The sequence below is a fragment of the Atractosteus spatula genome, chromosome 3 (genome assembly GCF_055471065.1).
Source record: "Atractosteus spatula isolate fAtrSpa1 chromosome 3, fAtrSpa1.hap1, whole genome shotgun sequence".
NCBI classification, from domain to species: Eukaryota; Metazoa; Chordata; class Actinopteri; order Semionotiformes; family Lepisosteidae; genus Atractosteus; species Atractosteus spatula.
This window is the reverse complement of record NC_142708.1, coordinates 10,435,001-10,923,799: the sequence shown is the minus strand read 5'-3', so window position 1 is coordinate 10,923,799 and position 488,799 is coordinate 10,435,001. Positions and strand designations below refer to the sequence as shown.

At 37.2% G+C, this 488,799-nt stretch overlaps 10 protein-coding genes and 1 non-coding gene across 28 annotated transcripts in view; 4 read left to right on the top strand and 7 right to left on the bottom strand.

Moving 5' to 3' along the window:
* Positions 1 to 25,534: 25,534 nt before the first annotated feature.
* On the bottom strand, positions 25,535 to 25,753 carry LOC148837405 (small nucleolar RNA U3). Its single transcript, XR_016090891.1, has one exon. It is a non-coding gene; the product is annotated as a small nucleolar RNA U3 (small nucleolar RNA).
* Positions 25,754 to 67,484: 41,731 nt separating this feature from the next.
* mbd2 (methyl-CpG binding domain protein 2) lies at positions 67,485 to 123,185 on the bottom strand. 4 transcript variants are annotated; one of them, XR_016090871.1, is made up of 9 exons: positions 122,796 to 123,185; positions 111,365 to 111,524; positions 97,053 to 97,190; positions 81,212 to 81,302; positions 80,551 to 80,728; positions 76,612 to 76,747; positions 76,401 to 76,508; positions 73,360 to 73,415; positions 67,485 to 67,984 (listed from the first exon to the last, which is right to left on the bottom strand). XR_016090871.1 is itself a non-coding variant. In XM_088912087.1 (7 exons), the coding sequence occupies exons 1-6, from the start codon at positions 122,909 to 122,911 to the stop codon at positions 76,624 to 76,626; spliced, it is 807 nt and encodes a 268-aa protein (XP_088768213.1). In that variant the 5' UTR covers positions 122,912 to 123,185; the 3' UTR covers positions 67,485 to 67,984; positions 76,612 to 76,623. The 4 variants fall into 4 exon arrangements, 1 of the variants encoding a protein (XP_088768213.1); XR_016090872.1 differs by having other exon boundaries at positions 76,401 to 76,505; XR_016090870.1 differs by lacking the exon at positions 76,401 to 76,508.
* Positions 123,186 to 123,836: 651 nt separating this feature from the next.
* On the top strand, positions 123,837 to 137,089 carry poli (polymerase (DNA directed) iota). Of its 3 annotated transcripts, none has more exons than XM_088912045.1 (10): positions 123,837 to 124,063; positions 124,863 to 124,988; positions 125,943 to 126,107; positions 127,641 to 127,787; positions 129,891 to 130,127; positions 131,315 to 131,493; positions 132,689 to 132,780; positions 134,717 to 134,850; positions 135,118 to 135,323; positions 135,895 to 137,089. In XM_088912045.1, the coding sequence occupies exons 1-10, from the start codon at positions 123,922 to 123,924 to the stop codon at positions 136,615 to 136,617; spliced, it is 2,151 nt and encodes a 716-aa protein (XP_088768171.1). In that variant the 5' UTR covers positions 123,837 to 123,921; the 3' UTR covers positions 136,618 to 137,089. The 3 variants fall into 3 exon arrangements, with proteins under 3 accessions (XP_088768171.1, XP_088768172.1, XP_088768173.1); XM_088912046.1 differs by having other exon boundaries at positions 123,860 to 124,057; XM_088912047.1 differs by lacking the exons at positions 124,863 to 124,988; positions 125,943 to 126,107 and having other exon boundaries at positions 123,860 to 124,063.
* An 824-nt stretch (positions 137,090 to 137,913) lies between these two features.
* Positions 137,914 to 143,928, bottom strand: LOC148837402 (stAR-related lipid transfer protein 6-like). The gene is made up of 7 exons (XM_088912049.1): positions 143,894 to 143,928; positions 143,432 to 143,523; positions 142,967 to 143,016; positions 142,283 to 142,409; positions 141,200 to 141,317; positions 139,728 to 139,821; positions 137,914 to 138,776 (listed from the first exon to the last, which is right to left on the bottom strand). Exons 2-7 carry the CDS (start codon positions 143,519 to 143,521, stop codon positions 138,632 to 138,634), a joined length of 624 nt encoding a protein of 207 aa, XP_088768175.1. The 5' UTR covers positions 143,522 to 143,523; positions 143,894 to 143,928; the 3' UTR covers positions 137,914 to 138,631.
* A 547-nt stretch (positions 143,929 to 144,475) lies between these two features.
* Positions 144,476 to 153,019, top strand: c3h18orf54 (chromosome 3 C18orf54 homolog). Its single transcript, XM_088911813.1, has 8 exons — positions 144,476 to 144,562; positions 145,128 to 145,447; positions 145,795 to 146,658; positions 146,905 to 147,055; positions 147,777 to 147,876; positions 150,091 to 150,237; positions 150,896 to 150,957; positions 152,720 to 153,019. The coding sequence occupies exons 2-8, from the start codon at positions 145,171 to 145,173 to the stop codon at positions 152,838 to 152,840; spliced, it is 1,722 nt and encodes a 573-aa protein (XP_088767939.1). The 5' UTR covers positions 144,476 to 144,562; positions 145,128 to 145,170; the 3' UTR covers positions 152,841 to 153,019.
* A 3,269-nt stretch (positions 153,020 to 156,288) lies between these two features.
* LOC148837400 (uncharacterized) lies at positions 156,289 to 168,427 on the top strand. Its single transcript, XM_088910560.1, has 9 exons — positions 156,289 to 156,514; positions 156,896 to 157,105; positions 158,498 to 158,704; positions 160,331 to 160,564; positions 161,653 to 161,806; positions 162,574 to 162,683; positions 163,957 to 164,070; positions 165,070 to 165,213; positions 167,567 to 168,427. Exons 1-9 carry the CDS (start codon positions 156,428 to 156,430, stop codon positions 167,699 to 167,701), a joined length of 1,395 nt encoding a protein of 464 aa, XP_088766686.1. The 5' UTR covers positions 156,289 to 156,427; the 3' UTR covers positions 167,702 to 168,427.
* Positions 168,428 to 169,947: 1,520 nt separating this feature from the next.
* wdr91 (WD repeat domain 91) lies at positions 169,948 to 183,968 on the bottom strand. Of its 2 annotated transcripts, none has more exons than XM_088910558.1 (16): positions 183,887 to 183,968; positions 183,255 to 183,389; positions 182,611 to 182,790; positions 181,731 to 181,937; positions 180,247 to 180,330; positions 179,181 to 179,290; positions 178,173 to 178,344; positions 177,544 to 177,699; positions 176,619 to 176,794; positions 176,019 to 176,169; positions 175,174 to 175,268; positions 174,609 to 174,762; positions 174,042 to 174,150; positions 173,563 to 173,675; positions 171,979 to 172,176; positions 169,948 to 171,126 (listed from the first exon to the last, which is right to left on the bottom strand). In XM_088910558.1, the coding sequence occupies exons 2-16, from the start codon at positions 183,375 to 183,377 to the stop codon at positions 170,959 to 170,961; spliced, it is 2,196 nt and encodes a 731-aa protein (XP_088766684.1). In that variant the 5' UTR covers positions 183,378 to 183,389; positions 183,887 to 183,968; the 3' UTR covers positions 169,948 to 170,958. The 2 variants fall into 2 exon arrangements, with proteins under 2 accessions (XP_088766684.1, XP_088766685.1); XM_088910559.1 differs by having other exon boundaries at positions 183,891 to 183,948.
* Positions 183,969 to 201,627: 17,659 nt separating this feature from the next.
* Positions 201,628 to 268,251, top strand: rab27b (RAB27B, member RAS oncogene family). Of its 4 annotated transcripts, none has more exons than XM_088911576.1 (6): positions 201,628 to 201,710; positions 251,064 to 251,235; positions 256,501 to 256,586; positions 257,964 to 258,067; positions 261,071 to 261,194; positions 261,518 to 268,251. In XM_088911576.1, exons 2-6 carry the CDS (start codon positions 251,083 to 251,085, stop codon positions 261,702 to 261,704), a joined length of 654 nt encoding a protein of 217 aa, XP_088767702.1. In that variant the 5' UTR covers positions 201,628 to 201,710; positions 251,064 to 251,082; the 3' UTR covers positions 261,705 to 268,251. The 4 variants fall into 4 exon arrangements, with proteins under 4 accessions (XP_088767702.1, XP_088767704.1, XP_088767703.1 ...); XM_088911578.1 differs by lacking the exon at positions 201,628 to 201,710 and adding an exon at positions 201,897 to 201,937; XM_088911577.1 differs by lacking the exon at positions 201,628 to 201,710 and adding an exon at positions 202,079 to 202,128.
* A 4,377-nt stretch (positions 268,252 to 272,628) lies between these two features.
* Positions 272,629 to 285,135, bottom strand: LOC148837397 (coiled-coil domain-containing protein 68-like). Its single transcript, XM_088911574.1, has 10 exons — positions 284,870 to 285,135; positions 282,314 to 282,427; positions 281,970 to 282,047; positions 280,068 to 280,202; positions 278,689 to 278,814; positions 277,741 to 277,869; positions 277,339 to 277,433; positions 275,999 to 276,104; positions 275,116 to 275,199; positions 272,629 to 272,761 (listed from the first exon to the last, which is right to left on the bottom strand). The coding sequence occupies exons 1-10, from the start codon at positions 284,870 to 284,872 to the stop codon at positions 272,681 to 272,683; spliced, it is 951 nt and encodes a 316-aa protein (XP_088767700.1). The 5' UTR covers positions 284,873 to 285,135; the 3' UTR covers positions 272,629 to 272,680.
* A 1,067-nt stretch (positions 285,136 to 286,202) lies between these two features.
* On the bottom strand, positions 286,203 to 339,840 carry LOC148837396 (uncharacterized). Of its 3 annotated transcripts, XM_088911572.1 has the most exons (21): positions 339,602 to 339,629; positions 319,522 to 319,626; positions 316,875 to 317,002; positions 309,100 to 309,217; positions 308,347 to 308,550; positions 304,819 to 305,565; positions 303,738 to 304,013; positions 303,120 to 303,215; positions 301,734 to 301,877; positions 301,435 to 301,524; positions 300,515 to 300,721; positions 298,806 to 298,910; positions 297,631 to 297,783; positions 296,593 to 296,760; positions 295,832 to 296,005; positions 294,935 to 295,024; positions 294,093 to 294,176; positions 293,304 to 293,422; positions 292,669 to 292,777; positions 291,923 to 292,086; positions 286,203 to 289,860 (listed from the first exon to the last, which is right to left on the bottom strand). In XM_088911572.1, the coding sequence occupies exons 5-21, from the start codon at positions 308,443 to 308,445 to the stop codon at positions 289,770 to 289,772; spliced, it is 2,916 nt and encodes a 971-aa protein (XP_088767698.1). In that variant the 5' UTR covers positions 308,446 to 308,550; positions 309,100 to 309,217; positions 316,875 to 317,002; positions 319,522 to 319,626; positions 339,602 to 339,629; the 3' UTR covers positions 286,203 to 289,769. The 3 variants fall into 3 exon arrangements, with proteins under 3 accessions (XP_088767698.1, XP_088767697.1, XP_088767699.1); XM_088911571.1 differs by lacking the exon at positions 319,522 to 319,626 and having other exon boundaries at positions 339,602 to 339,840; XM_088911573.1 differs by lacking the exons at positions 319,522 to 319,626; positions 339,602 to 339,629 and adding an exon at positions 324,126 to 324,200.
* Positions 339,841 to 355,694: 15,854 nt separating this feature from the next.
* Positions 355,695 to 488,799, bottom strand: part of tcf4 (transcription factor 4) — a 207,484-nt gene continuing 74,379 nt past the window's right edge. For 3 of the 7 annotated variants that reach the window (XM_088911566.1, XM_088911565.1, XM_088911567.1), the window contains 15 exons: positions 457,970 to 458,031; positions 440,504 to 440,636; positions 439,058 to 439,107; positions 400,372 to 400,477; positions 398,248 to 398,381; positions 397,105 to 397,237; positions 393,340 to 393,410; positions 392,438 to 392,516; positions 387,276 to 387,355; positions 386,391 to 386,594; positions 369,061 to 369,184; positions 365,110 to 365,260; positions 363,235 to 363,464; positions 361,740 to 361,872; positions 355,695 to 360,111 (listed from right to left, as the gene is read on the bottom strand). In XM_088911566.1, the coding sequence (XP_088767692.1) occupies positions 360,063 to 360,111; positions 361,740 to 361,872; positions 363,235 to 363,464; positions 365,110 to 365,260; positions 369,061 to 369,184; positions 386,391 to 386,594; positions 387,276 to 387,355; positions 392,438 to 392,516; positions 393,340 to 393,410; positions 397,105 to 397,237; positions 398,248 to 398,381; positions 400,372 to 400,477; positions 439,058 to 439,107; positions 440,504 to 440,636; positions 457,970 to 458,031 (1,739 nt within the window). In that variant the 3' untranslated portion in view covers positions 355,695 to 360,062. Of the gene's footprint in view, positions 360,112 to 361,717; positions 361,873 to 363,234; positions 363,465 to 364,142; positions 364,166 to 365,109; positions 365,261 to 369,060; positions 369,185 to 386,390; positions 386,595 to 387,275; positions 387,356 to 392,437; positions 392,517 to 393,339; positions 393,411 to 397,104; positions 397,238 to 398,247; positions 398,382 to 400,371; positions 400,478 to 439,057; positions 439,108 to 440,503; positions 440,637 to 457,969; positions 458,032 to 488,799 lie in introns of all 7 variants that reach the window. The other 4 variants (XM_088911568.1, XM_088911569.1, XR_016090848.1 and 1 more) reach the window with 3 other exon arrangements.

The window sequence follows — 488,799 nt, the reverse complement described above, 5'->3', positions numbered from 1 at the left end:
TCAAATCACCTTCCTCTTCCAATTCTTGACAACAATAACAATATGCAAATTCCACTACAGCTATTTTATGCATTTTATGTTTTCTTGCAAACGATTATTTTGCACAAACACTTTAACTTACATGTAAATGGGTCATCACTAGATTGGCACAGTGGCTAGCCTTATTGCCTCATAGTGCTGAGGTCCTGGGTTCAGTTCCTGGGGTGCCATCTGTGTGGAATTTGTGTTTTCCCTGTGTTTGGGTGGGTTTCCTCTCACAGTCCAAAGGCATACTGTACTGTTAGGTTAACTGGCCTCTGGGAAAATTGGCCCTGGTGTGAGTGTGTGTGTTTGTGTCTGCATGTGCACTGCCTTAAGCCCATTTTTCTGGCTCCCCGTGGATAAAGCAGTTAGAAAAAGGATGGATGAATGGATAGTTAAACCCTGTTGTTTTCCAATGAATGGGGAGGCCAGCTCCTTTCCACTTCACAAGAGGGTGCTGTGGAAACATGGCCGGAGGCCATCTGGTTTCTGTTACCAAGGCTTGAAGATTGGCCCTGACTCTGAATGTGATTTGGTCTATACTGTAAATGCAGGTGAGACTAGCTGCAGGTAACAGACACAAGCATACAGTACTTACACGTACTTTTTCTTGTCCCTTTGTTTTCTTTTCCTGGCTGGCTGCTGCTATGGACAACACACATATTGTAACATGCACTGTTTCTTAATTATTATTGGGCCTGAAAGACTTTTTAAGAAAAATCTTAAATTAAATCTTAATTTATATGTCATGCATTATAGCTGAAGAGCTACAGGACACACAGCTTGCCTTTGTCTCTGATTTGCTCTGGCATTTCCTGAGACTGAAAGCAACATTTTCAAAAAAGTCTGTACTGTAGCAGAAAACTCCAGTGTTTACAGAGCCATTGTTCAGAAAACACACATACTGTACATGTCTTTTTGTCTTTAACGTGACTTCCAATTGACTTCAATTCTATTTTATTTACTATCCTCTACTCCGTCAAAATGAATTTGCATTGTGTAGATGCCCCTCATTGTCTGATGTTACAATCTTTATAGGGACATTTTCATAAAATGCTCTAATTAACACAGCATTTCTTTGCTTATTTGCCTTTTTATATGCACTGTTTGAGATTTGACCATTAACAATCAGTTTTCACAGAATTCAAAAACAAAATCAAATCAAAAACATGCATATTTGAAGAAAGGTCATCCACCATTCAAGGCAACAATCATAGTTTTTCTGTATGAACCTCATTTGTTAATTGTTAACAGCAATGCCCAAGGTTTTGATTTTTTCAAAGAACATCCTTACGCACTGATTTTTGTCAGCTTCACAAATTTTATGTCCTGCAACTTTGTATGCAGTTATGACCACAAGATCAACTCTTCTTTTATGTTTCACTTCATAAAGCAGAAGTCAACATGAAAATGTACTCTATGGAATGAAGATATTTGTGCATACAACTATAGATTAAACAAAATCCCAACCTTTTAACTGCATGAAATATTTCAGAGCCTTAGTGTTTCAGTGTGATGAATCAGATTTAGATTTAATTAGTTTGTTCAAGCCATGATAATTATAATACCAAGCTTCTGAAACACGGATTACAAGTACGATGGAATTAAGACATAGCTATGAAGATATGCCATTAATAATCAAAGAATAATTAGAGATATAGACAGAATAAACTGACTACCTAATTAACACTTGGAAAAGTAGTAAGGAAAAACGAAAATGGAAAAATGCTATACATTCAATGAATAATAAGCAGTGATTAGAATTCCTTGAATTTATATAGCACATTAAATCCCAAAGACTTCAAGATATCGGATAGCACAGTGTCCCTGGGCACCCGAGAAGAGCCTTAATTTGGAAATACTGTTCCAGGGAGAGGAGTGCCACCTACTGGTCCACCAGATTCAGAAAAAGGTCTATCATGCCAGAATTGATTAGGACTACTCTTGTTTATCTTCTGAAATCTAAAGACAAGAATACCGTACATGGTGGTAATGCTACCGTCAGTCTCTCTCTCATCCTAGCGTTAATCCCGCATCAGCAGGGTCATGGTTTGAACCAAATCTTTGAGCTGACGTTGCCATTAAATGCGACCAAGAATACTCCAACCAGCGCATCGCTCCGCCTGCCCTTGGAGTGGGGGGGAGAACAAAGTAATGTAGCCAATACATAGAGGGGGATTATTAGGAGGCATACGAAATTTGGCCAGGACACCAGGGTTACACCCCTACTCTTTTCAAGAAGAACCCTGGGATTTTTAATGACCACAGAGAATCAGGACCTCAGTTTTACATCTCATCCGAAAGACAGCACTTGTTTACAGTATAGTGTCCCCGTCACTATACTGGGGCATTAGATCCCACATGGACTGCAGGGTGAGCACCCCCTGCTGGCCTCACTAACACCTTTTCCAGCAGCAACCTTAGTTTTTCCCAGGAGGTCTCCCATCCAGGTACTGACCAGGCTCACACCTGCTTAGCTTCAGTGGGCTGCCAATTGTAAGTTGCAGGGTGACATGGCTGCTGGTTGTAATGCTACCCTCAGTGAATTGGATTGCTGAAGTTTTCTGAATAACTTGCATGATCAGAATCATCAATTGTGATTTGCCACCAGTTTTTTTTTAAAGACAAGAGTGGCATGTTTAATGTTTTACATTTGGGGCCCACTTTTTGTTTACACAACTCTGTGCAACTTCCTGTAATATCTTGCTAGCTCTAGAAGTGCAAGAAAACAAGAAATAGACATCTCAAATTGACTTGAAAAAATTGCTAATCTTCTGAACTACACTGTGGTAATATAGGAATAGTGATATTATCTCTTGCTTCAGATCCATAAATATAGTGTACAGTGCACATTCTCCGTCTACATCATCTGATCAATCTACTGTGAAAATGAGTCTGTGTTACAGATTGGCTTTTAGTGTAGATCTGTCCAGTCTTTATCTGTGATTTAATTATGTTGAGGTAAGTATTCACATAATTTAAAACATTGCTATCTGAAATGAAAATCTTATGATTGCAATATTAGTTCTTGAATTTCTGTTTTCTTTTAAGTCATTTTGGCAATGCTCAATTAGGGTAGAGAAATGAATCCAAAAGAACTGCATTCATGCCATTAAACCTTGGTATGCTCATTCAGTGAATGAGATTTAAACCTTACTGTAAATGTCTTGGAGGCATTAATATGTGTTATTTTTTAATCATGAATATTCCCTTTTATACAGAAACCATACACATTTAAAAACATTAAAATATCTTCTACTTTACTTTCACCATGTACTGCATGTTCTTTAAGATCTGTGTCTCACTTATCCCCAAACCCTTTAGATAGGAGGGAAAGATGTATTGAGGCCACTCCTTAAAAAGTCAGGATATACAGTACCAGCACGTTTCCTCATAGGAGAGTAACCCCAGGGAGAAAATTCGCCAATCAAACGAAGAGTGTGTTTTGAAAATTGTAGGAAACTGAGCACTCTTTGAAATCATATAAACTTCAAGTAGACTACAGCCCCTGGCCCAAATCAAAACCTCCATACCACTGTGCTGCCAGAAGCTAACATAACACTACAATAAGTATAGTAGTTTATAACCTCTACTTTATCCCTAGGATTCAATTTCTCACTTACTGGATTTTATGTGTCACAGAACCTGCATGATTCTGATTTGAAGTTTTTACATAAGCTTTTATTCACTTTGCTAAGCAATATATAGTGTGAGAGAGGAAATGACATAAGGAGGTGTGGCAGGGAAGTGCTGTCTTTCATTTTCTAATACTAATTCTAATTAATTCTAATTTTCTAATAATGCAAGAGCATACTGTACATTAATTTCTTCTTACCCTCCTTCAGAATTGACTGTACGTGACACATACTGTATATAGGACGGACTTATAAGAACACATTCAAGTCATAGTGTTAAGATTATTCTACAGACCTCCACATCCAGATATTATTTTTATTCAGTTTTACATAATGTAATCAGGGGCATATACATAAATGAAAAAGTTGTGATGGGGGAATTTAATTTTCCACTCAGAACCTAAATTCCCTAAAAGGTACTGGATTTATTGAGGAAAACTGCTCTATAAGACCATGAGCATTAATCAAATGATCATAAAAACATGAAGGGGAACTCTCTCTTAATAGACTGTCCTCATTATTTATGGTATTATGAGTGATCCACAACGTTCTCTGAGCAATGAAGCAGACCGGACTCAGGAGCTCAGAACTACATAATTAAAACCCAACTATATTCCACACCAGGCCACCCCATGTTTAGACAATATTATTTACACCTGCACCACAGCCACTCTGCAATACTGACAAGACAAAGAAACAACACCTGATGCAAGACCACAAACATAAAATATTTAACAGAGACAAATATCAATACATATCTTACAATATTTACAGTCTGACATTTTAATCCTGAATTTATGCATACTTTTCTGTGGGATCTGCAATTAAGCATTTTTTACATGCGTGTACAGTATGTAAATGTGGATCTGATATAATGTTCTGTAATCACAGAGTCCCACAGGTCTTCGTACCAGATATTGTGGCAAGCCAACTCTATTAAAGATATACTTTGCAATGGTACAGATAAAATCCCTAACCCAGCCGTACAAATCCAGTAAGGTGGCCAGTGAAGGAATGAGACGGAGCTTAAGAGAAATACAATGAGATATGATAGATGGATTCTATGTGAAGCACCGAGCAGTTTCATCCCAAGAGTGAGCATATCAAAGAAAGCAGTGGCACAAATGGTTTAATAAGCACTTAAATAAATCAACAGAAAGAAAACATTTTCACAGTTTCACTCAGGGATTCACCGAGGGAGAAATCAGCAACATGCCTCAGGCTGAGTAAAGACAAAGTCCTATATTAAATAATATTAGCATAGAAGAAGCAGATGCGTTACAGGTACTAGAAGCACTTAAGCTTTCCAGGGCCTTAAGGTATGAAACCTGCTTCTTGCTTGAAGAAACAAGAAATGTTATTCATAGACTATCATCATCAAACAGTCACTCAAGACAGGTAATACCCACATAACAGAATGACAAAACTGACTCGAGTACAGTGCCTTGCAAAAGCATTCATACCCTTGCAGTTTTGACTTTACTACATACACTTTTTACATACACTTCTTACAAGCTACTGTATATACTGTACACATGTGCAAATACACACCTCAATCAGCACAAAAAGGAAAGATATAGACAGATAATGAAAAAGAAAAAGATAAATAGAAATGCCATGATTATATTCAACCCCTTTGCTGTCAAAATTAATTTAGAAACACAAAATGGCTCACCCTCAAAACTAAGCAGCTAGACAAGGAGAAAACTGCTGCAGGATGCAACTGTGAGACCAAAGTGAACTTTAAAACAGTAACACAGTTCAATGACTGAGATGGGAAGAAAGGCTCATTGTTCAAACACTATCCCAATCATTTCACAAAGGAAGCTGGTATGGGACAAAAGCATTTAAAAAATTTGAATTTGAAAAAAGTTTTTGATCTAAATGCAGTGCATCACATAAACACAATATACTGTAGTACTGTACATCACTCAGTGAACACCATCCCTCATGTCAAGCATGGTGGTGGCAGCATCATGTTATAGTTTAATGCTTCTCATCAGCAGGGACTGTGAAGTTTGTCAAAACTTGTGGGAACATAGATGGGGAAAACATTAGGGAAAAACTTGCTTCTGACCTAAAACTGGGACAAAATTGCACTTTTTTGCAGCTCGATGAAACGCCAGATAGTAGGAATTGACACAAGGTTGGCCAGAGGATTCAAAACTGTAGGAAACCTAGAAAAAAAATGAAAATGTTTTTCAGGACAATAAACATCGTAACAGACACAGACTTCTGGCACCAGGTGAGCATCTTGTAGATGAACAGAAAACACATATATTTCAAATTAGATACGGGGCAATGATTACTACACTGTATTCTAGAAAAAAAGAAAATATATTGCAGAAAACTCTTAGTAGTCCAAACAATACACCTCTGCAGGTATATGGACAGTTTGAATCCAGTGTATGGAAAAGCAAAAGAAATGTCACCCAGGAAGAAAAGATCAATGGAAATGGAATGTCAGGTATATGTTGACTTCATTTTACAGCACATCCTTGCATTAACTCAAAGCTTGAAACCAGCTCAAGGAGATAAAAAAGGCACACTTGAACTGTAAGTACAGTAGCTGAAGAAATACAGAAACCAGGCAAATGACCTGGATTGGAGCGCAAGCATATGTCATCCCATAACAGCCAGAGCAGTCAGACATACGCACAGCAGATTTGCTGATGAATGTAAACAGAATTATAATTATGGAACACTTCAGACAAGAAGTGCTGACAAGACTGGCAAGACTCAATGGAGGGTAACAGGGACTAAACAAACTAAACAAATGCTTAGAAAGGTAAGAAGATGTCTGTGGTGGTCAGGCAAGAGAGCTTTGATCGAATAGAAAGATGTGAGACCAGAATTCACAAGTCACAAGTCAGACCTCCATTTAATGACTATGGAACTGCTGTTTAGGCATTGGGAATGGTTTGTAACTGATACTTTCACTGCAGAAACAGGAAATACCTTGCAGTAGAGGATTACTACTCCAGATTCAGATTGGAAACATTAGCTTGGATTTAGTTTATGTTGCCAAAGCATACACTACTTCAAGAATATTGTTCCTACAAAATACTGGAAGAGAACTTAAGAGTTTATTGTTTATTAGGAATTGTGTCTATTATTTTTGTGTTTCTTGTTTCTTCTGTGATCATTTTATGATGTACAGACACAGGTAAGAATTCCGATGTATCAACATCTAACACAATAACACACTTTTTTTGTTTTGCAGAGGTCCAGTTAGTTACATTTCAAGTCACACACCTAAATAAGTGAAGTTCTGAACTCAGAAAGTGGTACAAGGTTGGTAAATTTAATGGGAACATTGGTGTGAAAAGGGAAATTAATAGCCTGCAATTAATAATCAAGTAGAACAAAAAACAGAAAATGCAGATATCCCCTAGGGCCAGTGTTAGGACCTACTGTACTATGTCTTTTTATTTTAGAATTAACCCTTTATGAAGGACCTCATTAACCTACATACATCATGTCATTATAGCAAAAGCATGAAAAAATATAGTACATCTTAAATGAAGCATGAAAATCTTCTTGGAAACTCCCATTTTGTCTGTTTTTATTGCAATGTGTGTGACTTTTATTTTGAAAATTGAATGAGTTCTGGAAGACTATTTCTTCCTTAAAGGCTATGCAAAGCTGACAGTAAAGGTCTAAATAATTACAGACTAAAGATTTATTCCTTATTCACTTGGTTTATAAACTCCCATCAGACTGGATGAATATTTTTTTAAAAAAATGTCTAAACAGACATTCAGTGATTCAGTGATGTCTTTATTTTTGTAAGTGACATTGATGAGCTGCCAATTGTATCCTTGTTGAATCTCTACATTGAAACTACATGTTCATTTGTTTCCTGAAATTACCTTAATAATGATTGAAAGGTGAGACTGCAGGAATGACAAGCTTCTCCTAAAACTCTTAATTCCACTGAATGTGCTGTGGTCTCATTGCGTAGGATTTACATTAATATCCAAGGTTTTCCATTCTCTTCAGGAAATATAACATCTCCAATCAAAGCTGGAGTAAAGCTCCATATTAATCTTACCAGTGCTAGCACTTATCCCTCAACAGACATGAAAAAATAATTAATCAGATTTAGAAAGACATCCTGGAATTAATGTTTGAAGCCTACAAAATCCTTGAAGATATTTTTTTCTGATTTGTTAGTTTTTGTTCCTGTCTGTGGCTCCATTAATGTGATAGAAGAGAAAGAGTCTCTCTAATGAAATTCAACTACTCTCTTTAATGCGTTCAACTAATTACAGGCCTTGTAAAAATCACAACTGTAAATTTGTAATTAGTAATTGACATTAATATACAAACATACAGTGCCTATAGACTGCTTGGTACTTATCCATCTTTTATCAGAAAACCACTTGTCCTAGTGTGGGTTAGAGCACTGAGAGAAAGCCCACACAAACACGTAAAGAACATACAGAGAGTTTTGCTTTTGACCTATTATTAAACATTGTTAAATAAGACAGTTTACGTCTATATTACCCTTTGTATTATCCTGCGATGTGCATCCATTCAACAACATGCCAACACATACTTTAAAAGTAATCCATGTATTAAAATAATCATATTACTCTTCAATTTTTACATTGAAACATATAATGTCTGTTGCAGAATTTGAAGACATGCCTTCCAATCCATGTTCACAGTAAAAATGGGAATGATTGGAGTTGGATGATTAAGATGAGTATAACAGTAACAGTTAATAATTCAAACTGTCATTTAGACAAAAAAAAGAAACATTAAAATCATAACTGGCTATTCAAGGTTAATTACCATGTGGAAACATGTTATTCACCATTATTACCAGAAACATTTTTACTCCAATTATCCTTTTGTTTTCACACCCATTTGCTGATTTTTGCATGTTAAAAAATAAAACACTATTATTGATGTAGATCAATAACTGTGCGTGTTTTTTTTCCCCCAGAGTTTACTAACAGATTGTTGTAACGAACAGTTCTTTCCTGACCCTATGCGGACGACACAATCCAGAATCGTGAGGAAACACTGGGAAAAAGTCATGCAGGAATACGGGGATAAAAACAGGGGGGCGTGTCCAAAGTGCAATGGCGCACGGGGGAGGTGTGGCCGAGGCAAACAATCCAAAGTAATCCAGAAGGGGAATCCAAAAAACACAAGAATAAGCCCATAACCAGGTGATCCATCCAACAAGGAGTTAAAACACGAACCGGGTCGGAACCGGCGGACAGGGAACGGGACCAGGTGCTTCCAGGTCCCGGACTCACACGGTGCGGAAACCAGATGCAGAGCCCGGATGAATGTCAGCGCCTGGCTTTTAAGGTGGGCTGGGAACAGGGGTCAGGTGCACAGAATTAAATCCAAACTGAAAGAGCCGGAGCGCCCTTAAGGAGGAGGGACTACAATCGTGACAATTGTAAGGTCTGATTTATGTACATGTTTGGTATAACAACAATTACCCTTTTATACAAGGGTATGCTTCACAGAATACATAAAGATCTCAGGAGCAGAAGAGTTATAGCTGCTAAAGCAATCACTTCAAAATAAAAGGCAATAATTGTAGCAGTCCATCATTATCAACCATCGTTCTATCATTTCAATACCAGCTCTTTGTATTAAAATGCCACCATGATACATAATAAAAAGGCTATCTAAGAAAAAGTACATTCAGGTAGTTGCAAGTTTACTTGTAATTATGCCTGCATTCAGAATTTAAGACTTCAGTTCACAGGCATTGAAATAAATGCAGAGAATAATGCACATAGTTTCTACTCAGTATTCAGCAGGGCTTTCAGCACTGGTGAATGGACCTTTGACCTTAGCCTGCTCTAGATTCCAGCAAAAATTGGATCTGGATCTTACAGCTTACTTCTCAGTCCATAATAATTCAACATTTAAGTCTTCTCACAAACCCTGTTCAGTTTCTTCATTTGTACTGTAGGTTCCACAAAAATGGCTAGCATAGGCTAATGCAAGTCAGGATTAAGTTGTCAACCTACAACAATGAGACTGTGCTTGGTAATCCCTTCAAGGTCTTTAGCCGCATCTAGTCAATTACAAAGTGTTCCGATTAATTAACACTAAATGTAGAGGACATAAATGGGAGATAAAAAGACTTACAATAGGGGACACTATAATCTGTTGACTCATATGTCAGCAAACAGAGCCACTTTTAGATTCCTTTTGATTGTGAAAAAAGTGTCATACTTAAATAAAATAATTTATACATATTTGGAATCTGGTAATGTATGGTAACTCCCTAAACAGAATATGAGCTGCAATTTGCTGCAAAGCATAATGTTCATGTTCAGTTCTTAAAAATATCTGTAATAGGAAATTAATTGCTTTTCCTGAAACAATAAAGACTATAATCAGTCAGTTGTTTATCATCAATGTGTTTCTTTTAAATAAATTTGTGCAGTGGTGGACTCTGACCTCTTAATTTTATTGATAGCAATATTATCTAATTGTATAAAATGTGCACAATACTGGTGCGTGACACTCATGCCCTTTTTTACTATTATTAATTTATTTGACTGACACTTTTAGGCAAAATAACTTATATTTGCATCAGTTTATAGGGTTGGATATTTAACAGTAGCAATTTGGATAAAGTACCTTACTCAAGACTACAGCAGCAGTATCTCTGTGAGATCTGAGAACAAAACCTTTCAAACACAAGCCCCGAACCCTAGATACTGCTCCACACTGATGTTCCTTGAGCTGATAGAATTCTTTTTATTTTCTAGTAAAAAAAATAATTTGTTCTATCCTATCCTCGCTAATTAATCTATCCCATTTTTTGAAGCAGAATCACAATGTCAGACTTCTTCAGGGAATTAAATTGTAGTATTGTTCAGTAAATTAGTAATACTAATACTAAGATAATACTAAGATATTATGCAACAAACATCTTTATATTTTTTACTACCTTAAGGTTAGAAAGTATAAAATAAGAATTTTTTTTTAGCCTGGGTGCAAAATCATACTAAAGTATTAAAAATAAAACAAATGCTATTGGTTCAACTTCTTTTTTTGCTTTTATGTTTCAGTACATGCTTTTTCATTAACACTTTATAGCCAGATGCTTAAAAGTTTCTAAACGCTTCCAAAATGTTCATGAAAAAATAAAGATATCAATAAAATGTTAGAAAAACATAAGTGCAGACTTGTTTTAGTGAACTTTTTGTGCTCAGAAAGCTTCCTCATTTGATACTGTACATGTTACTACAAATAAAAGGGGGCAGATCATCAACTATTGAATAGTCTGTGTCTCAGTTTATGTACAGAAATATATAAAATGAATTTCAATCTTCCTGTAAAAATCATCCCACAGGCCTTTTGCATGCAACACGTGAGCACTAAGAGTTCAATCTTTAAAAATATTTTGGTTAAAACTGTTGTGCAACACATCCTAGCTGAATTAGAGCCTAAGTAAAAATTCAGAGGAGGCTATTTGACCTATCTGGCACATTTGACTGCTATTAACTACCGGATCAAACAGCCATGGCCAGCTTCTTGTTGAAAGAATCCCAGGAAATCTTCTTTGGCAATACGACTCAAAATGTGTTTCATATCCCCACAAACCTTCATTTAATGCCATTCCTCCTGTTTTGAACCCTAAATGAACACCCCACTTGTGTCCATGGGTATGTTTTGAACTGTTGGTCCTGAAAAGATCTTCTGGGCTGAATATATCTTTGCTTTTCACTATCAATATTAATGTGTTCTCAAACAAGCAGCACATGTTCTAATCAGGTGTGGCTGTGAGTCCAATCTGGGTTATGAACCAGAAGGTTTTGGACTCATTTGTTTGTAATATTTCTTACATGCCAAAACAATGTTATCATCTAGTCTGATCAGAGAAGCTAAGCAAAGCTGGTCCTCAACATTACTGAGATAGAAGACCACTAAGGGAATCCAGGTTGCTGCTGTATGAAGTGTTGGTGGACAAGTGGCAGAATTTTGTCTGAACTACAATTTCCAAACCATTGCCCCAGTATGGTGGCAGGGGACACTATGTTGTAGGGCGTGCTATTCCTTAGGTGAAATATTAAATCGAGGTCCTGACTGCTTGTTCTTAAAGATTTCCTTGCACTGTTAAAAAATGTAAGAGTGCTACCTGTCATGCCCTGCACTCTCCCTCGCAAACGCCTTTACTGTACATTCCCAAACCCACTGTTTCATGATCTCATTCCTAACTGAACCCATCACATTCTCACAGGCACCAGATTCCACAGATTCTCACTCCTGAAACAATTATCCAACCATGTCCCTCTCCCTTCACTATTTAAAGTTCCCTCATGCACCAAACCATGCTCATTATTGAGAAGCCTCCTTTAGTGTTCTCTAGTGTGCGTTTTTGTCTAGTTGGATTTCCTGTTTTTAACTTAACTTAACTTTTCCCTTTTCGATCTCGTCTCTTGGATTTTGCCTTTTGGATTGTCCTCTCGGTTTGTCTCAGCTCTTTCTGGTTAACTGATCTCTAGCTTCTCCTATCGACCTTCCTTCTGGATTACAATTTTGGATTGTTTGTCTTCACATCCCGCAGAATTCACAGCTACACACAGGATTCTCTGAAAACTACCTGCTGATTCCTTGATACTACCTACACTTATCCCGGCTAAATCACTCTGAGCTTGAATATGACTTACCAAAAGTTGCCCCTACAACTGGTGGAGCAGTTTCTCCCTTCTCCTCCTGAGCTGTTGTGTAATGGGACTGCTGGTAAATAATGGCTGCTGCATGTCACTGTAGTAGGTGCTGCACTTACTGTAAGTAGTGAATACAGTGGAACCCTCTGTTGAATGTAAACCGTTTGGATCCGGTGGGATAATAAGCATTATATAAAAGCAATCAATAATTTAATTAGTAATAATTTTGCTGCAGGATCTTAACAGGTATTCAACAGCTTGGCTGGGCAGTTTGTTCCAGACTCTCACACCCTATTATGTAGACAAGTGCCTCAGTATTCTATGTTCTAAATTTCCATTTATATTCCAGTGTCCTTGTTGCTTGGGTGATTTCATCAATACCTTTCAAAATTTTGAAGGAAATACTTCACAAATTGCTTTATTAAAGATTAAAGGTATTCTGTTGCCTTAACCTCCTGGTCCAAAATTTCTTTGAGACTATAAATTATTCTGGTTGAGCTATTTGAGATCTTTAACAGGGATCTATACCTTACCTGTAGTCAAACACTATATAATGTTTGAATTGAAGTCTTGGCAGGACATTTAACTTTACTTACCTAAATTTAATTTTCTATGGTCCTTGAATAAAGTCCTTGAATGGAGTTCAGGTCCTGTTATATCTTGTCTGCTGCTTACAGAGTGTTAGCCACTTATACCAGTTTTAGTATCAGGTGCAAATTTAACTAGTTCATTTGAAATACCACAATCTAAATCATTGATACAGTATGAATCAGGAAAAGCAGTAGTTTTTTTTAGTTTTGTTATTTAAAACACGTTATCATTAATATTTTGTTTTACTCTCATAAAATAACTAAAAAAGTATTTTTGCTTTCCTTTTGTTGATAAGAAAATCATTGTATTACTGTATATCATATTTTTTAAAATGCAATAGTTCTGGCCTAATGAGCTGATGTGATTCGAATATGGAAATTACTTTAATTATTAATTAATTAATTAATTATCTTATGCTCATCAAAGTAAAATATAGTCTTTGGGGTAAATGATCATTGAAACAACAATGGAAAGGAGAAACATTCAAGACTTTATTAGTGAACTTGTAACTAGACACTTAATCCTACTACAGAGGCAATTTGTTAACTGAAACAGTCTGTCAGGTTGTAAACTTCCAAAGAACACCTACTATGTGTGATTTTGAAGAAAGGTCTAAACTGCCAAGGGTTTCTTCTTTTCTTTATTTATACAGTATATTTAATTTTAATTAGACCCCCAAAGAATAGATAGAAAAGGTTAATTAAAATATCAACTTGAAAAGCTTGTACAATGAACTCTGAGTTGTTGAAAAGCCCATTGAGACTCATGATGCAAACTAAACAGAAAATCACAGACTCACATTGTATTAATCTCTCAAAAGCACAATGCCCTTTTTTCATCTTAGCTAGATGCACATAACAGACATCCTGTAGTTATATTAAACATACTGTAAATGATGTGCAAGCTTTTATATCAGGTTTATAAAAAAGAAAGATTAAAAAAACATAATGGAAGGAGAATTTGATATTAATAACAGCAGTTTTTGTACAGCTCTAGTCATACCAAAGCACTTCAACTGTAGGAAGGGACCTACAGTATTTCAGCCATCACTGAAGTGCAGCGCATACCTGTTTTTCCTTAGAAGTCTTCAATTTCACTATAGCACAAGCAAATTAAAATAATTGTCTGGCAGTGGTGCAACATAATCAGTTTTTGCAGAACATTTCACTGACATTATATTGCAGATATATCCCATAGAATCATTCATTATGATGATTAACATTTGCCATCATCAAGGTTGGTCACGGGGATCTACTATGAAGGGCAAAGGATAATGTGAATGGTCACCACTGGAAGCAAAACAAGCTGTATATCTGTGCCACATACTTTTCACCATGTTGCAGATTCTGTCATGTAGGATTCTGTCCTATTGCTCTTAGAAAGCCTGGAACTGCACGTGCCTGTTCACTAAGCCCTTAGTATCCCTGGATTCCACAATTCGTTGCAACCCATCCCAAAAATGTTTGACGGCGGTCAAGTCTTATGAGGAGTGCAATTACAGCAAAATCTCATAAGTCGTTGTCATATGAGTAGCATGAGACCTGATAGACTGTTGCCACATCAGGATAAAGCCCATGTGAAAGGTAGCAGTTGAGGTCCTGAGACATGATCAATATAATGTAGCTGTGTGCAGTCAGGTTGCTACACAAGCTCTGTGCAGACACTCCTGTCCAGACCCAGACGTACCCAAATTCTCCTTTGATTGACCTGTTGTACACAACAATTATCATACGTTTATAATAAAAATATTTTTTCTTATTTTCACTAGACTCTGCAAAAATCTGTATAATGTACCTTATTTTTCTAAAATTATGCATGCATAAATAGAGTATGTTGGTTTTGATGCTCAGTGTATATTCAGTAAACATTTGTTTGACCAGAAGTTGTTTTGCTATGACATGCACTAACATGTTTACTGCCAATCAAAGAAAAGAATATGACAAGATCATAGACAGATAAACTGCTGACTGTGAATTAAGGTAAGATTGGTTTTGTTGGGCTATTGGGTTAGTTTCTTCACCTTATCGTCATGATTTCAGTAAAAACAGTATGTTAATTATGTACCTGTGTATGAGGATATAATCATTGTTTTCAGCAAGACTGAACTCAAATATGAAATAAATGCATCTGCTCTGCTGACCTAACAAGAGAAATGAACAATTGTATGGAGATGCTCACAGTATACCTTGAAAAACTCTGGTAAAATTCAGTCTTCATAAAGAGATACTTCCTGCAAATAAGGGTACTGTGTACCCTTGATAAAATGGTATGACCTGCATTTCTACAATATGAAACAGACAGCAGCTCAAATAAAAAAAAGAGAATAAAATGAAATAAAGATCAAAATTGTTTAATAATGTATTTTATACAGTATATTCACCGGAAAAGAGGAAATATTTGCTTTACTCACAAAATCATATAAGTAAGCTTAAAAATGGGCAAAAATCAGCTGTAACAGTTATGGGGAACCTCAGACCTTATTCTTAAAATATGAACTAAACATCACTCCTTCTGTATCTCTCCTCTTTTGATTCCTCATATTTCTATTAAACTTAATTCCACTTTTCTCTCCCCCTCCTCATCTGCCAGTGTCACCTTGATCTCTGCTTCTCCTGCTCTCAACATGTCTCTCCTCTGACTGAAAGAAATGTGATTTGCATTTCCTTCTTGGTACTAAGTGCAGGTCATGCCCTTCTCTTTCTCTTTCTGGTGTGTTCAGATCCCAGCTCTCTCCCAGCTTTAGTGCTGCAACTTTGTCTTGGCTGATTTCTCTGCTTCTGCTATCCGCCCTCTATAGTTCATCTAAAAACTACCTTTCTGTTCACCTTGTAATACTGTAATGGTACTGTACTGTATATACAGTAAGTTCTTTTTTGAACAACTGTGCTAGTTGTCCATTTTACCTGTAGCATAGGTTTTTTTCAGAAAGTACAAAATGACATATATACAGTAACAATAGGAACAAGTAATACTTTAGGTTTATTCCATGCTGAAAAAAAGAAGAAAGAGAACACAACGTTTCGGCCGTGGAGCCTTCTTCAGGTGTCACAGGTTCAGGTTCTCTTTCTTCTTTTTTTCAGCATGGAATAAACCTATTACTTGTTCCTTTGTAGCCTACGCATGCTGACGCAGCTACCCACCTGAACATATATAACAATAGTTTGGAAACATAAGGTGAAGTGCAGAGATACAGTACATCTGTGTCATAAGCTCACATTCCTCATAAATGCAAATGTTTTTATTAGCTTTTATAGCATCCCACAATATTACAGCAGCCCAGTTTGTTTTTCTCTGCCAATCAGTTACTGCAGCTTTAATTTTCACCTCATTTTAAAAGGACTGACAGCAGTGAAAAGGGTGACTAAAGCTACCATTTTCAATAATGACAGTGCTTTTAGCACTTTTAGTAAAAGACCTCGCGTGGCAGTTCTGCATTTCTCAAACACTAATGTGTTTCCATGCAACATGAATTTATATTTCCCAATAGAATGTAGTAATAGTTCAGTGTATTGAAACAATTAAAATTAGGATAAGAACAAGATAACGTCCTGAGACTGATAAAGAGGTAAAATACTTGAAAACATAATGTATAGTATAATGGGTATATATCTTTTTAGGAAGGAATCTAAATTGTTAAATGATGTTTATAGCAGAAAGGGGGAAGGTTAGGTCCTATCCTCACACACGTCCACTCGCCTACATAATCTACATAAGTCTTGCACCAAGGTCTTCCTTTCACGTATCTCTCTCACATTCCCATCACCTCCTCATCTACACACTTGCAGCAGACTCCCAGGTTCACTCCTCTTCATACTGAGAGATCGCTGCCATTTCTTCAGCTAGGGAAGTCACTCCAAATATTCTATCCAGAATTTGTCCCTCCGTCACATTCATTTTGCCACTTTGATAATATAGTTTTTCAGAAGTCTTGGAAATAGTTGTTTATTGTACACAACAATACATTTTCAAGTGGTTTTAACAAATACTACATGTAATTAACAGAAAGAAAAATATACTGTAACAGAAGAAAATATCTTTAAGGGGTTATGTGTTTCTTATTTGAATGTATATTGTATTCATTTGTGCACCATGACAGGGAAATTAATGTTCCTAATAAAAAGTTATTTCACACTTGAAGTGCCAGCAATATGTCTTCAGATAATGAACTTCCAAACAAAAGGTCTGATTTAAAAGTGTTGTTCCCAAGTATTTTAGATGTTTATTCGCCATCATAACATTTTCCTTATACATTATTGTGTGTTGGATGTATTTCTAGAAATCTGACTTAATTCATGCTAAGAAAGGAAAAATAAAGTAAAATCTCTGCCTTGTATGCCATATAATGCACATAATACCATGCAATAGAACTCGACTAGGGTGTGTAAAATAACATATTTAATTTACAATAAACTCTCATATGTTTTATATGCATCATTTAAATAATTTATAAACCAAGATTACCTTCTGGTCAAGCATTATTACACTGGAAATATATTAGTCCTATATATTAATGATTCTGCTATGTGTGCCAACTGTCCTTAAGCAATCTCATGCTGACTTAAGCCACTCTAATGATTAAAGTCCATACCTTTCCATCCAGAGGTAGTTATCCTCCTCAATCATCAGGGCAGTTACAAGCTTTATAGATAGTTGACTGAAAGCCTCCATGTCTGGTAAAGAAAGGATCTGTCAAGAAGTTGGCAAAAGTACCCACACACTAATGACTTTTAGCTGACAAATGCCTGACACTGAGCAACACAAGCAGCTCGGCAATGATCTGGTCAAGATGATGGACTCAACAGTGAAGTTAAAAGGCAGTTATGGCCTCTGTGTGCTGACAGCATGATAGAACCACAGCCGCCAAATAATAGGTATCTCTTTCAGCCATTTAGAGCAGTTTGAAAAGATAAAATGGACAAAAACAAAAGAGGAAATAAATTACCTGAAACAGTTGTCCACGTTGCTGCCAGCTGACATCAGCAAATCTCTGTGGCTCAACCACAGTTAAGGCAATCACTCAAAGCAGACTGCAAAGCTGCAGAACACATTGTATGGGCCTGCAAAAGAAAATTTTAACATTCCCTTTTCTCTTCTAGACATTTTCTTTTATTAAATATTGTATATACAATACATATTGATTTTAAACTGTTGGGATGTTATTTTTGCAAGTAGACATAGGAATTAGTGGCAACAATAACATGAATTAAGGACATATGTCGGGACAGCTACTGTAAGTGTCAAATTGTCACCACAGCCAGCACCTATATCACCCTGCAACTCACAACTGGCAGCCCAGTGAAGTTAACCAGGATTGAGAATGGGCAGTACCTTCCTGTGAAAGCTAAGATTTGCTGGAAGATGTGTTAGTGGGACCAGTGGTGAGCGCCCAACCTGTGGTCTGTGTGAGTCCTAATACCCGTATAGTGATGGGGACACTTTACCATAAAAAGGTAAAACCAAGGTCCTGACTCCCTGTGTTTGTTAAAAATCCTAGAGTGTTTCTCAAAAAAAGTATGGCTGTCACCTCGATGTCCTGGCCAAATTTCCCCCCTGGACTTTACCAAACATAGCCTCCTAATAATCCTCATCTATGAACTGGCTTCATCAATCTGGTCTCCTCGCCACCGATAGCTGATGTGTGGTGACCAGACTGGAGCACTTTGGCTGCCATCACATCATCTAGTTGGGGGCTTCACATTGGTGGTGGTGCAGGAGAGTCCCCATTCTTTTTGTAAAGTGCTTTGAGTGGAGTGCCCAGAAAAGTGCTATATAAGTGTAAGATTATTATTATTATTTAAACTTATACTCAACCCTTTGTTCTACACACATATATAATTATTTTTTACATTGATCTTTAAGGAAACAGAACTTGGTTTTAAGAATTGTCCACTAGGGACAACAACATCCAAGACTTGAATGCTTCCCGGTCATAGGAATAGGAGGTTTGAAAACCATTCAGATGGAGTAAACCAAGGGGTAGCGGAAAGGTGGAGATGAACTGGGACGGGAAGCTTAAGATGAATGCAATGGAGGCATTTGTGTTCATTGTACAGTATATAGCAATTTTTGGAATTGTGATCCTCTTTTTACAGATCAACACAGCAGATTCATTCCAAGAAAGGAGCAATATCAAACAGACAATGTGAAAAATGTGTCCTCATTATCTGTTCTGCGTGGTCCTAGGGGTTGTAAATATGAACCAAGACATGAACAAACAACAGGAGTGGGGAGCTGCTTTAGAGTGTGTGGTTGCAAAGGAACAATTACAGTAAAGACTAATTCCACACTGTAATATAGAAATAAGCACAACATTCAACTCAACAGCTGGAATGTTGTATTTCTCCTCTCTATTTGTCAGTACGGAATTAAACTTTACTGGTTCCTTTGCACAAAAAAAACCCAAAAGGCTTTTTCAAATCGGGTGGGTATAAATTCTTTTTTTTTAGAAAAACAAAAAAAAGAGAAATTAGCTCCAGACATAGTATGTTTCTATTTATCACAACATTAACATCAACTGTGCTGTCTTTACTTAGGAAGACAAGACAGCTTTGTGATCACCATTTTATTTCTCACACCTCAATCTTCCTCTGTCTTGGCTATGCCAATTGAATCAAATATTGGCTGAATGAACAAACAACCAAAGCTACTTCTAACTTATTCCTTAAACGTGCTTAAAAATAGCTTTGCTATTTTACCCTCCCACAGTAGGTCATCAACTACTTGGTTTGACATGACCTTTGCTCCTCCACAAACAGCTTCTGTTCAAGGAGTGTATGGCCAATTAAGTTTAAACATCATACATATAATTCTAGTGGAAAAGCAGTTAACATATGGTGAAAGGGAGCTCCTGCATAGAGGTCGCCTGACCTCCATTTTCTTGTGTAATTCAAATTACCACATTGTCTGGGGAACTACTGCATGATTGACTTGAAACTTGGCAGGGGGCATCAAACTAAAACATGCTCCAGATTCGTACCTCAAACGTTACAATGACATGTTTTACACCCACAACAGGTCGTCACCTTCTTGGCAAAACATGCTGCCACTAACTGCTCTTCTTCAATCACTCAAATGATCTCCAAACCTCTCTTATAATTCTAGATTCCTCTTATTTAAATCACACAGTTCATAAAAAGACACTTAAAGTGGGCAGGGATTTGCCTAGAATACAGTCTTTCTTCTTTTCAGTTCACATTCCCTTAAAACACACATTCGCGTTCACATACAGTTAAAAGCGGCAATTACAGGACAGCAGAAGGATCTTTGGGTCAATTGCAACAAACTTGTATGGAACTGCCGGCTAACAACAGGATCATCCCCACTTAGTACGTATGCTGCTGTCTGTTTATTACAATTAACCCCATGTGTCTGCAGAATGGGTGGGAGACTGAATGACCAACACATCATCCTGCAGTGAAGTATGTGCCATGTATTACCAACACATGAACAATTCAAGAACTGTTAAAGAAGAACTGCAGTCCCAATTTCTCAGACCAGTTCTTAAATCTGGGTAACAAAATAAATTATTTGAATGTGTGGAAAAATTGTACAGATTTCGAATAAAGCACAAAATTGTGAACTTGGTGAAAGTACTGCAAGTCCCATGCGGTCACAAACCCCTGGTCTCGCCACGGGCCAGACCATGAGTTCCCACGAATTGCGATGTGAAGAAGCCCCTTCCTGCTCACTTGTTACTGTAATGACTAATGTCATGCAAATTCTGAGCAAACAAGTACAGGTTGTGCAGTAGACAATTCACCGCAGAAATGTTCCAACATGATCTGCATGCAAAGTTAACAAGTAAGTAGTATTTGTTGGCAAAATCATATCGAACTCAAGAGTAATATTTCTATTGGATTAAAAGAAAGCCTGCTTCTTTACAATGTACAGTAACAAGGCCATTTCACATCACTGGAAGTTGCCTTGTTCTGAATCACAGAATTTGGCGGTGTGCATAACTGGACATTTTATCTATTTTGTGATGTAAATTGGAGATTTTACAAGTTACTGTATACATTTTACTTTTTTGTGGTTTGAAACACACTCATCAGTGCTGAGACTTTCTAACCCCGACACATAAAAGTAGCGTGACAGTTCCCCTTTAAGAGGATAGGGAAGCAGACACAAAATGGAAAAAAACACCATACCCTGTAAAAACACTGTCCATTGTACTGTATCTATAAAACACAGCCCCCGAGCCACTGCTCTACTCCCCCTTCTGTCTCTCAGTGGCATGTTAAAACTCACACACAACTTAAATATTGATATGCATTTAAATAAACAGAAAACTAAAAGCAGTCTTGAAGGATTCCAAGTAATGCCATACAGTTGTTAATAATCAGTAGTTCCCTAATTAATATGGAAAAGAGGAGTTATTCAAATAACTTTATTGGGGGTAATTTAACTGGCAGAGCAAAAAAACAACCCATCTACTGTATAAGGACAGTTCTATCACAGCCTCCCACCCTTTCCCCTTTAATATACTGCATGATATGTAATATCATAAATTATATATTTGATGTGCGATATAAAGTAGTTTACATTTTGCAAAAATTAAATGGTTAAGTAGCCTTCGCCATTTATCCAAGAACACCATTTCACCACACATAGCACTATGTTTGGAGTTAATTGGCAAAACTGTCCTTTGCTTTGAACAGAAGAAGCTTGTGTAGAGGCCACATTTTGCCCGGCAGATGATGACCTGCGGTGGGTAGGAAAATTATCAAAGAAATTTATGAAATGCAGATCACAAGAATCTGGTGTAAGGAATCCCCAATGAAGAGATATGTGGATCCTGTGCAGATGCAGGAGGAGGTAGGTGTCGCGGCAGGCGAACAATCCGGAACATCAGGCGAGATCGTGGTCAAAAGGGAGAAAGGTGGTTCGAAATCCAGGAAGTACAAATAGAGGCAAACAATCCGAATCGATAGGCGAGGTCCAAGGTCGAGAGGCAAAAGGGGAGTCCAGTATCCAGAAGAATGCGAGGTTCAGAATAAACGCCAGGTAGAGCTCTCAAAGAGTACACTCAATACCGAGCAGCAAGAAGCGGGTTTGAATGGCTTAAGTACTGCTGCCTGCCGCACGGTAGGGCGTCTGGTGCTGAGGTAACACATGTGGCGGCGCTTGTAATTATCGCCCCGCTACTGGCGCTGGTTAGCTCTGTTGTGGGCTGGTCTGGGCAGGTTGGCGGTCGTGACATCTGGTTTCTGCATATACATCATTTTTACATATAGTTTTGTGCTTTTATTAAATCCCGAAAAAGCCTTTGATTAGCACTGCAAGGAATTTTTGTGGTTAGTTCTAGATTATATGGGTCTACAACCAGGAATTAAGCATATAGTTATGATTTAACCCAAACTTTTCAGTAATGGTATTAATGGGAAACAAATCTCCCAACTTGGATTTTCTAGGGACATTTGACAAGAATCCCCATTTTAGGTGTTTTTTTGCTTTATTGTTGGCTATTAAACTAGTCATGTATACAGTATATAATGTCTAACTCTATTTTTGTTAACAATACTCATCATTATATATCACTCTATGCTGATGCAGACCTGTCACATGTAGACAGTGTCTCCTAATGTAACTATCTATGATGATATCAGTGCATTGTGTATAAAATTAATTGGTCTAAGTCTATATTACTGCCATTACATTTCTCAAACTATTCCTGTCAGTAAGTGGCCAGGTGGCTCCTGGGGTTACTGTGCCACTAAGAGCTGGAAGAGTATGAGGAATACCGCTACTCTTCTGGCTAATTGTGCTGATGTAGTGTCATGACCCAGACTCTAACCTGCGATCCTAGAGCTCAGCCTGCACTTGGATGTGCACCATGAGCCACTTGGGAGGTCCCTATTCAGCAATTGAGCTCAAAATTAGACTTGACCTGTGGTGAACAGAAAAGGTCATGAATACTCATGCAGTGAGACTGTGGAGTCTGGAGCATGAGATTACTATGCTACAGGACCACTAGCACTGTAACTATTTCCATATAGTGAGTTTGCCAAAGGGAAATGAGTGTGGTGATCCAGTTAAATACCTGGAAAAAGAAATCTCTCAGTACTTGCAAATTTGGCACAGGACTGGAGTGGTGGAGGACACACAAGGTTTATGAAGACTTGAACAGATGGACTCGTTCTGCCAATTTGCTTAAAGCTTGCATCTCCATAATAAAAAATAATGTGCTTCCTCACTTTTTTAACTCTATCATTCCTTTCTCCATATGACAGTTCCTACAATGTTATCAAAAGCGGAGCCTAGCTCAGCCAAATGTAACATTTTATTGCTACTCCTTTGCTTTACAAAATTTTGTCTAGTTTCATTCTAATTCTCTTTTGTCTTGTCATCTACTTGAAAAACGTCTGTGCTCACTGTGCTCATTTTCAAGATGTGATTTTTACTCCTGTTCCCATTGAGGCATTGTCAATTTAATTTGGACCATAATTACACAATTAAAACTCTCCTATTTTCAATAATTATAAACTCCTTATATGTTACCCCCCTTTCTCTGCTTCACTTCTTCCTCAGTTCTAGTAGTTTTTTTTAAAGAGTAATGAGTAATCTTCTTTCATTCTTGGACAGTTTAAACCATTGTAGTGTTGATACAAGTTGCCTGGCTCTTTCCTCACTTGTAATGTGTGTCTGATAATTACGGCATTCCGCTGAGGGACAAGATTGTTTGTCACTCAATAGACAATCATCATCCAGACTTCAGGGGCAGAGGAAATTCCCATTTAACTATTATGGGCTTATACAAGCCCTTACCGACGAGCATTACTATTTGGAATTGACTGTTACTATCAACATAGGGGAAAATACAAAATTGGCATATTTTTTAATTTTCTTTGGTTTATTTTTTGCATAGAGACTGGAACTAGGAAAACAAAAGAATCTTAATTGATTGATTGTAATAAAACAGATCATAGCAATAGAAGTCAGTTAAGCATATTCTTTCATTAAGGAGACATACAGTAACAACGTCATCTACAAGCCTTGAGCACCCTGGACAGTTCCCTAAATACACGATATGATGTTATACATGATCATCAAGATGTCCTAAGCAAGTAATGAACTTTTTTAATGGCACAAAATGTCTGCTTTGTAATTACCTAACAACTTATAATATTACTATTTAGAGTTTTGTGTACTTTTGAAAAAAAAAACACACTGAAGAAGATAGCAGATCTCTTTACACTGGTTTGAAAAGGGTTACATAGCTTTCAGGAGCCAAGTATAGGGCACTTCACAAATTAGAAATATTGTCCTATTAGCATAGTAATGTTGCATTAGGTAGACAGAGAAATTAATTGAATCCTCTTAACTCATAAAAATTAAATGCATTTTGTTGCATGGTCCAATTAAAAAAAGCATTTGCCTCAAACTATGTACAAATATAGGATAATTACATTTAAATTAAATGAAACAGGAACACACTGTGAAATACTGTTGTCGTCAACATCATCATTATTACATCATTACATTTAAGAAACAAATTGCACTTTTCACAAAATAACAAAAACAACTCCCCTGAGTCAGCATGTTCTGTCTTTGTTGCTTTGGTCAACATACATGAAAGGCCAGTAGCTTGCTCACAGCTAGTTAGCTATGTTCATGTTCAAAAGTTAAAAAAAGAGAGAATAGAATCTTTAAGCTCAAGATGTTTTTTTTCTTTCAATGTAAAAACACGGTACATAAAAATAATATTAATCTGTCATTTTATCTTAGAATAATTTCATAAACAATCTCTGTTTTTATTTACCATAATTTGGTTTGCTTGATGTATTCCTGAAAGAAATTCATATTGCTGACAGTATGATGTCTTTGGTGTTAGAAACCACCATATTTTTTTACTAGCCACCTAATTGGTTCATTCCTTCACAAACTCTTCACAAAGCTTGAGCTTCAACTATATTAAAAGAAGTGTATATTATCTACAGATTTATAGAATTTAAGAATCAAGAAATCAATGAGAGGTTACATTTTTATCTTAAATATACAGTAATTACCGCATATGCCAAATATCACACACTAAGTATATCTTTCAACCATTTTCTTCTGTTTTGCATATTCCAACAAGAATGCTACTTGAACAGAAAGAATTCAAGTGAACACATTTGGCATTCATTGTACACACCAAAAGGCCTATGGGCAGTTTGATGAGTCAGTAAACAACATCAACGCCACATCCGTTATATTTCATTGTTGTGTTCAAATAATTTAATGAAGCTTGGAACAAGGCAAAAGCTTCATGAATTTGTCTTATTTAAAATGACAGTGGATATAAAATTTGATGGGTATACAAACAGACGCATGTTGTGCAAATATCCAGAATTGAAACTCTATCTTTGGTTGTCACATTATTCTGCTTTAAATATAACTCAAATGCTAAAATTGATTTTATGTTTACAACATGATCATTGATTTCTGTCATATTTTATTATCTGATTACTTATTAGGCTGCAAGATCAAGATGACATGGTGGGTCACACTGTCACATCACAACTCCAGAGTTCTGGGTCTGAATTTGGCTCTGCTGGCGTGGAATTTGTATGTTCGCCCTATGCTCTCAGGGGTTTTCACCGGGTCCTCCTATTAAAGTCATACAGTCTAAACACTGTTACAGTGACACCCACTCAGAATGTGTCCACTTCTTACACTGCCTGCTAGAGGGAGAGAAACAGTAATCAACGATCAGGAACAGCCGCATTGAAGAAACATCCCCAAATTGCTTCTTGTACAGAAGGGGACACTACTGATCCTACTCATGGATAGTGAGACCAAGCACCTTCGAGAGGCATTTCTCTCAAAGTAACTATGTATTGAAATGATCTCGGGAAGTACAGTCTTCAAAATGTCCAAGGACATGATGCCCAGTGTCACGCAGGGGCTGACTGCGGAGGATAGGGATCCAATGCAGTGCCCTAGGTAGGGTTGGCGCTAGACGTAGGCGTAGTCGAAGTAAACAGGCAGGGGTCCGAGTCCGGGAAGGCGTAGTAGAGGCGTAGGCACAGAATCGGTAGGCGAAGGCGTAATCGAGGAAGCAGGCTGGGGTCGGAGTCCGGAAGGCGTAGAAGAGGTGTCGGAGTGGATTCGGAAGGCGGAGGCGTAATCGAAGAGACAGGGGTCAGGATTCAAGAGAGCGTTCTAGAGGCGAAGGTACAGAATCGAGTGGCAAAGAGGTAGTTGGAAAAAGCAGGGTCAAGCTCCAGGGGAGAATCCGTAGTAAGGTGAAGGCGTAGTTAGTAGGTAAGCTCAGGGAGAGAATCTCAATCGTGAGCACTGACCGGGGGACTGATGAGGGTTTAAGTAGAGGACTGATTGACGAGTGCATGTTTGGTAAGGGGAGAGCTCGTGGGAATGCAGGAGTGTTTGCCTGCGTGAGGGAGATTCGTGACACCCAGTTTGATGGCTGTCACTTAATTGTCTCACATGTGAGTGAATGTACACATTCCCTGTGAACATCCCTGTGCCATTCCATCCAGGGTGTACTCCTGGATTGTGTCCTGTACCTCTGACTCACCACAATCCGCTAGGTTATAGCAATTTTTAGCAGGGGACAGACACTTCTTTTAAATTACCATACTTTTACTTTGAACTATCCCTGGAGAACAGGGGTGTTTTTAACAACCAGTTTCACATAGCTCCCTTTCTCTCTCTCTTTGCCTGCTTTAAAATGTTGCATAATCCATGATCAGGAAGATATTAATGGATCTTTGGCCAGAAAGCCATAAGGATAATGGTTGGATTTTTTCATCAAAGATGTTTTTCACAACAAGGTTAAGACTAGACAAAACACAGCTAAAGACTTAATGACTCAACAACCTGCTGTGCAGCACATCACTAGATGACTTTAATGTTCCTGTTAAAAAATCCCACACAGCAGGAAACCAAGTTCTTTGTCATACAGAATACTAATCATATGGATCCTGTGACATACTTAACCAGCTATCTTTCTCTTATGCATAAGCCCAATAATGTTCCAATATGTCTCCAAATTCTTTTTAACAAGCATGATGGTATGTTTCTGGATCCTACTGAACCATGAATTATCCAACATGGTGATGTTGGGGAGGGAGCTTATGTTCTGATGTAATGTATACTGATTCACCTTAGGTATGGGAAAGGCATCTCGTATACTGTTTTCAATACCATCTGTGACAGATGCTAACCCATCTGTCATTTTAAATGCTTGCTTTGCCTTCTGTGCTTTGACAAACACAATATTGAAAAATATATATAATTTTTAATTTTCTGAACAGCTAACAGGCATTTTCATACTGAAAACAAAATCATAAAGCAAATGATATACTGCACATTGTCCATTAAACATATGTTTTACTTCTAAAAAACAGACTTATAATTAATAAAAAAGTTAACCATATACTGTACACATTTTTCCAACTGCAGATACGTAGACCAATAAAGAAAATTAATGAAAAAGGAAAACGTCAAATTGATGCAAAACATAATCTATATAACTCAATGGTGCAGTCCTGTCATACTGTAACATGCAGGTAATCCTTTCTTTTTGTGGCTTAAAACCACGTTTGTTATTTTTCCATTCGATTTTTAAACAGTTGAGCTTTTTTGGGCTGTGACATTTTTTGAAAGAGAGAACTCGGAACGATACCAACCATTCAACTGAAAGCATTTTAATCGTACATACAGTATCACACTTCCCCATGAGTTTAGCGTACTCAGTTCACCAGCACACCTCTTAGGCACATCAACACTTAGGAACAGGTAATAGGTTTATTCCATGCTGAAAAGAGAAGAAAGAAAACACAACATATAGGCCGTAGAGCCTTCTTCAGGTGTGAGAAAGACAGGGCAGTAAGCAAAGGTAATGTAGCATAGGAGAACAAAAATTGGGAGAGAGGAGGAGTGAGAGGTGGAAGCAAGGAACAGACAGAGTGGTCAATCAGGTAGTGTGAAGTCAGGATAGGTGAAGAGAGGTGTGAAATGAAACCTACAATGAATAGAGAGACTTTAGAAGAAAATTACAGTAGTCTGTCGTTGAGAGAAGGGGAAAGGCGTGATCCTAGCTGCAGGATAATTTTACTTTCTGTAGTCTTTCTGATGTGGGAGTTCGGAAAAATATCTTTGAGAACACAGACAGAGAAATTAGTGTGATCATGGCTGTCAGAGGTGAAATGAGAAACAATAGGTTTGGAGAAATCTTTAATCTTCACAGCCTTAACATGTTCTCTGAAGCGGTCTCCTTCCTGTTTTCCCAATGTAGATGGCTGGGCATTTACTGCAAGAGATACAGTAAACAAGGTTGCTGGAGGTACAAGATATCATCTAAATAATCCAGAATTGTCGTGAGGAGCATTTAATGATTGTGGTGTTAGATATGTACTTGCAGGTGATATTACGATCTCTGTTGCAAGGGAAAGTTCCTGGTGTGGATGGTTGCTGAGGGCGGTCAAGGGAGCTATGAACAAGAATGTTACGCAGATTAGGTGGTTGGTGATATGAGATGATGGGGTCATCAGAAAAGAGGTCCCCAATGGACGGATCATCCTGTAGGATGGAAAGGTTGTCATTAATAGTCCTGGGGATAAAAAGTGTGTTGGGGTGGTAGGGAAGCACCAAAGGAATGCCGTTGTTACTGCGTGAGTTCCCGCACGAGTTGACGGTCCGAGGGGTGTTTTTGGCTTGGGCAAGGGCCCTGTCAATAACACTGCTAGGGTATCCTCTCTTGATGAAAAAAGAGTACATTCTGAGGGCTTGGTTCTGGAAAGCGATGTCTTCACTACTTGTTCCTTTGCAGCCTTCGCGTGCTGACTTAGCTACCCACCTGAAATACATCAACACTTCTACTCTTCCGGGATTTACATAGTCTGATTCAGAAGGTCAATCCCCGCAAAAAGAAAATGGCACGCATGCTATAATTTTCTGACTCCTGGTATAAGGAAACATAAATGGTCTTTCACTGATTTGATCTCTCTTGAGACAGAACTGTTAATTTTCTATAAATTACCCACAATATCTAACTCACATTTCACTGCGCTACCTATGAAATAGGAATCTGAAAATATATTAAAACAACATCAAAATTTGCCAAAATATATTAACTTTGAACTAAAATCTAATCAATTATTTAAACACAACAAAAATATTGGACATATTCTTCACCCCCAAACTGTGATTTCATTTCTCTTTTCCATTCTAAATTTTTTAACTTGCTAGATTTGCACGGACCAACTATTTTACTTCTAAGCAAAACAAAGTTTTGAAAACTATCCTATTTTCGTGACATTAGTCTACTTGGACTTCAGAAAATGGATCTTTTCTTTAATGGACATACATATTGGAGGTTATGTTTGCCCGCTCTTACTAAAGTTCACTTTTTTGACCCGTAAAAACATCCATACTGTATTTAATTATTTTAGCAAGTGATGTAGCTCCTCTTAACAGCACGTGGCACAAGAATGTATGAGTCCATCACAGCAAGTGATAAAAAAATGGTAACTTGAAGGGCCGCTGAAGTACTAAGGCACAGTTTAAAAGCTTTCTTTTTCGTCCCATGGCCAAAAGCAAATGCTTTTTATAGAGGTTTAAAAGATATCAGTTCTCTCTCCATTGGGCGTTAAATCTAAATGCCCTTTTTCAAGAAAGCTTTGGAACCAAATCAAAGCTACTGGGCATTGAGGGTTATTTAACTACAATCCATGAAAAAGCATGGAGCTCAAGCGTCAACGGACAAAATAATTGCTGTGCTAATCGCTTGGAAGTAAGGCCTTTACTAAACCCCAAAAGAGCCTAGCAGCCGGTCAAATTGACCCTATTTTAAAAATAAATAGCAAAAATAATGTACATACTGTACACACTTTTGGTAAGTGCTCCACTTAAATCCATATATTGAAAAAAGTCTGTGTGTATGTCAAGAAGAGTTATTGTATTCAAGTTGGATACAGCACAGCTTTAAAAATACAATAAAAAAAAGTTTAAAATAATGATTGCAGATCCCCTTTTAAATAAAAGTGAAGCTTTTTTTTACATGAATGTTTTCAGAAATGTGCATGAGAAATGGGAGTCTTCTGCATAACAATTATGCACTGCACCTAATTGTGCATATGTAGCTTCAGATAAGTGAATGGGTTATGAAATGGAAAAAAAAAACAGTTAGAAACAGTGCATTGGTAAAGGAGAATTCTAATTGCATTGAAAACTATTTATTATTTCAATGAATTCATGATTTCCTACAGTTTATCCAACTTAGAACATTTATTCCTGTTTGGTACTTGATGTGTGATTAGATTCAGTCGGTTGTTAATGGAACAACTCTTACAGTTTGTCCCTGTATGTCATTCTTATACACTTCACCTTCACTCACTTCCCTGCTCTGTTGTTCCATGATGTCAGATAGCTCCAGTGGTACAATGAACATACTGTAGGAAAATAAGAAAGTTTTCATTTTTTTCCAGACAAGTTTCATTTGTTTTTCAGCCTTTTCCTGAAATAAGCCAGGATATTGGTCTATTGACTCCACTACATAGCTGGGTAGCCACAAACCTGGAAGAATGCCTTCTTTTATGTTACCACTTCCCCTTAGCTTCTATTTATCTTGTCTTTGTGTTTCACTGTTAATTCTGAAGAACACCAATGGGTTGACTGTGTCAATGTTCTTGGGGATCAGTGGGGATCTCATTTCTTTCAGTCTGCTTAGAAACTTCCTCTGAGCCAGGGAGTGTATTTGTTCACTCTTCTCTCTACTCTTTTCACAGCAACAATATCATTTAATAATATCACCAAAATTGTGCACAATATTCTAAATGAAGCCTTACTATTGTATTGCACATTTTTAAGAAAATTGTATTTAAATTATTTTTTTTTAATTGCTTGCCCTTAATGTCTGGAGGCTTAAAATGGCATGTAAGCACTTCATCTTCCCAATGTTTGCTTCGTTTTGAATTTTATCTTAATCTTTTGAAGTTCCTTTGCAGCTCCTACACTGTTTGCTAATCCTCCTAGTTTGGTAGCATCTAGATCTAGAATCTAGATCAAATCCCTGTGGTATTCAAATAATTACATTTCCCCAACTGGAGCATTTACCCCTTATCTGTATTGTTTACTATTAGCAAGTTCTTAATCCAAATACATGCATTTCCTTGAATGCCGACCAGCTCTAATTTGAGAATAAATATTTTTAATGTAGGATATTATCAAAAGCCTTGTGAAGACCTAGATATATTATATGATTTGCTCTGTATGCATTACTCCTGCTGTTCGTTAAAACAACTCTGACAAGTTAATTAATCAAGGGCAACCTTTTCTAAATGGATTTGTTTAGTTATTGTCTACAACAAGAAACTCCCAATCAATGTGGCAAATAAAGTTGTGTTTTTGCTTATTCTTTGTGTACCAGTTATCATAATTCTCACATGCAGATGATTAAGTAATGGTTTCTTAAATTCACAGGTCTTTTAAAAGTGTACATTTTATAGAATGAATCCTCAAAGAAACCAAAGGATGACATCATTAAACAGGTTTAAACCCACTAAAAAGCTCCCAACAACATATTCCTTTCTTTGTCAAGACTCTAGACAAGAATACAGCTTGTGGTAAAAGTGCCCAGCAGAGTGCATCAGGGAGTATTTTTAGGTTTGACATTAAAATACACTTTTATTCATAATTATAAGTACTCTCCTCAGCAGACAAAGGCAACTTTCACTCTAGCTGCTTTTAACTGTGACAGATAATTCTCTATAATCTACGGTATTTAGTCCTGGCTAGATGTGCAAGAAGTGATGAAGAATTGTGTATTACTCAAATCAGAATCGACAGAAGGAGAGTATATGAAATTCTTGGTTATCTGATATGATCTAAGTAATCATTTATTCTGATCTGCAGGTTAAGAAAATCTGCATGTAAAGTATTTCTTTTAAGCATGGAAGCCTAATAAAACTAACTGCAATAGCTTCAAAGCATTGCTACAATGGTAAATATATATATAATGAATACACAAAACCAAGTGTGAGCTAATAAGCATGGCTGAAACAGTCTGTGGCTACAGTGCATTGGTTTATTGTATATCTTTAAGCATGAAATTGCTTTATAATTACTATCTGATAAGGCTAACAGCATTTAAATTAATTATCCAAAGGAATACCTACTATAGTGCTTAAAAAACACTCGGTACCCTGTCTTTTAAACTATGATTAATCTTTATCAAGTTCAAGTTCAAGTTTATTGTCATTATACTCATACACAGGTATATGGTATAACAAATTGCCATTTAGCTAGCTCTCAGATGGTAAGTACTCCAAAAAAACAACAATACAATTGTATAAGAAAAGAAAGACAGTCACAATAGGCAATGTGCAAAACAACAACAGGCAATGTGCAACACAACAACACATAATGTACAAAACAACAAGAGTAAACAGGTAATGTGTAAAACAACATCATATGTGCAAAATCATACATCAACAGAATGAAATAAAGGATAGAAAATTACCCTTAAGGAGTGAACTTCTTGACATGTGAGATAGAGGTACAGTAGATTTCAATGTGTGTTTGAGTTTTGATAAAGTGAGAAGGCAGTGTAAGGGTTCAGATCATGGGTGAGAGAGGCTGGGAGTTTAATAGTTTGATAGTGCGGGGGTAAAAACTGTCTCTGAGTCTGGTAGTCAGGGCCCGAATGGTCCGGTACCGTTTTCCAGATGGTAGAGGGTCAAGCAGTCTGTAGCTGTGGTGTGTGGGGTCTTTGATGATGCTTAAAGCTTTCCTCAAGCCCCGTCTGTCATAAATGTCCTGTATGGATGGGAGGGCAACCCCAGTGATGGACTGGGAAGTTTTCACCACTCGCTATAGGGATTTGCAGTTCGCAATACTGCAGTTGCCATACCACACTGTGATGCAACCTGTCAGTATGCTTTCTGTAGCACATCTGTAAAGGTTAGTGAGGATCTGGGCACATATCTTAGCCTTCTTCAACTGTCTTAGGAAGTACAGGCGCTATTGCGCTTTCTTAATCAGACAAGTGGCATTGAGAGAATTTGTGAGGTCCTCGGTGATATGGACACCAAGGAATTTGAATTTACTGACCCTTTCCACTTCAGTCCAATTGATGTGGATAGGGGCATGGCCGTTTTGCAGTTTTCTGAAATCAACGATCAGCTTCTTCGTTTTGCTGACATTGAGGGTGAGGTTATTGTCTTCACACCACTTTGTAAGGAAATTGACCTCCTCTGTAGGCCCTCTCATCATTGTCTGTGATCAGACCTACAACTGTGGTGTCATCGGCAAACTTGATGATGGAGTTAATGTTATGTTATGTTATGTTCGCCTTACTGTTGTGGGTGTAGAGGGAGTAGAGCAATGGATTAAGCACACACCCCTGGGGGACCCCAGTGTTCAGTGTTAGTGTGCTGGAGGTGTGGTTTCCAAGCCTGACAGCCTGGGTTCTATCCCAGAAAGTCCCAAATCCAGTTGCAGAGGGTGATGTCTAGAACCAGTGCACTGAGTTTCTTGACTAGTTTCTCTGGAATGATGGTGTTAAAAGCTGAGCTGGAGTCGATGAACAGTAATCTTGCATATGTGTTCTTTTTATGCAGATGGGATAAATTTCTAATGGATCACAGATATTCTCAATTTTTTTCCATTCTGGGCTTTCACCCTCTGAAAGAAAGAACATGACTGTCACAGTCTCGTCCTTCAAAAGTTTAGAAGTGTAGATGGGATACAGAAATAATGACAGCACAGCCAGAATTGCTAAAAAAGTGCAAAGTGTTTATTGTGAGGAACACACCTGAAAAAACCAATGTGAGAAATACAAACTAACCAAAGGAGGGGGTGGGGGGGGGGGGACACAAAACTATAGTACAAGAATATATAAAGTCATTGATTTTAAAAAAGAGACTGTTGTAGGCAGCTCCTACTCTATACTGCTACCCAGTTCCTCCTATCTCCCCTCTCCTATCTTGAGGACCTCCTTTTCTAATTAAAACTCCCCCCCAGAAGATTCCACTACAAAAAGCAAAAAGGAATTGTACAAAATAATATTCAGAATTCTGCTATACACCTTTCTTCAATAAATACATAATTTAACAATCAACATACTATTAACAAAAATAGAACGTCATTACTGCTTTTATGTACATTTTTGAGAAAATACTACCCCCTTTTAATGGTATGTTCTTATAAATCGATCCACGCATGCGCAAGACCGGAACAGGCACTCCTCAGCCAGTCCATGTTGCCACGCCAAGGTTTGGGTCCTACAGGTTGTGGGAGAAACCAGTTTGCCGACGAGAAAACAAATCAAGGCGTTTTTTAGAAACGCGTGAGTTAAAAACCAATTTAAAAGTATACATTTAGTTTATTTCACTTATAAAACAAAGAAAATGGGTGTTTGGTTTGAGTTAGTATTTAATTTAACGACCTTACTTTACCCTAAGTGTGCACCCACAGAGAAAGCAAAGCTATCCCCGTAATTCCAGACTAGTTAAGGTTTGTTTATGTTTGAAAACAATGTTATCATCTGTTTAAATAGAGAATTGTTTGCATATGTGAATGTGTGTGTGTATGTGTGGATACAGTCTCCAGTCACAATGACAAAGTTGTTTACCAGTTTAAGAAAAAGCAGGATACAATGAATACAAGAATGTTTCTTTGGTTTTAGAATTGATAAAAATAAATCCTTTTTCTATATAAAACTGGTGGCAAATATCAACATTACAATGATTTAATAGAAAAGTATTTGTTGGCCAGTTTACCTGAGTAATGATTGAAGTGTACAGCAGTGATGAACAACTCCAGCTTTGTAGGGCTGCATTATGGGATTTTATCCACCTCTATCATAATGACCTGATTAAGCTACCCATTACCCATCCAGGTGGATGCTGCACATTGGAGGTGGTGGAGGGGAGTCCCCATTACCTGTAAAGCACTTTGAGTGGAGTGTCCAGAAAAGCACTATATAAGTGTAAGCAATTATTATTATTATTATTATTTTTAATGAAAGTTTGGGAGGAATGAAGGCAGCCGCGCTCATTCGACACAGCTGCTGCAATTCTCACTAATTCTGACGTAAGCAACCGGTCTCCATAAATATCAAACGTCACTCTCTCCTCTTCCTCGTTCGTTTTCTGCATGGTTTGTCTTCGCCTAGCTCGAATCCGTGCTCCCTTCTCATGGATCTACAAATCCGCCGCTCCGACGAAGACCTTTTTGCAGCGCAGGAGACTCTCCCACCCTTCTCGTCCAGTCCACCCCCCACAGCTCCCCTCACCTCCGTCTCATCGCCTCCTTCAGCCGCCGTGCCACATCAGCGCCGCTCATCTCCCAGCCAGTCCTCACAAGATCCAACTCCTCGCCGAAGACTGCGTTCCGCCGTCGTAGTCCCTCTCTCATTACAAACCCAGCCTCCCCGTTCCTCCACGGCAAAATCTCCAAATAACCCCCGCTTCTCTCGAGGATGTCCCTGCCGCCGCGCTTCACGCACATCGGTTCCCCCTTCTCCTGGATCATCCCTCGCGACTTCCAACCGGACCGTAGCAAGCCTCCAGAGGATACTTCGAAAACATGGCGTCCATTTTAAAAGAAAAGCTTCCAAAAAAAAAAAAAAAAAAGCTTGTTTTCCCTGTACTTAACCGCAGTCTACACAAGGAAACATCAACTCCCCAGCTTCCCCCGGCGCCCTCTGATGACATCACCCGCGCTGCCGCCACTCATCCCAACGTGAGGACCCCGAGGCCGCCCGCGCCTCTGCCTGTCGCATCTTCCGTCTTGTCTTGTCTTGTCTCGTCTTGTCTTGTCCTGATATGTCCGTGTCTGTCTCTTCCCCCAAGCAATCCATCCCTCTGCTGAACAACTGCACCCAGCCTCCTGCCCTAATCTCCTTGCTGCTGAGTCTAAGGCCCCAGGCTCACGCCCCCCCCTTCTCCGCTTAATCTAATTTCTGCACTCTCCTCTGTCTCTACCTCCGGCGTCCAACACGGCTCAAGCTCCGCCAGCTTGGTGCCTTCGGCCCCGGTTTCTTTTCTTTCGGCCCCTGCTGCTGTCTCCACGGCCCGAAGGCCAGCTAGTAAACGACCCCCAGCTCAGCCAGCAGGCGGCCCTTACCCTCCCCCACCCCCTGGCGTCCAAGACGACTCAGCAGCCTCCTCAGTCCTTAACGCAGCCTTCGCCCCTGCTTCATTTCCTCAACAGTCTTCGGCTTCCATATCCCAAGCCACAGATCCGTCAAACCCCTCCTACCACAATCTGCTTTCCGCTCTTCCTCCCTCCTCATCTTCTCCCTTCCCCGGTGTCCAACACGGCATCCGTCATCCCATGCCTTCGGCCCTGGATTCCAATCTCCCCTTTACTAAGGACTTTCCTCTCCGAACAGCCGTTCCTCTCCCAGCTCCTCCTAACGCACTAAAGTTTAGTCCTCCTCCCATTCCCTTTTCACTCCGGCAGCAAATTCTGAGGCGGACGTCAATCTAGCTCACCTTCTCTCTTCCTCCACTTGCAACTCCGATTCTAGAACAGTCGACCGCGGCTCGATTTCCGTTACTCTCAAATCTTCTGACCCTCACTCTGCTTCAGTCCTTCGAATTTTCGACTTCTGCTTGGCTTTCAGCATTTTCCACGACATCACGTGCTCCGCCTTTCCCCAACGTCGTCAGGAACTCGACGATTACACGCACAGCATCCCCGATCTATCTGTCCTCTTCAAGGGCTCCCTGTTCTACGATTACCATAAGCAGTTCTTGGCCGAGGCCGCTGCCCGCCTACTCCAATGGAACCAGCACACCTACTGGGGAGCCCTCGACATTGAGCTTTACTGCCGCACTTTCACCGGTGTCCAAGCTCTTTCCTGCGACTTCTGTTCCTCTTGGACACATTCATCAAATCTTTGCCCAGATACCGTCCGCAAGCCCAACCCTGACTCCGCCCCTTCTCCCCCACAGCATCTATTCTCCCGCCAGGTCTTCTTCAAACCTTCCCGGTCCAAAGATGTTCGCGGTCGCCCCATCGTGATGATCAGAGGCCAACAAATTTCCAACATCTTCAATTCCTCTACACGTACCTCCCCCCTTCGTCGCTTCCTTCACATTTCCAGCTTCTGCGGCGAAGCTAATGCTCGCTCTGCCTGCCCCCGCCGGCCCTTCCATGCTCGCTCCACCTTCAGCGTTCCCAAAAGACTACTGGCTTTTCCGTCTACCCCAATCGATATCCCCGCTCTTGCTTTCGGCCTGCTCCGTCACCCCGACCCCTCTTCCACCCACATCTTACTCGATGGCCTTTCCTTCGGATTCTCACCAGGCCCGTGCACACTTCCTTCTTCCTCCGTCTTTGCAAAAATTTGCAATCTGCCACCGCCGATCCCCACTCCGTTGATTCCTTGCTAGCATCCAAAGTCGAGAACGGTTTCACGATTGGCCCACTTGACTCTTCCCCATTCCCTGCATACCACATCGATCCCATTGGTATAGCGGTCCGTCCGGGCTCGCCAAGGCCAACATCTCCAGTGCCGTTAAAGTTATGCCTCCCGACCCAGACCTCTGGCACCTCTTCGGAGTTCATTGGCGGTTCATTCTTCGCAGTCCGCCTTACCTTCGGACGTAGGAGAAGCCCAAAACATTTTCGGTACCTTAGCTGAAGCTCTTGGCTGGATCCCCTCGAATAACTATGAGCTTCCTTTTCTCGTCCACCTTCTCAACAATTTCCTTACTATAGACTTTCCTCACACCCCACCTGCAAGAGCCTCCACCACACTTCTTTCCGGTTTTAGGAAACTAGGGGTACCCCTTGCCATGGAGAAAACAACTGGCCCCTCTCATAATCCAATTCCTCGGGATCACCCTCAATTCCATCAATTTCTCCGCTTCCCTGCCTCGCGACAAAATCGACAAGATCCAGATGTATATCTCTATCTATTCTTCCGCCAATTTTGCACAAAGAGGGAACTTCTCTCTCCGCTCGGCCACCTCAATTACGCCATGCGTATCATTTCTCAAGGACGGTCTACCTTCTCGACCTCGCCTCACCACGTAAGCCCTTCAGCCAACTGCAAATCCGAGCTCAGGCTTTGGCAGCTTCTCTTGGCCAACTTGAATGGCATCTCTTTCCTTCGATGACCTCCTCTCTGACACTGAGGATATCCAGCTTTTCACAGACGCAGCCCCCTCAGTCGGTTTCGGAGGCTATTACAAAGGCCAATGGTTTGCGGCCCCTTGGCCTCCTGATTTCTCTCCAATCCCTCTCGCCAACCAGTCATCGGCCTTGTTAGAAATATTTCCAATTGTCGTTGCTGCTTCTCTTTGGGGCCACAATTGGAAACAAAAACCGTCCTCATCCATTCGGCCATCCATGCAGTAGTTCATATAATCAACAAAGGAAGGTCTTCATCCCAATCCATCATGAAATTCCTCTGCCGCCTTAAACGGATTTCTCTCACACATCAATTCATCCGCGTAGCTGCTCACATTCCAGGCCACCTTAATGAGATAGCTGACTCTCTCTCTCGCTTTCAATTCAGGAACTTGGCACCAGATGCAAGACTGAACCCGTGCACAGTACCTCCCTATTCGGAACTCACGTTCCTCTGAATCATCCTTTCCATCGCTATCTCCAGCTGGCCCAGCAAACTATCCTCTTAGGGATCGCCCCTCGAACTCTCAATTCTTACTGCACTGCCTGGAAGGGCTTCCAATCCTTCCACCTCTCCGCGAACAAGATTCCGTTCTTTTGACATTCTCACCGTATCATCCTTCGTTTGCTATCGTAGAAACTCACTCAAGGTACGAGCATCCACCGCCAAAGTATACCTGTGCGGCATCCACTCCTTTTCGGCACGATCTGTCCATCCGTTATCCACCCTCAAATTACTCTCCTTAAAGGCTTTCAGTGGCTTGAAAAAACCACTTCCGAATCTACGCGCACCACTTACCTCAGACATCCTTGAATCCCGCATCTACGTCGTCAGGTCAGGTTACCACTCGCCCCGGGTCGACCGCCCTCTTGAATCTTTATTCTCGTTAGCCTTCTTTATCTTCCTAAGGTGCTCCGAAATTACCGCTAATTCCACATCCTTCGATCCTTCTTCTCAACCCTGCTTATCCAACATCTCCATCTTATCTTCCGAGACACTGACCTTCTATCTCGAGAAAAGCAAAACCAACCAACTCGGATCCGCCACTCTCTTCTATTATTTCAAACTCTGTTCCTACATAAGCCCTTTCGAGCCTCTATCCCATTACGCACATTTTCGCACCGCCGCCGGAGCTTCGCCTACTGTCCCTCTGTTCGCAAACGAGACGGGCCGTATCACGATACCCTCCTAAACAATTCTCCGGATCAGGGGCCGCATCCTCCGCCGCTCGCTAAGGCATACCCGAGTATCTCATCAAGCAACTCGGCCGTCGATCCTCTGAGGCTTACCATGCATACATTAAAACTAACCCCGGTATCCTCAAGCAGGCACTTTCTCTCCTCAGCTGAATTGGCCCAATAATCTTTTGTTTTTGTTTTTTCTGCACTGGTGACTGGGGGTCCCGCTTGGTTCTTTTGGGGGGTCCTATCCTCCCCGTCCGACGGCCGGGAGGTTGGCCCTCAGCCAAGCGGGTTACGCCAAATCTCCACATCACAATAAACGATTCTAATTTCTCCCAAGCTTTCGGCTGCTGTCATTCCTCGTGAAATTGAGTTTTTAATGAAAGTTCGGGAGGAATGAAGGCAGCCGCGTTCATTCGACACAGCTGCTGCAATTCTCACTAATTCTGACGTAAGCAACCGGTCTCCATAAATATCAAACGTCACTCTCTTCTCTTCCTCGTTCGTTTTCTGCATCCCTCCTCCACCCCCTCTCCACCTTTGCAGCTACCCCATTGGTCGTATGGGGGTCCTATCCTCCCCGTCCGACGGCCGGGAGGTTGGCCCTCAGCCAAGCGGGTTACGCCAAATCTCCACATCACAATAAACGATTCTAATTTCTCCCAAGCTTTCGGCTGCTGTCATTCCTCGTGAATTATTATTATTATTATTATTATTATTATTATTATTATTAATATTATTATTATTAGCTTAAATGGACTAATCTAAAACTTTTCAAAGCTGTTTAGTTGTGAGATGTGCACTTGTAGCATAGGTCAGTGGTTCTCAATTCTAGTCCCAGAGGATCTCTGTGTCTGGTAGTTTTTGTTCCAACTGTGCCCTTAATCACCAGTGCTAATTGGTGCCTGTAACTAATCTTCTTGCTGGTTTTGACATTTATCCATAATCAGTCCTTGCTTTCAAAAAATCCTTGACAGAAGAATGAAACTGCATCAGACAGCTCACACAGTGAGTCAATGTGTCACGTTCGCAATCCCCTCCTCTTAAGGGCGCTCCAGCCCTTTCTCGTTCTGACTCATTCCCCGCACCTGTTCCTTATTCCAGCCCCTTTTCAGTTCCACCTTTATAAGCCAGACGCTCACTTCAATTGAGACTCTGCATTGGTTTCCATATTGTGTGAGCCAGGGACCTGGTTGCGCCTATGCCTGTTCCTGTTCCCCTTGCCGGTTCTGACCTGGTTCCTGTTTTTAATCCTTTGTCTTGGATGGATCACCTGGCCATGGACTTTTGCCTGTATTTTGGATTCGCCTATGGACTTATTCTTTGGATTGTTTGCCTCGGCCACACCTTCCCCGTACGCCAGTGCACTAAGGAAACACCCCCTGTCTTCATTCCCGTCTCCTCACTACTTCAGATTGTGTCGTCCGCATAGGGTCTGGAAAGAACTGTTTTGTGACAAATGTTGTTCCTTCTGCTCTAGATCAGCTGGTTACATTTCAACTAGCACTTCTGAATGAGGGCAGGTCTGAAAATCACTAATTAGCAAAGGGCTTTATAACAATTTCAAATCTCATTCAGCTCTTTAAGAGCTGAAAAGCAAATTACAAAAATAAAGCCCCCAAAACCTAGAAGACATTGCTTTAAAACTGAGGCTTGAGTGCGGGGGAAAAAAACCTTGACAGATCGATTACTGGCAGTAATTAGCAATGGTGATTAAGGCCCCAGTTGAAACAAAAACCAGCAGATGCAGGCATCCTCCAAGACCAGGTTTGAGAATCACTGGTGTACAGAAATAAATGGCAGCTTTTTCCCTGTCATGCAAGATGAATGATACTCCTTGCAAGGTTGTTGAATTTTGAGTGATGTTTGAATCCGTTTCACCTATGGTATGAAAGAAACTTCATAGGAATTCCTAAATTGGCAGTGTATTGCTAGATTTGGGAAGGTTGGGGCTGGGTTATCAGCAGGAGCTGTGTTTTTTGTCATTTGGCACTATAGCTCTGATGTTGGTCTTTCAGACATAATGAAATACGTGGCTGTGAACCTGATGACTTCAGGGATGTGTTGTCTCTTTTAGACTGTTGTGTGGTTGCTGTAGTGAGCCAGAGACAATAACAACTTGTATTTAAAGGGTACACAGAATTATTCATTTAAAACCTAATTGTTATTGCTTAAATACTATTTTCCACTGAAACTGATCACTGTCTCAGTTTCACTGGTCCTTGTGTCAAATGTTGCTACTGTAGGTGAGTTGAGAACAAATTGCATCACCACATCTGTTATATTAATTCTACGTCAGAATTTTAGTTTTCTTTAAGTTGTGATTTTATTAACGTTAAGTTGAGAGCTCATCACAGAAACAGAATTGAATCTAAATAGACTTGTTAGCAGTATATCTCTGGGGAAATATTTGAGACAAGGATAGCTGAGAAAAATGATAATCTAAACACTGTAGTTTACACAGTCACAGAATCCCATACTGCATATGCAGTTACCAATTTAACACACTCTTCCTACATATTGTCACACCCGACATCCCTCCCTAGAGGGGGCTCCACTGCTCTCATGATTGTCCGTGTGATTAAGCTCTCCAGGTGTACCCTTTTAGCGTTATTATTTAAAGACCAGCTCCTCCAGTCTTCGGGGCTCATCATTAGGGTAAGATGTCGCGAGGCCCGCCTAGCACCAGGAAACCCTACGTCTGTCTCCTGAGGGCATAGGCCTCATCCCCGACACCTCCCGCTTCCTGAGCCCGGGGTCTGGAGGATCTTGCCCCGTCACCCTTGGACCTCCATGTTTTGTTTGTCCATGTGCTCCCCCTCCCAGGGATTTTAACTTTGTCGCGTCCCAGGATGGATTCCTCGTTGATGGACTCTCGGACTGTGCTTTGACCTGCCCTTGGACCCGTTTGGATTTGGATGCCGTTTTGTCTTCCCTGTACACTGTCTCATGGACTGTCACTATTATTTTGTGCACTATTAAACCCCTATGTGTTCCCTTTTACCACGCCTCCTGTTTTCTCCAGCTCTTACCGCATCGCATAGGGTCTTCTACAAGATCTGACACGGATTTCAGTCCGTGTTCGTGACACATATGATCATTTGTTTTTTTTCCTTTAGGAGAAAGGGATATTAAATGCATCATTATTTTATTGAATAAATAAATCATAAATCATTTTATATCAATGTAATATTTTCTTAGTAAATGCTGTATATATTTAATGTCTCATATTTAATAGATTATTGAATTTCACTGAAAACTGGTTATTTTCCTCTTTAGGGTATAAATAGCTTTTGCAGAATTCTTTGATATTCTAGGAATACATGTGTTATATTGTGTAGAAATAATATAATTGTATCAGGTAGTAACTGGTGGTTTTATAAATTTTACAAATTATAGTTAAAAACATGGCCTGTAGTTTTGATTGTTATCATATTCCCAAGATAACTCATTGTGGCATAACTCCCAGGCATTTCTCGAGAAGAGTAGGGAGTTAGCCTGGTGTCCAGGCCAAATTTTCCCCCTCGGCCCTTAACGTGGCCTCCAACTTGTCCGCATGTATGATTGGCTTGCACTTGTCCTGAGATGGACTGACTGCTGGTGTACCCTGCATTGCGCTCGTTGCTTGCTGGTTGGCTTCACCACGACCCTCACCAGGAAAAAGAAGCTGAAATATGTTTTTTAAATCTTAAAAAATAAAAAAATACTGAAAAGGTTCTGATGTTAAGATGTAAATATTTACTGATTCTTGTTTTTATCAGAATTTGCTGGCTATACTAAACAGTAGTTCTGAGACAATTTTAAAATAAAAGAAAATAGCAAGTCAGCAGACATCCATGAACATTTTTTTGTATTAATAAACCTTGTGAGCGTCTTTATTTAAAGACTGTTTTCTGTTTTGTCAAATAAAACCCTGCTGTAGTATGATTAGATGTCCATCCTTGATTCTATATGTAGTATAAATTTCCTTGGAAAACTTTATCTAACAAAACAATCATTTTTCAGCTCATTTTAAATGGATACAGTTTAATGTGGACATAAACAGAAAGAACAGAGACCAATAAACTGGTAAGAGTGTGCCTTCTCTCCGTAACCTTCACACCTTAAATCAAAATAACAAGCCTGATGCATGGTGCAGGCAGAACAATAATAATGGGGTTTAGGTGCTCCTTAGGTCTTCAGCACACTACTAAAATATTTAGCTTTCTGTTGCAATACAGTCAGTTTCTCAAATTCATTACTTGCTTGCTTATCTCAATAATACACAATGGTTTCATTATAACTCCCAAGACAGCTAGTTGAAGGATTTCAATAAGACATACCCTGAAAAGCCAGGGATATACAGGTATACATATGCTGCATGTGAGCTTTTTTTAAATATCGTGGTAAAAACATAAACAGAATTATTTTAGTAAATGTGTCCTAAGCCTGCATAAATGCCTTGTTATAAAATATCAGTTTTATATTACAGAATTATGTGATATACTTTTAACCTAAGCTAATATCCAGTTCAGATGTGCCTCTTCTACATCAAGCATGCAAATAATTGGCTTTTTCCACCTTCCACCTCGCCATCGAGATGAGCCTTCTTTTAATCAGCAGTATTTAGCAAAGTATTGAGACAAAGGGGATTGTGTTTAGGCCTGCAGGTTTGGCACCTCTGATCTCTAGTTTGGTATTGATATGAGGTCAGTCAGCCCCTTCTAATTCTTTCCGAGATGTCAATCCATTCGGGTGACGAGGTGGCACAGTGGTTTGCATTGCTGCTTTATAGCTCTGGTACCCTGGGTTCAATTCCTGGGGTGCTAGCTGTGTGCAGTTTGTGCGTTCACCCTGTGCTCATGTGGGCTTTCTCCCACTGTCCACAAACTTACTGGCAGGTTAACTGGTTTGTAGAAAGTGTATGTTTCTGCGTGCTCCCCAATAGACTGGTGTCTTGTCCAGGGTGTATCCTGCCTTTCCATTACTTGCTGGGATAGGCTCCAATTCCCCCTTGAACCTGTGTTGGATAAAGCAATTAGCAAATTGATGGATGTAAATCATTGAGTTTTCATTTAACTTCTTTAAGGCAGAAATTCACAATTATTGGCACACAAGACAACATTTGATGTATGATTTAACCTTGACAATGCAAAAGCAGGTTTTTCTCATGAAAACATCTGCACATTAGTAGCGGTGGAGGGGAGTCCCAATTTCCTGTAAGGCACTTTGAGTGGAGTGTATGAAATAATAATAATTATTATGATAAGCTACCAAAGAGGCCAGGTGGTCTAAATGACCTCCTCACGTTCGTTACCTTTCTCATATTCTTATCTGCAGCAGTAGTCGTGATGTTAGCACTCTGAATTTCAAGCTATGCATTTGGAATGTCCATTCTTTATTAAGCTGATCATGATTCCAAGGGGATTATATTTTATAAGGAAAACCAGATACGTTATCTCTCCTTATTTGTAGTTCATGTCACCTACAGCCCAACAACTGCTAGATCTTGTTGAGAATACTGCAAGACCACAAAACACAAAATATCTGAACAAAGAAAGGATAAAGAGAGAGAGAAAAATTTTGGAGTGTGACCTGTCCTCATGGCATGTTTGCTACACTACTGAGGAAAGAGGGTGACATCTAATCTGTACACAGATGGCATTTTGTGATTAAAACATAAGTCTGTGAAGTGTTGTCTTTCATTTAGTCTCCAGCAATAAACATAAACATTTTGGAATCTTCTGATTTGCATTTGTGTCATCAGTTCAGAACACACAAACAAATTAAATAAACGTTTAGACCTATTGAGATCAATGCCATTATATTATTTTAACAGTAAGCTTTAAAGTAAAGCTTTTTTTTCTATGGCAAAAAACTCATTATGTGCTTTATTTACCACTTCAGTAATCTTTGCCAAACTTTTTAATGCTTTGTGTGTATCGTGGGAATATTTCTGGCAAAGGTACTGTTTCTTCTTTCAGCAATAAGGCAAAAGGAGTTCAAACACTGCATAAACTGTCACAACAGGAAAGTTCAATTTTTGTCAACAAATTCTTTTGATTTAAGAATCATTTGGATTTTTCTGCAGAATTTGGATTAAAAAAATTAAAATAGAAAAAATCCCTTATAAATCGGATATGTGATGTGCGTTCTAAAGAGTACTAATGGAGTTTATAACAGAAGTCTAGGAGAAAGAAAAGATTCTAATCTCACACACTTCCCCTCACCTACATATATAAATCTTACTCTTAGGACCTCCCTTCCTATATTTCTCTCCCATCCGTTGTGCTACCCTATCTACACTAGCTGAATCACAACAATGAGGGGTCTTTGGGCTGCGTAATCCTCATGGCTTGACTGCCATTACCTCAGTTAGGTGTGTCATGCCAAATAAGCTCTACATATTTTGTACCTCGTTTTATATATTTTGTTGCCTTCATTAGGATCTAGCCAAACTATTGAATTGAATGTATTGTTTTTATCTTGTAGGGTAATTTAATTGCCAGAGTACAGTAGTATAGGGATTTGTATTAGGACTATTGTTCTTTCTGATTTAAATAAATAATTTAGATTCTGCTGCTATTCACATTCACAGATGATACTGAAATAGGAGGATCAGCAAACACATCAAATTCTTCAAAGAAAGATTTAAAAATGTCTTAACAAAATTCAAGACTGGACAAAGACGTTGCTGATAATTATTGTAGACAATGACATAATGTTACAATCAGCTTGAAAATGGCAGAGAAAAACCTCTGGACATCTTCAGACTAAATAGTGAAACTCAAATCAGAGATCACAGATGAATGCTAGGAGGAATTAATTTTAAAACAGAAAAAAATAGGAGGTACTATTTTATACAAATAGTTGTAGGAGTATGGATCAAGCAAACTAGTCATGCTGTCAAAGCCAATTCTATTGATTCTTTCAAGAGATAGTTGGATGGACTAAAAAAAATCTAGTCTGCAAAAAATATGTTATATTCTACAGTAGTTAAAAATAATGATGTAAATACAATGTAGTATAAAAAATAATTAATATTAATTAATTAATCTTTTTTATTTCATATAATGGCTTATATGAAAGAGCTTCACAGCATATGGATCTTGCTGTTTTCTGATACTTTTAAAACGTTTGTGTCTGTTTCTCTTTTTTAAAAAAGCAGTCATATACATGTGCTGTTGAACAGAAACCAAAACCTAATGTTTCAATAAATGATGTCTGAAGAGAAGTAATTAACAGATTTTGGGGGACATTCTTCTCTGGTACACTGAAGAAAAATGGCTACCATACAAATAAAGGAGGTTATTTTTGGGTCTACTCCAGCAGAACTAATTTAAAATCCTTCCTGGATGTCTTTGGCCTCTCATTATTGACTCTAACACTCCTGAATTTATTGCCGGATGACTGGTAGATTGGATAGAATGGTGCATTATATTCATCCTGGGAGACCTGAACAGCATGAACACAAAAAGCTGCTGTCAGAGTAGTACAGGGGGGGGGGGGGAGGTGTGTGGGAGAGGGATGTAGGTCTAGCTCAGACAGGGCCTCTATCCCAGTCATGGCTCCTCCTGCTGTCTGCTCCTTAGAGAGCTCCTGTGTAAATGGAATTGAAACCCTCACCTACGCTGCACTATTGGCTTCCACCTAGATGAGCAGCCTGGCTATGTAAATCAGTTCACCCAAGTGTTACAAAGCCCCAGCAAGTCATTTTCCTGTAATAATTAGTGGATTGGCTTTTCAAGGTCAAGAACAGCAAGTTAATCTTGGGAGTACTGGCACAGCAGTGCTGCCTACAGTCCCCTGTCTGGTCTTCTCTTTCCCCAGGCCTTCTATTTTAATTGGGAATAGTCGTCAGATATGTGATGCTGTTGGCAGGAATACTGCTCAGAAACAGAGCTGTGAGTGAATGTCAGTAATTAGCACCCTTTCTTACTGTTGGGTGGATTTGCATCTGGTTTGCTCTTATTATTTAACAAGCTGTATGTGTTTACTGGTTTACTGGATGAGCGCTTGTCTGGCTATACCATGGTAAAATGCATTTAAAACAGAAAATGTTCTGTGACTTCACTATTATACCCCATTTAGGCATTGTGAGGACATTTATTGTATTTCAGCTGTTCATAATTCAAAGAAATAGAAAACAAAAATGCCAACAATTGCAGTGGAATTACAATTTGATTCTATATGGTCAAGTCACACAATGCTATTCAACATTCAAATGTAAAGCAGCTTTCCTTTTAATTAAAAACCTAAAAAAATGAAGAGTACCAGTGCATTAGTAAAAGAAAACATTCCAATCTTTCCTTAATAAATGCATAAAGGAAACATTCAGCTATCCATTTTCTAACTTCTTCCTGTTCAGGGTTGGTGGGGAGCTGAAGTTTATTCCGGCAAGCAATGGGCGTAAGGAAGGATACACCCTGGATGGGAAGCTAGTCCATTGCAGGCCACACACAGACCCAAACACACTATCACACAAGAGACAGTTTTCCCAGAAGCCAGTTAACCTCCCAGCATGTCTTTGGACTGTAGGACAAAACCAAAACACCCAGAGGAAACCCACACAAACACAGGGAGAACATAGTAACTCCATACAGATAGCACCACAGGAATTTAACCCAGGGCTTACTACTGCACCGCCATGTCAATAAAGGAAGCATTTACTCATTTATTGTGTTTGTTTATTTCACATTTAGGAACACATCCTGATGTCTGTTTTATACTATATCCATACTAGTTCCAAAGCCTTAGTTTAAAATATTTACAAAGTGGAATATGTCCTGCCTTCATGGAGTTATTTATCAGAAATTCAAGAGAAAGGCAAATTGTAATATAACACTTGCACTTTACTGCCCACACATCCTTTCTAGCTCCATTCTCTCAACCCCAGCTGCATCCTTGCAGCTGCCTCCCTGGTTCATTCCACATAAGTGATGGGTGTGTGACAGTGTTCATTTCCTCAACCAGGCAAATTAACTTCAAAGAATTAAGTATGTTACTCCTTTATATTCATCAGCACATTTTGTCTTTAATAGAATTTCACCGAACTACTGAAATGTATAATAGTGTCTCCTGCAGACATTTGTTTTTATTCCTTCTTTGTATAAAACAAAAATGTCTCTGCTTCAATTAGGTTTTAAAATGTTCTGTGTTGTATGTGTTAATTTAGGCTTATTCCAAATTCCCACTAATTAAGAAATGTGTGAGCCTTATATAAATTTACAGAGATAAGAGATCTGAAAAACCCAGATTTAATAAACCAAACATCTAAACTTATAATAATAATTAGGTTTCATTAAAAGACTTGAACAAACTTCAGTTCTGGTTTATCTTGGAAAAAACATTTTGGAAAAGTACAAATAAATGAAGATGAGAAAAGTTAATTTGAAAATTTAAAATCTCAAATGGGACAGACAATTTTAACTTAATTACATCCACCAATATAAAAACGAGGGCCAGAGATTCAGCACAAGCAGTTGCCTAACTACTATTAAGGTAATCTGGACAGATCTAGATTAAGAGATAATTTAAACTTTATTCAACATTTTTTTTGTTGTTTATAAAAAAACAATTTTAATAGCAGTCCTAAGCAGGGTCAATTAAACATTAGTTTATATACTGTATAGTAGTACCTCTTTTAAGTGAAACAGCTCTTACAAATACACTAAAACAGGACTTAGATTTACTTTCAGCATGGGAAATGAAAATGAACAGAACTCCTTGAGATCATGTCTAATGGGGAAGCTGCTTTGCTTATTTGTAAAGGAAAAGAGAGCCATGACACTCCTCTCTCTTCACTCCTCTCTGGTATTGAATCTGCCAACAATTTCCAAAATCTTCAGGATGGCTGCTTTGCTTTTAATAACAAATTAGGCAATATATATATATATATGCATGTATTTACATGTTTGAATGCATGTAAAACTTCCATTTATTCCTTTCACTTACTTTAAAGACACCTTTTCCTTTGGTACACTTAGGACTGATACATAATTGAAGCACTGTAAGATGTGACAATGAAAACTCACAATAACTTTCATGAGCATAAAGCACTGCTTTGAACTTAAAAAAAATATTCTCTGATTTGAGCTGTTCCTCCTGTATGTGCTGGCCTTACTTTCATTTTGTTAGCTATTGCTGCATTGTTACTGTAGATTTATTACATGTTGTACAAGAACAAGTAACCTTTTTATATGTGTTAGAAGTCATTGTGGATAAGGGGATCTGATAAACAAATAAAGAACAAAAATTAGACCAATAATTACATTTTTAGGAGGCAACATCAGAAAAAATTAATAACTTTGTGGATTACTTTTAACAGAAAAGAGTTTCTCAAAAAATACTCTGAAGACTCCTGTTATTACTTCAGTTGTCAGTCCTGGTGAATTCTGTAATTACCGAGTGCAGTATTCACAGATAGGTTAATTAAATCCAACAAGACTACTGACAGACTGTCTGTGGCAGCATTAGCATCACTAATTTTTGCTCTGTGTTTCTGGATGTTTTGGCCACATTAACCCATTTTCTACTCCACCTGCATGTCAATTTGTGTTTATTTGACCATCATGTATAATATTTTTATAATTTTTCTAAAAGGATAGAAAATGACATAGCTAAACCAGGTTTAGTTATACTATACATGTTCTGTTTCTTTTGCAAAAGACATTTATACAAAAAAATGTGCCTGTTTTTTTCTTATTCTCTGTTGTAATCCTGATAACTAATATGGTTGCTGAATAAGTGCAATAAAAATGAGCAGATAGCAGCAGGAGACAACTGTAACTCACATTGTTTTTGTGGGGTCATATGTAATAGTGCCTGACTTGAGCACTATATTCTGCACTAAACTGGGAAGCCAGTTTAATGTAGTCTTGTACTCTTTTATGGGAACCGGACTGCACACCCCATTAAACATCATTAGGATGAGCCTGAAAGAAAGAAAAAAAAACAAGAAGTAAATGTTAATCTGCAGCAAGAGCTGGGTATGTTTACAGCCAAATAACTTGTCCTCTTTGTAAAATGGTTTTACAAAGAATGCATTAACAGTTGTAACAGCTTTGCAGTGCAGCAGAAATGGCTGATAAGCATTTTACAAAACTAATGTGTCTTTCTGAAAAAGAAATGCACAGAAACACTAAATTCATTTGATTCAGCACCAATTACTAAATGTTTCATAAATTACAGAAAGATTATTACACTGGAACAAAAGCTGAATGTAAAAATAATACATATAAGGTACCTTGTAAAAGTATACATACACTGCCTAAAGTATGGTGTCCCATTTTCTGAAATTTCAAAATAATAATAATAATAATAATTGCTTACACTTATATAGCGCTTTTCTGGACACTCCACTCAAAGCGCTTTACAGGTGATACATGCAACTTTTTTAAACTTATTAAAGAAATAAAATACTCAAATAGAAGATTTCTAAGTGGAGATATTTTGCAGTAAATGGCAGCAAAAGTCACATCTGAAATATATCGATTGCATAAGAATTCAGACCCATGTATGCAATATTGATTGTATAATAAAATTTGTATTTCGCAATTACATCTGCAAGACTTGTAGGTTATCCTGGTGCAACTTTTCTTGGCACTTTTCTTGTCATTCTTCTTGGCACATTTGCTCAACTGTTTGCGCAAGTTGCTTGTGAAACAGTTATGGACAGCAGTTTTCAGGTCAATATGTTGTTGAAGTTGATACCCTGAGTTCTTTCAAGAAATGGGGTAAATGGGCTAAAGACCTACTCTCATTTATTGCCTTTATGATGTTGTTACCGGTATGTCACACAATATTTCGTACATTTACTGTATATGATATATACATATCGTACATAAATTTTGAGTTTTGCACAAAATATTGCACTCATCTTTTACAGAATTTCTTAGTACATTCGTTTAAAATGAAAAAATGCAGCTACATCTGAAAGAGTCTATAATATTTATCAAAAATCATGCTTTGATATCATGTACACATTGGAATCTTTTTGTAACTGTCACCGTGTGCTTCCTTAAAATCTCTGATGACATTTGATTCAATTTCCTTGAACAGGGTCTGCCATAAACAACTCAGAGACCTGTTCTTGAAATACTCCTTAGATGTATTCAAACAAATTTAAAAGATGATTTGTTTAAAACTGATTGTTTAATTTTTCCTACATTGTTACATTAAAACTTGTATCATGATGGTAACTATCGATTTTGACCTTGTTCACAATGTAATAGTACTGTGAAGTGTGATTGTTTTACAGTAATCATCATCTTTATGCAAGAAATATGTAAAAGAGAAATATTGAATATACTACACAGAGTATAATTTATATGATCACATGTCATTGTGGAAAAGCATGTCTTGCTTAACCTGAAAGACAAAATAAAGAATATCTGAACATTGTAGTTCTCTAACTTATCTAGTAGCTTCTCACTTTGTTAAAATGAATCATGCCGTCTCCTCTCTCAGATACAGTATGTGGGCTTTGAAAAGGTCTACATCTCCAGATAAAAGCAGGGAGGCGTTCAAGATTTCTCATCTTAATGCTTAAGAACCGTATGGATTGAACAAGGAATTTGATTTCAAGCCTTTTTTATAAACCAAGTTTGACTAGTTTTAAAATGGAATTTTTAAACAAAAGGTCTATATTTGAAAAATATAACAATTATTTGAATAAATATTGCTTTTTGTTACATTGGTATTCAGATGATAATTCTTAATTGTATTTATGGCCTGATGGATTTATTAATTGTATTACTATTCATTTTTAAAAAATATGTTTGCCCTAATATTAAACGCCACCAAGGCATTAAGGAATACCATCTTATTTATGATCTTTATCTAGCCAAAGATGTCCTGGTGATGGCATGTGTATGCTGAAATTTTGACAAGCATTAATAAATAAATTATTTTGGAGAGTGTATATCCAGTTGATTTTGACACTTCTATCTATCAAATGTCTGTGGAGATCTGCAGTTTTACTCAAACTCTAGTACCATCTGAAGATACAGTTATTATGTTCATTCTATCATTGCTGGCTGAAGATACAGTATGTCGCCAAACTCTTGTTATGGCAGCTGTGTTCTATCCAGAAATCATTTAATCCATAATATACATTATACAAACGCATTAGGATCTGAGATTTATTGCAGTCAGTTCAAAGACACAACAGTTCACAATCAGTTCAAAGATACAACAATAGACACTCAAGTGTGAAAATGTTGGACATTTTGTGTTTTAATAAGGCAACATACACAGTTTATAAAATTCCCCTCAATTACAGTACTTCTTGTGGTTATGTGTTCCTTTTGTTTGCGCCAAACTTTGCGCCTTTTGTTTGATTAAGAGTTTGTTCACTTTTCTAATGTTCATAATTTAACATTTAAAAATAAAATATCAGAATAATTTGCCTTAAAAGGTCTCAGATGGTTTGCTTAGTGTACTGTATGCTTACACATCATAAACTGATTTCTTTGAAGAAAGGTTAAAAAACTGCCAATAAATAAATTGCATAAAAATAAAACTGTAAATAAGCATATGCTGATATCAAAACCTTGTTTATCACTTTTTTATTTACCAGTCTTTAATTGAGAGTCCCAAAAGCCCACATTTAATTAAAAGTTCTCAAAGATGCATAGAAGAACAAGGAAGATCAATGCACAACTGCAGACAATAAAAAGGATCTACAAAACCTTGCATGGTAAAATAAGAATTAAGATAGATTACTGTAAAAGAAGATAATAAAACAGCACTAATGAAATCACAGAAGATAAGGAAGTTTGCAAACAAGAGGAGGCCTTTCAGCTTCATTTGATAGATTAATAGCTAAGTGAATAAAAAACATCTTCCAATTGTTCCTTAAAAGAGCCTAATATTTGGGCCTCAACCACCTGGAAGAGAAGCTTGTTCCAAGAACCCATAACTCTTGGTAGAAAGATATATTTCCTATTCTCCATCTTAAATGAATCCCCTTTTAGCTTCCTTGTTTCCTCGGTGAATGTGAAACAGACCCCTGGGTTAATGCTATCTATATGTCTTTCAATTGTTTGGATCAATATTCTTAGTCCCAGATTGAGAAGATGTAGCACTTTTAACCATTCCATACTGTATATGACAATCCCTTGAGATCAGAAATGATTTTTGTCTGTGTGTTTTGACCTCTTCCTAAAACTGTGACTAATTAAAGTTATATACATTCACTGTATATGCCTTTTTGTTTGTTGACCCAAACTGAACATAGTTTGATGATGTCTTCCTATCCATTAATTTTAATATCCAGTACAGGTTTGTGATAAGCCATTACTTAACCCAGCAGATACATTATCCTGAGCTTTGTAACAGCAGTTGCATGTCACCATTCTGCTGTCATTTTCCACAATGTCAGACCAGTGATTCCACAGCTTTTCTGTTACCTAAGTTTGACATAGGCCAATTTTATTCACCTGCAACATTTAAACATACACATACATTTTCCTGCAAATATAGCGGGAAACTTGAAGACCGGTGTTCCCTGGAAGTTGCATAGTTTATGCAAAGACACATCCAAAAGACATGCCTGATAGCATTCTCTCTTAAAATATTTTGAAGTCAAAACCAAATAATTCCCCTGTGGACAACCTTAGGACATAGTTCTCATTATTGTCTCCATTTGAACAAATTAAGATTTCAAATGGAAAAAGTGAATAGAGCATTTAGACAAAGTTATGAGGCAATGCAATGACCCTAGACTGCAGAATACAGTCCACCCTTAATATCATAATATTCTCTAAGACACAAAAAGCTACTTTCACTCTCCAAAGAGTACAAAGAGCAGCAGATATGCACATTTAAAAATGAAAGATATGTTAAATACAACGTGAATCAATCACCTTGTAAAAGAAAGAAAAGGCACTGATATTTATAAATCCCTGAGAGGGGTCCATTCTTCCATCTTCCATTAGGAACAGCAAGCTGAGCTTTCAAATTAAGAATGTAGAAATTGGTGGACATACTGTACAATATCGAATGAATTGTTAACCAGGTAGTTTCATTTTTATTACTACTGTTCTTGGATAAATACAAAATAATGCAAATATGCAACATGAGGTCAGATCCTGGACTGTCTTAGGCACACTGTTGTCACGGGAGCCAGATCGGCCTCCTGTGGAGTGCGCGGTAAAGACCCTACAGTATGCGTGACAGTATGATCCGGAAAAGGCTGGGGACGGACAGCAGAGAAAAACACACAAGGGTATATTTGGTGCAGACAGTGAGCGGTGACAGCTTGTGATCCGGTGCATGGGGGAATAAATAAAGGCAACCAAGTTAATGACTATAAAGCATTAGAAACAAAGTGATGCAAATAGAAATAATTTTTGCCTAGGATTCTGTCACTTAGAGTAACAAATGCAACACCTTCAGTAGATGTTACTGCGTGCATTATTTCCAGTGTTCTCAGCAAAAGATTTAGAAGAAGATCTTTTAATTATAAGTGCTTAATTGTGTGTTGCTCTGACAGGTTGCATTACATAAAAAATACATCATGTAAAATATATATTTTGGTGCTGTGAATGTTCCGAAGATCTGGTCCAATGTAAATAGTTTGTCATCTGTCAGAGTGAATAAAACTAAAATCATGAGAAGGAATGATGTTGGTGACGGATGATATGCCGGCAGATGATTGATGCTTAATTTAGGTCTCTGAACCACACAGCTGGCAACCTGTAAAATGGATGGGGACCTGTGAATGTGAAATGGGATTTGCAGTTTTAAAAAATCCTGAGAACCTTTGAAAGAGCATAAAGCATCCAGCTGTGCTTTGAATCCTGCAGCACCTTGTTCTCAAAAAATTGGAAATGTAATCAAATGTGTGCAAGAAAATGATAATTCCAGGTCCATGAGCCTACAAGAACACTATTTAGTAACACAATATCCTGTATTGTGAGACACAAAATTAAAACAAAATCTTCAGTTGAAAATGCCTTTGAATATTTTCCAGATATGTGAGATATTAACAACTAATAGAGTGACATGATGCACTTATGTATTGTGTCAGATATTCCTGTAACATGTACTTAAAAAAACAAGGAATAAAAAGTAAACGAAGAACATATACAGTATAGAGATTTTATTCATTTTTTAAATTTATTGTTAAGAAACCACTCACAAAATTGAAATCCTGTGCTACTGCAATAGCAAATAGGTTTCATAGTTTCTCTTTTGTATGTAACAGGAGAACATGGTGTCATACTGAGCCCTTCCTAGGACTTTTTTGTCAGCAATGTTCAAAATTACTTTCATGATCTCTGCAAAATGGATGGATAGACTTCATGACAGAGGTGTAAACGCAATCCAGCAATTCTTCCTAGAGATAGCACACTCAGTGCTCTTGTTATATTTGTATGCTGAGAGTGCAGTGAAATGAAAGTCGCACGATGAAGGGTTGCAGTGAACTAGGGCTGACCTTCGTTCTTTACTCAAATTTTCCAGTCAGCGCTGGGCTTCTCCTGCAGTCTTGACTCATTCAGAAGTGTGTGATTTGGCTCAGACAGCTCCAATACGTGAAGCTCCATGGGGACAGAGATGTTATTTCTTACTTGCTTCAGTGCAACTTCTATCAGTTTGACCCTCTCTGTAGCTGAGAGGCTCTGTCTGGGCTATCAGATAGGTACAGTATATCTGGACAGCTCAGTGAAATAAAGATAAATATCTAAAAATATTGTGTATGTAAATGTACCAATGTATGTATACAGAGACGGATTTTAATTGATGTAAACAAATGAGGGAAAATACATCAAAGAAAGTAAAAACAATAACCTCTGCTTACAGAGCAATTAAAACAGCAAAGTGTAAGATCAAAAGCACAACACTAGCTCACTACATAATTATCTGAAATTTTAGGATCTCAAAAAATGTAAGAAATAAAAAAAAAACATTGGATTCTCTTCCACTAAAAATGCAAGTAAAGTAAATAAGTTAACAAAACACAGATTCACTATAATTATATTGTTACAAATGGGGCTGGGCTGATATTTTAAAACAATGACAAAAATTGTTACAAATGGGGGGTTGCAAAATTGGTGAAAATCTGTACTTGACTAACTGGTTTAGTCAATAAGTGAAATAATTATTCATAACCCCCAGCTTGTACGTGATTTCTAACAATATACCCGAGGGGCTGGTATAACTAGAGGCTGGTATAACTAAACTCTTAACATGCCTAGAGAGGCCACACAAGAGATGAGCTGCCTTCTAATTAAATACAAAGCAATCTGCATTTAAATCTCTCTCTCTGCACCATGGGTGCCACAAAATAAATGGGAGCCTATATCCCTATCCATAAAAATGCACCCTAATCAGGAAAGACATTTCTAACTGAGGTACCCAAGTTCCCTAAAAACACAGAATAGCATGCTATCTCTAACAAATACTTAGCTCCAGTTAGGTTTGGTTTGGATGATCAAGAAGTAGGTGCTCTCGCCTGGCACAAGTGCTTCAGGTCTCCTCTTTGTTTCTCTTTCTTTTTTCTTAACGTTAACTTTTTCTGTGTCTTTATGCTCCTGCTTTCTGCTGTCTGCTCCTTGCCAATCATTAATCCACAACTTAACTCGCCTAGGTATACTAAGATAAACATTCCTATTGTTTCTGCTCATGGGACCCTCCCCCCAGATCTCAGCAAACATCCTCTCTGCTTTGAAGTTAGAAGTGTTTACTCTTCCCAGTGTCACAGACATTATCTAAAATCTAAGAGACACTTCTCAGTCACCCAAAACTTTAACAATATAATATGATATATGCACATAATATATTAATATATAATACACACAGAGTATACTGTAGTATTTACTATAATAAAGTAGTACTAATAACCAGAAAAACCTGACTCTTAGCCTTCATCCCTCTGATCTTAATACCCTTTGTTATAAGAACATAATCAATTGTCTAGAGTTATAAACTGAGGGTAAGAAGAGTGTTAACTCATGTTAATGTTAGAATAAGATGTGAAAACTTGACCAAGTTTTCATACAAAAAGGATTCAAATGAAAAGGAAAGAAGATGAATGGATGCTTTTAACACTCCAGGAGATGTATTACAAGAAGACAGGTGATGGGGAAAGGGAGGAAGCAATTTTGGCTAAGCATGCCTGTGGCTCTTGTAGATGTCCATTTCTAAATGAACATGGACAGCCTTTTTCCACCATTAGCACTACTGAAATGGGGGAAGTCTCAGCATGCTGTATGAACAGTTAAGTGAGCAGACTTCAAAAAGATGTGAACTTGGCCTAAAATGGTTTCTTCTCAAATTTCTAAATACTAATGATTTCCATGAGGACAAATTGCAAAATTTGACACATTTACATAATGCTGATCCAGTGATGGTTCAGACTATGCTGTGCTCGTTTAGGGGTAGTCATTAAGATAATTGTCGGGAAAACTACCTGAAGATAACATAGGGAACAAGACAAGGGCTGAGAGAAAGGTGAAAATGAACCTTCCTGCAGAGGGAGCCATTCATGTCCATAATACTGCAAAGTTTTTTGTCTCATAAAGTTCATTGCAGGGTAATATTACATGGATGTGTGGAAGTAATAATGACAATAACAAAAAACACATTGTATAAATAATTATATGAAACAAGAACTGTGAATTGTCATAAGAATGCTATGCATGCATAATACAATGATGTACAGAAACATTACAGAAAGATCAGCGTCAGGAAACCCTGATATAAACAAGTATAATGGTGAATTATATTTTAAAAATGTAAGCGTGAATGTGAACATAGCCTGAAAACTTATGATCATTTACAAAACATGGATGAGAATTAGACAATCAAACAATTAGACAATTTCAATGTATCTTTTTCTTTAGAATTTCTCATCTTTAAGACATTGCAAAATTGTTGTCTTTCTGGTGTACTGTTCATAAGAGAAAGCATGACAATTAATTGTATTTAAATACAATATGGAAATATTCCATATAGAATATGGAGGAAAAGCTATTTCGAATACCAAGGTTCCAAAGAATGTAAAGCCATATGGCCTTGTCTATTGAGATATACAGAAAGCACATCTGACAGTTCAGAAACCTCATTTGTAACTTTAGAAATAAAATATGGGGGATAAAAAGCATCTCATCTTCTGAGCTCCTGTCCAACTATTTATGCTAAACTTGACCATTATAAGATGCAAATTGTATTGTGTTGGACACGTTATGCACAAGCATCTGCCAAAAAGGGAAAATATTTAATATCTCATGAACTGATAACAACTTGGCAAAAAATGGCCATTAGGAGATGCAAATGGAGCATCACAATTCTAAGTTGGCAGTAGTTCCCAACATAATTAACTGATCAAAACTGCAAGACATACTGTTGTTCGATGGAAATGGAGACACAAAAATGACTGTCATTTCTGCACCCACTGAGTTACAAATTTATCTAATGGGACATGGATTAATAAAGCTGTTTTACTTAGAAAAGATTTTCAAGCATGTTACTTTTTCACATTTTGCATTTGTTGAAAACAGTTGTTCATCAAAATAATAAATCTCTTACAGAAAATCCCACTGTATGAAAATAGTTTGATATTGTATTGTGGAAATTAGTGGGGCACTCTTCAACTTGGGCTCTGGTTTTTCCATAAGTTCAAAGTCACATACTGTGCTAGGAGAACCAGAACCCTGGACATTGTTGATGGTACCACTTTGAAAACATACTGTAACTGTAAACCTGTAGGTGTTCTGATTTTGTGTACCACTGATTAAATCCAGCAGACAGAATCTTTGTCTCTTACCAAGACTCTGGTACCAAGCTCACTGTTTCCTCATACAAATTCTGATTAAGGGATTATATACAGTACCTTTAACACAAGAACAAATAAGCAATAAGCAATAAGCAATAAGCAAGTCAACTCTTAATTTTGACAGAGAAGAGTTGTCATCTAAAATTAGTTAGTTATACTCACTAATAAGAACAACAACATATCTGTGATGACAAGCCTATTGAAGTCATCTTTTTTATAAGGAATGAACCACAGAGCTGCTGCAAGAGTAAAGATGAGGTAGAGGGATGTGAAATGAAACTTGTAAAAAAGTAAGCTAAAAATACATTTTTTTCTAAGACACCTCCCAAACTTTTGTTTAAATTACACATTTAAATCACACTTAACTATAAAAAATAACTCTGTTCTATTTTTAAATATTAAATATACTTTTATGTTCTACTATATTTTCTACATTATATTCATTTTTATGTATGAAAAATATTCCCGTGAGTTATTTTGGAATTACTATAATAGCATGAAGCTTTGCTAATGATGATATAGAATTTATGTCTTTTAAAACATTCCTTCATTTGATGAGGCACACTAAGTGCGTCACATTAGTTAATTAAACTGATAATGCACACACTATATTAGCAATATAATCATTCCTTGATATTACTGTCATGTGACAATTTAAAATGTTTTAGCATCAATAACAAAACAATGTGCCTAAGAGAGCCATTTATACTTTTTAGTCTTGATTGAAATTTTATTTCGTACTTGTTTTAAAATATTTTCTACCCAACCCACATCACACTGAGAATTGATTTTACTTATTTTAAAATACTAAACACAATTCTTTATGTCTCTGCATAGCATACAGTCTTTACTTGTTTAGTTCCAGGGTGAAATGACTACACAGTTTTTTTTCCCTTAGGATGGAACTCCCATTATTATTAGTGTTCCATATGCCAGTTACAGATGCAGCCATTCAAATTGCGCGGTACAAACCTGTACTGCATGCAACTCACTAAGTCATACCGCGTCGTACCGCGGTACGTGATTGGCTGGCCAAAATGACCGACGAGGCACTCGTGGTGCGTTGGTCGGTAGTGGAAAGATTTAATCATTTAATCTCTTTACTGTGAACGTTTTAATCTGCTTAGTATTGAATATTTATATGGAATTTTACAACTAAAGGGAAAGTTTAGTAGCTGAGCATGAAAAGAAGAGGAGCATAACGCATCTGAAGGTCATAAACGATATTAATTTAGGAACATAAACATATTATGTAAACCGTACTGTATATGGCTGGTATTGGTAGTTTAAAGAAAAAATACACACCAGTATTCCATTTCTCCCTTAACATTTTAAGCATCAAAGTCTTACATTTGGTTATTTCGGAAATATTTTTACGTGTTCCTTCTGACCATATTACTGTACGTTTATATACTTTGTGAGAAAAGTGATAGTTTTAAGCTTTTCTGCAAATACGCTCGTTATCGGAGTAAACAAAAGCATACTTTTAGAATTTGATTAATAGGGAATATAATATGAAATCGCATATCTAAAGAAATTAATAACGATATAATAAAAGAAGGAAAATGCTGTTTAACATATCCTTCCATTTAAAACTTGGGTAATTTATTTCAAGAGCTCCTTGCATAAATCAATGTATTAACTCTAGGTTTGTATAATTGAAAAGCATGTTTTTCTAGCTGTTTCTCACTTTCCACTCACTGGTAACAAAACTATAGAGTATTATAGAGTATTATCCTATTCACACTTTCATCCGTCATAATATGGCGTTGGGTATATAAATATTTTTATAGTTGCTTCCTTTCTTTGCTAAGATGTTAGCACTGCTTTATATCCTCAGATTGCAGCAGGGAATTTCCCTCTCACCCATGAGATTGGTGATATGAATTTTGCTTTTTAGCCAGGGTTAGAAATTAATGTTGTGAATTAGGATAGAGATCATATTTAAACAATTATTACCCATACAGGTACACATATTTGCTTTTTTTAACCATACCCTTAACCCTAACCCTAACCCTAACACCTAACCCTACTGAGGAATAGCAACATGTAGCTGGCACCTGGTAATTGCCAGAGTAACAAAAGATTTTGGCCCCTCCACTAGTAGGGGCCAGAACAGAACTGGTGCCCAAGGAGTAGGGGAGTCAGGATCAGTCTTCACTCATTCCAAGTAAATTAACTCTCTAATGTCCCTATTCTTGTGCCAGATGGTCACATCTGGTCACATCACATCAGAAAGAGCTTTGTTTCCTTTGAAAAATGCTGTGAATTGGTCATTAAATCTGCATGCTTTTCAGACCAGTAAAAGGTTAGTCTCAAACAATCAAAACAGTTAAATTCCAATTGTTAAGCATTTTTCATCTCAATTAAAATTTGCTTAAAGCAGACAGATTATTGAAGAAGAAGAATTTCCAAGAGCTTTTATCAAAGGTTTTGATAATCCTATTTTTTGGTTTGGGGAATATTTTGAATGTGAGGACTGAAAAGCTCCTGAGACGCATTGCGAGACTGCAGGCAACATTCTATGGTTCTTGTAACCCTAACCCTACGCTGGCCTTCTTCTGGTGATTTTGTTTTATTATTATTAACCACAAATCTGTCCATTTCGACTAAAGTCTACATTCACTACAATATTAGAAAACAGTGTGGACTGAAAAGCTCCTGAGACGCATTGCGAGACTGCAGGCAACATTCTATGGTTCTTGTAACCCTAACCCTACGCTGGCCTAAAATGCATGCTGAATTTTCCTACAGAAGATAGTTAACTGAAGAAGATGAAGTTCAAAGAGCTTTTAAAAACTCTTTTGAGTGTTTGAGAGTCATATTGTTTGGTTTGAGGAATATTTTGAATTCTGATGAGTGGAGGGCTTCAGAGACACCTTGCAAAATTGCTCTGTTGAAACCACAGCTAGGCTTAGTGTTAACATTCCAACACTACATAGACACTTTTTACACTCATTTCTGGATTTTGGGTTCCAGGTAAACTTTAGGATGAGTGGTATTTTGCTCCTATCTGTAACTTTTTTTTTTGGAGATATTTGGCAGCTTATATTTTAAATTGCACCATTCAGTAGCTGTGCTCCAAAAATGAGTCAGATGAAAAACTCTCTTAGTTTTGTCATTTAATATGCAACTAGATGTATAACTGAAGTCAAGATTTAATGCTTCTTGTATTCCAAACCCGACACTGGCCTGAAATGCACGCTCATTTTTACAGCATTTTTCAGCTGATTGAAAAATTGGCAAAAGAAGATACATAAAAAGCAGGATCATCTAAGAAGGAACCCCCTATAACAACTACATTTGTTATTGCTGGGACCAAATTATTCCCAAACAAATGCAGCCCTACATTCTTAGGGATATAAAGAAGTCCAAAATTGGAACTTGAAATCCCACACAAAAGCAGTTCGGGTCAACAACCAAAAATATAACCTTCATGTCTCCTCCAAACATAATCCCACGTCAGTCGACACTGGAATGAGAGGGCGGGGGACTCAGAGCTGGGGGGGGGGGGGGGCTACCGAAGTGGTACCAACCGTAAAGGGCTACTGAGGTCCAGCAACATGTAACTGGCTTCTGGTGATTGTCAGACTAACACAAGATGTTGCTTTGTAAGTAGTAGGGGCCTGAACAGAACTGGTGCCAAAATAGTAGGGGCGCCTGGACCGGTCCTCACTAAATTTCCCCCATAGCCCAGGTATTCCTAACCGTCAGCAACAGCAATAGGGTTAGGGCAACAGCTCCGCGAGTGTGCGGGCACTTTGGCAGACGAGGATCACAGAGTTCTCATACTTCTGATAGGCGTGCAAAGCGCACTGGAGCCCTATCCTTTTCAAATGGAGGAAGGCATGAACTCTGTCCTCAACCCTACACCAAATCTTAACGAAACCTGGTCACACGTGGTAAATACACATCTTAATCAGTCTAAACTGGAATGAAACAGGACGGGCGAGATGAGACCCAAAACCTGTCAACCAGTGTCCTAGACCAGGGGTTCCCAACCTTTTTTGTCAGATGAACCCCTTCAACCTCAATTATTTGCCTCAAGTACCCCCTTGAGATTTCAACTAAATCAAACCTTTCCAAAAATGTAGATAAATGCTACAGCAACCCTCTTAACATGCTCATTTTGTAAAATATGAATTTTTGTTGCTTTGTTGTTTTTCTTATTCTTATTATTACATTGTTATTTATTAATAGGACTATTTAACAATTTAAAACAAGCATTTAAAGCTCACTCAATGGCTCATTTACACTGGCATAGACCAGCTGCTGTTTTAAATTGGCTAACTTTTCCTTAAAATATTCAGCTGGTTTTGTGGCCAGGTGTGCATGATTTGTTTCCAAGGGTCTTTTCAAGAAAGCTGGTTTCATACTTTCATTTCAAAGCTGCTCCAAACAAATCACACATTTAGGCACATTGAGATTTAGCCTCGTCACTGTTGGTGAATCGAAATTTAAATACTCCTTGCTGCCTTGCTGTACTTACTGAGCTTATCCCGGTTTTGGTGCTTTTAGGTGACTTGGGCCTTCTTCTGGTGATTTTTTTTTATTATTATTAACCACAAATCTGTCCATTTTGACTAAAGTCTACATTCACTACAATATTAGAAAACACAAACATACTAAGGGAGAACAAAATCATAACTGTGTACAGAAAACACAAAAACCATCAGGAATATTTAGTCCAAAACAAACTAAAACCTGTACAACACAGATCACATACTCCAGGAGCCGAACATTTCAAACAGAAAACAACGATCCACCATTCAAAACCAAGAAATCTTCCAGTTGCAAAGGGCACTCTCACTCTTCCTACAGCACGCACTGGAAGTGCTGGAAGCCATGGGACTGGAGAGCAACCCCAACTGGACAGACACAGAAAGAAAGAAAAAAGAAAGGGAGAGGATAAAAACAGTTTCCATAAGGAAATATCAGTCAGTCAACAACAGTCATTAGAAGGAGAGTGCAGCCGTTTTCCCAGATGGTCCCCTATTAGAAAAAATCTGAGAAAAAGAGCTTAGTTCCAATATCCTAAAACTAATCCGAACCCTTACTATGACCCTGACCCTCCTAAAAACAAAGGATTGTGTGAATGCTAACCCTAACCTTAGCTGGGGCATCAACTGAGCAGTTCAGCAATCTGTCTATGAAGCCCTTCAGTCATCGGAATTGGACATTTTAACGGAATAAAATTGTATGATTGAGAAAGAATTTAAACCATTGAGGAAAGCTCTTTCAAATTTATTACATTAGTTGGTGTTTTTTTCCAGCTTTTAATCTGACCGTCTCAGTTTTGTGATCGAATAACTGAATGGTGCAACGCGCCATCCAATCAGCCAGGAGTTTCTGAAAAAAAAATTTCAGATAGGGGCAAAAAATCATTTGTTCTAAAGCTGTCTTGGGCCTAAAACTCCGGCGCTGAGCATGAAAATTGATTAAGCAGTGTGTGAATGCTAACCCTAACCCTAGCTGGGGCATCAACTGAGCAGTTCAGCAATCTGTCTATGAAGCCCTCCAGTCATCGGAAATGGACATTTTAACGGAATAAAATTGTATGATTGAGAAACAATTTAAACCACTGAGGAAAGCTCTTTCAAATTTATTACATTAGATAATGTTTTTTTCCAACTTTTGATCCGACCATCTCTGTTCTGCGATCCAATTACCGAACGGGGCACAACGCCATACAGTCCGCCAAGAGTTTCTGGGAAGAAAAATTCAGATAGGATAAAAAAATCTGAATAAAGCTCCATTGGCATGCTGCAGGCAGCCATGTCATGTGCCAGCAGTGCCAGGTGCTATGGAATAAGCCACTCCACTGTTCCCTGACTGCAGAGAAGGTTTTAAGCAGGAAAATGACCGTCCAAGATCCGGTCGCCCTCGAGTGACCACACCAGAGCAGGTCTGATATATCAGGACAGTGAGGCTCCATGTTTGCTTAGAGCAAGGCGACCTGTCAGAGGCCCTCTGCTCACACCTCCTAGACGTCACACCCGACTGGCTTGGGCCAGACAGAGGCTGCGATGGACTCGTCAGCAGTGGCATCAGGTCCTCTTCATGGATGAGTCACTCTTTAGGCTGTTCCACGCAGACAGGAGGGCCAGAGTGTGGAGGAGGAGGTGTTTAGTTTCTTTTTTCCATCAGTATACATTACAGGTATACTGAAATCTCAGAAAAATAAACATACAGATAGGAGCAATTTATCCATTGCCCTAAAGTTCATTTGGGCTCCGAAATCCATCACTAAGTGTAAGAAACATCTATGTGGTGTGGGAATGCTAACCCTAAACCTAGTTGGAGTTACATGTCAGTATTTCTGCAATCTGTCTCTGGAGCCCTCCTGTCATCAAAGGTGAAATGTTCCGCAACCAAAGAATGAGTCTCAAACAATCAAAATTGTTGTTCCACAACTAGCATACACCACTATGTGGCATGGGTATTTGGAAAAATAGCAAAGGTATGCTACTAATACTTAATGAGGAAAATCCAAGACACTTAGAAAGGTGGGTGCATTCTTCCTTTCTCTGGAGGCTCATTCATTCTGTGGGAATCAAGAGAAAAGAAGCTTGATGTCGGAAAAACCTAACCTCAACCACATTTCTTGCACCATAAATAGTCTCCATTAATAATTGTTTTAGCATACTTTTTAAGTTCTTCTTTGTAACTTATTTGGGTTTTTCTTTTTGTAATTTTAAATGTGATTTTCTGTGATTCAGAAGATTCTTGCAAACAAATGCCCTGAACACAATTCATCAATTATCAACATGGTAGCTAAATACCACGTTTCTGTATATGATCTTAGAATATTTAGTAGTAGCACAACCTCCAGAAGGAACTGTACCTTGAAAAACGACCCTATTCAAATTTGAAGATTGCCGGGAAGGCCAGTTTGGAAGCACCTAGATGCTGTGCTAATATTTTTTTACAATGTTTAGAAACTCCATTCCTTTCAAAGCATTCATCCAAAGCTCACTGAATTAAAGAATGTCAGCCATTGATGCTCCCCACTTCCCTGGTTAGTATCCACAAGCTTGTGAGCTAATCATTCCAAGCACGTTAAAAACAATCTAGCCAATGGAGTTATGGAGATTTATAGTTAGTTATTTTGACAGTGCTGATTTTCTTCAGTGAATCTGTGGAACATGGGAAGGGAAATGCAGACATGCAGACTCTGGTAAATTCTCTGGTACCCTTTTGAGACTTTTGAGTCACTTCTGAAGGAATTTCATGATCAAGAAAGCTTGCTGATCTAAATGAAAGGTGACTGTAGCACAGGGAAAACTGGCTTGCCTCAAGGGGCTCAAATGAAAATGTATATAAGTACTCCAGGGGGAGAACGAAAAATAATCAAAGATAGCCTCAGGACCTGCTGCTCTGTCACTCTGCATTTTCATTAAAGCATAGTTTCAGAAATTTAATGGAAATGTTTTTAAACACTTCAGTTAAAATACATGTACTCCCCCATATTGCTTTTGAGTTTTCAAGTTTTTCACATTTTTTAATTCAGCGATTCCAAACTCACTTGACTTCCTGATACACCAGTACCAGTTCATTCATAAAACTGAGTGGGGGTCTGTCTTTTCTGTGATGTGAATCCTAAATTGTTCCCAACCTGACATGCACATCTTAAATAAATTATAGTACTGGGATACAGCAGTATAAGGTATATTAAACTTAAAGTACTATCAGTATTTTAACACTGGGAGCTGCGATGAAATTGACTTGAGGAGCTGCAGCCTGTCACCTCTTTTATTCTCATGTACTGACTAGGATTAATTGAGGTTTTAGTTTTCACATACTTACTAAAAATGCACTTAAAAGTGAATATTTCTTAGTTTAAAACAATGGGCATAGAAATGGAGAGTGTTATCAGTGATCTTAAATTTAAAGTCTATTTTGAAAAACAGAAAGGCTCTCTCAGTGTCTGTTCCGAAGAAAAGATGTTTTACTGCTTTCTATGCAGCATTCCCTCAAAATGAGATGTATAGATGTGTAGTATAACTGTTGTTATCTGAGAAAAGGTGTGCAAGCTACTGTATAAAGCCCTGATGGTGGAAAACAAGCCTGTTTTCATTACTGAATCTCCAATTTGCACTACCATTGAAATTGAGCTGTTTTTTTCCCCCGATTTTAGATTAGTTGGCTTAAACTAATTCTTATAACAAATTATCATGACTTTGATTACTGTTTAAACGTATTGCTTATTTTCATCGTTCAATTTGTAATCTCCCAAGAATTCGAGCTAAATATAGTGCCACAAAGACAACTGAATGCCTTTCCAGGAAGCATAAAATGTTTTTTTTTTTATCATCAATGAAGCTAAAGATGTTGTAGCTCAAGGAGAACAGGACTCCAAGGACAAGTAAGTGACCATATACTGATAAAAATCCTCTTTTCTGACACTGGTAATTTTATGTATCTTTGACTTGTTAATTGCTTCTCAACAATATGAGCCAAGTGATCTGCACTTTGATTAACATCTCAGGCGCAAAACACCACTTTCTAAATAAAATATTGTCTTAAGGAATAACTACGGAACACAAATTAGTGAATATAATCATTTAATTATTCCACTGTGATGCAAGAATGTACAGGTAGTTTCTCTCTGAAGGTATAAAAATCTTCTTAAATAAGCAGTTTCGTGTTCTGAAATTATTAATCTGTTACAAACCCTGACGACAACAAATCCCTTAGAGCCAACAAAAAAAATAAAAATAAAAATAAAGTTAGCAATACAAATCCAGCAGATTGCAACCTGACATAAGAAATGTTTTCAAAATTTCAAAGTATTGCTCAATAATCTTTAAAAAAGAATATTTAAATCCATAATTTGGACACAAAATAAACATTGTTCTGAAATTATATATATAGATATGTACATAAAAACATTATAGTCAAAAAGGCATTGGTTTAATCTATTTATTAGAAAGCTGTTAGAATGTACGTGGGTCCTTTCTGCTTCTGCAGACTGATGACTGATCTCTGTTTTGTCTTCAGTTTTTTGGGGAACCTGCTTCTGGTGCAAAAATAAGAGTCTGTAGAATCTGAAAAAAAAAATAAACATAAATTACCATGTAAGCAAAGACCTGTACTATACAAATCAATTTTGTTACATGCTAAGATTAATTTAATTTTTATTTAACAGGTTAAAAACGTTTTGAAATCATGCCCCAGTACTTTCCTCTGGCGGTTGACACAAGGCTTTTCTTTAAAATTAATGAGAACGCTTTATAAGCATAGCATTTGCCAAAGGCAAAGTCTATTTATTACACAGGAATTCACAAGAAGGAAGTAAAAATATGCACAACAAAATAAATTTTAAAGGAATTGCTTTAGAAAGTACAACTTTATCATAAAGTGCAAGAAACCATTTTAATTGCAGGTAGATTTACTGTATTAATAATAATGAGAACAATTATTCAAATTTAAGAAGCACAAAGCAAATTATAATAACTGATGTTATTGCTGTTTTTGTTAATAATATTTCCTTCTCATCCTGAAAATTCCAAAAGCACTTTAGATGTAGAAGAGGGCATTCTTCAAACACTGAGGTCCAGCAGCCACCTAGGTGACATACAGCAGACATTATGTACCAGCAACTCCACCGCATAGCACATCATGCAGAGAAATGAGAAACTGCTCCAGTTGAACTACAGAGAATAATCTAGCCTGGCAACGGAGCAAACGCTCTTATGAGCAGCATCATGGGATCCAAACAGTGGGTGACCAAATAGTCAGAACTCCAGCTTCCCATCTGAAGGACAGCACTCCTAAGTAAGTGTACCTTATCTTTATACTGGAGGATTAGAAATTCTGTTCTCTACTTCATAGAGTTCATAGCGGACGTTTGGGAGGAAGGATACATCCTAATCACAAACTGTTCTGTTTGCCTTTCTGTATATCTCTCTCGTACCCCCCCCCCCCCACCCCCCATCTTCACATCTACACTCTTGCAGCAGCTTCCTGGCTCAATCCTCGCAATAGTGAGGGCAGGTTCCCCCCCTATTGCCCTCATTCCATCAGCTTGGCAATTGCTCTATTAATATTTTGTCCCTAAATGGCACATTCATTAGGATCTAACCAAACTTCTGATTTGAAAATCTGTCTAATTGTTCTAAAATGAATTCTGAGACATTATTGTACAAATAGTTGTGGTTTATAGGCACAATCTCACTTTTCAGCTTTGCAGTTATCTGATTATATACTGTTTGTATTATATATATGAAAGAATAAAGCAAATTGCTTTGACTATTGGGTTGCTGTTGGATTAGTCAGTTTCCCCTCTATCAAAGTCAATATTATTTGAAGAAACTCAGGTTTTAGGTATTATTACTAACATGTGCTCCACAAACCAAACTAAAAAAAAAAAAGCAGGGATCCTTAGCCCTGAGCAGCTATTTCAGATAAAAATAGAATATACCACTAAACGTGGGGAGCAGGAACACTTTTAAAATATTTTAATAATAAAAAATGTTTACACAGTTTAAACATGTTAAATTCATAGTGTAGCATTTATGGAACAATTCATGCAGGCAACAATGAGACATTTAGATAGCACATGCACTCTTTATTATAGGCCTACATCTGTTACCAGGCAACAGAGACCAAAAACCGCTTCAAATATCTTCAACACACAAGGGCAGCAAAGGGAACACGTACACAACTTTAGGGTGGATACGGGTCTTGAGAAGAAGACAGGGGTAAATGTCAACCAACCAAGTACAATTTCCTACAAAAACAATATTTTCATAGCTAAGGTTAGCTAGCTGTCAGCCTGGGAGCCCTAACACTATCTCCCGACAGTACCCCAACAGTGGTTCCCAGCCTACACTGCGATACATTCTAATTATCCGGGTGTGCTTCCGCCAAGACACCAGGCGAGGGCGCTACAATAATAAATAAACCTTGAAAAAAAGTTCACCACCTAAAATTTTATCACCAGCATGCCTCTTAGACACATTCGTGTCACCTTGTCCACTCATATTTACAACAATGCAGCAGATTTAGTGAAAATCACACGAGAATTTAGGAGCACTTCCAAAACAAAGCACGTGGGACAACTGAGCATCATGTGTATTCCTCCCCGGACCACCGCGTTCAGTTGTGTTACTCCACCATGCAAAACGTAAACATGCCGTAGATGAAACCGCATATAAGCCAACATGAGTTTTGCGTTATACAGGCATCTGTCCCCTACTTACCAAATGGCGTATGAGCCAATTCTCGCTTTGGAAACTAGCGTAATAGCAGAGATCAGTGTATTTAGTTTCACATACTGGATGGGTCCCACTTGTCAAAAGAATAGAAATTGTGCTGTTTTAAGCATCCCAAAATACCACCAGAGTCTCTAAGGGTCTGTCTGGAAGCTGGTTTTATCAACTATTTTATAAAGCTGCATAGTGTGAAATCCTTGTCATGCACAAGCCCATCAAATTCAGGAAAGCCAGGCATTTCCTGGACAGATAAATCTGAGGTCTCCTTAAGGTATGTAAGGAAGGTTACAAACAGTGGGAGGCTATCTAGTCATGTTTCTAGTCGAGAGCTGATCTGAGGATCTCTTTCAGCTGTTACTTGAAAAAAGACAGGATATCAGCTTCATACCAGAATTCACAACCCTTTGTGTGAAAAAAGTGCCTCCTGCTCTTAAATGCACTTGTCCATAAGGGTCTATCTAAAGCTCAATATTCACCACCCTTTTTGAGTTTCAAAAACAATTACATAACAACCAAAAACAGGACAGAAGGACATGCCTCATAGGGTCACAATATTTGTTATCACATTACTAGGAACACAGCAAAAAATTCACTAAGGAATTTTGATGGGGAAAAAGTGTAACGTACCTTTAAAACCACTTGGAACATCGAGGTAATAAAAAAAACAAAGGTTGTTTTTGTGTGTACTTGAATAAAACATATATTTAATGTTTTCAGTGGCAGGTGCTTAGAGAGAGAAAAATAAGCAGATTGTAAAGTCACTATGTTAAGTAGTGACTGTTGGAATGCCAAAGAACAGTGAGTGTAAATATCCAAAAAACAAAAGTCTAATCGTAAAACCCTCCCCATTTCCATTAACAGTTGGTGAAAGTTCAGATTAGTTTATGTAACGTCTCACAAAACATCTCTCATCTCAGCTGCTTTTGTTATACTTCTTGGATCTGTTGAGCTTCTAAATGGTATCGCCCCATGTACTGAATCAACAGATAAATAGAAAACAGATTCCCAAATTTAAAATTCAGTAGTATCAGATCATTTAAAAACCCATTCACAAAAACCTGTGAATAGGGTTAAATATGACATTCAAATTCAGAACGTTAAGGTGATCTGACAGCGTCAAGCATGCAGATACCTGTGGCATCTTCTGTGGGATAACAAAATTCACCTATATGCCAGATCCCATGAAGCAAACATTTTCAAAGAATATGGTGGTAATGTATCCACTAGCATGACTTTTATATGCTTAGAGACTATTACTAAAAACACTTTGAAGAAGCAACAGAGATGCATGAATGTCACTGGTTAAGGAATTCAACTAATGGGTTAGGTAGAATACAAGACCCTGTGAAAGTACTAGGATATGGGATAAAATGGGTGGTTTGGAGATTATGTCTGTATAATTAGCCTAAAGAGGGAGTTTTGAGAGATACAGTTACAGGAATTAATAACACAAAAATACAAAATTAATGGTTTTAATCTAATCAGCTGCTGGGTCCACTAATGTGTTTTTCTGTGTTCAAGTATTTTTTAAATATAGTTAATTGCTCCCTGAACTAACAGTAATGCATCTGAATCTGTAATTGCTCAAGAATTAATGGAATCCTTCACTGAAACACAAGAATATTAAAGAATTAAAGAATATTTTAAGATTGCTCTGACAATTTCTCAAGCTACCCATGAGGACAGTTTAAACTTATTTTAAAACAACCCGTGTATAATGTCTAATTAGACAATAATGACCAATCCAAAGTCTATGAATCTGTAAAATCCTTTTGCCCTGAAGCAATTAAGTCATTGAACAAACAAGGGTCATATACATAAAAAAAATTTAATTAACTTTAATGGACACTTTTCACTACCTAACAGGTCTACATTCCCCCCCGAGACAAAAGGAATGACCTAAATTGTAAGGCCCCCACCTATTTTCTGCCAATTCCACAAAACAACAACAACAATAATAACAATAACAATAATCATCATCAATAAAGCTCCTTTCCAAACCCAAGGACACTGCAATAATATTCCAAGTAAAATGTCCCAGTTTTTGCTGCCCCTATTTTGGGCAATAAAAAAAAAGATGGTGGGTGAAGCTGTGACTCTGGGAGAATGTCAGAATGTCACTGAAATTGCAGCAAAAAAATCTGTTTTTTTGCAAGATAGTCAACAGTGTACCCACAGGTAAGAGCAGGATGTATGAAAAGGTCTGTGTCAGACTGTGTAGTCCATGCAGCATGCATCTGAACAGAAAATCCTTCATTCTGATTACAGAATGGCCCTGTCGTTACCTTGATTAGCCTGACACTGGATTAAAATATGAGCAAAAGATTATAATGCCTACAGTTGAATGCTGGAATTATGTTTTTAAATGGCTATTTATCAGCAATGCAGCTGGCTAGCATTATTTGCTGGCAGGTTATATTTCCCCATAGATTACAGACTGCAAAAGTATTATTCACATAGTAGGAGACACACTGGGCTGTGTGTGGGGAAAAATGTCTTTCTAAATGTTTTCAAATCTTTCCCTTGTAACTCTTTTTCTTGAAGTAAAGTTTACCAAGGGGAATGACTTTGGCACAGGGCCATGAAATAACACCTACAGGAGCTGTGCCAAAAGGGCAGGTTTTAGGATGATCAGAGAAGGATATTACTGGCTACCTTCTGGCACTGGTTTGTTTGTTTGTTTGTTTTCTTAATTTACAGGGTTACAGTTACAGCCTAACTTTCTAAAAATATAAGATATAATCATTAATTTTTCTCTTCTAAATGCAACAAACTGAAGTCCTCTATGACAATGAGGTATTGCTCACTTTAGAGACTGAAACCTGCAGCCACACTATGTACAGTAGGTGATCAGAAAGGCATAGCTGGTAAAGTAGAAACCAGGTAGCTTTTCAGCCTGGTTTTACTTGATCAATTACTTTATGCTAAATAAAGGACTACTGATAGACTTTTTAACTTTTTGTTTGCAACAAAACAAAGGACCACTGAAGGGCAATGAGAACAGGAATAAAAATGAAAAGTGTAGAAATCTGCATTTACTTGCAAAACCGGTATAAAACTGGGGAAAATGGTCAAAGTAATCAGTCTTTCCTTTGATCTTGGATTAATTTGCAATCTTTTCAGGGAGACAAGAATTTTTTTGTTCAGCAGAAACTTTTAAGCAAGGCCCTTAAAATTTCACAGTCAAAGTAGGGTGACCAACTCACCTAGCATTCAGGTGGAAACCTCATGATGTCAATCAAGCCCCTCCACTGAAACTGATCTGAAGAATAATTAAAAGTAATCAACACACATGCTTCTAGCTAATTATAAAATTTGCCCAGAGAGAGAATGAAAAGAGAATGAAAATTATAATCATACTACAATAGATGTATTAAGTAAAAAATCAAGAGGTTGATAATTAAATCTAAAGTGATAAAAAGAACAAAACTAATCAATATATAACAAAGAATGAAATCATTAATTAAATTTAAATAATTTTAACATACAATGTTTCTATCTTACCTCCTCTAATCTCCTTGAAGAAAATAATGAAAATGAAACAAACAACAAAACTACTTTAACCTAGGGCTGAGCTATATGGCCTAAAATTTATATCACGGTATAATTTTAATTTTGGACAGTAACAATATATGTCACAATATATAATTTTTTCTCAATTTCAATAGAACATGCTTTAAAGGGAGTACAAGACTTGGATAGTAAGCTTTTATTGCCTGGAGTTAACTATTGGGTTATTATTAACTGTTGGTTAGCTACTGCGCGGTTCCTTGAATATTTTTGAAATTTCACATTGAACTGAAGTAGAACATTTTAGGAACATTTTTGTTTTGCAGAACTGAAACAATACAATAAACTTACGAACATGAATTAAATAAATATGTAATACTTCAAATAATATTCTTATAAACTTAAAGATGTAATGCGTCTTAAAACAAAACAGTTTGCAGATTTCTGCTACCGTTTTCTGCTCATGGTCCGACTTTTTAAATCCGAACCATTTCCAAACAACCGACGAAGCCCCCTTCTTTTCAACAATTGCGTCGCTTGTTCCCGTCTGGCTAACGCCGCCTCTCTCCATTTCTCCGCGTATTTGTGTTTGCAGACGGGCACACGGAACACGTGCGTTTGTTTTCACGGAACACGTGCGTTTGTTTTCACGGAAAAGGGAAGACGACGACGACGCGGGTTTTTATTTGCTGCAATGACCTCAGATGCGTCATAAACCGGACATCTGAACCAACGGAGATCAATAATTCTGAACCTATCAGTTTTCCAAATATCAGCAAGATGAAGATTTTCAGAATTATGTAATTGGAGCTAAAATACGGCAGAATTTTAAACTTTAAACTGGTCAATAGCAAAATTTGTTTTGCAACGATGCTGGCAGCACAATCTATGTGAACATCAAAATCCATTCTCTACCGGTATAAACGATATAGCCAAAACCATACCGTGGCACATATTTCTACCGGTATACCGTCTATATTGGTTATACCGCCCACCTCTACTTTAACCTAATGCTAGATTTAAATTATTTCCTCAGTAAACATACTGAGTTGGAAACCTATTTTAAAAAAATCGTATAATCAGAATACTGAAAAATTCTTAAAAGTTATTTTATTAGATTTAATATCTGGGTGTAGAGCTACAATCTTCATAAACTAGTACTAATTCTAGTGAAATATGTACAATTCAAAAACAAAATTTTGCATGACTACATTACACTTCAAGGCTCTTGAAGCAGGTATGAGATTATACGATATAAAAAAGATACACTTCTGCTAAATTAATGTACATGTATGCAGAGTACAGCACAAAACCCCAAATAACTATTACTGAGGAATTCACGTAACTCTTTATAATAATTTATAACTACATACAACATAGTAATACATACAAGAGCTGACGACCAATTTTGACAAACAATAGTGTAAAGCATATTTAGATAGGATTTCTTTTCTTATGAAATATCAGCCTTGTAGGATATTCTGAAATAGCTTTAACTGCCCTTATTATGGGGCGTTTCATAATCGGTCAATGTGTTGCTTACTTGTATAGTTTTCATATTAGTTTCAATTGTGGTTACATGACTGACATCTAGATTTCCCACTAAACTAAATGTACATGTTCATTCTGGAGAGCCATAATTATAAGTCAACACTGATTAACAATTTCTGCCTCTCCACTTTTTCTCATGTGCAAGAAAACACACTCAACAGAACAAAAGAGATTTTTGAATGAGTATCAGTTCTGAATCACCAAACGGTTCAAGCAGCCCACTGTAGCATAAGCCGACAACTTATAACTCTTCTGACACCTGGCCAATAGAAAAACAGTGTACTTTTAACTGTAATTAGGACTCTGGTGCATCATGGGATAAAAAAAGGTTCATGAGCACGTAATTACTGTTTTCCTATGAGCCTGTAACTGTGCAATGTTCTCCTACTTTAGCTGTGGGAGAACACAATCTGGAAGCGTGCATCCCGTCAAATGCAATCTCACGTATGACACATTCATTTTCAACTTAGGACGATGAACGTGTCTGAACTGAGAATGTGTCTGAATGAAAGCTGTTTTGGAAGCAAAACAAATTAATTTCTTTCAAAAAATAGACTGACACAAACCTGTTTCACCATATGTTTGGGGACACAAAAATTGAGACATTTTGAAGGATATTTATTGCAGAGCAGAAGAAAAAGACGGAGGAAGCCAAAATGATGCATTTAGGCAAGGGAAAGACAGTAATATGTGATTTTGCATCATATTCAAGGAGAAAAAGTCAAGATAATAACTTTGACATTTTAAAGGCTTAATACCTACATTGAACTGCTCTTGTACACTAAAGGTTTTCTAAAGGGGAAACTGCACAACAGATCATGATTTCCTGGGCACCAGAAGGTTCATTTTAATGACTGTTAGAAAATCCAGTTTCAAAATGGAGTTTAGCTTGTCCGTCTATTTTTGAATTATGCAAATGTAAAATTATCTATACACCCTTTAGACTGAAAGTTCAAGCATGCGGAAGGCAGAAAGAGGAGGCAACTTCTATAAACCATGTAGGTTTTTAAATATGTATAAAATCTTCAGCAAAAGCCCTGCAAAACCCTGGCTTTTTGACAGGACATTTTGACCCCTATCTTTTAAGACAAATGTTAAATATTTTATGGTAGGCTTTATTAAGGCAGCCCAAGGTGCAATACTCATCGTGTCCAGGAAACCAATTTGAACGGAGATTTTGGCTCACCTCAGCATGCAACTTTCAATTGGAGCAAACTGCCTCATGACATCCCAGATCTGCTTACGGATATGAAGGCAAGCTTCACTCTACAAGATTCTAAAAACCTTTTGTCTACTGCGTAAAAAAAAAAAATCAAGTCAAACACTTCCAACTGCCTAACACATCAGAGTGGCAATTTTCACAGCACTGTCGACTTTATCCCTGTGGTGTCCCTCACCTTCTCCGGGTCCTATGTGTTGGCTTTGTTCTCTATGCTCATGTCCTGTGTCGATTCAGCGGCCCGCGCCAAACCGTCTGCCATGAGTGCTTCCTCCAGCTTCTTCCGTACCTGCTGCACCCTCTCCTCTTGTTTTCTATAATCAAAGCACAGGTCCCTCCATGACTCTCGGTGTCCAGGTGTGCCCCACACATTGGGCACAGCTACACGTACATGGATTCTCCAAGATGTGCAGGTCTTATATGTCCCATAAAAGCAAAAACGTCTATGACATGATGAATGGACATGGGTCCACACAACTTAAACATTGCAAAACTGCACCGTTTCAAAATATTTAAATACACACACACATATGTAGAATATTTAAAGCTGTGAATGATCTAGCAAATCAAACAAAGGTAGCATTCTTGCAATATGATAAGTTTCAGTAAAATCTTTTTTAAAAAAGTTTTTTTTATAAAGGCCTTTAATAAAGAAATGTAAGGGCTCTTTATAAAGAATTCTGCTTCTTTAAAAGTTTTAAATATGATCCCCCTCAGACCTCTGCCCTGTTTTTTCTGTGTAGGGTTGGGGAGAGCTTTCCATCTTATAGTTACCTGTCTTCATCTCCTGTCATACCCTGAGTAATTACAGAAGAGGGTGTTTCTCGCAAAAGTGTAAAAAGTTAAATCACTGGTCATTAATATGTACTGATACTGTATGAATCAGTGGGTAGGAAAAAAAAATCAAACTACAACTGCTCACGCAATGACATATTTGCTATGTCTACACATCAATCAACCTCCCCCACTTCAAAAAGTATTTACATAAAACCTAAATCTACAAGAGTCTGGGTGCGTCTGGCTGCTCAGTTGTGATGTTTGGGAGTGGACTTTTAACATGCAATGTGTAACAGAAAAGGTTTAAGTTTTAGTATCATTAGTCTCAAAATACAGCCTAAAGTCAACTTCTGATACTTCAAATTCAGTCTGAATGCCTGACATGTTAAAATATTTATATCTTAACTCTTCAATACATTTCTATAAAAAGAAAATTGACATTCTCCCTAAATAGATAAACTGTAAGTTGATTTTAAGTGCATATTTTATTAGCTCATGCAATTATATTCCTTTACCTTTTGGAATACAAAATACGTTTTAAAAAAATTCACAGCTTAGGAACTACACCAGATCTTTATTTTCCATATTATCAAAAGACTAAAGCTGAAGTATACAATTTCAGGTTTTGCTAAATATTTTTTCGGAAAATCCAAAGAATAAAAAATGGAAAAAAACAGCTACATATCTTGTTAACGGACTCTGAGCACCCGTGGCTAATGAGGCTGCATTTCTGTTAACAAGTCTGTAAACTATGCTATGTACATTTCTGTTAACAAGTCTGTAAACCATGCTATGTACATTTCTGTTAACAAGTTTGAACGAACCAGGGATTTTGGCAAGCAAGGACATTATATTTCCCCAAAAAATATTATTTCTTCTCATAATGGATGCTTGATATATTCAGCAATGAGGCACTATGACTACGGTTCTAGTGCCTTCTAGTGGAACATCAAATTAGTACTTTCCTACTCTTCACCTCAGAGTAAATTTCGCTACAGAAAAGTATACGGTTCCTATAATTAACACATTCTGCATAACATTCACATGGCTCATGCCATCTTTATTACATAACACATCTCCTTGAACTGCTCTAAAATGAACTGCAGAATATACTGCAATATTATTGAAAGTATTTGAACAAAATATATAAACATTTCAGAATTCAAAAAACATACTGTGTTTTTTTTTTAATCCAAACCCTCTGGTAAGGAGTCCAGAGGCCTAAACACTATTTCATTCTTCTGCCCACTGTGAGTGCCCACTGCTGCCCCCTGTGTTACTGTGAGTCAAAGAACAGTGCATGCCTTGAGAGAAAAACAACTTGGGGGTTGAAAGGTCACTATGAAACTATACTATAGTCACTTATGTGAGTTTTTAAAAGCATGATACCCAAATATGAGCACTGAAGCACTTTTTCTAGGAAACGATATTCAGTGGAAATGAAATACGTAATATAAATCTACTGCACAGCCCAATTAACAAGTGCCCAAGATATAAATCAGAGAGCAGAGAAAGAGGTCTAATAGCACTGGTTTGGGTTCTGAGTCACTTTCAGATTCTTCACAGAAAATCCGTTGAGGTTTCATTTGTTAAAGGATTTGAAATCAATTCCTCCGGATCTTAAGAATCAAAGCACAGTCTCCATATAAAACAAACCTGAGAGGTTAAAAACACTGTTTTATCCTTCACCACAGCTGTGGAAAACAGGACCAGCTTTATCTTTGTATTTTATTCTCTTGTTATTTTTTAAGCTACAACGAAGCACCGTCTGTTGAGTTCAAAGGACGTTCATCAGTGTTTACAGCAAAAAAAAAAACATACATAGCATTAAATTTACAATTTCACACTCAGAGCAGCTGAGAACCATTTCTGAAATATCATTCCTTAAAGTAATTTAAACCATAGACTGAAAATAAAAGTAATCTTGGCTTACAGTATAAAGAGCATAAAGCACATAGTGACTGTTTTGCAGTAAATGACTCCAATATTGGACAGTACTTTTTTCTCATTATAAAGAGAAATTTGAAGATCCTGCACTACCACTTTTACAAGGCAACAGACATAAAGTCTATATTTGATCTTGGAGCAATTCATATAACACGAGAAAACCTCATTAATGGCACAATAACCACAAATCACTAAAGACCAAGAAATGGCAGGAAAAATATTAAAATAGATAAGTGTCAAACCTACGTAAAAGTCGAAACCAGTCATATGTGGAAAAGCTACAGAACCAGTCATATTTTGAAATAAAAATGAGATTTCAGACCTGAAAACAATTCTAAATCATCCCCATGTTATCATGCAGCTCATAACATCATCGTAAATATTTTAATTAAAGAAATATTATTGTGGGAAATAGGTGAAACCCCAGGTGAACTGCAGTGCTGTGGTTCTATCACAATGGGTAGAAGCTACTTTAATTTGCCAAATGTTGCCACTTCTGGAACCCTGGTCACACTCGGGTGATGACATACCCCTGACATGCAACCTGGGCTACAGAGCTCAATGTGCTCCCACAAGGATCGTTCCCATAACAGATTAATTATGATCTGGAAACGCCTTGAGCATTGATTTTCAAGGTTTACGGACTTACTTCCAACGCTCACACATTGCATGCAGCACTGCTAATTTTGTTGAAATATAAACAGGTGCTCATATCAGTCATGAATATCCAAATTACCAGCCTGTAGACAAATTTAAAGACCTGGATGTCAGACTTCCTGGGGGGGTCCATGGTTAAATGGTATTTTATTAAAATTCTGTCTCTGTGGGAGTTGTGCTGCTTAACATAAAAAATGAATTATAATCCACAGAGGATTTGAAATGAATCCATGAGGAATGTCAGGAGCAGGTATGCACAGATTAATATTTCTAAATGTTAGACAGGAGTGATTATGACATGGCTAATTCTAATCTATACTAAAGTACTTTCATGTCACTGTATCTGATGCAATGTTGCTCAGAGGTAACCACTTGTGCTGGCAGGGTCCACTGTAGTACAAGACTGCCTCTAGTACATAAAAGTACATGATCTTCATTTTACTCCAATCCAATTATATAATGTGTATGAGATACTGTACCCCGAAGAATGGGACTAGGCAGGACTCCCTTTGAACAGAAGATGGTAATTTCAAGTCAAGTTAATTCGTGTAAATGTGGAAGCCACCTAAGGTACAGGAAATTCTCACAAATCAAGAGTGCAGATTTTCAACTCAGATCATCTGGAAACTTCTAATAGCACACTGGGTAACGTGGGAAAAATTAGATCATTTTAGCCAGATAGCAATGATGAACAACATGAGGCCTTTGCTGTTTTTCTCATCTTTTGGGGGCTTACCGGATGTCATCATCTGTGACAATAAAGGCTTTGCAGAGGGGCTGCGATGTGTTTAGCCACACAGCTGGGTTCTTCTCTACAGCATTACACGTCTGGCCTGTTATTGGGGAGGAACTTGTGTGCAGAGCGCTGGCTATGGCAGACAGAAGTGTCTCGTCTGTTGTGTCTGGACCAACTCCTGAAAACACAAAGGCACATCCTTCAAAACTCCTGAAAACTCAAAGGCACATCCTTCAAAACTCCTGAAAACTCAAAGGCACATCTTTCAATACTGTCACAGGTCTTAAATGCCATAGGGTTGCACATTTAGTAACGTTTTGTCTGCCTTTAATTAGGGAACTATTTGGACGGATTTGAAGCCAAATATTCAAAAAAGTATTTTTAAAAAATATTTTCTGAATTTCATTGCGAATAGAGCTCTTTAAATTAGTCAACAACATTTCTGATTTTTTATTTTATTTTATGCACAGATCTGACAGACTTAATGGCACTTGAAACCATTTTAGATGACTAACTTAAAACATAACAAAAATAAGTAACGACCACGTTGTGCTACTGTTGTTTCATAAAGGAATCTGAGTATTACTGACCTAACCCAACGACCTGAGAAATTCATAATACTGAATTATACAGAGGGAATGAGGTAAGGAAAAAATCATACCTTGTAGACCCTTTGGAAGCTCCATGGTTTTCAGAACCTCTTCTGTTACATCACATGACCGCAAGCCTTTCAACCTCTTTTCCCAGAAAAGCTAAAACAAATAAGCACAAATATTGGAAAAGTATATTTCAGAAAGCTTTTGAGATACACAATACAGACAACTTTATATAGAGTACAACAAACTACTACAAGCAAAGTAACATTTATTTGTACACATTAAAGACAAAAAACAAATGGTTCTTGTTTCAACAATTAATGAAAAATGCATTAAGTGTTTATCTACAACCTCTCAAAACTGCATACTGAAGCAGAAGCTTCAGAATGCTAAATGTCTTGTGCTGGACCCCAGAAAATAGTTATACAAAACATTACCATCAAAAAATACTATAAAACGAAATATAAAAATAAGTAATGTTTGGTAGCTAAGAAGCATCATGGGAATTTTTTGCTGCACTGATTTACCAATCATATTGTACCTCATCCTAATTGAGGGTGGTATTTTGTACAACAGAGTAGATATGTTGAAGAAGAGTTTATGATACTAATAGACTTAGGTCCTCCACTGCATCTAACATTCAGTTTTCAATACATCTTCGTACCATCAGCACTTTTATTCTTTTATTGAATCAACTGTCAGAGTTAATGGTTTGGCGAAACTAGGAGAGAACTAGTCCACAAATACTAACATTTAGTTAATGGATGATGCTAACAATGGACTTTTCAAATCAGAAACCGAATAAGTACAGAGAGTCCAGGGAAGAGATCAATGTTGTTCATTCTACCTGACTGCAATCCTAAGATTCACTCTGCAATCCTGAACAGATAACTTTAAAATACAGTACAAAACATTAAAATACTGTACAAAATTAAAGTGTGATGGTTAATGTCATTTCCTTCTTTTACTGAGAAAACTACATATTTAACTTGCACAATATATTCATTTATGGTATTTGTATATGAAATACATTAGTTTCTTTGTACATTTAAGAGTGACAAAACTGGTTTCTATCACACATTATGACCTCCTTATAAATGTCTGTAATATACATTTTAAAGAGAAAATGTTATTTGTTTAGGGGTACAAAGATATTAGGAGAGACCATTCACTGATATTGATTCCAGTATAATTGTTGTTTTGAAGCTTTTACAATAAATATAAAAAACAAAATATTCAATACAGAAGTTCACTAGGAAACATGTACCCTCCCCAGGTATACAGAGTCCTTAATAATATAATTGGCCATCTCACTTCTACATCTAAGTCTAAAGGTAAAAGTTCTCAAAAACATGAGAAGATAGTAATTGGTTCAGGGATGCAAAGACATTAGTGAATCTATGGATTGGACTGCAGAAAAATGCGCAAAGCTAATTAGACAAAAAATGGCGGAAGACTAGTAGAGTGGGACGGTGGCAGAGCGGTTTGCGTTCCTGCCTCACAGAGCTGGGGCCCTGAGCTCAGGTCTGGACCTGGGATGCTATCTGTGTAGAATTTGCTCTCCCTGTTTGTGCAGGATGCTCTGGTTATCTCTAACAGGCCAAAGACATACTGTAAGGTTAATTGGTAACTGGGGAAAATGGGCCCTGGTGTGCATGTGTCTGTGTGTAGCCTGCGATGGGCTGGCACCCTGTCCATTGTGCCCTGCCTTGTGCCTCTTGCTTGCCAGGAAAGGCTCTGGCTCCCCTACAACCCTAAATAGGATGAATTCAGGTTACAAAATGGATGGACTAGTAAGCAGTCTTAATCTCAGAAAAAGCAGGCTGCATTATATTAATACTTTCTTTATCTAGAAATTTCCCTGCTTTCATCACAGATTGGTGGGACCTACTGATAAATTCATTGCCAAATATTTATTAGGAATTAGTGCAAATCAAAGTAAAGCAGACAAATTTATCAAAATCCCTGTTCCAAAATAAAAATGAGCGAGTAAACACCTAAGCTTGTAGCCAACACCTAAGGTTGTAGCCAACTAGTTTCTAATCCAGAATGAAGCTCTGGTTAATGTTCCATATGTCATAAATTTCTCATATAAATCAAGGAATAAAATATGGCAAGGAGTCATTATTTTTTCTCATTTAGTAGCACACAGTGAAAGATAGCCAATATGTTTTTGTGGTCTAATCCAATTAATTTTTTTTTTGTTTTACAGTCTTCCTGAGAGGCTCACTCAGTAAAAACCTTTCTGAAGAGTGCAGGAATGGAAAGGGCGTGTTCAAAAAAGCGTAGTACCATGTGCCAACTAAGGTCCGTCAGGGGCCTCTCTAGATGTAAAAAGTCTGGTAGAGATGTACCAGAAGATGTGTCAGTGAATCCATCTGCAGTATGTTTGACAACAACAACCCCCTGTATATCACTAGGTGCCTTTGTCATGGTGCATTAGCAGTAACAGCTGTGTCCAGCCTCTGGATGATACTCATACAGTGCATTCAGGACAGGTACTGCAGAAGGAAGTGACTCCTGCACCATAAGGAACAGACACAGAAAAAAGGCTTACAGAAAAAGATACTGGGTATCTGAACCTGGTTGCCTGAAAAAGGAAATGCACAGGAAATCTGCCAAAAATATATATCTAACAAAATTAACAAGATACACACAAAAAGTTGCAAAGAGTCTGATCAGAAGAATACTACAGAGATGTGCTGCTGGAAGATAAGATGCCAAAACACAGGTCTTGATGACTTTCTGAAATATATGGCCTATGAAAACACAGCACAATGTTCTTTGGGCTGATGCTTGTATATCTGAGCTGTCTGGATCCAATTGCTGTGCACTTGTTTACTGAAAAAACATTCAGAGCTTGAAGAGCAGATGCCTTTGTGTCAAGAACTGAACTTGAAGGTCTATGATGCTTTAAGGTTCAATAACGTTTTTTTATCTTCAGTTCACACTTCATTAACTACTTCAGTAATTCAGGTTGATACGCTGCACGGGAGGAGATGATGGGGCAGAATTTCATTTTCCAAACAGATATTGACTGCATGTTTATCTCCAAAAACCACTTTCTTTTCTTCTGAAATTGTTTCATGTAAGATGAGCTTCCAAAAATGAATGACTGAGTAGGAGACTGAAAACAAAAATAAAACATAAAAACATCAAAATTCTAATTATTGACTGTATTGCTGAAATAGAACACTACAAACACACTTGTAATCCTGAATTCTTTTGTTTTGAATCTAAAAGTTTACAATGCTTTGTAACAGATTCTCTTATCAAAAACTGAATACATCTGTGTAGACAGGGACAAACCCCTGCACTGCTGTCTCCAACCCATTTCAGCAACTTAGGTGTTGTCAGATTCTAAAATGTTTGTTTAGAATCCTTACTTTGCTAAGTGAAATCAAGTTTCCTTGAATCTACTTAAAGAATATTCTATGAGTACTGAATGCAGCAATTCTTCAATAAAGGAATGAAATATTTCACTAAAGCCTATTAAGCAAATAAAATGCCTGACTCTATAAAGCATGATGCATGAAAAATTAAGTAATGATCTGTTCACTAATAATTTATAAGTTTCATATAGCTAATGATTCATTTAAATCATGAGATTTTATGCAAGCTTTCATCTTGCCTTTTGGTTCAGAAAAACATGCTCTAGCAGCTCTACATTCTCTCTCTTTCCTAGCGTTAATCCCGCATCAGCAGGGTCCGCTTGTCGGCACACCAGTCTCCATTTGGTGGTTTGAACCAAATCTTTGAGCTGACGTTGCCATTAACTGCGACTGAGAATACTTCCAACCGGCGCGTCACTCCACCTGCCGTCGGAGTGGGAGAACAAAGTAATGTAGCCAATTCATAGAGGGGGATTATTAGGAGACATGGGAAATTTGGCCAGGACACCAGGGTTACACCCCTACTCTTTTCAAGAAACACCCTGGGATGTTTAATGACCACAGAGAGTCAGGACCTCGGTTTTACGTCTCATCCGAAGAACGGCGCTTATTTTACAGTATAGTGTCCCCGTCACTATACTGGGGCATTAGGACCCACCTGGACCGCAGGGTGAGCGCCCCCTGCTGGCCTTACTAACACCTCTTCCAGCAGCAACCTTAGTTTTTCCCAGGAGGTCTCCCATCCAGGTACTGACCAGGCTCACACCTGCTTCTAGCAGCTCTACATTATCCAACCTAAATAATAATAATAATAATTTAATAATAAAATTACTATTATTTCTGTTTAAATAGAACACACAAAGGCAAAAACCTACTGCCTACCTCATGTTTCACTTTTAATAGATAATTTAAAATTATTTCTAGCATGCTTAACATTTTTTTAGTTCTGTTTCTATTAAAAGAAAGACTTCACCTTCCAGAATGACAGAAGGAAGGAAAAAATTAATGTAAAGCAGTTTTACATTCTTGCTCCTAACAATGTAGCACAGCTTGAATTCTTAAAAGTAGAAAAGTATTTTAGAAAAGATATTATGCATTTCAAGTATCATTAAAGCAATACTCTATTTACATCATACAAAAACATGGAGTAAGATTTAACACTAACCAAACTTAATAAGAAGGAGGCATTAACACTGAATCAGTGTAAGTAAAACACAAATTAAATTATCTTAGATCTTGAATTACTATACTATGATACATGAAAAGAAAGGACCTTCTTCTGAATTCAGGGTGCTCAGTGCTACAGCCACACTCAGCAGCTTATCCTAGATCTATAGGCTATGCTTGTATGAGCATCAAAAGAACAAATAAAAAAATCGACAGGGTTAATATTTTTCTATCATAAAAGGAAATAAAGGCAGGGAGATGGCTCAGTGGAGTTTGCTCAAAGAGATACCATTTATTTTTAATCTCTGGTTTTCATCTTTCTCCGTTCACAAACACGCCCCCACCAGGTTTTCAGATATCTGAATTAACATTATCTGAAAGAACATGATTTTGCACAGATGTCAGGCCACTCTTCCATTCTTCCTGTTAAATTCTCTTTACACCTTCTTTCATCTGCTCCCAGAGACAATTAGAACAACATGATCTTCCCCTGCATAAGTGTTATTTACTCCATCAAATGAATTAATGATTTAGTCTATATTATCACCGTTTCCACTGTTAGCCAGTAAGGGTACTGCATCTGTTACCACTGTGAAGGTTTGGCTCTCCAGGCCCAGGAGTGAATACCACAGCAACTAACTGCATGTTTGACCCATTAGCTCACAGATGGACAGCTCCAGGCCTTAAGAGACATAATTCTGCAGATGTTATAAGTACTTTTAAATTAGCAACTGATTAATACCTAGATAAACAGGTGAGCCGGCTACTTATTGAAGCAATTCAATTAAGTAGTTGTGATCAGAGGGGAATGAAAACCAATGATCTCTAAAATATTTTTAAAAATGAATAAAATGATAAACAGTTTTTGCTCTCTGCTAACAGACACCTTTTGTTTTTTCTTTGTAATTTCTTGGAAACTTCTAACTCACAGTTAGGAAAACCCAACCTTGTTTTAAGAAATTACTTAACTGAATGTGTTCCTATAAGGTCGGTGGCAGTTAATTACTAGTGCACAGGCCCCGAAACAGGCTGCTATGATTTTTGGGGCTTTTTTTCTGGATGGAAAAGGCTGTTGACCTCCATGGACTGGTGTGTGGCCATGAGGAAACGGGGAGATTTCTCAGTCTATTTGTGACACCATACCACAGTGCTCAGGTTTAAGCTAGGCATTATCACAAGGATTAGGAATGGGTCAGACACCATGACATTTCACAGACAACTTTGCTTCAATTAGAATTTCTTAGGACTGATAACAGAAAAATACAACATGCTACATAGAAACATTTTATAGGTTTGTCTTGCTGCTGTGGTATAGTTCTGCAACCTACACAACTATCAAAAGCAATTATCTTTCCATCAAGGTCAATAAAATCAACATCATTGTAAACAACTATCAAATAAGCATGTTAACAGTTAACCAACGGCTGCCATTACACACAGAGGGATAAAAGAATAATTAATTAATGCCCCTTGTCTATTTCTCTGTCTCTTCTGCAACTCATAAAATTAATAAAACAGGAGACGGTGTGCAATATTATTGTAGCTTGACAGTTCTTGATGCTAACATTTAAAACAATGTTACAATGTTTTATTTTGGTGATACCAAATTAGGCCTTGTAACCACAGTAATTCGGGGTTGGGATTAATAGCCTAAAAAACACTTTAATCAACAGTTTTGTTAAAGGTAATTGCACTTGGGTAGCGTAATAAGTTTACTTTATGCCTGGTAAAAATGAATTTGTCTCTCTTTAAATCTTTTATGATTTAAACATGCATACCATATAAAAATAAAAAATAACATAAAATACGAAAGATTACAAACAAAAGGAGGCAATCTGTCCAGTCTGACTTGTTTGGCGGTTAGTATCTAATCGATCCAAGTGTCTCATCCAGGCATTTTTTTATAGAAGTATCAGCTTCAACAGACAGGCTGGGTGGCTTGTTGTAGTCTTCCACAATACTTTGCATCACAGCACATCTTATCTAATTCCCACAGACCCCATGCAATCCCTTTAAATCTGCATTCATAGTTGCATTCTATCTAACCAGTAAGAAAGACCTCTGTAAACACCTATACACTCATAGGTTTTCCTCGGTGTAAACTACGCACAAGTGCACTTGCATCTCACAGCAGGACTCGCCTCTTTACACTACAGGTTTTAGAATGACGGAATAAGCAACTGGGGCATGTTGCTGAAGCTGAAACCCTGGCTTCTTTCAAGAAGTGGTTGGATGGGATTTTTGGATCAAAGGGCTGCCTAAATGAGCTAGATGAGTTGATTAGCCTCCTCACATTTGTAAAGTTTCTGACATGGAACTCTTTAAACAGCCGTCTAAAACTTAGCAGCAAGATTTACTGGCAGACAGGTTTCATGCACTGAAGTGCTGGTGAATACTGAACAGGCTCCAGATAGCAAAGTTGTTAGATAAAGCTAGCACACCTGCCTACAATCAGACAACCACTGGTTGTCATCCAAATTATAGATGACAGGAGACTGAGTGTACAGAATCATGCACCTCTATGTCAGTTACAGAACACTGTTTGATAGGCACACAAAATGTGCTGCATTACATGTGAAAGGATTCAAACAATGAGAATCTCAATCTTGCACCTCGGTGAGTGACAATGCCTCTCGGCATATAAAGTCAGCAAAAAAAAATCCTCTAATTGGAGGATTCATTGGATATAGCACTGCACTCTCATCATTCTTTTTAAAACTGCACAGAAAGTGTCACACAAGTAGCATACAAGAACATATGGAATGAGCGTTTTAAAAAATGAATAAAAAATACAAGTGCACTGATGTAAAATACAGCACTATAGTAGCATCTATTCTTCTTTGGATTAAAACAACAAATTCAGAGTTAGATTTTCTAATAAATTACAATGTGCTGAGGGAAGGCATTTTGTTTTCTAATGTAAAAATGTATTTCTTGATAAAGTCACTTTCTTATTGGCTCCATAATTTCCCCATGTATCTTGACCAAGGTTTCTATGCAACACTACACTTGGGTCTTTTACCAGCCCTACAAATCCAGATGCAGCTTTAAATGAAGTTTGATTTAATAATTCTCTGCTAAATCAGTTTTGGATCTAATACACATATAAAATAGGTCTAAAATACCTGTATAATTTCACTTTTTATTCTATCAGATAAAGCAAAAAAATCTAATGACACTGGTTAAACTCCCAGAAGTTTCCTTTCCTTGCTTTAAAAGCATACATATGCAATTAAGCTATATGAATGCACCTTGATTAATGTTTGCAAAGATGTAACTGAATTTTAAGCAGCATTATTAATCTTTAATGTGCCACAATTATCCACACAAGAAGCAAAGGTCAACAATTAGTGTAGATCTATTACTAGCATTATATAGATGATACTGAGTACTCATTACATAAATTATTTCAAATACATCAATTGCTTTAAGTTTATTTTACTCTGAATAAAATATACATTGAGCATCAAAAAACTTTTGAAAAGTTGATCATTCATGACTGAATGTCCTCAATAGTGAGAAAGCTAATTATTGATGAGGGAAGAGGTGATTTAGCCTGTCGAAATCCAAGTCTGGTGAAATCAGAAAAGAAAACTCAAGGAACTAATATGCACTGTCACGGACGTCCAAAGGGACTAACCGTGGGGAGCAGGAGAGCGGAAAAAGACCCATATGCGTAGCGCCGAGACGGGAAAAATAGTGCAAAGAGTTCGGGAATGCCGTATAGAAACCTATGCCCTCAGGGAGCGGACGTGGGGCGCCCTGGTGCTAGGCGGGTCTCAGGACATCCGAAAGTCAATGCTGAGCGAGGACAGAGTGCAAGACCCGGAAATATATAGCCCAAGGGAAAGAGAGGGACCGGAAGGACAGCAGACCGGGAACTAGGGACAGGACAGAGAAGGAGCGCCCTCTGGCTGCAGAGGGCGTGACATGCACTGCCTATGAAGAGAACAATGTTTGTATGTCATTAGTATGTTGGAAAGAGAACTACATCAACACTCTAACTGGGTCATTCAAAGCGGCAATACCAAGGTATTACAGCCAAACCTACATTGTCAGTGAAAAGCCACAATCTGGAGAATCACAAGTCTTTCTCCCTCACCATTAGTGAAGAGAAGGTCTAAGCGTGATAGTCTGCACAGAAGATTCTTGTCTGACGCTGAAGTAGTAAAAGCTACTAAAAACAGGAATTATAAGATAAGATCAAGTTATTGGCCATATACAATTTCTTGTATCAGGAATTTGTCTTTTCGCAGACCCTAACTTACTCTCAAGGAGACACACAGACAGGGAGAGAAGCTTGGGGTCAGAGCGCAGGGTCAGCCATTTATACGGCGCCCCTGGAGCAGTTGGGGTTAAGGGCATTTTTGCCCAGGCCCCAACGGAGTAGGATTCCTCTGTCAGCCGCGGGATACTAACCAGCAACCTTCCAGCCACAGGCGCAGGTCCTTAGCCACAGAGCCACCGCACCGCCCCATGGTAAGTAAGCTGAGGAGAGGTTGCATAAAGTTCTGTATAATGAAGTGGTTAGAAATAATACTCTTGAAGTAAGACATTTATGACACTCGGGACTGACTGAAGAACTAAATTAAATAAGAGACTAATCAAGAAAGTACCAAAGACAAGATAAAGATAAAAATCAGCACAGTGTTCCCCCATAACCAGGGTTTTGAACCATGGTTCTAGGTGCTGAAGCACTCCACTTGCAGAGGGTCACGGCAACCTGACTGCATGGTGCAACATTCATCCAAGAGCCTTGTTCACTGCCTTTCCAGTAGACCCATCCTGATGAGACAACATTCCAGGAGGGGCAAGTCATGCCTTCCTGCTGTTGTAACAATGACTTTCTTGGGAGAACGGAGCCTAACTGTTGTGCCATGGATATCCCACTCACCGCACATGCACATCTGTAGGATAAGCTGGGATGATATTAAGCTTCTAGGGCTCTGGCTCTAATGTACAGGAACATGACTGGACAGGCTCTATGAGAGGAATGGGACAGAATCCCACAAGATCTGTAACTTGAATCTGAATGTGTCGCCGACGTAAAGCTTGTATAGCTTCCAGCTGTGGACAGTAATGCAACAAGCTTATCACAGCAGACTCCCTGTTGATTAACACTGCTGATAACAAATATTAATCAGCATAATGATACATAATACATATGTTCAGTTAAATGTTAGTTCAGCTACTACAGAGTTCAATCTTTTCTCAATCTTGTGAATTTTATCATTTAATTGGATTCTTAGCATACATATTATCACTGTTACAACCAAAAATGTGATAGATGAAGAAATGAAAATGCTGGAACAACATTAGGGAAAACATTCATTTCAACACTGGCCGCCTCTTGGGTTACATGGAAAAAAGGCTGCTCCATATGCACTTTAAAGGATATTGATTGTTGAGATTGTTCTCGCAACCAAAACATGTAAAAGGAAGTTTCCAGTCGGCAGGAGGTAACAGTCTTGAAAGCTACTGACTAGAAGAAAGGCTCAGTGAAGGACTAAGAAAACTGACAAGAGCAGCTACAGGCCAAGTGCAGTCTGCCAGTTCCCAGCTGTGTAGCACTAAGAACAAGACAAAAAAAAAACCTTCAGAATTTAGACTACGGTTGACTTTAAAATACAAGCTTCTTTGTTTAAACTGCTATACGACCTAGTAAGAGCATGGCAAATCCAAACAAAGACATGCAAATATATATTAAAAAATCGATAGCATTTAAAAACAAATTAAAAATGTACAAGTAGGAAATCACTTTTATTTCCAACCATCTATTCACACATTGCAGTGTTTCAGCAATGCCAATTTAAATGGGAACTGCAGTCCCAATTTCTCAGGCCGGCTATTAAAGCTCAGTAATAAAATGATTGACAGCATCACAAAATTTTACAAATTTCAAATTAAGTGTAAAATAATGGACTTTGTGAAAGTACTGTATGGTTGCCATGTTGTCAGAGGCAGACAAAAATTTGCCAGTCTCGCCAAAAAGCTGGGCGACAGCTCGAATTGTGACGTGAAAACAGCCCTTCCTGCTCACTAGTCACTGCAAGCAAATAAGAAACATGGTCTCCCCTAACATTAATCCTTTCTTATCTTTTTGAACCCGCTGATATATTTCTAACAGTGTCTCACTGTCAAAAGTCTGTCTGTTTCAGAACATAGTAGTCGCACACAAAACAAGGGTCAGATCAGCAGAAAGTCAAACTGTTTCCTTTTCCAAGGGATATTCAACTAGACCAAAGATGAGTAATAAAGATGGGCACTGATGTCACTGGATGTTTTCTTGCCTCGTTCTGAAACATATACAATGACAGCAACATGGTGCTACGCATACATTTGTGATGTAAATTGGAGGTTGTACACATTACTGTATACTTGGTAGATTCATTGTGGTATGAAATGCACTCATCATTGCTGATTCATGATAACCCTGAAATGTATAACCCTAAGAAACAGCTGCGCAGGTCCCCTTTGAATGCAATAATGAAACTATTAGGCTGCTGAAATCCCTTTACTTCCCTAAAACATGAAACATTATTTATCAATCTACAAATAAAAATGTAATGTAAGAAACAGACACAAAGAATCACCAACATACAGCAGTCCTTGTTTGTCTTCCACAGACTGTAAACACCATGGTCATGATTGAAAGTAAATTCAAGGTTCAAAAACTCCATTAGGAGGATGGTAGATGTTTTTCATAAACAACAATATCCTCTCTTGCCAAAATATGTTATGTTACTGGCACACAACACCACATAAAATTAGCTACTGGAATGTGTCAAACTTGTAAACTACTGTCTACGACATAAGCTTTCACAATCACAATAAGAAGACCTCTGTGCTGGAAACTAGATCTATCTTATTTCCCACAGTGTTTATAAAACAGCCACTATACTAAAGTATCATAAAATCAAATGTCAAGTGGGAGCAATTCAGTTCTTCTTTTGGAGTTACAGAAACGGTTACTGTGAAATCATTTCTGAGCAGGAATATTGTGATGCTTGACAGAGAACAGTTTTGCTGAGACCCTTCCACTACAGTTCAACTTGACAACAAATCACAAATTGCTGACAATGAATCATAATGGGTCAACTGCAAAAACTTGAAAGCAGAGAAAAGGGAATGATCTTCGGTCAGTATAGACTTCCACACTAAACTCGTTTGCTAAGGAAACACCATTTGTAATGAACCTGGCTTCTGGAATTAGCCCTCAGATCCATTCTGAAAACATTCGCAGTTGCTATGAGCTCAGAGCAACAGCTAATAGCCTGTAGAGGATACTGAAGTATATGTAACACTTGCTGTAGAATATGAATATTAATAGCACACTTAGTTATGCATAGTTTTAACACATCTAAAAGTCCCAGAATGTAGCAGCTTGTTACCAAACCAATATTTACACTGAGTGATTATTTTAAGCACCCTTCAATGGGGCATATATTGTAAATGTCAAATAAGTATTACAAATACAATACAATGGGCTTATCTCACATGCTACAAAGGTGTAATTAGTTTTACATCCAAAAATGCACATCTAGCCTATAGTATACAAGTACATAATGAGATATATATTGAGGAAAGCAAACAGAAATTAATTTTGGTACTGAAAAGGCTGGTGTATGTTGCGGAGAATTGCACTTTGCCACAGTGATGTTGATGGTTCTTATTGGACTGATATGCAAGCCACAGAAGAGACAAGCAAAAGGTGGTTTTCGCATTCCATGCATACTGCCAGCCTATCTAAGGTTATCTAAGACAGGCCCTCGCACTTGAAGAAGGCTTCACAGCCGACACGTTGTGTTTTCTCCCATCTCTTTTCAGCATGGAATAAACCTATTACTTGTGCCTATCTCAGGTTATGGTCATGACAATAAAGAAAATATTTATTGATGTGAACAGGATCATTTCTTTGCCTGCATTAGTGATGGGGATGAGAGTATAGACAACAGCTACATTGCTAATACAGTAGAGTATTCCTTTGTAGCAGTTTGTATGCTTCAAATATCAACGAGGACTGAAGCCAATGTAATACACCAAAAGTTCAAATTCAAACCAACAGCAGCTGTTTCAGGGCTTAGGCTTATTGGTCTTGCCGTGGGTATATTACATATTGTTACATCCCCCCTTACGAAGCAGTTTTTAATTAAAAAATGTATGCTTAAATATTAAAACATTAACATTTGCCTACATATATAAACAATATACTATATATGTGTATAAAAAACAAACTGATGATTTAGTATTTCAGAGTACATTGTAAAATAAGAACTCCTAAGCACCACAAAATAAAATATTCGCGTACTGGTACACGTGATTCAAATATTCTGATTCGGAATTACTCCGTTACTATTTGGTAGAACAATAACAATGCTTAATCCCTAGCACAGTATACACTATATAAATGAGATATATAAATTTATAAATCTCCAACTTTGTTTTTGTTTTCTTTTACGATTGAGCAGACAATTGCGGATGATCCAAAGAAATTACGACTGTGCTACCTACCATCAGCTTCGTAGGTTTGCTACAGTTGCAGGTTCACTGCAATTAACCTAATACTTAATCCCTTAATCCCTTGAAATAAATTACTTCCCTCTAAGCAAACCTTAAACAGAAAATCAAAACTTTACAAACGGAACTTAAAGAAATACAGAAGTTTCAGTATACTCAATTTAATCTCAGACTGTAAAAAACCTTGCAAGGCAATGGAAGTTTGAAAGAACCAGTGGACTTTAAAAAAGGCAGTGTCCGCAGGTTAGAAAATGGAATGATGGCAAAAGGCAGTGGAAATTCTCAATAGACACCAAATATTGTGTGCACTAGTAACAGTATTTGGTTCAAAGGAAACCAAAAAAACAGCTAGTCATGAATCTTGACTTTCTAAAGCCAAAGAACTAGGGAATCTAAGCCTTGATAGATGGCTCTGAATGTAGCAGAATATTTGCATGTGTGTGAAACATAAAATGTAGCACTAAATATTGTTTGTGTATCACTGAAATGCAAACTACCTATCTTACACAATGTCACTAGCAAATCACATAAAGCAACGAAGTTGGTTTCTTCTGAGCTTTGGAAATCTGTCTACTTCTCCGATGAGAACAGTAATTAACAGCCCTTAGACAGTAAATGTGAAAGAAGCACCATCCAGCATAGGTGTAGTCATTGACTTAATTCCTGGCCATCACAGTCTATCAGTTGCTGGCAAACAGACCGTCTGGTCTGTAAAAATATACAATGCAATTTGAGCAACTACATGGTCACAGCTGGTTGTCTGCAAAGGTAGTGTAACATCTGTTATAAATTACAGTTTCCTAGGAGCAACATCTTCTCTATGCCAATGCCCATCTGTCCAAAGAGAGCAGTATTTCTTTTCATCGCCCCTGTGACACAAAAACACAAAAAGAGTAACAACACTGGTCTGGCCAACAACTGTACATAAACCCTTTTTAAGGACTTGTGGGCTACATCCAACTAATTCCTGCAAAAACCTACCATGACAGTCATTTTCCAGGACTACAAAATACAAAATCTGTGCAAGGTAAAAGTCACAAATATGCAGCCTACAGCTGCTGACCTCATTCCACACAATGTGCTGGGATGCTCCCTACCTTGCGCAAAGGACAGGGTAACACTACAAAGTATTCAACCAAGACAGGCAGCAATACAATTAGTTTCAAAATACACAGATGTCCTTAAAAAAACCATTAACTTGTACTTAAATGCTTATTCACTCAACCAGTCAAGGAAAGAAAAAACAGCTTACCAGTCACAGAACAAGGTACTATTTGTAGTCTCATTGTAATTACCTTTCCAGCCTCGTTATCTTTACAGGGTGGCCGTACAGCTGCAAGATTCCAATTACAGCTTTATAATACAATTAGCACTCAGAAACAGAAAGCAGCTAATCGATTCCAAGAACTGCTCACTGTTCCCTCTTATTAAAAGTTATCTTCTGTTGGCTTTTTTTCAGGTTGAGGTCAACAGCAGGAAATGTTTCACCAAAGGACTATTTGTGTGAGCTTGGCAGCCTCTGCTGGCAAACTTCTGTAATAGCACTCTGAACATGTAGGTTAGAAGATGTCTTTCAACACCTGCCTCAAGTAAACTCAAGTAATATTTTGCATTTCGAGTTTCATTCATGATGGTGCAGTTAGGTAATGACCACATTATGCAACACATTACATAGTACTACTTGCTCCCAAAACAATAACCATTCTGCTGTGTGTGATGTTAATAGGATAAGGTACCCCTTTCATTCAAATTGATTTTGCCAGCTTTTTTAGGGTATTTTTAGGCTACTTGACAGATGCATTATCATTCATATAGGACTCTAAAACCTTTCAATATCCATGCTGTCAAGAGCATAGTGGGCTTTATTATTCTCTAGAGAAAAAATCATAAAGTTACATTAACCTTTCTAACAGAATGAGGTAGACAATCTGCATAATCATATATCTAAAGTATATATTCAAGAGAAAGATTGAATGCAAAGTAAAACCTTAGTCCAATAGTTGTTTATTAGAAGGAGCAGTAGGTAGATTCAAAGTATGGTCTTTGGTGTGCAAGTGTGTCCTTGTCCATTGTTTGCATGTGATAGATCCAAAAATCAAGAGTCAAGGTGTTATTGAATTATTTATTGACAGATGATTCTTAAAATGCTTAGACATCAAGACATTTAGATTCAATTTTGTATTATGTTACAACACCTATATATGTAATTTGACAATTCTCCTGAAAATCATAATTTTTCCTTACAACATAAAGTGTGATTCTTGGCCTTATTATAGATATACTGTAAGTACCTGTTCATGACAAATTAAGTTTAGCACGAAGTTTAAACTGTGAAATCAAATTCAGACAAAAGGTCACAGTACACAGACAGTAAAATGATGATTAAATTATGATTGAAGAGTTCAATTGAAAGGTTTTCACATTATAGATCAAAAACAAAAAAGATAAAGTACTTGTGAATATAACATATACTACTACATACAAGCATTTCAAAATATGACAAAGGATGAGTCATTGCAATCCCATTTCACTTCATAGGAATAAAAAATATTATTGTAATGAGGATCTATGAAGCTATTATACATAGTAAAATTACTAGCTGCCTAGCCAGTGAAGAAAGGCACTGATTAAAGAGACTTCCTGTATTGCAGTGTGTACGATTTCCTCTGTTCTAAGCCTGCTACCACAAAGAAAACTAATCATGTTCTCTGCAGGCCCCTAAAAATGAACTCTCATTTACCCTGAAAGGACAAAAGATATAAGAGAGGTTCTAAAGACATTTGCAAGAAAAACCTTAGAAGATTTAAGAATAGAAATGCGCAGGTCTTACCTGTCGTGGTTGTTCAGTTGCTCTCTGAGGGTCTGACTTCACTTTGTTACTTGGGTGATTCACGACTTTGGTCACCGGCTGTTTGAAAATGGAGGCCGTCTGTCTGATAGGAAGTGCGGTGTTTAAGTCTGGCTTTCCCTAGAAAGAAAACAGAAACTCTATATAGACCGGTATTTTAGAAAGTAAAAACAACTCAGAAATTAAAATGAGCAGGTAAATGAAAAGTTAAATCGTATTGACTACTCTGCATCATTTCACTGTTTTGAAATGCATTCCAGTGGTTTACCAGATTAATACTGCTTTGGACAGTCACAATCCTCAGGCTGCTACGTGAGCTACAGTTGCACCACGTGCTGGATCACATAATCAGTGACAGGCCTACTTTGGACACCATCTTCTGGGGGTCCAAATCAGATGAAATGAGATCCAATCTACAGGGAAGACATTCCAGAGATGGAGTGTGCTTCTTCATGTCAATGGTCACATGAGTTTCCAGACGAACAAAGTACCTTGTCACATACCCTTTTAGAACCTAAAAGACAGTCTTTGACTGACATTTGCCAGTGCTCATGACATCCAGCAGGTGGGGCAATTGTAGCTCATACAGCATCCCATATTCTTTCTGCCAGAATGGCATCATGAAACGTCTGAGTCACTAAAATGCATGTTCCCTCAAACAGGAGGACTACAGCAGAGAAGTGCAGTCCAATAAATTATGACTAGTCAATTATTCATTGATGAATCACTCTGCATTAAAAATGCATCAGATGCTATTGGTTCCAATACTCATTTGTTGCTCCTATACCATTTCTTCCAGGATTTTCATATTTTCTGTGATTAATTACACATTGATTCTTGTTGAAAACCCAGTTGGCAGAGCTTTTATTCCACTTAGACTACATGGAGAATAAAAGGCTCAACCTGAACGCCGTGGAACACATAAATATATCCCAGCACATTCTCTCATTCAGACTGCATTCTTTTCTGATGTTCTCTCTATTAAAGCTGTCACAATATAAAATAGAACTCACAAAAATATGGACTTGCTCATGTGTTAGTATCATGAAAAAGAAGAAATAAATCATGCTTCAATCCCTGAGAAACCTTTGGAATTTGTCTTAACGTAGAAGTAAAGCACCATGGCTTTGTTAATAACATTTAAAAAAATCCAGAAGAGGATCAACATAAAAGCAGCAAGAGTGCAAGATAAGTAAATGACTAATATAGCCTAGATTTAGACTATGCTTTGAGAGCTTGATCCCAGAGGGAAAGCTGCAATCAAACAGCAATCAGTCACCTTTGATTCAGAAAATAAAACCCTTGTACGCTTTTGACTAGAACAGGAAGCCAATGTCTACATCAAGAAATAAGATGGTCATAAAGTAAGACAATAAGGTGGAATAAAGACATTAAATGGCTTTTCACTCCAACTAGTGCATTCCACCTTTTATTGCTTTTAGTGCTATAAAATTAGGCCATATAACTAGGAAACGTAATCACAGCTGATCTAACCCTTGGCAGAAGATGCTGGCAAAAACCTACACAGCATTCTAAACACACATCTTCCTGCTCACAATGACATTGGACATGTTCAGAAGGAAAAAATCAGTACATTATTAAAAGTCTATTATCCATAGGTTCTACTGCCCAGAACAGAAATCTGTGGATATACTGAAGTCTTGGTAAATGAATTAGTCAGATAAACCCACCCCAAGATGCATTCTGTAATAATACTGCAGTGAAAGCCCCACCATCTTTTGAGCTGAGGACTTTGCTCTGCCACGCTATCGAGAAAATGACAAGTACCACAAAATGGACGACATCGTGTCTCACAAGTTAAAAAAAACATTACAATATATTAGCGAATATATACTCTAACATTACACTGGTACTGTTACAGAAAAACACTTGTTCTGAACGATGCAAAAGCAACACGCCCACCAACTGTTATGGCAAAATGAAACATTTATGGATTAATAATGTGACAGATTATAAAATTGGTCACGACCTATGTTTTTTTTTAATCAAACAGGTTAGTTTTTAACCACGCTCCAGTTTTTTTTGCATTCTACAGTTCTTTCATTCTACAAACATCTGAGGCATCTGATTTAACTGGGCCGCCGGATGCTGCAATACGGGCAGGACTTTATGGGGTTAACGCGCCAAACCCCATGGAGTAGGAGGGGAAAGTTCCTCTTTGCTAATGTCAGCTGTTACGACATATGGGCAGCAACAGTAGTGCGGCAAAGGCAAAAAACTGCCTCCCTGCTGCGCTGAGCCGCCCTGATGCGTCAAAGCACAATACAAAATGGTAAAGGCGTTGTTATGCTGTCACACTACACTGCTCCTGAGCCTTTCACACTCCAAGTGAAGAAAACGGCCCCCACTCAAATGTCTGCTTCAGTTAGACCCAAAAGCTCCCCTTCACTGACTGTAGACCAGACCTCTATAATGCTTCAGCTCAGCAGATTCAGCACCAGTACTGTGATCTTAACCTCTATAAGAGTGTTTCCCTATATAGTAGATAAAGAATAAACTTACTTTAAGATACGTATGTAGGCAGCTTCACGCATGTATGCATTCCCATTCCAGAAACATTCCTAGGATCCCACAAGGTTGTTTAAAACTCTTTGATTCTATCTTAGTGTTACGATATATATAACGTTAGAATATAGAATAGAACAGGATGGCTGTTTATTCCATAAAAATTATTGAAATGTAATGGCTGCAGAAGAACTTGTAATCTGTCCATTATATCTCTCCCTAAATGGAGAAATGAAGGCCAAGCAACTTGAGCAACTTGCTAATTAACCTAACTAGGTTTGCAATGCTAATCACAAGTTGTCAGAAGTCTGTATTTAGGCCTTGAAGAGAGCACAAGATTCTTGCTGGTCATTTGCAGCTGAATCTTTGGTTTGAGAGTCAGATGGTTTTCAACCTCCAAGTACATAATGCAAAATCTTACAGCCAAAACATTTTAATTTTTTAAAACCCCATTAGGTTATTTTTTGAAAAAAATAAACTTTAATGTTAGATAAGCATAAAAAATGTGTTTATTATATTTCATTTTTTAAGGGTTAATCTCCCTCAGAAACATTTTTGGTGACAGCATTGGTTTCTAGGAAATTTAAGCTAAACCCTCTCTAAGGAACCATCAGAATGAGTGTCTTAAACCACAATAAGTCATATTTTCCTGTTTTCCCACAACAAAAGCCTTTTTTCATGAAAACTCTCTCAGGGCATGGCTATCTAGTAAAACCCTGCAGTCAATGTAAATACTTCCCCAGACAGATGTGGGATATTGAGAGAAAAACTGATACCACAACCTATAACCGATACCAAGCTGCTAAGTATTCTGATCACTAGTATCCTACTTCCAAAGCAAAAGGATGAGTCTTCATTTTCCTGCAAGCTGCTGTGAACAGGAACCTCTGCTGAAGACCTGCATTGCATGCTGCATTCTTCAGATTTTATCTCGCCCCCTTTCTGAGCAGCCAGACCAGCCAGATATTGTCACACTGGAGAAGCTAAGCAGAGCTGAGCCTACCCTGCATTTGCATGAGGAACACCCAAGGGCCAGTGCACCAGTACTGTTAGCAGTGATCCAAGCATGAAATTAGGGAGAGGGAGAAACAATAAACACATAAAACTTGAATGATTCGAATACATTATTTTATTGTTAGTCACCTCTTCAAAAAAAAAATCACCAGTAACAAAATTAACAAAGGAAAAAGGGGTTTAACATGACAATACAGCTTACAAAATGTACATAGTTACTGTAAGAGGCAGCTATTTTATGTATATAAATTAAGGGGTAATGAAATGTGTCTTTCTTTTCATTGTTCACAGAACAGCATTTCTTTACAATAAATGGAGTCTGTAACATACTATGAGTGTAAGTTGTAAGATCTTTTCATTAAGCACAACAGTAGTTATAATTGAACCCTATTTATTCAAATAAAGAAACCTGTTTAGTTGACGTATTTGGCAAACATAACTTAGGTGGCACAACTCGCAAGATTTAAAATGTCAGCTTTATACTACAGCATTATGTTTTACCAGTATGGATGCCCAGATAAGATTGACAACAGGACTGTGTTCCTGGTACAGAGCTTTATTATTTCCCTACTACTTGGAAATCCACCATTTTCTCTCAGCACGTCTGACATACCGGTAAAAGTGCCCTATCTCTTGTAGGGTTATTCATTTGTAAGTATGGCAGTACGTTATTTCAAAATCGATATCCTCCTTTTCATTTTTCTAATGATTTCCATATACTTCAGGATACATGCTGGAGAGGACACCAGTCCATCAAAGGGCACACACATATACCAACATGCACACACTCATACCAGGGCCAATTTTCCCAGAAGCCAGTTAACCTACCAATATGGCTTTGGACTATGGGAGGAAACCAGAGCACCTCGGGGGAATCCATACAAACCACAAAAAGAACACCCCAGGAATTGAACCCAGGGCCCCATTGCTTTGAGGTAGCAATGGTTAATGCCACCACACCACCCTCCATGTGCTTCCTTCCCATAACAAATGTTCATATTTTATGTATAGTGTGAAAAAAAATTTGCCAATCATTGTTTTGTTGATATAAAATTACACAAGGATTAAAATGCTTAAAAGACATGATTAGAGCCAAAGTTTTATAGATGTCTAATATTAACACCTCTCAGACAAACCTAAAATTGCACCTACAGTTGCAAAACAGAAAAGGTCATGAAATAAAACCTACAATCTCTGTGCCTTACATTGCATTACAACACAATACAATTTTCTTAATGTTTAAGGTCTCTTCAACATCAAACATATGTAGGTCTGCCATTGCACGGTTTTCTGTTTGCCAAAAAAGAAGGAAAGATTAACATTAATCAGAAATACACTCGTTTGTTACAATATTTTGGAAACAAGTCTAAATGCATCTTACAACATAATCTTGTTACAGAAGGTAGAAGAAGGGGAAAAAACAACAAATTACTGAGCATGATGATTTAATGGCATTTCAATTGATCTTTTAGCGCAATAATGCTGAGCATATGGTTTGTTCGTAGTAGATTATGTAATCTTTAATGGCCTGAGAAGTTCATAGGTCTGGTGTAGTAGGCTATACAAGATAACACACTGCACTTACTTTCAAAACTGGGTGAATGATAATGTTAATCAAGAGGTCACCTCCTCTTTCACTTTCAGCCTCTTGTTTAACATTTAACTTCATCTGAAATTCAGATATGAAGAGTCTGAATAAAACTTAGCTTAAGTGGTTTGTATTGGTTGTGAAGAAATTAAGCCACTAGCTAAAAATAATTTTCCTGAAAACTGATAACTTTCTGCTTATTGTATTTTATTGATGATTTTAATTTGCAATAGAAAACACAAAGAAAAAAGGAACACGGTAGCTAGTACTTTTGAAGCTTGTTATGTTTATTAATATAGATGGAACTGTTTCTGAGTAGAGGCACCAGAATATTTTATTATGGAGGTCCACACAGGTAGCTTACAAGGCAGCAGATATTTTTCAAAGATAATACTAACCCTTAAATGCTCCTAGAATTGTGTTTTTGCTTAAGTTTTTCCTTTTGCATAGTATAACCCTCTCATGGTAACTCTGATGATCGTAACTCAAACGCAAAACTTGGCTATATCACTGTACCACCCATAACTGTAAAACTACTGAAGTTAAGCAGGTGTGACCCTGGCCAGTACATGGATGGGAGACCTCCTGGGAAAGCTAAGGTTGAAGAGGTATTAGTGGGACCAGTATGGAGGCACTCACCCTGCGCTCCGTGTGGGTCCTTATGCCCCAGTATAGTAATGAAGACACTAAACTGTAAAAGGGTACCATCCTTTTACGATGAGACGTAAACCAAGGTCCTGACTCTCCGTGGTTATTTAAAATCTCAGAGCGTTTCTCAAAGTGGAGGGGTGCTACCCTGATGACCTGGCCAAATTTGCCTCTGGCTTTTACCAATCATGACCTCCTAATTATCCTCATCTATGAACTGACTTAATTTCTCTGTGTGTGGGGAGCGTACTAGTGCACTCTGGCTGCTGTCACATCATCCAGGTGGGGGCTACACACTGGTGGCGATGGAAGGGAATCCCCATTACCTGTAAAGTGCTTTGAGTGGATAGAAAAAAAAATTGTTTGTTTTTTTTTAGTAGAATGATGCAGTCAATGAAGCATTGGTAAGGCTAAAGTATCAGTAAAGATTTCAACAACATCTGTTCAGCTTGATCCAGACTCCCACAACCTTATGTATAGAGAAGTGCCTCCTGTTCCAAATGAAAACTGTTTCTAAAGAAGAATACTGTCATACTACATTAAAATCTGTAATACTTAAGCCTGTTCTATATTAAAGTACAATTTTTTTCCTCACCCTGGCACATTCTGGTTTCTTCCTTAATAAATAACAGAGTACTTAATATGTTAGCCATTTCCCTTGTTTAAAAGTTTTTTAATCACTGAGACACTTCATCCTTTACCTTTCTTTTGTCATTGTAACACTGAAAAACATTTAATTTTTTTAGCCTTTGTTGCAATATTCATTTTCATCTCTCTTTCTTAATATACTTTTTACCTGTGCTGACAATTCACCATCTTAAAGATTTTTTAATAAGTATGTTCTTTCTCCATATATTTTTGTCTTCACTGATTAAATAATAAGCCACCACTCTAGGCTTTTGTTGCTTGATTTTAATTCATCTGTAGTCTGCTTTCCTGAAATTATAAACCTTTGTTTTGTACTCTACCTGCATTTTTTTCAAAATATATTTCAGAGCACAAAATACTGTATCCCAGTTCCCTAATGGTTTGCTGACCTCCATTTACCCCTAGTGTTTTCAGTTCAGCCACTCCCTCAAGTGAGTGCTCTGCAAAATGAGTAAGAAAGCAATTGTTACCCATGACAAACATTTCAGTTTCAGCTTCTGCCATCACTGTCTTTCCCAGTCTGGAAAAATGTAAGTTAAAATTTCCCGTGATATCCAATTCTTAACCTACACACCCATTCCTAATTCCCAAATATAAGAATGTATTATAATTAACATCAGAATTAGAATCAAAATAGAATTTGGTCTGGAAAGCCCAAAATTTTCAACTCTGGGATTTCTTTTTAAAGTCTGATCATTGCAGACTGAGATTTTCAATTCCTGTAGCTCAGAGGTATCCAATGCTTGTCCTAAAAGACTGTTGGTTTTCAATCCAACATGGATCTTAACGAGCTAAACAGGACCAATTTAATAGCTTCCCTTAGCTCTTCATGTGTTACTGCTTTAAGGAGACCTTGAAAACCGGCAGACACGGCAGCCCTCCAGGACCAGGACTGGACATCCTTGGATTAGGTAACCTTCCTGTTCCTAAAAACTCAGAACACTTTGGACAATTTAGGATCATGTAAATAAATGAATCTCACCCTTCTACATCTGAAACCCATCATTTGGACCTCATAATTCAAAACAAAAGTATTGAAACAATTAAAAAGATACTTTTTTTGAAAATGTATTTATATGTTAAAAAGAACCAAAAAATGTACTTTATGCAGAATAAAACAAAGAGACCATTAATGCTTCTTGCATTCACTATTGATCACACTGAACTAGATCACAATAACATCACATCACTTTATTAGCCCCATACAATTTCTTGCATTAGGAATTCATCTTTTCGCATACCCCAGCTTGCTCTCCATAAGACACACAGACAGGGAGAGAAGCTTGGGGTCAGAGTGCAGGGTCAGCCATTGTACGACTCCCCTGGAGCAGTTGGGGTTAAGGGCCTTGCTCAGGGGCCCAACGGAGTAGGATTCCTCTGCCGGCTGCGGGATTTGAACCAGCAACCTTCCAGCCACAGATCCTTAGCCGCAGAGCCACCACTCCGCCCTCCATATAATACCCTGCTTTATCTCTTATGTCTTTTACAAGTTTATTGGATAACTACAGATGGCTAACATTAAAAATACCATCTAAAAAAAACAAGCATCAAGCCATTTACTCATTTCCGATTCTAGAGAGTTTCGAACTAAAAAATAGCTACATATAGAGAACTACCAGTTATCGACAAAAAAACAAAGAGGGCTTCAAAATTCCAATAGTTCACATTCCAGATCAATGGATCCAATAGGAAAACATGAAAAGAATTAAAAAACTGGATTGCAAGGTTTGGCTTTACACGTGTAACTGACAAAAGGTTCATTAGTGTGGGAGGATTTGAAACATGAAACAAAACTCATTTTGCATTGAAAAAAAAATGTGTGCATATTGGATTCCTGGAATGCCAATGTGTGATGGATACCATAAGGAGCTGTATGAAGTACAAAACAGTCAAAACATTAAGACGATATTTAGGAAGAGCCCCTTGTGACTTAATCGATACAGAAAAAAAAAAAATAAAAGTCATTTAAGGAGCAAGTTGACCCATCAAGTTGTTTGGACACTGCTGGAGCCTAATCTATTTCATTAGCCAATGATCAATACAGTTCCCCTAATGTGTCACCACATGGCAAAAACCTACTGTAGTTGCATGGACTTCAGTAGGTCTGGGAAGTCTTGGCTTGCCATATACAAAATAAACTCTGAACTGCCAGTATCTGTATGCTTGAGGAGCTGTCAGTAAGAGAGTGTGGCTCAAATATAGATAAAAATATATATAAAAAGAAATAATAATGAATTAATGTTATGGAGATTTAACTGCCAGTATCTGTATGCTTGACGAGCTGTCAGTAAGATAGTGTGGCTCAAATATAGATAAAAATATATATAAAAAGAAATAATAATGAATTAATGTTATGGAGATTTATTTTAATGGTACTGGCTTTTGATATTGTTGACTTCTGAAAAATACACCTTCAGCACAAAAAGCAAGAGTTAAAGAATGCCAATTTGAAAAGACCTTCACATTCTCAAGACCTCCCTCTAAGAGACTTCCACCCCCTGTTTTCCAGTCAGAAGGAGCATATGGATGGTAAACGCTTAGAGAACAAGACTGTGCAGGGAAATCTGAAAGGAATGGGTGAAAAGCACTTTCCAAACAGAGCACAATCTTCAAGATTCTTGAGCACAATCTTGCTAAAAGCCATATACTTCAAATTGGAGCACCTGTTCTGTTTTCCTCAGAGTATTTCTCAATTTAAAAAACCAAAAAACAAATCTGAAGATTTAGTAACACAATGTTTTATTTATTTGTATGAATAATGCATGGTCCTTAGACAATTCTGTAATTTTCGTCATTTTGGTTGATGCTGAAAGACAATTTTCCTCTTCAGCTTGTAGCAGTGCACACATTTAACCTTAGTTTGAACATTTTATAAGCAGAGGAGAAACAGAGTTCTAACATTTGGCTTAATTTCATTTCTGTTAAAAAAAAAACTTCCAAGTGTCCAATAAACTCAGTGTTACCACTATTACCACTAAAATTCTAAAGACAAAAATAAGTCCTTTCATTTTTACTATAAAACGTTAAAATAGTAATTCGTTAAGTCCTTCAGAGCTGAGTAAGTTTTTTATTTGTTATGGGACTTATGTAAAATGACAAAGTATGCAAGAAGGCAGACTGATAAAGTAGCAAAGCAGACTGATAAACTACTTTCTGCTTATGACTAGAAGATACTGGTCACTTAATATCAACAAGAAAATCAAGGCATAACACCCTTAAAAGGCTATTGTCCAATCTCCTTAGCATGATCTCCTTTATACATTTTTAGCATGTATTATTCTTGTGTGTTTGCTCCTATTTTATTATTGTGCACTGAAATTAAAAAATGATAAAGACTACCAGATGATAATTAATTACCTTTGTAAACTATATTTTTTCATGTGTAGTGAGTATAAAGGGCCAAAACCATTGTATAAGTCTAACAGACACCCTCAAGCAGAAAATTAACTATGAAATTTTAATAAGCAAGTCTGAGAAAATTAACATTTATTGTCATTCTTATTACCCGAAAGAGTAATACAGTTTAGAGTTAAAAATAAACAAAGTGTAAAAAAGTAAATTAAGGTAAGATAATATAAAGACTAAATACAGTTTTTCAGTTTTACAGACTCTTTTAATATACTTTTCTTCCATCTAACAACAAAATAAGGGGTTGCTGGGCTGTTAACCAGTAATATTTCTTAAGTTGTAGGTGTTACTTTCTTGAACAATGTTTCAAGTTAATTGGCAAAAACAAACAGGAAAGTCTGAGACATTAATAATAATAATTATTATTATAATAATTGCTTACACTTTCACGACACTCACACTGGATGATGTGACGGCAGCCATAGTGTGTCAGAACACTCCCAGGCATCAGCTAAAACTCAATCTCCACATCTTCCCCTATCACCTGTGCTTTTAAAATTAAGAAACTGCATGGAATGTTTTCAAATATTTGGAAAGAACCAAAAAGATGATCCGATCTAACCGGTCAAAGTATCCTCCACAACACAACTAATACATGCAGTACCCCAAACAGCATGGTGGAGTTACTGTTCATATGTAAACACGCTGTATAATGCATGATTATTAAACAAAATTTTCACTGGTGATGAACAATAACAATAACAGTGGCACATTGTTGGAATAATTACAAACCTAAAGGCTCGTCTTGGATTTTGTTAGTGGAAAACAGTTGTTGACTATGTCGTTACTTAAGTCCAATCTTTCAAAAGCCAGTACATTTTGGAACCATCACCATATAAGGAGGTGAAAGCCACCTGTTTCTGGTTATATTATGTTCACCGAAGAAATTTACTGTACTAGGGATTGGTTTAGAAAATCATAACTAGTCAGGTGTCCAGAGAAACAAAAATACTACCCACAGAGATAAACAGCCTTTCCTCTTTCAAGAAGGGCAAGGCTGCAGCTGGCCATTCACAGACCAGTAGCTAAAAGGAAGTAGATAACCGAAGCATGACTTATTTGTGAACAGCACGTCTGCGGCATACAGTACTGATCGAAAGATGGCTCACTTTTATACCACTGCTTCGAGTGAGGTTGAACATGGAAATGTCATCACAAATGGGAACATCGCAGTAATATGCAATACCTTAACCCCCATGTCCCCAGTACACACCTAGTTTAAACTGCTAAATGAGAGCCGACTCTGCACCTCAAGGTGATGTGCGCAAAACAAGTATTTGTTTTTGTTTTGATTCACCAACCGGATTTCAGTAACCGATGCTATGCACAAGGTTCTTACAGGATGTATTGCATTTCCTTGGTTTGCACTTGCAATCAAAAATTTACAATCCAGTGCCAATAGAGAAAGAAAAAACTGCAAAACAGAGGTCATTATTATTTCATGCTAAAATACACTGAAAAGGAAAGATAATTAGCAGCTATAATACTATATGATACTAGAATATAGGTCATATATAGACACTAGAGTTTAGTTTTCAAATTCAAAGAGCTTTTTTGGCATGACTGATGAATTACAGTGCTTCCAAACTAATGATTACTTGGGTGTCAAGGTCTAAGCAGGGTTTTCTGTTGTTGAAAATGTAACTGGAATTACAGAGTGTCCCAGAAATGGGGATTTTTAGTTTGGCCAAATGAATAAAAAGGGGCTAAAACAGAACAAAAAGCTGAAAGACCCTCCACGAGCTAGAATCTGACAACCTGCCATCAGCGAATCACTAGAATTAAAAACCCATCATGCTGTGCTTTTTCTTTTACTGATAAACATCTGATGTTAATATGTGATCAGAGATAAACCTACAATATTGAGCATAATATTTCTAATAGAAATATCCAAATATCTTGCACATCATTCCTTAAGAAATGTATTGCTTTCTTCATGCCTGCTGCCCCCTCCATCACAGGACCTCAGGCCGTGAATTAAGATGTACCTGGAGAGAGCAGACAGGCAACAAACGAGCTAAATGGATTGTATTTTTCCTTGGTAAAACACCTAGGCAACATTCCTGAAGAAAGTGCAATTGGAAAAAAGAGAATCTGTTTAGTTGTGACCAAAGCATCTTTATACAAGCAGACTGAAGCTTGATGAACAAAAAAAATTTAACAGCCTTAAGAACTGTGCGTCATGGACTATGTATAAGGCTGAAAATACAGATAAAATATAAAAATCACACTCAGAATATAATACATCAGAATTTATACAGAACAGGCATGAATACTGAAGATCTCAATACTGTAACACCAGCTATTTATTTTAATAATTATACCTTCACAGGAAATTAACTTGGAACTGATAAGCAAATACTGTATATGGATGGTTGGCTCATGAGGTGAAATTATGTGTAGTATCCAGGGTTCAGAGACCAGTGACTAGGCACATCCTGGGTAAGGCCATTACAAGAATTACAGAATACCCCGGGACAGCATCTGAAACCTAGTGTAAACCATGTATGACATATACACAGCTTGCATCACTTCCTCTAGTGATCATATACACGTTGCTAGCTTGAGATTTACACAGTAGACTCCCCGTTGATGATGAATGCTAAATCAACTTTAGACAACCTACAGTAGCCTATGTCTGTTCATAAGATGCCAGAGTATCTCCCAAACATGAGACTCATTTTCCCCAATAATAACCACAACAAATGCATGTTACATTTCTTTTGATGCTCTAGATATATATACACACAAACATACACAGTACACCAAAAATATTTTAGAAAAGCATCAAAAGGTTTTTAACCACAATGATGAATTCTCCAACGCTGAACAATCAACCATTTTCAGCAGATTATGAGAATGTATATCATTCCTGTATGAAATGCTGGAGTTTGTCACTTTTTTCCATCCCTCTTCTCATGAATATAAAAATAACAAATAGGCTGATAAGGCATGAGCTTCTGAACTTGCCAATACATAATTTATATTTGCACGTTAAAATGTCACCTAGTCTCTGGCTTAACATCCCTACACTCAGGGAATGTGACTGGCTAGCATATTAGAAAGTTGAAATAGCTAGAGTATTTGAGGTTCATCTATCCACCATTATGGGAGATTAGGAGTGCTATCAATTGGCAGGAAGCAATAGTGTCTAGAGCCCCCTGATGGATTGTTTCCTGTCACCTGTGAGATTGCTTCCTGATTGCAGTTATACTGAAACACTTCAGAAATACAACAGAGTCGGCTGGTATTCAGGACTAGACTGAATGTCCCCAGGACTTCACATGTATTTTCCCATTAGCCGCAGTAAGGATGAAGTTAAAGCATGGAGACAAGAAAATTTACAAGAAAAAGCACAAGAGGTGCACCGAGGTGTGCTTTAAGAGAACACTACCATTTCCGTGACACCATTGTGTCACTTCATGACACAATGTGTGCAAGATGGAACTGGCTTGCTGTTGGTGATGGTATTCTCACTACACAGTGGAAAGACAAAAATATTGCCAGATATGGCGTGCTGTCAATCATTACAGATCACTTCTTTCTGCTTCATCCTGGTATCAAAATCAATGCATTGTGCAGCACGATCATCCAATCTTAATCCAATCAAGAATGTGCCCATACCTTAAAATGTTATCAGTCACCTTTGCCTGCAGACTTTGGCAACTGCTTTACAGATTCAATAGAGGGGCATCCCTGCTAATCAGATATTACTGTTGCACTTTCTATATCTGTACTTTCTACAGGTGTCAGTCTAATGTTAAGATATGTACGCAAAAAGTTAAAATATAGCAAAAAGGCAAGGTTAGGCTCATAGCCAATATCAGCTTCACAAAGTTTGTGACTTCTGATTGTTGACAGTGATTAAATCAAGCTTTTGATTGTAGCAAGAAAGTATTCAAAAACAAAGTCAACTGAACTGACGTCTTCAGAATCAGCTGTGAAACAGGGGTTTAGAACAAGCTACCCCAGCCATGCTGCTGAAGCTGATACTCTCACTTCCTTCATAAAACATCTAGACAAGATTCCCACATAACTTAACTACAAGCAGCTATTTAGCCCTTCTTATGTTCTTGACTACAATAACACTAGTAGATAAAATAATGTCAATCTTGGATTCTGAATTCAAGGATTAAATCAAAGAGAACTATAATCCCCTACTATCCACCTTTAGCCCTCTAAGGCACATGTATGCCCAGCAGGTGTCCAATCCAGTAATTCTTTAATTAGATATCTCTATTATCAAAACCCATAGACTAAGATTTCTGTTTTAAACAAATGTGAATTTGTAGCTTATAGGCAACTACAAGGCCAGTGAGTAAATAATAAAGGCTCACTTTGTACAGCAGCCTGCAAAGTGTCTCTTTGGTTAAAAACATGGGGCTCTCTGAAACCAAGAGTAATCTTGCCATGCGAGCAGTGAGACTAATGGTCCAGGGGGTTATTTTATACTACACAGTACCTTGGTTTGACTGAGGTTATCATTGCGTAGCCTCTGCTTGTTCTTCTGTAGCTTGCTGGGCATCATCTTGCCAGTGCGGAAATCAAAGCAGCCGAGGTCGACTGTGTTCCCCAGGTACCGAGACAGTTGGGGCTTGCTCCTGAACTTCTTGCCAGTAGGACTGGAATAAAAACACAAGCAGGTGTGTCAACACCCTCGGGGCCACGACGAGTACCAGCATCCTGAGTGATAACATAGACTCTCAGTACAGCAGCTAACGTCTACGGCCAAAAGCACAAGGATTCTTTGACCCATGATAACCAAGTGCTTTCTTTTAAAGGTGAAATATTAATCTATCGTACAGTAATTTACAGAGAAGGGGGAAAATCGCAAAAGACCCTAAAAAAGAAACGTAAAGTGCGGGAAATGAGAACAATTGATATTTTGGGGTATACGAACACTTCACACCAGCAATTCAGCAAAGATAAAAAAATATCTAGTTCATTATTTCCCTTCGTCATAGTTATTAACACCCTTTTCTGTTAAAAGACCATGCTGTGACTGCTAAATTGCTATGCAACAATATTCTGTCTGTTGAAAAAGAACCACACAACTTTCAGGCTTTCAGAACAGCCTAAAACTGACACACTTCCCCAGTTACACACGTAAAAGGGTTAAAAAAACTCTGACCTGCTAATACAACAAATTTGTAATGGTTTAAAGGTGAACTTGTTTCTAGCGTTGTTTAAACATCAATATAATACACAGGCAAAAGGTGGTTTTACAGACATAAAATGGAGGATTTTATGTGTCCAAACTGACTAAATGAATGATATGCATAGCACCACAGAAACATCACAGGAGCAAGGGGTTAAAAGTAAAATATATTTTGCCTCCTTACTTAAACTGCACTAGACAAAAACAGCATTTACAAATAAATGCTCAGTATAGCTCCTGAAAGTTCCCCCGGTGAATGAAGATAGCAATGTTTGAGACCTGCATAACTGAAAGGAACATGTGAAAAATTAAATTTAAAAAAACACAAAAAGTGGCTTGTTAGTATAGCTGACAATCTCAAAAGCTGCATCTTGGCCACTGAGCTATTTTGCACCAGAATTCCTCAACAACAACAAAAAAACATGTGGACACTTTGAGAAACAGAGAAAAATGTACCATATAAAAAATATGGAGCATGAATTAATCACTTTTTTCCTTTATCTTACATACTTTTCTAAAATGAAACAAGCTGATGAAAAACATCAGTATTTTACTACTACTACTACTTTACTAGTATTTGATATAGTGTGTTACTCTACAGCCATACACAAAGCTTCTTAAAGGGGGAAGCCAATGGACCAAAGATACCTGACTTCTACTGAATAGCCCATGACCTGTCTACTAGAGATCAGCACTATTTCAAGAAGGCTTGCATGTTAAAAAATTGTAAAAAAAAAATATAAGCTTTGTGGGTTTTAAGAGGGATTCTCTGATTTTACTGAAGCGACTGATATCTGTTCTTTCAAACCACAGAAATCTGTTCTATGGGACTGTATTTCATAAGAAATCCTAAAAATTATCCTAGCTAAAATCAAGAGAAATGAGCTATAAACTATACTGTCATAAGGCTAATTCAAATCAGAATTGCATTAGTCAATCATACTCTAAGGAGTAGGCTAAAAACAATGTAATTATGCACATGGTCAGCACTGACATTGTATGTCTTGTACAACAATATCACACAGAGAACAAGCTGCAGCTCATTGAAACACAGACAATACAGCTCTCAGACATCCCCTCTTCTTTTAATAATACATCTTTAGTGTTTCATCTGTCAGACTTCTAGACCAAGAACAGCATTGTTTTTACTTTTTGCAGTTAACACTGACAATTATTCTAACACCTTCCTATAGCTCACAAAGTTCAAAGTGTAGGGTTTTTTTTCACTGTACAAATTTGCTTAAATGGTCTGAAAAGTGGGCGTTTATTCCAGTATATTTAAGAGAACTCTCCTTCAAAAAAAACTTTAGAAGGGAAAAGGTTAATGCTCTTCCAAAAATGCAAATCATACATACATCCTCTGTAGGCAATGAATTTTACTGACCAACAGAAGCACTGAAATGAATGTGCAAAAAACTTCAAAAGGATGTTGGCCAGTGCGGTGTCTGCCCATGACTCAGCACACAATGCAGGAAGAGCGTGATGTTTCATAGCCATTGGTTAGCTGACTCAAAAATGAAAAAACTGACTAGGCTCACAGTAAGCCTTTTGACATGGCTATCTTCAACTGAGTAGTCAGTTGCACAGCGAAACCACCTTCTGAAAACTTTAAATGACAGCCACAACTACCTCTACATCAAACCTCAGCTAAATAAATTGCACTAGTTCAGGGAGTGCGTGTAAGCCAGTACGTCTGTTTTCTTTTTACAGTATATCTGTGAACACCCTAGAAGAGAATGAGGGCTAAACCAGATAGTCTGTACCTCCAAAGAACCAGCACAAGATTTCAAGTGTCTGAAGCCCCTATTTTTCTCTCCACTTCACTTCTAAGAGACTAAGGGGAGTCAAAACTCTGGTTTTGAAGGATTCAATGCTTTGAGATTTTGTTCCACCGTGACCTCTTATCCATGTGTTAGAAAACTATGTTTCTCGATTGACCATTTTTTCCTGGTCTTCAACCACTGATTGATTAAAAGAGATCTAAAGTGTATGGGATCAGATATTATGCAATACATCAGTACCTTAGCACATTTTCTACATTTTAAAATATGCATATTAAATTACTTAACCGATTCCGATTACAGAAACAAAAAATATTTTTCTTCATTTTCCCCAGTTGGCAAAAGTTCACACCACATTTGTATGGTCTGGAAAAGTGGTTATAATAGCCAGCATTAAATTTAACAAAGATCCACATATCCACTATCCTATGGTCCCATCCAGGATGCACAGGGAGCAAGGGAGGACTGAGTGCACACTGGAGAAGATACCAATCCATCGCAGGGCCATCAAGACAAAAGGAGAAATTCGGATGAGCTTGTCATATTTACACAGTTCCTGCATATTTTAGAGAGGTGGGACAAAACCAGAAAAGGCCAGTAAAAACACAAGGAGAATATCCTAAAGCCGAACCGACATACAACCAAGAATGAAGCCCAGGACCCTGGAGCTGAGTCACCAGGCCACTGTGCTGCAAATTTTACTAAACACTTCAAAATTAATATTTAGGCGGAATTACATTTGTGCTGTTTTTATGCTGTATTCAGAAAAGCAAAAGGTTATCACTCTTTAAACCACAGTTTAGAATATTAAGAACTGTAAATAAAAACTAGGGTCACCCGTGATGATAACTATAGAGTCCAATAGTTTGATTTGGATTAAGCATTCCAGAAACAAGCTAATTTGGTTCATTAGAGAGATGTTATCATTTCAAACAAAGAATCATTTTTTCAAGGAAAGATGTTCTGCAACTGTTTAGGATTAAATACAAAATCATAACAAAATCAGAAAAAGAAAGTCTTAAAAGGGCACTTTTTCTGACCACAGCTAGCAGCAATAGTCTTATCCCTCAGGCACCATGTGTATAAATTAAAATGAAACAAAAAAGTCTGAAAGGGGATGCACTTCTTGAGAATTCTTTGTGCGTGGTATAAAAAGACAGTTTCATGTGCTAAAATGGGATTTCTCAGTAGTTGCTCTGTACCCAGACTAAAATCATGCTATGCTGTGCTGTGCTCTCCTCAGGGAGACACGTTTCATAAGGAACTGAAAACCAAGTGCGTCCTCTTTTGCAGTTCCAGTAAGCCAGCAGGCTCTGCTGGTGTGAAGTCAGTGAAGGCGCGACGAAAGGGCGTGGGCTTGATGAGACCTGTGGTTTCGGAAGGGGGGGAGAAGGGGGGGGCGGAGAGCGCTGCTCATTCGTCAGCATACGAGACGTTAACCCCCTCACCACCGCACAGACAGAAAGACCTCCACTTACTTACAGCAGGAGAACAACTATCTTGTATCACTGGTTTCTTAATTATTCATTTGTCCCCCATTTAAGCTTGAAGCCACTGGTACAGTACCACAGAGTGTGCGGTCACAGAGGCATAGAAAGACATGGTTGAGCCCGTGTCTATCACAATAGCTCAACAGCACAGGCAAGCTACAGATTATTCAAAGTCATCGGGACAGTTTTTCTCCACTTAAAAGTCTGCTTCTCTCTGATACAGCGGTCAGGTTTACATTTTTATTTTCTTATCATGCAAAGCTCACTATGACTCAGAAGGAGTGCCAGAAATGGCTGTTTAATGACATCACCACACCTTAGAAAACAAAACGTCAGCATGAAGGATACGAGAAAGAAAGCATAAAAAAGAAAACCTATTTCAAATGGAATGATGCACAGAACACATTCCGACACCCACCTTCTGGGAAATTCTATTTCCTAAAGCAGTGTATCTGTTTTTATCTTAAGCACGTTAGCAACTAGCAAACGTAACACATGGGTTTAGGCCAATTGTGCTAAAAGTGTTTGTTTAATTAAATTCAGGTTCATAATACATGAAAATCTAATGATATTAATTAATGATAAAATTAATGATGGTGATCTATATATTAGTTCTGAAATCATTATGCTCACTGAACAATTTCACATATCCTAAAAACCAAATAATTAAAGCATAAGCATTGACCTGAGACCTTCAACCTACAAGTACAGCTAAGATTGTTTTATAGTATAAAAATATCAATTTACATCAATTTCCCTTCGGGATCAATAAAGTCTTATCTCTATCTATCTAGTATACAGTCTGTTGTGGGACTAAGGGACTACTTCCACAGTCTGAAACTCTATATAATAAATGTTTAGTAAAACTGCAAAACCATACATATAGCAAACATTTGATATCACAAAGTTGAAATGCGACATGATTTACCTGGCCTTGTTTCCAAATGCTCATTACCAGTTAGGCTTTTTAGCTATTAAGGAACAAGTAATAGGTTTATTCCATGCTGAAAAAAAGAAGAAAGAAAACACAACGTTTCGGCCGTGGGGCCTTCTTCACACCACATAATAGGAAAGGTGTATATATATATAGATGTACATCTGAGGGGCAGGTATCCCCAGATAAGTCAAAGAAACAGCAGTTAGCTACTGCTAAGTTAGCTTTAAATTCTTTCCTCCCTGGAAACAGCTGAAAGAATGAATTAAATGGATATACTCCTGAACAGTATTCAGAGGACTACCAGTGAATATTGATCTTATTAATCCTGGCAATTGTCACACTGTCACCCTCCACCTCCCCACCATTAACACCTATATAGAACAAACCTGTGCCCTCCAACTGAAATTTAATTTGCATTTGAAGTCTAGGACACCAAAACCCCATCTGAATGGGAGTTTTTAAATGCAGACGGCTTTCAAATTGCTGGTGTGGGTGTCGATGTTGCAGGCAGAACAATCCCAAAGCAATTACAGGGTGCCAAGCATGCAGGGGGAGGAGAACCTGACTCACAACCTGATTCATGACTTTAAAATCCCAGTGGCTGTTTGAAAAAAAAACACTGCTTTGACTCAGCAAATGAGAACAAACAATATCCTTTACCCCTTTGCTTCCCTTCCAGGCAAAAGTTAATGCTCTGTCTTTCAAGGAAAAGCCAAGTCCAGCCACCACCCCCAATGGCTAGGAGCAACCAAGTTTACAGGAAAGGCTGTGATTCAGGCAGAGAGGAGTTTTTCCAATAGAATGTTCATACTTCGGTCGGAATCTTGATTGAAAGATCATTCAACATATTTATTTATTTTCAAAATGAGATTCTTTTTAAAGCCCCTTTTGCATTATAATAAAAAGGTGTTAAAAAGGACACTTTTCACAGCACTCTCTGCTCCATGTAAATCTAGTACCATAGCATATAATCTAAAAACAACAGCTAATTTTTGCAATTTTGCTACTACTAGTATACTACTATAAATGTAAGGAATTACTATTATTACAAAGCATGCAAGAGGGGGTGGAATGGGCTCCTCTTATGTGTAATGTTTTGCGTGTGCTGATATGCAAGATTACAAAGATTTATCGAACACATACACTCCAACCATAAACCAATATAAGTATAATTAAACTTCCAATTAATTTAAGGGGAACAAAGCAGGGTTTAGCTTAAATCAAAACCATTTGCTCCGTCTGCCTGTCCCAGCAGGAGTCCAGTTTTCCACTGGTTAGAGACAGAAAACTCTGGAAAACAGAACGCTGCCATCAAGCGCCACATTTGAAATCTGTGATTTAGCCTTTGCCTCAGTGTCTAACTAGGCTATACAGGGTACTTGAGCACATACTATTAAAGTCAGTAGAAGGAAAAAGAAAATCTGTATTTAAGAATTTGAGGGATAAAAGTAGATGTATCCAAAAGCGAGACTTCGAAAATTCCCATATCTAGCCGGTGACCATGTATGATAACCAAGACTTGAAAAGGACAAGAACTACATATTCTTTTTAAGTAATAAACATACATTGCCTTGTAACAGAAGATGTGCAGGGAAATGTCATACCAGTATCCATTAAAAATATTTTACATTATTTCACAATGTGAGTACCAATTGACCATCCTCCTGCTAAGTTTGCAGCACACAAGTCACCAATTAAAATGGAACAAGTTCCTTTAAAACCTTGAAGCGGTATGACAAATAAGGCATAACCGAAAGCAGCAGCGCTCTTTCAGTACAACATGGGATCCCGTTTCCCAAAGAAGAATTTTAGGCAATTGATTCCAAAATATAGTCTATTTTGGTTGTATAAGGAAGTAACATTGGGGACATATGAGAAAAGACTCAGTGCAAAGCAGCTCTGCATGTACATACGAGTTCACCATTTTGACCTGGAACACTTGCAGTCAGTTTCAGTCAAACTGATGAGTCATGTCGGAAGCAGACGACCAGCCTTTGGAAAGCCAGGGTGGTCATTTTGAATTCACGTAAATGTCGTGTTGATGAAGCAGACGTTTTCCACAGTCTCCAGCGGAAAGCACATGCATCACTTTGAAACGGAAGGAACTACCTTGGATCGGTTACAGCAAGTGGATAAAAAAACTAGGAGAAACCAGCCAGGAAATGGGCTTGTCCAGCTTAATTTGATCCGCAGTGTGAAAAGTCAACGTCATGTGGTCAGAGATTCCCAGCCTGGCCTGGCCTCCTGTTATTTACAATAGTTCCCAAAAGAAATGGGGGAAAGCATGGAAGTGAGTACTGGCACAGGATCATTTTACAAGGCTTCCCCATAAGAGCACCTTAAACAAACTAAGCACCCCTCCCCCGTATCTAATCAAAATGAATAGTTAGTTTGGGGCGGGGGGGGGACTAAATAACTAATCTTAAAACTATAGGAGATATCACATATGGGTGCCTCAAAACTGTTCTTTAAAAGATTTTTTCAAATCTGACAACAGATGAGGAAATAAATTGGTCTGCAATTAAGACGCGCAACAGAGTCTCCCGGTATTTTGTGGTCATTTCAGACAAAATTGGAAACAAGCTAGATGAACACATTCTTCAGGAACCGGATTCCGCTTAACACCCTGGTGGTATCAAATCTGATTTTATTCAACTGCCACCACCAACATTCTGGCATAATCAAAGTACAATCCCGCAGTCTTGAGAATGCAAATGTCTGAAGAACTGAGTAATGAGTAAACTGTGGCTTTAAAAACCCCTTGAACATTTATCTGAGAAACACCACTGTCAAAGCACTGAAGTACTATATAGGTGAAATTAGAAATGTGTTTCAAATCCTTTCTTGTTTTGTCATGAAAGCAGCACAAAACAGCTAGCTGAACACAGGATGTGAACAGACACCAAAAATACACATCAGTGAGTCTGCACCTCAGCCTAGCCCTCACTATCACACAGATCTGCACATAACAGCACTTCCCGCGTTCTGTGAACGTGGTATTTGAATAATAATGAAAGCAATTTTCACAGAGCTGAAAGCACAGCCCACTGTCCCAGGGCGAGGGCACCGACGACAGAGAGAACGACAATCACAGTCAAAAACATAAGCGCCTGGCATTCAAACAATAGAAGGTGGGCTTTCGGTTTTCTTAAAAGACACTTCAAAGAAGACCCTTTCTCTACAATGAAGACCTAAAAGGAAACTGAGAGCTAATTCAAGGCTATTTCGCCGCAGACTGATCTGGGTTTAAATGGAAATATTGATATATGAAACCGTTAGACAGTCAAAAAGAAAGTTTTGCTTATTTTCCAGCCTGGCGATTAAAAAATAAAAATTAAGAGCTTAAAGAATTATTCACTTTTTTTTTTACTGGATATTCCGAAAAATGGATTTGCATACTTTAGAGTTTGTTACTACAGATGAATAGTTTTGTAAATAAAAGTCATTTCATCAAAAAGGCTATTGTCTACTGTATGAACAAAATGATGTTAAAATGAGCAATGCTCCCCAAATGGCAGTAACACCATCACACCCTAAAGATTTCTTAATGTGGAACGCACACAGATACGCAACATTTAAAAAAAAAACTTCAATGTCTCAACACCTGTTTAAGAGCACACCTGGAATGTGACGCATATCAACCTGCCTGAAAAAAAACTAATCTCTGGACCACAACTTCACAGAAATTTTCAAGTAAATATGACAATACAAAACAGATAACCAAATGGAAAAAATATATATATTTTCCTGTGTCCTGTGGTTTGTTTTTAAATTATGAAAAGTGCTGACCACAAGGACAAATATTTTCTTCACTAGGTGCTACAAAGTTTTCCCTTGTATTTGATTCCATAGATAATCATGTCGCAAAAGTCTCAAATGATTTCTTAGATGATTTACAAATACGGACTTCGGCTTAGAGAACTCATAAATGGAAATGATTGTTGATCAAGAGTATACAATTTGCAAAGGTTCATAGTCAATATTATTAATTTGCTTTACAACTATTACTGTTAAACCAAAAAGCTAGTATATCTTCCAACGAGAGAAAAGTTTACATTCATACTTTTGAGAAGAATAATTTACAGTTATGTAGAAAGGCTACTTTATAACTGTGAAAGAAATAATTTCTAGTGTGGAAGAAAAACCTCTTTGTTTAGCATGCCACTCTGTTTTATAGCCAGATCTGGTGTATTAAAAACACCCAGCTGTATAAATGGGTGCAGAGGTAAATTGCTTTGGATAAAAGAGTCACTCAAACAAAAAACTATAACTGCAAATTAAAAATGCCTATTAAGGCCTTGGGCTAACTCGGTTTATCATCAACGGGATTATACTCCGCAGAACTGTAGGATGGTAAAACTTGAGACTGGGACCTACATTATCGGCAAAACGCTATTCATATTTTCAACACCTTCAACTGCGGACTGCTAGAGTGTTAATCACATCTGGGTCCTAAATATTGTGTTTCTCAAGTAGAACACAAACAATCCGTGCACTGTGTATTTTAATCTTAAAATGACTGCAATTAAAGATAATTAAAGTTTTATTTTAAAAAAGCTAGTACCAAAACAAGAAAAACGGCCCTAATTTAAAATACACATCTTCTAAAGTAACTCCAATTATGAGTATGGCATAACTGGAAGGACAGAACAGAGTAACAGTTAAAAGTTAAAACATTTAAAAGTTCTGAGGCCAGTTCCAAAACATTTTTATTCAGTTAACATTGTCTTACATTCGTCTAACAGAACATGTTAGAAACACTCATATCCAAAATATTAACAATAGCATGGTTAAATTATTTTAGAGGCCTGTTCTCTCTGCTCTTTTAAAATTGTGTACCATCATCTATTTTATTTTGTCAATTTAATTCAAAAAGTTCAGTTTTGTTTAGTTCAAAATCTTAACGCTATTTCAAATGTTCAGAAATCATAACTATTTCATAAAGAACAATTCTATCGAGGTTTTCGATGAAACAATTAGAATAAAGGTAAAACCTATATCCTGAATGCATGTGAGCACTTTGATTTCAGCTTCACTCAAGAGCACATCATACGAAATAGTCTGTGCCCCTTAAGCATCATCTAATTTATTTCAGACAGCACTGAATGTATCATATAATTTAAAATAGTGGTACTCAGAATAAAAACTAACATTAAGACCAACTCCACCTTGTGTTGCTTTGAAAATAATTCTTTACAATGATATAATCTTAACTCAGAGCATGGCAAATGTGAAGCCCACTGACCTGCAGAGTGCACTCCCACTATTTTTTTTAATATATCTAGCATGATATAAGGTGTATTGCTAAATGCATGAGATTTTAAAACACAGCATTAGTTAAGTGTGATATTGTACTGTATATACATGTCTGCCGGACAGTGTCAAGTTAGGAACAAATAAGGAACAAATCAAAGTTTACCAGGAATACTGCACAAGAAAGTAGATGGGCAACCAAAGACACTGGGCTGTCCAAATTGATTCCTGTACGACAACCTATTTGGTCTCATGTTCAGTGTAGTGGCAAAGTACAGTTGGACAGTTGAAAATTTACGGAATCAGAGCTCACTTTTTAAGACTAGTGATGAAAAGGGGGCAGAGGCAAAGTACACAAAAGCCATCACTTCAACAACAGGCAAATAATAGGGAACACAGGGCCTCTTAACTACTTTTAATTAATAATTTTGGTCAAGCTTATTATGTAAGGGCAGAAAGGCTGTCAACCTTCTGCTTGACAGACAAGGCTACTAGGCTACCAAGCTACCAAGCGAACGTCTGTGTATATCAATTGAAAGCTTGTCATAAAGTAACCAAAAGCACACGATAGTGAGGTGTACTATCAGGAAGCCAAGAGAAAACGCATATATGTTGATACAATAACAGTACACAAGATAAACAAAAAAAATCAAGAAGTAAAAAAAAAGTTACTTCGTGGCAAATAAGAATTGTATGTGTATACGTATGTTATGCTTTTTTTTCCCCCCCATCACCTTCCTCCAAAAACAGTTAACCCAGCATAAACGTTTGACCGAGCAATCCTTCAGCCACTGTCCAAAGCACAGAGTTAAGCCTCTTAGTTACAGTAATAGCAGAAGAGCGGAGTTCCAGGAATACTTCGTTTTCTGTACAGGGGTAACAAGGTTGCAGCTGCTGACGATAAGCCAAAGTTGTTACGTAGCTAAATAAGACAGCAACAACCTCATCCACTTCAGCACAGTTTATGAAGTTAGCGAGATACCGGCGAGCCCGTAAATGTCAGATAATGAATACGTCCTGCACTGTATGGGGTGGTTGGGAGTAAAGACAGTAAATCGTGTTATTTTAAAACTGTAGCAGGCGTCTGCGGTACATCCAGTCACGTAAGAGAAGGACCGAGAACATTAGCTGGGTTCGGTGACACTTGGGGCTGTACAGCTTCAGCCTTTTCTCTTTTATCTCCGAGTCTGACATTAAGAGAAATAAGATGCCCCAAAGTTAAAAATGAGGGAACTCGTCTACCTGGGCACGGCTAATGCCACTGGCAGATTTACCTGTAGTAGTAGACATCGCTCTTGCCAGCGCTAAGCCCCGACTTCCGGATCACTTCTTCTTTCTTCCAACCCGGTGGCAGAGCCGGGCAGTCCATCCTCTTCCTCTCCATGATCATTTAGTACACTTAAAAAGGGTATCACCCAAGCCACCGCTTGTTAAAACAGGAGAGAGTTGGCGACACAAGTCCGACGGAACACGGGGCGCAGAAAAAACATGCGAAGAGTGAAATGAAAGTTACAAAAAAAACCGATACAGTCTAACTTCTGAAACGTTGACCTCCCACGAATTACGCCCAGGGTTCCTGTCTGGCTTGCCCTAGGTATTATAACTCCCGATTAGCAAGCACTCTCAGCAGCGGCACCTCCAGCGCTCAGCGGCGTGACGCTCTGAAATTTCAGCACTTCCCACAGACTCACAGCGCCTGGCAACCGCACTGGCTCGGCGCAGCTCCGCCTCTCCACAGCTAGGCCTCTCATAGGCTTCCCTCGAAGTTCTTAATTATTAAAACTGTTGTGTATTGTTACACCCCCCCAAAAAAATGATTTCGCCTTTTCATGAGATTTTATAGATATTGTGATGTAATTCAGTGTTTTAAATACTGCTGATGTTTTATTTACTTGGGTCACTGTTTCTAGTCCACTCGTGTGGCAGAGGCCGACTGTGATTCATCAGAAGCAGTACTACAAGAGCCAGGGCTAAATACACGATACGTAGTGATGCTTTGATTTTTTTTTTAAAGTTCAAGTTCTTGTTGCTTGTTTCTTTACAATTTGTAAGATTCCGTTGTGCCTTAATTGTCTTTAAATTTAACGCAAGCCGCGGAGCGCCTTAGATACATCAATAAAAAGCAATAATGTTTTTTTCCTGCATGTCTTTCACAAAGACATTGGTTAAAATAACTATACAGGTATCATAAATTCAAAACAGATACTTAAAACTGGAAATTGTTTTTAATCAGACATAGGGTGTTATCCCACTGAATACGACTAGTCCCTTTTTCTGGGCAATGTTATGGTTGTCCGCAATTTGAGTGTAATGTTAATGAGGGAAGCACATGCTTGAGTGCAGAGACGTACAGTGCTGTGAGTTCGTCTCACGTTTGGATTTCCAAGTGAATGTAAAGCCATGGAATACTTGAATCCCGATGACGATTCCTTATTTTGCGATGAGGAAGAGGATGACGATGATTGGACGTGTAGGGATCCAGCCGAACAGGGCTCTTCTACTACGTCCGGGGGGGTTATTTCTTCAATCCTTCCAGGTACAGGTGAGGAAAATACCTTTTACAGTATTCATTTGTACCCAAATTCTGAGCATGAAATTGCGGTTCTTTATTTTGAGAATAAAACAGAATAAAAAAATTGGTCGTATGCTTATTGTGGATAAAAAAACTGAATTGTACTCGTTATTTTCTTTAAATAGTTCCAATTTACAATTGTATTTAACATTAGCATTAGATCGAAATTATGCAGTATTTGCAAGAATAAGAGTAAAACATCTAAAACGTCTCTATGCACTGAGTCAACAACTTGAGAGATGGTGAACGTGCCCTCGATTTGGAATTCCTCAGGCACAAAGTTTTTGGTGTACACCGTGATGCTTTTCAGAACAAACCGCTGCAAAGATCCTCCGTTCAAAAGGTACACATCCGAAAGCTATAAAGGTTTTAAAGGTGATATTTTATATTATACTTCCATGTAGCTGTGGAAATGTTCCGTTAACGTGCAATGGCAAAAAAGAGCAAAGCATTTAGGAATGCAATGATTGCAGGAAAATAGGATTGCGTAAAAACAGTTTTCAAAGCCCCTTATTGTATATTATTAATTTTAATCCTCTCTCCTCCGGCTGCTTATTATTTTTAATTTAGCGTTTGTTTCACCGCACCTCGCAGTAAACACCTTTTTAAATCTTGTTTGTTGTTTCTAAAGGAGTTTTAGAGAAATCTGTAAAAGCTGTAGAAATATAGGAGTGTCTTTAAAAAATAACATAAGTGTTTATCATTTAATTGATCCAATCGTCATTCTCATTGCTGTGATCGAAGAAAAATATTCCATTATGTGTTTCAGGAGCCCAGGAAAGGTTGTTTCCTGTAGGGCAGCGTCACCGGAGGGTCATTCTTCATTTTGATCTGGACTGTTTCTATGCTCAAGTAGAAATGATCCGTAATCCAGAGCTACGACACAAGCCTTTAGGTAATTAATAATCAGATTTTTAAAAAGATGAAAATATTGCTTTTTGTGTCAAAGTGCTGTGGAAGAAGAGAGTAACCATTTTAAAAAATGTCTTATTATTGTTTAACCACTCTGTCGTTCCCCTGTTATGGCTAGGAGGATACAACAGGTTTTAGGTTAAGACAATGCTTACCAAGAAGGGCTACAAAAAATAAAGATTGATTAAACTTGATTGAGATGGAGCTAGAAAATTTCCCTGACCTAAAAATCCACGTTCATTGCCAATTTACTCTCAGGGTGCTGAAGAAAAAATCTGCTCTAGTGGTAACGTGGTACTACTTGAGAGGAGCTGTAGGACTATCACCATGTCAGCTGGAGTCTTGCATCATGTGCAGTTGTTTCATCATATGATTTTGAAAGGCTGATAAAACCTTTCAGACGGCTTCAGCAGGTTTTAGCAAACAGGGCTACATTGGAAAGCCAGCAAGACATGTAAACTAAATCTCTTGTCTTGGTCTTAAATGATGAAACAATTGGCAAGTTTTGCATCATGGGGTACAACTCAGTTCGTCAGGTAGAAATGTCATTTCGGTGTCTTCATTTTTTCTTCATGTGCTTAAATTTTGACCCTGAAATGGTGCCCTTTCAAAAACGCACAACTATTGGTGTGCTACGCAGTTATTGGATACGACACGTTAGGGTTCTTGCGAGACTAAAGTAGTGAACACGCACTTTGAACTTTGACTCAGGCTGGGATCTACATTGCTGTTTCAAGTGTGGACAGTGTTTGACATCGCTTTCCAAAGAGCTGACCCATCGCTGGGTTGGGCTTCAAACAGTTACAGTTAACTTAGCCTACAGTACCACAGCTGCCCGTCAGGTATTCGAGATGTGACTCGGGGTTTGCCGAAAGAATACAAGTGAGCAAGGTGGAAATTGTTGGCATTTGCTAAGTGACGTTCCTCTTATATTTAGGCATCCAACAGAAGAATGTTGTTGTCACAAGTAACTATGTGGCCAGAGAGCGGGGTGTGAACAAGCTGATGTTTGTAACAGATGCCAAAGAGAAGTGTCCCCAGCTGGTTCTAGTCAGTGGGGAGGATCTCACACACTACAGGGAGATGTCATACAAGGTCACAGGTAATCTTCACTTCCTCTCATTAAAATGATTTACAAGGTTACACAACAGCCATATCAGGCCAAAGCCGTGCCATCTTTTACTATAGCAGGCTGAATATATTTCTTACAGTTCTGTGCTATTATTATTATTTTTATTATTATTATTATTATTATATAAGAATGCTGTACATATTGATAAAGAAACAGACAAAAAAGGTACAATAAAAATTAATCAAATAATAAAAATTACTAGAAAAAATTAAAGAGGAACATACAGGATATAATGTAGGGCCATCAGACATAGGCCCAGGTCAAGACGTGAGTTTAGATTTGAAGAGAGTTGTATCCTGGGTACAGTGAGAAAATGCCCAGCCTCAAATAGACGGAATGAGTGTAAACTGGAACCTTAAAAGTCACGTATTGAATACGTGTCCATATAGTCAGCCAGTGTAGAGACTTAAGTACAGGAGTGATATCCTGCCAAGGGTTGGTATGAAGTCAGTCTGCAGAGTTTGGGACATATTGCAACTGACTGAGAAAAACGTACTTACAATATCACTCAGTGCAGCAACAGGAGAGAGTTATAATATCAGGAAATGCATAAAATAGTGATCCAATCTTTTCTGAGATTTTATAGTAAATAAAAATTAAAGTAAAAGCAAAATACAAAACTCATGTTTTAAAATTTGTGGACAACCCTTCATAGTCATTTAAATTACTATTTATACTCATTACTAATGAGTTTCATTATTACAGTCTGATGCTATTTGATGATGTGTTTATTCTTTTAATGGGTGTATTGAAGCCTCCAGATGTCATAGTAGCTTCTGATTTTCTGGCTTACTGATTCAGGGAAGTATTTCTTGTTACCTGTGATTTCCAGCAAATACTTGAATTCTTCGTACAATTACAATTCAGATTCTTATGCTGAAATTCCTCTTTGGAGAATCCTGAATTTACCAAGTCAGCACAAGACAGGCGAGCTCAAATGAAAATAGTTAAGTGCACTGCAGTGGCACTATCTTTTTATTCATGCTTGAAAGATGCTTTTTATTGAGATTAAGGAAGGTCAAGTGTTTTGCTCAGATGCCCTTTCATAACACAAAACTCTCCTGTCCTGTCAGTGGCCGTTTGATGATACAATTCAAGTCAAGTAAGTGTTCAAGTGCTAAGGCAGCAATCTCTATGTCTGTTGGCTATGTAGTTGTGCTAATTATACACTACTATATCGGTATCCTTACCTTTATAGGTCCAGTTAGCCATATAAAGTCTGGTTGCTGAAGTATAATAAAAAAAGTTGCTGTTGGCTTAGATTTGCAGAGAAATTAGAACATACTGTTTGTTTTGAGTGCATTTTAATTCACAAATCATATATATTAACATTACCTCAGATCTTTGACATGTTTGATTGTCATCGACTGAATCAGAGACTGACACCACACACAACTTGATTTAAATAAATAAATGTCATCTGTCAACCTTGATTTCTTAAATTATCTATATGTTTCCAGGATATCTAAAATGTTATGGACTTTTTTTCCTTTTTTTCTTCAGAACTGTTGGAGGGCTATAGCTCATTAGTGGAGCGTCTTGGGTTTGATGAAAACTTTGTGGACATTACAGAAGTGGTAGAGAAGAAACTTAGACAGGCATCCGTATCTCCAGATTTGACAGTGAATGGTAACATATACAACAAACAGCGTAAGTCAACGTTTTTCAGACTATCCTGCATGTCTCAATTGATTTTAGTATTTAATTGGTGTACAGAATCATAATTTATGTCCTTTCCAGCTTGTCTTTGTTTGTCTTTAATTTTATTTGAAGTAGATTGGTAAACAACATAACCTTCAACATCATTTTATCCAGCAAGCTGATTATAATGACACCATGCCGTCTACAGGGATGTTTGTTGTGGCCTTGCATACCACAGTCTTAAAGTTAAGACTAGTTATATTTTTAAAAAATACCTCCCGCTTTCAATAATATTATTTGTGGAATCTAATCTGAAAAGAATTAATTGAATGAACTTTAACATTCCACATTGAATTGTGGTCAAACAACGAATAACGTTAGTAGAATTTGCTGAACAGCTGATAATAGGTCATGTGAACACTTTGTGAAGCAGGAAAAAAAACCCAAGAATACTTCTACATTCCTCCATACTGACAGGAACATCTCCTATAATATGAAATGACAGACATCTTCAGAAGTGGTAGCCACCAGTTATACAAACAGTTTAATAACTTCTTCAACAGACAGGTGTTGGTTGCTAGTTTGGAGCCAAAAAAGATTCTCGTATATTTCTGATTTGGTTGTTTAAAAACCACCCATCCATTTTTCTTTATCAGTACGGGACCACAGGGGAGCTAGAGACAATCCAGCAAGTAACAAGCACAAGGCAGGATACACCCTAGACAGGACACCAGTCCATCACAGGGAACAATCAGACAGCAGCACGTACACTCACAACAATTTTTACCCGACAGAAGTTAACCTACTAATATGTCTTTGAACTGTGGCAAAAAACTGGAGCATCCAGGGGAAACCCATGCAAACACAGGGAGGATTTACAAGTCCACACAGATAGGAATTGATCCCAGGGCTCCAGTGCCACAAGGCAGCAATGCTACCCACTGCACCACCATGTCACCCCAATTTAGAAACCAGATCAGAAAAATCACACATGCTCTGGCTATTTGAAATTCTAACCTGAGCTTTCAGAAATGTAGAACTGAGAAAAAACGTTCTTTATCTACCACATAAACAACACACAAAGGGAAGACCAGGTCAGCCAAGAAAAAGCATGTGCTGTTAATGTCAATAAATATGAGAGCTGTGAAGCAAAACTTGAAAACAACTGTCAGTAAAATCAACACAATCAGAGTCCACGGGTGACCATATTAAAAGCCACGGTCAGCAGAAGATAGACAGCAGAATTACAAAAGCCACGCTTTAAAATGCAGCCCTCTCTTTAACACCAAGAACAAAAAAAAAAGCCAGTTTAGCATTTTCTCAAGTACAAAGATGAGCCAGAAGAATTTTGGAACAATTTTTAATGGAGATGAGGGACCCAGATTACCAAAATGATGGTGAGGTTAAAGTGCGACAGTACAAAGAAAAAAACTGCAGATGCTCCAGAGAACACCACCTCATCTGTGAAGCATGGCCGAGATAATGTGAGGGGCCTTGGAACACAAGGCACGCCTCTAGAACCCATCTTTAATGATACTGTAACTAATGACGACAGTAGCAGCATGAATTCGGAAGTTTAGAGAAACATTTTGTCTGCCTGTGTAGAAGAAAATGCTTCCCTACTCATTGGGTTGCGCTTCACTAAGCAGTGTGATGCCCGTGCATGCATTTTACTTGCTGAAGAGAAAAAATAAAGTCAGATCGTCTCTAGAATAGGCACAAATTCAATGAGGCTGCAGCATTGGCTTTGCAAGGCATCACAGATTTTTACACAGTTTGGTGAGATTAATGGGTCGCAGACTTCATAAAGTTATTACCTCAAAGGACTATGTCACTGGCTGCTGACATTTACACTCTGAAATGCACTTAAATAGATGAGTCTTGAAACTAGGTGCCTTGGGTGGTCCCTCAATATCACTAGGTTAAAAAAAGTATATGTTTTTTGTTCTAATATCATCAAATGAATACACGAAATGATCTCTTATATTGATTATTATATTTCATCTGGATTACATGGTGTATCTCAGTATTCTGGCAAGTGTAGTGAAGAATGGTTTGCAATGGTAAGAGGAAAAGGGTATAGGTGCCTGACTCACTGTTTTCTTTGTCTAGCTCTAAATCCAAGCGTAGAGGACCACATCAGGCTGGCTGTAGGATCTCAGATTGCAGCAGAGGTCAGACTTGCCATTCACAGCAAACTGGGACTTACAGGTTGTGCTGGAATTGCAACAAGTAAACTACTGGCCAAACTGGTGTGTGGAACCTTCAAGCCCAACCAGCAAACCACACTGCTGCCAGAAAGCACGTCACACTTGATGAGCAGCCTGGGCCATTTTAGTAAGGTTCCTGGTAAGAAATGGAAACTTCAGTATGTTTTAATGTACAGCAAAGAGAATGGGTTTAAATTAAAGGGCAGAAAAAGTTTAGGACAAATGGTTCCCGTTATAAGTCACACCCCTGTGTGTCGTTTCGGATTTGTCTTTTGCGGAATTGAGGAACTTGACCTCAGAATTCCCAGCACTCAACGTCATTTTTCCAGGCACCATAATCCAACAGTGTATGTGGTTTGTTGATTATTTTGTTCTTTCAATGGAAAAAAAAATATTGTGAAGAGCAAAGTTAAAAAAAAAAACCTCTTAATCTCTCTAAATTCTGGTCCACCTCAATTGATCCTTATAGGATTAACCTCCTTCTTTAAAAACACATGGGCAAAGTTTTCACTCTTACTGTCCTCATCCCTCCATATTTACATATGGAAAATTCTACAAAAAAACATTGTTACTCACAGTTCTCTAAATGGTGGGGCCATTTATCAGGGACCCCTGTATACAAACAGTGCTATTTGTACATCTTTATATGATCCACCTCAACTAAAACAATTAGCAATTTTCTAAAAACCTTTTGCCCATTATCTGCACCACACCTGTATGAGTCTTGCCAGATTTTTATAACCACCCTGGGTAACACTTGAATTAATATATTGGCCCACTGTTTCTCTGGGGCTCTTATGCTAGTTGCTTGGTATCTGGGGCTAGGAATGATTAGATCAGTTAAAAGATGTTGAACCCATGTACTAGCAAAATGGTTCTTTTTTGGTTGTATGAAATATTTCCATTTGTCTTCCGACCTAAATCAATTAAATTTCAAAATTGTAATGTGGTGTCTTCATGCTAAGTGTGACCTGAATTTCGAGGTTAACGTTTTATTTCATTAAAGTATTTTGAAACCCAAGACCAGTGACTCTAAACCTGCTACTTAGCTATACCTTAATTAAAAAAATCAAGGTTGTGCTGGTATTGCAACAAGCAACTACCAGCCAAACCAGTGTGTGGAACCATCAAGCCCAATCGGCAAATCATACCACTACCAGAATGCACATCACACTCAATTCAAGAATAAGAATCCAAGCATCTTAATTCAGATCGATAGGTTTAGCTTGTCTGCGATTGTTGTTGTTTTCTGTTGGTTTTTTTGGATGGAAAGGAGGAGAGCACTGTGAGACTGCAGGTGACTGTTGTCATCTCCTGGCATTGCAGGAGTGGGGTATCGGACAGCTCAGAAGCTGCAAGCCCTGGGGCTCCGCAGCCTGGAGGACCTGCAGCTGTTTCCCCTGACCGAACTGGAGAAAGAGTTTGGAGCTGCCACAGCCAAGCGAATCCACAGCCTGAGCCATGGTATTGATGAGGCTCCTGTCACCCCCACAGGCCCCCCGCAGGTATGTATGTCAGCATTGTCAAGAGATGTACATATCCTTGGGGACTAGTGTACAATGGTACCTCCGTGCTGTCAGCTGGTTCCAGTGGTCAGAGAATAAAAATTACGCCGGCCCGGGTCATTATAACGTGGTTCCTATAGAGATACGTTCACAACATTGTAAGACTAGCTTGGTAAATGCTTCCTTGGGTGTCACCTTTAAGCATAGTACAATACTAGTTCAAGTAGGGAGCTGCGTCAGCATGCGTAGGCTGCAAAGGAACAAGTTAAGGTTTATTCTATGCTGAAAAAAAAGAAAAACGCAACGTTTTGGCTCTGGCACCCGAAGAAGGCTCCACAACCAAAACGTTGTTTCCTTTCTTCTGTTTTCAGCATGGAATAAACCTTTTCTAGTCCAATCAAAGTACAGTACAAGTATAGCACAGTACTTTTCTAGTACAAACCTTTTTCTAGTACAATACTAGAACAGTTCCATAAAATATACTATGAAACAAAACACATATAGTCTAGTATTGTACATTTAAACTTTAAATTTACATAAATCCTTTGTTGATTTACATGTACAAATGAGACTTTATGTATTTTTTTGGAGCTTTGCCAGTTTTTTGTTGATTGCTGACGTCTTTCCTCTGTTCCACGGAAAGGGATGTAGAGGAGCTCTGACTGCTTTTTTTCCACCAGAGAAGCTCTCGCCGGTAGTCTGCTTCACCTTTCTCGTCCTCTCAGAAAGCAGCTGTATATAAACAGCGAATCTGCAGATCTGCATCGATGTGCGAGAGAGTCTGAATTACTTTCCCCAGATCTCTATAACATTTTTTTAGCAATTATATGACAGGGAATATGTATAATCTTGCTTTATACTATTTGTATTTGTAATGTACAGTATATGTAAAGTACAGTAATTTTTTTTATTACAGCATATATTTTATTTTTTTAAATGGATACTTCTTCCTAAAGGATTACCCAAAACTCCAGCTAGCACAGCACTAGTCCCTTATACTCATAGCATTAACGAAACGTAAGTATACATAAGTATACACTAAAGCTTTTTCCTTTTCTCAGAGTTCCTCAGATTTTGTCAGTTATGCAGTGAGAGTGAGGACTTTCTCTTTATTGACAGAAAACAGATAATAAATTAAGTCAATAGGTATCACTTCTGAATGTTGATAGTTACATATGTATTTCTTCAATTTCAGTCTCTAAGTGATGAAGACTCCTTCAAGAAAGTCTCCTCGGAATCTGAGGTTTCAAAGAAAATTGAGGATCTTTTGGTTAGCCTACTAGAAAGGTATTTGCAGTTTTAATGGAAAACTCAAGATCATCCAGTCAATTATTGAATATGAAAATAAGTAATTGACAGAAAATCATTTGTGATCTCTGTCCGTGTGTTAAGAGACTGAGTAAGCTGTTTTACATTAGATCATCCTACTTTCTGTCCAACTCACCATTTTTGCGCAGTAGTACTGCTTGTAATATGTATGTAAGTAATGCATATTCTTATAATATTCTTGGCCAAAACTCCACTTTTATCTTCTGATATTGATGCCATTACCCACATATCCACACAAGTTTAGTGTTTATTTATATTTTGTTCTTGCCAAATGTCCTAGTGGATAGCGTGCAGACTGCTGTCTTTGCCTAATTCAGGTACAGAACTGGCAAATGTAATTTGATCATTACTTGCTATTCTGCCAATGTGCCTCAGTCCTGTCCTTTGGTGACCTACTTCATTCTTATCATTGGACACGAGTTTCCTGTCAAACGGCCAAGCTGTATAGAAACCATATATTTCTTTCATGATGTACACTTATGTCTCTTTGAGGCCATAATTATTTTTTAGATTAATTTAAGTATTTTAGGGATTTTAAACCATATTCAAGAATGAATTAAATACTCCTTCATAGACCTCTTGGTTGGTTCATCAAAACTTCAAACAAACACATATACAGAAAAAGATGTATTTGACAAAAACCAGGAAGACAAATGCTGTAGGCCTAAGTATTATTTTTCAGTGAACTATAAGGCTTTTAGATGTGTATATATATAGAATTGCAAAGGAACAAGTAATAGGTTTATTCCATGCTGAAAAAAAGAAGAAAGAGAACACAACGTTTCGGCCGTGGAGCCTTCTTCAGGTGTGAGAGAGACAGGGCCCTGTCTCTCTCACACCTGAAGAAGGCTCCACGGCCGAAACGTTGTCTTCTCTTTCTTCTTTTTTTCAGCATGGAATAAACCTATTACTTGTTCCTTTGCAGCCTACGCATGCTGACGCAGCTACCCACCTGAACATATATAGAATTGTATTAACATACAGTATATAGTTAAGAGAATTCATTTAGCAAGTCTGAATAGCAATCAACTATTGCTGTCTTGCTGGCATTTTGCATCAGTTTCACCCATTATTTCACACATATCACTCTCGAAGGACTAATTCAGCTTTCACAAAGAATTGAGATGAGAGAGAGTAAAATCCAAGACAAGCCAGCTGTTGCAGGTTTTAAATGGGAAGCATGAAAGAGTGTGTATGATATGGACTTTATTGCATTTTAAAGGATTGAGATCCAATCTGATCATTATATTGATAACAATGAAAAAGAAGCAGCAAGAAAAGTCAGTGTTTCAGATTACAGAGTGCAGACCACAATCAGTCTACAGATAGGGAGCAGCCCCTGCCTCTTCAGTCAAGAGGGTCCAAGACAGAAAGAGAAAAAGACCATAATGAGTTTTGAAGACCATAATGAGTTTTGAAGTCCATGAGCAATCCTATAGTAGACTTCACAACCCAATAAGAATGTTAAAATAAAAATGAGAACATTTTGCTCTATGAATCACCATAATGTTCTACAACCCTACATTAATTTTTCAGGATCTTTCCAGTTGTTCTTTGTGCTGTTCTGTAATGTAATATAGAACTAAAGGAGACTCCCCAATTCTTTCTTTAACATTGGTTCTGCAGTTTGGGTTAACCAATACATACAAAAGCCTGTTTATTAATTTTTCATTTTTCTATGTGCACAGACAGTGCATTTCAAGCCTTTCTTTGGAAGGAGAAACTTGTCATTTTCATATCTGCGACTGAAAAACACAGATGTCAAGTTGAATTCAGGCATATTTTATAAAATATATCCGTTTTGCTGTTCATTTGCACAGCAGAAATGTGGACCTTCAGAAATGACTCACTGACTCATGTGAGTGAAGACGTCCGCATCTTTCTGTCATTTCAGGATGTACAAAGACGGAAGGCAGCCTCGCACCCTTCGTCTCACCATAAGGCGCTTTACAACCACTAATAAATGGTTCAGCCGGGAGAGTCGTCAGTGTCCCATTCCAAACCACATCAGACAGAAAATTGCCACAGGTACAGTCATCATTCATCTAATTGCACCTCATCTTGGCCAACCAAAAAAAAACAAAGAGCCTGTGCTCCCATGACTCTATTACCTGAATCAGATATAGCACAGTAATTGCAGACATTTCCATACTGTTTGGAGTTTACACAATGAAGCTGCTAAACCAAGTGCCTTTATTACTTGTGTATGAGTTTTTTGTAGTTATTTTTTATTTACCGAGAAAAGCCTTGTAAAGCCACTTTCCTGTTTTGTTTCCTTTAATGTTGTTGCAACAGGAAGTGCCGATGTTGTAGCTCCTCTGGTTGACCTAGCCGTGAAGCTGTTTCGTAAAATGATCGACACAAAGACAGCGTTTCACCTCACATTAATAAACGTGTGCTTCAGTAACTTACAGTCTGCCTGTACGTCCAACAAAGGCTCAATAGGATTCTTTTTTGCACACAAGACTGAAGGGAAACCCAATCACAGCTTTGACAGCAAGGTAATATAAGTCAGTTCATAGTACTATTTTAGTTCTTTATTTATTTTGTTAGAATAAAAAAGTAAAAAAGTATTACAGTACTTTATTGGCTTCAACCAGTAATACGCAAAGTCTACAGATTGGTTCAGGACAATATATATGTAATAGTTCCAAGAGTTTGTGGTTCACAGTATTTGTTAGGGACTAAGGATAGTACATCATTAGATAAAGACCAAGACTGAAGTAGACAATGGTATCTTTGCCTTGTGTCATCCAACTGCTATCTAATCTGCAGTTTCTTACTATCTTCACTTTCTTACTACTGAAGTAAACAGCATGCTCTTCACTTTCTTACTTCTGAAATAAGCCAAAAAGTGTAAAAATCACACAAATCAAAGAAGAAGCAAAACTTCTTAAAAAGAAGTGTATGTTTAGTTAGCAGTCAACATAAATATTTTCAGTTTTAAAAAGTTTTGTTTTCCACACAGTAAAAATCAGTCCATAGAGTAGTTTCAAGTAATCCTAACAATAATAAACTATTATTTTTTGTACTTCAGTCCAGCAGTAAAGTGTTTGCTGTGTTTTCCTGCAGATCGAGTCATGTATTAGAGGCCAGAGGTCAGATGTGACAGTGAATACCCTGAAAAAAGCATGTGCCAGTGAGAGTGCTGTAACTGGAGAGGAGTCACAACAAGCCCAGCAGAAGCAGAGCAGGCCTGGACTGGTTAAAAACTTCCAGCCACCCCTTGGGGTCGACCCTGAGGTTTTCAGACAGCTGCCTGAAGAAATCCAGAGGGAAATAATGTCTAGCACATCTCCTGCCCCATGTTTAGGTGCTTCCAGGGAAAAGAAAGTGCCTGTCACGAAGAGCAGCCACAAATGTGAATTATCATTTACCCTGCAGCTACCACAAAGGAAAACCTCCCTTGGATCTTCTGAATGTAAATCTGCAGACTCCCCTGGTTCACATGAGGAAAAGAAGAAAAGTCAAACTGGCTTTGTTCAGCCCAGCCCACAGCTAGCTCATGAATCCAGCACCTCCTCCTTTTCCGTCTGTGAGGACGTGGATCCAGAAAGCCCAATGGACTGTGATCCGGTGAAGCAGACAGCTGAGTTCCCTTCTAATGTGGACCCCAAGGTGTTCTCCGAGCTGCCTGCAGAGCTACAGAGGGAGTTATTAACAGAGTGGAAGCAGCAAAGACCAGTCTCTAAAATCCACATCAATAAATATCTAGCAAAATCCAAAGACACAAAACCTACTACAGCTAAAAGCACTCAGACGAACAACTTATTGAAATACTTCAAGCAGAGCTGAACTCACAGGTGTATTACGGACTGTGCAGAGTATTGTATATATATTGTACATTTAAAGTAACAAATCTTGTTCTCTAATCTGGCTTGATGTCCTGGACAAGATTAAATGGTTTGGAATGTGATAATCGACTGGTATAGAAGACCTGTCAGATAATGCAGGGAATTGAAGTGTCTCAATACAAATATAAATATAATAATCTAATTTAACTAGGCATTCAAGTGATAGAAATGCCATAGAATTGTAAAAACACTAAGCATACATAAACAATTTTACTGCTTGTGTGGGTGTTCTAAATAGTGTTTCATAGCTAAAATTGTAACATAATTGCACTATGTATCTCTGTGGTATACATTTGTATATGTAATTTGCAAAAGGGGGCAGCCATATAACTATGCAATAACATTTTTGGTAAATTCTAGTTCGGTTTTTTAAGCTACTATACTTAATAAAGATATTTGAGATTTAAAAAATACAAGTTTTCTACTAGACCTTGAGTGCTGTTTGATCATTGATCCCACTAATAATAAACGGGCCTGTTGTGTAGGGTCCAGCAGCATGCTTGTCCATGGCAGGATCTGTCTGAGGATACATATGCATTTGTTGATTTCTAATGGGAAAAACACAGAATGTGAATTTTCTTCACACGCTGCGTTTCTAGCTTGCAGGAAAAGGAATAATGCATGGAGAGAATTCTTCCACACCCTCAACTACCCCCCGCCCCGTTGTGGGGTGGAGATAAGGACAGTTGCCAACGAGAAGACCCATTTGGCCCATCTGGCCTGTGTGCTTGTTACTTATCGATCCGAGGATCTCGTCCAGCTGTTTTGTGAAAGGAACCAGGGAACTGGCTTCAACAATATGGCTGACTGGGTAGCTTGTTCCAACCAGGACCCATGAATGATGTACAGTGAGTTTGGTGTAAAGTTATAAATTCCAGTCTTAATTCATTGAACATTATTACCATCACTATCGGTAAGCTTCTGTTTTACTTCTTACAGTTTGAAATGAATGTGTACAGTATATAACTTTCAATATCTTTCTGAAAATCAGTTTTGATTTTTTTTGAGGAGTCTCAGATAAATTTATGTAATACTCTTCAGCATTTCCTTTGTGTTTCCGACGGCGAGTATGAAAAAGAATTATAATTTTGTTTTATAAGGTTCATTTCTTGGAAACAAATGTGTGAAGACTTCTGAAAAAAGTAAGTCAAATTTAAAACGTAATGGTCTTTTAACTGCAGCATCTGATTCATATTGTGATCCTGTTTTTTTAATACATTCAATCCAAAGCTGTATCTTTTTGATCATAAAATATATTTATTGCACAGCATTAAAATGGTACTTATGCTTCAAATAAAAAAGAACCAGAGAATACATAAAAGGCAGTAACATGATATCATGTAAAAGTGCAAAAATACAAAGGAAACAAGAAGATACGGTTATTTTAAAATTAAAACACCATGTTTTAATTTAAATTAGCATTATCGTTGAGACCCTTTTTTCTATTTTCTTTAATCAGGATGTAGACTGGATATAAAATACTAAAATACTCAGGGAAATACACTATCCCAAACTCTTTTAGTGTGTAGGCTTGTATATACTGTCAAATACTTAATGATTATTGCTTTTTAAAATGTCATGATACTTGTTTACAATATGGACTTACCAACAAGTTGACCCAAAAAAGAATCCCACAGCTATCAAATCACCTATGGTATCAAGGAAAGACATTGAATTTAAATGAATTCATAATTTGCTTATTTGAAAACAGCCCTTTTCCCTTTGTTGCAGAAGTAAAGACATCATTCTGGACACAGACAATTCACTGTCAACGACAGCAAATATAAAAAGTTGATTCATTTCATTTGAAAGAAGAAATACCCATCATATGGAATAGGAATGCATCTGCAGAACAAATGAAATCACTCCAGATCATAAATACTATTTTCAGATAAGTTGGACTTCAAAAGGAAGGTTATTTGTTCACTCTAATGCACTTTCATTGTCTTTTATCATCAGCTCAGGGTCTTTATTCCAGTGCGTGTGTCATTGATCAAGTTGATAAGGTTGTTTGGTAAAGCGGACTCCACAATGGACTGTGGCAGCATCCCTCCCAGGTCTGGTTGAATGAACACAACTAGTTTGGAATGGCCTGGACTCCTAAGAATGCAAAGACATGTATAAGGAATCATAACAGACATCATAGAATTTCCCATCTTCAGTGTAATGGACCTATCGGGTAAATACAAAAACAGTCATTTTTCCATGAAACAGAAATGGAAAAACACAGAAAGGAATTAAGTTATTAAATCTGGAAACACGCCATGCGGTTTTCAAAGTTAAAAGTAACACATACTAGCATTAGACACGTTTTTATTGCTGTGCTATCTCTTTTTATAATGGCATGTTATTTATGTGCTCACACAACATGATGAAAGGACAAACTGACAGAAATCAGGACTGACTAAGACCTCAAGAAGCATTATCAGTATTTAAATTTGAAACACTTTGCTCTGTAAGTAGTATTTAAAGAATAGTTTCAATACTCCAGTTTTCATAGCACTTTCAGTATAATGTCCAGTGAATTTCTACTTAATCATGCTTACAGATAAACAGAATTTGACTTTATAAATGATGTAGTTCTTTGTCCTTAAAATGATACCCACTAAAGAAATACGTTCAACAGGGAAACTGGATCACAAGCCTACTGACAGAAAAAAATGTTTTGTTTTATGATTTGAAAGAGCAGGCACAGTGAACATAATTAAAGAGTGACAATACTACACTGTGTACATGCACTCAAAACATGATTTTAACATGCACTTAAAAAAAACAGCCACTGAATGAGGAGTATGTTTTGATAAACCTATAAACAGCTTACCTATGAAAAACAAATGTGATGCACGGGGAAACTATAATAATATGTCAATTTTTATGCATGGAAGAAAAGCACTCTGTTTTATATCTGGTAATAAGGTTTGAAACTCTTCTACACTGTTGGAAACTAAGGTAGAAACTAAGGTTTCTACTATGTACATAAAAAAAGCACCTGAGTGTTTTCCAAACACAGAAGTATAAAAACAAGAAAGGGCAGAAGCAAGACATATTTACTTCGGTAGTGGTGTGCACACATATCCACAAGGGTTGTTGTGTCCTCTGATGTGAGCAGGAGAAGGAGGGCACTGTGCGTAATCAACACTAACAGCTGAAAACAAAAGCACGGGTCAAGGAATTATTACAGTATCTATACACAAGACATGGCCTTTTCATGGAAAGAACTGAGACTTGAGAGAACTAATTCCTGCTGTGTCTTATGAGGTTTGGCTTAAATATGGTCATTGTCTGACCACGGTTTATTTGATAGGGGTTTGTAAAAGCCTGTAGTGCAGAAAAAGTTCATTTCAAAGCAAGCACTTCTTGCACTGCACTGTTTTATTTTTTTCAATCTGTTAAATTCGGCAAATAAATAGTAACTGTGCATTAAAATTTGCAGAAATCAAGTTTTATGTTTGTTCACTGCAGAGGTTGTGTTAATAATAATAATTGCTTACACTTATATAGCGCTTTTCTGGACAGTCCACTCAAAGCGCTTTACAGGTAATGGGGACTCCCTTCCACCACCACCAATGTGCAGCATCCACCAGAACACTCACCACACATCAGCTATCAGTGGGGAGGAGAGCAGAGTAATGAAGCCAATTCATAGATGGGGATTATTAGGAGGCCATGATTGGTAAGGGCCAATGGGAAATTTGGCCAGGACGCCGGGGTTACACCCCTACTCTTTTCGAGAAGCGCATCCGAAGGACGGCGCCCATTTTACAGTATAGTGTCTCCATCACTATACTGGGGCATTAGGACCCACATGGACCACAGGGTGAGCGCCCCCTGCTGTCCCCACTAACACCTCTTCCAGCAGCAACCTTAGTTTTTCCCAGGAGGTCTCCCATCCAGGTACTGACCAGGCTCATACCTGCTGAGCTTCAGTAGGTTGCCAGTCGTGAGTTGCAGAGTGATATGGCTGCTGGCAACTTTTTTTTAACTTATTTTCACTTGGAAAATCAACAAAACATGTAATTTGGCCAGGGGTGTCCAAACTTTTGCATACAATGGCTACTTTCAAGGGGTTTATTGTAAATAACAACAGTTTCATTGATTTATCTGTTTAAATAAAGGTTTAAAATATAACTACTAAACTATTTTTGTATAAAAAACCTGGGAATGCTGAAAACCTTCTATCCACTACCATCTTATTCTGAAAAGGTCACACCCAGCATTACAAAAAGTAAGAGTATCTAAGAAGCTTTAGCGTTACAGGCCAAGTATCTAACTTGGAGATCAAACAACAGTCATGCAAAAAGATGATTGTTTACTCTTACTTAGAGGAATTACAATTGCAAGAAATGTGGATTGAAACCAAGAGCATTACTCACGTTTCTAATGCCTTTATGTATACTTGTATCTTAAAACAGCAGCAGGGAGGACTGTGCATTGTATGGCTTGTTTAAAGCAATCAGAGACACATTATGAATAGTTAACTTTTAAGGCAGTTATCGTTTAAAAGATTCCTATAAACTACTTACAGTTGGTTGTTATAATTCCTTCTTCATATCTTTTCACGCTTATGAGATCAACAAAGTCCCGGGAGGAAATCAGACCCATTCCATAACTGTGGGTTACTGTGTGACAAATTGCAGTGTTCTGTAAGAAATGAATTATGTCAGTAAGGCACACAGAGAGAACAACATGGTTTAGCCAAAGACGTCTAAGAATAGATTGTGTATTGACAAATAATTATTTTAATGTTTCTATAATTTATAAAGTATATGACAATGAGTTATTGGGACACCAACATTTAGAATCTTGGATTATTACAGTTAATCCTATGAGTGCATCAAAGGGTGGACCATCATTTGCCATCAGGGGTGTTCACTGTCTAGCCTTGCAGGATGTTTGAGCCAGACAGCCCATCAGTATCGGTAATAGAAGATAATCTGGAAGACTACACATCATGACTCCTCACCAAGATAAATAAGTGGGTAGGTCCATGTGTGATTTTCTGGGCATTAGTTTGTAGTTCCTACAAGATTCCACTTGCAGTGACTGATGACAACCTCACTGCACAGCTCTCCACTGATCCAGTGACCTCACTTGTTTCTGTTTTTGTGAGCTCCTGATAGGACGTCACTCCAGTATGCCAGTCTACTTTCTAATGCTCCTTGTGTAATAACAATGGCTTTGTTTGTGAGACAGGAATATGACACTATGGTGCGGATGCCCTATTCGCTAGCCTTGAGCATCACTGAGCACTTGTAGGGTGAGGTGGGATGATGTACGGTATCTAGGGCACCATGACCAGTGAACAGATTTCCAGGCTCTGTGAGACGAAAGGGACAGAATCCCGCAAGACAAGCCAGCCCCTACAACCTGGTGCAAAGCATGTGCTGCAGATGACAGCTTATGTTGCTTCCAATGGTATTAACATACAGGCTAGTCAGAAGATTGAATCGACCTACTATATGTCATATCGGTTCAATAACACAGGCTACAAAAATGATTTGTCATTTTTCTGATTATCACTGGGAATTTTTTGCAGTTATAATCGCATTTCTTTTGATGCTCTTAATATATACACTATAGTTTTTTTCAGCATTCACAATCTTTACCTCATCAATTCTCTCTAAGAGTGTGTAAGACTTTAGTGCTTTATCCCAGAGTATCCTGTATTCTGGTAGATACATGAAGGGAATGATGTTATCAGGAGTATCCTCTACTATACCCTCAGCACGGTACCTGTAATCAGACATAAAATGTGCAGAACAATTCAGCCATTCTGACAAAGTAAACTCTTAATGTACAGTGAATATGTGATCACCTAGACTGTTGACTGAACCTATCTTTCACAAATGATTTTAAGAAAAATAAGGGACTGCCAATTTTTGATTGTCTATAACAGCATAATCTGTCTGGTGCAGAAGCAGATACAGTAATATTTCCTTTGTATTAAGGTGTACATTTCTAGACATGTAACCCTGTACTTCTTGCAGCATTGTTTAAACACACTGAAACATTTTAGCATGAAACCAGACAATTAGCACACACAACAGATCTTACCAATGTAGTGTTTGTGTGTGTGTGTGGGGGGGGGGGAGTTAACTAGGCCATTAAAAGAAAAATGTTTCTTCTAATTCCCCAAAATACTCCATCTATCTGTCCCTAATAAACAAGCAGTTTTAAAAATACTTGGGATAATACACCCTCTACACCTGGCTATCCTCTGCATACTATAAACCTGAGAGTGATCCTTCCCATGTGAAAATGGACCTTAAAGATTCACCCGAAAAACTTACAATTTTCCTCTGTATTCACTGGAAGGCTTCCACGACACTATGACATTCCTCTGTAACAGCACAGTTAGACGATACTGCTCAGTGATAACATCAGAACATCTTAAGAAAACTACAGTGAAATTGATAAATAATAGAAAACTAATAATAACTTAACTGCAGGAAACCTAAAATTACCATTCTAAAAGCTGTCATTTACAGGCATATGCAGAACAGATTATGCAGTGAGGTTTCTGAACAAATTTGATGCATATCATGTTTAGTCTGATCGTCACTCCGCAGCTTACACTGACGAGACAAAAGTCCCTTCTATGATATAATGTTAAAGGAACATTTTAGCTCAGCAAATCAGACTTTTTATAGTGTCATTGTTTCAGTACCATTGTCTGTCATCACCAATATTCATTGTTTTCAAAACAAATTCCACCTGAATTTATATTGCCATTGAATGTAACATGGAATCCTTACTGAATTTTTTGCCACTGTCCAACCAGACACATCTTGATTGTATGACCATATCTTCTGGGCAAGTTCTTCTGCTGACTGATGGTAACCCATTCCTTAATATGAAAAAAGATCAAACATATTAAAAATACCTGCTGCGATTTGCTACCACCTATCGTTTTGAAGCTATTCATGGCTTTTAGTGCTTGTGTTTTACACTGCTGTCGAAAACAAAATTAAAATCACATATAAAAAAACCTACTGAGCAACGTATAGCGTGTTTAAGTTATCTGAATTCGACCCACAGCCAAATGTTTCGAGACAGTTCAATTTACATGAACAAAAATGGAAAAACAGACACAAGAGTATCAGTATTATCACAATTAATCAGTTCTTATATTTCATATAATTACCTGGACTTTTGACTCTTACAACGCAAAAAGCCAAGGGTTTTCCTACAAATTGCTCTTGTACTTAATGTTTTACCTCGATGAGTAACGTAAAATGTACAACTAAACAAACTCTACTACTCCATACTGTCCCCGTGGCCAACCAGACACAGGTCATATGTCTACGTGGAAATGCAGAGGAAAAATCGATCATTGTCCCTGTTTTCGTTCTTTTTTAATCTGAGCACATAAAATAGGAATCTAATTTCTGTTATATACCTAATATGTGTTTATTTTAAATAGACTACCTTGTACAATATTTGTATCTATATTTCACCAAACCTAGCTAATTCGCGTAAATCCATTAAATAAATTAAATAAGGTTAATCATAAAGCTCATGCAATGCGTTATTAATACATTGTCCGTTTTCTCTCTCGTGTACAATTAATTCAGGTTACCGAATCTCAATTATTATAAATTTAGAAATAATACACCAATAACTATACAAGCTAAAGCAGTTCTCAAATTCACATCCCATTATTTTTATTTTACCTATATCGTTATAAGTGATCTTTTAAAGCAGTATCTATGAAAACTAATGGAACATTTTTAGTTGGCCTGACATTTCCAGAATGGACTTTTTCTGCCTGAAATCGACGCGATAGGTAGTCGATTTCCTAGGGTGGCGGAAGAATGCGTTTACATCAGTTAGAGGAGTGTGCGAGAGGGGATAATGTATTTTGAAATCTGATTTTTAAAATTGAGGTAAAACGACTCCGTTTTAATCAAAGAAGTTTTTATATATTAAATATATATAAAAGTATGTATTAAACATATTTTGCGTTTCTTTGATTTTTTTTATGATCGGAAGCATTTCAACAGCCTGTCTGAAGCTGCTGTATGGTTCTTCTAAACTGTTGACGCGGAAACTATGGAAATGCATATGTAAATACTGTGTTTAAATGCTTTTTTTTTGCTAATGTGTAGTCCATGTCTTTTGTGCCAGTGAAAACAGCATTACCTAAACTGCACTATATCAAGACGACATTCTTTAACTTAACAAATTGCAGAATTTAATAAAGGCACCGTACTTGCCTTTGAGCTTCCACAAGATATTTTACAAAAATTAAGTTGCCGTGATAGTACAAAAAAGTTTCTTCATAAACCAGTTCACAGTAAAAAGGGTTGTGTGGTGGAGTTTTTCCCTGTGGTTCTCATTAAAAATCTAAGTCTCTTAAGGTTAGCACTGGCTGACCTGTCCTAACCCTAAGAAAAACAATCAGCATTTGAACCCAATGTGTATATGAATACAGTGTTGTTTTTTTTAAAGGCTGGGATAACATGAGAAGCTCTTTGAGAGCTCCGCAGATAGGATGAGTGTGGCTGACAGCCTCTACTCCCCCGAATCCACTGTCACATCACTGCTGGCAAGCTCAGGATACCTGAGGAGCTCTCTGCACACAGACTCCTCCCATCCCTCCATCACGTACAAAGACAGGCGGTATGGGTCGGCCACAGAGGCCTTGGACGCCTACATTAAAGACTTCGAGAGGAGCCAGGGCACTGCGGATCAGGCCAGAGAGGAACTGCAGCTGAACAAGGACGCTGTCAGCCATGTTTTGTCAAGACCAAGGTTCAGGAACAAGGATGGTAAGCTGGAATGCGATTGTTTTCTTTCAAGTTTGAAGTGTTTGTGCATCGAAAAATAGAGATGTAATATTTGAACTTCCTATCTCCTTTCGCTTCAGTGTGACTTTTGCCAGGTCATCTATCAAAGGGATTTTTAAATAAAATATAGACTAGCATTGACAAACACAAGGCAGAAAAAGGCTTTAGGAAAATGTTTTTGGAAAATGTGAAAAATGTGGGCAACAACATATTCATTTTCTTGTTGTGTTGGGGAAAAAGACTGAAATGAAGTTCTTGATCCTATTAAGTCTGAACTGTTTTTTTAGACTTCTGTTGTAGCAACTGTTCTCTGTGTTCTTTCTCTTCAGTTCTTAAAGAGAAGCTGTCAGAAAAGGAGCTGGATTTTCTGGATCTTCCCATCGACAGTCGTCGCACCAGAGACCCAGACCTTCTCAGTCTCACCACAGATGACCTCCTGGTCCTCCCCCCAGATGGCTCACTGCCGATTACCCGGACCTCAGTATTTTTGTCACGATCTGGACGACAGCATCCAGATGCCTTTTCCCATTCTAGGTCCAGTGTGAGATCCTGCACTGACCCTAGTCACACATCAAGGACATCTAATGGGGTCTTAGTGAAGGACACTTACATGCACCAGAAGAAGGCTGCAAGAAATCAAGAGCTTCGGGACCTTCTGTGTACACAGTCAGGTCACAGAACTACTAGATATGAGAAGCACAAACCATTCCTCTCAACTCATCTTTCCTTTGAGAAAAAGAAGCTCAACACCAACTCTGCCCATAATTATCCCAGGTGGCTGACTAGCCAGAGGTCAGAAATGGATTTTTCAGGGATTACTAGTGTCCCAGACATGAAATACCCTGCGTGGTTGAAGGACTGTGACCTTGCTTCGGACCTGAGTGGCAATGATGAAGCTGTGAAAGAGGTCAGGCAGAGTCTCTGTCATACGCAGAGGCCCACCACCCAGCCCAAAATCCCATCTTGGCTTGAAGAGTTGGAAGCTTCTTATTATGAACTACACCAAAATACAGATGACCGTCTGAGGGCAACCAGTGAGTCTGTGCGACGAATTGGACTACAGAAGAATGACTGTACTGTCTTTAAGGAAGAGGCAGGTCAGAATTCACTGCCTGAATTGAGGGAAGCATTTGCTGGACATCTGGCTTCTGGAGAGATAAGAAGAATTGCCAATTATGATGAGCCCTTCAGAGGTACAGTAAGAGAAAGTTAATTTACAGCAGCTCATGTGAGAATTTTTCTTTCAGAGAATAGTTCATTGGGCTTTTTTTTTTGCTAAAGGACACCCAGATACTGGAAGCAGGATACATATATTAAAATAAGGCTGAAATAAAAGTTCGCTTATTTACACAGTGTTCGTTTTTATATAATTCTTTAAACTGCTTATAACTCTTGTAATAAAAGTCCAGTTGAGCTTTTTTGTTGTTGTTTTTTTTCAGATGACAAGATAGAGTTACTTATCCAGAAAGCTGAGAAGGCTCTGGCATCCCCATCTCTGGGGCTGAGCCGTTCTGAGAAAGAACATGGAAGTCCACAGACTGAAGAGGTGCTGGATGCAGATCGCTCCTGGGATAATCCCCCCGTCTCTTTGTTAGTGTGTCTTCCATTGTATTCAGATAGTATTTATCATTGATTTATTCTTATGGAATCTTAAGTCTACTGAATGAACTCTTTTGCAAAACAGAGAGAAATAGACTATACAATGCGGCCCTATGTGAAGCAGTGTGGAGTAGCAGTTAAGTGCTCTCGACTTGTAATTGAAAGGTTGTTGGTTACAATCCTGCCTCGTACTCTGCTGTTGTACCCTTGAGCAAGGTACCCCACAGGGATTGCACCAATATAGTGCCATTTTAAATAAGTGCTATCCAAGTGTCATTGTAAATTTTTCCTCAACTGACTTGTGAGGATAAATAAAGATTTGTTATTATTGAAGTAGTACACAGAGCTACTCAGTAACAAAAAGAGCAAGATGAGCCAAATGGTCTCGTCTTGTTTGAAGTCCTTCATATATTTCATTGTTCTGTGTTCATCGATCACAGCTTTCTCTCTTCTTTGTCAGTTTTTCAATCAAGTTCAGATTGACGATATCACTAGTAATAGTGCAGAGATTTTCAAAGATACAGTTGGAAATAAGAAATACCATGTATTTTAGCACTGTAATTAATGTCTAACCATTTAAATATATACAAATGGATCTTCATGCTAAATCTGCAAGATACTTTTATACAAGTCTAGATTCCTGCAAAAAAGCACCCCCTGTTGTTAATATGTGCCATTGAAAACTGAGCTGTATTCTTTCCTCTTCTTATAGTAAGACTCCAGTGCCAGTAGGGGAGGCTGAAGAACTTCTAAATCCTACTGAAACAGCAAGAAGCAAGCTCATGGATAACTATATGTCTGACTGCAGAGAGGTTTGTCAAAATATACATCTAAAGATAAATATAGGGAATTGAACCTTCATCAATTTCCCTACGGGATTAATAAAGTATTATCTATCTCTATCTATCTATCTCTACCTAATTTTCCCATTACAACATTAGTATGCTTAACCTTAAGCAAGGTTGGAAGTTACTAGGTCTCTTTTACTAAGGTTCTCATGTATTTTTATTATCTAATATGGTGAATTTATTCTATATAAAATGAGTAACAAAGTAATTCCATTTATATAGTCAGAAAACACTTTCTTGTTGTTTTGGTTGGTATCCATAAATGGGGATATTGCTGATAAAGGAAAAGGCAGGACATTTGCAACTGACATCTTGCAACTGATGACTTTTTAACAGATTTTTCTCCGGTTCAAGATGAATGAATGACAAAACAGAAAGTCCACGGATTATAATGGAGAAAGAATGCCCATAGTCTATAATGGAACAGAAATTAAAACAGCTCAAATGCTATAATCCCTAACTCAGAGTGAATCAAATGTAAAGAAAGAGTCAAAATCAGGATAAGGTGTGCCTCGAAAATAATTATATTTTGGGGAATATAAGTATCGTGTGTTGAAATTTGCAAAAGACAAGCAGCAAAACAAGAAAGAAATGGAGAAACATTGCTTGTTGACTTTGGAATGCAAAGCAGCCAATCAGCTGATAAAGAGGAGTGGCAATTAGCAGCTCTGACAGGAGTCACATTGTCACGTTGCTGTAGATCTTCCCCAAAATTAGAAACAAGTACAAAACATTGTCTACAAAGAAACAGCACAGAAAACAGCACATTTCCTCAGCCTGGATGAATTAGCTGTGCATTGGAAAGACTCTTTATGGAACATTACACTCTACCCAGATCTGCTTGTTTCATTTGGCCATCCTGCTCTCATGAGTGAGGCTCAAGCCCTCATTGACATGAGTAAAAATGATCTCTCTCTTCCACAAAATATGATACCACCTTTAATCTTGATGATTACTACTTATCACCTTATGTGATTTGCAATGAATCTTTAATTGGTGATCCAGTGTTTTCTGTTGCAATTTTTTTTTGCATTAAATAAATTCAAAAGATATCATGGAAATTCTGAGAGAGAAATTTTGCAGCAACTAGATGGTGACCAAGTACATGCCATACCTTTAGTTACTGACAGAGATAGAGGACATTTGTAGAAATTCAGCAAACTTATTCACAACTTTTACAAAATCTTATAATTTCAGATGAAGAAAATTGGATCAAGCATGGTGATTTAAAGGATGACACAAAAGTGTTAAAAGATCACGTAAAGTGATTCATCAACAGCTCTTCATTGTCTTCTTTTCAAGAATTGTATAGCACTTTTTTGTCATTTTAGCTTTCAGCAGTACTTTGACAAATAACTTAAGAGGTTCCGCATGCTATTTCAGCATGTTGCAAAATGTGTTACTAAGAAATGTGTTTGCTTCCAAAACAACATTGGAGCTTCCAACAATATCAGTGAAAGCACACACAAAGTCAAACTGGAAGAGCCTGTCTGTTGACAGCATGGTGCTGGCAATGTTTTACATGCAAACGTACTACATTCTACACTCATCAGTTTAGCACATATTTCTTTTTTTCTGGTTTTCCTGGCCCGTCATTGTGTAGAAAAGAAATGTCATTCCTTGTTATTGAATATTCACTAGAAAATGTATTTTTTGGTTTTAAGATTTGAGGCAGGGATCATAATCTTTGATCTGTTTTTTTTTCTTTTTGCTCCATTACAGTCTTTGAGCATTCCTTGTCCACTGTATTCCATTTTGTTATTTGTTTTAGTCTGTCCCCCCAAAAAGAGAGGTGGCCCATTTGGTAGTTAGTAAGTAATTTATTCAGGGATCTCATCCAGCCCTTTCTTTGAAGAAGCCAAAGTTGAAATCCGCTTTTAAGATGATCATCATCATCTTAATACATGTTCGAAGAGCTTTCTCAGAGAGAGACAAAATATTTTCCATTAGTTGTAATAATAACACGGATAACAGTTTAATGCATCGTACAGTATAGAACGTATTATAAATTAGAAAATTTGAAAGGTTGTATGAGGAACGGGTTATACAGTATTAATACTCCAATTGAACACTAGTACTACAATGTTCAATTCTAAAGTTTTGACTCTACACGAATGATGACCATGGGGCTGGAAGAATCTGATGTTTTATTTCTAATGATCTGTTCTCTAATTAAAGGTTACAGGTTCCTCTTCATCAGGTTACAGCAGCAGGAAGCATCCCGGGCCTGTAGAGGCACTGAAGCACATGCTGTTCAGCTTGCAGGCTGTGGAGCAGCGTGTCAGCCAAGAACACACAGGCCAGCACCAACAGGACAATTCCAAGGTGAGGACCTCTGGGACAAATCAGCGCATTGCATTTCCTTTCTTATAGCAAGATATTCCTTGCTTATAGAAGTGGTGTAAATTTACAGTAAGAGATACCTTCTTTAAACAATCTAAGCACGCTTTGTCATGCTCTGTTAAATCACAGTGCTTTGTACAGTTTATATTTCATATCACCTATTTCATGTTTTTTTTTCATTGGAAAGCCAGTGGTGCAATTGCTGTATCTTACATCAGAGGCTGAAGAAGCTAATCTGAGCATCTCAGTCACACAGATTGCATTCTGTTTGCGTAATTGCATAGCCCTTCTGGGGAGCAGTGTAGTTAGCAAACACTCGTCCTCCAGTCTCCTGCTTCCCTTTTTTTGTTTTCTTCTTTATTTCTAAGTGTTAGCAGTCTACTTAGAAAATTAGTAAATTAATGCAGATTATCCTAGGTGTATGTTGCTGTTGGAATTACATGTCTCCTAAGCCCCATTTGTGTCATGCTGCAGGAGATGGAGCTGTTCTAAGGCTTATATTTCTCTATGCCTTTTCTGGCTTCCTTTTTTTGTATGAGCAGGCAGGAGGATTTTTGTCTGTCACAATATTAAAGTTCCTTTGGTATCAACTGTCAACTGTGAAAATAACCACAAAAGTGAAATCTTTATCTTTATATAGATTAACTCCAAACCAACACTGGAGAATTATGAAACAGCTCTGGGTAGTCAGTCTTTGCAGAGGTAAGAGCTATTTATTCTCTGCGTTTATCATATTTTGATGATATTGTACTGAAAAATATACGATTGCACCATTACTATTTTAGCACATTCTTGCATAAATTCAGATTTTAGTTTAATAGGTTTATATTGTTCTTATATTAGAATCTTAGTGTTCATTCAGGTAATTTTTTTCTTCAATTGCAATATTTTGCGAGTTGTGAATTTGAAATTGCCCCTTTTTTGTTCCTATAAGCCTCAGGACAGTACAAAAAGACTTTTTTATTCCAATCAGGATTTGCTCAGTGAGGGAGAATAAATGTCAGTCATTCCTTACTGTCACTTTCTTCAAGGAGAGGGTTAACTTTGACTTGCACATCAAAAGTCTGGTGTCCCCCAGGGCTCAATACTGGGCCCCTTGCTCTTCAGCATTTACATGTTCCCACTTGGTCAGCTTTTAAGATCACATGGCCTCAGCTTTCATTTTTACGCTGACGATACTCAAATATACATCCATACTGAACCCGACACTGATGTGGCTGTCTCTATTCTATCTAATTGCATCTCTGACATAAAAATTTGGATGACTCAAAACTTCCTTCATCTTAACTGTGACAAGACTGAAGTCATGCTTATTGGTACCCCCCATCAACTTCGTAAAGCCAGTCCTGTAACCCTGTCTGTAGATGGCTCTGTACTTGAGCTTCAATCAAAATTGAAAAACCTTGGGGTTATATTCGATTCTGGCTTAACATTCGACCCACATGTACAGCATACTGTCAAAACATCTTTTTTTCACCTTAGAAATATCGCAAGACTACGCCCTATGCTATCATTAACTGTGGCTGAAAAGCTGATCAACATATTTGTATTCTCTCGAATTGACTACTGCAATGCTCTACTTCCTGGGGTATCTAAATCTACTCTGAACAAGCTGCAGTATGTCCAAAATTCAGCAGCCAGAATCCTGACCAGGTCTAGTGCAAGTGTTCACATTACTCCTATCCTGGAGTCCTTGCACTGGCTTCCGGTCAAATTCCGCATAGACTTTAAAATCCTCATGCTCACCTATAAGGCTTTACATGGCTTGGCACCTCAATACCTGTCTGAACTTTTATCGCCCTACTCCCCACCTCGCAACCTCCGCTCTTCAAATTGTGCCCTCCTTACTGTCCCCTAAGCCCGTCTACATTGTATGGGCGACAGGGCCTTCTCCTGCTATGCCCCCAAGCTCTGGAACTCTTTGCCCAAGGATATTAGAGAGTCACCTTCTCTAAACTCCTTCAAATCCAGACTCAAAACCTTCTTATTCAGAAAAGCCTTTACTTAACTGGTTCCATTCTTCACCCCTCTGCTCTTCTTAATACCACCTTCCACGGTCTCCTCTATTGTTATTGTTGTATTGTTATAATTATAATTGTGTCCTATCTTGTGAAATCTTCTTATTTATTGTTGTAGTCTTCTTATTTATTGTTATTGTTATCCTGTAAAGCGCTTTGAGAAGCCACCTTTAAAGGCGCTATATAAAATAAAGTTTATTATTATTATTATTATTATTATTATTATTATTATTATATAAATGTAAGTAGAGATGACACTGGACCTTTGGAATCCAGTCCTCAAACAAATTAGTCTCATTTATCAGTCTTTGACAACAAACTGTATTGGTGGAACAGACATTCTGTTCTACAGCATAATGATACCTTTGTTGACATCTTTATCATATCTACTGCAGAGAACTGACTTCTCATAACATGACTCCTGAATAAAAAATGTGTGGTTGCAGGGCCTTGTACCATTTGGGAAGACTGAAGAACCTTGTTGATGATATGAAGGAAAAGGAGGAAGACGACGAACTGGTTCAGAATGAGAATCACTTCGACTTTGAGGATACTAAAAAACCTTAAACACTGTCAAAGAGAAAATATATTTTTCAGGAAGTTTTTTGCACTTTTTAACAAACTTTCTATCTTTGCCAGTGTAAGCTTGATATTCAAGAGCTAACAATAAAACTGTATTTTTAGTGATTATATATGTGATTTTTTAAAACTTGATATAAATAAAGTTTGTGCAAAGTGGTGCAGCAGTTAGTATTGCCGTCTGGCAGTATTGTGGTCCTGTGTTCAATTTCTGAACCTTCGGCTGCTATATGCATGGCGATTGTGTTAACGTGGGTTTCCTCTTGGTGCTCCGCTTTTCTCCCACACTTCAAAGACATACTAGTAGGTTAATTGGCTTCTGTGAGAATTTGGCTAAATAAAATTTGTTAGTTTTCAAATTTACTTTGTTTTCATTGTGGGAAGAAAAATGAGAGACACTTGTTTTTGCCTTCATACACCAATCTATACCTTAATTTGGAGTCACCAGATGTTAGACAACTGACCTAATTCCTGCATAATAAAAAAGAAAGCTGCACACAGATCATCCATTTAAACCTTTCTACTATCTGCCAATTTAAGTAACAGTGTTAGTCTCACAACATCTACAGCAAAATTAAATCCATTAAAGCAATAATGCAGCTCTGATTGAAAACAGGCAAATTGCAAAAGTCACTGTGGTAACCCATGGGCAGGAGGTCTAGAGCAGCTAAAGTCGCAGCAGATCTGAGGACTACTCTGGGGATGGTATTTGCTAATGATCTAGCCCAGACTCTGGACTAATGGAGCTCATTCTGCAATCCTTCACTGGTTGAGCAACTCGGGGCAATTTTTAAAATGAACCTATACATTGCCTTTAACAAATTTAACCCCGTATAAGATGTGGAGAATTGTAGCAGGACAGATGTTCTAATCTGTTTTGTATTTAGATATGACAATACAAAATCTAGCATGGAGTAGCTTGAGAGTATTTAGTTACGGCTTGTTATAGTTAAACCTAAGTTGAATCATTAACCTCCTATGAGTTTGACAAAAATGTGTCTCACTAGGTCTGTCAATTGTTTTTCTTTCCCGTTTATGGCCTCTAATTCAGCCACAAGTATTTTTGGGTCAATCAGCAACATTGACACTGGATTGGTGCAGTTTTTGTATGTTCTTCATGGCAGATTTGATAAAGCCCTCTCGGGTTGCTAGGGGATCGTTTATGGACAGCAGTTGAAGTTTTTCCACAGATTTGTAATAAGATTCAAGAACTGAATGGGCCATTCAAGGCTATTCACTTTCTTAAGGGTCAGTGTAGCACTTGGCCTTAAGCTTTATCCTGCTGAAAAGTGAACCTTCATCTCAGTTTTTTAACATACTAAAACGCTTTTTCCTCTAGTATTTGCCTGCTCTTTATTACTGTCCATTACAGGCAGTCTCTATTACACGTCACCTTGTTATACGTAATTGTGCACTAAAAAAGTCACGAATAAATTGAGGAAAGTGACATAAAATTTCCCCGCACTTATGTCATTTTTGAAGACATCAAACACCAGCAATTTTCTTTTTGATTCATGAAATAAGTTGTTCTGGAAATGAAAAAATATTGTAAAGAGCAAAATCACATTCAATGTATATACCTGTGTCTGAACTGTATCTTGGTAATGTGTCCCAAGCTAATTCCATTATTTCTTACAGATATTAATTCCCCTTTGTAAGTAATTTTGCTATAAGTTGCATTATTTAGGAACGTAACATAAATTATTTTTCTCTAGATGGTATGACTTTCTTTTCCTAACCCTGAAATATACTGGATTACTGTATATATTCTAATACGGTATTCCTTCACTCCTATCCATTCCTGCAGAGAGATGCATCCCCATAGCATGTTGCTGCTACCACCCTGCTTGATGGACAGAATAGTTGATGTGCTGTGTTGGGTTTGTCAGGTCATATCATGTCATTTGCCAAACCACTTTATACCATAGGGAGTGTTGGGTTTGTGCCCAGTGTTATCCTTTGCATCAAGACCAAAAAGTTCCAATTTTGTCTTATCTGACCACAAAAACTTGTTTGCAGTATCAATCAAATGCTTAATCGGATTTCAGCAATGGCTTCCTTCTGGCCAGCTTTGTTAAATGATGGATATACTGTATATTTGTCTCACTGCTATTTTTTCCCATCTTAACCATTGAACTCTGTAGATTTTTCAGTTACTTTTGGCCTTAGAGTGGCATCAGCCTGATCTAGGAATTGTCTGGGTGAAATGATCCATCTCCCGCATCTTAATGATTGACTGCACAAAGCTCAAAGGTATATTCATTGTCTTTAATGTTTTTATACCTTGTTCACCGAGTTAGTTTGAAAGATCCTTGGTATTCATAGTTGAATCTTTGCTCGTCAATCACCACCTGAACAAGAAACATCACAGAGACAGGGATTCTTATCATGAATCATGAAAAGTACTATTGCTGCAGGTACTGTAGATAGAGCTCACTCAGTCTTATTACTACTTTGAAGGTAAAGTTTCATTTTGAAGTAGGCACTCTAGAAAGTAATGCAGAAGCAGACTGAAAAAATATTTTATAAACAGCTTGTAAATTCAAGCAAGGCTGTGGCACACATGGAATCTACTGCTATTTGCAATGGTCAAACAAAATCAGTTTTGAACAGTCATTATGTAGCAGGTTTCCAAACACAAATTTCTCAAAACCAACTGTTTGCCATAAAAAGATAACTATCTCTACCAAGGATGAAGGACAGGCCTCATAAACTGGAGGCTGTCAGTGCACATACAGGATTTACTACTCACTGCTCTGATAAGCAGCTTCAAGTGTACAATATAGATTACAGTGACTTATTTCTGCGTTACTTTCTACAGTGCCTGCTTCAAAATGGAACTTTACCTTCAAAGTAATAGCATGAGAGAATGTATTTTTATGAGCAGAAAGGACTTGAATTTTTTGCTAATCATATTAGCTCCCAGCTGCTATAAGAAAGTGACAATTATTTGTGTCCGGCAAACTTACAAAACTGTTCACTACCTTCCTCTCTACAAGCACAGTTATAACTTGAGAAACCACAGTTTTATCTTTGGAAAGAGTCAATCGTCTTAACTTGGCTGAAATTTCCCTTTGTTAGATTAATAATAAAACATTTGCCATTAACTGTACAGCAATTCACACTTTATTTTAATAGTACTTTTCCATAAGTCTTTGGATAGCTTCTATGTGTTACAAATGTAAATATCCAGATTCCAACAAAGTAGAGCAAAACAGTGACACTGTACAGCATTATCTTATTAAATTGGTAGAAGGAAATTTCAGTCATGTCGAGACAGCTGTTTCCAAAGATAAGTTTCATTTTTATTGCACAAGAAATTATTTCTTAAGAGGAAGGCAATTGACAGTTTTGAATTCTTGCTTAAAGGGAAATGAACGTCTCTCTCTGCAATCCTTTGCCGTACTTATAAAAGAAGAATGGAACATCACAGCTTGCAACACAACAGGATCAGTGGCGCTTGATTCAAAAAGTTTAAGGAGCATGAGTAGATTTTTTTAATCCATTTGCACTTGACTTTTGCACAAATAATTTTTGTCTGCTTTTGAAAAAAACTCTCCATTTGGTCTTAAACAATGAACTTAAACAATTATGAAACCACCAGTGAAAAGGCACGTCTCTACAGCAAGTGCCAGATGGGAGACCAGGAACAAAGACACCAGGTGAGTTTTCAAAGTATCTTCATTGTTGAGGACTAAGGAAAACATGCTTTATTTTTGAATGAAGATAACCAATTGATATCAATGGTTTTCCAATGGTGGCCTATGCTATTTAGTTTTTATATAAACATGCAAAATACAAGACTTTTTAAAAAATTATAAATCAAGAAAATATTCAATTTTTTTGGCAACAATCAACAAGCAATGGTCAAATATCAGACCATAGTGCTTAAGCAAATGTATTTGTGCTAATGTGCCTTATGGCAGAGTTTGTGAAATAGGAGATAGTAATAAAGCTGGAGACATTAGAGGTAGAACATGCATTGAGCTAGGATTAACAGTCTATGCTTGGCAAGATGAGCCATTTACTCTGGTGTCTTTCAGACGAGAGCCTGCACCTCCCTGATGAAGACCTTCTTTGTGTGCCTGCTGGCCTCCTTTGTGACCATAACACTTGGGGTCTCCTTAGTTCTCTTCACCCCTTCTCTGAAGCTTCCCAATAAGGAGAAACTTGAGGAAAGCAGCAAGCTGCTGAGCTCGAATCCTCCAGTTGACCCCAAATTCAAGTACTTGAATCGGATGGAGAAATCAAAGGTATGAGGCTCATGCTGATTTTAATAGGTCTGACACAAATTTCCTCTTCACAAAAAAGTAATGTGTCTATCTTTCATGCTGCATCTTCAGATTTTCAGGTATATTATCCTTGTTTAACCTCTTTATGGTACATTTGTACTGCTCAATTAGACAATGTTCTCGATAGCTCTTTGAATTAGAAGGGGTGTCATTCACGTACAGTGGTATACATGAGAAAGAGATCCGGGTGCCTTGATGTTCTGGAGTGAAATGAAACTGAATTATTAACTGTTTGATTAGGAATGTAATGTCACTTAATTCCTGTACATGTTCTCAGCCTTATTTTGGGAAGAAGTCTCCTTTAAGGGGTTTATCCAGCGCATAAATGATGTTTGTACGTGTAAAAGGGTGAAGCAAATATAGCACAGGTGGTGAGCAAGTCTTAGTTACTAGCTCCGCCAAAGGTGATGCCTAGAACACTAGGCAGCTTAGAATAGAAAAGCAAATTGTCCCTGTGTGTTTCTGTATACTGGTATGAGATAGACTGGCATCCTGTACGGAGTCTTGTCCTGTCTTGTGCACTGTGATCCTGAGAGAGGCTCCATGTTACCACTTACCAGGAATAAACATACCAAATTTACCAGGAATAAGTATAGTTTTGGATGGAGCTAACGAGACTGCCTTTCATTACCAGTATTTCGGAGCTACCTACCACAGAAAAGATGTGTTGGGTTGTAAAACTTACTTTAGCTCTATGTCAATACCATTCTCTACTGAAATAAATCTAGCATAAAAAAATGCTGCTGTGCCCTTCAAAAGTTTTGAAACAGTAAAGTGACTTTATTGTAGACTAGCATAACTGAATGCTGATGACTACACTCCAAAACGTAACCCTCTCATCAGATGATGATCAAGATGAGATTAGGTTTTTTCTTTTTGGAAACAGTTGCAACATTTTACCATTGAATGTTATTGCATCCCTCAACAACTAGCCCTCCATAAACCTCCATAAACCATCCAAACTGACAACAAGGAGAGGTTAATTCTATGTACAATGGAGAGCAGACAGAAGAAAAAATACAACATTTTAGATGTTCAACCTTCTTCTGTTTCTTTTTTACTGTCAACATGAAATTAATCTCTACTTGTTCTTTTTCAACTCGCAGTTTGACGCAGATCCACACTCTCACCACACACTAACTCAGGTTAGGTCATGAAATTTGTAGGCAGCTTTGCATTTTTCCTCTGGTTTTGACATGCTAGTAACATCATTTCACTACACCTTACCTTTCCAACATAGTATACCATTATACATTTCATAAAGATCAAAACAACCAGGTCAGCTGATTAACAATGAGTTTTTTCTCTGTCGTACAAATCTTTAATTTATTTTATTTTTGTCTTTAATAACAGAAATTTGTATCGTCAGGCGGAGTGGTCCAATGGGCAAGGTATCGGAAGAACCCCAAAGACTACGACACCAAAGAAGAGGAGGAGTTTGGCAGCAGTATCAATGCCAATGAAGCTAAAATGACCGCCTCCACTTTGTTGATTAAGCCCAATGGGTGTCGCGTTCCCCATTGGCACTTCAATGCTAATGAGCATGGGTTCCTGGCAACGGTAAAATTGATGTTCGCTATGCTGTGAATATTTCCTTGGAGTTAGCTTTATGCTCCATAGACCCCTTTATACAAACAGTGCCAAAGTATGAAGTATCTAAGACACTAATGGCTTAAGTGATAGTGAATGTGCCAGCTCGTCCATTGATCATAGTCAAATTCTTTGACTGAAGAATAAAACAGAATGTTTATGCTTGCCTTGCTGAGTAAACTGTTGAAGGTTGGATGAAGGTCAACAATACCTTCAGACACTCATAGATGTGTTCTTTAGGTTTTCAAACTTTTAAAGGGTAAAGATTGTATGTTGTGGCATATGTTTGATTTACAGGCCCTCCAAAACCTTCATCATTATCATTTAAATATCTATATATAGTAAAAGGTAAAAGAGCACCTTACAGTGTTGTCTTTGACAACAGTTTTAGAAATTAGTGAATAATAGTTATAGTTGTTTAGCTAGGCCCTTTCATGTGTAGGAAAGCAATAAAAAATAAAAACAGGTCTGTCAAGTCTGTCAACAGTATAATAATAATCATTTGGTCATTTTTCATCATACGCTAATAGCCCAAGAAACAAGTCTTGTCTATTCAGCTATACAATCCAACACTCTGCTCCAAAGGTACACCCAGCATTCAGACTCAATATAGTCAACTGAAAAAAGTGGTACATTGTTAACCTAATATTGTGTTATTCTCTGTTTGTTCCTTAGCATACTGTAAATTTATCTCACCCACTTTAAGATGAGTAATTTTAAGCTGTGAGGAGTGCTCAACATTGGCCTGTTTCACACAAGCACTCAAGGTCAAAGTACTGAATGATTTGGGGGTGTGCATATTAAAACTACATTTTTGTGCATAATCTACTCAGATATTTTGTCAATAATTTTTGAAAGTGTGTGTATGGGGGTGAGGGGGCTGATAGGCAGTTTCTGGTAGGTAAAATGTGTCAATATGAAGGTAAAATAGAATACACTTACAGGAAAAAAAAAGCTCAGCATTAATTAGATTGTATTATAAAATCTGTCATAACATTGTCACAGGAACATACCTTTTCCATACACAATATCACAATATAACAGTCTGCAAAATCCACAGTACAGCTAAAAAAAACTACCATTGCAATGACAATGTATGCATTAACCGGAACAAAAATAGCATTTAGACTTTTGTTTGACTAAGCAGTTGTGCATGAAAAGCTCTTCTCATCTCTAGAGAGGTCGAGCATGGTAGGAATGCAAGTTTTTTCACCGAGTTAGAATGTGTAATGAACCTTGGGACCTCTCTGATCCTGGGTTGACCCACGTTGTTTAAACTGCAGTGTGAAAATGCTTGTCTGACCTACTTGACACCATGTTATGACCTGAATTGAAATGCTAGTGAGAAAAGGGGCTCTATAGCATGGATTTTTCTGCAGTCAGAATGTTCTCACAGCCGTCTTTTGTTCTATTTAGTATTACTATATATAATAGGAGGCATTAAAACCTCAACAAATGTTATCAGATCTAATGCGCATTTGTTGCACTTATAAAAGTGCCTCTTGGTATAGTTTCTAGTTGACTGACATGCAGGATCTGCATGATACTTGCAGAGAAGCTCTTGTTGGCTGTTCTTTAATGTCTGACTTTTCTCAGGGAACAGTATGGATCGGTATCCTGGACTCGGCTCCCTTCTCCGTGACGTCTTACAATGTGACGGCTGGGCAGGTCATCTTCCTCCCCAGGAGCACGCTGCACTGGATGAAGTGTGTGGGGCAGGAGGACTGCTTGTTTGTGCTGTTCTTCACCACTCACGAAGAGGTTGTCACCCGTGACGTAGATGACGTGTTTTATGCCACACCGCAGGATATTGCCGCTCGGTCCCTTAAGGTAAGCATGGTGTTCAACGGTGACTTGGCCAATCTCCCGGGTGTTCTCCCTGCTGAATGAAGGTCGGCACGCGTGTCCATTTCAGATCAATTCTGTACACAGTGGGGGGGTTTAATATATGTTTAAAATGGGCTGAAGAAGTTCAAGTAGGGAGCTGCGTCAGGATGTATAGGCTGCAAAGAAACAGGTAAAGGTTTATTCCATGCTGAAAAGAAAAAGACACACCAGAAGAAGGCTTCACAGCTGAAACATTGTATCTCTTTTCATTTCTTTTTAGCATGGAATAAACCCTTACCTGTTTAAAATTGGGATGACTATGATAACATCTAATCACTCACACTGTGAAGAAGAAATCATGCCTTGTCCTCCAAAATAAATCTTGTAAATGTAAACAAAACAATGTTACAAATTGTAAATGTATTGCATATAAAAATAGATACTGCAAAAAATTGGTTTGTTATCCACCTAGTGGACAATTTGTTTGTCTACTAGGTGTGAAAAATTATAATAATAATTGATTACAATTCTATAGCACTTTTCTGGACACTCCACTCAAAGCACTTTACAGCTAATGGGGACTCCCCTCCCCCACCAATGTATAGCAGCCACCTAGATGATGCAACAGTAGCCATAGTGCACCAGAACACCTGTTTACAGTATAGTGTCCCCATCACTATAGTGGGGCATTAGGACCCACATGGACTACAGGGTGAGCACCCCCTGCTGGCCCCACTAACACCTCTTCCAGCAGCAACCTTGGTTTTTCCCAGGAAGTCTCCCATCCAGGTACTGACCAGGCTCACACTTGCTTAGCTTCAGTGGGTTGCTAGTTGTGAGTTGCAGAGTGATATGGGTGCTAGCCATTCCCAGAGTTTATTTGACATCAGTAAATTTTCTATCCTAGTTTAAAGCATGTTTAAATCTAAACCTTTTGCATTACTTGTGTACATGTAATTTTTATTTGTATTATTATATTATATAATTGATATATAATATAATATTATAATAATTGTATTGTAATATTATCATTGTGTGCTCCTACTGTATGAAAGTCCTGCAAAACTTTGAGTTGCTTTTTTTGATTTCAGCCAGTGGGTGGGGTGGCCTTCATTAGGTCCTTTAAGCAACCTGCAGAGAACCAGGCAGTCAACCTTCCTCCCAATCTCAATGAGCTGGTGAGGAAGGCCAGCTATACACAGTCTAGAGACTTCCTTGTGGCAAGATACTTCTATGACCTGAAAGGTAAAAATCAACTTTTTTTCTTTTAACATTTGGTTAAAAGTTATTTTTTAAATATATAGATCTAGGTTTCCAATTTATCAGCTTTCAGATGGCCATTTAGAATTTCTATCCCACTGGTGTAGCTCACAATCACTAGAATTGAGCAGCAAATGTCCTCCCACCTCATTATCGAGTACAATGTTTTTAATATACAAAGCCTACCAGATTGTGCTGAGATGCTATTGAGCCAATTTGAATATTCTTGAGCTTAATGGAAATTTGCAGAAGTCTATCATAAATTGCATTGTGTAGTGGGAACCACAATTTCAAAAGGTCCTACATTGCATAACCCGACCAGTTAGTGAGCAATGAAAATAATTTAATTTTTCTAGTGGTTTTCAACAGAACAAAAATTTAATCAAATTGATAAGTACTGCCCATCTGAGAGGGAAAATCTGCATTACTGGTCTGAGACCTGGTGTAATTACAACTAAATCGATCAAGCCAACATGTCCAGATATAGTCCTCAAAGGCTGTAATTCAGATTTTAGAGGTTATAAATCACTAGTTCCCTTTAGCAAGATTATCTCAGTTCAAAAGCAAATTACTCAGATGGAATCAAAACCACATTGCCCTCTGTCCCTGAAGAATAGAGTTTTCTATGGTCTTCTCAAAAGCGAGATCTTGGGAAGGGAATATGGTAAAATTATGTTTTATTCTAACAAATGTATTTATAAATTCAACTGGGTTTGAAGATCAAATGGCACTAATTATCCTGTTTGTTGTAGCTTCCAAGCAGTACAGGTATCCAGGTGGAATCATACAGTGGGCAAGATATACTAAAGACCAGACCGGACTTTCTAGAAATGAAATTATATTTGCTAAATCTCTCAATGAGGTAAGACAGGCTTATAATCAGAGTAATTCATCCTTACTGCTTTCCAAGAAATAGTCAAATATTTATGAACAATAAAAAGATATTGCACAATATTCAAAGCTGCATTTGGTGAACACAACTGTATTGGGGAGAGGTAATTCCTCAGAGAATGTAAACAAGGCTTCTATGAACGTGCAAAAAAACTGTAAACTGTAACAGCTTAAGTGCATTTTTTTCTGTTCTGCTAATTTATTACACTTATGTTAACAGTATCTTTTTTTAATTTAATGAGACTACTGTCTCAGACAAAACTGAACATACAATATGAATACAACAGATGGGAGCTGTATGCAACAGGGATTATTCTACATCACTTTATTTTCATTTAATTGTTTGATAATGTGACACTTTTTAACATAAATCTCTCATATACGATATATTTAATTGTGTAAAAATGGAGGAGTTAAAACATACTAATTGCAGTCTATACAAATGAAAAAAAAACTGCAAACTGAGAGTGTGCTTTTTAAATGTGATAAATTATTTCTAATCTGAATCTAATCTAAAAGTCAATGAAAAAAGTGCACCGTTCATCTGCCCACCAACTGCTAACCACCACTATGTTCATGAACTTGTGTATTGAATTTTATTTACAATTATTCTCTCTATAAAATGTTGCTGTAACTGTCAATATGAAATTTAAATTAAATTATCATATTTGAATTAAAATATGATTACATTTAAATCATTAATTATTCACGATGGTCATTTGTCTATGGTATGTAATGGTGAACTGAAGACCAAATTTTACAACGTGTAACCTAGTGTAAAAAAAAAGAGTGCAGAATTTAAGGAAAGGGAGATTTTATTAGATTAATTTACATGAATTGTAACAGTCAAAACTGCTCAGTATGTATTTGAGTAGTGACTAGTACTGTAGTTGCTGTTAAATGATTGTGAAGTGACACAAAGGGTATCCAGTTGACTTCTTGATTGCTGCTCACTCCGAAGTCTCTGAAGTGTCCTTCTTAATTAATCACGCGTGTTACAAGCATCTTCTCTGTAACTCCTTATAATCCATTCTGATATAGGATTACATGTGATCTTCCAGGTTCTATATTTTAGAGTCACTTCCTTCATTTGACCTTACTGCAATGCTTCATTGCCTCTCTAGAAGACATTTGTTTCACTGTAGAGTACAAGAACTCAGCTCAGATGAAGGCAGAGGAGAATATTACAGTGGAAGTAGAATATTCAACTGTCTCATCTTTTAATTTCATGTACTGACTCCCAGCATGAGGACACTGTAACCATTGCTACAATGAGGATCTTCACCAATGGGATGCGGCAACCACACTATCATTTCAATGCCAATGAAATGGGTTATGTGCTTAGTGGCTGTGGGAAGGTAAGTAAGAACTAAGGCAGATGTTGTGAAACTTCCCTTTTGACTTTTAACATCAGCCTGAGACATCAAGCACAGAAGTATTAGATATTTATAAAACAGTTATTTTGAGTATTTGTCTTAATGCCACTTATTGGAGCCACTGCATGTTGTATGTATTTCACAGATCAAATTTGCAGTTGTTTGCTGTATTGCAACTGTTTGCAGTTGTTCTGGAATACGTTTATACAGGCAGAGTTCAATGTCCCAGTCCCCAACAGCCACAGTCTTGCAGCCCTCATAAGCCTTATGGCCACTTTTCCTAAGAACATTAAATATTATTACTAGCATGTTAGCTGATTCAGATAATTGAATCAACTTTGTTCTTGTGTGCATTTCTGCATTCTGCTCTCCACATTCCAAACTCAGTTTTAGTCTATTTATACATATGAAAACAAATATTTCAACTGCAAGTGTAACACGGTTCTAATTATGGTATTGCCACTGACCTCTGCTGTAACTCTACAAAATGACTGACTGCCGATATATAGAATTTCAGTGGTATTTTGAATGAATTTAATTCAGCTTAGTTATCTTATGAAGTTATCTTGGCATATTCTAAATAGGAAAACGCTCTATGTAATTTCCAATTACTTATTGAAATTGTAGTTGGAGATGAGTGTCAGTTATAGAATTATGACTGCAAGGTAATTTGTACTGTGGCTGAAAATATTGATAAATATTAATAAATTGATAAACTACCTCAAATCAAGGGAATAACTACACAAGAGGAACTTAAAATATACAAGACAGATGGTGTTTATTATGGTCTTGAGATCTGGGACAGATAAGTTATCAGAGCATCTTTAGAACATAAATAGTTTAACAAGATATTTAGGAATATTTAAATACCTCTTAATATTTATCCAGAGAACAAGAAAGGCATATATTAGTACTTTGTACATGATGAATGCAAAGATTTTAGGTGTAAAATTTCTCCTATGCAATGTGTTTCCATTGCAGGTTGGTGTCGTTAGCAGGGATGTGGTTAACTTTGACATTGAGAAGGGGGATGTCTTTTTCTTCCCTCACGGCACCCACCATTACATTAAGAGCACATGTGATGAGGACTTGGTCCTGGTCATTGGATACAGCACTGGCAATGAGGTGAGAAGATATTTGATTACTTAAGCGTCTTACATGAACTGTATTGAATTCTATGTGTGGAACCCCCTTGTATATCTTCAGAGTGTGCCTTTAAGGTAATATGGACCAGAGTTTATGTTTTCTAAAAGAAAAAATAATCTGAGTTTCCAGCCTTTTCTCTTTTCAGGTTTATTTTTTACAGTGATGAGCAGAGAGAAATGCAATCCCCTTTCAGTTTGGAAAGTGGTTTCCTTTTTTAGACAGTAGAATTTATCAATAAAACTGAATGTTGATCTCTGGAGTATTGAACTCAACACATCCTTCTCCTAAAACCTACTATTTATCTTTCTCATACCCCTGGGAAGGTGAAAGCTATTGTATCATTCCCTTAGGATCCATACTAAATGGCTTGCAGCTATGCAAGGGTTTAAAAAGCAATGCCCTTGTCACAAAACAGTCTCTGCTTTTGTACGTCAAAACACAAAATAGTATGTCCAATGTTTAGACGTGGCGATTTTGGTCATATATTTTTACAAATAGGAGGATAAGAACATTGTGAAATTACCAGAAAATACTGGAAATCGACCAAGCACGATAATCAATAATTAAAAATAATCATAACCACCACCGAATTGTAAAATATATGCCAAGAATATACGGTACCAAGCAGTTGGTGTAATTACAGTCACCTAAAATCTTTGTTCTCTGCAACAGCTTTGATGAAAAGAGCAATAAATCAGGCACACTCAGTTTGAATCAAATAAATTAAAAGACATACAACACAAAATACAACATACAAATTACTCTACAGTATATACAAACTAGACATATGAGATGCCTACATCCAGACTAACCAGAAAAATCTCCAGACAGCTTCCAAGTCTTCAAAGATCCAACATAACACCTACACAGGCCAAAAACAGTTATAAACCTACCTTCTAAACCAAACAGTTCAATGTAGAGTTAAATCTCTCTATAAAAGGCTACAAGGAGCTACTGGAGGCTACAAAGTGAGCAGGATACCTACAGTATCTCCTTATCCTAAAAATGCATCCACTAATGAGGGAGTCCGTTTGTACCCCTAGGGATTCTTTATACAGGAAATCAGTTTCCTAAAAACAACAGAATGGCAATAAGGTTCAAATACTTAACTCGTATCTGGTGTTAAAGGCTGATTGGACCTCCCATCTGGCATTGTTTCTTCTCTCACTTCGGGTCTTTCTGTCCATCCTCTGTCCAATCTTCTCTCTGCCTTTTATCCTCTGTTCCTTGGTCTGTTGATCACTCTTCATCATTCCCCCAGAACTTAATTAGCCAAGGTAAACCAGAACTGGAAATGTTGACACTAGTTTGCCACCCCCATCTAGCTGTAACATATTAAAAAACATTTTAATAGCCATCTCCTGCAATCCTGTCTTTGGTGGCAAGTATACCCTGATAACAACAAACCCTGTCATAAATTACATTCCCTTTAGTATTGTTATGCTACATGAGTATTCAAAATTGGGAACTGTATGACTTGGTGGGGGATGGACATGTCAGATACAGTGCAAGACAAGAAAAAATTACATTCTTGTATTATTAATATCTTATTTATTATAAGATTATATTGTATTGTCCATGTTATATTACAAAACAAAGGAAAAACTGTTGTACCTGAGCCTGTGTCATATTTACGGTTACATGTGTTAAAAGCACATATTCTTGATATCATTTTACCAAACAGTATTCAGAGGCAGGAAAGTACATTACGCATTATACACACATTGTTAAAAAAATCGTTTATTTTTCCCTTTGTATTGAACTTATATATTGAACTTGTATATTATGTATAGTCAGTATACATAATATACAGTCGGACATATTAGTTGCACTGATATTCATATTTCTCTTGCCATTTTATTGCTGGTTGTAAACTACCTACTGCAGTAGTTCAGGTGGGTAGCTGCGTCAGGTACTGCAGTGTTAATGAAGTGAAAATATTTTTTTAAAATCAACATATGTATAGCACCATGCGGTTTACACGATGCATTTACAGCATAGTACTTTATGACGTCATAGTATTTTTCAGGAAAGAGTTGTAATTTGTAAGAGAATTACACTGGGCTCCACCTACAATATCTTATTTATATGATTGAGTGTGACAATTTTTACAGTACTATCAATTAGTGAATAAGAAAAAGAAATCCTGATGACTAAAAGACTTTTTTTCCTCCTTACCAATACCATAATACTATTTAGATTATTATTCAGAATAGGAGGGCAAGAAATTCTGCTTTTTAAAGTTGTCTCACAATTTCTATACTGCCTACATTCACAACTACTCTACAATTTAGTTGTGATAAATGTCAAAATGTGCTATTTTTTCCCACAGCTGCAAACCTTGGATATGAATATTTACTTCCAGTCCACAGCTGACTTCATCTTAGCCCAGCTTTTCCTGAAGAAACAAGATGAATTCCAGAAAATCCCCACCTTCAAGGATCCCCAGGACATTAACTTGCCATGAAAACTAACTTGCAAAGACCCCTAAAGACGTTGTTTAGAACAATACATTTAAAGTAATAAACAAGAGCAGAAAAGATCAACAGCCATGCAGTTTTGTGTTTTTAATTGCATTTCGAGTGATTTAAAATTAAATTTCCAAGTGTAATTCCAGAAAACCCAGAATGTGATTTGGGTTTTCAAAGCTATGTTAAGAGAGATAAGGAAGTCTACACCTACATTAATAACATGGAATGTTCCCAAATAACAGCACTATTCTGAGTGATAAAAATCTCAAACAGCTAAACGTCACTATAGTACAAGAATAGCAAAATGCCACACTTTAATTAGTCATTTCTACACAGTGCTGTTTTTAGCTTCATCAGATTTATCACTATCATATCAAAGAATGTTTTATTACCTTTTTCGCTATCACAGCTGGATAAGCACAGCCTGTCCTTATAATTCTACATTCATTTTTATTATTCTGTTGCTAATAGTTCAAGCTTTTATTACAGCTGGTGGTGGGCACTAAATGCTTTGCTTATTCCTTGTGTATTTATACTTGTTAAGCAGAGAATATAAGATTAATGAAAGAAAAGGCCTGGTGGTTTTAGAAGCTCAATTACAGGTTGGGCTTTGCAATTCATTATGTTCACTTCTGCTTTTGATAAACAGAAAAATAGTGCTTTGAAACATTTTACCTTGTATCTGCACTTTTCCAGTTGGAATAAAATACTGTATAAATGCGTCACTTGTGCACTTTTTCCACTAAGCAGAAAACGGTACATAACAACATGAACTTCTCTGTCTCTGGGACTGTATGAAGAATTATTCAGACACGATGAACCTGATATAGAACAAACACAAATGCAATTTTTTTTTAAACTATGATTTGGCATTAGTTATTTTTAATTATATACACACCCAAACAGGCACAGACAATTTTTAATGTACTCAGCTTCTGGAAAAAAAGCTGTGCAGCCATTTTCCATTTGAAACACTGGAGGTTCCACAGCAGATGAACGTGGAGGAAGGGCTTGAAGATCAGCTTGCCTTTCACTCACATCAGCCAGTAAGGTGTAGGAAAGCAGTGAGAAGAGCCCCAGATGAGCAATCCCAAGCTTTCCCACTGCCAGTTGTGCACTGCCCTAGGTTTGGATTTACAGCCTTGAAAACACAGAGCACAACCTGTGGTCTGAGTCAGCATCTTTACGCATTAATCCCTGACAGGAGCCCCCAGAATTATGTTTAATGGGTATTATATCAGATTTTACAATGGAACAATGACTTTTATTTCTACTTCCTTAAAGTACTGCAATATACCGTCACCAGACTTTGCAGTCTCTCTTTCAGGTTACTAAAACTTTCAAAAGGAAAACTCCTATGTCTGCTCCTGTGCTTGGCAGATGCTGTCTCATTACAACACTGTTTTGATAACTAATTATTGTTGTTGCTCTGTTTAACACAAAAGATACAACTATTACTAGTCGTGTACCCAATGCATAGACATGGAGATTTTGGCAATATACTGTATTAGTATAAAAGGAGGGTTAAGAAAATGTAGAATCTAGGGCTCTCGTTGCCTACGGTTTTCCTACACTTTACTGGGTGCCCACCGGCTGATGTCAGTGAAAGGCAAACGGATCTAAATTTAATTTTAAGTACCGTTTAACTACCGTTAATAAGGTGTGTTGCCTATAAAACAACTTTGGCTGCACACATTCTGAATATATAATTCTATCATTCATAATCAGAACATAAGAACATAAAGCTGTTCCTAACTAGATCATGTCAGGCATGTCATTTATGTCAATGGCATTCCAAAACCACTTGAAAAACGTCTCTGACACATGCTTCATTGGGATTAATATGATACTGGGGTAGTAATAAACTGGCGGTTTTTAGGATTTCTCCAGGTTCTCCTGTTTCTCTCCGCAATCCAAAGACATGCTTTCCATGTTAAATACTATCTCCAAATTGCCATCCGTATGTGTGTGTAATAAATGCATATAAGCTCTGAACTATAGTCCCGCCTTCAGCCTTATAGATGCCAGGCTTTACTCTGGATCACCAAGACTTTTTAAGGATAAAATGGTAACTTAAAATGTGTAGATGGATGATACTGAAGTGAAAGTTAATTTCATACAGGGGCAACTTAAGCACTAAATTGATATACTAAGAAGTCTAAGCCAAACAATCAGCAATTATACACTTGACACATATTTACAAAAAACTTAAAAGCAGAGAATATAAAGAATACAAATGACGTGGCAATGTACATCAGCTGTTTATTCAGGTGATAAGAACAATGCAATACTGTAACAACTATAATTAGTGAAAACACTGATGGGATCAGAATGGAAGATACTCATGTCTCTCACCTCAGGAGCAGTTTATGGTTAACAAATGCAGCAATTAGGATGAATTGCATTTATCCAGTGTTTTTCTACACAGGAGCACCCGTCACCTGCTAGCATGGTGTGTGGCCACCATCCCTACAAAGCAGAGCAGGCAGAGAAGTGAGAAACTGAATTAAAGAAGAATCTTTTGAAGGCTAGACTGTTCTGTCCCAGAGTCAAATCTAGCTAAGTCAACCTTCTCTTATAGACAGTGAAGGGATCTTTAATGAGTAAGTAATCAGGGCATCTTTTGAACATCTTATCTGAAGGATGACAGCCGTGTACTTCGATCCATCTTCCTGTAATAACATAACTCAGTTTTTTGCTGTTTGCTAGAGATTTTCCTGCTATCCCTCTTAAGCCTCAATTACAGAAGAGATAGGATTTAATGCTAATAAGAGTTTCTTTTTAAGGAATTTCCTACTCTGCAACACCATGCTGGGCCTTAAATCAGCTAGAATTTACTATTTATGACCACGGTCAATAAGATTATCCATATGTTTAAGACTTAAGCTTAAGCTTTGCCCTAACCAAGACTGCAATTAGACCTGGATTTCTTAAAGAATTTTTGAGAGTGTGAAAACAACTTATGCTTAACTCAATTATGCTTAAATTATGCAGCCAGGTAATTTAGTCTAAATTTATGAACGCTGTTAAATGCACACATTAAATATGCACTGAAACTATCCACATTATATACAAAAAGCAAGTTACAATTTGCAAAAGTATACAGCAGGCAGCAAAAAGCAATACTCAGAATGTTTTATAAGGAAACATCAGTCGTCGAGGTATAAAAAAGGCAGCCAAAATGCTACAAGCCATAGCAGGGAGAAAGGGTGCCATTCCCCACTGCTTACGTTCATCTGCTGCTAAGCAGTCTTTAGCTCGATTTCTGTGCCAGCAGTGTACTCAGCTTGATCTTTCCATCCATAGAGGCAGTGAGGCAGGTGCCACAGTCCATGGCAGAGCACCAGTCTACTGTGACCACAGGTGCTTTGTGGCCCCCAAGGGATAGAACACTCCCCAGGCTGCTCTCCCCCTCGTTCAGCTGCGAGAAAACAGACACACATGCTTAAGACTTCCTTCCACGTAGCTATGCAGTCTATGTGGTCATGTGCAAACGAGCCAAGTAGAAACTCCTTCCTTTTCTCTGTGATTCCATAAGGCAGTTTGGCACAGCAGTCCCAAAGGCTGTGCTTTTCTAGATACGGTCTGTGAGCCATGACTGCTCTGTACTTTCAGAGCCAGTACTGGAATATTGATCCACAGTGAGTTAACAGGAATGAAGGCACCTCAAAAGGCCGAAGAAACCTGATGGGCAAGAGTCTTGCTATTTTTGTAATCGAGCAGACTTATATGGTGGAATTCAGAACAGGAGAAACAAACCACAACCTGTCTGGGGTCTTTCTGAAAATATACTACCACCCATCATGCTTCCTCTTGCACTTGGTGACAATTACCAAGAGACAAAGCCTGTCTCTTCACCTCTTCTGATCTTGTACAGACTGGCACTACGTTTGTACCTGAAGATCTGCATCAGATATTTCGAGAACACTTGGCAAAGTCTTTCACACCAGAGACAGTGCGACCCGTGAAATGAAATGATTTTATAAGTCACACTTTCTGAAGAAACATTTCGAAAACCTCTTCAAGGTTTCAATTATATGGCCCTCAGATATAAAATAATATAATATATAAATAATGCACACAGTGCTGGTTTGTGAGTCATAAGGCTCAAAATTTCATTCACTTTCTGATCAGTCGTTGAAACCTAAAACAAATGTGACAAAAACTGAACTGCGTTTTAACCGGAAATGAATAAACATCTAAAGGACGATTTGTGCACAGACTACGTCAGTTGTTTGTCCCTGACAGATGCTCACACAGGTGAGGGTCTTACCCTGTAGATGAGGCCCCCTGTGCTGGAGCAGGTGAGCACGTGGTTTCCCTCTGAATCAAAAGCGAAAAGCCGCCCACGGGGAACCTGCACCTGCTTGTACCCACTGTACCCCGAGAGCACAAAGGGTCCAGTGGCGTCCTGGGGCAGGTTATACTCCGACTGCTTCACGCCACTTCGGTGGATATTCCACTGGATGAACTGAGAGACAAGGGGACAGAGCTGAGATAAGGTTCCGCTTCAGTCTCCCAGTTATCTGATCTGAACAGAAGTAGCAGGAACATCAGCCAGGAAACAGCTGTGCAATAAACACAAGTCTTTAAGTGTGCCTCTCTCACTGTATTCTGATGACTCATAGATGCACAGATCCAAGTTTCAGGGACCTGGTTTTAGTCTGTAGACTGAAGCACTAAAGAATTAAGATTCATATTTCTAATCAGAATACAATCAACTGCTGCAGTTAAATTTATTCATTACGAACAAAACAGTCAACACTCTTTTCCATAGGTATTTTATCCTGGCAGTGGTGGGTAACTTTGGCAGGGAAAAAAAAGGCCCACAGTTTTATCCCCAACATGTCTGAATCAAGCTCCACAGTCTCCTCATGCGTCTATGAATAATAAAACAAATAAGCAGTGTGCTCCCCAGAAATGCTAACCAGGTTTCCACAGAGTAGGGTGGAATTGTCTCCTTGTTGCTTTTAAATCCTTCTTCACTTCAAATCACATAAAGTGGGTGACTAGTTCTCTCTTTGAAAGTTACTCATTCATCAATGTATTATAATAAAAAAAATGTAAGCTTCTTTTACTCAAAAGTTCAAAAGCATATTTTTCCCTGAGTGACAAGACATTTTCTGCCACCACAGCTGTGCCATTTTTACTTGGCAAACTGCACAGTGCAGGAGCAGTAAATAACTGGAATGAAAATGTTATCCATTTCTTGTATACAAATCCAAAACCAGAACTGAATCAAATTCAACGTAAACATACGTTTCAACCCAATCCATTGTGAGAAAACACTACTATATTTTGTGTTTAGAGATATCCAAACACAGGAGTGAATTGTACATATTTCCCTTTTTTACTGGGCTTTAATAGGTCCCTGAATAAACAAGTTGGCTTTACGCAGAAGAGTTGCCTACTCTAAGTCAGCGTACGTCCCCTAGGTGTTCCGTAACCCCTCACACAGTGTGACTATGTGTGTGAAGTTCACATGAGTTAAACTGTACATGGTGAGTTGCTAAAACCCAATAGCTTGAAGTTCACTTCTTGGTTTGCTAGCTTCACTTTAAATTATGACTCATTTGGAAATTTTTTCCTATATCACTAAATCACCTGCTTAAAGTTAATGGAATTTTAAATTGTTTTAATTGACGAAGTACTATTATAATGCACCATCAGCGTCTGGCCAGTTCCTGCCCTTTCATTTTATTCATGCTGAACAGGGAATTAGCACTTCAAACCAACTGAAACAAAGAACAAATCATTACACACGATGCATATAACTGGATAAGACATTTAAAAGACCGAAAAACAGCAGTGAATTTGATTTTAATCAGGCTTGCTCTGCTGCGCGGGGTATTCTCACCTTGCCATCTTCGCCAATGCTGAAGACCGTGTTCTCATCATAGCTGAACTCCACAGAGTACACCTCTCCATCATGGGCCTTCCAGCTCATTGCACTCTCGTACCGCTGCATGTCTGGAGAAATACAGGGGAGTCTCTCTCAGAACTACAGCCACAACAGACAGGGCGACACAGGCCTGCCTTCACCTGAATAGGCTATTGTGCAAAAGCTCAAATACAACACAACCCCCCCAGACCTTCAAATGTAAACTACTTCGTATGCAACTTTATATATCAGGATTTATACATTCAACATTTTTATTTAATTGTATGTAATACTTCAGCAAGGGTGTTTGCATGTTAGCACGGATGTGCTTTAGCAGGGCTACAAATCTGGGGCTTGAATCTGTCATGCAATTCTAAAACTCAGAATGCTCTTCACTTTCTAAAGGGTGCAGATGTTACAATATGAAGTTTAGAGGCAGAAGAACTACTACTTACCAAACAGGCGAATTATGCCATCTGCTGCTCCCGTTACCAGCAGGTTCCCATTGTGGTTAAAGGCTGTACAGTTTATTGCCACTGGCCCAGGCTCAAGTGAAAACTGGAGCTAAAATCAATCCAATTCACAAAATCAATACATAAGGATTCCTTTCCCGAAAGCCCCCGTCTTGATTTCATCAAAGCCACTCCACACAAGTTTGATTTGAAATCTTTAACAATACTAAAAACATTCGCTAGCTTGCAAACTGGCCCAGGCTCAAGAGGAAACTGGAGCCAAAGGAGGATAACTGAAAAACAATACAGGTACTGAAATGAAATGCACAACAATTACGTGTACGATTTCTTCATCTACATTTAAAAACCTTTCTCCAAAGACGTTCTTCAATGACAGAAAACAAGGCTGAATCTCGGTTTTAAAACGTGTTCTTTAAGAATTCAACTTTCAGCTGCGACTGTGTAATGGAAGTGACAGAAGCCAGTCCAGCCCTCCGCCCTGAAGTGGGGAACGGTTTTGAAAGGCCTGGTCAGGCTGCAGTCAGCCCCTCATCACCATCAGGCCAGTACCTGCTGTTTGACGGTCTTGGTGTCCCACAGCAGCAGCTGTCCGGAGACGGCGGCTCTCCCCCCGCTGTCAGGCAGACTTCCCGACCGAGGGCTGTGAGCGGCTGCTGAGCAAACGAACGAGGTCCCACTGGGGCTGCAGGCCAGGGAGAGGATCCTGAACAGCAGGTGATGGAAAGGAGCAGTGAGTATCAGCTGGCTTCTTCTTTAATTAAATCCTAACTTAATGAATGTGCTGCAGCGTCTTCTTTATCACTCCTTTTGGTTGCTGCCCTCACTTTACCGCTTGTTGGGGGTCAGTAATTAGAGGAACAGCACCTGGTGAAAAACCCATTCTTGACAGGAAGGGGGCGTAGGGGATAAGCTCTGTTTCATGTCTCACGCCACTGCTATAGCCTCAGATTAAATAACTGGCCTGTTGTGTGCTCAGAGTAAGGCCATACACACTCTCACTTCATTTCCAAAAATTAGCCATTACGGAGCTGGTGTAAATGTTAAAAAAATACATGTATCCAGTCCTGGGTGCGTCAATAAATGCAAAACGGCACCTCCTGACTTAAAAGCCCACCTTGGATGCAGGTCATCAATTGTCATTTCATACAGGTTCTTCTTGGCTTCTGTGTCATACAGTCGCACTGTCCCTACACCACTTCCCAGCAACAGCTGAAAAAAGTACACACACAGATGACACTGGAAATAAAGTGACTGACAATTAATTACTGTTACTGCCACTCCCAAAAATCTATATGCATAGCTCATTCTCACTTACAATTTAAAATGATGCAGGGTAATTCTCTTTAAAAATGAGGATTTAGAACAAACCATTTTTTACTTTTTAATGTCGGACATTCTGCTACAGCTATACTACATAACAATAAAGTAGTACATGTGAATTCAAATATTATACCATATGTTAAAGAAAATTATAATTCCATCAGTGCTTGTGGCTATAATGAATGAAAACCTGAGCAAAATACAACACCCTGGGCAGAAGTTAAAGAAAATATGTTTTATTCACTACAGTGGAGGTTTTATATTTAAAAAATTAACAACACTATTAATGACATTGATAGATAAATATAAAATTAATAAATAAATTGATAGAGACAGCACACAGTAAAGACTAACATCTGCTGCTATAATGATTCCTCTATATTCCACATATATTTTTATAACTGTTCATATAAACTTGTCTGTACATGGACATGCAGTATATATTCAGGGTTTCCCACTGTAGCATACAGACCAGGCAGGCCTCCTGGACAAAAATTGTCACAATCTGGCCAATTTGAACACTGCTTATTTAACACTGTTTTTGTGGTGTCTTGTTTCCTCTATGTTATGATTGTCTCAATAAAGCAGCTCACTTAAGATGATAATCTGACTGAAAAGAAAACGCCGCTACACAATTACCAGTCTATCTGGCTTGGTGGCCCATTCCAGTGACAGAAGAGGAGACTTGGACATGATTGTGGCCTTGGTTTGCATCATGGGGTTAAAGGACCAGACCTTGATGACACCATCGATATCAAGACTTGCCACTCTCCTCCCAGAGCAGTCAACCCTAAGAGAGGGAGAAAGAATAAAAAAATCACAAACCAGGGGAAAGTGGGAGATCAGGCAGACTGATATGACAAAAAAAGATGGGATATTTTAACACCAAGAAAAGCATTTGTGCAATAGCTAAAACCAAAAGAAAGAGAAAGATAATGTTCACATGTGCATGCAATTATAGTGAACAAAGAGCCGCAAAAATGTTCAAATTAAAATTTTGCATATCACCAGAAACTAAACATTCTTTACTGAATCAAAAAGAAAAACATGAAAACAGTAGGCCATTTGCAACCTAATTATCAAATAACTGCAAAGCTAGCTTGAAAATCACTCTCGTAAAAACAAACTAAGCAATACAGTCACAATTAACCATGTTCAACAAATATTATGCACACCAATAATTTTATAAGTAAAAAAAATCAGTCATTTATGAGGAAGAAACATAACTTTGGAGCCCACCTGCAGTGCATGATGGAAGAGTGGTGCTCTCCATACTCCTCTTGGCTCAGCTTAATAAAGGGCTGTTCCACCGAACCACTCCCCTCCCCGGAGACCCGCATTTGATTGGTCGGTGAATCCGTCTGGTCATCAGGGTGTGGTTCTGCATCTGAACTCTCGCCTCTCTTCTCAAAGCCCTAAGGGACAGAACGTTTGTAGTAATTCACCATACTGTAAATTTAGAAGTTTGATACCTGAGCAGATCCTGCTGCCCTGTTATCCCATGTGAGAACATCAATCACCAGGTCACTTATAATAATAACAACTGCTTACACGTATATAGCACTTTTCTAGACACTCCACTCAAAGAGCTTTATAGGTAATGGGGACTCCCCTCCACCACCACTAATGTGCAGCCCCCACCTGGATGATGCGACGGCAGCCATAGTGCACCAGAACGCTCACCACACATCAGCTATCAGTGGGGAGGAGAGCAGAGTGATGAAGCCAATTCATAGAATTGACCTCATTACTCTGACTGATGACGACTGATTATAGTGTAATCAGTCATAGCATAATGACCTGATGATCAGCTAGATCAATGGTTCTATTGGTAGACTCTGTCACTCAATAAATCTAATCAACAGCAGTAATGTGGGCACTGAACCCAGGATAACAAGGCCAAGCAGACAGCTTGCTTAATGCAGAAACACTGTGGCACAAACAATCAACTTAATTCTGACAAAAATTTTGGATGTCACAAACCAAACTAGTCATTTAAGAAGAATAACTGTGCAGACTGCAGTGGAACCCATGTGCTCTGGGATATAGAGCCTAGACCAGGAGGAATTTATATTTTGTTCTCTAATCAGTGTTTCAGCACACAGACAGGATTCCCGGAGAGTTCACAATAACCGGTGAGTATTGGTGCTTGTAAGCTGGTCACCTGAGCTGGAGGTTTGGAGAGCAGCTCTTTTCTTTCCTTCTCATGCTCCTGGTGCCGCCTCTGTCGAGGGTGACCAGAAGCCTGGTCATTTGTTCCTGCTCCACTTGGCCCTGCCTTTGAATCCTTAGATGTCAGGGCCTCCTTTGATTTCAAAGCCTGAAATACGAAACACTTTTCATAAAGACCCCTTTCATAAATTCTGCTAAGCTATTATTTTACTCTTATTGGCATAACAATTGAAAGTAGAAACAAGGCACATTTCTGCTTCTGCAACCAAATTTGCTTTTAAAGGGAAACATTAAAAGACAAAGGGTTCACACCATTTTCTCCAGTTTTTTAAAAGTCTGTGTATTGAACACAATTCTGAAGAGCAGTGATTTTCAACTAATATTAACAGTGAAGGATATTGTCTTCTTCCTTTGAATGGAAGAGGTGAGAAAGACCAAGTGCAGATGGGGACCGAGAGCAAAACGTCTCATGTAGCAACAGCTCCTAACATCAAATCCTTAAATATTAGTTACAAATTTACTCCTGTTACGCTGAAAACAATACCGTGGTTAATGGAACTTTAACAGCACTCAACGGTGTGCTGTAATAAGACTGAACTCCAAAACAAAGCCTAAACTTACTTGGCTGGCTGCGGTGTCCCTCCGCCCCATGGAGGCCTGTGTTGGCGAGGACCCAGCTCCCTGGGGTGTCCTGCCAGGTGCCCGCTTTCCTTGAGGGAGGAACGTAGAGAGGAAAGAGCTCCCTCGTGGCTGGCTGGCTAGGCTAATGCTCCGCTGGCTAGACACCAAATCCCTTCAGAAAAAACAATGAAGGTACGCCAGCTACTGAGAAAGTTCTTCGTTTTTTGTCATTTGAACGTGCTCATAATACGTCTGGTTCATCGGTGATCGAGGGAAGTGCCTGAAATGGTTGCAGGGCAATGTATGTACTTTGAGATGTAAAAAGGCCCTTGGCTTTCCCTGCAAGATCAGACAGCCTCATTCACGTTGTCAGCTCAGGTTGTGTGGAGTAAACTTAAAATTATACCGCCATTTTCTGCATAAAAATGAACGTCATTTACTGAAAACCGTGAATTCTTCCGGCTCTTACTGAGTGACTCAGACTCAGCAAGTCAACTGGCACCTTAGGAATGCGGAGGGAACCTCCTGACCTTCAAGGTTCACTTCAGTTGTTATCCATGACTACGTGAGGGAGTTTTCAGCCATATTCTTTGTCAAAGGAAAGATGCTTATGAAGCAAAAACTATAAGAACAAAATCAGATTTTTTCTACTTATCTGTACAACGATTACAAATATATATTTTGGCATTTTAACCACAAACACAGAAACTGCCGGTTGGACAAGTTCAGTACCAGTCCACGATTGAGCTCACAAAACAAACTGACATTTTTTAAGCTAGGCATACTAACAGTTTCTGTTTACCCATAGGAAGTACATGAGTTCATGCAGAACCAGTGACAAGTGCAAACGTTTAAGTGAAAAATAAGTTTCCTTATTTGTCATGTAATCCAGCCTTCATGTATGTAGAGGAAAAGGTAGTAAATGTCAACATTTCTTTCCTCTATTCATCATAGCTCTCCCCCCCTTTCCTGGGTTTTTCCATTTATGAAGCCAGTTCCCATCCTCACAGCTCACTGTCTCCCAGGCGGTCCATGTTCTGTACATAAGAGGGCAGTTTGTGATGCACCACATCCTCATCTCTTTTCTGCCGCGGCTGTTCTGCCTGCAATGCAAACACCTGTAAAGAGGAGGAGAAAAGACCAAAGTTATGCCACAATGCCCCTGCCACCTACAGTATATGACGCTTATCACCTAGACTTGCTCCAGATACATACTAAATATCAGCCCAGATGGGCTGTGTACGTGCACTCAAAACCATGAATCTATATTCTCTTTGCACTTTGAACACAAACAAGCAGGGTTTTGGATCGGGGTTTTTTATTCCTTAATGGCAGATGCCTCATCTCTTTAAATTAGATCTGTCTCCTGCCTCATGTAATACATAATGATCCACAACAGATTATAATGATTGCTAATCATCATATTGTGGAATGGCAATTACAAAAGAAAGGCCAAATAAATCATTCCAATTCTGCTATATTGGGTTGTGTAATGTTTATGAAGGATCACAACAGCGGGTTCGTCTAATTCAAGTAAAACATTACCTGTTTTTCAGCTTGCCAATGCGTGAGACACTACACTGTGACAGATGAGGTATACCTAAGATGCAGCTAAAACGGGAGAAATGTCTACCAGCTAAGCACACCAGCTCTTCTTCAGTAGAGTTGGAAAAGGGCAATCTCACTGTCAGTCTCACCCAGGTGCCACACTGACATTATCCAGTGGAAACCACTGACCTGGTGTCACTGACCAGTGGTTACAAATGATCTGGCATCTCAACGTTTACCCATCCACAACAGATCATTTAATACATACAGCACTCAATAGGAAATGTCTATATTTAAGAGTACTTACGTTTAAACTATGAGTTTAACAGCCTATCCACCGAAATCAAAATGTTTAAGTTAGGTGTTTTAATACATGGTTTCCAAATGTTTGCTAGCTCTGTCATTCTGACCAGTATCCACAGAGGACTACCAAACTAATTTCACTCAGAATCAAATTCTGAAATGAGTGTGAAGCACACATGGGATCTCCTATGGTCTGCACAACTGTCCAGCCCAACTTCCTTACCGTCTGACGCAGCAGCTCGTTCTCCTCTTGAATGGCACCACTTCTCTGTACCTCCGCATCAAAACTCAGGAGCACTGGCAGGGGTGGGTGGGTCAAGGAATCAAACCCAGAACTTCCCAAAGTGGCAATACATACTAAATATCAAAAACGTATTACTCTATTTATACGTGTAAACTATTTTTTATAGAAAAGTGAAGTAGACAGATTTGGGTTATTGATTAAATCTGTCTGGCACCATTTTGATTATCGAGGACAGATGGTGATAAACTGTCCTCGATAGCCGTGACGGCTTATTTTGGCACAGGTGATAGGCAATCTAACCTGTTAAATGTCAAACATGGTGAAAATCCAGAAAGAAAGGGAAAAAACTATATACCTCACAAAGAACAATGCCTTTATGCCCTTGGTATGTCATAAGGTGAACTACATCAGTGCAGTTTTACTTATATCTAAGGCTCAAAGACCAGTGAACAGACGCTTTTAGCGCAGACTCTACAAAAGGCATGGGACCATAACACGTGAGACAGCATCTGAAATCTAGTGCAAAGCATGCATCACAGATATGCAGCATGTACTATTTTCTGTGGATGACACACATGCTACTCGCCTGTAACAATCACAGCAGGTGCTACAGCTGATCAACTTTGTGGATGACAAATCGGAAAAATGAATCTATCCATGTCATGTCTATTCAATAAAATGTCAGTGAATCTGCCATAAAAAGATGCCGTTTCCACGATAATTGTGAGTTAACTGCAGTTATAAGTGAGAGGTTTCTTTTCATGCTGAGTTGGAAAAGAACCTGTTGATGCGTGAATTTTGAAGCTGCTTTGCCAAATGAGTTCTCCAAGAGGAGTTTTATTGAAAAAAACATGAAAATGTAAACGAAACTCATTTTTCAAAGTGTATAGCATTTATCATCCTGACACTACAAAGGAAAATTCCATCTAAAGAAATCAAAATAGTCTGAGCGTTGAGATATTACATTCAAATTTTCAAAATTCTCAAAGGCACCAATAAAGTTAACCCAGCAGATTTCTTTAGAATGAACAGTGAGACACAAACAAAGGACACAGGTCGAAAACATTTAAAGGGAAGGGCTTTTAAAACTGAGAATAGCTGGCACTTCTTTACCCAAAAGGTTGTGGGTGTATGGATCAACTTGTTAACAATGTTGTTAAAACCAATGCTGTCATACAACCTCTATTTTTCATAAAACAGATAAATATTTAGAAAAAAAATTAACATCTAAAATGCTATAACTAATTTTGATTGTCTATATAAGAGACATGGAAATTGCACAGATCAAATGCAAAACTAAGACCACGTATTAATAAAATGAAAATCTGCTCAAATTCTTTAAGAAAACCAATAACTGAAATGTCTGGAGCATGGAGTAGTGGAGCATGTCATTCGTATCGTGAACACGCCAGTGAGGGAAAGTCACTGCACAGTACCATGCCAGCCGGGGGCAAAAGGATATGCATACACTGGAAGAGCACACTGAGGAAGTTGTGCAGAGAAACCAGGAAGGTGTCAGCCCACTGGCGGGAGAAGTAGGGGGCAAACGTGGGGTTCTGCTCAGGGGTGGGGATAAAGGGAAGGACAAACCAATCACGCCATTCTGCCTGGCCCTGCAGCTCCACCGCCTGCTTCTGAAAAAACTCCTGCGTTTTCTCAAGGCGGTTGGACTGGAAGAGCAAAAGAAATCGAGAGACACCAGAGATGAAGTCCCAGAAAGACATCACACCAGCGACATTCACAAAATTAAGGCAGCTAGAAACATTTTTATACACCAAAAGAGTTAAACTGATATTATTGAGATTACATTATCATGTATCCCCCTTTTGCCTTCTGTGATCCTCAATACTTTCTCCATTTTTAAAATCTCTGCACTTACTGTTTTCCTATTGCACACACAGATCTAGCGTGGTTCATCCTGCACAGCTGAGTAAGGTATACTTTTTGGGCATAATGTGAAAAATCAAACAATATAAGCAAAAACCCACATATACACAGGTAAGGTGCCATTACCAAGATACACACAGCATACCGGAAACCGTCAATTTTATAATCAACACTTAAATCATTAGAGTACATTCAGTCAATAACCATCTCAAAAAGAATAACCTGTCTTCTAAATGATGCCACATTTGGAACTAGGTACATTATTTTAGAACTCGAAGTATAAATTCAGGAATTTACCAGAATGATGGCCACTTACTTGTAAGAATCACTACTACAACATAGTATGCACTGTAGCAGTAGTAATAGGGGAAATAACTCACATTTATGTTACAGGAGTTATCAGCAAGATGTTCATACACATTAAGGACTAAACCTTGTGCTGAGGAGAAATAGTACCTGCACTGTGTAGACAAGGTAGTAACGGAAGAGGCTGGTCCTTAGCTTGTTCACAGTCGGGCGGTAGATATCCTCCAGTCGGCTGAAGAGGCGGCGATCCAAGTAACCCCAGTACTCTCGCAGCGCAGCGAGATCATAGCTCTGGACGAACTGCTGGAGCTGGTCAATGATTTTATCCACCTGCACAAGAGCCGACAGCCTCAGTCACTCGTTCCGATATTCCACGAGTAGGCATACAATAAAAATACAATGAAGAACCACAGCTTGAATTCTTCCTGAACACGGCAAAGAACTCCAGAATGGATGTGCGCTGACTGAACAACAGGATCTAAAACAGCTATTACAGCCATGAAATTAAGGCTTACTTCTATGGTTGTATTCTCGTAAGGTATGGATTTGTATCATTAAATTACTTACTTCAGAGACATCTTAAAGACACCGAGCAGTACATGTGAAGAGCGTCTTTTTAAACGCTACGTTTTACTACGAGAGCATTTTATCAACATTTATTCCACTGCAAGCTGCCTTTAAGGACCTTTCTTTCACCGTTTGCGGTGCTTCCAAAGTTCACATAACAACGACCGCGTCCAAAACCAAAATTTCAGATAAGGCAGTCAGCTGCAAATACTTTAAGGTCAACCTACTCGGAATCCCTTTTCTCTGTCAGCTTTAATTTCAGCATCTAGGTGTTTCAGAGTGCTTGTAAAACCACGGTATATCAAGTACTCCTTCACAAGTTCGTCAGTCCTCTCCACCGCAGACCCCATAGCGTCCTGACGCTGTGAAAACAGGGAAACCATTCAGTTTTAATCGACGGTGACAGAGTAGATGGTGCAAGTGCATTTTCATTTTAAAATAAACGGGAAAGGGAATTATCATCAGAGATCGCAGCGGTTCATTCTTGAATGAAGCACACGACTTTTATTTCCTATTGGTATTGAGTCAATGTTAACTTTTTTATTAGATAAACTAGTAGTATTTAGGTATTCAGTAGCGATATTCAGTAATAGGAAAACAGCACAAATCTAGTAAATCCAGCACAGATCAATAAAAAACTAGTGGCGTAAATGACAGGTTTTTCATCATTTTTAATTTCGTCAGAGACGTGAAACATGTCATCACCAACTTCAATAGATCCAATGATTGGTTAAATGCTTTTAAAACGCCTAATACACGCCCGTGAACGCATTTTTCTCCACTCTTGGTTCGTAAGAGCATGCTTTTTTCGGTGGTCAAATTAAAACATTAAGAAAACATCATATTTGAATTTACTTACCTACCAATGTTCCTGTGAGCTTCAATAAGCATCAATCCTTGTTATCTTCACTTCCTCTTCTCGTTGTTTTTGCCTTTCACGTGACTGAAGCTGGCGAAGATCATGTGACAAAGGAAAACCTTCACACAAATGTGACCACGTGCCGGTGAGTGGGAGAGTTGAAACTGCAGCCAGTCCTAGAGGAAGCAACACTGCTAAAATAACCAAATAGATTCATGCATGATGTAAATGTGTTTTGTTACAGTATAAAAAGGTACCATGCATCAGATTTGATAAACATCGTTTATTAACAATAACTTGAAGCTTAGGGTAAAAGACTGCTTGATATTTTGATTTTTTTAGCATGTCTTTTGTCGCATGATGCAAAATAATTATTGTAATTATAATAATCGGTATAGGTAAAATAACATAAATGTTTGTGCTGTTTTTAAAATGCGATATTGTGAAGGCACTGAAATGACAGATGTGCTATCATCTTACAAAAAGTTCTTTCAAGCTGAAACATGAAAGCTGAGTTAGTGCTACAAAAAGCTATCAAATAAAAAAGTTGTAAAGTTTTACTAAGTAACCAAAATATTTTAACGATTTAATTTGAAAAAATAAATGATCAGTTTGAAAAAATAATCGTACATCTAAGAGAAGTAGGACTGATTAATCAGTGAGTTTTGACTACATTTTTATGGATGTCTGCTGTATTAGCAGTTTTCCAGTTCATAGGAATAACTTGTCTCAAAAGGCTACTGGATTTGTTGAAGGCCTATGAATAACATCTCTTATTTCTTATCATTACTTACACAATCAGGAACCCGGAAATTTGTTGATCTTAAGAGCTTCTAGTATGTGTAATATTTCTGTTTCTCCTATTTTAAAGTTACTGACTGTTTTTTTAATAAAGAATTTTCTTTAACATGAAAAAGACGGGACTTTCCTTAGCCTGAGAATATTACGAGGAATTAGAGGAATTGTCTCCTCTTGTGAGTTAGCGAAGATGAAAAGGGGGCGGTGTGCTCTGTAGCACATTCTGACCTCTCTGCCACCAAGCCACAGGCGCTGAATGAATCAGTCCATCTCTGGATACGGAACAGTGAACATGACTAGGGTACATGTATTAACAAGTAGGTGTTAATACGTAAAAGCCTTCCACTCTGCTTCTAAGACCGATAAGGAGGAAAATAAAGAATGAAAAAAAATAGTTCAAGTAGGTAGCTGTGTCAGCATGTGTAGGCTGCAAAGGAGCAAGATAAGATAAGATCACTTTATTGGCCATATACAATTTCTTGTATTAGGAATTTGTCTTTTTGCATACCCCAGCTTGCTCTCCCTGAGACACACAGACAGGGAGAGAAGCCTGGCGTCAGAGCGCAGGGTCAGCCATTTATATGGCGCCCCTGGAGCAGTTGGGGTTAAGGGCCTTGCTCAGGGGCCCAACGGAGTAGGATTCCTCTGCCAGCCACGGGATACAAACCGGCAACCTTCCAGCCACAGGCGCAGATCCTTAGCCACAGAGCCACCGCAGTAAAGGTTTATTCCATCCTGAAGAGAGAAGAGAAGAAACATAACTTTTTGGCTGTGGAGCCTTCTTTGGGTGTGAATGGCTGCCCACCCAACGAAGGCTCCAGAGCCGAAACGTTGTGTTTCTTTTCTTCTCTCTTCAGCATGGAATAAACCTTTACTTGTTTCTATAAAAACCAAAATATAACCTTAGATCTAGGTGACATAGCGAGGTTTTAAAACATAGATGCATGTATCTTTTTTTTTAAAAGACTTGTGAATGCCGTTTAATTGACACAGACTTACATAATTATATCACATCTTTTGATTGTAATATTTCAGTATTTTTTCTGTGTCTGAAATAAAATGGAGGATAAAACATAATGAAGCTGTGTCCAACAGGGGGCATAATTGTCTAGGAACACCTTTTTCCTAGGTTCCACACAACAACCTCCTTTGCTCTCTTCTTGTGTTATTCTGTTAGTACAGGGTGTTCATATCTGCAGCAATAAAAATGGCACAACTTTGTTATGACAGGAGAAGTGTCAGTTTATGTAAATGCACATGAAAATCAGACTGCTTCCCTTTGGACTTCCTTTGTTCCAGAATCAGTAACTGTTAATACTAATCCATTTTATGCTGTTCCCATCTGCCAATCAAAGTTTCACTGTTTGAACAAAATAGTGTTTAGTTAAGTAAGGATTCTTTGATGGAACGCTTGAAAAAATATCACATTATTAATTTAAACAACATTTTAATTTACAGATTTCTGATCAGCCACAAATTAAGCAAGAAAATCAATGCTCTACCTACGTAAGTTTTGACCATATCCATGGAAACAGAAAAGAATGCTTCTTCGTACATTAAGGATTTATTGTCACATTTTGTCTGCTCAAAAGCTGGCATTTACACTCATCATGCACTGCCTTTTCCAGTCACAACAATACGGGACTGAGGTGGGAAAGGGCCAGAAATTTCTATGTGGAAATGTATGTCAGTAAGCTGTGGTTTTCCTTCATTGTTTCCTGTCCTACAAAACAAAGAAATATTTTTAAAGAATATTAATTTACACTGGATTAACTCGGCTCTAGACACTCTAGCTTTTAAAGATTGTTTGCACAAACTAAACTGAAAATGGATTTGTGTTTGTATTTGTGTATCATGCAATGCCTGTAGGTATCAGGTATGTATTAGCAAAAAGGTCATATGTACCGTAAATGAAATAAGGAATGTTCATTAGTCACTTCATGATCAAGTACATCAAATTTGTTATCCAAAAATTGTGTATGAATGATTTCAATAATGTTTCCATTTTTACAAATCTGTACTCAGAACATTTAAGCAATCAAGTATTGTAAGCATTACATTCCAATCACACTAATAAAGTATGTAAATCGCTATTTATGGTGAAAACCCTAGAAGGTAGAGGTGATGAAACTTTCAGTACTTCTGACTTCAGTATGAGCAGATTGTACTGTATGTCACACAAATAAAGTGTGTGTGACTCAAACTACAGTACGACACAGGCTACGTCATAAAAACTGAACACAGTAATATTTGACAGAAAATGGACTGTCGGCATTTGAGAAAGGAGAGAAGATCCCTTGTAGAGGAAGATACGGATGAAAATGTTAAAAATTGAACTAAGCAAATACTCGAGAGTCCCACAGAGGAGTCATAGGAAGAACAGGGTTACGAACAAGAGGAACCTTCGTTCCCAGTTAGGCTGTTGGGTAAAGAATTGGTATGGAGATCTTCAACAACATGGCTGGGTAGCATCATCTATACTTTCACAAGCCTTTGTGTAAAGAAGCACCACCTCTTCTTGGTTTCAAATTCATTTTCCTATAGTTTCCTACTTGAATCCCATTTCCTTGTTGTCGTCTGTGTTTCAGTTTCGTTTAACCTTGTTGTTTGAATTCAATTCTACGCTTTTGATGAGGTATTACAGCTTTCTGTTTGCCTTTTGCATAGCTTCCCCACATTCTCTAGACCGTGTGAAGGATATGGCCCTTAGGTGTTTTTTTCATAGGTAGCTTTTTCAAGTTCACTGTGTCCTTATTAAATTATTAAACATTATCAACCAAATGTGTTCCCAGTCTTGAATTCTATCTAAATCATTTTGAATGCCCTTTTCTTCTTCTGTGGTGTTTTCTAATCTTTTTATTGCTGATATTTTGTTTTATTTTGTTATCATCTGCAGACATCAGCAGCAACTATGCCAGAGTAAGATCAACGAATATGAATTAAGAAAAGCAGTGACTATATATATATACGTGACTAAGCAGTGACTTATAGTATTTTTCTGCGCTTCTCCACTCTTTGTTTTCTATCCATTAACCAGTTCTTAATCCAAACATACACAAAAATCTATATTGCATGTATAAAGACAATAATGGTTGACTACTGCTTCAGTAACCAATCTCAAAACAATCCAGATAACTGAAATGCCCTGTCCAGTAGTCATCATACTAAATCACCAAATAAAAAAAACTGAAACAGCCTTCTTTCATGTTCAACATTTATCATATTTAAGGTTAAATTAAATATATTACTTTTCTAACTGTGTCACAACAATTTGTCTAACCAAGCTAAACCTGTCCCAGCGTCCCTCCAGGCGAATGTTCTGCTCAGAGCTAGTGAAGTGAGTAATGCTTCTTGGTGACTTCAGAAATGCCTCACTCCTAATATATGAATGCTGCTGGAGCTCCCTAAAACTTGTGCTGTATAAATTCAAATTGCCAATATATCCCCTTGAACACAAGATCATTTATTGGATTATTTTTGTATTTTTTACAAAAGAATTTGAATGACATTGTGGGCATAAGAAATGCATGCACGCTATATAGTACATGACAAGCAAATTCATACCCATTCTCATAACCCATAGATCTACAAAATACAGATTGTACAGACAGATATCTGCATAGGATTCTTTCGCTTATTCACAAAATTAAAGATTTATATGAGAAAGAAGAAGAAATATGTAGTTGGTTGTTTTTGCCAATATGCATGGTGTTTTTAAATACAGTATCTTAATCATGGCTCTCAAGTCCTACATTTTGTATAGTGCCCTACAGTTAAATTCTAAAAACATTAAGACCTGTTGTATGATTTGTATAAATTTTTAACACATTTATAATAAATGTTCTATGTTTTGAATCATTTACTGCTGTGCCTTTTCCCAACTGAATCCTAACAGTATCAATTCGATTTTACGGGAATCTAATCTGTTTGCTTTAAAACTGATTTTCTATCTGTGTTTTTTTTCCCTTAATGAATGGGGAACTTTCTATGTACAAATAATATATTTTCAATGTACGAATATTATTCATGCCGTTAGCCTTACCAGGAAAAGCAGACTGCAAATGGATGCATGGATATTAGTTTTGCTTTAGATTTCCATTCTTGGCTACTTGTCTTCTATCCCTGAAATACTAGCTTTCTGTTAGTCAGAAGCAATTACATATATTTGTGTAAGGTTTGGAATATAGTAGTAATGTAAACAATAAACACTGGTATAAATACGGTGGCATCTACTGTTCTTTATATCTACAATGGCTTCTATATACAACTGCATTCCTTAGTAAGGTCTGGCCCAGATGGAGCTGTAATATATATATACAGTATATTGCTCAAGATAATAATAATGGTTACAATAAAAGGTGGTCATTCGGCTCATCCAGCTAGTTTTTTTTTCTCAGCAGCAAACATATCCAAAGACTTTATCCAGCTCTTTGTGCAAAACTTTTGGTACATCAGCCAGATTTGGAGGTTTGTACATCTCAGCTCACAGGTGCCCCCATGACCACACACAGGGAAGAATGAGGAATTGTTGTAGACAAAGTCTTCCAATCTGCCCACCTTCAAGTCACTGTCTGTCATCGGCTACACAGTCTAATACTGGAGGTTCAGCAAACATTGGAGCAGAGGCGCATCTCTTACTGATAGCACTTAATCCCTGCAAGCAAAGCACCCAGGAGGACACATTGTGTCACTGAGATCTGAGAGATTCCTAGCATTAATCCCACAACTCACGTGCCTCTTATTCTCGGTTTTAAATGCACTTGCACGTAGTGTCTACTTAATGTCTTCTGGTTTGTGTTTCACTGCTGATTCTAAAGAATCCCTGTGTCGATGCCTTGGAGTATTCTGAATGCTTGAATCAGTTCCCCTTATAGTCTTCTTTGATCAAGACAATAAATGTTCAGTTCTTTTAGCCAGTGTAGAAGATTCCTTCGAATGCAGGAATGCATCTAGGTGCTCTTCTCGGATTTCAGCATTTTCTTGTGCCTTGTATCTAAAGCCTGCTTTGTCCATGTTGTGAGGGATTTTCATGTCGTGTAGCTCCAAATTCAAGTCCATTAAACCCTTTGAGGAGGATTCAGATTTTATGGCAGTCTTTGCAGATATTGTTTGACTGTATGGTGTTTTTCAGGATGCTCTACCTCTTACACAGGTCATAGATTGCAGGCCTCAGGATCATTTTATCAAGACTTCATTGTTGGTTAATTGCTGACTGATTTGTTTGTGTCTAAATGACCATGTATTGAATTAAGATATACTGTACAACACATCTGAATTTAAGTAATGAAAAAGGCTGTCACTTTTTTAAAACCAGGTGTTTTATGCTTGATATTTAATGTGTTACCGATAATATAAGAACATAAGAAGGATTATAAACTATAGTTAACCATTTGGGCCGCCAAGCTAATTTGGTATGTAGTAGTTAATTGATCCAAGGATTTCATCCAGCCATCTCTTGAAAGAAACCAGGGTATCGGCTTCAACAACATGACTGGGAAGCTTGTTCAAATATAGAATATAACACTTTCTATTCTGTCAGGGTTTTATAATATATTGTAAAAGGGGTATGCAAGACAATGTGTGTGGAGTTAGCTTTGATTCAGTCAGTATGTGCTGCAGATATAAAACCAATAAGAACTATGTTTCATAAATGTCAGGAAACGTCATTAATTGCTCTCTGATATTTATTCTGTCTGTTTCATTGTACCTGTCCCATCAGAATTCAAGGAGTCTAAACCTGTAGCTTTCATTCAGATATACCCCAAAGGTAAATGATACATAAATCAATGTAGCCTTTAAACCAAAAGCAGAAGCAAAATCAAATAAAACCTTTTGCAGATGAGTGAAAGAGCCTTGAGAAAATAAAATGTGCAAACATGAGGAATAAAGCCAGCCCTGGAGCAGACATTTGCTTTTCTCTATAATAATAATAATAATAATAATAATAATAATAATAATAATAATAATAATAAAAAAATAATAATAATAAATAATTAAAATGATGGGTATATACAAATTAACACAGTAAATTAAAATTAAAAACTAACATTTAAAAGTGAATTTTAAGAAAGATGCAAGATGCACTAATTTTGAGAATACTTAAGCTGAATCACAGGACACAGGTTTACAATGGATGTTATCATCCAGAAATTTTAGTATGGATAGATTATGCAAAATTGATTACACCATAGATCCTTCTATGTGTACTCTTCTTAACTGGATTTAGGATATGATGAATTGTGGAAAACTCACTATGTCTTCAACTGGCTGAGCAAAAACCACGAACCTTGCAAAAGGTCAGCGGTTGCCCCCACTGAAAAAGTGTTTCACATTTTTGAATATTTTAAAGCAAAGCTTCCAGTTTAGCGTGAGGATTGGAAACAGATACTTGACTGCAATAGACTATGCCAGGTAAGGATTTTCTTTATGAAAGACAAGACTCAAAGCTCATTTACTGCTATCAATCTTACTGTTATTTCCTAAAATTACAGTTAATGAATTTGTCATAGATGCCTGGACTTGGGAAAGTGTTTTACATCCGTGTAGCCTGTTGCACATTGACAGCAAACAACAACAACTGCCAGGAGCATTTTTATTCATTTGGGTTTGGAAAACTGCACCTTTTATAAAAATTCACATTATTGTGATAAACCAGGTTGCTTGCAGCAGATCATTACTAGGGTGAAAATAATGCTTAATTATACCACTGCCTAGCACACCATAATTTAGGTTGAACTAAAACTGAGAGAATGCTAATTTCCATTGTCAGCACATTATGGGATAAATACTCTGCTATCTTGCTAAAATAATCATTAACGTGAAAATTTCGGAAAAAAATCATAATTTTTAAAAAACATTGAATCAAGAAATGCAGTCATTAGGTAACTAATTATATGTGGTCTAAATAATCTAAAGTCTATGAATAAGACACTTAACCCTCCCCAATCAAGTACTGTCCTTATTCCTACTATTTTGTTCTGGAAAGGTCGTGGATAAGGGTCTGGAGCTGTGCAAATACGTTTTTTTTTAAAAAAAGCTTTTTTTTATATTTTTGGGGAGGAAATAGTTCCATGGAAATGTAAAAAGACAATGTTTACTGGTAAACTGGAGCGTGCTACTGCAATGAAACTTGAATGTAACAAGATTTACAAAAGAGAGGAGAATCTTCAGTACATCTAGCTCATTGTCTTTTAGTAGCTATTTGATCCAATGATCTCATCCAGCAGATCCTTGAAAGAAGCTTCAAGGGTATCGGCACTAACAACATGACTTGATAACGTGTTGCATCTTTCCACAATCGTTTGTGTAAAGAAGTGCCTCCTGAGCTTAATTTCACATGCATTTATCTCCTTAGTTTACATTTGCATCCTACTGGTTCAAATTTCACTATTGATCCTGAAGAAGTTTACTTTGTCAATGTCTTTGAGGAATTGGAATACTTGAATCTGGCCCATTCGTAGTGTTCTCTCTTCAAGACTCAAAAGATTTAATTATTTTAGTCTGTCCAAGCGGCACATTCCTCCTCAGGACAATTTATGGAATAAAGTTTGTACCTTTCCAATACAACTGACACAATTTTTAGTTGTGTGGTTTCCTCAAAGTTTGTGTTCCTTGCAGTTTGTCTCCTTAAATGCTTGAGAAAGACAAAGAAAGAAAGGAACCGAACATAAGCAAGATTCAGAATTTCAAAGCAATCCTAACTGACTCCACGTACTGTAAGTTAGTTCAGTTGAAAGGAAGCCACCACACCACAAACCAAAGGCTGCCGATCATAATATGCATTCTGTAGAATAAACCCTTAATTAAAAATTAATAAGTAAAACATTTCAAATTTAAAATAATTTCAAATTCTTACAAGCAGTTCAGTAGACTCGTCATAGAACTATATGCATCTGTTGTAAATTGTCTATTTACAAGATGAGGATAAGCTACTGTATCATAGCTTCTCATATAAGAGGAAATCAGAGCTAAAAAATTAGACATTAAAACAACACCACTTGGCATATGCTAACATCTACATAAATCTAAAATTGCCTTATTTTTGAAATCTGAGTAAAATATTTAAATACTAAAGAATACTCTATTAGGTACTCATTATTTGTAATTTAACACACTAAACCATTTGTTTAGTTTTAAAGAAGAGTTTTAAATTCATTCAAAGTATTCTTAATTTTGTTGTGATATCAAAGCAAAATAAGTAAAATAGAATGCAAATATATCTTTTAATATCTGCATAATAAGCTCTTATCCCCATAGTCATGATGAATAATTGCATTCAGATGTCCAATAATATGTCTCATATCCAAATCTAATCTGCCAGTTTCTAATTATTTCACAGCATGCAGGATAACACTAGGGATTTCTGTAGGATTTTAAAAGTTCTTATTATTGACAAATCCCATTTACACTTCTCACTGCTTGTATCATCATCATTAGCAACAGTCTTTCTCGTTAACTGCTGAATGAACACATCCATAAGACTTTCCACTTCTCTCTATCTGCTGCTTTCCGTATTTTAAGCTTACTCCAGCTCTGATCTTTTTTAACTGTTCGACTGACAATTTACTGTTTTTCACTGTTAGCCTTGCCCATTTATAAAGTGCAAGAGAGCAGCAGGTTCAGACAAAATATAGATCCTGGTCTGAGCTGCATTGCCTAGAATGCTGTAGGAAATAAGCTGCTGCCATCAGTCACCTGACCAGATGAGAAATGACAATTGGTCAGGAAACAAATTAAAAACCAGGAAGTAGTTTCCAGCTTCTGTTTGGTTATGATCTTCTGTGTGGTAGAGGGTAGATGCACTGAGTGTAAATTTATCCAAGGAAAGAAGGGAGAAGGAAGGGACTGTCTTTGTCTTTCTGTAGTGAAAAGCAAAACATGACTCGTAGCCAAAAACTAATTCCATTCTGACTCTCAAGCATGGTGATGGGAGCATCATTGATTGGGGCAGCTTTACTGTCTCAGGTCCCAGGCAGCTTGCCATTACTAACAGAACCATCAGTTCGGCATTGCATTGTCAGATTCTGAAGAACGTCAGGCCTTCAGCAGAAGCTGAGCTGAAAGTGGGTCATGCAGCAGGACAGTGATCCTAAACCTGCAAGCAGATCTACAACAGATATGGCTGAAGAAGATGCAATTTTGCAATTTGGATTGACCAAGTCGCAGTCTGAATCTAAACCCACTGAAATGTTATGGAAGGATTTAAAGCAAGCTGTTTATGGAAGGAAAGCTCCAACTGTCACTGACGTGAACCAGTTCTGTAGGGATAATTGGCCAAAATTCCCCAAAACCAATGTGAGATATTGATAAACACAGCAACAGGAAAAGTCCAGTTGAGGTTATTGCTGCTGAAGGAGGTGCCACCAGTTACTGAATCTACGGGTTCACATGTATTTTCACAAGAGAAAATGTAAAGTTGCATCATTTTGTTAAATGATGGTTGTCTGTCTGACGATGACGGTTGTACTTTGTGCAGCTTAACTGTTTGGAAGATGCACAAAGAAGCCTGTGTGGGAGAGCTTTTTTTTAAAGTGGGAAAGCCATTGCACTGGGGCTCTCTCGACCTCAGAAGCTTGGGTCCAGTGGTACGAGTAGTATGAGTCTCACAACTTGGTTGCATTGGATGGCCATGACGCCTTTCTGTGCCTTGTCATGCCCTTCGCTTTCCACGGAGCATTGCAACAGTATAGTGTTCCATCACTATACTGGGGCACTAGGACCCACACAGAGTGCAGAGTGAGCACCCCCTACAGGCCCCACTAACACCTCTTCCAGCAGCAACCTTAGTTTTCCCCAAGAGGTCTCCCATCCAGGAAGTGGGTTGCCAGTTGTGAGCTGAAGGGTGATATGGCTGCTGACATCTTGTTAAATAATGACAAAGACACACAACCCTCTCTTGAGCAAATACTATAGCATTTTAATTCAAATGGCACCAAATAAAAGAAACTTCTTTCATCCTAACAATAACCTTTCTTTCAGATTATCAATCTCAAGTCCCTGCCTACCAACTCAACATGTAAACTGTATATTCATTATTCATGTTTGTGCATGTGGGATGGCATGATGACCCACACAGCGCTCTTCAGTTCTGGACCTGGGGTACTATCTGAGTGGACATTGTATGTTTTCCCTGTATTTGCATGGCTTTTCTTCTGGGTGCACTGCTTTCCTCCCACAACCAGAAGACTTTCTGGTGGGTTCATTGGTATCTGGAAATATTGGCCCCGGTGTGAGTGCTTTTGTGTTTGGTTCTGTGTGTGTCCTGTAACAGACTAGGCATCCTATCCAGAGTTTATTCTGCCTCGCGCACCTTGCTTGCCAGGATAGGCTCTCTCTCCCCCACGACCCTGAATTGGATGAAGGAATTAGAAAATGGATGGATAGATGGATGGGTTGTGTATGTCTGCATGTCAGCAATATACAGTATGTAACAGTATGTATACGTTAGGATGCTGCTCTGATCTGCTGCATCTACTGTAAGATAAGCTGAGGAATCCGATTTCTAGGTCCGGCTGAAGGCAAGCAGACAGGCGAGGTGGAGAATGCAGACAGGCAGACAGGCAGAGCTGGCAGGCAGACAAGGCAGAGCTGGGGATGCACTAGCCAGACAGAGAGATCAGGGAGAGTGCCGCACAGCCACGCAGAACAGAGGGAAAGGAGTCAGGAAGATTAAAAAAATGCTGTTAACACCGTTATCAGCATCAGCAATCTGGAAAAAGATGGGGATCAGGCTGGTCGTCAGGTCCTGACTCTGACTCAGAATTAGACGGATCTGACAGGTTCAGGTGGAGTGCAGGATGAGTAGTGAACAGGCTGGTTTACGCAAGGAGCTCTTCCATACACAGGTAGGAAAGCTCAATGACAGAGTGTCTGGCTGTGGACAGGACAGGGTTTAAGTATCCGGTGCTGATGAGATGCTAAGGGGGAGGCAGGTGTCAGAGACAGCCACCCTGATCGCATTCTCATGGCACTGTTACCATGGAGGCCTGGGGCTGTGAGGTTTGGTTCGCTGGGCAAAACAGTATACAGAGTAAAATGGATCAATTTTTTGGCTTTGGAGTCAAAAACCCCCAAAAGGCTCTGCAACCAAAACATCTTTTTCCTTTTAGTGTTACAAATTGGATTGACCTCTTTACAGCTCACACATTGATTCTTACTGTATTTTGAATTAACAACGTAAAGACCAGCTGAATTATAGATTTATATCTATATCTATAGAATTCAGCTGGTCTCTACTTTGTAAATTCAACATAGAGATAATCTTCTCTAATATCTTTTAATAATTGCTTCTGTAGAAACAACTAATATGTGAATATTAGGGGTGGAGAAATTTGGCCAAGACACCAGGGGAAACATCCATACTCTTTTCGAGAAATGCCCTGGGATTTTTAATAACCACGGAAATTCAGAACCTTGGTTTTATGTCTCATCTGAAAGATGGCGCCTTTTCACAGCCTAATGTCCCCGGCTCTATACTGGGGCATTAGGACCCGCACAGACCGTAGAGCTCTACCTACTGGTTCCACCACCACCTCTTCCAGTTGCAACCTTAACCTTCCCTGTGAGGTCTCCCACCCAAGCCTGAGCTGGCTTACACTTGCTTAACTGGTAACTGGGTCACCAGTTGTGAGTTGCAGGGTGATACAGCTGCTGCTGCTGCTGGCACTCGGGTATCTGCTTAACATGGAACAATGGAATAAAAAAGTCAGCGACCAAAACCAAACCTTCTTCAATACAGTCTAAAAGAAACACATACTTTTTGCCTGGAGGGGAGAATTAGGAGGAGGCAATAGAATGGAATTTTAAATGAGGGCCTGTAACCTCAGAATCCAAGGATTTTGTTCCAGTATTTACTTGTGTTAGATATGAAGACTCTGGCTATGGAGAATCACAGAAATGTTTCAGATGAATTACAGAACAGAACATTTAATACCCTCTCACATGTAATCCATGGGTTTCCTCAAAGAGTTCCACAAGTTTCCTGTTATTGTGCCTACTCTGTTTGCTTTTACTTTTGATGTAACAATAACAGACATTTTAACCACATTTTTAATAGGCATTTTTAATGTCTACTATTATTAATCTGATCAAATCCTGGGGGAATTTAACATTTTACCTTGGACCTAACAGTACACGCATTCAGATGTATTTCATATTCCTAATATTTTTTTAGTTTTAAAATTCTTGGTTATAGTCTGCATGAATGACATGTTATTTATACTCAGTTCATTCAGACAGTTAAGTCTTTGTAGCAATGAAATGATTCCTTTAGTCATATACTCATTTAACTTCTAAAATGTTGTTACAGCAGTTCTTTATCTTTAGAATAAACAGTTTTCAATTTATGATTACAAATAATATTTTGGGTGTGAAATCTTAACACTTTAATGAAATATTATTTCTAAAGCAAAGAGGATAGTGCAAGTAATTTATGTCACATAACACTAAACGCCTTCTACGTACAGTATATAGTGCTATAAAGGAGCATTATTGACAACATGAGAGCATTGCAGCTGATGAAAAACATAAATGGATTAGAGCCATTATACAGTTTAGAATCCGAACAGTCCTGAAATTCTCAACAAGTAGTATAGCAAAAAGTAAAACCTGTTGCTCATACATCGCAGGTGAGTTTATGTACTGTACAATGTTTTTTTATATTTTAAAGGCTGAGTGCAGTCATGCTGAAACTAATTGGGTACTAATAAACAAACACAGGGTAAGAAGTATCCATCTGACATGTTTCCATGGAAACACAAGTTAAAATCAACAAACGTTGATGCTGAATACTGTAATTGCATTTGCTGTGAGTCACTACATTGTATTATATGAAGGATAGTGTGGGCCATCTTTCCCTCCTGGCATGCACACAACTTCAACAAACAATCAAAGAATCAAAGAATGAATGTCCATTCAGCCCCCTGATTGAACAGTGGAGCAAACTGTTGTAGACATAACCACCTGGTGGAAGACAGAATTGGCAAAGGTTTACTCTACAAAACTCAAATTACTGCTAAGAATTTTATATCAGAGTTTAATGACAAGTTCATCACTTTATAAATATAACACCTCCAGTAACAGTTTCAAGTATAAATAATATAATATTTGCTCAATAATTTCACTGCTGTTACATTTTGGGGGCACTCTGTGGCATGAGGTGACTCCAAGAGCCAGTCTAACTTCAGTGAACACATCACATTGGATGTACAAGGACCTTTAATTCATTTTTACTGCAAGTCAGAAGGTGCAAGCATGACAAAAAAGCTAGAATACTTTATAAACATTCAAGGACTCATTCGGTTCTCTCCAAGATGTCATTTTAACCAATCTCCTGCTCTAAATAGGACATCATTTAACAGCTGTTTTCAAATATGTTGTCCTTACACTTGATTGGCCAAAAGTTGGTTGTCAGGATATCAAGGTCACATAGCAGAACATATGACCCAGTACACCTGACCCAGAATAACCACAAATCAAATTTATTTCCCACCTATCCTAAAACTAGCTGACTCCAGACAGCTTGTTAACTTGGGAAACATTTTTAGCAAATACAAAATACAAAATACAATGCAGGCTATACCATGGGGAATCTGAATGAGAAATTGTTCTTTCATCATCATTCAAATATTTGTAAAAATACTTCAAGACAAAAAGAGAAATTCACAACTTCAGTTAAAGTATTTTTTTGGGGGGAGTGCTACTGTAAAGATTGCTCTTGATCTTGACTTTGTTCTGGGAACAGTTTGTGATTCTGAAACCATTCCTGGAAGCCATCTTTACTCTCTCAAACAAAATATCCAATCACATCTCTTATTTTCCCTACAGTGGCTAGAATTCAAGACCTTAGAAAGTTTGAAACTAAATCTGAAACTTTACTGAAAATGAAAGACTAGCTTTTGAGCAAAATCACAACAAGGTTATCAGGCTTAGAGCCAATTATCACCTTTCTTGAACCAAAGCTTTAAACTGTTTTCTCGGCAATGACGAAAACTAAGTGGTTTTCAAAGGCTTGTCTGATCCATATGTAACAAATTAAAGTGGTATAATTCCATCAAAGAGAGCATGGATACACACATTTGCTAGCATCTGTGGGTTTTCTGAATGTAGCCTTGAGGATGATAAAATGGAAAGATCTGCTTTGCACAATGAGCTCAAGGTACATGCAGCAAAGATCAAGGGAGCTTTGTTTGTGTCAGTTTTCATATGTACAGATGGAACATAAATAATATCTCGTCTCCACTTTCCACTATCCACTTTAAAATGCAACTCACACAGACCATCTTCAGGATTTTTCTACATGGGCTCCAAATTGGTCTGTCAGAATATACTGTAGCTTACTATGTCACACTGAAGGTCTTGACATTCAGAGCCGCTGTTTTACAGATCTTGGGTCCTGAGCTCGATTCCATCTTAGGGTACCTTCTGTGTTGAGTTCTTTCCCATGCCTGTGTTGGTTGTCTCTAGATGCTCCAGTTTCCTCATACTGTCCAAACACGGTGTCTGTTTGGGTAATGCTTTGGATAATTGATTCTCAAAATTTTCTGCTGAAAGTGTGTGCCATACGATGGACTGTTCCAGTGTGTTTCACATCGACCCACTACTAGAGTAAACAGTTATTGAAAACGACAGGTATTCTCACTTAAAGACTAAATACAACTCGGAAGTGTTTTGGATTACATTTGCATCGATGACGAATTGAGGAAAGCAATGTGACAATCGAAGCGGGGGAAAATGCTTGCTTAGAGATACGAAGTAAATAAAAGACTGACGACATTAATGAGGAGAAAAGTAACATACGGAGAGTTTGCCAGGTGCTATTTCATAACCTTAAGATATATTAGTACAATTAGTACTTGCAACATCGTTCCTCTCATTATGATTAGCATGTAACGCATCTTTAATTAGTACTTTTATATATTATATTTTCCGATTATAATAGTCTTAAATATTTTTTTCTTTTTGATTTACAGGTATAAAGCAAAGGCTTAATTATACCTGTGTCAACGTTCCTTGTTTTGATTTGCTCTATCGTTTTATTGTTGTCTGTTTCGAGCTATATATTCAAATGCCTTAACAACTTACATTTGCTTACTTCTGTTTCAAATACATCTAGCGCTTTTAGTTTTATTTGATTTACATTAACATTTCTGGTCTTTTGTGTTTGTATGTGTTCACAATCAGACAGTACACCTTTTATCAAACTGTACATGTACACAAAAAAAGCTAAAAGAGTGACAAATGGACGAAAGAAAAGTTTCGTTGGAGACGTCTAATTGCAGTTACCAGGTGACGAACTGTATTATTAAATTATTAAAACATAAAGGTAATAAAATCCTGTAAGACCTTAGGTATAGGGTTCTTTGTGTATATTTGTTTTGAATTTTCTTATTAATAAAATCATTACGAACCCAGAAAACTATAGGACAACACTGTACTACTGCCTGCAGTTCCATGTTTATCCTTATAGGTTACCCCTTCTGTACTTCTGTACCATTTGCTGGAGGCTAGGTTGTCAGATACGCAAACACATCAGTACCGAACCATCTCTGACCACGTTGCATTACATCTCGTCAGAGCACAGCAATTCTGCAACACAGCAACACTGTTGAGTCTATGATTCATCCCTGTATGGCTGTACTTTCTGCATATTTTATTACGTTTCTTTTGTTTCTCTGTAGAGCAATTTACCTTTATACCTTATGATTCATCTCAGAAATGCAATAATTTCTGTACATGGCATTATGTCTGTTGGTAATATTTTTTTTTTAAAGAGGGGTAGATATGCACAATATTAGATACGATATTAGGAGTCACCTTGTATAAAGAGGCTGACCTAGTAAATAGTAAATTAAAGTCTTCATACTGTAGCACTTTCGGGTTCATTCGGTTAATTCGGCAGCCAGCTCGCACAACCTGTAATGTCAGCTGTATGCGTTACAATACTTTAAATTGAACTGATGACAAAGCAAACAACGTACTTACTGTATCTTCAATCCTTAGTCAATGTTTGCATTTGATAGAATAAAACAATATTAAAATTATTAGAAAGAATGTTTATTGAGTTCACTTTGTTTCACAAACAAATCAGATTTATTTGAGCTGTAAAAATATAATTTAATGACATTGCTCAAAACGAAAGGTATAGTTTAAAACATTACAAATGTTAAAGAGATTTGCTACAATAATTATATATAATTAATTTTGGATTAAGAATCCATTAATGAACAGGAAACTGGAAATTCTCACATTGGGGTGATGTAACTGGTGAAGTACATTTATTATTGATCATATCTATTTATATATTCGTTTTGTAACCATTAGTAACATTTATTTATGTAAATAATAAAATAGAAAATATACTATAGAAGTTGCAAACCAGATTAAAAATTTAGAACATATTCAGGATTGGCCAAGAATCTGTCTGATAACATTAAATGTAGACAAGTATCATATTCATTCCCAACACACTAAAATATGTTGCTGCTTTACAAGCAGCCCGGTGAAGAGCAACCACATACACCCCTGGGCTTAAAGGGCTGTTCTAAACAGGCTAACTGAATCGGTTTTTAGAAATGACAAGACAACAAGGAGACCTTATTCAAGTACTCAGATTCAGAAAGTACGGGAGTATGAAAGTGTGCTTAAACGTGAGGACTCGAGGCCCTTATTTATAAAAAGAATTGGCTTCACAAGCTACCCAGCTGCGTTGTATAATCTTATGCCATGGCATCTTTCATGAAAGGCTAGGTAGGTGAGATTCTCGAATCAATTTGCTTACAGAAAGCAAATGTACTAGTTGGACCGAAAAGCCTTCAGTCTTTTGTAAACATTTTTACGTCCTTACGTTCCTCAGAATTAGCAGCGAGCAGCACCACACCTGTTGCGTCCTGTTTGCAGCAGACACGGAATTGGGAGGGGCGTTAGGACCCGGAATACATTTGTCATCCACGTCTACCAAAGCTGCTTGCAACGGCTACAGCGTTATACAAGGAAGGAAGCATCATGCTGAGGAAACGGCTTGTGTGAGGTATGATGCATCTTACATTTATTTTGGTACAAAGTAGTCCTAGGTGTCAGAAACCTGAGGGCGGAGAATCAATCCACCAGAGGCGTTTGCATTAAAGAAATGTCTTATCGTGCGTTGTTTGGCGTTTGGTTTCTAGAGGCTCTGGAGACGAAAATGCTTCTGTACTAGGGAGAAATGGGCTAGGCAGACACCTGCAAGCAAGATTTCTGAGCCTTCTTTATTGTTGTGTAAGGACTTCGTGTTTTTTAAAAGCTTGTTTGTTGCGTGGTAAGCTCCGTGGATGTTGTTGGTCAGCAGATACTACTATTGAACATATTTTTGTGCACGTTAAATTTACCTTCTTGTTTTCAACAACGTAACAGTTTTCATCATCGTCATCACCATCATCATCATCTCCGGATAGTGTAACTACCTCCCGGTATGGTAATGTCTGTTGGAATATATCCTTTTTCTCAGGGCAGTTATTGGCCTGAGTCCATGTATCGCTAGCGTAACTATATGAATTATCGCATATGAAATGATCAAGGTTGTTCTGCAGGAACGGTTTTCTTTGTATTTATATAGTACATGTTACTAAGTGTCATATTAAGTTTTAAGCTTTGAAGTTGTGTGCACTGAAAGGTGGAAATAACATGCTAGGCTGAGTTTGAGTTAGACTAGTGAGATTTAAATTGTTGCATCCAAATGAAATGAATAACGTTTGAGACAGCCTTTTATCTGCTTGAGCACTGTGTTTTGTGATTAATATACATCTCAAATAAACCTAGATAGAGTAATTGGATGCTAAGGTGATTTAATGGATTCTGTGGTGATTTTTCTTAATATAATTTTTTAACAATCTCTTTTGCGAGACTGTTGTGTAAGCGCTCAGAAAAAAAAGTTATAACGATATAGTTTTAGAAATCGACATGCTCATTTAGTTTAATAAAGGTGTGTCAGTGTAGAATTCAGATCCTCATATATGCATTCCACAATTTAATCTTTCTGAAATGCATAAGTTTTTTTTGTAAGGGGGAGCTGTTATTCTGTCACTCCCTGTGTAGTTGTAGCGTCTAGTAGAACATCTCATAGAGCATAGACACTATAAATGTGTAATATGAAACATTCCGTGATTTATATATTAATTCAGATATGTTACCGTTTTTAACCGTAGAACTGTTTACTTCTGTGGAGGGAAACTTACACTTTTTGCCTTATTCCTCGCGTTAGCAAAGATTTGCGGTACAGCACTCACAACATATCAGAATATCACCGGGGCTGTAGCATTGCTACTGTACCTGATGACTTCGAGTGTTGGTCTGCATGAAGTCTGAGCGTCCTTCTGTATATCCCCCTGTATACCAAATATATTCTGTACATGTTGGGTTTTACTGTCTGTTCAAAGTGTCTATTTGGCCGTGTTGAGGGGGTTTATTCCTTGGTCAGTTTATTCCTGTTACAGCCAGCAAATGCAAATGACTGTGTGACTGTAGTGAAACAGATCCAAGAGACCATAAAAGACCTTCTCAGGTTTGCCTCCTTTCTGCTGTTCTTAATTCTGCAGCTTAACTTTGCCCTTTAGTTTTGAGAGATGTGATGTGTAATTGAAACCAGTGGCAAGAAGAGTGCTGGTTAGAAAATGATTAACTGTAGATATTCAAATGCTTCATCTGTTTCCCCTTTCTGCCTTGACCACTTTAGTTTGCAACAACAACTGTTTTTTTTCTGTATGTTTTGATTGTGGTAGGCACTGCTTTATATCTTTTCTTAAGTTGCTCTCACAGAGTGCCGCTTTCTGTGACATGATTATCTATCCAAGCCTGCAGTGCAGTGCCTGCAGTACAATGTCGAGCAGTTATTTTATTTACTTTTTTTAATTGTGATATAATAAAGGTGTGGCACATTTTTGAAGGCACAGTGCTACTCCTTTCCTCACCTCACCCTTTTGTGGCTGATGTTTAGTCCTTCAGTGTAATGACTATAAACACACAGCAAAACTAAACCAAAATTGCTTAAATATAAAAGAACTCCACAGTGAGCTAATATCATCATTCCCTTAATGTCACCTGCACCTAGATCCTGTTTGCAGTGCTATTTGGGTTAATTTACAAACCCAACAAGAGGAATTCACATCATTGTTACATTAGAAGTCTCCTAAATGTGTAAATAATTGAAAGCCTACCTTTGTGCCAGGTTTCATGTGGGAGTTAATACTCCTGACAGCGGTTTCAGGAAGGATAGCTAGAAGAATACTTGAATACTTTCTTTCCCTTCACTTTGTTTAAAAAAAATCATGAAGAACTGCCTTCTAGATTTGTGAATGGTGGTGCTGTGTTCAAGAAGAGGTAGTGCTACGCTGGATTCAGTCCAGGAAACAGTGACCAGATGTATTTTCATGGTTAAAGTGTTACATTGACAGACAAATTCAAGCCATTGACTTTTCCGGCATCAACAATGAAAAACGGGGCACAAGTGGAATCTGCAGGAAAGGAGTTGTAAGAGTTTTGAACAGCCATATTGTCATCATGGTTTGTTTTACCAAACTGTGACCTGTATAAGATTCTCAAATTACTTAAGTTTTAATAACCGAATGAGGTAGATGGGCCTTATGGCCTCCTCTCAAAAAATAACCTTTTATGCTCTTACATGCTTAGGCCATGATGGGTCTATTTATTCTTTATTTGAATGTTGAACATTTATTTGGTGAATGTTCTTTGCCTGTTTCAATCATGTGAGGCTTTGTTTATCTCCATCTGCTGCCAGATGTTGTACATTTCTGGCTGTATCCAAATCTTCACATGTATTCAGCACTGCGGTACTTGAAACAACTTTTAAATTCAGCTCCTCTTTCCCTGTTCAAGTCGAAATGGAAATCGGAAAGCACTCCAGGCAGGGTTTGATACAACAGCCGGAGCTCTCCTGTGTATTCTAATTCATTTATAAAGAAAGGAAGTTATACGCATGTGTCTTGACAGCATATCAAGTACGGTATCGCCTGGGGCTGTACAGGACAATAGAATTTTCCTACCTGTCCATTTCCCATCAGTGAGTAATGTTTTGAAATATCATTCCAAGTGAAATCTTTTGAAGTCAGGCTACATGTTAAAAAAAAAAGCTGCCTTTACAATGAGATAAACAGAATTGTAGGGGCAAGACATTCTTATTTTATTAAATTCCTTCTTCCCTTGCAGCTGTTGACTAATAAAATTCAGTAGTGTCATGGGTCTAGGTAAAGGAAAAGCTGCCTTACTTAGTATTTATAGAAGTTGAGACCTTCGGAAGCTGGGGGAAATGTCATCGTTTTGAAAAATATGAAGCAATTATAAAAAAATAAAACATTATAGATATTTTATTCTCTCTCGTTTTTTGAAAGGAGAAGTTCATATTGACTGTAATGTTTTGTGTTCTTCCTGTTTTTTAGCTAATTATTTTTTTAAAGGTGAATAGATAAATGGAACAATAATAGTTCGAAATAACGGCAACTACATTAAAGAGCTCATGCGGCAGTGTGGTGTCTGCTGGGTGCTTCGGTTTCCTCCCACCTGCCGAAACATGCAAGATGTGGAATGTTGCATCAGTTGAAAAATTGGCCTTTATGGGTGTTTAAAGAGGCTGCGAGGGGGTTGTTCGGTATTCTCAATTGGAATCTATGGGACATAGAACTAATTGAACATGATGGGCTGAGTGGCCTCCTCTGATTTCACAAGTGTGTGTTTTTTTTTGATGAACAATTGCATATAACAGAGACTAAGTCTTCTAAGATAATTGGCATGCGTTGTAGCTATAGTTCATTAGATTCGGCGCAAGATAAAGAGTTTGACTGTTGTTTCATTGGGGGAGAGGTAGTTAATAATTTTGTACACATGCAGATGTTTAACATATTGCAGGAACGTATAGATTGGATGGAATTCTGCCAAAATGGCAGAAGCTGGATGGAATAAAGGTTTTGTATAAAGGTGTAAGCCAGTATTAAAGAAGTGTTGCCCAAGCACTTGATTTTAGGATTTTTGCTGCAAAGAACTTCTTGCACATTAGTATGTTCGTAAGGAGGATTGGTGGTATCGTGAACATGGTTATAATGATTATACAGTGTACAAGAGTGACACCTGTGCCAATATCTATTCCATACTCTGTTGTAATAACCATCTGCATGACTTAGGGTCTTTGTGCCCACTCACTGTAGTGAGGGCAGTACTCACTGTAACTCAGTTTTGGTCTTGAATGGTTGAGTTAAACTAGTGTAGATATAGAAGCAAAACTATTAGTGATTAATAAAAATTCCCATTCTATAGTTTGGGAAACAGAAAAGCTGTAGCTGAAACAGAAAAACCTTTTGTTAAAAGCACTTTAATGTATTTTTAAAATATTCTCCTATTTTTGTAATAACTTAGTTTCAAGAGAATGTATGCCAATACAAACAGCAGCAGATTTGTATGTTTCACAAGGTTTTTTCTAAGCATATTGAACTATTTACGGACACAGTATAGCTCACGTAATCAGGCTGTTTGTTATTAATGCCAGTTTCTGGCACCCACTGAAGTAATAGGTCCTCCTCTATAAATAAAACAACATGCTAGTTGCCTGAAATATACTGCAAAAAAACATCTATTTCCACTTTTTTAATTCTCAGTATTTTAAATTGTAATTTCCAACAATTTATTAATTCTTCACAATGAATGGCACCAAAAATGAATTTATTAAATATTATGGTCTCTTTCATAAAGATCTATCTCATTTGGTGCCTGGAATTGCAGCAGATTTAATTATGAATCATCCTCACTTTGACATTTACAGTGTACATTTCTTATGTACAGAATAAACACCACGGCCATAATTTTCTCCTACAAACTCTTAATTTTTTTATTTTTGTGCTGTGTCATTGCTCATTAATTTGAGAAATTACATTAATTTGAGAAAAATACCACCATGAAGTTCATACTACAGAAGCAAGCTACACAGTTTTGAATTCTGTACTCATACCGTTAAAAGTTTTTGATACATTACGGAAAAAGCAGAGCAAGAAACAGTAGTAAAACAGCCTGGCAAAAGCATCGCAATACATGAAGAGATATGATAAAAGATAGTAGAAGCCAGGGTAAACCATGTGAATGCATGATAAAATCAAGGGATTGCTGTAAAGGTCCCATGGCGATTTACTGTGTTGAACAATTCACATTGACAAAGTACGAGTGCGGTAAATCCATCATCAACATGATTACTCATCAGCCTGCAGGATTACAACCTGTTCCTGATGTGCAGCCTCCTAGTTGGAGGCCTTTGAAGTGGGTTACGAAGATGCTTCTGTAGGGATTGGTCAAGACCATCCCACCCATTATTAGGGGGTTTCATTTTTAGGGAGTGGTTAGCCTGTGACTGAGTTGTGTTGGTAACGAATATGGCAGATGGATCTCGGAACTGGTGGTACTGTGGAACCTAAGCATGTAGATTTCATATGTAACAATTTCTACCTGTTTGTGCCAGTTTTCATTGGTTTGATCAGCTGTGATATTGAAGATAACATACTGTACATAAAATATATACTGCATCTACAGTATATATATAGAGAGAAAAGTGGAAACATCCTTCCTTGTGTTTAATTTTTTGGTTGATCAATATGAAGTTTTCTTGTGCTGTTTTGTTTAAAAGTGAGAGACTGCAGAATTTGTTTGTTTTCTGCATAACGGTAATCAAACTGTCTCTCATGGTTTAAAGGTTAACCAGATATGTGGTGTGAGCCCTTCACAGCATTATTTCCCCAGATTGGGGGGGATGTCTGTGTTTTTTTAGTATTTAGTTCTGTTCAGTGTTGATGAGACCACCAAACTGTCCACATCAAAAGGTTAGTCTTATATTGAAATAAACATCTATCTTGTTGCAGAATATGAATATTGAAAATTGTATTTTCTATTTCCTAAGTAGGTAAGAATGGAAGTGTTCTAAGTGTAGAAAAATTCTAAACCATCTCCAACTAAAGATAGGTAAGAGACTACTTTATGGTTCCTATCTAGTCACCTTGAGTTGCAACATAACAGTGTGATAATTGTTAAAGAAGCATGAAGTCATGGGATTTGACATATTCTTGTAGGAATTACTTTGTAGAGAATGCAAGAAATCACAGCACAGTTCAGCAAACGTTTGAAACAACTTTTATTTTGGTATGAAAAAGTCAGTTTTCCATAGAACACCAAAAGAAGACACATGCAAGGCGTATCGCCATGGTGTTCTCAATCCAGTCAATCGTGCAGGAATTTTTATAGTTTGGATAGAGTTCTGGTCACCCATTACTATAGATGGGTGTTAGAAGTGATTATTGCATATGCATTATAACCATCGAAAATACTCCTCGCACAATGCAGAGAAACAGTTCTGATTAAGTTGTTCCTACCTCTCCATTTATTCTACAATGTCACATACTCAAGACAGCTCAGGAATGAACCTAGGTCAGGTTATACAGTTTTTAAGTTTACATATTAAACCTTGACATAGAGCCTTCTGTAATTATTTGCAAAACAGGAACAAGGATTGACATCCTAGATGTTAGATCTAGGATGTGGAAGTCATTATAGCCATCCATGCTGACCACAACCCATTTAGTTGTATTTCCCACCCTGTATACCACTGTAACTGAACTGGCCTGTAAAACAGCAGCGATCTGCTCCCTCATACCCGTAAATCCATTTAAGGGCAGTGAGGTGGCTCTGTGGCTAAGGATCTGTGCCTGTGGTTGGAAGGTTGCGGGTTTGTATCCTGGGTCCAACAGAGGATTCCTACTCCGTCGGGTCCCTTAACCCCAACTGCTCCAGGGGCGCCGTATAAATCGCTGACCCTGCACTCTGACCCCAATCTTCTCTCCCTGTCTCATGGAGAGCAAGCTGGGGTATGTGAAAAGACAAATTCCTAATACAAGAAATTGTATATGGCCAATAAAGTGATCTGATCTTATCTTTAAAATTAGGGTGTAGCACAACTGTGCTGTGCAAACAGGAAAAACTGTCTATGGTCCAGTCCTTCATGTCAGCTGTTCTTCGATGCTCTTTGAAGATGCACAACATACCATCTGTTGGAGATTTCACGTTTGTGTTGCTGTTGATACAAGATTGTGTTAAGAGAGACATAGTTATGTGGTCCCAGTGCAAGTGTTTCTGGCCTAATTGTTTTGCTGGCCATCTGTTTCTGTAGTTGACTGTTGGCAGCATTGGACTCAGTGTCAGTTCATGCTCCAGTTTCCTTCTGGTGGACCTAATGTCTCCTCATTGCACTGTGGGTGTCTCCAAGTCTTTTTGCCAAAGGGGTTTTTAGAACAGCCTGCATTGCTCATACTATTTTAACCTGCACAGCAGAAATGGATAGACTCTGTGCTCAGAGTTTATTTACAGTAAAGTGGAGTCTTCATTTTTTTTAAATGAGATTACATTTTCTTGTTGCAATAACCAAAGATTTGTATGTGGTATGCAGCCAATTAAATTAAGCTGAAACTCATTTAATTTGTCAGTTTTGTCAACTTGTACTCGGTTTCACCTGACAATGAGATTTGTTTTTTATTTTGAATGCACACGAAAGTATTTTGCTGTCATAACCTGTGCCACACCTTTCTCTCCGGTAAGACAGGTTTTGGCAGAAACATAAAAAAAAAACCTTTCTGCACAACTATTTTTGCCATGAATGTTTATTTAAAAGTAATTGCAAGAAAAAATGGGTGACTTTGCTGCATCCCATTTTTAATCCATTACATCTAAATTGTTTTAATTTAGGATTTATATTAAGTGTCAAAAAGTTCATTGGTGTTTTTGATAACAATTCTGTGTTTAAACTGGATTTAATAAATGATAATCCCTCATCTTACCATCCTTCCTTTGTGGAGAAGCTTTCTACTGACAACAGGTCATCATTAATCAGTGACAAAGTCCAAAAGTTGTAGGCCTGTGTTAACTTTCAGCCTGTCAATGAATTTAACCTTTAATCAAATAGACATATTGTATTTCACAATTGTTTTATGAAATGGATAGCCACCTTCTTCATACAGTATGTATTGAATTCTGAACATTGCTGAACATTGAATATTAACCACAAGAGGTTTAAATGTAATACTGTATGACCCATTCCTCTCCCTCACAATTTTCAGATAGCTTATTCTGTGAGGCAGACATTTAACATTTTAAGCAGAGACATTTGTTTCACCGATATAAGTTTCTACAAAGATATGGTCTCAAGAGGAAAGGGACTTAATGGAACATAGAGAGATTGTCTTGTACCGTTGTCTCAGATGTTCAGTACACTGTTGGAAAAAGTGAAACCCTGTTGGAACTTTTCCAGATTGTTGTAGTTGTTGGGGACGGCAAAGTTCTTTTAGATAGTGTAATTCTTGGAGTAAATTATTTTTACTTTTGTTTTAAAAGACATTTTGTTTGAAGTGGAATCTAATTTTTTATTAATGCGACTTACTGGATCACCCAATGAAAGAGTCAAATTCTTCACGTCTGTAAGCTGTGCCTAACACATAGCTGTTATTACAATTATTCCCTGAGCTGTGCTGTTAAGATTCCCGTGTGGTCTGTTGCCGTTAGGGTCCTGTGCTGAAAGTCCCAGTACTGCGAGTGCCACTCCAGTAAGGGTTCCAACACTGCAGTCCTGCAGGCCAAACAAGAAAGGCAATAACTGCTTAGTAAAGTGTTGCTAATTAGACCTGGTGGGCCTGCGGTGACTTGCATAGTTCTAAAAGGTCACTGTACCTACCAGCTGCCAAGTAAATCTTCACAGTAGAGGGCTTTTCATGGATCATCAGGCGAGTATGCAAAGTGGAGAGCTCTGTGACCCTTGGTACTGGATGGCAGCATAGAGGAAATCGGCAGAGAGCACAGTTCTGCAACTTCCTATCTCTGAGGGAGAACATTTCCCTTTACCAACATTACTGAGTCAGTCTGTCGACCACCGCATACATCCATCATGTATTATTCAGCGTAGTTTCACTCATTTTATTACTACTGCCAGCTGTTTACAAATTGATTTTCTTAACATTGTTACCACTAGATTCAATCTATTACTATTAATGTTTTTTTGTTTGTCACAGGACTGTTAGAAAGTATGTAAACTGTAGGTACACTTCTGATAGCTTTCGATTGGCAAATACGGACATAATTTTAAAATGCTCCTTTTTACTGCAATTGTATCATCAGCATAGCCTTCTTGCATGACATCAGATGTGACAAATATAAGTGAATAAGTTGTTGGAATTAAATGTACTATATGTAATTATTTGTGTGCTTTTTTCTTGATGACTTTAATGAGGTGATGGGTGTGTGTTCAAGAATTCTAGGACACCCACACAATCGGATCATAATGAAGAGGAATTAACTATATAGTACGTACTGCCACTTGTTTTGTGCACTCTTATTTCTCTTCAGAACATACCTGTGCCTGCCACATGGGGATATTAGACCCTAAGAGAAATTACAAATCAGGAGGCCATTTATAAAGTGTTTGTAGTAGAATTATTGTTACTGCACTTCAGCCGCGGCAAGACAGTGATAAACATGTATTGTATAATGTGCAGTTTGTGTTTATAGCCTTTCTGTTACTCTGGCAGATTTTAATATTGCTCTCATCTTTTATTTATTAATAAGGAAAACGCTCTGAAAGCAATGTTGTACATTCCTGAAAGTGGTATAAATTGAAAACATTAGATTTTCTGAAACAGTTGAGTATAATTGAAGTACATTAAGATTTTGCTGTGGTGATTTTTACATTGCGTTAGGAGCTGTGGAACAGTAATACATTAGAAGACAAACAATCTTGCAATCAGATATTTCTCAACCAGTACACCAAAGCACTTTGTGTGCCTTCTGACATTAATGGATGTGCTGTGGAATCTTGATGAAAATCACATATGAGGAAAATATAAATGGGAATAAATTTAAATGTTTACATTTCTATTAGGTTTGTGGAGTAGCCAGTGTTGTGTTGCACTTTTTGTGTGTACACATGAGACGGAGGCAATGCTCCTAGACTGCTCACATGGGGATTGTGTTTTTCAAGTGTAATGGTCCGTCCATCCAGCTGTTTTTATCCAAAAGAGGGTCGAGTGGGAGCTGGACGCACTCTAAACAGGACACCAGTTCAATGCAGGGCGCACACACACACAGACACACACACTCACACCATGGACAATTTTCCCAGAAACTAATTAACTTACCAGTGTGTGGGAGGAACCGGAGTACCAGGAGGAAAACCCACGCAAACACAGGGAGAACTTACAAACTCCAAACCGATAGCACGCCAGGAATTGAAACCAGGGTCCCAGCAATGCTAACCACTGTGTCCCTGTGCCACCCATCGGCACAAAAAGAGAACATCTGAGTAGCTGAGCAAGAGGTCCGTGCTTCACTGTTATCAATTCCTTCCAGGATAAAACAGCTCTGCGTCTTGAGGAAATCTCAGATTCAATATGGAAATAATATTAGTATAAGAAGCTCAGGTTGGGGATATCAGTACGACTTGGGAGGGACATGGTCTGCTGCAAAAAATGTCAGATTTATATGAGAGTGTCGTGGGAATATTATGCATGTTTGCTGTGAACAATCAGTTCACAAAGTTTATGATAGTTTAGAGTTTTAAGGGAAAAAAATGCATTTATAAAAAGGATAGGTAGTAAATATGGAATCCCATTTTTCATACTTAGGTTATTCTCCCACCATGCACAGAATATCGGGAACCCCAGACAAATGAATAGTGGCAGCCAAAGCATGGGTGGATGTGATAGATTTCCCTAACAGCCTTCAGATCTCAGTCCTGTTGAAAAGTGGTGGAAGCACTGTTTGTATGTGTGGCCATGTAGTGTGACATTCCACAACATTGCCCTCTTCACAACTTCACTTTGAAATGATCCCTTTGGGAAAAATGGGATGGGATTGTCTGAACACATTTTCCTTATAGAATTCCTAATATTTTGGGCCAGTGGAGGTATAATACGTTAAATTATCAGATTATACATGGGTTAGAAAAACCCCAACAAAGTATTATAATGATTTTCTCTATTCTCTGCAGGCACTTAACAGTACATTTGGGTTTAGGCCAAGGAGAACAGCACACTGCAAGATATTAAAACTAAAATGCTGTTCACTTGCTACAAATAATTTTACACCAGACATATAACTGTACTGATGTGCAATTTAGACTGTCTGTGTTTAAACATTGTAAAACAATCTGATGCAGGTTTATCTAAAAGAATAGCAACAATTCATCTGTTTTATTTTTCCAAATAACTTCTTGTAGTAAGTGCTAAATGTCACTGCTTGGCATAGAACAGCTGTGAAAATGACTCATAATGTGAGTTGAAATGATTTGCCATTATTTAAGGATGATGGCCTAACAGAATGTAAACTAGTTCTCATTTGGAAAATAGATATCGATATAAGAAGAGGAAGTTACAGGAACCTCCATGTTTATTTACTTTTACTTTGTTTACTACTTTTTGCAGTTAGCCAAGCTTACACTAAAAATGATGGTATGCTGTAAACACTTAAAATGTTATGATATTTTGAAGGCTTTATGATATTAATTGGCTTTATTCTACGAACTCCAAGATCAATGGGGGTTTCCTGAAGGAGACAAACTAAAAACAAAAGCACGTTAGAAATCCAGCTTGTAATAACTCCTGTCGGCTGAAATGGCTTTGCCGTGAAATTCTGATTTTAACCATTCTTTGCTTATTTTAACACAGTCACGCATAGTTCCTTAGATAGAATATTATAACTCCTATAAATAGATCAATACAGCTGTTCTTTGTACTGAATGATTACAAGATCCCTGCTCATCAGTTATAATACATTATGCAGATTATCTAGCATTAAAATGCACCAGATTTCTGTGTTGAACATTATTATACTACAGTATCTGCTTTAGTTGTTAGTGTGTTATTTGGCATTGTGCTTTCACATTGGGCAGTGTAGCTCTAACTCCAGCAGATTGTTTTTGTTTCTAAGGCTCTTTTCTACAATGCGGTGTCACAGTGTGCTAACGTAATAAAATTGTTACACCACATCTGAAGAAGGCTCCAGGGCCGAAACGTTGTTTTCTTTCTTCTCTTTTCAGCATGGAATAAACCTATTACTGCATGCTCTTTTCTGTCTCAAGTTAAAAGCTACAAGAGAGTTTTTTTTACATTTGACATTTCGCCACCTTTTGCTCCAATTTATTTTCCTTAGAAGGTACAAGTTGATAAACAAATGACAGGTTTTAATGGCTTGCAAATATTTGTGAAAGCCAAGAAATTGCTCTGAAGTATCAAATGCCATCTTTTTCTTGAGCGAACCCCAGTTTTTCTGTAGATTTAATAAAAAAAATACTTCCTAGGAATGATCATTTTTCTCTTGGGTGACAGATGGAGGAGAGCTGTTTACGATGATAACGCAGATATAAATAAGGCAGAAGTGCATGGGAGTTTATCCAGTCTTGCTGTGTTCTAAAAACCGTTGGCAGTGCATTTCTGCAAAGAAGATTTTCACCAAGTGGTATAAACTATTGATTTACACCTGCTCACACCTGAAGAAGACTCCATGGCCGAAACGCTGTTTTCTTTCTTCTCTTTGCAGCAAGCACTGAGAGTCAGGAGTTGTGGAGTGGTAGTACTGTTGACTGGTCATAGGTTATACAAGTGTGGTATATATTAAACAATTTTAGCTTTATATTGTTAGGCACCATGCACTTTGATAATAGGTTTTTATATTAATGCATTTCTTTTGTCTTTTGCTACACTGAATATTAAAGTGTGTCCCAATGTGCACAGTTGCAGCCTTTTGCCCTTCATATGTGCGTTTCCTCTCTGCAAGGATCTGCAAGGGTTAGGGTGTCGCATTTCTCATCTGTGTGTCTCAAGGGTGCTCACGGGTGCCCCCACTGTGCCCTTCTCTGAAGTCCACATCGGAGCGGACTACGCCGAAGGGAATTACCCACAATTCTTTGCGGAACGGTGACGTTTCATGTTTGTAGCCTATCATAGCAGAGAGAGGTTGTCATGGGGAATAAAGAATTCACGTGTTAGTAAAGTTGAATGTTATGGCACTTTTGAAACTCATAATATTTTAGGTTAGAAATAAATTTCATTAGGCTGCTTCTACTAGATTCATACTGTATGTATTGTAGGTACAAAGTGTTGACATAAAGATTTTGTTTCGTCTCACTATTTCGACTGACGAATATTCGTTTACCTGCGGCGAACTGTATCTTGTACACGGAAGGACATAGTGTATAATAGTACAAAGCTCTGATGTATTGTCAAGTTTACCTTATTTAGATTACTTGGAATATGTTCCTCGTACTGTCAGACAGATGACATGAAAAGCATTTAGTAGTACAAAGCTTTGAAAAGACAGCGGTATTGCCAAGTTTTCCTCAGTTTTGAGACGAGCATGCTCAGCTGAATAAACACTATATGTCACTACTTGTTGTGCAGGGACAGATGAGATGAAATTCAATTTCATATAGAAATGTTGAAATTTCTAGAGTGGAATTCTTACCACCACTTAAAACGTCACTGATTCTACCAAATTATTAAGTTTTGATCGCTAAATTTTAAACCATAAAGAGCGCGTGTTCTACCCAGAAGCAGCGAATGACTTTGTTGGTTTCAACGAGACGACTAATCACGAGGATTTAATCTGTACTAATTATTGTTTTATGAGTTATAGATACATTGCATGTATATGAAAACCAGTAATATCACAACAAGCACATTATCAGAAATGCCAGTTTTATCTATTCAGCATAATATTTCACAAAAGCATTCGTTTTCTGTACACATATTTGGAAACCATGTGGGCCTGGGGGGATTTTTGAATCATGCAGTGTAGTCTAGCAGGTACCAGACTGGTTCTACAAACACTGGCTTGCAAGCAGGCTATAAATTTGAATTGCAAGTGTATTCTGCATATTGTAAAATGAGGCTACACTGCAGTTGGCACAATCTGTTTGTTGATTTCATGGAATAAACAATACCCTTTGGATTTTAAAGTAGTAGATTCTGCTCTTATTTTGTCTGTAAATCAGTCAGATTTTGAAAAAGTGTTACCGTGTAGCTAAAACAAGTCTGGTGCACAATCGGAAACTGTTTTGTGTTCACAATGAGAACCTTCGGTTTTCTCCTTGACCATGATCTTCAGAAAATAATACATTCAGATAACATCTGAACCCAAGCAAATAGAGACAGTTTAATACTGTGTAAGAATAATTGAGCAACAGCATAAATTAGTCAAAGTATTCCGTCAGGAGCTCATTGTTTGCTTTATTGTACATAGACCTAAATTTTGTATATTCATATCCCTCCATATTCATTGGATATTCATTTGACATTAAAGTAGTACTGCAACAATTCTGAGATAGCCCTAAGCAAGGCTGCTCGTGTTTTTTTACTTAGGTTCTACACTTCCAGGCTCCTCCAAGTTCATCAGCCAGGGTCAGAGACGTGTCACTGCAACAGTATTTGCACAATTATGCCTACATTTTATATGAAATTCAATATCCATGGCTGCATTACAGGGTGCAACAAACACACTGATTTCTTTTTTTCACATTTGTGTCCAGTGACTGCATTTCCATCAAGAAACTTTGTGGCAAGCTAAAGAAATATGATCTAGAAAGGTATCTGCCTCAAATATCAAAGAAACGTGATAAACAAATAGACGGTGGCTTAAGTAGCTTAACAATAAAAATACACAGCAGAATTGCATGGAATCATGAAATAAAGAAGTCAAGTATTCTTTAATTCTTTTGAGTGGATTTGGTATTTCATTAACTCCCCTTCATGGGGAAAAAAAGTTGTTAGCAAGTTAAGTGATACCCCCAAAATATGGAGTCCAGTATTTTAGTAATTTGTTGCATTTGTGATGATTTAGTATTTTTTTTCCATCTAAATCAGATCTTAAAATAATTTCTTAACAGTCAAACAGGTTGTATTTGATGGTGAGGGTTTCGACAAGTGTGAAATGAGTACAAATTATTTTTGTTCTTCCACATATAGGGGTGAGTGTGACAGCAGCACTTTCAAAACTGAAGGGTCTGACGTCGGGAAAGTGGGTGAAGTTAGGTGAACAGACAGTGCTATTATAATGCATGCTTTGGTTTGCTGCAGTAAAGGTCTGGATTCCCGTTGATGTGCTGTTATTGATTATATGGGATTCAGAGTCCAGCCCTTCATCTTCACTGTGGAACATGGGCAATGAGTAATGTGGGGTCAGTATTGACAGGGTGAATACAAAGAGAGCCATGACCAGATTACAAACTATATGATCAGATATCTCAAGACAACACCTGCTCAAGCTGCCAAGCATGTGCAGATCTCGTACTGGTCCTGTCTGTCGCTCAAGAGGTCATGGAAGACAATTATTCTCAACATTGAGGGATAGCCTGTGAATGAATGAATTGATTATATTATCTACTAAATACAATGATGCTTCTGTTAAATTGGCAGACCTATAATTGGAACTGTGTCTGGAAATTGGTAATTTTTCACTTTTAGTCCTTTTAATTTTTTAAACAGCTTGCTACAGAATCAGGACTGACATGGATGTATATACAGTATGCGATAAATGCATCCTTCTCCTTGACTGTAATCCCAAGATTTACCTATATATTTGTAACCCTGAACAGATGACCATCTCTTCTTTCAGACTTCGATGTCTGAACACGGACTCTGAATTTGTCCCTTGTCTGACCTCGTGTATAACCCTTGGATTTTTATATCTTTCATCCTAGCTTTAATCCCGCATCAGCAGGGTCCGCTTGTCGGCATGCCCGTCTCCATTTGGTGGTTTGAACCAAATCTTTGAGCTGACGTTGCCATTAAATGCGACCGAGAATACTTCAACCGGCGCGTCGCTCCGCCTGCCATCGGAGTGGGGGGGGGGGGAGCCTTGGATTTTTATATACTTGAATCAATTCTCCTCTTTCTCCTTTGTTGTAGACTGAAATTCCACACTTTTGCCACACTGAATATGGCTAAATTTACATTGATGATGAGACCTAAAATGGTTTTCTGTGGTACACCTCTTCTTACGTTGACTCGCTTATGATTGTACTGCTTAAAATGACTCATTTCCTATTCATTAACCAATCCTCAATGTGTTACTTCGGATTTCAGTTTTCTGCTTCGGTTCTGCTCTTTTTGCAATATTCCAATCTTTGGCATAGCTCCTGTCCAAAATGAGTGATAAAATATCCTAGTTAAGGGTCTATGAATAAAATTACTCATTTCATTAAGTACAGCTGGGAAAATTCCATCAGCCTCTGATGTTTTGTTACTTTTAAGATAATACAACACCAGCAAAATCTCTGAGTCATTACTGCTCAAATGACTTACTACTGATGGAGCCCATTCTGTAATAAGGTGCAAATTTCCTATGCCTCCTAATAATCCCCCTCTATGAATTGCCCCCCCCCCCCACCCCCTGGCAGGCGGAGCGACGCGCCGGTTGGAGTATTCTAGGTTGCATTTAACGGCAACGTCAGCTCAAAGATTTGGTTCAAACCACCAAATGGAGACGGGCGTGCCGACAAGCGGACCCTGTTGATGCAGGATTAACGCTAGGATGAGAGATTATTAATCTCAATTTACCTAATAATAAACAAGTTTATTGATGCTTTCCAGCCATTCGACATTGAACTCCTGCAGCAGTGCTGGTGAATAGTTATATCCTTAGTTCCCTAGCAACTTCAAGTTGCAGTGTTCCTTAAGACAGCATTCCCTATGTAGGTTTATGTTCCTCTGCTGTTTTACAGTCTGCGCTTCTGGCACTAGTTTCTTTATCCAGTTATTACCTTTTCCAATTTTGTGCAGCAGGGCTTGACATTTTTAGCCGGGTTACATGCAGCTGAGGATAAATCAAGCCCTTGAGTTACAATGGGAAAACCGCAGGCATGCCATAATGTTACAACTGGGAAGACTAGCATCTGGATAGAAGATTATACACTCTTGTGTGTAGTTATGCGCACATTAAAACATTCCATTTAAATCTTTAATATACCAAGTATTTATTTATTTGTATAAATAGGTAGAATAATAGAGCACACAATAAAAATGTAAAATTAAAAGTCTTAGAAAGTTGATATTGAAGTTCTTCAAAGATCAGATGGCATCGTTAATCCATTATTTTAATTTTATTCGGTAGGAAAGAGAATGAAGAAAATTGTGGTTTGCACGAGGCCTGTTAATACAAAATGTGTTCTAAAATTTCTTTTTATATATGTATAGGTTTTGCTTTTTAGTCCCATTTTCTCATTAATGTAAAATTTAATTTGATTTTCAACAAGAAAGTTTAAATTAATTATGGAATCCATAGAATTTGTTGCTGTGTTTTTTTGTAACCTTGGTAAATAATGTCACAGGATGTAAGATGTTTCTGCATCTTTCAGGAGACAATATTAAGCCATTTTGACTATAATAACTACATTTATATAGAGTTTTTCATCTCAAAGTGTTTTATATTCAGTGCCTTGAAAAAGTATTCACCAACTTCCTGTGATGTCTTGTTTTATTGACTTACAAAAATGCAATTTTATAAATGAATGTTTTAAATGAAAGGAGGTAGGCTTAAATATCAGCAAAGAAAAATCCAAAACTAAAATAGGTTGTTTGAATATGTATTTAACTACCCATCAATACTTTGTGGAAACAAGTTTAGCAGTAATTTACAGTTTTTGTTAAAGTGTACTCTATAATGGTATTCTTCCTGCCCATTTTTCTTTCCAGACCTGCACTAATTTTGTCAAGTTGGATGGGAACATTAATGAATTAGCAAATTGTAGTTATCATAGTATCTAAAGCATTAGATAAATCTAGAAAGATATCTGCACCATTGTGATTTTTTAAAATCAGTATCCAGTATAATATTGTAGGGTGTAATATGGATGCTCAGGCTTTTTTTTCTGGTTTGAATCATCACTCATCATGGAGAGGTACTCTTGCTCTTGTAAAATGTGTTTCGACTGCTGAGACATTTGATTAGATAACCACCCCACAAATCAAGGGAAATCTAACTAGGTAAAAACCATGATGGACTGGAGTTCAAGAGCTGCCGGAGTCATTATCCAAAGTCTGGACTCCTGTTTCTAAGAACCCCTGAAAGAATACCTGAGACAGGGGCATCTTTAGCACAGCACCAGCATCAGTCTGGTTCAACTTTCCTCTCTCACATTTGCCTCTTTCTTCAGTACCTGTAACAGCTTGGATACTTGGCCCGGACTCTGCTGTCCTTTGCCAGCAGCTATATTGTGTGGCCAGCAGTGAGAGCAGCACCCTGTTTGCTAACATTCACTGGCATTCGGAAAATCATAGAACCGTCATCTTCAGCAGCAATCGGGGAATTTTGTTTTCGGCTGGTTGCACTCTAACATCAACAGTGCTACTTGCAGGTCTTCTTCCAATGAGCAGAGCTGATGTGATGTGATGGTGCTAACCCTTGCTGTATTTCTGTAGAATGGCTCAAAGCCGAGACCAAATAATAGCCTGTTCCTTTACAAAACCCGTGAAGAAATATAGTGCTAGTACAATTTCTATAGCCAGGCTAATCCAAACTAAAGACCGACACAGAACCAGCATACAAAAATGAGAGAAATGTCTTGGTACAATCCATTACTCAAATTTTATGTAAACACAGTTAAATGTGTATGCTTGTTCTGTCTCAGCATTTTGTTGGACAGAGCTATTATATGTCAAATGCAAAAGACCTGGAGAGACAAAGGTGACAAAGGAGAGACAGATGTGTTCATAGTCCAGATGAAATAGCAACACGAAACATCAGATAACAGAATGAGTTACAGATTGGATAATGTGTCTTGCTTAAAACAACTTTAAAAATAGTCATAATAGCACAATAGTCATAATAGCATCACATTGAGAAAAGTCCTATTTGTCATAAATTATTAACTGAATTCCGGAAAACACAAGGATATTGTTTATAGATCCTTATATATTCTCTTCTATCCTTATAGATCCAACATTCTGCTCTTTGGAAGTATGGGTGAAGCCTGTGTAATTATATCTAAAAATTGAATGGTTTTTCAACTTAAACTTATTCTTCAACTTATAGTAATGCAGACAGATACTGGTAATTAATTTAGTTGTCTGGTTATACTGATTCATTTGCTAATGATACCTCTGTGTCATCAGAGAGTATGCCAGTCTCTTCTTTCATTTTCTATTACTTTGATCATGGTGCATAAGGGTGATTTGCATCCTTTCCAGCCTAAATTATATGTCCACAATTTACTTTTTCTCCTTTCAACCCATTTGAATCTCTTCTGTCTTCTGTAACTGTAATGGTGCCTAAAGAATCTGGGATTTTCTGATCTCTGTTTGTCTTGACAATTTGTGAGCAATGCCAAGAACACTGGAATTAAAGTTCTTCCTTAAAAGAGCCCAGGTTTTAAATGGTGAGAATTTTAGTATTGTTCTTGGAACTTAAATCATTGAAGCCCCACCATAAAAAATGTTTATGCTGCATTTTATAAATGTTTTTAACAGCTTTGCATTGACTAACACAAATGTCATTTAAAACTCAAGGGGATGTATATTAGGTGCACTAGGTAGAATTTTAAAGCCCTTGTCCTGTACCACCTAGTTTTCATTCCAGCATAAGATGCTTATTAATAACATAATTTATTGGTGATTCATTAATTGATTTTAGGTATTTTAGTGTACAGGTGCACATCTAAAAAATGAAAGTTTAATTAAGCAGTTGTTAATATTAACTGTTCAATTAAGAAATTGAAAGGTCAGTAGGAATGAAAGCCTGAAGGATTACTTCAGGATCAAATTTTAGATATGCTGTAGAAGAAGCTGTCTCCTAGGGGCACACTGATTAATTCCATAGACAGTTCAGCCTTTTTTTTCTTGTTGTCAGTATACGGGTTTGAAATAATGAATTACCGATTAAGAACCAAAGGATGGCTTATTTCTATTCCTTCTAAATTTCAGGTCAATACTTTACATAACAGCCAATGTATAAGCATTTTTCTTCAGATTTGATTTCGGTTAAGAGGTAGTGCATTCTGCTTAGTCACATAATATAGGATACCTATACCCTGTCTGTATACAAAAAAAACAATTACAGATAACTATAGAATTCTGAAGCAGCAGAACAAAGAAAAAATATTGTTTGTGGAGACCATGGAGTTCATTAAGGTTCCTAACTGTCTTTTTTTGGCGGTTCTCCTATATCTTCTGATTTGTGGTTAGATTTATTTTTGTATTATTTAGTAGTTATGGGGAATAGACATAGGAATAGAGCCCTGCTTTTGGAACCTTTGGGCCTCAAGTTCTGGTAGAGTTTGAAGTTCTGGCAGAGTTTGTACCTCAGAAATCTACAACAAATGCTGAACCTCTGCAAGACAAAGCCAGATTCTTGGTAGTTAATAATATAGACAGGATTTCACATAAATGCAATCATTGCTTTTGTAGTTTTAACCTGACATCAGACAGGATCTTTGGTTAAGGCCCCAGATGAATAAGAAAACTGTAATTTTCTTTGATATAAAAGAACTTGCAAAGAAATTCTATTAAAATGTTTTAAGCAAGCTTCCAAGGATAAAAAATACAATTGCAGTGCAGTCTGTACTCCAGTACATTGGATTTGAAAAACAATGACTATGAGGTTAAAGTGCAGAATGTCAGCTTTAATTTTAGGGTATTTACATCTATATTGGGTGAACTCTAGAAAACCAATATATATAGGAGTCACAGCCCTTTTTATACATAGTCCCCCCCATTTCAGGGTACCAAAAGTATTGGGACACATTAACATAATCTTAAATAAAATTTGCAATCGATGACTTCCTGAAGTCTGTGACCCATAGACATCACCAAACGCTGGGTATCTTTCCTTGAGATGCTGTGCCAGGCCTGTAATTCAGCCTTTTTCGGTTCCTGCTTGTTTCGAGGGCTTTTTGCCTTCAGTCCAGTAAGTGAAATGTATGCTCAGTGGGATTCAGGTCGGCTGATTGACTTAGCCAGTCAAGAACATTCCACTTTTAGGCCCTGAAAAACTCCCTAATTGCTTTATCAGTATGTTTGGAAAATGAGATTTGAGGCATTTGGTTGGATCTGAGCAGATAAGATGCTTCTGTACACTACAATTCATCCTGCTGCTGCCGTCTGCAGTCAAATCATCAATAAAGACAAGTGAGCCGATTCCACTGGCAGCCATACAGGCCCAAGCCATGACACTACCTTAACCATGTTTCACAGATGACGTGGTATGCTTTGGATCAGGAGCAGTTCCTTTATTTCTCCACACTTTCCTCTTTCCATTACTCTGGTACAGGTTAATCTTGGTCTCATCTGTCCATAAGACTTCGTCCCAGAAATCTACAGGCTTTTTATGTACTTTTTAGCAAACTGTAACCTGGCCTTTCTGTTCTTGAGGTTTAGCAGTGGTTTGCATCTTGTGGTGAACCCTCTGAGGTTATGCTGGTGTATTATTCTCTTTATGGTAGTGTTTGACAAATCTATGCCTACATCCTGGAGAGTTTTCCTTGATTTGTTCAACTGTCGAAACGGGTTTTTTCTTCATGATTGAAAGTATTCTTCGGTCATCCACTACTGTGGTCTTCTGTGGTCTACCAGGTTGTTTGCTATTGCTAACGGTTGATTTTGACACGCCTAATGTTTTGGCTATGTTTTTGATGGATTTATTCTGATTTTCCAGCCTTGCTTTAATGACATTGACACTTCTTTCGTCCTCATGTTGAGGGACAACAGCAACAGACTCCAGATCCAAATGCCACGTCTAGAATCAGCTCTAGACCTTTTGTTAGCTTGCTTGTGCATGAACTAATGATGCAGTGAAACACAGCTGGCCAAGAAATAACTGAGCAGCCAATTGTCCAATTACTTTTGGTCCCCTAAAATGGGAGGACTGTGTATAAAAATGGTGGTGATTCTTATATGGTTAACCCTATGTAGACATAAAACCCCTCAAATTAAAGCTGAAATTCTGCACTTTAACTTCATAGTCATTTCATTTCAAATCCATTATGCTGAAGAACAGAGCCAAAACAACAAAAATTGTCACTGTCCAAATTCTTATGGACTGCACTGTATGTATATAATTCAGTTTCTACTCAATACTTCACAATATTGGCCATTTACCAGGGTTCTTTTTGAATGCAGTGTTCCTTTAAAAGCTGGTAGGTCTCTATAGAGATAAGGGAACAAGCAGCATTAGTAAATGTCAAAAGCACAGTAGGCCATATTCATGAAGTATTAAAAGACTGGTTAAGAATGCACAACACTACGTGGCTCTTAATGTCACTCAAATTAATGTTTTCGCACAGTGGTGAAGTAATTAGCCTCAGCATAAGATTCTTGATTGCAAAACATCAAGATCAGATAGTGTGTGGAATGTTCGTTAGCCATGCAGATGTGCTGAAACACCAAGACACTGGATGCTCTTGTGATTTTGAGATTATTACAGAATGAAGAATGACTTATGAGTCATTTAGACATACTTTGAAATAAGTAATTTTAGCTCATTTACTATAATCTCTGCAGAATTTCAAGCTTCTCGAAAAGAAAAGGGGACTGGGGTTTTGTCCTTTTATGCAAGAAAGCATTTGTCCTGGTATTTTTCCAATAGCAGGACAAATATAGTAACTGTTTGTTAAAAGTTTAAAATTGCTGTTCACCAGCTGTCCCTGTTGAGAGAGCATGAGCAATTTTGGTTATTGTAGTACGAATGTCCAGATGTGAAAAGTTCCTACACGACTTTTGTTAATGCTTAAATTTGTGCATTGTTCATTAAACCCTTGTGCATTTACGGACTTGGTGACGAGAAATCATAATCAAACTCATCTTTTATTCAGCACAACAGATTATTTTTCTCCTGTTGTATGCTTTTAGATGTTGGCACTTTACTGAAGGGCCAAAGGAAACATCCAGTGTGGGTGTGTTGTACCGTTGAGCAGATGTGAAAAATATTATCTTAATGTAAACCAATGGAAGCAGCAGTCAGCTCAACATAAAATATTAAAGAGAAGATGTCATTGAAGGCAGGAATTAGAAACCAAAATATCCTACTGTATCATTTTAAGTATACTTAGGTTTCAGCTATCATAACATTTCATATATTAGAGTTGTACTAGAGGATCAACCTACATATGTACTAACCTACATATATGCTAATATCATTGAGCACTTAGAGCATTACGTGATGATTTTGTACAACCATCAGTTTTGTAACCACTTTCTCCAATGCAAGCTCATCGGGGAGCAGGAGCCTATCCCAGTAAGCAAGAGGAGCAAAGTGGTATACGCCCTGAAAGGCAAGCTATTCCACTGCAGGTTTCACACGGACATAAACACACAACTACTTCAGGGCTCATTTTCCCTGAAGCCGGTTAACCTACCAGTATATCACTTGACTGTGGGAAGAAAGCGGAGCACTCGAAGGAAACCCAAATGTGAGGAGAACTTACAAACTCCACACAGACAGCACGCCAGGGCTTGAATCCAGGGCTGCAAGGCAGCAATGCTAACAACTGTGCCATTGTGCTGCCTGCTTTTCGTATGTTATTTTTTTTCCTTTTAATTGCTGATGAGGCACATAAGAACACAAAACTATAAAATAAGAACAGTCTATATATTGGTCTATCAAGCGATCAAGCATTGTGATTGTTAGAGGTTAATTATTCCACGGATCTCAACCATTTACTGAAAGAAGCCAGATTATTGTCTTTAACAACATGGCTGGAGCTGTTTGAAATGCACTTACCCATAGTGCCTACTTGTACCTTCTGTTTCGTCTTTCACGGTTGATTCTGAATAAGCACTCTAAATTGACTTTGTCAGTGCCTTTGAGGATTTTAAATGATTGAATCTGGTCCTTTCATGGCCTACTCTGCTCACGATTGAAATGTTCAGTTTTTCTGTCCTGTCAGGATGGGACCTTCCTTTGAGGTTGAGAAGGTACAATATCGCGTCACATTTCACTGGACTAATTCCAGAGTAGCAGCATCTTTTTTTGTAATGAGGTGACCAAAATTGAGCACACTAGTCTAAATGAGTTCTCAATAGTGCATTCTACAATTTAAAATCCACTTTTTTTAAATTCTACACTTACTGTACAGTACATTCTACTATTGAACCTAATATTCTGTTTGCTTTGAAAGCTCTATAAAGGCCACAAAATGAATGACTAATAATGCCATTCACATTGTAAATGATAATAGCTCTCAAAATGCAGTACTAGTTCTCAATGTTTTTTTCAGTACGTTGTCATTCAGCTTGCATCTTTAGCTTTTAGAAACTTTTTATCTATAGCTGTTATTGCCTACTTTCTAAAACAGTCTACTATATGTGTTCCATGGTGAGAGAATGAGCTACAGGACGTGCTAAAAATTATACCACATAAAAAAACATTTGGCTGAGTTTGCAAAAGTAATTATAGATTAAAATGGTTAATAATAAACAAAAAATAACAAGTATCGCACGTATGACTTATGAAATACGTTTCATAGAAAATCAAAAGAAAATGGCAACATGAAAAACTACTTCAATTTTACAATTGTTGACATCAAAGTGTCATCTTTGACATGCTAGATTCCATTTGTGAAAAAATAAGGCCTTAAATAAAACTGTAATTCTTAATGCTTTCAGTATGAACTGGTTCTAATCTTCATTACTGGTTGGCTCAAATAGTCTTTCAAATGGTAATTTGAGAAGGTAATTCATTTTTTTACCTCCATTAATTTAAAAAGAGAGGCATCAAAGAAAGATGTGCTTCAGTGTTGAATATTGAATTGCCTCAGTAAGTGCTAGCAGTGAGAATGGTAAAATTGACTTAACAGCAGGAAATGTATTCGAATAATATTGTGTATAGTATGTTTAATAATAATGCCAATCCTCTGTCAGTTCTAAAAGCATTACTAAACAATCCTTTGAATTTTGCCTTATTCAAATGTTTTTTTTATCTTGACTCTTTATTTGTGTGGTTAAAATTTTAAAGGCATTAAACAGAAGTTCTCATGTTAAGTTAGTGGGTAGGCTTTCAAATCTTGCATTATTTTTTAGGTAGGAAAAGGGCATTCCCCCGTGAAAATTAAAGGGTTACAGTGCACAAAGTATAAGGACCTCAACAAGTTCATGTTCATGTCAAGTTCTATACCTGGAGCATGTCATTAATTGACGGTGACTTGGGATTCCTCCAATCAACACCTCACCTCCAGTGAGTGCTGAACCTCCAGTACAGGGCTGTGCTGCCTGTGTGAGTGTTGAAAGATAAATGACTTGAAGGTGGGCAGTTCATAGGAGTCGTCCTATACTTGCTCATTCTTCCTTCTGTGTGGTTGCAGGGTCCAAAGCCATGAGACAAGATATGAAAAAAAAACAGAAAAATGGTGATTCTGTCTTGCGTGGGTGTACAACAAAAAAATAATTGATGATTCTAATAAAGAGGAAGTGTGACATTGCTGATAGGAGAGACATACATTGGATTTATGAGACGTAAATTGGATTCACTGAAGTTACTTAAAAGCAAGTAGGTTATAAATGTGCGACTAATGTAGATTTTTGTTGATTTTGCTATTAGTTGATCGAAATTACACAAAACATAATCATAAATTAGGGGCGACATAGTGGTTCAGTGGTTAGCATTGCCGCCTCACAGCACTAGGATCTTGGGTTTAAATTCCAGGGGTGCTGTCTCTGTGGAGCTTGTATGTCCTCCCGGTATTCACATGGGTTTTTTCCTCTCTCAGCCCAAAGACATTGGTAGGTGTTGCGTTATCAACTTTCCATTCAAGTGGTATTACTCCCGTCTTGAGTGAATGCTGGAAAAGTTATGTTCGGATGAATAAATGAAGTTAAGAAAGTCATGTAATGAATAAGAAATGATTGGCTTCTGGAGAAATCGGCCCTGGCGTGTGTGTGCGTGTGTGTCACGCAATGTACTGGCATTCTGTCTAGGGTGTATCCTGTCTTGTGTCCATTTGCTTGCTGGGACATGATCTGGCTCTCCTGTGACCCTGTACTGGATAAAGCAAATAGAAAATGGATGAATAAATAAGCATTATAGGCTTTGAACTCTATTACTTTTCAGTGAATTTGGATTAAGTTTTATACATTAATTCATATCCTTGACTTTCCTCTTTGCAAGACGGAGATTCAATACACTGATAATAAAGGCACTGCATTCAGAAGCACTCGCCCAAGATCAGGATAGTTCGTTATGCAAGATATTTTGCATTCTTGTAAATGTACTGGAAGTAACAATGACTTCAAAACTGCATTTAGTTGACAGATCCTAGACCGGAAGAGCCATTACAGCCTTCAAAGGTGTATTGTAACACTGTGCACATACCTGCAGTTAAAGGCTATATTTGATCTTTTCTGTGTTCTTATCTTTCAGTCTTTGATAAGACAAGGATGAGGTTGTGCATCAACGTGTATTAAATGTATACAAGATTCAAAGTCAGAATAGTGTTTGTTTTCCTTGAATGGTTCTCTTACATTTTATACATTAGTGGATATTGGAGCATGACCAATTATATTTTGATAGCCTTTGGCAGATTTAAAAACATTTTTTTACACCTGAAACCTTGTATCTCTGTTGGCATGGTTTGTCACTCCTATTATATATCTGTACATCATTTTGCTTGTGCACTGTGAATTACTTTTACCTCAGATTTCCAACCAGTGAAATTCCTGGAATTCTCATACAAGACATACTTGGCTCTTACAGGATCCCTCTGTCATTTTACCAGGTTAACAAAACTTTGCCAGCGTTCTTTCAAGACAGGAGTAATACCGCTTGACAAAAAGATTGGTAATGTCTATGCATAAAATGGGTGACCAAATCAAAAATGGGCTTTTTCAGAATGAACAGTGAAGCACAAACCAGAAGACACATGTGGAAACTGCATGGAACCTACCCAGCCATATTGTTGAAGCTGATATCTTCCATTTCTCAGGAAGTGGATGGATGGAATTCTTGGATCAATGAGCTGATAGAATCCAAATGGGATAGACGAGTCAAATAGTCTCTTTTTGTTTGTCAGGTTTCTAATGCTATTATAGTCTTATGTAATTTAATGTAAACTTAATTTTCTGTAAGGCTGGTCAGTCCAGTTGTGTTGATTCAGGACTAAACCATCAGCACCGTACTGTAAATTCCTGACTGCTGATGAATGAATAAGCCGAGGTCAGCTTATCGGTTATAAATCAGATCTAGCACATTTTCAGAGATTTTCTGAAAAACGTAGTTGCTGTAGATAATACTATGCATGCCAGCCTTGTAGGTGAAAATCTTTGTAAGTGTCCTTAAACTTTAAATTTGCTATAGAAAGCTGTAATTTACAGTTGCATTTGATGAAAAAGGTCACCCACTTATTTTGTCATTAACACTTGTCCCGAATCTTTCTTGAGGAAATAACCTGTGCCCATAAAGCACTGAAATTTCTGTGCTTCCAGAACTGAATGAGCCCCTCCTTTTTTATGCATTCAGCTCTCAGTTGGACATCCATCTTCGGGCTCACAGGTTGCCTGTTTCCAGTTGTGTCTCCTATGTTAACTGCAAGACAGATGTGCATTGTTCTGTGAAGTACAACCAAACTCCAGTGGACAGCAGCTTTCCCCCCAAAGGCTGCATGATGTTTGCTCATGAGCTGTTTGGTTTTCCATGCTGTAGTCCCGCCTTCCTTTCATGCAAAATTTCTCAAGCAGCATGACCTCCCCGGGTTTCCCTATCTGTATCTAGGGGAGTGGCTAGTCCTTCAGCTAGAAGTTATTCAAGTAGCCTAACTGCAGATAAACAGCTGTTCAGTTTTTTTGTTTTCTGTTTTGAAAAAGGACCACATAGGTAAGAACCACTTTTTTCCCCCTCTTGGTTTAGAAGAAAAATAAAAGGGGTGTTTTTTTTCCTGTACTTGTCTTTTTCCTTAGCTCTGTGTTTCATGGTTTATCTTTAAAAAAGTAAAAGGATGTGCCAGTTTTAGTTTTCTCACACTGAACGTTATGCACGTTCAGTGAAAGGCCAGTGAATTACTCCAGTGGGTATGGAATGTGAACACACCCAAGCCTGCAAGTTGATAACTGTTCTGTTTGGGATAAGCCAGGATGCTTTTTCTATCTTTTTTTTTTATTTAAAAAGCTTTGGGTATGAATCATTGAATTGAAAGTATTGTGTTCAATTGTGTTAAGTGATTTTGTAGAAAAAAACATTTAAAAGACATGCTATAGGACATATTACTATATTAGGCCAGGAAAAATTAACACCCATTTATGTGTGTCACTGACCATTATATGGTATCTGGTCCAGGGACATTTCTTGGGATAGATACAAAAGGTATCACTTCTTATAGGACCTTTCATTTCATGATTTTCTTTGTTTTAGACTTATCTATAGTTATGTTTTAGACTTAGATCTATATCATACTATCTATCCATATTAAAACAATAAAGTAGATGATAGTTATTGAAGAGCCAAACACTTCTGTTAACAATTTACAAGGCAAATTAAAACTGGTTTGAAACATACCATTAAGAAAATGTTTTTTTTTTATTTTTCATGTCAATTATCCAGGCATGTTCATCTTACTTTTTTCTGGGATTTAGTTTTAACTGAGAAATGTAACAGTTTTGCATGTAGCAGAGTGGTTAGTCCTCTGGACTTGTAATTGTAAGGCTGTGGGTTCGAGTCCCAGGCGCAAGGCACTTAAATTACTCCAGGGAAATGCACTGCTGCGTAAGTGGGTATAAATGTAAGTCACTTTGGATAAAAGTCTCAGCTAAGATTAATAATAAAATCTTAAGTGCTTTTACTGCTTTGTGTGGTTAGAGCTAAGCATTCACAATGTTTAGGGTTTACTGTATATGCGTTAGTGGTTCAGTGAATGTAAGTCCTACAAGTATTCACCTCAAGTGAAAAAGAATCTGTTTACAGATAAAAGCATGTGACTTCTCAGAAAATACTAAAGACCACTGTGCTGTTACTGAGGAAAAGAAGGGATCTTGTGTGAGTGGCCTATTTAATCACTAGTACTTAATAACTGTGAGACTTTGTGACCCATGCAAGGTTCAGATAGAGCAGCTGTTATAAAATAAAAAGTTATAAAATCTCTCTTATTCCTTATTATCGAATAGCCATTCAAACTTTATTTTTGTTTTCTTTATCCTTGCGTATCAATATTTCATGTCCATTTATTATTTGAATTGTGTGTATCTGATGTTTCATATAATAGGCTGAAATGCTTTACTTTCACTATTTCACTAAGGATGATGCCCACTTCTGCTCCTGTCCGAGGCCTATGAGCCTCGGAAAAGGACTAATTATGCATATGCATCAATGAGTGCTGTATACAATGCCGTGAAAAAAGTACTCATTCCCTTCCAGTGATGCTGCATTTTGTTAAATTACAAATGATCTGTGCACATTTTGTTAAAGTGGGTACAGTTAATAAGCTCTTGGATGCTCAAGATTAACTACAGTATACTGTATGCATTACATAAGTGTATATCCCTCTTATTATATACTTAGTGGAAAGACTGTCCTGTGCTTTTCAGGACCTCGTATTTTCCTTGCTAAAGGAAATGAAGCAGTGATTTTCTGGTACTTTGCCACAGTCCTTATTTCTCTGACTTCCCCACTCCTGTTGACTACTCTTTGTAATATTCTTTTTCAGGTGTTCCAGCCTTTGTATCTGGACTGCTTTTGTTAATCTCTCTCATAATAATCCTGTAGGACTAGTTCAAGCGAACAACAGCAAAATTAAAATAATGATTCAATACAATCCATATACACAAATATCATTGTGAGCTAGATAACTCTTTTTCAAATTATCAGCGTTTTCAGCAAGGGTAGATGCGTTGCTGTAGAATATAAAGTGTGTTATTATGAAGTTTGCTTTTCAAATGACTGTGTGCTGTTGTTGTACTGCAACAGAACAGATCTATGGGATCAGAAATGTTGGGGTGATATATTAAAAAGGGTGGTTCCATCTTGTGCATTAAAACAGGCATTCTTAGCACTTTTACAATATATGTCATAGTTACTCAGTCGCATCCTATACATATGAGCAATTAAGGGTTCAGAATTATTTTTGTAAATAATTCTTGTATTCTGCATGGCTTTTTGTACACCACCTCAAGTATGCTGTGTATTTCATTAAGAAATGCTGGTGTATTCACTGTTCGTGTATGTGTTTTTATGTCTTGTGTGTTGTCATCTTCTCTTTGTCAGACCTTGGTATAAATGTGATTGAATTTAACATTTATGGAAACAGTAGAAAGAAGATGCAAAGAAACAAGTAAAGGTTTATTCCATGTTGAAAAGAGAAGAAAAGAAACGCAACGTTTCGGCTGTGGAGCCTTCTTCAGGTGTGAGAAAGAAGTTGCTTTCAGTGCATTCACGGAGAATAGGCCTACTGTGAAATAAATTTGATTAAGTTTAAAGCAAAGGACTTAACTTAAAAGTCGATTTTTATCTTGGAGTCAGTTAAGTTAGTCCTTTGCAGGTGCAGTGCTGTGTTTATTCATAGAAGGTATAAAAACATAATGGTTTATCTCAATAGAGACAACGTGCACCCAATCTATTATTACAAACAGATTATCCTAAATATTACAGCCACCTTATAGGTAGATCTGCAGATTGGGATGGGGCCTTTTGTGTTTGTACAAATATAAAGTGATTTTTTTAATATCAGATGTACTGAGCATAAAAGTAAATGTAGCATTATTTGAACATTTATGTTTGTGGATGACATATAAGGATTTTGGATATAAAATGCTGACCTTATTTTGGTTAATTTATCAATTTGCGACTGACCATGATTGATAAATTAATTTGACTGTTGAATAAGCATTAAATTGTCCTATAAGTGCAGGAGCTGTTTGAGCAAATGGGGTGATTTAGCCTGTTGAATGTCAAGCGTCGTGAAAATAAAGAAGAAACATAGAAAGGAACCAATATGCCCCTCTTCTCCAGAACAGCATCTTTAGGTCATTGATATATAGGATGCTAGACTATGTTAATAAATTGGTTCAGCAATGATTAATCAAGTTTTGATATAGATCTCCTTGCTGGACGAGAGTGTGGCATATATGCACAAAATGGTGCACAGAGCATTGAATACAGCAGACCAACCAGTGGGATAGACAGTCTGGGCAGGAGTATCTAGTTGGTGCCGGATTCAACTCATAGTGATCAATGACAACCTGCCTTCAGGGTACTGCTTTGATTAAACTAAATTGCTGCCCTTCCTGTGAGCTCATCCTGATATGACAACATTCATTTGGCTCTTATAGCTTGTTCAGGTGCCAGTAGCTAATTACTATGAGGGTGTCATCTAACAATTTCCTGAAGGAAGCCAGGGTATCTGCTTCAACAACATGGCTGGGTATCTTGAATACCTTACCTTTTACAATAAAGACATTCTACAAAGTCATTTCATGATTATTAAAATTGTGATTTTTTTTAGTTATAAGGGATGAGTTTATATTGATGCTTAGTGTGTAACAGCAAGTTTCAAAGTGCCTTAAACATCAGAGGATTATCACATATTGTGTATGTATAAAGTAATGTATAGAGAATTGAAGTGTTTAAACCAAAATGTCAGTAAAGAGAAGGAGGTTATAAAGTAGTTTGTTTGAAAAATCTGATAGAGTAATGTTAACATTTCATTACTATTTTGATCTTCTTGTTTTATTTTTTACTTGATCTCCATTCTGTTGCATGTCTGAGTCTTAATCTTCCTTTTTTTTCGGTTTAAAAGATTAGCCACAGAATTAACATTTTAAAAATGTTATGAACAGAAACACAAGTATTATGAATTTACCATTATTAATATTGCTGACAGGACCTGAAACAGGGCTTTAAAATGGTCATTGCAAAATTCTGTAAGCTTTCTTTTGCAATTGCAATCTGTATGAACTGTGGTTATTAACTAGATCAAGTGTACCATCTTAGATGAGTCTGTTCTCTCCGTAATGCAAAGCCAGTAACACATGGTTGGATATTTAGATGACATATGTTACAATTAAGTTATCATGCAAAAAGTAATGCATAAAAAACAAAAACATTGACCACAACAGATGTTAAATCCATTGCTTTCCTCCACTGTAATAAAACATCTTTGTTTATAGTCAATTTAAAACTTGCGGTATTTTTTTAGAAAATATTTTCTGAATTTGTTTGTGAGAATAAAATATAATTTTCTCCCAATAGGCTAAGACTTCGTGGTCCTTTGCTCATATGCTTTTTTGGGTTTTGTACAGCAGAACTCACAGTAGGTCCAGGTAATTTATCCTGTAATTCATTCTATGTAAATGTAGAACATACAACTGTGAACTCCTGCCCCCAAACCAGGCTCTCCAAGGTCAGTCCTCTAGATTAAGTTGTTGTTTAGTCTGGTAATCTTGTTCTTGCAAATCCTGAGTTTATAATGTTATCAAATTAATAAGGAAAAATAACATATAGGATTTAAAATTTCTTTCATGTATTTTTGCCAAGATAAAAAATACCAGTGAGAATAGAGCATACTGTAAGGTGGCTTGTTTTTCTGGTTTTCAGAAAGCAATTCACATTTATCATTCATACTAAAGCACAATACTGCAGATATAGCAGAAAGTAAACAGCCAAGGCTGCAGTCCAAAAGGCGCTTTTATGAAGAAGACAAAATTACAATAGTAAGAGGAATCAATGCTGTTGCATGTAAGGCTTCAAACTGGAGGAGGCCCTTTGATTAGTGTAGCTCATTTAGTTACTAGCAGCTAATTGATCCAATTATCTCCTCACTGTCTCTTGAAAGAAGCCAACATGGCTACATGGCTTCTTCCAGACGTCTACACCCCCTTCTTTAAATGTCCAGTTCTCACTTTGAAATGCACTCATCTGTCATCTCCACCTTTTGTCTCCTGCTTCACAATTCCCAGTTGATTCTGAAGACTGGGTCCCTTGGGTTGACTCAGTCAGCACCTTTGAGGTTCTAGTATTCTTGAATCCGATACCCGTACGGTCTTCTCTTTTGAAGACTAAAATGTTTAATTTCTTTCAGTGTGTCAGAATAAGACATTTCCTTAAGTATGTAAGCATTCGATTTTTAACATTTTTATTTAAATTCTGCATTCAACCTTTTTCCTATCATTGTTTGATTTTTGAATCCCCACATTGTCCAGAAGATGTAAATGGGGTGTCCACTTAAAACCCCAAAATCTTTTTCATAGGTAACTTCTTCAAAACCAGCGCATCCCTCTTATACAGTATTTAAAGATTATTTTTGCTCATGGATTGTAATACTCTGTACTTCATTTAATCTGGGGAACTACATTAAATGTCATCTGCCAGGTGTTTGCACAGTACTGAATTTTATCTTTGATTTTTTAATTTCTTCTGCAGCTTCTGCTTTGTTAATCATAGGAATTTAAGAGACTATCAACAAGAGGAGGCCATTCAGATTATTCTGTTAAATAGTTAATTGATGAAAGGATCTCATTCTGCCATTTTTTGAAAAGAGCGATGGCTTAAAGACCATGGCTTGGTAGCATGTTGCATACACTTGCAACTCTTTGGGTAAAGAAGTTTCTGTCGTTCTTGGTTTTAATCCTCCCATTTTGAAATCACAATGATATCAAATCAGTGACATCCAAATTAGTGATGTAATTCACTAACTATGCTAGACTATACACTCTTGAATTAAGTTAATAAGTATAGTGGTCCTAATATGGATTCATCTGTTACTCCGCTCATTATAGCACCCCAATTTGAACATTCAGCCCTTATGAATTTGTTTCCTCTCTGTTATCCAATACTGTATACAAACCTTAACTGTATTTTTCTTAACTTATTTGGCAAATGTATGCAAAATTATTTTCCACTAAACATTGTGCAATTATAATTTTCCAATTATTGTACAAAGACAATTTCTCTTCTGTGCTGTCACAAATCTGGAATTGTAATACAATTTAATATTATGGTATTGTTAACAGCATGATTGTGAATGATGGTACTGTGACTGTTAATTAGCTCTGGTCGTTTGACAGATTATAAAAAAGAATGATTCTGCTTGATGTATATTAGGTGAAAGAAAACCTGGGGATCTGGTGTTTTACCTCTTAACAAGAATCATCACTGTGATTTAGCTTACCTTGACAACTAAAAATGCCTGTGTATCTAACTAGGTATACGTTTTAGGGTTAGAATAGTTTTAGAACAAGCACATTTCTATGGATTCTGGGAATTTGAATATTGATTTTCTGTAGCCTGTTTGTGTGTAACAAAAAACTAAGGTCTATTTAACAGCCCATATTAGGTATGGAATATAAAATACCACTTTTTGCTGATTAATTTATTCAGTACATGACAAAATGAGGTTTAGGAATTTTACTGGTGGTTTTATAGAAACTACTGTTCTAGTTTAGATTTGAGAACCAGGGACTCTATTGTGTTCTTGGTCTGTATAATCACTTTTTTAAACTGTAAATCTACTAAATGAAAAAGCTTGAATGACAGTGGCAACAGGGGAGAGCAAATTCACTTTTTCAACAAATTGCAAGTACAGTAAGGGGGAAGAGACTACATCTTAAAAAAACAATTACTTATCTTTCCGTTGCACTACCATGACACAGCATTACTATGAGACAGTTAATCCTGTCCTGTCAAAGTATTTATAAAGTCGTCTGTCTTGATAAAGTTGGCTTCTTTAATAACAGTTGTATACGTGCTTTGGTGTTTGGCTGGGTTTACTTTATATTTCTAAATTTCTTGGGCTGCTGTATGCTGTTTCAGCACAGGTTTTGTGAAGACTCTCCACAGCACAACAAAGCTTTGAGAAAGGGATATTGCCATTTCTTTGTTCAGTATATTATTATTTTGTTTTATACTGTCATGGTCCTAAAGTCAACAAGAGCCTGAATCACCCTAGGTAAAAATAAAGTATATCAATATTTTCATCATTTATTGACATTTGTATAGTATGGTATGATAAAATGACTCAAAGCTTCAAGTAATGTCAAGACAGCCAACAAGTTGTGTAGTAATCCTTTGTTGCAACAATAACAATAGTAATGATAATTGTAAGCAAATCCCTATCTCCTTTGACAGGAGGAATGATGTGGAAATAAAGAGGAGAATAGAAAGATACCTTTATGGTTGTGAGTTCATTGACTAAACATTTTTGTTGAAAAATAGCAATAAAAAGCATGTTTCTCCAAGTGCTGACACATTGTGAGCATAAAAAGTGCCACTCGTTTTAGTCTGGATTACAATTGCAAGGTTTCAAGTAAATTGGTTTCTAGGAGAATGGCAGTTTACAATTTGCATACAAAATGGTGGTCGGCTATTGTCTTACATAAAGGAAGCCCATTTTTCCATTTTCTAACTGTATTGTCAATAAAATTATACTTATAAAGTTTGGCCACAATATGCTGTTGTCCCACTGTGGTGAACTGCAAATCAGAAGCGGGTTTGGTTGCTCATGAAATACATCAGTTAAGATTTAATTGGTGTAATGGTTCCCAAGACAGAGCGAGTTTGAATTTAAAGAGCATTCATGCAAACATCTTGATATAAACAGGAACAACACTGCATCAAATGTTAATGCTGTGATTACTAGATAGGTACTCATCATATTTTAAGCTAATTAGCCGACAGTTATTAAAAACCGGGTTATGGGACATGTAATAAATAATGTTGGTCAAGCAGCTCTCTTGGTTTATGCAAGAAACCCATTTTCACATAGATTCCACTGATACATTTAATATTTATTGAATATCTTCAATGTGGTTGGTACCAGAATTAGAACTATATTAAATCTGGAATTAATTGGAATAACATATTATTAATTGGAATTACAGATAAAAGTCTGCATGGTGAGTCACATTTCACATTTAAAATCAAGTCCCTACAAACTTTGATGGGAGGAATGACTTGGAAATAATCTAAGGGTAAAGTAGAATGGTACTGTATCTACAAGCATGTAAATCCTCTTGCTTCACTGCTGTCTATGGGATTTTGGAAGGTAGTAAATTTAGCTTTTTGTAGTTTATGTAATAGCCATCCCCCAACTTGTGAAGGTGTAAAACATCCCTGCCTTGAGTCTTTCATGGCTCTGGAAACTTCAACTATAGTTATTGTGGTACTTTCTTGGGGTATTTCACCACAAAAGAACAAAGACCATTGGGTTCAAGTCTTCATAGAGCTCTCTGACCTTAACCATGATGAAACATGCTGCTACTGAAGGTGTTTGGTCTGTGTGTGTTCTCAGGAAAACAAGAAAACCTTAAGACCCTCTATATGGTCACAGACGCTTCCGAAGAGTAGACTGTTATTATAGATTTTTGTTTTTGGTTGGACTTCAAAGCAGGTGTGAATGATGGTGACCCTCAAGTTTTCTGGAGTGCTGTTAATTATTTAGGGCAACCTTTCTCTGTGTGGTGCTAATATGACTACAATATAAAATATTTTTTTAATCATTTAAAACAAAAACACATTGGACAATCTGTACTTCTTTCCTATGGTGTTTTTTTTGTTCCCATTTAATCTGGTATATGGGTATCTGCTTAGTTCCTAGGCTGCCTGGTTTTTTAACATGAGCAGTTTCAAAACTAGAGAAATGTAACAAATACTTCTACATCACTTGAAAGCCTTATATGAGTATTTACGAAATTTCAGCGAACAACATTTTTGGCTATACGTTATGTGGATTCATAAAGTGCACAAAGGAGCACGTTGAAATGATTCCGTTTTGAAACCAACCCACTAATGGAAGTGCCTGCGCAACGGATGATTCCCTGGCTAGAAGCGAAACACGGGATTGCAGCTTTCGGAATACAAAATATTTTCTTTTCCAAATGGCATAACAGGATGCAAACTGGTTTCTCGAATCCCTCCTCCACGGCCCACCCCTAGGTTGCACACTATGTAGTATTGATCTCTTGCTGTGATTCTCAGCACCCTTAACCTTTCTGCCTAATGGGAGCTAGTGGATATACAAATGTAGGGCAGCGTCCTGTAGAGTGAGTGAAGGCTCCCTGACAGTTCTGAGTTAATCAGGCGGGTGGAAAAGTAAGTACAAGCCCTTCCCATGAAGTGTCATACTAAATTATTTCAATATAGTCGAAGAATTGGTTCGTATAGTATGCCCTTTTGTTTTATTTTTGTCTGCATTATTTGTATTATTGCCTTCTTTTTTTGTCTTTCGTGGATTATTTGATGTAGCACACGTACAGTACCAACATAGACCTCCCTGCAAAACGGGAGCGGTTAAATGACATTACAGTTAAAATCTAAGCAGATTCAGTCGTACGAAATGACAGGAAATAACACTGTGGGGATTCCAAGATCTCATATAAATGATGCACTCATCCATCCATCCTTCCATTTTCTGACGGTGTTATCCAAAACAGGGTTGAGGGGGAGCCTGGGTCTATCCTGTCAAGCAGTGGGCACAAGGCAGGGTATACCTTGGACAGGAGGCCAGTCCATCGTGAGGCAGCACTCTTTGTATCTTCGACAATATTTGTCTTTCTTTGCAGGAGCTGTGATATACCAGTACACATGATATGATTTTAAGAATGAGAGTACAGTAGCACAGAAGGCTAATGCAGTACATGTTCTGTGATCTGGCTCTAGTAAATAATGGATTCCTATTAGGATGCTTTCCTTAGCTGAGTAGAGCAGTCGATATTTTAAACATGAGAAGCAAAGATTTGTATAAGAACACAGAGCGCTGCAAAGAGTGAATATAATATTATACTCCTTTTCCTGATGTGTAGTGTAAGTCTTCATCAAATAGCATACAAAAACAAAACTACTGTTGCTGGAGTGCCTTCACACATTTGTTTAAACTGTTTGAATCTTGTCGACACTGAAACTTCAGGAAGAACTTCATACAGGATTTTTTGGAAATTGTTGATTCTGCTCTGACCCTTTTGTTTTGTTGTAATATATGTGAATGCGGGGGACAAAAAGTGTCAAGATGAAAGGGGAGTTATATTCTACCTTGTGGAGTTAATGAGTTAACATTTGAAAGCCACTGTATTGTATTTTAGATTGGGCAGATGTATTGTTTGTGAAAGGAGAATGCATTTTCTTTGTATTCTACACTACCTGTAACAAGCAGATTAAACTTTCTGGTTAAACGGACTGGTGGGAAAAATATGCATCAGAATAATCTGACCTAATTGTCTAATGTCAGTACAGATAATTTGATTGTGTTAGCCAATGAATATGGAGTTAACAACCACATTAGCTTGTTCTTTAGGAAAATAATATTTTGTGCAATTTAAGAGCAATGAATTCTAAGAAAAATCACATTATAGATATTTAGTACACATCCTTGCTTGGTCATTTTCTGTAACTGTTTTTATAAGATTTCATATAATTATTAGTTGTATAATTCAGGTATTTCCTAGAAATTTCTAATATTATAGTAGCTGCTAGGGCAGTATGGTGGCGCAGTTGTTAGCACTGTCCAAAGACGTACTGTACTGGTAGGTTAATTAACTGATGGGAAAGCTAGCCCTGGTGTATGTGGGTGTGTGTGTCATCGTTCTGTGATGGACTAGCGTCCCGTCCAGAGTGTATCCTGCCTTGCCTCCGCTTCTTGCTGGGATAGACTCTGTCTCTCTTTCAAGCCTATACTGGATAAAGCAGTTAGAAGATGGATGGATAGTAACTAACGTTTGATCAAGTGGTAGTTTTTTTTTTCCAGTTAGAGAAACCATCTTGGACATTGCGAGTGATGATGGCGTAATTGGCTCATTAAGTGTTATGCATTCTAAGACCCCTTTAAGAAGGACCCTCTTGTAATCACTTTATATCACTGCATTTCTAGCTCATTACAAATGAGCTAGAAATTGTTTGCTTTTGAATGTGTTTTGATGAGCAGCCTGTTAACCACCAGTCATCTGTAATTGCCCAAGCTATTTGAAATCATTTCCTTTATTAGACAAATTATGTCTCAGGCTCCCAGGCAGTAAAAAAGCCTTTTCTCGGAAGAAGTACTCCAAATTCATTAAAGAGCTGCCATTCTATATCCTTTCCTTGTCATTTGTGCATTTGTGTGCCTTGTACAGTACTTCAGGTACATGTTTACACAAAATACACACTGCTGAAAATTTGCTATAATCTTAAATAAACTGAAGAAGGGCCTTAGCCACAGGTCTGTGAAATAATTTATTCTTCTGGCTTTTTTGCAGCACCACTTTTAATGTGACTTAAAGGTCTAAAATAAAGACCTTGATAATTCCTTTAAACTAGAGAGCCATTTTTAATCATGTCTCCAAAGTAATACTAAATGATGTCGATGAGTATGATTAAGAGCGTATAAATGTTTGCTGTTTATCCAAAATAACATTGGGGTTTTATAACAAAGGTGAAATTAATTCTTGAGGATGACAAATTGTTGCAGATACTCCTGCTTTTCAGTAATTTCTCAAGTTGTCGTAAAGTCAAAATACAAAGTGGTGGAGGTTATTTTTCATTTTAGACTGTCTGCACTCTGGGACCTTTACAAATACAACACATGAACCTCCTTGTGACATGCAAAATGTAACGGGCATGTTTACAGTTTCAAAAAAGACTTGAAGCATTAAAAAATAAACGGAACAAAGAGCCTTGTGATTTGCTGCAGTTTGTAGAATTCCCTACAAGTGGGCAGAGCAATACACTGACGTCACATTTGCGTAAAAAAAAGTTTTAAAATCACATCAATTGAAATTGTGAATTTGCAGTCCTTCCCATTCATGTAAAAATGGACAGTGAAATACATGTACTGTATGCTTTTTACAGTAAAACTAACAGACCAGTTTGCGATGAATCTAAACAAACTAGAGATGAAAACAGTCCTAAGCAGCAGGCAGACTTGAGTTGTGCTGCTGCTGCTGCTGTTGTTGTTGTGAATAATGAAGGTGCCCTTGCTAAAAGGGTCCTGTGGAAAATGAATGGGAATTGCTAAATGGTTCATTAAGCAAGGGTGATAGAAATCTGGGTAAGAAAGCCCAGGTACCTGTGACTGCTTGGACTACTGGCATATTTGAATATGACCAGACATAGCACACATGGCTAATTATCAAGAAAATTAATCCTAGCTGTGGGACGTTGAAAGGTAGTCTCCCTGAGTCCAAAGAAAATGTCAAACACGAAAGTGGCTAATTAGTGGGTAACATGCACTGTAACCTCTGCTCTGGATGTAAAAAAACAGAGAAGGACACTCAGGAAAAAGATTGTGGAATATGCTTAACCCAAGGCACATTCAGCCACAGCTATTATTTTAGAGAAAGCTAAGGCTGGAGAAAGCTGGACACTTCAGTACATATCATCAGTGATCAATCCGAGCAAATATGCACCCCAGCCAGAGTTTTACACACAGCTAAGAAAGAAGTCAAATACTGCCGGGAACTAAATAGGATTGATATGGGTTGGATTTTGCATTGTCAAACATTCAACAGTATATTTCCTCAGCAATGAGTAGAAAAAGATGGAGCGGATAGAGTGCATTCAATTGGGCAAATGCTAGATGAGGCTACTCATTTCAACAAAGAAGTGCCCTGTTAGTGTTACATGTATGCTCATATCTTTTTTTTTAAATCAAGAATGTGTAAATCTTTCTTTTACAGTAATAACGAAAAAGACAGAACGTTTATCTTCAAATAAAATATTTTTGTCAGCCTTATTACCTTTTGGTATATGTACACAATTCACGATCACAGTCACGTATAGGTTCAGAGCCGACACAATAACATTTCATAGACAGCTCCGAACTGTGCTGTAACAAAGACTATGTCCTCTGCCTTGAGAGAATTCTACACTGTCTTGGGTTTCACTTCGATTACATGTTCACTGTACCGAATCCCACGAAGTATGCAGTATAGTTTAGATCAAGATCATACAATCAGTTTTTAAAACCTGGTGGATCCAATAACAGGTCAGAGTGGTAATGTTTCACAAAAAAGTTGTCCAACATCTGTGATTATGGTATCTGAAATGACTAATTAAAAAGTTAGTTTGTTAGCATGTTACAGACAGTGGTGTGTTGAAAAGTCTTTTTTTATGTTATGTGCATGACAGGGTTAGAGGTGCAGTACCTTCACTACAATTTTCATCCACTCTCTCTAATTCACATCGAGTTTCAGCACCTTCAGATATACAAATTCAAACACTGCCGAATAGGAATCACACTGTTTAACTGCACCTTTTTTATATACACACATCAGAAGATTATAGGCAATGCGCAAAAAGGCGCTTGCTTATTTTATGGAGCTAACATTTAGAATTCACGTTCTCCACAATATGTTCTTCATGATTCTCGCCCTCTTTTACAATCTATATTTTAACACTGTCAGTACAGTGATGAAACACAGAACTTGGCAAAAAATGTGGAACAAGTTTAAACAAAGCATATTGTAGCTCAGGAGAAAACGTTTTTGTTAAGAATCGTTCTCTGGTTTAATCGTGCATAGAAAAGTACAAAAGATTAAGAAACTCAACTTCAAATATATTACATTTAGAAACCTAAATAGCTTTTAAATTATTCTTTATTTGCAAGGGACTTATAACAAATATTTTTTTTATCTAAAATTCAACAGCTGTCTCATTTTAGACCCATATTATGGTTTTATGCGGATATAAGGATTTATTTCAATGCCTTCACATCAGTTCCTTACTAAAGTCATTATGTAAAATCTGTAATATTGCACAGTATAAGCAAATATATTCAGTTGGTGTTAAAAGGGAAATTAGGCATTTTCACAGACCTGCCAGACACAAATCTAGAGGTTAAAAAATATTCTCCTTTTTTGTCAGTAATTGGAAGGTTAGTGGCCCTTCCATGTGATTCCAAGAAGCTAATTGGAGTGTTCTGAGTCTAACCTAAAAATGAAGTAAAAACTGGAGCAGGCTCTGCTTCTTTACTACCCATTGTACTACTGCTAACCAGATGGTTGAGGTTATGAATTGGTTTTGTTTGCCAGTGTGAACTTTTAGCTAACGTGGGTGTAGGCAGGCTTTGATGGTTGCTTCATATTGAAAACAGGCACATTAGTAGTTCTGGCGACATCTTCTGTCACAGTTATTTTGACTCCGCAGCATTTGAGAAAAACATTATTTTCTCCTGTATAAAGAATGCCACTTTAATAAAGTTACAGTATGTAAATTGCATGAAGTACTTGGGTCACAAGCAAACATGCATACAAAGAGGCCGTTTTTTTTATCAAAGGCCCTTCTTGAATACATCTTGTAGTTAGGACACTGATTGCCCTTATAGCAGAAATGACATCTTAGCCAACATAAAACTAAAAAATGTAATTGGCATAAAACCTAAAAAATTGCATACCTTCCCATCATATTTAATACATCAGAGTGCATTGAATATGGCTGAAAAGAAATAATATGAACACTGCATTTTATCTAAAGGATTTATATATTAAAAGTCAAATTTTTAAAAAATCCTGTTTTTAAACAGGATTTAAGCTCATTTCACATGTTGGAGTCTCTTATGGTTTAAGGATGGGAGTTTCACAGCTGTAGAGCCACAGCCCAGCAAGCCCAATCTTATATACCCCAGTATTATAATTCAGTCTTCGGGTAACATAGAAGATTAGAATCTGTGGATGTAAACGTTGCAAGACTGTAACACCTCCAATAGATTTCTTAAATATAGTACACAGGCACAGAACTATTCATAATCCTGTATGTCATCTGTAGAATCTTGTAATCTGTACTACGTTTAACTGCTAGCTACTGGAAAGAGGCAGAGATGTTATATGCTGGTGAAAACTAGAATTTGATAATACGCAGAAAGCATAGTTGTGGGCATGTACATTTGTAAGAACCTGACCCAGTGCACCATCAAACAGAGTATTGTAGTAGTCTGTTCTTGATTGAAATACAATCATGAACAAGGGTTTCACCATTGGTTAAGGACAAGAGTGATCTTATGCAAGTGTTGTTATATTGAGAGAGGAAAAAAGATACCTTTGTAAAATGAGCATGGAACTTAAAGCACAATCGCTTAAAAAAGAATACAATTATGAACTGATAAAAAAAACTCATTTTCTACCCTTTGATAGTAGAAGTTGAGAATTGCTGTGAAGACAGAAATCTGAGACTTAGTAGTAAGGTAGCTGTATTCCTCATTGTAAATTGTATATCTGTGGAATTTTGAATTTTTAAGACCTTTACTGTTGTGTTGGAAGTATACTAATTGCCATATCATGCGAAGATGGTACGTTTAAAATATTCAAAATATTTTCTAGAAAAACATGTTTAAAATGTACTGTTTGTATATATATTCTACACACATTGTGCACTAGATCTAAAAGTCATTTGTCCTTTGCTATTTAAAGGAGCTGATTTAGAAAACATAGAGTCTTTGTTATCCTTGAACAGCCATCAGAAATATTCAGTTTGTTACAAGATGTCCCTGTCAGGCTGAGCTGTTTAGTAGAACAAAAAACTGTGTATGCAAAAGGGTGTATTCAGTTTTCTATTACTATTGACTATAAACTCAGATCTTAAATTTCATGTCCCTTGTTTTCAACTCACTGTGGTGTTGTAAAGCATCTCCTAGTGTAGTATGTTCATTGAAATACTTAAATTAAGGCACCAGATGAGACTTATTTTTCAATGTTTGATACATTGATAAAGACTTGTGGAAAATATTCCATTAACTCCTTTACTCATTTTAAAATGCATTTTTATAGGGTTTAAAATATTACATTTGAAGCATTTCCATTATTTTCTCCTTTTAGGTATTTTATAGCTTTATGTATAAGTCATCATTTGCTGCCCACATTTATTCATAAATTCAGTGAAGCAGGAACGACAATAAAATGCAAGAGAAATCAATAATATATTGCTTAAAACCATTCTAAATTGTACTGTATAGTTTTATACTGTAATCTCGTGTCTATTTGCTGACACAGTGGCCACTATATCAGAACCCTTAGATTTCATAATAATGGGAACCACAGTAGAAGATGGTAGATTTTGAAAACTTGATGTCATCGTGTTTTGTGATTTTATGAACGGACAACATAGTGCACTGAAACCTGAACTTGAAAAAGCCGTTTTCTTTTCACTTGTTTCTCATGTGCTTGCATCTATAATTATTATCTTGAGAACCTTAGAATTTATATTTTTGCAAATGTCCTGGTTTACTATGGTTTCTTACATATTTAATGCAGCAGTTTCCTCTACCTCTCCACCAAATCACAATTGTATTCTTGTATCAGATTTAGAATACATCTCATTGTTTAAAAAAAATGAACTTTGAAGCTTTTATTTGTGGTTTATCTGTGTTGGACATCTCTCCTCTAAATTATACATCTTAGAGAACACATGACATGATAGCAGGGCCAGTTACACTGCTGTCTCCCATCTTTTCCATCCTGGGCTCATTTCCAGGCTTGGCTTCCTACTTTGAGAAGTTTTTATGTTCTCCTCTTGTCTACTTATTTTTTTCCAGTTGCACACTTTCCATCCATCTTTTAAAGACACACTGCCTAGACTACTTGGTGTAGCCTAAATTGTCCATGTGCCTTTGTGTTTATGACCAGCATTAGACTAGCCCCCCGCCCAGGTCTCTCCTTAAACCCTGTTCTTCCAGAATGGAATTGGGTTCCCACAGTCCTTACCAAGAGTACGCCACTGTCTGATAACAGGTGGGTGGATGGAGAAAGGAATGGAAATGTGCTGAGGCTGAAGCTAGTCTTTGGAACTTGCAGGTACATGCCTGTAGCTCCTGGACATGCAGGTCCGGGCAGCATTATAAGAATCCAGTGTAGAGTTGCAACAATGTGTTGAGCTATCTACGAGCTTTTTAGCTCCTTTGTAGTATTCTGTGAGCATTTTGATGACGATTTTCTGTTCACTGTTAAGTTCTTTAAGCGCTAAATGTTAAACAAGATTAGCCATTACGAATTGGTGTAGTAGTGTACTGAAAGAACATTTTCTTAATTCTAGAAGATCAAATACAAAACTTTCAAATACATGTAATTAAGGTAGTTAAGCCAGTCAAAGATTTCTTATAATTAAAATCTGCATACAATTAAATTGTAACATACTCACAATATCACCTTTTATGTGAGCTGAGGTTATTGAAAATGTTATATCCAGTAGAATCCAGATCGTGCGTCAAACACTGCAGTTTAATTACTTTCAGTCTTTCATTTTTCTAACCCCACACTTGTCAGATACATGGGTTTAAGTACAGTGGGAGACCTGCTATAGAGGGATAATTATTTTGTATTTCTTCTGTAGCTGATTTTGACACTTAGGATTTTTAAGAAATGTGATATTTTTACATGAGAAAGAACTTTGCCTTCTGGTGGCAATGCTGTGCCGAAGGAATTTAAACCATGTGTCAGTTTCTAAATATAAAATGTATTGCTATGAAACTTAGACAAAGCATGCCTCCAGTTGAGCAGGGTCAGTGCACAAGGTTCTTGTAAAACAAACACGCACACATTCTTTGTGACAACAAAACGGTTAAATCCTAGAGAAATCTAATTAATATTAGCTGATTTCACATAATCCTAGATGGTAGATTTTGTTTTTAACAGATGTTGTCTCACTAGTAGCGAATCCTCCCTATTTTTATTTATCTTGTGGAGGAAGAAGTACAACCTTCCTTATTCCATTTTTCTTATCTTATCCCTTCACACCAAACATAATTGCCCTGTTCCCAGCCCATACAATTTTAATGCTGCTCAACAGCCTTGCTTAGTTTCATTCTCTTCTCATTACAGCCTTTAAAAAGCTCCTATAATTAATAAGCAGTTCATGAAATAAATTTCTAATGTTTTTGTGTTCCACTTGTTTGAAGTAATTCCTAATCAGGATGACTTACTGCCACAATCCTTCTAATAGAACAGATGACAAGAGGTATGCACACAATCTCCAAAACGTGCAATAGGCAGGCTTCATATTGTTAGCTCAAAGCACCAACATAGAAAACTAGTGCAATGAAGGGGAAGACAAATGCATCTCTCTATGACTATGCTACAAACTCATGACCTCCAGGCAAACCAGAGGGGCACACTGTGGTGTGGTAAATTGAGAATAAGCTGGCCATCGTAAACCAGCCACAACAGTGTTCATCCAAATGTTCCCCTCTGCTTGACACAAACAGAATCTGAACCACCAGTGTCTGGACTATTGGGATTAGTGAATGTGCAAACATGCCTTTACTGGTGGAATCATTATGGGCTTTAAAGTATCTATATCATCAATGTACAGAAATAGGAATACGTGCAAACAATTGCAGTCATTAGCAATTTAACTTCTGCAAACATAATAGAAGTATTTATATCATGGATGTACAGAAATAGGAATACATGCAAACAATTGCAGTCATTAGCAATTTAACTTCTGCAAACATAATAGAAGTATTTATATCATGCATGCACAGAAACAGGAATATATGCAAATAATTGCAGTCATTAGTAGGTTAACTTCCTCAACTTTAATATAACATAACGTTTGGAGCCTGATTTCAGACATAGTGGTTGTGTAGCATACAATTGCAGAAAGTGAATAGCCTTTGGACTGCAGAGACTCTCCTGGCTTGTCAACCTGCTAATATAAAAACAGAAGATAACAGGGCAGAAACTACACACTTTTCATAAAAACTAGCTAAAATGTTGAACTAGCAAGAAAGTAGGTTATCCCAACATTCCCTTGTTCCTCATTGGTTGAAGTTGTACTTCTCCAGTCCCAGCGATTTCTTCATGTTTCAAGCCAACCAGTATTCTCCAGTTAATCCTTAATACAATTACATTCAGTATTCAAGTTCAGTTGTTCTGTGTTTTTTGGGTTATAAAACAATGCCTGCTATTTCGATACAGCAAGCCATCTACTTTAGAATATATTAGAATATAATAACTTTAGAATTATTTATAGAATAAATGAAAATGTAACAATACATGATTTCAGCTCTTATCAATTATGCTCTGAAACGGGGGGCCTCTCTCCCCTCTCTGAAATGAAGCTTGGTGCTTAATTTTAGTAAGGAAAGTCGCCGACATATGCTTTCTCATTAGATGGAGTTAGAGGAAAGACCAACATTCAGAAGAACTGACAATGATCATTTTGCCTGAAGATGCTTCCTCCATATGACAGAGTGTGGGCATGCGTGCAAGGCAGTAGGCCTCATTATTGTTTTTGTGAATAAGATTACCATAGCCACTTCCTAACATAGAAAGTTTGTTTTATAGAACAATCTCTGCTGTATTTAGCTAAAATATTCATCTTAAAGTGAGTTCTAGGGTGAATGTGTAATCAGTTAAGTCAGTCGTTGATTTAAAGCCAAAAATGTAATTTTAATAAAGTAAAGACTGGGATCTATGTGTCATGCACAGAGAGATTATTTTTTAAACAGAAGGACGTGGTACCATTTGCAGAACCCAGTTCTAAATAATACTTCACATACTTCACAAGCAATTTATTTTTGCTTCATATATTTCTGTTATAACAGGTAAGATGAAAAAGCCAAGGAGCTCATCCAACTCTGTTTAAAATGCACATATGGAAGGCAGGGAGGTTAAATTGCAGCACTGTAGCTCAGGTGTCATGGCAAAGCTGCTGTAGATTTTTCTTGCAAGATATCAGCAGCGGTGGTTCAGCCTAGGCCTGTTCAAAGGCAAGATTAGGTCAGGGCTCTTCATGTTTGCAATGTTTTCATGTGACTTTTATAACTATAGACTTTTGTACATTATGGCTTATTTATACTAGATGAGGCTGGAGGCTCGATATTTTCAGTGCTTTGATGAATGTCCAGGTTAATAGGAAAAGACTGGTTGGCTTTACAAAATTATAATGTATTTAAAGTCTTTCATTTCTATTAAATTTGAAAACAAAATCTAATTTGGTTTTCTTTTATCTTTACACCAAAGAGTTGTACGTATTGGTGTACCTTGATATACAAATATTAGATGAATTTAATTAACGTGGTTATAGTTGTATGATTCTTTTCATCAAAGAAAGAAGAGGCAAAACGTTTCTGTCAGAGGCAGAAAAGATCAAGATAAAAGGAGGATTTTATCAATCAGTGCATACACTGGTGAGGACAATTTATTTTTCATAATTCCCAGGAAGCAGAAGTCAAAATTCTAAAACATTAAAGATTTAAAAAAATCAAACTGCAACTCTGCAAGCAGGACGTGACATAGAAAAAGGATAGAAAAAATAGAAATAAAAATAAACACAGATTTTGCACACTGATTAAAGGTTTTTTTCCTGTAGTTCTTTGCAGGATTCCTTGCCTGTAATTTGGATGATTTTTTGTGAATGTTACATACTTGAGCAAGGCTGACTTGTGAGCAAGCACTAACTCACCTCATTAGTGAGAGATAATTGGGCATAGACGATAAGGCGATTTAGTTTGTTAAATATCCAGCATGGCTAAAAGAGAGAGAAACACAGAAAGGATCCAAAATGCCCTGCTTATCAATGGAATAACATCTTCTCCGTGCCTTTGGTGAATTGTTGGCTGGTCTAAGTTATCTCAACTGGACGTCAATGAATGTGGCACAATTTTACACAACAGCGTGCTAATTGTTGTGGGCAAAGACCGATTGATAAGTTGATACAACAGTGATGGTCTAGGAAGGTGTGTTTAGACATGACAAAACATGTAGTATTAATGTCAAACTGACTGCATGGGCTACATACAGTAGATGAAGTCTTAGGACTTCACTTGCTGCCCTGCTTGAAGGCTTATACTGATGTGAACATATTCTAGCAGGACAAGGCTTGTCCTCGTCCATGTGTAACAGGGCTTTCCTGTACGATGAGAATGTGACACTTATGCTGTGGACATAACTTATGCTTGTCCAGGACTTAAGAATAAATGATGAAACTTGAAACTGGGGAAAATACTATACATGGAAGTGCATTAAAAACAGAATAGGGGCCATTTTTAGCTCAAAGAGTTGTGCGAATATGAATCTAACTACAAAGCCATGTTGTTGAACAAGATACCCTTGAATCTTTCAAGACAGTACTGAATGAGACCCTTGAATAAGTTACTAACTACCAAATGGGCTATTTGTTTGGGCATTATGTTCTTAAGATAGCAGTTCAATAGGAATCGGGCGGAATCGCACAAAACAGCATCTGTAACCCGGTGCTTAGCATTGGTTAAGGGCTGATCATACTGAAGTATTTATCAATTGCAAGTTTTAATACTGGATTTCCATGGAATTGAGTTTTGCTGCCTGAACTTACTGTTAGGTTTATCATCAGACTGCAAATACCCACCCTTCGGGTTCCTTAGAGTGTTGCATGCCACTGAGGATTAGAGTGATGTCAAAGTAAAATGAACACAAATATTTAAAAAGGAACACACTTTAGACTTTCTGTGGAACACCCATGACCTATGTTTTGTGTGTGTGTCTTACAGGTTCAGCACAGTCAGCACTATGACTGATGGGGACTATGATTATCTCATCAAGCTCCTAGCTCTGGGAGACTCAGGAGTTGGAAAGACCACCTTCCTGTATAGATACACCGACAATAAATTCAACCCCAGGTTCATTACCACAGTGGGAATCGACTTCAGGGAAAAGAGGGTGGTAGGTATATCTCCTTTTCTTATTTCCTTTTATTGTTTTAAAGATATCCAAGTTATCCTGAATTCTGCATTTTATATTAACGAGGAGATTGTTCATTAGAAACTACGCCTCAACCATATTACCCTTCCTTTTTGTAAACTGTATACAATTACATAACATTTTCCACAGGTCATAAACCTCTCAGAAGCACAGAAAAACCAAGGGAGCCAAGTAATCCGACACCTACTGTATAAATGCAGACCGTAGTGATGTACTGTACTAAAGCAAGGCCAAGGGCTAATGTAAATTTGAAAACCATCCTTAAAAGACATAGAAATCAGTTTCCATGATTCAGTATCAGGATACTCGTTGAATATTTTAAAGCCCACTCTACAACACTTTGAACATTCTCAAAACGATGTGATGTGAAATTTATATTTTAAAGATACAGATATGAGAAGCATGGTGGTGCAGTGATTAGCATTGCTGCCTTGCCTTGTGTGGAGTTTATATATTCTCCCTGTGTTTGTGTGAGCTGCCTCTGGGTGCTCCAGTTTCCTCCCACAGTCCAAAGCCTGGTAGGTTGATTGGCTTCTGGGAAAATTCACCTCGCTAAAGAGGTTAGAAAATGGATGGATACAGTAGATACAAAAAGAAATATTGGTACTAAACTGTGAATTTAAGAAAGGGTTTGGGGCATAAGATAATGTTTTTCATTTCAACATTTTTAGGTAATAATACACTTGAATCAAAGTAATCTTTATGGCTAAGATTTTGCTGGTTATTAATTTGAGGATTTAATCACTTCCTCTTTCGAAAAAATATTACATGTTCATACCACATCAGTGTGTCAAGAGAAAGGTGCTGATAGTGAGCTATTTTGGGCATTTCTCAGGAACATAATGTTGTATAATTTACAGTCTTGGCAATGTCCAATGAATACATCTTTAAAATATTTGATTTTAAATCTAACCCTCCTTTCTTGTGGTCTAAATGACCTACTTTTTGTTTCAGCCCAAAAGCCACTGAGAGGGCATTGACAATTAGAGCACATTCTTTTGAAGGAAAAATAAAAAGCAAAACAAGACTTAAGTATATTCCTGCTAAGTATAAAATGCATGCAGAAGCATTCCTCAACTACATTGCTTCTCATATCTAATCTGAATTCTAAAATTGCTGAGCTAAAGTAAGTCTTTCACATAAATAATCCAGTTTGTCTTTAAGTTTTCACTAAGAGTTTATATAACTGCTTTTAGAAGGTAGTGCATTATTCCTATGTAAATTTGTTTTATGCCTGTTTCATTTGTGTTTGCACTTTGTGCCATTCCGTTATTAAATTGTACTCAGTAATAGGAAGGCAAAGGCAGGATGTATGTCACAAATGCTAATGCAGGAAATGCTTCTACAGAAAGCTTTAATATGGGCAAGATATTAGAAAGTAAGGATTCAAATAAGTCAAGGCAAATTACTACACACTCCTTATATTTCTTTATTAGACTGTACAATTGATACATTCTTACCACAGATATCTGCTGTCCTTGCATTGATTGCATTGTTTATTGACTCACTCATTGACTGTACAAATGTCCCTCTACTTGGATCCATAAAGCATGCCTTGCCTTGGAACAGTTCAGCAGTTGCCAAACTGCAAATACTGTAGGTCCCTTTTTTTGGCTGTATTTTTCACTTCTGTTTTTTGTTTCATTTAAATAGATTAATAAGCTTGCTGTGGTTACATTTATCAACCATAATTTAATCATAGAAGGCAGTGAAACTGGTCCCTAAACAAAGGGGTGTATTTTATCTTGAAAGCAAAAAAGCCGAAATTCTGATTGAATTCTACTAAGATGAAATTTATAAATGGCATTTGCAGATAACTCCCCTCTTTCCAAAAATACACACAGTACACCAATTTATAAAGTGGGTATGCTGAAGATGTTCTAGCTCTGGAGTATTTGAAATGGGCTAAAAGATTCTAGGATTAGCAAGATTATGATGTTTGTTGTCATTGTTTTAAAGGTGAGTTCTTAGATTTTCAAACTGTGCTGTAACTACATGATTTATGTTCTACAGCAGGATATACTGTAAACATATTTCTTTTACACAAATACAGTAAATGAGTTGATATTTAACATGGAAAATGAGAAAAAAAATGACTTATCTCTTTAGTTTTTCAGTGACAATCTCATATTTGTAAATGGTTTAAATTTTGAATTAATACTGATAGCTGTTAAAACAATGAGATTTAAATACACATTGCCATTGTGTATCCTTTATTTCCTACTTGTTGTAACAGATCACTGTTCATCAAGATCCAGTTGTTTAGCAATTTCTCCTTTCTGCTTAAGCATTTACTGTAAGTTTGAGTTATTTTAAGATTGGTTTTTTAAGTTTTCTTTAAATGCTTCAAGTGCTAAGTGTCGTGTGAAAATGTATGTCCACATCTTTCAGAAGTAAAATCAACATTAACTCTTTAGTATATTGACAGTAGACAATATACAACGTTTATTAGATTTATTAGATTAGATCTGCTCACCTACATACAATGCCTATAAATTAAAAGTCTTCACATCCTTTCCAAAGTTACACATTCTGTGGCCTAACAGCTGAAAATTAAATCAGAATTTATTCTACCTTTATTATGCAGTACATATCCTCTAATTGGGGAAAAAAAGCTCAAATATTATGAAAAGTAATTACAAATAAAAGCCAAGTTGTTAGAAGGACCTGCAATTGAACTCTTTCTACAACATCAGATTACCTTTAGTCTTTCCTCAGATGCCATCAAACCACCCTTCTGAATTTTATCTCGTATCATGGTGGAATGCTGCTTCTTATGTGAACTGATAGCGAGGTCTAGTCTGATCATGTTTGTCATAGGGGACAATTGTTTAAAGTTATCAGTTGACTTATTTTACCATCTAACTCTTCCATCTTCTTATTAAATTTAAGCAGGTTCTGTATTACTGCTCTGTGCTCATTTAAAGTATTTGTAGTAATGGCAATTACATAAAAAAAAACAAAATAATATTAAAAGTAAACTGTTACAGACCATTATGTAAAATATATTGTCATAGATGAGAGATTGATTTTTAGATTTTTACTGTAAGTACAGTACCTACAGTATACTTAGAATCCTAAAACTATTGAATAATGCTCCTCTGATAATTATGTCAAGCTGAGAATGCAGCTGTTCCGCAAAGAAGAGATTTCACTGTATGATCAGGGGGTGAATTCTATACCAAAGCAAGGTATTTTTTTAAATAAAAGCATTTCCGGAGTGGATTCATCTTCATTTTGTTAACTTTTTCAAAATGTCAGCATGTGTCAAAGAAGGTTTCACAACCATAACATTTTTATTATCTTTTTTTTACTTTTTAAAGTGGAATTAACCTTGAATTGCTCATTTGCAGCTCCTGTGGTGACACATCTCCCCCACTCAAAAGTAATTTGCATAAGGCTAAACTTGGCCTACGTATAACCTTGATCTGAGTTTATATTTCTCTAGGTCTGTTTAATGCAGTCATTACTGTGACTGGGTCATTGTCGTACCTGAAATGGAAATGCAAAGTAACAGTCTGTATATCTGTTGCTGTGCTTTACCCCCTAGTGAGGATGTGTGTTAATACTGTAAGTTAATACAGGTTTTAGCTAACTTTTCTTAATGTTTTAGGAACAGATTAGTAATCCTTTAAATTTTATACTTAATGCTTTTATTTCACATACTGTATGACAACTGTCAAAAGTGTAATGGACAGTTAACTAGTTTTCTCATATGCAGAACTACGGTATAGTGTTAAATAGTTAGTATGCTTTCCACATGGCTTCTTTCAGAAGCTAATATAGTGTATTTCATCTTATAGTACAGAAAGCCAGGGGCCATACAGTTTCCTACAAGTTTAATGTATTCAATGTTTTTTTAGATAAAATCTTTATTTAAGTTTACTCATTGCATATGATTTATTCTTAAAAAGAGTACACCGTTGGTAAAATATGATTTTCAACCTAAATTAAAGGGGGTGCCATAAAGTTTTTGATCATTAATCCTAAGGTCCTCATGCGTGTATTCATGCAGTACTCCTTATCTTCAGATTACAGTAAGAAGGATACAAAGTGTCGTGTGTATGTGGACTAGTGCTTAGAGCTCTTGGCTCTGGTAACTGGACAGTAATGTGTTCAAATACCAGGAGGAAACTGCTGTTGTACCCTCAGGCAAGGTATTTTTCTTTTTTATTCAGTAAGGTGCCCAGGAGTGTAAATGGGTACAAATATAATCAATCAAAGTTTATTTAGTTTATTTATCAAATACACAACAGTACAGTGTGCAGCAGTAATTGCTGGCAATGAAATGTCTTTTTTTTTTGCGAGCTCACCAGGGGGAAATAAAAATCAGAAAACTAAAAGTTACAGAATAAAGTTACATAATAATAGTGCAATAAAAATTGAATTAAAAAACCCAATATAAATAGAACTACTACATATCCAGGGTGTATGCAATCAATACATTATGTCCAAATAGTGCAGTATACAGTGGAAAACTGTATGTAACCTGACCATTTAAGAAAGACCATTAGGGTGGTTGCTGAAGGTGACTGCAGCTTGGCTGTTCAGCAGTCTTATTGCCTGGAGGTAGAAGCTGTTCCATTATCTATTGGACTTTGACTGAAAGTAGGAGAGAGAACAGTTTATGACTTGGATGACTGGGGTCCTTGAGAATAGACCTGGCCTTCTTAAGACATCTAGCTGAGTAGATATCCTGGATGTTTGGTAGCTCACAGCCGGTAATGAGCTGTGCTGACTTCACCACCCTCTGCAGTACTTTGCAATCCCAGGTGGAGGAGCTCCCATACCAGGCAGTGATGCAGCCAATCAGGATACTCTCAATAGTGCACCCTTAGAAGCTGTCCTGGATATGTATTGGCATGCCAAACGTCTTGAGCCTGCAGAGATAGAATAATAGAATAGGCACTGCCGTGCTGTTTTGACCACGACGTCGGTCACTTTGGTTATAAGTGTAAACCCAAAAAATAATAGAAATAATATTTTAATTAATTTCCTCACTCCTTCCTTATGAGACTTTTAATAAGAATGGTAAAAAAGAGACCGCAACTGGGTATTTATGAAATCTCAGATAAGGTTTATTCTGATAATGTTGTCATTATATTGCCAGTATATCACCCATATTGATTTTGCTCATGCAGCATGTAATCGGCACTTTCTAGCAAATGTTGGTATAAGAACTGTTAGTTTTTCCAGTTTTTGAATACAGGTGTCGGCTTTTCACAGGTGTACAGTACTTCAGGGCCAAATGGCACGACTGGGAAAACCTTTAAAGTTCACCTTCAGCTCTGGGACACAGCGGGACAAGAAAGGTATGCATCTCAATGGATCTTTGTATTTTGATTAAATACAAGTGACAGTCTAACGGGTTAATTTAGTATGCTTGTCAGGCATGAGATACAGAAATAGTAAAATAGATCAAGATTCAGCTGTTTAGGAAAGGTTTAACTCAAACTCGACTTCAATGTTAATCTGCATCATGTTAATAACAGGTTTTAAAGACGACAAGATTCTTGGTTTATTTGTGTCTGTGCATTGTATGCTTGCCTCTGTGACCTTTGAACCTGCTTGTTCAAAGTGCACTGTGGAAGTGCTAAGATGACCTGTGTAATAGTGGGTGAGCACATGGTTAGTGTTAAACATGGGTAGAGTGTGGCAGTGTGAGGGGGGCACTAGTGCCTTATGAGTTATAAACTCATAATTTCTCTTTAGTCTCCCACTAAACAAACCTGTTCATCAATGACAAATCAAATCATCTTGTTGAAAATTTTACCTTTCACAAACAAACAGAGCAATGTCAACTGTTCCAAGTCATGTCTATCTTTCCTTACAGTTCCATAAATATGCCTCAGCTTCTGCCTGTAATGGGCCCCAAGAGCTGGAGATGCATTGTGCCTATATTTGATTTTTTGTTGTCTTTAGTTTTACAAATCTATATTTAATTTCATCACAGTACTCGATCTGAAAATAGTACTTGCGCTATTTTTACACTATGAGACACTCTGTAACACTTTTTCTTGCAGACATTTAGCAACAGTATAGCATTTCAAATGCTGTCAGCTTTAACATCTTGAGACTGACAGCATTTAGGACAGTCTGATTTCTAAACAAATCATAAATGGATGTTTTTCTGTAAAGTTATTAATTGCTGTAGATACAGACCTACTGTGATATAGAACATATATATCTACTTCTAGAACTGTGAAGGTATCAGTCTTTTTAGATATAGTATAGTTATAGTAGTAGTATAAAGTAACTGTGTGTTGTAGTCTGCAAATGTTTCCAATGAAACCTCTGTGCCCCTCATCCCTTTACAGAGTATCCAGCCTTCAATCCATGGGTAAGGTTTGTTTATACTTGGTGACTTGTAGTGATCTTTAAGCCTGATGACAACCAGGTAGTCAAAACATGAATATTCCATGAGCATAAAAATAAAATGTTCTGCATGATTATATATCTGTATCTTCTGTATATTTTGAATAAGTTCTGCGTCTATAACTAATCCATGCTTCTTTCAGCGTTCAAAAAGTAAACCGTTCATAACAGGAGTCAGTTATTCCCAAACATGATCTTCCAATTCTAAAACCTTCACTGAGACAACTGGGATCTGGTTTTGGAAAACCTAAGGCTGTTCTGACTCAGGGACTGTGAAAATAGCAACTGCTTCAATCACTTTGCTGTTTTTTCAGGTTCAGGAGCCTCACCACAGCCTTTTTCAGAGATGCCATGGGGTTTTTATTAATGTTTGATCTCACCAGCCAGCAGAGCTTCTTGAATGTCAGGAACTGGATGAGTAAGTTCTTCATGTGTTACAGTTGTACTAGTTACATCAAGTACTTTGATTCATACTGGTGAATTTCAAAAGGCTTGCATTCCCTGGTGGGTTGTGGACAAATTATTGGACATCATAATGTCCAACACAGTAAACTAGAAGTAATAAAAAGATGACTTTTCTGAAGGTGCACAAGTATTGTTTCATTGTACTTGAATTTGTCTCAAGTCATTATGTTTATCTCATGTCAGCAAGGAAAATCTCTTAATAAGAACTGAACTATAAAAAATATTATTACATTTTCCTCAGTGGCTGCAGCTATTACTGCAACCCTACTAGCTTCAGCCCTGATCATTAAAGAATTTAGAAGATTTGTCTTTGAAATCAAATGCAGGAAATGGGAACATTTGAAAAATATGCAAATCCCATGGTACAAAAATACATTTTAATGAGTTTGTTTCTTATTCAACAGCACGAAATATTTAAAATGAGACATTAGAAAACACATATTGAAATATGCAACATCTAAGTTGAAAGTAGCAGCTCACCTACACTATGTGAAACTCAAGCTCTTTGGTGAAATAAACACATTTTGCATTCCTACACATTGAAACATGGAATTTTGACAAAACAAAGGAATGCAGTAGTACCAATCCCCAAAATATGGTTGTGCTATAAAGAGAAATTCTTTTAATTATATATTTATGTATTAATTGTTCCCCCACCTTTTACTGATGGTGAACTACTGTACAAGCTTGACATCTTTGAATCCGTCAAAACCTTTTCACTTGGTACTGTTAGAGGGAAGAGAGGACTCCCTGTCTTGCGCCTCATAATGATTCAATTTATTTCATTTTTAAAAATACTTTAATTCCAAGTCACATTTTATATGTAGTCAAATTCTTTATAAATAAAAGCTACCATTTATACTATATGTCAAACTTTGTTCAGATTTCTTATTCGATATACCAGTGGATCTTGTATTGGTCACCACTGAGTGATGCAGTCAGTCACATGATTTATCTGGACCTTTAGAAATGTAGTTATGACCATGAAGCAACATTTGATACTGTGAAGTTTAGACACAGTTATAGGTTGAAATTTCCTAATGCTGGGTTTTCTTCCCACAATATACTGTAAGTAGTAGAACTGTTTATTGGCTACCAATTTTTAAACATCTGTTGATGTGGAATAAACATTGTATTCCTATTCTGTTTTATATATAATATATACATTTTGCAGCACCATCACAGTACTATCCAAAAACACTAAGTAATCAGAAAATGAACAGGGTGTATGTCTCCTTTGTGTGAAGCTCACAGCTTGATTCATATAAAATTGTTCAGCTATTGGCCTGCATAAACACATGAAGAAATTCCATATCTTACATGGCTAGCACCAAGACACTTTCCCCATTGAAAAGACTGGCACTGAAAACAATCTGGAAACGGTTAACAGAGAAAAATGCAACAGATCAGTTTCTCAGTTATTAAGTGTTTAGTGACATCTCACTGTTAAAATCTGCTTTAAGGTATAATATTCAGAAATGCTTTAAAAAGAAGCCTTCACCTCTTCTGTGAAAGTGTTACAAACCACTGATGCCCTCTCACTGGTGTTTACAGTGGGATATGTAGCCTTTTATTTTAAACAAATAGAGGAAATATGTAAAACCTTTTTTTGTTAATTCAGAGAGATTAGTTTGTGTTATGTTAACATAGACATTTCATTTACTCTTTTGATTTTATGGTTTCAGTTTCATGTTGAAACCCTTGTCCCATCATGACCTCAGATCCATTGTATTATAAGTAGCATATTTCTATATGTTTGGTGCTAGAAGGTTTTGGACACCTCAAAAATTTGATTATTGACCACTGGAAGTGGGCTTTTACGACGTTTTTCCCTGCAGGCTAGTTTGTATCCATTTATTTGTGTAGTTTTACATTTTGATGAGCCTTCCTATTAACATGTATATTCTACACATACAGAGCAAAAAGTTCTTTTTAAAAAGAAACTGAATCATGCTATCTGATGAATGTGTTGTCTAAGAATGGCCTAATCACAATAAGCTACATTTTTTGGAAACATTTCACCTTTAAATGCTTGTGTTTTACCCTGCTCCTTCAGCCGCCATTCGCCATTCTCCAAATCACTGCCTCATTTTTGGTCTCAGAAGAGTGAGGCAGGAACCTGCCAATGCGAGAGAACACTTTGTGAGAATTTTCAAAGGAAGGAATGCAAAAACATCATCTACCAGCCTTGAAAAAGGCTTGAAACGAACACCAAATACGGGAAATACATTAAGACATTGAATGGAAACATCATTTAATAGCACTCACTACTCAAATATTGGGTTGGCTGTTGTGAAAATTTGAATCAAGCAAGCAAGCAAAAAAAAAAATTCAGTGCAACACTGTGCAACCATGCTCCTGTCAGCTCGGTGTTCGGTAATCCTCACATAGCCAGCGGATTACTGATTGGCCACCTCTCATTTCTAACTCTTCTGATTTTTTTGGAGAGGAGATCCTATTAGTAATGGTAATTGTTCTCCTTGTGTTGCCATACCATGTTTTTTGGAAGGGTTTTTCCATGCAATCTTGTAATTGAGAGTAATTATGAAATTCACGACTTTACATAGCTTTTTAAAAACATTTTAAATACATTGTGCCAGACCTATGGTCGTGTTGTAACAGGATCGTTTAAACTACGTGGATCCAGGTTAACACGAGTACCAATACACAGCTTAAAAAAAACACCTCAGTGCCTTTATTTTCACAGTGCAGGGAACTCAAAACACTGTAACCACATGAACCAAAATAAAAGCCTCTTTTGAGCTGGTCTCCAAGTAAGAACTGTACTGTAAACTGAAAATAGTTCAGGTATTTCTTTTTTGTGTGTGGTAGGTACCATATGATATTTGTGGATCACATGAATTGCACAATCTGCACTAATTCATTTTGCAATCGAATCTGTCACTTAAAAGGAACACTTTAATGCTGTATTTCATTTGTTGTTGTTTTTTTTCAGGCCAGCTCCAGGCCAATGCATATTGTGAAAACCCAGATATAGTATTAGTTGGTAACAAATCTGACTTATCTGATCAGAGAGAGGTGCAGGAGAAGCAAGCAAAAGAGCTAGCTGAAAAATATGGGTAAGTACGATCAAATGCAAAGTAAATGTACCACAACGTTAAATCAGCTATCTGTACATTTTGTGAGACCTTGAAGATTGTAATCTTTAGACACATTTTCAACTTCTTCTTATTCCTGCTGATATCATAAGGTTTTTATTTAAATGAAAACATACTCAAAATATTCTTTTAAGTGTAAGTATTTTGCACGTACAGTACATGCAGATTTCCCCCCCCCCAAAGAGAATTAAATAAATCATTGCAGTGTACACAGTTTGTCCAGAGCTTTCTGATGGCAAAGTAATAAGGATGTCTGTATTCTTTTTTTTCTCCACTTTTGACAGAATACCCTACTTTGAAACCAGTGCAGCTACGGGTTCCGAGGTTGACAAGGCAGTCATCACGCTGCTCGATCTGGTGATGAAGCGCATGGAGCAGTGTGTGGAGAAGACCCAGCAGGAGTCACCCAATGGAGGGGGCTCTGGAAAGCTAGAGCCCCTGCCTGCTGCTGAGAGAAAGTGTGCCTGTTAGACTGCATCGCTCCTCTGTAAAGAGAAGCCTATCTGTGGACAGAAAATAAAAAAAAACAAAACAAATTGTCTAGGTAAACAAACACAGCTAGCCATGCAGACTGGCAGCTGCCCTAGACCATGTAGGATTACAATTGGCCTCTCATGATTCCTTGACAGATATCTTGGGTATCATTTGTGAATATTTATGATACTATACTGTTACAGAAATGTATCCTTACCCCTTCTCCCATCCCTCCTGGAGTAAGATTATTTTTTGAAAAACACGACTCAGTAGACATTGAAGTGAGATCCTTCACTAAAAAAAAAACTTATATAAGAAGTTTATTTTTGCCATTAATAGTTCAAATATTTGTCTTGTCTCTTCGGAGGACTGGTCCTTCTGCAACCCCTGTATTGTCTGCCGTGACTTTCATGAGATGTGCATGACATTGCCTTTATTAGACATTCCAGGTTGTGAGCAAGATGGCGTGGCAGTGACCGATGCTGAAATACTGCCAGCAAGGTTTACAATATTTCCCTCATTGGGTTATTAGTTATATTGCGTTTCCTTTTAATAGAAAAGTTAGATGTGCATCCTTCTTGTTTCCAGAAAACTGGAAAGCTGAAAAAAGCAAGTAAATAACAGTTACATGCACAGATGATAATATTGCAGTGTTTTATTAGTTTCGTAATGACCAGGCTTCAGCAATCCAAACGTACTTTGACTAGTAGACCACATTACAGATTGTAGCTGAACCTTCAGTGCCAATTAGGTAACGGGCAAACATGGTTAACAACTGAGATACTTCATCAAGTCTCCAATCAAATATCTGGTTTTAAATGTAAATTACATAAATATGTCTCTTTGGCAGGAAAGTTTATTTTGCTATATGTCTGGCAACTGACAGAAAAGGGTGTACTCTAAGCCTGCTGTTAGCCATTTTTTACAATATGGGGTGGAATGAGCCTTAGTGCTATTCACTGATTAGAACCATTTAAAAAAACAAAAGCATTCAAATTATATATTCATGTAAGGAGATTGCCTGGAATAATTGCTGTTACTATGTGCCAAAAACTCTTTTTTTTTTTTTCATTTGGCCAATACATCATTATCTGCCTTCACACATGAACCTTTCCATTTGCAAAATACTTATATATATCACCTGGCATTGGTGATATTCCACATATCAGAAATAAGTTACAGCTGACTTGATGTATGGTTGTGTTACTACACTTTGAATGTTTCTAGTAACATTTTGTTACTTTTGTTTATTTTTTTTCATTTCTGGAGATATAGGAAAGTTATTAATGAATTGATATTTCTTTATCTGTTTTTCAAATAATAAATGTAAAAGGACAAAAAATCTATTTGCATTACCAGACGTCCTAGATATGTTATATCTGTTCTGTGTTTTTATGCATATTACTGTTTTAAGACTCAATGAAGCCAACATGACATTTTTGTGAATGTGGAGAGTATAAAATTATGAGTTAATGAAATCAAAATGTAAAACCTGGAGATATGATTGAAAAATAAACCTTAGATGGATTTAAAAGAGCAAATATTATGCATTGGATGTACTTGATTTTGCACTAGGAACAAGATTAACTTCAGTTTTATCTAATAAACTTTTTGCAGAAAACGGCGTAATACATTAAACATTTGTTGAAATTACAGTACCGGCATTTTTTAAAACTTTCACTGATCCCTTGTAATTCTGTAAACTGAAATAACTTCCTCTTAGTGCAAAGTTCAATACATCTGATTTCATCAGCATGGTAAGTGGTGCTTCATGCAAAGTGCTTCTAATGTCTTAAAAAATCACTTTATTTTTTGAGGACAACCAGATATTATAAAAAACATTCTCTGGATTGGATTTCCATCATTCTTTGAGAGTAGAAATATACGTGATGTGTTCCTGGGCAAACAATTCAGGTCGATTAGTCTTTGCAAGAATCATCGTTTTGGGATGGCGATTGAGAATACAGACCTACCAATATGTGCAACTATGGTATATAAAGTATATAGAAACTTCAAAAGTTCTTCGTGTTGACATCAGACACTCCAGCTAGAGTAGCCTTCTGAGAAGATTGTGTTAATACATTTCTGCAGTTCTCACTTTCCAGTTCTTTTTATGGAGGTGTCTTCTTCAGTGTCATGCCCTCTTGATTTTCATTTTTTTTTTAAATTTAAGAACCATTTAAGTTTTTGAATTCAACATCAAAAGTCTGGTATTTTAGGGCAGCAGGGCAGTGGTGAGCATTGCTGCCTCACAACGCTGGGGCCCTGGGTTCAATTCCTGGGGTGCCATCTGCATGGAGTTTGTATGTACTCCCCATGTTCATGTGTGTTTTCTCTGGGAGCTCCAGTTTTCCCACAGATCAGAAACATGCTGGTAGGTTTATTGGATTCTGGAAAAGCTTACACCGGGGGGAGTGTAAGGGAGTGTGTGCCTGTGTTTGTGACTGGCAACCCATCCAGGATTTATCTCCCCTTGCTTGCTGGGCTAGGCTCTGGCTCCCTGATTCGGAAGGAGCAGTTAGAAAATGAATGGATGGATGTCTGGTATTTTGTACATCTATAATAGGACTGTAACCAAGGACTGTTCAAAACTCAGTTAAAGGGTATTAGGGACCAGGGTGTACAAAATGTTTTCTGCACTAAAACAATTGTGGTTTTGTTTCTGTAGCATAATATCCTTTAATTTCTATTTTCATTTCTAGTCTGTATCTTTCATCTTGACATTTTAACACATTTCTGTACGCAGCTCTGTGTCAGATTGGTACCAAATAGCACAATGTGCGCATTAGTTTGAAGTTTGAGGGATGCTCAAGCTGTATTCATCACATTTCCAGGTACCGATGGAAATCTGACTCCTCAGTTTCCATTCAGGGACTAAATTAAAGGGTACTTGGACAGTTCCTCCAACAGTGTTTAGTGTTCAGGGGATTCTCTGTGTGGGACGGTTTCCATGTGTACTGTTTTACATGTGAAGAGGCTGTGTGTCTGCACATTTGGGAACACCATTCTAGAGCAGTACTTCCCAACCCTGGTCCTGGAGGAACATTCCTTGCTAGTGTAATAACCTACTTAAAGGATGTTTTTTTCCAATAATGTCACCATGCTGATTACTTCTGCTCTTCTCAGTTTTCTTCCCATTATTACTAACTAAACAGCTCATACGAGTTGATAAATCTCTTACAGGTGGAAATGACAGATACCCACAGCACTTTTTTTTTCTTCAGTTCAGTTTTCCTTCTTCTTTTTACCTTTAGTTTGCCTTTCAAGAAACACATCAAAATGAAGGTAGTTCTGAAACTCAGAAATTCATGCACGGTTAATACCAGTCATTAACCTTATCTGACCTTTTAAGAGCTAAAAGGAAATTTGAAGAGATTTCCCAAACAAAACTGAAATCAATAAGTCAGTGATTGAGAACTCTGCTGGTGCACAAACCGGGACCAGTTTCTGGAGGACCAGGGCTGGGAACCACTGCGCTATACAAGTAGATTGTAGTCACAGGGAGGGAAAGGAATCAATTATTCATTTACTTGTAAGAATGATGTAAAACATGGGAAATCCACCACCTTATGCATATCGAAACCTTCATTTGCTACAGTAGTTTCAGAAGCATGCACAGAAGGAATATCCCAACTCATTTGCAGCGATGTGACCTGTATGACCTAGCTGGATTGGGTAGTCCAATTTTATAACGCGAGGTTAAGTATAATTTTTTTTTCTTTCATTTAGAAATGTCATGATTAAAGGTCATTATTAATTAGTGCAGATGTAATTTACTCCATCAGTGACATTTGCAGACAATTTAGGCAGGTGCAGTCAAAAAAAACTGAGGAGGCATGGCAGATTTGCAATTCACAGCTTTATTACACCAGCCTAGCACTGAAACACTTGCACTCAAGTGAGGTGTCACCCGACACCTCATGCATTTCAGCATGCGAGTCTGTGTGCACCTTCTTTGTTCACGTCACGACTTTTCACCTAAACAGCATGAGATCTCTGTGCGTGATCAATTTGTACATCAGTCCTTTTCACTCACGTGACATCGAGTGGGATGAGACAGTCCACTTCACTTTCATGACAGTGAAAACCTCACAGGCTGCAGGGCCATTTTTCTTCTTGTTTAAGCAACGTGTCGAATGTGGAAAAGCATGGAAACTCCTCCACTGCCACAGTCTCCCAAATAATGCACGGAGCATCCTGTTTAAGAGTAAACATTTATGTTTCCTTTGCTGTTATCTCTTCGAGGTATCTCTTTTGCATGAATGGTTCAGTACTGTGCCGTGTAAGTATGAAGCCTACTGTAACTATTGGTTTAGGCACAGGTCTGTTTGTGAAATTTGCCAAAGCAGAGCTGCTGGGCTGTCTTGTTATGGGGTATCAGCACTTTGCTGAATTGATATTTAAAGCTGAAAAGAAGCGTGATTTTGAAAAAAAAACCTAACATTTCTTTGTTTTATGTCATCCTTTGGACTTCATAGCCATTCTTAAAAGTTTACATTGTCTGGAAAATCTCTTCTCCGTAATGTGCCTGTGATGCTGTGTGACCAATAATTTCATGTAAAAACATACTTGTAAGAGTTGTGACCTACTGAATATTTTTAATGCATCAGAATATAAAGTGAAGCAAAAAAATATATAAATATATACGTAACCATATGGCAGATTTAAAATTTTCATTATCTTAACAGAGAAACATTTTGAGCATTTGTAATGTTCTTTATGTATTTGAAGAAAAAATATGCTTTGAATATTGATGTGCCTGAAATTTCTTAAGTGTGTGCACTAATATTTTGCCAGGCTGTACTAAACGTATTTCAGTGCATCTTTAGCATGAGCAACCTGAGGATGAGCTTTGATATAGTCAGTGTTATATTATCTATAGATCTGATAAATGTATCCCTTTAATTTCAGTGGGTATCTGTTGTTCCCTACAGATGGCTGTTGCTTTGACAAAACATGATGTTGCACTGTTAAATAGTAAAATAGTTTTGTTTGATTTGACAACTTGATTGAAGGGTGTTTTGTGGCAAAGTATACACTTGTTGAATGTTTTTGAAGCACTGCAGTGCATTTCAGGATAAATTTCTACAGAGTGGGTTTTGCTCGTTCATGAAATGATTCGGATAGCATTTTCATCTCCAAAGTTGACTCACTCAAGGTATTTCTGTTTCTTTTTTAATCAAGCAAATAAAGTTTTAAAAACCCACTGTGCTTTTATGAAACAGAACTTTGTTGTGAATTACCAATTTAGCATACTGTATTTTTACAGCACCCATTATCACTGTGTGGCAGCACCACGGAATGTATTCTCACTTGTAAGTATGATAAATCTTAATCTCTAGCCACAGGGACACTGGCATGCCACATACATATGTCAGGACCCTTTCTATATATTCAGTGTTAAGACAAACAGACTTTGCCTGGACACCTAATGATGCAGAGTGTCATTTTTCATTCAGGGTTTTACCCAGCATACACACAGGGTGTGCACATTCTGTCCTGTTCTTTCATTATTAATAATCATTTCAGAGAATTAAATATAAGAATAGATGTAATTTAAGAGAATGAGCTACAAAAGGCCTCTTTTCAGCAAACTTTATATTAATAGCATTATTAGAAAGATGTCAGCTGTTTTCATTTGAATTTAAACCTTGTGGTTGTGTGTTCTTTATATATTCTGAAGATTGTTGATTCGTGTCCCATCTCTAATTCAGTTTGCTTGCACTACAGACTTACTTGCATTATTGACAGAGATATCTATTTGAGACTCTGGCAGACTTTATTGTGCAGATAAGATGTTCCTGCCTCCTTTGTCCAGGTGGGTTTCTGCACATTGGTGGTGGAGAGGAGTCCTCATTACCTGTAAAGTGCTTTGAGTGGAGTGTCAATACAGAATGTATTGTTTAGGATGTGCTCTGCACTCATACTACAGTGTGGCATTGTATAATGCTATCAGATGTGTTTGTGGTTGTTAGTAGGCTTAAGTCAGTGAAGGAACAAGTAAAGGTTTATTCCACGCTGCAAAGAGAAGAACAGAAAGATAACGTTTTGGCTGTGGAGCCTTCTTCGGGTGAGAGAAGAGAATGGCTAACTTAACTCAGTGAATAATTTTTTTTTTAGTGGGGTTTGTTTATAGCACATTGTATTCGCTCAGTGTGGAATGATTATATTTATAGGTACAGCATTATGATTTACAGAACTATTTTGGAATACTAAACTCCAATGTATAGACATTATTATTTTTTTGCTTATTTACTGTTATTCAGGAAAGAGGAGGCTTTATATCTACCATCTGTCTGCTGGACGTCCAGTTGGACATCAGTGGTGTAATTAGGACTGTTGCAAGCAATCGTGAAGTACTTCAGTAGAAACTTGTAAATAATTTTAAATCATCCAAAGCCACATTTCAGCGTGAGAAAACTTAGAAAGGAACATTAAATCTTAAATGAGATTGTTGTGGTATTAATAAACTTTCTGGAAAAAGTGTTGATAATTCAATTGTTTTTTCTTTGTTACTGAATAAAACATTTAAAACACAAGTCCATATTTATTCCTCCTGAAAGTTTTTGAGATGTTTTTGTTGGGATGGTTCGGACGTGAAAATTTGAAAAGGAAAGGTTAGCGATACTAGGATAGAATCAAACTTTGCTAAAAACATACTATGTTTAACAGTGTTGTATAACAATAATATTCTTTATACTAACATAGTCAGTACAGAATTACTGAGGGTCCACATATAAAGGGGAAACAGCTGAACTGTAGATGGTAATAGATTCTATATTAATTTGGTGTCTAAGGGTATCCTTATTATAAGTTGTATTAAAAATCTGAGATGATACATATTATTAGGCTAAGCAATTCAGACAGCCTTATGTGAAATATGAATGAATGAGACAACTACTTAAAATATATCTACAGAATCTAAATGTACATATTAAGCTTGTCAGTATTGGAAAAACACTGTAATGTCCTCTAATGCAAAGAATACATTTGTGAAGTTAAAGCTTTACGTCATTTAGAAAATAGCAGAATTTACAAAAAATGACTACCACTTTTGTGAACCAGATACTTAAAAAGAAAAATCTCTTTACACATATACTGTATGCAGTCAAATTAATGTTAATCTTCTGTCCTCAGTACTGTACTAATAGTACCAGTCAAAAAATAGTTTTCTGTTTTCATTCAAACATTCAAAACTGTTTCAAAAAACACTTTTGCAAAAACCCTTTAAACAACAGTATTAAATAAGCATAATCCTCCTGACTACCCTCTATGCATATCATTATATATTCTCTTAAACAAGAATAATTATTCAGCTTAGTTCCACTTCCCTTCTTTAACTACATTGCTTGAAACAAAATAATTTATTACCAAAGTTTGGGCTCCAATGCTACTTTTCCAATTCTAATATGTCCAGTTTTAAATCTTTCAATTCCAGCCTCCAAAAAATACTACAACTTCTACACAATGCAGGGTGAATTTCTTTATCTGTCATCATTATTTAATTGATTTTAAGAGTACATACATGACAACACAAATAACTCTGAAGTCAAAGCAAAGCTATTTCGTATGATCTTTATTCATCACTTTTCTTACTCTAGTTTGTACAGTAATTGGATATTGTTATTCCCAAATTTATAGCTGCATCCTCTGTGAGACCCAATATACAGTTAAAAACAACGCATGGGCTGACTTCACCTAACAGCTATAACAATCAGATGTTTAGAAATATTTTCTAAATTGTTTAAAGGGCTGGAGATTAGTTTATTTAATCATACATTAATACATTATAAAACATGTTTTTTGCATTTTTATATAGTTGTGATTATGAATACTGTTTCACAGGAGACATGAAGTTACTGGAAATATACGATTATTTGCATAGATGTGATCTACCTGGTTGTATCACTCGACAGCACGTGTAGACTACATTACAGCACATGCAGGTATTTCAAGACTGCTTATTTTCATAGAGTTTGATAGAACAAAAGGTGCATAAATCCTGGGTAACAACTGAAGCCTCACTTACTCCAAAAGGTTCCTTCAAATCCTGATGTCATGTGGCAAAACTGACACAAGGTCATTGAAAAACGTTTTTCTCCCAGAAAATGTACAAATTACTTCCACAACTTTTATTTTTCAGACAGTTCCTCTGATCACAAGTAACCTGTATTAGATACTTGAGGATGCACAATCAGTATTGACCAGCAGGATCAAAGAACATATTGCGTTGTGATACACACCCACGTCACTCCCAGAATATATGCATGCCATTATTAGCTTTACATCTTAAGGTAATACTTCATGACAACAGACGATGTGCTGCTGCTATTGGAACTATTGCAGGCTATTGATTTGAAGCAGGTTAAGAAGGGGAAATACCACCTTCTGACAGCTGGATCAATAATGTGTTGGTTCGCATTCATGCAGAGAAGGATTTAAAAATTGATTCATTGAGACAAATGGCAGTCTCTGATGACCTTATTTCTGTGAGGTTGGATGGTAAGCAATTATTCCATCAACCTGGCAACAGCCAAACTCAAATTATTTGCATTCTTCTGTACAAGGTTAGCAAATATCATTATCTGTAACACAAGTATGATGAAAGGATAAATTTGTGATTTGTGAAATAAAATCATTTTTTGTGGCTAACATTCTTCTAACATCACAGAGATCACTCCTTTTTCTTTGATATATATACTGTAGCTGATTTAATGCACGTGGCGTAAGACAGGATGTTTTCAGTCACTACTGACATTTTTTTTACAGAAACATTGATTTCTTCAGTAAATATATTCACAGTTCTTGAGAGCCTAGCCTATCTTTTACAAGTGTCCTGCTCTCTCTCAGCCCTGTGGAGCTAGATCTCTGTAAATAGGGTGGATAACCTTTACCCCCTTTACCCAGTGTCCTCCATTTTCCCCAATACACCATGAGATTGTCAGTACTGCATTAACCAGTTTGAAAATTTTAGCCGTTTTGCTGAGAGAACATCCTTATCTTTGAGGGAGGGTGCCAGCATTCCAAAATATGGAGCTTCAAAATGAGCCAGAAAATATTTCAGTGTTATCAATATGAATTGACAGAAATATTTTTACACCATATTTCCAATTCATTTTTTTGTTTGATAAATAGCCTTGTGGAAAGCTTTAGGGTAGACTGGTATAATGGTGCTGTATGCAAGGGAAAACTGCAGACAATTATTTTTATTTTCCATGTCTATATATAATGCAGTTTATATCCAGTATTCTATATTTCTGTTTTACATCCAATATTTTAAACTGATAGGGCTAGGCACATTCAAAAAGTAGTCCTCTCTTTGTGCCAGTCACCCAACACAACTATACTAAAATAATGTTCAAAGCAGATAAAGTTTTGGATCATTACACTTAAAATAAATCAAAGAGTGCTGGCTTTTGGCCTCACACCATTTGATTTTAATAAAGATTTTCATAAATGTATGCCCATGGGAGACACAAGACTCATTCGCAAGACATAGGATAACTGCGCAATGGCTTGTTAAGAGCAGGTTTCTCAGGCTGTGGTCCAGTTAGGCAAAAACTTTGCCTGTTACACCAAATCGTCATGACATTCAGCCGATTTCTGAATCAAAGTTTGTTTTACCAAGGCAACATGGGTAGAATTGAACCCGATGGCACCCAAAGGGACCTCCAGGATTATGTGCTTTTCCTTCCCTAGCTGATCAAATCAGTGTAGATTTGGGAGATGTGATGACATCTGTGGAGCCAGCCACAGTAATGGGCAGGACATACTGTCCACCCTGAGTTTAGGAGAAGAGAGAAGCAAGCAACAAAACCCCTGGAAGAATAGTTACAAAGCAACCGAGCAAGTTAAAAAGTGAATCTGACAGTCACATGGCTTCACTTTATTCACTTTATACACGTGGACACCCTTTATACAAGTGTATGCTGTGTCTCAACACAGCATGGGAAGAACACAAAAAATTCAGATGTAAACTAGGGTCTAAATTAGGACGTAGGTAAAATAATAAAAATCTGAGTTTACATGTTTTGGTATATTTGAGTGTCAAATAGTTTTGCAACAGGGAAAATAAGACCTAAATATCAAAATCACCCTTCTATGTTCATCAATGATGAGAATATGGATATCTTATTGTAGAGTGGGAGGTCTAAAATGGGTCAGTTCTCAGCACCTCTGTTCTCTTGAATAGTTGGCCATTCAGGTCCAGTCTATCTGTTTTTCCCATGGGCAAACATATATGAAAATGTTCATACAATCAAAAAGGGGGTAAGGTCAACAGGTGATTTTATATGGAATGACCTTTATTTAAGATGTCTTTAGCCTCTTGTAATGCCAGCAGATATATTCTTCTTTATGTTGAGTCAATTTGTTAAATTCGTTTTTTGAATAGATTTTAAAGATATTTAATACCTGGAATGAGAGCAATTCAATGCCCATCTTGGCATGCATCATGTTCTACAAATATTTGTATTGTTGAATAAATGGTATTTCCAAAAGATCAACTTCATGATTGCTTTTTATGAACCCACCATCTGTGTGCACATCTCTTGCAAAAAAAACACCCACCATTTTTTTCTATAGCATATGAAGGGACTGGCAAACATACAGACATTGAGTGAAGAGCTGGAGCAGATGGTGATCATTTTGAATATGTGATACTGAAATGCACAAATCATTCTATTACCAGAAATCATTTAAATTACAATTAACAAATAATTTATGAAGTAAACCCCTTCATAAAAATATTATGCTCCACTAGTAAACTGTCTCCTTGAAGCAAAGGCACTTTACTTTATATGAGTGTAGTTGGGTAAATGTTTCCTTTCATTCTGTCGTCTTGAAAATTAAATATGTACTAATGAAAACTCCCATCAAAAATACATATTTTGTTGGGTCAGCATGTGCACATTGGCACCTCTGCGTCCTCCATACTCAATTGAGCTGAAGGTTTAAAACAGTTGTGCCTAATCTTATGTGACTGAAACACCAACAGAGACCTTCTTAGGTTGCTGACTGGTCCAGAATTCCACACTGTACTTCAGTTCTTTATTCTGTTAAAACAGTACATGCAGACAGATTAAATCAAGCATGGAGATTAGCTAATATCAAAATCTATAGTACAATATTTCCTTCAGATTTGCTGTCAGATGTATTATGTTATTCAAATAAAAACTGAGATTCGGTATACTGTACCCCACAATCACAAAATGTGGGTCCTAATAGTATATTTGGAAAATACAATTCTTTTTACTGAGAACCTTTATCATTTTATTTAAGCACAAAATCAGCAACATAAACAGCACAGTGAAACAATTGCTTTGCAGAAACATTGCAGAAACATGATAAACTATTATTTCAGTTTAAATAATAAAGACTGTGAATAAAGAAAGCATAAAATTCACCACTTACTGTATACTGTACCCCCCTTGAACTTGAACTTGAACTTTATTGTCTTATGTAACCGGTACATGTACTCGTACAATGGAATTCTTACTTACAGAAAGTCTCGATTGTTGAAACAAGTGTAAAAACACGTTTTTACACTTGTTTTAACAATCGAGAGACTCGAGAGACCCATAACTTTTGTGAGCAAAAATTAATGTTAATCTGTTACTATTGGCCATTCCCCATTTCAATAGCCGTGAACAAAAGACATTACTAAGACAGACTAAATCATTCCACAATTTGACAAATGCTTTAGGAACAGCATGTCATAAATTAGAAAGACTTTGCCTATGTTTAAAAATCAATAATGGTTTAGTGGAGTTGTATTAAAACAGTAGTAGGAATATAAAATGTAATATGGAAACATTAAGGCGATGTGTTGTCTCATAATATCCTTCCACAAAATATTTAGTTCCAGGGCACTTCTGCACTAAAGCAAGATTCATCCTTCTTTAATATCAGATTACTACTGTACACAATGTGGAATTCCTCAGTTGAGAAACTTGAACATCTGTAATTGGTAATAAATAATGGCATTTACATAGCATGTTTAATTCCAACAAAGGATTTTACATATAGAGGGGGACCTAGCCTATCTACCACTGAAGTACAGGCACCCCTTTGAGCGATACACAGCAGCCATTACAGTCCAACAGCATCTCTACACAGTGAGTCAAGTGAAAAATTGCTTCACCAATTTAAATAAGGGGGGACATACAAGGGGTAGGCCAGATGTTCAAACCCAGAATGAAATTTAGCCAGGGCACCAGGATTAAAAACCACACTCCTTCAAAAACTGCCATGGGAACCTTAATGACCAAATAGTCAGGAACATTGTTTAATATCTCATCCAAACTATGGCACCTTGGTAACTTGGTAACAGTGCTTATCCATATACTGTATACTGTATATATGGTCTAATTTGAAACACCATCCAGGTTGCTTTCATTAGAGTTACTATGCAATCCTTTTAAGCCTAAAGCAACTCTTTGTATTTTAATTAAAAGAGCAAAGCTTTCCAATATGTTCTGAGTTAAAGATTAATGTTTTAACAAATCATCCCCTCAGAGGAGATCATGTTATCAGATGGGTTTTGTTCTGTTCAATATGTTCTTGTTCAAATTGTTTATGGGACTAGTTTGCTCTTATTGGTTCACCACTGTGCGGCTTTCTAATTGTACATAGTATGTATAATAATGCTAATGCCCTGGATTTAGTTAGATCAAATACAGCCACAAGACAAGGAAATTGCATAATCATAATCAATGACCATTATCTGAGGAGCACCATTTCTAAGTAGAATGTCTTTAGACATTAAATAAATGTCTTTATTCTGTATTATTGTGATTCTTGTGTTATCAAACATTATTTTATACTTTTATGATCTAGGTTTACTTTAAGCCTTTTCGAACATCTAGGATTAGGCTCACCATAAAGCATTGTTTATAATTTATATATTCATTCCTGGGCCTGGAGGGCCACAGTCAACCTGGACTGATACATAACTTATCATCTTCAAGGTGAGTAAAAACATAGAATCAGTGGTAATATTGTCCAATTACGTGAACAACTGATTAAAGTGAAGTTATTAAGAGTAAAGATTGGAAAATCTAAAAAAACAATGGACTTTCATGATGAGGGAGTGAAAATTAGTGGTTTATAAAGTGAAATTATGTTGAAGTTGACATGGAATTCTGAGTCACAAACATGGCAAGTGTAGAGAATTTTATCATGTTTATCTGCATGTTCTTCATGCTTTTCTAAAGTTCTATCTTGGCCTGGTACAATACATTGATGGTTCTCCTTCTAATCAAGCAAATGCTAACGTACAGTAGGTATCATAAGTCAAGGAAAAAAAAACTGGACCTTCTTTAGTATTACTCATTTTGTTCAAATCCTGCTTAGTATTGTGCAGAATACAATACAATGAAATGTGTTCTTTCACTTTTTCAAACCTCACCTTTGCTTCCAAGGAGTGTAGTCTTTCAGTAAGAGTCCATACAGCATTGTCTTGTGCCGAGAGCTCCTTTTTCAGCTGTTCTATCTGAAAACATTACACTGAGGGTTTGAAAACTGATTACATTACAGAAAAAATGGAACATGTTGATGGCTCCTTTAATATGCTAATTGAAAAATAATCTATTGTTCAGATATCCCCTTTCTTTCTTTCTTAGCAAAGAGAAAATAAATGTCAAGGATCTTTCGGCTCCATGAAAGCACATTCATTAGAATATGGAAAGGAGACTGTGAAATATGTCAGGTACAGTAATTGTGTCAGTCCTGTCTAAGCAGAAATGAAGCCATATTCTGTTCCATTTACAAAATACCATTTAGGAGCATAGTTTCATCCTACTGAACTGCAGTAGGGTGATACTGTAAACTGTTGCCCTGAGCAGTGGGTCAGCTTTTCATGCCAATAAATGAGGGGTGTTAAATCTTGATCCTGCTGGACCACTGTGCCTGCATAACTCTGTGAGTCCAGTATAGCTCTAAACTGCCTGTGGGCTGTAGATTTCCAGGACCATGACTCCTGTGCCGACCTCTTAATCACTCATCTAGATCTCAGCAACTCATGCACATCGGTAGTAAATAAATCCTTCGAAGTATTTCTGAATTGTAATTTTATTCCATAATTTGAGTGGGTGTTTAAGTGCTTTTCAGAAATTCTTAGTTTTCTTAATATGTAGTCATCAATAAACAAGACGCTGGAGATTATGAGAATCAGTGTTTGCTTTGCTGCAAACCTTCTGCTAGATTTATTTAGCACACAGACCTAGCACATACTCTCATTTTTTTTACGCTGGGGATTCAAAACAGAAAAGAAAAAGCTTTAACAGTCTCACTTGCTGTATGTAAGTCCGCAGCTTTCTGTTCTGGTTAAGGATCATGTCATCTAGGTGATGGATCTTCTCCTGGAGGGTACTCACTTCTGTAAAGCAGTTCCTTAAACTAGAATCAAAGTAAAAACAGTGAACATGGAACACTGTGTGGTGCAGTACTATTTTCAAATGGCTGCCAGCATTAATATGGTGTATCCTATTCTAATAAACATGTTTCATTGCCTTACTTCATGACTATAAATTGCCAATTTCAAAAACAGGGGGTGAGTGGGATTACATTATGTCATTGTAATTTTTATGCAGGACTATACTGAATATTTTTATGGAAAAGCACAATTTTTATTTTTACTACTATTTTTATATAGTAGACTATTGTCTTATTTTTAATACTATTGTTTGTTTGTTTTTTACAGTCAAGGAATGTGTATTTGTGATCACTGGATTAATATGAATAACAATATAATATTCATTATATTTTTATATATTTTAAATCAGTGAGCCAGTTTCAGAGGCTGCCGTGGATCCAGAAGAGTTTTACATTTTATGGACAAAAGAGACCAAGATAACCTTTACCAAAGTGAGGAAAAGGGCCTTATCCGTGAAGCACATTGTAGCCTGGGCATGCATGACTGCCTCTGGAACTAGCTCACTCATTTTAACTGATAATGTACTGTACAGTAACTAATGATGGCACTATACTGTAGGAACAAAAATAGCTCTAAACACTATTTGTTCATTGCATGATCAGTAATGGATTTGTTCTACTAATAAATGGAATCATAAGGACAGCTTGCCCTCTTTATCACAGGTCATTCATACTATGTGAAATAACCTTCACCATTTCTTTGACACTTCCACCAGAGCCATGATTCTTGAAAGGAATAATCATTTTCTCAGTGGCTAATGGCTCCTTCTCTTCGTTAAAGATCTGAATGGCCTTAATAAGACAACAGCTCAGTCTGAATCTTAGTCTATAATTAGTTTCAGCTGCTTGGTTTGAGCGACTACTTTAAATTCTGTATTTTATAAGGATATAACAGTATGATTTGTACATTTAACACTACATTTCATAGAGTTAATTCTCAGTTGATGGAGGTTATTTTGTACATTTTTATAACTGTTGTTGTGACAATGCTGTTTACATGATTTCTGTTGTTACCTTCCTTTGTGGGTTTTGCTTAAAAGGGAGCACCTACTTTATTCAGGTGAAACAATTCTGTGGTGAGCAATTAATAACATTTACTATTTAGCACGTCTCACAGAGTGCACAATATGAATCTCACTGCTTGAATTAATCAAAGAGAGTGCAGGATCATGTCACCCATCAAAGCAAATGTACATACCTCTCTGCTTCAGGAATGGGGCTATGATTCAGTGACAGCCTCCATCTGGTTTCATGTTCTATTAAATCTCTTTTCTTTGTCAAAACGGTCTTCTCCTGCAATATGTTACAACACACCAAACTTAACCTACAGGACACAAGCAGAATTCTAATATTATTTCATTATATTTCCAGTCACAAAGTCAGGAATTCTTACTATTTTTTTTTGCAATAACATCAATAAGTCTTGGTTTTCAGAAGAAAACTTCACAGTAAGGTAGTGCACAGAGAAAAAATACTGTTTTGTCAATACATCAAGATATACGTCTTAATAACAAGTTCTATTTAATATTTTAGATTAGTAGTAAATTGAAATGTTTGAAATGATGGTTGGTTTCAATGTAAAAACAGATTTTGCACTTGCCTGTTCCATCCTTCCCACTAGTTTTTCTATCTCTGAGATTCTCTCTTCCTTTTCCTGAAGGTTTCGTTCCAAATTGTGGAGGTTCTCCAGGCTTCTTCTTAAATTCTGCTCCAGATCTAATGCCCAACCCTTACCAGAATTAAAAAAGTAAAAAAGACCATGAAAATGCAAAATGCAGTAACATTATAAGGAACAGCTGCAATTTCACAATAAACGTCTTCTGAGTTACACCCTAATATCTGGTGGATGTTTCTATTTTAATGTGGTTCACAAAGGGAAAATCGTAACTCTAACCCATATACAAGAACATTTTTGTTTTCCATTAAATTTGGTATTCCAAGAGATAGTTCTTTATCTGTTTCAAAGGGAAATCTGAGGCTCTTCAGATCAGTGAGTTTTCAACTTTCCGTTTTCAATAACTACTTACAGTAGCTCAACTCTTGGTTGATCAAGGACACAATGGTCACAAGCCAGGACAAACCACAGCATGTGACTCCAGTCCACACGGGGACAATTTTGAGACACCACAGCCTGGACAGCAGATCTGTGGTCTGTGGGAGGAAACTAGAGGACCCAGTGAAAACAGCCACGGGGTCAGAATGGCCACGGAGAGAACATGCAAACTCCACACACAAGGCACCCCAGGCTGGAGTCATACCCTAAGAACTGTGGGGCAGCATCGCCAACTGACCCTTAGCTGTTTCGCTCAGCAAGTCTCTGCTAAATTTCAAAATGCCCTTTTTCTTAAATATATTTACAGAGAATGTAGTCAGCATAATGAAATACCTATTTTGTCCAATGGTAGTCTGAATGAACAATAGAGGCTAGTAACAGCAGGGAGGTGAAATATCCCTTGTTGTACACTGCTGTGCACATTTCTGTTTGTTTGCGGACAGTGTTAATGGCTCGCGCCTTTCATGAAGGGCCAAGAGAAATGACACATGCTACCTGCAATGTCTGCTTCTCCTGGACGTGTCTCTCCCTCATCTCTTCTGCGCGAGACTGGTAGGTGTCAAACAGCCTTCTTGCAGCATCTCTCAAGGCTTCTGCTCCTGCCTCTCGGGATGCTTCGAGCTAGGGCAGAGGATAATGCCATAGGCAGAGATAATTACCCCCATTCAGGGGGTGTTCTGATACACCTGCCTACTGCGACTGGTACACATATTGTACTGTGAACTTGGGTTCAAGATTTTCTTATTGAAATACAGCAGATTTTCCCGCAGCAAGATTTCCGCTCCTAAAGATTCGATTTTTGGTATGTGTTAAGCTTTAACATTCGCGTAACGCAAATAGTTATGCTGTGAAGAAAGAAGAAAATAAAGTACCAATGCGATGTGTTCTTCCAGACAGACCTACTGTATTTTACATAATATAAAGTGCTAATGAAGAACTGCACCTTCATTTTTTCTGCCAGAATAATGTATGCACAGAAATGCAAACAACATAGCAGTGCTCTCTCAACACACCATTTACTCTGTGTGAAGCATCAATGGAAAATAAATATTAGACCTTAAAGCTATGAATAATGCTAATGAGTAAAATAAGACATATCATGCAAGCAAAATTCATTTTCAATATTTACTAGTATTGTACTGTCCACCCTGTAAATTCTCACTTTCCCATTTCTCCCATCAGGGTCTCATTCTCTGCTTGATGCTCCTTTTAAAGGCAAATGTAATTACATGAATTTGAATAAATGTGCTGTTGCTCTCAGCAAACGTTCCATCTGGTTTAACAAGTCTTGCTAGAACACTGTGACAGTCTTAAGCAAATTGTCACAATATCCACCTCATTTGCAATAGCCCATTGCTTAAGACTTTGGTTATGACTGTTGTATTGCACTGGCTAAGTGAGGCTCACACACTTGTTCTGCTGACACTTCCACCTGTCAGACCCATTTACCTTTTTGGCATGCTGCAAGTTCTGTAGTGCTCTACAAGAGAGGTAGCCCTGGTTCTTGTCTTGTCTGTGTCTTGCTGATGTTACTGCAAGCTTGCAGACACCTGGCATCTCTGCCATGTTGCTGTTTGAAATACCTGGGTCACACTTGGCTAGTGACGTAACACCATATACCGTACAGTCATTCACTTTTTTGGATATAACAGGCTGGATAGGACGTCTGGATCATAGAGTTAAACCAGCACTTGGGCAAATGCCTTATGGGCTTTAGTTAACAAAGACAAAACAGCAAGAAACAATTTTAAGATGACTGCTTTAACACATTTTTCCTAAATAACTGCAACTTTCTTTATGTGTATCACATTCTTAGCAACTGAGGAAAGGCTCCAACTTCATTCAGTGCACCAGAACAAAGTCAGCAGGTTTACCTTAATCTCCAGCTCCTGGTTCTCCATAAGAATATGGGAGAGCTGCATTTCTTTGACTTTGAGATCTTCAAGTACTTGATGGTGTCGAGTGGAAAGACTGCTCCAATTAGCTGGGACATCTCTCAAGCAATGAGTCTGTGTTTCACAAATGTAGACAAAAACAAAGGAAATCAAAGCCTTTTTAAGTTAAGCTTTCATAATCCTTCAACAGATAAGAGAATTAGAGTTTACAAATGAGAGGAGATACTTTGGCCCATCAAGTTCATTTGATTTCTAGGTAATTGAGCTGAAAATCCTACACAGCCTTTTCTTGAATGACACCAGGCTATCTCTTTTGACTAAATTACTGTTCTAGACCCTCACACAACCTTTTATGTAAAGTAGTGTCTCATGTTTCATCATAGCAATTGTGCATAGCAAAAAATCCATTAAGTTGACTTACTGTCTCTGAGGTTTTTGAAAACTTGAATCAGGAACCCTCACAGTCTTCCTGTCACGACTGTAAGCCCCTCCTCTTAAGGACGCTCGGGCTCTTTCATGTTTGTCTTTGATTTTTTTGCGCCTGCCTCCAGTTCCAGCCCCCATCCTATAAAAGCCAGACACTCCTACCAATCCAGGCTCAGCTTTGGAAGATGGACGCCCGGAAGCCTGCCCACCCGCGAGTCCAGGAGAGGCTCAACGGCATAGGCTTTGCAACGGCGTCCTCACCATCTGGGTCCAGGGCTGGGAGCGCCTGGCCCTGTTACCCTTTTATCCCCTCGACCCTTCGCCGGATCCCACTCCAGCTTTTAACTCCTGTCTTGTCTGTCATGGATGGATTACCCGGCTCTGGACTTTTGATCACCCATGGATTTTCCTACGGACTCCCTTTGGACTTGTTTGCCTTGGCCACGCCCCCCCCCCCCCCCGTTCGTCTGCTTGCCCTGTTCCTAGTCTTCTTTCCCCATGTTTGCTGCACTCCCTTCCAGATTTTATTGTCTGCAAAGGGTCCTGAAAAACGCTTTGTGACACTTCTCTGTTTGAGACTAAAAATGTTAATTGTTTACACAGACTTGTATGTAATAGAAGTAAGGCTTTTTGGTTTTTAAGTAGTAGGTTACGTTTTGTGGATCCTTTTTATGGATGGATAATACATTAGCATTCACAAGTTAGCTGGTATAACTCCTGTCTTGAATGATCACTGGAAAAGTATTTTCCTTAAGTACAATTGGTAAAATACCATCAAGACACTACAGATTCCTGTATCTTAAGTGCTTTAATGCCTGCAACACCTGTGTTTTATTATTGTTTAATATACAATGTCTTTCCTAAGTTTCTGTATTGTATTACTTCCCCTGATATTTTTAAAAGACTCAATTGCTCCAGGTTTTGTGCCAGGTAGGTGCGTCTTGCTCCTATTGCTTCTGAGACCCTCAATTTATCTTGGTTAGGTTCCTGTGTCCGAATGGTCCTTTTGATGTATAGGACTAAACCTCCACCTCTTCTGTCTGTCCTGTTTCTTTGCAGATCTATGTATCCACTAACATTGTATTTATTACCATCATTCTCTGTTAGCCATGTTTCTTTTATTCCAAGTTATGGATCACAATAACATCCTGGTGTAACTTCTTGCATTTTGCCCCTAATTATCTGGTCATTTAATTGATTTATTTTCCCAGTCCCATTCCCAATTCCAATTTTTATGATCTTAAATGAGATCTTAAACACTTCTTTACCAACACTTATCCTATCACCTTCCACTACTATAAATGTATCTTCCTTGACTTCTCGTTTTTACATTTTTACATTTTATCTGAAGCAGAAATGTGCTATATAAATTAAAGGTCTAGCTGCATTACTGTTTGTTTTACCTGCTTTGACTTTGTCAGTACTTTGTACTATCAAATCACATTTACATTATACCTTTGGTCCACTTTTCCATCCTTTACACCCTTCCCTTTCATCTTCAAAAACTTGTATTTTTTCCAGTGCAGAGCGGATCTAAAATGAAAGACACAGCAGCCACAATTATGTTAATAATTATTATCATAATAATTTTAATTTTCACGTGAGCCTAAAACATACTCTTCATATATAAGAGGTCAGTCTGTCAGCAAAATTACTATAAATGTTTGGTTTTTTAAAAGACCAAAATCTTCCAATCAGTGTCATTAGCCCTTACTACACCCTTATTCTTATTATTGGAGGTAAAAATCAATTACCAGCTTTTCAAATGAAGACTGTCATTGTACTGTATCTTAGTTTACCTTTCTAATGTAGTTAGTCTCCTCTCTGATATAGGACAAGGGGCTGTAATACAGACTGTCTTCCTGTCCTGGGGCAGAATCACACTCCAGCACTACCAGGGAAGTCACTGCAGCCTGAGAACAAAAGAGGACAATGGTGTCACGAGTCAGAGAGACTGTCAATTTGCTTTCTATTTTCTGAAAAATAAATTATTTTAATTCTATGGGCACATACATCTCTCCTTGCGCTTGGAACACGATCCTGTGATGTAACCTGGGATCAGCAGGTGTTTTGTTTCTTTCAACTTCAGACACCCTCACCCAGGTGACCCATCTGAAGCTGATCAGGCCAAGACTGTGTCCAGGTGGCATCAAACTGATCCCCGGATATCACTTCAGAGCTATCTTGAGGCTTTCTCTGCTGCCTCTGTGGCCGTACTGATGTCTCTTATTTACCCTGTGGTGCCTATCATGCCATAATGCTTGTAGAGGGACAACTCTGCAAATCCCTACTTCAATGGGTACACACTAGCCAGCCAGCCCTTCCTGCAAGAACCACTAACAACTCCCTAGTACTTAGCCCTCTTTCCTCAGTTGCTCTCCAGCTCTAATTAAAATCTTGGCTTGTTTGGTAGGAAAGAAATACTTGCTGTTGCTGATACCTGTGCAGATTTTATCTGCAATGATCTTAAGGACCTGGTAATGACTCCAGCTGTAAGGTCCATCTCTCGGCCCTTTTTGATAGGTACTAAGAATATGCTCTAGTGTTCCTTTCCCTGGGAGCAGTAGACAAGTTGGATAGTCCACTTAACTCCAATAAAACGGTATGAGCTAGGTAGAATATTACACCCTGGATCAGGAACGTGATGCTCTAATTGCTATATGCACGACCATGAGATGTTCTAGTCATCATGATCAGACTCCCTTTAGCATCAAAGTTGCCAGCTCTCTACTCCTAATCAGCCATGTACTATCTTATTGGTGGCTATCGCACACCTAATTTAGTAAGAGGGCCCTTAGACTGCAGATCTGTGGCCTTCACCAGCATTGCCAGGGCAATAAACGTCTGTGATGATTCCTACTTCCAGTCTATGTACTGCAACTTTGGACTCCTGCATAAGCAAGGTATAAAGCCAAAGGTGATCACAAGAACTTGTGAAAACAGTTCACAATATTGTAATATACAGGGTGTAAATCAGTATTCCAATGACTAAAGAGTGAAATGCTTCACTGTAGCCCTTCTAGGCTGTGCACAGCAGTGATCTGTGTTTCCTCCCAATCATTACAGCACTGTTCCCACTTTGTATCATGATCTAATCAGCTCTTGGTTGCTAAGCAAAGTTGGGCCTTGTCTGTGTTGCGATGGGAGTCTTTAAGAAAAACCAGGTACAGCAGCTGCTGTAAAGGAGTTGATGGACCAGTGGGTGACACCTTTCTCATTGGTCTAAAATTTCTAAACCGGAGTCCCATTGTGGTGATGGGGGGACACTGTGATGTAGCAGGTATCTTTCTTGAGATGAGACAGTAAACCTACTGTAGGTCTGACTACTTGTTCTTTTAAAATTCCATGGCACATTTGGAAAGAGACTGGGTGTTAAACCTGGTGTTCTGGTTCGATTCCACTCTAGGCTTGTATAGTGTCATCTCCCTTAAGTTCCACCTTAATTTAGTGAACAATTTCTCAGTCTTATACCTGATCTGCTCTGTACCTGTCTACATTTGAATAGCAAATTATTTTACACGTAAAGTTACATGATACTAATGTGTGTCTAAAGCAAAAATGTCATGTGTAGGAGGGCTCAGTCCAAAGATGGATTGTTTAAATAGCTTGAAAGGCCTTTGTATAAGAACTAAAATCTTAATAACATCCCTGGTTAATGAAATGTCCAACTAGTATCCAATATAAAACTAGTATCTAGATTTCAGAATGATTATATTAGCTTTCCGCATTTCAAGATGTTACTGGTAAAAATGTTGTGGTATAACATTTTACTCTTAAGTCCTTGAAAACACGAATATTTCTGATCATAATATCTTGTTCAGGAGGAATGTTGCACTGCAATCAGTACGTATATGTGAAATAAATGCAGTAGATGACCCAACAATGTATGTATAAATATGCAGGATGTTATTTACACAGTATACACATGTAAAGGGACAAGTAATAGGTTTATTCCATGCTGAAAAGAGAAGAAAGGAAACACAATGTTTCTGCTGTGGAGCCATCTTCGGGCATCAACATATGTAGTTTTTATGCATTTATGCTATAGCGATTGCCTTGCAGTCGCCTTTCAAACCATGAAACAGTGCTGTAACAGTGCATTTATACTGTATTACAAGATGCAAACAACTACCTCTTGTCAGAAAGCTATTAAGCACTGTAAACATCAGATTAAACAAAAATTAAAAACAGTACTATTACATACTTGTGCACTTCAAGTCTAAAATAGGCAGTAATAACCACACAGTATACTGTAACAGACTGTAAATAAGCTATATCAAAGCTCACATGCTTTATCAAAGTTAACTTTTAGCATGTCAAATCCTACAGTACATCAAAAAGTGACAAGCACTTACCATAGCTGTAATGATTCTATTTTTGTAAAGCAGTTCTTCAGCAATAATCCTGGGCTTGCAATGAATAGGCTGTGTAATCCAGTTTTAAGTAGAAGGTGTTCAGTCTCTCTGTACGAACTGCACCTGAAAACCAAGATATTAGTTTCACACCTGACAGCCTCTCAGACACTTCTGGCTTGATCTGTGGCCAGGTCTCATCTTGACCGGTGGAAAAGATCAGTTTGCAGCAGGGCGCATTGACAAAGCTCAGTCCCAAATGTGAGTGCACACTTACGCAAAAGAAACTGTAGACGAAGGAATATGTGTAAAGGTAAAGCCCATCCCAAGTTGCTCACTGTTTTGAACGTCTATGGGGTGTGGTGCAGACTGAATCCTATCAGTATCTGGTAGCTTAGCAACAAATGTGCAGGTCTGTTCCTAATTACAGCAAACAACAACTCCTTCTAGATACTGTAGGCTTAATTTTAGTATGTAAGTTTCTTCCTTCTTTCTTCTCTTTTCAGCATGGAATAAACCTACTACTTGTTCCTTTGCAGTCTATGCATGCTGATGCAGCTGCCCACCTGAACTACTTAATTTTAGTGTTACTGCAGGTGACTGGAAGCACATAGCTGTATCAGTACTGTACGTGAGCAAAGCGCATTTTGAGTAGTTCATTTTGGTTAAATTCTGAAGTTATGACTACGCAAACATTACTCACGCAGAACTATTGACACAAAGTGAGGTTGTCTACAGAAATGTCTGTTTAGCTAAGCACACTGCCGGCAGGTATCTTTGATCTAGACTCTGAATGTTTAATCATCCAGGTGTGACAAAGTCATTTTAGAAGACAATGTAATTTAAAACTGAAGGAAAACGTGTACATGAAATGGGGCCTAGATGAAGAGTGTAAACTAGGTATAATAATAAGTGTAGTACAACATGGATCTGTTCAAAGCATGCTGCTCAAATTAATATATTTTAACGATCTTGGGGCTCAGGTATCCTGGATAAACTAAGGATCTAATTGGAAAATTATTTTAACAAGGGGAGTAGCAAACACTCTAGGACCATAAAAGGAAATAGAAAGTCACTATTTGGGGGATTATTAATCTGACAATTAAATGAAACTCTTCCATATGGATAGTCTTCTGGAAAAAAATATGCAGGAAATAATGAAACACAGACTGTAACCAATTTGTTTCTATTAGGCCTGATGGTAGAATATGCAACCCCAAACGCTTATGATGGAAAGAGAAATAAAGCTGTCTTGGCGCACTAATCCATATTTTGACACTAATGTAAAGTTCTGGGTGATAAAATAATAAAAAGAAGTACAAAAATGATGATCTCAGTGGGTACAGCAGACGGGTTTTAATAATGATATTCTATATAACAGCTTATTTCAATTCACCAAGAGTACATTTTATAAAAGAATAAATACATTTAAAAATAGACCTTTCAAATAAAAAGATGAGAATGCAAGTGAAATAATTGTACATGCTTTTGTTTCTTCCGTTTTCTCAGCACATATAAGAAATATTCTTATAAATGAGTGTTAAGACTGTTGCCTTAAAATCAGAGAACATTAAGAAAGGATCTATACCCCTCATTCAAGTAAACACAGCCTCTTGTCTACACAAAATCAGCCATGGATAAAAATATTGCTTTTTGACCACATTATCATTGATCCAGTAGGGAAATATTATCAACACAAATTTAATGGCAGGGACTCCATTTACAAAACCAATGCCCGGTCATAATTACTATATGAAAAAAAAATGCCAAATATACTATATAGAAAAATAGAATATTTTTCTACATGGGCTTTATAATTATTTCTGATTTTTTAAAAGAAACATTTGTGCAATATTTTGTAGGCTTAAAGTATCAACATATATAGTATCAACAGTATTTCACCATCTATTTTTGGTATTATCATTGGTCTTTGAGCAATTCATGCTGATTATACCAAAATCATACCTGAAACATGCTGTGGGCTGATGGTCCAAATGTTAATAAAGTCTTGGGAAACAAATACTGAATGTGGCAGGAAACCAAAACTTATTTCATGACAAAATAATGGGATGAACTGTAGATATGGCCCTATGCACAAGACCTTTTAAAAGTTTAAAATGTTTTAAAATAATTTAGTTCTGAATGTACATGAAACACAAATCAGGGTAAATATTATACAGTAAAACAATTACATTCTAAATAAATTGTTAAAAATGTGTTCTGTGGAGCAGAGCAGAAAAATCCCAGCTTTGCAAGGCTTTCTCATTTACAAACTGTTAGACTGTTCATCAATACCTGCACTGAATAACTAATTCTTTACCAAACTAAACTACTTTATCTCCATGGATAGATATACTAGTACTGTATATAGTATGTTCTGTACGTCTCAAACAACAAAGAGCTTAAAGCTCCAATAAAACTACTCTAAAGTGCATTTATGACAAAAAAAATCAATAAATTACAAGATAGAAAGCAAAACATCTCTATCATGAAGCTGTTGAGCATTATCCAGTTTTTTTTTTACTTATCTTTAATCGCTGATCCTCATGGTGTGGATAGTGCAAATCATTCAATTCAACTTTTAAAACAGCAGTCCAAAAATATATGACAAAAGTGGGCTCAGTGCAATTTAAACAATCTGATTGTGCAGTGGGGTTCTATTTTAAAAACCAGAACAAATGAGTTCCAATTAACATTTCGAATAAAAGATGGTAATGATACTGTAGCAGATGCCATTAGCAAATGTATCTGCTCACAGTTAATCAATAACATGTATAGAGTTTTATTACATCACCTTCTGTGTCATTTCATTAGCCCCTCTGAGTTCTTTGCCCTCAAGGATGCTTCATTAATTGGTAAGAAAACTATTTAAGATGGTGACTATTTTAGCGAAAAGACAACACCTGCAGAGAAAGACATTTACTTTGCATCACAGGCTTCAAATTAGTTTCATCCCATATTTACCTCACTTTTTCCTCCAAAAAAGTTAATTGAACTTTTACCCTGAAACTATCTAAAAAAGTTACGTACAACTGAGCTGTATTCTTAGGCACTTCAGAAAAGCAATAGCAGTGGAATAACTGTTTCTTAACAACATATAATGTATAAGAAATGCAGCTGAATGTATTTCAACTTCACAGAGCTTTTTTAGTTGGCCTTGTCTATTAACTTTAAAGTTTCCCCACATTTGGCATAATGAAAGTGCAGAAGATGAGTTTTCGTCTCGTCTCTCCAAAGAGAATAAAATACACAACTGAGATCAACCACACATTCCAACATTCCAACACAAAAGGTTTACCAACACCAAAATAATATATACAGCACATTTGGTAGCTTAATTCAACATGCTCAATGTACAGTATTTAAATAACACAGAAAAATAAAATAACCATAGACACCAACATTGAAGGACGAACTATAGCCTGCAAAATATTAGTTATAAAACTTAAAAACAGGCATAAAACTGAAAACAAAACCTCTATGGCATGTCACTGCAGCAGGTGGTGTAAACCGAATGTTCACTTGCCTGGTATGAAATCCACTAATTTGGATATTCAAAACAAAACTGTAAGGTTGACTGTCAGTGCAGAAACGTCTAACTTTAGTACCATTTTGACATTTCTAACAATATGGTATACAAGAAGAGGTGTTAAAAACAGAACAGATGAGTGTTCTCACGCTTTTCATGATTCTCACCATTTATTTCTTAATTCTCGTTAACCACTCAAGTGACTGGAATGAAAGCTGAAATTTGCTTATGCGAAAGAACCCCAAACGGGGTACAAATGTGTAAAAAAAACTAATTATACAAATTATTTATCATCTATAACGATAAGTTTCTAATTCAACTGCAAACTTCAAAAGGTTGCCATAAACAAGGCAAGTCAACGTACAGTAGTAGAGAAATGTAACTTTTTTATGAGTTCTGTGTTGAGCTCAGTCCATTGTTGACAGACAAAAGGTTGAAAATTGTAGCTTTTATCAGGGAGAGGTGGGTTTGAGTAGTGCAACAAAGTAACACTTTGAACACACAGTGTAGACATTTGTTTTAAATGGATACATAGGCAAGCTTATTTGTAATGTTAAAAAGCTCAATGTTAAAATGATGATAATATCAATATTAGAACAATATTGATATAAAATTATCATCATTAACTCCACAAGGCTTTCTGTACCAGTGAGAAAGGTGTCCAGGAAATACAATATACAGTCAGGCTAAAACAGTTCACAGGCAAATCACTCTGAAAGCTGAAATACACTTATAGTATTATTCTCATTTCTCAATTAGAACAAAATATCTCCCTTTCTTATTCCTCAGCTACTTTTTTATACATTTTAAGTATTTCCTTACAGAAGATTAATTAATCCCTCCTCTTAAAGTTTTATTAAAGATATAAATAATACAAGTAAATGTTAAAATAGTACTTAATGAGCACAGTAGGGCTAATGTAGGATATTTTTACAAGTACTGAAAATCTACTTATAATTACAGACCCAGTTTAAGATGACTTTGAAATTCTTGTGTAACACACAAAATAAATAACCAGCTAATAGAAGACAGAGGGAAATGATCAATTGCATTTATGTAATGGAGAGTGATCTAATGAAGTGTGTGCCCCACAATGGTGTTATCTTTAATAAGCATCATGGATTTCTGCATCACACTTTGTAAATTATGATTTTGAAATAAGACAAGGATGGCTCTATGAAACAAATAATTTGCTCATATTGTATCTCATTTGAAGATATTATCAATCTATAGAATGTTGGAGAATCTATAAAATCTTGTTTTCCTATGTTAATGTTTACTATATACCGTATAGTACATGTATTTTAAGTCCAGTGTAAGTCCAGATGACTGCCATTGTTGGCAACAGGCACTTTATTGGGATTTTTTATTGGTCTATTTTGATAGCTCTTCATCTTCATCCTGGCTGTCCAGGTCCAGCTTCAGCGAGCTCAGGGTTTGTCTCACCATCACTGACTCCTTTCTCCTGCAGACAGAACAGAAACAGGACTTGTCTCTTTCTGCTTCAAGCTGCATCTTGAATATAGAGCAAAGAAATCTTACCCTTCCCCCTCCTCATAGTGTGACCTTAACAGCCCAGCACTGTTCTAAGATATGTATTGAAGATGGCAGTCTAACTACAATATACTATGTGACCTTGTTTTACGTGTGCATTAAGATGGACTAAGAAGATACAGCATGTCAAGTCATGAGATTTTTATAATCAATATAAATCATTTATGTCATACATAAATCATAACTGCAAAGTGTCTTAGTGAAATGATTAAATCATCAGTATCTGCACGCAAAAACAGCATTCCTAAGAATTTAGTCCCAGATTACTCTTGTACTTGCATAGAAAAGTAAACTTGTTACCAAACAGTATAAATAAAATTCTTTCGAGGTTAAGACACATGAACTATCATTAGCGTTCTGGTGCTACAGCATGCTATTATAAAAATCTACTGAATACGCAGAACACTACCACTATTACTTGCAGAAAGTGGAGGATTTCTTTATTTCAAAAAGGAAAATGTTAACGAACATTAAGACAACATTAAAGAAACTCGTACTGGACAATTGTCAGTGCTGTTTTGTAAGTGCAGTAAGGAACCAAAATTTCATATTCATTGAAAACTCAAAATCATTAGGTTTGCATTCAAACCACTCTCTCCTGTAACATATGGAATATTTTGTGGTGTAAACAGACTCAATTGAACACTTTTTATTCATGACTGTTGATAATTTTTGACTGAAAATGCTCACATGCAATACCAAACAGCTTTAAATGAACTCTGTTAATTAAAGTAAGCCCTGTTATAGCTCAGGGATAAAATAGTTATGTCTTTCATCCTGCAGTAGTTTTACACAGCTTCCTGATAAAAAGGAGGGCAGGCTTGCAGGGCCAATACATATTTGTACAGTAGGTGTGAACATTTGTAACACATCCCCATCTGTAATGGAGTACATCAACACAAAAGTTAATTAATCTTGTTATGAAAGAATGAAAACAATATAGCTTAGACATGAAAGCAGTGCATCCTCACTCTGAGTCGTTCCCAAATTATGAGAACAAAATGTTTTTAAAAAGATAAATAACAGGAAAGTGAATACAGCCACTGGCACAGCCACCCTCTAAATCAGTCTGATTTATGAAAGTTTACATTTTCATGTCATGTCATGTCTTGATTATTTATGAAACACTTATCACATAAAATCTCTTTTCTTCATTTGAGGTTACTTCTGTCTGGTTGATGATTATTATATTTGGGTTTATTCCATTTTAGTTCACAGTTAATGATTACAATCATCATTTATGATGCTACTAAACACGCAGCCTTTTTTGACAATATAGCACAGACATTCATGGACAAAACAATCAAACTGACTGCAAATTTTGTTTTCTTTAATCTCCTAAATGTGCATTCAGCTTCACTTTAAGATTGCTTTGGTCCTTCAAAGAGCCATGTTACTTCATTCATCATCTAACCAATTAATCTAATTCCAGGTTGCGGGAAAACTGGAGCCTAACCCAGCAAGCAATGGGCAAAAGGCAGGATAGACCTTGGACAGAATGCCAGTCCGTCACAGGGCAGACACACACAAAGACACAAACACACACACTCACACCAGGGCCCATTTCCCCAGAAGCCACTTAACCTACCAGTACGTTCTTTGGACTGTGGGAAGAAACTGGAGTGCCCAAAGGAAACCCATGCAAATATTGGAAGAATATACAAAACCAAGGCAGTTAGCACCTCAAGAATTGAACCCTGGACCCCAGCGCTGTGAGGCAGCAATGCTAGCCACTGCAACACCATGCCAACCAAGCAATGTCACGCTTGAATCCTGAAAATCCAAGGTAAGGCATAGATTAAGCAACAGTAACTGGCTTGTCAAAATATCCCTGTTCGCTGTTCCAGGTAATCTGTCTGTGGATCTCTAGCAGGAATTACAGCTGGTAGTTATAGTGGGGATGATAAAGGTCTGTGGAAGTACAGTATGTCAGTAGAAGGTGCCTGTGATTGAAATCCCAGATAAGATCTTACTTGAGCTGGATCTGTTGGTCCAGGAGCTGTCTCTGAAGGCGGCTGTTAGTCTCACGCTCCTCTGCCAGCTCCCTCTGGGTATGTCTGTACTGGGTGTCTCGCCGGCTCATCTCCTCCTCAGCTTCATTCAGCTGGCGCTTCAGAGACCTTATTCTCTGGGTCATCTGAAACCACAGACATGGCCATCAGTGACATGGACACTCTCAACTACCACAAAACAAACTCACTCACTTCCTGTCAGTGCCACAGAGTGTTGAAGACGAAGCAAAGATAGTATTGAGAAAATAAAAGGCTAGTTTGGCCAACAAAAATAATAATTCGCAGTAAAACTGAATTAATCCACTCTTGGGGAATCAGAATGCATATAGAGGGTCAGTATAGACAGGAGGCTGTCAGAAATATAAAAACACATCTACTCACACTGTGCAGCCTACTGTCTGCCCTTTGCACACACCCACAGTAACACTGTCAGAAATATTCTTTATATATGTTCTTGAGCCCAGTTATTCAATGTACAAAACCCCTATCCCACGATACTTGCTGTTTTTCTGTCAACAGGTCTTCACATTACATTCAAAAAGCATGTCACACAAAATGATTTAGCTGCAAAACAACTCCTCTCTCAAGAACACAAAGTTAAACATGATTGCGGCCTCAAAATGGAACACACACACACACGCAGTGTTTTGATAGTTATCTAGGCAACTCTGTATTGCCTCCTTGTGGTGGAAAATTCATTCTCCTACCAGGTCCTTCTGTTCTTCAGCTAGCTTGTGATCCTCCTCGAGCTGATCAGTTAACTCTTTAATCTTTCTCTCCAGCTTCCCGATATTGTTAGTCAGCACAATTTTATTCCTGCAAAGCAACACAGCTAGGTAAGTCAATGAAAATGAGAAAAGTCTGCCTCGCACACCTAGAATTGTGATGAACATTCATCATTCATATACAAAATCATTTTCACAGTCAAAATCAGTAAAGGATAATACTGCAGTTTTTCTTAGATATATGTTATTGACTTATTTTTTAATATGTTATTAATAAGAGGAGGTCATTCAGCCAATATACCTTTCTACCGGTGGTAGAAGCTAAGATAGTTGATCTAAGGACTCAACTGTTTCTTGATTGAAGCCTAGGTATCAACTTTGAAAACTTAGTGGGGCAGTTTTCCCAGAGCCCTTACAATGTATTGCACTCTTCTGTTCAATTAACTTTGAATAGACATTTATACTTCATTATCAAAAAGGGAGAATCACACTGAAGCCATACACGGTGACTAACAGCTCATAGATAAAGGAGGACTAAGCAGACAGCTCAGTAAGCTGGTTTCAAAAAGTGCTCCCAGAGAATGAACCATCCTGCTCAGGTGGTCTTTTCCACTGACCTCTCTTCAGTTCTCAAGGAACTCTCCAGCTCCTTCACCCTGATCTCAGCCCGAGACACGACCTCCTCCTGTACTCTTGAGTTCTGCAGCTCGTGCAGCTCAACGCGCAGGTCCCTGATCTGAAAAAGCAGAGTGAACTGAGTACAATCAGGCCTTGTCTGCAGCCACATTCACATTCACTGTTCTTCACAAATGAACGGTATCCTTCAGAAAACTCTACTTGTAACATCAGAAGACACTAATGGGTAATAAAGAGCTCATTTGAAGTGATGTATGATAAATCTTGGAACACTGAAACTGGAACCTCAAACCTATCCGATCCAGAAAAAACCTCGTCCATCTGGTATCCTGACATAAAACAGGACATAACAAGACTTTCACTGTTGTTGCATCTTTAAGACTGACTAGATTGTAAAGGAATTTGTGAGGGAAGGTTACTTCTCAGCACACTGATTACATCAGCAGATACTACGTAAAACGTGGTGGTATCTGGTCATATGTTTAAAAATAAAAGTCTGATACACGAAAAACTGCAATTAATCTAATAACTGCAAAGCAATCTCAAAAGGTGTTATTTAAAAACAAAAAAAGCTTGTCAAAACTGTTTCTCAATTTTTCTGTATTACTCATGATGACATTTTAGTTTTTCCTTCACACATTAAATGTTTTAACAGAAATGCTGTGGTGAGTTATGATGTGTGGATGTGTGTAACTGAAACAGGGTAAAGATCATGGAACATATTTTCGTTTTCCTGCACTCCAATTACAATAAATGCAGCAGATGTATACCTGTCTCTCCAACACAGTTTTCTCACACTCCACCTGTTCCCTCAAATCTCTTTCTTGTATCATCTTCAGCTGAAGCTGCTCATTCTGTAAAGAGCAAAGTGTTATTATTTTAATAACAAACATACCCCATGTAATTCTCAATCCTGGATGAGAATTAGGCTTTATATCTGTAATACTTGAGAACTGGGCTAAAGTCTAAAGTCTTAGAGAACTGGGCTTTATATTTGACAAAATCGCCCAAGGTGAAACAGCAAAGGTGCATTGATAGAAGAAAAAATAAAAACTGTTACTTTAAAGTTGTTAGAACACCTCCAATTTGATGCTTGGAAATACAACTACTACCACCACTGCTAATAACAAAATTAGCAAAATTAACAAACCCCCACAGGTTGATATAGCACATCCTACAGCACAGTGTCCCATGTCACTAAACTAGGTTATTGGTTTGGAAATTGTGGGACATGGGGAAAGCTGCCAATTATTTGTCTACCATCAGCACTTACAGAATCAACCTAATTTTCCTCAGAAGTTTCCCAATTTAGTACTGACCCAGGCCAGCACTATTTATTTTCTAAGCTCTGACGAGATCAGGCTTCAGGAAGATAATTCTGCTGTAGTAACACATGTAACTGTGTACATCACTATACTCTTGCCTCTTCTTCACATCTGTATTGAACACCACAATGGTGTCGGCAATAAGAAAGACCTTGTCCTAATGTACTTACACGTTAAATTACAGCTCACTAGTTCTGAAGTGAGGCCCAGAAGTTTGGAAACAGACGTCAAGGTTTACAGAGATGTAGAACAACAGGTCAGAGGTCGGAAGGAGGTGGGAAGCTCACCTGTTCGACGGCTCTCTTGTGCTTGCTTGCTAACCTTTGTTCGGCATCATGCATTTCTTCCAAGTCGCCTTCCAATTCAATAATTTTTTCCTGTGCGACAAACATGGACAGTACCACAGTTAATCAACAAAATGCTTTTAATACTGATTATTTTTTTCTTTAAACATCTCCCCTTCTTCAAAATAAAATGGAACTGGTTTGAAAGGCATGTCTATGTCTCTCCGGAAGGAATTTCTTCTCTATTTATGTTTTATTTATTACAGGCCTTACACAAACCCTTAGAAACAGGTCATATTTTGAATGGGGGCTTAAAGGCTGCAAATAACACTATTGCCTAGGATAGTATTTGATACCATACACATTTTGCCACCAAAGCCCTTAATAACCAAAATATACACTTGTCTTCATAGAGAATATTTCCCCCTTTGTAAACAATATCACATTGAGCCTGTCCCTAGCTTCCTGTGTATACTCAATCCAGGGGGTGTTATAGGCTCCTTTAAAAAAAAAAAGTTTTGGGAATGTCCATATGTGTTTGTGTTTTAATTCCCTGCATTTAATACCACTTTGAGAGTGGAAGGACTGATGTCAGAGGTTGGGGGAGGGCCTTTGCTGTCTATGTTCTTGTTTTCTAATTCGTTCTGCTTGATGGAATCTTGTTCTGAAAGAATAAAAAGTAACCTTTTTGCAAAAATAGTTAGTCTGACATTCAGTTGACATAAATGTTCACTAAACTATGTATACGTATTGTTAAATCATTAGGATGCCATGGAAACTAAAGTAAGGTAAATAAGAGAAGAGTGGGAAAACACTCTATAACAAAAAAGAAGGATATACTATGTATCCAAGTATGGATGTGGTAAAAGGGCCCCTTGACAGTTCACTCTGCCCATGTACCTGAGCCAGCCTGAGCTGTCTGGTGAGTTCCTCCTTGCTCTGTGCTGCGGTCTGGAGCTCCATCTGTAGGTCCTCTAGGCTCCTCTCAGCCTGTTTGCACTGGAGCTGCAGGCGCTCTCTCAGTTGGATCTCCTCCTCTAGAGTCTTTTCCTTATCAAACAGCTTGTCGGACACCTGCACAGCACACCCAACCACCCAGAGCTCAGGTTTACAGCATAAGGCCCAGCTCAGTGATGCTGTTAGACCACTAATAGCTTTCAATTCTAGAAAAACTTAATTCGCACCCATAGAAGTTTAATTTGTGGACAGAGGAAGTCGTTCTCCAATTCCGTCAACCCAAGGCAAAACTGATCTAAACAGGTCCCAACAGTAACCAGGAAGGAGGAATCCCATAATGATTCTATGTTAACTATAATAGTAAATATAAGTGCATATATTTGCTGCTTAACTTTCTTGTCTCAAAGTTACAATACTATAATTAACATGTATACAATAACATTTAGTTACCCTAAATAAGCAGAATTAACATTGCTCATTCTCACCTTTTGAAAGCTTTATACTAGGTACACTGAAGTGGTAATGGGAGATAATCACAGGTAGTAAAAGACACTTTTGCAACTTGTGTAAAACAGAAAATCATTATCATGATCTTTTTTATCTGTATGCATGTTTGAATATCTTGTTCAAAATATTGATAGACACTTATAAATACGCATTTCATTGAACTTGTGCATATGACAATAAACCGAACTGAACATTACCTCCCCCTGCAAACGGCTGACAGTCTGCTGAGCCCTCTGCAGCTCCTGGGTTTTCTGCAGAACACCCTCCTCCAGCTCTTTCATACGGAGCTGGGAATCATCCTTCAGCTTCTGGTACAGATTCAGCTCTGCTGTGGCCTGGCTTGCTGCTTGCAGGGCCTCTGCCAGCTATGAGATACAGTACACAGCATACCATCAAATGATGATTAGGTGAAAAAACCTCAGCTTCAGCCCACTGACAGGCATGCAAAAACAAAACTGTTTATCTAAACTTACATACAGCACATTTATTTTCCATAGCTCCCTTCTAGCTAGAAGGCATGACTCCTTGTGTGGCTTTCTAGTCACACTATACCACACATCTTTACTAACAACAAGCAACTCACTGACCTCTGAAGCTGTATGGAAAATATATTGACAGGAAGATATATCGTAATTACTGTACATTGAGCACTGGTGGTTTTCTCCGAGTCGGACAGTTTCCTTGAACCTTCCAAAACCACACAGGCTAGAATAATTCATTGTGTCTAAACTATCTCTAAACTCCGAGATGGCTACAATCCCGTCAAGGGTATAGGCCCCCCTTGAGTCCTATTCTACTTATACGTTCTGATAGTAAGTATCTGAGAATTACAGTGCCTATAAAAAGCATTCACCTCCTGGATTTTTTTTTCCCTTTTTTTTTTTCCTTTGACATTATAGACAACTTTGTGTTGATAAGTGGCAAAATTCTCAGTTAAATACATTATGGTTCCATGCTGTAACACAATAAAGTTTGAAAAAGTCCAAGGGGGGTAAATACTTTTTATAGGAACTGTACATCAGCCATGAATATGAGCTACAGTACAGTATATATCCAACTCCAATCTAGTTTAATAGAAGATATGGCAAATATAATTTTTTGAATAGCGATGCAGACATTCATGGATGCTTTATTTCAATTCTCTACTAATTCCACAAATGTGATGGAATTTTAAATGGTTGAGACAGACTACAGCTGAAACCGTAGTGCACAGAGTTTTTTTTATGGCACAGTACCTCTGTCTCTATACGGAGCAATTTGCTGTTCAGTTCCATAATCATCTTATCCTGGTCCTGTTTCTGTTGTTCATACTCTTCTTGCTTTCTTTCAGCAAGCCACAGTTTCTCTGACAGGCTTTGAGCATGCTGGTTCTGTTTGTCCAGGTTTTCCTGAATAGTAGTAATAAAGTTTATTTATATAGCACCTTGGCTTACAACACATGGCTTCTCAGAGCGCTCTACATTAAGAAAAAAAAGCACACAATAAAAGGAGACAGGAGAATTACACAATAACCATAAGGATTTGGGGTATACAGTAGGAAAGCAAAGGGACAGAACCAATTAAACAAAAACCCTTCTAAAGAAGAAAGTTCTGATTCTAGATTTGAAAGTGCTCAGGGAAGGTGACTCTCTAATATCTGTAGGGGCAAAATTCCAGAACTCTGGGGCTCCGCAGGAGAAGGCCCTGTCACCCATTGTATGTAGATGGGCTTGGGGGACAGAGATGATTAACTAGATGAATGAAGGTTTACGAGATGGGGAGCATGAAGATATAAAGTCAGACAGGTACTGAGCTGCCAAGCCATACAGAGCCTTTTAGGTGAGCAAGAGGACTTTGAATTTGACACAAAACGTGATAGGAAGCCAGTGCAAGGACTCCAGGATAGGAATAACTTGATCACTTGCACAAGACGTGGTTAGAATACTGGCTTCTGAATTCTGCACGTAGTGAAGCTTGTTTGAAAAAAATAAACATGACGCAGTTCTTAAAAGTACTAGCTTTATCTAGGTCTGTATAAATAAAAAGCAATCAAAATGCATGAAATAATTAAGACACCTTGTCATTAAAGCCATAAAAATATGCTTCGAAGCTTGCAATGGCAGAATCCATCAATCTGACAGTTCTCTGTGAAAAACCGATAATCAGTGGATGTTCTCTGGGCTATATTTTCAGACTCTCAAACGAAACCACTAAATATTACTAAGCTTCTTAACTGACCAACATCTGGGTAGATCCTCAACAGGGGAAATAGCCATGATGTACTACTTGAACATACTGTTTGCCCTAATATTTGCCAAAACAAGATCAAAATAAGGTTGTTGGTTTTACTCCATATTAGTAGTCACTATTTCTAGTAGTGATTTAATGACATTCATGCACCAGTTTCGATAGAAAAAGTAGTTAGCCTTACCTCGGCATCTTGTATTTTGTTCTTTAAAGATTGCTGTAAGAAGTTGAAAGCATATTCTTGAGCATTGGCCTCGACCATCACTTCTCTTGCCTCTGTAAGTTCAGACTGTAGAAAAAAAAAGAACAGATCATGTCACAAAACTGTTGTGTCGAGTCAGTCTGATGTGCTCTACATTCATTAGTTGGAACATAGATGAATGACTGTATTTTATTTTGATTCTGTATGGATCTGACAGCATTTCATATTGATAAAGAATTACTAGAGAAAATGGCAGGTAGTCATTTACTTGATAACATGACTAATCACCATAAAACATATGGATAAAACAAGAGGTTAAATGACAAGCTGCTCAACGGCAAAATGGCCTATCAAATCCAGACATTCCACATCGTGAGATGGGAAATGAACAGATAAATGTAATTTGCAATTGACAATGGATTTTTCCTAAGTCCTTACATATTAGAACAAAGAAACACTTCAATTACTGTTAAAACCAGGAATTAATAAGCTCAGCACCAAAACCACCAATTACAATTGGTTAGACAGATCTAGTGATCGCTAATTTGCCTATAACTGAGTTCAAGTTTGCTTCAAGTCCTTCACAGCTGTAATCACACAAGTTTTGAAGTGAATCTTATGTTTTGCATTTGAGCAAACTGTTTTTTTTCTAATTATTGTTACTTCACAGGACGCCTTTAACGGCAAATTACGATGAAACACAAAACTAACACAGGAATGCAGCCAATTTAGTTGCTGGATATCATTAAGGAAAATCAGTCTGTCTGATCTGTCTGTCTGAAAACAGCTCAAGTTGTTGTGCACAGCTCACAAATGCAATGAATCAAAGTGAAAGTTTTTATCTAGATTGTGCAAGGCAGATACAGTGAGGCGACAAAACAAAAGATTACATTCTTCAAACCACCATAAAGTGGCTTTTCTCTTGAGCTGAGAACTGTTCATCAGGTTTTCGTGTTTCAGGGTAACCGCATTCTAACAACACATACACTTGGCAAAAGCCTCTAAAGAACCATTACAGCGTATGTTCTGTACTATACTGTACATATAAATTAAGACTGAATATGAAGTGTCAAATATGTGGGTTAGAGCACCACTGGCATTTATTTACACAGGTGTTTGCAAATTCTGGCTGATAAAGTGTTGCAATATAAACTAATAACCGTGGTTTGTCCTTTGTGTTTCTTTACTCTGCTGCTAATAAGCTACAAGCTATAACATAATTAAAAAAAAAATATTTTATGGTGACCTAGGATTTTTAGATTTTTGTTTCTGGCATACTTGTGTGGTATTCCACGCAACGACAAAAGGTTTTAAAGTCAGACTTCCTGTAGGTTTACACTTTATACATGCAAGATTCTGTCCAGTATGTGCTAGAACAAATTCACAAATTAAAAGCAGGATTGGAGAACCAGCCAGATGGTTAAATTATTGTTGTTGGGCTCTAATACAATTATTTTTGCACTCACTGACTTTGAGAGGAACTGAACCAGTCTTCCTTCTCAGTCGAACCGAGATCACCTTTTCAAAACAACTATTTGTAATATTCAGTACCTCCTAAAATAAACTAAACCAGGGTGCCAGCTGAATTCCACTGCAAAACTACAGTTTCCTCTCCACAAAAAACAACACCTAAAAAGAATTGTAGAGAGACATGCTGGGGTGTGAGGGTGTGTACAGAATAAGTACTTTACCTCCAGCTGTGAAAATCGCTCATTCATCATTGTGTTTTCTCTCTCCAGCTCCATTATCCTCTCCCTCAGTCTCATCAGCTCTCCTTGCATCTGAGTGTTGGTTCTGAGCAGGTCCTCGTTGTTCACAAGGATTCCTCTCATCTCATAACGGATCTGGTTCCTCTCCTTGTTCATCTCAATACTTTCTGCCTCCAGAAACTGGTTTCTCTGGGAGAAGCAGCAATGACAAATTGAGACCAACCTGCAACTCTTGTTCCACCATTGCATGGCAAAAAAAAAAGACTCTACACAGAACGCATCCCCATCTGGTTTAAAACCCAACTTTACCACTCACTGTCTGTAGCTGGTGAGTTGCCAGTAGAAAGTGCTCAATGGCCAAGTACAAACAGGTGAGGTAATAGAGCTTTCAAATAGTATTTTGGACAGAGGTCAAATTTTAATCACACATCTTTTTTGGCATCGCTCCAACACCCGATCTCTCCACTTTATTCCTCGCAAGTGAGGAGGTTTAAATTAAATACACCATTCCTATAAATTTTGCTCTTTTGGAGACTGAGCTCATATCACTGTGAAGGAAGTCTGTTCTATAGTTCAAAAATAGGCTCAGAGGTGTTTGTTCTGAAAAGGTTTGTCAGAAATGTTATGACGAACGACTTGCTTATGATGTACGTGTAAAAAGAACAGTGGCGTCTGAAGGCCGATTTAATCAATAGAAATTAGTGATCACAACATGAAATCATATAAAAGAAATAAACATTTGAAAAATCTGAACTTCTCTAAAATTAAAATGCAAGTGGGATCCCAGTTTGAACGGTGTACAAAAAAGCAAAGAAAAAAATCACATTGATAAAAAAAAAGAGAATTAAGTTCTTTATTTCACTGTTTCACTGTGGGATGACAGTAAGTGAAAATGGCAATACCTTTTGGCATGTGTCTAAAAGCCTTGTGAGCTCCTCAATATAATCTCTCCTCTGCATTCCAGGTCGCATTGAAGACAGAGATGATATTGTCTGTTCAAAAAGTAAAAGAAATGATATCAACATATAGTATTTTGTTTGTTTGTATTGTTTGGGCGAGAAACCTGTTACGCAACGCACATCCACACATCACTAACTACCTATCGGATACAACTGCCCCTGGCGGGGGACTGTTTGAAGCAACCTGGAACAACAAGGCTTATTCAGGCGCGCGGCTCTTGCTTCAGGCTTCAGTCACTCACCCCTTTGACCCTAGTGAGGGAGTCGTAGCCGGTGAAGCGGCTGCGCGGGGTCAGGACTGTGGGAGAAGGAACTGGACTGCTGCTCGTACTGTTGAAGGAGGGCGAGAAGAGGTTGCTCTCAGATGTGGAAGGAGACAGGCCTTCCTAGGGATTAAAAGGGTTAAACAGCAATTTAGAAGGCTGTGAGGGAGAAGAACAATGTGGAATTTCAAATGAAAGGTCTCACTTTTTCTAGATTCCAATGTGTATGTATAAATGGAATTTACAACAGAGGTTTGGGAGGAAGGTTAGATCTATATATATATAATCTTCTTTATTTTCCTTTGTGCATTCCCCTCTCACTCCTCCCGTTACCCCCACCTCATCTCTTGCAGCAGCTACTTAGCTCATTCCCAATAAAAGTGAGGGGTGGGGTTCCTTAAGGTCAGAGTGTCGTTCTCTCAGTTAGCCGAGCTGGGGTTTTCTAAATGCTTGGCACATATGTACCAGCAGCCCCACTATACAGCAGATTGCCTTTATAAAAGAGAAACTTCAGTGACTCTATAAAGGGGTAACTTTTGGTACAACAGATTTTCCAAGACCTGAGTGGTACCTATCCGGAACATGGCTGTTTACAGTTTCTATCACTTATGAGTAGTACTTTAATGATGAGGAAGTAGAAACCTTGATTTAATGACCAAATGGCCCTTTCTAACCCCCTATGTTGTTGGTCACCCTCTTGAGTCATTGGCTTTGGAATGGGGGGATTTACAGTATAAGGGTTAGGCCTGATTGTTTAAACTGAGAATCAGCTTTGCCCAGGTTACTACTCCTTCAAACTGTGCCAGGTAGTCAGGGAATTGGTTTGATGTCTCATTCAAACTACGGCACCTCTCACAATACAACCTTGTCACCATGCTAGGACATTAGTTTGAAAATTCTGGTCCAATGGAAGCAGATGCTTATGTTTGATTTTCTGCAGCTGCACAAGTTACCACTTGCCAATGAATTCTGCTGTGAGATATACAGATATGCTTTGAGGACAATGCGTCAGTGAAATTTGCCACTGCTATGTGGTTAAAGGGCCAGTAAAAATAGTTCTGCTATCACAGAATCAAGATCTTAAAGTACAAATTGGCAAAATGCATTGAGATAAAGGGATATTCCACTCAGTAAAAGATTTAGAAATTATCTTGTTTTTATATGCATGAGTTGCAAAACCTTGTAGTCATCCCAGTTACTATACATAATCATATGTGTCCATTACCTTAGAATTAAGAGTGAGGTCTAAAGATTTTAAAGATATGAAAGATGGCTAATGACCTGGGAATAAGAAAATAACTAGCTGATTAATTAAAACATATTAATCAAATTATAGCATATACAAATATACTTATTGCATATTACCTTATAATCAAGCACTCTAAAGGGTCGATCATAGTCCAAAGCTATGTTCTTATAGGGACTATTAAATCCTCGAGATGGACTGTCTGAGCCACCCAGCTAAAACAAAAGAACAAGAGACACAATTTAGACACACTGCTATTAACTGAACAGGTGACTAATCATCTATGCAAATGTCATTATATAGTAGAAATTACTTCCACTATAAATTGAAATTTTATTTTAATTTATTCCCTTGGAATATCACTTGTGTCGAAACCTTTATTCGTAATGTTTTGGCTTCGACATTTCAAGCTGGTAATTTGAGAAACACTCAGAGGAAAAATTAAGGATCTGAAAAAAACTCCAAAGGCAATTTACAAAAATCTGCTGCCAGTTTCTAGTCTAAAGGTCAGAAGAAAGTGTTGCCTGCTACTAAGCCCATATGCCTAATTGCAGTATTGCTTAACTCAATGTACATCAATCTAACTCACTACAGTTCAGCTTCTGTTTATAATAAGTGTAGGGATACAGACTTTCTAAAGAGCTCTTTATGGTCAGATGCTTCCTCTTCCGTGATGTCACGCTGTTTTTGGACTGTTAACAAGCCTCTTCCTAAGATCTAAATTCCAGAACACATACCTTATCTGACATGGTATCCCAGTCCCTTGAAGCAAGGGATTCCATCGAGCCCAATCGGGAGCTTGGTCTGTCTAAATTATTGGTCAGACCCAGGTAGGGACTGTTTCCATTCTGTCCATTCTCGCTTGCTCTGCTGTCTGTGTTTCTGGAAATGTTTTCTAACCCTTCACCACCAAGAAACAATTTATATATGGGGTTTTGGTTGGCTTTAGAGTTGGATGACTGACTTCCGGTTGACAACCTCTCTGGTTTCTTATATGAATCAGTCTGTGGTTCCTAGAAAGTAAGCAAACCAGAAAATTATGAATATTCGAGTGTCAGTGAAGCTCAAACTAGCACATCAGTACCTACCAGATGTATGGTAGCATCTTAAACTGTTTATATTTAATTTACTTAATGAGAGATATCGTTTGTCCGATGCAAGTAGCCTTTATCTTTTAATTCAACAGTTGCAGATTCACGATAATTGTCCATCATGATTAGGAAGTGTGTCTTGGTGTGTCTTGATTGACAACTTGGAGGACATGGACTGGGTTGCAGGTTAGTCAGGTTATTTTAACTTTATGCATGCATGCAATACATAAAAGCATGATGTAACATAGCATTAAACATGGTAAAACAAAGGCATGCGCAAAAGCAAGCAAAAGGTTGGAATGATATAGATGAGAGCCAAAATAAAGCAGAAATATAGTAAACTGCTAAGTGATCATCCTGATTCAATGCTGTGAATGTTGAAGTTTCTGTTAACTAAAAGCTGTAACTGACACATTAGTATTGCATTATTATCCAGTGTCCTGGTGAATAGCAGACATAGTAATGTTAGAAGATATTCATATGAAATTTAATTTGGTGATAAAAAAAAATCTGTGTGAAAATTAAAAAAAAAACATGATATTGCAAAGAAGTGACATGCAGTGTGAAAAACAGTGTAAAATTCTGCTGAGGTGAAGGGTCCAAGTCCATTTTCTTTGCCTTCTTTCTCATTCATCTAGTTTTACTTAATATTTCTATGTATTCTCTAAACACAATGAATAATAAATGGTCATTTTTGTAATATAAGACGACATATCCTATTTTTCACCTTTAGTGTCAATGCATTCTCCATAGATGCATTGGGGAGACTGTCATTATTCTGGGAAGTATCCTGGCCCACGGTGACATTTGTAGAGTCATTGGCCACAGGGAGGTTTTCACAAGATCCATCCTGTGTTGCGTGCTTTTGTTCAAATATTGTTTGGCACGGTGCAGATATCACTCTGATGGAAGGCAGTGGGCTCTTATTGTCCTCGGTTGTCCTCTCCTTGTTTAGTGTCCCTTTGTCACTCTCACTACAAGCGGAAATAAATGTATCTGGTCTCGTCTTGCTCTCTTCCATCAATTCAGAGTCTGAGCAACTCTTTTCTGAGGACTTGCGTTCGATCTTATGGTCACCAGTTGGAGATAAGCATGAGGATATTTTGGCATTTTCATTGGCAGAAAACTTATGAATCAGCTCTTTAACGCTGCCTGACCTTTTCAAACCCGTTGCTTTCATGATAGAAGCATTTTTGTTAGCAGTACCAGCCTTTGAGCCACGCTCAGAATGGAAATAGGATTTTCCATTACAGTTTACAGTTTGGTTATTAACAGGAGACTTTGATATGATGGGACTCTCATCTCCATTTTGATGAGCGGTGCTGCTTTCTTTAAGAGAACAAGGAGGAAGGCTTCCTGCCGTCTGTTTCAGGAGATGAGCATGACTACTGGATGACTCCAGGCTAACGTTTTCCTCATGTAGAATAGAAGTGCCATTTTCTGAGATTCTTCTAGTGTCCTTGCCAACAGTTCCCTAAAAAAAACAAGCTTATTTCAACAAGGTGAATCTATAATTTAAGAAGTTTATATTGTTTATAATTTAAGTTTATATTGTTCCTTTATCCTTTCTTGTCAGCTATACTCTATCTTAAGGATTATGCATCGACTTCTAGACATACTAGCCAAGAGTCTAAGTGTTGTTTGAATAATAAATAAATATTCATTGTCAATAATCATACTTTAAATTGCCATAGTGGGGCACCAGCTTTGTGAGAAAAGCTATGTCTAGTCTGAAATACAGGAACTAACACAGATAATATAAGCTTCTAACTTCAATCTGGTCTTTCCGATTTGTAATTGGCAAACTATAGGATTTGTATCAATGGTAGTGTATTTTTTATTAAATGTCATTGAGTCTAAAACCAACAATTTATCCTACAATTTGTGTATCCCTATGTACAATATAGGCAAACATTTTTTTAATCGCCTAACTAGGTACTGAATGGAGATGAGAATATTTTTGCAAGAGATCCATTTAGCAAAAACATTTTTTTTATCACAAAGCACACATAAGTATTTTTTATTTTAGAAGTATTTCGTATTTTCTAAAGGCTCATGAAGATTGTTTATTTAACATGAGACTTTCACGTTAAGCTAATCAAAAATATAAACTTTACCCATGTTGTTTTTTATTAATGTACATAATTGACCATTCATGTAACTTAAATAATTATTTTGTTTTTGCAATTATTATTAGCATCTTAATTCTTTTATGAAAACAATTGAGAAAGGCTGATATTAATAAGCTTATTGGTTTCTTTTTGGACAATAGATGCCTCTGTCTTTGGCTGCGAAAACTCACTCTTCAAATTCCTGTATTCGGATCTGTTTAAAGAAGGGAAGACCTCTGGTTTTCTCTTTTTCAATATATAAAAAAACAATTAAGGTGCCAGAGGCACATTGACAGAATTTTTTACCTACTTTCCTTTTACCTGCTCTTAAAAAAATGTATCTCCTTTATACTCTCTTTACTGGATTTGTGCTTCCCTTATGATTATTACTGTTGTTGTAATATATATTTTTTGAAAAGACTAGTTGGGAGCACAATTCACAAAACATTATTTGTCAATCTTAGAAAAACAGGGAATACAATTTGGTTAATTTGATGTGGAGCATACATATACATTTTATTGACATTATTCCAAGCGCATGCAGAGCTGAACAAAAAGCTATTAGTGGTTAGCTAGAAGCCTATTATCACTAAGACAACAAACAGTTACTGTGCAATCAGTAAGCCATCAAAAAGCAGCGTTACTAATTATTACAAAGGAAACTGTACTTGAAAGGTGCAGGACAATCATGAAAATGAATCTTAAAATCCAATTTCAATACACAGACAGTGGCTACAATGACAGAGCTGTAATGTTTTAATTCTGTCTACTGGTCAAGTTGCTTTCGAAACAAGTCTTCTTTGAGTGCTGACTGGGCTTGACAGTCCAGAGATCACTGCTTCAGATTAGGCCATTAGCCAGCTGTGGCGGGGTGCCCTCCAGGTGATGGTGATAGGCAGAACTGATGGGCTCTGTACTACTGTGGGTAGTGCTGTTAGGTTAAGATTAGAGCAATGGAAATTCCAGGACTCCATGAGATTGTGATGTGATGAATCAACGCTGGAGCAGCCCCTCAACAGATGCCTCAGCTTCTCTGCCGATACTGGGAGACTGGAGTGTGAAAGGATGTGGACCATCTGCCAAAGCACATTTCAGATGTCTTCATCCCTCTGCTGTGATGGTTGTAGCATGGAGTTGATGATTAAGAATTACATTCATTTTAAAAAAGAAGGACTCCTCTCATAACTTCTTTTCTCATGACAGTGGAACTGAGTATCAGATTTTGGGTCTAAAGTATCTCAGCGCAGTTTAAAAAGTTTTAAAAAATGCACCATGGAAAACTGATGTCTGCATGGTATTGTGACCTAACACATTACATGTTGGTAGGTTTCCTTTGTTTCTGTGTTCCGTCACATCCCAGAAAAGAAACCAAAGAGTGATAAATGGACATTATTTTAAAAATCCAACATCTATTATTGCAGACAAAAGATGAAGTATTAATAAGTATGAATAAGGATTGTAATAGACAGCAGAGCAGTCTAGTACAGTATATTGTTCCTCGACTGCTCATACTCACGACAAACTCGAGACTCAGTAGTGGTATCTAGTCTTTCCCAATATACTGTATAAGTGTGAAAAAAAAGGTCGTTACACCCTTGCATGTAGAAGATGATCCTCCTTAACATTTCTTTAGCACTGATGTAATGATGTACACAATGAATGAAATGCAATAGTGAGTAATAAAGCAAAAGCACACAGTAGCAGAGTCAAAAGTGCTGCATGTTCATTCTCCTGCACTTTCTATTCTTTAAGTTAGTATGCACCCTTGCACAAGCACTTGCAGAGCTTCCATTACTTCCAGTTACTATAGGTGCAGGATTAGAGAAAAGTGCAACCATGTAGCATTAGCAATGCACAGCTGGCAAAACAAAGACATATCACCGAAAACCATAGTTGTCACATTCATGCATTCTAGCAAGACAAACATCTTCATCAGCACACAGGACCATGCTTACTTTATCTTAGCCTTTCCACACCACAACGTACCTTGCATAAACTGTATTTAAATACCTCTACAGTTCTGAGACAAATCCCCATTGTATAGGTTTTTCCTGAAGATTGGCAATGAAAAAATAAACAGCTGTCTTCCTATGCCCTACACACAAAAAATACAAATCTGCAAATAAATAGCAGACCAAGATTACCAGACTGCTCTCTTCCTCCATCACTCTGGACACTTTGTCTGAGAAGTTCTGAAGATGACCAGCCTCCTCCTGATATCTCTGCATATCTTGTCCAAGCATTTCCTGTAGTACTGTCAGAGCTTCCTCCTGCTGCCTCAGTTGAAAAACCTGCACCTCCTTGTTGCCAATGGATTCCTTTACAATCTGCCTCTCTCTCACCAGCTCCTGGACAGAGGAACACAAGACACTTCTCTCAGACTTGTCACCGACTGCAACAAACCTCCTTCAATGTTATCTCACTGGCTGTACTGGAGCCGAGTGCTGCTCCTGCTGGGTCAAATAAATTACATTCGAAAAACGTAGCATGAAAAGTGACCAATGAATTTGTACTTGATACTTTTTCTTTCTAATGTGGTGATATCAATAGGTTCATGTCTAAAGAATCATAATGCAAAAAAGGTTAATCACAGACTAAAATACATAATAAATCAATGTTTCAATATCTACAGTATGTTTAAAATACACTGTAATGTGAATGCTGGTGAAATATGGAAAAAAATGTGCATACCCATAATGTTGCCTTCAGCAAGCCAAAGTGAAGAACTGTATTCAGTCCACCATCTGGACATTTCACATTCCAGATACTTGGAAATCCCAGATATCCTCATACTTTTGGTTATTCTTTTCTTGTTTGGGTAAGAACATTTTTTCTGAGACTGTAATAGATCCTACAAAGGGGATGTCTTCACTTGCCAACAGACAGTAGTTACTTACCACTGTGTCCTCAGAGGCTTCACTTTCCCACAGCTTGGTCTCAGTTTCTGAAAGATGGGCCTTCAAGACTTTCAGTTCAAAGCCCAGGTGTTTCTGTTGCTTCCTCACCTCACAAAGGCTACAATACACAGAAAACAGCATGGCATTCAATGAGGACTTTCAAAACATCCTTTTTTGTTGTTGTACATTTCAAAATGTACAATTAATGTACAGTAGGGGTTCAGCAAAACATAAATGAATGGTTACAATGGGAGGGGGCCATCTGGCCTATCTAGTTCATTTGGTGTTACAAGGATCTCACCAGGTTCTAGTTAAGAAAAGTAAAGATCTTCTGTGCTGTAGAAATTAAAAACGAGTAGTCTCTTATTGTTGGATTTTGCTTCCAATTATGTAAAGAAGCTGGTTTCTGGCCTAACATTTACAAACCACCATTGACATTGTTTTCATTTTCGACTTTGGTTTATGCCTCTATTTGAGTTGAGCTTTACAAGGACAATTATTATTCGTGCGCAAGCAAATGTTATTGTTTTCAAAAATGAAAGCTAATTATGAGTTAAAAACCACAGGAGCTGTACTGTGTACTATGTGCCAACAAGCAGCTCAGCACTCATGTGTTTCCTCACTTCTTTTCACCTCGTTGTTGTGCAAATCACACAGGAAATGTGAGATTTCTATGTTTATGTTCTCTGGCATCTGTATGCAGTGCTAACAGTGGACTTTTAATAAACCAGTTTGTCTAAACACACAGTTTGAAGTAATTTCAGCTTGCAGCCCAGACGGCAGGCACATGTTGGATGCAGTGCATGAACTGTTAAGTCCTATAAAACTGCAAGCAAATGCATTCATATACTTTAAATCAAACTATGGATTGGTGTATACAGTATATCAGATATATATTTCCTGTGATTAATCTAAACATACATACTGTATATACATTACACTGGTTAAAAATCTGAATAAGTTACATGGTTTTTCATCACATGAATAAAATGCAGCTCTTTATTACTGAATTGTTTGCACGCTACCTTGTTCTAAAAATGCACATTAAAAACAATGTGACTGATCAGGATTTACAAGATAAAGACAGTGAAATATTATAGGTGGACAATGCAATACACTGAGACTAAGCAGAGCTTGAAAAAAATGTTTTTGTATATCCTACTATTACTCCCAAAATGTCATTTTGTAAAAAGAAGTTCTGTAACACCATGAAGACTTCACATGTTCCACACTGATTTCTGTAATCCCAAAATGTGAACACTAGAGGGCGACATTACACAATCTGCATCTCACAAGGCTTTGGGGAGCATGACAGCAGCATATTGTACCAATACAGACCTGGTGCCCATTTATAGTATGCAGTTTTTTCAGTTGACAGAACCCACATAAAATACAGTATGGATGTCCCGTTCTCATCTGCACAAAGTGGTGAAACATCTCCAAAATAGATCATTTTAGACTCAATGAGTCATTAACGCTCCCTCTAAACTAAAATAAAAAAGGTGTGAGCATGATTCTCCTTAGGACTGTGCAGTATCACAGCACTTAATTAACACTATACTTACTGTTTTGGGCTTTTAGTGTTATTTTATGCTACTGTTATGCACACTCTTGGCATTCTGACTGGATGGATATGTAAGTATCTTTGGATAGAAGCACCTGTGAAATTAATAAACATAAGTATAAAATAATTAAACTACTGGTTTTGCCGAATTAGGTGAGAAATGCTCCCATTCATTCCATCAAACTGTTTGATCGTAACCTCTAAAAGAAATTATCCATATAATAGAGGAAGGAGATGCAGCAAATTATATCGCAGTTATTGCTTAAAAATTTAAACATATTGAAAACACACACAAGATGTCTAATGTTTCTTTAATTTAACAAACATTAGAATTTTAAAATAGCATTTTCTTTTGTCAATATGGTTTTTCATAAGATCGGATACATAAAACGTTTGAACCACGGAGAAGTGCATTTTTTTAAATATACACATATAAAGAAATACGTTTGCTTTGAGAAACGGGAACAATGCAGTGAATTAAAAAAATAAATATTCTGAGCAATGGAAATTGTTTACTGTGCTTTACTTTTGTACACTCTTCAAAACCATTGCACATAATATAGGAATATGACATTCATACTAGTACAATTGTTATACAAACCACAATTATATATGTGAAATATCAATAGGAATTGAAAAGGGTTTGAGGAATTCAGCACTTACTGTACATAAGGCATGCAAACCCTAAGATCTTCATTTTTAACAAGAAAAAATAAAGGGGAAGTTAAACCAATGTTCAGGAGATGCAGAAATCATAGGCATTTCTGCTAATCTTATGCAACTTCATAAGAAGATAACTGAAGATAAACATTTAATTCCAATATAATTCATAACTATAGTACACACTCACATACTTCATTAAATGTATTTATGTTGTCTACTGTTGTGCAGCTGATGAAAGAGTGGAATGCACTTTTCTGAGTATTGAGCCAGTAGAGATGTGAGATTATTGGAATCACAGTGAAAAATTAAAACACATCTTGCCTTCACAAAATTCTTTCGGGTTCATTTTCAAGAAGGAAAATGTAATCGGTTTCGAATGGCAAATTAAAACCCTGACCAGGTTGCAGTCATTTTTATGATACTAGTACCACCTCTAACTCTCCCATGACAAATAGAGATAACCCCACCATCTGTCCCACAAAGGCTGTCAAAAGTAAGGGGGGGAGGGGGGAAGTAATTTGAAGAATGAATGGTAAAGGGAGGAACGTGTTTGAAAATGTCACAATGAATCATGTGCACTTGCATTTTTATCATATAATGAGGTCTATTTAGGTAAAAAATACATAAAACAGAATAATCATCAAGCCAAATGAAGCACCTCAGACTATACAGTACCTATCGCTCTAGTAGTTTAAAAGCAGAGGCCCAGTCAGTTGAATATATTGTAATGCATACGGCCTCCATTGCTTGCGAGAGCTGAGCTGGCTTACCAGAGCGGTGACGTCACCGCCCTCCCCTGTGGATAGCAGGGGCCGCAGCCGCTGGGCTGAGGGGAGATCTCCCTTTGGCTCAAGAGGCTGGGTCCCTGTTGAGTGACGCCGGAGGCCCGGGTTCGAGTCCCCGATGGCGGGGGGGCTGCCCTGATGCGGCGGCGGCGGCGGCGGCGGCGGCAAGGGCGCCCACGTGAACCCCGTAGTGTTACAGTATATTTTGTTTCTTCAAAGAGCAAGAGTTAAAAGATTTTTTTTTCCTCCATTTTAGAAAGTGTGTTGGTGGGAAAAATCGATCTACCCATATATACATAAGAAAGCCACTAACATCTAAGAATCGCAACAAATCAAAGCTCATCCCATCAGGACTGAGTACAAGGCTAATCTACACTGATAGGAAGCTTGTCCATCACAAGACACACATATAAACAAGCACACAGGAATAATTACCCTACTGTAGCTCAAATGTCTTGGGATGGTTGCAGGAAAACAGAGCACACAGACATAGGGAACATGCAGACTTCCAACAGATAGCCAAGAAAACAAAAGACCCACAAGCTGTGAGGCTGCAGTGCTAAACAACCACGTAGTCACCACGCTGCCTATAACACGGTACAGGTAGTGTAAATGAGTATACGTTTCCATTAAAATGAATTTAAACAGCAATATAATATATAAGACAATTCTAACAAAAAGCTTTCAGCTTTAGGATTAATAGCCATAAAATACAAAAGAATGCTATCTCGTCTAACTCAGAAACTTGTGTGACCTATTGAGGATAAGGTAAGAGCTAGCTGATTTTGTTTTTTAGTTTTAGATTCAATAAAAATCTGATTTTGGCATCTGTTATAGGAATCACCATGTACAAATGAGTCTGCATACTGTACCTCAATCACTGATATCTTAATGATACTTTATTTATGAACTATACATTCTCCCACAGTATGTTCATTCAATTTAATGGGAGGTATATACAGCATATTTCAAAGCACAGGTCACCATCTGACTGAAATCTTTCTAATTTTGAAAATTGATTACCCCTAATTTTAATTTTATGAAAAACCTAAAAACTTTCTTTGATTAAACTATTATTGCCTTAACATTGAGACGGCAGGGTATATTGTGTATTTGAACAAAATGAATACTGTAGGAACTTTTGTATAATATATGCTATGAGGCAAGAAAGTGCAGGACTAAATGCATAAGCAACCATGAATGATTCACCTTACATTAAATAATTGGCCATATGGCACATTCTTTATGAAGTATTGGTAATTACATACTATGCATTCTAGCCAATACACTGAAGAACATGAAATACTTTTCTATTAATTTGCCTCTTCCAGTACACAGAGTAAATGAAAGCACGTTGCTATTTATATTAAATAGATTCATACAAAGGGCTTCTTCGATGAATTTATCGAATTACTTTTTGGAGACCATTTTTCTTTCCCTTCGCATATTTAAATTGTTACCCAGACAAATGTGAAAAATGTCCATTTCAAAGCAGGTACCATATTGCACTGTTCTGTGATAAATACCAAAATCAATTGAGTGGCTCAAGATTGAAATATAGTTTTCTTCCAAGCTTTTAAGGAATATATTTGGACATTATGACAAAATAATGACATATCTTTCTAACTGTTGATCATTTCCAGCTATCACTGAAATACCTATGAGTAGGAGTAAGATAATCCATATTGCACATATTTTTGCCTGCCATGAATGAAGCAAAGCAAATACCTTTCTTTAAAACCCACTTGAGCCGTAGAACATACAGTACTACATAATTACAATATAAAATACAATTGAAAAGCAGAGTTTTAAATCATTCATCCAAAATGGAGACTTGCATAGTAATACAAAATCTAATGTTTTGAAGAATACTTTTGTGTCTATTCTGTACACATACAATATATTGAGTGTACTTTTTGCATTCTCTATGTTAAGAAAAGATACATTAATCAGAAAACAGTATACTATATATACACACATTTGCTAGAATGAGGTAATTTAAGGAACTGGAATTGGCAGAGTGGAATTATTTTGCTACTGTACATTAAATATGAGATATGAGAGAATCTCACGCCTTGATTAACCTTGAGACATTACCTCCTTATAATCTTATAATCTGGAGCCCAGTATGTGTAATCACGAAATTTCTCCATCCAGATACAGTGTTAAGTAGGACAAGTCACCACTGAGATCTTCATTCACCTAGGCCACTTTTTAAAGAATAACCTGCGATTATGTACTTTATTACATCATCTCTTGCATTCTAACAACAATTAAGACAGCAGAAACTAAATTTCTCAGACCACAGATTACCTACTGATGGTTGTGGGGTGGTTCTAAGCAGTCTGAAATGTTCAACCACCTACAATTCATACTGAATACATATGTTTAAAATAAACTTAACCCACTAAATTACTTCATATGCACCATTTAATATTAATTAATATTTTTCAGCCCTTTTACAAGCAATGATTGCACAAAATGAATGCACAACAAGGGAGTAGCCAAGTGCGAATTTGTTGCTGTTGCTCTCTGAAGTGTTTTAAAAGTTGTCAATGCATCACTCAGAAGTCAGAAAAACAATATCCACACAGTCTTTGTCACAAATTAAACCTAAGAAAATTTACTTAAATTTAGTGTCCCAAATGAGTTAGCTTGATAAAAATTTAACTGATTTAACTGCATGTTTTGATAACTTAAAAATTCATTTGACAGCTACAATAAAAACATAAGAAAGACTGCAAATGAGAGGAGATTATATGGTCCATCTAGCCAAGTTAGTAGTTAATCTATCCAAGGGTTTCAACCAGCTGTTTCTTTAAAGAAGCTAGGGTTTTGGCTTCAACAACATGTGTGGGTAACTTCTTTCATACTCCCATAACCCACAACCCTTTGTTTAAAGAAGTACCTCCTGCATATACATGAATAACTATGAGTCTTCTACACAATTTCTACTTTGTGACCGCTGGTTAATGTTTCACCACTAATATAGAAGAAATTCACCGGGTTGACTTGGCCAGTTCCTATGTTTCTTGGGAGCACGTTAGACTAATGAATAGTAAGCATCTTCTAATTTGTTCAAGCAAGAACAGTCATTTACTTTAGAAACCCAACCTGGCCTTGCCTACAAAGGGTCTATGGAAAGATCATGGAAGGATACCTTTTCACTTTTTCCAGCAGTAAGAAAAAGAGCTATATAATTCTCCCATGGTGCTAATTTAAGATTTCCTGAGGCCAATCTAAGTTTTCATTTTAGATTTAGATAAAATCCACTCCAAACCATACTACACTGCCAGCATCTGCTGAGGAAATGGAAGAAGAAAGAATAAACATTTTGGACAAATATTAAGATCGATCATTATTAATGGTTATACCATGAGCACTAAAATGTAACAAAATTGTAAGAAATCAGTTTAGTATATCTAGTTTTTTACTTAATGTGTAAAATTAAAATGTATGGTCTTGAAACCTGCTCATGAAAGACTATACAGTGAATATTACTGAAGCAAAGTTAATTGAATGTTAATTGAATATTTTTTTATCATTTATCTTGACATTACTAAGGAATAACAATAGTAAATGTAAAAATAAATTTGATTTTCATTAGTATTAAGTACTGTACCACACGTAAACACTCACTGCTGAAATATTTATTGTTTAGTCTCAACAGTGCATTTTGCTGCATTCTTTAAATTCAACTTAAAAAAACAAAGAGGCAAGAGTCAGACAGACGGAAAGGATATCAGATCTAGCCGAGACAGAGCTATGGGAAATTGGATATTTCCATTGTCAATAAGATGCTTTTAATGAGAAATGCTTAATGGTTTACTGTCAGTAACTGACACACCCTCAGAATGACAATTAATGTACGATGCTGTTTAAACTTGTTCTCTGCCTGAAAGCTTTTCAAATAACACTTGAAAATAGTTTTAGGCCATGCAAGCAAAAATGAAGAGTGAAACTAAAAATGACATCGCTTCAGAAAAAAGTCCCTCACACTTAACCAGAATTCAGGCACACCCCAATTTCCAAAATTAAGAAAAACATAATACAGATGCAAACAAGTTTTGAACAGTCTGTCAAGTAGTTGACATTAAAAGTCTCAATTATGTAAAACACCTGTGGTGGGATGATCACACTTGAGGTGCTTACCTCACATATATCCTTAAATAATCAAATATTGTGCAACTTATAGGCACTTTAGTGCATACTGCTCTATACAGTATGATAGGGCATGATTCAACAGTTGTCTTTTTCCATTGTGTAACTGAAAAGCAATATATCATATTTTTTAAAGGGTATGATGTCAATTGTTATATAAAAGGTGAATTTGGCATGGATAACAAGATTCAGAAGTGATTAATGGATTTGAATTCTAGCATGTTTTTTATGTTTTTCATGGCATGTCTGAAGGAACAGAAGAGATTTGTATTGCTGCGACTGTACAGTATATAACATCAAGAGACATCTGTTGAGGCCTTGGTCTATTGGTCTACAGTTATACTACAGTACATAACACAGGAGTTTTATTGTAATCTCCTTCAGGACTATAATGATACAACCAAAAAACATTCACCTTTAACCTTGAGCTAGACTCAAACCAAGAATTTCCTGAGTGCAACTAAAATTAATAAAACTGTAAAATTCTCCAACTCTATTCACCTACTCTTCCTTGATTGCTTTTAGACATAGCTGTGATTACTCAATAAGCATTAGCTTTAGACAGCTCCCAAGCCTACAACCAGAAATAATAATGGACATACTGTTGGTCCGCTCTGTTTATTTCTTGCTCTGTCCTCTCTTGTAGGTCTCTCAAATGCTGGGAGAACTGCTGGGTTTGGTCAATGTGTGGTTTCAGAATTGCTAGTCTGTTGATGATGCCCTCCGATATCTGTTGGACAAATAAGAACAAGTCTTAGGACAAGGGAAAAAATGTTGTGAGGTTTGACGAGAGCTTGATTAAATATTCTGAAAAGTGCAAAACGGTTTTCGTTGAGAATGAACATTGAGAAAATGAATAGACATTTTGTACACGAAGCACTGCCTAAGTCAACCTGCCTACACCCTGCTTCTTTAATGGAATCTGTTTTTGTTGTTGATTATTATTATTTCATGTTATTGTATTTTATAATCCTTTTCAGAATCACAGTTAACTCCTCTTCTCTATAAGATACACTCCCCATTCTAAAACCATGAAACATTCAAAAATATTCTCAAATGAAAGGTGCAGTTTTTAAACATTTTGGGCTTTCCGGAAACCAGTTTATGTATTAATTGTAGACGCTAAGCTCTTATTTTTGGTGGACTAGCAAAACTGGCTTGGTATTCAAGCAGCGACACCTTAACTTATATGTTTACACCTCTATTGTGAAGAACAATCTCTTCTCATTGTCATCTCAAGATATTATTCAGTATGAAAACAAAGAAGAGTACTGTTAGAAAAATTCTGCCACCTTGGTACACTTCCAAAAACTTAACAGCCTAAAAATGACAAAAGGTGCACACAAATTCCTTCATGGGTCATTCAGAAGTTATCCATGAATTCCATATTCCACATGATCCATCAATGAATAAAGATAAATGAGACCCATTATCCACCAGGATTTTTAGATGTCTTTTAATACCCAAAATGAAAAACAGGCAATTGATTAAATGCTTCTCAATCAGCACAGGAGACTATGAATGAATCCTGGCTACCTGGTAATCTAGAGCTGTCATCTGCACTTTAAGTTTCTATAGTTATAGCTTTCTTTAGCTGTTATCTGATTGAATGGAGGAATGTAATATGGCACAAAATGGTGGATTCTATGTTTAACGATTAAGATTTAATATTCTAGAGAAAGCACAAGTTTAAGATACAGAGGAAGTACAGTATAGCTTTTTGTAGACTAGAGTAAGGTTTCCTCTGATGGCTAGCAAATACACAGTTCTACTCAATGATTTCAGTACTTTACATACTTGGATAATTAGCTGGAAACTCATTCTTGACCACGTCTAAAAAAACACCTCCCTCATTTGACTCCTGTTACTGTATATCAATAGCAAACTATTACCACTGCCATCAGTCAGGCCATTAGCATAATACACATCTGATATACTGGTGACATATTGTAGCCTCCATTATAGCATGTCCCTTCTACCCGCTACCCAGGAGGGGTTTCGCCTGTCAATGGACAATTCTCGTACACTTTTTGATCAGTCACATGGGAGTAGCGTAACACTCTTTCTGCCTCAAGTGTGGAAGGCTCAAAATGTTGCTTCTCTTCCTGATTCATTTGGCATCAATCTTGGCTTCTTGTGACAATCATCTGAAGCAATAAATCTAGTGTTAGACAGCTGCTTACATCTGAAAGCTAATTTTTTTGTAAACAGGAAATACATTAAAAATATTTTCTTGTAAGCTACATATTAATGAGCAGTGAGTGGTTAAAGCTGCACAGCATTCACAGTATATACACACATTTTTGATCACCAATAAACTTGGATTACTTAAGGTTTACCAGATTCTAGAAAACCAGCAATCAAAACTGGGTTTAACAACCATTAAAATTAGCAATTCATTTGTCTACAGGAAATTAAATACTCATTCAATTGTTGCAGAGCTGAGCTAGCGGTATACTGTAAATATCCATACCCTCTTGCTCGACATTTAGACGTTGCAAAACTTCTAAAATTTCTAAATCTAATACCAAATCCCTACAAATATACTTTGTGTGCACCAAATTTATAATTGCACCTGAATCTTGTTTTTATTACTGCAGGACAAACACCAGCACACTAAAGACATGTGGGAGCAGGTATCACATACACGTGGTTCTACCACTGTACTCTATAATGCAGATATCAAGGGTTATAGGCAGAGACATTCACAGTCAAGACCTACTGCATAATCACTTGCCAGAACAGGCAGATGAATTTTAAAACTTATTCCGCACGTACTGTATTCAGACGATGGAAACTAAAAAGTGGAAAAAATGAAAACTGAAAACCTCACTTTAGACACTGACAACATCTTAATTTCGTAATCTTAAAACCTTCTAATTAATACCATGTCCCTAAGGCAACACGTGATTATAAAATACTGGTAATACCAATTCCTGTTAAATGAGATTATTTTAAGGCAATTAAGCCTCTCATTGATTTTATCAGTCATTTAGATCCTTATCATCATTGAGTTACTTAGTTTTAAATACATGTAAATACAAACTATATGTATTTGCAACAAAAGCTAAATGTTTCCCTGACATTTTTAAAAAATGCTTTACTTCATTTATAATGGTAAGAAATATGAAGAAAAAAAGTTTCAATTTATTAAATGTTGGAAGGCATACTGTACACTTTAATTATATTTTTTATGCTGCTTAATCTTGATAAAGGTTTTGCCTAATTTGCAGCACAGTGTGTGTTTACCTGCTCCTTTCTGGACTCAGTGTTTTGGAAAATCTTCACCTTGCTCTCCAACAGGTCCTTCAGTTTTATTATTGAAGGGGGCACAGCACCAACAGTCTCAGTGAGCTACAGGAACAGTTCATGAAAGCACATCAGTGCAAGGAGAGAGAAAGAGTCTACCTGTTCATCACCATTCAAGGAATCAAACACCTTTATATTTCATTAAACGAAATAGAGACAATTAAATCATTGTTGTTTCATTGTCCAGAGCTATGTTTAAGAAGCAGAAATGCATTGGTGAAGTCAAATTAATTCACACGCTATACTAAATGTACACTGACAGCAAACATGTGTAATTCTCTAAAAAATGGTAAGGCATTTCTAACATTTTGCTGGTCCGCCATTGTTCCAGACGCAACAATTTAAGCATAATTAAAACTTGGGTGGAAACAGTATACTTATCATAGAAGTAAAAAACATCAAAGGACTCCTGTGAAATGGGACAGAGATACTGTACTTTATATATTTGCTGTGTGACAAACTGACAGGAAAATATTAGGATATGCCCTTAAGCTGTCTTCAAAGAAGTCAAACTAGCTTGTCCTTCTCCTTCAGTCATAATTAAGATATCCTTATCACTCTAATTATCTGCTGAACATTAGTATGTTTCTAATTTATGATTGTTAAATCACAAAATTAAAGTACCAAAGAAAAAATTTTTTTTGACACTGCAGTTTTGTTTAAAACAAAGTTGTGTTTTTAATAAACCAAACTGTTGCTAGACTATGCTTTATTTTGCATTGTGTCTAAATCTAAAAAAAGCTCTGCTTAAAAATGAGTGCTTGCAATTCTTCAGTATAAACAAGTCACTTAATTTCCAAAGGATTTATTGTATTCTTTAGATTACATTTCCCTACTCTAAATAATCACTTCTTAGACTGACTCTGTCCCTGGACTAACATATATAGTGAACAGCATTAACATATTACCCTCATTTTTATATCATCTAAGAACTATAGGAATGAATCTGCTACCCTTCATCAAAGACACCACCATTGCTACCTAATACACTCAGTCCCTAAACAGTAAATGAATGCTAGATACTGTATTTGAGATACTTTTGGGAGTATATAGACATCTTCACATGTGAAAGCCTTTGCATTAAACTCAGAAAATAATAATAATAATAATAATAATAAAATATATCATGCTCCTGAAAACAATTATAAATACAACTTTTTTAAAAATAAAATATATCAATATACACCATGCACATCATACACTATCAGAAGACAGGCTGTGCAATAGTTAATAAATGACAGTTTGCTTCTAACAATAACATTTGGCAATACATACTGAATATACAGAACTATGTATCCAATATTATCAAAAAGAGGACAATATGCAGGAGCTATACAATATTAAAAACAGAATGAACACGTACATACTGCACACACTTATGTTGACTATGCAAGATTTGGACATCTTATATTAATGTAAAGTATTATATAAATAATTACGTGAAAAATTATTAAATAATTACTTTAACATTTATAACAGTAAACGTCTTTGCACAGATTTAAAGATATATGCAATTTTGATTAATTTGATCACAATAATCATTGGAGGACTCAACTAATTTCCAGGAAATACTTACTGAGTCTGTATTACTCATTTCCACTGACTTGACCCCTGCTTTGCTTGTACTAACTGTTAGAGTGCTTCCTGAAAGCATACTGAAGCACTCCTCCCTTCACCAATGTGTTCTGGGCTAAATGCAGAAAAAATAACATTAAAGTAAATTACACAGTCTTGCTTATGTTTCCCTGCCAATTTCAAGGGTGCACAAAGAGTTAAGAGTGGTATTTTGACAAAAGATGTTCAAGGCTGCTGTGGTCTGCATCTTAAAAGACGTACAGTATACAGTAGAACCATTTACAGCACATTTCCTACCTTAATGATGTAAGTGGTAAATGTTAATATGATGATGATAATAATAATAATAATTCCCTTTGTTCATCCTTCTGTGATAAGGCTAGAACACTAATCCATGTTCCAAAGGCCATTTAATTCCTTAAAATTCTACTTAAAACACAACTGACCAATTCATATCATTCCATAGGATATGCTACTTAATAATTCCATTTCCTTTGCTAAACCTACAACAGGATCAGTATAGATAGGTCCCTAACCATTTAAGGACTGAAAGCATTTAATATTAATTATAATTAAATACAAGTATTTTAAAATAAGCCTTCAACAAATATTTATCATTAAAACATGCATTAAAATAATGGGTGCTGTGCAACACAATAAACATCTGTGACAGGATACTAAATCCAAAAGGCAAAGTCAACTGAACAGCTCATTCTTTCACTTTAAGTACTGTACATCCACATTTCTCTTCCAGAACGAGTCAATATTTATTAAATGGGAACTTGAAAGGCTCCAGCCTTCCCCATAAATATGTCAGCACATCCCCAGTCCAATTCAGACAGGTTACATATCACCTATTGAATTCAATACCTCAAAACACATGGAACTCCAAAGATATAATACTATGGTGATACAAGCATTTCGGATTAATCACACAAATACTTACATTTGCTCAGGCTTTTCAATTCAAAGGGAACAGCGGAAGATTTGACTTCCACCTGACATACTTTGTTCTGAACTGTGGGGTGGTACTGTATGTGCTTATCAACCTTATGTGTTCACAAGTGCTTGATCATTTGAATATGAGCATTACCGATGCTCATGGCCTGTAAGGCTGGGAACTAACAGGACTTTCCCAAGTCTGTTTGCCCGCTTGAGTGCTCAATTATGGCGTCTCCCCTGTCTGGGAAGGTCTTGTGTGGAGGAGGTGTTGAGAGCAATGGGTGTATAGACAAGGTCAGGGTAGCAGGGAGTGTGCATTGCAGAGAAGAGGCAAGTCTAGACAAGAATAGAGCACTTTCTAGTTAATAATGGTTAAGATCTATCATGCTCTTCATAAATGATTTTGTCACTAACCTAGATAATGTTGCATTACCCTCCTGGCTTCAGGCTATGATGTGTCTCAGTTTTTAAAAAGCGGTAAAAAAAAGAAATAATCATTTGAACTTGCGTCAGCATTAGAGATACAGTACAGTGAAATATGTCACAAAGGTGGTATTAGCTACGCCTCCCAAAACTGGGCCAGCAGACCTACTGTACATTCTCACAGGTACTTTAATATTAGTCCTACCCCAAACACACGCACATAATCTTTGAAATAATAACTCTTTTTTCCATGTTTATTCTGCTTGCAACAGTGACAGAGACCCATGCTGGGAGTTGAGTTTATATGACATAACCACATACTTGGTGGGTACTGCAAGAACCGATGACAGGCATGATTTGTGAGATTTTCTGAGAACACCAAAAATGTAGACAAGATGGTGAAAAAAAAGCCAATGAAAAATTCTACAGAACACTGCAACAACAAACAGCAATTACTGAACTGAACAAGAACGTTCTGTCTTCAGGTCACATTGGCAGTAACAGCTGCCAAATGGCTGCAGTAGTTACCAGCTTCTGCTGGCAAAACTTTATACATGTGGTGATCAGAACTAACACGGGCCACATCAGCGTGATTAGAAAGTTAATAACATCAAGCGTCTGTGTACATGTACATGCATGCATACACACAATGAGTAGACACACAAATTTCTACTGCATTTTAAAGGAAGATGTATGGTATTAAAATACTAAAAATACATTTCAGCCTTTGGCTCAAACGTCAGATTTTAGCAACAGACATTTTCAAGTTAGTTTTTCCATGGTATTAACTTTACAAAATGATCAGCTCAGAGGTAATACTACAGCAGCAGAAGAATAATTGTACTCCTGTTTTACTTATAGTACCATAGCACTCCCATTTTCCTAATCATTAAAATGATTAAGGTAATAAGATTTTTTTAGATATACTAAATAATCTACAACTGTAAAACAGCTAAATAAAACCATACTTTTGTTCTGATTATTTTCACTTTACATTCTAAACAAGTTCCATTACATTAAAAATCTAAAAACATTTTTTGTGAATGCCACGGCCACATAAATACTGCAACAGCACGACAACTACAGAACTTGCCAACACAATTATTATGAATTTAATCCCCCGTTTGACTTCAATTCTGATTTTACCTCTAATAGTATGATTATACTCTCATCATATGCCAAGTCACAAAGGCCTTCCTATTATCAGGAATTTACTGTAATATTATAATGAGAAACATACACAAAACATGCTTCACTGAGCAGATAATATTGCAGAGAAATTATTCATTAAGCAAATAATACCTACAAATACCCATTATGTATTCTGTTGAACAAAATGTTCAATTAGGGCATTACAAATGAGGATATTAAATCTAAATTGGTGCCAATTCTTTTGCACTACTTACAAGATCTGACTAATCTGAGCAGAAATTACTCCCATGCGCATTAAATCCATTTTTGTACTCTGAAATATGAAGTGACCTAAAAAAGAAACATAGACAAAAAATAGGAATAGTGGTGGTTAAGAGCGGCAGAAGAATTAGATAAGAAGCCCATTATTTCCTGCCTAAATTAATGGCTTGTCATAAGAAATGTATTGTTACCTTATTTACAACAGGAAGATGAGTATCTGTTCTAAACGAAGATAAATCTTCCTCAGGTGAGAAGCTATTCCATTTGAAAGGGAGAATCCAAAACGAAAAAAAGCCGAGCGCACTGGAGAAAGAAGAATTATAATTAACAACCAGTTTTTCTGGTCACCTCACGCCACAGCAAAAGGAACACCAAAGAACAACTGCATGTGTGTGGCCTTGGAAAAACAGAGCTGTACTTTAAACAAGTATTGGTATGTATTTGCCTTGCTAGGACAAGGTCTTCGGCAGGAGTTTAATAACAGTTATAGAAAACCAATTGTTTTAGAGAACAAAAAACGTCTTCAGGTTACAAATGATTAAATGAAACTCCTGCACAAAAGGAAAATAAAATCAATCATCTTTTATCACGCAAAATTCTAGGTTTAACATTAAACAATACATGGAGATTGCTGGAAATGAAAAGCAAAGGTTTTCCCTTTGCTTCCCTTCCATCCTGTTAGGAAGTTTATTATTATTTTTTTTTTTATTAGTTACAGTGGATATACTTTTAAACATCAGGCAAAATCAGGCTTACAATTAAATCACCTACAGAGAATTCATGAGAATGTTAGGAAATGCCGAAAGCAAGGGTGTGACTGCTAGGGTTTTGACTGAGAATGCGAGGATGGCCCTTCGCCAGGGAATTTTTTGTTTGATGTTTTTTTTTTCACGATGGGCAGGGAACACCTTGCTGTGCTGTGTAGGAGGAGTAATGCAGCTGAGATGTTCAGACAAGAGCACTGTAAAGGACATTGTAAAACATTATGAAATTTGCTGGAAAACATCTCCACTTTGTCACTAACCCAGCCCTTCCTGGACTTTCCCTTGAATTTTCCAGAGATGCAGTTTACTCAGTCTTATGACTGCGAAGTCTGTCTTAAATACTTCTGGAAAGTCATCCTCTATGTCTTTTTATACAAATCCTGAATATATCACAAACCAGAACTTATCTTTACTTGTAACCTAGAAAGTGTTTTTTTTTTAAACTTGAAGATTAGAGTTTAAGTCACAGCATGTTCTTTTTTTATAAATATTTTTACATCAAAACAAGGGTTTAAAAAACAGAAACAATAGAAAGATTCCAGATCAATCCACAAACTTGCCGCAGTGCCATACCGCCAGATTTGTCAGAAGAAAAACTTTCAAATAAGGGAACAATTTATGACCAGATGGCCCCCAAAATACAATGTGGTATAAAAAGAAATTATAATGTACTCTGGAATGTAACTAGATCAAAGGCAATGACTGAAAGAAAGCTGGAGAGCATTTGTAGTTTTGGTTTCCAGATCCCTGAATGAGGATTTCCCTCCTAAAACAGAGGGTACATGCATTTTTAAATAGTTTCTAACAGTCATAAATACAAATCACATTTCACATTTCATCTGAATCTTAACATTTCAAACTTCCATAATGTAGCATTAGCTTAAAGCCACAATTTTGAAGAAAGACATACTACATTTTGTAAAAAAGACACAGCTGGTAACCTCTTCCAAATTTTAAGTTTCGGCCTATACACTTTTTTTCAACAGTGCTCTATTTGTAAAAGTTAAAATAAATAAGCTTTCAATCCAGTTCAACTACATTTCATCTTATGTGTTTTAAAGACTCTCATATTTCCAGCAAGATCCACTGCTTTTTTGCATGTAAAATCAATACTTAGGCGGGCATCAGTGAGGATACCAAAGCAATACATCATAACAGAGCTCAGATATTACACAAGGTGAAGAACAACGTGGACTGGTTTTATAGCTATGAGCTGTCAACGTTCACTTAAATCAGCCACACCTGAGTTTGAATGTCCAAAGGCTGGATTCCTTAAGCATTGTTGTACGTAAGCCAGTAATACAAATGCCTAAAAATGGTATGATTGGGGAGCTCAGTGTGGCATATGGTCTACAAAGGAACAAAGTTTAATTTTACATTGAAGAGACAAAATAAAACCTGCAAAATACTTTTTATCCTGAAAAATGGTATGAACAGATGTCATTCCATCTCCCCATATTTAGGCTGTAAGACCTGTTACTATTAAACAGCTTAATTATTACACATCATAATCGCACAGAGGAATAATTTTGGGTATTATAGTTTAAGTAACTCGGCAAAGCCAATTTTCAAAACATCAGATGTTTTTGATTTTGTATGTAGTCTCAGCAGGCTGTTCAAATCATTCAGGTGGATTCAACTTCTGAAGAGCTGCTGAACCGTAAATGTCTTTTCCTCAACATTGGTTAACAGACGTTTATCCAACATCTGCACCAGTGAGAGGTCATGTAAGGGAGGTACATAAATAAACCTCACAACTTTCTCAATGCTCACAACTTTCTAATTTACAAACTCATGGGTAGGATCACAGAAATTATATTTCTAAAATTGTTGTTCTGGAACCCAACACCAATGTTTCTGTTCATGAAGGTGTCACATCGGGAATAACAGTTTTGTAAAAAAAAAAAATGATCAGAATGAGAATTTGATTTGACTGTAGTGTAGTGAGCTAGAAATGTGTAATGCAGCAAAACTTTTCTGCAGAAATGTGTGGACACTTGGATTCTGGTCAGACAGGTACTCTGACATCCATAGTGAAGAACAAGCATGGTCACCCATATCTCCTGATTTGATTCCATGAGATTTTTACTTACAGTTTAGTGATACTGTAAGGGTCCAAGAAATCCAACCAAGTCTACATCCGAGTGGGGATTTAAGGGATCAAAGGAGTGAAAAGCTGCACCCGACAGATTTCAGGGTTTTGAAAGAGGGCATAAATTTTAAATGTCTAGGCATATTTCACATAATAATTTGAGTATTTAATCTAAATGATCAAACTATATAAAGACATACAGTATAATGATCATATGAATACAAAGTCATTTTGTACTGCTCGAAAATAGGCTTAAGACTTAAAGTGGATTTTAGGCAATTACTTAAAGTAACTCTTGTGATGTGGATAGAATGACATGTTTAGGCTATGTGTTGTATTAAAAACCAATATAACAGCATCATACACTTCATTGCTGTAGTATGAAAAGAAGTAGAATTTGTATGGTAACAGTACTTGATCAACAACTTTACAGAAGGTGAAGAGAAAATACCTGTATCATACCTGTGCACAGAAACAATTACCCAGAGAAATGTTTTTTGGAACTTTTTTTGGAACTTTTTGGAAGTCCTAATAAATAAGTATTCATATCATTCATGAATGAGAAGTTTCCCGAACAGCTTCAGTGATTTCCCAGAAAACATTAACTTTAATAGCTTTTACAAGTGTCTACTTTCAGAATGCCCGCTCTCTAAGTGCCACTCTGAATGAACTTTCAGATTGCTTGCTCTCTGGGTAAATAGAGTATAGGGTATTGTAGCAAGAGGGACTTGAACGATGGATTTTAAAAAGCATAATGGACAGGCTGGAAATGGAAAGATTAAAAAGAATTTTACCTTATGAACATGGGTATTATATTTACTGGATAAGCTTCAGTAGTGAAAGATGTCAGGTTCTTAGTTTATTTTGCTTTTTAAAAATAAAAAATATGCTCAACTTAATACTATGTACAGTATTTAGGAGTTTGTAACCCTAGATTGACTTGATAAACCTCATAATAAACACATTTTAGATTTCTTTCAAACCTGACCTCATAACATTTCCTGGTTAATTAGACAATTGTAACTGTGCTCAAAATAACGATTGAAACTTTTTAAAGTGTGAATGAAAAGATATTTAATATCTAAAGAATATTAATGTCAATTTTAAGAAGTATATCAAGCTTAATGATATGTAGAATGTTGACAAGAATGCATTTTCCCTTAAAGAAAAGATTTGCGTGCTAATGGAAGCAGTGTTGTACCAGTTTCCATTCATATTGTGTGTATAATTGCTGTACTCTTACCAACCATCTACAGTTGGCAAGTCATTCAACAGACTTGAAAAGGTTTTATGTCATTTTTGACCAGATGTACTGTATATGGTTTGCAAGAGAACAGTAGGTGGCACTACTCACCTTTTACCAATAACAAAGAAAATACACTTGTTACTTGGTGTACCAAACCACAGATCTTACAGTTGTTCAAAATGTAAAGAAAAACTGAATTTTTTGCAATGTTAATTCACATTTTTTTTATTATTATTTATTTTTCTCCAACCTATTAATCCCCACTCTACCTGCACAGGAACTGCATCTGACACAATATTCATCCTAAACACACTGGTACTTTTCCACTATCATGATTCTGGACCACTGGAACCTCTTGCAATACATTCTATATGTAATACCAAACTCACCTCCTCTTCCTCCCTACAACTTTTCCCTTTCATTGCTCCGCAGCTCAAAATGGACAAACCCACAATTCCCATTCTGTTGTTTCTACTTGTTTGTATAAATCAGTAGCTCTCAGCCCTGGTCCTGGGACACTGCTGTCTTCTGGTTTTGTAACATTCACATAAATAATCATGGGTTAATTGAGTTCACTTTTATTTGGGGTATTTTTATGAAAAAAATGCTTTAAAACATTTAATCAGAGTTGTTCTAATTCAAATGTGTTAGCTGAAATGTAATCAGTAGGACCTCTGCACTAGGAAAAAAAAAAGCTGTTCATCATCTGTTCATTATACACACTAATCACTTAAGAGCTCTACAGTCATAAGGGTAAAGTAATAGAGAAGAGGTATCTTAAAATTCTGTAAGCTGATGCTATTGGAAACAATAAGCTTGAAGCAAGGTATTTTTTAAACTCAGGAATGAGTGCAGAAATAATTTAACTAAAAGACTAAATAAGCAAAGCAGATAAATGCAGGTGATTTAGACATCAGCTGGCAGACACGTGCCAGAGAACCAGAGTTTGAAAACTACTGGCATAAATCTTACACACCCACCATCAACCCTGAGTAATTCTATACAGCATTTATTGTGTTATTGCCTATCTCATAACTCTGATGTAACAATACTGGTGATTCTAAATAGAAAGACACAGTACTGTACATCCATCCTGGAACAGCTTTACTTTAGTGCTCCAGGCCATACAATGTTTAGCATGTTGCTCCATTAGGGTACTTGTTTGTCAGAGAAAGGCAAACAAGTTTAAGAATAAAGTCAATAGTCCAACAATAGATACTGTTACAGCCCTATGTTAAAGTAGTTTCCATATAGCACTACCAATATTTTATACAGAAATAAGACGTTTGTTTATTATTAACTCCTATTGATGCAAGGATTTGTTAACTTACGAATTTGAAAGGATCTGATCCCCTTAACTGTGAAAACATACATTTCAGGGGTCAAAGAGTTATAGACCTAAAAAGCAAAACTGAACCCGGGGATTTATAAAGGTATAAGATATTTGTACACAATAACTGCCTTCTAAGGTTAAAGGTACAAAGTGTGAGCACTCATAAAAGGTTTTCTCTAAGGCATGCTTGTATGTAAGGTATGTAATGTATATCCAAGTATATCACTATACAACACCTCCCTCAAGAAGTAAGGAATTATGTAACATCTAAACAACCAAAGGGAAAACTCCCCTCTATTGATAAGATAACTGAGCAGACAAATAAAAACATGCAATCATAGCCCCTGAGCAGCACTTTTAAGGATTCAGCTGTTTTCTCCATGAACTTTGAGATAAAACTGATTTGAGAAGTTGTGGAGCTCTCACAAGGTTTGACATGTTTATCTCGCATAAAGGTTCACAGTCATAAAATTTACACCCACAAATTCAGCAAGTGTAAAAGGGCACATAGTAGAGGCACATCAGAATTGCTCTCAAATGTTATTAATTGTAGCGTTATTAATCACAAGAAACATATGTGAATGAGCTTAAAACATATCTTACATTCCTAATTTACTCAGCTTAACTCTGGAAAAAGAGAACTTTGAAAATATAAAATGTTATCTGTCTCACAAACCACACAAGGCCAAACACTTCTTTGCATAACTAATGTTTTCCTTTGGTAGAATGAAGTAGAATGGGTAGAATCATAGTAGAATACTTAGGGGTTTGTTCCTTTTTCGAAGCTTCATGAGAGAGTGAGGAAGGTTGGCAGCATATTTTTTTGCATAGAGTGTAAGGTAGGTCTCAGTTTGGAGATTAGACCCCTGCCAGAAAAACTCTATTGAGAGTCTCCTGTCAGTAGGTTACCTTGTCATGAAACATGTTCTGCTGACAAATATTTAATTGATGAGAAAATTACCCCTAAGTAGAATGAACATGGTTTATCATAATCAAGCCTGCATTTGGTTATATCTGTGATTATTTCTGTGTAAGGTACCACTGAAAGAGAGCAAAAGTCCCATTTGAGCTTTTCAACTCACCCGGTACATCATTCACATGCACACACTTGATCTCATCCAACACAGCTGATGATGTGCTGCTTCAGTGCGGCTCACTGATGAAGAACACATGCCGTTTGTTTCACAGTCAGTATGTTAAAAAGCTGCGATGCCTTTGGGCATAAGGAAAAGGTGCGTCTCCTAGTCTATGCATTGAAAACAAGAAGAATCATTTCAAACGTGACACACGACTGACACTAATAATCCATTAACAAAATGTTTTTGTCATATGTGTTTAGGGGGAGGTATTCAATTCTTATTCAAGCAAATCACATTAGGTGAAAAAAATGCAACACACAATGTAAAAACACTAAAAACCAAGAAAACCAGAAACAGAAAAAAATATCTGACGAAGACAGAAAAATAAGTATCCTTGGCAGGCATAATCAATAGGAATGACCAAAAACACCTTAGGCAAAGGTGCACCACTTGCACAAAGGCATTTTTGAACTACTAATTATGAGACAGCATTTTTTGTCATGACGGTGCCAAAACATGTTCACCCCTGAACTATTTGAACAGAAGCTGCTATTTCACACATAGATAGACGGATAAGACTTTATTGATCCTGAAGGGAAATTGATGTGTTACAGCAGTCCAGCCCAAGACAAGCAAAAACAGATATCAGAACAGATGAAAAATTATACAAAATAAATATAAAATAAATAAAAATAAATACATAGGTGTGTGCAAAATATGATGATCATAGTCACTGTAAAAACAATAGAATGTGTGCAAAATGTGCATAGGTTTATACAGATTGATTGTCCAAAAAGTACAATGGAGCAACATGCTGTCCATAGACGAGCAAATGAAGGGCTAACACTCCTAGCCTAGGGCAGCGTTATACACCCTGACAGCCGCCGGGAGGAAAGACCTGCGGAAACGTTCCCTTGAACACCGTAGCTGGAGCAGTCTGTTGCTAAAAGTGCTCCGCTGCCCAGTAACAGTCCCATGAAGCGGATGAGAGGTGTTGTTCATGATGGCTGTGGGCTTGGTCAGCATTCTCCTCTCAGCCACCACCTTCATGGGGTCAAGGCTCATCCCCAACACAGAGCCAGCCTTCTTGATGAGCTTATTGAGCATATTTGCATCTCTTGTCATGATGCTGCTGCCCCAGCACACAACAGCATAGAAGATGGCTGCTGCCACCACTGATTCATAAAAAATGTGTAGCAGTGTTCCACACACACACACCAAAGGACCTGAGTCTCCTAAGAAAATAGAGTCGGCTCTGACCTTTCTTGTACAGTGTGTCAGTGTTACCAGACCACTCCAGCTTATCATCCAGGTGTACCCCTAAGTAGGACTGCACCCTCACATCTTACATTACTGTATATATTTAATAGTTTATACACTTCAGTAAACTTTAAATAATTTCTTTTTACTTACAGAACAAGGATAAAATAAGTCACATCATCATTGGCCAACTGCCACTATTAGGAGTTCCTAGAGAAACACACACGACAACTATGTGAATGGGAGTTCAAGTAACACACCTTTCCTAAATGGAGATCCAAGTTGGCCTGTATTACAATTAACACCTATCATTCAGATCTCTTAGAGTCATTATTTTAATAAATGTAAAATTAAGTGTGTTTAAGTGCAAACATGTGAGTCCCTTTAAAAATACAAGTTTATTTGGCGAAAAGGCTTCCAAGGTTTCTTGGGTTTGAACAGACTTCAGATCTCAGATTAGACTGCATTTGAACCTAATGTTTTGGTGTCTGCTTACATACAACGTGTAAAAAAGAAATATGCCTGACATCTCTCCTCATCTTTGATCTATCAAGTGTGAACCTTTTTCATCAAGTAACAAACCTTTTTTAACGCTTTATTAACAGATTAAAACGTTTATGACATAACATCAAGGCTGACACTGCACAGACATTTTAATAATGCAAAACAGTAATTCCAGTTAGCTCCTAATGTAACATGAAACGAAACACTAAGGAGAAAACCGAACAGGTGTGCAATTAATTAACCCTTTCAGCACAGAAAGGAGAGGCACTTGGGGTGCAAGGTATTTCATGACACATTAAAGAATGCACACTGCTGCTTCCCTAGCATGGCAGTCCTCCTTCATCATGTTAATGTGCTTTTAATGTTTCCTTATTCAGTATACTGAAAACCCTGTCTCAACAGGAATTACAGGTAATGGTTTAGAGTAGTGGAGAAAAACATTGATTATGCGAAAGGGCCTGAAGTATTAATATACTCCAAAAGGAAAAGGGCTGGGTCACATTTAAAGTTAGGCACCATGTTAACAGCAGCTTCAAATTTATAAAGCTCTTAACACAAAATGATATGCACATACAATCCTTTTGGATAATTCTTTTGTCATAAAATTATTAGTTTCTCTTTATTCAACCACTTAAACCCTGCCCAGGAATATTCACAGTTCCCAAAGCAACACATCCCTACACATACAGTATCCCCTGACCTCAACTCCTAAACTAAACAATAATCTTAACCATAATTGAAACCTATCGCTAACCTTAAAGGACAGGAGCTGTGGGAATCAGGAAAATTATTGTGGTGTTAGGCTGAACTGATGGTCCTCTATGTAGGTGTTCTCTGCTGTAGCATTAAACCTAAACCTATCGCAATTAAAGGTACTTAATCTCTACGTGAAAAAAAAAGAACATCGCTCAAATTATACAACCTGACTGAAAACAGCGCTGGTTTAACCAAAAAGTTGTGCATTCTTGCAACAAGTTTGCATCTGAGCAGGCAAAAAAATAATGTTGACTTGTGCCAAGATATGACATTGAAAGATCTTTTCTGAAATTTGCTCATTGTCTTTACACAAAACATACTGCTTTGTCCTATTACTAGATTACCACTATCAGCACTAGTCTAAAACATCATTTTGAGTCCCCAATCAAAGTGAGAAGGTACAGAAAGATAAGGGATGAACTGCACAGTATCCCATCCCATAAGTAAAGATCTTATATTGATTGTAACTCTTTTGCAGACAATCTTTCCTAACAAAGTTAGCAGGTCTGTCATGCCTACACCTATATTTTTAAACACCTGGTGTTATAGTTTCCTTCAAGGAAATTCTTCTTCCTCGTCAAACTGGCTAAAAGGCACTGACGTTCAAGAGCTGGGTAATATTTTGCTAGTGTGTTTTTAAAGCTGTCAAAAAGGGGTTTGCTTGAGGGCCACTGGGTTGGCAATCATTCCATTTGAGATGTCAGTTGTTTGACTTGGGGGAAGAAATGTTCCAGTACTTGAAATAATGATTACAATCATTATCTCAGCTTAGCAAAACACAACAAACCGCAGATAAAATTAAATTAAAATGAAAATTATGCTGTCTATCAAGAACTAAAACAACATGTCTTCAATCCGTCTTCATGTTTTTTTTATTTTAATGTTGTTTATTTTCTAAGAAATATAAATACTACTTAGCTCCTGTCATATTATTTTCCCAGAATTGTCTAAACCTTTGGACAGGATATAAGGAACCTCAGCCAATACCAGGAAGAGGGACTGATGGCCACCAAGTGGCCTCCTCTTTTATTGTCTACAAACATAAAATTAGTGTCTGTCACTTACAGTATGTCAACGTATGGTTATCAGAAGTTCTTAGTTTCCAGGCACAAGTTTCCAGTGACTTTTTAGGAACAATTGATATAGTTTCTCTACAAAATGGTATACAGTTATAAGAGTTTTATTTACTTTCAAAACAGTGGTTATGGAATTATTTAGATCTTGGACGAAGAAACACAATTGATTTTCAGTCTGTCCCATCACAATGTCAAATAATTTGTGTCTGTCAAGACAATCACAGGTCTTCATACCCATCTATGAACTTCAGTGACTCAGTGTAGGTTAACATCTTTACTGTTGAAGATGGGACATTTTAATAATGTTATAATGGGGATAACAATGTTTATTTCAAATAGGCCTAGGTTCATAATTGTAATAAAATACTGCTACCATCTCCCATATTTTAAAATCCTGTCTAAGAAATGGCATGAGTGGCACAAGCCAGGAAAGATTGAACAGTTTTTAACAGATGGGGTTAGACCTGCCCTTTGTATCACTGCAAATATAAAAAATAAATTAAATTTCAGACTGCCCAAGTCCCAGATTAGGCCATTTTGTTATTTTGTTTAGTAAACAAAAATGATTATTATTTTCTGGACGAAAGATACAACATCCACAGTTTCACTGAGCTTGCTTGTCTTTAGCAAATCAAAACAGTGTCTTTGTTATCACTGTCACAGATAACAGATAAATTTTTCAACAAATCTATGCCTTTTCCTTTTCCTACAGCTACATGTTCTCTGATTTACCATACTCTAATAGTAGTTGCTGTATCACTGGCAGACATACAGTACATGTATCTTACAAGAAACATTGTCCAGGATCATGGTGTTAAGACCATGCAGTTGCTATAAATTATGGAAATTAATTAGCTTTTATCTAATGACATATCACAATACTATGGAGAAGGAACTGTCTTACAACCTCTCATTCTTTCTTTTGCATATTTAAAGTCAAGATCCGTAGCTGTGAGCATTGATTTTGTCATTATTAGGGCTCATCAGCATAACATTCTGTAGTTAACTTTGACCAGTTATTCAGATATACAATATGTACATATAACTTACAAGAACTACCCGCCAGGGTCATGGTGGGTATGAGCAAGCACTCATTAAAAGCTAAGAGCTCATTTATATACAGGTACATATCCATAATGAGTACACAGACAAGCCATCATAGGGCAAGAAAGACACATCCAAAAATGACACAAAATCAGAAAGAAAATTTCCATTGTCCCAAACTGTTTAAAAGCATTGACTAATATCTTGGAGGTCAATGCCATGTGTTTTATCCTCTGTTATTACAGGAAAGAACAGACATTCCCTATATGACAATCCAAGATGGCGCCGTTCATTGGTGACGTCTCGCGTGTAGCTCTCTCGTTTATGTTGTTTATTTTCGTGTTATGTCTCGCTTTTTGTGTTATGTCATAACTTTTCTGTCTTCTCATTGCGTGCAAGCTCAATTGAAGAACAGCACAACCTAAAACAGATGATTTAATGAGCATGTCAAAACTTCTACCTTGTAACACTTGCTTATATTGGCCATTACCTGTTCTTAAGAATTTTTTTTACTTTATTGTTTATTGAACAGGGAAAGGGAATTCTGGCATTCAGAAGTGCCTCATATTGCAAAGTCAAGCAACTGGCATTGGCAACTGGCAATACATCTGAAGCTTTTCAAATAAGTTAATCACTGTAAGACTTGCAGATAACTAGTGTTTAAAGGAAGTCTGCAGTGGCTCATTTGCCTTCAGCAATAAGTTGTCTGGTGCACAATAAAAATCAGTAAATTGTGAGGCACCACAAAGGACTTGAAGAAGTAGAGTTATCCCATGGAATGAATACACACCGTGGAGTATTTGCTTTAGTAGGCCCACCTGACCATTATTGTATAGAATTTCTTTGAGATGAGATAGAGATGAGTTCAATTTGACCACTATTATATTCTTAGGCTTAGTGACTGTAGCACCCATTGTCCTGTCACACATGGAGAAAAAAAATATAGATGACAAAATTCATGGTTTTTGCAAGACATCACAATACTACTTTCTTAAGACTGAGCTGAAGAAAAAGAAGAAAGAAAAGGGGGAAGAACTGTACTAAGCCAGAATTCTGAGTTACTAAGCCGGAATTCTGAGATACCAAGTCGCAATTCTGAGATACCAAGTCGCAATTCTGAGATACCATAACGCGTTTTTTTTTACTTCCTAGCGGAAACGGGCTTCCATACATAACTCTTTCATCCAATATTTTCACTGGGTAACTTTGTGAGAGAAAGGGAAATTGTTGACATTGAGGTTATTGTCTTTACATTCTCAGCATTCTTATGTAGTGGCGCTCTTATCTGTGGACATATTAAGATCTAGTGACGCTCTAGTCCCAATTATTATTTTGGGAATGCGCTCTGCAACATTCCAGACTTATCAACCAAATAAGGCTGCAGAATAAAACAAACATGCAAACACTATTTTAAACTTTAGGACACTGGCAATAAAATCAATTGAACTTAATGTGTCTACTTTTTCTATACTTTCTTTGAAACCAATGCATTTTGAATGCTAAATATTCACGACAAATGCAAACATAAAAAATGAGTTCAATGTGTTTGTAAGGCTTATACAATGTTTTTAATGAAGTTTTAAATCAGTCATCTTTTGTAGTTCCCAAATGGCGTTCCCAAGTGATGAGTCTGTCTCAAAAGTAATATTAAGTTGGGACCATTATATAATCTGTCACAATAATGTTCATTTGCCAGTGGAACAGAAGTGCCGTAGTTGAAGGACAAGAAAACAACATTTGCTTCTCAAATGTTAGGGTGGTGGTTTTTTCCAGGGTGAGGTTAAGGCAATTTTAGAAAAGGTCCTGTCGACACCTCTGTTGCAGCACCTGACTGACAAGGAAATGCAGTTTTGTTTAATTGTAGTCATCTATTGGGGGTGCTTCAAGTGAAGCAGAACTGTACTGATAGGTTGCAGTGGGCAATACCTTAAAAAAGAGGAAGTTTGACTTTGATATAAAAGCCATAACTTAGACCGACAAATCCAAGTAAATTAAATGGCCCGTTTACAACAGACAGATCCGTACTTTCCCTTAGTATTGTTTGCTGGTCAAATATTTAACATTTCAATGTTTTGAATCTATATAAAATTGAATAGCATCAATCTTAAGCTTAAATGAACATTTAAATCCCCAAGACATTAGATGGTACAACAAGCAAATATGACATTTTAAGAGGAATTATACCCTTGTGGATTATTCATATACAATAGACTTACAGGACAGTACACGGAATTTTCAATTAAAAAATAATAATTTGTTTCAAATTTGTCAAAGGCTATGTTAAAATGTTTCATTGTACTGTATATCTTTTTTATTATGATTTCCTTCTGCTTACATATGTTTCTTTTAGATTTTTGCTGATTTTTTCAATTTTTTTATATCTGCATGTGTTCTCACAAAAGATAATGTTTATTTTTTAAATTAGCAGGTTACACTGCACCAAGCTTAGTATTCACTATGAATAATCAAACCATAAATCATCAAACCATTAATACATTTTTTGGTTTTATATAGGTTTCAAGAACCCCTTTTCCATGAACTAACAGGAACATCTTTCATTCTCATTAATATATGCCCCTTTATTCTTTAATTAGAAATCAGAATAAAATGCGTATAAGTAAAAGAGAAAATAAATATGCAGGCTACAATATTTTTCTGCTACTGCTAGTCGTGTTATTAAAAAAATACATGAACTGCTACCTCACATGTTCGGTTAAAGAGCTGTCAGAAAAAAAACGCCTATTCAAGTTCAGCAGGTTTGTTCAGTTATAGCTTGCTCCACTGTGTGGAAGACAAGAATTCACCAATTTGAATTAGTTTTTCAGGGTAGCACATTATTTGCACAAATCCTGTTAAAATAGTTTTCATTTCTCATATATCACTTTTGTGCGACTACAAACAAGAAGGATTTTGAGCCACTGAGTTTAATTTCTGCTGGAAAAATAATGACATTTAAGTATACGTTAGTTTGTAAAAACTGTATGTTCAGAAGAGACCTTTATACAGTACCTAGAGGTCCTAGGAGTGATTAAAATTACACAGACATTTCCAATTGTTGCAAGGAACTAAATCTCTACCTCCCTATAAAGCCACATGTTTGTGAGACAGAGTGAGGAGAAGATTATCTCCAAACTGAATTAACAACTTCCCACACCGCGATGGTCAGAAGACAGCACCTTACATTGATATCCACAAAAGGACCCTTTTTCATAACTTGTTTTTAAGTACAAGGACCTTCACCAGGAATAAGTGGCTTTCTGATAATAGATGGATGGGTCTATAATTGTCAGCCATCACAGAGCCACCAGTAAGTGTTTACTTTGTGAAAATCTCTCCGGACCTTAACTCACTGCATTACCTTCCCACAAGCTCATTTTAAATGCATCAGTTTCTTCATGCATCGCTAGCTCTGCATATAGAGATGCATTTCACTGAACTTTTTAACATTTCCCATAGAAACCAATTAACAGGAGAAAACTGGAGTGCTAAAGGGCTTGGAATAAAACAAAAACCTTAGGAAAGGGAGTCATTTTGGTAAATCCTAAGTCTTTTTGGTTTCACAAAAGATCCCATCTTTCACTATACTATGCAAATAATACATACAGTGCAGCATCTCATAATCTTTCACTGCATCACAGCTCCATCATGTAAAAGAACAACGCTAACATCCGTACAGTATATAAATCAATAATTGCCCGGTGTTTTTTAGAAACTAAGTTTTCCACTGACCTTCCTCAATTGCAGCTAAAGGTCTTAAAACTTTACAGTAGCCTTCTATCAAGAACACAGTATCAGAAACCTTGGGATTTATGTTTATATTATTAAGTTATTTCTAGTCGAAGAACGTTCGTTTTGAATTACGAAGTTTCGAGTTTATCTATACTGTCCATCCACGAGAAAAACATTCTTAATAGCAGTAAAATTAAAGTGACTTGTCACTTTGACGCCGAAGATACTATTTTAAAATATTAAAGCATCAGTTTGTCTGAGACGTTAGGGAATACTGACCAATTTCAATTGCAACAATCAGGAGAAAGATATTTAAAATATTTAAACAAAATGACAATACACGAACGTCACCGGTATGCCCACTAAAGCTGAACATATATAGTATACAGTATTTACACATCATTAAAGGGTATACATTTACCAGAAATGTTAGATGTACAAAGAACAGGCGCACGATTTTGTAGATTTTAAAGAGCAGAAATGACGTCTGTCATTAACATCAAAGCAATTAATTTGGAAATCATTTCAGCGTGGTCGTAGACGGGTTAGTAATAGACATCTGTTGAACATGTGCCTACCGAATAAAAAACGGGTCAGTTGTGAAGTTTTTTCCAGTTTCCGTGGAGTATCCTTTCATCTAAATTAATCTTCCCAAATCGTGTGTGCGGTATCAACAGTTTCCCCCTGCACATTCCCTCAGTACTTTCAATTATGTGCTGTGGGGAAGTCACTACTGGTCCTGTATCGTACAAAACGCATTAAAGTCTGACATACTGTACAGTACCTTTAAAGTCCCTCGCAACGTCTCAGCTCTTCGGATGGCTGCAGACTTAAGACTCTCTAGAAAGGTTTCATCGAGCCATTATCGCGAAGGTGGAGTCTACACCTGGGAAATAGACTTTCATTGCCACCTGGAGTACATGTCCTGCCCTTTTACGTAATTGACAAATACCGTACACCAAAAAAATGTAGACAGGTGATTCAAGCTAAAGTTTACTTGGAAACGGTGAGATGCAGATCTCCAAGGTTAATAAAAACAGACATGCAGTACTGTATCAGAAAACGCCCCCTTAAAAAATACCCTACGCAAGACCTCTGTGGGAAATCCGATGGAGTTTTTTTTTTGTGAAGGCCAGCTCTGACGTTTTGAGCAAAGAGCTTGTGTATAAAGTAGTAAGATGTAGAAAAATGTTGACTGGAAGGAATTCTCTTAAAATAACGTGTAGTTTGCTACAAGAGCCAAAATTAAGTGCTATAGTAATTGAGAATAAAACTATTTTATTTTAATGGTGGCGGCCCTAGCAAGCCAGGTTTACAGCGTGCAAATTGCATGTGCTTTATCCTCACAAACGCAAACTAGCTTGATCATTCTTGGCTTTCAATTAGACTGAGCTAGTGTAGACAATAATGCGCAATGAATTCATAATTTGTGAATATATTCACAACCACTCAAAAACCTTGACTAAAAACACGTACCAAAACTTTTAAATAAAGAACTTTGGCCGATTATTTAAACCACAAAACATAAATTAACGAACTGAACATTATAATATCATAAGTGTAATGAAACAGGAAGAGTTTTTTTCCCAGTCCCAAAGCTTCAGAATCTTGAGGACTCATTGATCTGCTGTGGGAGCAAAGACCAAGGTTCAACGTGTCTTAATTTATCACCTGTTCAGGTTAAACATTAGGCGACGTTGTGAGGCCACTTTGATATTTGCAATTCTTGACATTCCCAGTTGTCTTCGTATGCAGAGTATGTACTTAATGATCTATTACAAGGACTGCATTCCTCTTTCAAGCAGAAAATATTTTAACTGACATTTACCAAAAATATTACAAGACTTTTTAAAATGCACATACAACATGAACCCACACTCCCTTTTAGGAATGCAGAAAATGTGTTTCCCTGTATTTTTGTTAATGTCGACATTTACCATACTGAATAGTACAAAGAAGAAGAAAAAACTTCCCTCAGTCAAGTGGGGAGTGGTGTGAGAGAGCAGGAGTATTATGCAAAGGGGTTAATGGGGAGAAAAACGAAAGATACTGTGAGAATGGGTAGGGGGAGTTGAAAAGGTGACCAAAAGTAGAAATCTGTATATGAATGGAGAAATTTAAAAAAGAGTCTATGATTGAGAACTGGGGAAGGTGTGAGCCTAGTTTAAGAATGATACGCCTGACTATGAACATGCAGTTTACAAGGAATAATGCCCAAGACTTAGATGCGTTTCAGGGTGTTTATGGAGTAGTTTGAGTATATTGACACTTGGTTTAGTTTAGCCACCTTGGCTTGGGAACAGCTACGTGTACCTGGTCATAGGATGAGGAGGTCCAGCCTCTCATACAGAATGAGGTGTTAACCAAGGGCTAGCTGCAAAGGTGGATATGTGGTGAAATGAGGATGCTGGACGCAAAAGGCAAAAAAGAGGACTTATGCATGTGATATACTGTACTGGATGTAGCTAACCAGAAATGCTGACGGGAATGATTACGATTCAAAACAGAAAGGACATGCCATTTCTTGCTTGGTTGTCGTCATCCTTCCTGAACTTCACTTAAGAACTTCCATTAATTTCATAATCATCCCTAAAGCGGTTTCACACTTTCACACAGCTCTCAATAATCATCTTATTACCTTTAAGGAAATTTCTCCACTTATTTGTGGCTTTCTACCTTTCTCATTCCGTTCTGCTCATGCACACTGGTACAGCAGCCCACTCGAACATCTTTTCTAACCTCTTTAGGTGAAAGAAATATGAATTTTAATTGAATTTGTGGTCCGGGAGAGCCCACTTCATGACTTCTTAAACAGTGAGGATCTGCTCAGCTAGTCCAATTATCTGTATTGAACAGTACTGCTCAACAACATAAAGTTATGTATTCTATATACTTTGTAATCACTTTCTGATTTACAGGATTGCATTTTGGATGGCACCTTAGAATGAGTCATTTCAGGTTTGACAATCAACGGAAAATTTCATAATCTTTATGAGGCATGCAATGTGAGTCATTATTTAACAAGTACCTTGGTAAATCTAGCACTGCAATTAATAAGTTTGGGTTACTAAGTTACTGGCATTTCAGTCACGTTCTAATTAAGACAGAATAATGCAGAATAGAATATTCTGTGGCATCAACTGGGCCACAAGAGAAAGCCTATCTGGACCACCCTCTCCCTCTTTTCTAGACTGATGAACCACGGAACTGCTACAACGGCCTTAATGGTTTGGAAGGAGGAAAGTGAAGTACCAATGCGCACATGGGTGTGCGGGAATACCCTGATACCTTTACTTTGTGGAAGTGAAGAGGTCAAGGTTAGGGTTTGACCTGCTCCTGAAGTTCCATTAAGAGAATGTTTACTATGTAAGTAAAAACCGAAGGAGAAAATACAGACATTTATGCATCCAGCCATTTTCTAACCACTTTATCCAGTAAAGTGTCATAGGGGAGCCTTACCCAGCAAGCCCATCGCAGGACACACAGAGACACAAACACATCCACACACACACACACACACACACACACACACACACACACACACACACACACACACACACACACACACACACCAGGGGCAATTTTCCTAGAAGCCAATTAATCTACCAATATGTTTTTGGACTGTGGGAGGAAACCAAACCTATACACACAGATTTAGTGCTTAAATGGAATGCTGTAGCTCTTGTGCATTTTTATTTTTTCTCTAACTCATTTAGGGATAATAGGACATGCATAAAATGTATGTATTTACAGTACCATGGTGCTCTTTTATCCTTGAATATTGCTTTTGGTCATGTTTTATTGTGGTCTCCAAATCAATCACAGAAGCTAGAATTACAGTAGATTTCCACACTTGCCATGCGGAAATTCACAGGTGAGTCCCTGAGGATCTTAAATTTTGCATCCAGTCTTCTAATTGCTCAGAGGTATACACCAATTACCCCAGAACTGGCACTTCAGGGCACAAGAAAAAAGGTGAACTAGAAGAACAGACATTATTAGACTGCCTTCATCATTATTGGTGATGTAACTAGTAATGACAGCAGCAGGATGAATTCTGAAGTTTACAAAAAGATTTTGTCTACCCTTGTAGACGAAAAATGCATTCATAATTATTGTTGGGTGATTCACCACACAGCATTACAATGATTCTAATACACCAAAGCCAGGAGTTCATCAGGAGAAAAAAAAAAGTCTTACAGGATACTGTATAGGTCAATCTTTACATTTATTTTCAAACTATTTGAGAATGCATTTCACATGATGATGCACAAATTAAAGTCAAAACATCCCGAGAACAGCCAAAAACTCAAAGTGGCTGCACCCAAAAAAACTTAAACAATTTGACAAAGAGTTTTGCAAGCTCAGTAGGGTTGCCTTATTCATGTAGTTATTGCCTCAAAAGGTTAAGCAACAAAATACTTTTCCGCAATAGTAAATGTGACAATATTTATGATCGCTTGAAATCATTGGGTTGGATACATGTATGAATGGACACACTCCAAAATTAAAACCCATATTGTATTGTACTTATTCACACTAGTCTCATGATCACACATACAGTACAAATTGCTTCACTGTAAAGCAAGCATTGCACTTTTAGCTTTGCTATCCAAATATTTGTTGAGTGCTTTTCTTCTTTGTAAACACCAGAGCTGACACTATACATCAGCCATTTCCCTTCATTTGTATTTGTCTAGAGGTTACCCATTATTATCTTGGATACATTTTGATGAACCTTTTGCTTTTTTTGTAATAAAATATAAAATAACTTGTAATTATTAATTTTAGCCTCCATTGCAAAACCCCTCTCTAGTATCCTTTTCTTTACCTGTGGTTATAATTCGTTATATGCTTTTTACCTGGGTTCTCCATTTTGACCATTTGATATTTATTATGCATATTTTTATTAATTGCATTTAATACATGTCTATTACCAGGTGTTTGCTCTGTCCTAAAAAGTATGAAAATCTTTTTGTATTTCCTTTCCTGCTTTGACAACCTTTACACATAAACAGTGACAATGAAGACTGCAAGATATGAGTGATGGATTACACTATTTTGGCAAGTTGACTCACATAAACATTTCCTTAATATGCTTTCGCCTCATCACAGTCAATATGAAATAAGTTAAATGCGTGCAAAAACTGACATTTCAGCAGAAACCAAAAAATCATAAATTAAAAACTGATTCTAGATGTATTTAATCTCTGAGTCAATACTTGGTGAAATCACCATTGTCAACAATTACAGCTGCAAGTGTTTTAACATAATGCTGCCACAATCTTGCTTAAATGCTTAATAATAGGGATGGCATCAACTGGATGATGTGTGTAATGCATTATCAATTCAACCATCTATTTTAAAACTGCTTACTCCTGGTGAGGGTTATGGTGGTAACAGGCTGAGAAATCCTCCTGAGGGATGTCCGGGTGTTCCAAGGCATCTGAGAGATATAATCCCTCCTGCATGTTCTGGGTCTGCTCAGATGTCTCCTCCTACTTGGCTTGGCAGAAACATTTGTTTAAAGTAACACAACTGGTAAGTTAATTAAACTAATATTATATAAAATATAATATCATTACATAAGGTAGGTGGGTCCCCTTTCAGGCCATAAAGGCCTGTGGGGAATGGGGGGGGCAAGGGCCACCATATTTCTCAACCATTTGACACTGGAAGTGGAGGTGCACAGGAGCCAGACAGCCTTACCATCTGAGCTACCACAACTCGGGTTACCAGTCTTAGGTTAATGGTTAATATTAACCCTGAAAAATATGCAATTACTTACTTACTGCAATTAAATATACTTTGTGTAACAACACATGCTGCTTTGAGGTTTGAACCCCACAATCCCATTTTATACTCCAACTTTTCATAGTGGATTGAATTCCTCAAATCTATTCGACAGACAAAAGTCATTAAGGCAGTGTGACAAACAGTGTGAGCACTCCACTAGCTCAGAGAAAATGTCAGATGAGTAAAACCATCAGACTGCAAACCATGCAGAGAATATGAGCCTTTCCTTAGCCAACCCTTCTGGTTTCAGCAGGAAAAGGTGTTTTGTTAGTGTTGGTAGGCAATGATCAGCAGGGTGAGAGTTCTGTAGACATGACACTGGAATGTTGGCCTCTGAGGCATTGTGGGTGTCAGGGTGGGGCACTTTGACTTTCCTTCTTTCTATTCAAAAACATCCAGTCGTTTCTATTTTGCCTAAACAGTTGGAAAAGTAGTTGCTAAAGCCACAAACAGAACAGTAATGTCAACTATGTGTCCTGCCTTTCGTATATTACTGCAGGCTACTTGCACCTAGAGGACTGAAATTCTCTGCCATGTACTGTTCTTGGATTGCTCACATTTTTTTTGTTCGCTTGAAAGTATGACTAAAATATGAGGGCTTTATATAACTGTACACACTCCTCCCTACCTGAAAAACCAACCTGACCCTCTGGCTGAGCCCTGGATCAACAGACGGTTGTAATACTCATGGTGACATTGCAAGAATATCAGGGGTTCCCCTGGAGTGAATGCAGTTATGTGGGGCTATCCATTATTTACTGTATACGAAAATGATGGAATTTCCCATTATCTGGCTTGCAAAATGCAATACTATGTATTCCTTTAAACCTATAAGTAGGTTCATTTTAAATAACTTTCATCTTGTGGTTATAATTTGCTTAGTAATCATTTTCCTCGATGAGCAGAAAGTGCAGCAGCTACAATGCCTGGATTAAAGGGCTGTGGAATGGTGAGGAGCCTTAGCAGCATAGACAGCTGGTTGCCGTCCCCACACATCTCCCCTCACATCTGTACTCCAGAAAAAGTGTAGGCATCACTGGGAGGGGCAGAGCTGGAATATGCAGGACAGCTGGGAGTCCAGCTGTGCATCACCTGTGATCTCCCTGGCACACAATGTCATCAGAGCAGACTGGGTCAAAGGGCCAGCTCCCCCCCATAACAGACTCCAGTCTGAGCCTCATGGACCGCCCTGAAAAGGAATCTGAGCCTTCTCCAGCTGAAGCTCCCTATAGGAACACCTCCTCATATTTGCTAGCATTCCTCATTTTAGTTTTATGGAATAGCGTGTATGCGGACACCACGTTTTTGCATCTGTGAAAGACGGCAACTTACACAGACTTAATTTTGATTGAATTTGACCAACAAAAAAGGTTCATTGCAATCCTTTCCTACACTCCTTTTTCTGTCTTGCCATTAGGTCATAGGATGTCTGACAGTGATATTTTAAAACAATGCCAAGTTATAGTAGCTCCAATTGTGCCTTGTTGCATTACTTTGCAGAAAATGTTGAGGAACTTAACCTGGAACTTATAATGGGTATCACATTGCAATTTGTTGATTCCTCTTTCCATGTTGCCCATTTCCGTACATTGGAAATGCTGAAGGCCAAAGTTCACTTTTGTTTTCATTCTTGCTTTGTTTAGATTACAATATCATATTTATATAAGAGCACAGTTGCTGTTGGCAGGGATTCTATCTTTCTTGTAGCCCCAGCGGTTACGAGAAATAATCAATAGAAAAGTAAAATGTCACACATTCTTACTGCAAGCTGCATTCAGATATTTCAATAAATACATATGATTCAAACATGCAGCATTGACTCCTTTATTTATAGAATCTGCCACAAGTACAAAGAAAAGAACAAGGTTTTCCCCTCATTTTAATTACATTAGTTGTTTCTGTTAAATTATTTAAGGGGATAACTTAATTTATTAAGTTGTTCTTTTGTTTATGATGCTATGCACAAACATCTGTTCAGATCTTTAACGATAAGAATACTTAAGCTCTTACAATGCTTGTGTTCATATCTCACTATTGTCTAAAAGACTCAGTCTACATTTATTGTAATCAAGCTGGAGCCACCAAATATAACTTATTACATAATATAACTTTGTAAAGCCTATGCTGTAACCCTATCTACAGATAGTACTGTACTTCAGTCTAAATGAGCTTCAGTCTAAATTGACAACCTTGGGAGTGATATTTGATTCAGGCTTGACATTTGACCCACATGTGCAACGTATTGTCAAAACATCACTCTTTCACCTCAGAAATATCACCAGACTATGTCCTATGTTATCTCTAACTGTTGCCGAAAAGCCGACCAACACATCGTACTGTATTCTCCCGAATTGACTACCGTAACGCTCCACGCGCTGGGATTTCTAAATCCACATCGAATAAATTCCAGTATTTACAAAATTTGGCAGCCAGAATCCTGACCAGGTCTAGTGCAAGTGATCATGTTACTCCTATTCTGGAGTCCTTGCACTAGCTTCCTGTCAAGGTTGTGTCGGCCTCAAAATTCTCATGCTCACCGATAAAGCTCTGCATGGCTTGGCATCTCAGTACCTGTCTGGGCTACTATTGTCCAGCTCTACACCTTCACTCTTCTAATTCTGGTCTCCTATCTGTCTCACAAGCCTGTCCCTTTGGCTGACGGGGCCTTCTCCTATGCCCCAAAGCTCTGGAACTCTATCCCTAAGGATATCCCTAAGGATTTCCTGAACTCTTTCAAATCTAGACTCAAATCCTTCTGCTTTAGAAGGACCTTTACTTAACTAGTTCTGTTATATACCCCTTTGCTCCTATCGTATTCAGTACCCCCATCTACTGTCTCCTCTTATTGTATATTTTCATTGTGTATATCTTGTGTATTGTTTCTGGTTGTCGTTCTGTAAAGTGATTCTAGTCCGTTTTCTACATCCCAGACAAATTTCTGTGTCAAGCAATAATAAGATTTAGCCACCTTTAATGGCACTATATAAATTAAAGTTTATTATTTATTATTATAAATGTGTTTCAGGCTTAAAAGAAAAAGTAATGACTTTAAATCTGAGACATCATTTTGTCAGCACGCACCCAAAAACATCATGTACGAATCTCAGGATTCCCTGTCCTATGACACATATTAGTACTCTAAAATTCTTGTCATGCCACATGATCCTTGAGTATTAGGAAGAGCAGAAAATCCATGGGAGGTGCATTTATAACCACACAGGAAATATTTTTTTCAAAGGGTTGTGAGACTCTGGAGCATGCTACTCTCCCAAGTTATTTGAAATTGACACCATGCCTTCTTTCAAGAAATGACTGGATGCAACTCTAGGATTAATCAGCCACAACCAACCAAACAACTTAGATGAGACAAATGACCTCATTTGTAATCTTTCTTATGTTACTATGTGGTGCTTATAGACAGATGATTACAGAAACCGAAGCACTAGACTAGAAGTCAGAATGACTACTTGTTTTGGGGAATAACTACACATTCAGAGATTGAATTTGTGTTATTGCCAACTGTACTATTACAGTGAATATTACAGCCCTTCCCTACTGTATCAGGCTTGATGCTTACTGAGTACTCCTTTGAGGTGTGGCAGGACTGTTACAGGACTGAGCTGACCACAGTTCTCTGCTGTAGACTCATCTGTAGAATCACCTAAATAGAATCACCTGTGCTGTGCAACTGGTTGATTAAATCATTTGGAATACTTGAATTGTCTCTTGTGGTATGTTAGCCTGTTCTGTGTATATAATTATATAGTATTTCACTAAAAAGGAAGTTGGCAGGAAATTAAGGGGAATAAGCTATTTGCAGTAGTAGTCAGAGTACTTGAGGAGCAGTGATACCTACCCTGTCTTGAGTGTGCTTTATTATTTTGTTAAAACAACCTTAAATATCTTCTAAGTGTAAAGTCTTTCATGTGAGAAGATCCCTTGAGTCTTACTACAACTAGAGGAGAACTTAAAAAAGTATGTAACTCCAATCATGTCATATTTGATTGAAGAACAACCATTTTCAAAGTATATTTACTAGGAACATGAGGTCAAGTCCACTTATGAATGAGACTTCCAACCCAGATTGTATCATCCGTTTCTATGCAGATGCATTCGTATATTCACTCAACATTAATAGTGTGTGTCAGACTGTTTTGCCAGTTAACGTATGTTATATTAGCTTTATTCCCATCTTATTCAACAAAATACATTTACATGTGTCAGGGCTGTACTAGTTATCTCAATATAGATTATGACACAGCTATTGAACATTCTGATACCATTCAGCCAATATAAGCCTGTTATCGCCGTGGGTCAAACAATGGGAGCTCATTTCAGGATCCATGGGGTAGATAGGCAAACCATATGCTCAGTGGCTCCAGTAAATCTGGATCTACAGGGGTCAGGTCTGGTGTCGTTGAAGGGACCTCAATGTAGGGATGCAAGGAGGCGCAGCGTAGTCCAGTGAAGGTTTGAGATGAGTTTCACTGTAACAAAAATGGCCATTTCCGGAGAACACTGAAGTAGATACACACAAGGTGTATTTACCACAGTACCCCAAATTACAACAGTGTTACAGAGAGTCTTATAGTGCATATCCAGCCATGTTATTACAGTACCTTCAATAGGGGTTTATGAGTGAATACTCCCCTTTGGGCCTAGTGGCTCTTCCTGATGATGTCATCCCACCTTTCAGCTATTTCTGAGATGTGATGTACAGCTGCAGGTGTCTGTTTAAAATTCCTTCAAGCCAGGTCATGAGTAATGACCCCAGGCCAGAGCCAGATTTGTACGTCGGAAATTATTCACAACTAGGAAGTCTGTCATGACCGCAGGGCTGTCTCTCTGTCTATGCCTCTGGAACTGAAGAAGCAAGAGCGTTGTGAGTGAGCTAACTGCACAGCAGGCATACAACATCTAGATTAGAACTTTTCATCACATTTGTTGAATTTGGGAAATTATTAAAACTCTGGATGATATGGGTAGCATGGTGGCACAGTGGTTAGCATTTCTGCATGTCAGGTCTGGGGCCCTGGATTCAGTCCCTAGGGTGTGATCTGCGTAGAGTTTGCTCATTCCTAACATTTTCACGTTGGTTTCCTTCCCCAGTCCAAGGACATTGTGGTAGGTCAAATGGTCAAAAAGTCATTGTCCCTAGAATGGAAAAAAAGTAAAAAACAACACACTATACAGGTTTAGTTTCTGAAACAGTCTTGAAGGGCACCCTGTGGTCCAGTTCCATTATTTCTATCACACAAATAAAAAATAAATAATGTTTTAAGTAAATTAAAAAATAATCCATCATTAATTTCACTTGATTTCATCAAAGTGTTTTACAACAGACATATACAGGAAGAATGTAAATCATCTTAAAATAATGACAGTTTTAAAAGGAGAATACAGTACATTTAGTCAGCCCTGTCCGGCTCTTCCCCAACCAGTTGACTGGGATTGATTGACAGGGCTCTCTTGGCCCACAGCAACACAGTGACCCAGTAGTGGTGGCCTGGGAAATTGCAGGCTTGGAGTACTGAAGGTATAGGGTGGATCTCAGGCAGAACTCAACCTCCAGTGTAGTTTTGCCTGTGATGCGTGTTAAGTGGCTTGAAGATGGGCAGGTCTGAGAGTTCTGCTTACACTTCCTCATTCTCCCCTGTGTGAAAGGTTTCCAGCCAAAGTCTGAAATCGTATCCAAATCAGATTTTAATTGCAAACGAAACTGCTGATTTAGGTTAAGGAAGAATCCGATACATCTGAGTACGCTCTTCATAAACAAAAGCAACAATTAATAATTGGAAATTGATACATTAATCAATAATTGCTTAAAATTATTCACTGAACTGTTCAGTCTTCACAGTTTTTTACAAGTACATTTTTAATAATTATACCTAGGATTTGTGTTTTGAACAATGTATAACTCTCCGTTGACTAAAAAAAACTCATCCAGTCGCAGTTTTATGCAAAAAAAGGGAAACCAAAACAAGTTTTACACCTACATCAAATCCAATCAGTACATTTACATATTGAAAGTCCTGCCAGCACCTCGCCCAACACAATCCACCTCATTTCTAAAGGGTTTTGCCTAAGAAAGGTGGAAATATCAAAAAGGATCTACAGACTTACAGTAAAACCAGGGATCAGCTCAGTTTAAGAATACACATACTGTAACTCCATAGGAATGTCAGAATGAAACTGACAGAAAAAAATAAAACGGATAACATTGACAATGGTGATTCATTGGCTTCCTTTTTTGTTGTGATAATCATGCCAGACGGCAAAGATAAACACTGCTGTGAACTGTGTTGGCAGCCCATCCCGACTGGCAGGAACTTGTTTCTCAATTGGAGTCCCCCGCCCTGTATTTCAGATTCCTGACTGAAGAGCTAAGCTGCTCACACCTGCAGGCAAAAGTACTGTGACTGGAGGGTGGTGTGGTGAAAGGTGGAAAGGCGTTGCGCTCTCTCACAGCCTCATGCTGAAATAAATCCACACCTCACAAAAGATTCTTTGTTACCTTTGTCATCCAATAAAACATTTTTGAAGAATGTGTCTGTGTACGCATGAAATGTACTGCAGGCTGCATTAGATCTGATATAAAGCAGTTTTAATTGCTCCTTGTTTTGTATGTTCTGCATCATTTCCAGAAGTTGGCTTTGGTTAGGTATACTGTACGGGAACTACCTGTCCCGGCATTTTGAATTAGCTTCTGGAGATGAAAGATACGGTAGGGAAGCAGTGGGCAGGGCTCAGTACTCCATATCTGCTTTTACCAACGATGACAGACTGCCTCCATACTTATCTTACCATCACATTTAAAGAGCCTTTTTTAAAATATATATTTTTGCATGTTTTGGAACTAGTTTAGGGCAGCACGGAGGTGCAGCGGTTAACACTGCTGCCTTTCCAGTGCTAAGATCCTGAGTTCAATTCCTGAGAGTCTGCAAGGAGTTTGTATGTTCGCCTTGTGTTCACATGGGTTACCCTAGGGTGCTCCGGTTTTATCCCAGAGTCCAAAAATGTACTGGTAGGTTAATTGGCTTTAGAGAAAATTGGTCCTGGTGTGTGTGTGTAATTGTCTGTAGCTGTGTGCCCTCTGTGATAGACTGGCATTCTATCCAGGCTGGTCTCCTCTGGCTCCTCCTGAGCCTAAACTGGATGAAGTGGTCAGGAAATGGATGGTTGAAAGGAACTAGTTTAAGTTCTAACCAGTATTAAATAACGGCAACATTAAAGCGGTAATGGCCTGACATTGCTTAAAAGTGAAACTTGGGATAAACGAAAATTGAACTTGGCTCATCTTTTGTTTTTTGGGTTTTTTTTTTTAATCTTTTGGTTTTTAGCCATAAACAAGCCAAACAATGTACGCTTGTTTTGGGGCTCACAATGGGGTTTAGAAGTAAAGGAGCTCACTTACTCTCCACCTGGTTTTGAGTCGAGGCAAGGTCACTAGATAGTTGCAATCAAGATTCCTCAAGGAGTAGCCGGACTCAATTAGGCTGTGCTTAGCTGCCCAGGACTCTTAGGTTTCAGCAAAGCAATGTAGCAGCTACTGCAGCTTGCCGGATGTCTGCAGGCTAGCCACTTCATTGAGGAGAGTGTGTTCCTCCTCCAAGTAGTACTTACTGTACATACCTTTACAGCACTGTGCAGCTTATCGTGTGCCAAAAAGATGAGTGGCTTGATAGGTGGGCTGGTCAGAGGAGAAGGACTGCCCATGCTGTGTAAGAACCATCGGTGTGAGCAGGGATGTAACAAAGCTAGTAACAATTTCAAAATGGGTGGATCTCATAAGAAAAACACAAAAAAGGTTTACTGTTGTCTCAGACTGCTCATTGCATTCAATGTGGAGGATATCTATGGAATGAAATTGCATGGAACTGGTAACTTCTTTCACACTTAACGGGACTATGTTAATCACACAAGATGTTTTATTCTTCTTTTCCCTTTGTGACCTTCTATTGTTATGTTAAGCAATACTTAATTGAAATGGTCCATTTACAGAAAGCACAATACTTTGTTAGGACACAAAAATCTAAAATATTAACAAGCTTGGACATCAGCCTCTCATAGATGAATATACTCAGTTGTCTGCATTTTTAACATTTATTATCATTAATGTGTTCATTGTGGTTTTGCAATAAACTGCCATAAATAATTTCCCATCTCTTATTTTTTGCACTGTGTGGCATTTAGTCTCTTCTTCATCCTTATGAGTAAATAATGATTGGTTCATGTCTGGATCCAGTATGTTCCCTGTCTGTTTTACACCTAAAACACTACATGATTTGAACTAGAGGAGAGAGAATAAAATAATAATAATAATAATGCAAGATGCTCTTAAAATCAATTTAAGAACATTTTCATAACCCAAAAGCCTGAATTACAAAGGCAATTGGTTGAAATGAGAATCCAAACATCTAAGGAGGGCTGTGAATGAGTAACTTTGTTTTTCTGATAATACAATTTTATCTAATTGTTTCCAAACATCATCTACTCACGTCTTTAAGGATTCCCTAGTTTGAACTTCAATAATGTTGCCTAGCTTCACCAGTCTGTCATAGTTTTGCAAAAGTATTCAGCTTCTTCCAATGATGTATACATTTTAATCACAGCTTCAACGTTCAGACTAAACACTTTTATGGGTGAAAGTTAAAGGTCAGCGAAACTTGCAACGCAGTCTCAATTGAAATATGTAGATTGCCTACGTATTCACCTCTTTCGCTATGGCAAACCTCAATTACTCTGCTAACAGTGCATAAAAATAATAGTTTACTATTATTAATAGTAATAATAGGTTTACATGATTTCAGAATAAATGCACCTGTATCTGTGAGGTCACTCTGTCAGGAAATGAATTTCTAGTAAATATTCAACCACAAAAACCAATGAGCTTTCACAACAACAAAAATTATGGAAAGGCTCAGATCATATTCAAAATAAAGACAATGAATATTCCTTTGAGCAAAGTGAAGTTCACCATTAAGAGGATACCCAAATACTGCCTAAACTGGGCAGCCAGGCAAGGAGGAAACCCACCTTGAGGGAGTTTGAAAAAGCTAAATAGTTCAGTGGCCAATATGGGAGAAAATATCCATGCCTCAGCAGTATCCCGGTCACTCCACAAAGCTGGCCTGTATGCAAGAGTAGCAAGACCAACACTATTACTGTCTCAAACCCTTAATGCAGTTTGCAACAAAGCATTTAAGTGACAAAAAGGTTTTGTGGTCGTGCAAGACATATGTAATTGGAACAAAGCTTTGCATCTGGTAAAAAGCCAGCAGGGGGAAAAAAGACTAAGGAGAAAAAAAGTACAAGTTACAGGCAAATCTTAGAGTAAATCCGGCTTCAGCCTGTTAAAAAAAACTAAAATTGGTACCAAAAAATCACCTTTCAAAAAGACAAAGACCTGACAGACAAAAAGGCCTTATTTAAATAAGATGGAAAATGTGAAAGATCTGAAAATTTCTGCCCGATCAACTTGACATAATTTGAGCACGTTTAGGGGGGCTGGTGATGATTGGACCATTCAAGGTTGCAGGGTGGTAAGAAATGATCCGAAGAGACTACTGTAATTGCTGCCAAATGTGCTTTTACCACATGTTGACCACATATACTGTATACACATCACATTGCTCGCCTTATAGGCAATGTCTGTGGTTTTCTTCTTTATTAATACTTATACATTATCACTCACCGGTCACTTCAATCTGCTTTTAATGGGAGATGATTTACCGACTTTTGGATGGGACAAAAAAGAAATTCAAGGGTCTAGAGGAAATTGCCATTAACTTCCTTCGGCTTTCGGTTCAACATATACAGTATATATGAAGTACTGTACTTTTTCTGTCCCGGCTGCCATTGGAAACAGGCACTGAAATAGACTTGGATGTCGCAGTTAGCACAGAGAATCCAACACTTTGAAGGTAAGAACTGTGTGTTACCATTACAGTATGTAATAAAATTGTAGTAAGAAATGCAAATGATATTTTTTTTGACCATTGTTATTTCATAATGAGGATTTCTCATTTTGTTTCAAAGAAAGAAATGTGATCATTGTTTGCCAGTGGTCTCAGTGCCCTGATTCATTCTTACGTTAAATGAGGTTGCTTGCTTTTAATTTACATTACTTTAAAAGAATACAAATTTTGGCTGGTTTTCAAGAAGTTGATTTTTAATGGAGCATTAGTTCAATAATTGCACTTAGCTCACATATCATTTAGAATTTTGTTTGTGAAGTTGTGCATGTTGAAATCTAGGGAGCAGATAGAAATATGTTGACGAGCATTGCAGTCTGCTTGCGATAAGGTATTTGTGTATTGTTCTAACAGATATTTTAAAATTGCTTAAATGGTATTCTCAATGACAGCCGCTTAAAAATGGAAATTAAGGTGAATGAAATTATTGGGCCATGTGCTCTTTAGCAACAATTTAATGCAAGACCTATAAGCTGACATAAAGAACCTTACAGTATATTAAGAAAGGCTGTTCACAGAGGATAAAAGAAACAAGGCACATGAAAGCACTAGGTTATAAAAATGGCACATTTATTGCTACAGAACGGTCATGTACATGACTTCATTGAATAACTACAGATGAAAAACAACAGGCGATGGCCTACAATGAGCTGGTTTGAAGAGAAACTCCAGCACACAACCTGTTTGGACACGTCTACTAATCAAAAATAAAAATACAACAAAACAAAATAATAATAATAAAAAAAAACAAAATAAAAATAAAAAACTTTAAAAATACACCAAAAAACATGGAAAAAAAGTTGAGGCACTCAGCCACACATTGGAAAGAAAGTGTAACTGTTTTTATTTTTTCACTGCTGCAGGTACGCGTGAAGCTGCACACTCCAGTCTGCGGTCGATCACTGAAAACACCATACAGTTTCGTCTCAGTAACACATGGTAAAATAACATCTTTAAATAGTAAAATAAAGTAACAAACTTTTACTTCGAATGATTCCAAAAATCTACAAAGAGGAATATTCAGAATCTGACATTTTTTCTTTTTTTTTTTCAATATTCCTGGTATAAAAGGATTGCCCCTGCGAAAAATAAGCCAAATATATTTAATTTTTAGTTTTGTTTTTTTTTCTTTTTTTGTAATAGGGTGCACTAGTCTATTTTATAGCAAAAGAGCAAAGACAAAGGAAGCTTTATAACAAAAAGCCAGGCACTGATACATGGTAACTCTCTGCTTATTTTTTTTTCTTCACTTAATTGCATCACAAGTAACAAGAAGAATGGAAAAGGCCACAGTTCATATATTTTCACCATTACATATGTCTATAATACTCTGAAATGAACATGGTCAAACCAGCACTGCACAAAGATGAATTAAAAACGCATGAAAAACAAAAAGTCTACCCAAATTGAAGTAGTTGGCCTATAAGCCTTGGTGCCTCCTGCGTATTTTATTATTCTATGTAATTTATACATATATATTAGCATTTCCAGTCAGCCACTTGAATCAATTTTGTGCTTGTTCAAGATTCATTTCAAACAGTGACAGAAAGTTATTCTTTCTCATTTTCATCATTGTCAGTTTAGCCTCTTAAAAGATAGAACAGGGGTTCCGTCACCCCCACCCTCAATTTTAAAAAATGCAAGGAAACAAAAACTCCAATAAAAAAAAGAAACAAAACGGAAGACTGGATCAGTAAAAATTGCATCCTTAATTTTGATTTGACAGTTTATAGGCGTTAGTGTTCATTGTAGCTACATTGAAGACAAATGGAACCCTCAGTCCCCCCTCTCCCAAACTTAGAATATTTATTTTTAAATTAAACGTCAGGAGTGTTTTATCTTTTAAAAGTGGAGGTGGATCAGTTCATTTGCAGTTGCCCTCTCCTGCTTTGAGAACTGTGTCACAACCAATATGGCTGCCGTTGACTGAAGTAAGGACAACATTGGCTGTGGATACAAACTATTGATCTCATCCCTTTTCAGAAAGTGTAGCCTTAGCTGGAGTACAGTCATGTTACCATGCTTTTGTATCTTGTCAAGTTTCAGCAATAAGTGTTAAACTGTCATTACATTAATATGAAACACATACTGTATTCTTTAGTCCTGGCTCTTACGGCACAAGAGTTGTTTGAGCAGCTAGGCAGCTATCAACCTTCGGATTAAAAAGCGTTTTTTCACCCCCTTGTGTGGTTAAATGTTTAGTGCTCTTTTAGAATACGATACAAAGTGAATATCACCTGCAACCTGTTGCTTATATGTGTATCTGATGCATCAAATACTGGACATTATACACAGAAAACAAATCTCTTAGAGGTGGGCGGTCAAGCTTGTGTTTTGTTCATAGTTAGCAAAATAACCAAACAAAATATAATGAGAACAACTCAACAGCAAAAACTATACAGCAAATTGGAACCTTTCCATTTCACACACATAGATTATTTCTGAGCTCACCCACTTATTCTTTGCACTGAAATAGAGGGATCTCTTCTACATATACTTAAGTGCTCTAAACATAAGAAATAAATTCAGTACTTGCTTCTGCTAAGACAACTTTAGCTGTTTAACAGGGATTTGCAGAAAAATACTTGTCCCTTCATTCCTCAGCCATGTCAGTGACTTTTCAACAATAGTTGAACAGGTTTTTTTTTTTACAAGCTTAGGCTCGCAATGTAAAAACAAACGAATAAAAGAAATGCCCTTATCTTGTATTCATCAGACACCCACCCTTTAAGCCCTACCAAGAAAGCATTCGACTAAACACTTGTCCATCAAGCACAAGAAGGTTAGGCTCCAACAATCTCTTGCTGGGTTGCAATACAGACACATTACGCTAGAACCTGATCTTTTGCTTACATACTTCAATGCTCATTCCAGGAGCATTGGAGAGCACAAAACTGACAAGAAAGCTTTTGAAGACCTGCATCTGACATGAGATAATTACAGCGAAAAACAATAACCTTTATTGCAAAAGAAAAATGTGCTTCATTAAAACTCGTCATAGACAATAGATTTGCCATAATTATTTATAGGCATTTAGGCCTCTAAAGGTTCCAATTCATTTTACATGAAATTAAAATCATAATCTGAAAATGAATTACCAGAAAAGTACTGGACATACTTGGTCATTTTCGCAAAGACAGCCACGCATCATAACAGGAAAAAATATTTGCTGTCAGCCTTAACAATATATTAATGCTGTTTTTTTAACTTATGCTGGCATTTCAGTGGCTTCAGTGACCAATTAAAATGTAATGGATATAATGCAACTGATCCACCTCCACATCCCTTGTGTTAACCAGTCCTCCCCAAGCAAAATTCACATGTTCCCATTTCTGATGACTATATACACATTTTCTTCTCTCCAAATACAATTAAAATGGCAATGTAGATGAGCATGGAGCATGACAAAAATTTTAAATACCTTATTTTGTTCTCTGTTCCCCCCCTCAGAAAAAAAATGTTCCCCAAAATATAAACATAAAATAAAAAAAACAAATTCTGAAGCTTGAACCTCACTACATTTTCAATGTGACACATTTTCAACACACACTGAATTCAAAGTTTTTTAACAAAAACTGATACAACGTATTCTAAACACAAAATAACAAGAGTCTACATGTAAAAATATAACTTTTACATACACAATTTCAAAATAATGGTAAGTTTGCATTTGTTGCATACAATTTACAAATGTCTGTGTTTCCTTAACAGCTAATTAGCATTAAGTAGAGCAGATGGAACTCCGGTCCCTTTTGTCTTGTGGATGATGGTCTCTAGTTGATGAGAAGTCACAGAGAGTCAACACTTCCTTCTGTGGCACTTCAGTGGGCAACACAAGCCATGTCTTTAGAAAGGTTACACTGAGGTGCTTTCGTGTGTTTCACCCCATCTTAATGAAACCACACAAATCCCAAATCTCTCCTTTAGAAATGGCACCTTCCATATTTACCGTATATGTATTTATATATATTTTCCAGTTTCAGTGCCTATGTTGATTGGATAAGTTAAACCACGTGAACACTGCTGTTGTCTCTGCTTCAGCGTTTCGCAGTTGGGTTTTAACAAAGAAACCATTAGAGACGCAGATTTGTTTTAAAAAAACGAGAAAATAAAATCAGTTCTACACATACAACCACATACTGTACTGAAGACTACAGCGGCTCTTGAAAAAGCCATTTACTCATAAAAGCTTATAGCTATAATACAACGCTCAGTTACAGACGTGTCTCTCGCTATGAAAACGGGCTTGGAACTTGGGGAGTAATTTACTCAAAACAGGGTCGTTCAGGAACACGCCTTCTAAATTACATGTAAGCATACAGTACATTAAATACAGTTTATCCAAAAAATACTTTTTTTTAATTCCAGGTTATAAAAAACCTGACTGCATAGACCTAATGACTAACAAGTTCCCTAAGCTTGCATCCTAAAAAGTTCAGATAATGTCCTCCTCTTACTCTTAATGATATGAACTCTAAAAGGCACATTGGTAAAACTGTAGCATGTTAACATTGCATCTCTGGGGTTAAGGAGGGTGGGGCAGGGGAGAGAGGGCTGGGGTAGAACCTGGGTAAGACTATAAAAGCAACACGATGGACTCTTAGGCCCCACAGCTGCTGTCTCTCTCAATACTGTGGGTACAGCGTTGCCTTGTGGAAAAGGTACTCTGGGCATTTCACTGGTCGAGAAAAAAACCACACTGTGATTCTACACTGTACTCTGCCACAAAGCTGGTTTTAGACTCAAAAGTTAAAGAAAGAAAAAAAAACAGACAAATCAAAACGACCTCGCTAAATCCTGCAAACCAAGTTCATTCCCTTTTCTGACAGCAAGACAGCAACGACCCAGCAAATAAACAACATTCAGTACACTACCGACTGCTTCCCCTGTGCTCGTAAGATCCATCTGCTCTTCCCATGCAAAGGAATGGCTAATGATATCACTAAAGTCATAATCAGGACATTTGCTGGTTTAAGTAGCTATAGGGGCAGCAATGCTTTCCCTTCTTCTCCAGTATATAGAAACACTAGCCAACTAGAACACCAACAAATTGTTTTTATCTTTTCTATTTAGAAGTACACTTTTTTCATTATTGCAAGTTTTACAATTTCTTAAATTAAATATCTTCTCCTTTTTTCCCTCGATACCTACAAATTGATTATATACTGTTTTTTTTTTTATTCCAAAAGAAGTTCAGGCACAACTGCATTGTTCCACAGTGTGGATAAGATTGCCATTCAGTCTGAAGGCTGCACTCAACAGCTTGCAACGTTGTTAGAACATTCCTAATGATATGTTTAGAGAGTCGTTCATCAAGTTGCACTTTTTTCCTCTTTTTTTTTTTCTAGAAATCGGGAATGCTGAGAAATCTCTTGTGTCTGTGTTTCTAAGCTACTTTCGTTCATCTCTACTATACACAAGAAGGGGGTGGGAAAAAGTGTTGGTTGGTTGAGTGGTGGGATAAGGATAACGCTGTCAAAGGAACTGGTCGCTCATCATTTTGAAGAACTCCGGCAACTTGGACCTGTGGAAGAAAAAGGTAATATGTAATAAGAATGTTGATTCTGGCCCATGAGTCAGTCCATTGTAATTCAATACAAATAAATAAGGCACAATATGTCACTGATATGAAGAAAGCTTTACAACAATTAAAAACAGAAAAAACTGCAGATCAAATTACACATGTAGCCTTCAAGAACAGCTTGCCATGCATTGATCTGATTCTTGGAAATTCCAGAAGTATTTATTCCGGAAAGGCATTTCATGATAGGGCTGCTTTTGTTGTACAGACTGTATGATTCATGTTAGAGTGGATTGCTAGCAACCAAAACTTTTTGTGTATTTATGTTCACGTCCCCTTTTCTCTGAAGTAGAGATAGTTGTTTTCTTCTACTTTTTATTTTACTTCAGTAAAATAAAAATCCCCCTAAAACATTGGCTTTATATAAGATTTATAATTCTTTTAGAGGAGATGTACATATACACAACTCAAACACGTGAACATGCCAGATTTTGCCAACACATTCAAATATAGGAACTGGTTTTGTAATTTTACCTCCCTGATAAATCATGACTCTACATAATTAAGAAATGTAAAATATGTTCAAGACAAAATTCTTCAGCACTTTAATTTGCGATTAATCTTATGTATTTGAAACACTGCATAAACATAAAACAATCTGGAATACTTAGTGGATTAGTAAATCCACCCCAAAAAACAGATTCACACTGAATATCTCCCACTTTAACTCTACCCTGAAGGAAATCTCAGAATAGGTCATTAGGTTGAGGGAAAAAAACTTAAAGTTCTATACATTTATTTTTAATGCCCTTTTAAATGTCCCCTCCAACATTTACAGCTAGAACACAGTGTATGTGACATTATAGTTAAAAGGAAAAACCTTAAGTAAAAAATGACATTATCCTGTTGGACCAATCACAATAAAACCCTGCTGGAGAGTGTTATTAAGACTGCCTAGTGACCTTTTGTAGTTTCTGTCTTAGTCCTGTTAGAAAACAAATCCCACAATCAGGGTGGGGGGATTAATGAGGTACTGAAAACACATTACGGATCACCCTTATCCTGCGTCAGTCAATAATACCAACGGACACAGTTCCACAATGCCCATACTAAACATCCAGTACAGTGCAGAATCGCAAAATTTGTCAAACACACACATTAAACACACACTTACTGCCAATCTGTTGTTAAAATGTACCCGATGAAAAAACAAAATTGAGCAACTGAAGGGGGTGTGCAGTATGTTCATCCCCATGGCTGCTATTAACAATATTTTCAGCAAACTGTATTTCTAACTGGAGATGGTATCCAATTTGTTCAAGTGAGATTATCAGAACAGACTGACAGGGCTGTAAGCACAGGAGATCTGTATGGTACAGTCTTGTCCCTTTTTAACTACTTTTTATCTTGTATCCTGCTTCGGCATGCATACGTCTGGGAAGCGTATTAAAAACCATCCATCGACTGTACTGTATGCAATGCAGTAGTGAAACTAAGTCACTGTGCAGAGATTTCTATTTTTTTTTGGTTTTCCTTTTTTTGCTCTTGGACTAGCTATTCATGGTACAAATGTGAAACAGCAGATTAGTTTAAGGTGAAGTATTCTGACCATTTTATGGTTTTCTTTTTACATTTGTCCCATGGGATTGGAGGCGTCCCCCATGCTGTGGTGTGCTCCTGCAAGGGAGAGCGGAGGTCCATCGGACGAAACCTTCTCCTCCTCCCGTCTCTTCAGACAGGCTGCCTTGGGGTTCAGGTTCCTCTCTGCGGGCAGACACAACAAGCACTCCTCAGCCACGAGCTCGCTCTGCGCAACCAAGGATGAAAAATACCCCAGTCGGTCCCGGCCAGCTGAGTCATGTTCAACAGCTGGAGCAGCCTTGCCTGTTCTTGTCCCCGCTTTCTTGAAAGACACCCTACGCTACTCAGGGGATTCTCTTTGCTCTGATCATAACCGTTCTGGATGATCAAGACCGCCTCCGGAGCCTGGAAAGATCAGTGCAAACTCCAGGAAAGGATACAGAAAAAACTCCCTAGAATTATCTGTAAATTCCTTAAAACAGCATGATAACCAATAAAGGGGATTGTGCTGTCTTATTTGTCACTATCCTAACCCAGGGAATTATATGATAATTCTTAATTCAAAACAGCTTGCTCCCATTGAGTAATATCCACAGAGAGGTAACCATATTCTTAATTTCCTATATTGCTCATATTAATGTCAGTCTCCGTTTTCACATTGGCGCCGAGTAGTGTAAATGTTTATAGCATAGTGCCACCTAGTGGAGACAACTGGACATTACCATGTAGTTATGAGCCTCAATTTCCAAAATATGAGCTTTGTTTTTTTTCCCCACATTTTGAAGACTTTCAATCCTTATTTGCAACTGCGTCTTTCAAATAACCTTTCACATGTTACTGTCTTGCAGAAAGGGAGAGCACCGATCGCCCATCACAAAATTCCATAATAACTGTAAAACTTAACAACAACGTCCAAACTCTTACAGAAAATGCAGAAATGTGCACAGGTTCTTTTTCAATCACCAAGAAGCCAGTGCCTGAGGACACAAACACACAATAACTCCTTGTTCCTACTGACTTTGCCTTACTGACATCCTGCCAGAGTAACACTTGCAAGATGCCTAGTTTTAGAGGAATATGTATGAAGGTGAGAGAGTAACGAAAACGGCAGTAGACCATGGAGCGGGGGACAATTTCTTTTTTAACAAATTTCATTGTTCGAATTAAGAAGATAAGAATGGTTATGAACAAGAGAAATCCGTTTTTACCCATCTCACCAGTTTTTGTAGTTAACAGTTAATTAACCAGCCATTTTTTGGAAAGAAACCAAGGTATCGGCCTCAACAACAAGGCTGGGTGGCCTGTTCCACACTCTCACCCCCCGCCTTATGCAAAAACAGGGACCTGTCCTAGGTTTTTTAAACGCGCTTTCGCGTAGTGGGTCCGAACTTCTTTAAATCGAACTTTCGCTGCTTTCATTGCACACCGGCGCCGCAACCAATCGCGTAGCGCGCAATTAAGGCATTGCTGTCTCCCGGCCGGGCAGTGGCGGAGAACAGCGCACGCCAGGCGGAAGAGAAGGAGCGAGAGAGCGTGCGTGCTGACCCCGGACTTGCTGCTCCAGGCTGAGGATGACAGCCACGGCCTGGTGCAGGATGAGCAGCTTGGTCTGCGGCTTGTCGCTCTTCAGGTGCAGCTGCACCATGCGGCCCAGCTCCTTGAAGGCCTCGTTGATGTCGCGCACGCGCAGCCGCTCCCGGGCGTTGTTGGCCATCCTCCTCTCCTTCTCCCGCTCGACCTTCTGCTCCGGGGACAGGTCCTCGTCGTCGTTATTGCTGCGGGGCGGAGACGGAGGGAGAGGAACGCCACTTCAGTCGCGCACGGTGCGGGACAAGACAGGACGCGCTCCTTCGGCTGACGGGGAAACCGCCCCAGTTATGGGTTCGGGTCGCAAAACGACAGTACGTCGTTGCGCTGATTCTACAACTCAGACTAAACAGGCAGAAATGGCGTGTAGCTGCAGTAGCCTGACCCTGGTCAGAGTCACTGGTATTCTCAAGCCCCTCAGCTCAGTATATTAAAGTTGAAGCGTGTTGCGCCATGCTTTGCACTTAAAAAAGATGCCTCATCGCTTTCATGAGGATTAATTAACCAATGGAACTCAGGGAACATTAAAATTCTTAAGAATGTCAAAACAAAAAAGAATTGTTCCATTTTCTGACTGTTTCTTGGGTGAACAAGACTAACACGATATTGGAGAACTCTTTTTAATATTTAAATTGAAGTCAAATGAAGGTATTAAATAAAAACAGTATTGCTAAAACATCTATGTATAATGCTCTATGATAGGGAGCTGCATCAGTGTGAGTTGCAAAGGAACAGGTAGAGGTTAATTCCACATTGAAAAGTGGAAAGGAAAAAAAAAACTATAAGCAGAAATCTTGTTTTTTCCTTCGGTTTACTTTTTCATTGTTACTTTCCTTCGTTCCACCTTGATTTTGAGTGGAACTAACCTCTCCTTGATCTGTTGTAGCTCCTGTCAAGGAATATATAGAGGCAGTATAAGAAAATATTTTAACTTTCTTGTTGCAAATTCAGGAATATACAACTAATCCTACACCTACAACTGTCTTTTTGGCTAATGTAGCATTAATCCGGTACAGTATATAACATTTGAGATAATCACCATTCACCATGTTAATAGCTTAATATGAGACCAAACTCAAAATCAATAGACCTTCACTGATATTGCTATAACATTTTCAAATTAGGCCGTAAATTGATCAAATTAGTTATCCCAGGTAGAAAGTGATAAACCCCTTCAGGACAGAATCTGTCAGAAGGTGTTTGTCCTGGGATGTTTTGCACAGAGTGCATTTTGAGATTTGGGCATATTTCCCTACACTCATGTGTGAAAGACAGCTAAAACCAGGCTCAAAACCATGGAGGACTGTGGTAACCCCAGGGAGATAGGAAAGGCTGTGAGGAAGTTAAATTCTCGATCGGTATACTGTAAGAAACTGCCACCCAGCTGAAATGAAAATCAATTTGGAGCGTGGGAATTTCTCTAGCATGCAAAACGGAATTAATTAAGTTTGTTGTTCAAAAGCTTTTTTTTTGCCTAAAGGTGTTATCTGAAAGTAAAAATATGCAAACAGGTATTTTCCCCGAACTTTCTTTATTAGTTCAAGTATGTATCAATTTAGTGGAAGACTGCCCAGAAGAGCGAAAAAGAGATCATCTGTTCTATACTTCATAACGGAATTCTTGTCAAACACTGAGCTGTGAATATGCTCTTAATACCCAGTACAAAGCCTGCGTGTGTTTGTGTGTTATGGAAACGATGTGGTTAAAGTGGGAAGTGGGGTTTACCAAGTTTTTGATTTAGCTGTCCCTCAAAGCACATTGTTCACTTCATCAAAATCCAGCGAAGGAGTTGAATGAAGCGAGCGCTCAGGTTACGGTTACCTAGATCTTGACCTAGTAATTGACTTGAGGTCCTTCTTGTCCTCGTCGATCTTCTTCTCATCCAGGGACTTGCTGTCCTGCAGGTTTTCGTCACCCTCGTCTTCGGATTTGATCTCGGAGCTCACCGAAGAGGTGCTCTGGCCCTGGAGTCCCGTGGAGAGGGCTGTGGAAGAAAGCAGTGTCACCAGGGAGGCCTCCCTCACATGTTACAGCACTATCCACACACTGCCCCACAAACCACTGTATGTGTGGGGGTTCTGAATGTTGTAGTGCGGAGGAGGACCTCAAAGGTGCTATAGATCGCTGTAAAATTTCCGGCTGCTTAAGTAAAGTGAAAGGCTTAAAGTTGCTGGAGTAAGTAAATAATGAGTTCAATTAGGTCACTGAGATCAGGTAGAAGGAAAACCAGACTCTCTGAGACTGGATCTGTAGAATTTCATTAAAAAACAAGATCCACCTGTCTATTCATATCTCGTCATTGTATTTGGACGGCTGCATGAAATATTTTGATGGATGCATGATTTTTTTTTTACAGAAAATCAGGATGCTGGTTGCTATTTTAACCACTTGGTTTCCTTACCAGTGGACCAAACAGGTAGTGAGCATTAAAGGTTCAGCTGTACTTTTCAGATTTCTGGAAATATTTAATTTCCCTTTTCGCATAAGTTTAAAGGGTGGACATAAACTTTGGAGGAGTATTTATTTTATATGAAAACAGTCTTTCTTTTTCAAAGTATACTTTTAAGTATAGATTTAAGATTTGTGGATTTGTGTGTCTACTAAATCAAACACAAATACACTCATCATCACCAAGTCACTTTCAATCCACTGAGTTCCTTTGCTCTCCAATTCCACACAGCACGACGATGCACAATGTTTTGTATGTCTGTGATCACTGGCTTGATATTTTTCTTAAGATATCCTTCACAAAGATAATCTAGAGTGATTTTGAGGGATATCCTACATGCTGAATCGTGGAGATGGTTAGCCAGAGTAACATTTTTTTTTAATTTTATTACTTAAGCAGGAAAATGTCAAACAAAATTAAAAACAAACAGTGGTGCAAACAACTAGTGAGAAGGGATTTATTTGTATGTGTGCGTGCTGTCAGAACTCTTGGGAATTGTATATATTCAGCTGATTGGTCTTCAGACAGGAAGAGAAGCTTTGGAGTGAGGTTGGATTTGGGTACAATAGGTTTAATCTGAGGCCAAGAAGCATGCTGTCCAAACCCATACAAAGAAAGGTCCTACATTATTATGCTGGAGAACACTATCTCTTTTTTCACGGTTAGTTTCAGCTCGCTAAGCTACTGTCAAAATAAAACAAAAATTACTGTTTTACTAGTTCTCAAGAAAGCTGTTGCCTTACACATATAAACAAACGTGTGAAAATGTGAGCTGTGTACTCTTTTAGCGGGCTGTTTCCCATTAAACAAGCTTCACATTCCCTTGTCTCAGACAATTGTGTGCTTGTTTAAATACACTAAACGCATGAACAGTATTAAAAACGGTGTGACATTTTTCACATGGCAAATTTACAAATGTGTGATTTTTTTCCAATATATTTTCACCTTCAAACTCAACATGCACAAGGCTTGTTGTTTTATTGTCTCAAGCACCGAAAAAGAAGCTAAAATTACATAACATAGCAAGCCTACTACACTAAATGTCCCGTTGCGGGCAGAAGAAGTATCAAACCAACATGTAAGGTGCAAATGTTTCAATTCCACAGCACTTCCGGGCATGGGAAGTATATCTAACCAGCTGGAAGTGAACAGGCTGAACAGCTTTTACACAGAATCAGTTTGTTGTCCAGGACATGTAATGACAAAAGAACAAAATGGTGGTCAGGTGGCCTTCCTGCTGTAAGCGGGAATCCTGCTCTGCTATGCAGTGAAACTGCATTGTCATGATCATTACCGAGCAGGGAGTTCATTGTCAAAACAGATTTTGAATAAGAATAGTTTTGGGACGTGTTTTGTCAAGCAGATAATGACTCATTGTGGGCATAACCGGCGCCATCACAAGAAATAAGGTAAAAGTCTGAAGCAGGTTTATGCGTGATAAAAGCTGCCAAGATGGACAACAAAGTAAGTCTGTATAATGGTTCCTAGGATAGTGTTAGTTTGAATTTTAAGAACAAAATGGCTGTCATACAGTCATATTGTTTTATGCCTCGCTTCAACGTATGCTAATTGCTTTGACATCTGAATGATACCTGTCAAGTTGAAAGTTTATTAGCTACACAGTTTTTAATAATGGGGATGGATTTCCCCCAAGCAGGTGATGACCCATGACCCATTCACTCATAAAATATCACTAAAATGTTTAAGGCTTTAGTCTGAAACAGGCATACCTTTAAGTATGATGAAACTTTCCAGATTTTAAGTTAGCTGGTACAGCTGTTCTTAAGACAGTAATCTGAGTTCTGAGAACAAAATGGTGGTCAAGTTGCCACTGGGTTTTGTCCAGGAGAAGTAGGTTCTATTCACACTAGAACGATAAGCTCCTAAGCCTGAAATGTCAGTACTCAGATAGTGTTATGGTGTGCAATTCACCAAGCCGTTGATTACCATGCGCTTTTAATACAGCAACTCGCCTTGAAGAGCCTTGAGAGTGAACCTCTATTTGTTTATGAATACCAAATTTCATTCCAATCAACAAAAAGAGGTTTCAAAGAGGCTGTTCAAATGTTTGACAAATCCAAGCCTGCAGCCAAACCACATGACCTGCACTAACACTGCACACTGAGTCTCACACCAGTACATAAATTGGAACCAGAGAAGAAAATTTATGAAGATGTTCTCAAATTCTGTGAAATATTCAATATTGCATCCACACACTATGACCTTTGTTCACTCATCCTCATGTTCACTGAGACAAAACGTACCGTATGCCTCTGATTCTGGTGAAGTTTCGTGAAATTTTATCAAATGGGTATCATTTTTTAAACAATTGAAAATAATAAAATAACAACAATAGGTTTCCAGCAAACTTAGTCGAAAGCCATAAAAAACAGCTGAACCACAGCAAAAGAACAGCACTGTGTGTGGGCTCAACAGCAAAACCTTGCACAGACACTGATTTAATTTTCCAGTATTCCCTATGCAGTCTTATATGTACAACAGAAACAAACTCAACACCCCCAAGTCCTCTGTGCTGTGCTTCATGTTTCACTGACACAATATGAATTTGGGAAGCAATAGAGGATTTTGGGATACATCTATCTCTTCACTTCAGGGATGGGACATACAGTATATAGATTATTTAAATAACTAATCCTGCACTGAATCAACATGGCAGTAATATACATTAAATATGTTCCAGGGCTCATGAATAGAGTTTATTTTTTAATGATTGCCACAGTGTGTTACCACCTTTCAAAATGAGAGGAAATGAACAAAATGAGAATACCATTCAGTTGACGTTTGTTTGTTTTTTTTTCCACTTAGTGGTACTGTACCCCACTGCTTCATTTAATCTATTATGTTATACAAATACCATTTATATGTATGGGATGGGCACTCTTGTAATCTCTTTTCTTTTGCTTAGGAATTATTCTGTACAATTGCTAATTCATTTCCACATTTCTTTAATGTTATTCAACAACTCATTAGCTTGTTGGCTTGGCTTCTGTAGATTATGTTGCCGAGGAACGGTTTTTTTTTTAAATAGAAACGCATAAGTACAGTACTGAGAGAGACCTATTTACATGTTCCTGAAGAAAAAAGCCTTTTTTTTTCCATAGGTCACAAATGTGTAAAAGAAATGTGTTTTTCTACCAAACTCCAATATACATTTTTAACCATTTTGATAAAAGCAAATGTAATTAATTACACGGTAAATATTCAGGATTGCCTGTGCTTGCACTGCCGTCTTACCAACACACTTGGGAAACAACGACTGCCTCAGGGAGGCCTGCAGACCCTCTCAGACAGAATGTCAGAAAAGCCCCACTCACCCCTGTAAGGATCCTGTGGCTGGCTCAGATCTGGTGATGTTGCTGACTGTACTGGGAGCTGGGAAACAGGCACAATCGAGTGACTGCCCCGCAACCCCACTCCATCCTCACGGTGTGCTCCAACCTATAAAGACACAACACGGTCATCGCAAACAACACTTCTGTTCTTCGTCTAGGCAAAGGAGACTGATCTTATCATTGGTCAAGGGGATCAGAGCATTTTGAAAATGCACCAAGATAAATCACATGAAGGGATGTGCCTGTTTTTTTTTTCATTAGACAAAGGCAAATATTTCAAAGGCCAACAAGTCCTGACTTCATAATCTTGTCATAATCTGATCTTCTTGAAACTATAAAACGCTGCTGTTAAGCAACAATATCTGCCATTTTCTCATTAAAGCATGAGCTTGCTGTCTAAGGTTAAACTCCACCTGGTCTGAAAAAAAAAACAATAATCGGCAATAAATACATAAACAATAAACAAGCTTAACTATATCACAATACAACAGATTGTACAGTTAAAGAACTCTGCATATTAGCAGCTCATTAGCAAGAGATAGATAAGACATTCTGTAATTCCATCTCGCCGAGTTATGAATACTTGAAGTGCGTATTAAAAGTCAGCTTCCAAAACAGATGCAACCCACTATGAAGCAGTGCTGGAGTTCAACAGTAGAGGGCAGCATTCTCCTGTTCAAAGATGATGGAACACAGACTACCTCAGTTTAATACCTTCTACTACTGACAAACACGGCAGAGCTGCTCAGGCAGGTAAAATACAAAATTATCTCCCAGGGTGCCTCAGCAGAGTGCGCTGATTCACATCCATCTGTCTTCTATCATGTCCGCCAACAGAACTGACAATTATCTTAATGCCCATATGCTTAATTGTGGGCTTCCTAATTCCCCTGACAGTATCAAGAGATCCTGCAGGAATTGTGATTTGGCACAAGTTTTTCATTTTAGGGATAAAATTCTAGGACCTGCCATTTTTTTCTCCCCTTGTAATTCCAGCTAAGCCTTTGACAGCACTGCCTGAGATGTCACATGACGCCTCCCCACTTGATGCAAATATCAGAAAATGTCGAACGGCTTTACTGGAACACATAGCTCATTCCAAGCCAGTGTTTGTTTGCTGTGTTTCATCACAGAGCAGCCCCCAAATTCACAATGGCATCATCCTGGCTCAGGATATAAGGGCTGGTATACATATTTAATAAATGTTTTATATTTAAAAACTAAACTAAATTAGTATCATGATATGAGCTCACAATAACAGCACACTGGGAATATGGTTTTCAATGTACCTTGTCATTCTTGCCATTGTTAATCAGAACCATGGAGCTTCATGTGTTTGTGGTAGGACTGATTATGCAGTGCAGAGACACTCAGTTTCTGGGTCAAGTGCAAAATTTCATTATATTCAGCAACCAAGCAGAAAGTGTAACAACCCAGCCTTTTGTTAAAAATATAGAAAAAGGACAGCCCTTGCCAGGCCAGTGTGTTTCTTGCACTATTGTTTTAATTTATTTCTATTTGATTTATTTTAAGCAAAAGCTGAAAAAAATTGAGAAGAAGACAAATTCCATGACCCATGGGAGTTTTTTATATATAACAAACGTGCCCATTTGTACGACGACTCCTACCATATTCTCATAAACATCACATTTTTGTGATATGTATGCAGTATACTTTATTGTAAATTTAACAAAATATCGGATCAGCAAGTCTTACGTACTTGCAGAGTTTCTGTTTAAAAAAATCAAATCAAATAATGGAAAAACGACACATTCTCAAAAAGATCAAAATAAAAAAAAAGATGATATTTAATAAACTTTTCCTTTTCCATCAGTTGAAAATGTCATTCTTGGTTAAGCAAACAAACCAGTCAAAAGAGAAACGTGTATCCTGATGGACAAAGTGGAACTGATGATTGAGACTGTAATTTAAGATTAACCAGAAACCAGATTTTTTAAATGCAAATCCCCTGATTTTTGTCTGTTTTAATATGGTAAGATTAGCGATTCATTTTTAATGAACTAAAGGAAGATGTCTTCTTTGATTTGACATGAAGGAATTTCATAAATACCACAGAAAGGGATCTGTAGAATTATCACTACAACTGTATCAAATAAATACTGTACAAAATTAGTGAACTGGGAGCCTGCTAAAGACTTTACAATGGAAAAAAATAAAGAGCCTTACAATACAGTATTTACGCCTTAACAAATGTTGTGTGTTTAGAAATGTGCATTTGATCTATTAAAGAAAATGTGCCATAGAGCTTTTTAATAGACACGATTTCTTGAGTTTTAAAAGTATTTTTTTTCAGTTTACGCTTTACTGCAAATACCATGAGCCCTCCCACCATCACCCCCCATCCTCAATACAATAGTTTTTATTCCCAGTACTTTTAACACTGGCTCCATTCTTAAGCGATGAAAAGTCATGGCCAAAGACACCCTTCCCACTGATATCTGTTGGCTAATCCCCAAAGAGCACAAGCTACCAGCGCAGAGGCCCAGCAAACTAATTGCAGGTTAGCAAAGCAGAATATGGATTACAATGTTTACATGCCACAGAACACATTTGCAAACAGCCCTGATGTGAATGCTGATGACAAAGCACAGGCCCACGGTGACACGGCTTTCAGCAAGCAGCACTATTATGTCAAGGTTTTGAGCAAAAAAAAAAAGAAGAAGAAAATACAAATACACAAAGAACAACAAAAGAATTTAAAGTTACAATATCCTATGTGCCAGAAGTGAGTTCAATTAAAATCTAACATGACACAGCGCAGCCTGCATTTGGATTCAGAGTCTCCCCAAATTCTGGCACAAAAACAAGTTAAATGTATGTTTCACAGCATGAAATTACAAAGCTGGTTAAAAATTAATAACCATGACGACAAATGGCATATTCCAGAAGTCAAAGAGGCAGAATTGAATGAGAGTGTGATGTGGACTGCCTCTTTTAGATGATCTGCTCTTTATTTAGTGTTTTTTAAAAACATATCTGAAGATTTTTGTATTCCTCATTCCCAGATTCAGATGGACTCACCATCAAAATATATGCATAAATTAAAGATAGCAAACATTCTCTGCAGAATGAAAATGATGGCTTTTTATTCTGAAAATCTCTCAATGTATTCCTTCCCCACTCTGCACTATAAAATTGTTTGGAGTTAATGTAACTCAAATGCATTTTCTAAGAAAGTAATATTTTTTATTTCTTTTGGGCATTATGAATTAAAGGATAACAGCAGTGATATGCTGTGGAAAAAGCTATACAGAAACTCAGGCTACTCTGTGATTACCTGCAGGCTTTGTTCACTCATATCCTGGATTGCTCTCTACAGCCTGCTTAAGCACACTTAAGAAAGTGACCCAAATAATAAGGACAACGCAACAGACATTTTAAGAATAAAGCTAGATGTTGCTTGGTTTTGTAATGAGACCTGCCTGTGGGGTAAAAACGTTTTGACAGGCAAAAGAGCTCTACTGAACACTGAGCCTTTGGTAATAAGCAGGGCCGTTTTTCCATACACGAAACAACATGCTGCATTAAGATTAAAGAACATAAAATGTGACACAAATGATGGAAAGGCTTTACTAAGTTTACACAGACCTGCAAATAAGACTGCAATCAAAGTCACTTTCCACAAATGCTCTCTTCCTAAATGCACGCATTACAAAGTGGGGCTCATCTAGTCATACCTTTTGCACTTAAAGCTGGCAATTGTTCCCATATGTATCACTCCCATCAACAGATTAATCACAGTTAAACAGAAAAAAGGGGAAAAAAAAAACTTATGAAGCAAAACAGTGACGTGGCACCGGCTAAGCAATTCAGAGTGTGAATTAAAGTAACAGGCAATTTCACAATTAGAAACATGTGTCGGGGGATTTAAAGTAACAGAAAAATAATAGTAAAGAGTAGTTCTGAAGCAAAAATGTAACAAGACACACAGAACATTTTAAGTGCAATTGTCTTAATATATTAAATTACTTTCTGTGTTATAATAATTTGATTAGCAGATTCCATAAGCATTCGTGTGCCGTATCAATTTCTGACTAGACTACATGCCTTTGAAGTACAGTATGGCCTGAAGTAAAGTGAATTGAGCCGGTGTAAACTTATTTTAGGAAATAAGTAATTTTAAATAAACGAGAAACCATGAACGTGTTGAGCATGTGGCTCTGTAAGCAAGAAACACAATCAGATGTAGTCAGATGACAGTCAGATATAAGATGACTGTATTATTTACTTTCTGAGTTACATGATTTGTGGGAAAAAAAACTAACTTTTTTTAGAATTTACTAGACCCGTTCTAATGCTTATTACTGTAATCATTCCAAAGATACTGGTTTTTACTTGTATACAGTTGCACAACAGAAGGGTCACATTTTAAAGCTTGAATATACCATCAGTGTTTCCTTGAACAGAATTCTGGATGTTGCTTCACTTTAAAAGGAAAAGTGTTTTTCAAATTCACAGAACAAACAAGCAAAAAAGAAATCCATCAAAATGAAATATGATAACATGAGACATTTATAGTTTGGACCGTTTACCAACAACTGAAACGGGGCCTGAAAGGTTTCAAAAATGAAATATACTTTAAACGAACAGTTTATGTTATTCAGCATGCTTGGAACTCGTAGACTTCCCCTCCAATTTTAATAATAACATGAACTTAGACCCTACTGTATTTAACAGAGGTGTCCGGACCCAAAGAAAGGTTATAGTTGAAGGGGGATCAGAGCACGGCACAGGTATTGAACTCAATTTCCTAGTTGTGGTACGGGAGAGCTTGAAAAAGGAAGTTTAATTTGGCTAAAACCATTTTCTCTGATCTTTGCCAAGTCCTGGAATCATTGTTCCCCGACCATGCTCAGAAGAAAACAGCCCAGGAATGCGTTTCCCACTGGATAACAGCTGCTAATAATTCTGAACACACTGAAAGTGCAGATGTAGCTTCTTTAGATGTTAATTCAATTAAGAGAGAACCTCTTAAAACTCTTTATTGGATCTTTAAAAAAAGAATGGGAGCATGTAACTAGGTTGGTACACTGGTGTGGTACTGGTATAGGTAAAAGCACAGTTTCTTTGTACAGGCTCCTAACGTAGTTAAACCTTTTCCTGGTACAAACTATATCTGATAGCAACAGGTACCCAGCAATACAGAAGAGAGAAGGAAAAGTGGTTGAGAGTTTTAGAAATTCTCAAATCCATCGGTAATCACTTGCATTCCTTGACGTAAAACAAAAATGGTTCAAATGTTTTGAATAAGATCCAAGTTTCAAGTGCACTTTTGAAGTTTATGTTTCATTATCCATTGGAGGACTAAAAATGTGCTCTATTTTGAAACCAGAATTTCTAAGAATTTATACATTGCTTTGTATAAAAGATTCTTATGAGGTATATATGAGAATAGTTTAAGGCAGACGTTAAATATTGTCACTTCAGGCTTTATGGAAATTATAAGTTAGTATTTATTGAGTTTTGAAAACTTTGTATAGGATCATGCAGATGAGAGCATTCCAAAGGTATATTCAAATACTTTGCTGTAGCCATGTATGGCAATGAATAAAATTTATCTTGCAGACTTATCAGCTTCAGGGGGATCTGTACCCATTTGTAGTACACAGATCCTGCCGTTTTACCAACATACACACAATATACATATCTCCCACTAGGTGGAGTATGGAAGCTATGTCAAAAAACGTTTTAATATGGCTTCTGACATTTCAAAACCATTGGAAACTGAGCTGAAAGCCATACATTGCAGGTTTAAAATTTCTAAAACACAGCACAATAAAGGTTTTTTTTTAGATTTGTGTACCTTGTGTACCTGCATTTTTACAGTATTAATTCATTATGTTCCTGATACCATGAGATACCATTGTGGGAAAAAGTTAGCACAATCTCCCATGTGTTTCATGTAAAACATGTACTGTACTCAATAATTCTTAATAGTATATTTAATTTCATTTACACTAATCTGTAAGGTATTTGATTTCAAAGTAATGAAGTAAAAGTACTATGCAAACAGTAAAAAAATAAGAGGTCATTTAAACACTATAAAATAACATTTGATTTATATTTTACCCATATTTTCAATCAACATTTCAAAATCAAATGTGAATTCTAGCATGTCATGTGACAATTTTTGTACAATATTAAATTAAATGTGGAGTAACTGGGGACTGGGAGACTGAGGTGTTAAGAGACGGGCCCTGCTTACAGACTCAGATCCTGTAAAGCAATACTCATCCCATTAATGCAGATTGTTTGTGTTAACACTCACCCCGGCCTTTAGGAGACAACTTTAAAGTCAGGCAAAGACTAGAAGCAGATGTGTTTGTGGGAAAGCAAATGTTTGTTGAGAGGTGTTTTTGAGGAGATGAATGCAATTTTTTCTTAACTGGAAAAAGGGTAAAAACATTTAGCCCATTAACTAAAGTGGACCAATCCCTGGAACAGTTGTTTTCAATGTAGTATATATTTTTTTTGCTGTAACACTTTTGTTTCATGTCTACACCTGCAAAGCCCATTCTGGAAAGCCTCTTTTATACAGATGAATTTTGTTACATGAAAAGCAAAAACAAAACGTTTTGACACATGACTACTGTATGTAAGTCTCTATAGACAGAAAGGGTTAATTTAAAAAGGGAATATTTAAATGTTGAACAGAGTCATTGTTCTCTCCAGCACTGCTTTATGAAGAAAAACAGCTCACAACGTCTCCGAGGAAGCAAGGAGGAGAAAAAACTATTTGCTGGCAACAACTGAGAAATGTCTTAAACAGAAACAGAAACACTGCTAAATAAAACTTAACAAACAGTAAAAGTTGTTACACAAAAAATGATGGTTGTTTTGTCAATCTAGTAAACTTATTTGATATAATTTAAAGCTTAAAAGCTTTAAAAACTTGCAATAATCTGCAATTATGTAACCCAAATGATGTGCTACATCCTGCAGTCATCACCATTAGAGCTTCCAAGCAAACTCAATGGTTGCTCTTAAAAACAGAGACGAGAATTTTCTTTTGCTAAAACAGGAAAGTTCACTTCCATTTTTAAAAGCCAAGGATCTAATGGTTTTTGACCACTATCTAGTCTATAAAACATGTACTAGAGCTTAGAGACTACTTATCAAAAAAAGAAGACAGAATTTTAAAAGGTATTACCGGATCTTTTTAAGCTGTAATGCCCCAATCTCCCTTTCTAATAGGCTGCTCGTCAATATAACCTGCTTAAAAGAACACTTAGTCCAACTGGGGAGTAATAACTGTGTAAAGATTAGCCCATGATACCGTCACCTAACAAGGCAGTGGCCAGGGATAATGAATCTCAGATGGATATTTGTTTCAGGAAGCGTGGTTCTCAAAGGACAGGATTGGTGAGACAGGGTGGGGGTGTGTGGATATGTGTGGGGTGTCGTTAAATCATTATATTGGAAATGATGCGCATTAGGAAAGGAGCTTTAAGAAGTTAAAAATCCCAGGCTTGCACATAGCACTAAATTATACACCACAAACATAACGGGCTGTAAGACAAGCGGCGTTTTCTAAACAGGGCTGAAATAAGAAAGCAGTTAAAAGCTGCTTTCCCACTGCAGCACCGAAACATCAGCCACACTTCCCCCCTATTACCCTCAGAGCTCCCTCCTTCAGCTCACCATTGGAGCACCTGCTTTCGCAATGACCTCAGTCTCTCATCTCCAGACTTCAGGCATGTAACAAAGCAGCTTTCCAAACAAAATCCAGCTGTTCCTCATCTAGATTTCATCTGGGGGCGGGGGTGGTGTGGCATGTGTTGCCCAGGAGATTTCAACCAGGTGACCACTTCCCACCAGTACATCCTAGCACTCTTTCACCTAGCAACATCCCCGTGACAAAATAAAAAGAGCCGCACTCGTACACTTGAGAAGGACGTACACAAGCTCCTCTTTCACAACGTGTCCTCTAATGATTAGGTGTGGACAAAACTTGGTTATTGCTTTTTTTTTTGCATAACTACACAAGTTTCCTGCCGAAGAGCTGCAATATGATTCCCAAACTGCTTCACAGGATACACGGCCTTAGCTTCTTTGGAAAAACAACTTTGTTACTTGCACATAGTTCTTGTCTAGACTTATTAATACGGGACAGTGCAAGCCTTGCATTGTGCAGTGCAAGTAAGAAAGAATTAAAAAAATACGTTTTTTTTAAAGTATTTACAAAAACAAAATAAAATCCACTACTCTTTGTTGTATTTCAGTGTACACATATGAAAATACTGTATATGTATACTGAGCATCAAAATAACTTTTTACTCTATTTATTCATGCACTTTTTTAGAAAAAACAAAGTATACACAATATGGAAGTTCATTAAATGTTTTTGGTGTCATAAAGTTTAACCGATCATTCATGACCGACTGTGATGCAATCTGGTGACTTTCTTGCATAAGCACTAAATCGCCTCTTTAGTTCACTGGGAACTGGTGATTTAACCTGTTAAATGCCAGGCATGGTCAAAATCACAAAATAAAAATGCAGAATAGAACAAACACTGTACCGTCTGCTTATCAAAAGATGAAGGCCTTTGCGCTATCAGTGAATTATGTTGCAGCAACACCTCAGTGGTCCTCTAAGCACTGTATACAAAGTTTGTGTAGACCACTGCTATGGATATAAGCAAGTGTGGTGCATACGTGCAAAAGATAAATGTTGTATAGAACAGACCAATCTCTGGGTAGATCCAAGTGTGATGGTCTAGGCTAGAATATCTGGTTCATTCTGAACTTCACTTTGCGGCAATGTGACTCCCTGGTGATACACCATTCATATCCTCACTTCATGCCCTTGCTCATTCTGCTCGTGTTATAATGAGTTTCTGTGAATGTCCGACTCGCCATAATTGAGCTCCGCTAAATATTTTGACAGGCGAGCTGTGACCACACATGGCATCTAGGGTTCACAGACCAGTGAACAGGCTCATGCTTGTCCAGGTACTAATAAGAGTAATGGAACAGAATTGAATTCCTGGTATAAAACATGAGTAAAAGATATACAGTGTGAACTACTCTGCATTGGAGGCTACACACGCTACTAGCCTGCATCCGATTTAAAACTAATTTTTGATACCTACATGTGCATCACATAAAGTATGCCACCATACAAAAAAAAATAACTAAAACATATTAAGTAAAGAAACATGACCCTTAATACCCACCCAGCCAATGTTTTGTTGAACCGAAATTATATTTTTTCCCAGTAGTGTGTGGACCTGGTCTCTTGATTTCTCACTACAGAGTTAACCGGACCTCAAGGTTTTCCAACCATTTTCCAGCACAAGAGTACTGCTTAGGTTTCTGGACCTGAAGGTTTCGAGTATAAATTTCAGACAACCGAGCCAGTCAGATTAATTTGCATGAGATGAAAATGGAGAGTAATGGTGGACAGATCCAAAACGGTCTTGACAAGGAAAACAAACTAAACATTTCAAATAAAGCTTCTTAAAAAAAAATAATAACCGTGGCAGTCATTCCTTTAGATATGTATATGTTAATTGCACGTTTTCGAAGGATGACATAACCAAATGACTTCACTAACATTGCTGTTTGCTTATCCAGAGAATGGAAAAACCAGTGACTCAGTATCGTATGGTTGTCCAAAGTGGAAGGTTTTTGGGGGGTTTCAATCAGTAATGAGAACAACAGATGGCTGAATTAGGTAGAGTAATCACAGGGAGCCTTTGGGGCTCAGCAGCAATGTTGGTGTTGAATATTAAAAGAATGCAGTCTGGTAAGGAATTTCTGTATATACCTTGGTCAGTGCACTAATCAAGAAGACAGACATTACAAGAATATCAAAACCTGTCATAAACATCGCCATAAGGCCTAATCTATCTGCTTGGCCATTTCTCCACATAGAGCTTAACATCAATACCAATTTTTTACTATACTGGATAATCAGCACGCACCCACAATTTTCTAGAAACTGTCATGATTTGTATGCAAAAAATCTGCAAGAATCTCACAAAAGAATAGAAAGAAAAGTGCAGCTTGATATTAACAAGTCAAATGTATATTACATGCAAAGTGAGTAACTTTACAACTGTATATTCATGTAAGTCATACATTTTCTTTTAAAGCAAAATAATGAATCACTCATCTGCTAACTGTGAGCATGCATGACGACTGATGCAATACAGTTTGCTGCACGTGTTACAGCTAAAGAAAAACATTTTGTGCAAATGCAGTATTAGCTTCACAGAAAAATCAAAGAAACAGCAGACAAGCTTAACTGGAATGTTTTTCCTCTTGCATTCAGTGGGGTATGTAGAAAAATAAATAAAGATTAATCACCCCGTATTGCAAAAGTGAATTGTGTACATTGACATTTTAGCATAAACCAGAACCCTCGAACCCACTGACATCGTACCACTTCCGGTAATAAACCGTTCTATCCCTGTTGTAATTACTGGACGTAACAGCTGCCCCCAGAAGCACTCATATTTATATTGTGCAACAGTCCTCAAGGTAATTTATTTTAAAAAAAACACCTCATTAGCTCTGAAATACATGCAACTACCAGTCCTCTCCAAGTTAGACTTGTGCACACATGTGGAAATAAGCGAGCAGACTAAAAAAAATAAATCAGTAACTAATGAATGAAAAAGGTTGAGCATCATTAAAGAAGATAATGAATTACAGCAAAAGAACTTTAAATAAAAGTAACCAAGGAAATTAGGGATTCGTGCTGGAGGTTATGTAAAATCTCATTTAAGTGCTTGTAGACACCCTAAACACAAAAATGCAGGTTACAAGATCAGCCAACTGCATAGCAATACCGATGTAGCCAGCTACTATTGTACTTTGCCTGTTGTTGTTCTACTTTTTATGTCCTTGAGTTATCATGTTAAGTTATTATGTTCTTCATAAATACTTCTATAGAAAGTACATCCTCATAAAGAAAGGTTAGTTAAGAGAATAAGACTGATGTTCTTTTTATAAACGTTACTCAAAATACCTTCCATGGAATTATAAATTTCCTTATGCATAAAATAACAGTATTCCAGATGTCCCGAAAATTACAGAATATTTAAAAAGTAAGTTTAAAAAGTAAGTTTAAGTAAATATAGACTATTTAAAAAGCAGAATATTTAAAAAGACTGATAAAGAGGGAACAAGTTAGTCTGAACAGGTTCTATATTCAGAGCACTTAGGTGGTTAGACCTACAGTGCTTTCTATGGGGTCTGGAGCCCATAGGCTTTTTTGTGAGACAAATACATTAAGTCAAATACGGGCAAGCTTTAGACTTTCATTGCCTGTTTGATCTTGGTAGCATCCGATGACCCTTCAGGTCACTGTGACAAAGAGAGAAGGTAGTGGAGGCATGAGCCGTAAACGGGCTATGAGGGCCGCATAGCCTCCTCTCCATTGTAGCCTCTCTTCTGTTCTGTCATTAGAAAAGCGAAACGAGGCAGCCCACCCCCACCCACCCCCCATGAAGGAAGTGGGGAGGGGGAGCGGCCTCAGGCTCGCGTCACCACGCTCTGCTCCATGTGTTTCCTCTCACCGCCTCCCCCTGCCACTTCATTCCCCACAGCTGGCTGGCTGGAACTTTATGGCTTGTTTCAAGCGAAAAAAAAAATCTTAAATATGGAAAAGATTACCAGCATCCTCCTTGATGTTTTGAAGTACCCCCCCCCCCTTAAAAGTGTGGAATATATCAAGTGGTCAAAGGCTAGAGCTGAGACTGACTGAATACAAATGTTATTTCCTTTATTTACTCCTTGGTCTGCTTTCTGATGGGTTTCTGAAGCGGCCAGGTACTCCCCAAAACAGATCACCGACCCCCCCTCCTCCCAGGCCCCAACCTCCACAAAGCAAAAACCAGTGTGGCCAAAGGACTTATGGAACTGCATGAGAATGAGCGCCCGAATGAAAAGACAGAAAGTTCAAGAACGGCCAAAACAAAAACAGTCCAGCTCATTATAGAGTATATATGCGGTTCACACAAAGAAGAAGGAAGAGTTTTACTTTGGTCACAAGTCATAGGTTCCTGGGAGTCTATTCTGAATATACAGTATGCTAAGAGTCAAAGTATAATAAATCCTACAAACAAAGAACCACTGATGTCCCTCGAATAGCTTCAAAATCTGAAATGCTTCATCGCGACCCAGAACATTAGTCAATAATAAAGAAAATCATGCATCAGTCAACTGGATTGACACTTACAAACTGATAGCATCTCGGGTTTGTGGTGCACAACTATAATTTGAAACAGGCCAATTACATAAAACATTCTCACTTAAATCTCCAGATTTAGAGCAAGTCTTTAGATAACGTTTTCCGTGTGTCTGAAAACATAAGATCTCACCACGTTGCTGACAAATGTTTAACATCTATTTTGAAATGTGTTGTGTGAACAAGTATTTACAGAGCTGAACTTTCTTTGTGCGTAATGCTAAGCATCATACACATAGAGAATTTCTCAAAAACTCACTGCGTAACAATGTGTTAGTACTACAGGATGATGATGGCTAAAGATTTAACATCTGATTTTTTTATTTTGAGACTTGGTTCAGTAAGGTTCAACATTGCATTTTCATTATACCTAATGAAAAAAATCAAACTTTGAAAGACATGAAGCTAGCAACAGGTGTTTCTGGGTAGTTTAGTGCAAAAGGGCAGCCTACCTGAAAGTTCAAAGTCATTAGCATTTAAACATTTTTCCTCACTGAAAAATAAAACTTCTAAGAAAAATACACACCGACGAAGGCACTTGTGTTATTTTAAAATGTTCAAAATGTTTATGAATGCCTACTGTAATAAAACATCTACTCTTCTCATGTTTGAGAGGTTTCTTCTGTTTTTTTCAGTAAACCAAAGCATTTCAGTAGTGTTCACGATACAAACCATTAGACAAGACTACCATAATCAGATCCTTATTTAAAATGGAAACGGCAAGTCTTGAGATAATACATTATGTTAGAGAGGCTAGACTGTTATGATATCTTTCCAGTTGAACAAACTGTGCATCAACACATGCAATCTATTAAAATTCCTATCTGCAGAGAGCTGGCATGTGAGGCCAAGTTTTTCAGAAAATACATGTGCATCTTCCCCTGCTCAATTCGGCTTTCCTTATTTTTACAAAAAACAACAACACTTGAATACATTAGAATGCAATCATTTACAAAATGTGTAGAGAATACAGCAGGGTGCATGGACGCATTCAGGTAATGGAAAGAGCTTAAGAAATACTTTTGAGATTGTTTGCTTTTCAGACATGCATATTATCCCCCAAACTAGCCCACTCCTCCATATAAAAAAGCACGGCCAAAATAAATAGGCAAGAAAATTCACTTTCCCTTGTCCATCTGCTCCTGCAAGGCTGCAACGAACAGCAAAATACAACAGTGGCTTAGAATACTTTGATTTCTTTGTTGGACCTGAATTTTTATTCCAATTGACCCTATTTTCGACACTTGAGTTTCACCTGTCATTGAATATTTTTGTCCACATATTTTTGTCCTCAAATTCATGAGTGCTGGTTGAGTGTGGTGAAATGAGCGCTCTTTTTGATCCTCATTTACTGGACATGTTCATGTTGCAAATACAGGAGCAATAAATACCTCTAATTCATAGAGATATCTGTTGTCTTTCCCCCTGGAATTTGAAAATGATGCACAAATGAAGGAAGATACCATCCACCATGGGCTCTGGGCTCCCTGAGCAACACTGGCACTCACTAATGCTAAAAAAAGTACAATTTTAATCAATAATTGTAAAGAGAACAAAAAAATCATACATACGGAAAAGTGCACATCAAAATATACATCAAAAAACTCTAAATGAGGATATTAAGGATATTCTCAAAGGCACCGACAAAGTGAACTCAGAGCACTTCAAGAATAAGTGGCATTTTTTTTTTACCTAAAAGGTTGTCTTGAGTATAGAACAAGCTACCCAGCCATATGATTCAAGCCGATGCTTCGGCTTCCTTCATGAAAAGGCTGGATAAGGTCCTCAGATCAATTAACTACTAAACTGGCCCGATGGGCTACCTCGTTTCATTTGTAACTGTTCTCATGTTCTTATACTATAAAGATGAATACATACCCAGTGATTTAAAAGAACAAAAACTGATTGTGCAGCTCCTCTATAAAAACCTTTGGACTGTAATGTAAAAACCTTAGGCTATTCAAAAGTTAAGTACATGAAAGTTTATATTGGAGACAACCTCAAATTAATGTGTTGCTAATGCCTTGATCTACATCATGTTTTGAACAAGGTATTTGTATGCCTACTAAATAAACTATAGTTCATAGTTTATAACTATAGTTTATAATTTTGCACTTCCTACCAAACAATTATTTTTCTCATTTGGATTAAGAGGTGGTTAATTTACAAGGTGTTTGTGGTATATTATTATTGTTATTAATATTGATTTAGATGAATGACACATTTATCTTTTTTTACTTATACAGCAGTCTAAGTGAAGTACCTTGCTTCCAACCAGGACAACCTTCCAGTTAGGAGCCCTTACCACTACTTCACACTGTTGAGCTATAACAGTTCTCCAAAACATACAGGTAGTGGACAAAACACTGGAAATATCAATATAAAGTCTTCTAGTGCCTGGAACTCTATAGGAGGGATGAAGCATCGCTCGTTCACAAGAAAGCCCATTAACTTGATGGAAGTGTTAACAAACTGTCTCTGGTGCCATTCCAATTATCCCATAAATAGTCTCGATTGGGTTCAGATCTGGTGACTGAGAAGGCTATGAGATATGGATAACATCACTATCACACTCATCCAACACATTCTCTGTGGATGGGAGAACAGTTATCCTGCAATATGGGGTGAAGTTGATCACTCAGTACCATTAAATAGCGAAGTAAATTAACCTTACCTTCTAATGGAAGGATTGCACCAAATCATCCCAGGAATATATACTCACAACTTTACAGAATCACCACAACTCTCACTGTTGGAATACAGAACTCAGGACTGAAGAGTTCTTAGGATGGTACCACACGTTCACTAGTCCATTTGTTGAGAACAGATCAAATTTCTCCACTGCTCAGTAGTCCACTGCCAGAGCTCTTAGCAACACTGAATTTGCAAGAGTGCCCTGCCAGGTGTAGTGAGCAGCTTGCACACTGCGATCCGCAGTATCCCACTCATTGGAGTTCTCAGTGGACTGTTTGTGATCAAACTATCTGCTTGTGCCCAAGGTTGAAATTTGCAGTCAACTGATTTACAGCTGTCTGCCTGTTTCGCTTTCCACTTCAATTTAATGCACAGATATTACGATTCTTCTGCCCTGATCCTGATCCTTTGCTGATGTGATCCCCTCAAAGGTCCACACAGACTTCACCCTAGATACTGCTGCTTATGAAACATCAGCAAGTTGCGCTGTCTTGGTCACTGAAGGCCCTAGAAAATGCACCTCAACAATCACCCCTCTTGTAGTTTCCTCTTGCAACCATGCTAACATTAGTTGAAGGTGAAAATCTACTCCACACTCTACATTCCAAAATGTCCCATAAAGGTTCAATGCTGTTTAGATCTGGCGACTGGGAAGGCCATGGAAGGTCTGTGACTTCATCCTTGTGTTCATTAAACCACGCTTGCATCCATTAAGCCATGTGTATGGGTGCGTTATCGTCTTGGAAAATGGTAACATCTTGAGGAAACAATGTTTGCACCATAGGGCGCACCTGGTTGCCTAAAATGGCTTTGTATTCCTAGGCCATAATTCTACAATACAGTCATAATTGGACCTTATCATCCCTATGAGATGGGAACCTGCAGTGTGGGTTGAAGACTTCTTTTGGCTTTCTGCATCCAGTTGTAGAACAATGAGTAAAAGACGACTCATCAGACCAATGACTTTCTTCCACTGCTCAGACGTCCAGGTTTTGTATCTCTTTACACCAGGTCATGTGTTGCTGCTCATTGGCGGGTTTCCGGATGACAGACCTACCATAAATATCAGCTTTGTGAAGCCCATGATGTACAGTTTTTGTTGATATTGGGTCATGGAAGTGTAGATTCTGTTCTATGGTTAATCTTGAGGCCGTTGTTTTGTGGTTTTCAGCAACTACAGTATTCTGTTCTGTGTACGTCTGTCCCTGGTGGTGAGCTTCGACTTGCAACCTCTGTTTCTCTTTTCTGATGATTTTTTCATGTTTGGTGTATGCCATAATGATTTTCAGTACTGTCTCCCTTTGACACATTAAATAATTTTGCTATTTCTGTGACTAATGCACCTGCAATTCATGCACCAACTATCTGACCTCTTTCAAAATCTGTTAGATCTCTTATGTTGCTTTAGAAACTCACATATTAAAGTGTTGATTTCAAGACACCTTTTATAGCTAAATTAATTACTATTATTGATTAATAATTAATTATTAATATTAAAAATTAATATTAAACAGAAATATAATACTATATAATTGGGATTTACTTCACAATATGAGCGTTTTTTGTTAGGTTTATCCATTATTTTGTCCATCTCCTGTATTTTGAGCCCCTTATTTACCCAAGTGTTTCCACATTTTTTGTCCACTACTTGTATATCTGCATTCATGTGCCCTTTATCCTAAACATTCATCCAACAGGTTAAACCCAAGCAGAACAACTTTAAAACGTATTATTGTGATGCTTAGGCAAGACACAAATCCTGATTTCATACAGAAATCATATATTACACAGATATAATTTTCAGATTTCTCTATTTTGCCTTAAGGCGTTACATTTGATGCTGTCTTATGGTTTGATTTAAAATAATGAAATTAAATATATTTATCTTTCTTATGATCAGATGTTCCTTACCTACAATCATCCAATATATTAAATAAAAACAGTTAATATATTTTCTTTATAGCAGAAGGATTACAGGAAACATTTTCAGCAAGTCTTAAAGTCCTATATATTGTGATACTTGAGGGATTGCTAAAGGTACGACATGTCACTTAAGAACAAACCATATTTACAGATCTTGCTAAAATATACTAAATAACTGGAAACAAATCTCACTTGTAAAAGTAGTCAGCAACATGGCTGTATATTAGTGCACAGTGAAGTGTGATAAAATAAGAAAACCTACTAGTGGGTGATATTTACAATACACTAATGTTAGGTAACTCCTGCTGAAGGCTGTGATTAGGTACAATAAATTCAACAGGTTACAAGACTGAAACTTTGTCATGATTTACTTTTTCTTGGCTTGAACAAATCAACATCTGTGTATCTGAGAATGTGTAACCCCATCACTTTTGCATTCTCCAACAACAAGGACTTTCTCACACTGAGCGTCTTACCATTATTGAATGCCTGTTGGCTGAGAGAAGCCCTGTGCCATATCCAGAGCTGAGACCTCCCATTGCACCGTTGTGTGATGGTCCTATTAAGCTGTGCATCTCGTTGTGCCCACTGGGCATGCCTGTGGAAGGCCCTACGGCATGACTGCGTAGCACGTGAATCGCATCGTCCAGCCTCTCCAAACGGTCTTCAATGCGGCTTTGCTGAAACAGAAACCACACTGGTCATGCTCATTCACCAGCAAAACAGGACCTCCAGTCTTCTCCAACAGACCCATGACACAGCATTTCAAAACCCAGAGCCACAAGATGTTTTTCATCCACTTCATCTATCAGAGCTTGCGCATTCTAACACCTAAGAGCTATTTCATCTGCTCAGAAACAAATACCACACAATTTATTCTGTGTAGGTGCAAAACCGGAAGTATTCGGTCTGTTTGTCCAGAATCCTCACTCATTGCAAGAAAAGTTTGCTAGAAATATAAATCTGAATTATTAGATAATTTCAAAGTAATAAAAATGGCCAATTATCTTTATACCTGAGATTCCTATTGTACATATTTCCATGTTGTTCCATATGAAATACCAGTACATTTAGGTAGCTAGTTTAAGTTGATATTTTCAGTTGAAGAAAACAATAAGGTTTTACAGACTGCTAGCTGAATTGACACTGCAAACATGGCTGTGGGTGACATTTGGAATTCACTACATAGAATTAACACAGAAAAAGTTAAATGGACCAGGATAAAGACTATACAACCAAAATTTAAAAATCTAGCCAGGTTGATGGGAAAACATAACAAACCTTGAAAAAATCTATTTTTCATTTGGTGAGTTGATAGATAAGCTGGACAAGGCAACTTGGAGTTGTGAGTTCATGCTTACCAAAGAGTGCAGTGGAGCTTCATAGTTTGGCGACGATGGCCCTTGTCCTCCATTCCTGGACCACACAGCTGTGCCTGCCGCTAAGAAAGACCGAAGTATAGAGAAGGGCAAGATGAAAAAAGAGTGAATCCACAAACATTTGTGATTTATATTTGGATACATTTGAAATGCTAGTGGGAACAATTCATGGCTAAAAAGTTGGGTTTGCAGAGAAGTCTCAGGTATCAAGTCTGAGCTTGAAAGATCGGATCTCCAGTACCGACGTTTACTACCAGCAAGTGTGCATTTACCACAGAAACAGTTATGAGAAGAAGAAACTGAGGAAATCTGTGGTCTTTGTTTTGGTTAAATGAGGTGATTGCTGATGCAAGACGAAGTAAAAGAGATTTTTGGGATTACCAATAAGACTGGACAAGGACAAAGAGAAAATGTGAAAAAAGTCAAAAGTCAACTACTTGGTATTTCCTTAAAGTTGTAAGACTTTTCAAGAGAGTATGGACATTTTCTCCCAGATGACAAACAAATGTGTAATACAATTTATAGCCATTTGGGCAAAAGTGAACACTTTGTATATTAAACTTTGTGATTAGAGCAATTTTTATCATAAGAATATTTTGATAGATTATTATCAGTATGTGGATTGTCCCACAAAAAGTATGGAATTATTGGAAATGTTATAAATGTTTATTCAATATCGTTATAAAAATTAAACAGTCATTTGTATACCTCCATATGGAACATTGGATCATAACTCAATTCATCAGTTACCAGCTTATTGATATAATTTAAGACCAAGAAACCCTACTGTGAAATTAGTCAAAACATGGACAGAGGAATATCTGGAACAGCTAAGGCTGTATTTTGAATGTACAGTCTGGGACATCACTGATCAAACATCTGGGGATTTGGAGAAACTGAGCAAGTGAAGTCATTACAGACTACTTCGATTTTTGTACTGATACAATTGTACCAGAAACAAAACCAATAAGAAAATTACATCCGTTACTTTAAAGAGAAAAACGACTGATGTAAAGCCTGTAATGGAGCAAAGACTTTAATTTGGAAAAAAAAAGAAGGGAATAAGTGTATCTGATAACCTGTATTCTGCAAACAATTTTAATTCCTTTAATGCTCGTTTGACAATGTTGACTTCCCAGAAGTACTGGAGTATGTCATTCAATTCCACAGTGTGAGAAGTTGAGAATATTAATGTCTGATGTGTTACAGTAGTTTAATACAATTAATATACATAAGGCAAGTAGGACCAATACCTGGTATTGTGCTGAAAGAGTGTGGACAGCAACTGTGTAGAATATTTCAAAAATTAAATTAATTTAAATGTCTATTGATACACATTTGTAAGATACTATTATTGAGGAAAAATTCTTGTAGCTAAACAGCACAATTGACCAGCAGAAAATGATTATCAACCTGCGGCTTTCACATCTATTTCTATGACATGTTTTGAACACAGTGGTTGGTAAAGAGGAAGGGAACTTACTGTATCTGCTACAGATTTTTATACGGCAGGAGAGGCATGTAGGATGTTACATTAACCATTTTACTGTATATGTTTATACACATTCATAACAGTCATATTCTTTTACTTGATTATTGCTGACTTTTCATCAGTGTTTAATACCTCTGAGCTTAAATGGTTAATCCTGAAGCCCAGAGCCATGAGTGCAAACTCAGACATTATTATATTAAGTATATAGTGTATTTTATTGTAAATAGACTTTTATCTGCTATTGTGAATGGCACCCGATCCGGAGTTCTTGGAAGCAATCATGTAACGCTAATACAGGATATATGTATAAGATGGGACAAAAAAGACTACAATAAGATACGTATAGAAATCATCTTAACCTTTACCATCAGTTACAGAGATTTATATGTATTTTTACCTTTTTATACCATTTATACACTGCTTTGCAACTCAAAGGATACACATAAACACTCTTTCACATATAAGAAGAGACCCAATATTCATCCACCATTGAAGCGTAACATCCACCTGGCTGACATGTGGCAGCCATTATGTGACACCTGCCCCACTATACATTAGATCAAGAGAAAAAGTAAGAAATTGAAGAATGAATCCAATTAAGGGGGATCTTTACATAGGCCAGAGTGTGCAAGCTCACATTGGAACCAGGATGTCAGGGTGTTAACTCATCTGCTCTTACGCACAGTGCCAGTAATCAGGAAGTTGGATTAAGGTCTCACTCAAATGATGGCACATAGTACAGCACAGTTTCTCTCTTTCTCATCACCATACTGGGGTATTGGTTTGGAAGTTCGGGTCCCAGCCTCAGCCTTGCTTAGTTTCTGATGGTATCAAGCTAGAAGTTGGCAATTTTTGGAGTCTTCCCTCCTTTCACCCTTTGAGAGTAATTTCAGGGTTTCTGCTACTTCTGGGAAGCACTCAGGGGTAATGGCTTTTCACAGCACTCAGCTTCAGCCAATAATGTTTCCTGACAGCTCTATAAAGGCCTCCTCAGACATAGGTTATGGTGTCTATTTGCTTCTGGGAATGGGATTTATACACACAAAAAAAGAAAAAAAAATAATTGAAAGCATTGGAAGATAGTAAAAAATTCAAAGAATTTTATTGGCAATTATTTCTTCCCCCGTCACTAGAGTTATATGTACGTCTCTGCTTCCTTTTTGATGGTAGAAGATAAATAGAGACATTTCTTCTGGGATGCTTGAGCCTTTCATGTTATACTAAATCGCATTTTCTTCCCTGCGAGGACACTATTAATACAAGCCCATACAAACAAATTATATTTTAATTCTGAATTTAAACAGGTGAACCACTCCACTCCACTCTATACTCTGCTAAAGCAAATGATATACTAAAGGAATAAAGTGCAATAATCTGATGAGAACATGATGAACAACAATAATACAGTCTATCTGGAAAGCACCCTGTCCCGTAGGGTGGTCTTTTGCTATGTGCTCTATTGTTTTATTTTGATTATTATTTGATCAAGTACCTGGCTGTGTGAGCATCGAAGTGCATCAGCAGCATTACAACATTCCTACTTGGCTCCTTCCCATGGGCGAAAGCCATTAAAAACTAATTCAGTTGTTGATTCAAACCTTTTCATTCTGTGCTGCTTTCATGCACTTTTTTGGTACTTCTAAGCTACTCCACAGTCACAGCTGGAGCACAGTTGTTAATTACTGAAGGAGCCATTTTCTTCTTCTTTGTTAAATTGAAAAGATGGCTGGAGAGGTGAAAATCGCTGAAATCGGGCAGGTAAAGAGTAATGCTTTTTTGTGGGTTGACCTTGCGTTATGGTAATCTCCTTGGTTATTTGATCCATACGCTGCAATCTTAAAAAGGCAGAACCCCACTGTTAAGTTTCAGCCCTTTATTGGTCTGTAGTTCAGGCAGACCTACAGCAGCAATTAAAGGATCTGAGTAATAAAACCATGTTCACTCATTATTTGCTTCTTCCTTCCATGACCTGTCTGTTTGAAGGGCACAGGATTCCTTGATTATGCATATTAGATCTAATTAAGTCATTTTTATTGTCCTCTTTTATGTGTACTAACTTGTTCACAATTTTGGTAACCAGTTTTTATTATTAAGGCTCATTTCCATATGCTAATGAGCAAATAATTACCTTCACATTCATGTGCAAATAAAGTCAAAGTGTTATCAGCAACTAAATTATTTCTCATTAAAAAAATTCAACTGACTGCCCTGTAAATTTAACTTTCAATATCAATTTTAAATTGTCTGCTTTAATAAGCCTCATTTTCATTTGTAAAGTCTAATAACTTTAATGTAATGATTAATACAAATTATTCCAGGCATATCCTCAGCACGTTTAATAATACTTCATAATACTACAGCACATCCAGTACATTGGTTTTAAATTATTTGGTAAAGTGCATTTGTAATTAATACTATCAGTCAATACATATAAAAATGTAAAACACCATGTAACTGGGACAATTAGTTCAGAATTTGTAACAAGGTGATTACAGTGAACTCATTTTTTATTTTAAGAAGCAAAGAAAATCTGTATTACTTAATATTGCTTGGCAATAATTAGAAAAAAATTAAGATCCAGTGCAATGTAATTTAAGACCTAAAACATGACTAACAGTTATTAAGTTATTAGACGTGTGTTTTAGAAAATAACATTTAATTCCTTTCATGTGGTTAGCAGCACACTTGGGAGCAATGAATATTCACTGCTGGGAATTCGCTGCTGCAGAAAATCCAATCAGATTTCCACTAAAAGTCACACAAATTGCAGGAATCACTGGTGTTGGCCGTCAGTGGTTTAATGTTGCAGTGGGTATACCTGCAAGTTTGTGTGTTCATCTGAGACTCTCTAAGGTATTTATAATGTCTTCTAATGAGCAGATATCTTGCTGTATATTTGGACTGCAAAGAAGTGTTATATTAGTGAAAAGTCTTTAAGCAGCAATACCAGGTAGATATTTACATTTTATCAATGTCAATCTACAATCACAAACTAGGACCTTTTTAAACTCCTGACCCAACTGCATCTACTAACAAAAGAAGCTAAATGCAGCCTAATAAAAGCTGCCCCCCAAAAAACTCTCATCCCTTAAAAATCCCTGAAAAGTCATTTTATACATACTATATAAATTAGTTGATAGATACAGTGTAGGTAGAGGCTCAGTGGTTAAGAAGGTCAGGTTGTGTGAGATTCAGAGGAATTTAATAAAAAGTCAGACTTGACGGTTACCCATACAATAGCATACACTGCTTTTTATTACCAGGAACAAATAAGTAACTGTGCTCTGCAAATGTTATGCACATTTAGGATAGTGTTGATCACAGCCGTTCCTAAACAGAACTTTTTTCTTCATGGAATTGTAGATTTTTGTACTTACAACTTACATTTTAGCTTAAAGGTATCCTTTCAAATATAATGAAAATATGACATTAAGTAAAATAAGTAACAAGTAAAGGTTTATTCCATGCTGAAAAGAGAAGAAAAGAAACACAACGTTTCCGTTGTGGAGCCTTCACTTGTTCCTTTGCTGCATACGCATGCTGAAACAGCTACATTCTTGAACTATTAAGTAAAATAGTCGTTTAATACCAAAAAACAGACTGAAGTATTACTGATATGAAGCTGGTTAGCCTCTCTCCCAAAATCCCTTACCTGTGAGTGAGGGGGGCGATCCCACAGGGGTGGAAGGATTTGATGAGAAACTGTTGTTGGTATGATCTGGAGAGTAGATCTGAAGTGAGAAATGAACAAATACAAAGGTCTTAAAATGCTCAGAAAGCATTTCCTTTCAAATTTATAAAAAGCTTACACCGACAACAAAAAGATACCTACATGAGCTTTTAGTAAAATCAAATTAAAATTCAGAACTAATGTACTACAGCATATTAATGTTTAGCTCTGTGCTCTCTTTTTTTGTGAGGAATTTAACATTAGCTCAAAGCTGATTTATATAATAGGAGTTTGATTGAAATGCTTAAGAAAAAGATCTCCTGAGTAATAAACACACACATTTGAAAACGTTGTTTTAGTTCATCCCATTTTATGAAATTTCATCTTAATTTACAGATATTAAATTATGCTTCAAAAACTATGGTGAATATAATACAAAGGATAAAACTGAAGGTCTAAAAAGTTCTGATGATGTCCTGATCCCTATTAAGTTACTGCACCATAAGGAAAGCTTACAGGACCTTAATTACACTATTAGGGGAAAAACAACTGTATATTTGCCACAGACAGCCAGTAACTGAATATTCATATAAAATCAAACAGACAAAAATGGCACATCACAAATTGTGTATAAAACTGGCAATAGAGAAAAAATGCACCCACCCACGCAACAAACAAAAGTGTCCAAATGTTTGCTACAGTATAACCTTCATTTTACTGGAATATGTTACTGTAATATGTAACTGATGCTCTCAAAGGTCTCCACATTTGACTGAAGTGATACAATCTGAATCAGGCTGACTATCACATGTTGCAGAATGGAATGGCAGACTTGCTTAGTGGGGTTTGACACGGTGGGCGCTCTTTAATGTCGCACTACTTACAGACGCCAGAGCCTTTCCCAGCGCATCGCCAGTTTGTGAGCTGCCCGCGGCTCCGCTTGCTGCCCTGTTAGCTGAACCAAAGACATAAAGGAAGCGTTTGTTTAACAAAGACACTTTTCATTTCTTCAGCTCCTAAATGCGAAATAACCCTGTGGTCATCTAACCACCCCCCACCCTTGAATGTCCAATTTGTTTCTAGCCGTCACATTGTACGCGCTGATGGTAATTAGTCACAGGCTCCCACAAGTGTGAACTTCGGCAATCAGCGTTTCACTGCTCCAGCTTTCTTTCTTCTTTCTAACCCCACAGATGGCGGCCAAAGACACAAACCATTGACAAAGAATCTTGGTGAGATTACAGAGCTCCCAGACATTACACAGGAGAGAGAATTTCTCAGCCTAAAGAGGTACGGGGATTGCAATTCATGCATTCGTCCTTTTATTCTTTTACTTTTACTTCTTAACTTCGTGGCAAGTAAAACAAGGCAACTTCCTGCTATATATAATCAATACAATAACTGGGTAAAATAGGGAACATATCATAAAACCAAGAAGCTGCAAAAAATCACACGTGTACAATATATCAGAACATAAATATAACGTTCAGGGACTGATAAGCGCTGGAACTTAGTAGTGGAGTAATTACTATGTAACTTGAGAGCAAGGGATATCTCCAAAATGTAAATTTAAGTTTAATGCAGCTTATAATGAGATATACAAATTATATAGTTTGTGTAGAAGAAACAATACAGGTGGTGCAACAAACAAAGGGAGTTGTAGATTTTTAGTGTAGATATCCTTCCTCACTAGACCTGCAAAATGCTTGCTTTCTATCAAAGTAAGTCACTGATGGACAAAAAGGTCTAAAACCTTAAGGCCTAAAGCTTTTATCGTCTTGTTTTAATCTAGAATTGTCAATTATTTCCATGTTTATACATCTCCAAATTTGCCTCTTTTCAGCTTGTCTTGCTCTGTCACGGGTTCGACAAAGTCCAAGCCGAGTCAAGCCATTCCCTTGCACACAAAGTCTTTTCTTGAGCAGTAAACACTGAATGAAACGCAGGTTCAGTTCTTACTGCTGCAAGGTGCCTGGAAAGTCACAGTAGTCTCTGTTATATGGCAAACCCAAGAAAACACACTGCTGGGGACTCCTAACCCTAGCGAAGATGCAGCAACCTCTCCACTGTCATTTGGAAAGTCCCAGTCACAGTGGGCTAACAACACAGCTCAGACTCAGAGTAGTGCTGGCCCATGACTGACTTTACTGGACGAGCACCTACAACCTAGGGAAATGCACAACTTAACTATTAACTCTGCTAGGGTGACAGAAAGGCTTTAGCCAGAGTTGTAACTCTGTAATTAACTGTAATTTGTGAATGCTCCCAGTGCAATTGTGGTCTACTTAACCAGACTGTGATATCCGATATCTTAATAAGGTACTGGGAAGCAGACGCATAATACATTCTCCCATTCCTTGATGAAAAAGTCCTGGGCTGCTTGTTTAAACACTCAAGAGAGTACACACTATTTCACACAGATCTGCATGTCAGCTTTGCTGTACACTGCAGAAAAACATCACATTTAAAGAAAGGTCAGGTACAGTATCGGAGGTTTAGAAGAATTATTAGTAATTCTGCATTTCAATAATGAAACACTAGAATCCGCCTTTGGAATGGGCAAATGCCAGATTTTTGCTGCTTCTGGCTTTCCCTTAATTAGAAACATCTTGTAGTTGTACAGATAGAACAAATAGCTTTTGAGATCCTAACTTTAGATTGGAGTGCATACTGTCAAACTTCTGAATGCAGAAATAAATACGATCCCACAAATCATGACATTCACATATGGCAACTGTTTCACCAGCTTCATACGGTGTGTGCAACGTAGGTCTTTCAAGCTTTTGTTTTGACTTTGGGCGAATTATGACAAACTGAGAGAAGGGTTCTTTACCTTTTAAACTACTGCAAGTTAATGATTTCCAAATAAAAACTAGAAGACCAGTTTCAGACGAATTCTAATTGAGTCCCACCTGTGGGTTGTTTCATAATGCATTCAGCAGTTACGATAAATTAAAATTCAAATGAAAAACATTCCTATTAGTGTTTTACTGTATTTACTTTGGACATGTAAGAGAACTTTAAGCAAACTGCCAACTGCGGTAGATGGACAAAAGAGTCCATATACCTTGATAAGGCTAAGAAATCCTGTACAATACGACTTCCAAGTACTACTTTTCCAACTACATTATTTCAGCCAAAATGCCACACAAAACTTGTGCTTACCTCTACTGATTCCAAGTTCACACATTCCAGTTACAGGATAAGTCTAAGTCATTTTTCCAAACTCGTCAACAAACATATTTAATAGTTTATATAGGCTGCTTTGGAAAAAAAAAAAACTTCTATGAAAATTGCATATGCCAGAGGTAAGCCACAAGGCTATCGCACGTCATAGCCACACATCATTAGAGGGAAAAGAGCACCAGAATTATTGTATGCTCCCAATGTGTATCGCTGTAAAATTTCAAGCATATGTTAAACCCAATCATTTTCAATAAATGAAAGATTAACTGTACAGGAGATTAGCCTTCAAAGGGCAATTGGTCATACTTCACTTTTGATCAAAAATGAATGATAATGCGAGTTGGCATTACTCTATTTTTGTTATTTTAGAATAAAAATATTTCAGATTTGCGGTGAAGAGTTTCCAAAACGTATCAATCTCATCATTTGTGTTGGACACACTGGCCTGTAATGGCCTTTATTATGAAACTTTTATTTGGATACTGTAATCTTAAGACATCAAAGTGAGGTTTCCATGGCGAACAATTTTATTATATCCTATCAAAACTTGACTGTGTGTCAGGGTCTTGCTAAATGTCAGAAAAGATTAAAATGTACAGTACATACAAACACATGAGCACTTTCTGACCCTTTTGGAAGTGAAGAGGAGACGTGGCATGTGTTAATGTTTCGCTGTTCATTCTTGCAGTGTTTTGTAATAGAAAAATAAATGATCAAATGTGAAACCCAAAACATATGCATCAAACTTCATGTTTCCTATTTATTTTTTTATTTTTTATATCCTGGTATTTCTTGTTTATGTTAGCGAGTGCATGCAAAAAGAACAAAAAGGGAAACAAGAAATTTGCTTTAAAAACAATGCATGAAATCTGCTTTGGATTAGTTTATTACATTAATGTGGCGTTCAAAGAAATATACATAAACAAATCTATTGTGGCAAAAAGATTGACATTACATTTGCCTCAGCTCAGTCAAAATGGCATTGTAATTTCTGCTTATCATATCGAAGTTTGGATTCATCTTTAATTGGAAGCTATTTCAATTTTCTCTTAATTACATTACACATCTGATAACTTTTTTTCCCAGTTTGTTTTGTCTCTCTTTATTCAAACTAAGGGATTGAACAGCGTAATTAATTTTTTATTTGAGTTACAATACATACAAAACATAATAACAATACAACAAAACAGAGAGGAAACACAATATTGTTAAAAAAAGCCTTTGCTGAACAAAACAAGGGAAAAAAGATCGAAAATTTTAAAGATGTCTCTGATGCGTGTATGTGCCTGTCTGTCTCAAAGGAAGATGTAACTCTCTGATGTGGACCAACGACTGAAAATCTGCCAATGTGAAATAGGTTTTAAAAGCTTAGATATTGGAATTAGTGACTAATTCAAAGAGTGAACAGTCTGCATATTGACACTACAGAGCAACCAAGGGTGCTTTCAATAAGGCCAACTCACCCATAATGGTGTCTGTTCCATTTGTGGGCGGCGTACAGGAGGTGGCGCTGTAATGATTTCCTCCGCTGCGATGAAAACTAGACATTGGAGGAAGACTGGAATTGATGTCTGCTGAGGAGTGTGACGGGTAACTCTGTGGAGAAAAAAAAAGCATCTTAAAACACAAGCTACCTACAACAAAATGTGTGCTGGAGATTCGCACTGCGCATAAGTCTTCATTGATTTTGCTCATTTCAGGCCAGGCCATGTTAGATGAAAGTGACACTCTATTGGTGTGCAGTTTTCACACCTTTCCACTGGGCCAACATGATGAAAGCTGCATAAAGCCTGACAGAAAAGTCATCACTGACTAGAGGAGCAATGCTCCCTAACATCACTGCCATCCTCCATGCACCAGGAAAGCTGCAGACAATGCTATTTTGCCAAAAGACACCTGGCCAAGCCCATATCTATGATGCTGCCCTGCAAAGTGTATTGCACTGCTTGAGGACTTGGGAACCTTGGTTACAGGTTTTTAATAACATGACATGTGACAGGACTTGAATGAGACACTAGAAACTATTCTTTTACGTTTTTAAAGTGCACATGCTAGTGTGTGTTAATAATGACTTAACTTAACTATCTACATTATCGAATGATACCTGTTATTTTTTGTAAGTTTCTTTTTGTTTCAGTTCTGTATTTTGTGTGTGGTGTGGTATAGCATTTTGAGATTCTATGAGCTGTTCATAAAAGTGTATTTTATTATTTATATGTTATTACTACTTTGCTTTTGGCACACATAATTTGCCTCAAGAAAAGAATACCGAAATTAGTGGTAAAATGCATTTACAGGATGTCTAATTTCATAAGTACTACACACTAGAGAACAGTAATTATTAAAGAAAGCCTTTATGTTTGCAAAGCCTTAAAACCTTTCTTGTTAAACTTACAACTTGTTGTTAAAAAAACCCACACACTACCATATTTTACATAAAACAAAAATTCAAACCTGATAACACTACTGGGTCTTCAAATCACCTGAATAAAAATGTGTTTAATTACTGTTGTTCTTGTAGTATGGGGAGATAGTCCAGATAAGTTTTAAATGCTCAGATAACATATTTAGAACTATGCACTGCAGATGAAAGGTGTATAACTTACAAGTCTGTCGTGTGGATGCAGACCACAGTAGCCGCTGGTCTGAGGGCCATGTGATGAGTTTCCCAGCATTCCACTGTAGCCAGGCTGGTTCATTCCACTGGAGGAACTCCATGGATCAGTACTGTGGTGACCATCTGATCATAGATCGGAAGAACAACATTCAAATACTACACACACCACTCCACCTCTGAGATACATTCTGACTGTGGCACCTTTGGAAACTTTTTCCCATTATCCTTAGTAGTGGCTATCTGTAAAGTTGAGTGCCAGGTCAATATCACAGCAAATGCTTCAATCAAAGAAATCGCAACAAATATCTTAACTACGCAGAGTTCTCAGGCCAACTGCTGCATGAATATTTAAAAGACCCCTTAAATATTCTCCTGTTTAAGAGTAAGCTGATCACTTACTCTTGAAAACGAAAAATACATGGATGGAAGTCTTTATTAATATCTTGTTATTTGATCCAAAAACAATCAGAGATTGCCTACAGTCCCACATTGTTCCAAATTCAAGGCCAGTTCATGCCAAGAAGATAGAGGCTTCAGCAGAAACAGTCTCCCTTGTCTCATCATGTTACGATGCAGCTCAGTGTGTGCTCAGAAGCAGCTTGCTCAATTAACACCAGCCTGTTTGGTCTCCAAGACTCTTCATGGCGTGGATATAATCCTGACTTCATTTCGTTATGTGCCTTTTTAAACTGTTAAAATGATAATGTACATGCAAAGGAGGATGTCAATTAACAATGTAACTTCATCAGAGAATATTTTTTCCTCTTCCCGAAAGCTATGTCTATTAGATTAATTTATACTGTCCATTTTCCCACAGAGGTGTGCACAATGAGATCACCCTGTAAGAAGTAACAACACTGCATGGTCAGAGCCACAGTAACATACTACACAAAACTCATCCCTGTTTGGATTTGGCAAAGAAACCTGCATGTTATTGAGTTAATAATTAAGTTCTTAACAAATGCTTTGAACAGATGCATGCAGAAACCCATGTCTTTCACTAAGGTTAAGAGTTGCATATAATTATATTTATTTAATCTTTATATAAATTTGATTGATTTTCATTTTCTGGAACCCTTCTTAAAAGGTTCCAGTGAATGAATCATACTTTCTAACATTTCTAAGATTTTATCTGCAAGGACATCTATTTTTTAATATTTTGACTTTGATCATTTTTGTAAATACTGTTTTGGATGAAACAGTAGTTTAAGCCCTAAAATGCCACACTCATCTGATTCAAAATATATCATATTCAAAGTAGTTGATGACAGGTTTTACATAATTACAAAACATCACACAACACATTTAGAAAAATGCTTAATGCTTAATGCTTTTGTTTGAGATGCAGTTCCTATGTTTCCTTGTCTATGTAACTGTATATATACTGATAGAACTATATATATTTATATTTCTTTGAAACTGTAAAATGACAGTTTGAAGTACATTAAAGGAATTAAATCTCATCCTTGGCTAGCATTTAGAATTTAAAGATATAAAGAAAAGTAAAAATATGTAAACTGTCTTCTAGATAATGTTGATACAGTTAACAGACAGTAAAATAAAATTCCCCAAAGAAATGTATGCATCTGGAACTAACAACAGGATATTTGTGTGTGAGATGTTTGCAGATTCCTGATTTTTCTAAGACTGTGCAATCTCCTTTCCACGACTGAAATATTTCACATGTACTTAGCCCTCCCTCAAGGAGACACAATGGTGAGTGGTAAATGGGATTCTGTTCTAAAGACAAAGTCAGGCCAAGAATTATTAAAACACAGAGACGGTAAAACTCTCTAGGTAGCCATTTGCATGGCGGGAAAAGAAAAAGAGGACCAGCCGTTAAAAAAAAAACAACAACTTTTCTTTTTGACCACCAAATTACAGAGAGAACTGAGAAAATAAACACAATAACCTTGATCCTACTGATTTGTCTCTGGGTGAGTCTTTGACACTGTAAATTAGCCACCCGCTGTGAGATTGATTTGATTTTTCACTGTCCCACAGAAAGACACAGACTGGTATTTCTGTGCCTCTCTTCAGTACAGGCCTCGGAAGGCAGGGCTCAGCGTGAACATTGTGCTTCAGGAGACTCCTGACACCACAGCTGTTGTACCTGGCATGAAGAAAGTGCCGGGGAAGCTGCTGCTGGGTGGCTTGGAGGAGGGATACCCTGGTGAGTCCCGGTTATAATCGGCAGTGCTTGCAGATGGGGCGTACACCTGAGAAACACACAAGAAATGATAACGGTGAGCAAAACATCATGAGCTCATACAAGCAAAAGACGCCACTGCACACTGTGTGTTGATGAAAACCTGTCATGAAGCCGTTACTGTACACATTTCCACAATAAATACTAGAGCTGAGTTTTACACACAGTGTTTCTGTGTGCTAATTGAGTTTTTGCGGGAAACATTTTTTCTCCTGTTTTAACAAAAAACACAAAACCCCCTGGTCACCGCATTCATACATTACAATCCTCGTTTTTTTTTTAGGGAGATATTTAATTTTTTGGAGTTTATCGAGGTCGGCAGCAACAAGAGTCTGCAAAGTAAAATATACTTTAACGAATTAAGACAGCAGTTTCTGAACCTCATCTTTACATAAGCTGGTTAACATCTCCCATGACACACGTATCATTTACATCCTGCTGAACAACAGACATGTTACATCCCAATTGTGAAAGAAAAAGAAAAAAAACACTTTGATAGCTACAGCAGGCAGAAAGCAGGACTCAAATAAAGTTTCAGAGCCAATTTGGACAACAGAGTTTGAGTGTCTTTAATGTGAAAGATAATTGTGTTGGGAATTAATCCACTGGAACACAGGAAACAGGACTGTGTTCTGAAAACATGTGCTGTCAGGTCAGCTGTTTGACATATCACACCACAAACAAGAGCTTTGTGAAATGGACAGCTAATAGTTCCACTGGTGGTAGCCACTGAATCCTGATCACCTTGTCAGGTGAACATGCTATCCTAATACTGCTCTTGTGCAATATAAATTCCAATTATGGCTTCCATGCATTTATAGACAAATGTGTTTTTTTAAAGCATAATGGGAAAAGGTGCACATTAGTGACTGTCACATATATAAATATAAATAAGACAGCACTTTTTTCACTGAAGTGACTATAGAATTCCAAAAATAACTTCCTCTAACAAAATGACTTCACATGCCAGGTGTTCTGAAGGCTTCTAAAGACTATAAAATCATGCATGTCACGGATCCAATATTCTATCTGAGGGCTCTTGAAGAGACATGAATCTTAAGATGACATTTAAATAGGGAAACAGGACGGATTTCTCATATCCTTGCACAGGGAGTTTCACAGAGCAGGGTGCAAATGTTCAACAGCATCTTCCAGCTAGGAAGGCAACAAAAAAATGGCTTTATGACATGACTATATCTGAATGTTTCAAGGAGGGATTGTGAGACTTTTAAAAGCAGAAGAACAATAAATTAAATGTATTTAATATCAAGGTACCTCTCATACATTTCTGTAACTATCACTAGTTTTTTAAATCATATGTAAATATATCACACTCTGTCCTTCTTTAAGATGTAAGGATTTTAAGTCTCACGTGTATTTGCACAGATATCCTGCTTATAGCAGCCACTTCACTCTTATGAGACACTTTTACGTTTTATGACTGTCGTAAAAAGGGACATATCCAGAAAAGGAAAGGTCCTTTTCTTTTGTGCACTGTTTCCTGACCTTGACAGAATATAAAGGGAAAATATGTAAAAACAGCACACGAAAGCAATTCTTACATCTCAGCAGTTATAATAAGAAATCAGTCAACAGCTATGAGGTCCATGTAACCCTGATTAGTTTCCTCCGCTGAACTTGGTGACAGACCTAATGCACTTGCCAAAACCACAGATAATGTAAATAAATGGATAAGCCTTACAAAAATGAAGCCAAATCACAGAACTCTTTAACCCTGAATAGTTAGAGATACATTACAGTGTTATCTAACAAGACTCTAATTCATCTGCCTTCAGAATGTAAAGCCTATGTCTGTAGCATTACCTCACATACTGTAATGTTATGTCCCACAGCTTTTTAACATGACATTCGTCAGGAGCTTTAACAAATGAACAAATTAATCCTTTTTCACTTTTTAAGAAAGGCTTTTTCCCTATTCAAAATCGACAGGATCTCTATAAAAACAAGGAAAGGCAACAGATTAACCACAACACAACCACAGTCGAAAAAACTAAGGAGATTATGGAAACCTTCCCAGGCCCAGTATGGACAGTTGTTCTGTGATTCTGCTGAACGACGAGTGACACTTGTGTGACCGTGCTGTGTCTGCACTGCGGAAGACCATGGGAGACCATATTTTCCCATGAAGCACCTTGCACAAGCAGCAGAACACAAACAAGGCAAATTCCAATGCCTGTAAATACCATTATCCACAGGCTGCAGGGGATACATTAGTAATCTTTTCCTCTTTTTCCACTGGAGAGAACATAATGCTGGAAAAAGACTTATTTAAATGTCACAAACTAGTCTAACACCAAAACCACATTCTACTGGTTAGTGCTTTATAAATACACACACACTTGTGTCAGTATAAAAAACTAATAAACAGCTCTGCCTATAGTTAGTTTGTGTATATTTTTTAGCTTTTCCTTTTAAACTAGATTTTTCTTATAGGATTTCATAGAAGATCATTAGGTAGTGATCACTGAGTACTACTGGAGGAATGCATGCATACTCTTTTCTTCATAGCCACAGTAGAGAAAATATGCGTTCTGTGCTTTGTGTAGAATGATACAAACCCAGGTTCCCTTGAATGCAGAAAAGCCATGCCAGTTAAAGCTTATTTTCACTGTTTGCCTCTGTAAAGAGGACAAATACACACTTGCTAATTCAAAGAAATGGTCGCCACTCTCTGTTTAAAAGGCTAAAACGCAGCACAACTGCTTTTGTCTTCTTTTTAAAAAAAACTCAAAACAGAATCCTGGGAAAGGCGCTTGGATCAGAAGGATCCAGGTATGCTCAGCTGCACCTTGTGCTGCAAAAAAAAAATCAGAAAAAAAAACTAGAATGGGGAAGCGGGAGAAGATATTCCTGCCCTGGTTGTTAGATGAGCTATCTGTTATTACTTCCACACAAGTAAGATCCTGAGAACATCTGGCATGGCCCCCCTCACCCCCTCTCACGCTTCTCTTCACCTTCCTGTGTCAAAACAAACCTTCTCCTCATGGGTGGTTAACTGTATCAGGACCTGTGATAGCATGGCAGACAGACCTAAGGCAAAGCCTGTCAAAGTGTGTACAGCTAGCTTGGTGGCAACAGAATCCTGGAGCTGCTACTCTGTTGTCTTCCACAGAAAGTGACTGAAGGTAGGCCCACTGTTTTTCACCCTCGACAGACGCGTTATCCCAAAGACCTGTGCATCCTTACACTCTCTTTTCAAAAATCTGTTCTTTATTCCCAGCGTTACAATACCAGCCTATTTTGTTTTTTTTTAAACAGCAAACTCTTAAATGAAAGCAAAAATTTGGACAGTGTAGGAAACCAGCTGTGTGTGTACTGTAAATATCTCTGGGCTGTAGGGCTGTATCCGAGTCTCTCTGATTTCTTCATGAAGCCCTAACCAGAATCCTCCTTGCTTATGAACAGCACCTGATTTCTGGGCACAATGGTCTGTGATGCTTTTAGTGACATTGCTAAAGTGGAAATCATTTAACACTGTTAACGCTCAAAATTTCCCTGCATCAGGATAAGGAAAAAAATAACAAAGGAAGAGCTGGAATGGAACTTAGGGAATGGTTATCTGTCCCTGTAAAACCACAGACGACATGTCAAAAACGTATTATGCGTGCATTAAAACAAATAAAGTGCAGAACATCACGTGTCGTTGACTGGTTCGTCTTTGTAACGTCAATTTCCTAAGCTTCCCAATACCGAAAACCTCTAAATACTGTTGGGAACTGCCATGTATCAGGGATGCTTCATTTTTTAAAACCTGCTGATATACAAATACACTTAACAGGACCAAAACTCTTGGGTGTACAAATTTCCAGAAAAAAACAGCACATACATTTCCCTAAAGTAATATTTTTAATAATTTTACGGATTTACGCAATTAATTGTTTTGAATGGAGGGCCCGATATGGTTCTCAATATACCACTCAAATGTAAAGAAAGAAACGTTAAACATTGTTGGGGATAGCACTTCGTTATTGATGCCTTGCTGTTCTATAATCACTGGACCGTAAGGTTTATACTCAATATCCTGCAATGGAAGCAGCTCTGAAAACGTGACAGTGTGCCTCTACCAGCATGCTGCACCTGTGCAGATACACAGCAGTAGAATGACAGATGCTAATGCAGAGCAGATTGCTGTTCTAACCAGGGCTAATTTTACTCTAGCTGAAAAGGCTCAGCCAAAACCACCAAGACCGTCTGAAATAGAGCTGTGGGATTGTGTGAATGAAAGCACTGAGGAAAAGTCATTATAAAGATGACATCACACAAGGTTAGGCAAAGTCTATCTTTGTCAGTCGAAAAGATTTCTGGTGTGTGTGGTTTTCTTTTATATCTGTTTTCTTCAAAAAGGAGAAGATGGGACATTTTAGTCCGTCTTACAGTTATCTGACCGTATTGACACAAAAACTGTCTTTTTCTTACATTTCAGATCACTGGTGAGCTACACGTCAAAGTTCCAGCATACCACTGGGAAGAAAATGACAAGGCTGTGCATCCTGGTAACGATGCATGGAAGTTTGGACACCTTTTTGTTGGAGATGTGAATATCAGCGGACCACATCTCAAAGAAGCCGTCTTCTAAAACTGGCAGAGTACTTTGACCAAATTTTGCTCAGGCATCCCTGCCTTCAATTTAAAAAAAAATTAAAAAAGAAAAAAAAAATCTCTCTTCCCTTCACTCCCCCCCCAAGCCTCTCTCTTCTTTTCTATGTTGTTCATCCAGGAAACTCATTATAAAATCCATACAACTTTGTATTGTTTCAAGTTTAGCTGCAGCAGATTCTCATAAGGTTAATTGTGAACCTTAATGCTGAGCACATGTTTTCTTTTTTTTTTAAGTGGTCGTGGGGGTTGGACAACTGGAGAAACGCGATGCAGCTCCCACACCATATTATTCGATTCCTCCTGAGATGGGGAGAGAGAAAGCAAGAACGTTGGAGAGAGAGGGAGAAATCCGGAAGGAAATCCCACCCACCTCACCCCGGACTTTATTCTATCAACCTGCAATTGCAATAATCCGATCCAGATGCCGAGTCCTTCCAGAGCTTTCTCACAGGACAGACATGCAAGCGGCCGGGGGCCTGGCGTTGCCATCAAATAGTAATTGATTCCACATGAGTCAAAGGAGAGTGAGAGAGAGAGAGAGAGAGGAAAAAGCACAAGCAACTCCCCTCCCCACACATACACACACATAAGCAGCCTTTCCCCAAGAGAGGTATGAGATTGCAAGCCCTGCTGTGCTGCTAAGTGTATGGTGCACCATGAAAAACAAGTGTACATAACTACAGTAACCACCTGTGACTGTGACAGCCTGCAGCCCCCTGTCTATTGCTGAGGCACCACAGAGAGACAGAAAAGGGCAAAGGTGAGGTTAATAAGAGGCAGGTCTACACTGCATTCAGTCTGTGTGCAGGTGTCTTGATAGCACAAAAGGAGACGTTTGTACGAAAATGATCCAGAGTTGACCTGCAAAGTCTCCCTAGAATAGTGGACAAGAAAGGCTGATGAATCCTCTGCAAGTGAATTGCGAACCTTCGTAGTTTTTTTACGCTGCATTCATGTGGCTGTTAAGCAGAAACTATAAAAGGGCTAAAGGTCTTGCGTGGTCAAGAAGGCAGGCTTAAGTGGAAATACATGTGCAGCTACACAGCATTATTTGGAGGAAAACGGATAAGAGGAAAAACCCAAGAGTAAGAAAGGTAGGTGGGTAGGCGATTCGGTATGGCATGTTCTGCTAAACTACCAAACAAACAAGATTGGTCAAATGGACATCTCACTTTTGCATCCTTTTGTTTACGTTCTAATCAACTGCTTGACATAAATTTTCTGTCACCAAATTAAATCAAAACTGACTCACCTTAGTTTTCAGTGTATTCTTATAGTACAATATGCCCAACAGGAATGTTTAAAAGTACACTAAGTACGATAAATTGTTTTTAGTGAGGCACATCTGTGCCAACTGCTCTAATTAATTAATGTTTTTATTTGTGGAATGCTAAAATGGGAATATTTATTATTTCCTATGGTATTTTTTAAAATATGCTCAAATAGAAAGAAAAATATATAAGCAAGGCAATTCACTCCTGAGAGGGAATGACTTCAGCTAAAAAAATAAATGAAAAGTTCAGGCAATGCCTATATTTATGTTCTTGATTATGGGGAAAAAAAGCTTCTACATGAATCTGAGCTAAAACCATAAAAGGATAAGAAAAGAGTCCCTGACATCCGTTCTTTCCTGAATAATAAAAGTGTGAAATTTAGAAAACTGATCTGTACCATTAGTGAGACCTCAGAGAACTTTCTCAAACAGTTGAGTAATTATCAAAACTAATTTAAATAAATACAGGCTGTGAGAACAACCCTCTAATCTCACAGAAGACCACCCTATTTTTCACTCGTAAATGTGTTCACCTTTTCCATTGAAGCCACCAGTTCAATCCACCTGTCTGCGTTGTTAATATGTAAAGTAGTTATCTGTTTTGCCTGTTTCCCAAATAAACTACCACTGAGTCAATCTGCTCACTGTTAACACTTACAGAACAGCTTCCTCCTTGAAGCTCTGAAAAAATACTGCAGGGCTTTTGACAAGTAATCTGGTTCACCCCTAAACGTGTTTCTACCACAGCACTTAATGATGGCTCCACAACCTCCCGTTCAATGAATCTCATTTTCATCTTCATTATTGACCTGCAGCTGGAACCTGATATTGATAATGATGAATTCCTATTCATTGTACGCATAGATTCACGTTTTTATACTTGGTAAGCTTTCTTTGTAAAATGATAAAGTATTTTCCAGTACGTTGTGTAATCCTCAGAAAGCAACCACTGTGGTTGTTGCATTTGTAGGCGTACCAACTCCAGTGTTAGTGAGAGCAACCCAATGTCACATGTCCCGTCATTCAGGTTAGATATTTCATAAGAAAAGGACAGTGATAGTTTTAAAAGGGAAAACTAATGAGAGAATAAACCTGATCTAACTGATTTAATCACGTTCACCCATGATATGAAACTCAGATATTATGTATGTGTAATTTAGTTATTCATTAATGTAATGACCACCATTACATATGGTTTTGTGATAACATTTTAGGAATAGGGGTTGTGCAGTCCAACTTGGAAAACATCTAATAACAATGAGGGCTCCCAAAAAATTTCAAGGCTGGAGCAAGTTCAACAATACGTTAAATGATTCAATACTTCACATTTCCAAAAGGGACTTTTATTCTCAAATTATTTTTATTTTTTTGTCCTTCAGCTACGAAGGGAAAAACGTTGAGAGCACTGGAACGAACAGTGACATAAAACGTGCTGTCAGACAATCCACACAATATATACAGAATCGCTGCAAAATCGAGCTGAAACCAAAGTTAATCATATAAATGAATCATTGCAAAGACAAGTATCTTCACTAAGCTACAGAAATAAAGACATTTTCCCCTGTAAAATAACATCAATAACCACCATTTCCAAAATACTATTTAAATTCACTTAATATACCTCCTGGAAACCTTGAAATATGACTTTAAATGCATTCTATGCCTGTTCACGTGTCAAATTAATCAGGAGCTGGAGACAGAATTGGGGATTCTACAATGTACTGTTTGCATTTCTTTATAGCCAAAGCAGCAAGAGGCCTATAGAGTGGAATGCAATTCATACTGCACATGTGAAAACTTTCAAAGCTGTAGTTTTAGTCTGACAAAGGGGCATGAAGTGGGACATGGGACAGGAGCACCAGAGGAATGGACTATGTCTCCGACAGGCATGGATATGTTATCTACTGCACCTTCCTACATATTGTTTCCCTATGTACAGAAACTCTCTTTTTCTTACAAAAAGGCTGATTCTTTATGTCACAGAGACAGGCAGGTCAACTTTTACCAGTGAGACAATGAAATCGTCATGTTAAGATTGTACTGTTTGGATATTTGATCTCAACAGTCCCTAATATTTTGAGGGTCAGCAACCTTACTACTTTAATACTGCAATATACAGGAAAGGAAATATCCTTTATCATTTCAACAGTATACATTTTATTACATATATACTCAAATATAAAAATGCCTTTGCAATTTTACCCATTCGGAAAGATGACTACTATTGTACATATGGAGTAAGTACATAAACAAAATATTTGGACATTTGCTTCAAAAATTAATCTCTGGAAAAAATTGCCTTTGAGCTATGGACCTTTTGATAAGGCTGCCATCTCTTTTCTGAAGCTTCTTTGTTTTCACAAGCAAAATGTCAGTAGTGAGGCTTGATGCGCTGTTTAAAGAATTCCCACTGAACAAAAGGAAACAGGGCAACAAAAATTGGTGATGTTCATCTGCAACAAAAACACCGAGGAGCAAAATTGTTTGCTTTTTATGTCAGCACAGTTGTCAGTACCTATTAATAAATCTATCCGCTAAATCTACCCTTATTCACGTGGGACACAGCAAGTTAAAGTAAAATAAATTGTCTTTAATTAAATGGAATTGTTGTCTTCCTCTTGCCATCATCCCCAATTATTACATCCTAATCAGCTCTGTGGGGACTAGTTTTGAGGGGTGTGGGGGGGGGGGTGGACAGAAAAACACGTTTGCTGTTAATAGTTTTAACTTCAGCAAACGTGACAGCGTTCCCTTTCAAAGCTCATGAATAGCATGGGTCTGACTAGTTAGATTCAGAATGGAAAACGTTTTCATTTTTCATGGGGTGCACAGCAACATCTCTCTCAAGCCAGACCTCTTCTTGATGGTGAATACGCTTCCAAATAAAACAATATATATATATATCATGGTCCATTGTGATAAACACAATATGTTGGGGTTTCGATATAAGATGAAAATGTAACTCTCCTTACAAATATAAGAGTGAGAGGTCATTCTGTGTTTAACAAGCGCATTATAATTTTTCAGCCAAGCATGTTATGAACGATATGCTACAATCACACAACTTGTGTGTATTTTTAAGTATTTTTTTATTTAAAAAAACTATTTAAAGTGTGCTCATACAGGACATCTGATAAACAAAACCCCCCAAAAATGGAACATTTGTATTTTGCGTACAACATTTTTTACTCTATCAAAGAATCACGTGAGCATCTTGCTCTCAAGACTAATAAAGGAAAAATGCATCAAAGCTCACATTAAAAAATAGTTTGCAGTCCTCTTGCCCTACTAGCAAATACATAACATATGCTGTCAAGCTATTATCTTGAGGCACCATAAATAAAAGTTCTTCTTCTGCTTGTCCAACTGTTAGCTCTATTTTCTTTGAAGGTAAATTGATCTTAGTTATTCACAGAGTAACCCTTGGACTATCTCTGTGCAACCCCAGAGGTCTTGACATCACAGTTTGAAAACCTGGACACTTAAATGACATGGCTTGAGCAAGCACACGCAAATCTCCGTTTGTCTTGTGAATGCAAATCTCACTTGTTTCCCTCTAAGTCGGTAATAGCTGCCTGGATGACGGCAGCGCTACTCAGCTCAAAGCAAATAGCCATTCATTCCACACAAACTCTTCAGTGGAATGAAGGGGTTTTGCACTGCTGTTGTATGGATTAAAAAGCTATTTGGACATTTAGCATCTTAATAACTTGAAACCTTGATAGAATGTGAACGGCCCTGAAAATTGCTAAGTTGATTAGGCCACGCAAAATCCACCCTTTGGACCACATGCTGGGAAACTCTAGTGCAATAAATATTTAAAAGTGAAAAAGCTAAACTGACAATGGCCAGACTATATGTAATCAGAATTTTTACACAAGGAAATGGCTTTGCACCAAAACATTAAAGATCAATATAAAATGGACGTGGGACTAAAGAGATTTTTGAATCAGTTCAATCAATTCTTGATAGTTCATGCTGAATGGTCTTGCTTTTTTTAAAATTTTAAGCCAAAAATGTAGATTTTTTTCTAAATGCATTTGCAATACTGTACAATTATAATTGCAAGAAAGTTCGGACCTGTGGTGAGGAACAAGCTAATGACAAACAGGAGGACTTAGTAAAATATAAAAATAAACTTAACACTATGTCAGTTTACTAATCAAAGGCTCAATTAAATCCATCATATACAGTATGTAACAAGTAAGAGGGCAAGAATGTCCATTTCAAACGAAAGAAATATGTTAGTTGCTGACAAGTTTAAAATAAAAATATCACTTAGACCCATCCCTTGTTTTCTCTTTATCTCAGTATGAATAAATCAAACATCTGACAAGAAAATTATTAAAGACCAAAATCTGCATTTCTTTATACCTTTGAAGAATGCACAGATCATTAGAGATTGATGATCTGGACATTGCTACTGTACTTTTTTATTTTAGTTTCCACTAATTATCATGGTATATGCACACTTGCAGGCCTCTAAATGTTTGTGTGCACAAATACAAAAGTATCACAATATATAAAGAGTAAGAGTAAGTAAATATGGTATAAGCACAGAAAAGGATGTATATGCACACAGAAGGAAATGATTACTATGGTATAACTGCAATTTTTTTTATAAAGAATATTTTCATAAAATAAATGCAATCCATCTGTGTAGGTTACAATGAAAACATTTAAACATGGTGTAAAGATTGAGTATTTTTATAACTTCTATAACTTTTTGTATGAAAACTTTTCGGGATTTACATATTTTAGCCCACTAATGTATCGAATTTGTACATAGCTTAAACAATTTTGTTTAAAATGGAAACCAAGTTACTTACATAATCACCACACACAGTTTTTGCAGTTAAAGACATTTAATATTGCACTGTTTTTTGTATTACCGGTGTCTCCTGTTCTACAAAACAATGCAAAATACAATATATTCACATTTAAACACCCGAGGACTAGGAAAAACAACCACAATGCCATCTTCTCTTCTCTGCTTTTTTGAGGCCTTTAATGTCCCTTTCATGACCATATTTATTTTTTAAAATCTAGTTCTTCTACAGCAGAAAAATTACAAAACAAAATAACTGAAAGCGGTAAACATTTTACTCTAGCTTACCTGTCAAGGTGTATCATGTAACTACCAGCCTCTTTCTATAGTAAATAAGACACTGATGCAGAAACAAATGCTTGGTTGTTATTAATGAAAGAAGCATTTTGAGGCGTGTGTGGTGCTGTTTAGATTTGAGGTGGCTTTGAAATTCCGCCTACATACTGTAAGGAAAAAGGGAAAAAAAAAACCTCACAGCCTTACATTCAGGCCGACTCCTCAAAAAGCAACCAATTTTAGCTTGTTTACACTGCTGGCTCCAAATGAATTCAAGATGGTGGCTAGGAAAAGCAGTTCATGCCAAGGGGATTTGATCAAAGAGATTCTATTCAGCAATTTTCAGTTTTTAATTGACCACTAATTAGATAAAATTAACCCAAGAAAGGTTTGCCTCATTGCTAAGTAATGCAGGGAAAAGAACGGTCACACAGACGGACCACTGTTTACAGGCAGAGCGCTCTCTTACAGGCCCGAGTGGAACACTCTTTACCTGGGAACCAGGTTAATTAAGCAGTATGATCACTGCAGAGACGGTTGCTTGTTTAGCTATGACAGGTTTATTACATGTCCCTGCAGTGTTTAATCATAGCTGAGCTAGCCTGGTGTTGAGTGCATGGCTGGAAGGTCTGGGTTACAGATGGTGTATGCTAGGCTCAGTTTAAGAAATCCTTAAAAATATAAATGCAGTCTTCCTTTTTTACTGGTGCAATGTCAGGTAGGCAAAAGCTTCCTCTCATTTTAGGAATATCAGAGCCTGTTGCAGAGAAGAACCTGCACACACCACCACTTAGGTGCAACCACTCCACTGAGTTTTTACTAACGCCTGGTTAGGGTCTTCAAAATACTATTACAGTACCTTTCACAATAAAAAAAATCTTCAAACAGCCAAGCCACACTTCTTCCACAGGTTTTGAACACATTCAAAGGCTCCATCTTATCCTGCTACACCATTTCATTTGTTTCATTTAATTTGCAGTACTCCTGCAGACTGACTAAAGGATAAAGAAATGAGCTATACTGCACAGCTTTCATAAGGAAAATGGATTCAGGCTAAAATCAATTTTTCTTTGAAAAAATCTGTATATTACAAATATTCCTGTTGTTCAGCACACGGTGCCCCCTTGTGGATTGAGACTGTAAACAATTCTCCTGTACCACTTACTTTTCAGCCTATTGTATTTTTTGCACATAAAGAAAAGAATTAACGTGTTTGCGTATTTTTATATGCAGAGCTCTTAACCAGTTTGCTGTATTACAGAGGTAGACTGATGTCTATCATCATGGCTGGTGCCATATGCTTGTCTTCCACAGAACAGATACAAAGACAACCTTCCAAACACTGTCACTGACCAGTGTGTCAATTCTCTGTCCTAGAGGGAAGACAACCTGATTTCTTGAGTAAGTAATTAACTATCAAGATCCATTTACAATAACATTACCTGTCCATCTAGGACTCGAAGGGAAAGCCCATTATGCTCATTACCTTGACCTCATTCACTTTTTAGAAGTCAGGTCTCTAGAGATGAAAAATTAACCATGTATTGCTGCTTTAAATATCAATACTTCAACTTAATTGGGAGAACATGCAAAATGAATGTACTTTTGTAGTATCTCTCGTGGTTCACAAGAACAATTGTATTACCTGAATAAAAATTAAAATAAAATCCTCATTGATCACTTCTATGGACAAAAAATAATGACATAATATGACTATGAAATTAATGTTGTATACTTCTTTACCTAAACTAGAACGTTCTGTTTTTATTCTATCGTTTTATTGATTCTGTTCTGTTCCTCATATTTAGTACATCTTTGCTTTACACATATTAGAGCAAATTAGAAGTGAATACTAAGAATATAAATATACTTTTCAGGTGATCAATTCAATATTTGAGCTCTGTATTGACTCTGTAGCAAGTTGTCAATGAAAAGAATGAAGAAATAAGGAGTTGATAGTGTAGACAAGTTTATTACAGATATACTGAAAGTCAGCTGCCAAATTTCAGCTACTAGCACTGCAATGCATCTTGGATAGTTCTGTAGTAAGCAAAAAGTAAGGAAACAAGTCTTTTTCTTTAACAAAATGGTTGATATTCTATAAACCAAACACTTTCATCTCTATGAATCCTGACAATCATATATACCCTGCATTGCTTATGGGGTGGAGAGTTTCAATTTCCATGACTGGTAATCTAAAAACCAACCCTATTTAACAATCTCCCACCAGGTGGAACCTCCATCTCATTTCATTTCAGGAATAAGAGTCAAGGAAGTCCCTTTCTTTAAGTAAATATTAATAATATTTACAATCGACCTCTAAGCAGACAGTGAAAACAGGAAATAGCTTTCAATATTCCAAACTGCAGTTGTGGAAGACATCTACACAGGCATGGCAGTTAATAAGATCATTCTCTGCGGCAGAAATGGAAACCAACACAATCAGGCGGCTTTCTGAAGCTAGAGGTACTGTCACCCAAATCTCTGGCGCATTTGGTTCCATTGGGTACCTGTGTAAAAAACAGACTACCCTCCCACTTCACCCCGAAAAAACAAACACACAAAAACATTAGTATTCTTTGCTCCCTACACTCATTTAATTTTGTTATTAAAGTTATGTTTTTCACTGCTAGAGTCCGTAGTTTGATCTAAAGCCTTAGCATACATTACTGATGTGCATAGCAAACTGCTGTTCATTAGTACAGGTTTAACTAATATAAAATAAAAGGTAGACTGCACTACAAACAGTGCTACAGGTTACAGATCTTTACAAGGGGCTTTTTATTATTTGCAAATCCTTTCAAGGTATGGAGTTTTGGCAGCTGACCACAGCATTTTCTTTTCCTAATGTTATTTAATTACCACCATATGTCAAGTTCTGCCAAAGCTTATTACCATTCACTCTTTTTCCGCAATGCTGCTCCATCAAGATGCTTTAAGTACACAGACAAATCCACTTTCCATGCTTAACCTTATAATTTATTGAAAACACCTTTAAAGGAAACAAAATAATCAAAAAATATGAAAATACTTGACTAACACACAAAAATTCTACACACAAGAGAGTTATTTTACCTAACCTAGAACTATGGTTGAAAATGAATCTCTGGGGTCTAGTATGTAGAAAAGAATTACTTGAAGCTTGTCATACGAACGCTTAGCAGTGGCTTCCCAGTTTCATTACTACATGCTTACACAATTATATTTATAATATTTAGAAAGGATTTCAAAGAATAACAAGCTAGAAGGGACAGTTTCTTTTGGCCTACTACTTTAAAATCTCAAAATGATGAACACGTTGAGAAAAATATTTGGCAATAATATACTTCTCAGGATGTAACAGTATTTTTGTACGGTATGGCAGAGTTGTACGAATATGCTTATTAAATGAAATTATTAAAAAAACAACAACTTTGCATAAACTCCACACATTTAACAGGACTTTTAATCCAGAACCATTACTTTGCTCTTGGTTGAAACATGCTCACCAGTGCACAGGCATTCTGAGTTTTCAGTGATTACATTTATTCACTTCACATCCAAATAGAATTGGAGAAAACACATTAAAGTGCTTTACATTATTCCTTCATTTTAGTAGGTAAGTCAATTAAGACCAAATTCTCATTCTCAGTGATGACCTGGAGATCCATTTACACAGCAGGGCGTTTACTGAAGCAATATGACAGAAGTACTGTGCTCAAGGGTACAACAGCAGTGTTTCTTTGGCATTTGAACTCACAGCTCTTTGGTCCAGGGTTCTTAACCACTACGTCTTGCTGCTACATTAAAGCGTCATTAGTGATCTAATAACAAACTTACACATTATTTGGTAACTCAATGCCATAAGAATTTTCATTCGGCAACAAGTCAGGAATAATTATTTATCATTATGTATGCAATGTGACAAGAGAAATCATCTTGATTTACAGTAAACAGGATTAACAGGATACAGTAAAAATAGCATAATACATTTTGTAACCAGCCATGTTAGTATGCTCATAAAGTAACAAACCATCAGATGCATTCTAAAACACAAGAAGAAAATTATAGGCATACAAGAGTGAAACCACTACACAGAAAGGGTTTTTTTTAAACACATTTCAGTATACTTTTTGCATATTTAAAACACACACAAGATACAGCAACAGCCCATATGACACAAAGAATTTTAAGAAATAAGTAAAAACTTCTTGGGAAATGTTAGCTTTTTAAAACGGCAATTGTATACACATCCCCTTTTCCCTATGCTTAAAGCAGCCAAATGTTTAATAGGAACACTTAAGAACAGAATTTAAACATATAAACCAAAGATGACTTCTTGCTACAAATACAAAATATCCTTAAAGTTTTTTTTTTCTAATTCTACCTGTCATATTCATATTGTATTTTCATTTAAAAGTTTAAAAAAACATTCAGAGAGAAAAGTGAGAACAAAATGCTGTTCATAGAAGTACACCACAGCCAACAGCAGACTCAGGCCCTCCCTTGGCCTACTGTACTGTATGTATCAGTCCATGTAGAAAATAAAGAAATGAATGAATAGCAACCACATCCGGCAAAGAAAGTATCATCTAGCATAGAAAGTAACATCCGTGTTTTTTCAAAGCTGGAAACGGAGCCAGGAACAAAAGGAATTTAAGAAAGAATGATATTTTATTTAAGTAGCTATCAGGAATTCAGGTATTCAAGGGTGAAAGAAGCAATTTTACATTGCCAAAAAGCCACTCAAAAAAAGCTCTCTAATGAAATGTCCCAAACTGATCTGTTCTACCCTCTCCAACTGCCCCTTTTCCACCTTTTTACTTCCCCTTAAAGCTTAGTATTTTATTTTTAGATCATATATACCGATATTCAATTAAAAAGTTAGAATAGGAGTAAATAAACAAATCTGCCACAGAGTTCAACCATTCACATTAAAAATGACCACGTACAGTATAGTGTTATTGGAAGCTTGTTCACTTCTATCTCAAGGTAAGAACTTGCAGAGTGTTGGGGCAGTTCTGTCCAGTGGGGTGAGGTAACAGCTTGTACTGTACAGATTCCATCCTGTATTCTCTGCACTGACAGGATTTTAGATACTGACACACCCAGGCACAAATTTAGTAAACCTCATCTGGCATTTGTGCAAAGTGCTGTAAATCTATGCTGTAGCCAGAGTCCAGAATAGAAAATGTGCCAAATCAATTTTTAAGGATTACTCAAAGATAGAGAAAATCTGGAAAGGTTTAAACAGAGCTCCTCCGGGCCTCTGGAAATTTAACCTAGGGAAAGAAAAAAATATTGGAGGGGGGGGGCAGGGAGATATTTTCATACGAGAGGGGGTTATAGACAAGCGGGAAAAATAGAACTTCACATTTTTGTGATTTTTTTTTTAAAAAAAGGAAATGTGGTGAGACTTTAAAGACATTAAATGGAAAAAAAGAACCCACTAAATAGTTTTTGCAATGGGGGAGTTTGCCAATTGGCACTGTGACAGCCGATTAATTGCCACCATAAATAATCAATTGATAGAGTAATTAAGAGTAATCTCCAAGTTTCAGAAAGCAGAAATATTTTACACCAATATTAGCAGTCAGTTCATACGGTGCAGACTGAATCCAAGGGGGGGGGGGGGGGGGGGACGGACTAACAATTGAATCCCTCCCCACCCACAAATACAATGCACAGCACCACATCTGTGCGCCAGTACCTTATATTGAAATGGATTCATTCAGGAGAACCTTTCTTTTGGCAGGACTTAATGAAGAGACCACCCTCTTTTTTGTGTGTGGTAATTCAACGCTGACCTGACTCTCCGCTAGAAAAAACAGCCGATTACCCTGGGCTGTCCAGTAGTGAATGGACCTTTCAGTGTCAAAAACAGGGGCGAAAAAAAAACTAAAACAAGAAGACATACAAATTCACATTGAAACATGAAAGGTAGAACTATAGAAAAAATAATTTAATCCATGTTATACAAAACCCCCCAGATGAACTAAGCAAATTACATACAACAAAAAGATATGTTTCTCCTATTGTTTCTTACAGGATATGTCCAACACTTCTTGAAATGTTTTGTTTGTAAAACTGAAGTACCGATTCATTACTTTTCATTTGGATGGACATCATTGCTTAGTAAATTGTAAAAAGACTGTGTGCATATATATATAAACTTAATTAGAATTAAGATAAAGACCTCCTGGGTATACAGTATAACGCCAACCTGATTACATCTGAAGGACTGGTTTAATAACGAACATATGGATCAACCTTCACTTCAGACTACCAAATCAGGCTTGCATTATTTAGCACAGATTGCAATAATATAGCCGCAAAGATCAAAGACTTGATTTCTTCAGCGATTTTAGCTTCAGCTTTTTCTTGCTTCTATTTCTGTGCTGTTAAAAAATAACAATACTCTTTTCAGCAGTTTATAAATACATAAGAAATGCAAAAATTACTAAGGCTGTGTAACACCCTCATGTACTTTAAAATATAGCACTTTCTGCGTCATGTGCAAAAGTTTCCTGTCTTTACACAGATATGAGCACAAACAAAAGCCATTTGTCTTACAGATTATGTCCGGTCATTCCCTGTTTTGTATTTTATACTAACACAAACTGCAAAAGCTGACCTATTTCTTTTTTGCAGTACACAGCAAACTCTTTGTGCAAGAGACCTATCTCTACTCTTCTTTTCTGTGCTGTATTAGGATAGCATTGAATTGTCTAAGGAATAGCCAGGAACTTACAGCATAAGACATTCTAGGGAAAATTGTGGCATACAGCTTTGCTTGCAGTTTTGTTGCCCCTAATGATCTTCAGGTCTTCCATAACACTACAGCTCTGTGCCACAAACTGACTGAAAAAGACTTCAGTGCTGCAATGGTGACTAAGAAAGCCATTAATACTTTATACAAAAAAAAATTGTTAAGTTAATACAGCTCAAACGACTTTTATATCAAAGTTATCTCCAATAATTTTAGATGTCAATGACACACGTTGATGAGTAAATCTCTCAACTCTGCTTTCTATCCCTTGTCTCATAAAGATATAAGACAATTTTTCACATGTTGGTTTCCATTTATTGTTATGCTAACGACTGTATCTACACAAACATAAACTTTCTTCAGGCTTGTGTAATGATCACCTAAAATCACTTCTCTGTACCTTGCTCTTCAAGGTAACCTAAAGGTATGGCCATGGAGATTTTGACACTTGTACGAATAACAGTTCACACGGTCAATACCAATTTGAAACATGTGCAAATAACATATTGAGTACATAACTGATTTTTTTAAATGAAAAGTCTTTTAATTGACTTCAGATTTTTCAAAAAGACGCGCTTTTCTTATGATTTCCCCAGTGATTTTCAAATACTTCCACCACAGAACATGAAGTCTCATTCAGTTGTGCTGCACTATAAAAACACTGCAGGAGAAGACAAGCAAAAGCAAGCAATCTGAAGCCCGAATAAAACATCAAGTCAGTTTGAACATTTTGATCTGGAGGACATTTACATAAAGCCAAATTCCCAATCAAATACCTAAAAGAAAACTGTAAAGCACATCTCTAACCTCTTTTTTGGCCTTGTATTCAATTCATTAAATGTGACTTGTGTACCATGTTATCTGACAGATCAGGTACTGTAGCTTTACAGAAAATATATGTGCTGAAAACATATCAAATTCAAGTTGTTTGTGCAGATTTCATATTCATTAATAAGTAACAACATCAAGGGAGGGGACTGCCACTGAAAAATGAATTAAAAAAAAACGCCTAGAAAACACTTGTAAAATATTCTTTACAAAATGCAAGCAAGGAAGCGCTATACGGACATGCAAGATAGCATGGAACGAGCTTTCTTATTTTCTCCACTCAATGCCACTGACCATGAATCTGTTCTTTGTTCGATAATGAGGAAGGACAGAGTTCAATAAGAGCAAGTGTGTCATGTCTGAAGCTCTGCTGAAATGCAAATCTCACAATAACTGTCACTGTCCACACATTTGTGGAAAGGCCAACTGTTTTATTTTAAATCATGTTTTTTTTTGGGGGGTAGGCCCCTGAACATTTAGAATTGGCATTGTTGGAGGCCATAAACGGACTGTGTTTTGGGGTGTAGAGTTACACTCTCTTCTCAGAGCAGGTTACATTTCCCACGGCTTTGTACAAAAATTGACTTATTGCAAGAAGGCCTACAAAGGCAAAACACCCCGTCCTGCACGTCTGAAACATCAATAGGAAGAGCACTCACCCCACTCCTTGCATCACTCTTTTGGCAATTGAAAGAAAATGTCTGCACACATTCGGCAAGACACCGATACAGTGAACCTTTTGATATCTCTATTACAGTATGCACACATTACAAATGAACCAATTAGTATAAGAAAAAAAGCTTTATGTAATCAAGTGGTGAGTATTGCACTATCAATGAGTGTGCTATTCAAGTAATCACTTGCATGCTGTAAAATAGTTTTGCAACCTATTGCCTGCATTGACTCTACATTTAAGTGACCATTTTTAAATTAGATACATCTATACACTATACTTTGATTTATGATCTCAATAGTTAATCTTTTACTTTACCAAAGCAATCGTTTAGATGTAGCCATTACAAACAATGAATAGTTCTCTCCATTTCTGTAAGTTATGATTACTTAGAAAACTTTAACATGGCATACTTATGATTACATGAGAAGTATATAATTATATAATTAATGAGTTTCTCAAAATGACAAAATGTTTAATAATCTGTTTTAGCATTCATCTTTATGCAAGGTGACTTACACAAAATAATCACCATTTGTACAGTGATTTATTACTATTTACGTAGGTAACTATAACTCTGCAATGCAATAAACAGAAATAATAAAGCTAGTGTTACATCACAACCTACTGAAATAAGAAATATTTTAGATTCTTAGGTTATACAAAGAGCTTTATTGTGGAGTTAAAAATAATTTTATCTAATGATACTATGATAAAAATGATTTTCAAAGCACTGAACAGAATTTTATAGCACAGCTTTTTTCAATAAATTGACTACATCTCACATTATTCATACCATTAAAACACATGCTTATTTTTCAGACTCTTACTGCTTGTTTCACTGTATCATTTGTTTTCTCAAATTAATCTGAGAACACATTTTTTAATTGTTTTGAATTAATATCCTTTACCAGAAAAATCAATCATCTTGTCCACAACATCTAAATTCGCGACAAAGAAGACATGAGGACATACATGCAGGTAGACAGGAAATTTACTTGCGAATCCCTATGGCTCTGCAGCAATTTGATACATTTAATTTTTTAAATAGTTGTTTAAACTGTCTTTTTAACCATGTATACTTTGGCTATAAAAACATTTGCTTTCAGAGCAGATGAATATGTTTTATTAAATTATCTGTTTACATTTTTTTCTCTTTGTGTCTATTTCATTGTTCCAGTTGTTTTCAAAAACTACAAATGATTGCAAAATAACAGTCGTTTCAAATAAAATCATAAACTTTAAAAGTATCAATAAAACAGAACAAAAGTCCTCAGCTGGATTGAAATAAAATAGTTTGAATGTTGAACAAAACAATTAATGGTCAGTATACATTATAACAGAAAAGAATTACATCTATTAACCAAACTCTTTGAGATATCATCTGGTTTTCTAGCTTCTAAATCTAGCAAGATCTTTTAAAATTTTTTTTTTTAAATTCTGTTAAATATCTGCTTTACATTCTATTTAATTTATTCTATTCAGCCGATATCTAAAGTTATGATAAATCACTGATTTTCTAATGTGTGTAAATAAGGCTATATCATTAGGAAATTAGCATACTATAATACACTTCATTCACAGCCCTACACATTCTTTAGGTTGAAATACGGTTTTAATAAAATAATTCCTTGTGTTTGTATCAAAAGTAACCTTACTTCAATTAAGAAGAAAACAAAGGTGTTTAGGAACACACTAGTACTATGAATAAATTAACTATATACACCCCCAAAGATCTTCCTTTATAAATGCACTTTACTTCCGCTTTGAATTATTCACGTCTATTTTTTATTAAGTTAGGCATATGAAATGTATATTTTAGGATAGGTACTTTGAGCACAGCTAAAACTACTATATTTCATATAGCACCAGCAAATTCTTATAAATTGTTTGGATTGTTTAGATGACTTATCACATCATTATTTTAAAGTAAATGACCTTATAATTTCAGTCTTATAAAGTTCTATTATATATAAATGAAATACAGCATAACTGTGCATCAAAAAATAAAGAATCGCTTTATACTAATGCATAACAAAGGCACATATATAAAAGTAAACTCTCAAACATTATACAGGGAGTAAATTAGAGTTATGCTTTAATAAGGAAAATATTAAACATCCATGCATTTAAATAATTACAAATAATTGATAATAATAATAATAATAATAATAATAATAATAAACAATAACTAGATTATTATTACACTACCCTCCTGCAGGTTATGAAATTTAAGGAATAGCAAAGGCTATAAAAATCCAGTAACCTCTTCTAATTCATATAATTAAATGCCATTCTGTTTAGCTCACAAATATTAGCCTAAAAGGTTACAATAAATGTTAACAATCGATTAATAATTCACATGAAATATTAAGTTCCATGGTAAAAAATAAATTAATTTAGCACACATACAGATCTTGTGTTTCATTTCATGATGTGTACCCCATTGATTATTTTGATAATAAGGCACATTCATGCTGCTGTATCACATTTGTTTGCCAGATACTGAAAGAATGGTGGCTACATCCATTAAATGATACATTTTTATTAATTCTCTGAAAACTTTTTTTTTAAACTTTCACAGTGAACCAGATTTTGCAGCAGCTATTTCTTAAATTGCTTAGGAAGAATTAAATGTGTAAATATAATCCAAGACAAACCTATACACAGTCAAGTGTGATGTAGGGTTCTTCTTCTTTTTTTTAAAGTGCAACTGTAAATTCCAAATTCATTTTTTGAAAAGTTTGGAAACGGCAATATTGCGATTGCAGTCATTTTTCTCATCGTAACGCCTGCGATATTAAAGTAATGCCTCTGCATAAGACCACTGAATGGACAGCAATGTTTAAAATTAGGTTGTGAAAAAGCTTTTGTTTTTCTTCTCCCCCTCTCTTTTGTTGATTCATTAAGCAGAAATGCTCCCTAAGCTCCCTCCTCCTTCAGACCAGAATAAAGCCTAGTCTATTTTTAATTTACTCAGTAAAGAGAACAGGAAGATAGCCGTCCGAGCCACTGCCTACTTAACCCGAAGCTAAGAAAGAGAAAAAAAAAAGAGGGGAGAAGCAAACGTTTTTAGGTGGGGGCAAAAAAAAAAATCAACATCCATTTCAGAATTAAAACTTTATATGCTGTGTTTTGACCACTTAACGCACGGCATAAACAATCCCAGCAAGATGCCTGGCACTGAATCAAGCCCAGTACAATACGCCTTCCAAAGCTGAACAATGCTCGCCGTATCATAAATAAAAATCTGATTGTACAGCTTGCATACAAAGGGGGTTGTGTTTATTAAAGGGGGGTCTGGTAATGCCAACTTGTGTGAAGACCTCTTTGCCTCCAAGACCGGGCTGGCATGTGCTACGATGCTGCCAAGCCAGCGCGCCAGGCTTCGGCGATGGTGGGAACAGATCGGCATCCTGAAAAGTTTGGGGCGGTTCGCCGTTGCCGCGTTCTCCTTGGGCTTGTGAGGCTTCGGAAACCAGCCTGTCCAGAACTGGTGCCGCTTTCGACTTAAACAAACGGACAAACAGCCGCAGAGAACTAACAGAGTGCTAGCAGAGCGGGGATTTTCAAATACATACCCGTCTACACATCATAATTTTAAATATAAAAACAGTCTGGAAACCATGGCCTTATACAGAAACTACAGCACTGGAAACACCTTTAAATAAATAGTACCATGTTACTGTCCTTGCAGTTTCAGTTAATTAATTGAGCAAAATGACACCGTAAATAGCTTCTTTAATTACGATTGCTTTTTTAAAACCTACAGAACTTGTGCCACACGGGGAGAGGATAATGGTTTATGCTGTACAGAAACGCGCTGGTTTCCTCTGTCCAAATCAATACATACAGTACATTTATTGGTATACTGGTAAAGAGAACAATATTTGCAACCCCTTGCAAATGGAGGAATAAAATACTCATAACCTATCAGAGATTTCTAGATTAACTACATTTTGAAAGATGTGAGAATTTCTAAATGCATTAGAGTCTTTCTCTAGGAACATATATGTGTGTATCTGAGTTTGTCTCTGCACAACTTCAAATGAAGATTTTTTTTTTGGAAAAACCGTAAACCTTCACACTGCACTGTTTTTCTTGTATTTCACTTCTTATATTTCCTAATTGTAGAGTCTGAACTGCTAGACTACTGCACGTTGACCAGTCACTCTTCATTATGAATAACTGCATTTTTCTTTGCACTTTCTCAGAAGACAACTTTTTTCTGCCGCAGTGTTACTTTATAGATGTACACTTGCCAGCTTAAATTTTGTGTGTGAAATTAAAAAAAAAAGAATGAAAGGAGAAAAACTGCCACGGGCCTTAGTAAAGGCTCTAATAGCTCCCTTTTGGCCTAACTACCTTCATCTGATTGAAATCAGATGGAAAGGAGTGCAGCTCTAAAGGAAAACGGCCTGGGATGGCCCTTCACAGAGAGATATCTTCACAAACTCTTCCTCTTTCTCATTCGAGAAGAAAGTGTGCTTTAAAATGGATTATCGGACACAATCACTGCCTCTCTTAAGTCAGCTTTCTGCAGGCCAAAATCTTGCACCGGTAAAAGAAAAGACTATAACGATACTAAAGCTTTTATGTTCAGAACACAGCTACAGCTGTATGTGCTTAGATTTTAACATACCTGACATTTCCAAAAAATCCTGTATCCTAAATATTATAGAAATTAATACTAAATACATTCAATGATTATATGTGAGAGAAGTAAGGACACCTTGTAAACAACATGCAATGCATATATAAATATCAGCATGCTCTTTTTTCTTATTTTATAGCAAATGTCCTTTAAGCAATTACACTATTTACGGTTTATATTCAATGAAAGAAACAGAAATAAACTACTGAACAATCAGATATAACAACATTGCAGTGCTAACTAAGAGCTATCTTTTAGGAAAAAATGGTTAAACACAATTAAATGAAGTTGCACAGATTTTAACATGGCTAAGCACCACTGTGCAGGCTGTCAGGAATGCATGCCACATTACTCTGTGCGCACCTTCAAAAGTGCCAAAAATCTCTGTCTCTAAGCAGGAGGGGAAGGGGGCGATAATTTAACAGGAATAGTTAAATATCACATTTATATTTTTTTATTCCTTAAAAAAAATGTATACTATGAGATGTAAATAAGCACAATTCTAAAAAAAAAAGGTAGTCACTGGAAAACTTTAAACATTGCCATAAAATCACACATAGCCTCTTCCTACCACAGTGTGAACTAAATAAAATGACACCTATAATGATAGAGTTAGCTTACCGCTTTGCCATTATAGTAGTACATCAAAGAGCTTCCACTCATGCCTGGAATCGTGTATGCGCAGTACATGGTTCTTTTATTCTTTTTTTTTCCCCCTCTTCAGTAGCACTCTAACAACTTTTATTTCAAACTCGCTGTCCCTTTTTTTCACAACAATTCCTTCAGTTGCATTTTCCCATATGGCCAGGCCAAGCATGGTGAATATGCAAAGTAGGAAGAAACCATTTCTGACGTTGAGTTAGGGGAGGGGAGGGGGGGGGGGGGTTCAATTCTCCCTCTGTATTACTCCCTCCCTTCTTCCCTCTCTCTCTCTCCCTCTCTTTCTCTCTCTCTCTCCTTCTCCCTCTCGCTGTCTCTGGCAGTTAACTTTCCATAGTAAATCTGGAAACTATCCCAGTACTGAGCTAGGTCGGCTTCCTTGAAAGAAAAGGAGAAAATATTCAACTTTTCCATGGGTTTTTATTATGCCTGTGGAACTACATAGAGTCTTTCAACACAAGTTCTTTTTTCCTTCTTGAATTCAGTAAACTTGCCTTTTCATGTCAATTTGGCAATTTATGGGTAATGTACATATATGTTACAACGTCTGTTGACAATATCAAGCTATATAAGCAAAAACACATTCACAGTGTATACATGTATGATTCCACAAAATATATACACGTATAAACACATGCACATGGACATAAACATATGTGCAAAAATGTACAATATAAAATTCTCAAATATCCCTCTTTAGCTCTGCCTTGGGGGTACAGAACTAGAGTAGGGTCCATTATTGAGTAGAATACAAATGCAGTTAATAGACTCCCTCTTTTTTTGTTTTAATTTGATTAAAAAGCGAGTGGCAGGAAGGGAATCGTATGATGCACATCTAATAACTCTACCATCTGTCTCTGGAGCTGGCTAGCTCCCAGCATTGTATGCAGCAGCCTGAGAACTTGACTCAAAGCAGAAAAAAAAAATCTCTTGACCTCGTTGAGAAGCAGCAGAGACAGCAAATTCTATTGCTTGGTCAACAACCCCCGGAAAGAAAATATTTTTAAAAAAAAATAAATAAACCAAAGAAAAATTGCACCCCCCTCCCCCCCCAAAAAACCATTACTGCACCTGCATATACCTTAGCCTGCATGACAAATGAGATTCGTTTTGACATCCACACTGTCATTTTAAGTCTTACTCACAGATATTTTTAAAATGTGCTGTTTTGTACAAGAGGTCTCAGTGCATACTGTAGGCTCATTTTAAACATATAAATTGGGCATAGGATTCTGTCCATTTCAGTTTTTTTTACTATTATACTATTATTAGGAAGCACAATATGAAAGTTCGATCTAAGCTAGCCTTTAAAATGACAGAAATGATTGAAAGCAAATTTGCACTAAATAGTCTAACTTCAGCTTGCAGCATTTCAAGGGATACAGCCATACAAAATTAAAGAAAAAACTAATAATGCATATCAAAAATGAATGTGGACAAAAAGAGAATTTTTGGCCATTAGAAATGAATGTATTTTTCCAAAAATATGCTGTTACACAGGTGATACGGTTAGCATTTTGTTCTGTCTCAACTGTTTGCCAGCTCCATTTTCTGTAAGTTCTGAATACCAAAAATCTGATTCTCTGCAGGTGGAACTCTCCGATTCAGTCTAAAACAATACTACAGATAAAAGTTTTTTTAGACAAAAACAGCGGCATTCACACACATTTATTAAAAATATGACCCGCACTTCATATTCAAAGTTCGTGTAGCCAAAACAAACACAAACTGAAGATTTGGCAAAAGACTAATGCAATAATGTAAAAAAAAAAAAGGAAATACAACATAAAATCTGACAGTAATGCAATTCCAAATTTACCAGTCAAAGACTCGCACTCCAATTCAAAAGCAGAATTTGTAAGAAGCGTAATGTACCCATGATTCAGAACCATTGTAAACATTTGTATTTTAAACCACCCACAATAAACAGTAAAAAAAAAACAACAACAACAACGAATAAACGCAAACATATAAAATTAAGGTTTATTAACTAAACAATATATATAGAAAGCATGTTTATTTTTGGCCGAGGTGGAATTCCATTTTCCCGTCTTAAAAATGGGAAAAAAGCTGATGAAATTGGGGCACTGCGGCTTTCTTTCCTGTATACTAGATTTAACAAGTGAAGTGTGTGCGCTTGCCAAATTCTGGGCATCACAGAAAAAGGAGGAACCTCTGGGAATAGATCCCAAATGGAACTAAATCATTTGCATATGCTGAAGCAAATGCCATTCGAGCGTACTGCTATTCCCAGAATAAACTTTAATAATTCAAGACACCTATTTTCTTACAACTCGGAGCAGCATTGGTACATAGACAATATTATTAAAAGACGAGAGAGGGGAGTGTTGCTTTCTACGTGGGGAATTTTCAGCAGTTTTTTTTTTTTTTTCCTGTTTTCAGCTGCTGTTGTTTTCAAGAGTTTCTTTCCTAGGTGCTAAAGTGACAGAGGAAGGGAGCAGTTTTTATTTTTCCTCTCTCCTGATTCTTCCTGTATTTATTCGGAGAGTCCCGGGAGATTAGGGTAAACAGTACTTGAATTATAATCACACATTTCATTCCGATTTCATGCTTTGAGGATTTTTTACTCATTAGAACCATGAGTTGTCAATCTCACAGGATTCATCATTTGAACCCCCTTAACCTCCCCCTGAGTTCAAGGGGCTGGACATTTGAAAAGAAAAAAAAAATAAAGGCAAGTTCTCTTAAGCAGGAGCATACCGATAATCTGCACATTTGATACTCTCCATTAAAATAGCCTTTTCTCCCCGACTTAAACTCTTGGCTTCGTCGCCTATAAAATAGTCCAGTTGTAAATGCATTCTCATTAAACATATCACACCTGCCACCTCACCCGCCCCCCCAAAAAAACACATTCAAAATTGTTCTAAATGGAAAAAAAATGATTTTAAGTGAAACATGATCAAAGTAAGGAATAACATGATATGTACAATGGATGTAATATCATGGTTTAACACTGCAATTTGCTCCACACTCCCTGCAACCAATCACAGGATACAATAGAAATATGTATATATATATCAAAAGAATTTTACAAGGCACTTCAAATTATTGCCATAGTGAACCTTTTTCTTCTTAAACTAAGGAAACATGTCATTCTGAAACGCCAGGCTTTTAATAATTGTGGCCTTCACAGATGACACATCCACTGGCCGCTACTAAAATATCAACACCTTGCTCAAAAGCAAGCATTCAGCTGTTTTCATTCCCAAAAAAACACCTGTAAAATATCAATCTTGGCCTAACTGATAGCTTTTGTCATCACTTATATTCCAAACTGCAAGATTCAGATGCAGAAACACTTGCAGCTTTTCGTGTAATTACAGTACGTACAGTGGTTAGGCTAAAAACAAGTACGCATATTCAAAAAGCACCTGTTCTTTAGCTACTACAAAGAAAAATGAACATGTCTGATACAGAAGAATGTTCTACTCCATCTTTCCACTTTTTACTGCATATAGTGAATAAAAAAGCACCTGTTTAGACTTTGAATATTTTGATCATTAAATTTTTGGACACATGTATTAATATTCTGGTTGGTTTATGCTTGAAAATCAAAACTCAGAAAATATAATGGAAATGTTGGTGTATATAACAAAAAATAAGGTTTCTTTAATTGGTTACTGGATTCATCAGTTGTACTCATCTTTATTGGAATGAAAATTCAAAATGCAGTGAAGCAGAATTTGGATTACTACAATGCCCAAAAAACCTACAGAAAGGTCTTGTCATTTGTTTTGTTAAACTACAAATCTTTTATTGGTAGCAAACAGTTCAAATGAGTTTGGACAAATGTTAAGTTTAGAAAATTGTTCTGATTAATAAATAACAAAATATTTTAAAGCAAATCTATGATACATGGAACTACACTAAAAACAAAAAAATATATTTGCTATTAAATATTATTACATGACAGAATCTGTGTTTCAGTATATTCTGCATAATAATTATTTAAAACAATACACATATTCACATTATGTATTAGACATATGTTTGACATATTCACGTGCAAGGACAGCCACTACATAAAAACGCACATCACATTGTGTTTACAATCAGCTTTATTTCCCTGCGTACAATGTAATCAAGGGATCACGCAAATGCTTTCTTAAATGAAACAAGAAAAAATGTCATGCATAAACCTCAATTTGTTTTAATGAACTGATCTGAATTTTATACAAACCTTAATTTAATTTTACACATTGTACACTAAAGACATCCAGTGCTGAAAGTGTTAATTTGCATATGCAGGGTAATTAAGAGGTGCATTAATGATTATGAATAGGGAATGATTTGGTGCATGGAAAACAGCTACTATAAGGGAACTGCACCTCTCCCTCCAAGAATTTATTAGTAATTGTTCTATAATTTTAGCTAATTTTGGTATTTCAAATCTTGCATTATTTGCTCAAATATTTCCAAGGGTACGTCAAATTGTAATCTTCAAATGACATCCATCAACTCAGGCTGCCGATTCTGACAAACATTAAACACAGTAAGGAGGCAATTATGTATGCATGATTTAATCTGCAACTAATTAATATGCAAATTTATTCATATGTTAGTTACTAAATTAAAAATGCAAAGCAGCCCTTATGGTGATTCTGTGATTTTTGCACAAACAGAACATTTGAAATATAAGGGAAAAATAAAAGTTTTCAAAGCTTTAACTCTACTTATGTGGACCTGTTGCTCATACGCGGCTGCACATTATTTTCCCTACTTAACATGCACATTCAAATGAGGTTTACATTGATTTAAATGAAGCTAATCCCAAATTGTGTCTATATGCAATGAAACGTAGAACGTGGAAAATGAAACACAACAGAACCAAGATTTCTACATATACCTCTATAGCTGGTTTCTTTAACTCCGGTCATATAAATTAAGATGGGCATTATATCTAATAATGAGTACTTGCATGCTGCTCTACAAGTCATTCAGTCCTCTCGGCTGTTTTTGTTAGCAGTAACACTACATTCACATCCGAAAACCTTAAAGACTAAGCTTTTGCATTCATTGAACCTGGACTGCCACTATACAAAACAGCCTGTACCTTGCAACACACACAAGGCTTTGCACAGATACTTCCAGCCACAGACTACACGTCAATTTTTTTTTCTGTGTGGGTCCAGAGAGGAGTTATTGGGTTCTAATAGGGAGCGTGTCACTGCGATCACAGAACAAAACAACACAATTCATAGCAGTAGCACCCACATACAATGGTGCTAAACCTTTTCTCTGTGGCCTTCCCTCAACTGAGAGTTATAGCAGTAGCAGGGAGGCAGGAGCCTGAGCCTGCCATCATACACCAAGTAAATCACTGCATTTAAAAAGCCTTCTATGTGAAAATACACTCGGCAGGGCAAACAGAGCCAATATGATACTATCTGTAGCTTTGCCAATAGTGCGCTAATTTGGTGTATGTGCCCATTCGCTACCCATCTACTCAGAAGTGAAAGATTCTTGATGAATCTGGCTTGGATGGCAGGTATTGAAACAGAAGCTATATGGGCTGCTAACATGCCGAGTAGAACGAGGAAATGCTTTAGATTGATGGGCAGATATGACTGACAGACAGGCACATCTATATACACGCATGTTCCTGCATTGTCTTTCGGGTGTCCTGTGTACATTTCTTATCACAATGTACCTTTCGTTCAACGTAATGCCGAGCTCAATAAACCCCACAAGAACGGTACTGGCAAACGAAATGTGTAAAAAAGCAGATGTATGTAAAAAAGAAAAAAAAAAAGAATGAATTGTGCATTTGTCCAAGTTTGAAAAACACTGTATTAAAATAATGTATTATAGTCACATCACATTCCCAAAGCATACAGTATATGGGTATGGTTGTACGCTCTTTTACAGATTTAATAAAATAGCCACATTAAATTATTGAATAAAACAAAAAATACTACCACGTCAAAAAAATAAGACAATAAATCATTGCCGTAGTCTATAGAAACAGATGCTACAGCAGCACTACTGGCTACTCTACGGACTACTGGATACAAGGACACCTGGGGCTATATTCACAAAGCTATTCCTGCCAGTACATTTTACCTCATAAATATTTGAAAAATGGAGACAAACAACTGTGGGCCTTAAATTTCCATTTTGCAACTTTTAAGGCTGTTTATTTCCTTCCAGTTAAAAAAAAAAAAGCACCAATAAATGGAAGCAAAAGGTTTTGTGAATAATGCTGAGCTGAGGGGAAGTTCGATGGGATCAAACAGCAGGCACTGCTCCAAGATGCACAGTGTTTGGTTATGTTAGGGGATAGAGCTGGAATTGGCGAGCACAGCACAATCTTGTTTTTGGAATGCAGCCTCTGCGAACAGCACATCCGGACAGTACTGAAGAACGATGGAAGGGATCAGAGGAATAAAAATACCACAAGTGTAATTTAAATCAACATTAATAGAAGTCAGTTGTCTTTGATGTGAATTTAATATAGGTGCATGGGTTACACCACAGCACTCTTCTGTCTGTGGAACACAAAAGACCAGCCGACATGGGCGGAAGTGAAAATGAGTGTGTGTGGAGAAGATCAAGGTTCATAATAAATGATCTAATGTTCTGGATTTTATTGGACCCTGTTCAGTTAATATTAAATTTGCAAACACTGCACGCAGAAGGAACATTAAAGATTTAAAGGTGACATTTTTAAAGGTGGCATTAGTTCAAAGGGGGGGGAGAAAAGCCAAATACAAAAGCACCAAAAACAATCTTTCTTATTTCTCATTCGCACTATTTAGGCTTTTATTAATTTATTTTTTCCAGAGAGGTAAGCATTTGACATCCCAAACGAACCTTGGATACAACCGTCAAATACAGCACACGCACAGCTGCACCAGCCCTGCTGGTCAGCTTAACTACTTCAATAAAAGCTGACTCAAGACGGACACCCTCAAGACATAAGACATCTCACAAGTGGCTTGATATATCCAGAGTTCCTGGATGAGTGTTCAACCCATGAGAGGAAATTGACTCCATTTCCTTTATATGCAACACAGTGTCCAAAACATCTTACTCGACATAGGTAATAAACCAACCAGACTTTGCATGCTACAGCAGCCAGTGAATTGCAGGAACCTGACTGAAGTAGTTTTCATTAAAAGAATGGCTAAAGAAAATAATGTGCACATAGGACAAAAATACCTTCATGTGTGTGCTTACAACAAAAAGCCACTTCAGAGAGTATTTTTACTATTCACAGTAAGGCTGTTTCACAGCTATGCTTAACAAAAATTAAAAATTCTACTTTTTAAATATATTATGAATGGATATACTACACATAAAAATAAAAAATAATATTTCAGCTAAGTAATTCTTGTATTTTAAGAACATTTTACTCACAATTCTTTCCCAGGTCATGTTAACTGAAGCATACTGCATAGCATGAGCCCTTTCTCTAGAGAGTTCTGGACTTAAATCTGTTCAGCTATTCACATGGTCATTGTGCAGAGTATCATGCTGCAAACATAAGGGTCAATAAAAAAGCTTATGCTGTTTTATGGAAATGTTTTCTCAACTTTGTATTTTGCTTGTAATCTAATTAGAAAATGCAAGAAATTTGAAACCACTATTTACAACTATGGTAATACAAGAATAGCAAACTGCATGTAACAGTCTTTATCAGAACAGAACATGTAAAACTCAAGCAATTGAAGTTTATTCACTGCTAAAATGTTGCTTCAAGATAATTTTACATGCACACAAGAAAATCAAGATACCAAGGTGTGCCTGTAATGTGTGCGGCTTTAAGTGGAAGATAGTATTGGCACTACATTTTGTTGTTAGCACATTAGTGCAAATGTAATGCAATTTCCTTGTTACACATGTACAGTACAATGTGTGGTACTCTCTTCAGCATCACAAGGCATAAATCAGTGTGGAGCTACAGTGTTTTCAGTCTCTGTGCAGCCGACATACTCAGCTGAAAGAAAGAAGAGGTTAGTTCTGTAACATAAAATATGGATTTAAATTACACAATGAAGTTGACATTGTAAAGCACTTCTAAATAACTTGTGCTACACATTCTTGAACAGGTGGCTTTTTCTAATGCAATTCCAATACCAAATATCAAAATTACTGTTGTGCAATCTAAAATTTGGAAGAAACCAATGCAATAAAGGCTGTTAGACCTATTACACTGAAAATTAAAGTCATCTTGTTGTATTTTATCTGTAAAGCTCTTTGAGAACCTATATATTGTGATCACGTCACACCAATTCTTTAGACTTTTGCAGGTGTTCGCCATGCAGCTCACTGCTGTAAGGTTTAAGAGCAAAATCAAAATCACATTTTTTATAGCAAACTTCTGAATTAGGAAATCACTCCGCTCCATTTCCACCCCAGGAAGCAATGCCAGAGCCAACCCAATCACAAACAGCAGTTAGCATTTATTTTTAAATACATCTACACTTGAGTTGTGCAAAAAATGTTCTAGCATAAAAATAGCAACAGCATTATTTCATTATTTGTTTTAAATGGCTTGCACTTAAAAGAAAAATTGCTACTCAATGAAAAGATTATCAAGCGAATGGAATTGAAATAAACGCAAAAGTGAAAAGGAAACAAATGTCGAATTCAGTTCTCTACCTGCATTTATGTTTGCTACAATTCTGATGAAACAAGAAAAAAAATATGGACAAATGGTAAACTCTTTATTCTGTAGGTATAAAATGTTAATATTATTGTGTTTCAAGGAGTCTGGGCATGTGGCAGGAGATTCTGACACCTAGAAAAATACTTTCTACAGGGTCTAGCATTTTTCTGAACAAAAAACAACATATTTCATCATTTATTTACACCTAAACAATATTGTAACTAATCTTTTACCTACAACTAAGACATGTAGTAATAACTAACAACATAACTAACCAACCAGCTATTATACACTGTAGATTTGTTTCTGTTTCTTACAAAGAACAAAAAACAATGTACTTTGCAACACTTTAACTTAACTTTGCTCTATGCTTTAGCCATTCGCTTTGCGGCGGGGTGACAAACACAAATGACCAAATTCTAAAAAGGTTACAATCTAGGAATTTAGGAATGCCGTGGCAGTCGGGTTTAAAACCGGGTCAAACGTTCGCATTGGCGCTGAACCCACTTAGGAAAATCAAAAGCAAAAAGAAAAAAAAAAATTAGGTGAAGTGACAGCCAAATCCATTTCCGTCTGCAGTTATTAAAATCTGTTGCAATATACCAAAGCGATTAGCGATGTGTCAAGTGATTCCTTTTAGGGCCGTGTTTTAGAATGACTGAAAGGCAGGGGGATAAATAATAACCATCTCTTTAGCTCCACAAGGGGCACTGGCTCTCACAGCAGGGTCCATGGGAATTAGGTACAAGGCTTTCTATATGGCACAAGCCTTTCTATATGTCACTTCACAATTTTACGCAGTTCCCAGCTACATGAAAGAAAACGAAGGGAGGTAAAGAGAAGAATCATTTTTCACTTCCCTTGGTTGCCAGCCAAGCCATCAGCCCGCTTGATATCTGCTAATCCACACATCCTGAAAATAAACCTGAAGCGCTCCCCTCTTCTTGCTTTCTTCTTCCACTTTCAGGGAACTCAACCTGAACTTTCAGCAACTCGGGCGTGAATCAGGCTCCATTTTCTTTCCCCCCTGCCCTCTACATCTCTTAGCAAAGCAACTGTGAGACAGTGGGGGCAGCTGGGCTAGCAAACAATAAAGTTTATGTTGCCTACTGGATGTTTAGGGAACTAGGGACAAGCCAAGTGCCGTGAATTTAAGGCTGTGTGTGCGCAAGGCTCTCTAGTCTGAAAATGTCATTGCACGACATATGCTGACAGCATTGCGGAAACCACAAGAGCACAGTTAAACGTCAATAAACTATCCCAGCCACATAAACCTGCGGGGTCCATGATTTTTAAAATGCACAAACTTGCAATTTGTCTTTGTCATAAAAACAGGGCACGTTATACCTAAACATGTTCATATCTGTTTAATATTTTGTCTCAGGATGTAGAACTTAAAAGTAATTTTGCGTGTGTGTATCAAGGAGATGTTAAGCATATTTATATTTTTAACATATGAAGCGAGGCAGCGGAACAAGAAATGCTCTGAAAGGAATTAAGTGGGTGACAACTTCCACTAATTGACAGAAATGTCAGCCCTCCAACTGTATTCATGCTAACATGAAGGAAGTGCCTTTGTTTAAAAGATATCAATAAGTAAACAGAATTCTTGCATGTTTGATTATTAAATCAGAGTACATGTTATTACAGAAAACTATTCGAGCTTTCCACCAGCTTAACAGTGAAATCCCCCAAAAAAATCCTGACCAAATGCTTTACCAAAAAGAGCCTGAAGGGGGCAGAAAAGCTCAGGAAAAAGCCTCACGACCCACGTGAGAATGCATCCCTATTGTGCCTTCTGCTAGACCCAGCTTAATTTAATTAACGCTGTCTACTTTAAACAAAATCAGATATTAATTCAGAGGAACTAAAATAGCCATCATGAAGAAATAGCCAAACACATACTAACTCGAAAGGAGATGCCCTGGATTGAGGAGTTCAAATTGCCGGCACTTTCAATTCAGATAATAATTCTCCAGTTAAATGAATTAATTTCTAACAAAAATCAAGTAGTACTATTCAAAACTGGGAACAGATCTGAAACAGACACATGAAATAAACTGAATTTGCTATTAAAACAGAGATAGAAAAGAATTTCAAAGCAAAGAATAATCATTACAATATTAACGTACCAAATGTTCTCTCTGGTATTGTTTCACTGCTCACTTTTCTGGATAACAAAGCCCAGAATAACATAGGGCAAAAATAAAATTATACATCTGGTTATGTTCTCCATTATGTTTAACTTCTAATAAGAACGTGATAATAAAAATCAAATTTGTGGATTTGAGCACATAGGTGTGAACAGTAAGAGCATCAATCCACTTTATTTTTAAGATAAAAAAAATATTTTGCCTCCTTTTTTTAGTTAGGGGGATTTACACCAAAAAATCTAATCACAATCTAAAAAAGATACAAAAGGAACTGTGAAACAAAAAAAACCCACAAGTAAAAGTGACAAGTGTACCGCAATATTATTTAAACGACTCTTCAAACCACAGTGACAGTAATGCAGTTTTTGTTTTGCATGCTGCGACAAAAATTGTCAACATACAGCATTTATCCTGCATTATAACATATGTGATAAGAAAAGGCCAATGTAGAAAAAAAAACATTTACAAGAGAAACTGCACTCCGCCTAATGTGAACTAATTTCCTTTTGATTACCACATTATTTCAAGGTTTCCCTGAAGTGACAGGATAATTGTAGTTTAAGTAAATTAACTTTGCAAACATTTTGGCTTACAATAGAATGGTTTGTGAACTAGGAAAATGATTTAAAGGAGAAAAAAGTAACAAGGGGCTTTGTTTCAAATGACAACAGCATGTCAGGAAGATCAGACATGGCAGACATTCTGTCCTAATATCCAAAATTTAATATTGTGTTCAACGTTTTAGGTCTCTGTTCTAGAAAGTGACACCAAAGATAAAACACAAGGCTTCATATGAGACATTTTTTCAAATCCTGCTGCAAAATGTCTATAGTTTAGAAAGACACAATTCTTGAGCCAAGAATGGCAGAAACTGCACTAAGGTCCACATACTCCTTGTCCTAGGTCCTACAGATGTAAATCTATATATTTCTGTCCTCACTGTATAGGTCATGTACTGTAGCTGCTTACTAGCACCTCCTCAACTACAGTAAAAGCATTTTTTACCCCTATTGTGAATATAGCCTTTATATATAGAGCTGATATGTAAAGGTGAATCAATTTGAAAGAATCCTATTTCTCTGTAAAATAATTTTAACCTGTTTCACAAATAAATAGTGGCATGATTTTACATTAACTTAGGTCAGTGTGAGTGAAAAAAAAATGCCATATCAAAAATTTCTTTGCTGCCTTAAAATAATTACATCTTTTTAAAAAATAATTTCTGAAATACTTAATTTATTGATAACATTTCTGCTATTATTTTTGTCCATGGTGAAAAGTAAAGCCTGCTGTTATTAGCAATGCAAGTTCAACTTGGAAAAAACACATATGATCTAGTAATGTTGGCCACTGGTCTCTAAATCATTTTAAAAATAACTAAATACAATTCATGATATTTTACTTTCTGTAATTAAACTTACATAAAATAACCAGTGCTTTCCAGTAAGATTGATAAAGGAGCCAGTATACGACATTGCAAAATTAAAGCCAAAGCAGAATTATATTTCATATTCAATTAATAAGTACTTAATTTAAATGAACAAGTTAATTCAGACAAAAAGCACAACCAGATGTATTTTCAACTTATAAAATGTTATTTACTTTGCTTTAAATATTAAAATGAAGAAAACTCTGATTTTATCCCCTAAAATTCATCCTAATGTTTTATTGATTTGAGTTTCTTCAACATGAATGAATCATTTCTAATGGTTGATTTTACTTTTCAATTCTTTTTTTAAAATTTAATTTTAGATTAATTTGTACAGTTTAATTATTATACTCAGAAAGCTTTAACACGCCATTCAAAATAAATACAAAAATGTTTTCATAAAATGTGTTTCTTACAATGTTAAGAAGCTTACTGACACCAAATAAAATAACAGCTTCTAAGAATCAAATGCAATAAAACAATGTCAAAACCTTGCTTTTATTGCCCACCTGCTAAGTTTAAAACGGGATAAATTGATTAGTTTCCAAAAACACCAAATTGCAATCAAGGGTGTTTATGAACGTCCAAATATGTCAAATTTAAAATTTAAAAAGATAAAGCCTACATACGCATGTGCATAGGGAATTTAGAGATCCCAAGAGCCCAAGATGTTACTCTTGGTAATGCTGAAGAGATGTAGTTATCTTGCTCTGGTTAGCCAGCAATGATATTCATGCTACATCACAGGCCAGAATACTTATGTCCAGTAGATGAGAATGGTGTACATTTTAAAGCCTTCCCCAAGAAACACACAAATGCACATGTTATTTCTGAAGGTCTGGATTTCGTGGCATATACAAAACAAACAGAAACACAACTTCAAATCAAACCCAGCCACTTTGGACGTTAAACAGCCAACACAAAGCTGGATTAGGAGAGGGAACCGGGCTCATCTATAACAATCACTTTCGTAAAATCCCCACCATCGTCGAGTAAAACTGTGATGCAAGCTTATGATCTAAATCCGAGGATTACAGCTAGCCCACTCCGATGGTTGCCACAGTTATAGCGAAATTAATAAATAAAAATAAACAAACACATAAACTAGCCGCTCATGTGATGTGATTAAAGTGGATTCCAGATATTAGTGTCACAAAGCCAACTGGTTCCATCCAGTTTCCATTGCAAAGACAAATGTAACCAGCTTTTGGCGCTGAAGGTCAACTTTACTCATTTATTTAAATTTCTTTCGGCCTAACATTAAGGTCGATATTCGATGACACTGGAACAATGACCGAAGATAACTGATCAAATTCACTGCACAAAACAAGCTGGACTGGTGCTTATTTTTTTATTCAGAGTTGCGTATTTTCTATGGATTTTGTTTGCGTGGGTTCACGAGCGCGTGTGGAACAGAGGACAATAAACAAGCAAGCCGCGCCACGGCACAGCTCAACACAAACCACAGTCTGACTCTGCAGCCGCTAACGAAGTTAAAGATATCCAACATCACTTAGTTCAATGACAATGGGTGCACTGTACTCCAGCTGTACTTGTGATCGAGCAGATAAAGGTGAAAGTGGTTTTAAAATCTGACACCACTGTTATACAAGGAATAATTTATTTTTAAGGCAAAGACCCTATTTTCAATCATTTAAATTCTCTAGAATTTCCGCTTTTATCATCCACATTGTTTGAAGTGGCCGCACTGATAAAATAAGCCAAGTGACAGTGCCGTAGAATGTACTCAATGAATATCTGACATGAATAATACCAGAATGAACAAGTGAAATAATAAAAACATTAAACTTACTGAGGATGGCAAACCTGGGGGAACTTTCCGGACTTTCTTTGTCTGGACCTCTGAATAGGAAAAAAAAAAAGGCAATTACGAAGAATGATTTATAAGGGGCAAGTTGCTGGTGTTTATTCAACTCTGGGGTACACATGGCTGTACAAAGCTGTTAAAAATGCAAAGCAAAATACAGGCAGCATGGTGAGCAAGGACATAAGGATAAAAACGATACTGGCAAGTCTCACTTATTACAGACAAAGGCAGGCTGAAGTCAAACAGAGCAAGAATGTAAAAAAAAACAGAGAATATCTTTGCTCTTTATTATCCAAAGAAATTTATTGTTTCTTTTTAGCAGAACCTTTTTCGAACTATTTCATCAGAACAAAAAACGATTGAAAGTTTCTTATTGCTACATTGGGAAAAGAAGGAAGAACTTGCCGTTTTTACTTTCAATGAAAAGGAATGTAAAACTGCTCTGAAAGCCCCTCAAGGCTGTCATATCAAGGCCTGTTTTTTTCTTTCAGAATCCTGTTCAGGCACACAGTAGCTGGAGAGCCCCTTATATCGGAAGAGCTTTTTGACTAAAACAGGAAATATGAGGACTGCAAATGTTCAAAAGGAAGTCTTAACTAAAAATTGATGCAACATTTGAAAGGTTTTCAGTTACTTCACCATAAATGAGTATTTTATGTGGGATTATAATGTATTCTCCGGCTCCATAAAATCAAGCTTAAAAATAAGAAAAAAAAAACATTATATGTAAAACTTAGTATTAATGAATTTATTCACATTAAATGGAATCATTACAAAACAGTATTTATTTCACAAAAGAAAGTAGAAAATGTTACAAATGAGATGGGGCTTTAAAAGTACATTTCGTGCGATCTACAGTACTAATCTACAGTACCTCAAGGAAAATTAAAAATGCAGTGCAACAATGCTATATACAGTATGAGGAATAAAATCTGTAAATATGATTTAATTTGATAATATAAAGAAACTGCTTTTAATAGCACACTTTTGAAAATACTCAGAGTATGTAGTTCATGAAATCTATCTATAGATGAGTATTAGTGAATTTGTGAATACAAACATATGTAGTACTAAAATAAAATATATGTAGTATTAGTAACATTTAGAACCAACGTCTTTTCCCAGCACAGACATAATTGGTAAAGATGAGTATCTGGAGTTAACAAACACAACAGGAAAATGAAGAACAACAGCAAATCCAGATTGTTAGGAAAGGTTTTATAAGGATTGTGTAGCTGTACACTTAGTTTGCTGAATGGCAGAAGGTTATAACAACTCCCAGGGCACCGACTCTGAAATTGTCTTCAGTGTGTACCTGACTAAAGGTCTCTGGTCAGCTACAAGCCTGCTCTGGAGGGCAGCAGGGGATACGGTACGTGGGAAAGGAGAAGGGTGAAGAGCTAAATGCAGCTTGGAAGCCCCAGAGCTCACCCATTGAGTCGCTGTGCAGTGGTCTCCGCCGCGGATTATTACTGGAGTAGTGCTGATAATACTGCGAGCCTGGCTTCGTAGGTGAAATAGCCCCCGGACTGCCCAAGCCCATCTCTCCTCCCAGGAGGCTCGGCTGAAAACACAAGACAAACATACATGAGCCTCGAGAAAAAAAAAACAACCAGAATGATTCTGACCTTCCCAAGTGTCCTCACAAGCTTTACAAGTGTATTTCCAAGAACAGGAGAAGTGTGACTACACAGACACGTGCATCTAAATAATTATACAAATACATTTAAAAATGTTTATTTTTGTTTAAAGCAAGCTAAAATAAATCCCACAATTCTTATTTAATTTTCTTATAAAACACAGTAAACACAAACATTTCAATACATTCACATTTTTTTCTTTCTATTTTTAATATACAAAAAAAGGTCATACTGAATTTTGTGTAATTTATAGAGACAGTACCCTCCAAATTCTTGAAGTGGTCACTGCACATACTGTATCTCATAGACATTCACCTATATTTATTCCATACTACTGTAAGAAATTTCTTTAATTTTTGGTCCAATTCCCCCACACCAAGGAAGATGATGTAAAATCTCACTAAAGGACTCTTGTCTTTTAATGTAAAACAAAAAAGCACTGCTACATAAACAACACGTTCAGTTCTTACATTTACTGACATTTAGTTCTTACATTGTAGTAAAAGAAAACACGCTTTGCTGATCCACTAAAATACCTGCAAATCTGGAATCTGACAGCACGGTGTAAAATATTTTGCTTGACTGGGCTGCCTTTCTTTATTGTGAAAGTACACTTACCCACAGCGAGCATATCTCCTGATTAAACTTTGCACAGAAAACATTGTTCTCTTAATTAAGTTAAATTATTCAGCAACTAAAAGTGCATGTTGGTTCGTTAATTTCTGTAAAAGTGCCGGACTTTTCCCTGCAGAGGACTGGCTCGAGAGTCTGAACGAAGTGAGAGGGAGAGAGGAAAAGTAAAATTCCAACTTTATCGATACTTCAAGTTAACTTCCAGCTACTGAACTAATTAGTGTAGTTGATAAAGTACAGAAAGTGTTTTCCCTAATCTAAATTCTAATCACTGTGCCGCTCACAACAGACTTAGTAATGCTTCACTAGAACACCATTCACATGCAAAATACCTTAAATAGGCCAATTACAACTCGGCTCCTGTTCCCCTGTTAACCCACTGAGAGCTGAAGAATTTCACAAGCCTTTCGCATGATAAAACAAAGCCTCCTTGTCTTAAATAAAGTCAGTTTTTTTGTATTTTTTTAAGGGAGATGAAGGGGGGCAGGCGGTTGTGGTGGTGGCAGTGGTGGGTAAAGACGTCTGCTGAAACAAAGTGGCACATCTTCTATAATGAATCTTTTCAGGACCAAGTCGCCCGGCAACTCTGTAATAAAATTCTCATGCCGCTCCTCTGCCCAATTTCAGAGCTGACTAGTTGTCCCCAGCTGGCAGCCACTAGAAATATTAACAAAGATAAATGACAAACACCTGAACAGCAAAAACACCCCATGAAGGATTAAGACTCAAATGTTGATATTAATAACAGCGGTATGCCTACTTGGGCACAAAATGATGATTAGAAAACGAGAGGACATTAAGGTAATGGCAATAATGCAAAACAGAAAAGTACCCAGAAAAAAAAAAGTTGCTCTCCAGCTAATGGTTGTTTAGATTGACTTAACAAGTCTTACTCAAAATCCTGTTAACCCTTAAGTCTCTTTCAAGAGAAAAAAAACAACAACAACCAGATGCCCTAGCAGAAAAAATTAACACTGGAGAAGGGAGTTTTAATTATACTGTATAACAGGGGGAAAGATCAAATAGAAGCACTAGCAGTTCAAGCTTTGTCGTTTGCTTTAATAGCGTCGCAGGTCAGGAAAACTCCTTTTCAGTCGCTTGGTGACCTCTGGTTTAGTCTATCAAAGGAATAAGGCTGAAAAAAACACTCCTGCATCAGTGGAAGCTATTTGAACACTAAAAGGAGGAAAGATTTCATTCTGCAAATACAAGAGGCTAATAAAACTCCTTAGCATTCCAAGATTGGATCAGTCCACTTGATGTCCAACACAGCCACACATTTTCACGTGCTTTAAAAGCCTGATTCCAAAGAGAATTTCTCACATTGTGGAGCAGAATTTCCCAGTCCTCTTCCTATTAGATTTCAGCAATACTAGAAATGGGCAGCTGTGATTTACTGCCAGGGAAACCCCATTAATGTGAAAGAGGATAAAGCTTTCACTGTACACTTAAGATGTCGGTATGATGCCTAGTACCTGTCCTTTTCCTAAGAATGCTGAAATCAATTAAACTAATGATTATTATACTTTCTATCACTCAGGACAAGTAAGGCTTCAGTGCCACCAGGAGGAGAGGTACATGTATCTCACATTCACCCCATAGTGTCTGTGGCCATACTGTATAGATACACTATAAGCTTTTCACCTTTTATCTCGCCTACTGTTTGTCAATAATTTTTTAGTGTTTCCAAACACTGGTGTACATTCGGTAAAGCACAACTGCTGTAGGATGGGCATTTGTCATGCAAAACTCTGTCAGTCAATTTTCGGTGAAACAGTGACTCCTGCAATTTGCACTTACTAGCTTGCAACGATTTTAATGAGTGGTGTGTGTTTCCTCCAACTGGCACTAAACACCTGAAAGGCACTGTGGAGACAGCTGGGTATGTGATAGAACAAATCCATAGGTTCTCCTTCTCCTGGTGCAATATAGGTGATGCAGGTATTTGGCTGAGTCCAAAAAATTGGCAATACCATAACAAAACATTATTAGGCAGCAGTTTGGGGTAGTGGTTAGGGCTCGAGGCTCATAACAGGAAGACTGTTGATTCACATTCCAGGTGGGGCACTTCTGTCATACCAATCAACAAGGCACTTCATGCAGATTGCTACAGTAAAATGCCCAACTGTGCAATTGGATACAAATATAAGCGGCATCTTGCCCTTTTTTCTGAGCTTTTAAGGGCCTGGCCAGATGTTCTTTTTCACCGACGTGATGGCGTTTTTAAAAATTATTTCCAGAAATTTCAATTGGGAAACGACAACTGTTAATCAAGATGGCTCGATGGACATAAGCATCATACTAGGACAGGTAGGATAAGGACTGTGGATGATTTCCTCCAAAACACGCACTCGTCAGAGGAATGCACCACTCTTCAAGCTGCATGTTTCCCCAGTGCCAACCGGAGAGTTAGCACACCACAAGGAGAAGTGATGGCGGCTCTCATTGGCAACAGCGTAAGCTCACAGTTACCTCGACTGTACGGCCAGCAGAGGACGCTTATTCAAACCCACACAATCCCATTGATGTTTGATCCCAATTATTTGCCATTAATCTGGGGAACCTTCCATAGAGTTTGCTACTGGGATGTCCCAGACTTAAATAATTAATTTCTAGACTGAAAGTTTCAACTTGTGACATTGGGACTGATATGGACTGATGTGCATTAGGACTGAGTTTCAGATCTGTACAACTTTACCATGTGCCCATTACACAAACAAACCAACACACCAAAAACACAGTTGTGAAAGAAACCAATTACAACCTCAGCAGTTTAAAAAGACAGATACGGCTGCTTATGGAAATATGGTGACATGCGATGACTTTACCAGCTATGCTGCCACAGTGGGGGGGGGAATAAAAGAAAAATACTCTGTTCCAGTCAGTCACACAGTTCAACCATCTGATCCTCTCTTTCTGAAATATAGCTGAGCTTTTCGTTCTGCTATCACAGAAGATGGGTTTTACTGGTAAACAAGTCAAATAATTTTCTGCGCCTAGATAAATAAAAGAGAGAATGCATTGAAAGGCAAGCAGTATATCACAATCATATTGAACTCCTTTACATTTTAATGAGAAGCTTAAGTTAACCCAGCCAACAAAGTGATTTTTACCCCGAGATGACACTTCACATGTCCCAGTCTGCTGCACTGAGAGAGTAATTTACTACACTTCCCACACTGACTGTTACTTAATGTCTTCCAAAATGCGTATGCATTTTCTCTTTTCATAGGAAATAACCCTGAAATGTGTTTCTTTTGTTTTGTTTCATACTTTAACTACTGGACAAAGTTATGACCTTTATAACGATGTAAGTATAGTATATTCCAAAAAGGACATATAACATTGTATTACACTTGCATGCTATACAGCATTTATAATCAAATGTGTGAGCTCTGGAGTACTCTCGAAAGGAGAAGGACAGTGGAACAATGGAAACAGGGACAGCCAAGGACAATTCCAGGTTAATGCACACCAGTGTCCTGCTGCCCCAGAGTCTCTGAACTACACAGATCAGCCACCACAATTGCTCTACCAGTCCATATATGGTATAGATCTCAGCTGCCCAACTGTAATATTGTCTTAAGTTCATTTAAGATTCTATTAATTCTCAACAGAACTGTAAACATCATTTAATCTGCTAAGCAGCCAAAGAATTAATGCATCCAGGACTAATGAGCTGCATTTTCCTGTTTTTGCTCCAATTCCACTTTGACAACTTTGAAACACTCACCTCACAGGCCTTCCTGGCTTGATACTGTGTACGAGTGCCAAAGTCATGGGAATTTTGGATTTTGTTGATATCAGCCCAGTAATATGAAGATATCACTTAATCCCTCCAATTTACAGGAGAAAGCTATTTCATGACATGTTATGGTCCAGTTCCTGTCAGAACACTTGTCTTTCTGTTTGCACTCACACTAGCAAAATGGTCCTTCTACTTCAAAAATGTAAATATGAAGAAAGTATGTCAAATATTTATTACAACGAATTTTAGTTTTTGTTGTACCAAAGACGAATAAATACACAGTTACTTCATGGTAAAAATTCTGTGATTATTTTTTCTCTCCAAAATTCTGTTGTAGTCATAACTGTTCTTTAAACAATAAATCAGTATTAACCATCTTAATTTAGTATTTTACAAATAATATTAAAGTCCCTGTAAATGAGAAGAAACCATTTGGCCCATCCTGCTTGTTTGGCAGCTAATTGATCCCAGAATATCTTCCAGATGTTTCTCCCAGGGATCCCACAGAGTTAGTTTCAGCACTATGGCTGAGTAGTTTGTTTCAGGCACCTGCAGCTCTTTGCGTAAGCAGGTCTACATATTCATTTTGAAATGTATGTTCTCTCACAGTACTTTGTACTTTTGGCCCTTAGTCCTTCTTTCATTTTTGATTTTGAAGTAGACACCTTGGGTTGAGTTTACCTCAGAGTCCCCATGTACTCTAATCTCCCCTGTTCAAGTCTAAAGACCTTTCTGACCATTTATCGTACATATTACCCCATGATTTTTTTGCTATGATTTATTACCACGGTAGTGTGGTACTATTTTACTATTCTAATCTGTCAGCAGTGGAGATTGAGCCCCTGTAACCTGAAACCTGTCCATCTATAATGTCCTTTCTAGACAACAACTATACCTTGCTGCCTTGATTTGCATACTTTTTCAGGGCAGTGATGCTCATTTTGCAACAGGGTAACCAATATCACATAATATTCCTAATGAGGCTTTTACAGTACACTATACAATTAGAATTAAACTTGCCTCTGTTTAAGCAGAACACTATTTATGCAAGCATGTTATTGGTCTTTCTGCCTCTTCCTTGAATTGCTGATTCAAGTAAGATGAGATACAGCATCAACATATAGGCACCTACATTTTTCATAGGGAATTTGTTCAGGTTCAACCCATTTAATATTGTGGAAACAGCATGTAGCACTTCCCACTGGTGCACATTAAATTCCTTTTGCAAAGAGTACATACTTATTGCATGTCCGAATCTCACTGCATTTCTTTTACCTGCTTCTATATCATTTGCAAAACCACCGGTTTTGTATCATGTGCAAACCTAGTGGGTTTATAATTTTTACAGAAGAGCAGCATGCCTAATACAGATCCCTGTGGTACTAAACAAGATATTTCACTCTTAGTTGAGGCTTTAGACTTCATTATTTCACTGTTAAAATCCCTTTGTAGTTTCCATTCAATGGTATAAACACCAAACACAAAATAGCGTACAAAACTAAAACTCAGAAAAAAGAAAAAACATATTTTGATAGTACACACAATAAAAAACAATCTGGTAAGAAAAATTTAGCACAGGTCTAGACAACAAAACCAACTGCAATAAAACAATAAAAGGCAGTTCTTCGGTAGGTGCTAAGCTGAAGCTGTAGCAGCACAGAAGTAAGGTCCATAATGTGCACTGATAGGTCTAAGAAAGCAAAAAGTGCACAGTATCCATTAAGTTCTTTACACATCTGTGACAATACATTTAGGTTCAACAGATACAACTGACTCCTTAACTGCAATTTCATCACTCTGTGGCACAAGGAAAACTTCAGGTTTGTAAGGGTTTCATATTGCAAATGTGTATATAGTTAAACCATATATAATCCTAAGGGGATTTAGCTTTAGGACTGCCTGTGAAAAATCATGAAGTGTGGCTACAGTTTGAATCACACCATTTCTCAATCTTAATTTTTTAGGAAACGGTTTGCACCTGAGCATCCGCGCCAGTCTCTCACATAAGGGGAATTGGGATGCACAGGAAAGAGCAATTAATAAAAATGAAGTGCTGGCACTGCAGTGCGCACCTGTACATCAGCTACAGCTGACTCAGAAACTGTATAAAAATATCCAAGCGACCCAAAGCAGTTTCCTGCTTCCAGCCACTCACAGAAAACAGCAGCCAACAAAAGAACAATGTTTATTGCTTTTAAGGACTATCCTCTCCTCCTGCTATGTCACCCGTTTGCTCTGGCACAAGAGAAGGGTCAGGAAGTGTGATTTGGAGACCTCGGTATGAACTGTAGGGAAGTGGGTGCTTTGTGGAGACACTGAGCAATGGGGGAATGAGATCATGGCGAAACAGTTCAGTGTTTAGAAAGAATCCTCTGTTTCACATGTACTGTAAACTCCAACTCTTAAGATAGCATTTTAAGCTGGTCAATGCATAGAGAACCATCATTGCTTAATGATACTACCATGCCACACTGTACAAACTGTACAAATCTTTTGAGTTTATGAAAGTTTATTATCACATTTTCCAACGATCTCAGGACTGTTATTTAACAGAAACACTGTGTAAGATTACCAAACATTTGGTCACACTTTAGCTTAGGGGTTGCATATTGGTACTTTATAAATATAGTGAGCCAGTTGTAAAATATACATCTAAAGTATTATAGATGGAACAAGCTACCTCCTGTAAATTTCCCTGGAGTTAAGTGGCATTGGTCAGGTATGATCAGGATTAGAGTTCTGTTACTAACATGCAATTAACCTAAAGCAGACATTGGTTCTATCATTACTACCTGTTAAATTTTGATCAATGATCTTTGCAACTCCTAATCAAACATATTTCCAAAAATGTCAGGGAATCCAACAATGCCACTGGTGTTTATTTTTATTGCAAAATAAAGCGGAACCAGAAATAAAGCAGAAAGCAAAACCTGAAAAAAAAACCTTTAGAGAGCCGTTGCGATTTTCACATTAACCCCTGAAAATGAATGCCCAAACTTTCAGCTTGATTTATTATTTCTGTGTATCACGGCTGGAGATATGGGGATGAAATGGACATATGAAAATCTGTAAGGATATCAATTTCCAGGAAATGTTTCTGGTTGTGTAATACAAGTCAACAAAAAAAACATTTGGGGATTTCAAGTACATGCTTAGAAAATCCTTTATGTCAGACAACAGGTTTATTCTCTACACTAAAAAGGCAATGTTTAGAATTCTCATTCACTTACTGGTGACATACATTTGCTCTTACACTTCTCAGAGGTAATGAAATGAAACTTGAAAGGTTTGGCCCTTGTAAGACCTGAGGCCTGCAGTCAAAACAGAACAAAAGTCCGGAACAGTGTGATGACACAGGTAATCACTAAAAAAATGAAGATCATAGCAACACTCAGTCTGACTTGCTCGCTCACAATACACATTACCTTTAGTCTCAGTCATTCATAAAACAAGCTCACTAAAAAGAGCACAAAGATGAAAAGGAGCTCTTTAGTGTACTCCAACTCAAAACAAACAACAAAAGCCCAGCACAGTACTGAATCATCACATAAATCTTTTTTTTGAACATGTCCTAAATGAAATTTGGAGTTTGACAATAATTAACAAGTCACTTTATGCTGCAGCTGCTGATTTGGGGTGTTACTGCTGACCGTGATGTACATACCACGCATAACCATATATCTGAAATCTCACTGTTGAGATTGCTCCTCACAGCAATTCAGACCAAGACCTAGCTCTTGACTCAAATGAAATACTTGTCAAGCGCAATAGATGAAGTGCTCTTATAAGAGACTTTTATAAGATGTAAAGATCAGTGGATCCCAGCCCGCTCGTCACTGCCTCATGCTCAGGTGAGTTGACAATCGAAATGGTAATGTCAGGTAGTGCACAATAAAGAAAAAAAACAGACAAAACAAAAGTGAGGCTAGGTTCTGCTCCCTAAATATCCTTAACAAACAACTGAAACTCCTGGTAATACTACACCGACATCACTGCGGATGCACTGCAACACATCAGGAATCATTTAATGACAGAGCCACCAGCAAGCATCCGAGAAGTAGAAAGGATGACAGCTCTACAAAGCAACCCTCAAAGACAGACTCTGACAGCTCTGTTCTGTTCTCTATCTACTGACAGCTGCTCATACTGCAAAATGGGAGACTGCTGTTTGATGCAGCACTATCCAGAGGGAAAGGGTTAACGCAGACATCCATAATACTTTTAACGTCAATCTCACCCTGATTTAAACATTCACGGAACACCGACGAACAACAGGTTTACAAGACTTGCGGCGCACAAGCAGAATGCAGTAACCCTCACTTGATATGAAACAGAAATAAACTACGCAGCATCAAAACTTGACTTACTGTGTGTATGTGTATCCATTTCTTTATATATAAGCAACACACATACATAAAGGTATTATGATTAATAGTAATAAAAAAGAATCTGCCTGTTTGAGTTGGCAGATGTGTCTAAATTATTACAGGCCCTCTCATGGGAATGCATACAGAGGATCTTCAAACTAGAAAACAGCTGTTGAAAATTAACATTATACCACACACATGTTCTTGAAATAAATAAATAAAAGCATCCTAACAATATCGAGCTTGTGTACCCCACTCAGCTGCCATACACTTGTAACAGTGATAAAAAATTGTTTGTGAATGAGCATATGTAACCATAAATTCATCTTGCTCACCAAACATCTAGAAACAGAACCTATTTACTAATTAATAACATATAGTTTGAGGTTTCATTCATAGGTCACAGAATATAGTATATTATGTAATGTACTTTATATTATATATTTAATATACTTTATTATTTATAAATATTTTTAAACTGGATAACAGCAATACAATAAATAATGTATTATATTTACCTACATTAGCAATGCCTTATAACTTTGATTATCTATCACCGTTTATTTTATTTGTCACGTAAAGGATCTTCAAACAGATGTCAAATTTCATTCTTAATTTTTATTTGAATACCTTAAGTCCAGTAAGTGTTTGGTAATAATGTCAGAAAATATGAGATGTCAAGATTTATCATTTCTGTGAAACAAAACTCTCAAAAGGGGGATAGTAAAGATGTGCATGAGTGTGTGAAAAAGTTAGAGCACTGACAATCCCCCATTCATTTTTACAGCACCATATTTTTCAGAAAGCTAATTTCAGAGATAAGTGTTTAATAAAGGCATTCATCAAAAACTAGGCCGATTTTTCAAACCTTACATTCCTTATCATTTCAAAATCAGCGTTGCATGACCATATTTTAGCTATCATCATTCAGAACCAGCAGTTCTGTCATTGATGTTTATGCTGTACCTTAGCAAATACAAGGTTTTGATCTCAAACAGCAGCAAAGATAGATTTATGTTGTATAAATGTGTATTATTACATATCTATCAATTTATTGCAATAAAAGTGTTCATGATATAATAATATTATACCAAAAACACAAACATTAATAGAATACATTTTGTTACATAATGCGATGCCAATGTTGAGATTATAACAAAGAGAAACCAAACATGTTCAGGTCCATCTCTACAATCAAATCCCTTTAGAGCTCAACTGATTGCTGGCCAGTCTATTACTGTCAAAACAGGAGATCTCACTGTAGCGTACTGCTGTAGGTTCTCTACTGAGATTTTTATATACCGATATTACACTTCTAAAAGCTAGCTGCAAGGATAAATTCTAAAGCCAGCTCAGAGTTAGCTTAGAGGCCAGTGCAGCCTTAAATAATTCCTGACTTCCCTTTCACATTTACACATGGAAAAAAGTGAAAGAATTTGCATGTGCAAATTAATCATAGAAACTGCATAAATAAAATAAATACTTTGAGACTCCATTAAACAGATTAAAAGCTTAAGTCTGATGGGAGCGTAGATGGCACATCTTAGACAAAAAACCCTGCTTCAGACCTAAAACTGGGACACATTCCACCTTTCAGCAGGACAATGACACAAAGCGCAAGGCCAGAGCTACACTAGAGTGGCTTAAGAACAACAAAGTGAATGTCCTTGAGTGGCCCAGTCAAAGTCCTGTTTTGAATCCTATTGAGAATCTACACAGATTTGAAAACTGCTATCTATAAGCGATCCCCAAGCAAAACTGAGAGAGGTTGAGCAAATCTGCCCGGAGGAATGGGCACAAATTGCACTGAGCTGCTATGCAAACTTGGTACAGACTTACCCCAAATTTCTTGTGGCCATAATTGTTCCCAAATTTTCTTCCACCAAATATTAAGTTCACAAGTCTGAATGCTTATGCAATCAAAATATTTCAGGTATTTTATAACTTATCTTGCCCTAGTCCCCATTTAAGTATTCACTTTTTGAATAAAAAAAATAAGTTTTAAAAACATGCATCATTCTGGGACCCTATTTACAAGGCACTAAATTTTAAATGTTTCAACTTCACAAACTACAGTGGCTCCCCATTCAAGCTGGAGAGACCCCAGTGAGGCCTTGTGAAAAGGTGATTGCTCAAGGCTTTGAAGGCACAGGCTCAGATCCCTGCTATAACTCCATAGCAACAAGGCCCTTCTGGTCTGAATCGGAGAGTGAGTGGGATTACTTGAGCTTCTTCAGAAAAAAACAGATGTAGCCATCAACACTACTAATTAACAGGCTATATTACAAACAGCAACTACATACAGCATCAACAGGAATTACGTAGTCCTACATTTCCCATTGTGTTGATATAATACTTCTTAAATTCCAATGTGGCAAAAGAAATAAAACACTGGAATTTATATATTATGGAAAACACTGTGTTTATACATTAATTTAAAAATGTTTGTAGGTTTCTACTGTATAGTAGATTTTTTGTCAGGTCTGTTCTTGTATCATATCAGTGGGCACAATTTTCTATCATTTTAATATCATTCATGTGGTCAGAGAGGCATGGGTATTGACTTAATCGTGCCTCCAGAAAACTTAAATGTTGCACCTTTTTTTTCTTGGAATACATCTCCATTACGAATCATTGCACGATCACAATTCCAAAAGCACAGTGCAGATAGATGTCCCATACAGCACACAAAGAAATGAACAGTTCAGTTTCTCTAAGAGTAGATTACAATGATACCAAGTACACAACCGATCCACCTAAATATTAAAAAATGGGAAGGCAATCTTGATCTTTGTCACTTGATAAATGGAAATACTTCACCTGACTTGCCTTTCTGCAATCACTGTAGTCTTGAGAGATGATAGAAAAAGATTCTTGTTCTAATCTGCTAATGGAGCAAAAAAAATCAGTACAAATATTTCAGGAAGTCATACATCTGTTTGTCAAAATTAAAGCTTTTCTTTCATACTGAGACAATGTTCCCAGTATAAGGCCAAGTGGGCTTGCATTTCCTCCTAGCGCTCTATTGGATAGGAGCAGAAGCCAATGAAAAGCAGGGCTTCTCTCACTACAGCCATCACTGTACTCTGTGGGGAGGCAGGATGTTGTGAGCCTTCCCCTTCTCGTGCCAGTGCCTTTTGCCTTGACCCTTCCCAGTAACTAGATACACTGCAGCTAACCACCACAGGAACTGAAGACTTTACACTGGGGAAGAGCACTGGGAGGCTGCCCAGGCCTCCTACCCTCCACACTGACAATCACATTCCAAAGATGTTTCCGCCACAGAGGAATGGCTATAAATTTCTTTGGTGTTGACTCCTGTCCAGATCGACAACACACAATCGGCAGCATGCAAACTGCTGGCTTTTGACCTGATGCCACACATTCTGCAAACCCACCCCACTGCACAGAATACCTCATGTTTTATTTTCAATACCAAAGTGATTTTACGTAACCTTGGAACTTACGCAGACTGATTAGAGAATCAGTAATCCTCTTTCGCTCTACTTCGGAAGCTCAAAATAAATAAAAAAAAAACAAGAAGGGAAAAAAGTGAAGCTGATCGGCTACCCTACGTAAAAGACTGATAATAAGATCTTTTAAAAAGTGTCCTGTATTAATGTTCAGACAGCCAATCTTTTTTTTTTAATCCATTGCAGGCCACTGTATTAAGATATCAAAGCTGGTGTAGGGGTCTAATAAAATATTGATTTAGAAAATAGGTGGTGAGGATAGCAACTGCATGAATGTTTGATCACCATAAGCACATTCCCATGAGGCAGATAATGCCAAGCATTTGCCAGCTTACTGATTATATATAAAAAAAAAGAAACAGGCTTGGTAATGAAAACGTAAAAGAAGGGCCTGAAAGTGTCGAAGTCCTGCCCCGAGCAGGCAGCTTCGGCACACTCCCCACAGTGCACTGAGCTGACAGAACAGAAGAGCATTCAGGTTAATAATCCCACCTCCCACGAGAGAAACCCACCGCCACAAAATGGAAGATGAAAACACCTTTTAACTTGTGAACGGAAGTAAGACTTTCTTCACAGTTGGGTAAAATTTGCGCACGCGGTTGCATCACTTCCAAAAAAAGGTATTCAAATTTATACAAAATGGGAAAGCCGCACAGTCCCAGGACCCAAACGGCAACAGAGTATTCCCCCAGTGATACGAGAATTAAAGAAAACTGTTAACAGACGCTACCTGCCAAGAAGCTAAAACACTACTTAATGACACTGAGACTCAGAAGAAGATGAGGAATGCCTTAGTGTGATGAAAATGCATTAGACAGTTGTGTTTTTTTACTGTTCTAAGGTCTAAATGAAATATGATAATTTGATCAAAATGAAATTCAGCTCCCATGTAGCTTGTACAGTTTTTGTAAGTTGGCCTTCATGCGTACAGCACACCGGGCCATTAGGAACATTAAACTGAATGGATAAATAAGTATGTCAGCTGAATTCAGTCTCCTTGTTCCATGTCAAAATTTCCTAAGATGCACATTAAAAACCTCAGAATTAATTCTAATAAATGAAATTATCATTAAACATGCCAAACCAATTAGCAGGCACAAATTCTGCCTTATGAAGGAAAGCAGATGAAGTTAAAGGAGTGCTAGAGGAATTACAGCAACACTGAGGTCAGCTGATGCTGAAGCACAATTGCGTGTTTTTGCAGCATCGTAATGGAAATATACACTTGCTCAGTGTATATTTTTCTTTTGAATTCTCTTTATTTTTCCTGCTTACGCAGGCTGTTCTTCAGAGCATTCTGCTGGTAGCCGGCTGGCCTTGACTCCCAGCCAAATGTATTTCAGTCACAAAAATAAACAATAAATCATAGTGCACTGGCATTCACAGTTCCCCAAGTCACCAAAAGGAACAAAAATAAAATCCTTTGTACGAGGTAAAGTGTATATCGATATGCTTTTTGAAATATGTTTTAATGGCATATCTTATAAAAAGCGCAATTTGCTGGGATTTATTGAAATTAAACTTTTTGGAAGCCAGAAAGAGACTAAACATGAGATGTGACAGCAGAAAAGTAAAGTGTTTTCCAACAACATTTTTTTTTCCGCTTAAACTAAACCTTGAAGTCATTACTGTAGACCTGCATGAGCAGTCGCACCAGTCTCCTGACTTCCGACGGTTTGAAAGAGATCAGCCGGCCGCAAGTGGCAGGCAACACTGCTCCCACCTTCACATATAATTCCGAATTTTGGCAGCAGTTGTTTTCTTAGGATTAGGCCTCTATGGCATCTCCTGCTGCTCCGTGTCTTTACAGTAGACAGTTTCAGCCTATTGCTCTGGTGGGTGGCTTGCTTCTTCCCTCAGTGGTCTGGGAGCTCCCTGGCATGTAGGGGCGAGGCAGGCTCTAGTCAAGATCAGCTGAAGGTCAAGAGGGACCCCCGTGCCCCCAGCCTCTCTTGCCAAAGACCTGTGAATCCCACCTTCCTCTAGAAACAACCAATACAACGTAGAACGCCTGTCAGAACGAACAAAGACGCGTGCTTAAATCTGGCTCAATTCGATATTCCAAACAACCAAAATTATATAATGTCAAATTCCTTCTCGCCAGTACACAGTCCCAAAGCTTTGTAGAGAAGACTATTAATAAAGCATCCCAGAAATAGCCAAAACAACAGTAAGCATTTTGGATTTCTGTAAGGTTTTCCACTCTAATTTGAGACATACTTACGATTGATAAGTGCTGGGGTTTTTTTCCTGATGATTTCAAATATCTTGAGAATGAATTCTAAATATGTGAGTTTTTCCCACCGGGTAAAAAAAAACAATCCCAGAGTAAGGTCTGTACTTGCTCACTCATCTGTGTGCAATTTGTTTACAGAGCTTCTATCAAATTTCTGCTCACCACTACGAACTACAAGGGTTCAAAGGCCTGAACCACTTTCTTCTAAGCGAACATTGTCACTGACGAGTGTCCACTTCCTCCTAAAAAGGCCTCACAGAGGGTTTGCAGTATAACAGGGTGTGTGCTAGGGCAGAGTGAGTCAGTTTGTTATTCACTCTTTGGTACAGCATGTGGTTTATAGTACAAGGTATCATCTTTGTCAAAACCACATTTGAAGCCTGTGACCTCTCAGTCCCTTTAAATGTAAATGTCACCGAGGTCATTTCTTTGCTCAAGGTCATTCACATCGTCATTGGCTGTGGAATGACACCTAAGGCAGTACACACTTTCAGAGAAACAGCTGTATCCTTTTAAAAATAGTGGAGTCTTTTATTTCAGGGTATTTTAGGTGAATCCAGATAATGTTTGTAGTCACATTAAACCACAGGAGTTCAGGCTCTGGATATTAAACTACACTTAGCAGTGATAGCTTATTGTGCACTGAATACAATCAACTGAAAGTAACAGTAAAAACCTCAGGTGAATTAATGGCATTCTAAGAAGAGCTGACAACACAACTCCTTTATCAAATGTGATAAATACAGTAAGTAAAGGTTATTAAATGTAATCTAGTAAACTAAATGAATTGGTGAAGAAGAGTTTTTTTTTCCAAATAGTGAGTTGATAACTTCAACATAACATAACTGCAAAGAGAAACTTTGAGAATTATAAGCACCAAGAAACACAAGTGCTTTATTTTATGCATTGAAAAATTACAACTGCAGAAAAAAAGGGAATAAGTGTACAGGTTTCACAGCAGTTTGTGACCCATATTATGTAATATGCTGGAAATATTTAAGATTTTATATTTATATTTAATGAGGTCTGAAAATTGGGCACTGCTGGTCCAACATTACATAACACGTTTGTCACCTACTGCTCTGGCCTTTATTTTTTCATTTTTAATTCCCAGGCTCTTGGCTGATATGCTAGAATTCTCTCCATAAGGAATATACTGTCAATTCTGTTGTGGCTAGGGACTATGTTCCTTAATTCCTAATTCCTGAATGAAAAATACATCTAACAAAATACATCTATGCCAAGATGTTATGATATATTTTGGTCCATTATGATATTCTTATTGTATAGGGCTAGCACATTGATTATACCCTCAAAAGACCCTGAAAGTATGGTGTAAAAATATAACAGAAGGTCATGCTTGCAAGATGGACCAGAAATTGGGGTAAATGAGGTAAAACACCGTCTGTCAAGTCCTGCTCTGATGAAAGCTCTGTGCTTCAGAAAGAAAGCATTTCTGTAAAAGTAGAGCCAGAAGACTCTGGAGAATGATTTCATATCAAAACCTCAGTGGAATTCCCACTGCACCGTAGATCTATGTTTTTCGTTAGACATATCCCGTATAGTTACGTCAATCATACAAATGTGCCTGTCCTTTGATGGCTCTGTCTTGTCAGCTGTCAAAAGAGATTAATTTCAAAGCATGATAATTTTTCATAAATGACAAGAACCTTTGGCCTTCAGACTTCATTTCACACAATGGAAACACACTGTACCCTTTCCTGAGACAAGAAGAGGTTTTCTTCTAAACTTCCCTCACAGTGACTTACTGCTGACGTTTCACCTTCCCTAGTTTCACCAAGTGGAATATACTAGCGTCCAAAACATTTAGAATCCAATAAGAGGACACACAAGGACGAGCTGGAGGTGATTTTCAAAACTTAATCCCTGAAAACCAAGCTTTTTAAAATCAATATTATGAGATCAGCATTACAAACATTTTAATCACAAATCTGTGAACACAAAAAAAAACATTCTTGTCAGCAGCAAGGAAAGAGAAGTTGTAATTGTAATTTGTTATTTTAGCATATTTGCCTACTTTTAAAAGAACTGCAAATCCAGTTATTATACATAATTAATGAGTTTGCATTGTTCTGGCATTTTATTTTGCCTGAAATCATGTACAAGATGTAAAACTCTAACAAGGCACAAACAAGCAGATTTACTGTTTTCCAACTCCCCAAATACAGGAAAAAAATTATCATTTCTGAAATAAAAAAAAATCAATTAAGTTTCTGAGTCCCCATTAAAGAGGACTTGACTTCTACAGCACAGCCCCTCATGGCATAATAAAGAGCCTACATCTGGAGTTTAAAGTCATTCATTGCCATTGAAATGATGAAGCCAAGATATTATTTTCATCACCATACTATACATAATTTCTTATGTCCACTTTTCATACCTGATACACAAACTATATTACATCAGCCATCTGACGAATGTGACATGAACCAAAAGCATGGAAAGATGGCTATTAATTTGCTCCTAAGGATATCGAGAGATAGTTCAAACACATGAAAGAGGAACAGAACTCAAAAGTACCAATGTACGCGGATAAGTAGAAATGTGGCTGCATTCATGCTACATGGAGTTCTGCACCGTGGTGATAAATATGAAGGCAAAGACATTTTTAACCTCCTCTCCCATTAACTTTAACAAAAGTCTGAACACGGACACTTCTTGTAATGTAAGAAAAGTAAAATTGAAAAGAAAAAAATCCTGTTGAACATATCTGACGTTTCTGTCTGGCACTGACACTTATCTGTCACTGCCAGATTCGGATTTAAATCATATTGCTTACCTGGTGGCAACCTTGTAAGTTAGAATCTCTTCCGTACGAATAGGACCCTCTATCTGTTTTGCCTGGGAGAAAAAAAAAAATGAAACAATTAAGCCGCACTCACAAATAGTCAGTTCCCTTTGCCTTCTAATCCTAGGAAATGTTCTTTAACAAAGATATTACAGTACTGTAACGCATTTTCAAAAGTAATGAAGAGACAAAGGTGATGAATTAGAGCTCAAAAGCTAAAGGAAAATAATACAGAAAAGCATCTAAGAGCTTATTTTAACTTACACTAACAAAAGAAACAATATCCAATTATTTTCTTTACTGTTGCCCTACACAGATAGACCACAATTCTCACGTATTACAAGAATTCTTACATATACAGCCTAAAGTTCAAACATCCAAGCAATGTTTTTCAGCAAACAGTGATGGAACAACACAGTATTACAAATTCTGGAACACTGAATTATGTTTTTGTTCTACAGATTTGGAATAGTCAGTTGTATGAACTCATCAACCCTTTAACCAGGAAAGGAGAAAGATGACTGCATATATACCACTCCAACAAACACATACTTTCAATTTCATTTGATATTTGCTACTTACATTATAAGAACATAACGCAGATAAAGCACAAGAAAAAAAATGGTTACAAACAAAAAGAGGACATTTGGTAACTAGCACAGATCGTAGTAAGTACTTAACAGGACCAAAGATCTCATCTACCAATTTCGTGAAAATCCCAGAGTATCAACTTCAACAACATGGCTGGGTAGCTTGTTTTATACTTGGACATTTCTTTCAGAAAGGAACTGCCTCTTGTCCTGATTGAAAAGATAAAGGGTACTGGCTTCAATAATATGACTGGGCAGCTTGTTCCATACTCCCTACAGGAAGAGGCAGCACCAGTTACAGGAGAAGTGCAACTCTCAATGACATAACTGCAAGCTTACAGGCTCCTGAAACATCCCAAGACAAGGATACATTGTCCACCTCCAACCCACCCAACCCCAGAATTCCTAGACCAGCTGTTTGCTGCTGTTTTGAAGGGACGGGTTACACATGGCAAATGAAATAGCCCCGACTTTCAGCAAATCCCTTCACTGGTTGAGCTACTGTATGACAGAGGCCTCAACACAGTATTATTTTTCATGAAGAAATCACAGTGTAGGTTGTGCAAAATGCTGAAGACAACATCATAAAGGACAGGTGCTTAGGCCTTTGTTAAAACAATGAAAAAAACTCTGTAGTGCATTGAAACGTTATCCAGTGAGAAATTAGACTGAGGGAGGCTGTTGTTGTTAGGAAGCATGCTTAATGACTTATTAAAAACAGGATCCATGAACAATAGCAATTATGATGTATAGTTTCCTGAGGAAAAAAAATAAAAATACAGAATAGGATCATCATGCACCGCATGGTACGATGTAAGCTAAGTACTGCTACTCGCCTCTATTCCTGTGCTATCCTTTGCAATATAACACACACAATATCATCAGAGTGGTAGCTGCTAAATGTTAGTTTATTACTACAAGACATTAAGAAGCTCGAGTGCAACTAATAAGACATTAATCTCTAAATTAACTGTGCCAACTCTTAACTGTGTTGTGGATTTAAACCTTTTTTTTTACATTTGCCTTTTTACTAAACAAGCATCAGGGTTGTAAAGTACAAATTTCCCAGTGATCTCTTTTACTTCCTATAAGTAGGCTGGCTCATGTAACAATTCTTGCTCCAGAACAGCATAATCAGCAAGTCTTTGAATAAAAGAAAAAAAAAGTACAAATTTATTGTCTGCACCGTGCCTTGAAAAAGCACCCTTGCACCTTTTTCACATTTTTGTTGTTTTAAAACTTGCAGTCTTGACACTTTAAAGTAGCAATTAATATTTATGTATAGAAGCAGAGCAAAAAGCACAAACCCAAAGCAAAAAAAAACCATAAATATTAAAAAAGAAAGAAAAATGGAAAAGGTATGATTGCATAAGTATTCAAAACCTAAAAAAATGTGGCAAACCTAAATTAGTTTAGGTGCACAGAATTACTTGACTGAACAACACAATTAGCTGGGGGACCTCTGTCTGTGTGCCATAACAGTGGCTGACATGATTTCAGAATACACCTATCTCTGTGAGGTTCCTCAGTCAGGCAGTGAATTTCACATTTATTCAGATCTGTGTTAGTGTTTTGTATATCCTCATCTGGAATGGATAGCAGCCATGTCATCCTGAAACTGACAACTGGCAACCCACTGAAGCTCAGAAGGTGTGAGCCTGGCTAGGACTTGGTTGGGAGACCTCCTGGGAAAGACTAAGGTTGCTGCTGGAAGAGGTTAGTGGGGCCAGCAGGGGGGGCTCACCCTGCGGTCCATGTGGACCCTAATACCCCAGTATAGTGATGTCATCCAGGTGGATGCTGTACACTGGTGGTGGTGGAGGGGAGTCCCCATTACCTGTAAAGTGCTTTGAGGGGAGTGTCCAGGAAAGCGCTATACAAATGTAGGGAATTATATTCAGTGAAGAGAATGTAGAGAGAATAACATATTTGGTCAAAATGTCCTGTTACTTGTCAGAGTGTTCATGACTCCTTACTGTATACCTTAACAAGGGCTCCACAACGTGCAGATGCAAAACAACCCCAAAACAGTCCCCTAGACAGTGTTTCAGTGTTTTCACCATTGTTCCATCAAACATAATATTGATAAGCATGTCCATAACATAACACATCCATATTCATACGGGTGATGTCAAAAGGCAGTTTTTGACACTTTGTATCCTGGAGATGGCAGTTTGTTGTGCCTGCAAAATTATGGTTGCCTCCCAAACCACTCTGTGAGAAAGATATACTTGCACCCTCTTCTCATCTCTTGTTGCCACTATACCTCTAACCTTAAATGTCTTTATAATGGACACTACAGTGGTCCATACAGCTTTTTAATTATCCCTCAACTTCTGGAAGTTGACAATTTATATACAGGTCTCAATTTCTATGTGCCTTAAATTATGCATGTGACTACAACTGAATGTTTTCTAAGGATTAGCTCCTTATCTCAGGAGGCCTCCATATACTGTAGTTACTGTACAAAGGCTTCCAACGTACTTCCAAACAGCAGAATGTTACTGCAGATAACACAGTGAATAAAGGCTATCAGGAGCCATTTCAAAAATATTTGACTGGTTTAAAGCCAATGCTGTCCCATTTATTCAGTGTACTCCACAGGGTTCTGTTCTGGGACCTTTACTGTTTAGGATTCACATGTTGCTTCTTGGCTAGATTATTCTTCATCACAGACCTGGGTTTCGTGATAACATTCAGATGTACTTGTAGACCCAATCAATCAAATCAATCGAATGCTGCGGTTTCTGCATTTCACTGGTGGAGACGTAAGTTTCTTTAGCTTAACTGGTGACTAGACCGAGGTTATGCTCAGAAGCTCCATACACAAATTTTATAAAACCGATGGTTTCATTGTTGTTGCTGTCGATGCTTGCTGGAAGTTTGAAACCAAGGAGTTACTTTTGTGTAAGTCCTCAAATAATACATTATTAGTTATTATTATTTGAAGTGTGTCTGAAGAACATCACGAGGGTATATTTCTGGGTATATTTCTTTCACATAGGTAACAGTGCTTGGTTAAGACTCTTGGTCCATCTAAATCTGAGGTACTTATTTGAAATGTATTATTTTATCAATATTTGACAACTACAATAACTTTCCTAATGTGGTAATCTTCTAAAGTACTGAATAAGCTTCAGTAAACCAAGAATTCTGCTGCTCATCCGCTAAGTAAACATACTCTGCAATAACATCAGCATATAATTCCCATTCTCCGTAAATTGCATTGGCTCCCCGTGAAATTTATAGTGGACTTTGAGGTTCTTCTGCTCACATATAAGGCAGTGAATTGTCTAGCTCTAGATTATTTTAAAGATTTATTGCATGAGTACAGTCCAGCTCTCCATCCGAGACCTGATGATTAAGGCCTTCTTATTCTGCCAGGCACCACACAATGGGAGATAGAGCCTTTACACGCTCAGCACTGCATCTGTAAAACTAACTGTCCAAATCCATTTGAGTCTCTGCGACTGCTGACATTTTCTAAAGTCTCTTAAAAACCTATCTCTTTTTTTTTAAGTTCATTATAATTAATTTAGCTACACTCTTGGTTTCACATAGTTTGCTATGCTATTCTTTTCTCCACTTTCAGTTTCTGCTGTGTATTGTGTTTGATATTGTACAGTGCTTTGACTTTGCTGAAACGTGATCATAAATAAATTATACAATTCTGTTTTTCATTAATATAGTTGAAGTGAAGTATTATTATTGAATGGGCATGCTATATGGATGTCTTGTGAACATGAAAGCCACAAAAAAAACAAACACTTATTTAAAAGGGACATTTTTACCACAAATAATCCAAAATTCAGTCAACTTTCATTTTAACAATATTAATTTAATTGAACAATATTTAACTAATATGAAAGACTCATACAGCCACTTTGGCAAGTATATGTAGTAAGATGATCAGAACATTGTTACTGTTATGTATTTGATATTGATTGTACCTGATTAATTTTGAAATATAGTCCATGTGAACTATTACAGTGTGTGGCATAATGTTTTGTGTTTTTGTGTAGTGCTACAAGTACTTTAGCATATATACGTTTTCCTTTGCAATACATTTCTGAAATTACCCTACTTTTACCTTGAAATGCACACAACACAGCACCAAGAAAAACAAAATGTGTTTTGTAAAGTAAGAACGAAGTGCAAGAAAGAGTACATTTCCACAATATAAAAATACTAGTTACACAGAAAGAGGATACAGATTAATATCTGACTCAGACTAATATCTCTATTTCAATCTCAATTTTCATTCTACACACATTCCCGAGAATACATATTTGCACTTCAATAGGCTGATGTAGCTTTCAAAAATAATTTGTTAATAATCAAAAGCAGTTTTAATGTACTGTGTTTTTAATGCACAGCTTGTTGAGTAGGAATTTAAAAATATTTCATTTTCATAGACAGTGCTTAGCAAAAGTCCCAGAGTTATTTATCTAAATTAAAACTTAGTCCAGGATTAGTAATAATTTGAAATCACAGATTAAATTTAGTCTTTTTTGTTGAGTTACCTACAAACCCTACAAAATACAACTACAAGTACCAAAAGGGTGAAAAGGGGAAGACACATGACACATAAGTGTGGAGAATAAATTAATTCAGTGTTTCTTCTGTAGATTCAATTTCAGTTTTTAAAGTCTACATTTTCATGCACCCATGAAGAATAGAGTGAATTATAAATTAAAATTATTAAAGCATTTTTCATCCCAAAGTTTTCCTAAAGCCCAAAACATACACTGTCGGAACCATTCACTACTAAAATCCAGCATCCTTTTATGCACCAGCAGCCCCTTTATGGATTCAAGTAGAAAAGAGAGAAGTCAAACTGAATTTAAGGAGAACTTTATGGAGGGCAGATTGTGTGTATCCACAGTGAAGTAGGAAGCCAGGGTTGAAACCCCTATTCTCATGAAAACTGTCAAGGATTCTGTAAAGACCAAGCAACCAGGACCTGAGCTTGATATCTCATTCAAAGGACAGTAGTCTCCTACAGCAGTCTCTCCAATCACCATACTGGGGCACTGCTTCAGAAATTCGGGTACAGACAGATGAGTGTCATGTACTAGTCGAACAGCACTACTTCCAACAGCAGTTTTGTACTCCTCAGAGATCTCCTAAAGCACTGTCCAGGCCAAGTGATAAAACAAGCACTGTTTCTGTCAGCACTGCTTTACTGCACTGAAAAAGCCGTTCATACATCCAAACCTTAGGATTATGGTTACGAAAAAAAGAATTCAAATATCGATGGCTTTTGATTTATTTTCCCCCCACAGTTTCATCTACAGGATTCCATTAGTGGTTTGTATAACACCCAGATTCAGTTTGTTTAGAGTAAAATAAACACAAGAGTTTTTTTCTTAAAAAAACACCAGACAACATGCCTTATTAAAGAGAAGCACAGAACGATAAACGTTTGGTGGTAGACTGAATGAAAAGCACATACAGTGTGCTCTGATGTTCCAAAACCAACAGAAGTGTGTTTAAGTTTACGATTTTAACCTAAACACAGAAACCCTAACAATGCTCACAAATTAGGAGTCAGGAAATTAAAAAAGGGGACTCTATGGTAGCGTACAGGAACACAAGTGTTGAGAACCTTCTACAGCAGGAAAATGCATTTTGTACAGAACAATCAAAACTAAGACATTTTGTTCTGCAGAGTAAACAATAATATACTGTATAGGATCTTTTATCAAAGGCTTCAGGAACTCTAACCCTCAAGATGAAAATGCACACACACATACTGTATACAGTAATCACACACAAAAGTAGTAAACTACATCATGTAACAGCAATACAGTATATTTTTGAAGATTACAAAGCACCGATTCATCCTGGAAAGAGGCAGTAAGGATTGCAGGTCAAATGATGAGGTCAGACAGAGGGACTCAATGCAGTCTCATACTTACTGCTCGGAAATTGTGAAATTCGGAAAATTTTGCTTTTCTGTGTGTGTTCTCATTCTCTTGCTGGCTAACCGTCGCTCTTCCAAGCATTGTTATCAGAACCAAATTCTTTATACTTCTCCATTTATGCCATTCCAAGAATATTCCTGAAACGTCTTTATTTTCATGTTTATGGGAAACGTTTTGCTGACCACCGGTCACCTGAGTGCTGAGTGCAGAGAAAAATCTCTGTAATACTATAACATGTAAGTATTACCAGTGCAATGTTTTGTCTTATTGAGAAAAGCCATTGGGTCGCTTGTGTAGCATTTAGACAACCTGAGTTAAAGAACAGCATACCACGTTAAAAAGTGTTGTTTGTAAGACACTGCATGTATATAATACACCCAACAGTTAATCTCCTTCAAACATCCAAATCTAGAAAGCTCTGTGTAAAGCAAACAATGTCTATATTCTAAGTGAATTAAGCACTAATACAGCATAACCCACTAAGACTCTGGGGTAAGTAGTAGTTTTTCTATCAGTCAAAATAAAATTATGTCAGGACTTAGTCCAGTGCATTCAAAATAAGCAGCTTTATTATATAGACCTTGGCTTCCATGGAGTTAGTGGAGTAGACAGCAAAACACAACCGTTCACACTGAATGGCTGTGTGTGTGCCTGTGTATTTATAGAGGACTTCAAATTGTCCTGAAACACCCCTGCTGATCTGCAGTTCTTCGGCTTGAGACACTGTTCCCCAAGTGACACAAGCAATTTGTCTTAGGATCTAAATATCCAGAAACGAATCAACAAATAATGAGGTGTGCATATGCCTCATTGCATGTCACCACGCGACAGTATGGAGCTATTCTGAAGAATATAAGGGCTATAAGGATATCTAATTTTCTAACCAAGAGAGTTAAATACACAGTCACCATCTTCAGATTACAAACTGGCAAAAGAGTGAATATGATATTGCATTAATGTATTGCAGCCTGGCCACAGAAAGTCAACAGAGAGACATTTTCTCTCCTTATTCTTTTCACAGGAATGATCGTTTCACTTGTGATTGACATAGATGATCATTATATGATGTTACACCCATTACAAATATTGCCAGCACTGCAAGGAAAAGAAAAACCTGTTATATGAAAACAATACGAAATGAGGAAAAGTCAAGAATAAAAACAAAGGCTATTTGGAACAAAAGAATTTAAAGGAAAAAAACATAATTCTTGGAATCTGAAAATCCCAATTCTTGGAATTCGAGTGGAGCAATATATGGTATACGACACATGGTATACATACCAACATACCAAGTTCTTTATAATTAACATTTTTAAATAAATGTTAATTCTCATGGATCATGACAAGAGATGTCTTTCAATATGTAAGTTGGAAATGTATTCTTTAAAAAAATTAAATCAAAGATGAAAAGCCTCCAACTTCGCCTTCTACATGGTGCTTTCTTTATTCTTAATCCCTTTAAATATTTTATTTGCTCTTCCCCCACAGTGGCCTCAGGTCTGAAGGTGAATTGTGTGCCTTCTTTGCCCAGGGAAAGGCAGTTTAATCTGCGTCCGCTCTGTGGCCAAGTTTCTACACACTTATAGACTTTCCAACAGAACACAATTTATACGCCATAGAGACAGGCTATAATCCGTGTGACAGAAAAAATATTCTGAAAAGAAAAAAAAATGGATAGGTTTATTTTGGAAATGTATTTCTGGTGTATGAAGTACAGAAAGCAGGTGACAGATACTAAGTGGTAATCGCCCATGTTTGTTTTAAATAGAAGACCGAAGTACTGTATCTGATACTTCTGTTAAGGCACAGATTAATACACAGCATTTTTCTCTTTAGGATCAGCATTCTGTGATGCGAGGCTGAAAGCACTAGACAACAGTGCCTTTCCGATTGTGTCAATAATAGATGCAGGTGTATTTTTAATTATTCAGTTACAACTCTGATCGGCCTTATAATCGGATCTACTTTGGTACATCAAAGTATACATAACTTCCGTATGGAAACAATTATATCTGATATTAGTATTGTACTTATAACATCAAAATAAAACAAATCACAAGGCGAGTTCAAATCCATCATTTCTCTATTTTAATTCCCCCCCTACATACATCTAGGTACAGTATTAGAATCCTTTTTTTCATTTATGAAAGATGTCATGGGCTGGAAAAGTGGGTGTTGAAGACAGAGAGGAGTGGTAAACTGGGGATACACACACAGATATGAAAGTATATGTATACACATTAAATACAACATTGTTATTTATGATATGACCTATCAGTACAATGACGACAATGAAATGACAATAGCAATGGCCACTTTCACTGTGCCACATTGCCAGGCCCTGTACTGCACATCAAGATCACTATTTTGAAGCCCAGGTAGCTTCTTCTGTACAGCAGCAATGAGGCTCAACAGGATAAATGTCCCCTTTCTCATTACAACCAGACTCATCCTTCTGGTGCCATTTTTGTGACGATATCAATTTTACAGACCATAGTTTTGCGATCATCTTACGAACCAATCTCCAGCTGCAAGAAGCAGCAAAGTCTTAATCACAGAAGCACGCAGTAAAAGATCACAGTTTTCCATCTGAGCTGACTGGGCAAGGGAAACACCTTTAGAGAACTATACCTGTTCTGCCTTAAATCTAAGCTGCAAGCAACTGCAAGGAACACCCGTCGTGTGTGTTCTGCAGAAAGACTCAATCACTTGCACGAAAGGGTTTAAACAGGCCTACAGTAAATCACAAAAACCTGCTTTCTGTAGCATTTCAAGAAAAGCAAACAAGCAAAAAGCAACTGGATTTTACATGAACACTTTAAATGTGGCCTACTACTTTATAACTTTCTTTACTGTTAACCACTGAAAGACTTGTTTTAACAGGCCTTGCCTGAAGACACATTTTACTAAAAACTGCAGAATAGTCAAATATAAATACAACATGAAAGACTCACTTACATATAAAGTCAGTGCAAAACAATGTGCTCTAAAACTGCTATACTAGTTTTCCTTGTCTTGAAAAAAAAAGCATAATAAACTGGAATTTAAGAAAATTTGTATTCTCCATCCCTGGGTGCCCCAGATAGTCAATATTATTGTTATTATTGTGCATGATACTAATAATAAAAGCAAACCTTCATTTGTGCTCTTCTCATTAAGTACTATTGTCACTATTGTTAACTATATTTAACTAGTTAATTAGTGAGTATACTCTAAACTATTAAGTAAAATAAGCATAACTATAAATTTAAAGAAGATTACTTAAAATACTTCACACAAACATTAGTCTTTTCCTATTATTCTGGGTATACATTTTTTAAGAAATTATTTTTAAAATTTTAACAGACAAATGTTTTAAAGACAGCAAATGTGAGACTGCAATTATTACTAAAATGTCATAAAACACATTCTTTCTACTATCTATTGCACTGTTAATGAGACACTGCCTGTCTCAGTGTGCTCAAAGCTGCTACCTGGAGCCTCAAATTAATCAAGAAAGGCATAAGAATTCTTCAGAAATTAAACTGTTTTTAGTTTGTTAATTAAGGAAAAGCTCTTTGATATCTTCTTTTTGCAAAAACGTTTTGGCTTCTTCAAACTCACTTATAAGCTGTTTAGAATATTATTGTTTAAAGCAAAAACAATAACAAATATTTAACAAAACTACATTTTAATATTTCAATCCACCTCTCACTGTTTCCACATAAAGTCAATATCCAGTCCTAAGTGCAGAAAGCAGGATTTCAGGATACTTTGACACTTTTTTATAAAATGTTACTGTTTTGATCCATTTAAAAACTAAGTCCTATTTTAAATTTTATTGCCTTGTATCCTATCTAAAAATTATTTGCCCCAAAAGTGAAAAAACACAACGAAAATTAATACAAAAAAGAAGCAAACATTTATGAACAGAGGACTCTCATTTTAGTTTGCTGAGGACAAAAAGATCTTTAGCAGAAAATTACTTTTGAGGATTAAGCTGCAGATAGTATTTCTTTATCCTCAACTAAATGCTTAAAAATATTTCTTCCAAATCACTTTCAGAATAGGTGCAAAAACACAAGAAAACTTTAATTGAATATCTAACACTGCATTCGAGGTTTGTGTGAACACTTTAAGTACACAGTACGGTATGTGTATTTTCAGCTGTGTATTATTAATATTTACAGCAAGTTTCGTTGGCAGTGAGGTTTCACTTCAAGTTGTTATACATATCTAGAAATGTAAATACCACTATACACTGTATATGCCCAATGAATCGCACACAAGCATCATGAGTGCCCAAAGATGTTCCATGAAAAAGAAACATGATCCACGCTACCTTACAGTATTAGTAAAACCCACATTAAGATGAAAGAAAAATAAGTATGAGCACTGAACAAATCAGACAAAAATATACAAAAAGACCTTCCAAAAGTTTTGATCAGATAAACAAATAAATTAACACATATTACCATTACTTCCCAAAAATATCCAGTTACGACAATCATCTTGTATTTTTAATTTAGTTGTCCCTTTCGCACACAAATATATTAACAGAAAAATTAAATAAATTTGGGCATAGTACAAAAAGTAAAAAAAAAAGAAATCAATACACTAACATTAATTAAGTTCCATATTATTACAAATATGTCGATTCAATCTTAAACCTTTTGTGCTGCTTTTAGAAGCTTTCATTTGCAGTCCTCTTACTCAGATTCCCCTGTATACATGCAGTTTACAGTTTATATAAAGAAACTGTAATTTCATGAACACAAACCAAACAGAGATGTTGTTTTGTCACTTTAACTACTTTTAAGAGAATTACAGCAGAAGACCAACTGAGGAAAGTGAGCATTTCTAGCCGATAAAGACTCTGGATAGCAACTGCATACTGTGAAACAGTAAAATGGGGTGCAGGGAGTATACTGGGGGATCAGGGTGGTGGCAGTGCCAATATTGTGTCTTTTAATTAACTCAGCGGTTCTTTGTTTCAAATGAAGATGCTCTATATTCTATTCGTTTTTATTTTACAAAGACTACATGACTTCACATTATTTCTCAAACACATTATATATGCACCCCATTATTACTAGATTAACAATAAAAATCTTGATTTTTATTTTACACATTTATTTTAAAAAGCTATCGGTAGATCGGGGTTGACAGCTGTCTTACTGTGGTGAGAACATATTTTGAGGAAGAACATCAATTTGTATTTTATCAATAGCTATTTTTTTTCCCCTCATTCGATTTGCCTTTATCGGAGGGAAAAAAAATAAATAACATCAGCTACATGATGCAGTCTCGAAGGAAAACAAGCAAAAAAAGGAAGGGTTAAAAGAATCTATTCCTGTTTGTGTGGGGGAGGATGGGAGAACTGCATAGACATGAATCATTCTTAGTAATTCAAGTGTTTCCATGACATCAATGGGCACCCTTCCAGAACTCCGACAAAGTCTAAAAGGTACTAAAGGGGCACTGTAGCCATAGGGAGTAAGCTTAAAAAATAAAATAAACAAAAAACAGCACATAAGACGCATTGTCTCTCCTCGAAAGAAGTAACCTGACGGTCACCGTAAATTGTACATATTGGTAGATGATCACCCAACTGTAAATATCTGGCAGGCTCGTTGGTTCCTTGGCACGTAAATAGCTCAATAAATACAACAAAAATCATAAATAAAAGCATCTGCATCAACTGCCAAGCAAGCCATTCATGTTAAACATGATACCTATCAGCTTACGTTTAACATGCAAGTACGCTCACATATCTAGATTTCTACTTCAAACAGATCTATTGATAATCTATAGATAATGGCAACCCAATGTATTAAAATTCAACTCCAGGGATATGAATGCTGTGCAGTTGTTAAGTTCTTTTGAATGCGCTTGATTAAATTCTAAGCAGGCTCCCCAATGTAAAACAGCCTTCATTATCTTCCCCATCCTCCCCCTTCAAGAAATCAATAAAAACGAAACCAAATAGTTTCAACACATGTCTACCCAGAAAAAAACCAATGTATATAATTCCAGAGGAACCGTGTACCGAGGTCTTGGAGACAGCAGAAGACCTTATAGAGCACAAAGGAATATATGCCCGGTTGTGCCTCCTGTAGATACTGAGGAAACGTTCATACTAATATTTTCTACATCTATATAAATTACCAAGCCCAGACGTGAACCCTAACTCCGTTTCTTTGCTCAGAAGATTTGGCGATAACCATAAAGCAAGAGAAAGCTGCCATAAGCGCTGCATTTTTGTTTCAGACAAACCTCTGTTGCTAAAATGCGGCAGGCGCTGCAGATATTTTTTTGGCACAATGACAGTGGTGGCACTGCCAAGCCCTATGGCTAAAACTACTAAAAGAGGCATAAGGATGGCATTAGAGCTGAAATCTTTTTTGCTGCATGGAGTACTTTGGTCTGGGTTTCTGTTTTTTTTTTTCCTTTTCGCCGTGGTATTATTTCTTTTATTTATTCTCTATACACCCTGGCATGTTCAATAGTGACACCTGAAACGTATAGTTTAATTGTTTTTTTTTTTGTTTTGTTTTGCTTGTTGTTTGCCTTCACAGCCTTGCTAGGAAATTCTCAAGGTTCTAGCGTTTTGCATTTACTCCTTTTGTTTGGAGGATTTGGGCTACGATTTCACAATACCTGCAACACAATGGCTGTTGAAGAGGTACACAAAGCTTTCTACACATTTTTGTAAACACTGAAGCCTAAACAAATGAACAATAGACTCCATTATGCTCCTATAAGAAAAAATAACATGCAGAATCTCCTAAAACAACATCTAGGATAACTGAAACACGGAAATCCAAGGAAAGCTTTTATTGATCTGCAAACCATTTAGCAATTCCATGTACAAAGGAAGTACGATGCTGCAGGAGCTCTTGAATATTACTTACACATTATAATGCAAAAGATGCAGCCATTTTATTGTGTGCAAAAAAAAATGTACTTAGATGTACTTAACACATTTTGCACGCGCCTCTTAACAGAGAAGAAACCGACAGCCAAATATTAAACATTTACCAGTTGTAAGTAAAAAGGTTTGGCTTTCAAACAAAAAAAGCATATAGAGATTATTTTTTTGCACCAAACATCTTGGGACATAAATGTTAGAACCAAGTAGCTGACTTGTATTTAGAATTCTTTTCTGGTTTTACATTTGTTTCTCATTTTATTCATTACATTCTACATTAACTATCCAAACTTTTTGTCACAAGACTCGTAGGTTTTGTCGGTAAGAAGTTGTTTCATTATGTGCTTATCTTTAGGGAAAAAAGAAAAAGCAGCATGTTTTGTTCATTTAATACCAGACCCTTAAACCTTTATTTACCAATCAAAATAAATATGACTTGAGCAAGCCATGAGCATAAACATCTGATTTACTGGTTTAATTTCTTTTTTAGCATAGTGGAATAAAAGTATGGTCAACAACAGAAAGCCGAGATTTGTGCTGTGGTTTTACCTTGTCAGTAACAACATCGCAGAATCCTCCAAGCTGAACCCCCCAACAGCCAAAATAAAATAAGTGAATTATTGAAAAATGTAAAATGTGACAACTAAGCTGATCATTGACTGTTTTTTCTGATGTGCAGAAAATGAAATTTATCAGAGCAATGCCATTCCATAGCCTCTGTTTTTCTCTTTTAACTCACCAGTGTCCACTGGAGTCAAAATATCCAGTTGATTTCAATACATGTTCTGAGTGTTGCTTATTCATATTTATTTTAAATTGCACACCTCCAACAGGAAACTTTGGGTTTCCAAATCCCTTGTGTTAAGGTGACTTAATTCTAGCCAAACTTTAGCTTCTCATCAGATCCCATTTGTCACCTTTCAACTGAATGCAGGGGAGCTGTGTACAATATAATGTATCCATCCCTTCTTGAAACTTTCTAAGGGGTCATTGGCTGAACATGTTTGTGTGCTTATTGACAGTGACATCGTGGTCTGAAATCTAAGAGAATGAAAAGAAAGTTTCACGACTGTGGCATTCTACTTTCCTTAACAATCAAACTTGCACTTTCTCTGAAGAAACTGATAAAACAGAGAAGAGCTTGTTTTACACATAACACACTTTCATTCGCATGTCAATCCCTGTTTCTACCTAATTCCCTCCCCCCTCCCCGATCACCATTGCCTCCAGCACTCGCATTCCTACTGTAATAAATCATTTAACACTGAAAGAGAACACAAGTAGTCTTTTGTTTACTTAGTATCAGGTGCCACAGTCTTTAATGGAGAAAAAAATGTTAAAATGGTGAACTCTAAACAAATCACTTCCTTTGGTAACAGATCAAATCACCAGTATGATACTTTACCTCTTATTGACAGTCCCATTGTCAGGACAAACAGCTTCTGACAGTTTCAATTTTTGAAGGTCACCTATACTGCTTGTCATCAAAATAAATGTTAAAGCCTACAAGATAATAATCATATGCTTTACAACTCAGTGAGATGTTTCTATCTTATACACAATCATGAATCATGAACAACTAATGATTAGTAACTGAAAATACCATCTATAGGGTTAGATACAAGACATATGGTATTTTTTACCCTCATATTGACAGGTACCAGCCCGCATTTTGTAAGAACAAGTACTAAATATTAGGCATTTAACTGAAGCAAACTTCACACAAACTGGTAAAACAATAATGCAAACAAGTGCAAATTCCTGTTTGAAGAGATTCTCAAGTTAATCACAATTTACAATCAGCTCCACTACCACACCGCAAGTGGCTCAGAATCACCAGTAAAAGGGGACAGTCTTAGACTGACAAAGAATTTTCATTACAAAAGTATTCTTTGTTTCAGTTTTTGATTCTGAGGCTATTCTGTATATGTAAGCAGTACCTTAAAGATCTGTTTCAATTCATTTTTATCTTTCAGTGAGATTTCAGGCTTGCTTACTTCATTGTTTTCTGCAACAACTGACATTCAAGGTCCATTTCGTTTTTAATGTCAAATCACCCCATCTACAGTTTCTGAGATGTCACAATGCATAAGACTGCAGTTTGAAAGCTGGACTCTAGAATGTTTTTGCATAACCAACTCTTTCATAGTGCTAAAGATAGTTATTTTTAGCTTTTGTAAGTGTTGTCTGGTGTGTAAAATACAGGGCATTCAACATACATTTGTGGCTATCTTGTTGTTGATATCATAATGAAAAAGCAGAGCCTTTTTGTCTTATAGTTGTCTTTTTTTAGTAGACTCAGTAGCATATCACATATTTATATACAACAAATTATTACACAGAGAGCAAATACCTTAACTTAGTGGTGCAAAGCAAAATAATTACTGAAAATTCAACATGATATGAGAACACAAGAAAGTTTATGAAGGGAATAAAACTGTTCAGTCCATCTACGATCCTAACAGTTTTATTTCCTTTGTGAATTGCAATTGTAATTTCCTTCATAAATTCAAAGGTCCAGTTGAATGCTAGCATATAATTGATCCAAGAATCTCACACAGATATTTATTGAAAGAAGTGGAATATCAAAAACATGGCTGGATAATTGTTATCGACTCCCAGAACTTTTTATGTAAAGAGGTTTTGCTGGTTTTAACCACACCTGGACGTAGAAATGTCCACTTTTATCCTCTGGTTTGTGTTGGTGTTGACTTGAATCTCTCAACGCCTTTGTGTATTGTGAATACTGAAATCAGGTCCCAAAGTATTCTTATATGATCAAGAACAAAAAGATTCAGTTCTTTCACCCTGTCAGAGTAGGACATTCCTTTAAGCACAGGAACGTATCTGGTCACACTTCTCTGGATTGGTTCCAGAGTAGCGAGATATTTTTTACTGCTTTCATATATGGCTAAATATGCAGGTCAGCAAAGCAAAAGAATGTGAGGATAACAGCAATGACTGGGAAACATGTTCAAAGACAGCGTTTGAAGTCATCTTGGCTTGCTTCAGCTCTGCTTAGAAATTAGAAACCTCTCTAAATGAAATAACTTCATGCCCCACACAGGCTAGCATGTGACAGTTTGTTGAGAAAGGATTTTCCCTAAAAGGTGTTGAGAGAATGAGACAGACAGCTGCACATTTCCTTGGTGATCGTGGCTGGGGTCGACAATATCATTTTCCCGGAGTTTTGTAAAATCACAGGCAGTTCAAACGCCTCTGACAATGTCTGAGTCTGTGACTAGTTGAGCTACCCCAGGAATGTGTGGGTTAGGTAGAAAACTATAATCACAATTTCATATTTATCTATTTGTCCCTGCTTTTGAAACTGAAAAATGGTACTAGACAGTACAGTACCTGTGAATGATTATAAGTAGACCGCGGTGATCAGTAGAAATACATAATAAAAGTACCCTCATTTTCACTCTGATCACAGATCTTCATTGACTTATTAACACGCATATCTAGGGTGTGGTGAAGACGTGTATCTCCACAGTTATATCTAAAATGAATTGGATCAATAAATCTAGAGACTACTGCTCCCACCTGTTTCCTGCCTCATATTGGCATATAGCTGTTCTATTATGCATAAACTCGATCAGAGACTGTAATTATTCAACTTGGTTGTTTCATCTAAAGAGATGACTATTTTGCCTTTTAACTTGTAAACCTAATTAATCGATGTTGGGAACTGCATACCATAACTGAATTGGAAAAGCAAATTAAAAATGTTTGTAAATATATTAACTTAATTCTAAAACTTTACATATGGTTGTATTAGGAACGCAATTGTACTTTGGTTTCCTAGAACTCTGGAATCAAAAGCACAGGCATGACTCTGCTGAAACACAGTCCATTGCGAGTACAGTAGATAGGACACCAGAGAAGATTTCATTTTATTCAGCACTGTGTATTGTCCTTCACTAATCCCGTGTTTATAGACTGTATGTACTCTGTACCATCAACTTTCAGTTGCATTTTTGGAACAGAAATCTAAACTGCTTTTGTACAAGTAAATCTAGTAGCCTGAGTTTTAAAAGCAAAAATGTTCGGCTTGCTCCAAAATGAGGATTTAATTATAATTTTAGTATTTTCAAAGGCTCAAAACTCTCAAATGTTTTTGTGTTTTATGATGTAACCTGATGTCACCTGGCAATATAATCATGAAATAATCATGATAAAATAATCATGAAAAGGTACTGTAGTCCATATAACTACCCATCTCAATAACCTATATACTCAATTCAAGCGGTGGTTGTGTAAAAGGAATTAAGGAATATAAATTACAATACATATACTGTATAATGACAGTCTTTACATAAATAACATCAGAGACTGGTCAAGACTAATATATTCACAGAGATACATTAGTTGCAATAACCTGCAAATTCATGAAAATGTCCCAAATTCTGTAACCAGAAAATCTAGGGTTGAAACATAAGCATTAGAAGGAACAGAAATTAATGTTCATATGTATTCATACAATTGATGAGCTGTAACTGGTTCAGAAAAGAAGACTGAACACTATCCAACATTTTGATGCACACCTATCCACCACTGAAGTGCTGTATTACCTGAATGACACGAGACATCGGTTACATCTCGGCAGCCTTACCACACAGCAGATGAGGTGGAGAAATGAGAATTAACTTCACTGACTGAATTAAAAGGGAAATTGAGGAGTACTAGACCGAACAACCCCAAAGTGGAATTTAGCAAGGACAGTGAGGTAAACACCCTTTCTCTGACGAAAACTGCCTTGTCAAGACCTTCGTTTAATGTCTGATCTGAAGGATCTGAAGGAACGCCTCCTTTAGCACGCTGGCGCCCTGGAGTGGAAATGATGGTACAAACGGAAGACTGCCACCTACAGGTCTAAGGTGAACAATGTGATACGACAACAGCAGGATACAAGAAACCCCAAAAAACAGAACTCAACACAGTTTCGAATGTGATGTCAAACACCAATAACTTTAAGACTATTAAGAGGGTTGCTACACCACACCAAGTGGTTTGGGACAAGACACCACCAAAGGCAATAACTGTGAATCTTCAGAAAACCCTGGCATCATTGAGAAACGATGCATCCAAGACTAACATTCAAGGCTGGCATAATGAATTCAGAATCAGCGGAAGTTTTGCAAGGTTTGCATCCTCTGCTCCTGGTGTCCTAGTTACAACTAACAGATGGATTACAAAGCTTTCCAGGATATCTCTGACTCTTATTGAGAGGGACTGCACTAATCCTACAGTTGTTCTATCCACCCTCAATAAAATAGTTCATTAAATATTTTTTCAACCAGCTCATTATGTCTACTTTTCTTCCCCTGACTGAATAACAAGACATTAAGGTAATTCACTTACAACAATGGCAAACCCCTCTCCAACTTTCATAGGTTTGAGTTTCCCTTGACTATTTCTTGTTTTATCGTTTTAAAATGTAAAATGTTATTTTATGTTTACTTTTGTTGACACATCTTATGTGACTAGATCCTTGTCAAAGCTAGCTTAACTGCTCTTTGTCCATTTGTTACTAAGGCCAATGACTCCACGAAATCTGATTTTGCTCCTGTAGCTATAAAACGTAGTCTTCTACAATCCACGTTAAAATACACCTTGCCTCGGGCCTAAGAAAAAACAACTGTTCTATTTCATCTGAACTTTTCTAGCAAACATCCTGGAGCAGCAAGCTCAGATCACCCTCGTTTTGCATATAATGAGCTCTCTGAACCTTTTCAGTCATTGGCTCAGACACTGTAAAAGTAACGATTTACTTATGGCTTCTAACTCTTAGTTACTTAATATTTTTCTCCTTCATAAAACTACTAGGTGCTTGGTGTTTGGTGTTTGGTTTTGGGGTCAATTATATGATCTTATAACATCCTGGCTTCTTTGAACACATGACTGGCTGAAATCCTCTGATCAATTAATTTCTACCTACCAATTCGGCCAGATAGTTCAAATGGTCTCCTGTTCATTGTAACCTTTTTATGTATGTGTCAACAAAATGACTGAAGCGCATCATCTGCAAGACAATCTTGCTAGAAGGTCGCTCCGAGCATAGGTGCCAGCTCTGTGAGTGCTGTGTATCCTAAAGCATCCCCAATATCTCTGATTATATTATTATTATCAATAAGCAGTGACGAATGCATTCTAATTTTGCATGTGTTGGAATGATTACCATTGGATCGTACAGTCACAGTGATAAATAACAGTTATGGGTTTTTATTTCCCAGATCCTGCAGTAAACCCATTTGATTGGCAAATTATGATTCAATTGATTTATCGTTTAATGACTTATCGGTAACTCATAAATAACTGACATTTGATCATGAAGGGGTCTCTGCAAGATGGCCTCTCCCAACATGCAAACTTCACAGAAACTATATATTTCAGACATAGATAAGTTTGTAATTCAGAAAACCAGTCCTACAAAGAAAAGTACAAACCCCGGTAGCTTCAAATAATTCAACTTCTGATAGGACCAGAATGCAATTTTCCAATGAGTTTAACAGTGGTGATAAACACCAAAGCAAAACCTGGGAAGGGCTGTAAATTCCAGGAAAAACGGACATTAGAATTTCATATGGCTCATCTTAAATGAGGAGGTCCAAAGTTATTCTGCAAAAATAAAGATGTAAAAGGCATAATAAAGCTTTCTACAAAGCAATAATCTGCATTTACTGACAATGGAAATTACAAATGGCACAGAAAGGTTTCGAGGAAGCATCTAGAAAAATAACCAACACAATGTGCATGAAATAACAAGTCATGCTAAGAAACACTAAATGCAGTTTGGTGCCCCATATTCACAAAGATTCTGTTCCACTGGACTCTAATAGTCTTGTACAAGCTTTGCTACTACTAGTATTAATAGACATTACTGTACAATTACTTAATAAGCAGGAGCACTACACAAAAGAGCATGTTTTCCATTACACATACTTATCAATAATGACGACTTTGTTTTTTTTTCTGTTTTGTTGTTAGAATTGTTTTGTTTATGTTAATACTCCATGAAGATGTGGAAGATATAGTAATGCTGTTGTATCCCAACAAGCAACGGTCGCAAGGCAGGGTACACCCTGGGCAGGACGCCAGTCCAATTGCACGGCAGACACACAGACACACCCACACCTGGGGTCGACTGCCCCAGAAGCCACATAACTCACCAGTATGTCTTTGGACTGTGGGAAGAAAAAGGAGAGCCCAGACAAACACAGGGACAACGTACAAAACCCACGCAAGCAGCACTGCAGGTCTGGAAATGAACCCAGAGCCCCAGCTCTGTGAGTGCACCACGGCACTACTCTGCCACCCTGCACTTGTAGCATTTTTATGCACAATCCTTTAAATTGCCTTGAATACAGGAGCCAGCTACAGTAATAATACAACATTAGAAGTGGAGGTCGGACAACTGGAATTTAATTTTAAAGTTGTTTTTAAAATTCTCAGTAATGCAGAATAAATGTTGGGAATACCTATGAACTTGCATATGGAGAACAGAAAAGGCAATGTGGGCCAAAGATAAGCCACTTTTTTTTTTGGTGCTGTTAACATCTGTACTTCAACTGTCTAGACATTTTTTTTTTTAATTTGCAGGCTTTTACACTGACAAAGTATATTATACTGCAGATATCACAAACGCAAGCTGACACTTGCCTATCTAATGAGTCACAAATGCTTTGGCTTTCCTCTTGATGGCAAAGTCATAGGGTCTAACTAGATAAAGTAGTACACTCCTTTGACATCACTTCTGCTCCAAACAGTAAACTTCAAAACGTCATGCATGGATTACATCTCTGAAAACATGGCAGTTGTCAAAACGTTCCTGTGGTCTTAAGGATAAGAGAATGGGGTTGAAAGAAAAGGAGCCTTTAGAATCAAACATCAGGATTTTTTACTGGTAAACTGAAACTTTTTTACATAAAAAACTGTCCTGCCATATGTGGCCTTTCAATGTATATTATATATATATATGTAATTTAAATGTATATTAAAAATGGAATGCAAAGGAACAAGTAATAGGTTTATTCCATGCTGAAAAGAGAAGAGAGAAAACACAACGTTGTGTTTTCTCTCTTCTCTTTTCAGCATGGAATAAACCTATTACTTGTTCCTTTGCAGACTACGCATGCTGACGCAGTTACAGTACTTAACTGAACTACTTAAAAATGGAATGATGCTTTTGGAAGAATTAGTTTAGCAATGGAAATAATTTGCATTTATAAACTTCTCTAAACAAATAAAATATACTAAGCCACACAGCTGTATGCGTGCAACCAAATAAGCATGAGAAAAACGTGTGACATTTTCCTTTCAGTGTACAAACAAAACCACACTGCCTACTTGAGAGACTAACCTGAAAGTCCTGTTTCCATTTCAGTGAACTCTATATAATAAATCTACACTTGGATTTATCTTCTCGCCTTTTCCCAGAGATATCAGACAAGGGCATCTGGAAGACTCTGTGGTCTTGTTCTATAGCCAATAGACAATTTAAGAAATAAAACCTACTAAGCAAAAGCGATACTGGTTTAGAAAAAATCCATCCATACATTCAAAATATCTTTGCTGTGCATTGCTCTGTTGTGCTGTGCACAGTAAAGTATAACTGAGATTAAAAAAAAAAAACATTTACAATACTTTAAGTGGCATCAAAGTATCAGGTGTAAGGAAAGTGGATCAAATTTATTTTGACAAACGCTGCTTTAAGAAGTACCTTTGGATTTTTACTGCTCGAAAACTGGGGCTTCAGTGACAGCTCTAACATACCTTGATGCCTTTATAACATAAGACCTCAATAATTCGCCTTTGGCAAAATCAACCAGTGCATTAATATTCACTGTAGAACGAATTTCCAAGGTACACCAGAAAAGTATCAAGTTTTTGTGATTTTAAAACACATCTCCTGCCAATAAAATGTTGAATTTCAAGACAGTATTGGCTCAGCTTCTAAGATGAAAAGAAATTAAGGTTTAATTTAAAATACACATTGAGGAGCGCTTGGAAAGTCATTACGTTTTTAACATCAGTAAGATTGTAACATCCCTTATACTAACACTGCTGTATAAACAAAGATTGTACGTCTTTTTATATTAAAGAAAATACATATGAAAATAAAAATGAAATTGATTGTTAAGAATTGTGCACATTGTTAACCTCAAGACAAGAATATTCTAGGTGCAATTATCAGACTGTTATAAGTGACTGCAGACAAACCTGGTATCATACATCAGAATGTCCGTTAATTGTTACAGAAACAGTTTTGATCAAAGTTCAAAGATCAAAAAATCACTCAGAATATCCTAAGAAGGTTCTATGGCACAACTTCTCTGAGAACATTTTTGTGCTGCCAATCAGGGTCAGCTGCAAGACTTTCTAGCTAGAGAAAAGCTTAACCAATTGAAAAATAATCCTGTTTGATTAGATTTAACGTGTGTACTGTATGTGCACGTGTGTGAGTATTTTTATTAAGTATAGATCACATTTAATTTAAAATCAATAAATATGCATGCAAGATAAAAATATCACGTTTCATAATGTGCTTAACACCAGTCACTCAATAAACAGGAATGCAGCTTTAATGAATGCCTCAGAAATTCAATTGTTGAACTGCAATCTTAGATTTCCTCTGCTTAAACCATATTCTTCTTGACGTACTGCAATTATTAGTGAAATCCTTCAGACGGAGAAGGTGGCTCTCTCTTTTGAAAGCGGGTGATCTGTCAGAAACAGCTGTAGATGGGGGGTAGGCTGCACCTGCTAGAGTGAGACCTGTTTGAAGAAAAGAGCTGCGATCTGAACTTACACGTCCTAACAATGGGGTAATCACACACAAAAGGCAAAGCATATTTATTCCAGGAACTGCAATAAACAACTCCACTTCCAATTTATAAATGTAAATAAATGTTATTCTGAATTACCTAATATTATTGCAAAACATAGCAAAAGTAGTTGACAACTAATCAGAGAAAGTAGACCGATTTGGGTGAAGAAACCCCTATTTTACTGTTCCCCAGGAGCTGGTGGGGGAGAAGTTTGGAGATGCAGAAGTTTGGAGATGCAGCAGAACCATCGACAGAAGTCCCACTGCTCAATTATCTAACACTAAATCAGGGATTTCTTATTCTTTTTTGCAGCTGACCCACAAAGAACAAGGCTGTTCCACAGAGAATGTCCGCAGCTCATCTCACTGCAAGGAGACGCTGCTGAGCGGTGTAAGCTGCAATCAGGGGGCCGCCGATCTGTGTCCTGGGCATCGTGAGCTCCCAGCTTTCCCTGAGGAGTGCCACACTGGCCTATTTGTTCCAGTGGACAGGGGAAGGTTTCACCTCAGTGCCTCACAGCGTCCTCTACTGATCTGGCATTCGATGACGCCAGGTGGAGGAGACTGATCAAGCTCATCTTCGTCCTCTTTGGTTCAAAGGCTTGGCATAATCCTTTGATTAGGCTAATTATGTTTCAAGGGGCTTCAACTAAAACTTGAACGCGTACCTTTCTGTAAAGGTCACATTTGACTATTTTTGCCACCTATTGGCTTCAGTAATAGAGCATCTGAGTTGTAACTCCCCATCGTCTGTTGTTTGATCAATAGAAAACTATGTGAGAAGACAATGTCACTTTCTCATTTTTCTCCCCCTTCTTAAAACACAAAAACATAAATCCAGTTAAGCTATGCACATATCTAAATATTTATTCTTTGCCACTGTGGCAACTAATGATAAATGAAAGGTTTGCAGCCAGATTTGGGCTCAGGGCCAACTCAAGTTGGCACAAAGACTAGCATTTTTTTTTTTAATAAGAGGTAAAACTGACCAGGTTTACTGCTTTTAGAAGAGGATTATTTTTTTTTTACCTGCTGTATATTCAAATGGCACACTAGAGAACAAATACATTCTACCTGTGCTGAATAATTCAATTGTTTCAAACTGGAAGTCAGCTACCTAAAACCTTAGAAGAAGTCAGTGGAGACCAAGACCTTTGCTGTTCAACAAACACAGAACTAACAGCAGATACTCAGTGATGGGACTTTAATGAGGTATTCAGCTCAGAATCACCAGAACAGCCAACATGAGGTTGTATTACATCAGAATGGACACTTTATTTGATAGGACACTCATGTGGATATTATTTTGTTTGCATTATTATTGGGATGAGATCATATTGGGTGAGATTAGCCGTCCAGAATGACAAATAAGCTAAACAGAATAATAAAAGAAATCCAAAAACACAGTATGTCATCTGTATTCTTCACAGATAACATGTGGGATCCCTTCATCTTATCTCTCTAACACAAATAAACAAGAGATAAAACAGGAAGATTTCCTTTCTTCCCATAAATTTAAGCACCTCTTCCATGAACTTTATTTCTGTATGAGTTGCACAACCTATTAATTCCAGAGGAGTTAAACGATAGTGACAGGAAGCCTGCTAGGGCCAGCAACTGGGATAATGTCTCTTTACATGGATAAAGTTTCACGCCATCTAGGTCACCGTCTTAAGGGGAATCAACTGTGCGACTCTTCAGCGCTTTTGCACCATGATCCTTCATCCTGCAGCCTGCAGCCCAAAGTGAAATGCAAGAAAGAAGCCGAGCGCTCAAAGCAAAAATCTGCTTCCAGGACAATCCATTATATCTGACAAGTTAAATGTTCCATGGTAGACCATATGGCATCGGAGCAGGGCCGACAATAGAAGACAGAGACTTAGGAAATGCATCACAATTAAGGTGTTTGGCTACAGTTTTAATTCTTTGAATGGGTTCTTCTATCTTGCTTTTTCTTATAAGCAATAATAATCATTCTTCCCCCCCCAACATACATCAGCACAGGCTTCACACTCTCTTTCACATTATCTGACCAAGTCTATGAAATTATCGTTTTTTTTTCTCCCCCCCAAGTGAAAAAGAAGTTTTTCTTTCTGAGAAACCCCCAACACCATTTTTACCGACACAAAAACGCAGATTGAAATGTCATTTTTATTTGGTCCCGTACAGCATTAACAAAACTGTCTTCTTCAGCCTGTTCCCAGAATACGCACAGAATATGAACAATTTGAGATAGCCCTGTTGTACGCTGATACAGAATGACACATTAAATACCTACAGAATCATTCGTGTGCATATTTGCGCAGCTGGGTTCTAACCTGATGCTCTACTTAGACCAGTACACGGTATGATTTCTGATCAAACGCTGCATAATAAACTACAGTAGCTTAGGTTCATGTGGTAATATTATCTGTTCACAGTCTTAAAAAAAACGAGATATTATCAGTAACCTTTTTTCATCTACATACTAGTAAGGCTAGTATGGCATACTAGTAATGGATGCACTGTGAGTTACTGCCTTATAGTCCTTGGGTTGAGTTGCATTTCTGCACTGTGACACCTTCTGCCCGGGATTGGTGACCTGGTGTCCACAGGTGATTTCTCAGGATGCTCTGGTTTTCTTCCGCCTTTCAAATCCATGCTGGCTCTCTTAATAAGTGTTACTAAGTTGTGCAAGCGTGTGTGCCCTGTGTGCCAATAAGACAGAGACCCTGTCCTAGAAATAGTCCTGCATTTTTTCATATTCTTCTGAGATACATTTTCTCTGATCGTTGCCAGCGTTAATGAATCACAACAAAATATCTCCTGCTAGTATAATATTCTGGTTTTAAAAATGCTAATATTGCTTTGAAGGATGTCTACCATATTTTCAAAGTCCCGTCTTTGGAAATTTTTGAGTCACCCCCCGTGAGCTGTTGTTAAAACACGTAACTGCGCTTCAACAGTATAAGAGCAGTCAACGGGAGTGAAATGAACATTAGGCCAAATGAAAAAGAAATCCAAAGACACAAGACTTGGCATAAAACCATTAAGTGCTGTTCTTTTTATTACTTTTAGCAAAATCCAAAACACAGTGGGTCACTACCAAAAGAATTTAAACTAAACGTTCCTTAGAGCAACAGTACTGGATGGAAATTATGTAATGCTGACATAGATCCAGCATACACAAAGCCTGTTCCTCATGACCTCTGCAGGATTTAACCTCTAAATGGCTCTGGCTTCCTTCTTTAAGAACACATCTGCACCACATCATCTTCAGTATTGATCAAACGATTGCACTATCAGAATTAATCATTTAGAAAAAAAGCAGACTATGCTATAAGAAGGACCATAGGTGTAAAGAAAATTAGGAGCATGCAGGTATGCCTCTGTCAGTAATAAATATACATTCAAATTAGAAAATCTTGCATTTAAATTTGTCAGTTTTTGTTCTGTTTAAAATTCACAATATTTTTACCAAAGACGAGTATTTTATATGTGTTACTTGATAACTTAAATTTATTAATTTATATAACAAAGAAGTATAATGACAATAACTTGTTTTGTTAATAAAAGGTGTGATATGGTAAAAAATGTGAAGACAACAAATACAGAAAACAACACAATAGGCACAATTTTTGTATACAATTTCTATATGTTCACTATGGTATTCATTGTGTGCTACAATGAAAAGGAATTTACATACAAGTGGCACAATACTACGAGGTTAGGCAGGGAGCTATTCTCTTAAATTATACTCCAACTACCTGAACTACATCAAGTTCCCCTTTTTATAACCATTTTAATTCAATCAAAACTTCATCACTCTAATTGTGTTAGCTGGTCAGATGTTAAGGTAATTTCGGAAACCACTGTACAGGGCATGAATGCCAATATGCCTCTCATTTAATTGCCTAAAAGCCTGATGAAAAAAATTAGAAAAACACACAGCAGGAACCTTATAATAAAAGAAGCAAGGTCACAAATTATAATGAACCATTACTCACACCTCAGCATAGCCCTAATGAGTGTTGAAACAAAGGATGAACTATTGTAGGAAGATAAGGAGTCAGTGTTATGTGCTTAACAGCACCATTACAGAACAGCAGCACATTTTAAAATGAAGAAAATACTGCCTGATACAGTAAGTCAAAAGAGTGCACTTCTTAAACTCCAGTATTTGAAACAACAGTTCACACCATACACTGTTAGTCCATACACTGCTTTAAATTGAGATATTTCTGCTATTCTCAGCATCAGGAGCGCTGTCTTCCTAAGTGCCTTTTACTGTAAACCTTGCTGCCCTCGACAATCGCCATTAATTTTCTAGTGAAAACTCTAGGGAAAGAAATACTAGATACCCCCCCTTCTCCCCCACACTGCACAGCCAGGGGTGCTGAACTTGTTTTGTCCACCCACTGCTGGTCAGGGAAGGTTAATTCAGTCCAGCAGAGGCCATCTTTCTAAAGAGCAAGCTTTCAATCTTCTTTATTTTTAAAATGATAAAATACAGAAAGCCGCAATGCACAAGCAGAAGATGGTCTATAACACAGTGAGTTTTAATTGAAAACTGAAAAACATGAACAAAGAAGAGTCATTTTCTTTCTGTGTTTAATGTTTAACAATTCACTTCCTGACCTGTTACGGGAAAGGTGAATTACTAGTTACTTTAACGAGGATCAGAAATTGAGATGGAACACTACGTTTGCCAGACACCTCCAAACAGATTTATTGTGGACAGATAAAAGCAGGAAAAAATATTTTAACTTCTAGCATTTCAAGTAATTATTTATTTTGGAAGGATTATGATTGTTTATAGGCATCACTCTGACTCTCTCTCTCAATTTTGATGCATGAATCACAATCATTTTTTTTTCTTTTTATAATAAAAGAACAATACATATGCAAACTGCACGGAATTGGGTTCATACGTGTGCAGTTTCACGCTACCCTTAGCAAATGTTTAGGAATAAATAAACAAATACAACAGAAAATAAAGGCCAAACTTCGAAGACATGAATGAAAGCACAAATAACTAAACAAGAATCACTTATATCTGAGAGAGAACTTTAAAATAATATCCTGAGGAAATTATCAGGTAGGTGCAATCACAACCCAGCAGGTGTGCATCTTTCTAGCGAATCCGTAACCCTGATGAAGGGCTTGTGCTTTGTCTGATAAATAATCAGAATGGTTACAAAAAGAAATAAGGGTTTTTTGCTCTTTTAAGAACTGATGTTTCACATGAACAAAATTGGTATCTCAAATATAATCTGTTTTCCGCCAAAGGAGAATGACTGGGTAGGATTTTCATTCTTTGCTTCACCACAAAGGAAAAGTGTCTGCTGCCAACAAAAGACGTCGACAAGTGCTTCAAGTCTACCTCACTGGCAGTGGCTCTACCCTGTAAAACATGACTGGAGAATCCACCGCCAATTACTATTTACTGAAACCATGATCATGAATTGAAAGAGGAAACATCTGTTCAGAGACACCAAATTATTGAATTTCTACACTGAATGTACTGTAGAATACTGTTCACATGTAGAAATATAAGAACACACCCTGTGGTAGAGAAAATTACCCACGAAGTCGATCAAATAACATTAAAAAAATGACAAAGGGAAAAAAATGAATTTTTTAAAAGTATTTATCCTGAAGGGGAATATTAATTACATTTCAATTCTGAACAAAACTGTTCCTGTCTTCAGGGATTTCCCTCAGAAGCAAATCCCCCCCACCCTCTTTTTAAAAGGGTTTAAAGCACAAATTTGAAGAGCTTCTCATTGGCAATACAGTCCCATCCTTAATACACACTGCTGAGATACAGACTCCCTCCTCCCCACCACCCGCCTACCCCCATTTAAAATGCCCCTTGGATTAAGACCGAAAGTTGGCAGAGAGTGAGCGTTACAGCAGTAAATGCATCGTTACTCCTAACGACTCTTCAAAGGCACTCTTTATTAAAGAAGGAGCCCTGGAGACAGGCCAATCAGCCCAGGTCTGGGTCAGGCCTGGTCTTCGCTACTCCACAGCAGGCACTGTGAAAGGGGGTAGGCTCAGAATCTCTAATGAGCTAATGTTGCTGAAGTTAACCAATGTACTAAAACCTGTAACAGATACAAAAACGAACAGCAAAAAATAGAAAGGAACCAGAATATTTAATATTTCCTGAGAGAGGCCTTTTTTTAAGGCAGGGATTCCCCTCCCATGTGAAAAGTTTCACATCCCTCACTGGCCCAATCATTGTGTCTTGTATTGGCCAATAAAACTGTGAATTAAACAGACCCAAATGAAAAGTGGAATCCCATATCTTCATTTCTTATTGTAGTTCATCTTTTTGTTAGAGAAAACACAGGGTTTGCACCAAACATATTCTGTGGAGGAGGTAGGCAAATCATAGTCTATATCCTAGATGAGACACCACGCTTGCAAGCCACTATGTCTGGGATATTTGTCTGCTGTACAAACTACACAAATTTACCAACATCCGTGCATTTGGAAAAGACTCAAAGAGCAAAGTTAACATTCTACAAATAACAGCTACAGGTTTGGGGACAATGTGTACACAGTGCTGTCCCTTTTAAGCAATTACCTTACTATAGTTACTCTCTACAAGGGCTTGACAATGTTTACTATATTCTTCATTTCACCAGAACAACACACATCAGAATTAAACAGCAATATATGATTTGCTTTATTATCATAACTCCTCCATCATTGCTTCAAACTATTGAAAACTCAGATTTCTGACACCCACACTGTTTGCTTTCATGCTATAAAAGCTACAATACATGAAAATGGATGTTATTCCCTATACATACGTGAACTACATAAAATACATTCAAAAATGGACTCACTGAATATCTGTCAAGTTTAAAAATGTCTTTTTGTTCAAAGACTCGACTTCTACGTGCCAGCCATGAACTCTAGGAAATGATGCAGTGGTATGCAGCCCAGACAGACGCAAGTTCGCACAACAAAGAGGTTTAGAGATAATCTAGAGCTTTGTTTATCTCACAGTCTGTTTTTCTGGTCTGAGTAAGTGGTGCTGGCTATCTATTGGGTAGAAGCACGAGGCATGGTCACTCATGTCCTGGCAGTGCCAGTGGGTCCTGGTCACTGAAGTCGGCCAAACTGCAAACTGAGACAGGCACAGCCACAGATCTGAGCTGCACGGGCGTTCGGGAGGCCAGACCTGACTTCCCTGCCCTCCTCCCTGATGCATAGAGCTTGTTGCTACGTGGTCGGCGGTTAACAAGCCAATCACACAAAGCCAGTTTTACAAGTTGCCTTCTAAAGGCAGAAAAGGATAAAAACTAAAACAAACACAACTTCATTGGAAAATTACTGGAATCACATGAAATCAACAGGATTTAAATACAACGTGCAGCACTTCATAATTGTAAATCCATCTCGACTATACAGTATACAATTCCACCTTCATGAAAGTTCTGCTCTTGTGTAGATGTGGCAAACCAGTGTTATCTGAAAACTTTCTGCAACACTTTCTTCCTGATCCCAACCACCAAAAGAAAACTCCTACAAGCCAAGGTAATACGTTTTTTGTTTTAACTATGAGAGGT

Bases quoted from the DNA above. Each gene is read 5' to 3' on its own strand.
- LOC148837396 (XM_088911571.1), bottom strand. From the start codon at position 308,445: ATGCTTGGACAAGATATGCAGAGATATCAGGAGGAGGCTGGTCATCTT. The intron at 300,722-301,434 runs GTATTGCCATTT...TGCTTCTCCCAG, and splicing joins TTTTAGACACATGCCAAAAG to AGAAACCAGTTTCTGGAGGC. The intron at 295,025-295,831 runs GTACATGGGCAG...TTTGTCGCACAG, and splicing joins GACAGCTCAGGCTGGCTCAG to GAAAAAATTATTGAATTGGA.
- c3h18orf54 (XM_088911813.1), top strand. From the start codon at position 145,171: ATGAGTGTGGCTGACAGCCTCTACTCCCCCGAATCCACTGTCACATCA. The intron at 145,448-145,794 runs GTAAGCTGGAAT...CTTTCTCTTCAG, and splicing joins AAGGTTCAGGAACAAGGATG to TTCTTAAAGAGAAGCTGTCA. The intron at 146,659-146,904 runs GTACAGTAAGAG...GTTTTTTTTCAG, and splicing joins TTATGATGAGCCCTTCAGAG to ATGACAAGATAGAGTTACTT.
- LOC148837402 (XM_088912049.1), bottom strand. From the start codon at position 143,521: ATGGGTTACCATCAGTCAGCAGAAGAACTTGCCCAGAAGATATGGTCA. The intron at 142,410-142,966 runs GTAAGTTTTTCG...GTCTGATTACAG, and splicing joins AGTGAATACAGAGGAAAATT to GTACCGTGCTGAGGGTATAG. The intron at 141,318-142,282 runs GTAAAGATTGTG...CATTTCTTACAG, and splicing joins TCTTAGAGAGAATTGATGAG to AACACTGCAATTTGTCACAC.
- LOC148837397 (XM_088911574.1), bottom strand. The intron at 278,815-280,067 runs GTAAACCTGCTG...CCTCTGCCCTAG, and splicing joins ACCAGGAGCTGGAGATTAAG to CTCGAAGCATCCCGAGAGGC. The intron at 272,762-275,115 runs GTGAGGTTTGAA...CTGTTTTAACAG, and splicing joins TACACTCCTTGGAAGCAAAG to AATAAAGAACTGAAGTACAG.
- poli (XM_088912045.1), top strand. From the start codon at position 123,922: ATGGAATACTTGAATCCCGATGACGATTCCTTATTTTGCGATGAGGAA. The intron at 124,989-125,942 runs GTAATTAATAAT...TCTTATATTTAG, and splicing joins GCTACGACACAAGCCTTTAG to GCATCCAACAGAAGAATGTT. The intron at 132,781-134,716 runs GTATTTGCAGTT...CTGTCATTTCAG, and splicing joins TTGGTTAGCCTACTAGAAAG to GATGTACAAAGACGGAAGGC.
- LOC148837400 (XM_088910560.1), top strand. From the start codon at position 156,428: ATGAACTTAAACAATTATGAAACCACCAGTGAAAAGGCACGTCTCTAC. The intron at 160,565-161,652 runs GTAAGCATGGTG...TTTTGATTTCAG, and splicing joins TTGCCGCTCGGTCCCTTAAG to CCAGTGGGTGGGGTGGCCTT. The intron at 162,684-163,956 runs GTAAGACAGGCT...ACTGACTCCCAG, and splicing joins TTGCTAAATCTCTCAATGAG to CATGAGGACACTGTAACCAT.
- rab27b (XM_088911576.1), top strand. From the start codon at position 251,083: ATGACTGATGGGGACTATGATTATCTCATCAAGCTCCTAGCTCTGGGA. The intron at 251,236-256,500 runs GTAGGTATATCT...GGCTTTTCACAG, and splicing joins ACTTCAGGGAAAAGAGGGTG to GTGTACAGTACTTCAGGGCC. The intron at 256,587-257,963 runs GTATGCATCTCA...CTGTTTTTTCAG, and splicing joins GACACAGCGGGACAAGAAAG to GTTCAGGAGCCTCACCACAG.
- mbd2 (XM_088912087.1), bottom strand. From the start codon at position 122,911: ATGATCATGGAGAGGAAGAGGATGGACTGCCCGGCTCTGCCACCGGGT. The intron at 111,525-122,795 runs GTAAATCTGCCA...TTTTTATTCCAG, and splicing joins AGCGATGTCTACTACTACAG to TCCTACTGGCAAGAAGTTCA. The intron at 97,191-111,364 runs GTACTGTGTAGT...TTTTCTTTCTAG, and splicing joins ATAACCTCAGTCAAACCAAG to GGAAAGCCAGACTTAAACAC.
- wdr91 (XM_088910558.1), bottom strand. From the start codon at position 183,377: ATGGGGTCTGCGGTGGAGAGGACTGACGAACTTGTGAAGGAGTACTTG. The intron at 177,700-178,172 runs GTAAGTTTAGGC...TTCGTATTTCAG, and splicing joins GGGACACCGCAGCCAGCCAA to GCTTTGAAATCAAAGGAGGC. The intron at 176,170-176,618 runs GTGGGCTCCAAA...TCCCTCTCTTAG, and splicing joins TCTTCCATCATGCACTGCAG to GGTTGACTGCTCTGGGAGGA.